The sequence below is a fragment of the Schistocerca nitens genome, chromosome 9 (assembly GCF_023898315.1).
Source record: "Schistocerca nitens isolate TAMUIC-IGC-003100 chromosome 9, iqSchNite1.1, whole genome shotgun sequence".
Taxonomy (NCBI): Eukaryota; Metazoa; Arthropoda; class Insecta; order Orthoptera; family Acrididae; genus Schistocerca; species Schistocerca nitens.
This window is the reverse complement of record NC_064622.1, coordinates 396688991-397265706: the sequence shown is the minus strand read 5'-3', so window position 1 is coordinate 397265706 and position 576716 is coordinate 396688991. Positions and strand designations below refer to the sequence as shown.

The 576716-nt window shown below is 43.5% G+C and overlaps 1 protein-coding gene and 1 pseudogene across 1 annotated transcript; both read right to left on the bottom strand.

The window, feature by feature from the left end:
• Positions 1 to 137849: 137849 nt before the first annotated feature.
• On the bottom strand, positions 137850 to 574901 carry LOC126203000 (mucin-5AC-like). The gene is made up of 11 exons (XM_049937198.1): positions 574617 to 574901; positions 215854 to 216032; positions 203582 to 204645; positions 189747 to 192339; positions 177714 to 177830; positions 176038 to 176133; positions 169842 to 170028; positions 154667 to 154851; positions 151169 to 151297; positions 143987 to 144098; positions 137850 to 138251 (listed from the first exon to the last, which is right to left on the bottom strand). Exons 1-11 carry the CDS (start codon positions 574753 to 574755, stop codon positions 137905 to 137907), a joined length of 5148 nt encoding a protein of 1715 aa, XP_049793155.1. The 5' UTR covers positions 574756 to 574901; the 3' UTR covers positions 137850 to 137904.
• On the bottom strand, positions 205489 to 205606 carry LOC126204560 (5S ribosomal RNA; annotated as a pseudogene).
• Positions 574902 to 576716: the final 1815 nt, after the last annotated feature.

Genomic DNA, 576716 nt, shown 5'->3' with positions numbered 1-576716 from the left:
CACATGTTACACAGACTAAATAACATACCTCTCAGCAAAGAAAACTATTAAAAAGAATTACAAACAGTACAACCCATAGCCACAAACAATGGTTACAGCAGCCATATAGGACAAAAACTCAACCAAAAAATTGAAACACACCTAAAGAAAAACCAAAACAAGCAGGGAACACAAACACCAAAGAACCCTACAGAAGACTACAGCACACACGGAAACACAAAACAATAACACTCATGACATGAATAACAGAGAAAAATGGTACACTCTTACATAAAAACACAATGCAACATAAAAGATAGCAAATATACTAAAGAAACAGGGACTACACATACCTTACAGAACAAGAAACACTCTCCAATCACATTTACAAACAAGAGACAAACCAGATAAATACCAAGGAGCAGGTATATACCAGCTAGAGTGCCAAGAATTTAAATCAGTATATCTGGCGCTGACAAGCATGAACATTATAACTAGATGTAGAGAACATATAAGAAGCTGGAAATATGAAAATTCCCATTCTACTTGATAAAACACGGACATGAACCATCCAACATGGAATGTGACATGACAGTTATCGGAGTAAATAATCACAACAAAAAGCGCCTGACATTGCAAGAAAACTTTCGCATACAAAGAGCCATTGCAATGGAAAAGAAGGTACTGAAAGACCAAATCCATATAAGCAATAACACTCTGATCGTGCTAGCCACCAAAACAATAACAAATCGAAATGTAACCAGGATAAATAATTAATGCATCTCCTTCCCCTCTCCACACACACACACACACACACACACACACACACACACGAAGTCATATTTATTATTAAGAAAACACATTTGCACACAGCAAAATACACACACACACACAACAAATGAAATATATCAAACCACAACACAACACAACAATAAGACAGACAAACACACAACACTACACATCGAAAACACACATACGTTGACCACCAAATGGAAAGTGCAAGTGATACATGTGACAAGCGTGGGTGAAAGAACGTCAGAAATCGACCAGCTGGAGTGTGGAAACTAACAATCTCCAGGACCACGCATGTGAGCTAACAGCGCTGGAAGTCGTTAAGTAACACCGAACGATAAGTTCACATTACGGAAATTGTGCTACAAAAGTTGACTCTAACCTAAGAGGCAAGAGAAACACACGACAAAATGTAATATAACAGCATATTATATGTACCACTTAATACGTTTAATATATGTATAAAATGAAACATGTATTTCAAGCCACTGATGATGCTTCCCAAATAAAAGAAGCGAAGCGCGTATGGCAATAAACAAACTGCCTTCATTTACTTGCATAGACGGCATCTGCCTCCACGAATTTTGAGCAACTGAGGGAAAGACGGAAAACAGAAAAAAATGACGATCCTTTGGTAAGTTTCACTATGTCCGTTTGTAGTAACATAAGAGGAGAAATTTCATGTTTCTCATACTAGAGAATTCCCTATTCGCTAGCTGTTGTAGACTCTTACTAAATTTGATTTGATTTGAAAAAAGTAAAATAAAAACTGTAGCCTCTCTTATACCGCCGTAGATAAAATTAATTTTATCGAAACTGTAGACAAATATTGATCATCTGCTAAGCTTAAAGAAAAATTCAAGATGTTAGCTACATTTCATACACAGCATATGTTCCATGCAATTGCGATGACCACTGAGTCCAGATGGCACATTGGTCAGCGCTTCTGCCTAGTAATCAGGAGACCTGGGTTCGAATCCCAGTCCGCCACAAATGTTCAAATTTCCCCATTGATTTAAGTCAATGCCCTCTGGTAGATAATGTCATTAATTCCTTTCTTTCTTGATTCATAGTAGCTGCAGGATCAAAATGTCTGACACGTCTGGAAGAACAGACACCACATATGTCGTTGAGGCATGGGCAGCCATTGATCACTTTAGTGTGGATACACACTTTACAGGAATCGGAGAATTGCCGCAAGTAATGAGAACAACGGGCTTCAGTAAAGCGTGAATTACTTGAAAATTTGAGGTTGGCTGGAGATGTGCTATGGTAATCCGTGCAGTTGCTATGATCACTGTGTCTGGGCGGCGTAGCGGTCAGCGCACCTGCCTAATAAACAGGATATCAGAGTTCGAATCCCTGTCTGGCACAAATTTTCAAATCACCCCATTTATTTAAATCAATGTCCACTGGCATATAATATCATTAATACCGTTGCGTCTTGACATATGGTCTAATATGCAGCAAATGCAATTTCTTAGAGACCCCTACTTTTCGTTGCAACGTTTTAGAATTTGTTATTTATAGGTGAAATTCCAATCCCAAAGAAAGCAGGTGTTGACAGATGTGAAAATTACCGAACTATCAGTTTAATAAGTCACAGCTGCAAAATACTAACGCGAATTCTTTACAGACGAATGGAAAAACTGGTAGAAGCCGACCTCGGGGAAGATCAGTTTGGATTCCGTAGAAATGTTGGAACACGTGAGGCAATACTAACCTTACGACTTATCTTAGAAGAAAGATTAAGAAAAGGCAAACCTACGTTTCTAGCATTTGTAGACTTAGAGAAAGCTTTTGACAATGTTAACTGGAATACTTTCTTTCAAATTCTGAAGGTGGCAGGAGTAAAATACAGGGAGCGAAAGGCTATTTACAATTTGTACGGAAACCAGATGGCAGTTGTAAGAGTCGAGGGGCATGAAAGGGAAGCAGTGGTTGGGAAAGGAGTGAGACAGGGTTGTAGCCTCTCCCCGATGTTATTCAATCTGTATATTGAGCAAGCAGTAAAGGAAACAAAAGAAAAATTCGGAGTAGGCATTAAAATTCATGGAGAAGAAGTAAAAACTTTTAGGTTCGCCGATGACATTGTAATTCTGTCAGAGACAGCAAAAGACTTGGAAGAGCAGTTGAACGGAATGGACAGTGTCTTGAAAGGAGGATATAAGATGAACATCAACAAAAGCAAAACGAGGATAATGGAATGTAGTCAAATTAAATCGGGTGATGCTGAGGGAATTAGATTAGGAAATGAGACACTCAAAATAGTAAAGGAGTTTTGCTATTTAGGGAGTAAAATAACTGATGATGGTCGAAGTAGAGAGGATATAAAATGTAGACTGGCAATGGCAAGGAAATCGTTTCTGAAGAAGAGAAATTTGTTAACATCGAGTATAGATTTAAGTGTCAGGAACTCGTTTCTGAAAGTATTTGTATGGAGTGTAGCAATGTATGGAAGTGAAACATGGACGATAACTAGTGTGGACAAGAAGAGAATAGAAGCTTTCGAAATGTCGTGCTACAGAAGAATGCTGAAGATAAGGTGGGTAGATCACGTAACTAATGAGGAGGTATTGAATAGGACTGGCGAGAAGAGAAGTTTGTGGCACAACTTGACTAGAAGAAGAGATCGGTTGGTAGGACATGTTTTGAGGCATCAAGGGATCACAAATTTAGCTTTGGAGGGCAGCGTGGAGGGTAAAAATCGTAGAGGCAGACCAAGAGATGAATACACTAAGCAGATTCAGAAGGATGTAGGTTGCAGTAGGTACTGGGAGATGAAGAAGCTTGCACAGGATAGAGTAGCATGGAGAGCTGCATCAAACCAGTCTCAGGACTAAAGACCACAACAAAAACAACAGGTGAAATTTTACAATATCAATCACCATTAATGAAACGATGCCACTTTACCACAAATCTGACACATAGAGGTACAAGTAACTTAGAAAAGAAATTGTATACCGAATAGATTCTGTAAAATAGCTTGAGAAAGATTGTAGGGCGTGCACCTCGATTTGTCAGTATAGTGTCTTGCCAAGCCGGACCACTCTGCGTGACGTCACACCGGGCGCGCTTCCGCCTTCTCTTTAGGTGATGGTGTGTACATGCCTGTATAGTTGATGGCGTATCTCAGTACTAGTGCTTCTTGTCACTGTATCTTTCGTTCCAAATTTCATGTTAACATCGTGAAACCTCTTCTGAATGTTGGTTACCTACACCTACATATGTATCTACGTCCATACTACGTAAAGCACCTTATGTTATGTGGCAGAAGGTATTCAATAGATCATCATCTCTTCGGATACTATACGCAGTTTTCGTGAGCCCTTTCCTAAGACGCGAGAGGATGTATTTGTCCTCATAAACAACTACGAAAAAATGCGCGTTTTGCATCTTGTACTCTAACAAAAGTATACAGGTAGCTTCCGAGAATGGTCAACATTGGCAGTATGTAGTAAGATATGCAGCTTTTGGTGGCTGTATGGATGTCATATATTGACGAAGGTACAAGCCCGGATTTTTTTTTTCATGAAAAAAAACTATCGACCCTCTGCTGAAGAAACGGTTCAAATGGTTCAAATGGCTCTGAGCACTATGGGACTTAACATCTATGGTCATCAGTCCCCTAGAACTTAGAACTACTTAAACCTAACGAACCTAAGGACGTCACACAACACCCAGTCATCACGAGGCAGAGAACATCCCTGACCCCGCCGGGAATCGAACCGAAGGAACGGTGCAAATGCTAGGCGTCACATTATAGCACAATTCGTACTAGAAACTGTTGTTGCTATTGACATTAAAGTCATTCTGATTATTTCGTAAAATAAGAAATTCCTGGAAAGATTTGGATGCAGTAAAGACACAAAATTATTTACACCAAAAACACATTTATTTGCGGAAGTACACCTAATGAACATAGCATAAATCCAGGTGGTGTAATACACCACGCCTGGGAAATCTAAATCCACAACATATGCTGCAGTGCTCCTTAAAGTGTTTGGCGGTAGATACTTTGCATATCTCTGTCATTTGTCCGTTTTCTCGTTCTATTCGCCAATGGTGTCTTGACTATCGGTAAGCCTGCGTTTGAGTCCTCATTTCTCAAATTTTCCCATTATGGCAAGTCGTATACTGGGAGTAAGCAATTTGTTACCAGGTTGTTATATGAAAATAAACTCTTATGATTTTAACAGCGTTCCATCCGGTGATGAAGAACGCCTGTCTCATAGCGTCTGTCCATTGAGATTGATGATTACCTTAGGTGTGCTGCTGCGCTTGGTAAAGTAACATGTGATGGAAAGCGCCCATCTCCTTTTCATTTTCACAGTCTCCTCAACCCTACCTGGTAACTGTCGCAGAGTGACGAGCAATATCGAAGAATTGGTCGAACGAATGTTTTGTAAGACACTTCTTCGAATATGAATTATCTCTGCTTGGGATTCAAGCAATGAATCTCTCAGACTTTCATATTATTTTCATATATCTATTATGTACACGTTATTAGATTACATGAACCATGAACCTTGCCGAAGTGGGATGGGGTGTGTGCCTTACTGATACATATGCCCATACAGCAGGTGAAACAACAACAGAGAGGTATGTGTGAAGAGGCCAAACTAATAAGTGGTTTCCAAAGAAGTGCTGCAAACGTGTCAGTAGTTGCAGGGGCTGTCCTTGTAACATCAGCTAACACAGACTTGCTATGTTGGTACTGCGAATGGCTGAAAGTGTCATTATATTTTCCCAGGACATGCAGCTCTACTATATGGCTTAATTATCATGGCAACCTCTATGATAAAACATTCTGGAGGATAAAACAGTGCCTCATTTTGATGTCTGGGCGGGGAATACTGAGGAGGGTAATGTGATCAGGAAAAACAAAGTTGGCATTCTACAGGTCGGAGGTATGTTAAAGGAGAGAAATAGATAGGTTGAAGTACAGGATTATCAACACAAAATCAGATATGGGTAATACAGGAGTAGGCCTAATAAAGAGTAAGAACTTAGCACTTACAATGACCTAGATGGACACTAAGCCAACAACTACAGAGCACTACAAGTTTATAAGCCAAATATCTCCACAGATGATGAACAGAGTGAAAGAATGTCTGACGAATAGTTTGAAATAATGTATAATGAGATAAAGGAAATTATTCCGATAGTTAAGGGAGACGAAAATTTAATTCTAATGGATGGTGGGATTCGCAAGCAGGAAAATAAAAAGAAGGAAGAACAACATGAGAACATGAACTATGAGGAGAAGTGAAAGTAGAACCCACACAAAATTTTGTACAGAACATAATTTAATCATTGCCAGCACTAGGTTTCCAAAATCATGAAATGTAAACGTGGAAGAGATTAGAGATCAGTGGAAGGTTTCATAGTGATTACATAATGATAAGCCAGAGACTTAGAACCCAGATTTTAAATTTTAAGAAGTTTCCAGGAGCAGAGGCAGACCTTGACCATAATTTATTGGTTATGACATTCAGATTAAGATTGAAGAAATAGCAGAAAGGAGGAAAATTAAGGAAATAGATTTTGGATAAACTGAAACAACCAGGTTGTCGAGAATTTCAGAGTGAACATTAGACCATGTTGGGCAGAAGCAGGCAGAAAGTAAGACGAGTGGGTAGTTTTGAGAGATGAACTGATGACGGCAGCAATGGATCATACACGTAAAAAGAAAAAGCTTACTATAAATCCTTGAATAACAATGGAGATATTGAACTTGACTTAAAGAAGAAAATATAAAAATGAAGCAAACGACAGAGAATACAGACGCCTAAAGAATGAGAATGACAGGAAACGCAACATGGTTATTCAGGAATGACTAGAGGACGAATGCAAGGCTGTAGATACACTGATGGCGCAATTGCGTCAGCACAACAATTTGATGAGGTGCACTGTGTAAGCCAAAGGCTCTGTCGCAGTGGTAACACCGGTTCACGTCGGATCACCGAAGCTGAGTGCTGTTGGGCTTGACTAGCATTTGGGTAGGTTACTGTTCAAGTCTGCCGAGTGCCGTTGGCAGGCGGAGTGCACCCAGCACTTGTGAGGCGAATTGAGGAACTACTTGTCTGAGAAGTAGCGGCACTAGTCACGAAAACTGACGACGGCCAGGACAGCGGCGTCTTGACCACATGCCCCTCTGTATCCGCATCTAGTGATGCCTAAGGGATGAGGATGACACGGAGGCTTTTTTTCGTTTCTTTTTACTTTGTACCACTGCGTTTCGGTAAAGGAAGCTAATTCTAACATGGCAACGAGAAAAATGTAGGTTTTGCTCAAATGTCTCCATTCATGACACTTCTCTGAAAATGAGAAATAAATTACGGCTTTTGTCTCGTAATCAGTGCATTTTTTTTTTCGATACTAACCAAAGCAGAGATAACAGTAGATCTTGTATGGTCATCATGCAGCTGTGGGGATGGAGTATCTCCACTTAGACTAATATTTACGAGGTGCATTCAAGTTCTAAGGCCTCCGATTTTTTTTCTAATTAACTACTCACCCGCAATCGATGAAACTGGCGTTACTTCTCGACGTAATCGCCCTGCAGACGTACACATTTTTCACAACGCTGACGCCATGATTCCATGGCAGCGGCGAAGGCTTCTTTAGGAGTCTGTTTTGACCACTGGAAAATCGCTGAGGCAATAGCAGCACGGCTGGTGAATGTGCGGCCACGGAGAGTGTCTTTCATTGTTGGAAAAATCCAAAAGTCACTAGGAGCCAGGTCAGGTGAGTAGGGAGCATGAGGAATCACTTCAAAGTTATCACGAAGAAACTGTTGCGTAATGTTAGCTCGATGTGCGGGTGCGTTGTCTTGGTGAAACAGCACACGCGCAGTCCTACCCGGACGTTTTTGTTGCAGTGCAGGAAGGAATTTGTTCTTCAAAACATTTTCGTAGGATGCACCTGTTACCGTAGTGCCCTTTGGAACGCAATGGGTAAGGATTACGCCCTCGCTGTCCCAGAACATGGACACCATCATTTTTTCAGCACTGGCGGTTACCCGAAATATTTTTGGTGGCGGTGAATCTGTGTGCTTCCATTGACCTGACTGGCGCTTTGTTTCTGGATTGAAAAATGGCATCCACGTCTCATCCATTGTCACAACCGACGGAAAGAAAGTCCCATTCATGCTGTCGTTCCGCGTCAACATTGCTCGGCAACATGCCACACGGGCAGCCATGTGGTCGTCCGTCAGCATTCGTGGCACCCACCTGGATGACACTTTTCGCATTTTCAGGTCGTCATGCAGGATTGTGTGCACAGAACCCACAGAAATGCCAACTCTGGAGGCGATCTGTTCAACAGTCATCCGGCGATCCCCCAAAACAATTCTCTCCACTTTCTCGATCATATCGTCAGACCAGCTTGTGCGAGCCCGAGGTTGTTTCGGTTTGTTGTCACACGATGTTCTGCCTTCATTAAACTGTCGCACCCACGAACGCACTTTCGACACATCCATAATTCCATCACCACATGTCTCCTTCATCTGTCGATGAATTTTAATTGGTTTCACACCACGCAAATTCAGAAAACGAATGATTGCACGCTGTTCAAGTAAGGAAAACGTCGCCATTTTAAGTATTTAAAGCAGTTCCCATTCTCGCCGCTGGCGGTAAAATTCCATCTGCCGTACGGTGCTGCCATCTCTGGGACGTATTGACAATGAACGCGGCCTCATTTTAAAACAATGCGCATGTTTGTATCTCTTTCCAGTCCGGAGAAAAAAAATCGGAGGCCTTAGAACTTGAATGCACCTCGTACAAACAAAATGAGCGCAGACTTCAGTTTGGTACAGTACTTGCCCTCCAGCGCTCGGAATTCCTCCTACAGCGCCTGCCTGCAACCCCCATCACGACCGCTCTATCCACGCATGCCCAGCCGATTGCGCATTTACTGGGCATGTTATTCTCAGCGTGCTATGAGGTCTGTCAGACTTAATTAATCCAGCTGCGAGTGAATGTAGACACTGATAGCCAAGGATGAGGTGTCGTTGTACAGCACTGGTGACACAAAGTTATATATATTTTTAAACATATTTGCAAGCACATGTGAGTAACTTTGGACTATACGACTTTTGATATTCAAATATGGAGATCACGTCGCACACATACTCTTATAAAGAAGTACAGCAGAGTAACATTAAGGTAACTAGACATAATGTAGGGCTATGCCCGAACTCGTAGTATTTATATTTAGTTGTAATTAGCATAAACAGTGTTGTCGTAATGAAATGAGTCCATAGTGTCAAAAAAGCAAGGTCAATTACAACCGATGGTCTCGCTGTGTAGAGTAAAATTAAAGATAATCCATTCATGTGTAGATACTAATCGCACAATAAATGTAACTATCTTAATTTTTATTTTAAGAGAATTAAGCAATGCTTATTCGAGTATACACGATCAGAGAGGGAACATTTCTAGAGCGACAGTTTTCCGCGGCATGGGCCGGCCGGTGTGGCCAAGCGGTTCTAGGCGCTTCAGTCTGGAACCGCATGACCGCTACGGTCGCAGGTTCGAATCCTGCCTCGGGCATGCATGTGTGTGATGTCCTTAGGATAGTTAGGTTTAAGTAGTTCTAAGTTCTAGGGGACTGATGACCTCAGATGTTACGAGCCATTTGAACCATCAGCGGCATGGCTTGGCAGGCGGAAGGGGGGGGGGGGGGGGGCATTTGGGAATACGTTTTCGCTTTTGAACGTGGTATGGCGGTCTCTCGTTGCTGGATAGTTAGAAAGTGCTGTTTGAGGGGGATGTACTTTGTTCAAGAGCTGTCGCACTTAGCACTTTACATAGGACAATGAAGTGCAGTTGGCAGTAATGAATTAGTATAGTGCCTGACATATATAACAGAAATGCACTTTATCACCCTAGAACAACATGATCATTCTGATACGTGGTTCTGATACGGTGGGTTGCTGACAGAGCTACATAGATCTGAAGGCTGTCAAGGGAGAGCGGAACTAGTCACATTGTTTAAAAAACTGAAACTAGGACTTAAATATAAACGATATATAAGAACTGTTTTAAATAATAATGGAATTTTACTTCACTGTTAGGTTAGCTTGTACATGTAGCTCACAGATTAGTGGGTTCGTCGGACACGCTTGGTTGTTGGTGAGATGTAATAGAGTAGATATTTGCGTACATTGGGTCCCAAATTGCTATCTCTCTATTTTAGCAACGGCAGTGGGTTAATCCATATGTGTAGAACACCTCCATTAGGACACTTAATGTAGTCTTACGTAAGACTCACGGTACCCACACGATGTGATCAAAAGCATCCAGACACCTGGCTGAAAATAACGTACAAGTTCGTGGCGCCCTCCGTTCGGTAATGCTGGAATTCAATATGGTGTTGGCCCACCATTAACCTTGATGACAGCTTCCACTCTCGCAGGCATACGTTCAATCAGGTGCTGGAAGGTTTGGGGAATGGCAGCCCATTCGTCACAGAGTACTGCACTGAGAAGGGGTATCGATGTCGGTCGTTGAGATCTGGCACGAAGGCGGCGTTCCATAACATCCCAAAGGTGTTCTATGGGATTCAGATTAGGACTCTGAGCAGGCCAGTCCATTAAAGAGATGTTATTGTCGTTTAACCACTCCGCCACAGGTCGTGTATTATGAACACGTGCTCGATCGTGTTGGAAGATTCAATCGCCATCCTCGAATTGCTCTTCAACAGTGGGAAGCAAAAAGGTGCTTAAAACATCAGTGTAAGCCTGTGCTGTGATAGCGCCACGCAAAACAAAAAGGGCTGCAACGCCCCCCCCCCCCTCCCCCCCCCCCCTTCCGTGAAAAACATGACCGCACCATTTCAGCACCGCCTCAGAATTTCACTGTTGGCACTACCCACGCTGGCAGATGGCGTTCACCGGGAATTCGCCATACCCATACCGTGCCATCGCATAGCCACATTGTGTACCTTGATTCGTCACTCTACACAAGATTTGCCACTGTTCAATCGTCCAATGTTTACGCTCCTTACACCAAGCGAGGCGTCGTTTGTCATTTACCGGCGTGATGTGTGGCTTATGAGCAGCCGCTCAACCATTAAATTCAAATTTTCTGGCCGCCCGCCTAACTGTCATAGTACTTGCAGTGGATCCTGATGCAGTTAGGAATTCCTGTGTGATGTTCTGGATAGATGTCTGCTAATTACACATTACGACCCTCTTCAACTGTCGACAGTCTGTCAGTCAACAGACGAGTTCGACCTGTGCGCTTTTGTGCAGTAAGTGTCCCTACACGTTTCCACTTCACTATCACATCGGGATGTTTAGGAGTGTGGAAATCTCGCGTACAGACATATGACACAAGTGACACTCAATCACCTCACCACATTCGAAGTCCGTGAGTTCCACGCACCATTCTGCTCTTTCATGATTTCTAATGACTACTGATGTCACTGATATGGAGTATCTGGCAGTAGGTGGCAGCACATTGCACCTAATATGAAAAATGTATGTTTTTGGGAGTGTCCGGATACTTTTTATCTCATAATGTAAGCGCAAAACAACCTACAACGGACTAGATTAAATACTTGGCAAAGTAAGACAATAATACCATGTATGAAACAGACTAGCTCCTGTTGACTCTAGTAACTGTTATTTTATCGAATTATGTTCTCAAAGCAGAACAGTTACTTAATTTTAGTCAAAGACTGTGTATGCCAGTGACACAGAATAATATTTTATTATGTGTGAGTTACTGTTTTATCATAGACATTTGTTCTTAACGCCATGAAGGGTTTATGTTTGTAGAGAGTAATGTACACTCTCGCACTGTTAGTGGTCCTTAATTCAAATGCAAATTGATTGCCAACATTATATGAAGAAGTTAAACACACATAAGGTGTCAAATATTATTTTATTAAGTTTTTAGCTGTGGCTATGAGTAATTGTACCTTGTATTAAACAAAATAATTCCTACTATTTCTAGGAAGTATTACTTTATTCTGTCACGGTCACACAAGTTAACAGTTACCTAATTTTAATCCATGAATATACATAGTGGTCAGAAATAGTCTGAAAAGCTTGTAAGGTTTTTCTGTGCGGAGGAATAATTTTTAAGAAAAAACCTCTATTTGTTGCGCCATTTGAGAGTTATTTAGCATTCACGTTAACCAATCACGTCGTTTCGCATGCAACTTCAATCGCTTTTACGCGCTAAAATGTAGTAATGCACAGACATTTGTGGGTCTCTAACTTACCACTTGTTGAAATGCTCATTACCAGTTTTCTCGGAAGTTATAAATTTAAACTAGCTGAGCAGAAGCTATGTTTGTGCGGTTTGAGGAAACCAAACGAAGCACACGTTTGGAGGCATCACCCCTGGCAGGCTGCTCGAATTTGCATCGGTGACTGCCTGATTGGCTAACTTCAATGCTAATTAACTCGGAAACAGAGCGACGTATCGATACTTTTTCTTAACAATTATTTCTCAGTACAACCTCCCCTGCAACACCCTTGCAAGCTTTTCAGACGGTTTTCCGACCATCCTTTATAACTGATGGAACATGGAATAGCATTTTATTATGTCTTGGTTTTATCGTAGGGGTTTTTTCTTGATGCCATAAATGTTTGATGCTAGTTGAGAGCAATATACGCACTCTCTCTCTAAGTGGTTCTAAATTCAAATGTAAATTGATTGCCATTTATAATAGTATTTGACACAGCGCAGAACATACTAATATTTTTTTCTATGATAATTAATAACTGTAATTGCGTGTAAAGTCTGGATTAAGCCTGAGAACTTAAGTCTGATCTTGTAAGGAAGTTTAATCTGATCTCATGACTAGTAGAGGCTTGACGACTCTTAACATACAGTAATGCCGTTATAACGCACATGTACTGGTGTAATGTAATTTTGGAATATTTTTCAGGAGGTTGTTAGTACCGAAATCGATTATATAATAAGTCATTAGTGGTTTCTCAAATAAACCTCCATAAATACAAATATGGCTCTGAGCACTATGGGACTTAACTTCTGAGGTCATCAGTCCCCTAGAACTTAGAACTACTTAAACCTAACTAACCTAAGGACATCACACACACCCATGCCCGAGGCAGGATTCGAACCTGCCATCGTAGCAGTCGCGCGGTTCCAGACTGTAGCGCCTAGAACCGCTCGGCTACCATGGCCGGCTCCATAAGTACACATTCGATCAAATGAAACTGTATGGTTCCAGAGACCTTTTGAAGTATCAAACATGTATGACGTACATATACAGACTGAAGTGACGAATGAAAATTTGTACCAAGGGTGGGATTCGAATCTATGTCTCCTACTTACTAGGCAGATGCGCTAACGACAGCGCCACTCTGCTTTGCACAACGGCACAAATTATCCTAGCACGCTTCGCTCCTCAATCCAAATCCTCATTCGTGAATCAAGTTTGAAGACACAGGCGTGTAGGGATAGTCCCTACAGTTGAAAATCACTGTGCCAAGTTGGTGTAATGGTTACTGCACAGAAGAACCGCGTTGAAATCCTGGTTTTGGTAAAAATTTTCGTTTGTCGCTTCAGTCTGAAGCCGAAGGCTCAAGTAGTACTGTACGTTTTAGGAATGTACCTGGGGTAAGCAACATATCAGGTGAAAGGGTACAGTACCACCCGACATTGAAAATAGGTACAACATACTTCATTATTTTTGTCAGAACAACACCTTTTTTTGTAAAATAACTCAATTTCAATTAACAGCGGATACCAGTGTGGGAAGGAATGACAATTTATTTATTTAATTGATCACATGTGCACTCCCACAAAGTAAATCCCTACATCCAGTTTGGTGAGATCTGTGAAATGAATGAATGTATGGTCGTCTGCTAACCGCAGATAGTGAATGTGGATATATGATCATCTTTGAGACGATCCTTTGGCCACCTTTGGTGGGACCAAAGAGATGAAATTTACCTGAGCTTTGAGCGCCTGAAATGTGGCTGGCCAATACGGTAGCAAGGTGCTCCCCCACTTCAGCAGAGGTGCGAGAGGACCTCGAGAACGGCCATGTTTCAGCACTCTGCCACTGGATCTTGTGTTGTTAAGACCTGTTTTAGTTGTGCTCCATGATGACAAAAGAGTGGAGACATGGTATGCATGTGGAATATTTAAGAGTAGTTTGAAATAATAATTTCTCTATTTCAGGAACTTTTGTGGGGAGAATTAAATGTCAGGCAGGTAATATTAATGGGATTGTAGTAATCTCGAAGTGACCAACGGTCACAATGAAACCACGTGTAGCAATAAGTTGAAGTACTTCCGTGTGCTTAAGTTAAGCTGAATTACTAGCGTGTGTACAATAAGTTGAAATATTTAAGAAATAGCGTGTGTACCATAAGTTGAAATATTTAAGAAATGGCGTGTGCAGGACTTGAAATTAGAGACGAGTACTTCCACGTGGTGAGTACTGTGTGAGTCTCAATCTGTGTATGAGACGAAGGATAAAGAGAAGTACTCGTCCATGGTATCAGTTGAGGACTCGCGTGTGTGATGAATATGTTCTTAATATTACTTTGCGTGATATGATTCCTTGTGACGCTAGATTCAAACTCTGAGAGAGAAGCACGGTGAGTCGGCCGTCTATCCAGCAACGCCACTTGGCTTGCATTGTACAGGAAGACGTGCAAATATCTCCAGAGTTCATAGTAGGAAAGTAGAATTACAAAGTGGGGCAGTGTCGTGTGAAACTGGGATAAATACTAATTGAAGTGGGAAAGCTGAAAGTGATAATGTTGTGACTATTTAGTGTTTTGTATTCCATGTCGTAGTGTGGTGTATGTCATGTAATTTGGGTATGTGTGGTTTGCATGGGAGAGTAGCAAGGTAGTTTCAAAAGATTAGTGGGTTATGCTTGTTCCTTCTGTACTGCTCGGTCTGGAGGATAGTTTCGTGATGATGATTGTGAGAGTCGAAGTGTGAGAAATAATAAAAGATCCACCATCCTATCCAGAAAGTGCACTGTAGCGTTAAATAATTACGAGACCATAATATAGAGATTCACCAATGTAAAGCCATGCGCACTGGGCGGAATTTCTCATGTGTTATTGTTGTAGGTTATAGAATTTGTGTCTTTAGGTTAGAGAATTTATCGGAATAAATAAGATAGTGAAAAGAAAAAGATTGGTGAACTTTTCCTTCGAATTGTATGTTGTCATAATGTCCCGAATTTATAATGTGTGCGCCATTCATATTCAGTGCGGTGGCCACGTGTTGACAAAAGCCGTTAAATAAAAGAAATAGAAAATGTGGTATTGCCAATGCGTAGTGAACAGTCAGAGTTCTGTAAATCACTGATAGTCAGATGTGCGTTTCCGTTGCGTATTATTCATACAGGAGGTTAAATTGTGACTTAATTGTGAGTACGAGAGTTCATGTTACTCGACAAATAAGAAAAAATCCACTCGCTTGGCAGACCACTCATCTTGCAGGCCTGACTGCTTGATGCCACAGTATGAGCAAGGCATGTGGGTGCCTCTCACAGGTTCGATACGTCTTTGGGGGATCTTCAGCAGTACTAGCAGCAAGAAAAACAGAACCGTCATAACGTTCCACTTTAGATCGTTTCGGACAGCTACTCCCAGATATTTAACGGCTGTGACTGTTTCCAGTTATTTATCGTAAATAAGCTTTTCCACCTATCTGTGAGCAGTGCATTACATTTAGTTACCTTTACTGAAAAGTGCCACCCAGAATGATGTATAGTAAACAGATTTAATTTCTCGGAGCTGATCTCATGGATTCAGCTTACCACATTGCGGTGTCAACACAGTATCAGCTACAGACCGAATCAGTATTAAATCATGGTTTCATAGTTTTCATTTGATACTATAATTTTAAAAGCTTACTTTTTCAAATTCCAAATGGCTCTGAGCACTATGGGACTCAACTGCTGTGGTCATAAGTCCCCTAGAACTTAGAACTACTTACACCTAACTAACCTAAGGACAGCACACAACACCCAGCCATCACGAGGCAGAGAAAATCCCTGACCCCGCCGGGAATCGAACCCGGGAACCCGGGCGTGGGAAGCGAGAACGCTACCGCACGACCACGAGATGCGGGCTTTCAAATTCCAGTTCGTAGACGAGCCACTGTCCTCTTCCCTATTGCAGATCCATTCGAAATTAACTACATTCCTCATAGATGACATGCTCTGGCCAGCATGGATGAGGTATTGATTGGCTGCTCATCCCAGGAGGTTTTCTCCTGCCTACAACTCCAGAATGGTCTTCCTCGACACGAGGTACCGCGGTGGCTTAACTGGGCTATAACGTAGGCGAACCAACTTTCTCATTAATTACCTTGCCTTCCAGTCCTCTGTTTTTCTCTCGACTGTTTACATCCACAGCGTATACGATCGTCGTCAAAGTTTCTTATCCCTTCGGGTGGCTATCCCAGATACCTGTCTTTATCCTGTTACGGCAGTTAATTAATCCATTGTGAGCATACTGTATCTTCAGGGCACTGTTCAATGAAACTTTCCTTACTTTTGCTTAAGACGTAAAACACTTCGAAAGATAAACTAAGCTGGTTAACATAAATAATATATAAGTTAGGCAGCTGTTGCAGAAACTTCCAGTTGATCAGGGCGTTCTGCGAAAATATCCCACCCACTCTCCAGAAGTTCTGCTCGTTAATTAGCGTTGTCTCTCGTTTCAAAAATCTTCCGTTTCCTCAATGGGAATAAAAGCATGTGCGTTTTGCAAACGCGAAAAAATATTGATGAAAACAGTCGTTGGACTAACAAGAAGATGGTGGTTTTACTTGGCAGAATGGTTCAACCATACGCCGTTATTGTGACCAGGATTCCCAAAGCATTAGCAATATATTGCCGTCTACTTTGCCATATCCAAGTCGTAATTTTCCTATACGCCATAAAAACAATAACTACTACAGGAAAAGCAAATATCTGTAATATTGTCTGTTTGTTAGTCAGTGAAGAGACTTGTGTTGAACAGCGGGGGATGGGAGAAATAACTGGCTAAATTTTTGTGTACTAAATTACTCGTGTCCGTATTTCAGATTCCTATCTCTAAAAATTGACAGTTTTTAGTACTATGATAGTAGAACAGTTCAAAATCACCGTTGATGATTACTAAATAAAAAGAAAATTATAGACATTGTGTACGTTGTTAAGAATAAGCCATTTTTTAAGTATTGCCAGCACGTCTAAAATCTTCGTCTGACACTTAAGTCAGTCACCGAAGAATGTAAGTGAATTTATATACAAGCACTATGAGTTAGTTTCTCATTCTGCGACTATGCATTGACTTCAGCTGTTTGCGAAACATGGGAACTTGTGGCGGACTGGCACTCGACCTCTGACTTCCCCACTTCTGGGGAGTGGTCACCTTAAGCGCTTCGGCTGCCCTAACGCGTCTCCGGTCTCAATCCGGCACAAATTTTAATATGCCGCAAACAACTGAAGTCAACGCATACTCGCAGAATCCGAAACTATTCCGAAATGTTTACCACAGCTGTAGCCGTAAGTGAGATTGACTATTCCTGCATGCGTGCCTGAAGGACATTGTACTGTGAAGATAAAGACACTGTGTAAACACATTGATTGTAATCATCAAGTCATACATCGAATCAGGCCGAGATGCTACGACCAAAAGGATAATTGGGCACAAACAACAAAACTACACTGCAAGGTATTTGGGTTGACTGCACTAAAAATATATTTCATCAAATGATGAGGCTCTAACTTCAAATCATGAACATTAACACAGTGAGCATATTTTTGCGTTCTTCTTATTTCACTCTAATCATCGGGTTTGGCACGTCTATATTTCTGATAGTAGCAAACATATAGGGGAAGGCGGGGCAAGATGGGGAAGCTAACTTTAAACCCTTACAAAAGGGTCAATGATAAACAAATTCAAGTAGGTTTGATTATAAGTTGTTTACTTAACCATTGAATTACAATAACATGCAAGGAAACCTGCAAACTTGTTACATTTAGTAAGAAATATCTCGATTTGAAACATAAACTACCAATTCCCCGACTTGCCCCATATGCAGGGTAAGATGGGGAACTACACTCCTGGAAATTGAAATAAGAACACCGTGAATTCATTGTCCCAGGAAGGGGAAACTTTATTGACACATTCCTGGGGTCAGATACATCACATGATCACACTGACAGAACCACAGGCACATAGACACAGGCAACAGAGCATGCACAATGTCGGCACTAGTACAGTGTATATCCACCTTTCGCAGCAATGCAGGCTGCTATTCTCCCATGGAGACGATCGTAGAGATGCTGGATGTAGTCCTGTGGAACGGCTTGCCATGCCATTTCCACCTGGCGCCTCAGTTGGATCAGCGTTCGTGCTGGACGTGCAGACCGCGTGAGACGACGCTTCATCCAGTCCCAAACATGCTCAATGGGGGACAGATCCGGAGATCTTGCTGGCCAGGGTAGTTGACTTACACCTTCTAGAGCACGTTGGGTGGCACGGGATACATGCGGACATGCATTGTCCTGTTGGAACAGCAAGTTCCCTTGCCGGTCTAGGAATGGTAGAACGATGGGCCAACACCGCGGTTCCTGGTGTGTCCGCTGTGCCGTGCGTGTGATCATTGTTTGTACAGCCCTCTCGCAGTGTCCGGAGCAAGTATGGTGGGTCTGACACACCGGTGTCAATGTGTTCTTTTATTTCCAGGAGTGTAGCATGAATTCATCTCTAAAGCTTAAATAAGGACTGGAATAATGAAATCATGTGACGATAAGGTTTCGAAGCATGGTTCTGCTAATTGTAGAATCAGGTATTACGTTTTATTTAGGCCTCTTACTCTCACATAGTACACAAGTGTGGACAGCCTCGTCATCATCACTTTCTATTCCTGCACAAGTGTCGTGCGCCCAGCGTCCGCAGCTAATACACCGTATCCAGCCTCCTTCAGAGAAGTCATAGCAGTATAAACATTCTTCACTCTCTTCCTCGTTCTCATTCGACCTCAGTTTATTATCCCTTGAGCATGAAGCGGTGGTTAAGACGTCAGTAACGTTCGTCACTTTTTCGTTGTCATTATGTCCTTTTAGTGACATCCCAGGTTTATTAAACGTCTTTGAGAAGAGTTTTCGCTTACATGCAGCATGTTTGGGGACTCCTTTTCGTTTAATTTCTTCAGATAGTTCACTCCTATAAGGAGATTCGGTTAAAACAACGGGTTTTCCACGCCTGTTAGATGGTTTCCTTTTGGTTTTTTTTAACCATCTTTGGAGTAGCTAACACCGTTTCAGGGCTGGTAACCTGAAAGTTAGACGAAACAGAGGCTTGATCGTCAGTTGTTTATTGTTTAGGTGTTTTACGTCTTGACATCATCTCTGGTATTTGGTCTTGCGTTTCTGTAACTTCAGATGTGTAAGCTTGATGAATGTCTGCAGTTGAACAGGGAAGGTAATCACTTTCTTGAAACACATTTCTGTTTACAGGCCAAATGCCTGTATTCCGAAACCCGTTCACTGCTGTGGACACTGTAACTGGATGAATGAAGGCTTTGCCGAATAAACTTGCGATCTGATGCAGCGTAACAACTTTTCCAGGTTGGGAGCGAAGCCACGATCTTACTTCATCTTCATAAAATTTACTGAGAGGTTTCATAAATGGCACGTCCAATGGTTGAAGACGGTGTGAGCGTTGTGGTGGCAAACACAGCAAGACAACCCCATTTTCGCGGGCCACATCTATCAGTTCCAAATTCTTGGTGTGCGTTTTGTGTCCGTCCAATATGAGAAGTATTGGTTTTTCCTTTGACGCTCCAGTAAATGCAATAAACTTCTTTAACCAAGTCAAAAATATTTCTTTCGTCATCCAACCAGTTTCTTGGACTTCTGCCCAGGCACCAGGGGGCAGGCCAGTCTCAAACGCTTGTTGCATTCGTTTTCGATGATAAATTAACATAGGTGGTACGTAGCACCCCGACGCTGAAACGCAGATTTTTTCAGTCACAGTCTGGCCTCTTTGGGCTGAAGCAATTGCTCCCACCTGTCTGCGCCCTTTCAAAGCAACCACCTTTGTGTGACCTTTTAGAATGACTGTTAAACCAGTCTCATTGCAATGGAAAATTCTGTCTCCCGTAAACTTCAATGTGTCTAATTGACTTTCTAACAGATCGAAAAACCGATCTACAACTCGATTGAACCCCATTGTTCGTGCGATTGATGTGGCCTCTGGTTTTCGTATTGTTAAGGTAGGATTTGGTGCAAGAAACCTATTTAACCAATCTCTTCCAGCAGATTAGCCTGCAATATTGAATTTATGTTTGATGTTGTTTCGTTCAGCTAGCTGAAAAGCAAGTTCACAAAGTTCTTTATGTGTTAGGTCAAAATACTGTCCTTCCATCTGTGTTAAGTAGTCTTTAAGTTCTACCTCTTCTTCTGGGGTAAACACACAAGTGATTGGTCCTAACCTTTTCACAACTGTATAGCCAGGATTAGCACGTTTCTTTGCCACATGTCGTTCAATCGTTGTCTGTGGCACGTTGAACTGTCGAGCAGCCCTGAAAGATCCCATATGACCTTCTATAACAGCATTTACAGCGCCTTCCATTGACTCCACTGACCAATCTTTCCTAGACGTTTGGTTCAAATGGCTCGGAGCACTATGGGACTTAACATCTATGGTCATCAGTCCCCTAGAACTTAGAACTACTTAAACCTAACTAACCTAAGGACATCACACAACACCCAGTCATCACGAGGCAGAGAAAATCCCTGACCCCGCCGGGAATCGAACCCGGGAACCCGGGCGTGGGAAGCGAAAACACTACCGCACGACCACGAGCTGCGGGCCCTAGACGTTTGTCCCCGATACTTGCGAACTATCTGAAATAAAACACGTGGAACGTACTATTGAGTCAGATCATTCCTGGTAATCTATATTACATAGCAAATACCATATTTTCAATAGTCAGTCGTTAAAGAATAGCAAGAATACTGACTTTGCACGTTTTGTGTATTTTTATTCAGCATATAGCCTAAGGCATACTTCGTAATTAATTAGGAAACGTTGGAATAACGAATACCATTCTATTTACAACTGTATTCAACTTATAATGTGCGTGTTGAAAACACGCAGCGAGGTAAACACATGAGACGATAAGAACGTAATGGTTGGACAAATAGTAGGGGCAAGACGGGGAAGCTCCCCATCTTGCCCCACCCCGTCTTGCCCCTTACCATGCTGTCAGGTTATGTTACGCCTACATGAACACTATGTAGTGAACATTGACTACTGACACAGCAGTTTACTGTTAATAAGACGTACTATTCAGTGCTATATATACAGTCTGGACAAATGTTCACGAAACACATGTTTTAGGACCTGGAAAGGTGTAAAACATTGCAAATCAGTATAACAATTGCACGTACCTTGCAAACTCACAGAAACCGCCGCGAAACTAAGGTTCAGCAATGTCAAAATACTGGGACCTGTGTATTGATGATGTTGACGTAGCTATCCACAGATGGCAGCACTCTGACTGTAGATTATAGCCCTTCCCCGTCTTACCCCACCTCCCCATCTTGCCCCCGCCTTCCACTACAATGATTTTTGCATTTTGATAAACGAGACACTCAAGAAGTTTTTTCCCTACCTTTTCATATTTGTTCAACATGCCCCTCTCGAGATGCACAGCATATGTCAATACGGCACTCAAATTGTTCCCACACTGCGGAGAGCATGTCTTGAATTACAGCTTCCACAGCTGCCGTTATTACGATCTCACAGTTCATTCATTGTTGTTGGTAACGGAAGCACATAAAGAGAATCTTTTATAAACCACTGCAAGAAATAATCACATACAGTCTGGCCAGTAATATAAGGGTGAATCATCCGGTTCAGTGCGACTGATCCATCGTTTAGTAACCCTTTGATTTAAAAATTCCCTCACTTCCAGATGCCAGTATGGCGGTGCCCCATCCTGTTGGTAAATGAAGTTGTTCGAATCAGTCTCTAGCTCTGGGAAAAGAAAGTTCTTAAGCATACCGAGATATGTGCTTCCTGTAACAATGTTTCGGCAAAGAAAAATGGACCATACACCTCTTCCCGTGGAACTGCACAAACCACATTAAATTTAGGAGAGTCCTCCTCATGTTGAACAACTTCATGTGGTTGTTCCGTACCCCATATTCTGACATTATGGCTCTTCACCTTTCCATTCAAAAGAAATGTTGCCTCGTTACTAAACACTAAAAGTGGAAGAAAACTGTCATTCTCCATCTTGCAAAGAACGAAATTACAGAACTCCACACATTGTTGATTGTCATCTTCACGAAGAGTTTACAGTAGCTGAATTTTGTATGGTTTCATGTGTAAACGTCGACGCAAGACACGCCAGAAGGACATCGGGGTCATGTTGAGCTGTCAAGCTGTGTAGCCAACGAATTTCTGCAGACTCCTTGTGAAACTACGGCAGATGCGTTCGAAGTGTGTGTCAGACACTCGGGGACGGCCCCACCGATTTGCCTTTAAACAAACAATCTGTTTCTCGAAATTGTTCATACCATTGTCTAATGCTATGTGCTGTAGGAGGATCCACACCATTCGTAGCGCGAAGGTCACGCTGAACGGTTATTACTCTGTCCCACATCATTTTTAGTAGAACTGAAGCGAGCGCACACTGCTACTACCTAGCGGGAACCATGTGAAACTCGAGAATTTGGTCTTTCCAACAATACGTTATGCACGTACATATCTCAAACAACATAACAGTTGTGATTTTTTAAATCGGATGATCCTTTTTGATACAACCTCTAGTAAATACTTTCGAATGTTACGATGGTATTGCTCCAGCCTCGATGCGTTCTGCAGTGTCCAGCACTCAGTAGGCTTCTTGCCATTTTCTTTTCCGGAAGTTTTCATACCTGAAGTCATCTTTTTAAACACATGCTGCACCCGTAAAATGACGTCATCAACAGTTGCTCGCAGCAGTTCCGGAGGAATCTGAGCTACTTGTTCCTGTATACTGTCCTCCAGATCAGGTGGAGAGCGCATGTGTCCTTGGTAAACGCGTTCTTTTAGATATCCCAGCAGCCAAAAGTCAGATGGATTCATGTCAGGACATCCTGCAGGCCATCCATCTGGAAAACTTCTGGAGACAATACGTTCGTGGGAGGTTGCATTAAGGGGGGGACGTTGATGAAATTGACCGAAAAATGTCAATTTTCGATTTATTTTTTATTTCTTAGTACAACTTATGGACAATAAGTTCCCAATGTTTCTGTGTTGAAATCGCATCCGAAATGCCTAAAAATTAATTAAAAGTGTGATGCGGCCTCCCTGTCACGTCAGCGTTTTGAAACAGCACTTCAATACCAGCTCAGTGAACAACGATTCTGTGTATTACTTTCAACCAAACGTACGCGGGATACATCTAGAAGGCTGTGATACATGCTCTTCGGTTTTATAGATCATCTTTGGCCGATCCTGCACTTCTCAAAAAGTGTGTTCATGTCAAAGCCCAAAATCCAAATGAGTCTCTAAATTCACTCATATGGAAACGATGCCCTAAAAACACATTTGCATCTGCTACAGTTGTCAGAATTGCAACTTATGATGCAGTTATTGTATTTAATTATGGGAACATCGGGAGGATGAAAGTATTAGAGAGAATGGGCTTCAAGTTAGCAAATTTTATTCAAGACATCCTGAGAAAAATAGATTTATAGCACGTCTCTGCAGCTGAAAAGTCAGTTGAAGATCTGGTAAAGGAAAGAAGACAGACAATATGAAACCAGGAGTGAAGCCTTGTAGGGAAAGACGATCCAGAGTACAAATGTGGTGCCTTCTGAAGAAGTAACATAAGAAAATAAAGTTAGGTTGAACTTTAAATTGCGTTTCCTGAAAAGTTTGTTTTTTAAAGTTTATGTACCTTTTCCTCAGATTCTATGAATTCCAGAATTATGAAATTTTGTACACATATTTCTGTAAAACTAATAAACTTTGTTTCAAGAGCAAATTTTGAAATTCTGATTTCAAGCTGAGATATGGGGCAAAGTTATTAGAATTTTGCATGAATTTAGAATTGTACTTGTGGAATTATAATTAAAATATTATGAAAATTCTCGTATTTGACTTATTCCAAAAACCTCATGAGAGAAGCTTACAACATATAAAGAGATGAAATTGAGAAACATTTGTAGAAATCTCTTGAATACTTTCTGAGAAAAAGGAACATACATTATTTTTTGAAAATAAAACTTCAAATTTCATTAAAAAAAGTTGAATATATATAATCAGAGGATTTTATATGTAAATGTGTTACTTTCATATAAAGCGTGGTACAAAATTTCATTGCCATATCTCCAAAACTGTGGATTTGGTGCATTTTTGAAATAGTGTGTGATTTTCATCAACGTCCCCCCTTAAGCACATTTTTCACTGGACAATCGACATGAAGTGTTGCTCCATCTTGCATGAAAGCAGTGGTTTCTACACAGTTGCACTCTTCCAAAGCAGGGATCACAAGCTACAGAACGACGTCTCCATAATGTACAGACATCACGGTACACCTTATAGGTCCTCTTGGCGAATTCTCTTCAGAGAAGATAGGACGGAGAATAAAGGTGTTTGTGAATCCACACCACACAGTCACATACGGGGCGAATGTAGTGGCTACTGTTGCACAACGAGCGGCTTAACAGTACTCCAAATGGGGCAGTTCAGTGTATTCACTGCATCCTGTAGTGTAAAATGAGCCTCGTCGCTCCCTAGAATATTGCCGGGCCACGTGTCATCAACTTCGATCCGTGCCAGAAACCGACGAGCAAATTCGGAACTTGGCTGCAGATCATGAGGTTTCAGTTGCTGCACCTTCTGGATCTTGTACGGATACCAGCGTAAAATAGACCGCAAAACTTTCCGCACTGTTGACCATGGGATGGACAATTCTCGTGATACCGCACGAGCAACAACACTACCCGCTGCACGTGAGGCGTGGTCTGTTGCGGCAACGGCACAGCCGTGAATATCTTCCACCGGGATAGGAGGCCTTCCTCTTCCAGGTGCCGCACCAAGCTCGCTCGTGTTTTCGAATATCATTATCATCTTCTTTAAACCATTTAATGACATCGGTACTCTCCTCAGAGCTTTCAGTCGACGATACTCTGTCAATGCAGCACTGTAACTGCTGCCGAACACAAGGAACAGTTTCACTAACATGCATAGTCTCTCTTTTCGATGTCCATACTGTTCACTCAGGTTATCGTTTGTGGAATGACAGCGTGAATGTCATACCGCCATACAGACAGTGATACAGCGCCATTTCGTCATCTGGTGACCAAAAGTAGAACTAATTTTTTCCAGCGTGAATCGCTTCCACGTTAATTCATTATCACACCTACAAACTTTCGCTGCTATATGATCATCACAGCCCACAATGGGCCTTCGTGAGTAGCACCGCTTTAATGAAAACCATATTTTGAGGCATGACAATATTAGTGGTATGAACAAAAACTTCTTATGAACATATGCCCCATTGCGAATGGTTTCCGAGGTAGAACACATGTAACGCAAATTGCTATTTATTTTCTGTATTATTCAAAAATTATAATTGTTTACAACATGCTACAATAGTATAGAGGAGGTTGAGACGAACAATTTGATACAGTAGACTGGTGATCTATAAAGTCGTGTAACAACCTGGAACTGACCTACAAAAACTGCCTATGGTACAGCGCATGGGCGTCGCGCGAAATCTTTATTATTGTCGCACTCTTTTCGCACAATCTATTAGTCCTAGAGAAAACAATGAATAGGAACTTTTTTGAGGAAAGTTAATGTAGCTTAATTTTGCAGTGCGGTACGTTTTCACTGGAGGGTACAGTTTTCGAGTTACTGAGGAGAAGCGTACAAAAATGTTACTAAATATGTTATCTCCCGGAAACCATTCGGAATAGGGCAGATATCCATATGAAATTCAGAATCACTATTACCCCTCCAACCATGTACTTTTTCTCTTTTCAGAAAGATGGCTCAGCTCATGTCCCACAACATTGCGCCAAAACTTGTCACTAAGTACAGCCGAACATTGTAGAGCCGGGAAGGTTACCAAATAACGAAATTTTACTCATTCTATGTGTAAAATATAGCAGTAACAGTAAACAATTAAATTTGTAGGTAATTGAGGAAAAAGACGGATACAAAATTCAATACACAAAGCTATAATTTCTCGATAAACAGTGGCTCCAATCTAGTCCAATTGAACATGGAGTGATTTCTTGATGTGTAAACTCCACGCTACAATTCATCAGTAGCAGTATCCGACAAGTGCTTGAGCGCCAGTATCGCAGCAGTCCATGACCGGATGATTTCAAGCCGTGAGGCGCTTGTGAAACGTGCTGCCAGGTGAGTAATCGGCCACTCTGCGCATAGATGTAGTGCCCGCTAGGTCAACAGTAAAAACACTCTCTGAACAGAGCTCTTTCAAGATAGCAACGCGAACGTACTGTCTTGAGTTATCTTGTTCAAAGTTAACGCCGCAGAGACGTCGAAGACAGGGCACAGCGACCGTCCCTAACATGTCACATTCGGCTCCGATTTGCTGGTCACTTGTGTACAACCTAAAACGAGCGACTCTAAGATATTTTGGCTCAACGTCCTCCTGTTTTTGAGACAATCACCCCTAGAGGTTATGACGAGCAATCGACCCAAAATTTGCGGGATCGATAGATAATTGTAAATAGAGCTCTTTTCATCAATAGGTATGGGGTCCACAAATGCACACTTTTCCAGAAATCGAGGAAAGAAACTTTTACCACTGCCATTTCTGTATCCACGTGGTAAACGCTTTTCGGGAAGACCGCCAATAGAGCAACGGCCGAGGTAAGTAGCTGGGAAGCGGAGAACCTGTGTTCGAATCTCCAGGAAACCTAGCGGACGTAATTTTTCTCGTTCGTATCTTCCTTTTCAGGGCTGTTGTTGCTCAATTCTTTTGCTGTGTTTGTAGATTGCAATTTGGATTACTCCTTGCTAGCGCTAACGCCTTTACTTTTACTTCAAGGGGTATAGCAGAGCAGTTTAATCGTTTAGTAGCCGGTTCGTAATGCTCATCGCGAGCAAATGAAGCACAGAATGCTTATGACGTTGACGTTTACAAAGTGTTATGACTATTTTGCGATTCACTAGTCGTGATATCCTCCACCGAATTACCTGCTGCTTCGCCTTCGTGGTATACGAGGGCAGTTCAATAAGTAATGCAACACATTTTTTTTCTCGGCCAATTTTGGTTGAAAAAACCGGAAATTTCTTGTGGAATATTTTTAAACATTCCCGCTTCGTCTCGTACAGTTTCATTGACTTCCGACAGGTGGCAGCGCTGTACGGAGCTGTTAAAATGGCGTCTGTAACGGATGTGCGTTGCAAACAACGGGCAGTTATCGAGTTTGTTTTGGCGGAAAACCAGGGCATCTCAGATATTCATAGGCGCTTGCAGAATGTCTACGGTGATCTGGCAGTGGACAAAAGCACGGTGAGTCGATGGGCAAAGCGTGTGTCATCATCGCCGCAAGGTCAAGCAAGACTGTCTGATCTCCCGCGTGCGGGCCGGCCGTGCACAGCTGTGACTCCTGCAATGCGGGAGCGTGCGAACACACTCGTTCGAGATGATCGACGGATCACCATCAAACAACTCAGTGCTCAACTTGACATCTCTGTTGGTAGTGCTGTCACAATTGTTCACCAGTTGGGATATTCAAAGGTTTGTTCCCGCTGGGTCCCTCGTTGTCTAACCGAACACCATAAAGAGCAAAGGAGAACCATCTGTGCGGAATTGCTTGCTCGTCATGTGGCTGAGGGTGACAATTTCTTGTCAAAGATTGTTACAGGCGATGAAACATGGGTTCATCACTTCGAACCTGAAACAAAACGGCAATCAATGGAGTGGCGCCACACCCACTCCCCTACCAAGAAAAAGTTTAAAGCCATACCCTCAGCCAGTAAAGTCATGGGACGCTGAAGGGGTTATTCTGTTCGATGTCCTTCCCCATGGTCAAACGATCAACTCTGAAGTGTATTGTGCTACTCTTCAGAAATTGAAGAAACGACTTCAGCGTGTTCGTAGGCACAAAAATCTGAACGAACTTCTCCTTCATGACAACGCAAGGCCTCACACAAGTCTTCGCACCCGAGAGGAGCTCACAAAACTTCAGTGGATTGTTCTTCCTCATGCACCCTACAGCCCCGATCTCGCACCGTCGGATTTCCATATGTTTGGCCCAATGAAGGACGCAATCCGTGGGAGGCACTACGCGGATGATGAAGAAGTTATTGATGCAGTACGACGTTGGCTCCGACATCGATCAGTGGAATGGTACCGTGTAGGCATACAGGCCCTCATTTCAAGGTGGCGTAAGGCCGTAGCATTGAATGGAGATTACGTTGAAAAATAGTGTTGTGTAGCTAAAAGATTGGGGAATAACCTGGTGTATTTCAATGCTGAATAAAACAACCCCTGTTTAAGAAAAAAAATGTGTTGCATTACTTATTGAACTGCCCTCGTAATTATTCAGTATCAACAAAAGTCATTTCGTTAGTTAGCTCCAAAAATCACTCTACGATAGCTGCTCTTATCAATCCGGAACGCCGAGAAACAGAAATGCCTGCTTCCGGTAGTGCACTGATAATACATCTGTCTTGCAACACTTTTACAAATCAAAACACAGCGTCGGTAACTTACCGCTTGCCTTCGTCTGTGACAGGCTCCGAACTACACTCATGCTCATAAATTAAGGATAATGATGATACATGGTGAAACAACGCTCTGGTGGGCGGTTTGCGGGTTTAAATCACCTCGGGGTATGACCATGCGGTGCATTTGACGTGCGGTCGTCGCACGGTGGCGCTGGCAGCGGCCCACATACGCAGGGGTGTGTTGATGCATGTCAGAGTACGGTGCAGCGAGTAAGTGTGCAGACGTGCTAATGGTCACTGTGTGTTGAAAATGGCTCAAAGAACACATATTGATGACGTTATGAGGGGTAGAATACTGGGGCGACTGGAGGCTGGTCAAACACAGCAGGTCGCAGCACGGGTCCTACGTGTGCCACAAAGTGTGATCTGAAGATTATGGCAACGATTGCAGCAGACAGGAAACGTGTCCAGGCGCTACAGTACGACACGTCCACAGTGTACAACATCATAAGAAGACCGATATCTCACCATCTGTGCCCGCAGACGGCCACGGAGTACTGCAGGTAGCCTTGCTCGGGACCTTACCGCAGCCACTGGAACAGTTGTCTCCAGACACATAGCCTACAGACGACTGAACAGACATGGTTTATTCGCCCGGAGACCTGCAAGGTGCATTCGACTGACCCCGGGTCACACGAGAGCCCGTAAAGCCTGGTGTTAAGACCACGGGCTTCGACAGTAATTTCAGGTGAGAGGTTCGACACAAACGGATTAGCCTCATCCATTTGCGTTGGTTCTTCTATTAGATGGATATTGTCCTACCACATTTACAAATTTCTTCTTTGTGCCTATTTGTGCATTGAAGTCGTCTAATATTAATAATATGGTGTTCATCTTTGGGGTTTTAGATATTTCAGTTTCTAAAAGATCCTAGAATTCATTTGTTTTTGTGGATTTTTCCTGTTGCCTTCATTTGCTGGTGCATGGCAATTAACAAGTGTGTGTATCTTGTTTTTGCATCTAACTAATAGGAAAGAGTTCTCTCTGAGGTGGATATAAATTCTGTCATATTTCCTATTACACTTTTATGAACATAGAAAGCTGTACCCAATAATGGCATCTCATTCATAATTTTGATTGTTGATTTGCTTTTTAATATTCTGTAGTTACAAGTACCTCCTAAGTTTTCATCTATAAACCAAGTTATTTGTCCTGCTAAAATTTAAATTTTGTTATTCTCTAAAATCATTTCTAGTTCTTTTTGTTTACCAGTCTTGGTTAGAATATTTACATTGAAAGTTCCTAAAAAAGAATTTCTTTTTGAATTATATTTTAGAAGAATTCCAAGGTTGCTCTGATTCAACCTTCTGATTGCAGTTCTTGGTACTCTCCAGAATCCATGGTCCCAATTCGCTACGAGACGCAGTGGTGGAGTTCTGTCTCCAGTTACCACCTGGGGTAGTGCATTCATTTTCTGGACTTTCCATTTTGCAAATGAAATTGTATTACATTTAAAGTAAGGAATTCCAAAATTAGGTCGGATTGTTAGTCCGAAATTTGACTTTTTGTTCGTGGTTCACTCCGCTAGGCTCTTCCGTTCTCTCCAGATCTCAGATTTCCTCTTCCGAGTTCGAGACCATTGGCTGGGTTTCGTCTGTAACATAGGCAGGGTCTTTCACAGAGTACTACCATCCGGAGCCAGACGGACCCAGGTTTTTTAACGAGGATGTTACTCCTCCCCCTCCTCCTTCCCTGTCACTCCCTAGTCAGGGCCCTGGGCTTGGGACCGGTAATAGAGGAGTTATCACTATTATTATTATTAATAGTGGTATTAGAAGCGGCTGTAACAGCAACAGTAGCACAAGTAGTAGTAGAAGTACTGCATTAAATTCATTAGTTCTTAGTCAGTACCGTTTATTCACTTTGTATGTACAAAAGGGATTGGACAAAACTGCGGAACCACATTACCACTCCTATTACGTTGTAGGAAAAGCGTTGACATTCAGAACAGATTCCATTCGTCTTGATATGGTTCTGTACGGTTTTTAAGGGAGTCTTTTACCATTCTTCCCACAAAATAGTTCATGTACAGGTCACGGAAGTGCATAGCGATCACGCACACTTCTCTAAAAAGTAGGCCACAAAGGCTAAATAATATTGAGATCTTGTGACTGTAGTGGCAGGAGAGATGCGACAATTCATCCTCGTGATAACAAAACACAGCCTGGACGATGCGCGCTGTGAGAAGGGGACACATCAGCAGCATTGAGAAACGGACTTTGAACCATGGGAGGGAACTGATCAAGCAAAATGGTCACACAATCCTTGGCAATAATGCGGCGTTACACAGTGGCCAAAGGGGCCCATGGGATACCACGTTATGGCTGTCCATGCCATCACCGAAACAGCACCGCGCTTCAATCTTGGGACGTAAGGTCGATCAGGAGTTGTAAACAGCCTGCAACAAAACTCATCCGTAGAAAAGACATTCTACTGTTGTTCCACAGTCCAGCATTTATGGCTACGGCAGCACGTTTTCCTGATAAGACCAATTGATGACTACAGTAATGCGTGGTTTTCGAATTCCAGGTCGCCCTGCTGTTGCCAGCTCATGTTTTTGTGTTGTCTTGGAGCTGAAAGGGTCCGCAAGTACGACATTCAATTCTGCAGCGACTACTGCAGGTGTTGCCCGCTTATTTTTCGTCACAATCCTCTTCAATGACCGTCCGTCACGATGACTTGACGCACACATTCGCGTGCGTTGTGACTTTTCGGATGTTTTTCCGCTTTCTCTGTGTCTCTTGAAACACCGAACACTTCGCCTCCTTTGGTTACGGAAGGACCCACCGTACGAACACCAATAATTTGTGGTCGAAGGCTTTTTCGGTGTATGTGTTGTTTGCAGGGCTCTCGGGTGTCCAGCCGGATGCGATCGTTGAAGTCCCATGATATTTCGGTGAATAACCTTTCCACCACCATCAGGTGGTCCTGATGGATTGGCGGAGGTCGCAATCGGACCCTCGGCGCAGGGAATCTGAGCCCGACTAACGGACATAAATAACACTGACAATGTGCAGACAGGGCTTACGCCAGGCGAAATCCTGGGAGAACCCATCCCATGGAATCGGACCCTCGGCGCAGGGAATCTGAGCCCGACTAACGGACATAAATAACACTGACAATGTGCAGACAGGGCTTACGCCAGGCGAAATCCTGGGAGAACCCATCCCATGGAGTGGGACGGCGAAATACCTAGGGGTCACCCTAGACCGCACGCTCACCTGGAAGCATCACATCCGTGATGTCGAAGGGATAGCAATAGGACGCCTTCGCGCCCTGTATCCGCCGCCAAGCCCGCAGTCGTCATTGCCACCGCAGCATGGCATCACGCTTTACCATACAGTCGTCGGCCAACTGTTAGAGCATGCGGCCGTGGTCTGGGGGAAAGCCGCAGGTGTTCACATTGTGACTCTGCAGCGGATACAGAACCGCGCTCTGAAGACCGCGATGCACCTTCCGAGGTGCTTCTCGAAGCGCCAACTCCACGAGGACACCGGGATCCTGCCTCTCCGAGACAGGTTTCGCGCCATCGCCAAGAAGTTCTATGAGAAAGCGGGCCACTCCGCAACCGGCTCATCCGTGGACTGGGCCAACAACCTCATCAGAGGCCAACCACGCGTTGGCCTGACCTGCCGAGGATTAAGTTTTACTAATCCCCCATCAGAGTGTGTCTTTCCCTTTTTCAGGCTCCACCAGCGAGGACAAATCAACAAGAATGGTAAGATATATTCTTTCCTCCTAGGAACCGCAGGAATGACATATTTTTGTCCAAACTGCACTATCTCGAGCCAAGGATAGGCTCGTTTTTTGAGCGTCAGCGTCAGACAGACTATTCTATCAGAACCACCTGATGATGGCGGAAAGGTTATTCGCCGAAATGTTGTGGGACTTCAACGATCGCATCCGGCTGGACACCCGAGAGCCCTGGAAACACCAATAATTTGTCCACGTTAGAAATCAGTCAGTTCCAAAATAATGTCGCACCCACACGGAACACTCTTCTACATCCACATCTACATCCATACTCCGCAAGCCACCCGACGGTGCGTGGCGGAGGGCACTTTGAGTACCTCTATCGGTTGTCCCTTCTATTCCAGTCTCGTATTGTCCGTGGAAAGAACGATTGTCGGTATGCTTCTGTGAGGGCTCTAATCTCTCTGGTTTTATCCTCATGGTCTCTTCGCGAGATATATGTAGGAGGGAGCAATATACTGCTTGACTCTTCGGTGAAGGTATGTTCTCGAAACTTCAACAAAAGCCCGTACCGAGCTACTGAGCGTCTCTCCTGCTGAGTCCCCCACTGGAGCCAATCCATCATATCCGCAACGCTTTCGCGATTACTAAATGATCCCGCAACGAAGCGCGCCGCTCCCCGCCGGATCCTCTCTATCTCTTCTATCAACCCTATCTGGTACGGGTCCCACACTGCTGAGCAGTATTCAAGCAGTGGGCGAACAAGCGTACTGTAACCTACTTCCTTTGTTTTCGGATTGCATTGCCTTAGGATTCTTCCAATGAATCTCAGTCTGGCATCTGCTTTACCGACGATCAACTTTATATAGTCATTCAATTTTAAATCACTCCTAATGCGTACTCCCAAATAATTTATGGAATTAACTGCATCCAGTTGCTGACCTGCTATTTTGTAGCTAAATGATAATATCTTTCTATGTATTCGCAGCACATTACAGTTGTCTACATTGAGATTCAATTGCCATTCCTTGCGTGCGTCAATTCGCTGCAGATACTCCTGCATTTCAATACAATTTTCCATTGTTACAACCTCTCGATATACCACAGCATCATCCGGAAAAAGCCTCAGTGAACTTCCGATGTCATCCATAAGGTCATTTATGTATATTGTGAATAGCAACGGTCCTACGACACTCCGCTGCGGCACACCTGAAATCACTCTTACTTCGGAGGACTTTTCTCCATTGAGAATGACATGCTGCATTCTGTTATCTAGGAACTCTTCTGACTACGACTGGCACTTCCAACGTATCGACTACACTGCACTGGTGCAGTTCATGGTAAAATACAACATCACAATCAGTAGACTTCACTAGCATCGCCCTGTTTCCATATTTTTGTCCAACCTTTGCAGAGTGCACAAGCGCCACGCAGTAAGCTCCCTCTGCCGCAGCCACTGACAACAGCAGGCGGCGACCCCCCATCAACCTGCCGCCCGGTGCTGTTGCCTGGCTGTGTCGGTACTGCCGGTGCTCCTTCTCCGTTAGCCAGATGGCTCAGAAAATTGGCGAGCCGTGGCAGCCGAGATTGCGGGAGAGGCGCCGGTCGGCTGTTGGGCTGCGCCTGCCGCGGGATGCCCCGGGCGTAATGGCGCGTGGCGCCGCCGCTGAAGCCGCCGCCTGCAGAGCTTCTAGTAACGGCGAGTGGTGGGCGCGCCGCGGGGCAACGGTCCCAGTTCTCCCTCCTCGGTCGCTTACACTCGCTGGTGTTAGCTGTACAGAGTTCCCGCAGACCTACCGTCGCGGACTGACTGCGACTCGATTAAAATTAGCTTTGCAGTAAAATGAATAGAGATTACGTTATTACGAGGGTCACTCCAAAATGCACATTATTTTTTTAAAATCCATCTCTTATTCTACATGTTCGAAAGCTTTACAGTGTGTAGATACAGGGTGTTTCAAAAATGACCGGTATATTTGAAACGGCAATAAAAACTAAACGAGCAGCGATAGAAATACACCGTTTGTTGCAATATGCTTGGGACAACAGTACATTTTCAGGCGGACAAATTTTCGAAATTACAGTAGTTACAATTTTCAACAACAGATGGCGCTGCAAGTGATGTGAAAGATATAGAAGACAACGCAGTCTGTGGGTGCGCCATTCTGTACGTCGTCTTTCTGCTGTAAGCGTGTGCAGTTCACAACGTGCAAGTGTGCTGTAGACAACATGGTTTATTCCTTAGGACAGAGGATTTTTCTGGTGTTGGAATTCCACCGCCTAGAACACAGTGTTGTTGCAACAAGACGAAGTTTTCAGCGGAGGTTTAATGTAACCAAAGGACCGAAAAGCGATACAATAAACGACGGCTTCGTCAATAAACAGAACTGGCGCATATGGGGAACCGAAAAGCCCCATGTTGCAGTCCCATCGTCCCTGCATCCTCAAAAAGTACTGGTCTGGGCCGCCATTTCTTCCAAAGGAATCATTGGCCCATTTTGCAGATCCGAAACGATTACTGCATCACGCTATCTGGACATTCTTCGTGAATTTGTGGCGGTACAAACTGCCTTAGACGACACTGCGAACACCTCGTGGTTTATGCAAGATGGTGCCCGGCCACATCGCACGGCCGACGTCTTTAATTTCCTGAATGAATATTTCGATGATCGTGTGATTGCTTTGGGCTATCCGAAACATACAGGAGGCGGCGTGGATTGGCCTCCCTATTCGCCAGACATGAACCCCTGTGACTTCTTTCTGTTGGGACACTTGAAAGAGCAGGTGTACCGCCAGAATCCAGAAACAATTGAACAGCTGAAGCAGTACATCTCATCTGCATGTGAAGCCATTCCGCCAGACACGTTGTCAAAGGTTTCGGGTAATTTCATTCAGAGACTACGCCATATTATTGCTACGCATGGTGGATATGTGGAAAATATCGTACTATAGAGTTTCCCAGTCCTCAGCGCCATCTGTCGTTGAAAATTGTAACTACTGTAATTTCGAAAGTTTGTCTGCCTGAAAATGTACTGTTGTCCCACGCATATTGCAACAAACGGTGTGTTTCTATCGCTGATCGTTTAGTTTTTATTGCCGTTTCAAATATACCGGTCATTTTTGAAACACCCTGTACATCCTTTAGGAACAATTACTATTATTTATTTTATGGCCTTCATTGGAACACTCTAGTCAAAAATACAAAGTTGTAAACAAGTTGTTACACAGGGATACAATTTGGTTCAACAATAACTTAATATGATATTTAGGTAATATAATTATTAGAGTCTATTCTTATATGAAAGGTGTTTTGCTCTTCTGTCTACCCAATATTTCTTCATTCTTTCAGATATTTTCTTTCTTTCTTCATCTGAGACCACTCTTCCTGTACTCCTTTTATTGATTTTCATTTGTAGTCTGGTATACGGGTCTTGCAGTATTCTGGTTTTCTCTGTCTTGTTTTTTAGGTCATCTACAGTAATTTGAAGTTCTTTTATATCTTCCTTAATTTCTGTGATCCATTTAATGTCGCTCTTGCTATTCCACAATTTTTGTATTATTTTTTTACTAATTCTGTTTTCCGGAGTTCTCATCAGATGTCCAAAGAATGAGATGCGTTTCTTCCTGATTGTGCTCATGACTGGTTCTATTTTCTTATATACTGTTTCATTTGATGCTATTCTCCATTGTCCATTTATTTTATACTGTTTATTTACACATGTCCTAATTATTCTTCTTTCTATTTTACTATTCTGTCAATTTCTGCTGTATTAGTTGTTTTGAAGATAGTTTCAGCTGCATAAGTTATTTCTGGTTGTGTAACTGTTTTATAGTGTTTTAATTTTGCATCTATAAATAGGCTTTTTTTGTTGTATGTAGTTTTGGTAATGTAATTTGCGTAGTTCAGTTTTTTTTATTCTATTCTGCCATGATGGCTGCTCATTTAGGTTGTATGTTATTATTTCGCCTAAATATTTAAATTTATCAACAATTTTGATTTCCTGTTCTCCTATTGTAATTTTGTTCGCAAGTGGTGGATCAGTTAGCACAATATCCGTTTTTTCAAATGATATCCTAAGGCCTACTTTCTCTGCTATTTCTTGTAGTGATTTCACTTGTTGCCTGGCTTCTTGAACGGTGTTGGCTAGGAGAGCAAGATCATCAGCGAATCCCAAGCAGTTTCAGCTAATATCATCTTTTGCACTTCCAAATCTTATCATCTTTGGATTGTCCTTGTACCATTCTCTCATTATGTATTCCAGTGCACAGTTGATCAGTAATGGTGATAGGCAGTCACCTTGTCTTAAGCCTGTTTTTATGAGGAATGGTTCCGAAATTTCTCCTTTAAACTTCACTTTTGATTTGGTGTTGGTAAAGTAAGTTGTATTATTTTAATTAATTAGGAACAATACCTGTATTTTCATTTCTCCACATAATTTCCATCCTCCTCAACTGCCTTACGCCATCTTGGAACCAGCGCCTGTATACCCGCACGGTAAAATTCTGGACCAACCTGTTGGAGCCATTTGTTCGGCAGCGTGCACAAGGGGGTCATCATCTTCAAACCTTGTTCCACGAAGAGAGTCTTTCATTTTCCCAAAGAGATGATAGTCACATGGAGCCAGGTCAGGACTGTAAGGCGGGTGTTTCAGTGTTGTTCATCCGAGTTTTGTGATCGCTTCCATAGTTTTTTGACTGACATGTGGCCGTGCATTGTCGTGCAACAGCAAAACATCCTGCTTTTGCCGATGTGATCGAACACGACTCAGTCGAGCTTGAAGTTTCTTCAGTGTCGTCACATATGCATCAGAATTTATGGTGGTTCCACTTGGCATGATATCCACGAGCAAGAGTCCTTCGGAATCGAAAAGCATCGTAGCCATAACTTTTCCAGCAGAACGTGTGGTTTTGAATTTTTTTTTTCTTGGGTGAATTTGCATTGATTGCCTCTTCGTCTCTGGTGAAAAATGATGAAGCCATTAAACCGTGATTTATATTCAAGGAATTTTCTTGAGAATTTATTCTACTTACTAGAGATTCATCAAGAACATTAACACATTTAATCACACTATGTGAGCGTGGAAGTAGTTGCCAGGGAGTAATTGATGAAATCATAAATAAATTCCTTTTTAACAAATGGTAATTTATTCACTTTAACGGCACCTAAAGCACTTTTTAATAGAAACAGATTTAAAATTATAATCAGAAAGCACCCTCTAAATATCAAGTTAATATTTATTCAGAGGCAGAAAGAAACAAATTTTTGACTGTATGAGCTTTCAGGCTGAGAACCTTGCCGCTCCCTTTTGACGCGGCTGTAGTTACGACCGCTCACAACAACCTCTGAAAGACTACACTGGTGCAAATCTGCAACACACCAGATTACTTTAAACCAAAAGTTTTAACAATTCACAAACTATGCACCTCATAGGAGGGATGTAAATAGTACAAAACACTAAAATTAAAATATTAACTTTGCCACCAAAGGTACAACTTGATTTTAACTTCTAAGAAAAGTCTTACGGTGGAAGGGTGGCAACTTAATATACTAAAATGACCATTTAAATAAAAGCCCATGAAATGCAATCTTATATAAAATTATACAACGTTGGTCAAACAAGTTAACATGCTCCACAGTACACAGATACCGCCTCTCAAGATGATAGGCAAGATCAAAACATATTTCAGGAATTAGGCCGTTAAACTCGAAGCAATAAATTCGTTAACACATCGAATACGACAAACATGACAGAGGCAGCTACTAACGTACGGCAGATTGATAGGGAGATTACCGAACAACCCAAACCGCAGGTTGCTCTAACCCGCCCCTACTCCACAAGGGAAAAACGGACCACCCAATTCATAAACAACCACCTCCCCGCAGGTGGGCAAACGGAGAAGAATGGTGGGACGACCCCAAAACAGAGCGGCTGGTGACCTCACCAAGAAAACAAATAGAAATTAACAAGTAAATGAAACAACATAACAGTATCACCAATCACTTAACTTCTAATAAACTGCGATTACTGGAGAGGACCTGGCGCAACACCCCTAAATCGCTCTCCCGAACCGTCCGCTGCCAGCCGCTTCAACGGACACAGGAAGGCGCGCCGATCTCGCGTCTCACGGCGTCGCAGCTCGCACCGGCCAGACCGATATCGTGGGTTGACTCCTGTTGCTCTCGTGCCGACCGCCAAGCCACTACCCCTCGCTATACGGCGCGGCCCACTGGACTCACGTGGGGACCTCACATGCGTCGACGCTCAAGGCGGACAAGTCATCTTGTGTCTCAGCGCGCGACCGACCAACCGATCGATCTAACCGCCGATGACCATTGCCTGAGCAACTCTAGCAGACTGACGGCGTAACGCGCAGACTCATATGCAGGAACTAAGCCCCGACCGGGCGACCACTCACTGAGTTCTCTTACTGGCGGAGTGGAAAGACTCTCAATCTGCCGGCTTTAAAGATTGATCCGAACGAAAGACATACTAGCACTGCCGACGACCGACAGACACTAACTGCCTCACAAATGCAGACGAGAGACTGAATGGTTCAAATGGCTCTGAGCACTATGGGACTCAACTGCTGAGGTCATTAGTCCCCTAGAACTTAGTAGTTAAACCTAACTAACCTAAGGACATCACAAACATCCATGCCCGAGGCAGGATTCGAACCTGCGACCGTAGCGAGACGAGAGACTGACCCAGACTGACTGACTGGCGAGCTCGTTGTGCCCCTTAAATGCGCGCGAACAGCAACCTTTCCCCTTTTCCCACCAGATACTGGCGAGCTCATAGTGCCCCTTAAATGCGCGTGTACAGCAACCTTTGCCCCTTTCCCACCAGAGGGAGACACCAAAGCTGCGATTGCCACAGAGGCTCCACCGCCAGAAACGGAGGGCGACTGCTTCACAATACGCGCTACGGCGTGCTCTTCAAAACAGCAGTTTTTACCACGGCTCAAGCATGTTTCATCACCTGTCACAATTCTTCCAAGAAATTCATCTCCACCATTCTCGTGCTGTTCCAAACGTTCGCTGCATACCGTTTTTCTTGTTTCTTTGTGAGCCACTGTCAACATCCTGGGAATCCACCTGACACAAACCTTTTTTAACGTCAACACTTTCAGTATTCTCCACACACTTCCTTCCTCTATCCGAGCGTAACTCGACAGTTCGTTCACTGTGATGCGTCTGTCAGCAGTGACCAATTCGTTAACTCTCTGCGCATTGACTCGAGTGTGTGCAGTACGAGGCCCGCCGCTGCGAGGACAATCCTCAATATTGCCATGCCCGCTTTCATCACGTAACCTGCCTGCGACTAACTGTACTGCGATCGACAGCAGCATCTGCATACACCTTTTTCAACCTCTTGTGGATGTTTCCCACTGTCTCGTTTTCACAGCACAGGAATTCTGTGACAGCATGTTGCTTCTGACGAACGTCGAGTGTAGCAGCCATCCTGACGACATACTGTGACGGCGTCACTCACGGGAACAGGTTGAATTAAGTTTGAAAACAAGCTGGAAGGATGCATCTACACACTGTAAAACTTTCACACATGTACCATGAAAACTGTATTTTTACAAAAATAATGTGCATTTCTTTTGGAGCGACCCTCGTACTAAGAATACATTTTTATTTTCTTGCGTCTGCAATCACAAAAGCATTTCATCATGCAGTAACCTGTATCGAACAACCACTGGCCGTCTCAACTCATTCATTCATTCGTAATGTCTCATACTCATACATCGCACAGAAAAGAAGAACCTTCAGAAATAAGTCAAGTTATGCATTAACAAAACACAAGAAAATGTTAGAAATTAAGTTTTAACCTTCAAGCAGTAACCACGTTTGTACAGAAAATTTGCTGGATTTCAGGGAAGTCAATTAAGCAAACAACTGTTCTTTACATGAGGGGCAATTAAAAAGTTTGCGTTACAAGGCCTTACAGTCCGAAGTCGGTATCTCAATCAGACTAAACTCCCGTCAGCACTGAGGTAACCATCGAGACCACACACCAGGCCGAAGATACCCATTTGGTAAAACGACGTGTCCCGCTTCGTGAAGAAGTCAGTAACTGCCCGCTGCACTTTCTCGTCAGATCCTAGGGAGCGAAGGATTGATAATCACATGAGGAGCGATCAGGGCCATAAAGTGGGTGCTCTTGTGTCTCCCACTTGTCCGTAATGTGCGATGCTGGTCTTCCAGATCGATGGGCGTCGTGTGTCGAACCGTGACCACCACGGAAATCGTCACACCAATCCACAACGGTGGTTTTGCACAGACATTGTAACGATCATTAAAAGTAATTCTTTGATTACTTTGAAGGAATGCCTGAACTTAGGACTGGGTAAAAAACTGTAGTTATCGTGTAGCGTGTTGTAACTGCAAGTGGTGTACTTACTCTGTGTGATTGTTAGGAAAACTTGATACGAACAGATTGGGCAATACAACTCCCACTATCAATAAAGAAATACAGTCACTGCAAAATACATTCAGCCCCTTAGGCACTGAATCCTCTGGCCCTGTTCAAAACTGATAACTTTGGTCCCTGTGCACATAACAAATAAATTAAATAGTCTTACCTCTAAAGCAGCAACTGTGGAACGCGATATATTCTGGTCTCTCATAATATACATATATACAGGGCGGTCCATTGATCGTGACCGGCCAAATATCTCACGAAATAAGCGGCAAACGAAAAAACTACAAAGAACGAAAGATGGCGCTGCCATAGGTCAAACAGATTTTTAAATAGGAACCCCTATTTTTATTACATATTCTTGTAGTACGTAAAGAAATGTGAATGTTCTAGTTGGACCACTTTTTTAGCTTTGTGATAGATGGCGCTGTAATAGTCACAAACATGTGGCCCACAAGATTAGACGAACAGTTGGTAACTGGTAGGTTTTTTAAATTAAAATACAGAACGTAGGTTCTTTTGAACATTTTATTTCGGTTGTTCCAATGTGATACATGTACCTTTGTGAACTTATCGCTTCTGAGAACGCATGCTGTTGCAGCGTGATTACCTGTAAATACCACATTAATGCAATAAATGTTCAAAATGATGTCCGTCAACCTCAATGCATTTGGCAATACGTGTAACAACATTCGTCTCAACAGCGAGTAGTTCGCCTTCCGTAATGTTCGCATATGCATTGACAATGCGCTGACGCACGTTGTCAGACGTTGTTGGTGGATCACGATGGCAAATATCCTTCAAATTTCCCCACAGAAAGAAATCCGGGGACGTCAGATCCGGTGAACATGCGGGCCCTGGTGTGGTGCTTCGACGACCAATCCACCTGTCATGAAATATGCTATTCATTACCGCACGCGAGCTAAGTGCCGGACATCCATCATGTTAGAAGTACATCGCCATTCTGTCATGCAGTGAAACATCTTGTAGTAACATCGGTAGAACATAACGAAGGAAATCAGCATACATTGCTTGCCATCGATAAAATGGGGGCCAATTATCCTTCTTCCCATAATACCGCACCATAAATTAAGCCGCCAATGTCGCTGATGTTCCACTTGTCGCAGCCATCGTGGATTTTCCGTTGCCCAATAGTGCATATTATGCCGGTTTACCGCTGTTGGTGGATGACGCTTCGTCGCTAAATAGAACGCGTGCAAAAAATCTCTGTCATCGTCCCGTAATTTCTCTTGTGCCCAGTGGCAGATGTGTACACGACGTTCAAAGTCATCGCCATGCAATTCCTGGTGCATAGAAATATGGTACTGGTGCAATCGATGTTGATGTAGCATTCTCAACACCGACGTTTTTGAGAGTCACGAATTTCGCGCAGTTTGTCTTCTACTGATGTGCGGATTAGCCGCGACAGCAGCTAAAACACTTACTTGGGCATCATCATTTGTTGCAGGTCGTGGCTGACGTTTCATATGTGGCTGAACACTTCCTGTTTCCATAAATAACGTAACTATCCGGCAAACGGTCCGGACACTTGGATGATGTCGTCCAGGATACCGAGCAGCATACATAGCACACGCCCGTTGGGCATTTTGATCACAATAGCCATACATCAACACGATATCGACCTTTTCCGCAATTGGTAAACGGTCCATTTTAACACGGGTAATGTATCACGAAGCAAATACCGTCCGCACTGGAGGAATGTTACGTGATACCACGTACTTATACATTTGTGACTATTACAACGCCATCTACCAGAAAGCGAAAAAAGTGGTCCACTAAAACATTCATATTTCTTTACGTACTACACGAATATGTAATAAAAAGTTATGTGTAGTTTTTTTTATGCTTATTTCGTGAGATATTTGGCCCGGTCACTATCAATGGACCACCCTGTATATATGGTAGCTACAGGCTCAGTGGTGTGCAATGCTGGGCGTAATACCTTGAAATCCATATGAAATTCTTTTCTAATAAATAATAACATTTAAGAAATATCCAACGTCTTTGAAAAGCTTATGACCTTGATAGGGAGGTGGTACTAATTGTGGTGAACGACTAACATTGACTTTTTTTCTGAAATTATATTCCAAGTTAAGTTTGGCTTTTCAAAACATCTGACAATTGAAATTACATTACTCAAAAAAATTACATCCTTTTTACTGATTGATAAACATTGAGATTTATACAGCAAGCATTCTCTAACCTCAATAAAAAATTACATGTACCTGTGTTAACAAATCTCAGAAACATTACTTTTACATCAAATCACTTTACCAACATTCTGGGGTTACTCAACAATTAAAAATTATGAGCTAACTCTTCTACACTAAAGCGCTGGCAAAGCGATGGTCATGAATATTTAACATCGTTACCTTGCATGCGAGAAGACTTCTGCTTACATATTCTCGTAGTTCCTACATTAATCTAACACTCGGTGGCTTCACAGAGCTCACCACAAAAACTGCCTACTCCATCCTCTTTCACTCACAGACAGCTCTGAGCCGTGGTAAAATTTGCTGTTTTGAAGAGCGCGCCGCAGCGCGTAGTGTGAAGCAGTCGCCCTCCGTTTCCGGCGGTGGCGCCGCTGTGGCAGTCATAGCTTTGGTGTCTCCCTCTGGTGGGAAGGGGGAAAGGTAGCCTGCTCACGTGCATTTAAGGGGCCCTATGAGCTCGCTCGGCGCTAGTCTGGTCAGTTGGTCAGCTTTGTCAGTGTGCGGCAGTCAGTGTTCGTCTGTCGTCCGGAGTGTTAGTATGTGTTAGGCCGCCAGTCTGCTCGAGTTTGCTCAGGCAATGGGCATTGACAGTTGGATCGATCGGTTGGTCGGTCGCGCACTGGGAGACAAGATGACTTGTCTGTCTTGAGCGTCGGCACATGTGAGGTCGCCACGTCAGTTCAGTGGGCCGCGCCGTAGAGCGAGGGGTAGTGGCTTCGCGGCCGACACGAGAGCAACAGGAGCCAACCTACGACATCGGTCTGGCCGGTGCGAGCTGCGACGCCGTGAGACGGGAGATCGGCGCGCCTTCCTGCGTCCGTTGAAGCGGCTGGCAGCGGACGGTTCGGGAGAGCGTTTTGGGTGTGCTGCGCCAGGTATTCGCCAGACATCGCAGTTTATTAGAAGTTAAGTGTTTTGTGATATGTTGTTTCATTTACTTGTTAAGTCCTACTTGTTATCTTGGTCAGTTTCTCGTCCCCCAGCTTGCTCGTCTGTCTCTCGTCCGCATTGGTTAGGCAGTTAGTGTCTGTCTGTCTGTCTGTCGGTCTGCCGTACGCTAATAGCCGCCTCTGTCATGTTTGTCGGATTCGGTGTTAACGAATTTATTGCTTAACGTGTAAAGGCCTAATTCCTTAAATATGTTATTATCTTGCCTATCATCTTGAGAGGCAGTATACGTGTAATGTAGAGCATGTTTGTACATTTTATGTAAGTTTGCATTTCATGGGTTTTTATTTAAATGGTCATTTTACTATCTAAAATTGCCACACTTCCACCGTAAGAGTATTCTTTTAAAAACAAGTTGCACTTTCGGCGGCAAGTAATAGATAAACAAGTATTGCATTAACAACAAACTACACTTCCTGCGAAAAGGTGGACCACCCGGAAGAGGGCGTGGCAACGAAATAAAACTTAAATTGCATATGCCTTTCTAAGGCGTGCTGTGAATTACTCTTTGTTCATACGTATATGCTCGACATTTTCAGTTTTCGGTACGCCTCCTCGGGTTATTCGATTTTTGTCGCACCTACTAAAGAGAAGTGTCTTCTACCTTAACATCCTATTGACACCCATAATCAGTATTTCTATAATTACCTTACGAAAATTAATGCTCTACCCAGAGTTAACTGAATCGAAAAGCTAGGATCTATTGGTACCAGATGTAAGATCCTCACAAATTTTATTTGATTTTTATTTACACGTCACGTTCCGAAGGACCAAATTGAGAAGCAAATCTCCAAAGTGTCAATACATGAAATTACAACATAACAGTAACAATAGATAAAAATAAAATGTCTGTCAACCCACAAAAAGCCAAGCCATAAGTTTAAGTAAACGCAATCAACCACACAACAAGAATTAGCATAATTTTTCAAGGAACTCCTCGACGGAACAGAAATTTCGATTTGAAAGCATGCGGATTACTGTTAAGATGTTTTAATTCTAGTGGTAGCTTATTGAAAATGGATCCAGCAGTGTACTGCACACCTTTCTGCACAAGAGTTAAGAAAGTCCGATTCAAATGCAGGGTTGATGTCTACAGAGTATTAACTGAGTGACAGATCCTTATTCTTGGGAGTAAGCTATTTTTGTTAGCAAGAAATGACAGTAAGGAATATACAGGCTGAGTCATAATTGAGGATAATGTGTCGAGGAACGCATGCTGCTATGCGTAACACGTGACACACCGTTGTTGATTTAGTTCTCCTCGGTGTACTGTGTACGTAAAACAAAAACACCTGTTAACTATTGAACGAGATACCGACGAGCCTCACGATCACAACATGTCATTCACCCATAGATACAACACATGACACACCAATGAGCTGAAGTGTATCTGCTAGCGTTTGAAAGATACGAGAAAGAACAAATCCCATCGTAATGTATGTGAAATTGTATCAGATCTTGTGAATCACATGTTGCCGGCGGTAACGGAGAGTACAGTCCCATGCTACGGAATGTGTGTCCTGTAACCGGAAAGAGTGGTTAACGGTGGAAGTAAAACCGCGGCGTGCATGACATGTTTACAACACCTCTGCGCTGCTCACTTTGCCCGATACTCGCCGTGTCGACAGCTGCTAAAGGCCTCGTCGCAGTGTTACTACAGTACCATGGCAAGTATTACAAACGAGGAATACGCCTACATCTATCTAACCTACGGGCTTGGAAGAGCTGACGTTGCAAGGCAACTGTATCACGAGAGGTTTCCTAGTCGGTACCTTCAATCAGCAAAAAACGTTTTCCTCTGTGGACAGGCGCTTGAGGGAGTATGGTGCAGGTGTAGCACCTCCAGGATTTAGTGGTCGGGGCCGACTGTCGTACAGTGCGGATGACGAAGAAAAAGTGTTACAAACTGTTGCGGAGGACCGAACAATAGGCACCAGGTCTCTCGCCACTGCGGTCGGAATGTCACAATCTACTGTTATGCGAGTACTCCGTAAAAACCATTACCATCCCTTTCGCATACAGAAGGTACACGCATTATTGCCGGAAGACTATCAGAGGAGGATCGACTTCTGCAACTCCTACGGCGTCAGACCCACGACCAGCATTTTTCACGAACAATACTGTTCACCGACGAAGCCTATTCCACGAAGAAGGGTGTAGTGAATTCGCATAATTGGCGCGGGCGGAATAAACCCCCACAGCACAGTGACACGAAAGTGCCAACAACGATGCGGTGTCAATATCTGGTGTGGTATTATTCATCATGATCTCATAGGGCCACATGTAATACCAAATGGTTCAAATGGCTCTGAGCACTATGGGGACTTAACATCTGAGGTCATCAGTCCCCTAGAACTTAGAACTACTTAAACCTAACTAACCTAAGGACATCACACACATCCATGGCCGAGGCAGGATTCGAACCTGCGACCGTAACGGTCGCGCGGGTCCAGGATGAAGCGCCTAGAACCGCTCGGCCACATCGGCCGGCCATGTGATACCACAAAGGCTTACAGGAGAGCGGTATCTGCGTTCCCTGGATGCTTTATTACCGGAATTGTTGGAAGACGTTAGTTTGGCCTCTCGTATGAACCTGTGGTACATGCATGATGGTACCCCCGCTCACTTCAGCGGCACAGTGCGACGCCACCTGGACAGTGCCTTCCTTTCGAAATGGATCGGTCGTGGAGGCCCTGTCGCATGACCAGCAAGATCGCAAGACCTGAATCCCCTGGATTTCTTTTTGTGGGGCCATCTGAAATCTGTGATTTTAGAAGGAGAGGTTGTTGATGTCAACACCCTTCAACGCAGAATACAACATGCCTGTGATATTACGCAAGGAGATACAGACATGTTGGATCGTGTTCAGCAATCAAATGTTTCAAATGGCTCTGAGCACTATGGGACTTAACATCTGAGGTCATCAGTCCCCTAGAACTTAGAACTACTTAAACCTAACTAACCTAAGGACATCACACACATCCATGCCTGAGGCAGGAGTCGAACCTGCGATGGTAGCGGTCACGCGGTTCCAGACTGAAGCGCCTACAACCTCTCGGTCACAACGACCGGCTCTGTTCAGCAATCCTTCCTGCGAAGAGTTCAACTTTGCCACACACATCGTGGCCGTCATTTCGAACAGTACTTATAAACCGCCACTGCACCTTCTGGTTATGTGTTTCTATGTTTGTTTCGATTTGTACAGCTGTATTGTGTTCGTTTGTATTAACTGCCGCATACCTGTGTAGTTGTATTTTGTATTCTGCATCTATGTACTCGCTTCTTAGAACTAAGTCTAGGACAGAAAAACCAAATTATAAAACATGTATGTACAGTAGTGCAGCCCCTCATCACGTTCCTTTCCCTATGCCAACTAGCCACGATACATAATACCGGGCAGCGTAACCGGTACGAGATAGATGTGGGCGCTGTCATTTCTCGCAGTGTCAACGCAGACCGTCGCTTGACGCCGCATGCCTCGCCTTCTCGCGAGCGGCTAGACTACGTGCAAAACTCGCATGTTGTGCGCTGTTGCCGACCCGTCCCCTTGTCCAATGTCGGCGCACAGTAACAATCAAACGTCCACTTCATTTCCAGATTTTTACCACTCAATTGCATTGTCATTTCTTGACATAGGGACATGCGGAAAACGAATTTATGTTTGTAGCTCAGTGTGTGACAGTTTGCACGACATATTTTTCCTCATTTATGACTCACCCTGTATATATAAGCTGTAAATTTTAAGTTGACAAGCCGGCCGCGGTGGTCTCGCGGTTCCAGGCGCGCAGTCCGGAACTGTGCGACTGCTACGGTCGCAGGTTCGAATCCTGCCTCGGGCATGGATGTGTGTGCTGTCCTTAGTTAGGTTTAAGTAGTTCTAAGCTCAAGGGGACTGATGACCACAGCAGTTGAGTCCCATAGTGCTCAGAGCCATACGAACCATTTTTTTAAGTTGACAAACCAGAATAACTCGAAAAATAAGCTTCACGCGAAAACGTATGTAGAATCCAGAGTTGATTGTTTTCGCGGGGGACATCTGCTGGTGCTAAAATTAGCCCGCCACTCCAGCCCTCTGGGGGGTGGGGTGGGAGGCAACTTTACAATTTCAAATGGGAACCCCCATTTTTTATTGCAGAATCAGATTCTACATAAAAATCTGCATACATTTTCTATTAAACATTTCTTTTGATTTTTTGTAGTTGGTGCTGTAATTCAAGAAAATCAACGTTCTCATTTTTGCGTGGAAAATAGTTATGGATAAGTAAAAAATACTTATCTACTTCGTAAATTTTCATTCGCTAAAGCTAAAACTCACCCTCTCTCCCCATAGGGTGAGGTTTGAGAAAGAGAGGAATTAGAGTTTTACAATTGTTGACCCATTAATATTTGGGTCAACATTTGTAAAACTCTGATTCCTCTCTTTCTCAAACCCCACCCTATGGGGAGAGAGGGAGAGTTTAGCTTTAGCGAATAAAAATTTAGAAGGTAAATAAGTATTTTTTATTTATCCGTAACCATTTTCCTCGCAAAAATGAGAACATGGATTTTCTTGAATTACAGCACCAACTACCAAGAATCAAATGTTTAAGACGAAATGTACGTAGTTTTTTTATGTAGAAACTGACTCTGCAATAAAAAATGGGGGTTCCCATTATTTTAAAGTTGCCTCCCACCCCACCACCAGGGGGCTAATTTTAGCACCAGCAGATGTCCCCCTCGAAAATAATCGACTTTGGATTCTACACATTTTTTCGTGTGAAGATTATTTTTCGAGCTATTCTGGTTTGTCAACTTAAAATTTGCACCCTTTATATTGAGAGACCAGTGTCAGAATACTGAGACTCGCGAACAGGAGTCGGCAAGAGGTTCGTGAACTTACACCACTTATTGATTGGCGACTCCATGTTGTCCTGTGCACCACGACCAGATAACAGGTTTACTTGAAAAAAAGAGACAGCATTGGTCGTATATTTTTTACTATTGCAAAATCGATTTTCTGTCACTGAGTGACCATCTTCAGTGCTATATTGTATAACTTAAATTGGGATGCACTGTTGTCACTAAGCTTACGGCGATCACAGTCTATGTGATCGCCGTAAGCTTAGTGACAACAGTGCATCCCAATTTAAGTTATACAATATAGCACTGAAGATGGTCACTCAGTGACAGAAAATCGATTTTGCAATAGTAAAAAATATACGACCAATGCTGTCTCTTTTTTTCAAGTAAACTTACACCACTTGTTGCCTGAACCACCCGTTTCTGAGCCAAAAATATTCTTTTAGGATGGGAAGAGTTACCCCAAAATATAATACCATATGACATAAGCGAATGAAAATAAACAAAGTAGACTAATTTTTCTTGTCGAACGATCACTTACTTCAAATACCGTTCAAGTAGTATAAATGTCAGCATTAAGTCTTTGAACAAGCCCGTGAACGTGGGCTTTCCACGGCAGTTTACTATCTGAACACCTAGTTATTTGAACTGTTCGGTTTCACTCATCATATGCCCATTCTGTGAAATTAAAACCTCAGGTTTTGATGAATTGTGTGTTAGAAATTGTAAACAGAGTCTCACTGTGATTTGGCGTTAGTTTATTTTCTACAAGCCATGAGCTTAGGTCATGAACAGCACTATTTGAAACCGAGCCAATGTTTTCACACAACGTCCTTTACTACCAAGCTAATGTCATCAGCAAACAGAAATATTTTAGAGTTACCCGTAATACTAGAGGGCCTATCATTTATATAAATAAGGAACAGGAGTGACTCCAGCACTGATCCATGGGGCACCCCCCCCCCCCCATTTGACCACACACACTCCGACCCCACATCACACCCGTTCTCAACACTGTGAATATGACCTTCTGCTGTCTGTTGCTAGAGTAAAAGATGAACCAATTGTGAGCTACTTCCCGTATTTCGTAATGGTCCAACTTCTGGAGCAATATTTTGTGATCAACACAATCAAACGCCCTAGTTAAATCAAAAAATATGCCTAGCGTTCGAAATCGTTTTTAACCCATCCAGTACCTCACAGAAAACCATTAACAAAATTTCTAAAATCATTGAGGGAAATGGAAACTAAACGATTGTTCACGTTGGTGTGTAGAATGTATGAGTCTGGCAACATACCTTCTTACTTCCGGAAAAATATCATCCATACAATTCCTAAGACTGCAAGAGCTGACAAGAGCGAGAATTATAGCACAATCAGCTTAACGGCTCATGCATACCAGTTGCTGACAAGAATAATATACAGAAGAATGGAAACAAAAACTGAGGATTTTCTAGATGACTAGCAGTTTGGCTTTAGAAGAGTTAAAGGCAGGAGAGAGGCAATTCTGACGTTGCGGCTGATAATGGAAGCAAGACTAAAGAAAAATCAAGACACATTCATAGCATTTATCGACCTGGAAAAAGCGCTTGGCAGTGTCAAAGTTGCAAGATGTTCGAAATTCTGAGAAAAATAGAAGTTATAGGGAAAGACGGTAATATAAAATACGTACAACAGCCAAGAGGAAATAATAATAAGAGTGGAAGACCAAGAACTAAGTGTAGTCTTTCGCCCCTACTGTTCAACATGTTAAGACGCAATGATCTATATAAAAGAAAGCTTCAGAAGTGAAATTAAAATTCAAGGTGGAAGAATATAAACAATACGATTCGCTGATGACATTGCTATTCCAAGTGAAAGTGAAGAAGAACTGCATGATCTGCTAAATGGAAAGAACATTCCGATGAGTACAGAATATGGACTGAGAGTAAATCGAAGAAAGAAGAAAGTAATGAAACGTAGCAGAAATGAGAACAGAGTGCAACTTAAAATCGGAATTGATGGTCACGAAGTAGATGACGTTAAGAAAATTAGCTACCTATGCAGTAAAATAAGCAATAACTGAAGGAGCAAGGAGGACATGAAAAGCAGACTAGCAATGGCAAAAAGGACATATCTGGGTAGGAGAAGTGTCAAATATAGGCCTTAATTTGAGGAATAAATTTCTAAGAATGTACGTTTGGAGTACAGCACTGAATGGTAGTGAAACATGGACTGTTGGAAAACCTGAACAGAAAAGAATCGAAGCATTTGAGGTGTGGTGCTACAGACGAATGTTGAAAATTAGATGGACTGATAAGGTAAGGAATGAGGAGGTTCTGCACATAAACGGAGAGGAAAGGAATATGAGGTTGGGTGTCGGGTTCTGCTGAATAGGTCAGGTGTCCACTATACACAGGAGGCGGCTACAACGGTAGCAGGGGCTGTGTGGCGTCGACTGGGTGGTTTTATAGGTTAGAGGGTCTCGGGAAAACACAAGAAGGGCTTCAGTCACATAGGGTGCAGGCTGAACACAGTAAAAACGTAGATACAGGATCAATTGGTATAACAGTTGTCATAGCAGTGTTGGGAAAGTACCAGAGCTCCAAGCGCTAACAGAAAGCACTGATGCTCAAATCTTTATAGGCACTGAAAGCTGGCTAAAGCCGGATATAAGCTCAACCGTAATTTTTGCGGAGAACCTAACGGTGTTCTGAAAAGATAGGCTAAACACGGTTGGCGGTGGCGTGTTTGTTGCTGTCAGAAGTAGTTTAACTTGTCGCGAAATTGAAGTAGATATTTCCTGTGAGTTAGTATGGGCAGAGGTCATTGTTGGCAACCGGAATAAAACAATAATTGGATTCTTTTACCGACCTCCCAGTTCAGATGATACAGATTCTGAAAGGTTCAAAGAAAACTTGAAGTTGATTTCAAACACGTACTCGACTCATACGATAATAGTTGGTGGTGACTTTAATTTACACTCGATATTTTGGCGAAATAATCCTGAGTTAATAACGAGCATCAAAATCGATATAGGTATTATTGAACACAGAGTTGTCGTAGCGAGATTAAATATTATAATCCCCAAATCCTCGAATAATAAGCGAAAAATATACCTATTCAAAAAAGCAGATAAAAATTCATTTGACGCCTTCCTGAGAGACAATCTCCACTCATTAATTAATAATATAGGTGTAGACCAGATGTGGCTTAAATTCAAAGAAATAGTATCGGCAGCAATTAAGAGATTTATGCCAAATAAACTAACAAACGACGGAGCTGATCCTCCTCGGTACACAAAACGGATTAGAACACTGTTGCAGAAACAACGAAACAAACATGCCAAATTTAAACAGACACAAAATCCCCAAGATTGGCGATCTTTTACAGAAGCTCGAAATTTAGCGCGGAGTTCAATGCGAGATGCCTATAAAAGTTTCCACAACGAAACTTTGTCTCGAAACATGGCAGAAAATCCAAAGAGATTCTGGTCGTAGGTGAAGTGTGTTAGCGGCAAGAAACAATCGATGCCTTCTCTGCACGATAGCAATGAAGATACTATCGAAGACAGTGCTGCCAAAGCAGAGTTACTAAACACAGCCTTCCGAAATGCCTCCACAAAAAAAGACGAATTAAACATTCCATAATTCAAATTGAGAACAGCTGCCGACATCAGTAACGTAGAAGTAAAGCAACTCAAATCACTTAACAAAACCAAGTCTTCTGGTCCAGACTGTATAACATCAAGTTCCTTTCCGAGTATGCTGATGCATTAGCTCCATACATAACAATCATATACAACCGTTCGCTCGACGAAATATCCGTAACCAAAGACTGGAAAGTTGCACAGGTCATACCAATATTCAAAAAAGGTAGTAGGAGTAATCCACTAAATTACAGGCCCATATCGTTAACGTCGATAGGCAGCAGGATTTTAGAACATATATTGTGTTCGAACATTATGAATTACCTCGAAGGAAAATGTCTAGTGACACACAGTCAACATGGGTCTAGAAAACATCGTTCCTGTGGAACACCACTAGCCCTTTATTCCCATGAAGTGCTGAGTGGTATTGACAAGGGATTTGAGATCGATTGCGTATTTCTGGATTTCCGGAAGGCTTTTGACACTGTACCACAAAAGCGGCTCTTGGTGAAATTGCGTCCTTATGGAATATCGTCTCAGTTATGTGACTGGATTTGCGATTCCCTGTCAGAGAGGTCACTGTTCGTAGTAATTAACGGAAAGTCATCGAGTAAAACAGAAGTGATTTCTGGCGTTCCCCAAGGTAGTGTTATAAGCCCTTTGCTGTTCCTTATCTATACTAACGATTTTGGAGACAATCTGAGCAGCCGTCTTCGGTTGTTTGGGTATGACGCTGTCGTTTATCGAGTAATAAAGTCGTCAGAAGACCAAAACAAACTGCAAAACGATTTATAAAAGATACGTGAATGGTGCGAAAATTGGTAGTTGACCCTAAATAAGGAAACGTGTGAGGTCATCCACATGAGTGCTAAAAGGAACCCGTTAAACTTGGGTTACACGATAAATCCGTCTACTCTAAAAGCCGTAAATTCAACTAAATACCTAGGTATTACAATTACGAACAACTTAAATTGGAAAGAACAGACAGAAAATGTTGTAGGGAATGCTAACCAAAGGCTGCGTTTTATTGGCAGGACACGTAGAAAATGTAACAGACCTACTAAGGAGACGGCCTACACTACGCTTGTCCGTCCTCGTTTAGAATACTGCTGCGCGGTATGGGATCCTTATCAGATAGGTCTGACGGAGTACATCGAAAAAGTTCAGAGAAAGGCAGCACGTTTTGTATTATCGCGAAATATGGGAGAGAGTGTGGTCACAGAAATGATACAGGATTTGGGCTGGAAATCATTAAAATACAGGCGTTTTTCGTTGCGACGGAATCTTGTCACGAAATTCCAATCACCAGCTTTCTCCTCCGAATGCGAAAATATTTTGTTGACACCGACCTATATAGGGAGGAACGATCACCACGATAAGATAAGGGAAATCAGAGCTCGTACGGAAAGATATAGGTGTTCATTCTTTCCGCGCGCTGTACGAGATTGGAATAATAGAGAATTGTGAAGGTGGTTCGATGAACCCTCTGCCAGGCACTTAAATGTGATTTGCAGCGTATCCATGTAGATGTAGATATAGACGAAAACACTGAGAAGGAGAAGAGCAGGATAATAGAACATCTGTTAAGACGTGTGGGAATGACCCCCATGGTACTAGAGGGAGTTTTAGAGGACAAAACCTGTAGAGGAAGACAGAGATTGGAATACGTCCAGCAAATAACTGAGGACGTAGGTTGCAAGTGCTACTCTGAGATGAAGAGATTGTCACAGGAGAGGAATTCGTGGCGGGCCGTATTAAACCAGTACTGGACCAAGAACGGCACTTTGCAATGTCATCAATACGTTGCAAGCATCAGTCGTGGTCGGGACAGCGTTCTATGCATTTTTGTGTGCGTTATGTCGAAGATAACTGAATTCCAACGTGGGTTAATCGCTGGTGCTCATGTAGTGGTTGCTATGTAACCTAGGTGGCAGGAAGTATTTCGTGCCTCAAGAGGCACCGTATCCAAGATGCATACCACATAGCGGAAAAGGAAAACTGAAAAACGTCATTCGCTAAATCAAAACGCGGACGAAATCGTGTGACGGGTGATGGTGACTGGCGGTCACTGAAGAGGAATGTAACGATAGATAAGAGGACGACAGCTGAAAAAGTCACTGCTCAAATGAATGTCGCTCTCGGGAACCTTGTCAGCACCAAAATAACACGAAGCGAGCTACGTAGATAGTGCACTGCTTGGCGAGCTGGAATACCAAAACCGGTCATCAGTGCTGCAAATGGGTCAAAATGGTTCAAATGGCTCTGAGCACTATGGGACTTGACATCTGAGGTCATCAGTCCCCTAGAACTTAGAACTACTTAAACCTAACTAACCTAAGAAAATCACACACATCCATGCCCGAGGTAGGATTCGAACCTGCGACCGTAGCAGTCGCCCCGTTCCGGACTGAAGCGCCTAGAACCGCTCGGCCACCGCGGCCAGCTGATGCAAATGCCCGCCACAATGAAACATAGTGCCGAAGCCATAAAACGTGGACCATTAAGCAATTGAAGAAAGTGATTTGGTCGGATGAGTCCTGCTCTACACTGTTTCAACTCCTGGCCCAGTTTACTTCCCAAGAATGAAACGATGTGATGATTCGGTGATGATTTGGACAGCCATATGGTGATATTCCATGGACCCCATGGTTACTCTGGAAGACCGCTTTATGTTGCAATTTTGGCTGATCAGCTTCATCCCCTGGTATAATGTTTCTTCCCCAGTGATGATGCTGTGTTCCAATACGATAGTGCCGCTGTTCAGAAAACTGGCGTCGACCACAACTGGTTTGCGTTCACGAAGATGAATTGCCACGTGTCCCCTAGGCACCACAGTCACCAGATCTCAGTGTTATTGAGCGTGTTTAGTATGCTTTGGAGAGAGAGGTGCGTAATCACTATCCGCGTTCTCCGCCGTTACCTGAATTTCCCACTCTTTTACACGAAGGATGATCCAGAATCCCGAAATCTTGAACAGTTTTGTGACTCACTCTGCATTTTACTGTCACCTGCATTTGTCAATGGATTTTTGGTATCTTACTGAGAAATAGTATACATGGAAATCTCATAATCTTGGTACTAAATTGTCCCGTAACACTACACGGGACATTCTCCAATGATATCTTTCCCAAAAAAAAGTGGGAGTTTTGCGACTCAGTTGTAGCTGGTTGCACAGTCTTCCGACAGTTCTGAACGATATACGTTGTGTGCTGTCTTGTTCGTTGTTTCGGAGTATAACAGCGTTTTCTACAGGAAATGTGCATTTCCGCATGTTCCACATTCCGAGCCGAAACAAAAGAGTTAAAGAGTAATGTCTCATTACGGTGAGCGCGGCGCGCTGTCCGTCGAGATGTCGCGCTGGTGCGTCCTTTGTCAAGTGTAGCGTAACTTAATAACGCGCGGTTATTTCCATAACGAAGTTGTCCGCCACCCACACAGACAACCTTATGTACGGGTGAGTGTAAGTGTGTAGGTGTTGTTTCTGCGAACCCCGCCCCCGCACCCCTGCCCCTTCTGCGCCGAAAGTGGTTTCTGCGGCCTTTCATCCCGTGATGGATAAACAGGAGAAAGAGATGGAAACGGAAATAGACGTTGCGTTCGCTGTGGCCGCCACATTCCCCGGACAAAAGGACGCTGGAAGGGAAGGCTACACGGGCGCATTGTAACTCGGAGATGTTTCTCATTAAATTTTATCTTTGATGCCGAATGTCGTTTAATCTTGCGGGGGTCCGCGACGGATGAGCACCGGGAGAGAGAGGGAGCCACCCTCCCCCCCCCCCCCCTGCACCTCCGTCCATCCCCAGGCCGATTGATGAGTTGGTTGGATGGCTAGGGAGAAGGGGCGGCAGCGAGGCTAGTTGGTCGGGGGATTCCCCGGCGAACCCCGCCCAGAGCATGCCCGCCTGATTGGCTGCCCCTGGGGCGGGCCGGCGGGCCGGTGTCGCGTCAGCGCCTCCTGCCACAGTCGGACGTCTCGGCCCGAGCGCAGTTATGCAGACAACGCGAGTCGTTACAGATACCAGTCTCTCTTAACAATGACTCCCGATTCTGTAAGTCTGCAGGCTTTCATGGCCGTGGTCACTATAGTTAAAATCTTCTGGGTTATTAGGCCCCGTCATATTTCTTCTAAAACGTTCGACGTTTCGACCCCTCTGCTGGGATCTTCTTCAGGATCTTTTGCTGTCCACTACTGTCTGTCGTACGGTTCTTAGTTGTGACATCGTCTGTCGAGTCTAAAATACACTGTTCAAAAGAATTAGGGGAAGACGTGTATCAATGTCTGCATCTTCAATCTATTTTTATACAGGCGGTACCTGAGGTCGTACGACATGGCTTGAGATCTTCGCGTTCAGTGTAGGCAACAACAAAAATCATTCGCCATATATTGCCTGTGTTATGAATTACTGTGTCAGATGACCTCTCAGAGCGAGTGTATTCAACCAAGCACATGCAATGCGACATCGTAATACAGTACAGGTTGCAAGAGCGGTCTTTTTTATCCATATAGGGTGGAAGTTCGGTCGTGTTGCTGCAGAATTCTCCACGTTTTACAACCCCACGTGGAAACCGGTATCTGGCCATAATTGCGTTGCGGCGTCGTACAGATACCGCCAGAGCACTGCAAGACGGTCTGAGAAGGGCCACTGGAGCCGCTGTGTCCGATCAGAGTGTAATGAATGGATTACGATAATCTTACGACCTAACGTCCTGTTCTAGTATCCCGCTTGACAGGACAACATCTTGCAGCTCGTCTCTGCCCTACCTTCCCCATGTCAACCGTCAAATACGTTCTTAATGGTTCAAATGGCTCTAAGTACTATGGGACTTAACATCTGAGGTCATCAGCCCCTAGACTTAGAACTACGTAAACCTAACTAACCTAAGGACTGAAGCGTCTACAACCGCTAGGCCACAGCGGCCGGCGCCAACTACGTCGCGAAACGTGTTATTCACAGAGAAGTCCAGGTATCCTCTCAGGCAGGATAAGGGCCGAGTTTATGTGCGAATACCCATGGTAAGCGGTACCAACCAAATGTTGACCAGGAAGTCGACAGATTTCCAAGGTTCTGTCATGATGTACGGAGGTTTTGGTGTTGACAGTAATCCTGATCTTGTCGTTGTCCATGATCGCCTTACCGCCAGGTAGTATTTCACCATATTCCGTTGTACTATGTGGTGGCTGCTGCATACGGTGGTGGCCCTGAATTGATTATGATGTTTGGTTTGTGGGGCGCTCAACTGCGCGGTCATCAGCGCCCGTACAAAGTCTAAAATTTTACACAATCCAGTCTAGCCGCTGTCACGAATGATGATGATGAAATGATGAGGACAACACAAACACCCAGTCTCCGGGCAGAGAGAATCCCCAAGCCGGCCGAGAGTCGAACCTGGGACCCCGTGATCCAGGGCAGCAAGGCTAACCAATAGACCACGAGGTGCGGACTGGCCCTGAATTCCTTCTAATATCATGGTCTTTGCGGCGGCCGTCAGCAGGAATGTCTTGTGAAACTTTCACATTGAAATAATGGATTGGCCGGCGGTGAGTCCCGACGTTAACATCATCGTACATATCTCGACACACGTGTTCGTGGTCGTCCTGTTGGCCACAGACTCTCCAAGAACTCTCATGGCCTTTCATTGAATAATGGGAAAGTGAACACACAGGGCGACCTCCGTAGACTTATACGAAGCATGCCACATGGGTGCTGAGAGGAATATGGTAGACGCCCAGATTCATATTCCCCTAATTCTTTTGGCCAATGTACATTAAGATCATGTTGTAGTGTTGTAAAGGAGTAGATGTCGATACTGCTACGATGTATCGAAACTTATCCTTACTCATCTTTGCTGGGCCCAAGCTCACAGGTGGCTCAGGATGCCCCCTCGGTTAGGGAGCGGGTGAGCTTTGGCACCTGCAGAAAGGTTCGTAGGTAGTTAGTCTGCGAGATCAGCTCATGAGGGAAGAAGTACAAAAGGGGGTGCAGCCCTCGGTGGTGCAAACAGGACTACGACGTACTTATCCAATGATTATTACTGTGCAATGTGGAACAGTAATTTTTTATGGCCACTGAACAGAATCAAAGAGGACAACAATTAATTCCAGTAAAAATTGAGAATAGTGTGCCTCTTCATGTACTCTGAGCAGACATTGAACTTGACAAGCTGTATGGCACTGTTAGACAAAACTCAATAGCGACTGGATAAATTAGCTTTCTGTGAGTAACGTACGACCTACTTTTTAGTGTGGCTCTCAAAATCAATAGGGACTGGTCAGGCAATGTTGTTTTTAAGCCCAAATCTAAGAATTCTTTAACCCTAAAGACCTTTTACAAGTATCAACAACAGTGATACAAAACAAACAAAAATAAATGAATAAATAAATTTCATTCGATATTTCTAAATTTTCAGAAGGCTATCGACGATGCTCTTCAAAAGCGACTTCTAAACAGATTGATTACCCATGGAGTATCGCCTCAGTTGCAAGACTGGGTTCGTGATTTTCTATCGGAAAGGTCACACAGTTCATAGGAGCTGTGCCGAGAAATAACTCCTAAAAAAAATTCAATACATTTCGCCGTTTTCGAGTTACTTATCATTGCACTTAGGCAATCAGGCCACTGAGCGTACAAATTCAAGCGGCTCACCAGAGACAGGGTTGTTAAATGTGTTGTCCATTTGGTTTCCTTTAACAAAACAAGAGAACAATACAAAAATTGGACATGGGACATGGGACACTGTAATGTCCACAGTGAGAACCACGGAAATTAACTGCATCTCTCACGTTGCTTCAATTTGCGACGGCAATTGTCCAATTGACTGATTCCAGTGCTTATTAACTCAGAAATGGCGCAATGTATGGAACTTTTTCTTAATTATTTCTCAGCAGGACCTATCCTTACAAGCTTTTGAGACTGTTTTGACCACTCTCACATTCAAATAGTGATGTTTCTTCCTGGTCATCAATTAATTTTTTTGATAGTGCTGTTGCAACGATTATAACGATTAAGGTCAAATGTTAAAATTTATTTGTAGCTCTTTTTATGAATTAGGATTAGGTACCCTATTATTTTAAATGGATCAATTTCAGCCCAATATGGCACAGATAGAACACGGTCAGCGAATATCACCATTGTAGAGTTTATAGCTTTCTAGCTCCAATAGGAATGGAGATACAGGCAAAAACATGTGTTTTTCCTGCACCAGGTGTGTAGGCTGCCTTGTGCAGCAGGAATATTGTATGGAAATAGTATTAGCGTACCCTGTCAAACTACTTTGCAGGGCAGCCCACATGTCAGCGGCATGAAACAGTTTTCAAGCCCTAAACATGCGTTTTGTGGGAGTAGTATCGGACTAATTCATTGACCTGTTGTGCAAGGGCTACACATGGAGATTAGCATGGATAAGGAAAGTTTGAGAACGGTAGAGAAGGTTGGTGGAGAAAGATAGTGGAACAAGACAGGATGAAAAGAGAGAGGGGGCAATAGGGGATGAACAGAGAGAGTTGTAAGAGGGCAACAAAGAGAGCAGCAGACAAGATGGATAGACAGAGGGGGAGGGAGAAGTAGGGAGGAACAGAGAGCTGGGGAGAAGGGCAGAGGAGGGGAGCAAAAGGTGGACCAAGTGACGTGTACAATACATGTGTTGACGTTGTGTGCAGGTGAAGTTGTGTGAAAAAGGCTAGCCACAAAAAAGAGTATATCACGATGCGTTTATCCATTATACACCCGCTGCATTAGCCAGTTGCAGTACCGACAGCGAGCAAAAGTACCTGAATTGGTTAGTCGAGAGACTAACCTTAACTTGTACAGCTCTGTAAGCAGATACTACTGACATACCTCACTGGAGTCATAAATAGTGGAGCAGTTTCACTAATTTCTTTCCAAATTGCTCCTAACAGAACTGTTAGACGTTATAAAGATTTTGTTGGGCATCTTTCTAATGTCATTCCTAAACCTGTCCTCAGACAGGATGTGTTTGCCATTGTTAAGCACAGCAGATGTAGCTTACATCATAGTTGGTGCATGCTTAGCAATAAGCTGGTACATCACAGTGAATATGTCCCTCATCATGATTTGCCAGCACAGCGCTCTCCAGCGGCAGTTATCGGCTGTAGCTGGATGTCACATCACACAGGTCGTTTACGAAAATTGATTGAAGCGAGCAAAGCAGAACCCATTTGGGATCGCTTTATTGTCCATCTGTCTGTCTGTCTGTCTGTTTGTCTGTGCAAATGCTAAGAACTTCACGGTTCATCGATTCCGGCAATCGAGAATTTCGATGATTTTTGCCTGTTAGCGGTACTGACACTGGCAAGATATCTTAAATCAGTGACATAAATTAGCGTAGCTTTTGATTGCATTGACTTGGAACCTTAATGTTTTTGCACCGCTAAAGGGCCATAGACCTTTGTGCGTTACACAAACTGCAGCTTGATACGTCCACCCTTTCCTAAGAAAGAGGGTTCTTAGCATTCGCACAGACAGACAGACAGACAGATGGACAATAAAGCGATCCCAAATGGGTTCTGCTTTTACCGATCGTGGTAAGGAACCATAAAAAAAAAGAAAAAGAACCATTGTTACTGTGTATAATCCTTGCCACTACGTCTTTCTTGCAGCTTCCTTCTTTGTGTAAGAGTTCTGGCATAGTCAAACCCGTCCATATTGAAATGAATCACTTCATGAATGTTATGAGCATTTCGCGCCCTAGCACAATAGCAATACCACCTCGCGTTTCAATCTGTGGTAGTCACAAATCGTCCCTGCAAGAGGGAGGGGCTGTTTTGTTTCTTTATTCACCTCTGCATAGCCTGTTTAATTTCTATTCTGCCTTACAAAGGGGTGTGAGTAGGTGAACGTGAGGGTGAGAGTATTTCAAAAATGCCTCCAGTATGTCGAGAGGGCGTACATGAGTGGGCTAGCATTACACACTTAACCTTTAAGATGAGAAGCGAAGGGAGCAGAGACTAGGTCAGTAACAGATGCGGCGGATAGACCTGTATGTCAAAGAACGCTGATGGAATTCTACCCCCCTCTAAGGAGACATCGCCCCCACCACTAAACAAAGTTGCGCTTGTTTAAACTTGAGCGTCTTCTGGCTCTCTTTCTCTGGGCTCTGAAAAGCGCTGAACGCTTATATACAAGAGATCCTCTGGTAGTGTAGTCAAAGGTGTCGGTTTTCTTTAGTCGAAATGGAGACAACGATTAATTGCATTTTCAGTAGAACAAAAAACCGTCCAAAGTTGTAAATTTTTTACTTTTTACTAACTCGATGACTAGTTTCGGGCCGAGACCTATTTTCAAATAATCGTAACGTAGTCGAAAGTGGCATTTTAGAATAATTCAAAAACGTGAAATGAACAGTTACAATGCATACAAATAATAGTAACGGACCCAAGCTACTTCAGCATGCTGGAAGTTCGTAATTGCACTTTTTTCCAGGTGCTATGGACAGGCAATAGGTTCGTGATCCCGTTTTCTTTGCATTATCACGTAATGTAGTGTACTTGTGTTTAACTTCGAACAGTATATTTTGTCCTGATGAGACAGCTATCGCATGTGTGCTCTTGCCCCTAAACGTTAAGTCGCATCAACAATCTTTTTTGCCGCTCTCGTTCTGCTCTTCGTAGTCTGGTTTCTGCGTTGTGAGTCGTGGTTTTGCCGATTTCACCTGAGTTATCTCTATGACTGTCTGATAACTTTTGTAGCCCCATATGAGTCCTATTGTTGGTTGCCACTGTTAATTGGTGCTATTATATCATAAAATAGCAACTCCATCGGGTACCTATATTTGTGTGGAATTTCTGTTTTCCCATTTTACAGTATGTTGAAGACAGGGGAGCTTTTCGCATCCCCCCTCCCCCCCCCCCCCCCCAGCTAAGGTTAAGTGGTGTTGCTTAAAATATAAATCTCAAAGTAACGAATCAAATGAATATCTGTATGTGTGCAAGATTTCTGAATATTTTCCAATTTTCCAATTTTTGCTGATAGTTAATTTTTGGCCTCCAGCCCGCCACACATGTTGAATCCGTTTACTGTGGTTACATGGTCAAATTCATATTATAGGGCACGTAATCATGAATGTAATAAATACTTACTTGTGTAGGAAATTTCTCTTGGTTTCTGATTTTTATATTTGTATTGCTTTTATTCAAGAGTCATTCACAGATCCCCCTGGCATTCAAAACTGCTCTCTGATCGCCTCAGTGATAGCGAGGTGTAAATTTTGTTCGGTTTTCTTTGCTCCACTTGTCACATTGCCTCTCACTTCCAGGAATTGGGTTGTGTTCGTTTGTGTTTCCTCATATGTTTACTGATTACCCTTCCCTTAGTACATTTAAGGGAGTGCTTATGGAATAACCTGTCATTGAATCCTTCGCTTGTTGAACAGTATATTCTCACTGATCTTGTAAGTGTGTGATGATGTGTAAAGAAGTCTCTTTTACATGGTATACCGACGTGAACCCTTATTCTTGGATTATAATTTCGTTTTGTGATTAATTAAACTTGTATCTACTCAGTTGTACTCCATACTCCATAATACCATCTCCTAATCAATACCCCAAAATACTGATTCATGACGCACACATGTGTATCTTGAATAAGAAGAGAGTTACGATTAGGAAACGATTTAATGAACTTAAATTCACGAAGCGTCCATGGCGTCACCTCCCTCCTCCCCCACATGCCAGATGAACAATAACTGAGATTCGTTCTGGCTACTCACGGTGCATAAAAATGATAATAATACTCACTTTAACTGATGGGCCATTTCAGCGGCTTGAACTTAATTAATGCTATAAGCACGCAGGATTATGATTGTGATGCAGACGAACGTAAATCCGATCTCAAAAAATCATAGAGGACCGATAAAAGGTACAATAACCCCAGTAAAATCCTAACACCCCGCTTTAAACCCCTTTATAGTCTCTTATCCAAGTTTACCGTTTCATCCTCCAGATTGTTTACCTGTCACGCATACAGCTACCTTAGTTTACCATTTGTTGATTAACATACAGCACCTGATAGCTGTTACTGTTCACTTTTGGCGAACGCTGCTATTCCTTAAAGCAACCGTATCAAGTTTATTTTCTGTTTATGACAAATTTTCTCGCATTGAAATAGACCGTTACTGCACCGTTGCTTCTTCTACATGCAAATTAATGATCACTGATGTCAATGAGAGACTTCGTCCTACACCTGTCCTGAACTGGGCCACCTGCACCATTTCGTCAGTGCTCGGGCTACCTCACACAAAGACAATGGATAACCCTTCCAACTCAGTTATTGATACCACGCTGTTTAACAACAGAAAACATATTATTCAATTCCAGTTATCACAATCTACATATGCAATATGTGCCTCCTTAGTTTTCCTAAATCCACCCTCTGTTATTAACCTCTACGGTAAATTTTTTTCTTGAGTGTCCCTGCTTCTGAAACCAAACCGGTCTTCTATCTGCTTTCAGTTATCATTTCCATTCTTCAGTATATTGCTCTTGGGTGTACTGTACTTTCCCTCGCGTGATACTACACCGGCTTTGCTGTGATTTTAATGTCCATCTGGTTGTTCTTTCTTAGGATGCGCAGTAATTACATACGGTTCAAAATCTAATAGACCCTTTCTAGTTCGACAAATATCACTCACGAGCGTGTGGAAATTTTGCTTTCCTGTTTGGCCTGATGCCATTAATAGTTCCTTTGGTTCTTCATCAGTTATGGTCTTTTAATTGATTCAACTGCGGGCTCTTGGCAGAATGTTGTATATTGCATTAACTAAATGAGGCACTATTTTGTCTTGTTTCACAAAAATTTATTTACGTACGATCTTAGTTTAGAGTTGTAAGCCCATTTTTAGGTACACAACTGGCTCAAAAGTAGTACCATGCCAAGATGAAAACATGTCTCGCCTTTAATCTCTCCTTCTAGTCTCATACTTTAAAAGTTATCTCTGTTGACTATTTTAGTCACGAAAAAGTTACACCTGCATTGTACAACCTCATGATATTCATTAAAATATTTTTACAGCTGTTATCAAACAAATGCTGGAATAGAGCTATTTGCCTAGGAATGGGTATTTGTGTAATTACCTGTTTATGAATAACTGTACCACGGTACAAAACTGTTATCAGTGCACTTCTTTGTTGAAGTTACAAAATTATCCAAAACGGATGAATAATTTAAGTGAGTTTGTTCGTTCTTAGATCTGTCTACTAATTTCTAATCTTCCTAATGGAGTCAAATTTGTACCCTTTGCCCTTACGTGTTGTGGGACTTTTGTTCATTCCGGAAGCGTGCAGAGCTTTTCAAAATTCAGTAATAGGGACTGAATCCCCTGTCACCATTCCCATCTTCGTTTGTTTTAATTTATTCCAGGAAAGTACAAAGCTTTTCCACATATGTGCTTCCATTTTTTTCGCATAATTTTCTACTTCCATTGCCCGTTTTTTATCTCTCATCACCGTTCTGCTTTTTGTATACTCTCTAACAGGCTCTTTTCTTCTACTATCAGATTATATCTATAAGTTTTATTTATTCTTAAAACAAAGGCTGAACAGTGGCTCCACTAAAACTAATAAATGTTTCACGTAAACATTAGCTTTGTGCACAACGTGAAACGCATTTCAATGGCCATCTTTTCATGTTCCTTGTAGTGTTAGCAGTTAGCCAACACTACGCACACTACTTGGTTGAGGAGGCCGAATGCACGCGTTAACTCACGCAGGCGGCGTGAGGTCTGAAACAGGATACGTAATGAATGCTATAAAGAAAAGTACGTAGCTGCTGGAATACTTAACTTTAATCCATCATTGTTGTACATCGCTCTTGACGATACAAGTGAGACTCTGTAGATTCATGCAATGTAATACTAATGGCGCCTTGCTAGGTCGTAGCCATTGACTTAGCTGAAGGCTATTCTAACTATCTGCTCTGCAAATGAGCGAGGCTTCGTCAGTGTGCATCGCTAGCTAAGTCGTCCGTACAACTGGGGCGAGTGCTAGTCCGTCTCTCGAGACCTGCCGTGTGGTGGCGCTCGGTCTGCGATCACTAACAGTGGCGACACGCGGGTCCGACATGTACTAATGGACCGCGGCCGATTTAAAGCTACCACCTAGCAAGTGTGGTGTCTGGCGGTGACACCACATTCCTCAAACTCATTCCTCAATATTGCTGTGTTCGATGGCTACTTACTGATAGTTTTGCATGTCAGCTGGTCATACTAGGAAGAACCTGTTGGAATTTTTCCCAACTCAAAATTTCGTTTTAAGTTCTCACGTACGAACTGACTACTGCTGCTTATGTGCCGAGTAGAATCGTCGCCTCAGCAGACATTGTCTCCTTTCGTGAAATACGCTGACGGGCACGTCTTCATATGCCAGCAGAAGAGACAATAAGGAGTGTGTGAGAGGAAGGACTTATTGGGGCTAGTCGCGATAAGGACTCCGGAGTTCGTTCTGATGCAGCACCTACATAAACGCCATAGTGTGGAGGATGAAAACCGAGACAGAAAGAAGACCGACAGAAATGCATTAGTCTAAACATAATGTACAGAAATCACAATAGATTACACATAACTAAAACTCACAACATGAATAGATGTAAACAGTGTCGTCGCACCATCGCAGTTGCCACCAGGAAAACACGGCACTTTAAACCTGTCAATAGCGCAATTATCTTAGTAACAGCTTTAGTAATTAGCATAGTAATTATAGATTAGCATAGATGTTCTTAGTTAAAAATAAGCAAAGGATTGGTGACTGAGGATCAATGGCTTGACGACTAATTGGAAGGCTTTCATCCTCATTTCCCCAGGATGGACGGACTATAAACTTCTTTCTTTCCTATCTTCTTTCCTCTTCTTCATTCTAAACTATATTTTTGTATTTCTTCTTCAGAATTTAAATTTCATGTAAATTTTTGCTAAACGGTTTGGGAAAGCTGTCATAAAGAAAAGAAACGAAAAGAAAGACAAATAGCAAACAAAGGTAACCAAGTAAAAGAAAACAAAATAAAAGAGACAAAAACAAAACACGATCAACTACGAGCCGCCTCCACGTGGCGGGACACGGGCAACGGTGATGTCGGATGCGGGAACTGGTGTGGAGACTCGGCCACATCAGCGCCCATATACCGATCTCAGCGGCCAAGTGGTCAATAAAGACCCACATTAAGCAGTTAGATGGTGGGTCGTAATATCAGGGTGGCAAGCGAAAAAGAAAAGTTCGTTCTGTCGCAAAACTACCTCTTTCCATGACAACCCTAATTGGCTTGTGGTCTGTTTTTCGTAAGCCAGGGCGTTTCCGATTGTATACTGTATCTTCATCTGTTACATCTACCTCTATGTGACTATTCTACAGTTCACACTTGTCTTGTAGGTTTATCGAACCATTTTCACACTCTTTCTGTACTGTTCCGCTGTCGAGCAGCACGCGGGGAAAACAAACAGTTAAATCTTTTCTCCTTATATAGGTGGGCATTGCTCGTTCGAAGAAGGAACTTGAGGACTGAAATTCTGTGGAAACCTCTTACCATAACGAAAAACACGTTAGTGTTAATGATTGCCATCCCAAATCGTACATCATATCTGTGACACTCTCTCCCCTACTTTGCATTCATACGAAATGTTTGAACTTTTCGCTGTATTTCGTCTGTCTGAGAAGGACCCCATACCGCGCAGAAATTCTCTAGCAGAGGACGGACAAGCCTAGTGTAGAGTCTGTTGACGGGGCTCGTGACTCCAGAGAGTACAGCACTACAATCGATAAGCCACGCTCGAAACACTCATAGCGCAATAGCTGTATGTGTTGGCAGTACGAACAATACCAGTGTCCGCCAGGGGCCACAGATGCCAAACCCATGGGCATCACGTGTAGGGATAGCGATAGGTGGATGTCTCTTTAAATACCACTGCACAGCTACGGCGACTGTTTTCTTGTGCGTCGAGTCGTATACAGTCTCGAGTTACCGTTGACTCTATAAGCTGCAGCGTTCGTCCGTCGTCTCCGAAACTTAGGCTCCGTAGGCATCGTAAGCCAGCTCTAGATTCTACGTCGGCATCGCTCAGTGGTAGGACTTCAGTATTTTAGAGGACTTATAATCATTTAAAACATTTAATTGTGCTGGACATGTCACAGGAAGAAGCATCATTTAAGTTGAGTATTTCTTCATATTCAATAAATATCATTTTATTACTAATTGTTGGCAATATTTCTGATTAAAGATAACATACGCCGTCCTCCTGCATTCGCAACATATAGACTTTTGACAATGTTTTTAAAACTTCATCTTTTATTTCCAATACTCCCTCTGGATGTCCACGCTCCTACTTCCCACACTCGGGTACAGAGAGCACACTTGTAACACAAAATTAACCAAGAGCGCCACGACCCATCCTAGCCCAATAACAGAGACTTCCACTGCAACAAACACGGATGAACTGCATTTTAGTCAAACGATGCTCTTCACGACTGTCGCATATTAATGTAACAATTTCACTTTTTAACATACAACACTTGTAACAACACAGAGATACTGAAGTTAATTGAAGAAACGAGAAAATACAAAACTGCAGCAAATGAAGCAGGTTAAAGCGAACACAGACATCTAAATGTTATTTTGATATAAAGTGCAAAATATCTAAGCGGGTATGACTAGAGTAAAATGAGAAACTATAGAATGATGTATGATTAATGGAAAGACAGTTGCTGTCCATAGGAAAAAGGAAAAATGCCTCTGTAGTAAAGATAAGCAGCTGTGTGACTATTGAGATCACATGGCAAGCCATTACTAAGCAAAAAAAGGGGAACATGGAAGCTAGAAGGACCAAAAAGGTCTATGCAACGCATTTGAACTCTAAATCAATATTGTAGAGAAATAATAAGATTTAGATGAACAAGAGATGGAAGTTTGAGAGAGCATTCAAAGAGCTGATTGGAAGGAACGCTCCAGCCATGATAAAACGGCTCCACCAGGTGGGCAAGCTGGATGAGATAGGTCAAACAGCCTCAGTCGTCAAAAATAATGTATTAATTCGTATTTCAAAGAATACTGACCGGTGTGAATATTAGCGGACAATCAGTTTAATAACTAGTAGTTACCAGATACTAGCACCAATTTTACGGAAGAACGGAAAAAACAGTGGACCCGTCCTCGGGGAAGATCACTCAGGAACGCGCCAGGCAGTGCTGACCCTACGACCTATCTTAGAAGCTAGATGGAAGGCAAACCTATGTTTGTGGAACTTACAGAATAAGATCAAGTTTTCGACCAAGTTGACTGGAGCACACACTTTGAGGTTTTGAAGATGTTATCGTTGTTGTCGTTGATGTTGTTGTTGTTGTGGTGGTCGTCAGGCGAAGACTGGTTTGATTGGTCTCTCCATGGTGGTCTACGTTGTTCAAGCCACTTTTTCTCTGCATAGATATCGCTGCATTTACAAGTTGCTTACTGTTTCTAGCCTTGATCTCCCTCTACAATTTTAACCCCACACACTTCCCTTAAGACTAAATTGAAAATTCCTTCACGCCTCAAAATGTGTCCTATCAACCGAATCCCTCTTTTAGTCGAATAGTGCCATAAATTTCTTTTCTCCGCAGCTCGATTCAATACCCGCTCTCTGCCTCTGTGACCTATCCATCTAATCTTCAACATTTTTCTATAGCACTATATTCAAAATCTTCTATTCTCTTCTTTTCCAGATGTCTTATCGTCCACGTTTCACTTCCGTACAAGGTTACAATCTAGACTGTATTTTATATCCTCTCGACTTCAGACGTCATCAGTTATTTTTATGCCCAAATCTCAGAACTCCTCTACTATTTTTAACTTCTTATTTTCTTATCTAATTCCCTCAGCATTGCCCGATTCATTCCGAACACACTCCATTACCCTAGTTTTTGTCTTGTTGATGTTCATCTTATATCTTCCTTTCAAGACACTGTTTACTCAGATTGACCGCTCTTCCAAGTGCTTTGCAGCCTCTGACAGGCTTACAATGTCATCGACAGACCGCAAAGCTTTTATTTCTTCTCCCTAATCTCTAACTCCCATATTTTTCCTTTGCTTTCTTCACTGCTTGTTCGATGTACACATTGCATAAGATCAAGGGTAGGCTACAGTCCTGCCTCTGTCCCTTCTCATTACGGCATTGTTTATCTGGAATTAGACACTTCCGACTTCCTTTTCCAGCTTTTCCCAATTCGAGTTTGTTCTCAGTCTCTAATGGTCTCGTTAGCGACTGGACGCAAAAATACTATCTTCCTCCCCTTTCCTTACTTCTACGAGTCTTTCCTGTTCCTTCCTTACTGTTCCCACGAGACTTGCACATCGGTGAGATTTTTGTGGTGGTCTTGCTGCTCTTTGCAAACTGAACAAGGTTAACACATTGCGAACGTTTTCGAAAGGAGAATACTTCATATCCTCCTTACAGTCATCAATAGTTAGATTTTCGTATTACCATGATGGACTCTACAAACAGGCCGTGTCTGACTTACCTCCTCGTTACTGTTCAACAGGACAAACGTACCGTCTCCAATGACCTCATCGGCGAAATAATGTTTAGCCCTAATCTTTGTTTCTTTCTTTCTGTTCCACTGTCACTGCGCCACCCACATCCTATCACTCCACATTTTTGCCAAGCAGTATAGAACACAATGGCTTTCTTTGCCTAATACCCTTGATTCACATATTTTCTAATTTTTATTTTTCATTTGTATAAATTACTTTGTGCGTCACCTGAAAGATAGATATTTTCTTCCAGACGTTGATTTACGTAATTCAAATATGTCAAAGCTCATTAAAGTCATTAAGATATACCTACAACTAAGTGTATATGATTGCAGTAGTCGAACATTGTGAAATGATTCATGTAAAAATTACAGTTCATTAAGATGGAAAAGCGTAAGGCTACTTGACTACTTGCTTAAGTTCGAAACTTTGATGTAGCGTAATTTGTAATTTATTACGCTTTTATATCTTGATGAATTGCAATCTTTAGACGAATGACTTCGTTATGCTCCACTTCTCCAGACATATACTCTTAGTTGTAGGTAGTGCTTAATGATTTTAACGGGCTTTTGCAAATACGACACGTTGTTGTTGTTGTGGTCTTCAGTCCAAAGACTGGCTTGATGCAGCTCTCCATGCTACTCTATCTTGTGCAAGGTCCTTCATCTCCGAGTACCTACTGCAACCTACATTCTTCTGAATCTGTTTAGTGTATTCATCTCTTGGTCTGCCTCTGCGATGTTTACCCTCCCCGCTGCCCTCCAATACTAAATTGGTTATCCCTTGATGCCTCAGAATATGCCCTACCAACCGATCCCTTCTTCTAGTCAAGTTGTGCCACATATTTCTCTTCTCTCCAGTTACATTCAATACCTCCTCATTAGTTATGTGATCTACCCATCTAATCTTCAGCATTATTCTGTAGCACCACATTTCGAAACCTTCTATTCTCTTCTTGTCTAAACTATTTATCGTCCATGTTTCACTTCCATACATGGCTACGCTCCATACAACTAATGTCTGGAAGAAAGTCAATTTTAATTTTTTCGTCTTAACATAAAGGTATTTATAGCCAGTTGTGAACCTCAGAAATATGTTCGTGCCCGTAAGAGCGACGACCCTTTAACAACTTCACGATATCAGCGGAGCCAACATGAACATTCTGCCTAATTGCCGCCTGGTTTAAATACGGAAGTTCCATGCATTTTCAAGAGTATACGCACGAGTACCAAATATTTTTAAAAATTATTTCATTCCATCTTGGCGTGGTGATGCAGCAACCTTCTATTGCTTCTACTTAAAAAAATAGTCGTAGGTAGCAGAATGTTCTTTATTAACTTAAGAACGACGCGTTTCGCCCGGATAGGGCATCATCATGTTATCTGCTAATATAAGGGGACGACGATATTAAAATAATCCGGCGTGATGCTATTCTGGACTACTATAAGCTTCAAAAACTGACCGAATAAAATTATACAGAGAAACGTAATGTAACTCAGGTTAAAAGAAAAGAAATTGTCTGCCAAAAAGCAACCGTCAAGAAGGCATGACGCCGTGTAAAATATCCTAAAAGAGAACCTACATGGAAATATATTAAAAATTAATGAAATAAAATCCCCGGGATCAGGCTTTAGTAGAGGGCGACGGAGGAACCGAAAAATTCGTATTACCTTATGCAGGCGACGACAGGCATAGCAGCGAAGAACTGGATCACGAGCCGAAAGTGTCAACAGCCGTACGCTGTGTAAGACGTGTATATTTCTATTGCCTATTAAAAACCACAATTGATGAAAGATGTTTATATTTTATTAATACGATTAAGTAGGAATAATTAATATTTGTCATGTTGGAAATAATTGTGGTAGCAGGGAATGTCTGCACCAAAGTATTGTTGGCAGGGGAGACTGCACATTGATATAATTTTAAAAAGAGCGGGAGGGACCGCGTATGGATACATTTTAAGAAAAGAGCGGGAAAGACCGCGGATTGATACATTTTGTAATGGTAGCAGGGATTTTCTGCACCAGAAAGCATTGTTGGCGGGAGAGACCGCACTTTAGCGTTCGTAGGAAGTCAGTAGTAAGCGAGATGTGAAGCGAGTCGGTAGTATGTCTGAAGCGAGAGGTTGAGAGGAGCGGTGTGCCTGCCAGCCACCAGCTATGATATACAAGAGATTATAAACGGATGTACAGAGACATCAGCTGACTATTATCATAAGAGGAACTAATATTATTGAATTATGTTTTTGAGAAACTCAAGACTACTGAAGGTATGTTTGCGCAATGCTAATTGTAAGATTATTGTAAAAATTAAGTCGCATTTGAACGTTTGTAAAATCATTTCATTCAGAATATAATTATTTTTTGCTAGCAATATTGCATTACTGATTATAACCCATCCTAAAAACTATTAACGTGAAACTTTGCAAAATTTTATTGTTGTCAAGAAAAAGTTTAACTATGAATTACGTAACTTCAGTCAAATTAATTAAAGAATAACGTCAGCTTTGCTATTAAAGAATAACGTCAACTTTGGTAATAAATACAGCCACTTATTATGACAGCCCACCAGCAGCTAATAGAGTATAGTAAAACTGAATAAGTATATTCTAGTCGCAGTTCGATGTAGCAGTCAGATGGCGATCCAGTAACAGTAAAAAAGGTAAGAAACAGTTTTGGGTTATTGCAGGTAACGACTGAGGGCCACGACGACGACACATTCTATGTTTCGTCGAAATAATCAGGAAAATCACTTTTAATAAGCAGCACTTAAATTTGTATGCGAAGATTGAGAAAGAGAATTCATTTAAAAGGGAAGATTTCATTTGTTATTATTAAGCAAGAGATAGAAATCCTAAGGGAAGGTTTCATAGGTTATTGTAGAAGAGAAGGTTGCGTAACAAAAGAGATATACAGGGTGAAAAGTATTTAAACCGACAAACTCTGGGAGGTTGTAGGGGACATCAAATCAAATATTTTTCGCTAATGTCATTTTTTCCTATGAAGAATATTTAAAAACCAACAAACACTTTTCCATTTTTTTATGACCAAGAGGCAACACATTAACACAACCCAATTTCAATTACAGCAGATTTTCAAAAATGCCTCCATTGACACGTAAACAAAGGTTAAACCGTCGGATCATGTTCTGTCTGACACGGGCAAAAACCCCAGGAGTATCCTGAATTGTTCCTGCTGCTGCTACTATCCAGGCAACCAGATCCTCTTCTGATGCAACAGGAGTTGCGTATACAAGGTTGTGCATCTCTCCCCACACAAAAAAGTCCAGAGGGGAAATATGTGGGGATCGAGCAGGCCATGGTATAGGACTACCTCTGCCAATCCACGTTTCTGGGAACCGTCGGTCCAGGAATCGACGCACACGACGACTGAAATGTGCCGGCGCCCCGTCATGTTGAAACCACATGCGTTGTCTTGTAGGAAGCGGGACGTCTTCCAGCAATTCTGGCAATGCTCTGGCGAGAAAATTGTAATAGTGCCTGCCATTTAATGGCCTAGGAAGCAGATACGGCCCAATTAAACAGTCCTTAACAACACCGACCCGCACTTTAACGAAGAACCGCACTTGATGAGCGCTAGTAACTGTGGCATGTGGGTTATCCTCACTCCAAATATGCGAATTGTTCTTGTTGAAGACTCCATCACGCCCGAACGTTGCTTCATCGGTAAATAACACAGAGGATGGAAATGTAGGATGCATTTCATACTGTTCCAGGTACAACGGCGAAAGCTGTGTTCTGGGTGGATAATCAGGTTGTGGACACGCTGTAAGTGAAATGGACGTAAAAATTGCTCTCGAAGGACTGTTCCTACATTCGTCTGATTCGTCCCCATGTTACGTGCAGTTGCACGAGTGCTGATTGAAGGATCCCGCACCATATGGCGCAAGACAGCTTCCTCAAATTGGAGCGTTCTTATCGTGCGACGGCGTCCCTGTCCAGGTAATCTGCTAAATGACCCGGTCTCACGCAGACGTTGGTACACAGCAGCAAAGGTCGTATGATGCGGGACACGGCGATTAGGATATTGTTGTTGATAAACCCGCTGTGCAGCTCGTCCGCTGTGGTGCGCTACGTAGTATGCACCAACCATATCAGTGTGCTCATTCCAGGTGTATCACTCCGTTAGTCAACACAGATAATGCACTACTACACTGGCGGACAGCAGTTGCCTACAACTGAAGGGCGTAATATGCCCTCTAACAACTGAAGATCGTAATACGGCGTCTAACAACTGAAGAGCGTAATATGGCCTCCACCGGTTTAAATAATTCTCATAGGAAAAAATGACATTAGGGAAAAATATTTGTTTTGATGTCACCTACTACCTCCCAGAGTTTGTCGGTTTAAATACTTTTCACCCTGTAGAGGAGACGGGAAGGTTTCAACTACAACGGCCCAGGGGCCCGTCCATATTCACCTAGAGTATACATACGGAAGACAGGAACAGTCCGCTTCGAACTGAACCCCGACGACCAGCGCAGCCGCGTGTGGAGACGCCCTGGACAGCAGTGGAATACTAACCTGATTGCCACCCGCCGTACGGCCCGAAGATGAGGAGGTATGGTCAAAAGTACCATGTGACTCTATAGCAGGACCCCTTTGGTCGTCACAGCCTTAAAGCACAGCGGTTCATCAGCGGTACTGTACACCCTGTTTTGTTGCCCTACATGGCAATCTTACATTTCAGCAAGATAATACCCGCCCTCACACGGCTAGAGTTTCTACTGCTTGTCTTTGTGCTTGCCAAAACGTACCTTGGCCTGCAAGGTCGCCTGATCTCTCCCCAATTGAGTTTGGAGCACTATGGCCAAGGCCCTCCAACCAGCTAGAAATTTTTATGATCGAACTGCGCCAGTTGGATAGAATTTTGTACGGTATCCCTCAGGAGAACATCCAACAACTTTATCAGTGAGCCGAACTTGTAGACTCAACGGTAACTGAAGAAAACTGTCGTCGTAACTAAGTGCACATATTTAACGAGACATCCACCTATCGCTATCCATACACGTGATGCCCATGGGTTTTCAGCTGTGGCCCCTGGCGGACACCGGTATAGTTCTTGCTGACAACCTATACAGCTGTTGCGCCACGTGTCTTTCGAGCGCGGCTTATCGATTGTAGAGCTGTACTCTCTGGAGTCCCGAGCACCGTTACCAGACTCTACACTACGCTTGTCCGCCCTCTGCTAGAGAATTTTTGTGCGGTATGGGTTCCTTCTCAGACAGGATTGACGAAGGACAGCGAAAAGTTCAAAGAAGGACAGCTCCTTTTGTATGAACGCAAAGTAGGGGCGAGAGTGTCACAGATATGATGAACGGTTTGGTATGGCAATCATCAACACTAACGTGTTTTTCGTTATAGTGAGAGGTTTTCACAGAATTTCAATCCTCAAGTTCCTCCTTCGAACGAGCAAATATTTTATTGATGCCCACCTATATAAGGAGAAAAGATTTAACTGTTTGTTTTCCCCGCGTGCTGCTCAACAGCGGAACAGTACAGAAAGAGTGTGAAAATGGTTCGATAAACCTCCGGGCGCTGATAACCTCGCTGTTGTGCGCCCTAAAACACTAATAATCATAATCATAATCATCGATAAACCTACAAGTGTGAACTGTAGAATAGTCACATAGAGGTAGATGTAACAGATGAAGATACAGTATACAATCGGAAACGCCCTGGCTTACGAAAAATAGACCACAAGCCAATTAGGGTTGTCATGGGAAGAGGTCGTTTTGCGGCAGAACGAACTCCGGAGCTTCCTCTCACACTCTCCTTATTGGCTCTTCTGCTGGCGTATGAAGACGTGCCCGTCAGCGTATTTCACGAAAGCAGACAATGTTTTCTGAGGTGACGATTCCACTCGGCAAATAAGCAACAATAGCCAGTACGTGAGAACTTAAAACGAAAAGTTGAGTTTTAAAAAAAATTCGACAGGTGCTTCCTAGACTGACCAGCTCACGTGCAAAATTCTATCAGTAAGTAGCCATCCAACACAGCAACATGGAGGAATAAGTTTCAGGATTGGGAACATGAAAAGTTGGCACTGAAATGCGTTTCACGATATTCACACTACTAATGCTTACCTGAAACATTTATTAGTTTTAGCATTCCCCATTCCGAGGGAATGGTGGAGCCACTCTTCAGCCTTTGTTTTAAGAACAATTAAAACTTACAGATATAATCTGATAGTAGAAGAAAAGATCCCGTTAGAAAGCATACACAAACCAGAACGGTGGTGAGAGATAAAAAACGGACAATAGAAGTAGAATATTAGGCGAGAAAACTGGAAGCACGTATGTGGAAGAGCTTTGTACTTTCCTGGAATAAATTAAAGCAAGCGAAGATGGGAAATGTGACAGAGGGGATTCAGTCCCTCTCACCGAATTTCGAAAAGCTTTGCACGCTACTGGAATGAACACCACAACACGTAAGGGGAAAAGGTGCAAATTTGACTCCATTAGAAAGATTAGAAATTGGTAAACAGATCTGAGAACGAACAAACTCAGTTAAGTTATTGATCCATTTTGTATAATGTTGTAAGTGCAACAAAAAAGTGCATTGATAACAGTTTTGTACCTTGGTACAGTTAGAGGTAAAGGTGGATAAATGGGCCCGCACTTTGTTTTTTTTTATATAACACCTTTTATTTTTAGTATAATCACCTGAAATTAACATAAAACATTTCTCTAGTATGTCCTGCAAATAGTTACATGTTTTGGTTCAACTTTTTAATATTTAAAACAAAATTTTATTTTACCTGATAGTCTGCATTTCGTTGCGTCAAGAATTTGCGCTGGTAATATGGGCCCCAAGGTAGTTTGAAATAAAAAGAAACAAAAATTTGAAAAAATAGTTTCATTTCATTTTTGTGTATAATGAAAGAAAGATTCACTCTGAACATTGTTAATTAGTCTACTGGTGGGATGATTTTCACAGCCTATGCCTAGTCTATTCACAATAGTCACACACGTAAGCATCTTTTTACACGTGACAAGTGATCCTCTTTCAGCTGCAGATAATGCACCAACTTGCCTTTTTCCCCTCAGGCCGATGACACGAGAAATTTTTCTTTGAACGACACTAAGACCTGAGTCGTCTGCCAGCCGGGGTGATCGAGCGGTTCTAGGCGATACAGTCTGGAACCGCGCGACCGCTACGGTCGCAGGTTCCAATCCTGTCTTGGGCGTGAATGTGTGTGATGTCCTTATGTTAGTTAGGTTTTATGTAGTTCTAGAGGACTGATGACCTCAGCAGTTAAGTCCCATAGTGCTCAGAGCCATTTTTTGACTCGTCTACATTAAAAACTCTGTCCGCAGGATATTTGTAGTTACTGAACGCAGCTTCAAGTAAAGTGAAGAAATTGTCGACAGCTTGTTTATTAAACACATTAGCACGTGAAATCGAAATTGCGGATGGCTTCAAAATAGAATATTTTTGTGCCGTGACATAAAATGGTCAAACCAAGTTCGACCAGAAACTTCGCCCTTTACAAATGGATGAGGGATTTTATTTCTTGTACAAAGCTGGTAGGCCAGGCGCCTGACGTCATTTCTGGTGAGGCCGTAGAATTTGGATTCCATAATGAGAAGATATTTAACCAGTTCGTCCTCAAGTCCCTGTGGTAAAACCGGTGGACGGCCCAGTTTAATATTAACTATTTCTTCGACCGGTTTATCGATTCGTGAAAGTCTTTGGAGTGTAGAACGAGGGACAGAGTACACTTTAACCGCTTTTTTCAACGCCATTTTTTTCTCTTTAATAGCTACAATAGCATTTTACATAATGATTTGTCCCACGATTGCCGTTTCGAATTTTTGGTGGTACAAGATGTCTTCGAGGCATCTGAAACATAAAGAGTAGCAATATTTGTAAATGGTCCCATAAAATCTGATTGATTTTACGGGGCCCATAATACCAGCAGCAACAGGGGCCCATATATCCACCCTCGACATCTTGGGAAAAACGATTTTGCCTACGGTTAGTTTGGTTCGCAACCGACGTTAATTAATGTAAAACGGCATCCCAACAACAAGCCAAATACGTACCTTACCTTAGTTTTAGTAATAACATGTTAGAAATTTGAGTTTTATTCAAATAAACACTAACCTTTCAAACTTTTGATGACAGCGAAAAAATTCACAGCACAACTACTCACAAACCATGACAGCTACTACGTCTGCACACTCTACAGTGAACTTTGGCAACTAGTTCTAGAAGTTCATGTGCTTTCTGCTATAATTCGTGGCCTGTACTTCCAAATATGTAGGGGGCCCATAATACCAGCAGGGGCCCATTTTTCCACCTTTGCCTCTATTAATAAACAGGTAATTACACAAATACTCATTCCTAGGCAAATATCTCTATTCCAGTATTTTTTTGATAATAGCTGCCGGCCGTTCTGGCCGAGAGGTTCTAGGCGCTTCAGTCCGGAACCGCACTGCTGCTACGGTCGCAGGTTCGAACCCTGCCTCGGGCGTGGATGTGTGTGATGTCGTTAGGCTACTTAGGTTTAAGTAGTTCTAAGTTCTAGGGGACTGATGACCTCAGATGTTAAGTCCCACAGTGCTCAGAGCCATTTTGCCATGCCGAGCTGAATAATTGCTTCCATAAGGACCAGAGGTGGACCAACGCGTTATTCGCTTGCTCAGTTTGTGAAGCTGTTTCTTTTGAACAATTCATCCAATTTTTCTGAAATTTCAATCATTTCTTTATCTGCACATGTCCGTCACATCTAGCGATTTCCGTCCGATTCGCATAATTCCTTCGTGGTGTGTCGCTTCTTTTTTGCCTTAAGTGTAAAATCTGCTAATATCTTATTTGTCAGCACTGCCATCGGAGCGCCACATCATCAGTCCCTCCGTCTCCACCCTGTTGTGCACAGAAGTGGACCTCGCACATAGAGCAGCAAGAACCTTTTTGATCGCTTGCGAGCCTCCGTTCATCGTGCATCGCACTGCAGTACACTAACTGCGCCGTGAGAGGACAGTAAATAGCGGCCACACACACGATGCAGGGGAGCGCCGTAAAACTGGGGTGACTGCAGCGGCCGGCTTTGGGGCTGTTGTCCCGCGGAGCGCGCCACGCCGTAACGGCGCCAACAGCTGCGCCGTATCTCGCGAATACGACGTAATTTGGCGGTCCCCGCGCGGCCATACGGCCGTAATCTGCTCTGGGCGAATGATGAGCTGCATTGTGAACGGGCTGAGCGCCGCTGGGGAGCCCGCGGCGCCGGTGCGTGCTACGCGCTCCCCCTGGGGGTCCAATGGCCCAGTTTTAAGTTGGTATCGCTGATAGACATCTCAGCGTGTCACGAAACACGGCTCATATCTGAATTCACTGAAATTTACGAGCCTTGTAGCACTGCAGCTGTTCAGTACCCGAGTTTCGTTTATTTGGAACAAAGCCTCGGACTAAGTTTCAACAAAATCTCTACTTAAATACTTCAGTATCATGAATCCTATATACCTTCATGAGTGTGGAGGTAAAGAAGCAGTGTATCCCACGACGCGTGACTACCCATACTTTGGCCATCCAGAATTTGATAATGAGAGTACTTACAGACTTGCAACGTATTTTACACTTCAAACCTTTATGAAACCTTTTCTCGCTGACAACATCCACAAAATGATGAAATGAAAAAAAAAATTTATCGCTTACTACATTTTCGCTGTTCATGCAGTAAAACTGTGACATCAGGCATGACGTTTTGATTTGTCATTTCTTTACTATTAACTGCCTTCGCAACAAATAGACCACTGAATGTACCAGCAAAAACATATCATTGTACGACACATGGTTCAGGAGATTCGACATCGCCGGCCAGTGTGACCGAGCGGTTCTAGGCACTACAGCCTGGAACAGCGCGACCGCTACGGTCGCAGGTTCGAATCCTGCCTCGGACATGGATGTGTGTGACGTCCTTAGGTTAGTTAGGTTTAAGTAGTTCTAAGTCTAGGGGACTGACGACCTCAGATGTTAAGTCCCATAGTGCTGAGAGACATTTTTTGAGATTCGGCATCATAAACACTGAGATGTGTGAAAAACTGCCGCATCGTACACGATGTTTAAATTTATAACTTCTTTGCTACTCTACTAACTCTACTCACAAGTATATCGTTGTACGGCACATAGTTCAGAAGTTGCGAGAATACTGCCATATCATGTATGAGGTTTTAATTTATAACTTCTTTACTACTATATTCGCTACACGTTTCGCAGGCAATATCCACATATGCCACAGAATATAGTTACAAAATATATCATCGTACGACACATAGTTCACAAGAAATAACGTCAAATAGTGAGATGCGTGGAAAACTGTGGCATCTTGTATGATGTTCTAATTCATTACTCTTTACAACTATCTACATTCACAAGACATTTCATAGACAGTAGCCATATACACCACGGGATGAATTTCAAAACTATATCATTACATTAAACATAGTTTAGGAGATAAGCCGTCATAAATATACGCTGCGTGAAAATGAAACTGCAGCGTGAAATTCACCAGAGATAGAAATATGTATACAAATGAAAGTGAAATATGTTAAAAGTATGTGAAATATATTTGATATGCGAACACGTGGGCAAACCCACAGACAAAAAGCTCTTTCTAAACTCCTCGATCGATTTCAACCAACTTTGGTACACATATTAGTTACGATCTGGAAACAAATACTGTTGGGGTAAGAACCACCAGCCTCCTGTTTGGAAGGGGGTTAAAACGTGGAAGGAGATGGAACAAGCAGAAGATGGGCACAGATGGGGGGAAGGACATGGACAGTGTGAGGGGATAGGAGGAGATGGAAAGGAAAGAGGAGATGGACAATGATGTGGCGATGAACAGAGAGGAAGAAAGAGGGGAGCACATGAGATGAATAGAGACAGGAAGAGGAGGAAATGGACAGAGAAACGAGGAGATGGAGACAGATGGAATAGCAGGAGATGGACACAGAAAGGAACGAGGCGGAGGCGGAGATGGACAGGGAGAGGGCAGTAGGAAATGGACAGTGAGAGGTTCAAGTGGTGGTTCAAGTGGCTCTGAGCACTATGGGACTCAACTTCTGAGGTCATTAGTCCCCTAGAACATAGAACTAGTTAAACCTAACTAACCTAAGGACATCACAAACATCCATGCCCGAGGCAGGATTCGAACCTGCGACCGTAGCGGTCTTGCGGTTCCAGACTGCAGCGCCTTTAACCGCACGGCCACTTCGGCCGGTCCGACAGTGAGAGGAAGAGGAAGAGATAGAAGGAGAGGAGGAGATGTATAGGGAGAGAGGCAGGAGCCGATGAACAGTCAACGGGGGGGCTGGGGTGGAGGATATGGACAAAGAGGGGCAGGATAATTAGATGGACTAATATAAGATCGGATCAAATACACACCCAACCAAATAGTGAACCAGAAATTCAACGACAAACTTTCACAGCTGGAAGTATGGACCAAATCAAGAAAAAAATGTCGACTAAAAATACTCTGAACTGTACACATTAACAGCTATAAACATTCGTTTGTCAGTGTGAAACACTACTCTATTGAGAAAAGTGCTCATAGCTCTTAAGGTATGGATTTTACAGTTCATGTTAACTGAGATTTTTTTTGTCCTTTCTACCACCTCTGGAAGTTTGTCTCTGGGGCTCTGATGAACCCTGGATGTGTGGTGTAAACCATAATTATTTATAACGTACTTCAGTGGTGTATTGGAAGCCGAGATGAACAATTTGATAGAGGACACTTGTGTTTTATCAAGTCGAGAAACTGCCACAGACTGGCAAAATGCCACAGACTGGCACACAAAAACCACCTAAGCTATAGCGCATGTGCATCGCGTGAGATTATTGTCTCGCTCTCTTCGTGCAAAGTATTAGTCCTGGAGAAAAAATGGATGGGCCGTTTTTGTAGGAAATTTAATGGGTTGAATTTTATACTGGGATATGTTTACGCCAGAGGCCGTAGTTCTCGAGCCATTCCGTCAAAAAGTACAAAAGTGGCCTTCAAACGCACCCTCTACCCGCAATCTCTCACTTATCCCCTCCCCCCCCCCCCCCAGTTCAGAACTTCTAGTATGTTATTCATGGCACCCTCTCCCGCTACTGCACAAAAATTAGCGATTACACAACTTATTTGCCATGTTAGATCGCTTTTGGTTTTCACTGACTTGGCTATTATTATGCTACCGTCTTAGTTGTGCAATTTACAAAATTGATGTTTGTGCACATTTTACCTCACAATTTTGTGAATGTTAATAGCACAAAATCATAGTTAAATCCTCTTGCTTGTTGTTCATCTTACTACGAAACTACTGTGTTTGTAACAGTTTAGCTTACATCGAATTTTAAACGTTACTCTTTTCTTTAATTATCTTCATGGGAAATTTTAAATTACTAATGTTGAATAAACATCCGAAGAAGCGAGAGACGCAACAGTTTAGTCAATAGAGACCAATAAAGGTCGAATATGGGAAATATGTAGTGGAAAATTTTTGTACAGCCTCGACTTGCTCTGCATCACGTTAGAGACTATTGCCAAATGGTTCAAATGGCTCTGAGCACTATGGGACTTAACATCTAAGGTCATCAGTCCCCTAGAACTTATAACTACTTAAACCTAACTAACCTAAGGACATCCTACACATCCATCCCCGAGGCAGGATTCGAACCTGCGACCTTAGCAGTCGCGCGGTTCCTGAACTGAAGCGCCTAGAACCCCTCGGCCACCGCGGAGAGTATTGTCGTTTACACATTGTATACATACTGACTAACGAAACAAGGGAAGCACCGTGAAGAGGAGCAGGAAACGAGACAGCATTTCACGGGATGAGAGGGGATGTGATGCTATTCCAGCAGGCGTAAATCCGAGTCGACTTGGCAGTATGAGCCACTTATCAGTATGACGTTGCACCCCTGCTGGCTCGGTTGCATGCACTGGTTCTGTTAGTAAGGATGTCATAAACTCCTTGTACCCACTCCTGAGGCAAGTTGGCCCATGTCTGTTGCAGCTGATCCTTGATGTCCTAGATACTGGCGTTGATTCGGGGTTGTTGTCTGAGCTGGCCCCACACATCTTCTTTCGGGCACAAATGTGCGCATCTTGCTCGCGACGGGAGTACCACTCCATGACGCAGGAAGTTCATAGAGACAGTGTCATGGGTGAACGAGCATTGTCCTGTTGAAAAGTGGCACCGCGATACCGACCCATCTACATATACGTGATTGCTATTCACAGTAAAGGGCCTGAACCAACTTCAAGCTATCTCTCTACCGTTACACTCTCGAACGACGCACGGGAAAAACGAGCACTTTAATTTTTCTGTGCGAGCCCTGATTTCTCTTATTTTATCGTGATGATCATTTCTCCCTATGGAGGTGCCTGCAATCGGAGTAGAAACTGATGATTGAAATTTCATGAGAAGATCCCGTCGGAACGGAAAACGCCTTTGTTTTAATGTTTGCCGCTTCAGTTCACGTAACATGTCTTTGGCATTATCTTCCCTATTTCGCGATAACACTAAACGACCCGCCCTTCTTGAACTTTTTCGATGTCATCTCTCAGTCCCACCTGATGCGGATCCCACACCGCACAGCAATACTCCAGAATTGCGTGGACAAGCGTGATGTAAGTAGTCTCTTTAGTAGACCTGTTGCACCTTCTAAGTGTCCTGCCAATGAATCGCATTCTTTGGTTTGCTCTACCCACAACATTATCTATGTGATCGTTCCAACGTAGGTTATTTGTAATGCCTAAGTAATTAGTTGAATTTACAGCCTACAGATTTGTGTGACTTAAAGTAATCGAAATTTAGCGGCTTTCTTTTAGAGCTCATGTGAACAACTTCGCACTTTTCTTTATTCTGGGTCAATTGCCACTATTCGCACCATACTGATAGCTTACCTAAATCATTTTGCAATTCGTTTTGGTCACCTGATGACCTTACAGGACGGAAAATGACAGCGTCATCTGCAAACAATCTAAGACGGCTACTCGGATTGGCTCCTATGTCGTTAATATAGATCAGGAACAATAGAGGGCCTATAACACTTCCTTGGGGAACGGGGGGTATTACTTCTGTTTTACTCGATGACTTTCCGTCAATTACTACAAACTGTCACCTTGCTGACAGGAAATCCGAATCCTATCGCACAACTGAGGCGATATTCCATAGGCATGCAGTTTGGTTAGAAGGAGCTTGTGAGGAACGGTGTCGAAAGCCTTCTGGAAATGTAAAAATGGAATTAATTTGATATCCCCTGTCGATAACACTCATTACCTCAGGAGCATAAAGAGCTAGTTGTGTTTCACAAGAACGACGTTTTCTGAATCCGAGTTACGTGTAAATGAATCGTTTTCTTCGAGGCTATTCATAATGTTCGAACACAGTATATGTTCTAAAACCCTACTGCAAATGGACGTTAGTGATATGGGCCTGTAATTCAGTGGATTACTCCTATCCCCCTTTTTAGCTATTGGAGTGAGTTGAGAGATTTTCCAGTCTTTAGGTACGGAACTCTCTGTGAGCCAGTGGTTGTATATAATTGCTAAATATGGAGCTACTGCATCATCATACTCTGAAAGGAACCTGACTGGTATACAATCTGGACCGGAGGCCTTGCCTTTATTAAGTGATTTAAGCTGCTTTGCTACACTGAGGATACCTACGTCTGTGTCTCTCATTTTGGCAGTTGTTCTTGATTTAGGAATATTTACTTCGACTGCCTTGGTGAAGGAGTTTCGGAAAACCGTGTTTAATAACTCTGCTTTAGTGGCACTGTCATCAGTGACTTCACCGTTGATATCGCGCAGTGAAGGTATTGATTGCGTCTTGCCACCGATGTGCTTTATGTATGACCAGAATTTCTTTGGGTTTTTAACAGAGGTAAAACAGGAGAATCAGAATACATGTGACCTACCACTGTGCCGTCAGAGTGCCAACAGTGACTACCAGCCGTGACCAGAGGTGACAATCGATCTCTCTCCAAGGTAACAGGAGTAACACCTTCTCCAAACCATTTCAAGAATGGGACCTACCCCCAAGTAGCAGACAAACTCGTCGACCTTGATCATACAGAGTAGGGCAGGAACGCGACTAATTGATGAACACAATGCGATGCCATCCTTCAATAGTTCACACTTCCCCGTCGCGGCACTACCGCAAACGCAGTCGTTTTGTGTTTGGGTATTGATAGCAGCCAACGTAACTGCCTCGTCTGACAGCTGTTAGTCTCCGACCAACGGTGCGGGATGACACAGATGTTGCAGGGATTCCATTATCTGTTCTCGGGTGGCGCAGATGTGAAGATATTACGTTGTACTTAGTGCATAATACGAAGACCCTCCCTTGTGCTGGCCATACGTGTCGACCAGGACCGACTTGTAAGCCTGCCCTCACGTTCCCATACAGTCCAACATTCGACCACTGTCACTTCACAATGCCACACAAATCTGAATATTGAACGATCCGACCAGGCGGCCAAATGGAGACCCTCAATGAGGACCCTTCGAAACTCTGTCAGTGCAGACAACGCAGCCTCCCACCAGTATGTGACACATCCATATCCTTCACAGTGTTCATTTAACATCTGAAGCTGTTCACGTCGCTTATATACCGTAACAGGCCTGGTAAAGACACTAAGCACGAACAGTACTAATGCATTTGGTGGTCGTTTTACCTGTCACAAATAATTGCAGCTCCAGTCGCTGACGGTGGTATGCGAACACATTTACATTGGCATCCGACCATGTATTCTCGTTGCTTCACTTCTTTTCTCAGGCGGTAAACAAGGTTTTTTTACAAATACAGAGTATAACTAAATTCCCTTTAAAGACTTTGAGGGCAAGTTCCTTACACGAAGACAACAACAAAAAAAACAGTAAACATGGGCTCTAAAATGCGTACCTAAAGACCTATGAGAGCTCCTCCAATGTAAGAGATGTCTCTCATCGTATCAAAATGTTCAGTAGAAGAGATATCTTTCAAAGTAGCGAAGATGAGCAAGTGCTCACAGCTCCTGAAGTAAGCATTTTGGAGCCAATGTTTACTGGACATTTTTGTCTTCTTTTGATCCATACTACTACCTCCCAAAGCATGGAAATCAAAGAGTTTGCATTAGAAGAAATAGTTGCACAGTGTCAAAGATGAACAGGTGCTCATATCTCTTGAAGTGTTCATTTTAGAGCCCATCTTTACTAGACATTTCTTCTTGTTTTGGTGTTGGAACCAGTCCTCAAAGTCTGCAAAGGAAATTTAGTTGCACCCTATATGTGTCAGTCAACACCAAATGCAGTCTACGGCCGGCCGCTGTGGCCGAGCGGTTCTAGGCGCTTCAGTCCGGAACCGTGCTGCTGCTACGGTCGCAAGTTCGAATCCTGCGTCGGGCATGGATGTCTGTGATGTACTTAGGTTAGTTAGGTTTAAGTAGTTCTAAGTCTAGGGGGTTGATGACCTCAGATGTTAAGTCCCATAGTGCTCTGAGCCATTTGAACCATTTTGCAGTCTACGGCTGCATCTCACGCGTTTTCTCGATAAGTGAAAACGAGCTTACAGTTGCAGCTTCTCTTTGTCTTAGTCGTAATTTTGCATTAGTTAAAAGTAGGTTAAAATCCCTTTTTATTTTTCGTTGCGCTACCAAAGTTTTATCTACTACCGAGTACAATGCTAATAACAGTCAGATGGTGTTGTTTTTCATTCATGGATAAAAATTATGTATAACAAGGGGATATTTTCAGGGCATTAATACTGAACTGAAACCAGTTTGGATTCAGTTTAATGTTAGACTGGTAGCAAGCGCTTTTCGTACTGCAGATGAGACCAGCATAATTTATGCTCTTCGGTTTCTCCGAAAATTATCAACGTAGTCGGCCTGTAATGTTCAAGTAGTAGCTGCTTTCAGTTTTTCATTCTAGATGTATTAAGTTGATGTTTGATTGTGATCCGTCGGTCATCTCGAATGAGAGTGTGCGCACGTTCCAGTAATGCAGGAATCACAGATGTGTGTAGCCAGCCGCCACGCGGGGGATTCTACAGGCAAGCTCGACTTTGTAGCGATGATGACAGACGCCTCGCACAACTACTCGCCGTGCTTTTGTTCACTGCCAGGTCTCCGCAGACATTCTGCAAGCGCCTATGAATATCTGTGAAGCTCTGGTTTTTCGCCAAAAGAAACTCGATGACAGCTCTCAGCTTGAAAGCACCTCCGGTACAGACGCCGTTTTGCCGGCTACGTACAGCGCCGCCACCTACCGAAACTTCGTGAAATTGTAGGGGCTGAAGCGGGAATATTCCACAATGTCCCGCAACAAATTCAGCATTTTTCAACCATAATTGGCCAAGACAAGAAGGTGTTGCATAACTTATTCAAAGCCCCTCGCAGTTGGCAGTTTGGCTAAGCTGAATCACATTCGATGTATCAGATTGCGAAACCTGTTTTGATTTTCTCGTTCCGGATCTGTGTCTGTATCACTTTACGCGAAGGATTCATCCAACTAAGAATGTTTGTCTTTCACAATATAATATGTAATGCTAGTTACGCCAAATTCATTTCGGTTAGCCGTCAGAATAACTGAGTAAGCCGGCCGGAATGACCGAGCGGTTCTAGGCGCTACAGTCTGGAACCGAGCGACCGCTACGGTCGCAGGTTCGAATCCTGCCTCGGGCATGGATGTGTGTGATGTCCTTAGGTTAGTTAGGTTTAAGTAGTTCTACGTTCTAGGGGACTGATGACCATTATCTGAGTAAATGAAAGAGTTTCATTATGTTAGTATTTTCGTTTTAAAATCCTGCAAACCCGAAAACATTGATAGGAATATGTTGTTGACTAATATCATTTCGAGGTAATTAAGGTTGCAGGGTTCATGTTGAGCGGTTCTTCTGAGTAAATGAAAGAGTTTCATTATGTTAGTATTTTCGTTTTAAAATCCTGCAAACCCGAAAACATTGATAGGAATATGTTGTTGACTAATATCATTTCGAGGTAATTAAGGTTGCAGGGTTCATGTTGAGCGGTTCTTCTGGTAAATATGATACGTTCAAATTAAATATTAATTAAATAAAAGAGGCGCTTGAGAGTGGCAGCTGAAATTAAATATATCTAAAAAGATGACGTTTGCAAACTGCAGAAATTGAATACAGACAGATAGGTTGTAATTACGTTTATTTCATGTGAATCACTGAGGCTATATTTTATCACACTGCGAGTCTAAAACTTTTTCATATTACATTAATACTTCACAAAATTGTTGCCGCCTCTATTTGTGATCTGAGGGCAGCCTTTCCTGTGTTTTCGATCTTATAACCCTTTGACCCAAAGACAGAACATTGGCAGGCGGGCTTCTATTCAGACAGTACGTAGGGTGATTCAAAAAGAAAGAACGGAATTCAGTTGCTTATTACAGACAAATTATGAAAGATAGAAACACCTTCCGCATGTGAGTATATAGAGGATGATTCGAAGTTTTATGTCCGCACGGACACTATACCATACAATCAACATGAGCACCATCCGTTGCACGAGAAACATCGAAATGGTATTCATTTCACTCGAATCATCAGGTCCTTGTTTATTAAATCGACAGATTCAATAATTCGATTTTCTAGCTCCTGATGAATAGCTGCCACAGGCGGGGCAAGGACTGTCTCTTATACACTGTCACAGAAAAAAACGCAGGGTGTAAGGTCTGTTATTGTCTCGTAACCACTCCGCCACAGGCCTCGCATTATGAACAGGTGCTCGATAGTGTTGAAAGATGCATTCGCCATGCCCGAATTGCTCTTCAACAGTGGGAAGCAACAAGGTGCTTAAAACATCAGTGTAGACCGGTGCTGTGATAGTGCCACGTAAAACAAACAGGGGTGCAAGTCCCCTCCATGAAAAACACGACCACAACATAACTTCATCGCCTCCGAATTTTACTGTTGGCACTACACATGCTGGCAGGTGACGTTCACCGGGCATTCGCCATACCCACACCCTGCCATCGGATGGCCACATTGTGTACCATGATTCGTCACTCCACACAACGTTTTTCCACTGTTCAATAGTCCAATGTTTACGCTCCTTACACCAAGCGAGGCGTCGTTTGGCATTTACCGGCGTGAGTGTGACTTATGAGCAACCACTCGACCATGAAATCCAAGTTTTCTCACCTCCCGCCTAACTGTCGTAGTACTTGCAATGGATCCTGATGCAGTTTGGAATTCCTGTGTGATGGTCTGCATAGATGTTTGCCTATTGCACATTACGACCCTCTTCAACTGTAGGCGGTCTCTATCAGTCAACAGACGAGGACGACCTGTACGCTATTGTGCTGTATGCACCCTTCATGTCTCCACTATCACATCGGAAACAGTGGACCTAGGAATGTTCAGCAGTGTGGAAATCTCGCGTACAGACGTGTGACACAAGTGACACCCAATCACCTGAGCACGTTCGAAGTCCGTGAGTTCTGCGGAGCGCCCCATTCTGCTCTCTCACGATGTCTAATGACTACTGAGGTCGCTGATATGGCGTACCTAGCAGTAGGTGGCAGCACAATGCATCTAATATGTGAAACGTATGTCTTTGGGGGTGTCCGGATACTATTGATCACATAGTGTATTAGACATTTTTGAGAAAATATTTGGCATCTTTCGATGAGTTAAGAGTTTCCCTCATTTCCTTTGCACTCGCCAGCGAGACAAACAATCCAGTGACCACTGACCCTGGTCGACTTTCCAAGTGCACAACATGCGTTGTTTGTCCAAAGTGAAATAAATCTCAAAACAATTAGGCAGAATCACAACGTATGGGGTACTAATGGCTATCCGTAGACAAACTGCAGTTCAGGGTATCATAGAATTCAATTTATATTTAATCCAATTAAGAGCCTCTCTACTTCCTACTTCACGTTACGCAGAGTATCTGTATGATGTTACCGATTCTAATAATAACTGATTAATGGTCTATTATATTTTTATGGCTTGTGACGAGCACAATTTTTTTTTTCAGATTTCTCAAAAACTAGCTGCCACTTACACAAACCATACTTGGTATTTTGTCAGTATCTGAGTGGATAATAAAATGTTTAGCTTGATGATCTAGTGAAGAATTTTGAACGTGAGTGCAATCTCTGAGTGATGGGCGGCGAAATAAAGTGAAAATGTGGGCAGTGGCCAAAGTTGTTAATGCAATGATTACTTTCTGTAACTCTATGAGGAAGCTCATTCAAGTTACATTGTGGCTTTGCTTTTCGGTAGGTAATGTTATTGTAGAGTTCATCTCATTCGTTTTTCTACATGTGGGAAATGTTTCAATCATTTCATTTGTCAAGTGCTGTATGAATATTGTGTTTATAATTGATTGTTCTTGGAAATGGAAGAGTGTGGCAAGTACTTTATTTCTGATCATAAATATTGGTTGTCTCCTTGGAGACTTACCAGACTGCACGGAGGACCGGAATGCATTTTCATGACTCTATGGTGTCCTTTGTAGTGTTCTGTCGAGTTGTTTAAATAGTTATACTGTTTCGTAGTGTTTTTTGCAGAATTGCTGAAAGTGTCTATTACACTCATAGGGTCCAGTGTACAGAACTGTGTTCAGTTTCTATCGCTATGCATTTTTATTTTGTAGCAACTTCTGTTTACGCTGTTGGCAGCTGTCACCAAGAGTTAAGATCCATTCTTAGTGCTGTCTCTGATGGTATTAATACATCAGTGTGCAGCGTGCTGCCATTTTTTACCGACATACCATCAACATCACTTCATGCGTTGTAGATATCAGCATTGATCAGTGGCATTTGTTAAATACCATGCACAGATTTACAGTTGTGCCCTGTGTGTCTTTTTGGGCACGATATTTATTTTTGAAACTGCTGCTGTCAACAGTTCGAAGAACAGTCATTAGACGTTACTCTGAGACAGACGTACACTACTGGCCATTACAATTGCTACACCAGGAAGATGACGTGCTACAGACGCGAAATTTAACCGACAGGAAGAAGATGCTGTGATATGAAAATGATTAGCTTTTCAGAGCATTCACACAAGGCTGGCGCCGGTGGCAACACCTACAACGTACTGACATGAGGAAAATTTCCAACCGATTTCTCATACACAAACAGCAGTTGACCGGCGTTGCCTGGTGAAACGTTTTTGTGATGCCTCGTTTAAGGAGGAGAAATGCGTACCATCACGTTTCCGACTTTGATAAAGGTCGGATTGTAGCCTATCGCGATTGCGGTTTATCGTATCGCGACATTGCTGCTCGCGTTGGTCCAGATCCAATGACTGTTAGCAGAATATGCAACCGGTGGGTTCAGGAGGGTAATGCTGAACGCCGTGCTGGACCCCAACGGCCTCGTATCACTAGCACTCGAGATGACAGGCATCTTATCCACATGGCTTTAACGGATCGTGCAGCCACGTCTCGATCCCTGAGTCAACAGATGGGGACGTTTGCAAGACAGCAACCGTCTGGACGAACAGTTCGACGACGTTTGCAGCAGCATGGACTATCAGCTCGGAGACCATGGCTGCGGATACTCTTGACGCTGCGTCACAGACAGGAGCGGCTGCGATGGTGTACTCAACGACGAACCTGGGTGCCCGAATGGCAAAACGTCATTTTTTCGGATGAATCCAGGTTCTGTTTACAGCATCATGATGGTCGCATCCGTGTTTGGCGACATCGCGGTGAACGCACATTGGAAGCGTGTATTTGTCATCGCCATACTGGCGTATCACCCGGCGTGATGGTATGGGGTGCCTTTGGTTACACGAGCGTCGAGGGTCGACGGAACTCGTCTGGCAGTGTCCATCTACCGCTCTGGAGTCTGAAGATAACTCTATGAAAGAGTCGAAACCGGTCACTCACTCCAATTAAAAATATATTTTAACAAGATTGTGATCAGGACTGTTTTAAATTTTAATGCCCTGTGGCAGAGTCGCCCCAAAATTTGCATGAAATACATTTCTCAGTTATTTGTTACAGAAGTTAAATTATCAGGATGCATTTCGAATGTACGCCACACGAATAATGGCAGTGAATGTTTTTTTTTTTGGAACTGTTGATACCGACTGATGTTTTCGAATAGATAGTAGCAAGTCTTCACGCGTGTCTTGAAATGCCTATTACCTCTACGTAGGCGTGGTTTAGGGGAGGGGCGGGGGGGGGGGGGGGAGGGGGCTCTACAGAATACATCTCTTATGGGCCTTACGAAGACTCGACTAGTAGAGCCAAGAATGTCCTACAAACTTGCACATCATTTCCATGTTCCGCTGCTGACATGAAAACGAAACGAACTTTGCTATAGAATCCCCGTCTCAGAACATGTCTATTATGCTTTTACGCATCATTAATCGACGTTTACTATTAACGTGTTTTTATCCGGTGTAGGGATAGCTTTGTAAATGCCTCGTCGGAGCGCACTAGAACAAGGTAACATAAGTTTCACCACCTAGCGAGAGATTCATGAATGAGTAGAGGAAATATTTGTGGGAAAATTGTTGCTTTAGTCTTGTTAACAAGTGTCTTTATGTGAGTATTTGTGCCTGAAGACTTTTTCTTTGAGTCATCTGACTGGTTTGATGTGGCCCGCCACGAATTCATCTCCTGTGCTAACCTCTTCATCTCAGAGTAGCACTTGCACCCTACGTCCTCAATTATTTGCTGTCTGTATTCCAATCTCTGTCTTCCTCTACAGTTTTTGCCCTCTAGTATGATGGCTCCCTCTAGTACCCTGATGTCTTAACACATGTCCTATCATTCTGTCCCTTGTTAGTGTTTTCCATATATTCCTTTCCTCTCCGAATCCCTCGCATAACCTCCTCATTCCTTACCTTATCAGTGCAGCGAATTTGCAACATTCGTCGGTACACCACTACTCCAAATGTTCGATTCTCTTCTCTTCCGGTTTCCCTACAGTCGATGTTTCACTGTCATACAATGCTGTTGTCCAAACGTACATTCTAAGAAATTTCTTCCCAAAATTAAGGTCTATATGTTGATACTAGTAGACATCTCTGGCCAGGAATGCCTTTTCCGCCAGTGTTAGTCTGCTTTTGATGTCCTCCTTGCTCCGTCCGTCATTGGTTACATTGCTACCTAGCTGGCAGAACTACATAGCTTCATCTACTTCATGACCATCAATCCTGAGGTTACGTTTCTCGCTGTTCTCATTTTTTCTACTTCTGATTACTTTCATTTTTCTTCAATTTACTCTCAGTCCGTATTCTGTCCTCATTAGATTGTTCATTCCATTCAGTATATAATGTAATTCTTCTTCCCCTTTTACTCGTGATGGCAAGGTCATTAGCGAATCGTATCATTGATATCTTTGCGCGTCAGTTTTAATTCCACTTATGAACCTTTCTTTTATTTCCATCATTGCTTCTTAATAGATTGGACAGTAGGGGCGAAACACTACATCCCTGTCTTACACTCTTTTTAATCCGAACACATCATTCTTGGCCATCTATTCTTATTCCATCTTGGGTCTTGTACATATTGTATATCATCCATCTCTCCCTATAGCTTAGTCTTATTTTCTCAGAACTTCGAACATCTTGCAACCTTTGACGTTTCCGAACGCTTTTCCCAGGTCGAGAAATCCTATGAACGTGTCTTCATTTTTCATTGGTCTTGCTTCCATAATCAGCCTCAAGATCAGAATTGCCTCTCTGGTACCTTTACCTTTCCTAAAGCCAAACTGACCGTCAATTAACATATTTTCAATTTTCTTTACCATTCTTCTGTATATTATTCTTGTCAGTAACTTGGATGCATGAACTGTTAACGTGATTGTGCGATAATTCTCGCACTTGTCAGCTCTTTCAGTCTTCGGACTTGTATGGATGATGTTTTTCCGAAAGTCATATGGTAAGTCGCTAGAGTCATACGTTCTACACGCCGATATAAATAACAGTTTTGATGCCACTTCCACCAATGATTTTACAAATTCTGATGGAATGTTATCTGTCCCTCCTGTGTTATTTGATATTAAGTCTTCCAAAGATCTCTTAAATTCTGCTTCTAATACTGGATCCCCTATCTCTTGTATATCGACTCCTGTTTCTCCTTCTAACACATCTAACAAATCTTCTCCCTCATAGAGGCCTTCAATGTACTCTTTCCACCTATCCGCTCTCTCCTCTTCATTTAACAGTGGAATTCATGTAGCATTGACTTTCCTATATGCTGAGTAATTCCTTCCGAGAGTCATTTCTTTTTCGATTTCTTCACTTTTTCATACAGCATTTCGTCTTAGCTTCTCTGCATCTGCTATTTATTCTATCCTTCAGAGACTTGTATTTCTGTATTCTTGAATTTCCCTGAACATTTTTGTACTTTCTTCTCTCGTTAGTTCCAAACGGTAAATGCCGCAGCCTTCTTCAGTGTGGAAGTCATGGGCCGCGCCAGCGCAGGATAGAACGCAAACGGAAATCCTTCCGCCAGTGACTGACATGCGAGGACACGTCGCCGACACTCATCCAGTTTCTCAGTGCAGTTCTGCAGTTGCGCAGTTACAGCCAGATCCCAACAGTTCCGCTGTTTATACAGTTCCGTGCGTTCTGCCAAAGTTCGTGCAGCCATCGCCTGCACCAGACACCGCCACTGACGGACAACAACAGTTAACCTCGTAATAGCCGCTATTTACGGAGTGATAACGGAAACAGTTAGACGTAGAGTGTCGAGTGCAGTTGCAAACAATTATCATGATTTAATTATAAATTGTGTGAGCGTGTGGGTTGCTATTCTGTTATTCTGCGCAACGGACTAATTTGAGATGTACCCTTTACCCTGTAGCTCCTGCAAGATGCAATTTCCACCCCCACACTACTACAGAAGTCAGACAGACGCTCCTAACGTTCTAAAGAGAAATGCCTGAAAAACTTTCAGCAATAAATATCTTCTGGAGTCGTCCATTGTGAGGAAATGACCCAAAAATTCACAAAATTTCTTACGTAACTAGTGGGATACTTGTGTACTGGAGTAGTGCTAGTTAGTGTAAGAAAAACATGAAACTGACGAAAATTATTATTTATTTTGCAAAAATTCTGAGAAATCACAATGGCGCTTTTAGTTATGAACTGAACACGTTATTTCCTGGTTCTTTTTGGAATGTGAAGTTACCTCTTAAGGATAGGATTCGCTAATGAAATTTCTATACCAAGTTTGTTTGTTATTGACTTGGCAGAATGGCTGAGAGCTGCGCCTACTCAACTTGAATAATTATCCGTTAGAATGATGCTAGGTACGGTCGAGGCTGTCGCATGTGAAATGCAGTGAAGTGTACTGTTGTGGAGGAAATATGGGGCTCGCAAGAGCTGTAGCGCACAATACCGTAAGCTGCGATTACTGCTGTCTGCGCCGCTCGCTGCTGACAAATAAGATAATTCTCGTTCTATCTGGATTGACCTTCGCCAATCAAACTCTCCCTACACCTTGATGAAGTCAAGGACTCCTATTCGCCCCTAGTCTAACTATTGGCGTGGTACACCGGTCAGATAACCAGTCCACCACGATGCCACTCAAAAATTCGCTCGCAGGCGTTTAACTATAACTCTGTCCGTTCACACTGCACAAAAACTGTGGCAGCCAACACAGTGAACCACACTTAATCGCAAGGACTCAATATAGAGTCGCACTTCGATTCGCTCTCGACACAGGTGCTCTCCCAGTGAAGTACTGAGGAGAGACTTGTTCCTCGCTCTTTGAGTACACATACGAGCGCGCACGCTCTCGTTACGTGGTCTCGCTGCAAGAGCGACAACGGAACGGCCCCTCTCCACGCCAGAGGTCTCTTCCATTACTCCTTCAGCTCAAGGCGTCATAAATATCGTCTGCCAATCATCATTGCTCTTCTAAAACGGGAGAATGACGTTTCGTTTAAGGCGACCAATCCGGAAATCTGTAGTATCGGCGTTTGGCGTTTGCTGTCTCCCTGTGAAAATTTCTGAAACTGCGTGCTATGAGTAAAGAATGCGTAGGATGGCCACTCCCACACAATGTAGCGGAATTTGCTTTTAAGCCGAACACGGCTTTTCCACAGCCTGGGGGATGTTTCCAAAATGAGATTTTCACTCTGCAGTGGAGTGTGTGCTGAAATGAAACTTCCTGGCAGAGCTTTTGTGAAGTTTGGGAGATAGGAGGCGAGGTACTGGCGGAAGTAAAGCTGTGAGGAAGGGTCGTGAATCGTGCTTGGGTAGCTGAGTAGGTAGCCAGCTCACTAGTTCAGCGTGTTCTGTCAGAGAGCTGGTTGGTCTCTGTAATAAAAGAACTGAGTCAAGGGATCAACAACGAACTTCAACGGATTTCATTTGCCATTCGCTACGACCAAATAGAACGAACAAAATAAAAAAAAGACAGGTGGAGCACTTTTCCTCGAAAGGCAGAGGTCCCGAGTTCGAGTCTCTGTCGGGCACATAATTTTAATCTGCCAGGAAGTTTCATATCAGCACACCACTGCAGAGTGAAAATTGCATTCTACCAACGCATATATTTTACATTGTGTTGCTACCTTCATGTCCTAGAGCTGACCTGAAAGAACGTGTATGTACAGATATTTGCATGTGTACATATACCACCGCCTTATCTTTCCTTTTCTATTTTTTTTTTCAAGGTCAGATCGGTCACGAAGTGGAAACCACAGTGAAAACCATAAGTTTTTTCCAGCTTTAGCTACACCTTCGAGCTATTTGTCTACATACTTGCCACTCCGAAGTAGCTATCTGTCGTAGCGTTGTACCGCTTTCAGGTGATTCTATGCGCCAGTCTGCAGCTCGTTATCTGTGCCAAAGTGCTGTCCTCTCAGCCAGCTGTTCATGTGGGTAAAGAGACGAAAATCGGAGGTAGCCAAGTCCGGGCTGTATGGTGGGTGATGAAACGCTGCAGTTGCAGTTGTAGTTCGCTGCTGAGCGGTGTTATGAAGACGGACAACGCCTGAAGACAACATTCTACTCGCTGAGCAGTGTCATCGGTTGACGTCTCACTTCTTTCCCTGACCACCTGCATCATTAACGTCTGAACGTCCTGCTTCAGAGTTCCTGCTCCATTGACACATTTTGTTGTCGCGCATGACTGTTACGGTACGTAGTCTGCATAAAATCGGGCGGAACCCCTCAGCATGAAAAAAATCTAATAACAGCACGTATTTCACACTTGGCGGGAGACACTATTATCTTAGGCATCACTACGTGCTCTCTGTCACTCACAACTGACAAGTGAGACGTGTCACAATCGATGGACGTACTATAGATACTGCGGAACACATTTCCGCAAAGCTTCATCAGATTTTGACTATGGTCTTCATTTTGCGACTTGGTTCCTGCTAATTTAACAGAACATTTAGTTGCAACATCCCTATGCGTATTCATATGCGAAAATTCTAACATAGCAATCAATTCTGGCATTAAGTTATTAACATTCTCTGGTAGAGCCAGTAATGAAGTAGGACTTACGATAGCAGGGTGCTCGACAAGCGTCTATACTGAGCACTCACGAAAGTACAGACAGGAATGGACTGCCGGCCTCAGCAGAGCGTGCTCCTATTCATACACACATAGACTGCTCTGGTAGATTACAATATTTTGGGACTGATGACCTAGTAGTTTGGCCTCTTTAATCATTCAACCACCCAGTTACAATATTTCATAAATAACTAGGCTATAGAACCTTCTAAAAATCATAAATGTCAAAGGATTAGTAACTGCAGGACATAAATGCCGAACAGGTAACCAGCATGTCGCCATATAGCGACTGTAACTGCTATACTATGACGAACGACGCACAGCATAAGACAGTGTACAGCGAGTTTCATTATTATATGTTAAACTGCTATAAGGCATTTCCTTGGAATAAATACACAAGAAGCATACGTTGTACGCGATATAGTGTTAACGGGACGTCCGTTAATTACATGAGTTCAACATGGGGTGCGGGGGGCGTGGGAGGTGGAGGAAGGGGAGTCTGGCAAAATCTCGCCAAATCTCATTTTAAGGTGGGGGAGGGGGGGGGGGCAATGAAGATCTCATACATTATTAAGGGGCTCCGGAACGCCCTATACTTGCAATGTTAAAATAACGCTTATAAATTACATCTTTCCTCACAAAGTATTTGAGGTAGGATGTTGAACTTTTTACAGATTATTTATTGGAATATGGGCTACAACTTAACACAGGGATTTTACAAAATTTTAGTTCAGTTATTAAAGATGATTTTTTTTCAATTGTAATGAAAATTCACAACACTTTTTTGCAATTTTTTATTTATATATTCAAAAATATACAGTTTTTTGAAAAAAGGCTGTGTTAAATTATGCAGAAGGTACTGTGTAACATTTACTGAAAGTTTGAAACAAATATGTTTGGAAGATCCTTAGAAAACATGTAATTAGTATGAGAAAATAAAAGTTTTGGGAATCGAGCGACAAAGATTGGATTAACTTTTTAGTGCATTCCAGGTCCATAGGATGGATTATCTTCATCCTCTGCAAACTCCTCCTCCAGCTTCCTCTTGTTCCTCCTCCTGTTTACTCTTGCCTGTATTTCTAGACTCTTTATAGCCCTGTCTGCAGCCCGAAGGCGTTCCTTGTCTAAAGCAAGCATCGCTCGTACCATGTTAGAACCTATCTTCAGTCCCATATTTCTAAATACCTTGGCTTTCCAACATTTCTCCTTTTCTTAAAAGCCTTCAGAGGATTTCTAATAACTTTACTTTTACTCATTATTATACTTCAACAAAACAGGGACTCAAGAAACAGAATTAATTACGAATATTTTCGAGATGACAGAGTAAATAAACATGAAACAATCGACAATCACACCAGCGATATATATTGAACCATCACAGGTTAGCCACAACACATACTTTATCTCACATCACTAAAATGTACCTGATGAACATGGACGTTAATAATAACACCATTTGACAGCAGTTTAACAGCGCCACAGTGGGTCACGCACATGTAGAACGCATTTCAAAAAAAATTTAAAAATAGTTGTAGTCTTCGGAATTGAATAAATTATATATCTATTAAAAGGTAATAGTCTGCAGATTCAGAAAACGCAAAAAAGTAAAAATTGAAGTTTTCATGATTTTGAGCCTTTCCGGAGCCCCTTAAACTGGATAACGTTCTGTTTCATAAAATTACGAGGGCTATTCCGAAAGTAAGGGACGATCGGTCGCAAAATGGAAACCACAGCGAAAATCCGATGAAGTTTTGCACAGGTGTGTTGGGCAGTGTCTCTAGTATGCCCGTCAATCGCGTTACGTCGTTCTTTTTAGTTCTGAGCCCACAGGGAGCACGTAAAGATGTCTCCCGCCAAGTACGAAGGCCTGGTGAGAAATTTCGCCTGAAGCTATGCAGCCAACATTACACAGCTGTCGTGCGTTTTCTTCTTCAACACAATTCTCAGCCGCATTCTGCAGGAGCTATGAAGATGCTCCTGCGTCGTTTTCTATTGGAAATGTTCGACTACCCACAATACAACCCGTAATTGTCTCCCTCTGAGTTTCATCTCTTCTCACATGAACCGCTGGCTATGAAGACAACATTTTGGCACAGACAACGAGCTGTAGGCCAGCGTAGAGATTTGGAGGAAAGCACTGGCGGGTGCCTTTTATAACGAGGGTATTGCAAAGTTGGTTCAACGCTACGACAAACGTCTAAGTCGGATCGGCGACTATGGAGATAAGTATCTGGAAGTTGCAGCTACCTGTTGCAAATAAAACAGATTTGATTTTCACTGTGGTTTCCATTTCGCGACCTATCGTTCCTTACTTTTCGAATAGCCCTCGTAATTCCGATCGTAGACAGTATTAAAGTGCCCGCAGTCTTTATGGCGTCTCTGGACTGTACTGAATGCTGTAGACCTGTGCATCCCTGGGATTCCCCAATTTGAAATAAGTGTCGCACAAGTGTAGGTTTCTTTCGGTGAGTTTCCTAAGAAGCCCATTAAAATCGATGTATGTCAGCCTGTGAGTCACATATCCTTCAAAGCGTATAAAGCCGGTGTTATTGTGTTCAACATGATTTTGTATCTAAAAATTTACAGATCACATGTTAATTGGCACGCTCACAAGTCGAAACAAGTGTCAACAAGAAAGTAATCGTTTGTGGAAGGAAGATAAGCTGAGTTTCACCGACAAGAATTCTCTTAGTGATCACATAAATCAAGAAATTGAAAAGATAGGTAGTCATACAGTTCAGAGGAATGAGTAAACAATGTTGTCTTTCATGAGCAAAGTAAGTAAATGTTCAATGATGTTTTTTGCATACAAAATGTCGATGAAAGGTCATTTTTTAAGGACCTGTCAAAATGGTTAATATTATTTTCGTGGAACCTTTTTGACCGCCCATCCGTCCAAATGCTACGTAGGGCTGCCGCATTTAAAATAAAGTGCATATAATCGTCCCTTAAAAACACCGATTAACACAATTTCCCAATAAAACGTATTTCTAGCAAAGTATTGTAGTGGGTGTTTAAAACTAATAAAAATCCTTTCATTTTTACCTATTTTTACCCAGTTGTGGCAACTCCCGGAGAAGGTTTATCATATTATTTTAGCAGTTTATGTATATATGTATGTGTGTGGCTACATTCATCTGTTCCCTGAGTAAAGTCCCTTTTTATCACTTTACCATCATATTTTGGAAAAGATGTTGTTCAATGAGCTACTCCGTGTGTCATGGAGTGTAGAATATCGTTGCACTACATTTAATATGGCGAATTTTATAAACTAACTTTCAAATCTCTAAAAGAACATTAGGTTGGTGCACAAGTTCGTAGCGATTTTGTTTTCCGTGTTCGTATCACGGTTGCTATGGGTTTATTTGTCGATTGTCACTTTTTATTTGGAGTTCACTGTTGCTGTTTGAGATTACAAAAAAATGGTTCAAATGGCTCTGAGCACTATGCGACTTATTTCTGAGGTCATCAGCCGCCTAGAACTTAGAACTACTTATACCTAACTAACCTAAGGACATCACACACATCCATGCCCGAAGCAGGATTCGAACCTGCGACCGTAGCGGTCGCTTGGCTCCAGACTGTAGCGCCTAGAACCGCTCGGCCACCGCGGCCGGCCGGTACTGATTTCTCAGGATCTAGGCACCCAAATTGCGTGAAAATGTAATCACATGTCAGTTCTAGTATAATATATCTGTCCAATGAATACCCGTTTACCATCTGCATTTCTTATTAGTGTAGCAATTTTAATGGCCAGTAGTGTAACTTAGTACGACTGCATTCTGGCCGGCCGCGGTGGTCTAGCGGTTCTGGCGCTGCAGTCCGGAACCGCGGGACTGCTACGGTCGCAGGTTCGAATCCTGCCTCGGGCATGGGTGTGTGTGATGTCCTTAGGTTAGTTAGGTTTAAGTAGTTCTAAGTTCTAGGGGACTTATGACCTAAGATGTTGAGTCCCATAGTGCTCAGAGCCATTTGAACCATTTTTTTTTTTTTTTACTGCATTCTGAATTGCTGGTGTATCCATGTACTACTACAATAAAATAAAAATAGTGAATGGTCGCAGGAGTATTAATGAGAAGAGTGGCCTATTTAAGTTTACAAAAATAATAAGTTTTTATTCGTCCTTTTATAACTACAATCGAGCTGATAAATCTTACAAAAAACGACAAACGTAAATCAGGAAACGGATGGTGCTTGATTGGCAAACTATTAATTGCAGTGAAAACTATACACGTTCTCCCCTGAAGTAATCCCTTTTACAAGGCAATCAGACTTTGTTTACATGAATGAACTGTGAGGTCCTCTACTATTCAAATGGAAGCAACTACGACCAGGTACACCACAAAATTTAGTTCACGGAGAGCAGAAACATGTTAATATCGTTTAAGAACCCGATGCTGGTGCAGCAGTACTTTACCCTTTCACCTTGATTCAGGCGGCAGCGGAAAACGCCACGCTGTGGGCGAAGAGCGAAGCGCAGTGACTGTTCAACCAGATTTGACTCACTGGCACGACGGGGCATGCTGGAATTGTCAAACGTCAGACGCCCGACTCACGACGAAGAAGCCCACCCTCATGACACATGATATGTCCGAGATGATATGCAGTTCCATTGTCAGTGCAGCTGGAAAATGCCACTTGCTCTTAGTCCATCCCAAGTAGCAAATCACATGTCTCACCCACAAGAGGAGGACCAGAAGACGAAGAAGGCAAATAATCATTATGACTTTCCACCAAGCCTCAGTACGGGACCTTAACTAGCAGAAAAAAACCGCCTCCGCGTTGTACAAACCAAACGAACTATTCTCTACTCATTGAATCTCCCCTTTTTACTATTCTGCTGGCATGGTAGCCAATCCAGCCACCGGGTTTCCCACGCTGGGGCAGGAAGCTTCTGCTTCAAATATATTGAGAGGAGCCAGTCAGCAACTCAGAATCTCCCTTGTCTGAAAAAAGAAGATTTTTAGGCTAGGGAGGCGTCGTTCTCGCAGTAAGTGTGGCCATGTTTCGGCAAAAAACGTCTACCTACACAGAGAGCTCTTATCTTCCCAGGCCGACCATTCCCAATTTCTGAAAGACGCCTGTTAAGCTTCCCAGACTGTTGTGGCCATGAAATATATGTTTTTGCCGCACGCTAAATCAACCTGGCGACTTCCTGGCATCAGGGCAGTAACAGTCTTGCGGCAACAGGTAGGAATCTGCACTATTGACAGACCAGAGATGGAGCAGCAGATGACAGACGGTTGCTCTTGTTGAAGACAGTCCTCCAACAGCAGTAGTCAGTGTCGTAGCAAACGCTCGGAGACGCCAATCGCTTGGTCCGCCACTCTCCGTTCCCTCCTTTCCGATCGGCACCGGTGTTACATTCAGGTCAGGTCCCTTGAGACTCCTTCATCAGACAACGGTGGTCCCCATGTGGTTGCTTTCACTCTCCATTGGCACAAGTGAAAGGGATGAACAGTACTGCATCCGTGCCTTTGTCGCCCTTGAGCTGCCCCAGTCACGTCCGCTGGCTGCCTGTGCTGTCGCCACAGGTTGGGGGGAGGGGGGGGGGATGAGTTATCTGTAGGCAAGAGGTCACATAACGCCAGGGGCTAGACTCCTTTACCTGCTAGCTGTAGAGGAGGCGCCCCTGTGGTTACGTCACATCGGCTGGGCTTTCGCCCGGGGGCGTCGGCCCTACTGTGACGTCACGCTGACATCCGTGCCCGCGGTCTCGCTACGACACCCGAGCCACATCAGCCGTGTTGCGATATGAGAGCACCTGTTCTGCGCTGAGCCACGTCCACCCAGTCTTCTGCTCGGTCGCCGTTTGGAACGCCGTAGTCCTCTGTACAATCCTTAGCACATGTTTTAGTGCTGTGTTTTTATAATAAATGTTTACAAAAACACATACACAGATAATCATAACAAATTTATGAACGGATTGTCATTAAACCTTACAATATCATTAACAGAGAAAATAGTGCCTTGCTGCTATCTTTCCGTTGAACAAAGAACGTGAAACACACCCTTTGAAAAATTTATGAATTACTGTGCTGATAAACCTCTTACGTTATTTGATTTTCAAACAGCTGAGCAGAACTGAACGTACTCAGACATTTCTCTCTTTACTTAACCTTATCAACACTAAACTGACACACAATATTTTTAGCGCAACGCGATCTGACTTTCAATAATCCCTACAAAAGAATGGCCCTGACCAACAATAACCTATACCTTTCATGAATCACTTACCTCACAAAAATCTTCGTTACACAAACTACTGCAATACAACGTGCGCAAATACTGCCAACTGAATAAAAGATTCTAACTACTGAACGCACTAACTACTGATAAGCATAGTTAGCAAATAAAAGATTTTGATAGAGAACAAACAATGTATTTACCTTAATAGTGTTCAAAAGTCATAATATATATATCAGTTCATGACATCCAGTCTTACAAATTTCCTTTTTCTGACTGACACGTGTCCAGATCGTCCGCTCTCGAAACTCTGCCATCTTTCTCCAGACATCCACCACTGCTGGCGGCTCACCTCCAACTGCGCAACGCAACGAGCTGTTCACATCCAACTGCCCACCACTACAATAGCAAATATTCCAACAATGCCAACCAGCCACAGACTGCACACAGCACAGTCAGTGATTTTCATATAGAGCGCTAACGTAGCATTACCAACTTAAAAACCTAAACAGCCTACTTACAAACGAAACTCCCATCGTTAATGTCTTACCCAAAAAACACCTAATGTAATCAGTTTCTAGTTGTGAAGCCATTGCTGTTGTGTATGTCACTGTCATTTTAGTTTCCCAACGCCCCTCATGCACCCCAATGGGCTACGCTAACACAGCCTAAACATTCATACATCAAGCAGTTTCACACCATGCAACACTTACTTCTAATTATTCTACAAAGTTTACTTACCTCTAGTCCTTCTACTTTACTCTACTCTGGACTTTGATACTACTCCTGATGCCAACTTATTGGAAGGTGACGCTGATGCAAATGTCTGGCGCAGAATCTGGATCTAATACTGATTACCACCATCTGTACACTCCTCTCTGCCGGCTTCTGAATGTTCTAACAACACTAATAACGGTAACGCAGCCCTACTAAGAAACGGTTACATGGCGGTCAAGTCTTTGATTTTCAACAATAGCCTACTTCTCCTTTCCTTGTGGTAAATGAAGTAAGTTGTCAGTTGCGTATCAGAATAATTTCCGTACACATTAAAATGGATAACTGGTTGAAAAGTGGAAGTTTGAAAGGGAAACAGCGTCTAACAAAATCGCAAGTTAATGTAGTTTCAACAGGTCATTCAGCTTCTAGCGATGGGTGTCAATCCGACAAAAGTGAACTGTGGTAAAAAAAAAAAAAAGAAGTACTATGATAATTACATTACGTTTAGGCTTTCAGATTTAGGTGACAAGGACTATCCAAGACGACAGTGTGTTGTTTGTGGCGATATTCTTGCTAACAGTATTCTGAAACCTTCTCTACTTCTCTTAGAAACTAAACACCCCACCCAAGTAAACAAATCTGCTGATTTATTTATATGAAAAGCCAATAAGTGGAAAACAATTTAACTACTTTTGCATCCGCTGCAAACAATGGCAATGAGAATCCTCTAAGAGTGTCTTATCGCGTTAGGTACAAAATTGCTAAAACTGCACAATCTCATTCAGTAGCTAAAGATTTGCATAAATGACATAGCACAGCGCATGCTTGGAAAATCTTTCGCGAGAAAAGTCGATATGGTGTCACTGTCCGAAAAAAAGATCAACCGCCGGATTAAAGGCATATCAAATTATGTTGAAAATGACATTTTGGAAAGAGTTCGTTCCAGTCCTTCTTTTGCGATTCAATTCGATGAATCGAGTGATGTTGCCAGTTTAACCATTTTGTTACTTTTCGCCTGTTATATTAATGAGGAGTCTGCAGAAGAGGAGCTCCCATTCTGTAGACCCCTAAAAGAAATATATTTAAGTTAACCAATGAATACTTCCGTGAATATTCAATAGACAGGATTCGCTGTATAGCCATTTGTTCTGACGGAGCGCAATCTATGACAGCGTGTTATGCTGGGTTTGTTGCCAAAGTGAAATCTCGATAGCGCCCAACGCTTCCTGGACACTTCGTTGCATTCATAGATAGGCTTTTTTTTCTAAACAAATGCCCGATGCAATGAAATCCGTGCTAGACGATGCAACGAAAGTAGTTAAATTTTATTAACGCTATCCCTACAAATTCCCGCACCTTTACAGTGCTTTGTTAGGAAATGGGAAGCATTTATGTTTATTGTCTCACACTGAAATTTGGTTGCTATCTCGAGATAGAACTATTTCCAGACTATATGAGTCTAAAGACGAAGTTTACGTTTTTCTCAGCAGCCATGCCTTTCACAAAGCCAAGCGCATGGAAGATGAAATCTGGTTTCAGGCTTTAGATCCTTTAACACAGATCTTCTAAAAAATAAACACTTTAAACTTATCTCTCCTGGGGTCAAAATGAACGTTTAAATTGTGCAAGATGGTATCGAATCATTAATTTAAAAAATTAGTTTTTGGGAAACGTGTTTCAATTGGAATCACACCGAGTGCTTTGTTACAGTTCACGACTTTCTGGTGGAAAATCATCTTTGTTTGGACGAAAATGTCAAGAACATTGTTAAAGATCATTTGAAGTGACTTGAAAAAAATCTTCAGACGGTATTTCCCTGCTGTGTCGAATAATAAGATCTGGATTCGCAGTCCCTTCGAAGGATCAAAAATTTCAGAATCCACATTAAGTCTGAACAAAAAACAGCAGCTTCTTGAAACATCCACTGATTTTCAGTTACTGAAAAATTATAAATCCTTGTAATTAACTGGTTTTTGGTTAAGTTTAAAGGAGTTCCCAGTCTTAGTGAATAAATCCGTAATGGCTTGATTACCCTGTTCATCCACGTGTTTGTGCGAAAAGTCGTTTTCTTCATATGTCTATTTAAAAAATAAATACAGACTTTGTGCTGAAAGTGATTGACAGTTTATTTAACTTCCGTGGTCCCTGACTTCAAACCTCTATGCCACGGAATGCAGGTGCAACCTTCTCAATGAATTCCAAGGAAGAGGTGAGTAACTACAATGAAAACTTGTATTTATTATTGCAACTATGCCTACACATCGTGTAACTTTTAAGCCATAACTAGAGCAACTTTAGGTTTCAACTACTCTACTGGCCATTAAAATTGCTACACCAAGAAGAAATGCAGATCATAAACGGGTATTCATTGGACAAATATATTATACCTAAACTGACATGTGATTACATTTTCACGCAATTTGGGTGCATAGATCCTGAGAAATCAGTACCCAGAACAACCACCTCTGGCCGTAATAACGGCCTTGATACGCCTGAGCATTGAGTCTAACAGAGCTTGCATGGTGTGCACAGGTACAGCTGCCTATGCACCTTCAACACGATACCAGATACCACAGTTCATCAAGAGTAGTGGCTGGCGTATTGTGACGAGCCAGTCGCTCGGCCACCATTGACCAGAGGTTTTCAATTGGTGAGAGATCTGGAGAATGTGCTGGCCAGGGCAACAGTCGAACATTTTTTGTATCCAGAAAGGTGCGTACAGGACCTGCAACATGCGGTCGTGCATTATCCTGCTAAAATGTAGGGTTTCGCAGGGATCGAATGAAGGGTAGAGCCACGGGTCGTAACACATCTGAAATGTAACGTCCACTGTTCAAAGTGCCGTCAATGCGAACAAGAGGTGACCGAGACGTGTAACCAATCGCACCGCATACCATCACGCCGGGTGATACGCCAGTATGGCGATGACGAATACACGCTTCCAATGTGCGTTCACCGCGATGTCGCCAAACACGGATGCGACCAACATGATGCTGTAAACAGAACCTAGATTCATCCGAAAAAATGACGTTTTGCCATTCGTGCACTCAGGTTCGTCGTTGAGTACACCATCGCAGGCGCTCCTGTCTGTGATGCAGTGTCAAGGGTAACCGCAGCCACGGTCTCCGAGCTGATAGTCCATACTGCTGCAAACGTCGTCGAACTGTTCGTCCAGACGGTTGCTGTCTTGCAAACGTCCCCATCTGTTGATTCAGGGATCGAGAAGTGGCTGCACGATCCGTTACAGACATGCGGATAAGATGCCTGTCAACTCGACTGCTAGTGATACGAGGCCGTTAGGATCCAGCACGGAGTTCCGTATTACCCTCCTGAACCCACCGATTCCATATTCTGCTGACAGTCATTGGATCTCGACCAACGCGAGCAGCAATGTCGCGATACGATAAACCGCAATCGCGATAGGCTACAATCCGACCTTTATCAAAGTCGGAAACGTGATGGTACGCATTTCTCCTCCTTACACGAGGCCTCACAACAATGTTTCACCAGGCAAAGCCGGTCAACTGCTGTTTGTGTATGAGATATCTATTGGAAACTTTCCTTATGTCAGTACGTTGTATGTGACGCGACCGGCGCCAACCTTGTGTGTATGCTCTGAAAAGCTAAACATTTTCATATCACAGCATCTTCTCCCTGTCGGTTAAATCTCACGTCTGTAGCACGTCATCTACGTGGTGTAGCAATTTTAATGGCCAGTAGTGTATTAAGGGTTAATTGAAGGTTATTAAATGTTTTGCTTAGAATTTTATGCATGTCTACTATATGGGAGTACGTGTAATTTGGACCAATGTGTAATTCTGACCATTCCTTAATTCCGTGCAAGCATGATAGATTGCGCTCGCTACCTCCCAGACACCTCTGTGAACGGCCGTGCAAAGCATGTGCCACCAACATCTGCCTTCGCTCGAGTACAAACTGCTGGGCTGAGAGGATGGTGTGTTCTCGTAGCACGTGTTACTTACAAATTGTGACCAGTAAAAGCGTAGTGTATTTTCCAGTTTATTAGCTCATACCACAAAACAACTGTAAAGTAAATGATTTCACTATTATATTTAAAATATGTTACGGTGGTGTAATGCTATTTCTACGTTTTTTGCGACGTTCTGTCTCGTGTAATTCCGACCGCATTGAAGTGTGTATTTTAGTCCACTGATTCAAATTACACATCAATCTATCAACTCGTATAGTTTTCCAGATGACTACCAGGGATGCCACAAAAGCGGAAGGAAAATATAATAAATGGAAACATGACTTGGCATTGGCTTAACAGCAGTGAACAACGGAGAAGGTCTTAACGAGTCGACAGTGAGGTACAATATTTCCAACACGACACTCAAGAGATACATTTCCCGCAAAAGGACCAAAGCATCTGAGATTCGCATTGGCCGTCCAATGGACTTGCCTTCTGCAGTCGAAAATCACCTCGTTCAGGATCTGCTACACCTGGAAAGCATGTTTAATGGGTGCGTAATTTCAACTATCTTACATTTACAAAAACGTACAACTAAAAGAATTAATTTAATGCAAAGCTTAATTAAACTTGCCACAATCAGTATTTGCCACAATCAGTATTCTTCATTGAAATTGCTGTCTTGTTTAGCTTTTAAAGTGTAGTTTTTCGTTCTCGTGTGATCAGGAGAGGTATGATGAGACTAGTTTTTGAAATAGCACAGGCAAATAAAATCAAAACACGCTTCAACAGGGAGCGAAGATCAGCCAGTAAGGAATGACATGACAGTTTTATGAGGCAGCACCCCGAACCGAGCTTATGACAACCGGAATTAACCCCAAGATAGGGCATCTGGCTTCAACAAGGTAGCCGCGCGGTCTGAGGCGTCTTGTCACGGCCCGCGCGGCTTCCCCGTCAGAGGTTCGAGTCCTCCCTCGGGCATAGCTGTGTGTTTCATCCTTAGCGTAAGTTAGTTTAAGTTAGTTTAAGTTATATTAAGTAGTGTGTGAGCTTAGGGACCAATGACCCCAGCAGTTTGGTCCCATAAGACCTTACCACAAATTTCCATTTTTTCAACAAGATAATAGTCCATACATTTTTTGATTTGTTGGGGAAGATTGTGGATGACATAAAATCACAACCACAAGAATATTCAAGATGGGTAAAACATCGCACATAGTTGTGCAACATCGTGAAATGTGCTTGCTAAGAAAAGAAAACATCAAGTAGGAGCTGTCACGGAGCTCTATGACGCAACAAAACTAAGGCTGAATCCTGGGAGACGACTGACAATAGAGCACATAGCGGCCTTAGTTGGAGTAGCGTTCCCTATGGTAGTGGCTATGGGAACAGTGATCAGTGGTTTCTGAGTAGGTGGGCTATGGCCAGTGGATAGACATGTTTTTATATAAGATGACTTTGTTCCCTCATCTGTCACCAACCAGGGTGAACCTCAAAGGGATGAGAATGCAGCGTTCAGACCTCATCATTTAACCACACACCCACTGCATACATCTTCAGACTCCCCAGACACATCGAATGAATTTCATGACTATATTCCAGCAAACAAAATTAGTCCTCTTTTATCAACCAGTTTACCTAGTTCGAGAAGGAAAGAAAGTGTGGTACAGCATCTGGAATAATTCTAACTGGAACTCCTCATAAGACAACGCCGATAATGATGAAATCGACAAAATGTAGCACCAATAAGTGGCTGTTTAAATAACCGAAAACAACGATTGTAGTTACAGGGTCATCAACTGGCAAATAGACTTTTTGTCTTGTATGTGGAGAATCATTTCAGGAGGACTGGATTCAGTGTTATAAATGTAGGATAGTTGCACAAAAACTGTGCTGAATTAACAATCAACATTTTCTATTTTTGTTATCAGTGTCCACAGTAAACATCTGATATTGGTTTATTATGTTTTCTAGTTTACTTCTCTGCATTTATTATGTGTGGACAAGGTAGTATCATGTAGTCCAATTTACACGACTATGTTGTCCAGATTACATGGATGAGGTCCAAATTACATGATACTGAATTGCAACTGTTTGTTATTTTCATTAGAATAGTTCCATAATTAATAAAATTTACATTCATCAGTTGATGTATCTTACTGAATATTACCCAAGAAAATATACACTCCTGGAAATTGAAATAAGAACACCGTGAATTCATTGTCCCAGGAAGGGGAAACTTTATTGACACATTCCTGGGGTCAGATACATCACATGATCACACTGACAGAACCACAGGCACATAGACACAGGCAACAGAGCATGCACAATGTCGGCACTAGTACAGTGTATATCCACCTTTTGCAGCAATGCAGGCTGCTATTCTCCCATGGAGACGATCGTAGAGATGCTGGATGTAGTCCTGTGGAACGGCTTGCCATGCCATTTCCACCTGGCGCCTCAGTTGGACCAGCGTTCGTGCTGGACGTGCAGACCGCGTGAGACGACGCTTCATCCAGTCCCAAACATGCTCAATGGGGGACAGATCCGGAGATCTTGCTGGCCAGGGTAGTTGACTTACACCTTCTAGAGCACGTTGGGTGGCACGGGATACATGCGGACGTGCATTGTCCTGTTGGAACAGCAAGTTCCCTTGCCGGTCTAGGAATGGTAGAACGATGGGTTCGATGACGGTTTGGATGTACCGTGCACTATTCAGTGTCCCCTCGACGATCACCAGTGGTGTACGGCCAGTGTAGGAGATCGCTCCCCACACCATGAGGCCGGGTGTTGGCCCTGTGTGCCTCGGTCGTATGCAGTCCTGATTGTGGTGCTCACCTGCACGGCGCCAAACACGCATACGACCATCATTGGCACCAAGGCAGAAGCGACTCTCATCGCTGAAGACGACACGTCTCCATTCGTCCCTCCATTCACGCCTGTCGCGACACCACTGGAGGCGGGCTGCACGATGTTGGGGCGTGAGCGGAAGACGGCCTAACGGTGTGCGGGACCGTAGCCCAGCTTCATGGAGACGGTTGCGAATGGTCCTCGCCGGTACCCCAGGAGCAACAGTGTCCCTAATTTGCTGGGAAGTGGCGGTGCGGTCCCCTACGGCACTGCGTAGGATCCTACGGTCTTGGCGTGCATCCGTGCGTCGCTGCGGTCCGGTCCCAGGTCGACGGGCACGTGCACCTTCCGCCGACCACTGGCGACAACATCGATGTACTGTGGAGACCTCACACCCCACGTGTTGAGCAATTCGGCGGTACGTCCACCCGGCCTCCCGCATGCCCACTATACGCCCTCGCTCAAAGTCCGTCAACTGCACATACGGTTCACGTCCACGCTGTCGCGGCATGCTACCAGTGTTAAAGACTGTGATGGAGCTCCGTATGCCACGGCAAACTGGCTGACACTGACGGCGGCGGTGCACAAATGCTGCGCAGCTAGCGCCATTCGACGGCCAACACCGCGGTTCCTGGTGTGTCTGCTGTGCCGTGCTTGTGATCATTGCTTGTACAGCCCTCTCGCAGTGTCCGGATCAAGTATGGTGGGTCTGACACACCGGTGTCAATGTGTTCTTTTTTCCATTTCCAGGAGTGTATTTCTAGGCTAGGGTTCACTCAGTCAGGATTTATCAATAACGAACTTTATGTGATACAAATTACACGGATTTCCCCTATGCATAGAAGTCAGATGAGTGTAGAAGGGATTTGCAAGTCAAAAAAGGTCAGAAACCACTAAAGTAAACAAAAAAAGAACAGATTGCAATTTTTTATTACAAACTACAAAAGACAGAAATGTACTGTGCATGTCACTGGATAGGGGACGGTGTGAAGTTTTATGTTCACACTGACACCATACCATAGGATACACTCAACATGAACACCATGCGTTACTCAAGAAACATCGAAAGGGTAGTCTATTTCATTCCACACACGAATCAACAGGTATCTGTTTATTGAACTGACGGCTTCAGCAATCCAATTTCTCAGACCTTAAACAGCAGCTGCCATAGGTCAGACAAAGACCCTGTCTTTTATGTACTGTCACAGAAGATAATCGCAAGTGTGAGGTCTGATGGCCTGGGAGGCCAAAAAGAATGAACAAGATCTTGTTGTCCAATTCTCTGCACAAATTCCAACACACAAAATGATTTCTCTTGTGGTGTAGTCACCATGTTGCTACAGACAGGCAACAGCACAGGTGTGTCAAAATTGAAACTTCCTCCACCTAATAATATGCACAGTGTGTTTCTATCTTTTATAGTTTGTCTGCAAAAAACAATCGAAATGTGTTCTTTCTTTTTTAATCACCCTGTATGTTTTTTTTCTTCTTATACATAGCTTCAACCAAAAATTGTACACACAACAATGTGTAGTTTTGTTTCTTTCCTCTCAATCAGTATAACACAAAGCATGGATGTTGTATTTATGGCTTATTACATTATGATTGGAATACTACTACAGAATCAAAATCTTCTGAAATTTTGTAATTATTCTTGTTTTCAGATTAAAATTATGCAACATACTATTGTTGGAGCTTCTACCCTCATAGATCCAGCATCTGGAGAGGCCCTCACATACACAGTATACCAATGATCCCATCTATTTACCCATTCATTCAAATGGTTCAAATGGCTCTGAGCACTATGGGACTTAACATCTGAGGTCATCAGTCCCCTAGAACATAGAATTACTTAAACCTAACTAAACCTAACTAACCTAATGACATCACACACATCCATGCCTGAGGCAGGATTCGATCCTGCGACCATAGCAGTCGCGCGGTTTCAGACTGAAGCACCTAGAACCACTCGGCCACACCGGCCGGCACCCATTCATTGTAAGTGACTTCTATTCCCAATCAATGTTACGTTTGCAGTGACAATAAATGAGGCTCAAGGTCAGAGAGAGGGGCTAGAGAGAGGGAGGGGGAAGTGGACATAAAGCCGGGGAAGAAGATGAACAAAGAGAGGGTGAGCAGGAGATAAGGATGTATATCTAATTCCCTTATATATTTAGCAGCTGCAAAACATTTCTGCATTCACTAACATCTGATAATTTGCCTGAGGCAAAAGATGCCTTGTTTTTATAGTTGTTGCATTAAAAAACAACTGCAATATTTTCTGACTTCTGGTCTGAGGGTTAGTTAAAGGGGAAATTTACTGCTACACAGATTAACATTAACATATTCTCTGTAACAGGTTATGAGGTAGCATATAATTTGACAATGGTTCATTATTTGAATGGGACAGCACCTAAATTGATGATGGCTCATTACTTGAACATAATGTTTGAAAGTGTCACGTTAAAAAAAACATCAGAAATTGTCTTGTGAAAAGGAAAAGGGGAGGTGTTTCTTCAATGAATAATTCCCCTTAAATGGCATAATTATCTTGTTGAGCTGAAAAAGTTAATGGCTTGCATAGGTTTACATTTGTTTACAAAGTTAACAAAAATTATATTAACTGACAGACAGAATCTTTTAAGGTTAAATTTGCTAGACAAACACAAACTGAAAGCATAGCCAGCACTTTTACTTCTGTGATAAAGATCTAGGACTGTCACCATTTCACGGCTGTGAAGAAACTGTAAAAAGTTTCATCTCACCAGTGGTACAACTATTAGTTTTTATTCATCTGCAGCTGCATATTACAAGATGATTTGTTACCATGCCACAAATGAGTTTCTTTACTCACATGTTAACATAATCAAGGCAGCCAGAATGTGCTGTGAACAGAGACGGAGGTCAGAAAAATGATTCAACAGCCTATCAGTTTGAAGCAGTTATCAAGTAGTACCTGACCTGGTTTAGTGCAACACATGAAGGTAAAAACAGTCACTGTTCAAGAAATTGAAAGAGTTATTAAATCCCTGAAAAGTAAAAACTCTGCTGGAATTGACAACATTTCTAACAAATTATTAAAATACTGCTCCAGCCATGTAAGTAAAGTCCTTTGCCACATTTTTGATGCATCACTTGAGCAAGGAATAGTTCCTGAGAGGCTTAAGTATGCAGTTGTAAAACTGCTGTATAAGAAGGGGGATAAGACGGATACTGCTAACTATAGGCCAATATCACTACTGACAAGCTTTTCAAAAGTTTTAGAGAAACTAATGCATGCCAGGATAGTTAAGCATATCAGTGAACGCAATAGCTTCAGCAAAAGTCAGTTTGGATTTCAGAAAGGTTTGTCAACAGAAGATGCAATATTTGCATTTACTGGCAAACTCTTGGAATCTATAAACACAAAACTGAAAGTGATTGGCATATTTTGTGACCTAACAAAAGAATTTGACTGTGTGAATCACCAAATTCTTTTACAAAAAGCTGCACATCTCGGTATAAGTGGTGCAGCAGGGAAATGGCTCGACTCATATCTGTCAAACAGAAAACAAAAAGTTGTAGTAGACAGTCAAGATGGTGTCCCAATATCTTCAGAATGGGGTACCATCACATGTGGAGTGCCGCAGGGCTCAGTTCTGGGCCCCCTACTTTTTATTATATTTATAAATGATCTTCCTCTCTCTACGGAATATTGTAGATTCACCATTTTCGCGGATGACACTACACTACTTATTGATAATTCGGAAGATGAGCTTGAGGTAACGGCAAATAAGGTTTTAAATGAAACGGTGAACTGGTTCAGCATTAATGGTCTTATTTTAAATTACTGTAAAACAAACTACATTCAGTTCCACAAAACATCCAAAGATGAGGAAATATTTGTAAAGGTAGATGAGCAGACAATAACCAGGGTAGATTCCTCAAAATACCTAGGCTTACATATTGATAGCAAACTGAATTGGTCCAACCACATCGTGGATCTGTGCAAAAGACTAAGTTCAGCAACATATGCATTGCGCATTGTTTCTTCTTATAGAAATATGGAAACCATGAAGTCAGCGTATTATGGTTAATTTCATGCAATTATAGCATTTGGAATTATATTTTGGGGAAATCAGCCACTGGCTAAAAAAGTACTGTGTGTACAAAAAAGAGCCATAAGGATCATGTGTGGAGTCCATCCTAGAGCCACATGTAGGAATCTTTTTAAGAAGCTTGAAATACTTACATCCACTGCGCAATATATATTCTCGTTGATGTGCTTCATAAGGAAAGAAAAATCCATCTTTAAGCTGAATAGTGCATATCACACTCACAATACTAGAAGGAAACATGATATCCACTATGAACAGCCAAATCTAAGTATGGTGCAGAAAGGAGTCCATTTCAGTGGCTGTAAGATTTTTAATGCCCTCCCTTCAAGAGTTAAGTGTTTGGTAGATGATGATTTCCTGTTTAAAAAAACCTTAAGGCATTTCCTATTGCAAGGATCATTTTATACATTAGAAGAGTTCCTGAACTCCAGTGTTTAACATGTCTTGTATTGTAAATTGCAAATGTATGCCCAAATTTGTATTTGTAATACCGAATATTTTTATTGTAAACATATATTTTGCAATATTTATTTCTCTGTAACACTTATTATTTTGTATTCTTTATCTCTCTCTAAAATGTATTTTTGTAGTGGGACCTAAGTTACTGTTCACTGTTTTTTGTTTTGTAATCTCTATCTATATCTAAAATGTATTTTTTTTTTTTTTTTTTTTTTTTTTTTTTTTTTTTTTTTTTTTTGTAGTGGGACCTAAGTTACTGTTTACTGTTTTTGTTTTGTTTTATGTATTACCATAAATTCTGGCCAAAAGCTTGTAAAATTGACACGTTCCATATCCTGTGATACTGTCACAACATGGATCACCGGAACAAAAGATAAATAAATAAATAAAATAAAATAAAGGTAAATTTGAAGCACATTCTGCTTACTATCATAACCAGTATTAATTTCTCTGATATTGATGACACTACAATCATTATCACAACATCAATGAATCAGTAAAATAAAGAGCAACTTTGATTCCACAATGTTGTGCACAGCAGCCATAATAAAAATTAAAGAATGATAGGATCATAGCCATCAGTCACAATTCCACTGGTTTTTATTAGTTTGCATATCAAGACTTCAGCTATAAATAGCCTTTTCAGTGCATTTCAGTGAGTTACCATCCAATGACCACATAAAGGTACATTCCAACACATGTCTTTACTGGTGTGTAGAGAGAGACGGAAACTCTTCTCTTTACACACCTATGAAGTCAAGTGGTGGCATGTACTGCTGTGAGTTTTTTGGAAGGTCACTCATTGAAACGCACTGAGATGGCTACTTATAGCTGATATGTAGATGACCTAGAATAATGAGAATCCAGTGGGATTGTGACTGACTGCTGTGCTCATATCACTCCCCAAAGAAAATGAAGATGTGTACAGTAGCTCATCCAGCTTCTCTTATTTGCATGCAAACAGTTTAGTGAAATTTATAGCTGGGTTTGTAACAAAGAATCTTTACAACAAAGCAAAGTGAAAGTTTTGTCACAAGACATTATGTTCTGCCGTTTCATTGTTCAGGTATCTTGAACAGAAAAAAAAGACAGATGTGGCTTGTGTTTCAGGTGCAAAGATGGAAATTGTCACGAATGTGAGACTGAATCCGGAATGAGGAGATTACTCTATCATAAACAAACAACAAACCTCAAGACATGACATGCCATGTACTGACTGGAATTTAAGTCTCAACAGGTGTCAGTCTTCTTGCTAAGTATGTGAAGACTTCTTATACACTATAGTAGTCACCTTAAAGTAATGCTGTCCTACTACAGTACCAAGATTCCATGTTTAAAGAAACAGTGAAAAAGATGAATAATTAAGAGGCACACTCTTTATCTGTATAAACCACAAATACTGCTACAGTTGTGCTACAAAAGTCATGTAACAATAATAAATGCAATCTAGTGTATTGGAAACTGTAATGATATTACAGAAGGTTAATAAGCAGGCTAAAGCTAAAAACCAGTGGAAGGCACATTGGAAGATAATCAAAGCATAATCTGGGACCTCTGCAAGAAAATTGCTTATCCCTCTTAGCCCAGATGATGTTCATCTTATCTTGGCCAGTTCAGGAAAATACACTAAGCCTGTGTGAATGTCAATCCACTAAAATCCAGAATAATATTAATGCCACAAATTTTAGTAAACACATGTGACACTACAAAGAACATACTTGCCCAACAAAAGATGCAACACACTGAGGAGAAATGAAACACATTGACATATCAAAGTTCTGGAAGCAAAGACACTCTACTCTTCACTTTGCAGTGATAGTCTTTGACTAACATAGCCCTCTCCTCCCTCATAGAGCAGAGCTCTTGGGATTAGATTAGATTAGATTAGATTAGTATTTGTTCCATAAATCATGAATATGACACTTTGTAATGATGTAGAACGTATCAGGGATGACAAATATTTGTACTTGCCCACCCTTGTGCAGAATGCATGCAATATAGGAAAAACTGGCTGAGTGCCCTGTGAAGATTGGTTCAGTGGTGACATAATCTCATCAGTAGGTGCAGAGACTGATCTGGTCATGGTGTATGCTCATCAACCACTGCACAATATGATGTAGATGTCGGGTGACAATAGAGGACCTGGTCTACAGCATCATCCATCTGGAGCAGATAGGCCAGCTTGACTTGTTCAAAAGAAATTTTGTGTCCTTGACATTAACCAATACCATAATTATGTGTTCACTCCAGTCTAGTACTGAATACGGACCTCTGTAAGGTGTTTGTAAAGGAGCTTTGATAGAATCCATGTGGCAGGATACAGTGGACAGGTGAAATCTGGAAATGCAGTTAGTTATAGATTTCTTTCAATAAGAATGGAGAATATCTAGCTGGGTGGTCATGTTGTTGGTTGAAGAACTCCAAAGGAAGTCTGATGGGTTTTCCATGCCCAAATTCTACTGCTCAAGCACAAATACTGGGTTTGAATGCAGAACATACATGCAGCAACACAAGAGACAAAGCTGACAACCAATAAGAACCATTGACAAATTAGGGAAGAGTTTAAAGTCTGGCACCATTTTTCCACCATCCTGTATTTTGCTTCTTGATAAGCTCTTGTAATTACATGACAGTGTCTTGCACCATCACCAACAAACTGAAGCTTACAGTAATGGAAACTGCATTAATTCTGGAAAAGTAGTTATCCATAATGTTAATTGCATCTCTAAAATGGTGGGTGTCAGTAGTAAAGTGATTGGTAAATTACAAGTGGCAGAATTGTCTTGGTGAGAATTAGTCCTCTGGGGTTTTGAAAACAAAGGACACAGATATGTGATCAGTAAAAACTGTGAAGTGGTGTGCCTCAACATTTGTCCTGAAATGCTCAAAGGCTCCATATAGCCCCCACAAATACTCCATTTACTTTTTTGACTCCAACAGTTTGTGGCAAAAGAACCAGAGTAGTTGTTATGTACCTCTTATTTGCTGTTGAGGGGCTGCCCCTGATGCTGTCTGGCTGGCTAGTGTCAATGAGAGTATTCAGGGTCACAGGAGGGACAGGATGTACTAAAAGCCTCGCATACCTTAAACTGGATCTGACCTGGTAGACTGCCTATAACATCTTTGGAGTCCAAGTGATGGATCATTGTCCTCTTGAAGTTCATCCCAAAAGCGCAACAGTAAGGTATGTAAAGCCATAGCATGGGGAAGATGGCAGCTGTAGAACTTCACCATAGCAAATCAGTACCATAACTGTTGAAAGGTGTTTGGAAGAGGAACAGACAATGATATCGAGTTTATTCTGTATGGTCTTAATGCCAAAAGGGTTAACCAAAGCCCAAAATTTATACTCATTTTAGGCTCAGAACATGTTTCTCTTCATTGATCTGTAAACCATACTTTGAAAGAATATCAAAAATAATTTGTAGACATTTATTTTGTTTTGATGGAGAGTTTGAGGAAACTAAAAATGTCCAAATACCCAAAACATTAGGGCAGATCATGAAGCACTTCATCAATGAAACACTGCCATGTTTGATATGTGTTTTAAAACCAAATGGCATTCTGACGGCTCAGAGGTACCAGATTGACTTTGGCCATTGACATCAGTGGAGGGTCATTTTCATTTAACCTCCACAGTTCACTCTGATGTTTTGATAGAGGATTTGCCAATTTGAGAACATAACAAAATGATTGTCTTCAACTGTATCTGCTTTTATTTCCTTCAAACCGCTAATTTTTCAAGCACCTCACTGGCAATGCTCACTATGGTAAGAAGTTACTCTTCCAATGAATCCATTGTGTTGACATACAAATCCACAAAATTCCACTCAGTCACTGCTGCACCTGAAACAGAAGTGTGATCCAGTTCTTGATGACTGCTTGAACAACCTGTATGTCATAAAAAGTCTCACTGTTTATGCGAAGTTAATCCTTCCATATGCAAACATCAATGGGACAATGGTGTAGGAAATCAGCCTCCAGATTATGTTCGGTGGCATCTGCAATCAGCAATGTCCACTGACTCAGAGGTAACAGAAGACTGCTATTCTAGCTTTGCTGGTAGATCACTGACATGACATTCCATCTAAGCTGAGATCACTGGTTGCCTTCAAAATTCACAGACTAACACCTGAAAAGTATGCCTCAGCAAAGAAATAATTCCAGTATTTATTAATTGCAGGGGGTTTTCCGCATTCCAACAACCTGTGGATGTTATCTTTCCATTTGGTAAAGAAGAAGGGTGGTTCCTGGCAGACTGGCAGGGACTATCACACTTTGATTGAGGAAACAACTCCAAACTGTTTTGTGCCTTAACAGGTGCTCAGTTATTCATCATCATCTATTTCCAGAAAGTTCATCACTAGAGACCATTGGCACCCAGAAGTGTACCAAAACTGGCAGTAGTCACGTTGGGTCACCACTTGTGGGAACATTCATCCACAAAAAGTCATGAATGATATTAAAGTCAAGCACTTTATTTAATTTTTGGTTTGATACTCTCTAAACATAACATGCAACACAGTAGAGGGAGAAATGGACACATAAATAAATCAGAGTTCAGAAAACAAAGATACTCTACACTCTATTTTTTTAGTGATAGGCTTTGACTAATTGTGTCGCACTGGACTATAGGTAGTGAAGCTGCCTTAGTTAGCTCATGGTGAACCAAAGATGAAGACAGCCAGCATATTTGTATGAAATAAAGTTCAATCTAAGAAATTTACATTACATCATAAAATAAGATAGGGATGTAAGTTTTGCACAATTGATTCACAAAGTGCGAATATGACTTGAGGTCAGCTGTACATTTTATTAGTGACATATGAAAATTTGTGCCAGACAAAGACTCAAACCCAGATTTCCCACTTATTGTGAGTGGTGCCTTAACTGTTTTAGCTATCTCAGCACACCTCCTGAACTGATCCAAACTTGCATATATCATATACTGTCCATATTGCCTGTGGCAGTAATCATGTTGGGTCACCACTTGTGGGAATGCTCATCCACAAAAAGTCACGAACATTATTAAAGTCAAGCACTTCATTTTAATATTCATATGCAACTCAAAACAGTCCTGTGCCAAGTTATCAAATCGTCTATAAATGTCACACATAGCAGGCACTGACTTAGTACATGGCAAGTCAAGTCCAGTGGCAACACAATTAGTCAAAGACCATCACTGAAAAACTGGAGGGTAAAGTATCTTTGTTTTCTGAACTCTGATTTATTTATACCACTTTTGTGATTCCTGTGCAGGGAGAGAGAAATTTTTTTATCACAAGTTTAGCCTGTTGAGGCATGTATATCAATGATTTACACAATGTCTGTGTTTATACAGTGTCTGTATATTACATTATAATGTCCTTTAGACATGCATGCACCAGATGAGAAACTCTTGCAATCACTTGAGCCAAATAACCTGCATGGTGCCGCTCATACTGGTTCAGCTTCTGTGACTTTACTGACGACCTCAAGAGACTACTGAGCTGGATATGTCAGCATGTTCCATCCTTGTGTGCGGCATCCACTATCCTCCTCACTGTTGCAGCAGAGAAGGTAGCTAAATTGTAAAAACCAAGCTAATTAATGTATAATTTGCTAATACTATCTCACTAGTATTCAGGGTACCTAGAGTCCCTCACCAATATGCCCTATGCTCCTTCATCCTGCATCCATAAGAATCACAGCCAATCAACATATGCATAGTGTACATAAAGTCCAGGAACACATCAATTATTTTTGCACAAGAGCCAAAAATTGTACAGGTATCATATATATGTCATTTTGAAGAGAAACCCTAAAAGCTTTTTTTTTTTTTGTTTTTTTTTTGTTTTTTTTTTTTTTTTTTTTCCATGTATACTGCCACAGTGTAGTCTGGTAATTTGCCGATAGTCAGCACTAGTTGCAAACATGGTGAGTTCAGGTGTGGAGTGAGCTGTTCCATGAAATGGCCTCTCCGATCACTAGATCTCATTGCATGTGACTTTTTTCTGTGGGGACACATTAAAGATCTGGTGTATGTACCACCTCTGCCACGTGATATTTGGGTTGTTTGGGGGAAAGAGACTGAACAGTGAGGTCATCGGTCTCATTGGATTATGGAAGGATGGGAAGGAAGTCAGCCGTACCTTTCAATGGAACTATCCCGGCATTTGCCTGGAGCAATTTAGGGAAGTCACAGAAAACCTAAATCAGGATGGCCGGACGTGGGATTGAACCGTTGTCCTCCTGAATGCCAGTCCAATGTGCTAACCATGGCGCCACCTTGCTCGGTCCATGTGATGTAGCAGAGCTCCGGGAGAGAATACAGGAAGTGACTGCCACAGTCGATGATGCCATGCTGGGGTGGGTATGGCAAGAATTGGTCTACCATATTGTTGTCTGTCAGGTCACTCATGGTCCGCATATCGAACGTTTGTAAAAAAAACTTTCCGAGTTTCTCTTCAAAACGCAATATGTATGGCATCTGAACAATGTTTAGTTCTTGTGCAACAAATAATTGAAAGTGTTCCTTGACTTTATGTACACCCTGTATTGGTGTCAGAACTGACTGTCACATCAGCACCATGGCGGCCGTGGAATCACACATGCAGCACCAACTGTTGTCACGTCCAGACGTCCAGCCCGACACAATGCAGTGCGGTATGTGAGTATTTTTCTGTTAGCCTTTCTGCTTGTATTTATTCTTGTGTGGCCATATCAGCTCATGGAGACACCAACATGACATGAGTTGCCGTGCACTAAGTCAGTGTGACATTTGTAGATGATTTGATCGCTTGGTGCAGGACTGTTTTGAGTTGCATTGGACCATGATCAAGCATAAAAACTAATTTCATTCGTTTTCTGTCTTATTATAACTGTAGCATTCCCATTGTTTTGTCATTGTAAAAGCAGTTGCAGAAGACACTAAATGTCAGATGCATATGGAGCTGCTGCAGGTAGGTCTGTTGCGTCTTTATCAGAACAAGTAACTAAGTAAATAAATGTAAATGTCATGTGACTAGGGGCTCCCATTGGGTAGACCGTTTTCTGTGTGCAAGTCTTTCGATTTGACGCCACTTTGGCGACTTGCGCATTGATGGGGATGAAATGATGATGATTAGGACAACACAACACCCAGTTCCTGAGCAGAGAAAATCCCCAACCCAGCCAGGAATCGAACCCGGGCCCTTAGGATTGACATTGTGTCACACTGATCACTCAGCTACCAGGGGCAGACAGTAACTAAGTTATTGGCATTAAATGCTCAGTAGAAATAATACACTGACGAATTTTGTAGGCAAGAAGTACTGCAAGCCTCACAGCAGTTGGGATCGGAGGAAGTAAAATGAGCACTGATTGTATCCCATTCTTCCGTGGCTCCATTACCAGCCAACTTGATAAAGCCTTTTACCTGAAAAGCAATGGAGCATGTTACTGGATCCATTAACAGTGTAATAGCTACCACCAAATTAATCAATTGGACTGATGAAACTTGTTTATGTATGGCTAACTTATGGTTAGCATGAGCAAGGCTTAAACATACCCTATGAAGCATTTATTGAGGAAGAAGAGTTCCAGGAGCTAGAAATAGAAAAGAACAGCATTTCTCAGGGTAAAACTAAGTGTTTGGTATAGAAGGACAATCAATTGATGTAATCCTTCTAGGATACAATCTGGAAAATCAATACGCAAAACTGAGCGAGGTGGCGCAGAGGTTAGCACACTGGACTTGAATTCAGGAGGATGATGGTTCAATCTCATGTCTGACCATCCTGATTTAGGTTTTCCATATTTCCCTAAATAACTTCAGGCAGTCCACCCCTGGTAGCTGAGCGGTGAGCGCAACGGAATGTCATACCTAACGGCCCAGGTTCAATTCGCAGCTCGCTCCGAGATTTTCTCCACTCAGGGACTGGGTGTTGTGTTCTCCTTATCATCATCATTTCATCCCCATCAGCACACAAGTAGCTGAAGTGGCGTCAACTCAAAAGACTTGCACCAGGCAAATGGTCTACCCGAAGGCAAGCCCTAGCCACACGGCATTTCCACAGCCGACTTCCTTCCCCATCATTCCCTAATCTGATGAGACCAATGACCCCGCTCTTTGGTCTGTTCCTGTCAAATCAACCAAACCCCAATATGCAAATGTATCAGCTGTTGCAGAATACAGATGCTGATGCAGCCACCATATGTGAAGCTGGAATTGGGCTCTCAGTGTCTTCTTACAGGGTATCCTTCTGACATGTCATGCAGGGTCATGATGGAGAATTCATCTGAACTGGCTGCAGCTATTGGAAACACCACACGGTTGGAAGAAATCATTATTGTTATGAAATGAAGTAATGACCATCAAGTCTATGCTTCTGAAATAAAGTGTAACAGATGTGGATGTAGGGGCCATCTTCAAAGGCATTGTCATCAGCCAGAGTGTGATGAGTGTGGTTGAGCCACTCATGATGCATGAGAGTGCAGCAGTAATTAGCAATAGAAACAGCAACTGAAAAAAGTGTCCATTACATGCAAATGGGATTGCATCACCCATCTGAAAGCACTCACAAAGGACTTAATATTACACAGACATCTGCAGAGATGGAATGTTGCCTATTAGGATTAGTACAGTGCAAGAACCATTAGTTTTTAGTAGTCAGAGGTGCATATGTCATTAGTCTAGGCCTCTTAGACAGGAAGAGACACAGGTCTGCAAGTTATAGCGTACATGACATATGTGACAATGACATATGTGACAATGACATAAAGTCATTAGGGACAACACTGCCAACTTAAGCATTGGAGATAAGAGTACATGGATGTGTTGTCACATGCTGGTGAAAGTTATTCTGCAATTTTAGGACTGGATTTCGTTGGTCAACATCACGCTAAAATCGGTCTTTTGTGGAACACAATTGAATTTGGTGGAACTTTCTTTCTGCTGGGAACAACAACTGCAGTTGAGGCAATGTTGCAATGTGCTGCCAACTGAATTGCAAACACATATGCTAAAGATTAGTTCCCAAGATAATGGAGTGTCAGGTACAGAGAAGTTAATTTGGATTGCTGTAGGTACTGATTTGCCAGAAGAGGTACTGGGTGCAGTGGAAGCCCTAAAGAGTAATGAAAAATTGGATAAAATCCACTGTTTTGTATGCAGAAGCATGTATTAGTAATATAAATGGTGCATTTATGGTGCCTGTTAGCCTAGATAATTATGGCATTGCTACTTTAGATGTTCTCATAGATCATGTGATGGCCAGAATGACAAGCAAACCATTAGTGCATATGCATTATGCAAAAAACTGAGTAACTTATAAGGGAGTTATCAATTTAGGTTGGAAGCTTTACCAATATAATTCACTGATTTGTTTGATACAGATGGTCAGTTATCAATGGTGCCTGTTACACAATATCATACAGAGTATACCCACAGGTAACTATACTCCAGTCCACTGGAAGCCACACCAGGTACTATTCATCGATCAGCAACTGGCAGAAGGAATAATAGAACATAGTGATAGTCCATGGATTGCAAGTCTCATCACTATTCTGGAAAAATCATCATGTGAAACTAAGAAATACCGATTACGTTGTAATTACAGATAGGTGAACACAAACACTATCGCTGGCACACATCATATCCCATACCCCAGTATTATTTAGACATTGGACAAATTCGGCCAATGTAGGCTATTTTTTGAGTACAGACCTAAGAAGTGGACACTATGAACTACAATTAGTTTCAGGAGATCAGCCAAAAACTGTCTTTACAACACCAAGGGGTCAATATTAGTATCATACAATGCCGTTTGGACCTAGGAACTCACCAGTTACGTTTTAGAGATTTTTAGATCACAGCCTAAGAAATGCAGGGTATACTTAAACAACGTCAAAGATATGGAAGGATATGTAAGATGTTCAGAGAAAATGCCACTTTGCACAGGCAGAAATTAAACATCTCAGACATGTAATTAGTGGAGAAGGTGTGAAAACTGATTGCTAATTGATCTGAGCCGCCATGACTTCTCAACACCATGAACAACAAAGCAATTACAATTATTCTTAGGCTTCTGTAAATATTATAACAAATTCATAAAGAACTTTGCTGAAATCACAGAATCACTAAATCACTTGTTAAGAAAGATATAAAATTCGAGTATTTGATGGAGTCTCAAACAATATTTGAAGCACTGAAACAAATTGTGATATGAAACCCAGTACTGGTATTTTCTGATTTTGAAAATGAGTTAGTCCTTACATGTGATGCTAGCAATAGTATGGTCGCTTGTATTTTGAGTCAGAATGTAGATGGTAAGGCACACCCAATGGCTTTTGCATCTAGACAACTAAACAAACTGGAATGGAACTACCCCACTACTGAAAAGGAGATGTTAGCAGTTATTTACACAATCACCTATCTTTGTTGCTATTTATTTGGTCAGAAATTTCCTTCTAGTAGACTGACAAGATGAATACTCAAACTGAGGGAGTTTGACTATGGAGCTGTTTAAAAATTGGGTAAGAAGCATACAAATGCAGATATTTTAACTAGAAAAATTATAGTGGACACTAGGCAAAAGCATGACCAAATGGCAGAAGGCACAAACATCTGATGTACACAGTCAGGCATTCAGGTCACCGCCATAGTTCATGACACATGATGGCTTAGTCTGTAAATCGACAAATTGCAGATCATGTGTGGTAGTTCTGCCAGTGTTTAGGGACAAGCTTTTGCAACACACACTTGACCACTTATTAGAAGGTCACGGTAGTCACAGAATGATGTATACACGAGTCACAGTGAAATTCTGATGGAGAATTAGAAGATGTGATGTGAAATAATATGTGAAAGACTGCATAATATGCAGAGGGCTGGCCTGAGTCATCATAAAATTCTGTTACAAAGATTACCAGTGAGATCAACACCTTTTTAAATTGTTTGGTCAGATACATTAGGAAACTTTAACAGAGCACTGGCTGTAAAAAAGTAAACACTGACAGTCAACTGTTTTTTGTCATACATAGCAATGATAGAAATTCCACATCAACAAGCTAACACCATAGCACAAGCAATGATAAATTATCTGGATCCTTAAATGTGGTGTACTGGATACCATAACTACAGATCAGGGTACAAACTTCATGTCAGGCTTAACGAAACAACTGTGTTGTTTGTTCGACATTCATCACTTTGAATAAATCCTTCATCTGCAATCAAGTGGTCAAACAGAAAGGGTACACAAAACCATTTCTAGAATATTAAGCCACCACATTAATAGGCAACGCTATGACTGGGAGTCGTACCTTGAATTCTTAGTCTCAGCGTACAACTCCAAAGTCCATACAAGTCTTTTGGCATATGAGATGGCTTACACCAGAAAGATGTAATTTCCTTTGGACATGACATAGCCTAAAGTTGAAACTAATAGTCAGCCAGTATAGGAATTTGCAAAACAGTTACGTGAAGTTTGGCAAAGAGTGAAGCAAGGCAACTCAATAGTCTCAAAATGTCAGGAATAAATGGGGCAACATGTGGACAAACTGCCACAATATAGAACAGGTCATTGGGTACTGCTAACAAATCCATATACTGCTAAAGGTAAAAATGAGAAGTTTTAACCATGTACCATGGTCCATACAAAGTCACTGAAACAACTTTGCCAATAAATGTTAAGTTACAACTGCTGACGAAAAGCTCTATTGTTCATGTGAGTAGGGTCAAACCATTCAAAGGAGCTGTGGACACATTACCATACGTCCTGCCAGCTGCACCAGCAACAAATAATGTGTCTAAGAAAATTTGGAAACAGTTACCTAATGATGATCAGGTTGTACACAGTGTACCTTACACACTCAGATCACAGGGTAAGTAGTTAATGATCAGATTTTTATGCTGTTTCTAGACTTTTTTATGTACACTTGATGCCTTTATCTTGTTGATTCTAAGTATGAATTTATTGATGCATTATGCAAAATTGGGGCTGGAAGTTCATTCGGTGCATTGCTTTTCAGTAAGTGTGGTAAAAGCTATTTTTTTCCTATGTGTACACATTTTTGGCAGAGGAAGAGAACTGGTGTACATTCCTTTCTCTTAGGTTGTGTGCCAACTTGGATATTTGGAAGCATTATCATAGTCCCAATATTACTACACTCTGTCAGTGGAGAAGTACTGAATAAGTTGAGAATCAGCCTCTAAATACTGGAATATTGTTCTCCACACAGTTGGATGTGCCACTAACTAAACTGGTAGACAATAAGAGTAACTTTCATAAGAAATGTGCTTTGTGGATTACAGGATGTATTCTTGAATTACATAAGGAAGGGCATAGAGAGAAAGTTTTAGAATTGGGACAAGTATCAAAAAGGAAGGGGAGGCACACAGCAGTCTGTGGCATTCCCCATTAGTTTTTATTACTCTTGCATATCTAGATTTCTACTATAAATAGCCATCTTCAGAGCTCAAATACAAGGAAATTACAGAATCAGAAATGATTTATTTTACACAGAACAATAAATAAAACACCATGTTATCCAATAGCAACTATCCATTCTGGTCAACATACCATTTGCATTACAATCCAACTATCTCACAGCAATGCATGTCACCATATAATCTTACTGGTCTATAGGCAGAAGGAAGCTGAGGTTGTTGTTTACAGCAACTATGGCAGCCTTAGTTTATCCCGTGTAGTGCAAGTAACGCCCTCTATGTCTCAAATTAATTAACAGAGTTTCATTTCAATACAGTAGCTTAAAACCCTTTTTTAATATCTAAAATCAACAAGTATACTTGCATATCACTTTGAAATATTTAAGAAATACCATCTTACAACGTGCTTGCTCATATCTTAATGGTGAACTGATCCACCAATACCTATGCAAAGAATCATTATGTCTGTACAACTGTCTTATACAAAACTGTTATGTCACTTCAAAAAATAAATGTTTTTATTGTAGATTGTCTTGATAAAATACAGTGACATACCAATTTTAAATTCATCAAAAGCTGAAACCTAGCATTGTCACTCGTTTCATAGTGGTTAAGTGGTCCACTAAATAAAGAAACATGAAAGTCCTTGCAAACAGTTTTTAAGAAGATCTATCAACAACATAGTCAAATACTGAAGATCAACAACACAAGGCTGATCTAACCAGGTACATTTAATAATACATACAAACTCGCCGATGACATTGTAATTCTGTCAGAGACAGCAAAGGACTTGGAAGAGCAGTTGAACGGAATGGACAGTGTCTTGAAAGGAGGGTATAAGATGAACATCAACAAAAGCAAAACGAGGATAATGGAATGTAGTCGAATTAAGTCAGGCGATGCTGAGGGAATTAGATTAGGAAATGAGACACTTAAAGTAGTAAAGGAGTTTTGCTATTTGGGGAGCAAAATAACTGATGATGGTCGAAGTAGAGAGGATATAAAATGTAGACTGGCAATGGCAAGGAAAGCGTTTCTGAAGAAGAGAAATTTGTTAACATCGAGTATAGATTTAAGTGTCAGGAAGTCTTTTCTGAAAGTATTTGTATGGAGTGTAGCCATGTATGGAAGTGAAACATGGACGATAAATAGTTTGGACAAGAAGAGAATAGAAGCTTTCGAAATGTGGTGCTACAGAAGAATGCTGAAGATTAGATGGGTAGATCACATAACTAATGAGGAGGTACTGAATAGGATTGGGGAGAAGAGGAGTTTGTGGCACAACTTGACCAGAAGAAGGGATCGGTTGGTAGGACATGTTCTGAGGCATCAAGGGATCACCAATTTAGTATTGGAGGGCAGCGTGGAGGGTAAAAATCGTAGGGGGAGACCAAGAGATGCATACACTAAGCAGATTCAGAAGGATGTAGGTTGCAGTAGGTACTGGGAGATGAAGAAGCTTGCACAGGATAGAGTAGCATGGAGAGCTGCATCAAACCAGTCTCAGGACTGAAGACCACAACAACAACAACAAACTCCCCCTATTGTTGTAAAACTTTGTGCATAAATGTATGATGTAGCTCCAACTGTGTTCCTTTGTTTGCAGAAATATGATAAAACAAACCGCCACTATACTTCGCATTTAAGGATAAAAGTTGAATAGTGATTTACTTGTTTGATGGTAAAATAAATGTAGCATTAGATACTACCAACAAAATGGAAGACAGTATGATCCATTAAAAATAATAAGTATGTTCTCACACACTACAAAGCCAAGTGTTGCCTTTCTAAAGGCAAGGTGAAATTCCCTTATTAATCAACCTGACAAACATGCAGACTGCACCTTTCCACGATTCTATACACCTATGAAGCCCCAATCTGACCCATCCTCTGCTATGTCAATGTGGTATGGACTTACTCTTCCCTCCTTTTACCACACCCTACAGGTCCTCGAACACTATGCACTCCACTCCACTTTTAGATCCCCACCCACATCCTTTACCAACTTATTAAATTCCCAGCCTACTCTTCCAACCTGAACACCTCCAAATATCCTATGTTACCCAAAAATATGATACTGCCCATCCCCTAGTTTCACCACTGCTCACTGCTTCTGGTACTGTGACATGCCTCTACCACCACATTACTCCAACACTACATCTCCATACCCTCCACATACTCTCCCAAAGAAACTTTGAATCATGTCCCCTTACCCTACCAGATGTAGGAGATCCCTACCACCCACCCCTCATCAGGGCTCCCTTCATCTCCAATCCTGTCCTCTCACTTCCTAAGGCTTGGTACCAAAGTGCACCCCTCTCCAATCTTCCCCCATTCCTTCTCCAAACACCCACCTTCAATGCCCCTCCTATGCACTACCTTTAACTGCTCCATTCCTCTGATACCTATCTCTCATGAAGTGTATTTGCACTCTTCTCATCCAGTCTCTCTTTTAATAACTCACACATTGGCCTTTCTGCTTTAGTGTGTGCAACTTCCTGTCTGTTATTATATCTTCTTGTGTGACATTCATTTTCCATTCATATGCATCTATATTTTAGTTAATCACCAAATCAATCTTTTGTATTTTAACTTATGGGACTGACCATCTCTCTATCTCTCTTTTTATTGTAGAAAACATTTATTTTTGTGAAATGCTATTTCCAGTTTTTATAAATATTTCTTTATGTTCTTCTCATGTGGCTGAGGAGCAGTCCCTGTCCCTGTGTGTGGGAGGTATGAGCTGCTGTGTGCCATCACCAGACAAGCAACACCTACTGCCAATTGGGCTAGCTGCTCCACTCCTGCTGCATTTGCTGCCATGACTTTGCCAACAGCCTCAAGAGACTCTTGAGCTGGACATGTCAGGGTGTACCACGGCTGTTGGGTGCATCCACTAGCCTCCACACTACTACTGTACAGAATGTTTCAGTTGTATAATCAAAGCTCATAAATGTGTAATTTGCTAATGTTGTCTCATCAGCACCCAGGGCACATGACAGGCCCTCACCACCATGTTCCATGATTCATCATCCTGCATCCATACAGGTCACAGCCCACTGACCCTTGTACAACCTATTTAAATATGGATGTCAAATAGAATTTATATTTCCGACTTCAAATATTCTCATAAATTACCAAAAGATTGATCACTAATATACTCATTTACTTTGCAGTTGAATATTTGTGGATTTCCACAGTCTGTTAAAGACTTTTCTACAAAATTATAAAGCTCCTTTCTGAACCCTAGGGATGATCACAGTCTATAAGGAAAGAATTTTTACATCTACTAATGTGGTTGCAAATTTCACAGTTCGTCCTAAACTCACTCTTCCTTTGAAGCATAAACACCTTCAAGGAGCAAATGTATTTGTATGTGACTGTAAGAATCCCAAGTTCCCTGAAGAGGCTGCTGCAAGATGTACCATTACCGACTTTATACAATATTCTTACTATCTATTTCTGCAGAATAAACTTTACTTCAGCTAAATTTTCTCAGAAGGTTAGATCACAGAACAGAAACTGATTAACCCACTAATATATTGATTTTTTTTCCTCAAATTGTTTCAAAAAATATTTTTTTAATTAATGAAAAATATAATGAATGGCATTACATATAGACAAATAAAGATAACTTTTAAAGCTCAAAACAATGAGTTACCAAATTTTGAAGCTCACCAATAAAAAAATTCAGAGTATACTCCTATAGTGGACTTCGACTAAAACATCCTGAAACTTAATGAACTTTTAGTTTCCATGCAACTATGAAGTCTAACCATGTATTTCACAATGGTTTCTTGTGAACATAAATCTTGGAGAAGCTGGTTGGAAAACAGTGCGTGTATTTATCTAATACCATTAATGAGCACCTGTCACTCAACCGATGAACTGTCATCACATTCAGTCTCTGATGAAGGAACATCATTGCTAAATTCAATGTCAAACTCTGAATCATTACAGTCATCATTTTTGAAATCAACACCTAAACAATAATACAGGAAAGAGGATGAAAGGGCATGTTCTGTTGCCAAGTATCCAAAGCTGCACACAGTAAAGTTGATACCATCCAAACATGACAGCCAGGATATAAATGTAGAGTCAGATATTCTCTAGTGGCTGAGTACTTAATTATCAGTGCTCAAACGGATGTACGTGCGGTTTTATTTTTTCTAATGTCTGTTTTTAAGTTGCTTAAGTACACACTGCATTTTAAAAAATGAGATTGACAGAAAGTGCAAAATGGCTAAGCTGGGATGGCTAGAGGACAAATGTAAGGATGTAGAGGCTTATCTCACTAGGGGTAAGATAGATACTGCCTACAGGAAAATTAAAAAGACCTTTGGAGAAAAGAGAATCACTTGTATGAACATCAAGAGCTCAGATGGAAATCCAGTTCTAAGCAAAGAAGGGAAAGCAGAATGGTGGAAGGAGTATATAGAGGGTCTATGCAATGGCAATGCACTTGAGGACAATATTATGGAAATGGAAGAGGATGTAGATGAAGATGAAATGGGAGATACGATACTGCGTGAAGAGTTTGACAGAGCACTGAAAGACCTGAGTCGAAACAAGGCCTCGGGAGTAGACAAAATTCCATTACAACTACTGACGGCCTTGGGAGAGCCAGTCCTGACAAAACTCTACCATCTGGTGAGCAAGATGTATGAGACAGGCAAAATACCCTCAAACTTCAAGAAGAATATAATAATTCCAATCCCAAAAAAAGCAGGCATTGACAGATGTGAAAATTACTGAACTATCAGATTAATAAGTCACAGCTGCAAAATACTAACACGAATTCTTTAGAGATGAATGGAAAAACTGATAGAAGCTGACCTCAGGGAAGATCAGTTTGGATTTCGTAGAAATACTGGAACACTTGAGGCTATACTGACCTAATGACTTATCTTAGAAGATAGATTAAGGAAAGGCAAACCTACATTTCTAGCATTTGTAGACTTAAAGCTTTTGACAATGTTGACTGGAATACTCTCTTTCAAATTCTAAAGGTGGCAGGGATAAAATACAGGGAGCGAAAGGCTATTTACAATTTGTACAGAAACCAGATGGCAGTTATAAAGAGTCGACGGGCATGAAAGGGAAGCAGTGGTTGGAAAGGGAGTGAGACAGGGTTGTAGCCTCTCCCCAATGTTATTCAGTCTGTATATTGAGCAAGCAGTAAAGGAAACAAAAGAAAAATTTGGAGTAGGTATTAAAATCCATGGAGAAGAAATAAAAACTTTGAGGTTCGCCAATGACATTGTAATTCTGTCAGAGACAGCAAAGGACTTGGAAGAGTTGTTGAACGGAATGGACAGTGTCTTGTAAGGAGGATATAAGATGAACATCAACAAAAGCAAAACAAGGATAATGGAATGCAGTCGAATTAGGGTGATGCTGAGGGAATTAGATTAGGAAATGAGACACTTAAAGTAGTAAAGGAGTTTTGCTATTTGGGGAGCAAAATAACTGATGATGGTTGAAGTAGAGACGATATAAAATGGAGACTGGCAATGGCAAGGAAAGTGTTTCTGAAGAAGAGAAATTAGTTAACATCGAGTATAGATTTAAGTGTCAGGAAGTCGTTTCTGAAAGTATTTGTATGGAGTGTAGCCATGTATGAAAGTGAAATGCGGACGATAAAATGTTTAGACAAGAAGAGAATAGAAGCTTTTGAAACGTGGTGCTACAGAAGAATGCTGAAGATTAGATGGGTAGATCACATAACTAATGAGGAGTTATTGAATAGAATTGGGGAGAAGAGGAGTTTGTGGCACAACTTGACAAGAAGAAGGGACCGGTTGGTAGGACATGTTCTGAGGCATCAAGGGATCACAAATTTAGCATTGGAGGATAGTGTGGAGGGTAGAAATCTTAGAGGGAGACCAAGAGATGAATACACTAAGCAGATTCAGAAGTATGCAGGTTGCAGTAAGTACTGGGAGATGAAGAAGCTTGCACAGGATAGGGTAGCATGGAGAGCTGCATCAAACCAGTCTCAGGACTGAAGACGACAACGACAACGACAACAACAACAACAACAACAACAACAACAACAACATGTTTATTCTGCATTTTAAGTTTCTGTCAAAATAATAAAAAAATAAGATAGTTCAGGGTTTTATTTTAATGGGATAAAAGCATGCAAAACACATTAGCAATCTTGTTGGCAGGTAAGCAGTAAGAGAGACTTCAAAGTGCAGAGCAGGCAGTGTTGACATTCCTGGTTAACTTACCTACACTCTGGTTCCATGTCAAGTCTGTCAACCATCTGGATACCCAAGAATTGCACACACAGAATTTAATAAAATATTCCCCACTGATCCCTAATTCTAGTACACATAAGTATCATTTCATCTGGGCTTGCATAATATCAGTTTTTGTGAGATTAAGAATTATGCTGTATTTTTTGAGCCAGATGTCACCCTAATGCACAATTTTCTTTGTTTTTTCTGGTGGACATGCATTTGGATTCTTTATCAGTACAGATCTCTCTCTATGTATACATCATTAGCAAATACCCTTATTTTTTAAGAATTCTCCAGTGTCTTTGGTGAATCATTTATGTAACTTGAGAACAAGAGTGATTAAATTATCAAGCTTTGCTGTTGACAACATTCAATGTGTCCTACTTCCAATTAGTTGTATGCCTTTTTTATCATTTGTTAATGTGACCCTTGTTTTTTTATTGTAAACAATATAATAACATTTTCAAACACCCATCAAGATGATTCCTTTCTAAAGCTCTGCATTTGTGTGCAATAAATGTTTGAACATTAACAATCAAAAGACTGTAGAAGAACAAGTCACTGAATGCCATTCACATTGTTCATTTTGGAATGGGCTGTCCCTGCCAACATGCAGCAGTTTCTACCTCAGATAGAGATGAAGGGAAGATAATCATGGACACACTATGTGTGGTACATTACACCATGATTGCTTTCAGATACATTTCTGATGGAAATACCTTGTCAAGAACATCCATTCATATAACTGATTTGCCTCAATGGGCAATGAATCCACCACATTCAGTGTGGATGCTGCAGTAGCCACCAGAAAGATTGTTGCACGGCGCATCACAGACAGTAGTTGCCACAAGTAAAGGCCCATCCACCAGAGGGCACGTGAGAATTCGGCCGCACCCTCTGCCGGCGGAACAACAACAACTCAGGCAGCACGGGCCGTGCCCAGTCAGTTTTACATCGCGCATGCCTAGCGGACAGTTCCCGGTCTACACTATGTGAAGTGCGACAGACAACATGAATCGTGTTAATACAGATGCACGACTACATCTGACCTTCAGCATGAATCTCTATGTAGTGAGCATGGAATATATGGACAGGAACTGGGATAGGTGACACATGGGGGAAGTGTGGATCAGTTGAGAGGCATGCCGAAATAGTCCATGCAGTTGTGACAAACACTGTGCCTAGGTGTTGCAGTGGTTGACACAACAGTTTAGTAAGCAGGAGGTCATGGGTTTGGATCATGGTCTGACCACATTTTCAATCATCACCACCAATGCTGCATGCTTTCCTTTCCTTTCTCACTCCTCCTTCTTCAGTTAACATAATATGACTGTTTTGCTGATAAACCTCTACACAGTCAATTACGACAATCCTGTTAAGTTCACAGTTCAGTTCTTCCTTAAAATTATGATCTTCAGTACACCTGATGCAATCACACATTTAACCGCTCTGTCACATCCGTGCTTGTGCCCCAAGCTACAGCAAGCGAAGGAGTCGGACATTGAATTGAGCAACATCTGTGAATAAGCCAAACTAATCAGCACATCAAAGCACTTGATCCCTGCTCCACCCCCCCCCCCCCCCACACACACACAAAAATATCTGCAGGCACTTTTTCTTAATAGCTCTGACATTCCCGATGACTAATCATTTTGCTGATGAGATTACTTTCAGTACCTGTCCAAGATTTGGTAAGAAATCTTATAGTCTAACAATATAATCTATCAAAAGCTGTGAAGGGTGAATGATTCCAAACTGAGAATGTATACAAATAAAAAAAGTAACTTAATTACATGCTTTATCAGGTCCTGAATTTCTGAGAACTAGAACTAAAAGTCTCTCTTTGTAAGCTATAGTTATCTATGAGTCAGCTGTACTTACGTCCCACTTTATATATGATAAAAACAATGGAAGAAAACCATTAATGAGCAATCATCATTCACATAACTTCAATTCAGCTCAACAGAATGATGTTTTGGCTGACTGTGGTAGCTCCAAAACAGATTTGTTACACCACCATATTTATATTAGATTTGTTGTGAATACATGTGCATAAAATGTAATGCAGGTAATGAAAACTGTACCAATTTTTATTTAACAACATATTTACACATATATAAACATACATTTGAAGCAACAGTTTTCAGAATGTGGCAGTAAATGGTGTTGTAAAATAAAGAATGAAAAATACACATAAATATATAATATTAAAGTAACATGTCACTATTATGAAATGATTTGCCTAAATCTGTTAAGACTCCACATAATACACTCGGCTAAGATGGATCATTAAATTAAACAAAGTAAAATACAATGATTATGAAACTAATGCAGATGTTCAGTAGCATTGTAGGACACAGGCAAGCAATTTAAGACTGTATATGACTAGAACAAAATAACTGTTTCTGGCTCATTTAAAATAAACAATGAAGTCTCCCTAAAACTGATGAATGTGTTAATGAATAATATTATACATTTTAAAATGAAATGATATTGTATGGGCATTGTCATGTTGGAAAAACTTATCATAAGTCTTTTTGATCAAATTGATGATATTTATACAGTGATGATTGATGTTTCATGACAAATGTTAAAAGATGTATGCAAAATATTTGTTTCAAGCCAGATATGTTAACACAGTCTTTACTTATCCACAATCCTCACACAGAGAAGAACCAAATGTATGTAGCATCCAATAATATAGCTGTGCAAATTGTGGCAAAATCATTTACTGCCAAGTACATAAAAATAAGAATACTGTTAATTACAACAACTCATACTATTGTAACAGATATAAAATTACTCTTTGGATTAGAAGGCAACTGCATAGCTCTACTCTGTTCCAGCATCTAAATTCAGTGCCTTTGCACCATAAGATTACTTCACTCGATCATCATACACGATGAATTTTTGCTGTATCAAGAACTACTTTACTGTTGGTATTTTTAACTGGATTTCTCTAGATCCTTATACTGTTGAGGAAAACTCCTCATTGACTTTCTAGAATTTACAAACTTTATTCACTGATTCTTCCTTCTTAATTTAATTTTGAAAAATTATTTCTTTCTATGTTTGCTAGTTTCTGAGATACCATTCTTTCAGTTATCTTTAAACTGCTTCTACAAATCACAACAGAAATTCTACTGAATTTAAATAAAGTTATTTTGTGGTTACAGCTAATGCCTTGAAAAGTAATTTAAAAAATACACCAAAGTATGCCAAATCTTGGAAGACAAAATTTTAGTTGGACAGCAGTAAATGCACACTGAAGCTTTTCTGATTTCAGTGCTGCAGTCTTTAAGTTATTTAATATATGTAAAATATAACAGCCCCTTCTTCAGAAATGCGACATTTGTTGCTTCACACTGACTAACTACCCCCACTTTCCACCAGCAGTTACCTATGGCTGCTTGCATTCTGATGAAAATGATTATAAAATGTACAGAAGGGAATATAGTGTGACCTCTTCTCATAGCAACTAACAACATTCAAATGGACTGCACTTCTTGTTGCCTACAAGACATGTTTTCCCTAAGCAGCAGTGTTAGAGAAATATGTACCCATCACAAAAAATTTTTTGTGTCGTTTAAAGAGAGTAGGCAAATTTTATGTTCTTTCTTTGCCCACTGCAAACATTTATACAGCTGAATTCTCTTTGCTATGTAACAGCAACATTCTTTCTTTTTCCAGAAATCCCTATCAATATGCAGTGTATCACCATCATTGTCATCATCATCATCGTTACCAGCAGGAAAGTGACTGCTTCTGTGAACACCTTAAGTTACATACTTATAACTTCTGCATCACATTCCTCAGCAGTTGTTGTTGTGTCAGCAGTATTGTTAGCACTAGGTCGTACTGCAGTAGGTATTCTACCGTAACAATAGCCATGGTCTGCAAACGCATCCAGATCAACATAGCCTCCTCCAAAACGTACGTCCTCAACTAATGCTGCTAATTCTCGTTTGAGTTCCCCAAAGGATGGTCGGCGACTTGGATCATGGTGCCAGCACCGAGAAGCCAATCGGAAAAACTCAGGCCTGCAATGCGGTGGTCTCTCCAAACGCCCACCTTCTCGAACTGACCTGACTACTTCTCGAGCTGACTGGCCTGGATATGGTGTTGACCCTGGGGACACAAAGCAGAATGATTTACTTTAAGCAAGATAGATTTCCATTCAGTACCAGTAGCAAGTAACTATTAATAGGCTTTATGAAGAATTTCATACACTTCGCCCCTTTAATGAACAATATAGCTACATTCCAGTCAACAACTAGATACATACTCTGCAAACCACTGTGATCTGCATGGCAAAGGGTACTTAGCACGTTAGGGTCTCTTCCCATCCAAACTGCATGGAACACAGGAAGAATGATTGCTTAAATGTGTCTGTGCAGTTTATATAAGGGATATTGACTAGTAGCAGTTCCACCAAAAATCATGTGTAAAGAACTCCCAAAACTATTTCATAATTCACCAGGAAATTAATACCAGGTAAGGCAGGTGGTAGACTTCAGTTCATTGGCAGGATACTGGGAAAATTCTATACATCTCCAAAGGAGACTGAATTGGAACTTTCCACAGTTTTCCTCGAATCCCTTGATCACATGCATTATCTTATGAAAAATGCCGCTGCGCTGCAGTCATGGACTGTGCAGCTGGTCCCGGCTGAGGTTCAAGTCCTCCCTCGGGCATGGGTGTGTGTGTGTGTTTGTCCTTAGGATAATTTAGGTTAAGTAGTGTGTAAGCTTAGGGACTGATGGCCTTAGCAGTTAAGTCCCATAAGATTTCACACACCTTTGAACATTTTTGAATGCCACTGCTGTTGGGAAACATTATCATCATGAAAGGGTTTACGTGGTCTGCAGCCAGTGTCAATAATCCTTGGCCATCGTGGTGCCTTGCACAAGCCCACAGGACCCACAGACACCCCAGAGTATAATGGAACCACTGCCAGCTTGTCCCCACCGTGTACTACATGTGTCACGGAGCTGTTCCCTTGGAAGACAATGGGTTCACACACTTCCATCGGCATGATGTAGATGGCAGTGGGATTCATCAGACCAGGGAACATTCTGCCACTGTGCCATTGTTCGATGCTGAAGACTATGAGCCCATTTCAGTTGTTGATGCTGGTGTCAGCTGTGGAGGCCCATTGTTAGGAGTATTTGGTGCCCTGTGTTTTCAGACACATTTGTACTTGGCTCAGGATTAAAGTGTTATGTTTTTTCTGCCACAGTTTGCAGCCTGTCTTGTTTTACCATCTGCCCACCCTACTATACCCAATATCTGTACTGAGGGGCTGCCATCCAACCCCATAATGTCTGTACATGGTTTCACCTTGGTTTTGCTATGTGTTGAAAGTACTCTCCAAAGCACTCTTCAAACACCCGACAAGTTGTGTGGTTTTGTGAAATGCTCATGCTAAGCCTCTGGGCAATCATAATTTGTCCTCAGTCAAACTCAGATAAGTAGCACATCTTCCCCATTATAGACATGGACAGCACACTAACTGATACTAATGCACTGTGCGTGTGTCAGACTAACAGTCATTCCTTGCCAGGTGACACTGCTATTGCACGGACAGGTTTATATCAGTAGCAGGTCAGTGGTCATAACATTATGGCTGATCAGTGTACAAAGAAAGATCAAGATTTGTTTGACTCACAGCAGAGTATCATGAAAATGTAGAAAAACTTGAACTGACAGATGCCATTTATCTTGTGAAGGTCTACTTACAAAATTTCAAAAACTAGTACTAAATGAAAAACCTAGAGATATTCTTCAGCTCACTATGTATTGCTCCTGTAAGGATCATGAAGGCACAGTACACTCAGATAAACTTAAACAATCATTTTTTCCAGTGCACCATATGTGATTGGAATGGAAAGAAACCCTCACACGTGGTACCATGGTAAGTACTGTCTGCCATGCACTTCACAGTGCTTTAGGCATGCAGGTAGATGCAAATACCCTGGGTCATGAAGTGCTGCGACATACTACAGATGGTCACTAGGCACACTCTTGCACATCTTTCATTTAGTTTGTAGACCTGTACTTACACTACGAATCATCAAAGAAAAAACTGCTTACTTTGATGTTGCAGCATCCATAATTTATGTCCTGCTGGGAATCACTTTCATGACAGCTGTATACACAATTTGAGATCTATCACTAGATTGCAATAGTGGAATGTGAGAAAGATTTAAAGTTGGGAAAATGAAATTTATTGTGAGTAATTGTCTGACTGACAACTGGCAGAAGAAAAAGTGTAGTTAAATCTTAATATTTAGCACTGATGGAAATGCATTTAAAACCTATTTACAAATCACTACCTACAAAACACTTCCTAGAAAACACCAAGTTATGTGGTAAGAGGTTTCCAGGACATCAAAAGGACTATGATTGTCACTGGAGCACAACTTCCGTGAGTTAATACAAACACAGTGAAATATTCAAAATAGCAACAAGGAGGCTGCATAAATATTGTTGTGATTATATGAGTCAACACGCACATATTCATGCTGCTTCCACTAATATGGAGTATAGATTAACAGTATTCATGATGACACAAATATTTTCACCTGTTTAAAGTTTAAGAAATTTGGCCACCTTCAGCTTTTTAAATAATATTAACCTTCAAAACAGTTATTGCAGCTGCGGATCCTAGTATAAGGAAATTAATGGACTAAAACAATGAAAAATCCAGGATGGAATGTAACAATATTATAAAAAGGGAAAGTTGGTACTTACCATATATTGCAGATGCTGAGTCGCAGGTAGGCACAGCAAAGAGACTGTCACAAATAAAGCTTTCAGCCATTAAGGCCTTCATCAACAACAGATCTCACACACACACACACACACACACACACACACACACACACACACACAAAACTCAAACGAGTGCGAGCAACAGCACCAGTGCATGATGGGAGTGGCAACTGGTTAGGGGTAAGAAGGAGGCTCTGTGTGTGTGTGTGTGTGTGTGTGTGTGTGTGTGTGTGTGTGTGTCGTCTATTGTTGACAAAGGCCTTAATGGCCGAAAGCTTTATTTGTGACAGTCTTTTCATTGTGCCTATCAGTGACTCAGAATCTCTGCTATATGGTGAGTAGCAACTTTCCTTTTCATAATATTGTGAAATTAATGGGCACATGTTTATAATTTGCTTTCAAATAAATCGCTAGACGAATATAGAAAAGTATCACAAAAGAAGTCTCAATAGACAACAGAAATCTTCAGAGCTGATTTTATGAAGCTAATTAATCCATTACTACAAGTCTGCCAAGGTGAAGTCGCTTGCATGGCAGTATCATAGGTGCAACCACAATGGAAGGGTATTTGTGGAGACACATGACTAATTCTGGTAATTCTTGAAGAGGGGTAGCAGCCTTTCAGTAGCTACAGTGGCAACAGTTAGAATGGCTGACTGATCTGGCCTTGTTATTTTATCCATCATGGTCCTGTTGTGCTTGTACTGCAAACCGAAAGAGAGGGGAAACTACAACTGTGGTTTTTCCCCTCAAAATCATGCAGCTCTACTGTATGACTTAATCATGAAATGGCATCCTCTTGGGTAAAATATTCTGGAGTATCCTATTTGAATGATTTGGATGTCCAGTAGGATATCATCATCAAGAAAAACATGGGTTAATGTGTGGCATGTTGGATGGGCAGGTTACAGACGGTAAAAATGAAACTCGATAGTTTGAAGTTAGATATATTGGGAATTAGTGAAGTGTAGCAGCAGGAAGAACAAAACTTTTGTTCAGGTAACTACAAGGGTATAAAAATAAGACAGACGGGAATAATGAAGGAGTAGTCCTATAATGAATAAGAAAATATGAATGTTGGCAAGGTGCCATGAACAGCATAGTGAATGCATTACTGTAGTCAACATACACAAAAGATAACACACACAAGTATAAAGCTTATATGTCACAGGAAATTAAGGAGATGCGATGTGGAAAAACTGAATGAACCAGAGATTGGTCAGAGTACCAAGACAGCAGTACGCAATGCTGTACTGAAACGGGAGAAAGCAATAAAATAGGGTAGCTTTGAGAGGTAAAATAAGGAAGGTGGCAGAGGATCACATAGGTAAAAAATAAAAAGAGATTGTCATAAAGTGCAAAATGGCTAAGCAGTAATGGCTAGAGGACAAATCCAATACTCTAGAAGCATTCATAATGAAGGGAATGATGGTTGTCAAGAGAATAATGATAATGAATAAATGATAATTTGCATACTCGTGCTGGCACAGTTCTTGCTCATGCTGCTACAACTGAGCTTGAGCTCCATCTTTTATGACCTTATTGTTGAAGAAGATGCAAATGCTAACCTTCTTATTTATCTTTATACAGCTACTCTTCTTGAATATTTGTGGCCGGCCACAATAAACACCTTTGTAACTTCTTTTTCTTTTTTTCTTTCAAGGGCATGATGTTGACACCAAAGGCATACAGTATATGGGAAACTGTTGTGAACTGTGATGCTTAACAATGAACTTCCATAGACAACCCCTCATCCATTTTCCCATTACAATTCGCAAAGGCATGAGTTACATAGAAGAAAGCATTGCCTTCTTCCATCAGAGTCATGCGGCTACACAAGAAAGAGCCAACTTTTTATTTCCCTTGATTTATTATTTCTTAAGATATATAAAAAAAGGCACAGCCATATTTACAAGGAATATAACCTTGAAAGAATGTTAGGTAGCAATTGTATGGAATGTTTTCATTGCTTTTCCACACAATAACAAGAGAAGAAGAAATTTTGTTCTATCATTAGTATGTTAAATTACAGGAGGTACTCAGTAACTAATATAATACACTTCTTTTTCCTTGGCCATTTTCAGTTGGAAAAATGTGGAATTTGTTGTGGGACATCATGGAATATTCCTGCTTCATCCCCTATAGTTTCACGAGTTTCGATAGGTAGCAGCATTACACACAGCCCTCAAAATAACAGTCTGTAACAAAAGTGCATTTCAAGCAGAGAGCTGTCATCAAGTTTCTTTTGATCAAAAACCAGAGCATCACAGATATTCATAGACCCTTGCAGAATGTCTATGGAAGCATGGCTGTAAAGAAAAGCATGATGAGTCACAGGTGAGGTGTCTATCATTACAATAAAGTCGCACATATCTAGCTGATGTGAATTCCCTGAGATTTTATAAAATTCCCTCAGAATTACACACTTTCCAGAAGAACTGCCACTCTTTGTTTCGACTACACATGTTTGCCAGTCACAGCTTGTGTCTGTGTGCAGGCACCACCTCACTTGCTACTAGTATCATCTCATCACGAACTGGCTTGAGGCACATCAAGGTTGAATAGCTCCACTTGCTACATCTTAAATACATAAATTTGTTTTCCATCACACAAATAAGACATGTACCATGTATAAACTGTATTTCATGAAGTACAGTTTACCTTAATATCATCCTCTAGACCACATGAAAGCTATGTTTAAGCCACAATTATAGTGTCGGCACAAGATGAGTAAATTTTTCTACTTACTACAACAACCATTTGAGAACTGTTTTTCTACACTGCATAACATACAATTATAAATTTAAATAGCTATTTTAACTAGCTGAAGAAATGTAATTTAATTATATGAATGCATGGTGTCTGTCCTTTTGGACATGTCAAAAAGAACAGACACCATGCAGAATCCGCAGCTGTTATACATTGTGTGAATGTAATTTATGCTAATCAAGTTATGCAGTAATGAATTTTGAATGAGACATAGGAAATGGTAGTGTTAAATGATTCAGGTTGTGATAATGTTTGCTTGCCCTAAGACTATTAAAATACAATTAAAAAATTTATTTAAAGTATTATCAGCAGTTACTTACCCAGTGTAACAATTTCCCATATAAGAATTCCAAAACTCCAGACATCGGATTTATGCGTGAAGATACGGTACAAGAGGGACTCTGGTGCCATCCATCGAATTGGAAGAGCCCCCTGCAAATATAAGTTTTCCATGATTTTGGGTCAAATCACAAATCTTTGCCTGCAGTAATTACCTTGTCAAGTTATTGAATAAATATAGAATTTACCATATTGCTATAACCTGAATTGTATAATAACCAGTTTTCCTGGCATCTGTGGTCTACAGTCCAATTCTTGGCTTGATGCAGCTCCCTACACTAGACCTACTCTATCACGTGAAATTGTCTTCAACTCCAAATAACTACTGAAGTCTCCAAATAACTACCACTACCTACAACCATTTGAACCTGCTTATTGTCTCCCTCTGCAATTTTTAGCCTTCACACTTCCCTCCATTACCAACTGGTTATTCCTTTATGCCTCAGGATGTGTCCTATCAACTGATCCCTTCTTTTAGTCAAGATGCGCCATATTTCTTCTCCGATTGTATTCAGTACCTCACCATTAGTTACTTGTTCAACCAACCCAATCTTCAATGAGACTCCTTAGCACCACATTTCAAAAGCTGCTATTCTCTTCATGTCTGAATTGCTGACTGACTATGTTAATGACGGTACATTGAGAATAATCTCATGATATTTATAATACTTTCTATTTTATTTATTTATATGTCAAGTTCTGTAGGACCAAATTCAGAAGCAAATCTCCAAGGTCATGTAAGTGTCGGTACATAAAATTCAACATAAAAGTAATAAAAGATAAAAATAAAATGTTTATGAACCCAAAAAAAGTCAATCCATAAGTTTAAGTAAACACAATCAACAATAAAACAAGAAACAGCTTAATTTTTCATGGAACTCCTCAACAGAATAGAATGAGTGACCCATGAGGAAACTCTTCAGTTTCGATTTGAAAGTGTGTGGATTACTGCTGAGATTTTTGAATTTGAGTGGTAGCTTATTGAAAATGGAGGCACAAGAGTTAAGGAAGTCCGATCCAAATGCAGGTTTGATATCTGCCAAGTATTAACTGAGTGAAAGCTGCTTACTCTTGGGAATAAGCTAATATTGTTAACAAGAAATGACAGTAAGGAGTATATACATTGAGAGGCCAGTGTCAAAATACCCAGACTCATGAACGGGGGTTGACAAGAGGTTTATGAACTTACATCACTTATTGCTCGAACAGCCCATTCTTAAGCCAAAAATATCCTTTTAGAATCGGAAGAGTTACCCCAAAATATAATACCATACAATATAAGTGAATGAAAATAATCAAAGTAGACTAATTTTCGTGTCGAATGATCACTCACTTCAGATACCATTCGAACAGTAAAAATGGCAGCATTAAGTCTTTGAACAAGATCCTGAATGTGGGCTTTCCATGACAGCTTACTATCTATCTGAACACCTAGAAATTTGAACTGTTTAGTTTCACTAATCATATGCCCATCCTGTGAAATTAAAACGTCAGGTTCTGTTGAATTGTCTGACAGAAACTGTAAAAACTGGGTCTTACTGTGATTTAGCATTACCGTATTTACTCGAATGTAAAGTGCACTCGAATCTAAGCCACACCTGAAAAATGAGACTCGAAATCAAGGAAAAAAAAATTTCCCGAATCTAAGCCGCACCTGAAATTTGAGACTCGAAATTCAAGGGCAGAAATAAAGTTGGTCCATTGTAATATGAGACACAATTTAGGTCAAATGAATGACGATACAGCTACAATAGTGTGGTTCGAGTCATAAGTTTAGCAGTTACGCTTTACCAGGTAGCCATTGCTATGCCTCAGGCGCTCCGTCCATATTTATACGGGTACCGGTACCCTTCCTTTTTCACGTGCTTCATCTGGATTGAATTGATTGCTTATTTTTCTTTGATCTGTTAACTGTCGTTCTCTTTGTTATAGGTGTTTACGTCACTCTAAGCTGAAAACGCATTGTACTGTGTCATGCATTGTTTGCCGCATTCTGATAATGAGTGTTTACGGCCTGTCGCCGCTCTAGAGTCATCTTAGATTTAATAATCTAGTCAATTGCCGTGCTTTATTTCTGACTGTATCACTATTAGGCATAAGAGTAATACGAATATGAACATGACATGATATGTACGTTCTTCCGCGTTTGCTGTTGTCTCATCTAGTGTCGTAGTTTATTAGGCAGACAGGATTTAAATGAGATAGGAGCAAACACGAAACAATACATGGCAAAATGTTTATATTCATATTATTCTTATGATGAAGAGAATACTGCATGTGATTCACAATTCGTAAAAGTTACTATTAGCAACCATATCTTCTCAAAGGTAGGAAAGAATTCAGAACGTAGAGTTGGCCATATTGACAAACATCCCGAACAGTCTTGCCAGTCGGATTTTCGTAGTACATTGAAAGACTGCTACATTTGAAGATGAACAATACGGAATTTGTATTTACTTCGTTGGATAATGTATGAAAATGCAGTGGCCGAAACTCGGGGCGGAGAAAAAAGCTCGTTTTCCACCTTTTTTAAAAAAAATTTATTTACTGGCGCAGAGGTTTGGCGCCAGTATTTATCTTTGTGACTGCAAAGCATGCCTGTGTAGTGCTACATATATTCGACGGCTGAAGTTAGTTGTGGCGGCACCTACTAACATTTTTCAGAACTTCCTCTTACGTTGCACTCGATTCTAAGCCGCAGGCGGTTTTTTGGATTTCAAAAATCGGAAAAAAGTGCGGCTTGGATTCGAGTAAATACGGTAGTTTAATTTCTAGAAGCCATGAACTTAGGTCATGAACTACACTATTTGAAACTGAGCCAATGTTGCACACAACATCCCTTACTACCAAGCTAGTGTCATCAGCAAACAGAAACATTTTAGAGTTACCCTTAATACTAGAGGTCATATCATTTACATAAATAAGGAACAGGTATGGCCCCAACACTGATCCCTGGAGCACCCCTCACTTAACTGTACCCCACTCAGACCCCCACTCTTCTTTTTCTTCCTTCAGGGACCAAATTAATACAGAACTGAATATTCATTGCTGAGTATTATATCTGCCAAGATTTTCTGTTTTCAAAACAGTTGAAAAATTGGCACATGGATATTAAAAGTTAATTACTGCATTAGCATTACTTGAAACATCTTACACAAATGCAGACTTTTCACAAGCAATGAGCTGGCCACTTCATTCTTACAGTATATAACCAGCTCAACAACACAAGTGAAAGCCAAACTGAAACAAAAATGTTTACTATATCCTTGTTTCTATTCTGTTAAAGAATTTCTAAAAATTAAGTTCTAACATTTTAAACTTGTATGTTTTGTTTTCCAGTATGTAACTTACTCATGGCTGTTAAGGGTATGAGTGCTACAATCCACACTAAATTGTATGTTTTCTGTCATGACAAGTTGTAACATTTGTTATGTTTCTTCTATCTGTAAATAGTCAGCATATCACTGTTGTTAGTCTAGTGTTGTAATATAACTGACCTATCCCCTTTCACCCATATCTAGAATGCGCTGACTTTCGTCTACAAGACAAATGAAATGATCAGCATTAACTGTGAGAAAACATCACTCCAGTAAACATCCCACTGTAAATATATTTCATAAAATTATCAATAGAACCTACTTCAATTATTTATAAACAAAAAATTAATCTAAGAGTCATAATGAGTTCCAGTTTGCAAAAAGTGTGGACTATAGATACTACTGGAGAGACGTTTTGTCACTGCACATTGATCTGACAATAAATTCAGAAATAAGCAGTAGTGATGAATATCATATTCTTACTGTGTAAGAATAATTACCATAGTGATGAGTGTATCCAGCTGCATGGAACACAAAGCAAAATTAATACATACAAAATGAAAAATAATACTACTTTTATTTACAAGCTTCCTATGGTAAGAAAATTGTGTAAGATTAACCACTGCATACAAGAGAATTGCTATTTCTTGCAATCAGTCAGAGTGTAGCAATATTATGACCACAACAATACACAGGATTGTACTGCAACTTCATCCCATTCCATAACTATCAATTTCACTGAAATACCAATTAAGGCAGCATTTTAATTATCTATACTCTGCACACCGTTGGAAGATAGTGGAAGATGTTAGTTACATGACAGTTTTCTATACATCAAATTATGTACTACTTACTGCTTGTTAGTATGCTGAGTGACTTACTGCTATCTGCATATGTATGCAAAGCAAATTTATTCCCCTCATTCAAAGTGTGAGACTGGTAATACATTTCCCATGGGAAAATGAAAATTTAGATTAGGTATAATGTTAACTTTTTAGGCAGATATTTTATGTCAGCAAAGTAGTTGGTAATTTTGATTACTCAGAGTATGTTAAAAATAAATTTTTCTCAAGAATCCTCTTCAAAAAGCAGGGGTCATCTTATAATCATGATTGTCTTGTACTTGGGTAAATACAGTAATTCAAAGAAAGTCTGTTTCCCATAGGCAAGGAAGGTACCATACTTCAGTGAGGGTTTTTAAGTCCTTCAGACTATCCCCTGCTGCTCAGATCATAGGACATGTCTTTCAAAATCAAAAATATAAGAAAAAGTATTGAATATATCTAAAAACAAAGATGATGTGACTTACCGAACGAGAGCGCTGGCAGGTCGATAGACACACAAACAAACACAAACACACACAAAATTCAAGCTTTGGCAACAAACTGTTGCCTCATCAGGAAAGAGGGAAGGAGAGGGAAAGACGAAAGGATGTGGGTTTTAAGGGAGAGTGTAAGGAGTCATTCCAATCCTGGGTAATCCTAAGGTAAGTCTTTCCGCTCCCAGGATTGGAATGACTCCTTACACTCTCCCTTAAAACCCACATCCTTTCATCTTTCCCTCTCCTTCCCTCTTTCCTGATGAGGCAACAGTTTGTTGCGAAAGCTTGAATTTTGTGTGTGTTTGTGTTTGTTTGTGTGTCTATCGACCTGCCAGCGCTCTCGTTCGGTAAGTCACATCATCTTTGTTTTTAGATATATTTTTCCCACGTGGAATGTTTCCCTCTATTATATTGATATCAGAAAAAGTATTGATTACTACTTGCCATAAAGATGACATGAGGTTGCAGACAGGCACATAAAAAGACTGTTACACAGTTAAGTTTTGGCCAAAGCCTTCTTCAAAAAAGAAAACACACATACACTCACTCACACAGGCAAGACCTCACCTCATGACTGCCATCTCTGGCAGCTCAGACCAAAATATTTCAAGTCAGTATTTTTATGACTTCTTAACATTGTTTTGTCCCTCTTTTTCTCTCTCCAACAATAACTTCCATAACAATTCTTTTCTGTAATATCACTTGAAAGTTTCAATACCACCTCTATCTGCATGCTGTAATAAAAAGGATGTGTTAGGTGAAAGAAACATCCCTTTTATGATGTGTGGGTTGATGCATTGTCAAGGAGCAATAATCTTTCCTCTCTTTAGCCATTCTTTAACTGGTAAGCCTTTACATGTGGTACAAAAACTTCCATAAATGATTCACATTATCCATTCATGTGCTTCTTCATGAGGTGCAAACAATAGGCATTGCAGACATATTAACATGTTTGAAACCATGCAGTTTCTTGCTTGTACCAACGACGAGCATAGGCAGTTGTGGCTATCTGTAGCATTAACACAAGCTAAAGCAGTGATACTCTCCTTGATTATTTTAGGACCAGATCTTCCTCATTTATTATGTGATGCAACAGCTTTCCAACTGAGCCCATATCATCAACACTGTAAACTTTTTTGAGAACATGATTTTCTTCCCTCAATTCGTCCATCAGTTCCACTTTGATAGAATCAGCTGCTGAAATTGAGCTGTTTTTCTCCCTGTATTTGAAGCTCACAAATGCCATGTCTTGACTTAAAGCCTTTTAACCAGCCCATACTTGCTTCAAAATTTGATGCCCCTGAAAGATTTTCATTATAATTAATTGCATTTTCAATAGAATGGGACCAACGATAGCCTCTCCTTGTGATCTTCATTGTGCAAATCACCTGTAAACAGCATCATCTGGGTCCACATTCATGGCGAGTTTCATAGTTTTCTGACTTGCCAATCCATCAGTACAATCAAGCTTAGATACAAACTTTCTCTCCATAACTGTTGACTCACCAACCTTGTACCCATTAGATAACTTGTTTGCAGATTAATCTTTCTCTAAACTGTAAGTTTAAGCATTCTGTATCACAAGATAACACAATGCGTCAAAGTTCACAGGTGTGGGGAGGGCTCAAGACCTCAGTGGGAAGAGGATGGCACGCATGATCAAGTAAGAACTCAGTTAAGCAATCATTTGGTCGACCGCCATTTGAATAATCAACACGCTACTCTACTGACAGTAAACACACATAAGAACTGTTAAGTGACATACTACTTAGTTTCTGGAGCTACTACAGGAAGCATAAAAGGGAGGGCAGATCACTCAGACTCCAGAATGAGCGGCACACACTTGTTGAGAAGACAAGAGCAGACTTTTGCAGAACCCATGTTTTTTATTAATGTGTTGTATGCCTCATGAACCACACACATATCTTAAGTTATACTGATTTTCCATCTGATGAGACTGATTAAGTTAATAATTTGCTATCAATAACAAAAATACATTTAAGAAACTGAAGTAAAAATTTAGATACACTAAATTCTTACATGAGAAGACACTGTAAAAAATAGCTGAAAGGACTATATATTTTTACAGTTAACTAAATTTGAGAGAAATGGCAGAGGTGTATAATTAGTCAGAATTATCCATTACTGTTGGCTGACAATTTGTTGTAAATAGTAAAGCAACACGACAAGCAAACTGTAATACTTTGCCATATTATATAATTCAATTTAAGATTTCATGGGCCTGTCATATATTTCTAAATTGTTTACTATTTCTGGGACATAAACATTATCAATAAATTCCCTACAAATACAATGCATGAATTATCAATACGGGTAATACACTCGTTACTACAGTAAAAGAATAGATTTGTTTAAATAAAAGTAATCTGAGGAACAAAAGTGTAGCTAATATTAAAATGAAGCCAAGCCTAATACATTGTTGTTCTCATGCTTCCTCCCCATGTCATATAACTCAAAATGGCAACGAGTATATATACTATAATGTACACAACTGCTTTCCTCACCTTCGTGTGTCTCTGCTCATATACATCACCGAGATCCTGGACACTTCGAGACATGCCAAAATCTGCAACTTTGCACATTTTATTGTGATCCACAAGCACATTCCTAGCTGCTAAGTCACGGTGGATTATCTGTGAAATAAACAGAAAAAAAAATGTTAGCCTGAGATGATTAGACCATGTAGCACACTGCAATGCAGCACTCATATACACTTGAAAATGAAACATAAGACTCTCAATAAAGTTTTTATTAATAATAATCCTATCCATAGTTAATTGATGGTTATGACAAGTGATTTATATGCCTGCAGATAATTTTATATCCTGATTAATGTGCTGCTTCCTTCTCAGAAAATATGCAGAGCGATTAGAAATTATACTGCTTACTTATAAACACAATGAATATTACTGTGGTACAAATCCCTCTTTCATAATCAGAAAACAATAACCTGATTATTTTGTAACCTTAGGGTATCAGTTTGCTTATTTTGGCAAGAAAATGTCCCGAGTCAATGTTCCACTCTGCAGCAGAGTACATGCAATGGCCTGGACTCAGACCCAGAAAGGTTAGAGCCCCAAATTAGTATATATTTTTCATCCATCAGGAAGTTTAAAATAGTGTCATACAGTGTCTTAGAGTGTTGCGTTACAAAGCATGTAAGTTGCAAAGTTTATTGCAAAAATGTTATATGTTTAGCACATGGTCATTTCTTTAAGTCTTATTCATAAAACAGTAAGCTCTAGTATCACTGGACAACAAAGACATGGTTCTGAAACATCCCTCAAGCTGTCAAAAACTTTTAGTATTATATATAACAGCACCCAGTTAAGTAAACTGAATTAGATGTTAAGCAACAATCTTTATGTGTTAGGGGCTGCTCACACAAGTGACTGATCACAGCAATCTGTCACATGGGCAATTAATTACTTTGTACATCGTGCATGTGGAGACAAATCAGTGATCAACCTCTGGTAGCTGATTGCATGGAAATCCTAGGCAATCTAATGGGTTGCACATGCAATTCATACAAGCAATATGGCTGCTTGGCTGGTTAGCAGCTATATGTGGCAATATGGCTGTCTGACAGCAACTCATTTGTCTAGATATCATGTGTTGGTGTGTAGTTTTACTTCATTTCACTTCATCCATGTAGAATAAGAATTTTGCTTCAGAATTCATAGTTATTCAGGGACCATGAACCGCTTTGACAAGCAAGTTGAGGATGAAGTTGCCATTTATATTAAGAAGTAATAAAATACACATACTCCAGTTTGGCCGTCATTAGCATTTTGAGGCTTGTGCTGTAGAAGAACTGATGGGAAGTCCATAGTTATAGTCATGATATATTGGACTCCAGTTGATTAAAAAGTTATTTATGGAACAATAACACACATTATTGAAGTTTTTAACTTCTAAACAGTATGACATACCACAATATCTAGTGGACATTTTAATATACATGTTCAGGGCAAATCCATTACACACTTATCCTCAGAACCCCTGTCACTGCACGTGCTGTAACTCTCACCTGTACAATTTATAACAGAACTTATGGTAAAGAGCAGTACTTCTACTGATAACATTACTGCAGATACATCAAGATTGTAAAGCAAACTGTGTAAATACTTGCAGTTGAACTATAAGACTAATGAATGAAAAGGGAACTAAGGGCTAATAACTGAACTGTATTAGCACACTGAAAAGACTAACACAACCTGCTTGGCATCACTGAAATTTGTAATATATTATATTCCAAAAAAAGCATTTCAAGACAAGTTTAATAAATTACAATACTCTTTTTATAAATTTATTTTTTGCAAGTATTTGTGGGGACATGGAAATCAACTGCAACTGCTGCTAAACACAACACACCATCTTCCATAGGAGAACTTTTTGATACAGCGATATTCGTAATATTGGTTGAAATTACTTGGAAAACCATTCGTGTGTCTGGGTTCAGGCTAGTGACCACTTGCAGCAATATCACATGTGACGGATTGTTGTAATCCATTGATCATAAATACCAGAAGGACATTAGTATAATCTCTTTCTGATGATGAGCAGTCTGAATTCTAAAGTTCTCCTGTATGTCATTATCTTTTGGGGTAAATCATATGCCAGAAAAAATTGTTCTTTTTCCCAAAAGAGATTCAGAAGAATCACATAAACTGCAATCTTATAAACCTTATGATAACCCTTGTTCTGAAAACTGAATGAACATATATTAATCCTCTTTGTGTGTTCTTATAGTGAGCTTACTCATTAAGAAAACTTATACTAATCCTCTTTGTATGTTCTTATAGTCAGCTTAATCATTAAGAAAATATTGGTAGAAAGTAGCTGTTAAAAGCTACATTAATAATTAACTTTCAATAAATAGCTATAAACTAACTGTGTTCATTCCATTAAAATTTATAGAAACACCATTAGCTTGGTGTGTGTGTATCCACATTGATAGTATCCCACAATGGCAGTTATCTGTGAGCCTAAGAAGAAAGGAATATTACAATAGGCATTTCTGCTGGCTGTCCAGTTGAAAGAAGTCTTCAGTCTTTGAATCTAGATAGTGAGATAATTTGTAGGAGGGTTAATAATGTATATCTTCAATTTAGGGAGCAGTCCTTATCTTGCTTTAAATCATGTGGGAGCTTGTTGAAGACCTTTCTACCATAACATAAAATCCCATAGACAAGGAGGCCACATTCATGTAAATGTTAAATACATGTTTTTGATTTTTTTTATTATTAGCACAACAAACAACTTAGGAATAAATGTACTGGGAGGTGTATACGAGAATTTCAAGATTATTGAAAAGGGATCATCAATACTTTATCTACTTTCTGCAGTATTCTTACCACTTAATTTTGCTAAAGGAATATTTTGTTTACTTTAGATGCATTGTGTCAGATGATAGTTGTGCACTTCCAAGACAGAGTGAAAGTATGCAAAATAATCTGGAAGCTTGGTCTTCTGAGAGTAAAGTATGCTGAAATAACCTTTAATATTGAGAGAAAATGAATCACTAGAGAAAAGGAAAGAACTTTTTAGTAAATTGCCACAGATTATTAAGTTAAAATGTAAAACACTCTAAAAGTTACGTGATTCAAAAATGTTTCTAAAATATTAAGTGAATATCTTGCAACTAAAACATAAAAATTTAATCTGTAATATATTGTTCTTAAACATAAACAGAATGTTGTAAAGCAGAATGAAATTAGAACATCATCAGATTTGTGAGAAGGTATTAGGTAAAAGTCCATTGAGTGTGTAATGATTATGTATAAAAATGAATGAATATTATTATTAAATGGATAGCATATTTTAAAACATACTGCTTATAAACATAGTGGATTCCTTCACCTTGAAAATCAATAATATTGCTACGATGATTTGATGTATACAGTAGTGTACTTGTTTCACCCTAAATGGTATATGAGCAAACGAAGTGTAACGCATTGCAGGCCAATATACACTATATAATAAAAGAGTTAAATACTCACTCCTCTTGAAGAAAGGTATTCCATTCCACGTGCAACACAGTAGGCAAAAATAGTGAGATCACGAGATGTAAGAGCATCTGAATCATCTTCACAGAAGTTGAAATACTTTCGTCTAGTTCGGTGGTCACGAAGGTAAGCCAAAAGTTTCCCATACATCACATATTCCATTATCAGCAGATGTGGTTCTGTAAACATTAATGTTTTGTTACATTTGAGTCCAGATTATTTAGAAGAAAGTTCATGTGCTCCCCCCCCCCCTCTCTCTCTCAACCTCAACAAAATTTTATTGATGTCTCCCAAAATGTAATTATTTCTAAGTCATTGTTACTATCGTAATGTCTAGAAGATAATTTTCATGAAGGTCATGTTCAGCCAACAAACCTACTCCAAAATGTAACTAATTTACTGTATTATGTGTTGACGAATGATGTCGATACTCATTAACTGAGTGCAGAAGAACATGCAAGTGAATAAAAGTCTGAATCGTCTCTTTAATTTCACTTGACGAACATTATTATCACAAATTATTGATTACCATTACAAACAAAATTATGAAAAGTATCTATAAATATGAAAGAAAAACTTCACTTATATCATTCAAAAGAGTATCTGTGCACTAATTCTGCAGATGGCACTTAAAATTCTTTAATATAAAAATCTGATAGCTGGATCAACAGATACTGTAAATAGAATTGATGCATTAATAAGTAATAAACATCACATCATTTGAGATGAAGACAAGCAGCAGCAGCATAAGCAGTTTGAGTTAGAACACAGCATTTAGTTTAGTTCAGTGTCTACTTTCCACTAGTTTATGCCGAGAAGTGTGTTATTATCTGATTGTTTAAATTTTTCTTACATTTAGAGCTTTCATATTCACATATTTCCTGCAGTAGGTTTCTTATGATCTTAGTAATGTATCATCAGACTGCCATTAATGCCACCATTTTCCAACACATTTTGAACTACTAGTTTATTAGTCAATGTAGGGTCAGCTACCCAAATGGAAAAAGTGTCCAGCAGTAGCAGGCAGCAGTTTGAATTATGTAACAACATTTCGCTTCATTTAGTGTTTATTTTTCATGTACTTCCATCAAGAAGACATTCCTATCTGTGGTTTTATCTGTGGTTTTATCTGATTGTCTAGTGTTTGTTAACATTTAGAGCTTGCATATCCATTATGTACAGTAGTTTTTGTGAGAGTTGAGTTAGTTGTGAAAAGTCACTGTTGATACATTTGTATTCAGTAATATTTTTGGTGCCACTGGAATCCCCCAGTAACGCTGTTGTCGCTGTGTCTTCTGATACACAGCATCTGACCAGTCTGTCTCCAATCAGGCACGAGTGGTGGCTAGTGGTGGATTCATGTCTCTCTGGGTGGAAGGAGAATGTGGAAACATGCAGCATGGATGACTCATTACATCTTAGCAATAGCTACATGATACTGCGCAGTGTTGAAAACAGTTCTGAGCCAGTGATCAAATCTCCAGCCCAGTCTGGACAAGAGCAGAGGGTGGGCTATGGAGCCCTTCAGGAAAATAGCGAGTGGGAGAAGGGGCAGGGGAGCTCATATGTAATGTGGAGGAGGCTCTGCTAGCAACTATTGAGTGCACTGGGTGGAATTGGCTGCATATGGTTCTGAGGTAAGCTTTGGTCCCTTTTAGTGGATGACTGACTTGATGTAAGCTAACATCAAACTTGAGGTACAGGCTAAGCTCACTCTTTGTAACAGTGTACCCAGGGTCAGTTGCTTGTGGCAGAGTGGAAGGTCTAAAGCAGAGGCTCAGACGATTCCGCAATGGTACCGAATGCCAATTTTTTGACGTCCATTCAGCCGTAGGTGCTGTGTAAGAGCACAATAGCATATGACCACCCAACCTTTTGACACGTAGCAGATTTATTGGTTATTTTTCTGTGAATGCTGCTAGACATAACACAGATACTGCAATCTGAAAGATACGGCACTTAAATCTACCGGGCTACTGCTTCTTTATACCCTGTGAAACTTGGCAACAGGGCCGTGAGCACACCTTACGTTGTGCATGTCTTAAGGAGGTTTTGTGCACGACCAAATCACATGACATAATTGCCTTATGGGCGTAATACATAGAAGATTTGATAAACAATGTGCATGGTTGATGATATGCAGACCTAGCCCTTGCCTCCTAGAAGTTTATGTCAATGCCACCAGGTGGTACCATACTGCGACAGTCTTTTACCCCCATTTGCTCGGCATAAATCTTGCTACATGATAGCACATGGCTCAAATATGCTGGTTCACTCACTATATACTGCAGTGAAATTAGATTGGACATCAGTATATGTTAAAGTTGTACTGACAGTAAACCTATTTTGTGGATTTCTGAATAAGTTATGGTATATTAAGTAATGAATTTTATCATATAGTAATCCATTCAAGGCACTTTTAAAGGGAAATTCCCCACTGCATCCCCCTCAAATTTAGTGGTAAGATGGGCCAGTGGATAGACCATCAAAAACTGTACACACATCAAGCATGAAGGAAGAAGGTGTACTTAACTGTAAAAAAAGCAAAATAGAAACAACAAATGGTCCAATCTTAAGAAGTACAACATCAAGAGTACTGGAACAGCCATGGCGACTTGGTTAACAGGTCCGGTGTTGAACTGCAAAATGGATGAGCAGTGTCCAAAACTCCCTCATGCCAATTAATTTTATTTACTTTTTACACAACATAAGATGCATTTGTATCCAAAAAAGTGTACTTGAAGAATTGGGAAAGGGAGTAATAATCCCAGTTTTCAAGAAGAGTGACAGGAAAGTATGTGACAACTATCAAGGGATCACACTCATATCCCAAGTAGCAAAAATGATGGAGAGGATACTGGAAAGAAGAGAGAGAGAGAAAAAGTGGAAGGGCAGTTAGAAGAGGAGCAGTATGGCTTTCGTCATGGTAGATCAACAGTGGACCCAATCTTTAGTATGAGACAGTTGATGGAAAGACATTGGGAGTACAGGAAAGATCTGGTGATGACATTTCTCAACCTAGTGAAATCATATGACAGTGTTCCCAGGGAAAAGGTACTGGCAACCTTGAATAGGAAGGGAGTTGGAAAGAAAACATTTGAAGTCATCCAGGCAACGTACAAAAAAGTTCTAGTTATGTGCAGACACCACTTGGAAGAACTGAATGGTTTAAGAATGTTACGGGACTAAGATAAGGAAGTGTGATATCTCCACTACTATTTATAATGGTGATAGATGAAACAGTCAAAGAGACAAACAATTCCCATACAGGAAGGGAGATGATGCTGTTACTATTTGCTGGTGATATTGTGGTGTGGGCAACAAGTAGTACGGAGGTACGAAAACTAATAGACAACCTAAATAACAAGGTTGAGAAATTTGGAATGATATTTAGTGTGTAGAAAAGCAAGACCATAGTGGTAACCAGAGAGGATAGAGAGGGCAAGGGACAAATTCATATTAAGGGACAGGATATTGAAACAGTTGTTGATGTTGTGGTCTTCAGTCCTGAGACTGGTTTGATGCAGCTCTCCATGCTACTCTATCCTGTGCAAGCTTCTTCATCTCCCAGTACCTACTACAGCCTACATCCTTCTGAATCTGCTTAGTGTATTCATCTCTTGGTCTCCCTCTACGATTTTTACCCTCCACGCTGCCCTCCAGTACCAAATTGGTGATCCCTTGATGCCTCAGAACATGTCCTACCAACCGATCCCTTCTTCTAGTCAAGTTGTGCCATAAACTCTGCTTCTCCCCAATTCTATTCAATACCTCCTCATTAGTTATGTGATCTACCCATCTAATCATTAGCATTCTTCTGTAGCACCACATTTCGAAAGCTTCTATTCTCTTCTTGTCTAAACTATTTATCATCCATGTTTCACTTCCATATATGGCTACACTCCATACAAATACTATCACCAACAACTTCCTGACACTTAAATCTATATTCGATGTTAACAAATTTCTCTTCTTCAGAAACGCTTTCCTTGCCATTGCCAGTCTACATTTTATATCGTCTCTACTTCGACCATCATCAGTTATTTTGCTCCCCAAATAGCGAAACTCGTTTACTACTTTAAGTGTCTCATTTCCTAATCTAATTCCCTCAGCATCACCCGATTTAATTCGACTACGTTCCATTATCTTCGTTTTGCTTTTGTTGATGTTCATCTTATACCCTCCTTTCAAGACACTGTCCATTCTGTTCAACTACTCTTCCAAGTCCTTTGCTGTCTCTGACAGAGTTACAATGTCATTGGCAAACCTCAAAGTTTCTATTTCTTCTCCAGGATTTTAATACCTACTCCGAACTTTTCTTTTGTTTCCTTTACTGCTTGCTCAATATACAGATTGAATAGCATCGGGGAGAGGCTACTACCCTGTCTCACTCCCTTCCCAACCACTGCTTCCCTTTCATGTCCCTCGACTCATAACCGCCATCTGGTTTCTGTACAAATTGTAAATATCCTTTCACTCCCTGTATTTTACCCCTGCCACCTTCAGAATTTGAAAGAGAGTATTCCAATCAACATTGTCAAAAGCTTTCTCTAAGTCTACAAATGTTAGAAACGTAGGTTTGCCTTTCCTTAATCTTTCTTCTAAGATAAGTCGTAGGGTCAGTATTGCCTCACGTGTTCCAACATTTCTACGGAATACAAACTGATCTTCCCTGAGGTCAGCTTCTACCAGTTTTTCTATTCGTCTGTAAAGAATTCGCATTAGTATTTTGCAGCTGTGGCTTAATAAACTGATAGTTCGGTAATTTTCACATCTGTCAACACTTGCTTTCTTTGGGATTGGAATTACTATATTCTTCTTGAAGTCTGAGGCTATTTCACCTGTCTGATACATCTTGCTCAGCAGATGGTAGAGTTTTGTTAGGCCTGGCTCTCCGAAGGCTGTCAGTAGTTCTAATAGAATGTTGTCTACTCCCAGGGCCTTGTTTTGACTTAAGTCTTCCAGTGCTCTGTCAAACTCTTCATGCAGTATCATATCTCCCATTTCATTTTCATGTACCTCCTCTTCCATTTCTGTCATATTGTCCTCAAGAACATCGCCCCTGTACTGACGCTCTATATAGACTGCTTTCCCTTCTTTGCTTAGAACTGGGTTTCGATCTGAGATCTTGATATTCATGCAAGTGGTTCTCTTTTCTCCAAAGGTCTCTTTACATCTACATCTACATGACTACTCTGCAATTCACATTTAAGTGTATGGCAGAGGGTTCATCGAACCACAATCATACTATCTCTCTACCATTCCACTCCCAAACACCGCGAGGGAAAAACGAACACTTAAACCTTTCTGTTCGAGCTCTGATTTCTCTTATTTTATTTTGATGATCATTCCTACCTATGTAGGTTGGGCTCAACAAAATATTTTCGCATTCGGAAGAGAAAGTTGGTGACTGAAATTTCGTAAATAGATCTCGCCGCGACGAAAAGCGTCTCTGCTTTAATGTCTTCCATCCCAATTCGCATATCATATTGCCACACTCTCTCCCCTATTACGTGATAATACAAAACGAGCTGCCCTTTTTTGCACCCTTTCGATGTCCTCCATCAATCCCACCTGGTAAGGATCCCACACCGCGCAGCAATATTCTAACAGAGGACGAACGAGTGTAGTGTAAGCTGTCTCTTTAGTGGACTTGTTGCATCTTTTAAGTGTCCTGCCAATGAAACGCAACCTTTGACCCACCTTCCCCACAATATTATCTATGTGGTCTTTCTAACTGAAGTTGTTCGTAATCTTAACACCCAGGTACTTAGTTGAATTGACAGCCTTGAGAATTGTACTATTTATCGAGTAATCGAATTCCAACGGATTTCTTTTGGAACTCATGTGGATCATTTAACTTTCCTGTAGGCAGTATCTCTTACCCCTCATGAGATAGGCCGCTACATCCTTACATCTGTCCTCTAGCCATCCCTGCTTAGCCATTTTGCACTTCCTGTCGATCTCATTTTTGAGACGTTTGTATTCCTTTTTGCCTACTTCACTTAATTGCATTTTTGTATTTTCTCCTTTCATCAATTAAATTCAGTATCTTGTCTGTTACCCAAGGATTTCTACTAGCCCTCGTCTTTTTACCTACTTGATCCTCTGCTGCCTTCACTATTTCATTCCTCAAATCTACCCATTCTTCTTCTACTGTATTTCTTTCCCCCATTCCTGTCAATTGTTCCCTTATGCTCTTCCTGAAACTCTGTACAACCTCTGGTTCTTTCAGTTTATCCAGGTCCCATCTCCTTAAATTCCCACCTTTTTGCATCTCCTTAAATTCCCACCTTTTTGCAGTTTCTTCAGTTTTAATCTACAGTTCATAACCAATAGATTGTGGTCAGAGTCCACATCTGCCCCTAGAAATGTCTTACAATTTAAAATCTGGTTCCCAAATCTCTGTCTTACCATTTTATAATCTATCTGAAATAGTGAACAACTTTAAATATTTGGGAAGTGTATTAATGGGGAATGTTCGTTTGGAGATGGAAATTAGCAAAACCATACAACAGAGTAGTACATTTTACCAGTGTGTGAAGGGCTTGGTGTGGGGATGGGAAGTGCCAATGAGGTGCTAGCTGGTGCTATACAAGACTTACTTCACACTCCTACTAATTTATAGCTCAGAGACTTGACGATGACTGGAAGAGAGGAGAGTAGGATACAATCTAGTGAAATGAAGTTTCCAAGAAGTATGCTAGAGAAGACGAGGAGAGAGAGAGAGTGAAAAATGAAGATGAAGGAAATTGGAGAGGAGAAGTTGACTAAGAAAATTGAAAAGAATACATTAAACTGGTTTGGGCATGTGAAGAGGATGGGAGAAGGAAGAATACCAAGAAGAATGACAGAGTTCAAGATTGAGGGCAAGAGGCAAGAGGAAGAAAGATAACAAGATGGACTGATACAAGAGAGATGAGTTTAAGGAGGAGAAACCTGCTATGGAACCAAATTGTGGAAGAAGATTGATAGAAAGACCAAATAAAATGGTGAAGTACCATTGATACCCCAACCCAACCAAATGTTGGATAGAGGGGAAATGAAGAAGAAGAAGAAGAAGAAGAAGAAGATGATGATGATGATGATGATGATGATGACAACACTACCAACTGTCTGTCTTGTCATTGAATTGTTTGTTATCTTTCTGTAGTCCAGGTAATTGTCATACTATACACTGATTATAGAATATGAGTCACATGGTAAGAAGTAAATGGGATGAATAGTGCAAGCAGCAACATAAAACATAGACATCTCACTGAAACGAAAACAACAAATAAATCATTGTGAGCAATGTTACAACAAAGGAATTCCAGAATCAAAACTTCCAAAATGGAATGCAACTTCAAAAATGTTAAAAACGTATGTTTTGATAGAGCACATGGAAAACTGTGTGATTATGAAACTGCTGCATTCATTTGTTGCAGCTTATGTAACAAACTATTAGGTTTTCATCATTTCTTTGGGCGTGATCACATTCACATTCATACAAACACCAAAATTGGGAAAGGATGCATATCTCACTCACTCATCTGGCATACAAGTTAGGTGTGTTGGTAACAGATTCCTGTCATATGACACATATACTGTCACTAATGCTGTATATGACACACCAGACGTGTTTTCTAGTGGAGGAGTCAATGGACTTGTTGCGTTTTCATCAAACATTTCTGGTTGCCAATTGAATGCCACTTCCTTTCGGCAGCTAATAGAGTAGTTGTGCAGAATCCCACTTTCATTATGGGCCTCTTCTTTACACCTCGCTGTTGCAAATGGACATTACACCATGACATGGACATAAATTTGAATATAAGAACAGACATGTCAATGACTGGACAGATGGTTCATAATCTTGTGGGAAAAAAAGAAAGAAAGAAAGGGGAAAAAAAGGATTGGCATGATGGAGTTTTGAAGATGGGCTCATCTGCTTTGGCTTTGCAGTCCAACACTGTCACTGTTGATCGCAATGCCCAATGCCATGACCCTGCATCTGTGCTCAATGTTGTACTTCCTGAGCCTGGACTGTTCATTGTTTCTAGTTTGCATTTTTTGTTGTTGTTGTTGTTGTGTTTTTTTCACCTTCTTCCTGTTTTCGTGCTTGATGTATATTTAGTTTTTGATGGGCTATCCACTGGGCCCGCTTGCCACTAGTTATTAGGGTGGTGCAATGGAGAATTTCCCTTGCAAGAATCAGAAGAGCCTAAAGCACATCACCAATGATTGTGAGATTGTGGCATGTATTCATACTTCTGATATCTGTTGATCTTACGGTGAGTCAGGTTTATCTGTGCTGTAGGCCCACATTGTATATATGAAAATTCATGGAAAGCTGTATTACTCATTTAAATGTGGGGTCGAGGGCATTGTGCTTTAGGCCCTTCTGGATCTCAGTGCCTCATTTGTATTCTAGTCAAGTGACCATGTTGGTAGACGTTACTAGTTGAGTTTAATCATTTCCACAGATGGCACTTTGTGTTTGGAGTTGATTGTTTACCATGCAGGAATTGGCTATCATGTGAAGTGTAAACATGTACTATGTTGAATGTATTTTAAATGCTAACAGTAAAGCAGAGCCTTGAGGAGGGGTTGTGAGTGATGCTGGGTAGCTCTGTCAGTAGAGCACTTGCCTGCAAAAGGCAAAGGCCCCGAGTTCGAGTCTCAGTTTGACGCAAAGTTTTAATCTGCCAGGAAGTTTCATATCAGTGCACACTCCACTGCAGAGTGAAATTCTCCCTCTGGGAACACAAAATTAAATTAACCATCAAAAGTTAGCTGCAAAGGAGCTAGAGCCTCTGAGAACAGATCCTTTGATTGAGAGAGTAATGAAATCAAATAAGCATCACTACAAGCAAACATTTAACAAGAAAGTGTACAGTTAGCACAAATTGTTACATGGGAGTAGTGTAAGAAAATTTGATTAACATAATTCATGTTACATAAAAGGAAATTTACTTTGAGCCTAACACTTCTCAAACCCCCATTCATAATATTTTCCCATGATCTGTTAAAAATGTAAACAGCTGTGAGATCATGCTCATCAAAAGCCTTTAACATATTCTGCTGTCTACAGAATGTTGTGTGTGCATGTGTGTTGTTGTTGTAAGTGGCATATTTTCTTTGCAGCTAAGGTTTTATTTTTGATGCTGTTCTCTAGTTTAAGTTTTATTGCTAAAATACTGTTCTGCAGTAGCAGGATAAAGTAAAATTCTTTGTTAGAGTATGAGTTCTTCCCACTCAAAATTATAAAAATTTAACGTAAAACTAAAATAGTGGATAATTCCCATGTTTTATCTGGATTTTTCCCAAATGAAAAAATTTCCACTTTTTCCCAGATTTCCTGATTGTCTCAGGTGTACACACCCTGTTTGTTAAAAATATCATTGCAATCAACTAAATGTTAAGCTATCGATAGCAGATTAGAGTTACTTAGGAGACAACAGCTTTTTGCCAAATAGTAGCCTTCTTTCAATTGTCATAAGTATGAATACTATTATGCACTATAGTGATTGTTCATTATCAGTACAGTATAGAGTTTATATGTCTATGATTTCCTTGTCTTTTGTTAATTTATACCTTGGCTCATCCTATCTCTTTGATGAGATCTATGGAAAATGATGATGAGTGAATTTACACTGGTTATGCTTTATACTGTTTGCACATTTATTTTTATCTATCTACTTCAATAAAGGATTGCCACACACCTCACATTAAATATAAAAACCAAGGGGCATTATTGACTGGTACATTTCTTAGGAATTAGCTGCCTAGATCTATGAAAGGCTTTCCTCATACATCCTTTCAGAACCATTCCTTTACCAAATTTGAGATTTAAGTGTGACTGTTTAGTGAAAATGATCATGTAAACTGCATATTGAGTGTAGTTTTATGTTCATGTTGTTTCTGATGAAAGACTTGAGAAGGAGCGATCCTAAGGCTGGACACCATATACTCCTCTCAAACTGTGTGAAGGGACCCAATGAGCGTAACATCTTCAATTGACAAAGGAATCACAATGATTCAGAGGGGTTCAGAGTCTAAATCAGGACAGCTGAACACATTCTGGTGATCAGGAACTTCACTCCACACTTGTCCAAACAATAGCAAGCTTTGGCCAACTTCTCTCAAGCAGAGCTCCACCACACAAGTTTGCAATAGTGATGACAGCCTGGAGAAACTTACAACTAATTACATCAGCAAATTTAAGTAAGCACAAAACCAAAATAAAGATTCTGGACACAAACTGTTTTTGCAGAAGGAAGCCAAACTAAAGAAGCACACTTAGAAACAAGAGGAGACAGGTTAAGGCCCAAGCAGCACAATCTGCTACTTCGGGCACCAATCTCAGAGGGGTGTCAGAGGTGTCCAAGTATACGATTCATATATAGTGCATATCACAACTAGTAATGACAAAGGTGAAAGTATACAAAGAAAAAGGGGGAGGGGGAAGGTGCAAAATGAAATACACTTTTCCTGAAAAATGTTATTTAACTGACTCTTACTTAGGAAAAAAATCAAAGACAGAAACAAACTTTAGATGGTAATGAGACAAAATTTTTGATAAAAGAACTTGTGTAAAGTTCCAGAACTATTTCACAAGCTCATGGGAACTAACTAGGTTTCTGTGACACATGAGCAGAGGTCCACTACGAAGGCTGAACTTACTGGAAACAAAGGAGACCATATCTGCTAATAAGAGCAGATACACTGTGTGGCCCAGTATTGCCTAAATAGACATGACCTTGCAGCACTAAATTCATGATGACAGTTGATTTTAGTAACTTATTTAGGAAGATAAGTGACAGACTCATGCTGCATTTTTCATCATTTGCTTCTTGCAAATGGAGAAATAGCTTGTTGTGCCGACCAGCATTGTAGAAAAATCTTTAATAAATTTCAGTTCTTGAGTGCGTTGCAATGTGGTTGCAATCAAAGTTCATTACTCTAGGTTACATATATTGTGAAAGAATACCATTTTTAAAAGATCTCACACTTTTCTTAGCCATCACTGATGCAATTTTGACTGGATCTGATTGGCCATATATCTGACATTGATCTCAGACTGTTAATCTTATGAAAATTTAGTATCTCTCTCTCTCTCTCTTTCTCTCTGAACTGTCACATTTCACCAAATACTGAAATGTGCAGTACTGTGGATTATGAATAGTGCAGAAATATGGATTAAACAAAATGCATATCTAGATTGCTTATCATCCAATTAATTAATATGTGTTGAACAATTATACTATTTAACATGTTACTAAATTAATGTGTGCACAACAATTAAGCTACTTAACATGTTACAAACTCTAACTAAATATAGCATATATTATGCAACATTAGTCACCTTCATGGGATTGTCAACATTCAGACTATCTGACATTACTTCATAGGGCAATTAAGTATTAAAAATTGTGAAGAAATTAATATTACTAACTCATATTATTACTAAACTAGAAAATATAGATATTACATCTTGCAGATACAACTGCAAAAAAAGTGATAGTGCTGAATTCTGAAGCACAGGAACTTTACAATGATGGGTGTGATAGTGATGTCAATTTATAATTTAAAGACACACGTTTATGACATTTTAGAATATTGCTATTATTGATACTGTAAGTGCCTATGGTATCAAGTGAACAACAGTATCATCAGGAAATTATTTTACATGTTCATTTCATCTTTGTTCATTGTCAAACATAGCAAATGTTACAGTCTACCCAATGAATTCTAAACTGATAAAATCTGCTCTGACTGTTGTTTGAATATCATTCATTTTAGCAATAATGAATGCATTAGTACAGTATTCACAGAAACTAACAGTGCAGATCTCTGTTGCGACTCAAGAGATGTATGAGTCACATAAAAATAATTGATGTGTAAACATAATTATCATGAGGTTTCACATTTCAATAAGATGTTGAATGAATTTTATTCAGTTGTTTTAATGCAGTTACTTTATAACACCATGCGCTAAAACAATAAGTGACTGACTCACATCTGTGCCGCATTAGCTAAGTTAGTAACAGCCAAGTACAGCTCAACGCTTCAGGTCTGGAGGGGATGTTACAGTCTTAACCCACCGCACCTCCTTCCCCCTCAAACTCCGAAATTTTACCTGCCATATGCCTCACTTTCAATGAGCATAAAATGTTTATGATGATAATAACAACAATAATAACAAAATATATATATTTTTTACTATGCTAACTATAATAATCGTAACAATTTGTTTGCATCCCTGCTTAGTACATCACTTTAGCATAACTTCCAAGAAATTCCAATTCAGAAGAATAAAGCTTTTGAAAACCATTTCCCAAACATTGTAGGAGCACAAGTTCCATGTAATTCTTTCAAGAACTACAACTGCAACAAACTCTCATAACTCTGACATCATCAAAATTTGCATGATAGAAAATCAAAGTTGTATTCATCATTATCAGAAGCACTATGTTTGTTAACACAGGTCTACAAACTATGGTTATATGAACCTTTAATGAGGGGACTGCTGTTTCACTTCAGTCATTTCCACTTAAGTTTGACAAAGTCAGTGTTCCTGTTGTCTTTTTCCTTGTGTTTATGTGAAAGTGGCACCGGGGAGGGGGAATTCTTTCCTGTAATGTCTTGGCTTATTCAGCTTCCAGTTAATTCTCAGTTATGGTCAGCCACTGAGTCAGCAGCTTCACCTGGCTAGAATGTTCACAGCAGGTTGTCAGGAAGCAAGCCAATACACATGGGGGAAAGGAACTAAAAATATGAGGGACATTTCATAAATAATGCACATTAATCTTTTTGCTATAACTCCCCCTCCAATATCTCTTTACTCCTTCAATATAGACTTCCTGCTTCTCTATGACTGAATACCATTGTGTTGGAAGCTCTATTATTCCATCCAGGACACCACTTCTGTTCATCTGTTGAATAGCTCAGGTGACGGTGGTAGAAAGCTCTTCCAGAGAAAGATAATGGTGTCCACTCATAAGTTTTGTGAACTTTGGCAACAAGTCAAAGTCTGATGGACTCATGTCCAAGCTGAAGATAGGATGTGGCAATACTTCCCATTCGTATTTGCAGCACAGTTTTTGGGCTAAAACTTCACCAATATGCAGGTGAGCACTGTCGTGGAGAATGAGTGGCTCAGCCTTGAGCAACTAAGGTTTGGTTTTGTGCATGTTTCTGCACAGATTTTGGGTGAAGTTATGATAATACACTGCTGTGACACTTGTTCCACATGGGACTCTATCTGTCATAATGATCCCTTAGTGATCATAAGCAAAAATCATCATTTTCTCAAGGTTTGATTAAGTGCACTGAAATCTTTTTGGATGTGGAGAATATGAAGCTCTGCACTCATTGGACTGAGATTTCAACTCTGGTCCAAAGTCTGTTATCCACATTTCATCAATAGCAACAATTTAACACAAGAGTCCTTGATCTATATTGTCGAACCATTGTTCGAGCAAGGTTTCAATGTCCAGGCAGTTCTGCTTCTCTTCAGGAGTCTAATAGTGGGAGACTTTCTTGCAGAAATTTTTCTCTTCCTCAAATCATTTGTCAGAAAACAAAATGATGATGTTGGGGGAATTCTCATGGGTTCAGAGAGTTCCTCACAAGTCGTTCTGCAATTTTCTTCAAGAGCATCTGCCACAAGTTTCGCACTTAATTCATCTGATGACATGTTTAGCCTTCTGGGTCTTAGGTTATCGTCAGTGCTCAAACAACCACCACAAAGACTATTAACCCAACTTGAAATTACACTACAGTCCACTGTAAACTCAATATAAACTTCACTTAATGCACTGTGGATTTCTGTCAGGTTTTTGCCACATAAAGTATCGATCTTGATGTACAACCTCTGGTCTTCAACCACTGCAGGGTCCATTTCTACCCCTTGCCAGTCTAATGTTAGAGTACACAGCCAAAAACCAAAACATGTGCTTCTTCCTAGGGCTCCTAACTACAGCTGACATAACTTTTCTTGCTGTTGTATTAAAGAATTCACAGTAATACCAACCTGTATATCACTTATAAAATATCTGTTGTAGCTTGTAATTTTCTAGAACTGCATGATCTGCGAACTATGGAAAATTATGTGTGTAAAAATTGTCATGACCATGCTCTCTCTTCCACAGCTGGCAGGAGCATTGCCCACATAAGGCAAAGTTGCAGGTTCAAGTTCTGGTCCAGCATACAGCTGTAATTTGCCAGGAAGCCTCACAACAGCACACATTACTGCAGAGTGAATGATTGCATTCACAATAACCCCAAACAGATATTTGTAGTAACTTTTGAATGGGGCATAATTTATGAGCATGTTTCTTCTGTTAATAGTTTCAAAATGTTCTTATTTTGGTATGTTAAGGCATAACTGTATAGGTTCTCTAATCAAGAGATACATTTTATTGGTCCTAAATTCACTAGTGAAACCTGAAATACTGGAAACAACTGAAGGAATTAATATCTTTGCAAATGTTAGAGGAATGCACACGCACTTCCAGATTTGAAGAAATTGTAACAGGGTCTCTCTCCCCAGAGTCATCAGGCACTTTTCCAGTTTTTCTCTAGTGTTTTGGCAGATATTTACAACATCATTTATTCTATGTGTAGCTGGTGTCATCCCAAACAAATACTGCTCACCATCATGTGACTCTCATTGCTGACAGAAATCAATGGTTTGTTCCTCATTCCAAATAAAATTGTTTTTAAAGCAAAGCTTTACATGTGCACTTGATAGAGTGGTTTCGAATTATTGTGGTGTAATATTTGTGTTATTGACATACGTTAACAGGGACAATAAAACACAAAGAATAACCAGTACTCTAGCAGCAACAACACCACAGCGGCTCGTCCTGACTGATACCACCATGCAGTAGCAGCATAGCTCAATTGCTGCTGGAGTACAGTTTACTCTTCATGTTTTATTGTCCCTGTTAATATATGTCAATAACACAATTATCACACCAGACTAGTCTGGAACCACTCTATCAAGCGCGCATGTAAAATTTTGCTTTAAAAATCATGTTGTTTGTAATGGAAAACAAACTGACACTGGATGTCATATGAAAAATGTAATGAGAATTATGTGCTTGACTACTGTTAGGAATCACACCCTGTGTGTGTGTGTGTGTGTGTGTGTGTGTGTGTGTGTGTGTGTTTTAAGTTATCTTACCTTGTTCAGTACAACATCCCAATAGTGTGACTACATTTGGATGGGCTCCAAGTGTTTTCATGATCTCCATCTCACGCAGGAGATCATCTTTATCTCTCTGACTTGCATCCTCCTTCACAGTCTTCACAGCTACAAGTCTAGTGGAGCCAATGCCACCACATATATCATCTATTTCTGCTTTCAGCACCTGTTAAAGTGATCAGCATTACTACACAGTGTATAAATAACAGGAAATACAAAAATATTTTACCAACTCTGCTCCACATAATAAAACATTTTATAAGTAAATGGAGTATTTCATTGAGGGAAGTTATTGTTAAAAATAAGGATAATGTGGGGCATCAGCCAACTATAGCATTCATTCACCTACTGGTTAAGATACTGATCATGCACACTTAGTGGAAAAAAAAAAAAAAAAAAAGAACTGGAAAACACTCCAAACATCCATGACAAGAAGTCATCTTCAGCCAAAGAAAATTTTTTATGATCTAAACATATTTATGTATAGCAGCTGAGCAAAGAAGGTTAAGCAGTGGACTTCTTTCTTTCTGACATATATCTCTAAAGACATACATGCAATTTTGTTGATTTCAACATCTACATATGTACACCACAAACCACTATAATTTCATGAGATTAATGGTAGAAATATGGTTTTAGCCCCTATTGTACCATTTTCAAATGCATACAGTGAAATTTTACCAACATGATGAAGTAAATGGATGTAAGAGAATATAAAGCAGTGATTCATACTGAAACTTTTGCTGCCAGAATTTTAAGAGTAAGCCTTGTCATGCATAGGAATTCACTGAACGATTTCCATCAACTTTTCTGCTGCAAAACAAACCTATAATGAACCATAGGAATCTCAACATTCAGTTACTGTAAACTGGAAAGGAGTCTACACATCAGGTGGATAATAATTTTGTAAGCAACTTTCTTCACAGCTGAATTACATTTCTTAGCATTCTTTTAACAAGTCTCCAATTATCTACCCAGAAATTTGGTTTATATCAACAAAAAAATCTGTTTTTGATAAAATAAATAATTGGATAGATAAAAAATGTACTCATCACACGGTGGCAGGAGAACACACATACATAAAAAAAGGTATTACAATTTACTAGCTTTTGGTGCCAGTGGCTCTTTCTTCTGGCAGAAGAGTTGAAGGGGAATGAGGAGGGGGCGAAGGAAAAGGACTGGTGAGGTTTAAGAAAAGGGGTAGTGTTTGGAAAAGTTACCCAGAACCCAGGTTGAGGAGACTTACCAGTTGAGATGACAAGGAATGACTGATTGTTGGGAGACTGCACCAGATGAGATTTGAAAAACTGAGAGCTTAAAAGTGGAAGACAGGGTAAAAATTTGATCTGCATGATGATCCTAATGTAAGTTGCTCTGAACAAATATTCCTTTGTATTTGATAGTTATGAATTATTCCTGTGACATGTTGATAATGTGGCAAAATTAGGGACAGTTTATACACAGTCTGGCCATATTGTGTGGACTGTTGTGGTAGGAATAATTAGAAACTATTGTTTCTTTTACTATAAGGCTTGTGCTTTCCACACCACAGCAGCTCATAATTGTTAGCAAACCTTTTGGGAGTGTCATAAACTATTAGAACGAAAGTGAATAGCTAACTATAAACCAAATACTTACATTTCTGAGAAAGACCGTATGGTAAGTCTCCCCTGGCCCATGGTTCTGGACGACTTCCTTGAAATCTACGCCTTTTCCTACACCATTCCAGTTATTTTCCCTCACACCTATTTCTTCCCCTTTAAACCTTCTGCCTGAGGAAGGAGCCACTGGCTCAGCAAGCCTGCCTACTTATAACCTTCTTTTATGTAAGTGTTCTGCCCCCACTTGGAGAGTAGATTTTCTATCCATTATTTTGTTAAAATTCATTTTTTTAGATAGATATAACTCAACCAGCTGATGTACTCATTTTGCCCCAGTAACAATGCGTCATTATGCAGACTTACTTCCAGTTGTGTTCATTTGAGGTCACTCTGTCTACAGTGTCCAATGTCCAACCTGTTTTTATTCATGAAGAAAATTCTGCAGGCTTTGACATATCCAACAGTACTGCCTGGAGGGTACTTCATGGACAGTTCATGTACCCATAACATTGTCAATGCGTGCAACATCTTTTGCTTGCTGATAACCAACCATGTGAGAACTTTTGCCTACAGATTGTTACACAAACTGCCAACCCATTGTTTGTATCTTCAGTCTCATTTACATATGAGACAAATTTGAAAAATACAGAACAGTAAATATTGATAACCATCTTTTTGGGGCAGATAAAAACCTTTATGGTACAACCATAGCAGGTGGATAAAAACTAATGTGCGGGATAGAATTGTAGAAAGGTTCATATGTTCTTCCAGGATGTGTATGAGGAATTTACTCAGAACACTATTCCAGGTTTTGCTACAGGATGTGACTTCGCAAATGAGAGGGAGCATGTGATTTCACAATGGTGATGCAATGAAATTCAGACTCATTGTTTAAGTTGTGCAGAATATTATGTGACATGATTGCTTTGAATGTGATGGATTATTATTTAAAACACTTGGTTAATGCAGCAGGTATTCCTCGTTCAGAGGTGCTTTGTCAAAGCATCATGGACGCCATTCAGCACCATCTGGGACTGAGCCATGGCGGCTCATTTCACCTTCCCACTATCAATAGCTTCGGGCAAGCGTCTCATCAGCTGGTGCATATTACTCTTTTGTGCGAATATTGCTGGCATGACTAGGCTTCAAAAGCAGCCGCTAGGGCAGCATCGAGAGAGGCATTATAAGAGTGCAGCGCAGGTTGTTTACATGCAGTCTTCACAGAGTGTGGAACTGGGTCGAGCAACAGTGTTTGGGCACATGGTGTGGATTGGCATGATGTTGTCATTCACTGTTTTTCACCAGGACTGGGTAGAGGTTTGGTTTGGTTTTGCTGTACACACCTGGTCGTTCAGCTTCGCAGATGTTCATGTTTATATTTATTGAGTCATCATGCATGCCTTTGTTATTTGACTATATGTGATTCTATGACAAATTTATTGCTCTGTGTGTTTTTTGAAGTGACTTGTGTTAATCTTCTGGGCAGGGTTCTCTCTAAAAATCCGCCAGTTTTAAAGTTGTTGTGGTGATTTGCAATGTATCCAGCTTTCACATATAATTACATCATGGGCCTATGATTTACCTAGTTTTTTTTTTAATTTTGCATTTGTCTTTAAATTATTTTGTGAGAGAGAACAAACTGTTTCTGAATTTTAACACTTGTTTTCACTATGTTTTAGAAGCTAGTGTGCTCTTTGGTATTATTATTATCCAGCCTTCTATGTTTTATCTGCTATGACCTCCAGCTAATGGTAAGACCTTAGTGAGTTGTTATTTATATTCCTTCCTAGAAGAATTTACAACTCTCTTTGGGTAGTTCTATTTCGCACCTTACATTTTTAGTGAAGCTTATTTCCTAGGGTGTATGACCATATTGGGAAGGGTTCTATAAGTGCAATAGTGGTTAAACAATAACTTTCACTTGTAGTGTAATTCAGTGAGATATTTAGGTTCAGTTTTTGTTAACAGCACCTACTAAGTTGTTGGGGGAGTGTTCTGTGTTAGTAGCTTCTTTCCATGTGGGCCTGGCTTGCTTGTGGTCACGTGGATGGTTCTCAACCATTTCCTAGTGAGGCTTGTTATTTGTTTGCAGTCTCACATCCAGGCTGTCTGTGCCCAAGTTGAGTACCGTTACCTGACTTGCATGTAAATGGAATTTTGCTGTCAGCCAAGAGGTCTTTATCTTACTAACTGACTTCACACAGGGAATTTTCCATTTAATGTCATTGTTCTGTTTAATACATACTGCAACCTTGTTCTAAATTTTATTGTAAATTATTTGCTGTAAACCTTTCATGTAAGCTGTAAAGGTGAACTGTTATGTTTCGTTAACTAGTTAATATTTATCTTTTGATGGCCTGCCTAATCTCTTGGTTTTGAGCACGCTTGAAGAAATTAATCTAGAACTCAGTTTTAATTATTTTTATTTGCTGGTTTGTATAATGTTTTTAATGTACTTTTAAATCTTGTAAAGGCCAATATCGTTTAAAGTCTTATCTTCCTGCATCTTGTTTCAGGCCAATTCACAGTAACACAATGATGATCTTATTCACCATTTTGAACAGTTTTAAGTGTGTAAATTTAACATGGCAAATTATCTTGGAATTTTCCTTCCTGTTTTTCTTAAAGGACACCTGCTGTTACTTAAAAAAATAAATGTTTGTCGACAAAAGGACAAATGATGGTAGTTAAAGGGGTGTAGTCCTTCTATGTCAGTTCCTCGATCTTGGTAATTCCCAATTTCACAAGTGTTGGAAAGGTTGGGACAATCTGTTATTTGACAAGTGTACACACAAACTGAAATGAAATTCAGAGCATTGGTTAGGAATTTCACATCAGCGAATTTTGTACATCTTTTTCTCTACTAAACCAAAGATGAAAGACCTTCAGTCACTCTTTTTTTCCTGCCTTGGTGCAAGAAATCTGTTTCCAAGATTTGTAAAATTATTTCTAATATATTCCTTGCAACAAGAACATTTCATGACAAGAACTACTATTGTACAGCAGATGGTGGTATAATGGATCACCCTCCTCTAACATTAGCTTATTCTATGTATACAGGGTGTTACAAAAAGGTACAGCCAAACTTTCAGGAAACATTCTTCACACACTAAGAAAGAAAATATGTTATGTGGACATGTGTCCAGAAACGTTTACTTTCCATGTTAGAGCTCATTTTATTACTTCTCTTCAAATCACATTAATCATGGAATGGAAACACACAGCAACAGAACGTACCAGCGTGACTTCGAACACTTTGTTACAGGAAATGTTCAAAATGTCCTCCATTAGCGAGGATACATGCATCCACCCTCCGTCGCATGGAATCCCTGATGCACTGATGCAGCCCTGGAGAATGGCGTATTGTATCACAGCCATCCACAATACAAGCACGAAGAGTCTCTACATTTGGTACTGGGGTTGCATAGACAAGAGCTTTCAAATGCCTCCATTAATGAAAGTCAAGAGGGTTGAGGTCAGGAGAGCGTGGAGGCCATGGAATTGGTCCGCCTCTACCAATCCATCGGTCACCGAATCTGTTGTTGAGAAGCGTATGAACACTTCGACTGAAATGTGCAGGAGCTCCATCATGCATGAACCACATGTTTGTTGTACTTGTAAGGGCACATGTTCTAGCAGCACAGGTAGAGTATCCCGTATGAAATCATGATAATGTGCTCCACTGAGCATAGGTGGAAGAACTAAAATGAGCTCTAACATGGAAATTAAGCGTTTCCGGACACATGTCCAGATAACATCTTTTCTTTATTTGTGTGTGAGGAATGTTTCCTGAAAGTTTGGCAGTACCTTTTTGTAACACCCTGTATATAGAAATAACCGATACCATTTATACTATCAATTCTTGTAGAGGTGAACATTCTCAGCTGTCTTAACTGAATGAACTTCGTATGATTTTGTATACAATGTGTTATGTTTCTGGCTAAAATGTATAAAAAGAAATTAATTTTTTAGTACTCTGTATGTATGGTTCTTTTAAAAATAACTTAAATTATGAAATTTCTGGCATAGGCCTACTAACAATTCATATCATTAATTGCACAATCTAATACTAACTATTAAATTTATTTCTGGATTCATTTACAACATAATAACTTGAAGATTCTTCTTTTGGCGTGAAAGGATGTAAACTCTTTTGCTTTGTAAACTCTTTGGAGTATTGGTAGTACCGCAGAAAGCTAGTAATAGTAGTGGGCATGCCTCAGCTGGAGTCAGATGTGTTTTTGATTGTTACTCTAATAATGTAATTAGTGGTGTGGTAAAAATGGGGATTGTGAAGTCAGTGTGGTATAGAAGAATGGGATCAAATAAAAAGATATCCATAGGAACACGTGAATCTTCATCAGCTATTTCGTGTTAAGGAACCCGTTAAATCATAATTGCAGCCTCAAGAATGTACCCTAGACACAAGAAGACTTGGAGTCAACACCAATTAGATAACGAAGATGAGCAAAACGTTTCTTTTGTATGTGTTATGTCTCTTGAAGCTTTCAAAATTTGTACAAAGCCTAAGCTATGAAATAGATTTCTACCTAGTACAAAATGAGTAATCCAACCTGTCCAAAGTTCCCTTGGCCCAGCACCGTCTGCAGCCGCAGTTTGGAACGGGGCACTTCCCAGCAGGTTACAGGCAGGGTCTCCTGCTCCCAGCCCTGCAACAGACGTACACAAGATGTGACACACATATCAAGTAAGTAGATCACTCTCATGGCGAAGCACATAAAATAGATAATGATTATGGTTTCATGGCATTATTGTTAGGTTATCACATATTTGCTGAATAAGAAAGTACAAATTTGGAAAGCACACTCTCACATAATACTGAACTTTGTTGACAATGAATGGCTGTAAGACAAAAGTATCTCGTTTAACAATACAGGCATTGGTTGATTACATTCTCATGTGACGTTATGCCTGACAATAAAACAGGGTTTTCCATCTCACGTCCACAATCTATGATGCAAGGAATGGGTTAGTTAATAATGGAATATTAAATAAGAAATGAGCAGCTTTTGTCCATTTGCTTTGAAATGTTTTGAAGCAGTCAACATGAGCATACAAAAATTCTGGAAAGAGCCTGCCACAGCAATTGTGTTAATTGTAAGGACTTGGCAACAAGCAATAACAACTGGGTCAAAGCTATTCAGAACAAAATATGTCACTGCTTTGGCAGCGAAGATACTATTTTGTCTTAGCATTAGTATGTAGTCACTTCACTAAGTTTCGTGATGCAGGACTATAACTGAACGAGTAGTTATTAATTTTAATTATATTCGATTTGTCGTTGGGCACTACAGCTCGTAAGTCATGCTTCAAGTTCATCCATTTCCTCACGTTTGTTTTTTATTGTTAACACAGTAAAAAAATGCTTTCACACCGGAATGGTGTAGAAAACAGAAGTGGTACTTTTTAAAAAAAGTTTCGTTCTGTCAAGGGCGTACCCAGCGAGGGGTGGAGGGGGGCAGTGCTCATCCTCCCCACCACACCCGTGCCTGTAGATTTATTTCCTTTTTTTTCTGTAAACCGAAAGCGCATCCTGCCTCATCAAACTGACAGGTTAGGCCGAAGAAACACGTAGTGGGTTTTTGATTAGTATGTGGCCTATCCTGAACATTTATCGTGAAGTCTCTCAACTATATCGTGATTCACCACAGAATATGAGTTTGCTTACATCTTTCTTCTTAAAACATCTTTATCTTCCGCTTACATTGCACTTCCAGGCCTGTTTAAGGCACAAAAGACAGAAACCGCTGACTGGGGCGCCAAGCTAAAAGAACCGCCAGAGAAGATACAACCATTAAGATTTCTATATAGGACATTTCACAATTAGTAACGGCTGGGAGGATTTGCTAGTGATGGCACAATCGTTAAGATTTCTATGTAGGATATGTCACAATTAGTAACGGCCAAGCTGAGAGCAGCGACCAAGTGCTAGGTTTGTGTATAGTGTGTAGCACAATTAGTAGCGAAAACCGACACGGGTGAAATGAGGAAGGGTGGGGGGGGGGGGACACGTGGCGGTGGTGAGGGGACCGGGGTGGAGGTGGGAAAATGATAAGGTGCATGTGTGGAAGAAACTTTCTCGGACCAACACTGAGTATGTCCTATGGATTAACCTCGCGTTTAAGCATGTAAGGCTACTGGAATGGTAACGGCAGTAATTAAGCATAATTGATCCTCGTCTCTACACACACCGCGGTCACCGCAATGACAGTGATGCCGCAGTACTGACCAGGTGCGTCTGCAGTCTTGTTGCCTTGGAATCTGCGTCGATGTCAGTGTCTGCCCTGCTGATGAGTCCACGCGGCGGGCAGCTCACTTCGGAACACGTGTCGGATTCGTCCAGGAACTGTAACAGACACACAAACAGGAATATTTTCAACACAAACAGGAATATTTTCACATATAATATTACTCTCCCGTACACACTCTGCTTGTAGCTTTTTAATTATCTCTTTAATAATTAACTTTCCAATAATGTGTATATGCGGTTTGAAGCATAAATCAGCGACTCAAGTTCAGAGTAAATAGCACTTTTTATCAGTTTATGGTTTAACATATAACAAAGTTTACGAACAACTGCTTTCAATGAGTTTTCCTCCTCATCTTCGCCTAAATTTTACTTTGAATCTCCTTGCTTTGCCTCGCTGATATGACACTGACGTCACGTTTGGCAACTGTGTCGCATTCTATCGAAAAGCTAGCTAAACATAATAATCTACTTTCACCCTCACTCGAACTTAAGTGTTTTTTTAACGTTTTTAATTTGCTGAAACTGGTTCGCAAGATTCTGCAGTCACTGATATTTTCAAAACGTCTCTTAACCCATAACAGCATATTTGCTTCATCACTAGCTTGCTGTTCCTTCAGAGCCTACCATACCATTCCGTAGCAAAAAGAACTCCATTGTTGACGATGAGTGATCTGTATAGGCGGTAGTTGCGTGAAAACCGTTCAGAAGATGCTGCAGTAACTACCATTGTCATAGATATCCTGAAACCTGTTTAAATGTTTGTAGATTTACATATTCTGACCCATTAAAGAAAATTGATTTTACCGTATAGCCAGATCTAAGTGTTTCGTTACTTCGTACAACTGGACACACAAATATGGTGGTAGCAGTCTTCTTTAAATCGAAGACTTTGAACATAATTCTGATGATATAGCAGCTATCCAAATGACCAACAGAATTTCCAGCGGATACAACGAGATATCTTTAGAACACGTGAGGTACGTAGGTCTGTCTTCCAACAACCAGCAAACTGTCGAATGCAGGCTGTTATAGTTCGATGCGCGAACTAAGGCGGTTCGCTCACGTCGAGGCAAGGACGGGAACTACATTGTTGCGGTTGCAAGCGACAGATGCGGTAAGAGCGCTTGAAGAAAGCGTGTCTCCTGCAAATTACATCTCACTTGGTTCTACATCTACATGACTGATCTGCTATTCACAATAAAGTACCTGGCAGAGGGTTCAATGAACCACATCCACGCTGTCTCTCTACCGTTCCACTCTCGAACGGCGCAAGTGAAAAACGAGCTCTTAAATTTTTTTGTGCGAGCCCCGAATTCTCTTATTTTATCGCGATGATCATTTCTACCTATGTAGGTGGGTGCCAACACAATGTTTTCGCAATCGGAGAGGAAAACTGGTAATCGAAATTTCATGAGAAGATCCCGGAGCAACGCAAAACGCCTTTGTTTAAATGACTGCCACTCCAATTCACGTATCATGTCTGTTGCACTATCTCCCCTATTTCGCGATAATACAAAACGAGCCGCCCTTCTTTGTACTTTTTCGATGTCATCCGTCAGTCCAAACTGATGCGGATCCCACACCGCACAACAATACTCCAGAATAGGGCGGACAAGCATGCTGTAAGCAGTCTCTTTAGTAGACCTGTTGCACCTTCTAAGTGTTCGGCCAATGAATCGCAGTCTTTGGTTTGCTCTACCCACAACATTATCTGTGTGATCGTTACAATTTGGTTTATTTGTAATTGTAATCCCTAAGTATTTAGTAACACTTCGTTCAAGAATCATGAAAGAAGGTTGTATACATGGAAGAAGCCTGGAGATACTAGATCTGATATAATCAGATAGATTATATAATGGTGAGACAGAGATTTAGGAACAAGGTTTTAAATTGTAAGACATTTCCAGAGGCAGATGTGGACTCTGACCACAATCTATTGGTTATGAACTGTACATTAAAATTGAAGAAACTGAAAAAAAGGTGGGAATTTAAGGAGATGGGACCTGGATAAACTGAAAGAACCAGAGGTTGTACAGAGTTTCAGGAAGAGCATAAGGGAACTATTGACAGGAATGGGGAAAGAAATACAGTAGAAGAAGAATGGGTAGCTCTGAGGGATGAAGTAGTGAAGGCAGCAGAGGTTCAAGTAGGTAAAAAGACAAGGGCTAGTAGAAATCCTTGGGTAACAGAAGAAATATTGAATTTAATTGATGAAAGGAGAAAATATAAAAATGCAATAAATGATGCAGGCAAAAAAGGAATACAAACGTCTCAAAAATGAGATCGACACGAAGTGCAAAATGGGTAAGTAGGGGTGACTAGAGGACAAATGTAAGGCTGTAGAGGCTTATCTCACTAGGGGTAAGATAGATACTGCCTACAGGAAAATTAAAGAGACCTTTGGAGAAAAGAGAACCACTTGTAGGAATATCAAGAGCTCAGATGGAAACCCAGTTCTAAGCAAAAAAGGAACAGCAGAAAGGTGGAAGGAGTATGTAGAGGGTCTATACAAGGGCGATGTGCTTGAGGACAATATTATGGAAATGGACGAGGATGTAGATGAAGATGAAATAGGAAATACGATACTGCGTGAAGAGTTTGACAGAGCACTGAAAGACCTAAGTCGAAACAAGGCCCCGGGTGTAGACAACATTCCATTAGAACTACTGACAACCTTGGGAGAGCCAGTCCTGACAAAACTCTACCATCTGGTGAGCAAGATGTATGAGACAGGCGGAATACCCTCAGACGTCAAGAAGAATATAATAATTCCAATCCCAAAAAAGCAGGTGTTGACAGATGTGAAAATTACCGAACTTTCAGTTTAATAAGTCACAGCTGCAAAATACTAACGCGAATTCTTTATAGACGAATGGAAAAAGTGGTAGAAGCCGACCTCGGGGAAGATCAGTTTGGATTCCGTAGAAATATTGGAACACGTGAGGCAATACCGACTCTGCGACTTATCTTAGAAGAAAGATTAAGGAAAGGCAAACCTACGTTTCTAGCATTTGTAGACTTAGAGAAAGCTTTTGACAAAGTTGACTGGAATACCCTCTTTCAAATTCTAAAGGTGGCAGGGGTAAAATACAGGGAGCGAAAGGCCATTTACAATTTGTACGGAAAGCAGATGGCAGTTATAAGAGTCGAGGGACATGAAAGGGAAGCAGTGGTTGGGAAGGGAGTGAGACAGGGTTGTAGCCTCTCCCCGATGTTATTCAATCTGTATATTGAGCAAGCAGTAAAGGAAACAAAAGAAAAGTTTGGAGTAGGTATTGAAATCCATGGAGAAGAAATAAAAACTTTGAGGTTCGCCGATGTCAGAGACAGCAAAGGACTTGGAAGAGCAGTTGAACGGAATGGACAGTGTCTTGAAAGGAGGATATAAGATGAACATCAACAAAAGCAAAACAAGGATAATGGAATGTAGTCGAATTAAATTGGGTGATGCTGAGGGAATTAGATTAGGAAATGAGACACTTAAAGTAGTAAACGAGTTTCGCTATTTGGAGAGCAAAATAACTGATGATGGTCGAAGTAGAGAGGATATAAAATGTAAACTGGCAATGGCATGGAAAGCGTTTCTGAAGAAGAGAAATTTGTTAACATCGAGTATAGATTTAAGTGTCAGGTAGTCGTTTCTGAAAGTATTTGCATGGAGTGTAGCCATGTATGGAAGTGAAACATGGACGATAAACAGTTTGGACAAGAAGAGAATAGAAGCTTTCGAAATGTGGTGCTACAGAAGAATGCTGAAGATTAGATGGGTAGATTACATAACTAATGAGGGGGTATTGTATAGAATTGGGGAGGAGTTTGTGGCACAACTTGACAAGAAGAAAAGACCGGTTGGTAGGACACGTTGTGAGGCATCAAGGAATCACAAATTTAGCATTGGAGGGCAGCGTGGAGGGTAAAAATCGTAGAGGGAGACCAAGAGATGAATACACTAAGCAGATTCAGAAGGATGTAGGTTGCAGTAAGTACTGGGAGATGAAGAAGCTTGCACAGGATAGATTAGCATGGAGAGCTGCATCAAACCAGTCTCAGGACTGAAGACAACAACAAGTATTTAGTTGAATTTACAGCCTTCAGATTTGTGTGTCATGGAGTAATCGAAATTAAGCGGATTTGTTTTAGTACTCATGTGAATAACTTCACACTTTTCTTTATTCAGGGTCAACTGCCAGTTTTCGCACCATACAGATATCTAACTAAATCATTTTGCAATTCGTTTTGGTCATTTGATGACTTCACAAGACGGTAAATGACAGCATCATCTGTAAATAATCTAAGAGGGCTACTTATGTTTCCTCCTATGTCGTTAATATAGATCAGGAACAATAGAGGGCCTGTAACACTACCTTGGGGAACGCCGAATATTACTTCTGTTTTACTCGATGACTTTCCGTCTATTACTACGAACTGAGACCTTTCTGACAGAAAATCATGAATCTAATCGCACAACTGAGGCGATATTCCATAGGCACGCAGCCTAGTTAGAAGAAGCTTGTGAGGAACGTTGTCTAAAGCCTTCTGGAAATCTAAAAATTTGGAATCAATTTGACATCCCTGTAGATAGCACTCATTATTTCAGGAGTATAAAGAGCTAGTTGTGTTTCACAATAACCGTGTTTTCTGAAGCCGTGCTATGTGTGAATAAATCGTTTTTTTTTTCTCTCGAGGTAATTCATAATGTATATGTTTGAAAACCCTGCTGCAAATCTGCGTTAGTGATATGGGCCCGTAATTCAACGGATTACTCCTACTTCCCTTTTAGGGTATTGGTGTGACTGGAGCAGTTTTCCAGTCTTTAGGTACGGATCTTTCTGTGAGCGAGCGGTTGTGTATAATTGCTAAATATGGAGCTATTGTATCAGCTTACTCTGAGAGGAACCTGACTGGTATACAATCTGGACCAGAAGCCTTGCCTTTATTAAGTGATTAAAGCTGCTTTGCGACACCGAGGATATCTACCTCTATGTTTCTCATCTTGGCAACTGTTCTTGATTGGAATTCAGGAATATTTACTTCGTCTTCTTTGATGAAGGTTTCGGATAACCGTGTTTTAATAACTCTGCTTTAGTGGCTCTGTCAACGGCGACTTCACCGTTACTATCGCGCAGTGAAGGTATTGATTGCGTCTTGCCACTGATGTGCTTTATGTATGACCAGAATCTCTTCGGGTTTTCTGCCAGATTTCGACACAGAATTTCGTTGTGGAAATTATTAAACGCATCTCGCATTGAAGAACGCGCGATATTTATAACTTCTGTATAACTTTGCCAGTCTTGGGGATTTTGCGTTCTTTTAAATTTGGGATGCTATTTTCGTTGCTTCTGCAACAGCGATCTGAAGTATTTGTCGCTTAACAACGCCATCAGCGATTACTCGCAACAAATTTAATAAAAATTCGCTGAATATGTCGCTACGATCACGTTTAATGCCCGCAATGAACAACAACATTCACAGCAGCGTGCTCAGTAGTCAGAACACTACTGAACGCTGATTGGCTGTTGGAGAATGCGTGACGTTGGTGCGCAGAACAAGCCGAAGCTCTACTATCATTCTGACTCAAACTACAAGATTTACTTTTGCAGTTTATTCACCGTAGCCCTCGATATGTAACTTGACACAGAGAACAACTACTTGAGTCAGCACATTCAGTTGCCAGCACATTCAGTTGCAGCGATCTGCCATCTCCATGTCTTTTTCGCTGCGACACGTACACACTATCTAGTCTAGTGCCGTGCTTCGGATACATGTGAATACTTCCAAATGTTTGGCTGTAACAATCCGTAACCTAAGCACTGTACCGTCACTGGATTATTTGAATCAAGATCTACATACATACTCCGCAAACCACCGCAAGGTGCATGGCGGAGGTTACTACGTACCACTACCAGTCATTTCCTTTCCAGTCCATTCGAAAACAGAGCGAAGAAGAGAGGACTGTATATAAACCTCCATACGAGCCCTAATTTCTCGAAACTAACCTTCGTGGTCTTTACGCGAAGTGTGCGTTGGCGGCAGTAGAATCGATCTGCAGTCGGCCTCAAAAACCGGTTTTCTAAATTTCCACAGTAGTGCCTCTAGAAAATAGTGTCATTTTCCCTCTAGGGATTCCCGTTTGCGTTCACGAAGTATCTCCGTAATAATTGCGTTGTGATCGAACCTAGCGGTAACAAATCTAGCAGCACGCCTCTGAATTGCTTCAGTGTCTTCTTTTAGTCCCAAACACTCGAGTAGCACTCAAAAATGTGTCGCACTAGCTTTCTGTACGTCGTCTCGTTTATAGACTGGCTACACTCACCCAAAATTCTCCCGATAAAACGAAGCCGAGCATTCTTCTTCCCGACTACCAATCTGATGTGCTCGTTCCATTTCATATCGCACAGCAACGGTACGCCTCGTTATTTAATCGATGTGACCGTGCTGTGACAAACAGCACGCTACTAACGCTGTATTCGAACTTAACAGGATTAATTTCCTCCTCATCCACATGAACTTACTTTTTTTTATTTTTGACGTCGTGGTGACCTAATGACGACAAACACCGAAACTAGCCACGTATCAAGTATAAAAAAATACTTATGACTACCTAATTTACAATAGCGCCAAAAGGATTACTGCCGCTTGCATGGAAATTTGGTCTTGTTTTGACAAAATTATACAACTTCGAGGCGCTCAATAATAACTGAAAAATCTGCATTATTACTATGTAGGTCTACGTTTCAATCAATTCAGTCAAATGTATCTATGAATTTCTCACTGCACTGTAATAACATTTGAGACCGACCCCCTTCCCGTCAGGCAACTGTAGGATTGTCTAATAATTAACGCGCAGTACCCTTTTCCACAGAAGGATTACAGAAAATACACTACTCACCATTAAAATTGCTACACCACGAAGATGACGTGCTACAGACGCGAAATTTAACCGACAGGAATGAGATGCTGTGATATGCAAATTATTAGCTTTTCAGAGCATTCACACAAGGTTGGCGCCGGTGGCGACACCTACAACGTGCTGACATGAGGAAAGTTTACAATCGATTACTCATACACAAACAGCAGTTGACAGGCGTTACCTGGTGAAACGTTGTTGTGATGCCTCGTGTAAGGAGGAGAAATGCGTTCCATCACGTTTCCGACTTTGATAAAGATCGGATTGTAGCCCATCGCGGTACGGTTTATCGTATCCCGCCATTGCTGCTCGCGTTGGTCGAGATCCAATGACTGTTAGCAGAATATGGAATCGGTCGGTTCAGGAGGGTAATACGGAACACCGTGCTGGATCCCAACGGCCTCGTATCACTAGCAGTCGAGATGACAGGCATCTTATCCGCATGGCTGTAACGGATCGTGCAGCCACGTCTCGATCCCTGAGTCAACAGATGGGGACGTTTGCAAGACAACAACCATCAGCACGAACAGTTTGACGACGTTGGCAGCAGCATGGATTATCAGCTCGGAGACCATGGCTGCGGTTACACTTGACGCAGCATCACAAGACAGGAGCGCCTGTGATAGTGTACTCAACGACGAACCTGGGTGCATCAATGGCAAAACGTCATATTTCGGATGAATCCAGGTTCTGTTTAGAGCATCATGATGGTCGCATCCGTGTTTGGCGACATCGCGGTGAACGCACATTGGAAGCGTGTATTCGTCATCGCCATACTGACGTATCACCCGGCGTGATGGTATGGGGTGCCAGTGGTTACACGTCTCGGTCACCTCTTGTTCGCATTGACGGCACTTTGAACAGTGGACGTTACATTTCAGATGTGTTACGACCCGTGGCTCTACCCTTCATTCGATCCCTGCGAAACCCTACATTTCAGCAGGATAATGCACGACCGCATGTTGCAGGTCCTGTACGGTCCTTTCTGGAAACAGAAAATGTTCGACTGCTGCCCTGGCCAGCACATTCTCCAGATATCTCACCAACTGAAAACGTCTGGTCAATGGTGGCCGAGCAACTGGCTCGTCACAATAAGCCAGCCACTACTCGTGATGAACTGTGGTATCGTGTTGAAGCTGCATGGGCAGCTGTACCTGTACACGCCATCCAAGCTCTGTTTGACTCAATGCCCTGGAGTATCAAGGCCGTTATTACCGGCAGAGGTGGTTGTTCTGGGTACTGATTTCTCAGGACCTATGCACCCAAACTGCGTGAAAATGTAATCACATGTCAGTTCTAGTATAATATATTTGTCCAATGAATACCCGTTTATCATCTGCATTTCTTCTTGGTGTAGCAATTTTAATGGCCAGTAGTGTAATCTCGGCACATAGCTCTTCCCGAAACTAATTCCAGGACGATGCACTGCCCACATCTGTAGTCTCTGGCCACAACATGCCTGCCTGCCGGTTCAGCAGTTGAGTACTGCTCAATTTCCCGTCCCACTCTCACATTATTCGCGAGATAGTTGGTGCGGTCTGCTCGTATCTTTGCACTTCGCAGGGATTTCTTGGACACCGCCAATCGGCTGTCTGACACAGCTGCTAGTGCTGCTGATAAACCTGCACAAAGGCGGCGACTAGTTCTTCGTCGTTATGCATTCATAACACAGCAGTCTCGGCATGTTGTGCGGTTTGCCTACCAGTAGGTGCAGCCAAGGCCGCGCCCGCAACGTGATGCGCACAAGTTGGCTGTGGATGCAGCAGCGCTCTGAACGCGGAAGTAAACCCAGCGACTAAGGAGTGCATCAGTCACGTGCCGTGAGGCGCGGAAAATTTAGCTCTCTAATCCTGTCTCCCCGCAGACGCTCAACGAAGACACTGCGCTTCCGCTTTTCGAAACTGCTTTATTGCAAATAGAAAAAGTACTCAGGGATAAACAAGCAGCGTATGACACGTGCCTACAGTTAAAAACAGTGAAAGCTAGACAGCATAATATAGCCGCTAGAAATATTGCAAAATCTCTGACAAGAAGAGCACATACAGACAATTGAGAAAAGTTCCTTAGCGATGTGGAACACAATGTATACAGGGGACAAGAATTTGCCTGTAACTTATTAAAGTATTTAAATCAACCAGAAAGAGACAAGGCACGAAAGTCTTGACAGCACAGGAAACCTGGATGGAACATTGTAAAAGCATTTGGTTTACCCCCGAGATGGATATTCCAACACCATGTGTACACGGATCAAGAATTTGTCTACAAATTATCAAAGAATTTAAATAAAGCAGAAAGGGGCCACACACGAATAGGAAGCACAGAAAGAATGAATTGACCATTATAAAAGCATTTGATTTAATCCCGAGGCAGATGTTTCAGCTAATCCTGAATAAAGGAATGGAGACTTAGTAAAAAAGATTGACTAGCTCACTTTAGGGGCTTAGAGACAGTAATAAGAAACACAAATTTTAAAAAATCACCTAGGCCAGAGGGCGTAAATGCCGAACTCATTATGAATGGAGGACTTTTACTCAAAACTTCGCCTCCTGAATCTATTGAAGACATTTATTTCCAAATAAAAACAGTCTAGCTTTCAAAGTCAATAAGGCGCTTTGCTCTTTAGGGGCACATCAGATTCTCTATAATGGTTCAATGGCTCTGGGAACTATGGGACTTAACTTCTGAGGTCATCAGTCCCCTAGAACTTAGAACTACTTAAACCTAACTAACCTAAGGACATCACACACACCCATGCCCGAGGCAGGATTCGAACCTGCGACCGTAGTTATCGCGCGGTTCCAGACTGTAGCGTCTAGAACCGCTCGGCTACTCTGTCCGGCTGATTGTCTATAAAACAAGAAAACAATGTACAAGAAACTAATTGAGAAACGTACGTGAAAGTAGCTGGATACGTAACCCATCAGTCATAAAGCCATGCAAAATGAAAAATGGACGCAAAATTAGCTACTTTCATTATTTTATCTGCGTAGTCATACAAGATAGGGCCATGTCCCTTCCTCTATTTGTTTCTAATAGACTGTTTTCTTGTTTTATAGACATCTGAAGATGCTCCAAAAGAATGGCTCAAATGGCTCTGAGCACTATGGGACTCAACTGCTGAGGTCATTAGTCCCCTAGAACTTAGAACTAGTTAAACCTAAGTAACCTAAGGACATCACAAACATCCATGCCAGAGGCAGGATTCGAACCTGCGACCGTAGCGGTCTTGCGGTTCCAGACTGCAGCGCCTTTAACCGCACGGCCACTTCGGCCGGCCCCAAAAGAATGAAAAGTGTTATTGATATTAAATAACTCTGCAACTAAGACTGGTTTTATTCTGAAATAATTCAAAACCGGTTGTTGTACAACCCTATCACAATGGGATGGAACTGTTTTTATTGACCATATTGGCTTACAATGAGGATCCCTGAAACGTGGTTTGCGCCAACTGTTTCTTCTGTATTTAAGGAAGGAGAAAGAAATGAACCCACAGACTACAGAAATACACGTTACTTAAATTCAACCTGTAAACTACATCCTGGTATGTTAAGTAAGCGAATAACGTCAACAGCAGAGTCGCTCTTGGAAGAAGAACTGAATGGTCTTCTAAAAGGGTGAGCTTGTATTGAAAATGTATTTACTATGAAGCAGCTAACAAAGAAAAGAAAGGAACTGAATTTACCCATCCACATGGCGTGTATAGATTTAAAGAAGACTTTCGATAATGTAGGCGGACAGGATCCATAGAATATAATAACCAAGCGAGGCTAACTTCGGCACACAATAACGTGTATAAAAAGTTTATATAATGGCACCTGGTTAAGACTCAGTTTATCTAATTACAATGGGGAAAATATAGTTATTAGCCAGGGTGTAAGAAAAGTGTGGATATTATCATCCACGCTTATTAAAATATTTATATGGACGATATTTTGCACAGACAACCACCACCTGGAACTAAGTTACTAAGGATCATTTCGAATGTGCTACCACACACTAATGACATAGTGATCACGCAAAACACGGAAGATAATTTCAAAGAATTATTTACTTATTACATAAGACTTGCAAAGAATATAATTTTAGCCGGCCGCGGTGGCCGAGCGGTTCTAGGCGCTACAGTCCGGAATCGCGCGACTGCTACGGTCGCAGGTTCGAATCCTGCCTCGGGCATGGATGTGTGTGATGTCCTTAGGTTAGTTAGGTTTAAGTAGGTCTAAGTTCTAGGGGACTGATGACCTCCGACGTTAAGTCCCATAGTTGTCAGAGCCATTGGAATATAATTTTAAAGTTTCTACTTCAAAATTAGCAACGATGGCGTTCCAGAGGAAACACCCAATGCGAGCAAATATTGTTTTGAATTACAGAATTTTGAACAGTTTCAACAGCTTAACTACTTAGGTTGCAATATTTCTTATGACTATGATGGTGATATAAATACTGCATTAGGAAGATTCCAGGCTGATCGAAGAACATTGAAGAAAGCATGAAATGGAACACAGTCGAAGCTGTGTAAGATGATGGCAGCAACCGGGAACGTTGTCAAACATATCGATTTGATGGTCCAGACATTACAGTGTAATTATTGTCTTCCAATAAAAGTGTTATTTCTGTTCGTCTCACAGCGTACTGCTCTCAGTTACTTTTTGTACTAGGCTGCAACAGTTCTTTTTATATGTGGTCTATTCATCGAAATAGTTGCTTTCTTAAATCTCCCAAACTACTATATTTCAATTGGCGCAATTTGTTCACCACCGAGGAGTTCAATGATACATCTGTTTTACAAGCACCTCAGCGTCAAACGATATTCTGAAATGATACACTGCTGCTGCTACCTTTTGCGGGACAGTAAAACCCACAGTACATTAGCGGGAACATAAAAAAATCAATATTAATCTAAAATAATGTGGCCCCGATACTCAAAGTAAACACAAAAACATAGGATGCATTAGTTTCGATATGGACCTCGAAACTGTACTTTCTTTTACGTATTTTTAAACTGATTATCCGAAGAGCGTTACCTTTGTATCGCTAGAAGTCTAGTCCTTGCTCTTATGGGGCGAGGAGGATGAAACAACAAAACAGAAAATAAGTAGCGGACTAACCTTTCTCCGCTTCCGCGCCAAGAAGCGAACACCGAAGGCGGCAGCGATGGCCAACGGGACGGTGCAGAGCACTCCAAGTGCGTACATGCCAGCATGCATGCCCCAAGAGTCCTCAGGGTCTTCAGAACCAGGAGTGGGCGCCGCCGCCTCGTAGCAATGACTGGCGTTGCCGCACCCTGGCTGCACACCTGCTCCCCACTGAACGCCCGGCTGGTATGACGAGTTGGATGAGGTCGACTGACCGCCTCCAGTGGCGTTCGTCTTCGGCGTTGGGCTTCCAGTGTCTTCAGCAGTAGCAGTCTTTGGCGTTGGGCTGCTGATGCCTTCAGTGGTAGTTGTCTTCTGCGTCGTCTGCTCACCACCCCTCGCTGGTACCGCCGCTTCAGTCATCCAAACTGTCGAGCTGCCATTGTACAGGTGGACTATCGGTAGGTCGTACTCTTTATCAGGTCGCTCGAATATTGCCATCCCTGATGTGTGGCCTGCAGAGGTGGATTCTACACCTACTGTCGTTGTCAGTGCACTCTCTTCGGTTGGTTGCGTCGCCTTCTCCAATTCCTGCACTGAGGTACTGGGTGTAGTGAGCGCACCAACTTCCGAAGACTGTTTACTCGCTTCTGTTGTTGTGTCTGGAGTTTTCGAGGAGGGCGCAGCAGTGACATTTTTGAGATTTCGATCAGGTAATGTGACAGGTTCACTGGAGACTTCTGGTATCGTGGTTGGATCATCGGCAATTTTCAGTTTATATTCAGGACGCTGAGTGGTAGACTCGATCTGGGAAGAAATAGAGGAGGCCTCGCTCGTGACATTCTGTTTCTGCTGTTCGTGATTGGGAGTATCTTTAGACTCATCGAATCCAGACGTCGAGCTGGGTTGGAATGATGAAGTCGAAGAGACTTCCGAGCTCTGCGTACTTACAGTAGTTTGAGGGACGGGGGCAGCTGTTACAGGAGGCTCGTTCTTTACACTGACTACTGTATTGACGTCTGCGTTGCCTCGCGCAGTTGCATTAACCACACTAGACGAGTTCAATGTCGCTGCCTTGCTTGGAGCTGGAGCAGAGCTACTCCTGCTCTCTGAACTGGAGTCAGACTCCGCTGTCAGCTCTAGAGGCAGAGGCAACAAAGCTGGTGGAATTGTTGTCGTTACTGGCGACCTCCACTCACCCTGTACAGAAACAGAGGTCACCACGGCCGTGGACAGAATTTTAGTTGTGGGTGGCGGTGGTGACAGACCCAACATCATGCCCTCATCTGGAATATCTACAGGGCTTTCTTTGGCTGCAGAACCTAAGTTGGCTCCAAGACTAGACGATGCTGTCTCATTTCCACGTACCTTCGCCAGATCAGTTACTGGGGTGGTGTTCTCTAGCACAGATATATGTTCGTTATCCCGCAGAGTCGGTCTTCTCCGTAACGTAATATCTGGCCTAGGATACTTGTGTGCCGGCCTTTGTAGCGAAATTTTGGTGAAGTTCTTCACGGGAAGTTCCTGAGACACCGGGAGCCAAGAAATGTTGTTGGGCTTGGGCAGCAAAGAATGTCGAGCGTCCATGTACACGCTATTCGTGAACTGCGGCGGTTCGGTCAAGTTTCTTTGGTTTGGTGGTGAAGTTGCAGTCACCAGCTTCGCTGGCGGTTTCCGTAAGAACGGCCTGCGATTAATGGTGCTGTAGATGCTGGAATTCCTAGGTTTATGCGGTAGAGGATCTCTTGCGGGAGACACAGATGGAGGCGACGGAAAACGTACTCTGAATGAGGAAGCGCTAAATGGTAGGCTCGAGACGAGTGCTGATGGAATGTCAGATGACTCGGATGCAGGTGAGGATGAAGTTTGGAGAGAAAGTACCGGTGAAACGGAGCTGCTTTCGTAGACTGGTGTAGTGTTCAGTTCTGCAGTTGTGCCTTCCGTGGCATGTTTTGGAGAGTTGGCAGTGTAGCTCACGGCAGTTGGCTTTCTGGTAAATCTTGGTGGAGGAGGGAAGGTTTCCTGCGGAGCGGGCGGTGTGGTTACAATAATAGTCCACCGGCTGCTAGGACGCTCGTTGGAACGTGAGGGATTTGGAGTTGTGGTGATGGTGGAAGGAGTAGTCCTGGTAGAGGTGGTTGAAGACGTGGCTGTAGAAGTGGTGATAGTTGTGCTCGTAACTGTGGTGGTTGGGATAGTGGTAGCCATGTTGCCTGTCGTGGATCCAGTAGTACTGGAATTAGTGGCAATGAAGGAATTGGCAGTGTCGCTGGTTGTGCTGTTAGTGAAGGGTGAAGCAATGGTGGTGGCGGGAAATGATGTATTCGTGACACTGGAAGACGAATCACTGCTGGAGAGAGGCTTCACCGACGGCAGAACTGTAGTGGTGGTACTTCTGCGCCTGTACGTCACTACGGCGGGTGTCTGCGTCTTCAGAGACGACGTGGCTGGAGGAGGAACGTCTGTCTGTATCGAGGGAGACACCGGCGCCTCACTCGTTCTGTTGGCGTCGACAGAAGCGTCCACTGGCGACATGCTTGGGACTTCGACTGACCCATTCTGCGCTTGGGCAGGTCCAGAGCTGGTTGTCGTCGTCGATTCGTCCAAGCTGGGCCTGCGCTGGGCGCTGCAACAGGGAACAGAAAAGCTGCTTACCACCTATGTTTCACTTTATATTTGCCATTCTATTGGCAGGGTATTTCATTCAGTGCTCATCTAAAGTTTTTAATGGCTACACCAAAGCCGACAGACTAGCTATTGTCAGTATTGGGAAAACATTTTTTTACGGAAGATGTATATGTGTCTCCACTTCAAACAACTGTTGCGGACTCTAACGTCATACACCTAAAACTGTGAACTCGCTACACAAAGGGACGATCCTGGTTTGTCGTGCGTGCTTTCGAGGGCTCGGTGAGTATTTACGAAAGGTAAACGGAAAATTATATCTAAATTTAATTGTAAAAAGCGCATCACGATTCTATGTACATGCATCTGGGAAACATGCCCTAGTAAAATCGGATGGTTCTTTTGAAAATAAAAAGTTTATAATCCTATGCATAAGTTACACTACTGGCCATTAAAATTGCTACACCAAGAAGAAATACAGATGATAAACAGGTATTCATTGGACAAATATACTAGAACTGACATGTGATTACATTTTCAGGCAATTTGGGTGCATAGATCCCGAGAAATCAGTACCCACAACAACCACCTCCGGCCGTAATAAAGGCCTTGCTAGGCCTGGGTATCGAGTCAAACAGAGCTTGGATGGCGTGTAAAGATACAGCTGCCCATGCAGCCTCAACACGATACCACATCAAAAGTAGTGACTGGCATATTGTGACGAGCCAGTTGTTCAAAATGTTCAAATGTGTGTGAAATCTTATGGGACTTAACTGCTTAGGTCATCAGTCCCTAAGCTTACACACTACTTAACGTAAATTATCCTAAGGACAAACACACACTCCCATGCCCGAGGGAGGACTCGAACCTCCACCGGGATCAGCCGCACAGTCCATGACTGCAGCGCCACAGACCGCTCGGCTAATCCCGCGCGCGAGCCAGTTGCTCGACCACCATTGACCAGAGGTTTTCAATTGGTGAGAGATCTGGAGAATGTGCTGGCCAGGGCAGCAGTCGAACATTTTCTGTATCCAAAAAGGACCGTACAGGACTTGCTACATGCGGTCGTGCATTATCCTGCTGAAATGTAGGGTTTCGCAGGGAACGAATGAAGGGTAGAGCCACGGGTGGTAACACATCTGAAATGTAACGTCCACTGTTCAAAGTGCCGTCAATGCGAACAAGAGGTGACCGAGACGTGTAACCAATGGCACCCCATACCATCACGCCGGGTGATACGCCAGTATGGCGATGACGAATACACGCTTCCAATGTGCGTTCACCGCGATGTAGCCAAGCATGGATGCGACCATCATGATGCTGTAAACAGAACCTGGATTCATTCGAAAAAATGACGTTTTGCCATTGGTGCACCCAGGTTCGTCGTTGAGTACATCATCGCAGGCGCCCCTGTCTGTGATGCAGCGTCAAGGACAACCGCAGCCGTGGTCTCCGAGCTGACAGTCCGTGCTGCTGCAAACGTCGTCGAACTGTTCTTGCAAATGGTTGTTGTCTTGCAAACGTTCCCATCTGTTGACTCAGGGATCGAGACGTGGCTCCACGATCCGTTACAGCCATGCGGATAAGATGCCTGTCATCTCGACTGCTAGTGATGCGAGGCCGTTGGGATCCAGCACGGCGTTCCGTATTACCCTCCTGAACCCACCAATTCCATCTCGACCAACGCGAGCAGCAGTGTAGCGGTACGATAAACCGCAATCGCGATAGGTTACAATCCGACCTTTATCAAAGTCGGAAACGTGATGGTACGCATTTCTCCTCCTTACAAGAGGCATCACAACAACGTTACACCAGGCAACGCCGGCCAACTGCTGTTTGTGTATGTGAAATCGGTTGGAAACTTTCCTCGTGTCAGCACGTTGTAGGTGTAGCCACCGCCGCCAACCTTGTGTGAATGCTCTGAAAAGCTAATCATTTTCATACCACAGCATCTTCTTCTCGTCGGTTAAATTTCGCGTCTGTAGCACGTCATCTTCGTGGTGTAGCAATTTTAATGGACAGTAGTGTATATTCACCCCAAGTTTCTGTCTTGATTAATGTAGAAGATATGTGAAATCAGATGAATCTTTTAGAAAGAACCTACCTAAGTACTTCACTAAGGAACGACTTTCAGTTCCATTTTCCCCTGATAAACTAAAGTAACTAATGTATTTAAAAATTTGACAAGTACGCCGATTCCTAGAGTTTTCACACTGGATTTTTTCGGCGAGTTTGATTTGTAGGTGTAAATGTGCCACTAAGCGGAGAATGTAAATCGCAAACCGACGAGTTAGCAAAGCAGCAGCGTAGTAAGAGTCTGCAGGACTTGAAGGCGTTTGCTGTTTGTAGCACATCGGGAGGAAGTTCTGTCTCCGCTTTCGCAAACGCTCAGCGTTATTACGTGACTCTGCGCCTGAGAGAGTTTCACGGCACTTACCGTAAGTCACGAGAGCAGAGATGTAGCAGACGATGCGAGAAGGCAATCCAGCTACCTCCCAAAAGCTCCACTGGAGAGCAGTAGACGGATCTCAACAACCGCCTGTAGCGTGTTCCATTATCTGCCGAGGAAGTTGCAGAAACGGTAGGTCACACAGAATGTGCGGTGTGTTGTTAAGTAGCACGTCATTATTATCTCTTCGTGATGATGTGATGATGTTTGGTTTGTGGGGCGCTCAACTACGCGGTCGTCGGCGCCCTTATAAAAAAACCGGCCGCGAATCGAACCCGGGACTCCGTGATCCACAGGCAGAAACGCTAGCCACTAGACCAAGAGCTGCGGACATTTTTTCTTCGTGTAAGAGTTGTACACATGGGACGTCCGTAAGGATCTGATATCTCAGAAAGAATAAAAATAGTTGAAGTGGCTTTGAGCACTGGGACTTAACTGCTGAGGTCATCAGTCCCCTAGAACTTAGAACTACTAAAACATAACTAACCTAAGGACATCACACACATCCATGCCCGAGGCAGGATTCGAACCTGCGACCGTAACGGTCGTGCGGTTCCAGACAGTAGTACCGCTCGGCCACTCCGACCGGCTCAGAAAGAATAAGACAAACTGAGGGCGTTTTGGAATAAATTTACAACAGGTATTCGAAGGGTTAATCTCTTCTTTTTATACTTCACAGCAATAAGGATTCAGCTCTGTAGACCATGACAGAATTCTGTGGGGAAACTCTTCGTTAAATCGGGTAATCGACTCAGCTGTGCTATCAATCCGATTAATGCACACCGCACAATTCGCAAGTCCCCCCCCCCCCCAAAAAAAAAAAAGAAACCGATCATGTCATAATAATTAAACAAATAAAAGTCCATCATCACAGTCCATCTTGTGCATAAACACTTACATTTTCTGGAACCAGCACTTGTTGCGCTGCAAGGTGTATTTTGACCAGCTGTTTCACAAATGTAGAAACTGGTTGTCAACGGGACCATTCAAGTTTTCCGGCAGAATTAGCGGTGTTAAAAGCAACTGAGATCGCTGAGTCTAAACCAGGTTCCAGGTTCTGCAGTAATCCCTGTCAGATTCTATACAGAATTCGCAGCTGCGATTTAACCGCAATATTTCGTAGAATCCTCGAACAAAATACTGTGTCACAGTGTTCGGAAAAAAGCTCTAGTTACACCCGTCTACAAGAAAGATAGCGGAGGTGACCCACAAAATTACCGTCGAGTACCACTGAAGTCCATCTACTGTAGAACCCTAGAACATATTCTGACCTCAAACATTATGAGGTATCTCGAACAAAATGACCTACACCATGCCAATCAGCAGGGTCCGAAAACACAGGTCACACGAAACGCAGCTCGTGCTTTTCTTACATGACGCCGTGGAAGAAATGAATCAACGCAGTCAGGTGGATGCAATGTTTACATCCGAAAAGCATTTGACTGTGCCACTCCTACGCTTGCTATCGAAAGTAGAGTTATATGGTGGGTGAAATAAAATTTGTAACTGTATTGGCGGTTTCTATGTAGGTAGGAGAGTCATCGAGGGATGAAATCGTATTAGTGAGTTCAGGCGTACCCCAGGGAAGATTTCTGGAACCTTAGCTGTTCATGTTGTACATTAATGACTCGGCAGACAATATTAATAGTAAGCTAAGACTTTCTGGAAATGATGCTGTTACTATAATGAAGAGCTACCTGAAAAAAACTGCAAAATACTCTGTCAGATCTTGCTAAGATTTCGGTATGGTGCGATGATCGGAACTTGCTTTAAATTTGCAGAAATGTAAAACAATGCACTTGAAAAAACTAGAAAACTTAGTATTTATTGTACGACTACAATATCTATCATAAATAATATAGTCACTCACCTCTTACAAATACCTAAATGTCGCAAGTTTTAGGAATATGAACGAGAATGAGCACCGGCTGTCGCAGGTAAGGTTGGTGACAAGACATGAACACTCTGGCAGAATCTCGAAAAAATACAGTCGGCCTACAAAGGAAACCGGTTACAGAACGCTCGGGCGTGTGCTTGTAGAATATTGTTCAGTTGTGTGGAATCTATAACGAACAGAACTAACACACAATATGGAACGTATTCAAAGAAGGGCAACACGAGTATCATCGGTTTTTTTCACTCACAGGAGAGCGTCACTAAAATGCTGAGAAACCTGAGGAGGCGAAAACTATACCTAATAAGGGGCAGTCAAATGAAAACCAGAAAGATGGAAAAAGTAATTAGGCCATTATGAGACAAGACGGTCAATTCCTGCATCGAAAAATGTTTACCGTTGCCTATGGAACGATGACAACCTAAGGGTGCACATTTTCATCCCAAGCAAATAGACGGCTGCGAATGTCTTTCTTCAGGATTCCAAATTTATGGAAATCGCATGGGGAGAGACTGAGATAACAAGGAGGTTGTGTAAGGGCTTCCCAGCGAAACTTCTGCAGCGTGCTCGAACTTCCCAGCGAAACTCCTACTTCGTACTAGAAACAACCTTGGCAAAACGTGGGCCTGCGCACATGGAAGTTTAGAAAACTTTCAAGAAACGTCAAATTAATATTCAACACAATAGCATCTCTGGCAAAGATATATGCTGACTAGTGAATTTCTTCGTTATTTTGAACTAATACGAGAATGTGAAGTTACACAGTATTAAGTTACGAAAAATATTCCTGTTCTCTTCCTACTGTTATCAAACAAGTCGCTACAGGAGAACAAATGTTAATGAAAATATAAACTGTCAAGAGAAAATTAAGCGACATTTTCACATCGATTGTGATGTTGCTATTGGCGAAAGGGACTTCTATGTAAACGGAACCCATATAATAAGTCGATACCCATACAATGAGACATCCACTGAAATTTATTGAAAATTTACTGCAGAATTTAGTGGCAACATCGCAAGTACAATGCTGAATGAGGCAGCGATATAATGCTACACTGAGGCACTTTTAATTTTGCGTTAAATACTGTTGTAACAACAATAACATTATTTTATTAAATTAAATAGATGGCTGTATGAAGTGAAGCAACGTGTGGTATCTCACGCGGAAGCAACAAAAAATGTTTGTGTCATACGTGTAAGGCTGAGAAACAGTGCGTTATACTCAATCTGTAACGTTTACAGCACCTTCCAAAGTGTCGTTGATAATCTCATATAATCTCATATCTGTTCGGATGAAAGAAAACACTGAAATGAAGAACCATGACAGCCGCGATATTCTGCAGGCTCCATACAATTTCAGATTCTGATTCACGCTGCACCTCCATGATTCCAGGGAATGATGTCAGTCGTAACAGTCCGACGTCTGCAGTCAAGCAGTTGCGGGAGAGACACTCGAAGTATGCCGTAAATGCTAAGATCTGCACGAACTGTGCGTAAGAGTTCGAGAGACAATGGGCCCTATAGTGGCGCCGCCTCATCGCTTCCTGCACCGGTATAGCGATTACGCTGTGCACCTGGGAGCCGTACTATCGCATCGCTGAAGGCCGAGTCGGCACTCGTGCGTTATCGTTTTCTAGAAATCATCAGCAGGCGTGACGATCTACTTGTTCGACACTTGGCCGCAGAGAGGAGAGCCAATTCTAAATTCGCCATGTCCAATGCGTGTACTGTAATAAGCCCAATAATAAGCAACAGTTATATCGTCCTGACAAACAGGTATATTTCAATCTAAAGTTATACCACATCAGCCACCACCATCAAGATGTATGAGGGTCGGAATCTCACAGTTTTGCCTAGTCATTTTGGAACAAATCGTAAGCTTACTATAATATGGGATTTGTGATGGATTCAGGACGTCCTAGAACGGAGAACTCGACTCGTTCTTCCTGAAGCGATGAAACCGAAAGGCGTAAAGGTGTGGAGGGGAGTTAGCGGATAAAGTTTTGTTAATGAACCCGTGTTCGGAAGTCACATCACTTTCATATCTCCCGCTTCACGGTATGTACACAAACTCAGAAGACAGAGTCGCCGTCACGGTCCAGTCTGTGACTGCCCCCCCCCCCCCCCCTAAACACGCTTCATATGTCCTCCATTGCACTTGCAACCTACGTCCTCTATTATTTGCTGTATGTATTCCAAACCCTGTCTTCCTCTACAGTTTTTGCCCTCTACAGCTCCCTCTAGTACTATGGAAGTGATTCCCAGATGCCTTAACAGATGTCCTATCATCCTGCCCCATCTCCTTATCAGTGTTTTCCATATATTCCTTTCCTCTCCAATTCTGCGTAGAACCTCCGCATTCCTTACCTTATCAGTCCACCTAATTTTAAACATTCGTCCGTAGCCCACATCTCAAATGCTTCGATTCTCTTCTGTTTCGGTTTTCCCACAGTCCATGTCTCACTACCCTACAATGTACTCCAGACGTACATCCTGAGAAATTTATTTCTCAAATTGATATTAGTAGACTTCTTTTGGCCAGGAATGCCCTTTTTGCCATTGCTAGTCTGCTTTTGATGTCCTCCTTACTCCGTCCGTCACTCGTTATTTTACAGCCTAGGTAGCAGAATTCCTTAACTTCATCTACTTCGTGACCATCGATCCTGATATTAAGTTTATCGCTGTTCTCATTTCTACTACATCTCTTTCTTCGATTTACTCTCAATCCATTCTGTGCACTCATTAGAATGTTCATTCCGTTCAGGAAATCATGTAGTTCTTCTTCACTTTCACTCAGGATGGCAAAGTCATCAGCAAATCTTCTCACCTTGAATTTTAATTCCACTCTTGAACCTTTCTTTTATTTCCATCATTGCTTCCTCGATGTACAGATTGAACAGTAGGGGGCGAAAGGTTACATCCTTCCCTTACGCCCTTTATAATACGAGCACTTCGTTCTTGGTCGTCCACTCTTATTAATTCACGATATAATCATATAATGTCAACAGACGCCCGTACGATCGTCTCCTGCACGGAAGATGGCATTCTGGTCAACGAACAACCACGCCAATGACTACGTCAGGGCACCTGTCAAACGGGATATTGTTTGCCGGATAGTCCCACATCGACAATGGCTGTGTACACATTCACATACGGTGCAGTATGGCACAGAGAAGATGCTTACCAGGCTCTCTGCGGTGGAGGGCCATTGGAAACAGGACATTCACAAATTGATATGGACCGATGGCTTTAACATGAATTTTTCTGTTGTTTTTCGGATGTGGCGACAGTTTATAGAGAGCAAAACTGTATCCCGAAGACCAGAGCGTGGCCGACCCCGTGCAAAATTAGAAAGAGAGAATCGTTATTTGGTTGTACGGGCACGACGGTACCGTAACTAGCATCTGACCACGCAGCATCCACTGGACGTGTTGTAGCGAGGCAAACGGTATACAGAAAGCTTAGGGAGAGTGGCCTTCATTGTCGGAGGCCTTCTGTATGTGTACGTCTGACGTGTCTTCACAGAAAGGAATGTGTAGAGTGGAGACGTCAACATGCCACCTGGGCCGTCAAACAGTGGGCCAATGTTCTTTTCACAGTTGAGTCCCGATTTGGTCTGGACAGTGATTTTCGACGGATTCGCATCTGGAGGGGCCGTGGAACACGATTTCGAGATCCAACCATTGTGGAAAGAGACTGATATCGAGGATGATCCCTAATGGTGTGGGCAGCCATTATGTTGACCACTCGAAGACGTCTTCGTGAATCTGTACGACTAAATTTGCAAGGTTTAACTGCTGTCAGATATCATGACGAAATCTTGGAACCTCGTGAGCTGGAAGACAATGCTCGACCTCATAAACAACACGTGGTTGACGTTTTCTTTTAAACGTAACATTTCTCTCTGTATGTGTGTATGTATGTATAAACGTCTGAAGATGAACAGAATATGTTCGAAACGCGTTGTATTATTTTAGATTAAACATAAAATAAAAAAGCGACTGGTAGCAGAAATTAGAAATAAATAATTATTCCACACGCATGGTGTGACCCGCTCGCTCTCCCGATTTTAACTCCATAGTGCATGTCTGGAATGCACTAGCGATACAGGTAGCATCACGTCAGCACCCACCAACCACTCTCAAAGACTTGCGAGCAGCACTGCTGGAAGAATGGGCGTTATTGACTCTATATGAGATTGATGACATAATTCACAGCGTGCCCCATCGTTTGTCAAGGCCTGTATTGCTGCCAGAGGCGGTCAAGACACCATACTGAGCGCATTAACCTGTTATCGGCAAGTTTGTGTAAATCGGTTAAGTTGGAGAACACGAAGAACATCTTTATCTACCGTTATGCATGTTGCAATCGTTTACGTTCTGTATTCTCTATATTGTTTCTACTTTGCTATCACCTGATTATGGTGTTTTGTGGTAAAATAAACGCAACCTTGCAATATTTCAGTTTGTCGCTTCAATTTTGGACACCACGATAAATACAAATTCTTCAAAAAAATTCAAATTTCAAATGTGTGTGAAAACTTATGGGACTTAACTGCTAAGGTCAGCAGTCCCTAAGCTTACACACTACTTAACCTAAATTATCCTAGGGACAAACACACATACCCATGCCCGAGGGAGGACTCGAACCTCCGCCAGGACCAGCCGCACAGTCCATGACTGCAGCGCCTCAGACCGCTCGGCTAATCCCGCGCGGCAGAAATTCTTCCAATCCATATGTGGCATACGGCAAACATGCGCTTAACAGTATTGGTTAGAAACAGTCTTGGTTGCAATTTTAGTTCTTTATTTTTTAACTAAGCGTTTCGCCTTATTTAGGCATCTTCAGGTTACCTTAATTTGGTATTTCTTAGAGTGAGCCAAAGGGCATCGTCGAATATATCAGGCCAACATCGCATTCGTTAAACTCGGTAAAAACTTTTCTAGAATGAAATTTTCACTCTACAGCGGAGCGTGCGCTGATATGAAACTTCCTGGCAGATTGTATGCCGGACCGAGACTCGAACTCGGGACCTTTGCCTTTCGCGGGCAAGTGCTCTACCATCTGAGCTACCCAAGCACGACTCACGCCCCGTCCTCCCAACTTTACTTCTGCCAGTACCTCGTCTCCTACTTTCCAAACTTTACAGGAGCTCTCCTGCGAACCTTGCAGAACTAGCACTCCTGAAAGAAAGGATGACGCGGAGACATGGCTTAGCCACAGCCTGGGGGATGTTTCTAGAATGAAATTTTCACTCTACAGCGGAGTGTGCGCTGATATGAAACTTCCTGGCAGATGAAAACTGTGCCGGACCGAGGCTCGAAATCGGGACCTTTGCCTTTCGCGGGCAAGTGCTCTACCATCTGAGCTACCCAAGCACGACTCACGCCCCGTCCTCCCAACTTTACTTCTGCCAGTACCTCGTCTCCTACTTTCCAAACTTTACAGGAGCTCTCCTGCGAACCTTACAGAACTAGCACTCCTGAAAGAAAGGATGATGCAGAGACATGGCTTAGCCACAGCCTGGGGGATGTTTCTAGAATGAAATTTTCACTCTACAGCGGAGCGTGCGCTGATATGAAACTTCCTGGCAGATTAAAACTGTGTGCCGCACCGAGACTCGAACTCGGGACCTTTGCCTTTCGCGGGCAAGTGCTCTACCATCTGAGCTACCCAAGCACGACTCACGCCCCGTCCTCCCAACTTTACTTCTGCCAGTACCTCGTCTCCTACTTTCCAAACTTTACAGGAGCTCTCCTGCGAACCTTACAGAACTAGCACTCCTGAAAGGATGATGCGGAGACATGGCTTAGCCACAGCCTGGGGGATGTTTCTAGAATGAGATTTTCACTCTACAGCGGAGTGTGCGCTAATATGAAACTTCCTGGCAGATGAAAACTGTGTGCCGGACCGAGACTCGAACTCGGGACCTTTGCCTTTCGCGGGCAAGTGCTCTACCAACATTTTTTATTTATTTATTTATTTATTTTTTGGCCTCCCATCTCCCATCTGCATTAACGGAACGCAAAATATTCTTCCATTAGAATTTAAACGAAAGTGAGAGAGAAGCAAAAGTGAAAAGTAAGATAGGAAATTAAACTTCTTCAGTGATGCACGTCTATTGCATGAGAATAATTTTTCTCTACTATTCTTGTACTGTGGCATGACTCCTGTTACTTCTTGGGAAAACATGCTTTTTCGGGGTTCTGTTGAGGCCTTCACGGCTACCGTATCGGTCCCGGGGCACACGAAGTCCCCACCGTACTTCACCCTCAACAGCAATCGCCTACTTTGGCAATCTATCTTGTTCGGTCGATTTCATATTATTTAGGTATTAACCGATGCCTTGTTTCTGAAACAAAATTTGCATCATATTTCCGAACTTATTTTTATGGTCTTTGTTCCGGTATATTTTGAAGTATTCGTCTTTCATATATTCTCGATATTCTTGTAGACTGTCATACCAACTGAGCTACCCAAGCACGACTCACGCCCCGTCCTCAAAAGCTTTTCTAGATGGACAATAGTGAGCCCCCATCTTATTCTGTTACTCGCTCCTGTGAACGGGAACACGTTATGCAGATCTTGGTGTCACTCTCGTCCATCTAGATAAGTTTTTACTGAATTTAACAAATACGATGTTGGCCTGATATATTCGACGATGCCCTTTGGCTACACTGACTAAAGGATCCTTCTAAGAAATACCGAATTAAGATAACCTGAAGATACCTAAATAAGGCGAAACGCGTAGTTGAAAAATAAAAAACTAAAATTGCAACCAAGACTGTTTTTAACCAATACGAGGATAAATTACACTTTTGGAAAAGCGGTGCGTCACGATCTCCGTACTGATACAGTTCGGCAGTGTTGACGCGTGTGGTGCGAGCGGAGAGCGCGTACCTCGTGTAGAGTGTGCGGAGCGCGCTGGGGGCAGCAGCCCCGCGTGCCGCCTTGTTGCGCTCGACGGCGGTCCGCACGAGCGCCACGTCCATGTGCTCGTCCACCACGTCCTCCGGGGGCCGGCGCTGGCCGGAGCCCTGCTGCTCCGGGGGCGGCGCCGTCGTCAGCGCCCAGCCGCCCCCGCGGCCGTGGCCCGCGGAGGCCTCCGGCAGCAGCGAGTTGGTGCTGCCCGTGGCGGCCCGGTGCGCGACCGCCGCCGCCTTGGAGGGCAGCTTCTTGCCGAAGCTGAGGAAGGGCAGCAGGTGGTCCTCCGGGACGTCGCTCAGCGGCCGGAAGTGGTTGTACAGCGAGTCGGACATGGTGAGCGCCGACGCCGCGGGCAGCATCGGGTGGAAAGGCGGCGAAGACGCCGGCGACAGCGCCGTGTCCGAGGGCCGCCGCCTCTTGTGGGCCGCCTCCGCCGCCTTCGTCGTCTCTTCGCCGCTGTCGACAACCTTGGACGGACGTCTCTTTCTCGAGCCGGCCGCCCTCTGCTCGCCCTGCGCCGCTTCTACACTCGGCGCTGTAGACGAGACGGCTTCCGTCGACTTCTGCGGCTTCACTTCTGTCGTCGCCTCCTGCGTCGGTGTGGCAGTCGAGGAACGCACGCCTCTCACGGACTCCGTATCCTTACTTTCAACACCGGAAATAGCTTGTCCCGGCCTCCTCTTCCGCACGAGTTTCCGTTCGTCAGAAACCCTCCCGCCACCGGGTCCGTCCATCTTCGCACCTCTCCTCTCCTCCGAGGAGTCGTCGCCGTCACTGTCACTATCGTCGTCGTTATCGTCGTCGGAGTGTGACGCCTCCTTGGACGGTCGCCTCTTCCGCTGCTTCGTCGCCTCGTCCTCTTCGCTGCTGTCCCTGGAGCTGTTGGCCGACGACGCCCTGCGGTCCAGTACTGTGTAGGGCGGTCGTCGCCCGCGGAGGACGTACCGTGGTGACGTCGACACCACCTTATTCTCGCTGCCGCTGTCGTTTTCCTCCTTACCGGGCGGCTTCGTAGTATCCTCCTCCGGTGGTGGCAACTGTAACATTTAATAGTCAAATGCAATATTTCATGTTCAACGCAACGCTGTCCACTAATGCTGTGTCCGAGAGAAGACAGGAGACACAGTCATACACAGAGGCGAGGCCAAGCTCCAGAGAGGCGCAACATATTATCCTCAGACACCGCAAAGGACGCATACTACCCGATCTATGTTACAGTTCCGCCTTACGTCATCAAAACAGTTTCCACGTGGAAACGCGGATATTACCGCAGGTATGGATATGCCCAGCAGCGTGTATGAACGGTTTATTCGACAACATCGACATTGTGCCTCAAGACAGCCTCAAGATTTATCTAGTCTTCGCCCTGAAGACCCTAACGGGACAATGTACATGTTACACACTCAAGCGCCAAAAAACTGGTATAAGCACTCCGTGTTCAGGCCACGAGTGACCGAGCGAGGTGGCGCAGTGGTTAGACACTGGACTCGCATTCGGGAGGACGACGGTTCAATCCCGCGTCCGGCCATCCTGATTTAGGTTTTCCGTGATTTCCCTAAATCACTCCAGGCAAATGCCGGGATGGTTCCTCTGAAAGGGCACGGCCGACTTCCTTCCCCATCCTTCCCTAATCCGATGAGACCGATGACCACGCTGTCTGGTCTCCTTCCCCAAACCAACCAACCAACCAACCAGGCCACGAGTGTCCTACCGGCACCATCCGACCGCCGTGGTGTCCCCAGTGGAGGATGCGGACAGGATGGGCGTGTGGTCAGCACACCGCTCTCCGGTCGTTATGATGGTATTCTTGACCGAAGCCGCTACTATTCGGTCGAGTAGCTCCTCAATTGGCATCGCGAGGCTGAGTGAACCCCGAAAAATGGCAACAGCGCATGGCGGCCTGGATGGTCACCCATCCAAGTGCCGACCACGCCCGACAGCGCTTAACTTCGGTGATCTCACGGGAACCGGTGTATCCACTGCGGCAAGGCCGTTGTCCAAAGAAACTGATGTAGGCATGCGTATTCAAATACAGTTATGTAAACAGGTAAAATACGGCGCTGCAGACGGCAACGCCTATACATAGGACAATTGTCTGGTGCAGTTGTTAGATCAGTTACTGCTGCTACAATGCCACACACACACACACACACACACACACGCACGCACGCACGCAAGCACTGGTCATACTGGACTCGAGAGACTATTACCGCAGCAACGTATTTTCGCCATCTGTCCCTGTCTTGGGATATTTCCTTCCATTCGCCTTCAATACTTAGCCTCCTCAAATCAGCCTTCACATTGTCCTCCCATCTACGCCTCGGTCTCCCCACAGGACGTTTTGCCTCTAAGTTCCCTACCAGTACTCTGAGCGCTGCCCTGCCCTCATCCATTCGGGCTACGTGAGCCGCCCATCGCAGCCTACGTGATTTAACAATACTGATTATTACGGTATATTGATCATTTTTACTTGTGGACCGTCTGACAGCAACTGAATAAAACACAATTTTATTGCCATACGCGTTTCGCCTTTATTTTCTGCAAGGCATCATCAGTGGCAGGTTGCGTGGACAATTTCTTACATATTACGCTCCTGTTGCATTTTTGGTGTTGTTGTTCTTCTTATGAACGCCAATTTGCGGATTTTTTTTTCACATTCCACAGCACTAAGCACTGAACGCTTGTTTTAATGCAATGTTTTGGTTTCTGAAACGCAACCTGCCACTGATGATGCCTTGCAGAAAATAAAGGCGAAACGCGTATGGCACTAAAATTGTTTTTTATTCAGTTGCTGTCAGACGGTCCATAAGTAAAAATTATCAATATACCGTAATATTACACGCAACTGAGGAAGACAGGTCTATAAAAGTTGAAGGGCTTGAATAGAGTTCGTGAAACTCTTCGTTATGCAGTTTTCGCCACTCTCCGTTAATGTCATCCCTTTATTCTCCGAAAATTTACCTCAAAATTTTGTTTTCAAATACTCGAAACGGCTTTTCATTTTGCACACTGAGAGACCAAGTCTCACACCCATACAGCATAACTGGTAGAATAATAGTTTTGTATATTCTAATCTTTAAATTCCTAGACAATCTCCTTGATGAAAGTAATCTATTCAGTGAGAAGTAGCTCGCTACGATGACAGGTTATCAATATTTAAGTGAGTTTGAACGTGGTGTTATAGTCGGCGCAGGGGCGATGCGACACATCATCTCCGAGGTAGCGATGAAGTGGGAATTTTCCCTTACGATCATCTCACGAGTGCACCGTGAATATCAGGAATCCGGCAAAACATCAAATCTCCGACATCGCCGAGGCCTGAAAAATATCCTGCAAGAACGGGACCAACGACGACTGAAGAGAATCATTCAACGTGGCAGAAGTGCAACCCTTCTGCAAACTGCTGCAGATTTCAACGCTGGGCCAACAACAAGTGTAGCGTCCGAACCATTCAAAACGTCATCGATATGAGCTTGCGGAGCCGAAGACCCCACTCGTATACCTTTGATGACTGCACGACACAAAGCTTTACGCCTGGGCCCGTCAACACCGACATTGGACTGTTGATGACTAGAAACATGTTGCCTGGTCGGACAAGCCTCGTTTCAGGTTCTATCGGGCGGATGGACGTGTACAGGTATGGAGGCCACCTCATGAATCCATGAATCCTGCATGTCAGCAGGGGTCTGTTCAAGCTGATGGAGGCTCTGTAATGGTGTGGGGCATGTGCAGTTGGAGTGATATGGTACCACTGATACGTGTAGATACGACTGTGACAGGTGACACGTACGTAAGCATCCTGTCTGATCACCTGCATCCATTCTGTCCATTGTCAATTCCGACGGGCAATTTCAGCAGGACAATGCGACACCCCACACGTCCAGAATTGCTACAGAGTGGCTCCAGGAACACTCTGAGTTCACTTCCGCTGGCCACCATACTCCTCAGACATGAATATTATTGAGCATATCTGGGATACTTTGTAACGTGCTGCACCCCCCCCCCCCTCCGTACTCCTACGGATTTATGGACAGCTCTGCAGGATTAATGGTGTCATTTCCCTCAAGCACCACTTCACACATTAGTCGAGTCCACGTCACGTAGTGTTGCGGCACTTCTGCGTACTCGCGTGGGCCCTACACGATATTTGGCAGGTGTACCAGTTTCTTTGGCTCTTCAGTGTATAGATCGTCCGTTACTTGATTCATGACTAAGCCAGTGTTCAAAGACTGGTCAGTGCAAGTGAACACTGTACAAAATCTACATACATACTCCACAAGCGATAGAACTGTGCATGTCAGAGGGTACCTTGTACGACAACAAGTTATATCTATTCGTGTTATATTGCCATAACAGCGAGGCTAAAACGACTGTCTATATGCCTTCATACGACCCCTAATTTCTCTTATTTGACCTTCGTGGTCCATACGCCAAATGTACGTTGGTGGCAGTAGAATCGTTCTCCATTCGACTTAAAATGCTGGCTCTCTACGTTTTCTAAATACCGTTTCAGAGATATGACAGAAACGATCATTCGAAGCATATAGTAAACATCGTGTCTTTATCAATAGAAAAAAAGTGATTCGCAGTAGCGAAGATGAACAAGAGCGTATAGCTCTTAAGGTATGAATTTTATTAGATTAACATCCGAGGTATCACACACTGCAGTCATTCACGTAGCAGCGCCCTCATTCTCCTGTATTTGTTGAAAGAAAAAATCGGAATTTTGCGTGACACTCAACAGCGTTGAAAAAAAAAGTGCTATTACATACTCTGTCTGTGTTGTGTAATGGACAAAAAGTGAGTGAACGGATCAACGATGAACTTTAACAGGTCTCATGGGACGTCCACCAAGTTAATGCAACGAACAATAACTAACAAAATGCGATCAGCGAAAAAAAAATGGACAGGGGTAAAGGGTTGACATGTGGGAGATTGTAAGTTCGAATCTCGTTAGGTGCCTTAACTCTTTTTTATTTTTAAATGTCTATCGAAATGACTTTGACAATAATTATTATTCAATTAATCGATTTAAACATAAAATTTTAATTCCATTGCTTTGTCGCATCATTTTAATCATAATATCGACTTCTTCATTTGGTCTCACTTTTCTTACTATCATTATTTTTTTCATTTGAAATCTTTGTTCAAGATTTTTTAATTAATTTTATGTGTTGATTTATATTTATTTTCTTTTGTTTTATCGTCCTATTTTTTCGTACAGGTTATTGCATTCGTTTTTATCTATTTCTCATCTTGCTTGAATTTCGTTTAACTTGTACGTTATTTTGTACACAGGAATTTAGGTTACGTTTCTAACGTTTGTATGACGATTATCGTGCAAAAAAATTTGTAGTTCTTGTAATGAAAAATAATTTTTTCAGACCTTGCACAGTCAATATAAATAGTTTATTTCCTCTTTCGTTTTTTAACTGACTGATCGGAGTTTTCAAACAATTAAATCTTGTAATAGATAAATATAATTAAATTGACTTTCACAAAAATACGATGTGGAAAAAGAATGCTGTGAAGAAAAATGAAACAAATGTAAAAGTCCATTCGGTGATTAAAATTATGTGACAAAGGAATGTAAATAATAAATTACATCTAAATCAATCAACTGATTAAAAATATATATCACAGTCTTTTCAATAAAGGTCTAAAAATACAAAAATTTCACACACCTGGTAAGATTCAAACCCACAACCTCCCACATGTGAAGCACTGAAGCTATCCATACACCACGCATCCAGTTTATGGAAAAGTTCTTTTTGAACGCTGTTAAGGCTAACTAAAAATTTCAAAATTTTTTTCACCAGCTACTCGCAAACGATGGTTCAAAAGGGTGCATGGTAGTAGATGTGATACTTGGTATTTTTGTCTACATCAATGTATGTTTGGTTTCAAGTCGATTCCACTGCGTGTTGATACCCGCTGTCTCACAAGGGAACCTCCCCATCGCACCCCCCTCAGATTTAGTAATAAGTTGGCACAGTGGATAGGCCTTGAAAAACTGAACACAGATCAGTCGAGAAAACCGGAAGAAGTTGTGCGGAACTATGAAAAAAAAATAAGCAAAATATACAAACTGAATAGTCCATGCACAAGATAGGTAACATCAAGGATAATCTCAGGTCAGGAGCGCCGTGGTCCCGTGGATAGCGTGAGCAGCTGCGAAGCAAGAGTTCTTTGGTTCAAGTCTTCCCTCGAGTGAAAATTTTACTTTCTTTATTTTCGCAAAGTTATGATCTGTCCGTTCGTTCATTGACGTCTCTGTTCACTGTAATAAGTTTAGTGTCTGTGTTTTGCGACCGCACCACAAAACCGTGTGATTAGTAGACGAAAGGACGTGCCTCTCCAATGGGAACCGAAAACATATTGCCCACGAAATACATCTCACGTATTTAATGCACTCTCGCCCAAAGTAGCGAACAGTCAACTGCCAGCCAGGGAGCCTCGTTAGCAGGAATACTCTCTCTTCCGTGCGCTGTAGTCGACTGACGTCGAGTGTTTCGATGTTTGTTTAGGTGTAGCGTCCCCATACTACGGCGCAGTTATCTCGCATCGGACGGACGGACAGGTAACAATTGTCGGAAAATAAAAAATTAAATTTTTTCACTCAAGGGAAGACTTGAAACAAGGACCTCTCGTTTCGCAGCTGCCCACGCTATACACGGGACCACGGCGCTCCTGAGCTCACTTTGTCCTTGTAGTTGCTTATCTTGCACATAGACTACTGAATTTGTATATTTTGCTTATTTTTTTCATAGTTCCACACAACTTTTTCCTGTTTTCTCGATTGATCTGTGTTCAGTTTTTCAAGGCCTATCCACTGTGCCAACTTATAACTAAATCTGAGGGGGGTGCGATGGGGAGGTTCCCTTGTCAGTAAGCCGTGTGTCGACTCATATCCGCAACTGGGTGACGTAAGGCGGAAGCACAACATAGTCAGTGTTGTGTGCGCCCTCTATGGCGTATGACAATACCTATGTTGGGCCTCTCTGGAGACTGGCCTCGCTGTGTGGCGGTCATTCTGTGTATGGCGTTGTTCTGTATCTTCCGGTGGACACAGAAACAAACTAGAACACTGTTTGGATGAGCAGCGACAGATAGGATATACCACTACTTCTTTTGTCTACTACCCTATCACAAACAGAATTATAAAATTAATTTTCGTTATTATTTATTTTGTTGGAAAAAAATATTTCAAAACCGTCAGACAACGGCAACTGATAAAATAATTCTTTATTTACTACTTGTTTCGCCATCTGACCTTATTAGCGTATTACAATGTCTCGTTCTTCCGGCGAGCTACGATATAAACCGCTTCTAAGACATGAACATCTGTGTACAAACTCACAGGTATTTCATTCGGTCCAATTGCATATAATCCGTTGAGCTACTTCAGTCAACGTTGTATTCTGTGATAACTTCTCTCAATATCAGCCATTTCGGCGTTCTTGCGATAGGTGTAAATATACAAGAAGATCAGACATCATTTGACTAGACAATCATGGATCAGTGACTGGAATCGTTGGATATCTAGGAGTACCTGTCCAGAGCGATTTAACATAGAACGGCCACAAATCTTGCTGTGGAGCGGAATCGCCCGATGAGCTTTATCTGTTATCATACACGAAGAAGTTCGCTTAAAAACTCTTAATCGCTCGTTTCACCAGTATTGTTCGACGGTTAGTGAATCAATATGGATCAACTGGTGGAGAATATTAAATAAGAACTGCACGATTAATCAAGATATTTGCGTAGCGAGAGTGAGTTCAACACAGATGAAAGGGAGACGCTGCGAGAGAGAGTGTGTGCTTCGAGAAGCAACTGTAGTTGACGGCAGGTGCCTCTCAGCACGTAAACGACTCCGCGCACCAACTCCACGCGTCACCAGTGGAGTTACATGGTCGTCTGAAGACGATCTTCCTGCTGTATCGACACAGCCGAACAAGACACAGACAGGGTAAAAGCACTGAAGGCGCAAAGATGAGAGCTGGTGCCAGTGCCGTAGAAACTTGCCAGCAGCACCACGGGCGGCGCTGAGGATGAAGACATCGACTTCGCCTCGGCCAATTGCTGGCCGAGTACTCTGCACCAACGACCGGACGACAACGGACAGAAGCCTGAGCAGCTTTCGCCCGCTTGGTTATAGATCATCGTCCAGCGCTGACTTAGACAGGGAACGTGGTTAAGTGAACTCTTAGAAGTGAAAAGACTTGTTTAAATTGCACTTGCTATGTACCGTGAGGTTTAACTACGATTACTTACACTTAGCCACTGAGGGCCCTTTTTTGTATTATATTGCAAGCAGAATGAGATTTTCACTCTGCAGCGGAGTGTGCGCTGATATGAAACTTCCTGGCAGATTAAAACTGTGTGCCCGACCGAGACAAGTGAAAAGACTTGTTTAAATTGCACTTGCTATGTACCGTGAAGTTTAACTACGATTACTTACACTTAGCCATTGAGGGCCCTTTTTTGTATTATATTGCAAGCAGAATGAGATTTTCACTCTGCAGCGGAGTGTGCGCTGATATGAAACTTCCTGGCAGATTAAAACTGTGTGCCCGACCGAGACTCGAACTCGGGACCTTTGCCTTTCGCGGGCAAGTGCTCTACCAACTGAGCTACTGAAGCACGACTCACGCCCGGTACTCACAGCTGTACTTCTGCCAGTACCTCGTCTCCCACCTTCCGAACTTTACAGAAGCTCTCCTGAGAACCTGAAAGAAAGGATATTGCGGAGACATGGCTTAGCCACAGCCTGGGGGATGTTTCCAGAATGAGATTTTCACTCTGCAGCAGCAGAGCTTCTGTAAAGTTTGGAAGGTAGGAGACGAGGTACTGGCAGAAGTAAAGCTGTGAGTACCGCGCGTGAGTCGTGCTTCGGTAGCTCAGTTGGTAGAGCACTTGCCCGCGAAAGGCAAAGGTCTCGAGTTCGAGTCTCGGTCGGGCACACAGTTTTAATCTGCCAGGAAGTTTCATATCAGCGCACACTCCGCTGCAGAGTGAAAATCTCATTCTGGAAACATCCCCCAGGCTGTGGCAAAGCCATGTCTCCGCAATATCCTTTCTTTCAGGAGTGCTAGTTCTCCAAGGTTCGCAGGAGAGCTTCTGTAAAGCTTGGAAGGTAGGAGTCGAGGTACTGGCAGAAGTAAAGCTGTGACTACCGGGCGTGAGTCGTGCTTCGGTAGCTCGGTGGTAGAGCACTTGCCCGCGAAAGGCAAATGTCCTGAGTTCGAGTCTCGGTCGGGCACACAGTTTTAATCTGCCAGGAAGTTTCATATCAGCGCACACTCCGCTGCAGAGTGAAAATCTCATTCTGGAAGCATCCCCGAGGCTGTGGCTAAGCCATGCCTCCGCAATATCCTTTCTTTCAGGAGTGCTAGTTCTGCAAGGTTCGCAGGAGAGCTTCTGTAAAGTTTGGAAGGTAGGAGACGAGGTACTGGCAGAAGTAAAGCTGTGACTACCGGGCGTGAGTCGTGCTTCGGTAGCTCGGTGGTAGTGCACTTGCCCGCGAAAGGCAAAGGTCCCGAGTTCGAGTCTCGGTCCGGCACACAGTTTTAATCTTCGAGGAAGTTTTATATTGCAAGCAGTGTTGCACACTCATATTTCAAATAGTCGCAAAGATAAGAATCTTTTAACTCGTTTGTATGGTTTTGTTACTAATCTGGTGGGCCGTTGTAGAACCTTCGTTCTCCTATCCTGTTACCAGACCCTGGGGCATAGCTGTGTAATAGTGGCAGTGAGAAATTGTCTTAGCGGTGTACTGCACCAGAAGCCGTTTCACGAACTGCACAAACTCTGTCTACAGTAACAACAGTGGCAACTCGACCTCCACAGAAATAGCGGCGAGGCCTTTACAAAACTGGCGACGAGGATTTACAAAAGTCCATATGACTGAAACATGTTAGCAGAAAAATAAAACACCCTTTGCGGTGTAGACTGATTGTGTTTTGTTAAATTACGATAAAAGAATGCTGTTGTTCCAGCTATGACTTAGAAAATTATTAAATATCCTCTAGTACTCTTTAAGATTCTAGCTTAAACACTGAACTTTAAATTCTCAGTCGGCACCTCATTTGCTTTACACAATTCCGAGCATCATTCAGAGGCAAATCAAATTTTTCTGTAATCTATTCTATTGCTTATTTTCAGACAAATCACCATGAAACGTTCGACCAGACTTCTTACAATTTTTATTTTTATTTTCAAGTTCGTTCAGAAAGCGTGTTAACATAATGAAATGTCGATTCTTTTATTATTAAGAGAATCAACAACAAGAGAAAGTAGTTTCACTATACGCCGAGATTTGAAATATCATTTCTCATAATTAGCAACAGCTGTACGCGAAATATTTCTATTTTCCGTCAAATCAGTAATTAAGTTTTTCTTAACCAGCCGAATTACTTTCGAGTAATTTTGTTTCCAAAACTACACCTAACGCTGGTCAACCTGATACCCTATTTCTAGACTTCCCACTCTTCATTTGGATATGAAAATTCGGACATAAGTCCATTGTGCAATTTCTTAGGATGGGAGGGTGGGGGAGTTCCCTTCGCTCACAACATTTGACCAAAAAGAAAGAAAAATTGTTACCACCAATTCCTTTTCCCTCGTACCACCTCCGAATTTAGCGGGCAGGGTAGAAACTTGAAGGAATGCAGGCTTCGCGACGCGCAGTGCAGTGCAGTGCACTGTTTTTCAAAGAGTGGATGTAGACGCAAGATGTACAGACAGACAATAGTGAGAACGCCGCTGTAGGCCTGTACACCAGAGTGGTTCCCTTCCTCCAGCTTCGACGCCCCTCGCCTCCAGCTGACTATACTCATGCTCATAAATTAAGGATAAGGCTGATACATGGTGAAACAACGCTCTGGTGGGGGGTTTGCGGGTTTAAATCACCTCGGGGTATGACCATGCGGTGCATTTGACCTGCGGTCGTCGCATGGCGGCGCTGGCAGCAATCCACATACGCAGAGTTGTGTTGGTGTAAGTCAGAGTACGGTGCAGCGAGTAAGTGTACAGACGTTTTCAGACGTGTTAATGGTGACTGTGTATTGAAAATGGCTCAAAGAGCGCATATTGATGACCTATGAGGGGTAGAATACTAGGGCGACTGGAGGCAGGTCAAACACAGCAGGTCGTAGCACGGGCCCTCCGTGTGACACAAAGTGTGATCTCCAGAGTATGACAACCATTCCAGCAGACAGACCGGTATCTCACCACCAGTGCCCGCAGACGGCCACGTAATACTGCAGGTAGGCTTGCTCGGGACCTTACCGCAGCCACTGGAACAGTTGTCTCCTGACACACAGTCTACAGACGACTGAACAGACACGGTTTATTCGCCCGGAGACCGGCAAGGTGCATTCCACTGAGCCCTGGTCAAAGGAGAGCCCGTAAAGCCTGGTGTAAAGAACACAGTACATGGATATTGGAATAGTGGTCCCAGATTATGTTCATGGATGAGTCCAGGTATGGTCTGAACAGTGATTCTCGCCGGGTTTTCATCTGGCGTGAAACAGGAACCAGATACCAACCCCTTAATATTCTTGAAAGGGACCTGTATGGAGGTCGTGGTTTGATGGTGTGGGGTGGGATTATGATTGGTGCACGTACACCGCTGCATGTTTTTGACAGAGGGACTGAAACAGGTCATGGGTACCAGGACGTTATTTTGCAGCAGTATGTCCGCCTTTTCAGGGGTACAGTGGGTCCCACCTTCCTCCTGATGGATGACAACGCAAGGCGCCACCGAGCTGCCATCGTGGAGGAGTGCCTTGAAACAGAAGATATCAGGCGAATGGAATGGGCTGCCTGTTCGCCATACCTAAAACCCGTTGGGATGCTCTCGGTCGACGTATTGCTGCACGTCTTCAAACCCCTACGTCACTCCAGGAGCTCCGACAGGTGCCCAGCAGCTGCTCGCCCACCTGATCCAGAGTGTGCCAACCCGTTGTGCGGCCTGTTTATTTGTGCATGGTGATATCCCATATTGATGTCGGGGTACATGCGCGGGAAACACTGACTTTTTGTAGCGCATGTCTTTCGGGACAGTTTTCTCAACTTCTCACCAATACTGTGGACTTACCAATCTGTGTCGTGTGTGTTCCCTACGTACCTACGCTATTAGCCCCAGTTTTGTGTAGTGCCACGCTGTGTGGCACCACATTCTGCAATTTTCCTTAATTTATGAGCATGAGTGTAGTTGCACGCCGACAAACTGCAGAACCTACCCTGCCGGCGTGCGCGTTCCTCGTCTCGGACGTGAAGAGCATCTCGGCGTCGGCGCCGCCGGCGAGTCTGCGCCGGAGGGCCGCTCGCGCCTGTGCAGTCGCCCGGCGCCGCGACGCCAGCGACGAAGGCGCAGCCGTCGACCGCCTCTGCAGCCGCCGTGCCGCGTCGCTGTCCACTGCTGCGGGAACAGAACGCGCCGCAGTCAGAGAACAAGTCACAACATAGTAGTAACACAGACAAATATCAACAGGGAGTCAGCGACTGGGTGAGAAGGTAAGACTATCACTTGATCAGTCGCACACGCTGTTACGTCGTCCTTTCCTTATAAGAAGTAAAAGATTGTACATAAATAAGAAAGTTATCAGGATCAAGGCATGACGAGAGTTGTTGTTGTTGTTGTGGTCACTGCAGAGACTGGCCTGATGCAGCTCTCCATGCTACTCTATCCTGTGCAAGCTTCTTCATCTTCCCATACCTACTGCAACCTACATCCTTCTGAATCTGTTTAGTGTATTCATCTCTTGGTCTCCCTTTACGATTTTTACCCTCCGCGCTGCCCTCCAATACTAAATTAGTGAGCCCGCATCTCGTGGTCGTGCGGTAGCGTTCTCGCTTCCCACGCCCGGGTTCCCGGGTTCGATTCCCGGCGGGGTCAGGGATTTTCTCTGCCTCGTGATGGCTGGGTGTTGTGTGCTGTCCTTAGGTTAGTTAGATTTAAGTAGTTCTAAGTTCTAGGGGACTTATGACCACAGAAGTTGAGTCCCATAGTGCTCAGAGTCATTTGAACTAAATTAGTGATCCCTTGACGCCTCACAATATGTCCTACCAACTGATCCCTTCTTGTAGTCAAGTTGTGCCACAAATTCCTCTTCTCTCCAGTTCTATTCAATGCCTCCTCATTAGTTATGTGATCTACCCATCCTATCTTCAGCATTATTCTGTAGCACCACATTGCGAAATCTTCTATTCTCTTCTTGTCTGAACTATTTATCGTCCACGTTTCACTTCCATACATGGCTACACTCCATACAAATACTTTCAGAAAAGACTTCCTCACGCTTAAATCTATAATGTTAACAAATTTCTCTTCTTCAGAAACGCTTTCCTTGCCATTTCCAGTCTACATTTTATATCCTCTCTACTTCGACCATCAGCAGTTATTTTGCTCCCCAAATAGCAAAACTCCTTTACTACTTTAAGTGTCTCATTTCATAATCTAATACCTTCAACATCACGCGATTTAATTCGACTACATTCCATTATCCTCGTTTTACTTTTGTTGATGTTCATCTTACAGCCTCCTTTCAAGACAGTGTCCATTCCGTTCAGCTGCTCTTTCAGGTCCTTTGCTGTCTCTGACAGAATTACAATGTCATCGGCGAACCTCAAAGTTTTTATTTCTTCTCCACGGATTTTACTTCCTAGTCCGAATTTTTCTTTTGTTTCCTTTACTGCTTGCTCAACATACAGATTGAATAACATGGGGGATAGGCTACAACCCTGTCTCACTCCCTTCCCAACCACTGCTCCCCTTTCATGCTCCTCGACTCTTATAACTGCCATCTGGTTTCTGTACAAATTGTAAATTGCCTTTCGCTCCCTGTATTTTATCCATGCCACCTTAAGAATTTGAAAGAGAGTATCCCAGTCAACACTGTCAAAAGCTTTCTCTAAGTCTACAAATGCTAGAAACGTAGGTTTGCCTTTCCTTAATCTATTTTCTAAGGTAAGTCGTAGGATCAGTATTGCTTCACGTGTTCCAACATTTCTACGGAATCCAAACTGATCTTCCCCGAGGTCGGCTTCTACGAGTTTTTCCATTCGTCTGTAAAAAATTCGTGTTAGTATTTTACAGAATGTTTCCAAATACAATATTCAATTGTTTAAAAATTCCCGAGTGCGTGCTTAAACGTAGTGCCTCCGAATTTTTATCTGAAAACTCTGAAATCTTTCTAAATAAAACAAAGGTTATTAACGTTCTATACCTTCCTTTCTTATGTCTTCATATTTGCAGGCCTCTGCCGCTAAAGGGATCCGAATTGATAACTGTATTACTGGATGCCTTCAGTTCGGATGTTTCCACAGGTTACACACAGCAATTATCCAATATAATCTGGTTCTTCTTCTTCTTCTTTATTGCTCATTGTCTTTACGGGGTTCTAGCACTGTATGTGGTTGCTGGTGGCCGGATGTCCTTCCTGACACCACCACTTCCCGCGGTCCGGAATTCGTGTATCCCATTTGTCTGCGTCTAGAGTTAAAAAATATTACTTCGCAACTTTTTCGGTTTGTTTCAGTTTTTAACAGTCACCGTTTTATCGCCTGCTTTTATTGTTATATCTCCTAATTCTGTTTTTTAACTTTTCTGTAGGCTGCAGAGTGGCGTATTGTGCTGCTGCCAGCCCGCACCCTCTGGGGAGGGGAGGATCGAAATCCACTAAAGGAAAAAAAAAGTTTACAGTAAATCTCACGTTCAAGTGTGAGAACGTTTTCTAAATGTTAGCGTAGTGTCTACCAGAGGCGAAGCGTGGGTACCAGCTCGTATTCACCTAAGTCAGTGGTTCCCAACCTTTCTTAGACCATTACACCTGCCTGCAATGAGACAATAGCTCGTATCCCCCCGCCCCCCCCCCCCCGCCACAATCTCACCCACATTATCACCAACCTTAATACCAAAACAAACAGTAGAATGAAAGACTTTTCTTGGAAGTCTTTTATTTTTAAAATGATTAAGGATGAAAAATATTTTTTTGTGTTTGTGTGTGTGTTAGAATGAATGAAGAAGGAATTCGTGGTGCATCGCAAGTGCTCCCACAACTCCTTCTCTGATAAGAAAGCTAACTACGCACAGTGCGGGTAGACACTTGTTACAAAACATACTTCCCCTGCGTTACTACTCTCCTTTGCGGCACTTGCTTGACCCGCGTATTGCAACCCCTTTTAAAATCAACCAAGTTAAAATGTGTGGACTATACTTACTGTTCATAAATCACTTGAGTGCTTCACTCCTTACTTCTGAACTGGCAGAAATTGGAGGACTTCAGGCTGTTAATGCTTTGTGTCTGGCCACAGCCACTAATAGTAGTAGTAATGATGATGATGATAATAATAATAATAATAACATTGTGTGCAACAGTATCGTAACTCTTGTGTATTTACTGCTGTGTCATGCTGTCAATTAATTCATTTATATGTTTCCAAGCGAGTAATGAAGCAATTTCTGGACTACTTCACATACTATCTACAATTTGGAGAAGACATGTTCTTGAGATAGTATTTGTTACATATACGTCCCACTTTTATCATCAGCGATGTACGGAACAAAGCGCAATGCACGAGTGTAGTGGGTGGACTATGTGAGGAACTTGTAACCCCATCACATAATGCTACTCATTGAGAGAAAGTAATTATTGATAACTTATAAATCAATATTACAGTCTTACAAAATTGTCATAATAGTAATGATCTTTTGAAAATAATTTAGTTTCGCGACTGAAACAGAAAAGGGACTCGCCAGGTTAGCCGAGGGCGCTAATGCACTGCTTCCTGGACGCGGGTAGGAACGCCGGACCGGATCGAATGCACATGGCGGATTACCGACGAGGGCCGCTGTGCCAGCCAGCCTGGATGTGGTTTTTAGGCGGTTTTCCGCATCCCATTAGTTGAATACAGGGCTGGTTCCCGCGTCCCGCCTCAGTTACACGACTCGCAGAGATTTAAAACCGCTCGCACTATTTCATGGCTTACACTAGACGCAGACAGCTGGGGTACACTAATTCCATCCTGGGGGGTACAAGATGGCGACAGGAAGGGCATGCAGCCACACTCTGATACTGGCTGGCTGGCTGGCTGGCTGGTTTGGGGGAGGAGACCAGACAGCGAGGTCATCGGTCTCATCGGATTAGGGAAGGACGGGGAAGGAAGTCGGCCGTGCCCTTTGAAAGGAACCATCCCGGCATTTGCCTGGAGCTATTTAGGGAAATCACGGAAAACCTAAATCAGGATGGCCGGACGCGGGATTGAACCGTCGTCCTCCCGAATGCGAGTCCAGTGTCACTCTGATACTAACATTGCCAAATCCATAGCAACAAGGACGACGCCGCGTTGACGCGGGACAAAGGCTCCAAAAAACGATGATGATGACTGAAATAGAATTAAATCCTGTAGTTCTTACCCCCAGAAAATTTCATTTTACCCCAGCTTGGGAACCACCGGTGTAAGTGCATGTGGAAAAGGGTCGTCGATTCGCAAGGCGAATTTGATAGGGGGTTGCTTTACAATATCGCGCTGTGAAGTTTTGTTAAATTCCTCTCTTGCAGAAAAATGTGTTTAGTAATAACTAGTTTTCCACATTTTTTGATTTTTTTGCAGTTATATCCTAGCTAACTTATCAAATAACGCCGTGGGGCTCAAGCCTGCTGCCAGTCTTTCAAAAGGAGGGCACTTCTGCGACCTGCGTATGCCTACTTTACCTAGTGAAGAGAACCTACAGTTTAACGCGAAATTCGAACCACGTGTCGTTCTTGGCGAATCTTCGCATCATTGAGAGGTGAAGGTTACGTTCAAGGCATACTAAAATATTCCGTAATTCGATTGGGATTCGGCCACCCGACCTTTCCATTTCCACGCAAATATTTTTATTTTATTATTGTATATATTTATTTATTTTTACCACTACGCCACCAGGACCAAGAAGAAACGACCCTGCCTGGACGGAACTTTTAATGGGCGACGGGTAGCACACGGAACGACTGCGATGTTACGGGTGACCTATCTCTGCTGACAGGCTGCGAGACGTAACTCTGCGGCTGCCTATTACTGTGACAAGGCACAAACGGTTTCGTTTAGCTTGACATTACTAACATTTTAATAAAAATAATAGAAACTGACCAGCTGGATTGCTTACTAACCAAAATAAGGTGAATAGTGAAAAGTCGCTTTTATGTTGGAACATAACAGTGCCTAGTGTGAGACATCTTATGTGGTTAACAGTTACGACTCAGTAACAATGTTGTTTTAAAAGTTCACTTAAATATCGCTTATCCCTATCCGTAACCCAGAGGAATAGTCGATCACAGTTGCATTTCGCAGCGTTACCGTAACTGGTAGCGCCTGCCGCAGAGTATGCCGCCGAATGTACTCTCAAACGAGTTTATGGCCGTCACAAAGGCATAGTCGTAGTGCGCAACGAGGAATCTTTACGTTCACAGTAACTGTTGTAGCAGTCATATTCATAGTTTTTCGTTTCCTTTTCAGATACTTGGCTGATGCGGGTATTGAATGACAATGCCTTGCGCAAGTACGAAGGCGGGCTGAAAAATGTCTCCGAATTTTTCATGTGAAAACTCTTAAAACATTTTTTAAATAAAACAAATGCTATTAACACTTTACATCTTCATTCTTCATATCTACATATTTCCAAAACCTCTGCCGCTGGAGGGCTCCGAACTGTACAGTGGAACATGGCGGTATGGAACAAAATATGTCGGAGCCTGAGAAACAGCATGCTGTATTTGAGATTCGAATTCGAAGAGTTCGTCCACACATGGAGCACTTCGCCTTAAACGTGACAATGCCAGACTACACGCGAGCGCCATGACACCTGCCACAATCCGACGCGTCGGGTTCATTGTCATCGATCACATTCCGTACAGTCCCGACTAGATCCCATCCGGTTTTAACCTGGTTAGGAAACTTGAAGAACATTTCCGAGGACCACTTTCATAGTGATAAAACGGTCGAAGCAGAGGTGAGGTTGTAGCTTCGTCAACGACGTCGAAAATTCTAAAATGGCGATATGAAGAAAGGGTTCTCTAGTTGGGAGAAATGCGTTAGTCGCCATGTTGTCTGTGTTGGGAAATACGAGGCCTGTTTAGAAAGTAAGCTCCGATTGATTGCCAAATTGAAACCACAGTGAACATCAGAAATGTTTTACTTGTAACAATTAGCTACACCTTTCAGCTACTTCTCTACGTAGTCGCCGTTCTGACTTAGACTTTTGTCATAGCGTTGTACCAACTTTTCAATAGCCTCATCATAGAAGGCAGCCGCCAGTGCTTTCCGCCAATTCTCCACGCTGGCCTACACCTCGTTGTCTGTGTCAAAATGTTGTCTTCAAAGACAGCGGTTCATGTGACCAGAGATGAAACTCAGGGGGAGACAATTGCGGACTGTATTGTGGGTAATCTCACATTTCCATTTGAAAACGATGCAGGAGCATCTTCATTGCCCCTGCAGAATGCGGCTAAGAATTGTCTTGAAGAAGAAACAGCACGACAGTTATGTAATGTTAGCTGCATAGCTTCAGGCGAAATTTCTCACCAGGCCCTCGTACTTGGCGGCAGACACTATTTTCTAGACATCTTTACGCACTCACTGCGAGCTCAGAAATGAGAAGAGCGACGTGATGCTAACTGGGGTTATACTAGAGACACTACCCAACACATCTGTGCAAAGCTTTATCGGATTTTCATAGTCGTTTCCATTTCGCGACCGATCGGAGCTTACTTTCTGAACGCCCCTCGTAAATATGTAGAGATGACGAACAAGGACGTAGACTGTTAATAACGTCTGCATGATTTAAAAGTCTTCGAGAGTTTTCACACAAAAAATCTGATGCGTTACTTTTCAGCAGGCTCGTGTATATGCACACTTTAAGGTGCTGTGTGATTCGATCGTTGAGTTTCTTTCAAGCGTAAGGCTACTCTCTAAAACCTTGTACGTCGTGTTACTGGAGAGATTGTCCTCCGTACAGCGCACACCTGCGATTCGTAAAGCTTCATTGCATTTTCTATCCCCAGTCGCTCTTGAATACACTGACGCAGGGACTAACAGGTCATCAGCATACCGAACATATAACTATACATGTCTAGGCTTTCACGGGTAATATACACACATCAAAAAAAGTTTTGCATTACCCCGGTTCCCAGAACTCCTGAAGACAGATGTTGACTGTGGATATTGTATCACAGGCACAGTTCCTCTGACTGTTCAGAGATGTCACTGAACCCACCCAAAGATGTATACAACCATGCATGAGCAGCGCCTATTAGACGCAGGGGGTCCGACAGCCGATCAGTTCCAGTCATTCCATCAGGAAGGAGGTACACGGCTCGTGTTGTCTGTAGTTCAACCATGCCTAGACGGTCAACACCGCAGTCCGATCGCGTCCGCATTGTTGTCCAGGCGTCTCGGAGTGAACCACAGCGATACTGTTCAGACATGGAGGAGATACAGGGAGACAAGAACTGTCGATGACATGCCTCGCTCAGGCCGCCCAAGGACTACTACTGCAGTGGATGACCGCTGCCTACGGATTAGGGCTCGGAGTAACCCTGACGGCAACGCCACCATGTTGACTAACGCTTTTCGTGCAGCCACAGGACGTCGTGTTACGACTCAAACTGTGCGCAATAGGCGGCATGATGCGCAACTTCACTCCCGACGTCCATGGCGGGACCCATGTTTGCAACCACATCATGCAGCGCGGTACAGATGGGCCCAACAACATTCCGAATGGACCGCTCACGATTGGCATCACGTTCTCTTCAACAATGAGTGTCGGACAATCGTCGGAGACTTGTCTGGAGGCAACCCGGTCAGGCTGAACGCCTTAGACACACTGCCCAGTGAGTGTAGCAAAGGTGGAGGTTCCCTGCAGTTTTGGGCTGGCATTATGTGGGGCCGACGATCGCCGCTGGTGGTCATGGAAGGCGCCGTAACAGCTGTACGATACGTGAATGCCATCCTCCGACCGATAGTGCAGTCATACTGGCAGCATATTGGCGAGGCAATCGTTTTATGGACGACAATTCGCGCCCCCATCGTGCACATCTTCTGAATGACTTCCTTCAGGATAACGACATCGCTCAACTGGAGTGGCCAGCATGTTCTCGAGACATGAACCCCAACAAACATGCCTGGGATAGATTGAAAAGGGCTGTTCATGGATGACGTGACCCACCAACCATTCTGAGGGATCTACGCCGAATCGCCGTTGAGGAGTGGAACATCTGGACCAACCGTGCCTTGATGAACTTGTGGATAGTATGCCAAGACGAATAGAGGCATGCGTCAATGCAAGAGGATGTGCTACTGGGTATTAGAGCTACCGGTGTGTATAGCAATGTGGACCATCACCTCTGAAGGTCCCGCTGTATAGTGGTACAACATGCAATGGCGGAAATGATGTTCATGTTGTTCTCTATTCCAATTTTTTGTACAGGTTCCGGAACTCTCCGAAGCGAGCTGATGTTAAAACTTTTTTTTATGTACGTACAATATGTGCAAGAACCAAGAAGCGCCATTAATGAAGATCAAAATCGTAGTACTCCGATAAAAAAAGTGTGTAGAACATGACTCCAGTCTTTCACATCTTAATGCAGAATCTGTACATCGTAAGAGGAATGACGGAGGGTGTAAGACATGAATTCAGTCTTTCACATTGTAACACTGAATCTGTACATCGCTCAAGCAATGACGGAAATGGAAGTAAGCTTCAAGAGAGAGTTAAATTTGTGGGTGAAAAGATTTCAACGATAAGTTTCGCTGATGGTAATGCTACGCTCAGTGAAAGTCAAGAAGAATTACAGGACCTGTTGAATGGAATAAACGATCTAATGAGTGCGTAATATGGTTTGAGGATCGACGGACGAAGAACGAAAGTAATGTGGAAAAATGAGATTGGTGATGAACTTAACATTATAAGACTTGGACGACGAAGCACGGACATGAAAAGCAATTAGTGCCAGAGAAGAGAGCATTCCTAGCCAAAAGCAGTCAACCGGTATCAAAGATCGACCGTAATTAACGAAGAAATTCCTGAGAATGTACGTTTGGAGCACTGCATTGTGTGGAAGATGGATGATGAACTTGGAAAAAAACGGATAATATCCACTGCGATGGATAAAATTCTAAGCATTTGAGATTTAGTGCTACAGAAGGAGGTTCAAAGTCAAGTGGACTGATATAAGAAATGTGAAGTTTCTCGCAGAATCAGGGAGGAGCGAAATATGTGTAGAACCCTCGCCAGAAGAACAGACGGACTGACAAGACATGGCTACGACACAGGAGAACAACTTCCATGGAGCTGCAGAGGGTAAAAACTGCAACAAATAATAGAGGGCATCGAGTGCAAAAACAACTCTGAGATGAAAAGGCTGACGGACAGGAAGTCTTGGAGAGCCGAATAAAATCTGTCAGACGAAGCCCCCCCCCCTCCCACAAAAAAAAACATCACTGCCCAATACAATTCACATAAAATTGTTCTGGACATTCCACCGTGTCTCTAACATTAAAAAGAACTACACTCCTGGAAATGGAAAAAAGAACACATTGACACCGGTGTGTCAGACCCACCATACTTGCTCCGGACACTGCGAGAGGGCTGTACAAGCAATGATCACACGCACGGCACAGCGGACACACCAGGAACCGCGGTGTTGGCCGTCGAATGGCGCTAGCTGCGCAGCATTTGTGCACCGCCGCCGTCAGTGTCAGCCAGTTTTCCGTGGCATACGGAGTTCCATCGCAGTCTTTAACACTGGTAGCATGCCGCGACAGCGTGGACGTGAACCGTATGTGCAGTTGACGGACTTTGAGCGAGGGCGTATAGTGGGCATGCGGGAGGCCGGGTGGACGTACCGCCGAATTGCTCAACACGTGGGGCGTGAGGTCTCCACAGTACATCGATGTTGTCACCAGTGGTCGGCGGAAGGTGCACGTGCCCGTCGACCTGGGACCGGACCGCAGCGACGCACGGATGCACGCCAAGACCGTAGGATCCTACGCAGTGCCGTAGGGGACCGCACCGCCACTTCCCAGCAAATTAGGGACACTGTTGCTTCTGGGGTGTCGGCGAGGACCATTCGCAACCGTCTCCATGAAGCTGGGCTACGGTCCCGCACACCGTTAGGCCGTCTTCCGCTCACGCCCCAACATCGTGCAGCCCGCCTCCAGTGGTGTCGCGACAGGCGTGAATGGAGGGACGAATGGAGACGTCTTCAGCGATGAGAGTCGCTTCTGCCTTGGTGCCAATGATGGTCGTATGCGTGTTTGGCGCCGTGCAGGTGAGCGCCACAATCAGGACTGCATACGACCGAGGCACACAGGGCCAACACCCGGCATCATGGTGTGGGGAGCGATCTCCTACACTGGCCGTACACCACTGGTGATCGTCGAGGGGACACTGAATAGCGCACGGTACATCCAAACCGTCATCGAACCCATCGTTCTACCATTCCTAGACCGGCAAGGGAACTTGCTGTTCCAACAGGACAATGCACGTCCGCATGTATCCCGTACCACCAAACGTGCTCTAGAAGGTGTAAGTCAACTACCCTGGCCAGCAAGATCTCCGGATCTGTCCCCCATTGAGCATGTTTGGGACTGGATGAAGCGTCGTCTCACGCGGTCTGCACGTCCAGCACGAACGCTGGTCCAACTGAGGCGCCAGGTGGAAATGGCATGGCAAGCCGTTCCACAGGACTACATCCAGCATCTCTACGATCGTCTCCATGGGAGAATAGCAGCCTGCATTGCTGCGAAAGGTGGATATACACTGTACTAGTGCCGACATTGTGCATGCTCTGTTGCCTATGTGCCTGTGGTTCTGTCAGTGTGATCATGTGATGTATCTGACCCCAGGAATGTGTCAATAAAGTTTCCCCTTCCTGGGACAATGAATTCACGGTGTTCTTATTTCAATTTCCAGGAGTGTATAAATCAAAACGACATTTTCACAGTCTTTCCAACGGTCCTCTTCAGGGTCATCTTACTAAAATAGCATTATGTTACTTAGTTTGCTATTGCAGCACACTGGACGAAAATTACGGTCAACTGAGGGAATGAAGTGCTCTGTATTAGCCGCCGCAAATTACTGTCCTGCTATTTCTTCGTCTCTTTACAGGCCACTTACTTAAGCTCTTATCTTATAATAGCACACTTCTTACGGCCCCCGAGGGTCTTCCCCATTCTCTTAAGCGTGTTTAACGGGCCAATGGCCAACTCTGTTGTTCTGCGCTCCATTTTACAGCGACAAAGTACGGTGGCGACTGTGCCAGCGCCGAGAAAACGCAGTTGTGTTTTGCGCGCAGTCGCCCATTGTGGCTGCATTGTCCTCCGTGCAGTGAGAACGAGGCACCCGGGGGAGTCATTAGGCGTGTCTCGCTTACTTAGCCGCCTCGCGGGCCTAATTGTAGCTCGCAGGATCCCACGGTTGGCTAAGCGGTAACTCAGCTCGCTCCGCCTCGCCGCCGCTGGGCTGGATTCGCGACCGGCTTTCTCCCGCAGCGCCGCTCCGCTAAAGCACGAGGATGTGCACGCAATGCCGAAACGTGCGCTGCTAAATCCAGGGAGCTACGGATACAACTCCCAAATATCTTCATCACTATATCTTCGCAGTGTATTCAGTAATTCGTTACGGGCGTGCAGTCGCAAAAACTCCATTTCTTCAACTGATTTTTCGGCTTTATGGCTTTCGTCAGTCTACCTAATCAGCTGACGGATTGAAGCTACAGCACTCTCATCTGTTATTTTCAGGGGCGCATAATCCTGTCACCAAAATGTTTGATCGCTTACCCAGCGATATAAAATGATTGACAGACAGCAAAAGTAAACTTCAAACGAACAGCCAAAGCGTCTCTTACAGTATTAATTTATTTTGTGTACTATTTTTCCACCATCATTAGAGTTTAAGTAACTACTGCTGCCAAATGAGGTACAATATTCGTCAACAACTCTCAATATGATGTTACGCGCCGGCCGCTGGTGGCCGAGCGGTTCTGGCGCTACAGTCTGGAACCGCGCGACCGCTACGGTCGCAGGTTCGAATCGTGCCTCGGGAATGGATGTGTGTGTTGTCCTTAGGTTAGTTAGGTTTAAGTAGTTCTAAGTTCTAGGGGACTTATGACCTCAGCAGTTGAGTCCCATAGTGCTCAGAGCCATTTGAACCAATTTTGATATTACGCACTCTATACAGGGCGAGCCAAAAGTCCTTGGACACCTTCATAAGTTGGAAGATTAAAGGGAAAATTAAAATATGATGATGGGAACATAGGTTTGATGTGGGGCCGCAAGTTTTGGAGTGAATGTCATTCATGGCCGCCATCTTGAAATCCGCCATTTTGAATTCAAGTCTTTTTTTTTTTTTTTTTTTTTTTTATGGGAAGGGTGGTGTATGACACATCAAATGACACTCGCTTGAGCTATGGAATTTAGTGGTGTATTTTGTTTTTGTCTATCTTGTACAGTTTAGATGTTATTAATGTTCAAAGTTGGAAATTACCTTCATTCCGACTGCTACAACACATGTTCTACGTGTTGTCCATCCCGTGCAATGCACAACTGTAGTCACCGCAACCACTCTGACTTCTAAACTGTACAAGATAGACAAAAACAAATTACACCACTAAACACCAGAGCTCAAGCGAGTGTTAGTTGATGTGTCATACACCCCTTTCTCATTTAAAAAAAAGACTTGAATCCAAAATAGCGGGTTTCAAGATGGCGGCCATGAATGTCATTCACTCCAAAAGTTGCGGCCCCACGTCAAACATATGTTCCCATAATCACATTTCAATTTTCCCTTTAATCTTCCAACTTATGAAGGTATCCAATGACTTTTGACTCGCCCTGTATATTCCGTTACTACCGTAGCCAGTTCTACCTCATTCCTGACGTGTAACACGTTTTTCAACATCTTTCACCAATATTTTACCGTCTCTGATGACGGTAGTAACAAATTTTGATGACGTTCTTCTAAGCCAAAAACTGACTAACAAAAATAAATTAATACTGTGGAGGATACACAATATTCTGCTTTTCATTTACAATTATCAGACTGTTCTATCAAGAAGTGACAGAGGAAGTCAGTTAACATAAAATGTTACCCTTGGACAATTTCTTCTATGCCATAAAAGAATAACGGAATAGCATAAGTTGGTAGGATGGTATTATTAATTCAAAATGGCTCTGAGCTCTTTGGGACTTAACATTTGAGGTCATCAGTCCCCTAGAACTTAGAACTACTTAAACCGAACTAACCGAAGGACATCACACACATCCATGCCTGAGGCAGGATTCGAACCTGCGACCGTAGCGGTCGTGCGGTTCCAGGCTGAAGCGCCTAGAACCGCTCGGCCACACCGGCCGGCATTATTAATTCACATTATACACAAAAGGCCCTGCGCATCACTTCTTTCTTTCGCTTTACAAACAAAATTCGATAAAGCAGTCCAAAATTAATCTAATGCGATATTCCGTCTGGTGATATGTATTAATAGGCATTGTAAAACACGAAGAATATGCAATACTCCAGCAGTGATTGAGCTGCGCCGCCGCTTAGCGGTAGCAGGCAAAGCTAGCTAGCGCTATTCACTGGCGGAATACTGGTTATTCTTTCTGTTTTACTGTCCGCACTAAGGCGTATCAGTAAAACAAATATGCACTAGACTAATTTGCGACCGCCCTATCGAATGGGCACGAAAAATTCTGCTCTAAAAATAATTTAGTTTGTAACAGGAAACAAACCGAAGCGTTTCGTCCGTATGAAAGACGTGATGACCACGCTGGCTCCAGACACACATTGCAAAAACTAAATCGCTGATATTTGCCGAAATAACAAGAGAAAATGCACCTGAATAATTTTAGCAGAGTCACCTACACACACACACACACACACACACACACACACACACACACACATACACACACATGAATGCCTCATGCCACACCGTTATGATCAATCGTAAAAGTGATCCACGGGACAAAATACTATCGAACTGCCTAAAACAATGAATTCGAGTGTTGCTGTCAGTGCTCTCGTAAGATCGTCGAAACCCATACGGCCGAAACGCGTTAAGAAATACAGTTCCTGCGGCAGCTCGTAGAAAATATGTTGGAGCACATGAGGATCTTCTTTAATCCTTTCACTACTAGTTTTTCTCGAAAGAAATGAATTAATGTATGGTTATTTTAGTTAATGTTAAAGTCAGAAGTAACGGTATGGGAAAAAAAACTTTTTCTTTGTTTCGTTTCCAATGTGGGGAGTGGTGCGACATACAGCGTTGTAAGTACCTCCAGGACTTACAACTCACATTACAGGTGCTCAGATTGAGCATTGTATGTAGCGCGGCAAACGTCAGTACGTGCGTGGAGTTCATTGACACCGAATTTCCGGGAAGGCGCGACAGCAGCCCGCTTTGCAAATTACTTCACTTGGTTGTCTACCTTGCAGGGGCGAACTAATCCGGTGCAACAATACCGAGCGGACCAGAGAGTAACAATGAAATATTAAGACAGCATCGTCCCATGGTGTTCCACTTCGGAGGTGTTATTGCATATCGTTGATTAATAAAGAATGAATTCAGTAATAAAATATATGACACTATGTAGTGTAAGACGAACCATTTATTGCGTTTTTATTGTACAAAGTAGACAGCTAAAACGTATGTACAAAAGCGTTATAGACAAAAGCATTTTTGGAAGAAATTTTTGGCCTATTGTGTACCATTCACACACAAAGAAATACACGTTTTTGATACTTTCTCTTAAATAAACACTATCTTCGAAATATGAACTTTATTTAACCCCTTGCTCAAAAACTTTTTCGTTTAGTTGCAGGCTTGGTTTTTGACCTTACTCGATCTGTTTGATTTTTAACGAAACTGTTTAGTGCAATATTACTTGCAATTTGCACAATTCGTTCCTGGATCACATTTGCTGGACGGGAAGGGCTAGGATGCCCCGATAAAGCGTAAAGCAAATTCCTTCCAGCCAAAATTTTTGGGACACTTCGCTGATTCTCTCTTTGCAAAAACTGCACTCTGAAATGATTGAGTAACAGGTTCATCACAGCATATACACAAGATGCACAAAGCATCACGTCCTCTCTTGGATAATATAGACCAGCTCTACCTGCTGCCGCAGTTAAACTATAGCATTACATGTTTTCTCATGCATCACTCTATGCAGTTAGAAATTCTGTACAATAACTATACATTAATGATTTGATACATGCACAGGAGCAGCATCCCTCTATGTAACGAATGAGAGGCCACATTTCATTAGAAATTTCATTCACATCATTTCTATTTGCTACACAGGAATTAAATTCCGACACATCTGTCACAGTGTAATCTCCACTGGTAGAAAAAGATGCGAGGTCGGCCATGTCCGCCCAACCACGAATTCTAGTCTTCTTTTCCACCTCAAAAATCTGGCGAACTAAACTATGATAATGTGAACCAACCAGCTGTTGGTACTGCCCAAATCGAGCCTCCAAACTGTTTGTTTGGACCTTTCCCGGTATGGAGATCCAAATGGTTGAAATGGCTCTGAGCAGGATGGAACTTCAACTTCTGAGGTCATCAGTCCCCTAGTAATTACTCAATATTAACCCACCTCCTAAGATGATTGGTGGGTCATAATAATTATACATAGATAAGATTACAATGCAGCTTTGACAAATGTGTTAGTGAGCTACAGTTTAACTTCTACAATGTGTTAGTTACAGTTTACTACAACAATGAGCAGTTTGATCTAACTACTTATTACTTGACTTATCTACTATTTCTTATTACCTGCAGCGTCACAGGTACGCCAGTTGTATATAAACCTACTTGGGATAGCCAGGCTCAACGAGCTAAACGCGAAGAGCATGCCGCTGGCACTGGGCTGGCCAAGGTAAGTAATCGCTGCAGTTCCCTAAATTAGTGTCCTGATCTAACTCCTACAAAACTAACTTAACCTACGTCATATCCGGTGCTTGTCTTGATCGGTGGTGTTGACCCCACTCCCCCTAGCCCTGTACGTGGCGGTTTCCAACTATGATGGAAGTCGGCCAGCCCACGCACAGGCGGTATGGGAATGGGCTCTGGTCTCAATTGGTTTGGTCTACAAGTTGATACCTAATCAAGGTCCCTCAGGTATTCTACTAACCTAAGGACATCACACACATCCATGCCCGAGGCAGGATTCGAACCTGCGACCGTAGCGGTCGCGCGGTTGCAGACTGTAGCGCCTAGAACCGCTCGGCCACCACCGCCGGCTGGTAGGGAAAACCGAGTCCACAATCAACTGCATAATGGTTGCACAATTGTATGATAGTTTCTGTAGATTGGTACAAAGCAAAGCGCATCTCTTTCGTCAGTTTGTTGCCAGTATTTAGGTCCTTCCACTTGTTCAATCACTGGACAAGTTCTTGAAGGAGTGCTAAATGAGAAGAGATTTTTGTGATTGGCTCTTGTTACGTTTCTCGGTCTCTTTCCTTTCCATAATATTTTAATATTAACCACATCCCGCCAGCCTCTAGGAATGAAGCAGTGCTGTAACGGTTACTGAGGTTGTCTAAGGCGCCTAGTTTTCTTAATGCTATTGGAATAGTTTCATGAAAAATACTTGAAGCCAGAGAAATATTTTGTCTTTCTAAATGCGACGGATACAGTGCTTTTAGAGAAAGAAACCCCATATTGTACAAGTTGGTTTTTCTCAGTTGACTGCATGCATTTTAAGGCACCAAAGGAAGCTACTACTGTAGCAGTCCTTTGAATTCTGGGAATATTAGTTCCTGGTTAGAAACTTTCAGCCACGAATTTCGCACACATTTTAAAATATTAACAGGATCAATCACAAAAATAATTTCCTGCTTGGGTCTTTTGTGTGTGCATAATGGGTTTCCAGTTGTGGTTGATCACATAAATGGGAAATGGCCTTTCTACTTACAGCACTGTTGTCACCCACAATAGCAAAGACAGTGAACCATATGTCTCAGGTCCAATAACAATGCGTTTTACCATATACCACACCTGAGCACCATCAGCATTTGCAACTGGTAATATAAGGATTACATCTTTCAAAGAAGACAAGATGGTTGAAATAATGAATACACAAGCTATTCTATCAATCTCACTGCTGTGTGCAGCAGAACATACACATAGCCCTGCTTGTAACCCTTCTGTTAACAATATAAGTCTAGTTTGTCTTCCTGAGCCAAAAATGTAAATTTTATCTCTACATAATGTAGAAAATCTTCATTCTGCGGTCTTTGAGGATTTGTGTTTAATTTAGAGCGCAGGGGCCTATGTGACTGGTGGGAGAAAATGAGATTACCAGGGCTCTTGATAAATTTATACACATGTGGTGAAGTAGAATATAACAGGGAGGAAGAAATTATAGTTTGCCAATAATAACATGCCACATTCACCTTGCTAGCTAACTGAAACCATTTGTTCTTTAAGGAAAGCCAAAGCATTGCGTCTTTCAGGAACTCTTTATCCAAGACAATTAACTGTTTTTTCACTGCAGCTACACAGTAATCAATCGACTGCTTGCTAGAACACTACACGAACGTGCAGTGTATATTCTTCTGGCTGATTTTTTCCAACCTGTTAACACACTGCACAGCCATTGGAAATCTAGTTTCAGATGCACGTTTTAGTTCCACATCATCGAAAAGGCTGATAAAATTTAAATCCTCACTAACTTTGACACAGCACATGATGCTTGGTTGACGTTCGTCAATTATAATTATAATAGCATTTTTTTATTTCTGCATAATAAACGAAACAAGGTGCAATGTTTGAAAACTTAGTTTCGTTTTTAGTTCATCAATATCTGGAACGGTATCTTTCCTACGAGCTTCACACAAAGTTTCCTCATTTTCCTTAAGTGCAAAAGCTAGCTGCTCATTTTCTTCCTTCGTTCTTCTACTTTCTGGATCCTCGTTCCTTGCTGTAGTTTTTGACATCTATTATGAGCATTATGAAAACAGTGATGGCACAGGCCCCGTAACAACAAAAAACTTACAACTATTACTTCTGGACTATTTATAAACAGTTATCTCAGGCAAAACAGACCTAACCTAATAATCTCACTAGATTCTCTAGATTATTCAATTATATTCTATTGAATGTTTGCCTAATATCAAAGTGACTTGCCTTTAACCAACCTCGGCTTCGATAACAGTGTTATTAACAGCCAAGTCGTTTTACTATCATACATTATGGTTTCTCGTTCCACGTTCTGTTACTGAAAATGTACTGCATAGATGTAGAAGATAAGAATGGCATCACATTATTTCTCAGTCTGTTTTACAAATACAGACATTAAAATCGTGATAAAGAACTAAGTACACTCCTGGAAATGGAAAAAAGAACACATTGACACCGGTGTGTCAGACCCACCATACTTGCTCCGGACACTGCGAGAGGGCTGTACAAGCAATGATCACACGCACGGCACAGCGGACACACCAGGATCCGCGGTGTTGGCCGTCGAATGGCGATAGCTGCGCAGCATTTGTGCACCGCCGCCGTCAGTGTCAGCCAGTTTGCCGTGGCATACGGAGCTCCATCGCAGTCTTTAACACTGGTAGCATGCCGCGACAGCGTGGACGTGAACCGTATGTGCAGTTGACGGACTTTGAGCGAGGGCGTATAGTGGGCATGCGGGAGGCCGGGTGGACGTACCGCCGAATTGCTCAACACGTGGGGCGTGAGGTCTCCACAGTACATCGATGTTGTCGCCAGTGGTCGGCGGAAGGTGCACGTGCCCGTCGACCTGGGACCGGACCGCAGCGACGCACGGATGCACGCCAAGACCGTAGGATCCTACGCATTGCCGTAGGGGACCGCACCGCCACTTCCCAGCAAATTAGGGACACTGTTGCTCCTGGGGTATCGGCGAGGACCATTCGCAACCGTCTCCATGAAGCTGGGCTACGGTCCCGCACACCGTTAGGCCGTCTTCCGCTCACGCCCCAACATCGTGCAGCCCGCCTCCAGTGGTGTCGCGACAGGCGTGAATGGAGGGACCAATGGAGACGTGTCGTCTTCAGCGATGAGAGTCGCTTCTGCCTTGGTGCCAATGATGGTCGTATGCGTGTTTGGCGCCGTGCAGGTGAGCGCCACAATCAGGACTGCATACGACCGAGGCACACAGGGCCAACACCCGGCATCATGGTGTGGGGAGCGATCTCCTACACTGGCCGTACACCACTGGTGATCGTCGAGGGGACACTGAATAGTGCACGGTACATCCAAACCGTCATCGAACCCATCGTTCTACCATTCCTAGACCGGCAAGGGAACTTGCTGTTCCAACAGGACAATGCACGTCCGCATGTATCCCGTGCCACCCAACGTGCTCTAGAAGGTGTAAGTCAACTACCCTGGCCAGCAAGATCTCCGGATCTGTCCCCCATTGAGCATGTTTGGGACTGGATGAAGCGTCGTCTCACGCGGTCTGCACGTCCAGCACGAACGCTGGTCCAACTGAGGCGCCAGGTGGAAATGGCATGGCAAGCCGTTCCACAGGACTACATCCAGCATCTCTACGATCGTCTCCATGGGAGAATAGCAGCCTGCATTGCTGCGAAAGGTGGATATACACTGTACTAGTGCCGACATTGTGCATGCTCTGTTGCCTGTGTCTATGTGCCTGTGGTTCTGTCAGTGTGATCATGTGATGTATCTGACCCCAGGAATGTGTCAATAAAGTTTCCCCTTCCTGGGACAATGAATTCACGGTGTTCTTATTTCAATTTCCAGGAGTGTATATTGTAACGTATTTAAAGATAATCATATTACTTGCAGTGGAATTACTCGTTGGCTGAAAATCTTCTCTACAGACAGCTCGAATCGACTACTGCTTTTCTGTTTCGGGTTCTGGGAAGGAAAACACACTGACCTTTGGGCCATTTGTATAATTCCCTCTGCAGTTAGGCAATGAACATCTGTAAGGCATTGTGAACAATACGAAACGCTACAGACAGTGAAACCTTTCACATTTTGACGACAATCGCACAAACTAAAACAACAGCACGACGGCGGCAATTCGCAAATCAACGGACCAAACATGACGACACTGGCGCTTTTAATCAGCATTGACAGGGGTGTTCTGTAGGTAGCGTTGTTTGTAACACAGGAATTTTGCGAACCAGTAGTATGCTTCCCTTTACTAGTGGGACGCTGATACACAGCAAGAACATGCAGCGTATTTTTACTGTTTCTGTGGTAGCTTATCATTGGATACACAATCCCAAAGACAGTGAAAGAGTTAAAATTGTGCTCCACAGCAGCTTTTACTAAGGCGTGTTAATGTGTAACGTCCACAAAGCAGTGAAAGTCTTTATTTTTCTGTAACTAGAAGGAGCGATCAGAAAGTTTCCGTTTGAGGGCGTTACTGCAGCATATATGCAACGTAGGGCTGCTCCGATGCTTGTACACTACTGGCTATTAAAATTGCTACACCACGTAGATGACGTGCTGCAGACGCGAAATTTAACCGACAAGAAGAAGATGCTGTAATATGCAAATGACTAGCTTTTCAGAGCATTCACACAAGGTTGGCGCCGGTGGCGACACCTACAACGTGCTGACATAAGGAAAGTTACACCTACAACGTGCTGACATAAGGAAAGTTTCCAACAGATTTCTCGTAGACAAACAGCAGTTGACCGGCGTTGCCTGGTGAAACGTTGTTGTGATGCCTCGTGCAAGGAGGAGAAATGCGTACCATCACGTTTTCGACTTTAATAAAGGTCGGATTGTAGCCTATCGCGATTGCGGTTTATCGTATCGCGACATTGCTGCTCGCGTTGGTCGAGATCCAATGACTGTTAGCAGAATATGGAAGCGGTGGGTTCAGGAGGGTAATACGGAACGCCGTGCTGGATCCCAACGGCCTCGTATCACTAGCAGTCGAGATGACAGGCATCCGCATGGCTGTAACGGATCGTGCAGCCACGTCTCGATCCCCAGTCAACAGATGAGGACGTTTGCAAGACAACCACCATCTGCACGAACAGTTCGACGACGTTTGCAGCAGCATGGACTATCAGCTCGGAAACCATGGATGCGGTTATCCTTGACGCTGCATCACAGACAGGAGCGCCTGCGATGGTGTACTCAACGACGAACCTGGGTGCACCAATGGCAAAACGTCATTTTTTCGGATGAATCCAGGTTCTGTTTACAGCACCATAATGGTCGCATCCGTGTTTGGCGACATCGGGTGAACGCGCATTGGAAGCGTGTATTCTTCATCGCCATACTGGGGTATCACCCGGCGTGATGGTATGGGGTGCCATTTGTTACACGTCTCGGTCACCTCTTGGTCGCATTGACGGCACTTTTAACAGTGGGCGTTACATTTCAGATGTGTTACGACCCGTGGCTCTACCCTTCATTCGATCCCTGCGAAACCCTACAATTTCAGCAGGATAGTGGACGATCGCATGTTGCAGGTCCTGCACGGACCTTTCTGGATACAGAAAATGTTCCGACTGCTGCCCTGGCCAGTACATTCTCCAGATCTCTCATCAATTGAAAACGTCTGGTCAATGGTTGCCGAGTAACTGGCTCGTCACAATACGCCAGTCACTACTCTCGATGAACTGTGGTATCGTGCTGTACCTGTACACGCCGTGCAAGCTCTGTTTGACTAAATGCTCAGGCGTATCAAGGCCGTTATTACGGCCAGAGGTGGTTGTTCTGGGTACTGATTTCTCAGGATCTATGCACCCAAATTGCGTCAAAATGTAATCACATGTCAGTTCTAGTATAATATATTTGTCCAATGAATACCTGTTTATCATCTGCATTTCTTCTCGGTGTAGCAATTTTAATGGCCAGTAGTGTATATAAGCAGTACCATGTAGGCAAGGGATTAGCGTCGCATTCGTGTTTTTACGACTTGCGTGCAGTAAATGTGGACCCGTGAATTATGGTCACGTTATTGTCAAATGCGTCCAAACGCGACTAACGTGTTATTCTTTTCTTCGCTGCCGAAGGGCAAACACCGGTGACACCCATCGGAGAATAACGAATGTGTATGGGGCAATTAAGGCGAAACGTCTGGAAGAACTGCTACAAGGAGTGCGGCTGGTTCATGACAACGCACGTACGCACATCGCAAATGTCGTAACGCAGAAGTTACGTCAAATAAAGTGGGTGACACACCATCGCCTGCCGTAGTCCTGATTTCTCCCCAAGCGATTATCAAGCCTTCGGTCCCTTAGAAATGGCCTTGAAAAGTCGACGATTCCTGTCTGAGGAGGACGTGCACCACGCAATTACGGACATCTTCAGGCAGCAGGACACCGTGTTTTATCGAACGAGTATCTCCAACCTGCTGCGTCCCTGGGATGATCGCCACAATGCTCCTGGCAGTGTTGCCTGATTAACGTACTGATTCTCGACTGTATGACCTACGAACGGAAAGAGTATTATATGGTGCGTACCACATGTCCATATTTTAAAATTCGTTATATACCTGTTTAGTGCTGCAAAATGTTTCAAATCATATATCTCGAGCAGGAAAAAAGCGTGTTATTAGGGAAGCTATCAGGCATCATCCAGCTGGAAACTAATTACGTAGTGGGTCCCACAAGGTTACATCTTAGGGCCCTTTCTTTTTCTTGTGTATATCAATGACCTTTCATCAGTAACATTACCAGATGCCAAGTTTGTTTTGTTTGCCGATGATACAAACATTACAATAAATAGCAAATCAAGTGTAGTCTTAGAAAGATCGACTAATAAAATATTTGTGGCCATTAATCACTGGTTTCTAGCCAATTCTTTGTCACTAAACTTTGAAAAAACACTACATGCAGTTCAGAACTTGTAAGGGGTGTCCCTCGAGTATATGCCTAACATATGATGACAAGTAGATAGAAGAAGTGGACAGTGTTAAATTCTTGGGATTACAGCTTGATAAATTCAATCGGGAGGAGCACACTACATAACTGCTGAAGCGTCTAAACAAATCTCTATTTGAAATGCGAATTCTGTCAGACACAGGGGACATAAAAATGAAAAAGTTGGCATACTATGCTTGCTTTCACCCCATAATATCATATGGAATTTTTTTTTGGGTAATTCATCAAACCAAGCTAAAGTTTTCCGAGCACAAAAACGTGCAATAAGAGTTATATGTGGTGTGAACTCAAGAACATCCTGCAGAAGCCTGTTTAGGGAACTAGGGATACTAAATACTGCTTCCCAATATATTTATTCCTTAATGAAATTTTTCGTTAAAAATATATCACTTTTTCAAACCAACAGCTCTGTTTATGGAATCAATACTAGAAATAAAAATAATCTTCACAAGAATTTAAAGTCACTTACTCTTGTTCAAAAAGGTGTGCATTATTCAGGAACACACATTTTCAATAACTTGCCAGCAGCCATAAAAAGCTTAACAACCACTGAAATTCAGTTTAACAGAAGCCTAAAGGATTTACTGGTGGCCAACTCCTTATACTCCACTGATAACTTGCTCAGTAGAATCAAGTGATTTGTGTCTGTGTGTGTGTGTGTGTGTGTGTGTGTGTAAAGTACAAGCTAACTTCTGCTCTGCACCATTTCAGTGCAGTAATGCGTTTTCATTGTAACTAAGTATTGTAGTAATTCTATTATATGTTTATTACCTTATAAATAAATAAAAAAATTTTAAATTTTAAATTCATTGTATTAATGCGATCTTAGTAAATGAGTGATGTAAAATGATCCTTTCATATAGTGCTCATTTAATAAAAAATGAAAAATAAAAAAATGACGATCATTCTACTTGGGACCCTGGAAGGTACATTAGCTTATTTGTTTTAGTGGTAAATATTTGTCATGTGTTATTGTTTTTCTGACATGTTCTGCATCCTGGAGGGCCTCCTCACTATGGATCAATTGAAATGAAAGTAAATCTAATCGAAGCGGACCTGGAGTAAGTGACGACACAACACATGAGTTAATGACGGTGCGTCATACTTCACCCACTTACATTCGCATCAATATGTAGATACATACTTTAAAATTATGGACATGCAGTAAACACCATTCTAAATTCTACAGTCTACGAGATTATAACGTACTGTTAAGACTAGTTGCAGAACGACAAATATTTTAGCAGTTTTGCCGATGTTGTTTACACATGAAAATGATTGCAGAATCTGTCTTCTTTATATGGCCAAAGACAAAATTTCTAGCTGCGCAGCGACTTGAAAATACTGAAAAAGAAATGTAATTCATAAGATGAACACATAGCAAGCGAACTGGAGTGAATTAAACCAGCGATTAAATAGAAAAGATTTTGAAAGATTTTTATACTACGCAGACATCGGTGGATTCTGACCAACCTTTTATTCATTGCAACTTGTCTTGTGAAAGAAATAGTACACCGCTAACATCAAGAAACACTCCCTCCTCTCCCCCCCCCCCCCCAAAAAAAAAAAGCTAGGGACAAAGAGAGAGAACAGATTTTGATGCCAGACATAAATTTCAATGTAAGGGAGTCTTTCTTGATAGTATTTGTTTGGTGTGTACCCTTAATATCAAACTAAAAAGTGAACGAACAAGGAGAGAATAGGAGCTTCTGATAAGATCACAGGACAAAACATTTGTGACCTCTTGGAAGAGAGTACAGATCGGTTTCGAGCGCTTCAGATGGTGTAGAGCCGATACCAAGTAGTCATGTGACCTGAGTCATGTGACCCTCCAGCGTTGACGTAAGTAACTCATAGCAAGGATTTTGTTCCTGCATGTTACATGGAATCTGTGCAGTAAGACGGGTCAACGTGACGACGTGGCAGGGGCTTTCGTGTTTAGACGTGCCCATGGCCACACCATGAATGAAGTTGCTGATTTGTTGGTGTATCAGTGTGGCGTGTCCAATGTGTTTCCGAGGATTGGAGTAACACTCGCAGCCGGCTTCAGCAATGGTAAAAACACCATAACTGACAGGGACCGTATACGTCACCCCTTCTAGTGACAACTGACTTCAAGCCCGATAGGAATCGTTGCTGTTACTGGACGCCATTTCCGACAGAACATTACGATGTGAACGGCATGTAATGAACATTTTGAGTGAGCTGAAAATACAGCAGCCCGTTTCCCAGGCGCCAAACAACACAGAAAATCGACAGTAGCAGAGTGAAGGGGAGTAATGTGCCTATATGAGTCGCGAGTTTCTTCTTTTCAAATAACGCAGAGCGTCAACTGCTCCGTCAGCCCAATCATGCGAGTGAGGAGTGTGTATTTCAGGTCGGAGGTGACCTCTGATGTTTTGGTGATATTTTTGGTACCGTACCTTGTGCTGGCTGCTATAAGTTAACACGAACAGGAACCAATATGTTTATTTCAACCATCTCGGTGTCAAAGTGTTGCTGTTTCTTCTATACCTCCCTGATGAGTATCGCCATATTCATAGGGCTGCATGCATACGCCATCCGTCCAAAATGTTCTGAGTTTGAATTTATTCCCGGCGTGTAAGCGACGTCAGCGCAGTAACTGCGATGGCAGCTTGAACCAAGAATTGTAAACAACAGAGATGTGGAATGAGATTTTCACTCTGCAGCTGAGTGTGCGCTGATATGAAACTTCTTGGCAGATTAAAACTGTGTGCCCGACCGAGACTCGAACTCGGGACCTTTGCCTTTCGCGGGCAAGTGCTCTACCATCTGAGCTACCGAAGCACGACTCACGCCCGGTACTCACAGCTTTACTTCTGCCAGTACCTCGTATCAGCGCACACTCCGCTGCAGAGTGAAAATCTCATTCTGGAAACATCCCCCAGGCTGTGGCTAAGCCATGTCTCCGCAATATCCTTTCTTTCAGGAGTTCTAGTTCTGCAAGGTTCGCAGGAGAGCTTCTGTAAAGTTTGGGAGGTAGGAGACGAGGTACTGGCAGAAGTAAAGCTGTGAGTACCGGGCGTGAGTCGTGCTTCGGTAGCTCAGATGGTAGAGCACTTGCCCGCGAAAGGCAAAGGTCCCGAGTTCTAGTCTCGGTCGGGCACACAGTTTTAATCTGCCAGGAAGTTTCATATCAGCGCACACTCCGCTGCAGAGTGAAAATCTCATTCTGGAAACATCCCCCAGGCTGTGGCTAAGCCATGTCTCCGCAATATCCTTTCTTTCAGGAGTGCTAGTTCTGCAAGGTTCGCAGGAGAGCCTATGTAAAGTTTGGAAAGTAGGAGACGAGGTACTGGCAGAAGTAAAGCTGTGAGTACCGGGCGTGAGTCGTGCTTCGGTAGCTCAGAAGGTAGAGCACTTGCCCGCGAAAGGCAAAGGTCCCGAGTTCGAGTCTCGGTCGGGCACACAGTTTTAATCTGCCAGGAAGTTTCATATCAGCGCACACTCCGCTGCAGAGTGAAAATCTCATTCTGGAAACATCCCCCAGGCTGTGGCTAAGCCATGTCTCCGCAATATCCTTTCCTTCAGGAGTGCTAGTTCTGCAAGGTTCGCAGGAGAGCCTATGTAAAGTTTGGAAAGTAGGAGACGAGGTACTGGCAGAAGTAAAGCTGTGAGTACCGGGCGTGAGTCGTGCTTCGGTAGCTCAGAAGGTAGAGCACTTGCCCGCGAAAGGCAAAGGTCCCGAGTTCGAGTCTCGGTCGGGCACACAGTTTTAATTTGCCATGAAGTTTCAACAATGATGTGCATTCGACCAGTCAATTGTGACAAGGCAGTATTAAGTAGTGGAAGTGCGGCCGTGGTGTGGCAACACTGTCGCGTGACAAGCAGCAATAGAGCAACATCTCTAAATCAGGTGTTCAAGACGCTCTCCAGAATGTTTTGAAGACAAGAAAAGTCTTTCCAAATTCCGGCAGATACACCTTGACTCCCGATCAAAAACAATGACACGTGGACACCTGCCGCAACTTGACTGAAATGCAAAACGCGGACAATTCTTTTCTGGGAAAAGAAAGTGATGAGACAGTGTTATCAATACAAAGCTACCACAAAACGACAAAGTGCGTTTATACGATAAGACAGGTCTGGCAATGCCGTCAATTTTCCGTTTACTGCAGGTAGGGAACTAGTCCGGGACATGGTGGTAGGAAAAAAGATACTATGCAGTAGAGAACGTTCTTGAACTCATAAAATATTCCTCAAAAAACGAAAACAAGTTTTCCATTGTTCAAATGAAGGTGGGTTCAGTTACCGACTAAAGTTCCTGCCTAGGCGATGATTCTAATGGTAAAGCAGTCCCTAGGCACTTAAAAGGGGCTCTCACTATTTCAAAATACCACTGAATGACTTTCTCAGCTGAAAATACGCATTGTGTTACGTGCAAATTAATATTGCTGACTTGACTATGGACACTCTTAGATAGGGAAAATCTGTATAAACCTTTGGAAGTCTGTTCACAGAAGCGCTACATATCTGTACTGTGTACAAATAACAACAAAATGGATCATCAAGAAATATTTAATCTATATCCCTCAAAGCAAGATGCAGTTTTGGAATTCAGTCACATAATGGCCTACAACAACGGCATCTCGTGATGTAGATGGAGATAAAAACTAGTAATGCAACCACGCAAAACGTCAAATATTATTCGGAAATATGTAACAAACAATGGTTACAACAATAACGGAATACAAGTTTTTCTATGTCTGGATGATGCTGCTGATTCCGCAACCGACGAAATACCGCTCCAGTTGCTTTTTGTTTAAGAACTTTTTTAAGTTCACACGACCGGTTTCGGTCATTGTATTACGCCATTATCAAAAGCACATGAAACTGCCATATGTTAATACGTAATATGATGGACGTATACAAATTATATTTATATTCATGGAGGTAGTTTGTTTATTGCCATAAGCGCTTCGCTCCTTTTATTTTGGAAGCATCTTCAGTGGCATGTAATACATGTTTCTTTTTATACATATAGTAACCGTATTATGTGGTACATACAATGTGCTCCTATGTTACATTTTGTCGTCTTTTGCTCTTGTTTTTTAGTTTAGAATCAACTTTTGTGACGCAAATTTCGTAATGTGAACTCATCGATCGATGTTACTTACGATTTCCAACGCTATTACTCATGTGTGTGGTCCTGGAGATGTATTCGTTAGTTTTCATGCTACAGCTGGCCAATTTATGGCGTTCTTTCATCCACATTCGTCACATCGCATATATCTGGTACACTTTCCATTTTGGTGTCAACATATAGGTGTTTTCAGTGTGTAGTGTTGCCAGCTGTTGTTGTGTGTTTGTCTGTCGTCTTGTGTGTGTGTGTGTGTGTGTGTGTGTGTGTGTGTGTGTGTGTGTGTGTGTGCGAGAGAGAGAGAGAGAGAGAGAGAGAGAGTGTATTTTTCTGAGTGAGAATGTATTTTTTAATATATACGTGTGTGTGTGTGTGTGTGTGTGTGTGTGTGTGTGTTATGGTGCGTGTAAATGAGTGGTTATTTTTGTTCTATATATAGATACGGCCTACAGGAAAATTAAAGAGACCTTTGGAGATAAGAGAACCACTTGTATGAACATCAAGAGCTCAGATGGAAACCCAGTTCTAAGCAAAGAAGGGAAAGCAGAAAGGTGGAAGGAGTATATAGAGGGTCTATACAAGGGCGATGTACTTGAGGACAATATTATGGAAATGGAAGAGGATGTAGATGAAGATGAAATGGGAGATACGATACTGCGTGAAGAGTTTGACAGAGCACTGAAAGACCTGAGTCGAAACAAGGCCCCCGGAGTAGACAACATTCCATTGGAACTACTGACGGCCTTGGGAGAGCCAGTCCTGACAAAACTCTACCATCTGGTGAGCAAGATGTATGAAACAGGCGAAATACCCTCAGACTTCAAGAAGAATATAATAATTCCAATCCCAAAGAAAGCAGGTGTTGACAGATGTGAGAATTACCGAACAATCAGTTTAATAAGCCACAGCTGCAAAATACTAACACGAATTCTTTATAGACGAATGGAAAAACTAGTAGAAGTTGACCTCGGGGAAGATCAGTTTGGATTCCGTAGAAATACTGGAACACGGGAGGCAATACTGACCTTACGACTTATCTTAGAAGAAAGATTAAGGAAAGGCAAACCTACGTTTCTAGCGTTTGTAGACTTAGAGAAAGCTTTTGACAATGTTGACTGAAATACTCTCTTTCAAATTCTAAAGGTGGCAGGGGTAAAATACAGGGAGCGAAAGGCTATTTACAATTTGTACAGAAACCAGATGGCAGTTATAAGAGTCGAGGGGCATGAAAGGGAAGCAGTGGTTGGGAAGGGAGTAAGACAGGGTTGTAGCCTCTCCCCGATGTTATTCAATCTGTATATTGAGCAAGCAGTAAAGGAAACAAAAGAAAAGTTCGGAGTAGGTATTAAAATCCATGGATAAGAAATAAAAACTTCGAGGTTCGCCGATGACATTGTAATTCTGTCAGAGACAGCAAAGGACTTGGAAGAGCAGTTGAACGGAATGGATGGTGTCTTGAAGGGAGGATACAAGATGAACATCAACAAAAGCAAAACGAGGATAATGGAATGTAGTCGAATTAAGTCGGGTGATGTTGAGGGTATTAGGTATTAGATTAGGAAATGAGACACTTAAAGTAGTAAAGGAGTTTTGCTATTTGGGGAGCAAAATAACTGATGATGGTCGAAGTAGAGAGGATATAAAATGTAGACTGGCAATGGGAAGGAAAGCGTTTCTGAAGAAGAGAAATTTGTTAACATCGAGTATAGATTTAAGTGTCAGGAAGTCATTTCTGAAAGTATTTGTATGGAGTGTAGCCATGTATGGACGTGAAACATGGACGGTAAATAGTTTGGACAAGAAGAGAATAGAAGCTTTCGAAATGTTGTGCTACAGAAGAATGCTGAAGATTAGATGGGTAGATCACATAACTAATGAGGAGGTACTGAATAGGATTGGGGAGAAGAGGAGTTTGTGGCACAACTTGACCAGAAGAAGGGATCGGTTGGTAGGACATGTTCTGAGGCATCAAAGGATCACCAATTTAGTATTGGAGGGCAGCGAGGAGGGTAAAAATCGTAGGGGGAGACCAAGAGATGAATACACTAAGCAGATTCAGAAGGATGTAGGTTGCAGTAGGTACTGGGAGATGAAGAAGATTGCACAGGATAGAGTAGCATGGAGAGCTGCATCAAACCAGTCTCAGGACTGAAGACCACAACAACAACAACATATATGTAGGGGGGAGGAGAAGCCGGCCGCTGGTGGCCGAGCGGTTCTGGCGCTACAGTCTGGAACCGCGCGACCGCTACGGTCGCAGGTTCGAATCCTGCCTCGGGCATGGATGTGTGTGTTGTCCTTAGGTTAGTTAGGTTTAATTAGTTCTAAGTTCTAGGGGACTTATGACCTCAGCAGTTGAGTCCCATAGTGCTCAGAGCCATTTGAACCATTTTTGGGGAGGAGAGAGAGAGAGAGAGAGAGAGAAAGAAGGGGGGGGGGAGATTCTGTAATTATTTATCCTGGTTTCATTGCGGTTTGTTATTGTTTTGGTGGCTAGCATGATCAGAGAGTTATTGCTTATGTGAATTTGGTTGTTCAGTACTGATACCTTCTTCTCCATTGCAATGGCACTATGTACACTCCTGGAAATGGAAAAAAGAACACATTGACACCGGTGTGTCAGACCCACCATACTTGCTCCAGACACTGCGAGAGGGCTGTACAAGCAATGATCACACGCACGGCACAGCGGACACACCAGGAACCGCGGTGTTGGCCGTCGAATGGCGCTAGCTGCGCAGCATTTGTGCACCGCCGCCGTCAGTGTCAGCCAGTTTGCCGTGGCATACGGAGCTCCATCGCAGTCTTTAACACTGGTAGCATGCCGCGACAGCGTGGACGTGAACCGTATGTGCAGTTGACGGACTTTGAGCGAGGGCGTATAGTGGGCATGCGGGAGGCCGGGTGGACGTACCGCCGAATTGCTCAACACGTGGGGCGTGAGGTCTCCACAGTACATCGATGTTGTCGCCAGTGGTCGGCGGAAGGTGCACGTGCCCGTCGACCTGGGACCGGACCGCAGCGACGCACGGATTCACGCCAAGACCGTAGGATCCTACGCAGTGCCGTAGGGGACCGCACCGCCACTTCCCAGCAAATTAGGGACACTGATGCTCCTGGGGTATCGGCGAGGACCATTCGCAACCGTCTCCATGAAGCTGGGCTACGGTCCCGCACACCGTTAGGCCGTCTTCCGCTCACGCCCCAACATCGTGCAGCCCGCCTCCAGTGGTGTCGCGACAGGCGTGAATGGAGGGACGAATGGAGACGTGTCGTCTTCAGCGATGAGAGTCGCTTCTGCCTTGGTGCCAATGATGGTCGTATGCGTGTTTGGCGCCGTGCAGGTGAGCGCCACAATCAGGACTGCATACGACCGAGGCACATAGGGCCAACACCCGGCATCATGGTGTGGGGAGCGATCTCCTACACTGGCCGTACACCACTGGTGATCGTCGAGAGGACACTGCATAGTGCACGGTACATCCAAACCGTCATCGAACCCATCGTTCTACCATTCCTAGACCGGCAAGGGAACTTGCTGTTCCAACAGGACAATGCACGTCCGCATGTATCCCGTGCCACCCAACGTGCTCTAGAAGGTGTAAGTCAACTACCCTGGCCAGCAAGATCTCCGGATCTGTCCCCCATTGAGCATGTTTGGGACTGGATGAAGCGTCGTCTCACGCGGTCTGCACATCCAGCACGAACGCTGGTCCAACTGAGGCGCCAGGTGGAAATGGCATGGCAAGCCGTTCCACAGGACTACATCCAGCATCTCTACGATCGTCTCCATGGGAGAATAGCAGCCTGCATTGCTGCGAAAGGTGGATATACACTGTACTAGTGCCGACATTGTGCATGCTCTGTTGCCTGTGTCTATGTGCCTGTGGTTCTGTCAGTGTGATCATGTGATGTATCTGACCCCAGGAATGTGTCAATAAAGTTTCCCCTTCCTGGGACAATGAATTCACGGTGTTCTTATTTCAATTTCCAGGAGTGTATGTGAAAGTTTTCTTGCAATGACAGGAGCTTTTTGTTGTGATTTTTCTCCCTCATTTAAACGCGGCACAACACACACACACACACATATATATATATATATATATATATATATATATATATATATATATATATATATATATATATATCACACAAATATACATATCTATATTTTAACAATGGTACATTCACACACAGCGAAACACGGACAAAGAAAAACGCTTAAGAAAGAATGACACAAACAAAAGACGACAGACCAACACACAACAACAGTTGGCAACACTACACGCCGAAAACACACACATGTTATGATCTAATCTTGTCTTTATGGTTCCTACAAGAACGATATGTGGTTTAGTATACTCCTAGACTTCCTCCGTGCTGGTTCTTGAAAGAAGTACTGTTTCGAGGAATAGTGAGCGTCTATCTTCAATCGGCAGCCAATTCAGCTTTCCCAGCATCTCCGTGATGCTCTCTCAAGGACCAAATAATCTTGCAACCGTACATGCTGCCATTCTTTGTATACTTTTAGTATCTCCCTATCGTGGTATTTGGTATGGACCTCACAATTGAGCAATATTCTAAGATGCGTTGCAGCAGTTTTTTTTGTAAGCAATCCCCTTTATAGACTACCCACATTATCCTGTCACTGAATCGAAATCCGTCACCTGGCTTTTTTTAAGCGCACACAAACGACGTATTCCTGTGCATTAATTTCAGTTTTCCTGTTGTCTTACCTGTGTTTTAATTTACAGTTGTAGAACATAAGACCATTTTAATGCTATCTTACAAGATACACGCTGGAATTATTGTGCATGTGATCTCGGCTCACATTTATACGGTTTAACCACATTCGATTCTATTAATTTTAGAATGAGCGCTGATAATCTCGTCATAGAGCGCCCCTAAACTACAAACATGTGCGCACGCACGCGCGCCCACCCACACACACACACACACACACACACACACACACACACACACACACACAATACTTTCATGAGCAGCATAGATGCGTATCGCTGACCAGCGTAACACATTGAAACGTTTAGCGGTGGCCTTTTTGCAGAAATGAATGATACGTGTCGGTTTTTTCTTCTTCTATCGTTTCGGTCTGCTATGGACCACGAAGATTTTTATCTTTTCCCTAATTGTGTTTTCCTCTTTTGCCAGTAGATTTTCATTTCGGCTGATTGTGCGTCTTTTCTCTGTTTTGACCATTTGCAGCCAGGACGTGGAACTGGCGTAGTAACAGAAATTAAGTTTTTGGTAATTTTGACTTTTTTTCTGAAAACTTCTCGATCCTGAATGTCATAAAATGCAATTTCAGCTTCCTGTATATCCTTTTTAACTTGGCTTGCCCATATTGAATACGATTTTGGTTTTGAAATTGATGAATGTACGCGATGAGTAAGTCTTTGCGGGTTCATTCTTTCCAGATGACCAAAAAACATTCTCCGCTTCCTCGTCCTGGTAACAATGTCTTCTGTATGTTCGTATAATTCACAGTTGCGTCTTCGGCGGAAATCTCCGTTTTCTTTGAAAGGGGCCAAGGATTTTTCCCAAAATTTTCCGGTCTTTTATTTCAAGTTTTCGTAGTGATCCTTTCTTCGTCGTGTTCAAACATTCTGATGCATACAAAGCTGACGGTCTAATTACGGTGTTATAATGACAAAGTTTTAGGTTTAAAGACAGACTTTTGCTTTTGTACAATTCTTTGCACAGATGAAAAGCACCTTCTAGTTTAGAATACCGACTTTCTACAGCTGCATTTTCTGAACCGTCAGATGTAATTATTTCTCCAAGATATTTAAATTTCTTCGACTGCTTGATTTTCTCTTGTTGTATTTTAATATGAGGAGGAGCGTGTCTGATGCTAGTTTTTGGCCAGTCTTAGCAGCAATTGATTGTAGGCTGGGCACTTGAACCTTAGCTTCGACAATATTATTTGCAATGAGTGCCAGATCATCAGCAAAACCCAAACAGTTTCCATTGAGGCCATTTCTTTTGTGTCCAATTTGAATCCCATAACCTGGCGGTACGGTTGTTACCTAATAACGATGAAAGTGATGTTTATGACGAAGACTATTCTGGCGACGAGGACGACAATCTTAAGGAAGAGGATTAAAATTTTGTCAGGCTGATGATTCTAATGAAGATGGCGATCGTGATAATTTGGATAGTGATCCTGATGAGGTGGTGGTTTTGATGATTGTGATGGTTCTGATGGTCGTGATGAGGAACGGGACAACGAAGACGATGGCTTAAAACTTGTCTGACATAAAGTCTTTCAGTGATCTACCACTTTTATTAGTTTATATATGTAAACAGCTAGGAGCCCGAAATTCTACCGAATAGAGGCGCACATGCAACCAGGAAGTTACGGGCAATTATATGGTTTGACTGAACACGACGCGTGGGCGTAGTCGTAGCGTGTACCGAGAGACTGCGGCGGCCACATCGACAATCCGATCACGGAGCTGTGCCCACCAGAAAGCGCCGGACCACCCATGCATGCCGGCGTGCGTGGGCGGTGCGCGGTTTCACTTCCGCGATGCGCAGCACGCGCGAGCAATGCCAGCAGGCGGCTTGCGACACGCGGGGTCCGCGCCATTCTCACGGCGGGCTGGCAGCGCCCACCTGTCACAAGCGGAGCATCGGCCAGTGTCGCCCCCCTGTTGTGTAAGACGTGGGCGGCGGGCGTTTCAGGCGTTACGCAGGGGCCCCGAGTCGCTTCCCGAAGGAAACCGCAGCGCAGGAGCCGTGCGCCGCCTCCCCTGCCGTAACATCCGCCTAGTCCGCTGCTAGGAGCCGTCGTTCCATCATTACTCTCCCAGGCGGTTAGAGTGCCAGGTGAACGGAATGCTCTCCCTCATTAATTTAAATCTGACAGCAGTTCCCGACACTTCCGCAGTTGCTACTAATTTCATTTTCACGGGTAATTAGCTGGAAGTAAGAAGATCCGGTACATTCTACATTACGTGGTAGAACAGGGAAACGTGGACCGATTCGCTTTAAGTTTCATGCAGCAGATAATTTGCCCATGAAGGAGTATATTTGGATTTAAAGCGAATGCAATTATCACTCTACATCTAGATCATACTCCGCAAGCCAGCTGACTGCGTGTGGCCGAGGTATCTAATGGTGTGTGGCCGAGGGTACTTTTTGTACTACTAACTGAGTCCTCCAACCCTGTTCCACTCGCAACAGCGCACGGTAGAATGACTATCGGTAAGCCTCTGTATTGGCTCTAATTTCTCGAATTTTCTCCTCGTGGTCATTACGCAAGACGTATGTGGGGGAAGTAATATGTTGCCCGACTCTTCCCGGAAATTGTTCTCTCGAAATTTTGATAGTAAACCTCTCCGTGCGGCTGACGATGTCAGGAGCCTTACTGGTTACAATATTCGTAAATGCTCTACTGCAGATCGTCGGAAACCCCATGAGGCTGTTTGTGGATAATGGAGCTCTCTGTAAGAAGGTGGCAACGTCATAAAGTAGAGAACTGCAGGAAGACGAGCCCAGCCACAAGTACTAACGCCGTTGAGAATAGAACTGTAGACAAATGGTGTAGAAACGGTTAAAGATGAACCGTCAGCCATCCACCTAAATGTGAATTGCAAAGTAGTTATGGAGATGCAGATGTAGAATTCTACGATTAAACTATTGGTGGCAAACTGCTGGAACTAAAATGTAGACTTTCACGGCCGGAAATATCATGTCCATTATAATTATCCGGGCTGTTATTCTGTGGTCGGTTGATGAATTCTGTGTCGATTCCCAACGTTTCGTCTCCGACTGCGGGAGACATCTTCAAGAGGGTCCGTAGCTCGATGGATGCCGGTGCTAAAGAAGATGTGTACCACCCTTCCACTACTGGGTGATGGCAACGGCGATCGACGGCGACGGACAGCGGCCAATTGCATTGACGTTTTCAAAACACGTGACGTCACGCCGCGGCGTGGGAGCGGGCGGACACGGATTTTAGCGGCAGTCAGTAGCGAGCCAGTGAGTGTGTTGGACCTTCCATCGAGCTACGGACCCCCTTGAAGATGTCTCCCGCAGTCGGAGACGAAACGTTGGGAATCGACACAGAATTCATCAACCGACCACGGCATAACAGCCCGGATAATTATAATGGACATGACAAACTGCTGGAAACTACCGTAAGAAATGAGGGTTTTTCGGAAAGTGAGGAACGATCGGTCGCGAAATGGACATCACAGTGAAAATCCGACGAGGCTTTTCATAGAGGTTTTGGGCAGTTTCTCTAGTATGCCCGCCGATCACATCAAGATGCTCTTTTCAGTTGTGAGCGCACTATGTGCGAGTAAAGGTGCCTAGAACAATAATGTCTTCCGCCACGTAGGAGGGCACGCTGAGAGGCTTCGCCTTAATGAATGCAGCCCACATAACACAACTGCCACGCACCTCCTTCTTCATGGCAATGCTCAGCCGCACTCTGCAGGGGCAGTGAAGACGCTCCTGCAGCCTTTTCGATGGGAAGTGTTCGATCACCCACAACACAGCCTTAATTGGCTCGTCCTATCATCTCTGTTCACGTGAAACGCTGGATACGAAGACAACACTTGGGCGCAGGTTACTCGCTATAGGCCAGCGTAGAGAATTATCGGAAAGCACAGGCGGCTGCTTTCTATGACGATGGTGTTGGAAATTTGGTATAACGCTCCGACAAATATCGGAGCGGCGACTATGTAGAGAAGTACCTGGAAGGAGTAGCTAAATGTGCAAAGAAGACAGTTTTGATTTTCACTGTGGTTTCCATTTCGGGATCGATCTTTCCTTACTTCCCGAACAACCCTCGTATCTAGGAGTAACCATCCAGAGCGATCTACAGTGGAAAGAACACATAAAACAAATAGCAAGAAAGCCGGATGTCAGACTGTGAGTCACAGGAAGAATTTTATAGAAATGTGATTCAAACACAAAAGAAACAGTTTTCAAAACAACAGTTCAACCGATTCTTGAGCACTGCTCATCAAGCTGGGACCCTTACCATGCTGAATTGATAAAGGAGACACAGAAGAAACCAACGAACGGCAGCACGTTTCGTCAGGGAAACGTTCATCCGGCGTGAGAGCGTTGCAGAGGTGATCAACGAACCCCACTGGCAGACGCTACAAGGGAGGTGTTGTGCATCACAATGAGGTTTACTATTGAAATCCTGAGACAGTATGTTCCGAAAAGAGTCGGACAACATATCACTTCTTCCCACATACCACTAACGAAACGATCCCAACCAGGGAATTCGAGAAATTAGACCTAATATGGAGGTTTACCAGCAATCGTTCTCCCCACGTGCCATTCGTGAGTGGAACAGGGAAAGGGGAATATGATAGTGGCACCTTCCACAACACACTGTCAGGTGGGTTTCGGAACATAGATGTAGATCAATGGTATTTCCCTATTTTATAGCGACCTAGATGTAGATTATATTGTGTTAACAATCGATAGTGAAAAACATATGCAGAAATTACTTTTTCAACATTTATAGAAAAGATTTAACTTACAATTAATATAATCGTTCGAGTCACCGTCTCCTTGAATTTTTTGAACGAAAACAATTTCACCATCATCATACCGTACGGTGCAGGGCGGAGTATAACTTGAGCCAGTTCTCGTCATTCCCTTTCCAGTTCCACTCGCAAATGACTACATATATTTTTTGTAAATCCCACAGCTGCAAGTTCAGTTTTAAGTCATCATCAAGGGGTTTAGCTGCAATCAATAATAAATATTACAACTAGACATTACACAAAAGACCCTCCTGGAATTCGGGGAGCCGAGCCGGCCTCGCATCGAATTCTCCCTCCAGACGACGAAGGTGGGCGTGCCAGATGCTCTCGTTGAGACTTTTAGGCGGTTTCCCACATCCAACTAGGTGAATGGACGGCTGTTACCAACGATCCAACTCAGTTATACGCTTCGCTAACATTTCGAAAACGTTCACACACTCCCACATGGGATAGCCCTAGACGCAGTCGAATGCAGTACACAGATACTGCCCGGGAGTCATCATGGTTTGATACGCCCAACACGAATAGCTCTCCTGCGATAACCCCTTTATCTCAAAGTAGCACTTGTACCCAACGTCCTCAATTATTTGTTGGATGTATTCAAAATTTTCCGTACGGCTTTTACCCTCTACACCTCTCTCTAGCACCGTATGGGTTAGGCCGTAATGTCGTTTCACGTCCTATCATTCTGTTCCTCCTTATCGTCATTGGTTTCCATACGTTCCTATCATTGCCAATTCTGAGGAGAACCTCCCCACTCTTTATTTTACCAGCCCACTCAGTATTCAACTTTCTTCTGTAGCACTATATCTCACACGCCACACGCCTCGTTTCTCTTCTGTTCCTGTTTTCACACTGTCCGTTATTCGCTACCATGCAATTCTATGCTACAACAGTACATTCTCCTTCAAATTAATACTTGAGTTATCAGTAGACATCTTTTGGCCAGGAATGCCCTCATTGCCAAATCTAGATTAACATGCTGACAAGGAAAAGAAACGGCGTAAGGCAACGTATAAGAAGAAGAAAGGAGACAGTCCACAGGAAACAGATACGCTTATTATACAGTGTCCACGTGAAACCATCATAACTCTTAATTGGCTGAAAGCATTCTCACACTCTAACAGTAGAAAAATGGGCAAAAGAAATAGATCCTGTCAGCCTTCATTACACACGCCATCTTCATAATGGGTCAAAACACAATATGTCGTTACGAGAACATATCAAACATTTTATTCTAGTAACGAAGATACGACCATACGGATTAGGTTCTCTTATATGTAAGTGGATAGAAGACTTCTGAAGTAATAGAACCCAGTACGTCGTCCACGATATTCGTCAGAGATTAGGGTATACTCAGGAGTGCCCCAGGGAAATGTGACAGGCCCACTGTTATTTTCTGTATATATAAATGATCTGACGGACAGCTATCTGCAGCTGTTTACTGATGATGCTGTTATGTAGGAGACGGTGTCGTAGTTGAGTGACGGTAGGAGATTTCAAGAAAAATGTAAGTTAGTGCAGACGAGTAGGTAAAAGAATCCCGTAATGTTCGAATACAAAATTAATACGCTGCTTGACGCAGTCACGTAGATTAAATATATAGGCGTAATGTTGCAAAGAGATATGAAATGGAAGGAGCACCTGAGGACGGAAGTTGTTGTTGTTGTGGTCTTCAGTCCTGAGACTGGTTTGATGCAGCTCTCCATGCTACTCTATCCTGTGCAAGCTTCTTCACCTCCCAGTACCTACTGCAACCTACATCCTTCTGAATCTGCTTAGTGTATTCATCTTTTGGTCTCCCTCTACGATTTGTACCCCCACGCTGCCCTCTAATACTAAATTGGTGATCCCTTAATGCCTCAGAATATATCTGCCCATCTAATTATCAGCATTCTTCTGTAGCACCACATTTCGAAAGCTTCCATTCTCTTCTTGTCTAAACTATTTATCGTCCACGCTCCATACAAATACTTTCAGAAACGACTTCTTACTTCTTGACACTTAAATCTATACTCGATGTTAACAAATTTCTCTTCTTCAAAAACGCTGTCCTTGCCATTGCCAGTCTACTTTTTATATCCTCTCTACTTCGACCATCATCAGTTATTTTGCTCCCCAAATAGCAAAACTCATTTACTACTTTAAGCGTCTCATTTTCTAATCTAATTCCCTCAGCATCACCCGATTTAATTCGACTACAGTCCATTATCCTCGTTTTGCTTTTGTTGATCTTCATCTTATATCTTACTTTCAAGACACATTCCATTCCGTTCAGCTGCTCTTGCAGATCCTTTGCTGTCTCTGACAGAATTACAATGTCATCGGCAAACCTCAAACTTTTCATTTCTTCTCCGTGGATTTTAATTCGTACTCCGCATTTTTCTTTTATTTCCTTTACTGCTTGCTCAATATACAGATTGAACAACATCAGGGATAGGCTACAACACTGTCTCACGGTAGTAGAAACGTTGAATGATCGACTTGGGTTTACTGCGAGAAATTTTGGAAAGTGTGGCTCATGTGCAAAGGAATGCGATTCTGAGTGCTACTCGAGTGTTCGGGATCTCCAACAGGTCGGATTAAGGGAAGACATCGAAGCAATTGAAAGGCGGGCTGCTTGATTTGTTGGCTCTGAACACTATGGGACAACATCTGTGGTCATCAGTCCCCTAGAACTTAGAACTACTTAAACCTAACTAACCTAAGGACAGCACACACATCCATGTTCGAGGCAAGATTCGAACCTGCGACCGTAGCGGTCGTGCGGTTCCAGGCTGAAGCGTCTAAAACCGCTCGGCCACAGCGGCCGGCGCTTGTTTTGTTACCGGTAGGTTCGATCAACACGCAGATGGTACTGAAATGCTTCGTCAACTCAAATGGGAATCCCTGGATGGAAGATGACGCGGAAGGCTATTGAGAAAATTGCTTTTGAATACATTGTGGGAGTGAACAGTGATCAATGTGTTACAAATATTTACTATCAAAAACAGTCTTCATCACAATTTATTTATTACGGTGACGGTTTTGGCCACTACTGCAGTGATTTACCACCAGAAGGAGGTTCTTACCACAGATGACCACAGTAGTGGTCGAAACCGGTCACCGTAATAATTAAATTGTGATCAAGACTGATTTTGATAGTAAATACACTCCTGGAAATGGAAAAAAGAACACATTGACACCGGTGTGTCAGACCCACCATACTTGCTCCGGACACTGCGAGAGGGCTGTACAAGCAATGATCACACGCACGGCACAGCGGACACACCAGGAATCGCGGTGTTGGCCGTCGAATGGCGCTAGCTGCGCAGCATTTGTGCACCGCCGCCGTCAGTGTCAGCCAGTTTGCCGTGGCATACGGAGCTCCATCGCAGTCTTTAACACTGGTAGCATGCCGCGACAGCGTGGACGTGAACCGTATGTGCAGTTGACGGACTTTGAGCGAGGGCGTATAGTGGGCATGCGGGAGGCCGGGTGGACGTACCGCCGAATTGCTCAACACGTGGGGCGTGAGGTCTCCACAGTACATCGATGTTGTCGCCAGTGGTCGGCGGAAGGTGCACGTGCCCGTCGACCTGGGACCGGACCGCAGCGACGCACGGATGCACGCCAAGACCGTAGGATCCTACGCAGTGCCGTAGGGGACCGCACCGCCACTTCCCAGCAAATTAGGGACACTGTTGCTCCTGGGGTATCGACGAGGACCATTCGCAACCGTCTCCATGAAGCTGGGCTACGGTCCCGCACACCGTTAGGCCGTCTTCCGCTCACGCCCCAACATCGTGCAGCCCGCCTCCAGTGGTGTCGCGACAGGCGTGAATGGAGGGACGAATGGAGACGTGTCGTCTTCAGCGATGAGAGTCGCTTCTGCCTTGGTGCCAATGATGGTCGTATGCGTGTTTGGCGCCGTGCACGTGAGCGCCACAATCAGGACTGCATACGACCGAGGCACACAGGGCCAACACCCGGCATCATGGTGTGGGGAGCGATCTCCTACACTGGCCGTACACCACTGGTGATCGTCGAGGGGACACTGAATAGTGCACGGTACATCCAAACCGTCATCGAACCCATCGTTCTACCATTCCTAGACCGGCAAGGGAACTTGCTGTTCCAACAGGACAATGCACGTCCGCATGTATCCCGTGCCACCCAACGTGCTCTAGAAGGTGTAAGTCAACTACCCTGGCCAGCAAGATCTCCGGATCTGTCCCCCATTGAGCATGTTTGGGACTGGATGAAGCGTCGTCTCACGCGGTCTGCACGTCCAGCACGAACGCTGGTCCAACTGAGGCGCCAGGTGGAAATGGCATGGCAAGCCGTTCCACAGGACTACATCCAGCATCTCTACGATCGTCTCCATGGGAGAATAGCAGCCTGCATTGCTGCGAAAGGTGGATATACACTGTACTAGTGCCGACATTGTGCATGCTCTGTTGCCTGTGTCTATGTGCCTGTGGTTCTGTCAGTGTGATCATGTGATGTATCTGACCCCAGGAATGTGTCAATAAAGTTTCCCCTTCCTGGGACAATGAATTCACGGTGTTCTTATTTCAATTTCCAGGAGTGTATATTGAGAAAATTTAGAGGACCGGCATTTGAAGCCGACTGCAGAATGATTCTGCTGTCGCATAACAACCACGAAGACAATACAAGATAGATTTTGGTTCGCAAGGAGGCTATATAGACAGTTGAACAGGAAAGGAAATGATTAGTAGCAGTGCAGGACACCATCCGCCATCCACCATATAGTGATATGCGAAGTAAGAATGTAAGTGCAGGTGCAGATGCATATGACGTATTTTGCACGAAAGTGGTACACACTGTACCCTTCCCAACACACCGCACGGTGGCTTGCGAATTGCAGCTGCAGAGACGAAAACAGAAATGTTTTTTCCGGCTATCTTACAACGCAAACACCGGCATAAAACAGCGGACGTCACCGTTTCGCAGTCCGCGTGCCTGCGCTGTCCCAGCCACACGGTCGCACGCAGTGCCTGAGCGGCCAGCACCTGCTACAGGCACTGTGGCAGGGCACCTCGCAGCCCTTATCTGCCGGCGGGCCCCCCTCCAGATAAGCCGTTATGACCTCTCTGCGCTCGGGCTTCGCTTGCGCTGTTTTTCACCGATGCTGGTCGTCCAACGGAATCTGAAAGTCTGGCTAAAATTGGTCGCCCGAATACAATCGATCGGCATAGCTTATCCACAGGTACGGAGTAACACGAAAACTCATGGCCAGCCGCCAGGCGCAACCGTGGGCGGTGTGCTGGATTTACGGGAGTACCCATACCTACTGGCCCAATGAATCCAGGCAAAGGGAAGAAATAATGGGTCAGTATCATACTTGTCACGCGAACCAACTTAGGAGAATGTTACCACGTACGGCGTTAAGAAATATCGAAGACGAAAACGATGAAAAATAATGATGATGACGATGATGTTCCGCCCATCAGAAAGGTCCATTACCGCAAGTTCAGCATTGTCCACTCCTCCTGGTTTTCCTTCAACCTTTCCATACTTCTGTATACTGCATTTATCTTGATACTGTATGTTAACTGGTATCTTCTACTACACCGGGTCCTCTTTCTAGTCACCATTCCTTTTAGTGTATACTCTAACATACAGTCCCTTCTCATCCAGTTTCCTAATGAGTTCCTCTTCCTCCTGTTACCTGTTTCCAGTATTTTTCTTTTCTCGTTCACGCTTTGTGTCACAATCTCATTCCTCATTTTACCTGTTCAATTCACACCTTCCAGTTTTCTCCAGATCCACATCTGAAAAGTCTCTAAGGATTTGTCCTCTTTTCGGGGCTGTGTTCATGTTTAGACGTCATACAGAGCAATACTCCATAAAAAACATGTCACTAATCTTTTCTTTAACTGTTATTTGATAGGTTATAGAAAATATTTCTCTTTTTGAAAAATATTTCTTTTTGCAATACCTATCCTTGTTTTTAACTCTTGGTTACATGCATGTTATTGATAGTTGCTAGATAGCTTATAATATCAACTTGTTCCACTAATTCATCACGAATCTGCACTTTTGTCTTCCTTGATTGCCTTCTAATAACCACTGCTTTTATCTTCTTCACAGTACTTTTACTATATTTTTCAATTTCCTTCAGGAATACCATGTCTTACATATTTTATTACCTTTCATCCTATTGCCACACCATATCTTTATTGGTTGCTGTTTTTTAGTAAATAATGCAAATATATATTAAAATCCCGCCTGGACAGCCGAATGAGCAAACGCACCGCTTCCGGGATTCGGCGAGGCGAGCCGCTCTGGATTGAATCCAATTCGCAGCCTAATGACGTGGTTTGGTGAGCCAGCCAGCGTAAATGTGATTTTAGGCGGTTTTCCACATCCAACAAGGCAAATACCGGATTGGTATCGAAGTCCCACGTCGAGGAAAGCTACGCAAACATTCAGAAAACGTTCTCACACTTGAACATGACAGTAACTGTGGACAGATTCCCTCCCCGGGCAATGGTAGCAGTAGGAAGGGCACATGGCCACCAACATTACTTTTGTCAAAATCTGTATAACAATACCGGCCCTGTAGAAACGGGAACAGACAAAGAAGACGAAGGTTTAAACAGACATTAAAATTAATAGTAGAAAGAAGATTGGGATTTGCTGAACATAAAACTGCAAGCGACACAGCAGCAGTGGAAGAAATGAAAGAATCCTGCTATCGAGAGCAACATTACACACAATAGTCGAAGGAAGGAAGACACCAGAAGTAAACTGAAACATGCGGAAAAGCTTTATTCACCAAATGAGCTCTTCTATAGTATCAGATATTGATACTGAAATGAAGAATAAGATACTGAAAGTGTACCTCTGGAGTACAGCACAAGATTGAAACTTGGACAATCGGCAATCCAGAAAAGATGAAACTGGTATCATTTGCATTATGATGCTAGCGAAAATTTTAAAATCAAAACTATAAAAAGAATAGGTGAGAAATGAAGTTCATGGAAGACCCCTACCAGGCAAGAATCAGGTTAGCTGGACATAGTTCCTCAGTGCATTGATTGTTAACTTGATACGAGAAGGACCAGTACTTGAAAAAAATAGCAGCGGTAGACTAAGACCAGATTGTGCGAAACAGATTACTGAAGATGTAGAGACGATAAGTGTAATTCAGTAAACGAAATGATGGATGGTTGGATCAAATCATTTATAAGGCTGATAATTTAAAAATGCTGATCTGTGTAACATAAGCCTTAACTTGCCTGTTTAAACCGACTAAACAAAATGTTCCGTAGAATCTTTTACCGGAGATTTCCAACTGAGAAACTGATGACTTAAAGAAAAGGGAACAGTTAAAGGAGGATTGGCTGTGGACTCAAGATATTCAGCTTTAATTTACAAAACAAGTGCAGCTGTAGAGAAACGGTACTCCCTGAGGAATATCATGATCTAGCACTACACACTGCCAGCTACAAAATATTTATTAGATACATCTCAAACAAGCAATACAAATGGCAGTCTTAGAAACACCTCCAAAATGATAATTTGTGGCACACAGTACAGGTATCAGCAAAAAAGTGTACTTTGAACTGTTTGTACGATGAAAAGTTGATTCAAATAAACATCGTTTAAACTTCTGAACACACGATGGTAGACAGGTTTTCTTGTGTAGTTGACAAGTCTAATTAGCATCGCAGATATTCACTGCTCAAGATAAAGTAGTTGGTAATAATCAATCCTGATAAAAATGCATGCAAAACCAAAACTTGTGTTACACGGATTCGACTGCCAGTCTGGCACTACACTTCATCCCTCAGGAAGATAACTACAGATGGTATGCAGCCATGCAGTCAAATTAGCAGTAGATAATTCTCCGACGTTAGATATATTTATGTATATAGATGGAGTGTTTGCTTTCCAAGGCTGTCTCACATATAGCTTCAGGTTATCTTTGCTGGCTAATAAGAGTGCTTGAGATGGTTACTTTGCTTGACAGGAAAGAGAAAGTAGTGTATAACTGAGTAAGCCTTCAAGTGACACCAAAAATAAAGAAGTCTAGTTGGTTTTAGTCGAAACAACGTGAGGTCCAGGGAATTGGTCCTTCTCTTTCTATCCACCTGCCACACAATCTTATTCAGAAGACGATGGGCATCGATACTGAAATGAGGAGCTCTTTATGGCGTTAAGTACGTCCAGCTTCGCACTGATACGGGCTCATCTCCTAGCAGACAAGGTACAGTGTTCTCTAAGTGAGGGTTTTAAGTTCATTCGTTGACACAGGGTGGAAGAAAGTCAAACCCTAGTCACCAATAATGCCAGCCCAGATAATGGTACTAATTTTGAGTTGATTACGAGCTTCAACTGTTGAGTTAGAATTCACGCCAGCTCATACAGCCGAGTGTGAAAATTTACGATTTGATCACGTTCAAACGACGTCTGATCCGTGAACAGCACATTTGCGCTAAAACAACAGTTGACAGCTGCTGATCGCCTGTTTGAGTTTCAACATAAAAATAAAAAATAAAAAAATAAAAAATAAAAAAAAACTGCGAACAGCGTAATGGGCCCATCTTCACATAACGCATTGTTTTCTTCCTTAGGTGAGAAACGTTTCGTGAAACTGTGCCCGTGCCTTATGTTTACATCTTGTATACAAACAATTTAGTCCTCTCCCGTCAAAGAAACCATGGCCCGAGGACGTGAACAGATTCGCCGTACTGTGTAGTGAACACCCAAGGGGTCATTGACGCAGCAGGGGAAGCAATGCTTAGCCCGCATTCGTTGTCGAAAACTATACACAGGGGCAGACTGCCTGTGGCGAACAGTACAGCATGCGGGTACCGTACTGCTGTTTAGAAATACAGCGCACGCTATATCAAAGAGCCAACAGCAGCAAAGGCGACCTCTCAGGCTCGTGTATGTTAAACTTGTTGGCTTGTTGGAATAACATGTGTTATCCAAGGATATCGGTAGCGTCACGCATGTGGCTGTTATTGTGATGCTGCCAGTACCCATGGACAACATACGCCATACCATTTTAGACCAGCGTATCAGTTGACTGTGATGTCGATGCACATCTTAAGAAGATACAGATCCAACGGAAGCACCCATGTTACTTTTCTACATCTACATCCATACTCCGCAAGCCGCCGCCTGATGATGTGTGGCGGAGGGTACTTTGAGTACCTCTATCGGTTCTCCCTTCTATTCCAGTCTCGCATTGTTCGTGGAAAGAAAGATTGTCGGTTGTTCTCGAAACTTCAACAAAAGCCCGTACCTAGCTACTGAGCGTCTCTCTTGAAGAGTCTTCCGCTGATGTTTATCCATCATCTCCGTAACGCTTTCGCGATTACTAAATGATCCTGTAACGAAGCGCGCTGCTCTATGTTTGATCTTCTCTCTCTTCTATCAACCCTATCTGGTACAGATCCCACACCGGTGAGCAGTATTCAAGCAGTGGGCGAACAAGTGTACTGTAACCTACTTTCTTTGTTTTCGGACTGCATTTCCTTAGGATTCTTCCAATGAATCTCAGTCTGGCATCTGCTTTACCGACGATCAACTTCATATGGTCATTCCATTTTAAATCACTCCTAATGCCTACTCACAGATAATTTATGGAATTAACTGCTTCCAGTTGCTGACCTGCTATATTGTAGCTAAATGATAAAGGATCTTTCTTTCTATGTATTCGCAGCACATTACACTTTTCTACATTGAGATTCAATTGACATTCCCTGCACCATGCGTCAATTCGTTGCACATCCTCCTGCATTTCAGTACAATTTTCCATTGTTACAACCTCTCGATATACTATAGCATCATCTGCAAAAAGCCTCAGTGAACTTCCGATGTTATCCACAATGTCATTTATGTATATTGTGAATAGCAACGGTCCTACGACGTTCTCCTCTTACTTCGGAAGACTCCTCTCCATTGAGAATGACGTGCTGCGTTCTGTTATCTAGGAATTCTTCAATCCAGTCACACAATTGGTCTGATAGTCCATATGCTCTTACTTTGTTCATTAAACGACTGTGGGGAACTGTATCAAACGCCTTGCGGAAGTCAAGAAATACGGCATCTACCTGGGAACACGTGCGTATGGCCCTCTGAGTCTCGTGGATGAATAGCGCGATCTGGGTTTCACACGATCGTCTTTTTTCCGCATTTTATATTGCTCGCTTTTAGAGAAACCTGTACAGTGGTTCTGATGAAGGCTTGACTGTCAATACGTGGTTGACCTGATATTTGAACATCATCGGGAAGAGACGTACCAAACTGAGATTTGCTGATGAAAGTGTGCTATTGGCAAATGATTTTGTGGAACTACAGACTCTGGTACCGAATCTCGCCTCGAAATGTCACCCAGTGGAACTGAACGTAAACATTTCCAAGATAAATATATGTCTAATAAATGGAGCACGGTAGTAAATGTACAACTCAAAAATACATTCCCGGACACTGTCAGGGAATACATGACTTGGCCAGCTTGTAAATAAGACTGGATACATAAGATCTGAGATCTTTCGACGCATCATACTAGACTGGCAAGTATTTGGAAGACGTTTAACTACCTTCAGGTAAAAAATCTCTGTAAAACTGAAAAGAAAATTCTTTTTGATCATTCTCTCCTTCCCATGTTGACTTACAGCTGAAGACCTGGACACTTTAATAGTCGAAATGGCTAATGATGATGAGGAGGAGGAGGGTGATTAGGTGTCCTGATACTTTTGACGAGACGAGACACTTAAAACGGCACTGCAAGGTATGAAAAGGTCAACATTAGCATCTACAAGCAAACAGAAAAAATGGCAGAAGATATCAGATCAATTAACGACGTCGGAAATTCTGGAGAGAACAGCCACTATGAAATGGAAATGGGGCAGCCGTGTCGCCAGAAGAAATGGTGACCGACGGACAAAGGTGGTGCTGAAACGGAGTCCTATAGACAGGGACAGACATTCAGGAAGACGGCCAGACAGATGGGACAAAGACCTGCGAAAGATCGCTGGAGTTACCTCGCTGCATATCGCCCAATGCTATTGCTCATGGGAGAAGAAGCTGCAGACATATCTGAACTCAACCCTCGGAGACGCCACATCATTCAATGGTCGAAATGGTTGGTGATGATGCTTAGTGTCCTGATACTCTTGATCAGATAGTGTATGTACGATGCAAAAGGCTTCGTACAGGTACTTGTGAAGTACTACTGCGCCACAGAGAAGTTGTGCTGAGACAATACTTGTTTTTGTTTGTTCTTCTTTGGTGTCGGAACAAATGACTCTGTGAAGTAGAGAGGCATGTACACAAGTTTAACTAATCGCCACGCGTCGTGTTGTCTGTGAAGCACTTAACGATGCATTAAAATGTGATCTCGCCGCCGTCGCTGAATAAGCAATCGCCGGGAGCACTCCATAGCGCTTATCGGACGCGGCCTGATAACAGATGTTCGGAGATAAGCGAGACACTTTCACAGCCAACTACGAAGTATGCATATGTCGCTCTCCAAGGACCACGTTATCGGGGCGTTCTACCTGTCCGACACGCTCCGAATACTGTGTCATTGTAACTTACGAACAAACACCACATGTTATATTCAGCAAAGTTTGCAGGTGTGAGGGCAAGTTTTACATTGGGAAAAAAACATTGTAACTACAAAACAGAGGGTGGACAGAAACATGGGAACATGAAAAAACAGCATGTTACCAAGCCTAAAGCCGTCGGCACACGGACCGTGCATCCGAACGATGAGCGTTGAGCGTGCCGAGTTTCTGACGTCATAGCGTGGAATAGCACGCTCGGGAGTCTTTCCGAACGTGCAGAGCAATATGTGGCATGTCAGATATTCTGAGCGTGCGTCTGAGCGATGACCAAAGAGATGGCACAACGCCACCTACGTCACACGCACGCCGTCTCCATTCAGTACAGAGTTGTGAGGAGCCATATTGGCATTCATTTCAAGCCTATATGTATATATGCCGTTTCTGAGCACCAGGAAATTGAGAATCACTGGAAAACCCGTTGTTAACTTTGTGATTCGTTACAATAAAATAATGAGAAACATCATATTCTTGGAAAAGATTTATTGTAGCTTGCGTATTATGAGAGTAGGCTATTTGAAGGCAGCTACATAGTAAAGATCCACCCAAAACTCATTGTTCTTGGTACAATTTGTTATAATTAAATTTCAGTTCTAACATATCTACGATTAAGGTTTACAATATGCCGCAACATAGTATAATTTGCTTCATAGACTGCGTTGTTGGTTTAGCGTAATAAGTAGTTGCCGGTACGGTAACTCAGCGTGTTCGGTCAGAGGGTTAGCTGCCTTCGGTAATATAAAAACTGATTTAATGGATCAATGACGAACTGAAACGGGTGTCTTGCGACGTCCGCCCCGAGCAGGTACAAAGAACTAAGGTGAACAAAATGAGAAAAAAATGTAGCGTCACTGTCCGCAATAGAGTTGTTTGTTGGGGCGGTGGTTCGCGTCTTAACACCTCCAAATTTTTTTACTAACATTCACGTTATTATTAGGTTCTCATACTTTATTGTTAGTTTAATATAAGTATATACTATAATATTTGATGTTATGTAAATATAAGTTCACCTTTTTTGAGGGTTACTTTGTTCGATTGGCTTAATCTACAGGACAGCTTGCGCTACTTTTATAAAGATATTTTGCTCCTTTTCCTTTTACGCTTCGTAATTCACATGTTGCAAAGATTCTGTTACTGGGTAGCAACAGTGATCAAGTAAGACTGACCTGGGGGGTTTTACTAAAACATGGGAATGATGAAACAATGTTTATCTTATGCGGAGAAGTATTCCAAATGTGTTCCGCACTGTTTGTAATGGAACTTTTATAAGCTTGTGTCCTTATTGATTGGACATGGTACTTTCCATTTCGTGACGATGGAGGAAATGTGCGTTTTAATAGAGCTAACGTGGGAATTTTACGTTCGCCCGTTGAGTAAACAGTGTTATTTACGAACTATAAACATCCCTCAACTGCCGCTGGAGTGCGTTGCGATCGCGTATACCACGTTGGGGCCCACGTACCGTATGCACAAGTCGCATCGTTCCTGAGCGTTCAGCGGCACATTGAACTTGGCACGCTCAACGTTAACGTTCGACAGCACGGTCCGTGTGCCGACGGCTTAACACTGTGTAGGAAACCCGTCGGCATTCAAAACGGTCTTCCAGTCGGCTCGGAATGGATTGCGTCTGTTTGGTTTTCAAGCGAATCTTATATCATTCTTTCAGAAAAATAGTGGCAAGTTTAGGTAACGATAATGGAGGTGGGTAGCGATCAAACACCCTTCCGTCCAAATTAGACAACAAAGGCTCAGTAATATTGAGATCTGGCGACTGTGATGGGCAGGGGAGATGCAACAATTCATCCTCGTGCTCACAAAGCCAGTCCTGGAAGATGCAAACTGTGTGAACAGATGCCCTGTCGTCTTGAAACACATCATCACCATTGGGAAACAAACATTGTACCATGAGGTGGATCTGATAAACCAAGATGGTCACACAATCCTTGGACATGGTAAGCCGAGATGGTCACATAATCCTTGTAGACTAACAATGGCGTTCATTGAATACCACGGTATGGCTGGCGAAATCATCACCGAACCAAGGCGATATTACACTTGTGAGATGTAAACTCGGCCAGCAGTCGGAAACAGTGTGGTACAAGACGAGTCTGATCAAATGACTTTCTTCCATTGCTCCACAGTGTAAGTTTTAAGACTTTGGCGCCGTGTTACGAGCATTTGCATCACCGATGAGTGGTTTCGGAATTCCATTTCGTCTTGCAGTTCCCTCCTTATGGAGCTCCCTTTGTATTGTTTCGGTGCCGATACGGTTTCCGAGTATGACGTCCAGTTATTGCGGAGACTTTTGCAGTTGCCATCCCCTAACTTTTCGTCACAATACTTTTCTGTGATCGTCTCTGAGGATCACCCAAAACATACTTTCGTCGGCGTTGTGACCTAGCGAGATAACGTTCAACTCATGCATACTGTCATCACCGAAAATAATTTGCTCAGATGGCGCGATATTCCTGCCAGTTTTCGAAGCCAGTACCCGAAAGCACTTCGTCAGAGACTGATGTACGTCCACATCTAATGCGATCCATTCATTCGTAAAATTTTTGGTCCCTAAGACAGTTAACATTACATACTGTCATCAATTCTGGTACGACGATCACCGAAAATAATTTGCTCAGATGGCGCGAGATTCCTGCCAGTTTTCGAAGTGGAGAGCCTACCCGAAAACACTTCGTCAGAGACTGATGTACGTCCACATCTAATGGCGATCCATTCATTCGTAAAATTTTCGGTCCCTAAGGCAGTTAACATCACACTGCAGCTGCATTACCGCTTCCAGGTTGTCGCATTTCTTTAGGACATTCCGTCACTAGTAGATCCAGCATCCCACGTTATTACCGGACTCCATTACGTTCATTCTACTCCGCCGATGAATGTGGAAGAACTGATAGTGCGCTTCCATCCTGCTCTCGTCACTGAGGGTGTAGTAGCTATGCTGCAAAGAGCATAATTCAGTGAGTCGCAAAATGTTGGAAGGTACAGGGACGTTTGTTTGGACATCTCTGAAGATGCGACTGCCTGGTCTTAGGGAAAGTACTTCTGTACTGTGTATGTTCAGGATCTGCCTCATGACAGGTAATCTCTATATATAAAAATGGAAATGTCCTTAGTGACTCATCATCGCCCAGCCCAAACCGCTTAGGATAAAAACTTGAAATTTGGAAACGGTATTGATCTTACACTGTAGGTTCAAATGGTTCAAATGGCTCTGAGCACTATGGAACTTAACTTCTAAGGTCATCAGTCCCCTAGAACTTAGAACTACTTAAACCTAACTAACCTAAGGACATCACACACATCCATGCCCGAGGCAGGATTCGAACCTGCGACCGTAGCGGCCGCGCGGTTACAGACTGTAGCTTACACTGTAGGCATTTATCAAGAAGTGATTTCGCGAAATTCCATCCCCAAGGGGGTAGAATAGGGGATGCAATGTTTTATGAAAATATTTCACTATGATAACATTTTAAACATTGAATCTATGAAAATTTGATTTGGCTTCTGTTACAAATAAAAAATGACCTGTTTAAGTGTTTTTGAAAATTTAACTCCTACGGGAGCGAAATAGGGTCTGAGTGATTCGCTGACTCATCACTGTCCAGCCCAAACCGCTAAATATAAAAACTTGAAATATGGAACAGGTGTTGATCTCACTGTGTAGGCATAATTCAGTACGGGACTGTTCGAAATTCCACCCATAAGGCGGTTAAGTAGTGGATGAATTTTTTTTTAATATGTCACAATTAAGGCAATTTTGAAGCTAGAACTACGAAAACTGGTATTTATTTTCTCGTTCAATTAAAAAACGCTTCAACATTTTTGGAACTTCAACCACAAAAGGAGTAAAATAGTGGATGAGAGAGTTTTTAAATTAAATTATTAAACTACTAATAAAACATTTTAAAGCTATATCTATGAAAATTGGTGTTTGACATCTCGGTTAGAAATAAAAACATGTGTTTCAGTGTTCTGTTGAAATTAATTCCCAGAGGGGGTGAAATAGGGGATGAAGATGTCTATGAAAATATTTCGCTACATTAAAACATTTTTAAAGCTAAATGTATGAAAATTAGTATTTGACTCCTAAAGAAGCATATGTTAGGGGATGAAAGTTTCTATGGAAATACCACTACAAGAACTCAAAATGCAGGATTAACAAAGACACCTCCGACTTGACCAACCAGAACTGTCTTTTTCATCAGAAGTAAATTCTAGGCCTTATACAGCATGAAAAGCTTAGAACATGTTCCCTTTTCTGAACAACATACAAATTGCATAAAACTGTGCAGATCATACAGTCTACGCGAACGAAGCAGGGGGTGCTAAGCTAGTATATCATACACTGATTATTACTTTTCATTAATATTTCTGGCATTTCAAATCAATAATTGTTATGTTAAACGTTTCAAAAATGTATCTTTTAAGGAACAGTATAGGCTACAAATTACTGGGCACATCAACATTAGAAAGATAAAAAAAGAATAAAATAGTCCTAGACCCGGAATAGAAGTCTCCGAGTATTCTAACGAAAAATTCTAACCACAGCACTAAATGGACAGCACATTTATATACTGTTCAATCCATATTTTTTGTCGTAAATGTGATTACAGTGTTGCCGTACTGTCTTCCTTAGACGTCAGTTTTCTACCGAAAACATACACTTACCGAAATTTCGTTAAAAACATTTCCGTTCTGTTAGTAAATCGCACTGTGCTGTCCGAGAGCGTGAATTTTGGTTGACCATGGGTATTACGGCAACCATTTTCAGCTACACCTTCCCTTTCTAGCTATACTCTGCAGTTTCGGCAGCCACCAGAGTTTGAAACAGTGACGTCATTGAGGATTTTCGCAGAAGTGTTTATGAAGATAATGTGTATGCAAGGCGCCCAGCCAAGTGGGCGTTGCTTAGTTCTCGGAAGGAAGTGCTTGCTGTGGCTACGCAGACACAGGGTTGCAGATCAAAGGAATGTCATTCTGTTCGCGGATGGGTTTGATATAATCTGAAATGAGACAGTGTTCTTATTTGAGACGAAGCTAGAAGAATGTGAAACGTCTGTAAAACGGATAGTTTAGGGCTTCCCGCTATATATCGTTATTTATTTCTTTGTGCTATGACGAATCTCTCCTTTTCGTCACCTTTTCATCAGCAGGCTGTGAGTTGTGTTTGCATAGCTTCGTTCCGTGGCCAACAACCTTAACTTAAAAGCATCTGAGAAAAAAATTAAACCGAGTACGTGCCTTTCAAGGTAGTAACGATTTTGAGTAAGTAAACCGTAAAACAAAACACACACTGGTTGGAGTTTCCTAAGCCCGAAAGTAAAACTATATATAAAGTTACGAAGAGGACCCGCAATGAAGTCATCGTGTTCCTGTAATTAGCAACCCAGGAATGCAGAAAGCTAAACACTTCTCATTAACTGAACATAAATGTTTTGGAAGCAGCACAGAATAGGGAGAAACCAATAGTTCTCAGTTTCTGATATTACTGAAGGCCTAAAGATACTGGGATTCATCAAAAAGTAATATAAATACCTTACAGTTGACTATAACTGCCATATCCTCAAATATCTGATTGAAAGATATCAATCTTTGAATGGTCATATCATGCCTGCCCATAGTACAAATTTCAAAATATCTATCTGCTGATCGTTCCTATTGTTCTTCTCCTTCTATCCTCTCATAACCCATGCTCTATCCGTTATAGTGTGTCTGCCACCTTCGCCCTATCCTCCATTCTCTCTCTCTCTCTCTCTCTCTCTCTCTCTCTCTCACACACACACACACACACACACGCCAGTCTTTTGAATGGTTTGTTGCAGTACGCCATGATTTCCCCTCCTGCGTTACTCTCATCATCTCAGAATAGCAGCTGCGCTCAACGTCCTCAAATATTCGTTGGACATATTGGAGTTCTGATTCTAGAATTTTTGCCCTTTATTTCTCTGCCCATGCCACAGAAATAACTCCCTAATTTCTTAAGACATATACCACCATCCTATCCTTGAAGTTAACTTTTCCACAGACTACTTGATTTTCATCGTTCTTTTGGGAACACCACAACTCAGATGTTTGGTTCTCTTATTTTACCCCCTGAGCTTGCTGAGGGCGGTCAGATTCAAACTGCACATCTAGCCTATTATAAATGAAGATTGCCATTACCACACGCTACAATCAGTGCATATCTCAAAAGACCTACATACGGCAGAAGTTTACATAATGAAATCATTGCAAATGTAAGTTATTGTCTTTGTTGTCTCAATGAGTCACCAAATTACACTTTTAAATGTATCCAAAATTCTCTCACGTAAGAAGAACTGTAAGTAATTCAGCTGCCAGGCACCACATTGTACTCGTATTGTTAAACATTACGTTTATCTGGCTTTCCAGCTAGAAAAATTCCACATTTTGGATGTCGAACACACTTCCAAAAATGAAAAACCAAAAAGGCAAGCTGCAGTAGTGACGTCGAGTTTTACCATGTACCAAGGTAAGTAAGCACGTAACACTAATACAGAGAGATAAATAGGTTTGACACATTTGCTGTGATTTGAGGTATGCTGAATGTAAATAAAGGAAATTAAGTATTGTCAGTTCCATTACAAGCCCTATTTTGTGACTCGCATTCGGGAGGACGACGGTTCAATCCCGCGTCCGACCATCCTGATTTAGGTTTTCCGTGATTTCCCTAAATCGCTCCAGGCGAATGCCGGGATGGTTCCTTTCAAAGGGCACGGCCGACTTCCTTCCCCGTCTTTCCCTAATCCGATGAGACCGATGACCTCGCTGTCTGGTCTCCTTCCCCGAAACAACCAACCAACCAACCCTATTTTGTGATCCCCAATGCAGTATTTGGTATAACGAGTGGATCACTTCCATCACTCTCCTTTTAATTGAGAAAAAAAACATCACAAAACAGTAGATTTGTCAGTTACAGCCTGAATTGTCGGAGTGCAGATTCAGTGTACATAATCAAGGCGGTGCTAAGCGTTCGTTTTGGGTCTATATTGGCGTTTTTGTGGCTTTCCTTTGGAGTTCTGTGTCCTAGATATTTGTGGCTAATTTTTGTAATTCAGGTTGTAGGTTGTCCTTATACGTTGTGAAATTTTAAGAAAATTTGGAAACTTCTCCTATTACACAATTTCATGTATTTCTAGTTTCTGAGACACATGCTTGGAGCTCAGAATAGGTTTTAACACATACACTCCTTCTCACAGTAACACAAGGTGTACTCAGGTAATTAGCATCTGAGCTATGATCCTAGTTATGGAAATATATTGTTGCATGAGATCAGAAACCTTATATATCTATTCAGCATACATAGTTCATGACATCCAGTCACCACTAATACTGCAGCTGTACAGGCGCAAACATATATGCTCTGCCCTTAAATCTCGGCATTCTTGCACTTTTTAATCATTTAGTGCCGAACAACTACTGTGTCATAATTTGCCAGTAGTGTCATTTGGGTGCAGTGTGGAGCATGTGGGTTCATCACAAGTCTGTCACATTTTTGTCAGCTTCTGGCCTTCTTACACAAATTGCTTCTAGAGTGCACTTGCAACCTGTCACCACTACAAGGCTGATGTACCTCATTCTGGTCCTCCCAACAAGCATAATTTCACGGCAGCATTGGGACTTCAGCTCATGTCAGTTATGCCAACTACTCAGCTATGAAAGCAGACAAATCGAGAAGAATATGTCTATGTTTAGTCGAGTAAGTCTAATATTAGTTCACCAGAAACTAGTGCTCATTGGGTAGGGTAGCCTCACAATCACACCAAATAGTAACATTATCTCGATTGTACTGCTCCTGGCGACACTGGTCAGCTGTTGGTGGGCCGCCATCGCTGGCTGCAGCAAGCGCCGTTTCCGGTGACCCCACACGCCACCGGAAGTGACGCAGCCGCTGTCGCCGCCGCTAGCGCCGCTGCTGCTCTCTACCGACCGACTTTCCAGGCGGCTGGCCAAGAGGGTCAAGGAAGATGCAGTAGGAAGCTCCCACTAGCAACTAGCGATCCTCTTGGTGAGAAAAAATCTCCACTGAATCTTTTCGTGGTGTTGCACACACAAAAATAAATACTGCCGTATCTTCCCTCAGTAGTTACGCTACGGCTATTGTCATAACTAAACCTTTTTCTCCAAATTTGAAGTAACCAGTCACTTTGACAGATCAGGTGACAACACATGGGGTACAATACATGTATGTCAGCATACGAAATCTTGATGCATCTGAAGTTCCACAGTTACAAAGAAGCAGCAATAGTCTGGAACTACCACATTTTGACTAAATAGCAGGAAATATCGATTGTGAAACGGTACTTTATCCTCGCCTTGTAAAGAAAATCATGACATCGTTGAAAACTATGTAATTTGCTTCTTCAAGATCGTACATCTCTCTAGCCACACAAATACGAGAGCGGTTTGAAAAGTTCTCGGAACGAAATAGAAAAAAAAAAGTACTTACATCACTGAACCTCTTTTATTTTTCAATGTCTCCTTGTAGATTAATGCACTTGGTCCAAAGATGTTCCAGTGCCCTGATCCCACCTCGAAAATGAGTTTCCTCCAGCCCTGCAAAATATTTGTCAACTCAATCAATTTTTCGTTTGATGTGAATCTTCGTCCACCAAGAAAAATTTTCATTTTTGGAAAGAGATGTAAGTCTGACGGAGCCATATCAGGTGAATAAGGCGAGAGTGGCAGCAATTCATACCTTAGTTCGTGTCATTTTGCCATGGCGAAGGCACATGTTTCTGATCCAGCGTCAAGAGTCGTAGCACCCATCTTGCATTATTTTTTTCATTCCTAATTCTTCAGCTAAAATGTGATATACTCTTTCAGATGACATCTGGCAAGCGCTAGTAATTTCACTCACTTTCAATCGGCAATCCTCCATGACCATTTTGTGCACTTTTGGAATGATTTCTGGAGTTGTGACACATCTTGGCTGACCAATGCGCGGATCATCATCAAGCTCTCCCGACCAAATTTAAATTCATTTGTCCACTTGGCAACAGTTGAATACGAAGCAGCAGAGTCCCCCAGTGTATTCTCGAAATCGGCATGAATACCTTTCTTTACGAAGCACTTAATCACTGCTCGAATCTCCATTTTTCCCATCTTCGCAAATCACTACGCGGGAACAACAACAGAACCATGTCACTGCCACAGCTCTCTTCCAAGAGCACTGACGTGGCACGTGTTTACAGGCAACAATCCAATGAATATCACGTGAACAACTCTTTGCGCTAGCGCTGACCTCTCCTGGTGATTCCGAGAACTTTTCATTTCAAACCACCCTCGTACCTTGAGGTCTGTGTTATAGTAGCATTGGGGTCAACGCTCACCCTTTTTTAATCATATACATGTAACGTATTCGCAATTACGAATATGGACAACTTTCAGCTGTACAAGGGAATGACGATAATGAAAACTGATGCCGCACCAGGACTCGGACCCGGATTTTCCGCTTTACGCGAGCGGTAGCAGGCAGTGCAATAACATTTTTTTTTTATCTCTGAGTGATAATTCGGTCTGCCAATGTGCCCTTTCCTGTACCAATATTTTGACCTCTGAGCAGCACTTTCAACAAACATCCTGAATTATTTGTTGTATTTAATCTGATCTCTGTCTTCATACACAATTTTTGCTCTCTAGCATGTCTTATCACGTTATCCCTCTTTCTAGTAAGCGTGTTCGACATATTCATCTCCTCGCCGAATTAATGAGGGTCTCCTCGGATTTCCAGTCCATGATTCACTTCTATAGAACATACATTCTAAGAAATTTATATCCCATGCCAAGGCCTAGTGTTCATCCTAAGAGAATTTCTATGGTGAGGAAAGCTCTCTTTGTCTTAGTCTGCTTTTAAGGTCGTCCTTGTTTCATACGTTATGGATAATTTTGATGCCCTGGTAGCAGAATTATTTCACTTACTTTTGCGTTAACTTTATCGCTAATACCACCTCTGATAAACCTCCTTATTTAAGTCTTTCGCTGGCGTACTATAAATCCATTATCTGTACACATTAGAGTATTCTTTCCATTCAAATGGTGGTGTAATTATGAAAAGACACAAGGCTCTGGTGTAATATTCTACTGTATTTATTATTTTCCTACCCCCATGAACCATGGATCTTGCCGTTGGTGGGGAGGCTTGCGTGCCTCAGTGATACAGATAGCCGTACCGTAGGTGCAACCACAACGGAGGGGTATCAGTTGAGAGGTCAGACAAACGTGTGGTTCCTGAAGAGGGGCAGCAGCCTTTTTAGTAGTTGCACGGGCAACAGTCTGGATGATTGATTGATCTGCCCTTGCAACACTAACCAAAACGTCCTTGCTGTGCTGTGCTGGTACTGCGAACGGCTGGCTCAAATGGTTCAAATGGCTCTGAGCACTATGGGACTTAACATCTATAGTCATCAGTCCCCTAGAACTTAGAACTACTTAAACCTAATTAACCTAAGGACAGCACACAACACCCAGCCATCTGCGAACGGCTGAAATCAAGGGCAAACTACAGCCGTAATTTTTCCCGAGGGCATACAGCTTTACTGTACATCATGATGGCGTCTTCTTGGGTAAAATATTCCGGAGGTAAAATAGTCCCCCATTCGGGTCTCCGGGCAGGGACTACTCTGGGGGACGTCGTTATCAGGAGAAACAAAACTGGTGTTCTACGGATCGGAGCGTGGAATGTCAGATCACTTAATCGGACAGGTAGGTTAGAAAATTTAAAAAGGGAAATGGATAGGTTAAAGTTAGATACAGTGGGAATTAGCGAAGTTCGGTGGCAAGAGGAACAAAACTTCTGGTCAGGTGAATACAGAGTTATAAATAAAAAATGAAATAGGGGTAATGCGGTAATAGGTTTAATAAAGAATAAACCAACAGGAGCGCGTGTAAGCTACTACGGAGAGCACAGTAAACGCATTATCGTAGCCAAGATAGACACGAAGCCCACGCCCACCACAGCAGTACAAGTATATATGCGAACTAGCTCCGCAGGTGACGAAGAGACTGAAGAAACGTATAAGGAGACAAAACAAATTATTCAGATAGTGAAGGGAGACGAAAATTTAATGGCCATGGGGGACTGGAATTCTATTGTAGGAAAGGAAGAGATGGAAAAGTAGTAGATGAATATGGAACGAGGGTAAGGAAGCCGCCTGGTATAATTTTACACAGAGCTCAACTTAATCATCTTGGTTCAAGAATCATGAAAGAAGGTTGTATACATGTAAGAAGCCTGAAGACACTGGAAGGTTTCAGACAGATTATATAATGGTAAGACAGAGATTTAGGAACCCGGTTTTAAATTGTATGACACTTCCAGGGGCAGACGTGGTCTCTGACCACAATCTATTGATTATGAACTATAGATTAAAACTGAAGAAACTGCAAAAAGTTGGGAATTTAAGGAGATTGGACATGGATAAACTGAAAGAACCAGAGGCTGTATGTACAGAGAGAGCATTAGGGAACGATTGACAGGATTGGGGGAAAGAAATATAGTAGAAGAAGAATGGGTAGCTTTGAGAGATGAAATAGTAAAGGCAGCAGAAGATCAAGTAGGTAAAAAGTTGAGGGCTAGTAGAAATCCTTGGGTAACAGAAGAGATACTGAATTTAATTGATGAAAGGAGAAAATATAAAAATGCAGTAAATGAAACAGGCAAAAAGGAATACAAAGGTTTCAAAAATGAGATCGACAGGAAATGCAAACTGGCTAAGCAGTGTTGGCTAAAGGACAAATGTAAGGATGTAACACTAGGGGTAAGATAGATACTGCCTACAGGAAAATTAAAGAGACTTCTGGAGAAAAGAGAATCACTTGTATGAATATCAGGAGCTCAGATGGAGACCAGGTTCTAACCAAAGAAGGGAAAGCAGAAAGGTGGGAAGGAGTATGTAGAGGGTATATACAAGGGCGATGTACTTGAGGACAAATATGGAAATGGAAGAGCATGTAGATGAAGATGAAATGGGAGATATGATACTGCGTGAAGTGTTTGACAGAGCACTGTAAGATCTAAGTCGAAACAAGGCCCTTGGAGTAGACAACATTCCATTAGAACTACTGATAGCCTTGGGAGACCCAGCCACGACAAAAATCTACCATCTGGGAGTGAGAAGGGTTGTAGGCTATCCCCGATGTTATTAAATCTGTATATTGAGTAAGGAGTAAAGGAAACAAAAGAAAAATTCTTAGTAGTAATTAAAATCCATGGAGAAGAAAACTTTGAGGTTGCCGACGACATTGTAATTCTGTCAGAGACAGCACAGGACCTGGAATATCAGTTAAACGGAATAGATAGTGTCTTGAAAGGAGGATATAAGATGAACATCAACAAAAGCAAAACGAGGATAATGGAATGTAGTCGAATTAAATCAGTTGATGCTGAGGGAACTAGATTAGGAAATGAGACACGTAAAGTAGTAGATGAGTTTTTCTATTTGGGGAGCAAAATGACTGATGATGGTCGAAGTAGAGAGGATATAAAACGTAGAATGGCAATGGCTAGGAAAGCGTTTCTGAAGAAGAGAAATTTGTGAACATCGAGTATAGATTTAAGTATCAGTAAGTCTTTTCTGAAAGTACTTGTATGGGGTGTAGCCATGTATGGAAGTGAAACAGGGACGATAACTACTTTAGACAAGAAGAGAATAGAAGCTTTTGAAGTTTGGTGCTACAGGAGAATGTTGAAGATTAGATGGGTAGACCACGTAACTAACGAGGAGGTACTGAATAAAATTGGGGAGAATAGGGATTTGTGGCACAACTTGACTAGAAGAAGGGGTCGGTTGGTAGGTCACACGGAGAGCTGTATCAAACCAGTCTCTGGACTGAAGACTACAACAACAACATTTATCCAATCAATACACTTAAGAGGCTGCCTCACTACGTCTGCACTACACTACGCTTGTCCGTATTGCTGTGCGGTAAGGGAACTTTACTAGACAGGTTTGACGTAGGACATAGAAATAGTTCCAAGATGGGGATCACGTTCTGTACTGTCGTGAAATATGGGAGACTGTGTCACGGATATGATACAGGAATTGGGGTAGCAATCATTACAACGAAAAGTCGTTTTTCGTTGCGGCGAGACCTTTTCTTGAAATTTCAGTCACACACTTTCTCATCCGAATGCGACAATATTGTGGTGACACCCATCTACACGGGGACAAATGATCATTGTAATAAAGTAATAGAGAGAGCAAAGCTAGCAAGAAAACGTTTAAGTGTCCGTTTTTTCCACGCGTTGTAAGTGGTTCGATGAACCCTCTGCCACGCACATAAGTGAATTGCAGAGTAGTTGTGTAGATGCTGATGAACTTCAACTATCATTTCAAATATAAATCGATCCGTGGACCTGCACCCGTGGACAATCAACGACCAAAATATAAGCTTGCCCACACGAATTTTGGTTCAAATGGCTCTGAACACTATGGGACTTAACATCTGTGGTCATCAGTCCCCTAGCACTTAGAACTACTTAAACCTAACTAACCTAAGGACATCACACACATCCATGCCCGAGGCAGGATTCGAACCTGCGACCGTAGCGGTCGCGCGGTTCCAGACTGAAGCGCCTAGAACCGCTCGGCCATAGCGGCCGGCACGAATTTTGGATTTGTTATTCCATATTAATGTCACTCTCAGAAAGTAGGCGTAAAAAAAGGTCACTTAACCGAAACGAAGCTACAGCTGAGTCCGCGATAGTTAACCAAAACAGACGAAGTTATGAAACTCACCAAGAGGTGTTCCGTTTCACTAAATGCGCGTTGCGCGCATCCTCCGCCAGAGGTAATTGCTTTCGCTTCGTTCTTGCGCTGCGGCTTGCGGACTGCGGTGAGAAATTATCGTAGTAGAGGAAACCCGCAATTACTGTCAATGGTCAACAGAGGTTGCTTCCTCCGATGTAACTTTGTGGCGAATGGCACATTTTCGTAAGTGTATTCATTTACCGTCCCTCTTAACAAAAACAAGCACACGAAAAGCTCCAGACTGTCTTCAGAGCCAGGCTAAGCTTTCTCAAACATTAAAACTCAGAAAGCTCGCTAAACATCATTGCTGAGAAGTTACAGTATAAAATGTGACGATATGATTACAAAGACATAAATGAGTACTTCGTAAATGTAAATTTACCGACGATGCGCGTAGCTACATTGTCTGACAACTATCTCGAAGAGTGCATCCGTAGTTTTTGTTGCGATGACCTATGCACCCTGCGTGAATCCTAAATGTAAACGACAATTGTCCAAGTGATGATTTCATTATCGCAAAGCCCTGTCAAGAAGGATTGATGTGATGTTCTGAATGTTTCTTAATCACGTCAACGTCAATGAAAGTGGACGGTTGTAAACTTCACACTAGACAAAATTCAAAAGGGGAAGGCTATTTACAAAATTGGTGTGAGGGTTGGAGATTTGTGAAATTTGTAGTCTGCTTCGAAAATGCGACCCATAGTTAAATCTGCCAGGCAACGATTTAGCTATTCCAAGGGGCTAAGAATTTTAGTTCAGGAAATTGCTGCGTTTACGTAAGTGTAATACAAGACACAATCACAGCGTAGGTTTAATTTCTTTCCAAAGCTAGAAGGACCACGGTTCAAACCCGCGTACGGTCATCCAGCTTTAGGTTTTCCGTTATTTTCCTAAATCGCTCCAGGAAAATGCCAGGATATTCCTCTGGAAGGGCACGGTGCTTTTTTCCCATCCTTGAAACATTCAGTCTCTAACAACCTCGACGTCGACGGAACGTGGCTGATTTTGTTCGCCTACCATTGCGACCAAAATTTTGAACAGCTCAACGCCTTGGAATTAATGTTTGCCAATTATTACGTCCGACTGGTTGTCTTATTCATCTCTGCACCTCAGAATCTTTGGACTTATGATTTTTGTTTTCTGATCTTTAGCTTAAGTTTGGATGCTTTTTCTATGAGCTCCGCAATTAACTATTTAATATCTGTTTCACTTTTTCCAATGAGAACTATATCACTAGCATATGCTACAGCCTTAACTTCAATTCTCTTCACGGTTACATTAAAGAAACGAGCGGAGACAGCATCTTCCAGTCTTAGTCCAGCTTTATTTTTATAACGTAAGATTTTATTCCATTTAGCAAATTCCTGCTTACCTTATGACCCGTGTATATATTCTCAAAGACTTGTGAATTTAATTGGAAATCCTAAGTCTTCCATTATATTCCGTAGGAATGGAATGAAAAGCTTTCCTAAAATCGATGTACGAGTAATATATCTCTTGTTTACATTTCCATACTTTCTCATTTAATGTCCTGATTACAAACAATGTGTCAGTAGTGGATTTATTTTTGCTAAAGCTGTTTTTATAATCCCACAGTATATGTTCTGCGTATGGCTTCAAGCGGTTTAATAATAAGATACAATCTTATAGGCTGCCTTAACTTGTGATATAGTCTTTGAGAAGATCCCATCAAGGTATGACTACTTCTTTCGTTACTTCAATGCGACGAGCAAAAGATAGGGCTGATCTCAGAGCGCCTGTGATTGCAAAATACTCAGATAGTACGGACAGTCTTAAGTACGACGAACGTTGCGCATTCTAACAACGTACGGAGCATGAGTGGTGCTACAAGCTAAGCTACCGCGAAAAATCTTCTATAGCTAAGTGGAAAACAGCCACCGGTTCGTGTTCATACTAAAGGTTTTGGCATTCTATAGTCAAAAAAGCCACCGAAATAAAAATCACAATAACATCCATAGCAGAGACGGCGGCCTACAAACTAGTTGCTTGTGATCCAGTGATCTCGAGATAAAAGCGGGGGCAATAAACTTGGAAGCAACATAATATGAAGCAGAACTATTGGCACCGGTGATGTTACAGCCGACACCGATAGTATTTAGGAGGGTAGTTAAGCAGTACATCGGCAGTCATTGCAAATGGCAATTGCCGAGAAGTGTTCTGTCGAAAGTTCCAGGCATTTTTATCACGTGACGATGCTGGAACTCGATAACATTTGAATGGTTGTCAGTAGCGCAGGGATTGTGGGTAGTTAATGATGTCTCGTGTGTAAGAATAACATTAATGATTCTTACTAAAACTATTTCGTATGTATAGGAGTGTGGAAAGTGTATCAGAATCGAGAGATAAAATGAAATGATTGAAGACAATATGGATGTCACGCTTCACGGCACAATTGGTTGCGCTCCAAAGCACCTTCATCACGTGGACCACGACCACCCAGTCTTATGGCAGGAAGAGGGAACTCCAAAACTGGGACAGCCAGGCTGACTGACAGAGAGGCCCACAGATAATAGGGCACGAGAATGCTAGAAGAATGGAGCGTTAGAGTTCAACATATTGGCGACATCAAGGTCATTAGAAATGGAGCACGTTTCGAGGATGGGGAAGGAACCATACCAGTATTTACCTTGAGAGGTTTAGGAAAATCACGCAGACCTGAATGAACCGACATGGATCTGAGCTATCGTCCTCCCGAATGTGAGTCCAGTGTGCTAAACACTGCGCCGCCTCGCCAGGTTTAGAAGAAGTTGATGAGGTTCGCTTTCATATATACAGTGGGTGGACAAAAATTACACAAACACAACTAACGCACCACATTATCAAACCTAATACGGTGTAGGAAAACAGCTGGTATTCAAAACAGCTTCCACTAACCCCAGAATGGATAAATACAAGTCATTTAAGAAGTCAGAGGGAGTGTTATACCACCCTTCCTGCTGACCAGTGACAAGATCAGGTAACGTTAACAGAGGTAGATAGCGATCACGCATCCTTCTGTTCAAAGTAGACCACAAAGGCTCAATAATATTGTGGTGGCCAGAGGAGATACACTTCGTTCTCGTGCTCACAAAACGAATCCTGGACGATGCGAACTGTGTATACAGGGGCCATATCTTCTTGGAGAACAGCATCACCATGTACCATGGCATGGACCTGAGGGGGCAAAATGGCACATAAACCTTAGCAGTAATGCACCGTTGCAGAGTAGCCGTGGGGCCCATAGAATACAACAACAGGGCTGCCCAAAACCGTCATGAATCCACATTCTGTTTCACTTCTGGGGCGTAAACTCGGTGAGAAGTTGGAAAAGGTGCGTAACAAGACCACATGACTTCATTACTGTGTTCCATAGTCCAGGTTTTATGGGTTTGGCACCACGTTTTCTTGTTCCAGGCACGTGCTTCACTAATGATTGCTTTTGGACTAACAGACAGCCCTGCAATTGCCTACTTCTGGAGCTCCCTTACTGTTGTTGTGTTGCTGACAGGTTTCGCAGGTGCGGCGTTCAGTTCTGCAGTGACTTTTGCAGCTGCCGTCCCCTTATTTTTCGTCACAATCCTCTTCAGTAACAGTCTATAACGATCACTGAAACACACTTTCGTCCGCATCCTGGCATAACGGCCGATCTTCTTCCGCTTTCCCTGTACACGGTATAAATCTTCGATACGGTGCCTGAAACACCAACACTTCGGCTGCCTTGGTTACGGAAGCACCCACGACACGAACACTATTAATTTTCTCACGTCTGAATTCACTTAGCTCTGACATAATGTACTCACAACTACGCAGAATTGTCCTGACCAGGACTGACGCTTGCCCTTTGTGAGAATATTGGACAGGTGCTGTTCGTGGTCAAATACAACTGCGCAATCTGGAGACGTGGCCAGTGTCTGCATTTATTTAGAATGCATGCAATTATCGTGGTATTTCCACGTTGTTTTTTTTACAGTCTGTGTGTTCTACATGGTGCAATAGAATGAAAATTTGGAAGAGCGATATCTTATGAAACTCATTAAACGAATTCGCACTTGCAAATATGAGCAACCATCAGCTGTAGAATGGGATGACTACAATGAAAATTTGTGCCGGTCCGGGACTCGAACCCGGATTTCCTAATTATCGCGAGCCGTCGCCTTACCATTTTTAAAAATATCATTTTGATCGTTTTTGTTCGTTGCATCTGATTGGGGCTGATATCCCCTGAAACCCGCTGAATTTAATTGTTCATCCACACACTTAGTTGTTTTATTACAGAGGGCAGCTAATCCCTCTGACCGAACACGCTGAGCTACAGTACCGGCGTACCATTTGGCTATCCGTGCACGACTCACGGCCGGCCACAAACTTCCATACGTCGTCAGCCATGCGCCTACGACCCGTACTCGTACATCCACTGTGTATATTCCTGTGACTCACAAAGTGGGTCAGAGGAAAAAGAATTGAAAATCGCTAGGATATTTTCGAAAACACCCTCCCAAGGAGGGAAAATAACGGGGACGGCCTTCCATGAGCATGCGTCATCCCAGCTCGCCTAGTTCGGTACCACGTTTGGTTTAGGCAACGTGTGGTCTGCGATTGGCCGCTGCCCGCGTCCGTGGGTGGCCGCTGGGATGTGGATCCAGGCAAGTGGTCCACGGTCATTCAGATAGGCAGCGGCCTGTGTCAGAGCGAACGCGAGCTTTGCGGTGAGAACCAGGCCAGTGGTGACACGCTAGGGAACGTCGCGACGCGTCGGGGGCGGCTCGGATTTTGTGGTCAGCCAGCCAGAAAAGTCGGCCACTGGGACGCTCGGGTGGCCTTCAAGGTCCAGAATGTGTGGTACTACGCCTCTGGACGCCATACTTCACCACTCCTCTGCTGTCAAGTCCGCTGTCATTCCGTGCTGTTTCTCTATCATCTCGTATGTTTTTGCATATGTTGTTGTGGTCTTCAGTCCTGAGACTGGTTTGATGCAGCTCTCCATGCAACCCTATCCTGTGCAAGTTTCTTCATCTCCTAGTACCTACTGCAACCTACATCCTTCTGAATCTGCTTAGTGTATTCATCTCTTGGTCTCCCCCTACGATTTTTGCCCTCCACGCTGCCCTCCAATGCTAAATTTGTGATCCCTTGATGCCTCAGAACATGTCCTACCAACCGGTCCTTCTTCTCGTCAAGTTGTGCCACAAACTCCTCTTCTCCCCAATTCTATTCAATACCTCCTCATTAGTGATGTGATCTACCCATCTAATCTTCAGCATTCTTCTGTAGCACCACATTTCGAAAGCTTCCATTCTCCTCCTGTCCGAACTATTTATCGTCCTTGTTTCACTTCCATACATGGCTACACTCCATACAAATACTTTCAGAAACGACTTCCTGACACTTAAATCTATACTCGATGTTAACAAATTTCTTCAGAAACGCTTTCCTTGCCATTGCCAGTCTACATTTTATATCATCTCTACTTCGACCATCATCAGTTATTTTGCTCCCCAAATAGCAAAACTCCTTTACTACTTTAAGTGTCTCAATTCCTAATCTAATCCCCTCAGCATCACCCGACTTAATTCGACTACATTCCATTATCCTCGTTTTGCTTTTGTTGATGATCATCATATATCATCCTTTCAAGACACTGTCCATTCCGTTCAACTGCTCTTCCAAGTCCTTTGCTGTCTCTGACAGAATTACAATGTCATCGGCGAACCTCAAAGTTTTTATTTCTTTTCCATGCATTTTAATACCTACTCCGAATTTTTCTTTTGTTTCCTTTACTGCTTGCTCAATATACAGATTGAATAACATCGGGGAGAGGCTACAACCCTGTCTTACTCCCTTCCCAACCACTGCTTCCCTTTCATGTCCCTCGACTCTTGTAACTGCCATCTGGTTTCTGTACAAATTGTAAATAGCCTTTCGCTCCCTGTATTTCACCCCTGTCACCTTTAGAATTTGAAAGACAGTATTCCAGTCAACATTGTCAAAAGCTTTCTCTAAGTCTACAAATGCAAGAAACGTAGGTTTGCCATTCCTTAATCTTTCTTCTAAGATAAGTCGTAAGGTCAGTATTGCCTCACGTGTTCCAATATTTCTACCGAATCCAAACTGATCTTCCCCGATGTCGGCTTCTACCAGTTTTTCCATTTGTCTGTAAAGAATTCGTGTTACTATTTTGCAGCTGTGACTTGTTAAAGTGATTGTTCGGTAATTTTCACATCTGTCAACACCTGCTTTCTTTGGGATTGGAATTATTATATTCTTCTTGAAGTCTGTGGGTATTTCGCCTGTCTCATACATTTTGCTCACCAGATGGTAGAGTTTTGTCAGGACTGGATCTCCCAAGGCTGTCAGTAGTTCTAATGGAATGTTGTCTACTCCCGGGGCCTTGTTTCGACTCAGGTCTTTCAGTGCTCTGTCAAACTCTTCACGCAGTATCGTATCTCCCATTTCATCTTCATCTACATCCTCTTCCATTTCCATAATATTGTCCTCAAGTACATCGCCCTTGTATAGACCCTCTATATACTCCTTCCATCTTTCTGCTTTCCCTTCTTTGGTTAGAACTGGGTTTCCATCTGAGCTCTTGATATTAATACAAGTGGTTCTCTTTTCTCCAAAGGTCTCTTTAATTTTCCTGTAGGCAGTATCTATCTTTCCCCTAGTGAGATAAGCCTCTACATCCTTACATTTGTCCTCTAGCCATCCCTGCTTAGCCATTTTGCACTTCCTGTCGATCTCATTTTTGAGATGTTTGTATTCCTTTTTGCCTGCTTCATTTACTGCATTTTTATATTTTCACCTTTCATCAATTAAATTCAATATTTCTTCTGTTACCCAAGGTTAGCACACTGGACTCGCATTCGGGAGGACGACGGTTCAATCCCGTCTCCGGCCATCCTGATTTAGGTTTTCCGTGATTTCCCTAAATCGCTTCAGGCAAATGCCGGGATGGTTCCTGTGAAAGGGCACGGCCGATTTCCTTCCCCATCCTTCCCTCACCCCGAGCTTGCGCTCCGTCTCTAATGACCTCGTTGTCGACGGGACGTTAAACACTAATCTCCTCCTCCTCCTCCTCCTCCTCTGTTACCCAAGGATTTCTGCTAGCCCTCGTCTTTTTACCTACTTGATCCTCTGCTGTCTTTACTATTTCATTCCTCAAAGCTACCCATTCTTCTTCTACTGTATTTCTTTCCCCCATTACTGTCAATTGTTCCCTTATGCTCTCCCTGAAACTCTGCACAACCTCTGGTTCTTTCAGTTTATCCAGGTCCCATCTCCTTAAATTCCCACCTTTTTGCAGTTTCTTCAATTTTAATCTGCAGTTCATAACCAATAGATTGTGGTCAGAGTCCACATCTGCCCCTAGAAATGTCTTACAATTTAAAACCTGGTTCCTAAATCTCTGTCTTACCATTATATAATCTATCTGATACCTTTTAGTATCTTTAGTATTTTGCATATATTGCTATATAATCACTCATTGTGAGGGTGAGTACCTTAGCAGCAAGTCTCTCTGTAATGATCGCAGAGCTCCATATCTTTACTGTACGATAAAGACGAATAAAGTCTGGTAGACGGAGAGCCCAATCGACAATGAGAGAAGTGACCCTACAGCAAATTTAATTGAAGAGTTCAGATGCTTTGTAAGTGGGATACTTATAGTGAAATCGTTTCCGTTAAAAACAGTGATGACATAACTGATACAGGAGTGCAAAGTGGAAGACGCAAGGTTGGCTTCCTTTGACAGAATTATTTTACACAGGGTGTACCAGAAAATGGTCAATATTCAGGCATACGACGATAATTCGAAGGAAAAAAATCAAGTAAATATGGGCTCTAAAATCCGTACCTTAAGAGTTTCATCACTTCATCTTTGATGCTGTGTAACAAATGAGCACTTCATCAGTGTCGAAGATGGTCTTTTTCGTTTCTAATGATCGTTCCTCTCATATCGCTGAATATTGATCTTTTTTCCTGGGCCTCCCTGTATATATTTGTGCCAGTTGAGAAAACGGTAGACATTATAGAAAACAACTTACCGCAGCATGGAAAAATATGTAGGCTAGAAACAGACGTACACTTAGGACTATTAAGGTTTGTCTTATCGTTCAAAAATTTAAGTTTAATGGAAAGTTGTTCATAAAAGAAAAATGTTTAGGAATACGATGTGCATTAGCAGGACGGATGGCAGATACGTTTCTGAATACATATGAAACAGCTGTTTTACAGAATACTCTCAAGTACAGCGATAATCTACGCATGTACAGAGGATATGTCGACGACATAGTTGTCATGATTCAAGAATCAACGATGAAATTAATGAACTGGTGAGTGATCTCAACAAGATGAACAGGAATATCGCTTTTACGGTAGAGCATGAGTAAGAAGGAATTTTAAATTATTATGTTTTCTTGAAAATGAGAATACGAATACTAAATTAGAGGTAGGCATATATAGTTAGTTAGTTAGTTGGTTGCGTGTTCTATTGATCAATCGCACGGTACGGTAGCTGTTATGATTTGGTACGTGTCAAGTGCACAAGAAATGCACATATGAAACAAGAGTTTTTAATATATATATATATATACCCCATTCCCTTAAATGGCACAACATGCATATACTATATTTATAGATTTATTTATTCCTATTCAAGAATTCATCTATGGTATAGAAGGAGTTGTCAAGGAGATACGATTTCTATTTATTTTTAAAGCTTTTACTGCTGTCTGTCAGACATTTTATTTCATCTGATAATTTGTCAAAAAATTTTTACCCCTTTCTGTGCCAAAGATAGGTTGAGTAAAGGAGAGTGGAAGTCTTTCTTTTATTTGCTATTATAATCATGAATTTCACTGTTGTTTTTAAACTGGTCCATGTTTTGAGAACAAATTTCATTAGTGAGTAAATGCACTGTGAAGCAGTTGTAAGAATTCCTATCTTTTTAAAAAGGTGCCTACAAGATGTGCGACTATGAACCCCACACATTCATTATTCTAACCACTCTCTTTTGAGCAGTGAATATTTTTTGTCTAAGTGTCGAGTTACCCCAAAATATTATTCCGTATGACATCAGAGAATGAAAGTATGCAAAGTATGTTAGCTTACTGATTTCTATATCCTCAAAATTGGCAATTATTCTGATTGCAAGAGTTGCTGAACCTAGTCGCTTTAGAAGATCCAAAATATTTTCCAATTGAGATTCTCATTTATATGTACACGCAAAAACTTAAAATGCTCTACCCTGTCTATTGGATGTACTGGTTTTTTTTTCTGCTTCAAAGTTTAAAGAGAGCCCATTTGCAGAAAATCAATTAATGACTTTACCAAAGACCTTATTTGTATCATTTTCAACTAGATTTTCTTTTACTGGATTAATAATGAGGCTTGTTTGTATCATCAGCAAAGTGTCAGTTCAGCTTCAGCAGGAAACCAATGCTCACAGCACATAAAATCGTTATTTAAAAAAAATGCAATTCATTCTGTAAAGCCGTATGAACAAAGATGAAATAATGAAAACAGACAAACAATGGAAGAAAATGTTAATGACATGGGTTTAATAGATAGGATTAATGCAATGATATGACATGGAAACCAACAAAGCACGACAAATCAGCAGAAAGATAGTGTCATGCCACATAGCGGAATCATCTCAGAAACAGGCGACATCGTGCTACTATAACGAAATTAAAAGTGCATTTCGGACGGATAACAAACTGGAGCGACGGCTGAAACATTAGGTTAGCACTGGTGTAAACAGGATAGGGAAAGCGGAAGTATGAAATAAAATTCCAAGATTTTGAGATGAAGCATGTGACCTACACAGGCAAAAACTTTGAAATAAGGGTCAACGAACATGTCAAAGAGAATGTATCAACGGCTGTAGAAAATCGCCTTCAAAACGAGCAGCGCTCGTTGTGAAACATTGAACACAGCTTGAATATTCTGCATTTAGGAGAACAGGGTAGGCTGCCTCTTTTTTCCAGCTGTCTAGCAACAAAAATATTGTACTTTTACCGATAACACAGATCACTTTCAATTCTAATTCAGTGGCACCATAGACTGCAATGACGCATCGCAGGCTAGACAGTGTTCTTGGTTTGTGGCGGCAGGGCGAGAGGGAGACAGTGTTAGCAAGCTTGTGAATCGGTGCCACTCATGTTCTTCGCATCGGTGCAATGTTGTTGCCAGTTGAATCCAATGTTAGCAGACAGAGATAGGTTTCCCGCGGCATCGAACACATGGCCATTTTTAAAACTGACGAGAATTTTAAATAAAACGCTATACATTTTTATATTAATTTCGCGTTTTAGACGCCTCTGAACTTTTGGAGGCAATTTTTCGCGCCGGCGGGTAGGGACATACGTAGAAACGTCTCAGCTTCAGTAGGTTTTGCTCTTTCTGTGTAGTAGCATCTCCGCGACGCTTTCGCGCTTACTAAATGAACCTGTAACGAAACGCGCTTCTCTTCTTTGGGTCTTCTCCATTTCCTAACGAGGATTTCCCTAGGATTTTTTTCGATGAGCCTCAGAATGGCTTCTGCCTCACCCGCGATTAATTTTATGTGATCCTTCCTACTTCAAATCGCCCCGTACGCATATTGTAAGATATTTTATTTCAGTAACTACTTCCAGTGATTGTTCAGCAATCGTGTAATCATACAACAAAGGGTCTTTCTGTCCATGTATTCGCAACACGTGACATTCGTTTGCCAGTAAATTGGGCTGTCCACCAAGCGTAGATCCTCTACTCTGCAGTTTTCGAGTGTTGCGACTTCTCTATACAGAACAGCATCATCGGCGAAAAGCCTCATTCGAACTTCTGAAGTTGTAAAAGTAGTGGTCTTTCAACGATCCCTTGGGACACGTCCGAAATACTTCTCCTTTGAACTCTCTCTTCACAATGACTTGCTGTATTCTCTTTGCCAGAAACTCTGCAATCTAGTCTCACAGTTGGTCTGATATCTCGTAGACGGCGCTGCCATTATCACATAAAAACTTAGAACTCGTAAAACAATGTTCAGTGTCAGTTACACTTTATTGCGACTGAACTTTGTTTTTCGAGTTCTGCCTTTTGATCTGATGGTAGCAGTAGAGGAAACATCGTTAACAAATGAAAATATATTAAGAAAAATGGCTCTGAGCACTATGGGACTCAACATCTTAGGTCATAAGTCCCCTAGAACTTCGAACTACTTAAACCTAACTAACCTAAGGACATCACACACACCCATGCCCGAGGCAGGATTCGAACCTGCGACCGTAGCAGTCGCGCGGCTCCGGACTGCGCGCCTAGAACCGCGAAAAATATATTAAGAGATTTAAAAAAAATTACATCTAGCTGCAATAAGAGTGTGACACTATTCCTCTCAATGCGTAACAGACCTTGAAAAAAGGAAGATTGGGGTTTAAACGTTTCGTCGACATCGAGGTCATTAGAGACACACAAGCTCGAAATGTTTCAGGGATAGCGAAGGAAACCGGCAGCGCCCTTACAAAGAAACCATCTCAGCATTGGCGTCGAGCGATTTAGGGAAATCTACGGGAATGGCTGGATGGGGATTTGAACCGTCGTCCTCCCGAATGCAAAATCAGTGTGCCGACCACGCGCTATCTCGCTCGGTGACAGCCCTTGATACTGGTTGAAAGTATCCCCTGAGAGCCGCACTTATGGTTGGAAATTATTTTAAAATTTTTGGGGTGTTCGGATACTTTTGATCACATAGTGTATTTACTATTCCTCCTTAAACATCCTATATAGCATTTTTTCCTCTCGTGTTATATGTGACTCAAATATGACAGCCAGTTGCTAATAATTTACAAAATACTCTCCGCCATGCACCGTAAAATGATTTGTAGTGTCCAGAATAGAGATAGGTCTACAAACTACCAACAGTTAACGTGCATTTAATGCTACCTTGACACCATTCAGCTAAGTCATATATCTCAGTCTTGTTGTCTCACTCTGAACTGCTAGTACTACTCGGTCTCCAGAACCAGCCAAAGAAAATTTGCCCGAAAAAATATAAAACATGAATTGCAAATCAATGTAAATACAGAACAACTATTGCTTACTGAAGGTTTGTAAAAAATTCTCTTTCGTCAATTTTATTTATTTATTTTTGATTTTTAAACCAGTCTGTTATCACTTGGGGCTCGCACGGTAAGTAATTGATATCTACACTTACAAATAACTACCAATGCAGGTAGGTAGCACCTAACTGAACTCTCCTTAAATCTGAACCTTTGGACGAATGTGGGATTCACAAAAGAGTCTTAGAAGGAATTTAGCCTTAAGAATACTTCCACGTTCTTATTGCTATTTTTTGCACAGGAGTAAGCGAATTTTAGAATTTAGGAGCTTCTTTTCCGCAGAATTCGATGCTCTACAACTTCTGTGAATGACGTTTTTCTTTTGGAGCAGCTGTTTTTAAGTTACAAGCTTTGGAATATGTGCAAAACTCACTTTTTCGTCAAGCTGTTAATAATTACTGTGGCTAAACGGCTGAACCTATTTAAGCTTTTAAGTAAGTGATGCTACGCGAAATTTTATGCTCTTTCATTTTGATATTTAGGAAATTTTCTATAGCTGCATCGTTTTCAAGTTGTTAGCTAGAAACTGAAGAAGTAGAGTATTTTCGTGGTTTTTCGTCCCTAAAAAAGTTAGCACAAGCCAGAAACCGTTGCAAACTCATACAACTCTTACTTTGGATTCCTAACGTAGATCAAAATTGTTTACAGCTTGTGTATATTTACTGCGCAGCAAAATTCTTATTTGCCTACATTAAACGGTGTGTGCGCTGATTTGAAATTTCCAGACAGATTAAATCTGAGTGGCGAACCGTAACTCGAACCTGGGACCTTTGCCTTTCGCAGTATCCTTCCTTCCAGGAGTGCTAGCTCATCAAGGTATGCAGGAGAACTTCTGTGCACTTTGAAAGATAGGAGATGAGTTACTGATGGAAGAAAATCTGTGAGGGCGGTTTGTGAGTTGTGCTTGGACGGTCCTGTCAGCAGAGCACTTGCCTGCAAAAGGCAAAATCACAGGTTAGAGTCCAAATTGGGCACATAATTTTAATCTGCCAGGAAATTCCATTCTCTTGTCTGCTATGTGCACTTCATACAAGCAGACTGAGGTGTGGTACGTTTCCATGTTGTAAAATTGCGCCAGACTATTGTGGTAACATTAGCTGGAGTTCGTGGATAACATATCGGAATGATATGTCACGTTTATCGTCGTGACTGATTATTGGCGTGTTTCCGGGTGTTTAGTCGAGTTGCTGCTTCCGTTTTAAGCACAACATTTTGACGAAATATCCAGTAATCTTCTTCAGGGGCCGTATGAAACGCAAAAACGTGAAGAGCTCGTGGAAAATTTAAATTATATCCATCCTAATATCAAATACACGATTAAGCTTGAGAAAGAGGGGCACGTACCCTTTTTATGTGTGTTAATTGAGAGAAGAAGAGTTGAATATCTGGGTCACTATATACATGCAACTCAAGCAAACTGACTTCTGTATCCACGTCTGGAGCCATCACCAACGGTACCAGTTACTCTGAACCATAGAGATCGAAGACTTTGAGACGAAGAGAGCTTCGCCGAAGAACTACAGCGCCCACGAACTGGGTTCCAAAGGAGTGAGTACTGAGATCGTAAAATTGAATGGACTCGCAATCAAAATCCAGAACGACCGAGGAAAAGGTTGATATCGATACAGAAAGAAAGGGCTTGTCGGATATCCAGAAGGATCGGTGGATCCCTACGAAAACATTGCATTAAGTGTATTTCGCCCACGTCAACAAAGATAAAAATTCTTGTTTGTAATATTAAAGTCGAAGAGGATCTAGAACTCCGAAAGGCAGGTGTGCACCGCATTCCATGCGAATATGGCGTATCCTCGATGGACAGAATATCAAAATTGTCAAGGAGGGATGGAAGGACATCACGACACAGCCGACTGAGACAATCAAGAAAATCAGCTGTCGCCGTGCATTACCTCAATACAATCATTCAAACGAAGCACGATGGGACCAGTATTGTGTACAAACGCCTAGTTCCTGGAACAGCATAACTGAGATATGGATCTCAGAATGAGAAGACCGTTTCAATTTAAATAACGCTTGGAATCCGGCACAAAATTTATTAAAAATCTCACTGACCAACACATCCACGAGAGTTGGAGGACGCTGAGGAAATTTGTGTTTCAGGAAATGTGCGGGATATGAAAAACAAAAGAGCATGAAGGGTGTAGTGGGTGTCAGGAACTCGGCTATGAACAGCGGCGTGAGATCGACAACAGTTCACAGTCTGGTTGAAATCAGGCAGCGAGTAAACATAATAGGAAAACTTGCAGCAGCTGAAGACAACGGACTGGGTAGTTCGTCGAAATATTGTGCACAAAAACACGGAAACAACAATTCGGCTGAATACCCGCACGCAAACCATTAGAAAATTGCTGTTGGAGAAGAATGGAAATGTAGCGAGCACTTCAAGCAAGGGAAACGCAATAACATACAACCGCACTTACAAACACACTGGCAGCGAGAGATAAAGGTCGGTCACGACGCAGCGCAGCGTGGTACACAGTTCAAGAACAAGTCCTGCTCGTTCACCACAGCGAAGGGTCACGGGGGTCAGCCAATACTGCCCAGTAACTGTCATTAGCAGTCGGTATCCGCTTCTGATTCCTCGCCACCTCCTACACTTTCACATGCCCACCCGCTCACTCCTAAATGTGCGGGACAACCAAAATTCCTACGCCTCACGCACCTATTCAAACAATGGTCAGCCAATCTGCATCGAACAGTATGTCTTTTTTGCAGATCAGCATTAAAATTAATGCTGAAATAATGATTGAAAATGTTTGGAAACACCTCATCTCCCTTCTCACACTCATTAACTTACTGAAGCATTCGGGAATATTATGCCGTGGTCGATTAGAGAAATCTAACATTTCTTCCTTATTTGAGGAGGACATCTTCAGGAGGGGTAGGGGGGGGGGTTGATTTCCGTGAGGGTCAGATTCACACTCTGGCTCGCTACTGAGTGAACTAAATTTGCATTGTGCGGTCTCCTCGAAGATGATCGCAGACGAGAACGTAAACGTTGAGTTTCTTCAATTTATTCGACCAAGATACAATAAGTCGAAATTATGTGGTATGTGTGAAATCTCCGGCAGTGAAAGTACGTATACGTTTTACTTTGTCTATTACTGCGTGATAATCGCCTTCACTTATTTCTAAAAGAATGTGTGACGTAAATCAATGTTGCTGCCAACAACAAACGTTCTTGGTGTCTGTTTGACAATATGAAAAAACCGGCCCCAGTTAGAAAAAAAAATGTTATTGTCGTTGTGGTCTTCAATCCAGAGACTGGTTTGTTGCAGCTCTCCGTGCTACTGCTCTATCCTGTGCAAGCTTCTTCATATCCATGTACGTACTGCAAGCTACATCCTTCTGAATCTGCTTACTGTATCCATCTCTTGGTCTCCCTCTACTATTTTTACCCCCCCCCTTTCCCCCCACTTCACTTCAATACTAAATTGGTGATCTCTTGATGCCTCAGAACATGTCCTACTAACTGATCCCTTCTTCTAGTCAAGTTGTGACACAAGTCCCTCATCTCCCCAATTATATTCAGTAACTCCTCATTAGTCATGTGATCCACTCATCTAATCTTCAGCATTCACCACATTTCGAAAGTCACGTTCTCTTCTTGTGCCGGCCGGAGTAGCCGAGCGGTTTTAGGTGCTTCAGTCTGGAACCGCGCGACCGCTACGGTCGCAGGTTCGAATCCTGCCTCGGGCATGGATGTGTGTGATGTCCTTAGGTTAGTTAGGTTTAAGTAGTTCTAAGTTCTAGGGGACTGATGACCTCAGATGTTAAGTCCCATAGTGCTCAGAGCCATTTGAACCATTTTTCTCTTCTTGTCTAAACTAGTTATCGTCCATGTTTCAATTCCATACATGGCTATACTCCATACAAACACTTTCAGAAAGGAGTTACTGACATTTAAATCTATATTTGATGTTAACTAATTTCTCTTCTTCAGAAACGCTTTTCTTGCCATTGCCAGTCTACATTTCACAACCTCTCTACTTCGACCATCATCAAATTGCCCTACGAGAACTATTTAAGCTACAGCGTATGCGCGCCGCGTGAAATTTTCAATATTCTCCCGCTCTCTTTGCATTAACTATTAGACCCAGAAAAAAATGAATAGTACTTTTTTGTAGGAAATTTAATGTTGTTTAATTTTGTACTTTGAAACACGTTGGAGGGTGCGGTTTTCGAGTTATTCAAGTAAAGCTTGGAAAGGTGATATTAAATGTGTTGTGTCTTGGAAACCTTTCGGTATTTGAGCTTATGTCCATATGAAATTTTTGTTCAGAGTCATTATGACCCCCAAAAGCATATATCTTTCCTCTTGATTTTCCCCCTGAATCACCCTGTGTATACGACATTTGATAATGACAATGTTGTCGAAATGGGCTATAGAGACGATTAAAACATTGAACTCAAATAACAGACAGCCTCTGTGGAACTAAGGCGCCTTTTAATCGATGTTGATAGCTGCGGACTCTAATCACATCACCCACATCATCCTCACCAGCGTTCTCAATGGAATTCCATCAAGACTGCTCTTCTTTTCTTCTTCTTGTTCTTCCAACGTTTCGGTCAACTAGGGACTGCCTAAATTAAACTGCCTCTTGTTCCTGCATCCGTTTCCCGTGTTGTTCTTTCCTCCCTAGGGTCCACGTCATGCCTCTCTTCAGCTTCGGCTTTTCCTGGAAACCTCTGTGTGTTCGTTGTTATCACTCAAGATGATCACGTTCCTGAATATCTTGAGGAGAAATATCAAGTGCTGGCAGATCTTTTCACCTTCTGTGAACCATGCGTCTTTCGTTTCCTTATCTAGAAAGTAGGGTAATATTCTTTTAGGTATGCTTTCTGGGTTCATTCGTATCATGTGGTCCTAAAAGGCAATCCTTCTTTCCAAAATTGTGCCACTTATCTTCTCCACACAGTTATATAGTTCGTGGCAGTGGTGCTATCTGTATTCGTTTTCTTTGACAGAACCGAGATTTTTACCAAAATGTATCTCTTTTGTCTCAAGATTCTCAATTTTACCTTGCTTGCTCATTGTAGGAGATTCTGCTTAACATAGAGCCTCCGGTCGAATGGCATTGCAGTACTTGACGCGTTTAAGGGCATCGATCTCTCATTGTAGATGCCTTTGCACTTTGTTAATGCGTGACACGAAGACTTCTTTCTGTGATAGGTTAGGCTTTAAAAATTCACCTAGGTTTATAAGCTTTTTTGCCCGCTTAATTATTCCTAGTCCGACATCCAGTTCTCTTGGCGCTGATTTTATGTTTGCCAGAAAGCGAATCTTCTGAAAGCGGATACGAAACCTAGCCTTCACAGACAGTGGCCTCAGTTGGTTGTTTTCCTGCCGGAGCTGTGGAATCTGAAAAGAACACTAGATCATCTGCAAAGACAAGGCAGTCAATTGTAAGATTCATGTACTTGTAGCACAGCGTTATCTCAGTTTCTGTCTCTTCTTTTACCGCATCCTAATTTCATTATTTCAATCACCTTAATTCTAAATTTTTACATTCTTAGTTAAATAATGGATATGCGCAGTAAGGTGGCTGCCGTTAGGCTGTTCCCTCCAAGAGGAAACGAAAAATCAAACGGGGCAAAGGGAAAACGACAAGCAGTGAAAGTGCGGCACTGTGATTGCAGGTGTGCTTCCTTAATTACACAACAGCCCGTCACGGACAGAGAACGCATTACAAATGGACATTGGACGCGGTGTGAGAGTACAACACGAGTACCTGTTCTGTCCAGACCGCCTCGCATACGAGACGAGACGCCGGCTCAGGGATGCCGACACGGGACTCATCAATTACCTGACGGTTGCGCGCATTGACTAAGTTGCCACGGATAATGAGATCACTCTCTAAACTGCAGGATGGACAGCAGCGTCGCATGTTGATCACGGGACGCTCTTAGAAATTTACTATGTAAGGGGTGCAGCGAAGTACGGTTAGAGGACGTGGAATTTGTTCCAGAGCGTTCAGCGTCCTCCCCGCCATTAATATTCAACCAGTGACACTTCAGAATTGTGGATGCTTTTGCGGCCATTTACTGACTTTCGCCTCGGGACCTTCTGCCGACGTTTCTTTATGATTTTTCTGGCGTTTCGCCAACACGTAGGGACGTCATATGTATCGAAAACCCCCACAAGGAGCAATACCTCTACAAACACTCAAACAATCACTGGACCCAGAGAAGAGCTATGATTAATATGATCGTAACGCGCACAAGACGAATAAAAAGCCGCAACACCTCTGACGCGAGATGCAACACATGGAATGCATTCTGAAGAAAATTGGGTACGGTACTACACAGATTACACACTGTCGAGTCACCAACAGTCAAAATCATGAATAGCCACGTTTTGCAGCGCGTGACGTGCAGAAAGGGAGTCAATGAGGTTCTAGATTTAGAAGGTTCCATGCCGACTCCAGTGCCGTGTGCCAACTGCACAAATTGTTTGATCCGAAGCGTTGTGCCGAGCACAAGCTTGACAAATGGTCCGTAGCTGAGCATTGCCTGGGAAACGAACAAAAAATACATTTTGAAGAAACGAGAGTCTTGGCTGTTGCGTCAGCACATTGGGATTCCGTTATAAAGGAGGTGGCTAAGAATAAACAGCAACTATTTTAACGGAGGCCAGGTGTACAAACTTAGTAGGGCGTGCGACGGGCTTTGGATTTAGCATGCTTGACACTTGCAGGGAGGCAGGAGAGGAGTAGCAGTTACAAACGTGGCGTCGCCCCCCCCCCCCCCCGCGCCACTTGACGTCACGAAGTACCGAGGCGGGAAGTAGCTGCTATGAGGTGCCCAACTCACCTTCCAAGCGCGCCTCGTTTCAACCTTCTCTGATTAGTGCGAGATTTTGCAATCGTGCCTATATAAGCGAAAAACCGTGCCGGCCCCTGTTCCCCATGAGGATCCTTTACCGGCTCATTAAATTCCCAGCTCTCACATTAAACATCTCCACACAATCTACACCATCCGCAAAGGTGGCCCCAATAATCCTATAGAGCCACTTCTACCTTCCAATCCTCGTATGCCGCCGCGCCTTTACCAACACATCCCACCAACCCTGCACCTGCACACCCTCCAGATACTCTCCCAAAGAAACTTCAGTCAACCGCCCTCCAAGATCATGAACGAAGCCCCGATGATCACGCCTTCTACCAGCTGTAAGTTCACCCCACCCAGTCCGCCTCATCAGAGCTGCCTCTCTCTCCCCTTCTAACATTCCCTACCCCCCTTTTTCCCCATCCGCCTTTCTCTCCCTATCCCCCCCTTTCTCTATAAACTTTTAGCCTCACCAATAGCCCCCATCTACTACACCCTCTCTTCTGTCCAACAGCCACTCCTACCCCATAGATACTACGTACCGCCCTCCATGCTTATACCACCATATTCCTAACCTCCTCACTGGTCAACCTTTTCCCCTCTCAATAGCAAGCTCCCTATCCGAGGGGAGGTCCTTCCAGTTTTAGTGCCAGGAAACTGATTCTTTTAAATATTAGTATTTTGGCATCAGGTTTTAAATATTTTTAAATGTGCTCCTATTGTGGTTCGTTTTAATTTTTATTTTTACTTACTACAAGCGCAAGGAATCACATCTCTCGTACATCTAAAAACTTCCATCTTATTTTCATCTTTAAACATTGTTAATTCAAAGTAACTCACCTTTCTGTTTCTTGCTTTTCTTCTCACTCAGTTTTAGTTATAATTTGGGTGAGGCGCAGGTTCATTGTACCACTGACAGCCCATCCCACGCCCATATGGGGTGCGCGAGGGTGAAATAACAATAAAGAAAAAGAGGTTGGCTCCGGCAGTAAGTGATTTTCACTCCTGACGACGATGGTGGAGATAGCCATCGAAAGATCGAGAATTACTGTATATCTGAAATGACGCGGCTTGAAAACTGAGAATATTTTATTCTGACATGACGCCGTGAGATTCCGAGGACACATTAACAGTGGTTTGTCACTTGACGCTGTAAAGCGCCACTAATGGTACACTATGGCCGCCTACCGGTAGCACTTTCTTTTGTGGTGGATTTATCATTGTGCAACCGGTAGTTTGCCTCAAGACAGACATGTATCGATCCTGTAACTTCAGTTCACCTGTACAACTCTTTCTCCTTTACTTGTAACTTGTGGATATTTTTCTGATGCGCCATGACAGTACTGTTGCTTTTACATGACCTGTGTCCTCTGTTTCACAGATATCTGGTGTGCCGAGTTAGCCCTAAACGAGTTGTGTTAAAGTCATCCATTCACCAGCTAATGACGTGTAATTACGCGACCTGTTCAGTATTTGTGCAGTACTGTTCCAATTATATAATATGGTCGCATGCTTCCTGTACGACTTTTTGTCGCATCTCCAGTGGACCATGGTTTTCCGTGCTCCAATGAACGTCAGTTACAGATTACAAGAGGAGAACTATCTCTGGTAATGCCAGCCATTCACGCTGCCGAAACGTCACAGAATTCACCGATACAGTCCGCTGTGGGGACTCTAGTTCCAGACGACGGCGATTCACCGCCCTGTACCGTTACCAATATTTCGGTTTCCCGTAATTTTCTTAAACTGGTTTGAGAAAAGGACACGGGCCATTTCCTTACCTATTCTTCCCCGTCCGAACTCGAGCTTCAACTCTAGACCTCGCCGTCGACAGGACAATAAATCCCTAACTTCCTTTTGTCGTGAGATCGCGACAAAAACAATAGAGATGCATCGATTCGCAATCCACCTCGTCTAACCGTCATAGTTATGTCTGTGCTCCAATTATGCCTGACTATGATCCCTTCTATTTCTTTACACCGATGTCTGATAGCTTTAGTTCTAAGCAGACTGTAATGTTCAAATATATTATTCATATGTGATTCACGTAATATGTAAGGACTGTGCGTTAAATTACTATTGGGTGCAGTTCCCAGTGCAATGAGAGGGACCGGAAGACAGTTTCTGTGGGCGCGATCGGTGGTTGGGGACATCAATTTTGGGAGTGAGAGTCAGGATACAGCAATGCGCTAACATACCGTGTTAAACTGAACAAACCTATTGCGGAGAGGTCCGACAGGCAGTTATAAGGAGATCATTTCTTCATTACAACAGAAGCTGCCCACCCGATTTCTACAGGACGATGGTGAAAGAGAGTACTGATGCAGCAGATTTTAAAATAACTAATTCTGATTGCTTAATTATCATTTCCAGATCTGAAAAAAATTATTAACATATATTTAAGTAGTTAACACAGACTGAAAATATACTGCCTGATAAAAAGAAAGATTAACACGCGGAAGGAGAAGAGGAAACGAAATGAAATTTCACGGGTTTAGAGGGCATGTGACGTATGCCAGTGACTGCAGTATCGACACAAATTTACAAAGGATGTGGCAGTATGAGCCCGATTATCAGTGTGACGTCACACCTCTCTGACCTCGATGCGAGCATGTATTCCGCTGGGGAGGCTGTCATAAAGCCGTCGTATGCTCTCCTGAGGCAATCTGGTCCACAACTGTTGTAACCGTTCTTTAATATCCTGGATATGAAAGGAGTTGACATACGAGCTGGTCCCACACATGTTTTATCGCAGACAGTTCACAGAGACACGTGCCGTTTGTGGACGAACATTGTCTTGCTGAAAAAAGGCACACCGTACCGTCGAATGATGGCCGTCACGCACTGTTGTGTCGTCAGAGTGCGCTCAATCGCTACCAGACGTGGCCTGAAGTCGTAACTGACAGCTTCCCACACCATAATACCGAGAGTAGCACGGCTGTGCCTCTCAAAACACTGGAGGAAAGGGACCTCTCCCAATGTCGGCGCCATACTCGCCGACGCGGGTCATCTGGGGCAGTGCAGAATCGCGATTCTCGCTGAACACAATGCGACGCCATTTATCAGGAGTCCGTACATCAAGGTAGTGGAACCACTCCAAATGCAGCCGTTTTTGTTGTGGTATTAACGTCAGCCTAGCACTGAACGGTAATTCCGCAGTCTGACTGCTGCTTGTCTCCGATCAACAGCGGGGGACGACACAGTGTTTCAAGCAGTACATTACTTGTTCTCAGAAAGAGACGAGTATGCCTGCCCTCGTATTCCCACGCACTCCAACATCTGGCCACTGTTACATCAGAACGCCCCACAAATCAGGATACTGGACGATTCGACCACCCACATGCAGACGGCTATGAGGCCCGTTTTAAACTCCGTCACTTGCTGATAACGCTCCCTCATACAGTGTCCTTCACAGTGATCACTCAACATCTGTCGCTGCTCAGGCACCTTATATACCTCATGAGGCTCTGTAAAAATACAAACAACATTAATCTTTCTGTAGCACTGTCTCGCCCAGAAATCATACGAGGAGGTGATCTGCATCCCACTTTTAATAAGTGGTTATGGTGAGATAACACGTACTAACCGATGTTGAATAATATGGACTGATCCTGAAAGACAGAAATCTAGAAATTCACTACCAAATAGCTATAGGAAAATGTATAAATAAACACTTTATACACTGAAGAGCCAAAGAAACTGGTACACCTGCCTAATATCGTGTAGGGCCCCAGCGAAGACGCAGGAGTGCCACAACACGGCGTGGCATGGACACGACTAATGTCTGAAGTAGTTCAAGTGGTTCAAATGGCTCTGAGCACTATGGGACTTAACATCAACGGTCATCAGTCCCCTAGAACTTAGAACTACTTAAACCTAACTAACCTAAGGACATCACACAACACCCAGTCATCACGAGGCAGAGAAAATCCCTGACCCCGCCGGGAATCGAACCCGGGAACCCGGACGTGGGAAGCGAGAACGCTACCGCACGACCACGAGCTGCGGACGTTTGAAGTAATGCTGGAGGGAACTGACACCATGAATCCTGCAGGGCTGTCCATAAACCCGTAAGAGTACGAAGGGATGGAGATCTCTTCCGAACAGCACGTTGCAAGGCATCCCAGATATGTTTTTTCTCTGGAGAATTTGGTGGGCAGAGGAAATGTTTAAACTCAGAAGAGTGTTCCTGGAGCCACTTTGTAGCAGTTATGGACGTGTGGAGTGTCGCATTGTCCTGCTCGAATTGCCCAAGTCCGTCGGAATGCACAATGGACATGAATGGATGAAGGTGATCAGACACGTCACCTCTCAGAGAGGTATCTAGACGTATCAGGGGTCCCATATCACTCCAACTGCACACGCCCCACACCATTACAGACCCTCCAACAACTTGAACAGCCCTCTGCCGACATGCAGGGTCCGTGGATTCATGAGGTTGTCTCAATAACCGTACTCGTCCATCCGCTCGATGCAATTTGAAACGAGACTCGTCAGACCAGGCAACAAGTTTCCAGTCATCAACAGTCCAATGTCGGTATTGACGTAAAGCTTTGTGTCGTGCAGTCATCAAAGGTACCCGAGTGGGAGCCTTCGGCTCCGAAAACCCATATCCATGATGCTTCGTTGAATGGTTCGCACGCTGGCACTTGCTGATGGCCCAGTAATTTGCGGAAGGATTGCACTTCTGTCACGTTGAACGATTCTCTTCGGTCGTCGTTGGTCCCGTTCTTGCAGGACCCATTGCCGGTCGTATCGATGGAGATTTGGTGTTTTACCGTATTCCTGATATTCACGGCGCACTCGTGAAATGGTCCTAAGGGAAAATCCCCATTTCATCGCTACTTCGGAAATGCTGTGCCCCACCGCTCGTGCGCCGTTCGAACTCACTTAAATCTTGATAACCTGCCAGTATAGCAGCAATAACCGATCTAACAACTGCGCCCGATACTTGCTGTCGTGCACAGGCGTTGCCAACCGCAGCGCCGTATTCTGCCTGTTTACATACCTCTGTATTTGTATACGCATGCCTATAACAGTTTCTTTGGCGCTTCATTGTATAATTACTATGACTATTAAACTTTACAAAAAAGGCAATAATAAACAGTTATTGGTACTTTGTTTTTGTAATGTGTGTTACAAATATGGTTTTGCACGAATAGATAGATACACGATAGTTATAGGCAAATATCTGTTATTGTACAGTAAGAGTATGGAGTACGAGTTATGTACGTGTTAACATGGAGGTTTGAACTAAATTGTACTGTGAAGTGAAATAGCTAAAAATATATCTATTCCACAACGGAAACTCGACCAGTGTTGATAGCATTTAAGAAAATAACGTCCAACATCCCAAATACCAGTATATGAAGTTGCATTTCAGAATCTAGCATGGACATGAATTATGAGCCTACAACTTCCGACAAGGATGAAGAACTGTAACAGACGAGTATTATGAAAGCTGTTTATTTAAATTCTACTGTTGCTACCTCTCTCTGCATTATGTCATTACCTCAATGCGGGGAAATTGTGACCAGCCGCCCGAATTTTAAATTACCTCAAAATTAATGTATCGACTTTAGGTTATAAGAGGGTGGTGACGGTTAGACACTCATCTGACAAATAACCGTTTCAGTGGACCAAATACTTTTTAAAACATAGGAAAAGTTTAGTACTGTTAGGAGATGTGCTCAATGCATTTTCAAACCTTTGCGCATCAACGAGTATAATAAAGCAATACTCTTTTATTACAGTGTTTTCACGTAATCCATTGATAGTTCAGTGATGTGTGTTGTGATTATTATTCATAATTGTCAACGGAAACGTCCTGGAGGGATCTGTTGTTATTGTTTTCAAGCACCGTGCAACTGCAGCGCCGAGTAATAAAGAATAATATACGAGCCAGCGATGAAGGCCGCATCTAGCGGTTTCCTCTAGGGTCACACAAAGGCCACAGACAAAGCTCCAGCCTTTCGCAACGGTACGCTGAGGTGCTATGACTAGAAGACTCACGTTTGCAGACATCGTAACGGCATAGATAGTTGTCGAGGTGTACAAAGTGAATACCGTTCCTCCAAACACCCCAGTTTAATGATATTTTTGCGTTGGACGACTAGGCATCGTCGTGCGCTTTATTGAAGGAGTGGCAATTATGAAAAATAAGTAGGGTAGAGAGGGTACGATTGAAACAGTTTACGGTTGTGACAGAGCTCTTACTGGGGTAAGGAGGGCACAAGTGCAAATACGTGTGGCTCACAGTACTGAGCTGGCCGTCTCGCGTGATTACCGCTTACAAGAACCCATGTTGCATTTTGGGGATCATTAGTAAGTTTTTGTAATACAATTCTTGTATTAATTGCGTTTTTCTTTCAGATAAGAGAATGAGTGTTTTTTCCCTTTATGTACCAGTTCCCTTTATGTATCGGATGTGACGAAAGAATACTTTACCTGGACCTGCTCCTGTGAAATTGCTATTGTGTCTAGAAGTAAACTTTTTGTATTCATATGAGCATACTGAGCAGTTCAAATACAGTAGCAAAAAATGGTATTCTTTCCCTGTTCACAAAATATACTTTGTACACGTGGCTTCTGTTAAGGACTAAAATAACCAATTTTGAAATATTCACTGTTGTAATAAATAAACTGATCATTTAACAATAACGATGCAAAAACAACAATAATGATCTTCAGTTATACAGGGGAATGTAACTAACCAAATGCATGTGTGTGTTCTGGCAGTCGCAAGTTGCTGCGCACTGCTACACTGACTTGTTGATATTTTTATAGTGAAGTCCAACAGTTGCCAGCATTTGTACGTGATAAAATGGCTGAACATCCACGAATGTGGACATGAGGCTTCCACTTGGGAAAACTGTTTCCTTTGCAACTAAGAGACAGTAAAATTTAATGTACACAATTGTAGCCAATAGGTGCGAAACGGTTAAGTGAGCCGAGAAGATTCGAAGTGAAGAGGTAAAGGACAGATTTGGAGGGGGAAGAAGACGATGCAAAGTAACAGAAGAAACAATCGATTATCAAGTGATATACTAAAATATTCGTAAATAGCTGTCTGGGCACAGAAGGAGAAGCAAGGGAGAAAATCTACTGGGGTGCAAGAAGATTACAATACACGTACATAAAAGACTGTCACGGATGTGGGATTCAGTACTTCTGTCTACATGAAAGAAAGTGGTGCCACATAGAAGAGATGGACGATTGTGCTAGACGAGTCGAAAATATGCTAATATTAATGCGTCTTGAAGAACTTGACGAAGTACAGTCACAGAGCGCCGCACTACGTCCGTACGTAGATACTGTGGTCGCTGCACTAAGAATTATCTTCTAAATCGCGAGATTCTATGAATATTGATAAATATGCGCCGGATGGTTTGAATACAGATACTGTTGGCAAACGATAATTCTATGTGGCAATATGTCGCAAAACAATGTGATACCATATCCCTACATCTTCTGTAACAAATAAAGAGTGTAAACTGATACTGCGGCGAACCGCTGTAGGGTAGGTGAAATTGAAGCGTAAATATTGATATAGGACGCTTGTGGCCCATCAATCCTGGCATCACCCGGTTTGGTCATCAAGTCGAACTGAGCTTGGATGGTAAGTTATTCCATGCTGCTTCCATTTTATTCCATAGTTCACCAATCGTAGTGGCTGGCAAGAGATGACTGCCGGTCCCTAGGAAATACATGGCCAGATTTTTTTCAGCGAGTGTAATACCTGGAGAACGTGCTGAGCAGGTCAACAAACGAACACCCTCTGCACCGATGTAGATCAGGGCAGCACGGGCAACGTGCGGTCTTGCATTATTTTGTAGAAAGATAACATCACAGGGACCTCGAAGATGCGGCACTTCCACCTACCTTCATATGTCCGCAATGTTACCGCTGCTGTCAAAATTACTGGCTATGCGAATCAGAGCTGATCGTGTTCTGCACCCAAAAGCATCACATACTGTCACGCCACGTCTTGGGCACATATGAAGGTGACGAATACAAAGAGGCAACGTTCGTTCTCCCCGGAGCGTCAACAAATGGACACGTCCATCATGATCTTCAAACGGAACGCGGACTCCTCTAAAAAGACGACGTGGTACTACTTGTGTCTCCAGTGTTCTGTCGTTGGGTGATCCACTGATGATGTCCCTCTCTCCTGCCGCGTCAACGGCACTCAGTACTCAAGAGCCGTAAGCAGAAATGGTAGTTAGGTTGGCCGCTGGGGTCTGGAGGGAAGCTAACGTTCTAACTCATATCAAAGGTGTTCTGCTGGTTTCAGGTTGGGACTCTAGACAGGACGTACCAGAACAGTGCCTTGTCATGCCGATACAACCATCGTCTCCTAACTGTTCCTCTACTGTACAATACTGTAAATCGTATTCATATCCTCCAGCATTTAGTGTTTTCTTAAGCGCAATAAAGGGACCACATCCTAACCCCGAGAAACACCCTCACACCGTAACACTGATTCCTCCGTACTTCACTACTGGCACTACACATGACGGCTGGTAATGTTCTCCAGGCATTCGCCAAACCCAAACTTATCCACCGGCTTCAAAGGCTATAGCGTGATTAATCACTCCAAGTCCAATCACCCACTGCCCAATGATCTCGTTCTTTATACCAACTCCAGTTTCGCTACTCACTGACTATGGAAATCAGTGCCTTACGGGGATAACCCATTGTTTTAACTCCCTGCGCACATAAATGTGCCAGTTGCACTGCTTATAGTCATTTGGAATTTAGAATTCACGAGTGTTTTCTTCCGCTGTTTTTACAACAACCCTCCTCAATGCTCGACGCTCCCCGATCGTCAGCAATGTCAGGTGGTTGGTCTTAGTGTATCTGTGGTAGTTTCTTCGCGTTTCCACTTCACTATCACATCATCAACAGTCGACTTGGGCAGTTTCAGATAGGTTGAAATGCCCGTGATATACACACATCAAAAACAGTTTGGCATCACCCCAGTTCTCGGAATTTCTGAAGACAGACGTTGACTGTGGATATTGTATCACAGACACAGTCCCTCTGACTGATAACAGATGTCACTAAACCCGCCCAAAGATGTAAACAACCATGCATGAGCAGCGCCTATTGGAGAGGGTCCGACAGCCGATCAGTTCCAGTCATTCCATCAGAAAGGCTCGTGTTGTCTATAGTTCGACCATGCCTATACTGTCAATACCGCGGTTCGATCGCGTCCGCATTGTTACTTTGTGCCAGGAAGAGCTCTCACAAAGGAAGTGTCCAGGTGTCTCGCAGTGAACCGAAGCGATGTTGTTCGAACATGGAGGAGATATAGAGGGAAAGGAACTGTCGATGACATGCCTCGCTTAGGCCGCCCAAGGGCTACTACTGCAGTGGATGACAGCCACCTAAGGTTTATGGCTCGTAGGACCCGGACGCAATGCCACCACGTTGAATAATGCGTCGTGTTACGACTCAAACAGTGCGCAGTAGGCTGTATGATGCACAAATTCGCTCTCGACATCCAGGGCGAGGTCCGTCTTTCAACAACGACGCCTTGCAGCGCAGTAAAATGGGCCCAACAACATGGCGAATGGACCGCTCAGGATTGGCATCGCGTTCTCTTCACAGATGAGCGTCGCATACGCCTTCAACCAGACAATCGTCGGAGACCCGGTCAGGCTGAACGCCTTGGACACACCGTTCAGCGAGTGCACCAAGTGCAAACCATATCGCCAGCATATTGGCGAGGCATTCGTCTTCATGGACGACAATTCGCGCCCACATCGTGCACATCATGTGAATGAGTTCCTACAGGATAACGACATCGCTCGGCTAGAACCCTATCGAACATGCCTGGGATAGATTGAAAAGTGCTGTTTATGGACGACGTACCCACCAACCACTCTGAGGGATCTACGCCGAATTGCCCTTGAGTACTGGGACAATCTGGACCAACAGTGCCTTGATGACCTTGTGGATAGTATTCCACGACGAATACAGGTATGCATCAATGGAAGAGGACGTGCTACTGGGTATTAGAGGTAACGGTGTGTACAGCAATCTGGACCACCACCTCTGAATGTCTCGCTGTATGGTGGTACAACATGCAATGTGTATTTTTCATGAGCAATAAAAAGGTCGGAAATGATGTTTATGTTGATCTCTATTCTAGTTTCGTGTACAGGTTTCGGAACTCTCGGAACCGAGGTGATACAAAACTTTTTTTGATGTGTGTATATTTGTTACTCTTTTGACATCCAAGGAGCAGTCTCCTGACCAACTCATTGTGCTTCTCTACTGATAACAGAAGATTCCCTGCTGCCTTTTGTGCTGGCGGGTCATATCACATGTAGTGATGGATTTTGCACAGCATAGGATTACCCATATATCTTTGATGTTATTGTGTCCTGTAAAGAGCAAAGGACGTAGAGCAGTCACTTTGGAGTACTCCCGAAGCAAGTTTTACGTCGAAAGATCTCTCTCTGCTGAGGAGTACTTGCTAATTTCTATCTTCTAGGATCTCGTAGGTGTAACTGAAGACTGCGACCGCTGGTGCGACGACGTTAGGAGTGTGGTAGCGCACAGGTAGGCCGCAGGCGCCGAGCACTTGTCGAAGCGAAAGGCGGCGCCGCCCATGCAACGTGACTGCGCGCTGCGGCGCTGCCGTGACCCCTGACCCGCGCGTTGCCTGCCTGCCTGCACTGCGAACCCACGGACTGCGAGGTCGACCGCAGCTAGCCGCGGCTGGTTCTCCCTGTAGCGCTAGCGTCGCTAACTCTAGCGTTCCGCTCCAGAGACTGCGGGACTCTTTCATTTATTGCACTAGCGAGACCGTGTCGATACCTGTCTTCGTGTTTTCACGTAACCATCAAGTCTTCCGCGACGGATTATTTTGTATCGAATGTTCTCGATGCACTTGTCGCTTAATCTATTATACACATCTGACACCTAAACCCCAGACACTCAAATAGGTAACAAACGTTGTACGTCGATAGAGTATCAACCAAACCACCAATTCAGTTCGTGCTGTGTGCTGTCGTCCAGTAGAACATGTGTAAACTGTAAGTAAATGTAACACCAGAACGACGGAGGATAGGAAAAACGTATCTGTGAATCATTGCACTGCAACAGTCGCGTGGGTGAGTTGGTAGAGCCTGATATCGTGGTACCAAACGTCCTCCGTTCAAACCCCAGTGAAGACTTTTATTAACTATTAACGCGTGAAACTGTTGCATGGGAGAAAATTTTCTTGGCGTGTAAAAGGACTTTTCGGTGTTTGTAGCAATGTTCTTTTGGCAGTCTGCTTTCGCTTAGTCAGTTGAAAGTAGCAAACCTGTAGAGAACATTTGTATAGATAGGTGTGGTTTTCTGTTGGTTATGTGTGACAGAGCAGACACTATTCGTGATGAAGCAGCTAATGTATTTGTAGTTTCACAGAATAAACAGAAACACAGTAAATAAAGAAACAATTGCATCACATGTGCGGAAGCATTAATAAGCACTCCGTCTTCAGGCCACAAGTGGCCCATCGGGACCATCCGACCGCCGTGTCATCGAGGATGCGCATAGGAGGGGCGTTTGGTCAGCACACCGCTCTCCCGGTTGTTATGATGGTTTTCCTTCACCGGAGCCGCTACTATTAGGTCGAGTAGTTTCTCATTTGGTATCACAAGGCTGAGTGCACCCCAAAAAATGGCAACAGCGCATGGCGGCCCGGATGGTCCTGCATACAAGTGCCGACCAAGCCCGACAGCGCCTAACTTCGGTGATTAGTCTTATATAAGACTTTCACGCATAATAGAGCAAAATGAAGTCATCATTCGGGTTTGAACACAGGACCTCCAGTACGAGGATCTAACGCTGTACCAACTTCTCCATGTGCGCTATGTGGATAGTTAATCACAGTAACGGTTTTCCATGTTCCATAGTTCTGATGTCAGTTTTAATTAAAATGTACGTCCTTTCTGTTGGGCGAAAGCACATAGTCCGAACTAAATCGGAGTTTTGGTTGATACTTTATCGACACACAACGTTTCGTACCGATCTAAGAGTCTGGCACCTGTGAGCTTTCGGCAGTATCTACTGTCGTCGACAAAAAGGCAACGGACTCTCAAAGAAATAATGCAATCACACGGAGGTGAATGACGTAGTGCTGCCAGTGATCTGTATCTGAACTGCATGTCTAACTCCAGCTGGCTTGAGGGATCCCACACAAGAGCGATAAATTGCTCACGATATCGCCGGGAATCGGTCGCTCGTTTGGACACCGCCAAACGGCCAGTTACCAGCCAATTTCAACCACTACTTCGAAAGCCATTGTGCCGTGGAGTTCTGCTATTGATGTTTACCTGTAGTAGCAGGTGTTCTCCGCACGTCATCTAATACTTGCATGAAAAATATATACACTGATGTGCAAAACTTTAGGACGGAAGTAACTTTCGCGTGATGTGACACTGCAAAGTAGCTTACCTCGATGAAACATGGCTCACACACAGAGGCAACTGCTACAGTGTAGTATAGAACGTAACAGAAGTAAGTACGCATGAGAGGGACGGAAATGACGCTTTTATTCAAAGACAATAATTTACTCTGAAGGCATGGCTACTTTTTGATGGCCTCCTGGGCATTAAAAAAGCGGGGCATGCTTCTTAATAGGCTGTGTGCTCTGCAACGTGCCCAAATGCTGGCCGCAATGTTGGTAAGCTCATCTCGTGGTGGGGAGTTTCATTCATCCCCTAGCGCGGTTGATAACTGCTGAACAGTCGCTGGTGCGTGTCGACGTGCTGGGACAGGTCTGATAGTGATTCTGGACTTATACTCCCACGGCGACACGTAAGAACACGTAATGCACATGATTGTTTCGATGGTCCAAGTATGTTCCACAATCTTCATGGGTGCATTACGTGTTCTTTCCTGTAGCCGTGTGAGCATATGTCCAGGATCACTACTCAGACAGGAGCTGCTCTCATGATTAGCGCGCGACCCCAATCCTCGTTAGTCCGGTTTCCACATACTCGATCCGCAGAAAACGGTGCTGCCGATGTGTGGGTGTCAATGCAACACAACGTACTGGTTTTTGTCTGTCCATTCTTGTGACTGGAGGTCTGAGGGCTACAGCCGTTCACTATTGTAAGAAAATGAAACAGCTACAACCGTCCTTATAATGTAATATATTGTACGACGAAGTTCTATAGTCACTGAATAGTGAGTGTTCACATCCAAGTAGCAAAGATATCACTGAGCAGTGCCCACTGCGGACAGAGATTACGCGGGCGCCAAATATGAAAAGTCACCCGTAGCGTCTTTGTTTCCATGAAGACAGGACATACATCTATAGCGGTGGCTTTCGGGATCGGACTTTGGAACATTAACAAGCCCATAGACCAGGTTCTGGACGTTTGCGTTGTACAGACACCCGTTAACATCGACACACTTAGCGGGCAGCGGTCGCCGACCGAACAGAATCCAGGGTACATGTCGCACCTGCTGTGTAATTCAGGTCTATTGGGAACAGTCTGCTCGCAGCAGGACTGTGTCTTTGGCCAGACTACCACTGACACCACGATATCGCCAACCACGGCTACTCTGGGGTGAAAAAGGTGACAGTTGAATGGAGTGGCGCTAGCTAGGTTGTCTTTAGTGATGACAGCTGTTGTGGCGTAGTAAGACAGCCACGCCACTCTGAAGTAGCCGAAAGGCACGCGTTACTGACGCAGGCTAGAGATAGGTCTGAAACAGGATACGTAATGAATGCTATAAAGAAAAGTACGTAGCTTCTGGAATACTTAACTTTAATCCATCCTTGTGTACATCGCTCTTTACAATACAAGTGAGACTCTGTAGATACATGCTAATTGCGCCTTGCTAGGTCGTGGCCATGGACTTAGCTGAAGGCTATTCTAACTATCTGCTCTGCAAATGAGCGAGGCTTCGACAGTGTAGTCGCTAGCTACGTCGTCCGTACAACTGGGGCGACTGCTAGTCAGTCTCTGAGGACCTCCCGTGTGGTGGCGCTCGGTCTGCGATCACTGACAGTGGCGACACGCGGGTCCGACATGTACTAATGGACCGCGGCCGATTTAAAGCTACCACCGAGCAAGTGTGGTGTCTGGCGGTGACACCACAACAGCAGTTCCTGCACGTATGCGAGTGATGGACGTACACGCGTGCAGCGTAGACCTGGCGAGCGGCTTATCGCAAAGCGCATCCGCTGACGACACAGAGGTCGAGACCCAGGCTCCGCGGTGTGGGGAGCCATCTGTTACAACTCACGGTCACATTTTCTGTTTCTGCGGGATGGAGTAACCGTTGCCCGCTACACTGCACCGGCTGTTATCCCCGTGCTACTGCCATTTATTTGACAGGAAGGTGATATGCTTTTTCAGCAGGGCAATACACGTCTACATAAGGATGCTGCGACGGATCGTGCTCTTCGTTGCGTAAAACTGTCCCGCCAGGCAGGAGGAACACATTTCTCGCTAATTGAACACGTATGGGCCATGGTGAAGTGGGACCTTCAAGTAACAATACCGAACAGCATTAAAAGGCGGCAGATGCTTGGGAGAATCCACCTTAGGATGCTATTCGGCACCTTCATGATTGTTTGCATAAGAGAATACACGCTTGAGTTGCCGCCAGTTCTTCTGTTTTTTCTTTTTCCTTTTTTTCTTTTTCTTTTTTTTTGGGGGGGGGGTTGTGGGGCGGAGGTGGTTCGACTTTTTTGGACACTTTTTACTGTGACGTGTTGAAACACGTACGTATTCAGTAGCAGCGATGGCGAGGCATGACATAATCTCTGACCAGAGAGTTATTTATCGTTGCTAGTCTGCGCTTGACCGCGCGAGAGTTCAGTTGCATGTAGGGAGTCAGTAGTAGCAGTTGCTAGTTGCACTCGGTCAGTACTAGTAGCGCGCGAGAGACAGTCGGAGTTGTGTGAGGAGTCGGCGGGCGTCGACATGGCCCTCTGGTCAAGATTCAGGACGAGGTATATTTTTTAAATAAGGTAATGAAGCAGCATTGCCCTCATCTGATAATGTAATGCAACTTAAGTGTAATTAATTTGTTCAAGAATCGACCCAATAATAATTTTGTTTCTAAACCAACCTTTTTTAACAAAGAATCCTTTTTTTGAAAGAATATTTCCCATGCATTTCCTTAAAGAAAAGTTTCCCTTAAATTCAAAAAAAAATATTTGCGATGCATTTCCTCCAAGGTATGGCGAAAAATAAGAGCAGATGCAGTTTTACTGAGGTAAGAATTTGAGTTTAATCAGGGCATAAGATCGACATTTCGGTCTATTTGCGTTTTCATTATCACTGAGATTTCATTTTTATTTAATTGACTTTCATTTTTGTGGGGAGCTTACACATGGCTCAGATTGCTAGTTATCACATTTATTGTCATTGACTTACATTATTTGTTGGGAGGTTACACTTAGCACGACATTCATAGTCTTTCAAATTTCTCTGGGGAGGTTACAGTGTTTTTGATTTGGCCTGAATGTTTTACCATATTCTCCTACAATCATAAGCTGCCACTCATACCACTTGTCAACAAAATGTCCTTAATTGTACTGCACTTTTTCCGGCAGTGCATCCTCTCGACATCAACTGACCCCTTCGGCCCGTTACTGAGTACACAGCCCGTATCACTACAACGTTCACACAGCATCTTCTCTTACTTAGCCCTAGAAGTTTCAATAAATCTAGAAAAGGCTGCTGTTGCCAATTACAGCTACTCGAATAAACTCCAATATCTTGTTTGCACGGTCACGGATTCTAGCAGCCTCATAATTTCAGGTGAACGGATGCTCTATAAACGCCACGTACTGCTTCCTTGCGAATCAAATCCGTGCATTCGCTCCATTCCTAACGAGCTCAGTATGGAGGAGACACTAAACATTCTTCTTACCATCTGCGACTATTTAACTGGATTAATGTACTTGTTGACTCAACGACTAGACCTGAATAATTACTAACCTTTACATAAAAGCACTCCTACATTATGTGAGTAATTTTCTTTCTTTCCCACAAGTTTTGACCAAGTTTACGACAGCTAGATCAGGAGGCACTTCTGTTCGTGAGAAGTTCGAAGTAACGAAGTTATCAATCAAACCAATTATTGTCCAGGATAGAAGGAATGCCACCCTCCTATCAAAGGCGAATATCGAGGTCAGTAGCGCGGTCTTTGATCGGAACTTGCATTCACACCGCCATTGTATAGAAGGTATTGATCTGTTTCTCGGAAGAGCGCCATTTGAATAGCTCTCCTACTTACTGTCCTGGTAATTTGCGACGGTGGCTTAGCGGGTGGTATCTCCTGTATTCTGTGCCCTTTTTTCCGAATGGAATACACTCTGTCTGAATTTTCTCCATGTTAATCTAGTGTCTTTTCGGTAAATAAGAGTTACAAGTTGGCGAGCGGTGGACACACTTACGCAATCTGAGATATGTAGGTCACCAAAGGGAAGTAGCAAATCCATACATGTTATAAAAATTTATATATGTATGGTCTTCTCCTAAACCTCTGGATCTATTTCAGTCGAGAATGGTACACATATCCCCTACTGTCAGGTAACAATCGCTGTGGGGATAAGAACCACCTGCCTATCACAGTTCAGGATATATGACGTCACAAATATTGAGATGAGTGAAAAACAACTGCATTGCGTATGACGTTTAAAGTTATTACTTCTTTATTACTCACTCCATCCGCTACACATTTTGCAGATACAATGCACGTATGCCAGTGAATGTACCTACAAAATTATATTACTGTATGACATATAGATCATGAATATGCCACCAAATACGCATGAAAAACTGCCGTTTCATACTTGACGTTTATCACTTCTTTGCTACTAACACTATTCATCGTAACTGCTGGACATGTAACTAGAAATATTGTTTATAATCAAGGTCTGAGTCAAACAAACATTACAGACAATCTGTATCTGGCAGCCGTGACAATTTGTATTTTGCAGCCGCGCGGAGTGGCACGGCGGTTAGGGGTGCCATGTCTCGGATTGCGCGGCCCCAGCCGCCGGAGGTTCGAGTCCTCCCTCGGGCATGGGTGTGTGTGTTGTAGTTAGCTTAACTTAGCTTAAGTAGTGTGAAAGTCTAGGGAACGATGACCTCTTCAGTTTGGTCCCTTAGGAATTCACACACATTTGAACATTTCGTATTTTGTATATTATATTTCTTAAGTTTGGATACTATATTTATTCATATGAACGTTATGCATATTTCTTTCTTCCATTGTTATATAATGTTAAAGGTGTTTCCACGAACACATGGAAATGAAATTTTTCCTGTGTTACGGCTACAAATAGTTAGTTTTTTGTTTTCATTTTTTAAGAGAAAATTTGAAAAAATGAATGCTGTGGCAGTGCCGTGTTTATCAGCCAGTAAAGACATAAACCTGACGTGTTTTCTGCTATTCTCAAATAGTAGTTCTACTTGAAATGGACATATAAACTCTCCTTTAAAACAATAAATGACGAAATTTTATATCTGGTGGGGAAGTTATCTCGGAATTTTCCTTCGTGGTAGGAAACGAAACGTTTCCTCTCACATTTGCCGAACGAAGCAGAGCACTGACAAGACATCGGTTCAAATTCAGCTCTAGGTTTTCTACAATTTCCTTACCTCGCGTAAGGCCAATGGAGAGATGGTTTCTTCCGAGAGACACAGGCGATCCCCTTCAGCATCTGTCGTCATTCTACTACGTCTCTAATGACATTTACGATGGGACGTTAAAACATAATCTTTCTCTCCTCTTTCTTTCGCGTCAGGGGTTACAAATAATAAAATTATCTAATCTAGCATAATGTGGTAGTGTATACCTGACTATATTGAAACTAAACTCCGTCCGAACAGGAGTCGGAAGGCCCAACGCTATCGACCGACGGCCGGGTCTTCCTCAGCTGATACGCGTCAGTAGATATGAAGGGGCATGTGGTCAGCACTCTAAGCTCCTGCCGTTGTCAGTTTTCGTGAGCTACTTGTGAATCAAGTACCTCTTCAATTGGCTTCACAAGGGCTGAGTGCACTCCACTTGCCAACAGCGTTCGGCAGACTCGGACGATCAGCCATCCCAAGTGCTAACCAAGCCCGACAGCGCTAAACTTCGGAGGTGTGCCGTGAACCGGTGTTACCATCGCGGCAAGGCCGTCGGCATTCCTTACTACACTGCGTAATCAAAAACATTCTGAAAAGCTTGTAAGGGTCTTACAGGGTAGTTTGTGTTGAAGATTCGGAGTCAGTTAGCATTGAGAGACGGTGTCGCCAAACGTGTTCTTTCTCTCGTTTCCTAAAACCGAACAAGAGAGCGAACCCAATCCTAAGTCCCAGCAATCCCGTGAGCTACCATTTACGCTGTGGTAATAACAGACACTAATTCTATCTGGAGGGCCGCTTGAATCTGCGTGCGCAACTCCCTGATTGACTAACTTCAATGCCACATAACTCGAAAACGGGGCAACGAATCGAATTTTTCCTTAACAATTATTTCTCAGCACAACCCATTCTGCAACACCTTTAAAAACTTATCCGACTGTTTCTGACCACCCTGTATACGACACAATTCTGAAAACGTTTCGCTGCAAACTGAATACTTGTCGATAAAATATCTTACAGACATAATTCGATACTTACAGCTGACATTACTGTTCAGTAGTCTTGACGTCTTTCGCTTGTGTTAGTCATACACTCCTGGAAATGGAAAAAAGGACACATTGACACCGGTGTGTCAGACCCACCATACTTGCTCCGGACACTGCGAGAGGGCTGTACAAGCAATGATCACACGCACGGCACAGCGGACACACCAGGAACCGCGGTGTTGGCCGTCGAATGGCGCTAGCTGCGCAGCATTTGTGCACCGCCGCCGTCAGTGTCAGCCAGTTTGCCGTGGCATACGGAGCACCATCGCAGTCTTTAACACTGGTAGCATGCCGCGACAGCGTGGACGTGAACCGTATGTGCAGTTGACGGACTTTGAGCGAGGGCGTATAGTGGGCATGCGGGAGGCCGGGTGGACGTACCGCCGAATTGCTCAACACGTGGGGCGTGAGGTCTCCACAGTACATCGATGTTGTCGCCAGTGGTCGGCGGAAGGTGCACGTGCCCGTCGACCTGGGACCGGACCGCAGCGACGAACGGATGCACGCCAAGACCGTAGGATCCTACGCAGTGCCGTAGGGGACCGCACCGCCACTTCCCAGCAAATTAGGGACACTGTTGCTCCTGGGGTATCGGCGAGGACCATTCGCAACCGTCTCCATGAAGCTGGGCTACGGTCCCGCACACCGTTAGGCCGTCTTCCGCTCACGCCCCAACATCGTGCAGCCCGCCTCCAGTGGTGTCGCGACAGGCGTGAATGGAGGGACGAATGGAGACGTGTCGTCTTCAGCGATGAGAGTCGCTTCTGCTTTGGTGCCAATGATGGTCGTATGCGTGTTTGGCGCCGTGCAGGTGAGCGCCACAATCAGGACTGCATACGACCGAGGCACACAGGGCCAACACCCGGCATCATGGTGTGGGGAGCGATCTCCTACACTGGCCGTACACCACTGGTGATCGTCGAGGGGACACTGAATAGTGCACGGTACATCCAAACCGTCATCGAACCCATCGTTCTACCATTCCTAGACCGGCAAGGGAACTTGCTGTTCCAACAGGACAATGCACGTCCGCATGTATCCCGTGCCACCCAACGTGCTCTAGAAGGTGTAAGTCAACTACCCTGGCCAGCAAGATCTCCGGATCTGTCCCCCACTGAGCATGTTTGGGACTGGATGAAGCGTCGTCTCACGCGGTCTGCACGTCCAGCACGAACGCTGGTCCAACTGAGGCGCCAGGTGGAAATGGCATGGCAAGCCGTTCCACAGGACTACATCCAGCATCTCTACGATCGTCTCCATGGGAGAATAGCAGCCTGCATTGCTGCGAAAGGTGGATATACACTGTACTAGTGCCGACATTGTGCATGCTCTGTTGCCTGTGTCTATGTGCCTGTGGTTCTGTCAGTGTGATCATGTGATGTATCTGACCCCAGGAATGTGTCAATAAAGTTTCCCCTTCCTGGGACAATGAATTCACGGTGTTCTTATTTCAATTTCCAGGAGTGTATATAATCATGATCTCGAGTAGACTTTTATCTTAATAGTCTTATCATGGGATACACGTAGGAAGAATCAATACCCTGGTTGACCCTTCTACGAATGCACGCTCCCGGAATTTTAACCACACCGTGATGTCCTCCTGTCTTGTAGCATTTTCCACTCGACTTTCTTGCTCTCTGACTAAACGATCACTTGACGAAATGCGTTGCTCTTTTTTGTATCTTCTTCACTTTCTCTATGAATCCCATCTGGCAGTGGTTCCCTAATGAACAAAAATTCTCGAGTATCGGTCGAACAAAATTCTGTAAGCCACCTGCTTCATGTCTACACTGCACTGCCTGGGCCGGCCGGGGTGGCCGAGCGGTTCTAGGCACTACAGTCTGGAACCGCGCGACCGCTACGGTCGCAGGTTCGAATCCTGCCTCGGGCATGGGTGTGTGTGATGTCCTTAGGTTAGTTAGACTTAAGTAGTTCTAAGTTCTAGGGGACTGATGACCTCAGATGTTAAGTCCCATAGTGCTCAGAGCCATTTGAACCATTTTTTGCACTGCCTGGGGATTCTTCCAATGAATCTCAGTCCACCGTTACATTTACATCGTATAAAATAAAAGTCCCATAGTGCTCAGAGCCATTTCAACCATTTTTTGCACTGCCTGGGGATTCTTCCAATGAATCTCAGTCCACCGTTACATTTATATCTTATAACATAAAAGTGTGTGTTGCACCAATGGTATTGAAAATGTCCTGTTCAATTAGGTAAATATTGTGCTTGCCATTGAAACTGACACTCCATATTGAAACACCTTGCAAGGATTATTCATTGTTTAATTTCCTGAGCTCCCGAAACCAATATCAGTTTAAGACTAAGTCCATCGAGTGCATCACATCCTTACATCCACGTAAGCAAAATTATTTGAAACTAACTGGTCCACAATTTTCCTACATTAGATTCCAATGATAACATAATTACTAATTTTGTATTGTATAATACAAGGGGGAAATGTCTCACATATGCTTCCTGAATGACACGAAGCGGATAATTCCAGAATGCCATATTGTTCGTCGAAAATGTATTTCGCATCCCCAGTGTGATGTAGTGCGTGAACTTCCAAATGCTGACACACCTTCTGATGTGTAAAATATGTTGCTCGATGAAGAAAAACTGTCATCTGACGGCGAGCTTCGCCGTCTGACAGCTGTTGTGAAGTAAACAAATGCTGTTTGGAGTATTTTCTCTAGAACCGTTTCATATTCAGCATTGTTTGTGATAACATGCGTACCGGCCATACGCACAAGCACTGTGGGCGCTCAAACGACATTATACATCCACTATTAACCATGTTTGGATGTGAGACATACATATATACATTCTAGTCTCTAGATCACGTATCTGCTACACTACGCACCAGTAGACGCGTAACGTACAAAAACCATTCCATAACTATCAATATTGTTTCGTACTGAAGGTACTATAAAGAAATACTGCGCATTTTTGTACTGACGCCACCGAATACACTGCCGTTCGTGAAAAGTGCAACACCGAGAAGGAATTACCCGAATAGCGCTACACTTGGTGGAAGTGACGACGGGTGTGCAAACAATACGTGATACGTTTTGCAGCGAGATGGGCTACACGTAAGCCGAGCAGAGCCCTCTAGTGTCGGTCCGACAAGGTCGGTGTTGCGCCTAATGTAGTCGGTGCAGAGCTGCCACACAATGTGGAAACAATACAGAGAGTGCTAGTATACCTCGTCGACGTCAGAGGGAGCCATGTCGGCATGTCAGCGAGTTCGAACGGGGCAGAATGATCGGTCTCCTGGAAACGGGGTTATCATACCGTGACATTTTGGCTCGCACAGGGCATGCTGCTACGACAGTGGTGCGTGTGTGGAAGCAATGGATAGAGGAAGGTCGTACGCAGCGACGAGCCGGAAATGGACCACGGAACATGACCACAGCACGGGATGACCGTCATCTTGTCCGCACGGTCATTACGGACCGTACAGCGTCATCCACAGTGTTGGCTCGTCGCTGGAGCACTGCAACAGGTGTGAACTTGTCTGCATCGACGTCTGCTGCAGGTTGGACTGGTTGCACGCATGGAAGATTGTCCAGAAACCACAAGCTCCTCCGACTGTAATGGGCACGTGAACACCGTCACTGGGGTGTTAAGTGGCAAGATGTAATCTTTTCGGATGAGTGCCGCTTCAACGTGTCCTACAGTGATGGCCGCATACGTGTCCGGCGGTACCGTGGTGAGCGCAACCTGGAGGGCTGCATTGTGGAGCGGCATAAACACCAGGTGTCATGGTTTGGGGCGCCATTGGTTACAACAACCAATCTCGTCTCGTACGTATTGCGGGCACTTTGAACAGCAACCGGTACCTAACGGTGGAGCCTGAGGTACTCCCCCTGCTTTAGGCATCTCCACAGGCCACATTTCAACAGGATAATGCCCGGCCACATATTGCGAGCAATGTACAGGCCTTCTTCGAAGAGCGACGGGTACCAGTGCTTCCCTGGCCTGCACGTTTGCCAGACATGTCGCCCAACGAACATGTGTGGGATATGGTTGGTCGGCACCTGGTGCGTCACGGTCCTCCAGTAACTGGTGTCACGGATTTGTGGGCTCGGATACAAACTGCGTGGAGGGAAATCCCTCAGGAACGTATTCAGGCCCTTATTGATTCAATGCCGCGGCGTATAGCAGTCCTAATTGCAGCGCATGGTAGCCACACTATATACTGAATACTAGGGCTCAAAGGACATGTACAAATTTGAACAGGTAATCATTTGTTACTTGTCATGTACCTAACCTGTGGTATTAATTAAATTGAATTCATGCGTTTCCTTCTTGGTATTGCCATTTCCACAAACGGTAGTGTACAAATGCGAAGTCTTCACGAGCGTAAAACAATTCCAGAACTTACATAGTTACAAAACCGTGTTTGGAGAACGTTAGTTTGATGTTGTACAACTGGTACAGTTCGATACGCCATTAATAGTGTTTACTGGGATGGACTAGCTTTGTTCTACTCTACGAGATAAGACTAGTCTAGGACTTAGCTTTATCACCGCCAATCGCGTAGATAAACACTTCTTCAACCCACCTGTAACAAAAACAAATAAACAGTTTATAAAATGTTGAACCCTGCGATCTTTATGATAAGTTTATATGGTATGAATACTGCGATATTTATAACTATTATGTCAAGATTAAAATAAGTAGCAGTTTTGTTGCTGAATTTTAGATGTTCAACAGTTCTGATTGTTTTCTTTGTCTTCATGCTCTATTCTAGGTGAAGAGCTTCTTCATTCTACGTAAAGAGCTTCTTGATAAGTTACTTTATTACTCGGTAAGTCACGTCATCAGGTGAAACACATAAACAATGCACTGGTAAACACTAAAAATTATATACACTCCTGGAAACGGAAAAAAGAACACATTGACACCGGTGTGTCAGACCCACCATACTTGCTCCGGACACTGCGAGAGGGCTGTACAAGCAATGATCACACGCACGGCACAGCGGACACACCAGGAACCGCGGTGTTGGCCGTCGAATGGCGCTAGCTGCGCAGCATTTGTGCACCGCCGCCGTCAGTGTCAGCCAGTTTGCCGTGGCATACGGAGCTCCATCGCAGTCTTTAACACTGGTAGCATGCCGCGACAGCGTGGACGTGAACCATATGTGCAGTTGACGGACTTTGAGCGAGGGCGTATAGTGGGCATGCGGGAGGCCGGGTGGACGTACCGCCGAATTGCTCAACACGTGGGGCGTGAGGTCTCCACAGTACATCGATGTTGTCGCCAGTGGTCGGCGGAAGGTGCACGTGCCCGTCCACCTGGGACCGGACCGCAGCGACGCACGGATGCACGCCAAGACCGTAGGATCCTACGCAGTGCCGTAGGGGACCGCACCGCCACTTCCCAGCAAATTAGGGACACTGTTGCTCCTGGGGTATCGGCGAGGACCATTCGCAACCGTCTCCATGAAGCTGGGCTACGGTCCCGCACACCGTTAGGCCGTCTTCCGCTCACGCCCCAACATCGTGCAGCCCGCGTCCAGTGGTGTCGTGACAGGCGTGAATGGAGGGACGAATGGAGACGTGTCGTCTTCAGCGATGAGAGGCGCTTCTGCCTTGGTGCCAATGATGGTCGTATGCGTGTTTGGCGCCGTGCAGCTGAGCGCCACAATCAGGACTGCATACGACCGAGGCACACAGGGCCAACACCCGGCATCATGGTGTGGGGAGCGATCTCCTACACTGGCCGTACACCACTGGTGATCGTCGAGGGGACACTGAATAGTGCACGGTACATCCAAAGCGTCATCGAACCCATCATTCTACCATTCCTAGACCGGCAAGGGAACTTGCTGTTCCAACAGGACAATGCACGTCCGCATGTATCCCGTGCCACCCAACGTGCTCTAGAAGGTGTAAGTCAACTACCCTGGCCAGCAAGATCTCCGGATCTGTCCCCCATTGAGCATGTTTGGGACTGGATGAAGCGTCGTCTCACGCGGTCTGCACGTCCAGCACGAACGCTGGTCCAACTGAGGCGCCAGGTGGAAATGGCATGGCAAGCCGTTCCACAGGACTACATCCAGCATCTCTACGATCGTCTCCATGGGAGAATAGCAGCCTGCATTGCTGCGAAAGGTGGATATACACTGTACTAGTGCCGACATTGTGCATGCTCTGTTGCCTGTGTCTATGTGCCTGTGGTTCTGTCAGTGTGATCATGTGATGTATCTGACCCCAGGAATGTGTCAATAAAGTTTCCCCTTCCTGGGACAATGAATTCACGGTGTTCTTATTTCAATTTCCAGGAGTGTAGAAGACATGAGAAGCATAAATATATTATTAAAGTGACGAACACTAGTCATGCGCAATGCACACAGAGGTGTAGGACTTTCTTTTCTTTTCCCTGGTCTTTGTCTTCGCTCGGTCGGCATGTTAATCTGGATTTGACAATGATAGAGGTAAACGGTGTCTAGATGGCCTTCCAGTGACCATCCCTTCCCCTCTGTAACGGGATTTGTGCACCCCAACTGCCTGGTTGTAGTGTTACCCCACATGAAAGGTGTGAAAGTGAGAGAACATTTTTCGAAATGCTTGTGAATCGTGTGAGGCGGAACGCGGGTACCAACCCGATATTCACCTAGTCGCTGGCTGACACACCGAGCCTTGTCGTTCATTTGCCGGGAGGAAGCTAATTTACTACTGACCCGCTGTAAGAGAGGAGCCCTCAGGTCCAAATCTGGTCAGAATGAATAACCAATAAATAATAAATGTATATCATCTTAGTTAAAGCAAACAGTTCGTGGATGATGCGCATGTGTGCGAATTTCTGTCTAATGAAGGTGGTACAGCACTTCAGAATAACAAAAAGACGACTGCACGATAAGAGCAGCAGAACAACATAGACACAGACATCATACAGAATACTATCGTAAATTACAGCATTACTTGATAATGGAAATACAAATGCGACGTGGTATGTATGAAAGGCGCAACAGCTGCAGTATTCCACTGTTTGAGCCAAGCACAGAAGAGCGTAATGACTTCCGTCGTCTTCGTAACTAGTGGTGAGTACAAGGCTTTAAAGTTCATCGCCGGCCGTAGTGGTCGAGCGGTTCTAGGCGCTACGGTCTGGAACCGCGCGACCGCTACGACCGCAGGTTCGAATCCTGCTTCGGGCAAGGATGTGAGTGATGTCCTTAGGTTAGTTAGGTTTTAATAGTTCTAAGTTCTAGGGGACTGATGACCACAGCAGTTAAGTCCCATAGTGCTCAGAGCCATTTGAACCATTTTTTAAGTTCCTCTCGCCTCGTCGCCGGAGCTTGCGTGTCGCAGTGCGAGATCTCGCGGCCGTCTGGTTTGACGCGGCCCACTACGAATTCCTTTCTCGTGCCATCCTTTTCGTCGGGAGATAGCTCTTCCACCTACGTCCTCAGTTATTTGCTGGACGTATTTAAATCTCTTTCTTCCTCTGCTCTGCACTATTACACTCTTAAAACCGGTTTAAATAAGAACCTTCAGTCTAATTTTGACCCGTTGTACAGGGTCAAATGTGTCATTCAGCCTATATCGACAATAATAAGTCTCATGAAGCAGCATGTCGGAAGGATTCAGAGACCCGACCACTGAAATGGAATACGTTCATCGCTAACAGATCATCCAAAGTGTCCATATGGATCCTAGTTATTTTCGCCGATGATTTCCACAAAAACAAACAGACAATCAGTTCAAAGTAAAAAACGCCAAAAGTGACGCAGAAATGTCCAAGTTTCTAAGGAAACAGATTCGCTTCACCTAGACTTCACAAAGTCTGTCCCGTTGATTAAGTACTACCATCCAGCTAGCTAATGACTCTGCGGTCTGACATGAGGCCTCTTCCCACCGACGAATAAACCACAACACTCGTCGTGAATACCTGAAGATTAAGAAGAATTCTACGACTGCGCGCGGGAACGCACTTGCGAAATCTTTTCACACCATCTTCATTGATCACACTGGAAAAAATTCAAAAAAGAACAGCTCCTTTTGTATTACTGCGAAATAGGGGAAAGAGTGTCTCGTGTATAATACGCGAGTTAGGGTGGAAGTTGTTGTGACTTAGCAAGACAGCCAAGTCACAACGAGAGGAAGCCGAAAGGCACGCGCTTAAACTCACGCAGGCTGGCGTAAGGTCTGAAACAGGATACGTAATGAATGCCACAAAGAAAAGTACGTAGCTTCTGGAATACTTAACTTTAATGCACATTTGTACAACATCGCTCTTGATGATACATTAATAGAATCTCAATATCAATTGAATACGGCGCCTTGCTAGGTCGTAGCAAATGTAGCTGAAGGCTATGCTAACTATAGTCGCGGCAAATGAGAGCGTATTTGTCAGTAATCCATCTCAGGCACTCCCAACTGCACAGGGAGTAATGAATATCACAAGAAAACGAGAGAAATCAGACCTCGTGTAGAAAAATTTAGGTATTCATTTTTCTCGCGTTCTATTCGAGAATGGAACAGTCGAGAAATTGCCGGGAAGTGGATCTGTGAGCCCTACGCCAACCACTTTGCTTTGGTTTATAGAGTTGTGATGCACATGTAGAGGACCACTCTACGCATTCAGCACTCCTAAGACACTACCACCGCCCCCCAGGGTCCACCAGATATGAGGTGCAGTGGACGGAATAACTTTCTCGCCTCGTCTCTTCTTTTCTCGTCCCTGATTTCCTAAGTGACGTACTTACCATTCAACCAATGTGAAAATGGCTCTGAGCACTATGCGACTTAACTGCTGTGGTCATCAGTCCCCTGGAACTAAGAACTACTTAAACCTAACTAACCTAAGGACATCACACACATCCACGCCCGAGGCAGGATTCGAACCTGCAACCGTAGCGGTCGCGCGGTTCCAGACTGTAGCGCCTAGAATCGCTCGGTCACTCCGGCCGGCTCAACCAATGTACCCAGCAGCCAAAGTGATCCATAACATACAAGACACAGTTTCATACAACAACTTCAAGGGAAGGAAGTATCATTCTGCTTACAAGGGAACCTCCCCATCGCACCCCCCTCAGATTTAGTTATACGTTGGCACAGTGGATAGGCCTTGAAAAACTGAACACAGATCAATCGAGAAAACAGGAAGAAGTTGTGTGGAACCGTGAAAAAAAATTAGTAAAATATACAAACTGAGTAGTCCATGCGAAAGATAGGCAACATCAAGGACGATTTGAACTCGGGAGCGCCTTGGTCCCGTGGTTAGCGTGAGTAGATGCAGAACGAGAGGTCCTTAGTTCAATTCTTCCCTCAACTGAAAATTTTACTTTCTTTATTTTCGCAAAGTTATGATCTGTCCGTTCGTTCATTGACGTCTCTGTTCACTGCAATAAGTTTAGTGTCTGTGTTTTGCGACCGCACCGCAAAACCGTGCGATTAGTAGACGAAAGGACGTGCCTTTCCAATGGGAACCGAAAACATTTGATCGCAAGGTCATAGATCAACCGATTCCTCCACGGGAAAACACGTCTGATATTTTCTATACGACACTGGTGACGGCATGTGCGTCACATGACAGGAATATGTTGTCGACCCACCTAACTTGTACGCGTGGCGAATGGGTAAAAAGATTCTTCTACCTTGCTCGATTTAGGTTTTCTTGTGGATCTGATAATCACTCCCAAAAAAGTGATGAAAACGTAAGAGTTTTGTCACATAAACTGAAAATAAAAAATTAAAATTTTCACTTGAGGGAAGAATTGAACCAAGGACCTCTCGGTCTGTATCTACTCACGCTAACCACGGGACCACGGCGCTCCCGGATTCAAATCGTCCTTGATGTTGCCTATCTTGCGCATGGACTACTCAGTTTGTATATTTTACTAATTTTTTTCACGGTTCCACACAACTTCTTCCTATTTTCTCGATTGATCTGTGTTCAGTTTTTCAAGGCCTATCCACTGTGCCAACGTATAACTAAATCTGAGGGGGGTGCAATGGGGAGGTTCCCTTGTTAGTGCCAGGCCACGTGGGAATCCTGGAAAATGAGTCAGCTGAACTCAGCAACAAAGGACGCACGGAAACAAAGCAATGTTACTGCCCGTGCTTTCCCGTCGAGTGCTATAACGTTGTTGTTGAGGAGGCGCGTTTTGCGTCAATGGGAGAACGTGCTGGCGGACGCACAAAATAACAAATTTAAGCTGGTGAAGCCTACAGTTTTCCCACGGCTAATGTCGTTCCTGTCACACACACGGAGGAAGTGTGAATAGGATACTGTGCTCAGACACACGGGTATCTCCTACCACCAGTGAGAGCTGCTTCTGGTGTATCAAAAAAATATTTTTCTTGATAACGTCTTGTCATCAATTTCATATAAAAATGAAACGAATGTGAGAAAATATTTTAACATTTTGTGTATTGTAAGGACTCCTGTCAAAATTATTGGACAGATTGTTGTGATGTATGTCAGAGTGGTTGGGCCATCCTTTTTAATGGTTCAAATGGCTCTGAGCACTATGCGACTTAACTTCTGAGGTCATCAGTCGCCTAGAACTTAGAACTAATTAAACCTAACTAACCTAAGGACATCGCACACATCCATGCCCGAGGCAGGATTCGAACCTGCGACCGTAGCGCATCCTTTTTTAGTCAGTTATCAAGTCAACAACGATTATCGGAATCAATTTTACAATTCTGACTGCGTATTCAATTTTCTTTTAATACTGTATACAGCATGTCGTCAGAAATATCTTCTCTAGTCTTTCGGTGGATATTTCTTATTTCCTTTTTCAAATGCGTGTTTAGAGTCAGCCCAAACAAACGCTATTCATCAATTTTTTCGCACGACGCCCACGCCGGAAAGCCTGTGCTTGTTTCCCGTTAGAAACAAAATTATTTTTAAAACGGAATTTTACGTGTCCATTCCCAAATTAGTTTAGTGAGATATTCTTTTTATCGATGTGCATTACCAGGTACACATGCTGCAGGATCACGCTTTAGGCATTAGGCATCCCCATAGGAAATAATCATGGGTATTCATATCAGGTGACCTTGCAGGCCATGGAATAGCACCTAGCCTTCCTATCAAGCGGCCAGGAGATAACAGCAATGAGATGGTTGCGGTGCACCGTCATGTTGTATATCCTCTCTCAAACAGCCATGGGTACGTCCTCCAACAACTCAGGAAGATCTCTTTGCACGATCCTCAAGTACAAGTGGCCATTCAGATGGCCAGGTAGAAGATATGGAACAATGGATTGTCGCCTGCAGTTCCGGCCAGATATCCAAAGCAAGACATACTGGTTGGTGTGACTCTATTACAGCGTCAGGGTTTTCCTCATCCCACATGTGACTATTCCTGCTGTTTGAAATACCATCAAGATCAAATGAAGCCTCGTCAGTAAACAAAACGTAGCCGAGTGGTCGCCGGCACGGTAGCTCAGCGTGTTCGGTCAGAGGGTTAGCGGCCCTCTGTAATAAAAAAACTGAGATAATCGATCAACAACGAACTTAAACGGATGTCTTACGACGTCCGCCCCGAGCAGATGCAACGAACGAAAGCGAACAAAATGAGACTTTCTAAATAAAAAAAAAAAAAAAAGTTGTCAGCACGACAGAATGCCAATCCTAAGGGCCCGGGTTCGACTACTGGCTGGGCCGGAGATTTTCTTCGCTCAGGGACTGGGTGTTGTGTTGTCCTAATCATTATTTCATTCGCATCGACGCGTAGGTCGCCGAAGTGGCGTCAAATCGAAAGACTTGCACCCGGCGAACGGTCTACCCGACGGGAGGCCCTAGTCACACGACATTTATTTATAGTAAACAAAACGATTAGGAGCAAGTCTGGTCAATCAATCCATTGTTGGAGCAACCAGTGACATAATGCGACCCTTTGGGCAAAGTCAGTCACAAGCATTGCATGGACTCATTGTGCATGATATGGGTGTAATTGTCGTTCGTGGAGTACTCGCCACACGCTAGTATGTGCGGCACCCATTTCACGTGCAGTTCGACAAGTACTTGCAGTGGAGTTTGCTGTACATATTCCAGCAACTCCTCTTCAAAACCGGGTGTGCGAGTGGTCCCTACGCTGGCAGGTCACTCGTTTCTTCCTTCCTATGAACCAGTCTCCCCCATTCGCTGATCGAGAGAAATGAACACTCGTCGTCACGGATGATGCCTGTTAGGAAATCGTTCCCTGTACACCATTTCAGCAACGAGAGAATTCCAACGTACTCCTCCACACACAAGGTAGCATGTCACCGAGTTCTGCGAAACTGTGCCGTACTGCTCCATCGTATTGCACTGTACTCTACGTCTCTGAATAGCACTGAGTAATGAATGGGTTTGTCGCTGATTCATAGCAAGGTCTGTCATAAGACAATGTAAATACGATACAACACAGCCAACTTATGGACAAGTAAAGTAAACAAAACCTGTATCATGACTTCCTAGTAGTCAGGCTCGTCCTCCTTGATCCCTTACAGGAAATGAAGTACGTACATGTAAATAAACGGCGTAGTACACGTAAACTTATGCCCCTTGTTAGCTGTAAATAAGCTGGAAAGCAGTAATGCTGGAGAAAGCGGTAGACAAATTTACTTCCACATCTCCTTAAGCTGGCTTCCCCGACCCACGTTCCCTACCTCAAATTGTTCAGAGGACCATTCTCTCTGTCCTGTAGCACTGTTGAACGTTCTTATGGAAACACCCTGTACGTCAGATTGGTACTTCTGTCCGACTCGCAGGCAGTCACTGGTACGTATTGTCGTTCTAGAATACCGACGCTGTAGCCACGAAGTGAAATGCGAGGATGACACGGTGTCCACCCACACCGGAAGGGCCGCAGCACGTCGCAGCGCGTATCTGCGGACCTTCGCAGACACGGCGCGCCGGGCCGAATACGTGGGCGCGTCTGCTTGCCATGCCGGCTGCGACGCCGACGCCGGCTGCGGCAGGAAGGCGACGTTCGTGCGGCGACAGTCGATTGTTTGCAGCGTCGCGGCAGGTAGCGTGGGCTACGCCTGCGCTCCAGCACTGTACTAGGGATCGGAGAAACCGATGCGTTAAAACCGATACCGGTATTTTAGTTCTGAATATTTTTCAGTACTTTTTTGGTCTCGGTTATAGTAGGTTGTTGAAATGCTCACTATTTTTGTAAAAATGCAGTTTTCATTCTGCATGTGTGAAGGTTTCATTGTGTGCAGAGACATCCTTCCCGCTTGTTTTCAAACTTAGTTCAACCTGTTCCCGTGAGTGGCGCCGTAACAGCATGTCTTCAAGATGGCTGCTTCGTCAGCAAGCAACGTGCTGTCATAGAATTCCTGTGCTGTGAAAATGAGACAGTGGGAAACGTCCACAAGAGGTTGAAAAAGGTCTATGGAGATTCTGCTGTCGATGGGCAAGCAGGTTACCTGATTAAAGCGGGCACGGCAATATTGAGGATTGTCCTCACAGCGGCAGGCCTCGTACTGCACACACTCCAGACAATGTGCAGAGAGTTAACAAATTGGTGACTACTGACAGACGCATCTACATCTACATTTATACTCCGCAAGCCACCCAACGGTGTGTGGCGGAGGGCACTTAACGGGCCACTGTCATTACCTCCCTTTTCTGTTCCAGTCGCGTATGCTTCGCGGGATGAACGACTGCCGGAAAGACTCCGTGCGCGCTCGAATATCTCTAATTTTACATTCGTGATCTCCTCGGGAGGTATAAGTAGGGGGAAGCAATATATTCGATACCTCATCCAGAAAAGCACCCTCTCGAAACCTGGACAGCAAGCTACACCGCGATGCAGAGCGCCTCTCTTGCAGAGTCTGCCACTTGAGTTTGCTAAACATCTCCGTAACGCTATCACGCTTACCAAATAACCCTGTGACGAAACGAGCCGCTCTTCTTTGGATCTTCTCTATCTCCTCCGTCAACCCGACCTGGTACGGATCCCACACTGAAGAGCAATACTCAAGTATAGGTCGAACGAGTGTTTTGTAAGCCACCTCCTTTGTTGATGGACTACATTTTCTAAGGACTCTCCCAATGAATCTCAAACTGGTACCCGTCTTACCAACAATTAATTTTATATGATCATTCCACTTCAAATCATTCCACACGCATACTCCCAGATATTTTACAGAAGTAACTGCTACCAGTGTTTGTTCCGCTATCATATAATCATACAATAAAGGATCCTTCTTTCTATGTATTCGCAATACATTACATTTGTCTATGTTAAGGGCCAGTTGCCACTCCCTGCACCAAGTGCCTATCCACTGCAGATCTTCCTGCATTTCGCTACAATTTTCTAATGCTGCAACTTCTCTGTATACTACAGCATCATCCGCGAAAAGCCGCATGGAACTTCCGACACTATCTACTAGGTCATTTATATATATTGTGAAAAGCAATGGTCCCGTAACATTCCCCTGTGGCACGCCAGAGGTTACTTTAACGCCTGTAGACGTCTCTCCATTGAGAACAACATGCTGTGTTCTGTTTGCTAAAAACTCTTCAATCCAGCCACACAGCTGGTCTGATATTCCGTAGGCTCTTACTTTATCAGGCGACAGTGCGGAACTGTATCGAGCGCCTTCCGGAAGTTAAGGAAAATAGCATCTACCTGGGAGCCTGCATCTAATATTTTCTGGGTCTCATGAACACATAAAGCGAGTTGGGTCTCACACGATCGCTGTTTCCGGAATCCATGTTGATTCCTACAGAGTAGATTCTGGGTTTCCAGAAACGACATGATACGCGAGCAAAAAGCATGTTCTAAAATTCTACAACAGATCGACGTCCGAGATATAGGTCTATAGTTTTGCGCATCTGCTCGACGACCCTTCTTGAATACTGGGACTACCTGTGCTCTTTTCCAATCATTTGGAACCTTCCGTTCCTCTACAGACTTGCGGTACACGGCTGTTATAAGGGGGGCATCACAGTGAACGAATTGTCACGCTACGTTGGGACAGGGGAAGGAAGTGTTTGCAGAATACTGAAAGTGTTGGCGTTAAAAAAAGGTTTGTGCCAGATGGGTTCCCAGGATGTTGACAGTGGCTTACAAAGAAACAAGAAAAAAGGTATGCAGCGAACTTTTGGAACAGTACGAGAATGGTGGAGATGAATTTCTTGGAAGAATTGTGACAGGTGATGAAACATGGCTCTCTTCGTGGAACAAGGTTTGAAGATGATGACTCCCTTGTGCACACTGCCAAACAAAGGCTCCAACAGGTTGGTCCAGAATTGTACCGCGCGGGTGTACAGGCGTTGGTTCCAAGATGGCGTAAGGCAGTTGAGAGGGATAGAAATTTATTTATTTATTTATTTAATATGGCAAGATTAGGGCCATCAGGCCTTCTCTTACATCTAACCAGGCCTTCTACTTATTTTACCGAGCGAGGTGGCGCAGTGGTTAGACACTGGACTCGCATTCGGGAGGACGACGGTTCAATCCCGCGTCCGGCCATCCTGATTTAGGTTTTCCGTGATTTCCCTAAATCAGTCCAGGCAAATGCCGGGATGGTTCCTCTGAAAGGGCACGGCCGACTTCCTTCCCCATCCTTCCCTAATCCGATGAGACCGATGACCACGCAGTTTGGTCTCCTTCCCCAAACCAACCAACCAACCACCCAACTTATTTTACATTCATATGTTTTAGTAGGCATGTTGAACTACATCTAGTACAAAAAGTGAAATAAACAATTAGAAATGCACACCTGGGAAAATACATACATATAGAGTTTATATTCGTAGATCATAAGTACTGTTATAATTAGACATTACTGAAGAGACAGATTTTAGATAGGAGTGCTAGCAGCAGGGAGTATGAGGGAGACTCATGGTGAAGGGAGAAGAAGAATAGAGACACATGATGAAACATAATTAAGAAAATATAAAGGAAAAGAAGATTGCTTGGCTAATAGATGAAGAGGAAGGCATCTCAGGAGCAAGATAGGAGACGCTGGCTTTGCTATTTGACAGATGAGAGGATTGGCCTTGTACATTAATTTTGTGGAGAACTTTATGAGGATGATAGTAGGAAATGCTTCAACTTCTTCTTAAAAGCAGCAGGAGATTGAATTTTGCGCAAGGTAAGGGGCAGTTTGTTCCAGAGGCGGACAGCGGCAACTGAGAAGGAGTTTGCAGAAGTTTTTGTTTTGTGAGTGGGCACAGTTAGGATACCAAATAAGAGTGACCTCGTGTTTCGATTATGATGGCATGACAGGTTTTTAATCTCTGAAGCAAGGTACTGGGGTACTTGCCCGACAAGGAGTCGGTGAAGTAGCCAGAGTGTGTGGTAGTCACGCAATTTGTCCGGCCGCAGCCACCCTAGCTCAGAGTATGAATCACTAACATGATCATATCGGCGAATGTTGCAGGTGTAACGCACACAGGCATTCATGGTTAGTTCTAGCCGTCTTTTGTTTTCACTAATCATAATGTGGAGAAATGAAAATATTGTTCCTAAAGGATGTATCTACACGCTGTAAAACTTTCAAACATGTAGAATAAAAGATGGGTTTAAAAAAAATAGTGTGCATTTCTTTTGGAGTGACCCTCGTACTTTCTACTAACAACAGGCTAAAAAAAACGAAATATCAGCAGTGTTAAAATTTTTCCGTTTTTAAATAAACCTCTTTTTAGAAAGGTGTTATATTTATTCTTAAAATTTGCATTGATTTGAAATATTGTGTTATTTACAGAAAATGGCAAAAGTGATCAGTGCTATTTTAATAAGAATGCCGACAGAAACGAGCATATGGCGTAAGAATTGGTAAGGCATTGCTGAGACAATAATGTCCCTGTTGCCGTGCATCGTGGTTTAAGGTATGCGTTTACGGGCAGTGTGTAAGACTTGCCGCCACCTTGTCTATAAGTTAGTTTCTCGCTGAACTGGAAAGTGGCACCAACGCCAGTCTCGAAATATTTTTGCGAGGTGACACAGCAATGAAAAACAATGCCTTTTTTGCTTTAAAAGTGAAAGATTTATCTACCATTTCAACGAAACAATAAAAAAGAAGAAAATTATGGTAATGCAGTAAAAAATTAAAAACAACAGTTCATTTACATTCTACAATAAAAACAGAAAGCAGCTGCACGGCTGCCCGTGTCTACATAACATGCTTTTATCTGTTTGTGGCCCTTGAAAACGGACAAATTAACACGAGAAAGAAGTTCCTCAATCCCACATTTCACTCTTTGACACTGACTATTCCTAACTCCTAAGCAGTGGTATGATCCCCAATATTTTTGAGCAGAGTTTTGAGAAATAGAATCAGTGGGAAAAATAGGTTTTTTTTTTGTGGCATTCAACCACTTACCACTTTTCGAGAAAAGTAGCGAACGGTGGACGGACTAAATTTTGTTTTATTTGCCTACTTAATGTAATACCTTGATTTTGTATGTCTTGGAACTGAGGGAGTCAAAATTTTTCAATCCCTGTTTGATTTACCTATCACGAGAAATAATAGGAATAAAAAACCGAAAATCAATGATTTGAGAAACCGGTTATTTTGAGCGGTTCTAACAGCCAGGTTAAACAGGCTACGAAAAAAACGATATAACCGAAAACAGGTAGTTTTATCGATAAACGCCATCCCTACACTGACCCTTGTAGACGCTGTCGCAGAACGCGTTCCGAACAAAATGCCTAAACATTTTTTGCATAGACATTTAGAGCATCAGTGCATATCACTCAGTGACGCGGAAATTCGACAGTAAATGTCCGTGGGTGTTGTTGCAGCTGAATTTTTGTTACATTAGTTCAGTATATTCCTAGTCCCACAATGCTCTCAGCAGTGAGTGTCCTTCATCAGTGACTACCACGGAAATGTACACTTGGCGAAGCTGTCTGGTATGAAGATGGTTCAAATGGCTCTGAGCACTATGGGACTCAACTTCTAAGGTCATTAGTCGCCTAGAACTTAGAACTAGTTATACCTAACTAACCTAAGGACATCACACACATCCATGCACGAGGCAGGATTCGAACCTGAGACCGTAGCGGTCTCGCGGTTCCAGACTGCAGCGCCTAGAACCGCACGGCCACTTCGGCCGGCTGGTATGAAGAGTGTCAACTTGTTCTAAGGCAGCTTTCACACGAGAGCGACCTGTACGTGTGACTGGAAGGAGAAAAAACATACATTTAGTTATGTCAGATCCTAGACATGGCTATGTGGCAGTGACTCGTAGGTTTAGAATATAGGAGAGGATATGTGATATTTAGTTTTTAATAAAAGTTGGAAGGAAACAGAAGAACATAGCGGAACAAATGTAGAGAATGGATCCAGAAAGTCTACAATGTATTCCTAAGAGAGAAAGTTAACATGACGAAGATGATGGTGACGAAGAAGAAGAAGAAACGGCGATGAGGAAGAATACGATGATGAAGATGATAAAGAAAAGTTAATAATGAACATGAATAAGATGAAGAAGACGACTAGGACGACTCACTGCAGTTCTCCAGAGATCAGAGATTTTGTGCGGAGGGTATGTACCGTTCAAAACAGGTGTCATCGAACTTTCTTGCTCAACAGCCAACGCTGACATTTCGGGGCGGCAGTGTCGGCGGCATATGTACCGATCTTAATACTTCACACTTCGTCGACTATTCTGTGCTTCATTGTGTTGCCACTGTCAGCGAGTCAAAGGTTGTGCCACAGCAGTTGCCTGACGAAATGTTGATGTGACCCCTGTGTGAGGGGATGGTTAACTGATTAATAACTGTAAATGTTCTTGTATTTAAATGCATTAATCAATATGAGACACGAATATAATTGTTTAGTAATTGTTTTGAGTATCATTTGTGTCCGACTCTTTGCGTTTTGTTACAACAGCATTAATTGACTTCTGTACTTCTTGCTTCAAACATGTATCGCATTTGAAGACGACAGTTGCGTAATGTGCACTGAATCCATGATAGCATTGCATCTGATTGGTACAAGTCCTCAGATTCGAAGACGAACAATGACACATGGGCAAAGTCGGACATCGTCTAAACCTCCAATGGCCGTGTTACTTATCCCTCTAACCCTGAAGTAAGCGGACAATTTTACTTGATTCGCGGTCGAATTTAGCAACGTCACTCACAATTAGCTCTTAACATTAGCTGACGTTTCTGGATTCGAGAACCGCGAACCGAACAAATACTTGATTCGCGTCGCAAGCCACCCGCGGACCGCAGTTTGACGACCACTGGTCTCAGACTTCACAGTCTCACCCACGTCACTATGAAAAAAATTAGGTGTATGTAAAAGAAGAGGAGGAGACTTCAGGAGATATATATTTTGTGCAGATTATGAGAGCGTAAGAGACGAACTTCACAGCAATACTCGCGTGGTTCTGCAATTTTTGGATGATTCTTTGAACGCTGACAATTTTTAAAACATGCGAGAATTTTTTACTGGCCAGTACGGTGCGACTGGTGAACATATACGAAAGTGCTCCTCACCTGCAACTTCGGGTCGCTGCATCAATTATTTCCAGGACAAAGGTCACTACATCTGCCTCTCCGCGTAGACGAGGTATGTTGAGTGCAGCAACATCACGTGTCGCTGTTGGTTAGCTCTTACGTAAGCAGCGGGTTCCATCAACGTGATTCCTTGCTTACTCTTGCATTCCTAGTCTCTCGTGCCTGCGCGGCCGACGATGAATTGCAGTGTCTTTTACACAGATACTTCGCAATGCCGCTGTTATTTTCTCTTGTTACGGTGTCAGCGAGTTAACTACTTCTGGTCGAGAACGCCTCATAATACAGAAGAGGATTTCAAGGATAAGGAATCGCAAGAGGCACCATATTACACTTCCACTTCTATTTTCCCCGAGGAAACTACCAGAGAATTTCATTTCTGCGGGCTCACATTCACCTGAGCTGATGCTAGATTCAGTAGTTAGAAGACGAGAATACCGCTTCTTGTACGGCGGCGGCGGCATCAAAATGTAATATTTGTCAATAAATTTCCCCAAACAAATATTCTATTGCTAGGCTTTTCGTTATACTACGAATTGTTTAAATATATGTTAACCCATCCCACCACATTTTTTTAAAAATCTAACTGCCATTTATAACACAGCAGTAAAGTAATAATAAATTGAATCATCAAGTCTGATCCTGAAGTTTCATTGCATGAATAGCGAAAATGTAGTAAGCGGTATCCTTATTTTCTAAGTGCTGTACGTGAAAAAAAGTTTCTAAAAGTTTTGAGATTATGTGTAATGTTTGTTTCAAGTTTCTGAGTCTTTTCATTCACCAATACTGAATGAATATATCTTGGGTAACTTGCGCGTCATGAGTTATGCTACCATCCGTCCAAGAAGTTCCGAGATAATACCGGGTATACACTGAAGTAACAAAAGTCATGAGATGGCGCAATGCACAAAAACAGATGGCGCTAGTATCGCGTAAGCAAAATATAAAAGGGCAGTGACATTTGTGCTAAGGGGATTCCTGTGAAAAGGTTTCCGACGGGAAGTAACGCGCATTGAATGCGGAATGGTAGTTGGAGGTAGAAGCATGAGACATTCGATTTCGGAAATCGTTAGGGAATTCTATATTCCGAGAACGACAGTGTCAATTGTGGTGTCACCGCCAGACACCACACTTGCTAGGTGGTAGCCTTTAAATCGGCCGCGGTCCGTTAGTATACGTCGGACCCGCGTGTCGCCACTATCAGTGATTGCAGACCGAGCGCCGCCACACGGCAGGTCTAGAGAGACTTCCTAGCACTCGCCCCAGTTGTACAGCCGACTTTGCTAGCGATGGTTCCCTGACAAAATACGCTCTCATTTGCCGAGACGATAGTTAGCATAGCCTTCAGCTACGTCATTTGCTACGACTTAGCAAGGCGCCTTGTTCGGTTACTATTGATATTGTAAATAATGTACAGACAAGAGCTACGTTCAACATTAATGGATTAAAGTTTAGTATTGCACCAGCTACATCCTTTTTTTTTAAGTATAAATTCCTTGTCCTGTTCCAGACCTCACGCCAGCCTGCGTGAGCTAAAACGCGTGCCTATCGGCTTCCTCTAGAATTCCCGGGTTGGCTCTCCTGTCAATCCACAACATCAATAGTGTGCCGAGAGTATCAAATTTCAGGCGTTGCCTCTCACCTACGGACAACGCAGTGGCCGACGGCCTTCACTTAACGACAGAGAGCAGCGGCGTTTGCGTAGAGTTGTCAGTGCTAACAGACAAGCAAGATTGCGTGAAATAAACGCAGAAATCAGTGTGGGACGTATGACGAACGTATCCGTTACGAAAATGTGGCGAACTTTAAAGTTAATGGAGAATAGCAGCAGACGAACGACGCGAGTGCCATAATAACAGCACTACATCGCCTGCAGAGCTTCTCGTGGTCTCGTGACCATATCGGTTGGACCCTCGACGACTGGAAAACGTTGGCATGCTAAGATGAGTACCGATTTCAGATGGTAAAAGCTGATGGTAGGGTTCGAGTGCGGCACAGACGCCACGAAGCCATGAACCCAAGTTGTCAATAAGGCACTGTGCACGTTCGTGGTGGCTCCATGATCCATCTGGAATGGACTAGGTCATTTGGTCCAATTGAACTGATCTTTGACTGGAGGTGGTTATTTTCGGCTACACGCGAAACAATTTGCAGTCATTCATGGACTGCATGTTCCAAAACAACAATGAATCTGGAATGGGCTAGGTCATTTGGTCCAATTGAACTGATCTTTGAATGGAGGTGGTTATTTTCGGCTACACGCGAAACAATTTGCAGTCATTCATGGACTGCATGTTCCAAAACAACAATGAATCTGGAATGGATTAGGTCATTTGGTCCAATTGAACTGATCTTTGACTGGAGGTGGTTATTTTCGGCTACACGTGAAACAATTTGCAGTCATTCATGGACTGCATGTTCCAAAACAACAATGAATCTGGAATGGAGTAGGTCATTTGGTCCAATTGAACTGATCTTTGACTGGAGGTGGTTATTTTCGGCTACACGCGAAACAATTTGCAGTCATTCATGGACTGCATGTTCCAAAACAACAATGAATCTGGTATGGACTAGGTCATTTGGTCCAATTGAACTGATCTTTGACTGGAGGTGGTTATTTTCGGCTACACGCGAAACAATTTGCAGTCATTCATGGACTGCATGTTCCAAAACAACAATGAATCTGGAATGGACTAGGTCATTTGGTCCAATTGAACTGATCTTTGAATGGAGGTGGTTATTTTCGGCTACACGCGAAACAATTTGCAGTCATTCATGGACTGCATGTTCCAAAACAACAATGAATCTGGAATGGACTAGATCATTTGGTCCAATTGAACTGATCTTTGACTGGAGGTGGTTATTTTCAGCTACACGCGAAACAATTTGCAGTCATTCATGGACTGCATGTTCCAAAACAACAATGAATCTGGAATGGACTAGGTCATTTGGTCCAATTGAACTGATCTTTGACTGGAGGTGGTTATTTTCGGCTACACGCGAAACAATTTGCAGTCATTCATGGACTGCATGTTCCAAAACAACAATGAATTTTTTATGGATGTCAATAGGCCACGTCACCGGGCCACAACTGTTCGCGACTGGTTTGAAGATCATTCTGGACAATTCGAACGAATCATTTGGCCCCCCCAGATCGTCCGATACGAATCCTATCGCAACAAACTCGCATTTGTGGACGTCTATAAAGGCAGCGTGGCTAAGTATTTCTGCAGGGACTTCCAACGACTTACTGAATCCATCCCACGTCTGGTTGCTTCACCACGCGGGGCATAAGGAGGTCCATCACGAGATTAGGAGGTATCCAACGACTTTTGTCGCCTCGGTGTCTAAGCGTCGCCAGTGCAGTGACTACAGTGGCAGCTTCTACGAATGACTTTAAACGAGAGATGTGCATTCTACCGGTTAGTTGTGAGCAGGCAGTATTACGTAGTGGACGTGCGACCTCAATGGAGCGCGATAACTCTGAATGTCCGTCCCGCACACCGTAACTCCTGAACAAAACTAACGACCCGACTGAAATGTAAAACTCGAGCAACTACATTTTGGAAAACTCATGAGTTGGTTTTATTAATACACACAAAACTACAAAGTGCAGGGACTCACATGAAGGGTCAATGTTTCGACGACATAACCGACATTTAAGTGAATGTGACACGCGAGGTGAGTATCCCAAAGAAGGAGTTTCTAATAGTGTTGTATGAACATTCTGTGCGTTTTTATAAAGTCGGGAAAACGGTGTAATGTTTCTCATTTTTTATAAATCCATTTTTTTAATTTTTTTATTGGCAAGAGTGTATACACAGTTTCTAACTTTAATGGTTGACTTACTGTGTTCAATCTGTAGCGCAAGATTATACCTCTTCATGACTAGATTATGACATCATTTTAATCGTTTATTTGGCACACACAGGAATTATTTAACTTAGATGTATATGTCATGTGAACAATTTTATATACTTTCATTTCAAAATACAGCTAACAAAAGGCGCGTGAGTGCTATAACATATAAATACTACATTGCTGTTTCTGTGACGGAAAAAATGGTTGAATTTTTACAGTATTCTAAAACAATTTCCTTTTGCTACAAAGCACGGAACAGCCCCACAGTTTGCACATGTTATTGTCGTATACCTTGACGGCACTGTCTTTGGCCCATACTCTGCCTAGTGACCTGAACTGTCACATCGTACAATATTCACTGGCAGAAGAGCTGCTGTTTAATTCTTCTTCTGGAACTGTTGTCCACCCAGTAGTTTAAGTCAGTCTTCGTCTTCCCAAAAAAGATAATTCCATTTGCAACACGCCAGGTAAGACTTCACCAACACATTTTTATGATAACTTACCTTCAAGATTTCCTCTATAAGCAGTATTCCTTATACAAGGAAAAACAGCCCCACAAAATCGACAGAAATTGCTACTCCGGTAACTGACACTCACGTAGCCCTGCGTCATGACTGCTACTGATGCACGCTGTTCAGAAACTTTTCATCAGAGACAACAGAACATCGTTGTGTATAAGAGCTTAAATATCGAGTGTGTCTTCTCGAAGTCAATACCATCGCTCCTACAAGGGGGGAACAGGTCGCAATTTAAATGTTGCATGATAGCAACATTGCCAAATAAAGGGTTAAATATTTAAACTCGATCAATAATTACATGAAACTGAAAATCAGCATCTGGTTCCTCCTGGAGACCTTTAGGTAGCGAACCTGCAACAAGGAAAAGGATGACCGTGGCCATTTCGTAATATGCCGGTGCGAATCCCGAACATAAACTGATCTCGGGAGATGACCAATCACCACCACGTAGCCGCTGGAAAGCCGAAAGCTTTACAATTGTAATTGTTGGCTGCAAAGCCGAAAGCTTTACAATTGTAATTGTTGGCTTCTAGCGTCCTTTGGTCCAAGTTGACGGGTCCCCAAAATAGTATGACGTGGAACATTAGAAAATAAAGATATTAAATGCGTGTTAAATTATTTAATTTTCTGTTTCGGAAGTTGTCGTTTATTGCCTGAGTAACAAAACCTAAGCCACAAGACATTTGTTTTCAATGACAGTTTTCAGCCAACGAAGGCTGTCTTCAGGTCTAGTTACCTAAAAACTCGTCGCAACAACTGTTCCGTGTCGTCTCCTCGAGAACGTAAAGACGTCTTTGAGTTGTCATTTGCTCTCAAAGCAGGCTTAGTTGATTTAAACAGATCCAAAATTTTTGTTGATGATGGTATATTTTTGTGGTAGCCTCTTAAACTATCGAGTGTTTCTTTTCGAAGTATGTAAGGAACCAATTTGTGCGAAACACTATTAAATCCGCCGGCGCTTATTCTTCTTCTATTTTGACAACAAATCCTAGCGGGAAAGACGGAACTTTTTCTCGTCTGGCAAACAGTTGCCGTTGGTGTCAAGAGAACTATGTTCACTTGATCAGTTGCTCTGCAGGATAATTCCGTTAATACACCTCATTCAAAAACTCAGTGTTATGGTCCATTCACATGGGTCAATCTGAATACTGTTACGTTAGGCAATTATTTATTTCAGGAAGTTTATCGAAAAAAATGGTTCAAATGCCTCTGAGCACTATGGGACTTAACATCTGAGGTCATCAGTCCCCTAGAACTTAGAACTACTCAAAACCTAACGAGGCTAAGGACATCACACACATCCATGCCCGAGGCAGGATTCGAACCTGCGTCCGTAGCGGTCTCGCGCTTCCAAATCGAAGCGCATTGAACCGCCTGGTCACACCGGCCTGCTAAGTTTATTGCTAAATGGAAATTTATCGACAATTTGTGAGGGATTGTATGAAGTGTGCTCCTTCATTTTTACACAGTCAAGAAACGTGTAGTATACACCCAACTTTTGTTCACGGTGCATCTGAAGAACGTCCCAGAACTGCAGTACGAGGGGACCCCAAAATAATAGGATTTTTTAAAAAGCTATTTACTTTCAAATTGTATACAAAACAGCCTTATCCCCGTCAAAATACTCTCCTTTAAAACTAATACATTTGTCTCACCGGTGTTTCCACTTTTCGAAGCATTTTTTGTGGTCATCTTAAGAAATTACTGACAGCTCGTCCCTCTTTTTTTCATTGACTTCTTCATTGTTGTCAAATCGGTGTCCTTCCAAGCGCCTTTACATGTGTAGAAATAAGAAAAAGTCCCACGGAGCCAGGTCAGGCGAGTAAGGTGCGTGGGGCAGCAGAACCACGCCATTTTTTTTGCCAAAAACTGTCTAACAGAGATGGCTGTGTGTGCAGATGCGCTGTCGTGGTCGAAGAACCAGTCTCCTGTCTGCCACAAATCGTGTGTTTTTTGACGAACACTGTTGCGCAAGCTTCTTAAAACTTCCAAATACAATTTTTGATTGATGGTCTGACCTGGGGGAACAAATTCTGAATGATCATACAGTGTGTCCTCTCTCTGAATGAACTACACCCTTGGCATCAAAAAAGCAAATCAGCATTGTTTTGATGTTTGATTCGAATTGACGATATTTTCTTGGGTGGGGTGACGATGACGTCATCCTCTGGCTTGACTGTTGCTTTGTTTTTGGATCCTAACCATAGCACCATGACTCACCACCGGCAATGACCTTTGATAGAAAACGTGGATCAGTTTCAAGCTGTTGTTTCAAAGCCCGACCTTTCATCTCGACGTTCCTTTTGATTGCCAGTCAGAACCCGAGGAACAAACTTGGTAGCAACCCTTTTCATTCCCCAATCTTCCGTTTAAATTCGCTGAAACGAGTTCAAGATAACCCACTAATCTCTTGACAGTTGATCAATTGTCTTGGCCGAGCGATTCTAGGCGCTTCAGTCCGGAACCGCGCGGGTGCTACAGTCGCAGGTTCGAATCCTGCCTCGGGCATGGATGTGTGTGATGTCTTAGGTTAGTTAGGTTTATGTATTTCTAAGTCTAGGGAACTGATGACCTCAGATGTTAAGTCCCATAGTACTTAGAGACATCAATAGTCTGTCGACAGTCTGTGAGCACGAGCTCTGGAATTTTTTAATATTTTCGCCGATTCAGGCAGCTGTTGGACGTCCAGAACGAGGTTTGTCATCAGTCGACATGTCGCCATTTTTAAATCGAGCAAACCTCTCGTACACTTGAGGTTTTTCCACAGCGTCATCTTGGTGAGTTGGTTTCAACATTAAAACAGTTTCAGCAGCCTTTCAGCCTTTTTTTTTTTTTCTTCCAGAAGGAAACAAAATCTCACAGCTGCACGTAGTTCCCTAAAACTTGCCATCAGACAAAACGAAAAAAGAACAAAACAGCGCTAGCAGAAACAATAACTGCAGATGAACACAACAAGCCAGGTCAATAAAACAGGTTGCACTGAACTGGGAATGAGTTGCGTTATGTCGCGCGGGATTAGCCGAGCGGTGTTAGGCGCTGCGGTCATGCACTGTACGGCTGGTCCCGGCGGAGGTTCGAGTCCTCCCTCGAGCATGGGCGTATGTGTTTGTCCTTAGGATAATTTAGGTTAAGTAGTGTGTAAGCGTAGGGACTGATGACCTTAGCAGTTAAGTCCCATAAGATTTCACACACATTTTTTTAGTTGCGCTATACAGGCCTAGCTGCACAAATGCGTACTTCACAGGCTCCGTCCATGGCAATGTTATTCCGGTGTTTTTGGGTGGGCACTCCCTCGAACAAGATGGAAATGTCGAGAACGTGCACAAGAGGTGTGGTATCGATAGCTACGATGCCACAACGTAGATTCGCTCTGCTAGGTTGGCACTACGAGAGATACCGACGACAGCACCCTCTAGCCGGTGCTGTCGAGGTCTATGAGCTCCTCGACTGCTTCAGCCCATTTGATCAGGTGCAGCCAGCCAGGACAACTCGCTTCAACTTCACACCACCTTGAAAGTTGTGTAATATGTTTGCATATGTTTATCCACTAGTAAAGATGTTTTAACTGTAATTGCAGTACCGAGAGATTAGTACCTTTTCCTGCTCCTGTTCCTACCCACGCTCCGCCTCCCAGGCGGGATACAAAAAGAGGGTCGGTAGATGATTGATGATTAAAGATGCATGACGTAGATGACGACATGAACATATCGTACGAAGGAGCATGCATACGATGAATTAACTACCAGAAAGCGCTGTGCAGTATGAGTGCCACATCTATGACAGTTTGTTACTGTGGAAGTGGCGTGGCTCTATCTTGTCATGTCAGAAAAGAAATGCCAGTGAAAGAAGTGGATGGGAGCCTAAGCCGAACACGAGACCGGAGTTTTCTGAAGCCCTAAAGGAATTCTTCGTACTGTTTACCATGCAGGGAGTAAAACAATAACAAAGGAATATTCCACTAATCTTCAAAAGGGAAACGTAAGAGAACCTTTATCAGAGCAATACATTTACCCATAACAATCCTTGCAGGAACGTTCTGTTTATTCGCCACGCCTTGGAACTTAGTAACTAAAACAAACCGCTAGTGAAAGTACTCAAGACACAAATGGGAACTACATCGAAATCCGAGTACATTTTCTACTTAAAAAGAAACCGTGTGTCTCCACTGCCAGACGCAGAAATTTGCATCTTACCTCATTATATCTTAAGCAGAAATAACTAACTCTGTCCCATCCTTCAAACAAAATGTTATACAACTTACTTACAGCAGATGAATCTAAATCGAACCTTCAGGTGCAATCTTTTTGAAATCGGTGCTGTGCAGAATACGTTGTCTCACTCTAGAAATGATTTCAACTACACTCCTGGAAATGGAAAAAAGAACACATTGACACCGGTGTGTCAGACCCACCATACTTGCTCCGGACACTGCGAGAGGGCTGTACAAGCAATGATCACACGCACGGCACAGCGGACACACCAGGACCCGCGGTGTTGGCCGTCGAATGGCGCTAGCTGCGCAGCATCTGTGCACCGCCGCCGTCAGTGTCAGCCAGTTTGCCGTGGCATACGGAGCTCCATCGCAGTCTTTAACACTGGTAGCATGCCGCGACAGCGTGGACGTGAACCGTATGTGCAGTTGACGGACTTTGAGCGAGTGCGTATAGTGGGCAAGCGGGAGGCCGGGTGGACGTAACGCCGAATTGCTCAACACGTGGGGCGTGAGGTCTCCACAGTACATCGATGTTGTCGCCAGTGGTCGGCGGAAGGTGCACGTGCCCGTCGACCTGGGACCGGACCGCAGCGACGCACGGATGCACGCCAAGACCGTAGGATCCTACGCAGTGCCGTAGGGGACCGCACCGCCACTTCCCAGCAAATTAGGGACACTGTTGCTCCTGGGGTATCGGCGAGGACCATTCGCAACCGTCTCCATGAAGCTGAGCTACGGTCCCGCACACCGTTAGGCCGTCTTCCGCTCACGCCCCAACATCGTGCAGCCCGCCTCCAGTGGTGTCACGACAGGCGTAAATGGAGGGACGAATGGAGACGTGTCGTCTTCAGCGATGAGAGTCGCTTCTGCCTTGGTGCCAATGATGGTCGTATGCGTGTTTGGCGCCGTGCAGGTGAGCGCCACAATCAGGACTGCATAAGACCGAGGCACACAGGGCCAACACCCGGCATCATGGTGTGGGGAGCGATCTCCTACACTGGCCGTACACCACTGGTGATCGTCGAGGGGACACTGAATAGTGCACGGTACATCCAAACCGTCATCGAACCCATCGTTCTACCATTCCTAGACTGGCAAGGGAACTTGCTGTTCCAACAGGACAATGCACGTCCGCATGTATCCCGTGCCACCCAACGTGCTCTAGAAGGTGTAAGTCAACTACCCTGGCCAGCAAGATCTCCGGATCTGTCCCCCATTGAGCATGTTTGGGACTGGATGAAGCGTCGTCTCACGCGGTCTGCACGTCCAGCACGAACGCTGGTCCAACTGAGGCGCCAGGTGGAAATGGCATGGCAAGCCGTTCCACAGGACTACATCCAGCATCTCTACGATCGTCTCCATGGGAGAATAGCAGCCTGCATTTCTGCGAAAGGTGGATATACACTGTACTAGTGCCGACATTGTGCATGCTCTGTTGCCTGTGTCTATGTGCCTGTGGTTCTGTCAGTGTGATCATGTGATGTATCTGACCCCAGGAATGTGTCAATAAAGTTTCCCCTTCCTGGGACAATGAATTCACGGTGTTCTTATTTCAATTTCCAGGAGTGTACTTAGCTTTGTTTTCTGCGTCCGAGTAACCCATGCGCGTTAGTTTCACAAAACATAACTTACTTAAAAATTAAAATTTCATCATTTAAAAATGTTGCTTTCTTATCAGTAAATTTATAAATAGCTTTTAAAGTTAACAGCTCATTTCGTTAGGGTGTCGGGAGTGCTTCACAGTCATCCGCATTAGAGTCCTGGCGCGAATCACTGCTTTTAATGCGTAGTGCGTGTCCCAGTCTTCTCTGAAGAAACATTCTGCTCCGTTTGAAATGGTCCCCCAGGAGCGTTCGTCGTGAAAAATCGCGGGAGAGCATCGGTCTGCAACAGTAGTCGAGAAGTAGAGGCGTGTCCAAGCCTTGCTTTGATCCATTTGGCGTGCTCCGCTAGCATAGCGGCGAGGAGCGGTGTTCGGGCTAAAAACGAAGACACAGCGCTTTACTCTCGTCCCAAATTACCGTTGCAATCCGTCACAGTAACCCACATTAGAGAGCACCGCGATGGAGGTCGTAGATTTCTTACTGGAGTTAAAAAATGCACTGTTCGTCCATTGTATGAGCGAGCGAACGGGAGTGTAAGAAAATTCGTTTGTATCGGGATTCAATACTTCGACCGCCCATCCAGACCTAGGTTTTCTATTGGTTGGTTGAATTTCCATCTCCATCTTCGACCAAATAAACAGGTGTTCAGTCTTTAACGACATGTCTACTTCCACAACTCTAACTGTGGATGGACTATAACATATGAGGAAAAGAGCAGAAGAATGCATTCCTCCGTTCGTATAATGTATCTACACGCGTAGGCTAGGAACTCACATTGAATGTAATTCGTATGAATCCTCTAAACTTTCACGTATATGACGGAATGTATCATATATTTTCCATGTAATTTACTTGACAGAGCTTGGAAACTCGTGAATACTTCTTGAAATAGCTCTTTGAACATAAGAGTTTTAGAACTGGTCATCAGACTCTTGACTTTTAAAAAATATCGTGCCCAACTTATGGTACTCAGATCATTGTACGTACTCTGCGTTCGTTGTTCATCTCCTACTATCCTAACCGCTCCTAATCGCTTAACCAGTGTTTCGCTGTAAGAACGGCTTTTGGCGAACCTTCGCAAGACATAAATCGAGGAAAATCTTGTGTTGCTCTATAGTTTTTGGATCACGTGCACGCGGGATATTAACAGTAAGCTTCTCCATAGTGCAATACACCTCTCTCGTTGCATTTGCCACTGGGTTTCTTACCTTCTCGTCCTCTCGCACTGACTGAAAGAAAATGTGATAAAGCGCCCCGCTCTTCTTTGGTTCTGTTTCCTCACTGTAACACGACGTCAGACTGTCCGATTCATGCTGATTATTTTCCTCAGATTTCATCCTAAATTCTACAATGTGCTTAACACATGGGACAAGTCGATTCATATAGGGGAAGCACGTATTTCAATTAGCCGTTTTGTATGAGGGCGTGCTAAAAACTACTGCCCCCGAATTTTTTGTGTGAAAACCGTAAAAGCTTTTTAATTAAAACAACAATTATTAATATTTTATATCTTTATTCTACATGTTCTACATATTTATTTCTCAAAGCAAGCACCCTGGTGACGAACACGCTTCTCCCAACGGGAAACCAGTTTGTTTATACCTTCAGTGTAGAATGGAAAGAGATGAAGATCGCATGAGGGAAGTTCGCGCCTCTACGGAGAGTGGTCGATGACAGTGAAACAAAGGTGTAGTAGGTTGCTGCAGATGTCGCAATGCTCGTGTGAGGCTTAGCACTGTCACGTCGAAGTAGAGGATGCTCCGTGTGAGGACGAACTCTCCTGCGGTTACAAATTCGACTACAGCATTTTGTTTCTCCCACAAGGATATAATTACGTTAGACATTGTCATGTTACGCGCTACAATTCGGGGCTCACTAGCGGTAGACGGATGCAACTTGCGGGAAATTCGACCGAGTAAATATGCGTGACATGTAATACCTGAACCGTTATTGAGAACAGAATAAAAAATTCGGAGGCATTACCCTTCAGCATGCCCTAGTACGACTGTTGGTATCTACAGCAACGTAACGATAGAAAAAATACTACAAATCGATGTGGTGTACAACACTAATGAAAAAAAAAAAAAAAAAAAAAAAGAAAGCAGATCGTGAGTGTGGAAGAGGAAAGTATAGGGCCCACTCCACGATACAGATTAGCTATACTCCAACGATAAACAGAGCAGTTGATTACTGTTAAATTTCCGAGGGCGTACGCGTCTGAAAGAGTGAACTAATACACTGCCTAACAAAAAGACAAGTGACGCTCCCAGAAGACGTGAGTGGATGTCAATGTAACTTCGTAAATGTAACCACTATGAGCAGGCATTTAAATGAACAAATCTGCGGTTCCGAGTGACACCAGAACGGCCACCAGAATGCACCGGTGTTGTTGATGTATAGTCGTCCGGGGTGGCCGAGCGCTTCTAGGCGCTACAGTCTGGAACTGCGCGACCGCTACGGTCGCAGGTTCGAATCCTGCCTCGGGCATGGATGTGTGTGAGGTTAGGTTTAAGTAGTTCTAAGTTCTAGGAGACTGATGACCTCAGAAGTTCAGTCCCATAGTGCTCAGAGCCATTTTTTTGTTGATGTATAGTGTTGGTATCAGGCCTGGCAGGGTAAGTAAGGGACGTTAACAAAGTCAGGTTTTCGGTTATCACTGTGACAGACATGGAGATGCTACATACTCGTATGAGACAGCGTTATCAGCACCTGACAGAGTTTGATAGGGGCCGCATGATGGGTCTCCATTTGGTCGGCCGGTAGAATCCTGCGATACCTAGATTTGTGGGGCATTCTGATGTGACAATGGCTCAATGCTGGATTGCACGGGAACGTGAGGGTAGCCGTACTAGTTGGTTCAAATGGCTCTGAGCACTATGGGACTTAACAGCTATGGTCATCAGTCCCCTAGAACTTAGAACTACTTAAACCTAACTAACCTAAGGACAGCACACAACACCCAGCCATCACGAGGCAGAGAAAATCCCTGACCTCGCCGGGAATCGAACCCGGGAACCCGGGCGTGGGAAGCGAGAACGCTACCGCACGACCACGAGATGCGGGCGCCGTACTAGTCATTAAGCTTCCAGGCGACCACATTTGAGCACCGGAAGGGAGGATCGCCATATTGCGCCATATTGTTCAGGCTCTTCGAAATCCCTTTTTGAGATCTGGGCGTACCATCCAAGAACAACCAATGTACGCTCTGCAAAACTGTGTGTCAACCTGCATCACTGGTCGGAGACTAGCACGAGCCAGACTAGGGAATCATCGTCCTGTGATTAGGATAGGGTTAACACCACATACAAACGGCTGCGTTAGGTGAAGTGACCGGGAAGCATGGGCTGCTGATGAAAGGCGCCACGTTTTGCTCACCATATTCTGCACTACCCCGGACGACAGTCGCTTACGTGTATGGTGACCACTCAATTCTTGCAATGCAATACTGCAGCGCCTGTCTCGTGCAAAACTACGACGCACTGTTCCTTCGAACATGCATGCTGCCACTGTGGCGACTACTTGCATCTCCGAAGGAACATTGCGTCGTACTCCTGCACTAGACAGGCGCTGCAGTATCTTATTTATCCGCCAATACCGGGCAACCGACTGTCAATTAAAACGTCTCTTCTGTATGGGAATTACCGTAATGAGTGTACGAGTGCAGGTTGTAAACACATGGTTGACGACGTATGGAGGCCGTGAGACGTGCTAGTATAACCAATGGTAAGTTTACCGCTCCCGATAAGCGGGAATTCCAGGTTTGAGTCCCGTTCCGGCACGAATTTTCGTTGTCATCGATCGGTTATACAGGGTGTTTCTACATCTACATCTACATATGTTGTTGTTGTTATTGTGGTCTTCAGTCCTGAGACTGGTTTGGTGCAGCTCTCCATCCTACTCTATCCTGTGCAAGCTTCTTCATCTCCCAGTACCTACTGCACCTACAGCCTTCTGTATCTGCTTAGTGTATTCATCTCTTGGTCTCCCTCTACTATTTTTACCCGCCATGCTGCCCTCCAGTACCAAACTGGTGATCCCTTGATGCCTCAGAACATGTCCTACCAACCGATCCCTTCTTCTAGTCAAGTTGTGCAACAAACTCCTCCCCAATTCTATTCAATACCTCCTCATTAGTTATGTGATCTACCCATCTAATTTTCAGCATTCTTCTGTAGCACCACATTTCGAAAGCTTCTATTCTCTTCTTGTCTAAACTATTTATCGTCCATGTTTCACTTCCATACATGGCTACACTCCATACAAATACTTTCAGAAACGACTTCCTGACACTTAAATCAAGACTCGATGTTAACAAATTTCTCTTCTTCAGAAACGCTTTCCTTGCCATTGCCAGTCTACATTTTATATGCTCCCCAAATAGCAAAACTCCTTTACTACTTTAAGTGTCTCATTTAATAATCTAATTCCCTTAGCATCACCCGATATAATCGACTACATTACATTATCCTCGTTTTGATTTTGTTGATGTTCATCTTATACCCTCCTTTCAAGACATTGTCCATTCCGTTCAACTGCTCTTCCAAGTCCTTTGCTGTCTCTGATAGACTTAAAATGTCATCGGCAAACCTCAAAGTTTTTATTTCTTCTCCATGGATTTTAATACCTACTCCGAACTTTTCTTTTGTTTCCTTTACTGCTTGCTCAATATACAGTTTGAATAGCATCGGGGAGAGGCTACAACCCTGTCTCACTCCCTTCCCAACCACTGCTTCCCTTTCATGTCCCTCGACTCTTACAATTGCCATCTGCTTTCTGCACAAATTGTAAATAGCCTTTCGCTCCCTGTATTTTACCCCTGCCACCTTCAGAATTTGAAAGACAGTATTCCAGTCAACATTGTCAAAATCTTTCTCTAAGTGTACAAATGCTAGAAACGTAGGTTTGCCTTTCCTTAATCTTTCTTCTAAGTTAAGTCGTAGGGTCAGTATTGCCTCACGTGTTCCAACATTTCCACGGAATTCAAACTGATCTTCCCCGAGGTCAGCTTCTACCAGTTTTTCCATTCGTCTGTAAAGAATTCGCGTTAGTATTTTGCAGCTGTGACTTATTAAACTGATAGTTCGGTAATTTTCACATCTGTCAACGCCTGCTTTCTTTGGGATTGGCATTATCATATTCTTCTTGAAGTCTGAGGCTATTTCACCTGTCTTATATATCTTGCTCACCAGATGGTAGAGTTTTGTCAGGACTGGCTCTCCCAAGGCTGTCAGTAGTTCTGATGAAATGTTGTCTACTCCCGGGGCCTTGTTTCGACTTAGGTCTTTCAGTACTCTGTCAAACTCTTCACGCAGTTATCATATCTCCCATTTCATCTTCATCTACCTCCTCTTCCATTTCCATAATATTGTACTCAAGAACATCGCCCCTGTATAGACCCTCTATATACTCCTTCCACCTTTCTGCTTTCCCTTCTTTGTTTAGAACGGTTTCCATCTGAGCTCTTGATATTCATGCAAGTGGTTCTCTTTTCTCCAAAGATCTCTTTAATTTTCCTGTAGGCAGTATCTATCCTACCCCTCGTGAGATAAGCCTCTACATCATTACATTTGTCCTCTAGCGATCCCTGCTTAGCCATTTTGCACTTCCTGTCGATCTCATTTTTGAGACTTTTCCTTCCTTCCTTCCTTTTTGCCTGCTTCACTTACTGCATTTTAGTATTTTCTCCTATCATCAATTAAATTCAGTATCTCTTCTGTTACCCAAGGATTTCTACTAGCCCTCGTCTTTTTACCTACTTGATCCTCTGCTGCCTTCACTATTTCATTGCTCAAAGCTACCCATTCTTCTTCTACTGTATTTCTTTCCCCCATTCCTGTCAATTGTTCCCTTATGCTCTCCCTAAAACTCTGTAAACCTCTGCTTCTTTCTCCTTAAATTCCCACCTTTTTGCAGTTTCTTCAGTTTTAATCTACAGTTCATAACCAATAGATTGTGGTCAGAGTCCACATCTGCCCCCGGAAATGTCTTACAATTTAAAACCTGGTTCCTAAATCTCTGTCTTACCATTATATAATCTATGTGAAATCTTTTAGTATCTCTAGGGTTCTTCCATGTATACAACCTTCTTTCATGATTCTTGAACCAAGTGGTAGCTATGATTAAGTTATGATCTGTGCAAAATTCTATCAGGTGGCTTCCTCTTTCATTTCTTAGCCCCAATCCATATTCAGCTACTGCGTTTCCTTCTCTTCCTTTTCCTATTGTCGAATTCCAGTCACCCATCACTATTAAATTTTCGTCTCCGTTCACTACCTGAATAATTTCTTTTATCTCATCATACATTTCATCAATTTTTTCATCATCTGCAGAGCTAGTTGGCATATAAACTTGTACTACTCTAGTAGGCGTGGGCTTCGTGTCTATCTTGGCCACAATAATGCGTTCACTATGCTGTTTGTAGTATCTTACCGTCATTTCTATTTTTTTATTCATTATTAAACCTACTCCTGCATTACCCCTATTTGATTTTGTATTTATAACCCTGTATTCACCTGACCAAAAGTCTTGTTCCTCCTGCCACCGAACTTCACTAATTCCCACTATATCTAACTTTAACCTATCCATTTCCCTTTTTAAATTTTCTAACCTACCTGCCCGATTAAGGGGTCTGACATTCCACGCTCCTCTTGAGTAGTCCCCGCCCGGAGATCCAAATGGGGGACTATTTTACCTCCGGAATATTTTCCCCAAGAGGACGCCATCATCATTTAATCATACAGTAAAGCTGCATGCCCTCGGGAAAAATTACGGCTGTAGTTTCCCCTTGCTTTCAGCAGTTCGCAGCACCACAACAGCAAGGCCGTTTTCGTTAGTGTTACAGGGCCAGATCGGTCAATCATCCAGACTGTTGCCACTGCAACTACTGAAAAGGCTGCTGCCGCTCTTCAGGAACCACACGTTTGTCTGGCCTCTCAACAGATACCCCTCCGTTGTGGTTGCACCTACAGTACGGCTATCCTTATCTTTGAATCGTGATCAGTGCGCGATTCGAAAGCTGATGGTAATAATATATGCTCTACATCCTCGGTGAAGATCGGATTTCGGAATTTAGTGAGCAGCCCCTTCCGTTTAGCGCACCGTCTATCTGAAAGTGTGTTCCATTTCAAACTTTCTGTGAGATTTGTAACGCTCTCGCGATGGCTAAATGTACCAGTCACATATCTTGCCGCTCTTCTTTGGACCTTCTCAGTCACTTGATTCAGACCCAACTGGTAAGGGTCCCATACAGACAAACAATACTCGAAGACTGGACGAACTAACGTATTGTAAGCAATTTCCTTTGTTGAAGGACTGCATCGCTTCAGGAGTCTACCAATAAACCGCAATATAGAGTTTGCCTTGCCCGTTGCCCGCATCTCGTGGTCGTGCGGTAGCGTTCTCGCTTCCCACGCCCGGGTTCCCGGGTTCGATTCCCGGCGGGGTCAGGGATTTTCTCTGCCTCGTGATGGCTGGGTGTTGTGTGGTGTCCTTAGGTTAGTTAGGTTTAATTAGTTCTAAGTTCTATGGGACTGATGACCATAGCTGTTAAGTCCCATAGTGCTCAGAGCCATTTGAACCATTTGAACCTTGCCCGTTACTTGTGTAATCAAATCGTTCCATTTGAGATCATTTCGAATAGTCGCACCCAGATGCTTTACGGATGTTACAGCTTCCAAAGACTGGGCATTTATATTGTACTCGTAAATTAATGGGGATTTTCGCCTTGTTATATGCAGTAGGTTGCACTTACTAACATGGAGAGGTAACTGCCAGTCATTACACCACGCATTTATTTTCTGCAAATCCTCATTGAGTCGTTCACAACTTTCGTGTGATACTACTTTCCTGTAGACTACAGCTTCATCGGCAAACAGTCTAATGCCGTTGTCAATACCATTAACCAGTTCGTTTATGTCAAAAGGCAGCGGACCTATTACGCTGCCCTGGGGCACACCTGAAGTTACGCTTGTTTCTGTTGAAGTCACCCCGTTGAGGACGACATACTGCTCCCTGTCTGTTTGAAAACTATCCAACCGCATATGCCATCGGATAGACCGTAAGCGCGCACTTTTTGGAGCAAGCGACAGTGCGGAACTGAGTCAAACGCCTTTAGAAAGTCGAGAAATATGGCATCAACCTGGGAGCCGGTATCTAGAGCCTGTTGTATATCATGCACAAAGAGGGCCAGCTGTGTCTCGCATGACCGCTGTTTCCTAAAACCTTGCTGGTTTCTGTAGATGAGCTACTCAGAGCCTAGAAACGTCATTATGTCTGAACACAAAATATGTTCCATGACTCTACAACAAATCGATGTCAGTCAAATTGGCCGATAATTTTGTGCATCCGATTTTCTACCCTTTTTATAGATTGCCTGAGCCTTCTTCTAGTCCCGTGGACCTTCCCGCTGTAAGAATGGATAAGAATAGTGCTATGTTTGTAGCATAGTCAACATATAATCTTACGGGGATACCGTCTGGGCCAGATGCCTTCCTGGCATCTAAGGATCTTAACTGTTTTACAATCCCAGATACAATAAACACTATGTCAGCCATCCTTGGGTTTTCATAATGAACATAACGGTTTAAGGCGTTGTAGCATTTATTACGTTCAATTTACAATTGTAAATAATACACCAAATGAAAGAGCAACTCAGACAGTTTTATTTGTATGCCTGTGCACAATGGGAAGAGAATGGCATGGCAAAGAGTGACTGACAAACGTGTTGAACGAGTGCGAGTGTTTAACGCTTAGCCCAAAGAAATATCCCCGAGGGAAGTTTATGCGGCTTTCTTCTTCGGTGAATCAACTGTAACTGATGTTTCTTATCTTGACGAGCTACAGCTATGGCCCATGCCTCAATGGGAAGAAGCTGAACAACACATCTTCATTTGGGAGCAAGATGGTGCGCCGCCTCACTGACATAATTCAGTATGCAACTGCTTAAACGACGTCGTATTCGATCGGTGGATTGGGCGCAAGGGGCCGGTTGACACAGCATTTTATTAATGACCTCCACGTTCACACACGATCTGACCCGATCATGTGTATGTGTCACCGATTCCGCAACAGTTACTCCTGACACACTGATCAAGGTTTCGGAACAACTCGCCTATCAACTCGATGTGTGATCGGCGTTCACACTGAATAATTGTAAGAAAAACTGTTTGTGTTTCTCTTTCATTTTGTGTATTATTTATAATTGTAAGGTGAATGTAATATGTGCTACAAAGCCTTAAAACCCGTGTATTCATTTTGAAACACCCTACATTGCTGATGGTTGTGTATATGCGAATACATTGTACACATTCTTCCAAAGTTTAGAGGGGCACTGTGCCACTGTGCCACTGAGGGGTGGCTCAGATGGATAGAGCGTCTGCCATTTTTGGAGGGGCACAGCGCTATTACTATTGGCGTCATAGTACGCAGAGTCATCGGCTATGGCTTCAGGTCACCGCTGTTAGTGGCTGAGGCAACTCTGGCGGCATAACAATTACGTCACCGACATCCTTATGTGTTACCTCTCATGCGACAGTACCGCGGTGTCATTTTCCAGAAGGGCAGTGCTTGTTCACACACCGTCTATCTAATGTTGAGGTACTTCCATGGCCTAAAGATCTCCAGATCCGTCTCCGATAAGAATATGTGTGAGAACAGCTCGGACATGAACTCCGCGTCAGTGCCGGAACGCAAGATGCCTAGGGTCAGTTACAACAGTTGTGGGCCAGCGTTTCTCAGGACAGGATACAGTGGCTATACGACGCCCTTCCCAACCAGATCAAGTGCTTACGTCCAGGCCAGAGAGGGTGAGGGGAGGGGATCAAAGTCATAATGATAAGTGGGCTCATACTGACACGTTCTTCGTAAATTTGACTCCGTGTTGTAATCAATGAAATACGCTGACGGGCCAATGAAACTGGTATAGGCATACGTTTTCATATACAGATATGTTAACAAAACAGAATACGACACTGCGGTCGTTCTAGGCGCTCAGTCCGGAGCCGCGCGACTGCTACGGTCGCAGGTTCGTATCCTGCCTCGGGCATGGATGTGTGTGATGTCATTAGGTTAGTTAGGTTTCAGTAGTTCTAAGTTCTAGGGGACTTATGACCTCAGCAGTTGCGTCCCATAGTGCTCAGAGCCATTTGAACCATTTGACACCACGGTCGGCAAGGGAACAAAAATTGTCAGGCGCAATTGTTAGACCGGTTACTGCTGCTACAATGACACCTTATCAAGATTTAAGCGAGTCTGAACATGGTGTTATAGTTGGCGCACGAGATATGGGTCACAGCGACTCAGAGGTGATAGGGAGAGATAGTGAAACTGGTACACAAGGTGCCCTCCGCGACTCGCTACGAGGAGGCTTTTGGAGTACCGGTGTAGGTGTAATGGTCGCCTGAAGAATCTCGTACTGGAGAGACGCTGCTAAATCGGCAGACTGCGCCCGCGCCAAGTGCATTCTTGATCGCAGCCCGGCAAGCGCGTACCGCTAGCGCTGGCCGCTCGAGCCAGCACATCCCTGCGCCGCGGCGCATGTCGACTGCGGCCGCAGCGTCCCTGGGAGACTGGGCAGCGCGCGTGCTGGAATGCGTGCTGGAAGCCGCCCCACGCACTCGTCACGACGCTTCACCTGGCCTGCGCCCTATCACGTGCCCGCCTAGACCACCGCCCGTCCCGCGCACCTGGCCTGCGCCGCAGCCACGACGCCTTTTACAGAGACCAACTAGGCTACCACTACTTCTTTAGTTAGTCCTCTGTAGCGCCACGAATAGCCCCTACATAGAAGGCTGACATCACTTTCATTCCTTCTATTATTATCGCTCGTACATTCTGTTACTTATAGTCCCAGGTATTTAAATCTGTCCAAGTTTTGCACGACGCCTTCGGCTGTTTTCCGATCCCCTACGGTATTCAGTACCTTTTTCTCCTCCTCTCGGGCTCTTCTTCCAAATTCTTCAGTATCCTCTTATCTTACGTTATGTATCAGTGAAAGTATTTTTCTTTCCCCCTGCATCCTTTTATTCGTTGATCTCTGGGATATTGGTCGGTGTGTACTTGCTTCTACAGCATCTTCTACCTTCCATCTTGATCCCCAATTCCGCCATCCACTTGGTTCCTGTCTTTCCTCTAATCCTGCCCGTTCTTTCCCACGCTGTTTTAGTCGTTCTATCCGTATTCATCCCGACCAGATGTTCCGCAAATCTTTTCAGTCTGATTTCTTCTGATATTGTCTTCATGCACCTACCCGAATAACTGCGCTCGTTAGCATGCTTCTTCCGCGACTTGAGGAGACAGGCCGGATCGAATCCGCCAAGTGAATTAATGACGAGTACTTGGCAAGCCTCGATGTGGCTTTTAGGTGGTTACCCATATCGGGATGGTTCAAATGGCTCTGAGCACTTGGGACTTAACTTCTGAGGTCATCAGTCACATAGAACTTAGAACTACTTAAACCTAACTAACCTAAGGGCATCACACACATCCATGCCCGAGGCAGGATTCGAACCGTAGCGATCGCGCGGTTCCGGACTGAGCGCCTAGAACCGCTCGGCCACCCTGGCCGGCTATCGGGATGGTACCCGAGTTTTATCTCAGTTACGCGATTCGCAAACAATTAGCAAAACAAGTTTGTTTGTGCGGCAAGCATATAAATACTTGTTTTGTAAATAAAGCTGCCTTTTCCTGCTGCTAGTTACTTTATTTTTCCCATACGTCTGTCGCCTTCTCCTGTTCTAGGGCATCGTCAGTGGGATCTATAACGATACAGTTTTGTTAGTTATAGATTATTAAACAGTTCACTTCGCGTTTTTTTTTAACATCGTAATTAGTTATGATTTTTGTGATCTGCGTTTCCTTACATCTGGTCTGGAGGTCACACTACCACTTTTATCTCTGTCATACAATCACATCTTTGTGTTCTCGCCTTCCACACACTGTTCACTATGTGTCTCACTCTTTTTTGTGGTGGACTATTGTTCTTTCGTCACTCGATACAACTATCTCGTCGTACTCTGCTTCTCACATCGTAAATATTGCGACTCCATTACGTGTTTCATCTTCTTTGGTATGTTGCCTATTTGTTGCCAACCTAACGAAGTATATGTTCGAGACTAACTTCTATTTATGATGTTTATACCGTGTGTGTGTGTGTGTGTGTGTATGAGAGAGAGAGAGAGGGGGGGGGGGGGGGGGGAATAGAGCCAAGAAAATTAACACATACAGAAAACGAAAGCAGAGGGGAAAATCCTGTTGAACGACCAAGTACACACGCCAAGCAATTCATTATTTACAGTAACAGATAAAATAATAGAATAACGTTCGCAAAAGGTATTAATATAATAATAATACTGTCCTCTATAATAATAACTATATAATAATAATAGAACCCAACATCCTTACACTCACTCATCCATGAACCCTTCCACAGAATAGTGAAACGAAAAGTCAAGTCAGTCGTCACCCAAGTTTTCAACTATGCGCTAACGGCGAACATATACTTTGTTAGTTTGGTAACAAATATGTAACATGCCAAAGAAGATGAAACACGTAATGGAGTCGCTATATTTACGTTGTGAGAAGCAGTGTACGACGAGATAGTTGTATCGAGTGACAAAAGAACAATAGCCCACCACAAAAAAGAGTGAGAAACATAGTGAACAGTGTGTGGAAGGCGAGAACACAAAGAAGTGATTGTATGACAGAGATAAAAGTGGTAGTGCGACCTCCAGACCATATGTGAGGAAACGCAGATCAGCAAATTGTAAGTAATTACTTTTTTTTCCAAAAAAATCGCTAAGTCAACTGTTCAATATTCTAAAACTAACAAAACTGTATCGTTATAGATCCCACTGATGATGGCTTAGAACAGGAGAAGGCGAAACGCGTACGGGATAAATAAAGTAACTAGCAGCAGGAAAAGGCAGTTTTATTTACAAAACAAGTAGTTAGCAAAACGTTGTCACGCTTTTACATGGAAAACACTGGGCGCAGAACGACGGGCGGTGAGGGAGAGGTGACAACGGGGAGCCGACAGGCAGGGCACCGTCTCACACACACTCTACCATTAACACTGACAAGTTCATATTAACATGGCGACACTGTCATTGTCAGATACATGGTAAGGCCAGAAAAGAAGGTAGTATTCATTCTTCGTTACAAACTTCCTTACGTCGTCGCATGCCTCACGAACACGTTTTCCTCAGTATTATTTCTGAAGTTGCTCTGTGCTATGTCTTTCTCGTGTTATCATCTTAAGCCGCATGTACTACCACAATTCTTACCGTTGCTTCCTAGTGTTTGATCTAAGCGCCTGCAAATATGTTCTTTTCATTGTATATACAGTATTCCAGATCACATAGAAGGCTGACACCACCTTCATTCCTTCTATTATTATCGCTCGTAGATTCTGTTATTTATTGTCCCAGGTATTGGTTCTTATGGCTCTGAGCACTATGGGACTTAACATCTGAGGTCATCAGTCCCCTAGAACTTAGAACTACTTAAACCTAACTAACCTAAGGACATCACACACATCCATACGAGGCAGGATTCGAACCTGCGACCGTAGCAGTCGTGCGCTTACGGACTGAAGAGCATAGAGCCGCTCGACCACCGCGGCCGGCTGTCCCAGGTATTTAAATCTGTCCAAGTTTTGCACGGTGCCTTCGGCTGTTTTCCGATCCCCTACGATATTCAGCAACTTTTTTTGCTGTAGCCAGTTTGCTGTACCAGCCTTCATGCTGTCTAGCTTAGTTTATCGACTTGTTCATTTGCCCCTTCATCCGTTTCACTTACTATCGCTATGGCGTTCGCCAAGGCTAGGTGGTCGCTTTTTATCCCCCACACACATCTTTCATAAACGTTATTATTTTACAATTTCTCACTCAGAACATCAAATAATCACCGTACTGCGCCAAAATAGTGACAGCACGCAGATGGACACGTGACGTCATGTGATGCCCATACTAAAGCAAATTGCTGGCCAATTCTTTTTCCAGCTGAGACAAGCGTCTATTCAAATAAGCAAAGCAAAAAAAAAGGGCGTCGTGAAAAAGTTAATGCAAACTCCATCTTGTTTCAATAAAACAGACAGTGCTGTACGTTGTTTATAATCTTCGTTAAAACTTGTCAACCATCTAGCAAAAGCATGGCGGAGAGACTCTTCCACTGTCTATTGCGCCGCCGTATTCAGTGGAACAGAGCCTTTACCGTCAGGGCCCTAAGATGACTAAGTACCTTCATTAACGAGTTTTGAAAACAGTATTCTCGATAATATTGTTGACTTCGACTGCTTCTATCCACGCCGTGTACTTTTCCGTACCTGCAAGTGAAAAACGCTAATTTGCCACGCAGGTTTCAATCTGACAAATTTCCAGTTTTACGCGTGGTAAACGGTGACTTGTCTCATCGCATCGTTAACGATCTTGTGACAATATTGTTGAGAATAAGTTGTGACTAGCTAAAATTGGTTCCTTACGGCCACTGGAAAACTAGTATCCTGTTTTTCGTGAGCAGTCGCTTTAAAAATGGCTTTGAGCACTCTGGGACTTAACATCTGAGGTCATCAGTCCCCTAGACTTAGAACTTCTTAAACCTAACTAACCCAAAGACATAACACACATCCATGCCCGAGGCAGGATTCGAACCTGCGACCGTAGTAGCAGCGCGGTTCCGGATGGAAGCGCCTAGAACCGCTCGGTCACAGCGGCCGGCGCAGTCGCTTTAAATTCTTGTCTTTTTGAACACGCCCCCAGGCCAGTATCAGATTTTCATAGTCGTTGCCCTATTACCCTGGAGGGATACTTACAAAGAGTATCATCGTTTGTCGATAATAAACGGAACAGCAGACAACGCAGTTAACACAAATCACGTTCTTCAACCAGGCTGGACACTTTTCCAAATCCAAAAATAATAACTACACTCCTGGAAATTGAAATAAGAACACCGTGAATTCATTGTCCCAGGAAGGGGAAACTTTATTGACACATTCCTGGGGTCAGATACATCACATGATCACACTGACAGAACCACAGGCACATAGACACAGGCAACAGAGCATGCACAATGTCGGCACTAGTACAGTGTATATCCACCTTTCGCGGCAATGCAGGCTGCTATTCTCCCATGGAGACGATCGTAGAGATGCTGGATGTAGTCCTGTGGAACGGCTTGCCATGCCATTTCCACCTGGCGCCTCAGTTGGACCAGCGTTCGTGCTGGATGTGCAGACCGCGTGAGACGACGCTTCATCCAGTCCCAAACATGCTCAATGGGGGACAGATCCGGAGATATTGCTGGCCAGGGTAGTTGACTTACACCTTCTAGAGCACGTTGGGTGGCACGGGATACATGCGGACGTGCATTGTCCTGTTGGAACAGCAAGTTCCCTTGCCGGTCTAGGAATGGTAGAACGATGGGTTCGATGACGGTTTGGATGTACCGTGCACTATTCAGTGTCCCCTCGACGATCACCAGTGGTGTACGGCCAGTGTAGGAGATCGCTCCCCACACCATGATGCCGGGTGTTGGCCCTGTGTGCCTCGGTCGTATGCAGTCCTGATTGTGGCGCTCACCTGCACGGCGCCAAACACGCATACGACCATCATTGGCACCAAGGCAGAAGCGACTCTCATCGCTGAAGACGACACATCTCCATTCGTCCCTCCATTCACGCCTGTCGCGACACCACTGGAGGCGGGCTGCACGATGTTGGGGCGTGAGCGGAAGACGGCCTAACGGTGTGCGGGACCATAGCCCAGCTTCATGGAGACGGTTGCGAATGGTCCTCGCCGATACCCCAGGAGCAACAGTGTCCCTAATTTGCTGGGAAGTGGCGGTGCGGTCCCCTACGGCACTGCGTAGGATCCTACGGTCTTGGCGTGCATCCGTGCGTCGCTGCGGTCCGGTCCCAGGTCGACGGGCACGTGCACCTTCCGCCGACCACTGGCGACAACATCGATGTACTGTGGAGACCTCACGCCCCACGTGTTGAGCAATTCGGCGGTACGTCCACCCGGCCTCCCGCATGCCCACTATACGCCCTCGCTCAACGTCCGTCAACTGCACATACGGTTCACGTCCACGCTGTCGCGGCATGCTACCAGTGTTAAAGACTGCGATGGAGCTCCGTATGCCACGGCAAACTGGCTGACACTGACGGCGGCGGTGCACAAATGCTGCGCAGCTAGCGCCATTCGACGGCCAACACCGCGGTTCCTGGTGTGTCCGCTGTGCCGTGCGTGTGATCATTGCTTGTACAGCCCTCTCGCAGTGTCCGGAGCAAGTATGGTGGGTCTGACACACAGGTGTCAATGTGTTCTTTTTTCCATTTCCAGGAGTGTATACCTGGCTAATGGAGCAACGCGTTTACTGCTTTACATATATCCTATGGCCAAGGAGAAATACATGTTGTGTATTACAGTATGACATCAAAGATTACTGCACAACAAGTTAAAGAAAATTGTGTCAAAACTTAATGACAATCATGCTTGCTTACCGCTATGTATCAGTTCGGGAAATATATGGTACACGAGAATTGTGTGCTTGAACACAAATGCAGATATTAGCCAAAGCTGCAGGTTGTGCTGCTGTATTTAACCACGAACGCCATCTGCGCAATGTCCTCAGTCGTGATCAGAACCGTGTTGTGTGTAATTGATGATGATGATGAAGATGAAGTCCCATACTCCGTAACAGAGCGTAGGGGAACGATGCGGGACACCCGCACCGCCGTACTAGGCAAGGTCGTAGTGCCATTGCCTTCCTCCGACCGTAATGGGGATAAACGATGATGATGAAGACGAGACAACAACATCCAGTCACCTCGATGTAGGGAAAATCCCTGACCCCGCCGGGAATGAATCCGGAACCCAGTGCTCGGAAAGCGAGAACGCTACCGCGAGACCACGAATAGCGGACTCTGTGTAGTTGTGAGGGCATTATGTCGGAAGTAAGTGAATTCGTAAGAGGCCACATTGTTGGTTTTCTTATGGTGGGTGTTTATGTAACCAAGGTAGCCGAAGTGTTCCAAGAAGCATCGTATCGAACATTTATGAAGCATACGGGAAACACAGAGAAACGTCATCGTTAAGTCACACAATGGATGAAAAGTGTGTGTTCTGTGATCGTGACAGGAGGTCACTGAAGACGACTGCGACGAATAATAAAAGATGTCACTGCAGAACGGGATGTCCAACTCTGGAGCCCATTCAGCACCAACAGAACGCAAAGGCAGCTCCACAACTTGGGGATGGGAGGGAGAGCAGAAATTGCAGTGATGCAAATTCAAGTAACAGGAAAATGTGACGCCGAAGCCATAAAACCTAGACTACGGAGCAATGGAAGAAAGTCATGTATTCGGATGAGTCTTGTTTCACAATGTTTCCAACTTTCACAATGTTTCCAACTTCTGGTCGAGTTTACGAGTGAAACATGGCAGGTGTTCTGTGGTAGTGTGTGCAGCCATATCGCGGTATTCTATGGGCCTCATGCTTACTTTGCAAGGTCGCATTACTAGCTAGGAGTATGAGATTATTTTCGCTGATCAGGTCCATCCCATGGCACCATGTTTGTTCCCCAGTAGCAACGCTAGGTTCGAAGAAAGCAGGTCACCTAACCACACAGCTCGTATCGTCTGGTACTGCTTTTGTCAGCACGACGAAGAGTTGTCGCACGTCCCCTGGCCACCAGTCATCGGATCTCAACGAGTGTCTGTGGTTTTCTTTGGAGAGAATGTTGCGTGATCGCTACTCACATCGTTATCGTTATCTAGACTCTGCACAGTTTTGTAGGTAGAATGGTACAAGATTCCCCTGAGAAACGTATAGCACATATACGAGGCGCTACACAAAAGTTGCCTGAATGTGTGTGTAGCTAGTACGACGAAACGCCGCTAAGTGTTACTTCATACATCCTTTGTCACTTAGTGCCTGAAGCGGCTTTATTCTAGGGGGTCGCCTTTGGTTTTTAGAGCGCAGTTCCCGGCGGTCGTCTGTCGTGTCTCTTGCGAAACTGGCGATGGCGGACATCTGGGAGTAACATATGTGCATGAACTTTTGTTTAGGGCTCGGAAAAACCACTACAGAAACACATGACGTGTTTAAGAAATCATCTGGGGAAGACGCCCTAGTTCAAAGTCATATTTACGACTGTTTTAAGCGCTTTCAAGATGTCAGAACATCGTTTGGCGATGATCACCGTTCACAATGTCATTACTCTTGAAAATGTCGCTGCTGTTGGGAATACGGCGCAGGAAGTTCGTAGGTAGCCCATCCAAGAAATATGCAATATCATGGGACCGACGTATGGGACGTGTCGGAGGGTTTGATCGACGAAAGTGGCTAACGGGTGACTGGGTCCTCCATCACGACAATGCTAGGTCAGACACTGCAGTAAACACACAGGAGTTCCTGGCGAAAAAGAAAATGGCAGACGTTCCTCATCCGCGATGTTCACGCGACCTGAGACTGAATGACTTTGTACTCCGGGAACTTTTGGATAGCACCTCGTATTTATACATTCCGAGGCGACTAGAAGCTGTTTTGAATGACAGCGGTCTTCCTAAACCGTATGAGGCATGTTAATGTGTTGTACTGTTTTCTGGTGTTGTCATATGTTTGTCCTCCCCCTGTATAGTATCCAATCCATGAATCGGGTCGTTGCATTTGCTTTACACACAGCTAACTCCGGCCCTCGTAACAGAAGTAAAGGAGCTTCCGCTAATGAACCCTCCTGGAGGAGTAATGCCAGACGGAAGCAGAGAAACTGTGCCAGGCGCGGCTCGGCGCTGCCTTCTCCGGCGAGGTGCGACTAACTACCATCTGCACGCCAGAGAGCCAGCGAGCGCTGGAAAGCGTGCACAACGCGTCGTGTCCGATGAGCGCGGGCTTTCGCGCCTGCACAGGCTGGTGGAGACTCGGGAGGACGCAGACTGCTAACTTGAAAAGATACTTGGCCACTAGACGGGCCGCTATATGCACAGAAGTTAGAGGTGCGAGGGCACACATGAGTTATTAAGAAGACTCTCGTTCACGGCTTCTACATAACATTAGAAAAAAAAAAAGCTAGAAGTTGTATTAATTTTTTCTCCTTTACTTGTCTTACAGCTCCTCTGGAAGCGAGAAAATCTTTGATACCTTCTGTGTTGTGATAATCTACCGTCACGTCGGCTCATACTAGATTGACTGTCGGAAGGAGTTCGTCGGTCTAATAAATAACAACTAACGTAGGATCAAGCGGATCTTCTTATCCACATCTACACTCAGGAATCCGCCGTACGATGAATGGCGGAGGTTACTTCGTACACCACCGTCATTTCCCCTTATTCCTGCGCCATTAACGAATGACGTGCCGGAAGAGAGACTGCTGGTATAACTGCATTTGACCTGGAATTTCTCTAATTTTAACTTTATGCTCTTTTTGCGAGACATATGTAGGAAAAATCACCAGATTTCGATGAGCATCTCCGCTACGCTTGCGCGCTTACCAAACGCAATCGTGAAGAAAGGCGCTCCTCTTCTTTGGATCTTCTTTATTTTCTCTTTCAGTCCTACCTGGTAACGGTCCCAGACTATAGAGCAATACTCAGGTCTCCCCCAAAGGTGTTTCCTTCGTGAGTGGACTACACTTTCTGATGCCTTCTTGAGTGGACTACAATTCCTGACGTTGTCTCCAGTGAACCTCTGTCTCACATCAGGCTTCCCTACGATTTCCTTTGTGTTACCATTCCACTGTGGACCGTTTCGCAGGAAACATTCAGATATGTAATGATTGTGACTGTTCCCAGTGATTGATCGGTAATCGTATATGAGCAAGTAATACGTCTATCCACCCATTTATGTCACTGACCTTTTTTTACTGATGGAACCCAGCGTGCTATGTTTAACAGGAAGAGGAAAGACATGATGATTGGAGCCTCAACCTCTTGTCTGTGACGAGAACGTTAGGGATGGAGGATGATGAAAATACGAATGAAACAATGCACAACCAACATTTCGAAAATAATATAAAACAGATTGACAACGAGGTCATAAACCAGTTGATGAGTACATGTAGTATTCAAGTACATATAAATCGCGTGCACGAGGAAAATAAAGGCCGATCGCTATCCGGGGACTCATAACAACGAACGTGAGATGAACGAGGATCTACTGAAGGCGTGCAGACGAGAAAATATTGTGTATCATCGCAGTGTGCTGGAAATGTAACACCTGTGTGCAGAAGAACGATGGGGAATAATCTAGGAGCCAAAAATCGTGAGTAATTAAAACAATTTCAAACTATTGTTACTCATTATACCAATTTACAGCGCCAACTGAAATACATTCAAAAATAATTTCTGGTCCAGACAATAATATGTCGCGAAAGATGGAATAACTCCCACATTACTTGCAGTTACGTTTTTGAATCCAGGGCAATTGAAGGCGACGATGGTTTGGATATCAAAGTCAATAAACAGAAGAGGAAACGCGACTTAGAGTGCCTTTGGAAAAGTAAACGGAGTTTTCCAAACCAATCTCAGCTGTGTTTTAAACGGAAAGTGTGCATTTTTTTTTAAATTCGTGATTGCATCTCTAAGTTGGTCAGACGATAAATCTTCACAACATTGGCTTATTTTTCTGTCTGAGGTCGCTGTTTTTTATTTCAAAGTTACCGATTCGGGCAACATTGCTTATCTCCAGATCACTGGATCTTACGCTGGGCACACTGCCCGAAACCAATAACTTTGAAATAAAGTATAGCGATCTATAGACAAAAAAATAAGGATCGCGAATAGTTTTTGTCCGAATATATCCAGCTTTGATGAAATAATCTTTATTACACACTGGTATCAGTCTTGAAATGGACCATCATCAGGTTTCGGGAGATTCGACGTATAGAGTGAATCCGTAAGAGCGTGCAAATGTGTAACAGGACATAGAGAATGCTCCACTGAACAACTTGAGGTAGGAAGCTTGGGGTCGGAGATCCCAGCTGAAGGAGATATGGGAGTAAACTTGTCTACCGCTTTGTCTAGCATTACTATTTACCAGCTTATTTCCAGCTAACATGCGTACAAATGTACAAGTACTGTGCTGTTTATTTCCATGTACGAGGGTAAGTCAATTGTTATCAGCAAAGTAGTTATAAAATTTTATTGTAATCAAATAGGAAACTTACAAGAACATCATTTTTCGACATAGTCTCCTTGCGTTTCAACGCACTTGGTCCATCGTTGTACAAGCTTCCTGATGCCCTCATACAAGAAGGTTCTCGGTTGAGCTGCGAGGCAAGAATGCACCGTTTCTTCCGAGGCAAATCGACGGCCCCTTAATGCCTGTTTGAGTCGAACAAACAAGTGATAGTCAGATGGCGCAAGATCGGGACTATGTGGAGGATGATCCAGTACTTCAAATTTGAGTTTCTGGAGCGTTTCGGCAGTGTGGGCAGCAGTATGAGGACGGGCATTGTCGTGCAACAGCACACCACTTTTTGACAGCAATCCTCGGCGGTTGCTTTGAATTGCAGGCTTTAGCCTGGCAGCGAGTATAACCCTGTAACGTACACTGTTTATTGTTGTGCCCCTTTCCCATAATGTTCCAGTACTGGACCTTGTGCGTCCAAAAAACCATAAGCATCAGTTTTCGTGCAGAAGGTTGGGTCTTGAACGTTTTTCTTGCACGGCGAATTTGGATGTTTCCATTCCACACTCTGCCGTTTCCTCTCCGGCTCGTAATGATGGATCCATGTTTCCTCACCAGTAATGATCCTGTCTAAGAAGTTGTCCCCTTCGTTATCATAGCGATCCAAATGTTTTTTGCACATGTCCAAGCGCGGTTGTTTATGAAACTGTTTGAGTTGTTTTGGGACCCATCTGGCACAAACTTTATGAAACCCAAGTCTGTTGTGGATGATTTCGTAGGCATAGTCGTGACTAATTTGCAGACAATGTGCCACTTCGTCAATAGTTAATCGTCAGTCTAAGAGAATTATTTCAAGTGAACGCTCAATGGTTTCTTCATTTGTGGCAGTCAACGGTCGTCCGGCTCCTTCATCGTGCGTAACACTTGTGCGACCATTTCGGAGTTTTTCAATCCATTCGAAGACACTCCGTTGTGGAAAAACACTGTTCCCCTACTGAACAAGGTCTTCGATGAATTTCGGCTCCAGATACAGCTTCCGACCACAAATCACTGAACGTTGCTCTTCTTTGGTGCAGACAGCGGAGCAGCCATAATTAACAGCATAGCAGCGATAACGAAACCAAACCAGCAGCTTGAAAATTGCATAGATATAACAACAAATAAACAAAGCATGCGTCGTCAACGTAAAATGACAGTACTACCAAAATAAACAAAAATGTAACTAAATTGCGGATAATAATTGACTTACTCTCGTAGATTCCTTATTTCCTGCAAGGAAACAAGGAGGACGAGCCTGTTTACTAGGAGGTCATGATGCAGGTTTTGTTTACTTTACTTGTCCATAAGGTGGCTCTGTTGTATCGCTTTTACATTGTCTCATGACAGAACGTGCTATAAATCAACGATAGACCCATTCGCTACAGTCTGGAACCGCGCGACCGCTACGGTCGCAGGTTCGAATCCTGCCTCGGGCATGGATGTGTGTGATGTCCTTAGGTTTAATTAGTTTTAAGTTCTAGGGGACTCATGACTAAAGAAATAAAGTCCAATAGTGCTCAGAGCCATTTGATAGACCCATTCATTACTCAGTGCTATTCAGAGGCATACAATTTCGCAGAACTCACTGACATGCACCTTGTGTATTGGGAAGTGCATTGCAATGCTCCCGCTGCTGAAAGGCTTCTCTGGCATCCGTCACGACGAGTGTTTATTTCTCTTATCGACAAACGCGGGAGACTGGTTCATTGGAAAGAAGAAACGAGGGACCTGGCAGTATGAGGACTGCTCGCACGGGGTGGTCCTACTCGATGGACTGCGATGTCACCTGACCTGAATCCCCCTGATTATTTCCTATGGGGATAACTAGTCACTTGTGTGAGACCCCAGTGGCTACGGAGAGAGAATTAGTTGGAATTGTAGCTGTTTGTGATGTGATTCGAAACACACCGGGGATCAGTGTGTGTCAGAATCATGTCCGCCGATGTCATGGTTGTATTGAGGTTCATGGCCGTCAGTTTCACTACATTTTTAAGATACCAGCGATGGTATTTGCAATTAACTGCAACTAATGTAAATAAAATAGTGCACAGTAATGTGATTTTCTTGGCTACGAGCACTATGGGACATAACTTCTCAGGTCATCAGTCCCATAGAACTTAGAACTACTTAAAACTAACTGATCGAAGGACATCACACACATCCATGCCCGAGGCAGGATTCGAACCTGCGACCGTAGTGGTCACGCGGTTCCAGATTGTAGCGCCTAGAACCGATCGGCCACCCCGGCCGGCGTGATTTTATTCCTGTTATCTTCTTAAGCTGGGTTCTCCGACCCGAGATTCCCTACCTCAAATTGTTCAGTGGTGCATCCATTTAAATTTTTGCTCGCTCTTACATAAACACCCTGTGTAACTGTGCTCTGCCTGAAGGTCCACGATGAGCTCTTTAGGGTACAATCTCGGACTGGAAAGGATGGATATGCAAGTTGGCCGTGCATTTTAAATGCAACCGTCCCCCCACTGTCCTTTAAACGACTGGGGGAAATCAGGGAAACCACAGATGGCCGAATACAAGTCCGCCGTTTTAACCACCTTGTTCAGTTCTTCTTGAGGGTGCCCAAAGCTCGGCCTCCAGGGTATAACGTAATTTTCACCTTACTCTCGCAGTAAATCCCGCACTGGCAGGTATCTTAAATCGCAGGGCTCCGAGAACTGGTCCCCCAGATATTTCCGATTGGGTCAGTCTTAATAATAAGCAGGCGGCTGCGTGCCTTATCGCATCTATAGCTTCCCCGTATGGCTGGCTGATGGCATGCTTGCGTCACGCGCTGACGTCACAGGCGACCGGCCTCGAGCGGCCACAGGTTGGAGCGTCGGCGAGGCTCACGACGCTGGCGCCACAGCCCATGCAGGCTGTACACAGTGCAAAGGTCACGCCCGTACCGAGACAGCGTCCGGCGTATTCTGCGGGAAAAACTGCCAGCAGGTAAGCGAAAAACATATGGCGTCTCCAAAAGTAAGGAACAACGACAGTTTATGAGCCACAGGAGCTCATCTATCCGGTTGATTGAGGGAAATGACGTTAATGTGTTGCAGAATAATGCGACACGTTTTACGGTCGTGAGGGGCTAGTATGGAAATCGTATCATTGATTTGTAAGCATCAACCCAATTCTAGAAGCACCACGCACTGACTTCCATAGTAAATTTTGTGGTTGCGCTTGGAGCAGAGATAGTGGGTTGGAATCCTGGATTTTGAAAGAGATTTTAACATCCACTATTTGGTTGGCGAGGGGAGAAGCGACAGTGAAGCACAATTTCAGAGCACCTCTCCACAGTGTCCCAAGGAGCGAAGGCTTTGATCCGTCCGTCTCATGGGGACGCTACGCTTGGTAAGTAGCCATCATGGTGCTATTCGAGTAGAGCAGGCAGTATACCGGCACCAAGTTTTCAACATTTTCCTTCTCGATCGTCGTCAACAACATAAACAGGATACTAAAACTCAACGCCCACTCATCAGTCACCTACAACAGATAGATACACTCAAAAATGGCTCTGAGCACTATGGGACTTAACATCTTAGGTCATCAGTCCCCTAGAACTTAGAACTAGTTAAACCTAACTAACCTAAGGACATCACACACATCCATGGCCGAGGCAGGATTCGAACCTGCGACCGTAGCAGTCGCGCGGTTCCGGACTGCGCGCCTAGAACCGCGAGACCACCGCGGCCGGCGATAGATATACTCACCGAGGCGTTTATGCGGTGTTGCGGTCTAAAAATCCAACTTCACTCTTTTACATTTTTGACAAGCAAATGGACACAGTTGTCAAGAAAAGTTGCCTTAAGCAAAAACTTTTATAGTTTTTAAGTTATGATGTATAGACTTTTGTTGTACGGTTAGGCAGGTTTCGTACAATTCAGTTTCGAGATGGAATTCTACATTTCTGATTCTCAACATATTTCTCGGGATTGTCAGTGTGAATTTCAGAACTCAAATCACTTAATGCAATTGTGGCAGAAAGCGCCCACAATACACACAATGTGATCACAACTATCCGGACACCTGGCTGAAAATGACTAAAAAGTTCGTGACCCCTTCCACCGCTAATGATGACAGCTCCCACTCTCGCAGTTGTACGTTCAATCAGGTGCTGGAAAGTTTCTTGCGAAATGGCAGCCCATTCCTCACGGAGTGCTGCACGGGGAAGAGGTATCGATGTCACTCGGTGAGGCCTGGCACGAAGTCGACGTTCCAAAACATCCCAAAGATGTTCTATAGGATGCAGGTCAGGACTCAGTGCAGACCAGTCCATTGCAGGGATGTTATTGGCGTGCAACCACTCCGCCACAGGTCGTGCATTATGAACAGGTGTTCGATCTTGTTAAAAGATGCAATCGCCATCCCCGAATTGCTCCTCAACAGTGGGAAGCAAGAAGGTGCTTAAAACATCAATGTAGGCCTGTGCTGTGATAGTGCCACGAAAAACAAGGGTGCAAGCAAATGTTCAAATGTGTGTGAAAGCCTATGGGACTTAATTGCTAAGGTCATCAGTCCCTAAGCTTACACACTACTTAACCTAAATTATCCTAAGGACAAACACACACACCCATGCCCGAGGGAGGACTCGAACCTCCGCCGGGACAGTCCACGACTGCAGCGCCCTAGACCGCGCGGCTAATCCCGCGCGCAGGGTGCAAGCCCCTCCATGAAAAACACGACCACATCATAAAACCCCGCCTCCGAATTTTACTGTTGGCACTACTCACGCTGGCAAATGACGTTCACTGCGCATTCGCCATACCCACACCCTGCCATCGGATCACCACATTGTGTACGGTGATTCGTCACTCCACACAACGTTTTCCCACTGTTCAGTCGCACAATGTTTACACTCCTTATACCAAGCGGGGCGTCGTTTGGCATTTACTGGCGTGATGTGTGGCTCATGAGCAGCCGCTCGACCATGATATCCAAGTTTTCTCACCTCCTGCGTAACTGCCATAATACTTGCAGTGGATTCTGATGCAGTTTGGAATTCCTGTGCGATGATCTGGAAATATGTCTGCCTATTACACATTACGACACTCTTCAACTGTCGGGGGGTCTCCGTCAGTCAACAGACGAGGTCGGCCTGTACGCTTTTGTGCTGTACGTGTCCCTTCACGTTTCCGCTTCACTATGACATCGGAAACAGTGGACCTAGGGATGTTTAGGCGTGTGGAAATCTCGTGTAAAGATGTATGAGACAAATTACACCCAATCACCTGACCACGTTCGAAGTCCGTGAGTTCCGCGGAGCGCCCCATTCTGCTCTCTCACGATGTCTAATGACTACTGAGGTCGCTGATATGGAGTACTTGGCAGTAGGTGGCAGCACAACGCACTTAATATGAAAAACGTATGTTCTGGGGGGTGTCCAGCTACATTTGATCACATAGCCTATTTTTCCGAAGCTTCTGTTAATATTGGCGTGTAAGGTACAATTTCTGATTTCGATGGTTACACAAGATGATCCAGAACGCCTTCGGAAAACTTTCAGAGATGTTAGTATGGACCAAAACAATAAAAAAATGTCGAGTAAACATGGGCTCTATACGGCACGAGCTATGAGTATTTGTTCACCCTAACTGTTGTGAAACATCTTCTGAACAAGTGGACGAAGTTTTTGAGGTATGCATTTTAGAGCAAAATTTCACTGGACTTTTTTTCTTTGTTGTGTTCATTCTATCTCCTATCGAAATATGGAAAGGAAAGAGCTTGCAGTAGATGAAATGTGTTTGCGGTATGGAATGAGAACAAGTGTTCGCAGTTCTTAAAGAATGCATTTTAGAATCCATATTTACTAGACTTAATGTCCATACTACCTCTGATCTCGAGTTATGGCTTCCCCTTCACATTTTCCAAATTAAAGCTAGATAGAACGGGTGTAGAAAGCAAGAGGTACATTATAACGATAGTATGGGAATAAAATTTTGAATAAACGTGCATGGAGGCCCTCGAAATGAAAAGGTGGAGTGGTAAGGAAAAAAAAGGAGGGACAAAAAATGTGCAACAAATAACTATGACTATGACATCGTTCAGAGTGTACATTTAAACATAATGGTAAAAAATATAATAAATTCATATGCTACGATTGGCTCGTGGTTCCTCATCTTCCTTCTTTCAAATTCTTTCAATTGGATGCCACTTCGGGGCTTGTGCGTCATTGACCTATCCCAATAATTCTACCACGGAAAGAAATCCTACATGTTAACGTGGAATCCGAACCATATGTCGTTCCTGTCATGTCTTCAGGTAATTCAGAGGTGAAGTCTAGCATAAAGGAAGAAGAAAAATTCCGATGTCGGTCCGAAATATAATCCCACGACCTTATACTCTCCGGGATCTCAGTTTACAACTACACTACCAAGTCCGAAAATACAGTCGAACCTTGTTTACTTTCCTTTATATGCTTTTTTCCGCGACTTTCAATTTTATTTATGCGAGGTACCATTCCTCGAAGTCATCAAATCAGAGCTGTAAAGGACATAACAATTTATTTCCACTTCTGTCGCACAATATCTATTACGAAAAAAATACACCGGAACCCAGTAACCGATTGCAGCATGCCTATACAACGAGTTGCAGGGGCAACAAAAATTTGCTTTTCATTATTTCGCGTAATTATTGACCGAATTTCAAATTTCAAATGGCTCAAATCGTTCAAATGGCTCTGAGCACTATGGGACTCAACTGCTGTGGTCATCAGTCCCCTAGAACTTAGAACTACTTAAACCTAACTAACCTAAGGACATCACACACAGCCATGCCCGAGACAGGATTCGAACCTGCGACCGTAGCAGTCGCACGGTTCCGGACTGCGCGCCTAGAACCGCGAGACCACCGCGGCCGGCCTCAAATTTCAAATGCTGACATACTCCACTTATTCTCTACTCTACTTATTAAGAGATATAATCGTATGCTAGAAGTTTAACATAATAAGGTAAATAATAAAAGTTAGAAACGACACTGAAGAGCCAAAGAAACAGGTATACTTGCCTAACATGGTGTAGGGCATTAACGAGCACGCAGACGTGTCGCAACACGGCGTGGCATGGACTCGGCTAATGTCTGAAGTAATTCTGGAGGGAAATGACACCATGTATCCTGCAGCACTGTCCACAAATCCGTAAGAATACGAGAAGGTGTTGATGTCTGGGGAGTTTGGTTGGCAGTGGAAGTGTTTAAACTCAAAAGAGTGTCCCTGGAGCCACTCTGTAGTCGAGTCCGTCGGAATGCATAATCGACATGAATGGATGCAGGTGATCAGACAGAATTCCTACGTATCCGTCACCTGTCAGAGTCGTATCTAGACGTATCAGGGGTTCCATTTCACTCCAACTGCACACTCTCCTCACCATTACAGAGCCTCCACCAGCTTGAACAGCACGCTGCTTGCTGACCTGCAGGGTCCACAGATTCATGAGGTTGCCTCCATGACTGTACTCGATACAGTTTGAAAAGAGACTCGTTCGACCAGGCAATGTCGGAGTTGACGGGCCCAGGCGAGTGTCGTGCAGTTATCAAGGGTATACGAATGGGCCTTCGGCTCCGAAAGCCCATATCGATGATGTTTCGTTGAATGGTTCGCAAGCTGACACTTGTTGATGGCCCAGCACTGAAATCTGCAGCAGATTGCGTAAGGGTTGCACTTCTGTCACGTTGAAGGAGTCTCTTCAGCCGTCGATGTTTTACCGGATTTCTGATATTTAGAATACACTCGCGAAATGGTCGTACGGGAAAATCGTCACTTCATCGTTACCTCGGAGATGCTGTGCCCCATCGCGCGTGCGCCAACAATAACACCACGTTGAAACTTACTTACATCTTGCTAATCTGCCATTGTAACAGCAGCAACCGATCTAACAACTGCGCCAGACACTTCTTGTCTGATACAGGCGTTGCCGACCGCAGCGCCGTATTCTGCCTGTTTACATGTCTCTGTATTTGAATACGTATGCCTATACCAGTTTCTTTGGCGCTTCAGTGTATGTGTTTGTATTGAGTCGGCGTAACTGACGTTACTCGTCCAGTATTTGAGAATGAGAGCACTTGGCGTCTTTCCAACGAGCTTTACACACAATTTCAAACCTTTACGAAACTGTTTTGTCGCTCCACCTCCATTAAATAACGAAAGCAAATGAGATTATCGCTTACTACATTTCCCTATACATACAGTAAAACTTCAACATCAGGCATAACGTTTTAATTCAGTACTTTTTTCCTACCAACTCGATTCACAACACAGTTTACAGACAGTATTCACATATACCACTGAATGTACCTGCAAAATTATACTATTGCACGACGCACAGGTCAGGTGACATGACGTCATAAACACTGAGATTGGCGAAAAACTGTCTTTTTTTAACTGAGTTCAAATTACCCAGACTACATTCATCCATTGCTTCGTAATGAGAGCACTAACCGAGCTCCAACAAACTTTACACAAATGCGATAAGAGGCTTTGCCGGCGTCTATGCTGCGACCATGGTCCACCTGTGTCCTGCCGGATCCGGTCGTCGAAAGTCCATGATGTTTCAGCTGTTTCGCCGTCATCAGGTGGTTCTCATCCCAGCACCAACTGATGACTGCGGAACAGTTGTCCGCGGAAATATCGTGGACTTCGACGATTGGAGCCGGCAGGACACCCGAGAACCATGGGAGTAACTTTCCGCATAACTTCAAACTTTGACGAACTTTTTCTCGCTAACATGCTTAAAGTCAAATAGTTAACACATTGATTCATTTGCAAGTTAATCGGGTGTTGTATTGCTGTTCTATACATGGTAATCGATTCTTTAAATAATCTGTGTTTACTCGTTTTTATTAACATGTAGCCTGTTACGCACCGCCATCAGATAAAAATGCTTGGGTACGAATGCCACGGCCATGTGAACTGCAGTAACATAAGCAGTAGACTCGGAAGTGTACAAGCCAGAAATGGTATGCGATTTTACCATTTATTGCCACCGCTTGCGTGAAAACAGCCTAAGACGCTGTAGAGTACAGTGGATCCCGACTTACTTCAGTGCTTTCGGTTCCTCTCCGCTGCCCAGGAAACAAAATATTACGGGGCATCAAACCAACAGAATTCCGCGGTCTTCTAAAACAGAGGTAGCCTGAACTATTTCTGTTGATGCTTTGAACATGCCAACGTTCTTTGTGTCCGCTGCCTGCATTAGTACGTTATCCAGAGAAAACATTGGATACGAAACTCAAACCATTAAACGTTTAGCTGTAGGATTCACCGGACAGTCGTCTGGTAATTGGTGCAAAACTAGTCGCGAACTTTACTCAGATTCCAGAATGAAATTTTCACTCTGCAGCGGAGTGGGCGGTGATATGAAACTTCCTGGAAGATTAAAACTGTTCGTCGTTGATCCATTAACTCAGTTTTTTTTTTTTTTTTTTTTTGTTACAGAGGGCAGCTAAACCTCTGACCAAACACGCTGTGCTACCGTGTCGGTTATCCGTCTGAGCTACCCAAGCATGACTTAGGCGCCGTCCTCACAGCTTTACTTCTGCCAGTATCTCGTCTCCTACCTTTCAAACTTTACAGAAGCTCTCCTGCGAACCTTGCAAAACTAGCACTCCTGAAAGATAGTGCAGGAAGTTTCATATCAGCGCACACTCCGCTTCAGAGTGAAAATCACATTCTGGAAACATCCCCCAGGCTGTGGCTAAGCCATGTCTCCGCAATATCCTTTCTTCCAGGAGTGCTAGTTCTGAAAGGTTCGCAGGAGAGCTGTGAAGTTTGGAAACGTAGGAGACGAGGTACTGGCAGAAGTAAAGCTGTGAGGACGGGGCGTGAGTCGTGCTTGGGTAGCTCAGACGGTAGAGCACTTGCACGCGAAAAGGCCAAGGTCCCGATTTCGAGTCTCGATCGGGTACACAGTTTTAATCTGCCAGGAAGTTTTGTTTTACTCAGATTCACGGAATATGATTTACTGGCCACAGCAAATATATAAGACAAAATTTTCTTGTTACGTACCAGATGTGCTGTTTCGGATCTACGCTGCCACCGCAAAGCCGCGTTGGCTTCATGACTCGAAGTATCCCTGTGACCGCTGTTCTCTACCGGCGGATGACGTGTTCCGCGTTACTTCACCGTCCTGTAAACCTGCCAAGCCAGGACGCAAACACGTATCCGCACCAATATACGAGCAACTGCTATAATTCGTCGCAGGTTATCACGCTACACCACGTCATGGCGAGTAATATCATAAACTACTCGAAATGCCACAGCGCCTCCTAGTGGGAGTTGTGGACATACTCCCTGTCATTATTCGAGCAGTTAAAGCAACAGATACCTCTCACCTGCGTGTAACGTCGCCAGTCAATCCGCAATAGTATTTAATGCAGTACGGGCTCTTAGCTCTGGAGGCGGTGGCAGCCGCTTATATCTCTCACTCGCACCTGTCGCTAGCACGGCCGTGGGAAGTGCTACTTGGGTCAGTTCCAGCGACAGAATATTCAAGCCCTAAGAATCTAAATAAACGATACTAAATATTATTCAATTTTGATAAAACTTAATATGTAGCCTTTTGTTGTTAAAAATAAGCTGGTTGAAAAATCTCAGCTTTCTGGGTGGGGTATATTACCTAAAATACGAAATACCGACACTTAAGGAATTAAATTCAGTTAGGAAATATAATATTTTATCTTTTGGTATTATCTGAAAACATAAACAGAACTCTCAGTGTACAAAATTAATTAACTGAGATTTTCATATTAAAACTTTAATTTTCATTTTCGTAATATAAAATTCAGACAAAATTATGATTTGTGTCTTATGTCATTGTGGGAGTTAATTAGAGTGAGTGAGAGTGTGTATGTGGGACATACGTCAAATTTCAAGGTTAATTTTATGTAATGCATTACGCAATCACAGCGTGGGAAAGATGTTTGTACCCACATTGCTGATGACGTATGTCCAAGCGTACCCGTTTTTTTGTAACAAGGCACCCAGAATATTTATTTGTAGAGTAATGTTTTCCTAAAGTTATCTCAAGATTAATTTTCGTCTAGTTTCAATTAATAAACATTATAGGAATAATCTGCTTGTTGAAGTGACGCCAATGACTCTGGTGTAGTGATTGGCTCAAAACAATTTAGGTGCGAATATGATCTTGAAAAATTGATCTGATTGGCTGTTCATTTGATCAACCAATCAGATTGAAGACTTTGCTGCGCTCTATCAAGCAGTATATGCGGTGTGAACGACGGCAATGAGAGAGTCGTGATCTAGCCTTTGAAACGCAAAGTTCATGTTAAATGTGTCCGTCCGTATAATGTGTAAGATGAAGAAATGTTCGGTCCTTCGCGTTCAGATGGATTTTTAATGGTAGCTTTTGTTGCTACGAACGTTTTGTAAAAGTTTGAGAGTCGTGGGACATTTTGTTCGGGAGATATATTACGCGTGTGACTTGCTGGACTTTGAAAATTCAGCGTGGCGATGTTTTGTGTTCTGCTACAGAATATATTTGGCAAGCAATCTTTGTGAAAGAAATCCACTGAATGACTTACGTAAGAAATCAACGGTATGTGTAGAAAGTGACTGTATATTCGCGTGATTATTCTCGGAAAGGAGAATTCAGGCTGCTTTATGTGTGACATAAACTGGGAACTTATAATAGCAGTTTTGCATACTAAATGTGGGCTGATGACACATGTTTAAGCAAAGAAAATAAAACACTACATTATAATTCTGCGTACTTCAAAACATATCCAAAATTTCGGTGAAGCAAACAGAAAACAGATAAGATATCTTGATTCGGTTCGATAGTTATCAGTACCTTTGGGCAAGGTTTTAAGGTGGCTTGACTGGAAACTGGAAGTGAAGGCTAATTTTGGGCTCACTGGAAAGCGTTGAATACTCGCGCCGTGACCTTGAACGTTGTCTACTCTGTTCCACATTGCTAGAAGCAGGTCACATTCATTGAGATAAAGGCTCACGGGAAAGATACATCTCGGTCACAGGTATCAGCGATATATGAAAAACATCCTCTCCTCCTAGCAAACAGAACACGAACGTGGCATGTGGCGTACCTTAAAATAGTGTGACAGGGCCACTGTTATTTCGTATATAAATTAACTGGCATGTCACGTCTGGACCATAAGAAGCTGTTCTGCACAGGGACGTGACTTGACTAGTCGTGTGTAACGAAGCGTAGTTTGTGGCGCAGAGCGGGCGAGTCATGAGTTACTTGTGTTAGCGTTGTTTCCAGGTAACGGTTGGCGCAACGGAAAGAGCAGAGAATGGTAATCTGAGAGTCGTGAAGTCTAGTTCTTTTATTTTCAATTTTAACGTTACTTACATTGCAAATAAACCGAAATAATCTCTACACATAAAAAAGCAACTTTATGAGTTACTCGCTGACTGACTAATCATCACTCAGCCCAAACCGCTGACAGAAACTTGAAATCTGGAGACGGTATGGTTCTTATACTGTAAGCGCCGTTTAGAAGGGATTTTTCGAAGTTACAATCCTAACTGGGTGAAATCGCGGATGAAGTCTTTTTTTTTTAATATTGCTATTAAGGCAATTTTTGAAGCTAAATTTACGAAAATTGGTATTTAATTTCCCGGTCGGAAATAAAGAAATATTTGTTTCAGCATTTCTGGAAATTTAACCCTGTACGGGTGAAATAATGGGTGAAAGCTTTTTTTTTTTTGTTTTGAAAATACATTATTAAAGAACTACCGAAGTATTTTTAAAGCTACATCTATGAACATTGGTGTTTGACTTCTCGGTTAAGCACAAAAAAAAAATGTTTCGGAAATTCCACCTCTACGGGGTTGAAACGTGAGATGAACGTTTTTATGGAAACACTTCATTGTGCAAGCACTTTTAATGTTAAATCTATGAAAATTTGTATTTTGCTTTTCTGGAAAAAAAATACGCATGTCACTGTTTTTGGAAATTCAATCCCTACGAGGGTGAAATAAGGGACGAAGCGTTTTATGAAAATGTTCATTGCGAAAATATTTTTAAAATCAAATCGAAAATTGGCGTTTGCCTTCTCGGTTAGAAATGAAAAAATACGTGTTTCACTGTTTTTTGTAAATTCAATCCATAAGGGGGTGAAACAGCGTCAGACTGATTCACTGATTCATCTTTGCCCTGCCCAAAGTTTGAAGAGGTTGTAGATCTTACACTGTAATCATCGTTGAAGAAGGCATTGACGAAATTGGACTCCTAAAGCAGTGAAATGTGGAATGAAAGGCTTTTTGAAAGTATGTGGCTACTGAGGAAATTTTACAGCTAGAACTTCGTTTTCTCAATCAGAAAATAAAGGAAGTACGTGTTTCTGTATTTTTGGAATTTCAACCACTAAGGGGGTAACACAGTGCGTGAAAGTTTTTTTTAAAATAAATAATTATTAAAGAACTACCAAAGGATTTTTAAGGTCATGTCTATCACAGCTGGTATTTGACATCTGTTAGTGGTGCCACTCTGTAGCAATTCTGAGCATGTGGGGAGTCGCATTGTCCTGTTGGTTGCCGCAGCCCGTCGGAATGCACAATGGACATGAATGGATGCACGTGATCAGACAGGACGCTTACGTACGTGTCACCTGTCAGACTCGTGTCTAGACGTATCAGGGGTCCCACATCAGTCCAACTGCACGGCGGACAACACAGTGGCCGTCGGCCTTCACTTAACGACCGAGAGCAGCGACGTCTGCGTAGAGCTGCTAGTGGTAACAGACAACCACAATGCGTTAACTAGCGCAGAAATCAACGTTGCGCGTAAGAGGGACGTATCCGTTAGCACAGTGCGACGTAATTTGGTGTTAACGGACTATGACGGCAGACGACGGACGCGAGTAACTTTGCTAACAGCACGACATCGGCTCTTCTGAGCTCGTGACTATTACCGCCGGATTCTAGACAGTTGGAAAACCGTGGCCTGGCCAGAAAAGTACCGATTTCAATTGGTATGAGCTGATAGTAGGTTTCGAGTATGGCGCAGACCCCACGAAGCCACGGATCCAAGATGTGTGCAAAAGAAAGTTTCTTGGACATGAATGGATGCACGTGATCAGACAGGACGCTTACGTACGTGTCACCTGTCAGACTCGTGTCTAGACGTATCAGGGGTCCCACATCAGTCCAACTGCACGGCGGACAACACAGTGGCCGTCGGCCTTCACTTAACGACCGAGAGCAGCGACGTCTGCGTAGAGCTGCTAGTGGTAACAGACAACCACAATGCGTTAACTAGCGCAGAAATCAACGTTGCGCGTAAGAGGGACGTATCCGTTAGCACAGTGCGACGTAATTTGGTGTTAACGGACTATGACGGCAGACGACGGACGCGAGTAACTTTGCTAACAGCACGACATCGGCTCTTCTGAGCTCGTGACTATTACCGCCGGATTCTAGACAGTTGGAAAACCGTGGCCTGGCCAGAAAAGTACCGATTTCAATTGGTATGAGCTGATAGTAGGTTTCGAGTATGGCGCAGACCCCACGAAGCCACGGATCCAAGATGTGTGCAAAAGAAAGTTTCTTGGACATGAATGGATGCACGTGATCAGACAGGACGCTTACGTACGTGTCACCTGTCAGACTCGTGTCTAGACGTATCAGGGGTCCCACATCAGTCCAATTGCACGGCGGACAACACAGTGGCCGTCGGCCTTCACTTAACGACCGAGAGCAGCGACGTCTGCGTAGAGCTGCTAGTGGTAACAGACAAGCACAATGCTGTGCAAAATGGTGGTGGCTCCATAGTGGTGTCGGCGTGTTTACATGGAATGGGCAATTTATTTCAATCTAGTTTCGTCCAGCTGTCAATCATCAGTGTCGATAAAAATATTTCAGGAAAGGTGAGAAGCCCACTCTCCTGGAACACCGGTGTGCCACCTCGCCCGTTTGACTTTCGACACCAGGAAACTGGCCTACTCCTACAGCAGTATACAAGACTGAAACATGTAGTTCCGGCCGCTTTCCAAAACACCGCCTCTTCCTAGCGTATGCACGGGAACCGGAAAAAGTAGAGTAATTCTGCCCGCGAAGCTTCCGCACAAGGAGTCCATAGCGCGCTGCTGCCGCTTGCACGGCGAGAGCTGCGTGATGGGCGAAAGCGGCTGTATAACTGTCGTGCTCGCCACATCCGCACCGGCCGGAAATAGTTTCTCCATCCCTCCCACCTGGTTGCTTCAAGTCGCTTCAAAGATAGTCGCCACGACTCTACACACAGAATTTTTCCACACTCATGCTCATAAATTAAGGATAATGCTGATACATGGTGAAATAACGCTCTGGTGCGCGGTTTGCGGGTTTAAATCACCTCGGGGTATGACCATGCGGTGCATTTGACCTGCGGTCGTCGCACGGTGGTGCTGGCAGCAGTGCACATACGTAGAGGTGTGTTGGTGTATGTCGGAGTACGGTGCAGCGAGTAAGTGTGCAGACGGTTTCAGACGTGCTAATGGTGACTGTGTGTTGAAAATGGCTCAAAGAACACATATTGGTGACGTTATGAGGGGTAGAATACTGGGGCGACTGGAGGCTGCTCGAACACAGCAGGTCGTAGCACGGGTCCTCCGTGTGCTACAAAGTGTGATCTCAAGATTCCTGCAGACAGGAAATGTGACCAGGCGCTACAGTACAGGACGTCCACAATGTACAACACCACAAGGAGACCGATACCCCACCATCAGTGCCCGCAGACGGCCACGGAGTACTGCAGGTAGCCTTGCTCGGGACCTTGACACAGCCACTGGAACAGTTGTCTCCAGATACACAGTCTACAGACGACTGAACAGGCATGGTTTATTCACCCGGAGACCTGCAAGGTGCATTCCATTGACCCCTGGTCACAGGTCACAGGAGAGCCCGTAAATCCTGGTGTCAAGAACACAGTACATGATCATTGGAACAGTGGTCTCAGGTTATGTTCACGGACGAGTCCAGATATAGTCTGAACAGTATTCTCGCCGGGTTTTCATCTGGCGTGAACCAGGAACCAGATACCTACCCCTTAATGTCCTTGAAAGAGGCCTGTATGGAGGTCGTGGTTTGATGGTGTGGGGTGGGATTATGATTGGTGCATGTACAACCCTGTATGTCTCTGACCAAGGAACTGCAACAGGTCAGGTGTACAGGGACGTCATTTTGCACCAGTATGTCCGCCTTTTCAGGGGTGCAGTGGGTCCCATCTTCCTCCTGATGGATGATAACGCAAGGCCCCATCGAGCTACCATCGTGGAGGAGTACTTTGAAACAGAAGATATCACCCCGTCGAGCACCTCTGGAATGCTCTCGTTCGACGTATCGCTGGACATCTTCAAACCTCTACGACACTTCAGGAGCTCTGACAGGCACTGGTGCAAGAATGTTAGGCTGTACCCCAGCAACTGCTCGACCACCTGACCCATAGTATCCCAACCCGTTGTGCGGCCTGTGTACGTGTGCATGGTGATCATATCCCATATTGATGCCCGGGTACATGCGCAGGAAACAGTGGCGTTTTGTAGCACATGTGCTTTGGGACGGTTTCCTCAACTATCACCAATGCCGTGGACTTACAGATCTGTGTCGTGTGTGTTCCCTATGTGCCTATGCTATTAGCGCCAGTTTTGTGGAGTGCCAGGTTGTGTGGCACCAAATTCTGCAATTATCCTTAATTTATAAGCATGAGTGTACTTGCAGTAGGTGGTTGTGAAACGCACTACCTGATCAAGAGCATCCGGACATCCATACGTATTTCGGCAATGGTGACTAGATGTCACGAGAGGTCGACATGGAAGTTATGAGAGAAGGCAGTGAGTGCTGCGTTGTCAGTATAGAAATAGCAACATCTGAATGTGTCGTCCAGAAGAGCTCAGTGACTTCGAACTTGGACTAGTCACTGGATGTAACCTTCGTAACAAACCGACAAGAGACATAATCCTTTCTAAAGCTGCCCACGTTGACGGTTGGTGACAGGGATGTTAAGTGGAAACGCGAAGAACAAACACAGCTAAACCAAGACAAGACAGAGCTCGTGTACTGGCGAACAACGCCGTCGAGCACTGCGGAGTGTGGCTGTAAAAATTCGCATGAAATCAGCGGAAGGATTACTAGTGGGTTCCGAAGTCCAACCAGCAGTCCATCTATCGAAGTCCAACCAGCAGTCCATCTATCGAAGTCCAACCAGCAGTCCATCTATCGAAGTCCAACCAGCAGTCCATCTATCGAAGTCCAACCAGCAGTCCATCTATCGAAGTCCAACCAGCAGTCCATCTATCGAAGTCCAACCAGCAGTCCATCTATCGAAGTCCAACCAGCAGTCCATCTATCGAAGTCCAACCAGCAGTCCATCTATCGAAGCCCTACCAGCAGTCCATCTAACGAAGCCCTACCAGCAGTCCATCTAGCAAAATGACTGTGCGTAGGGAGTTAAAAAGAATAGAGTATAATGGTCTATCTCTCCGTAAACTACATATTTCTGCAGTCGCTGGACAGTGGATGACTGGAAACGGAGTGATTTGGAATGATAGATCATGTTAAACCGTATGACAATCGGATGGAACGATTTGGATTTGTCGAATGCCTGGATAGCGTTACCTGCACTATGTGATCAAAAGTATTCCACTACGTGATCAAAAGTATCAGGACACCTGGCTGAAAATGATTTACAAGGTCGTGGCGCCCTCCATCGGTAACTCTGGAACTCAATAAGGTGTTGGCCCACCTTCAGCCTTGATGACAGCTTCCACTCTCGCAGGCAAATGTTCAATAAGGTGCTGGAAGGTTTCTTGGGGAATGGTAGCCCATTCTTCACGAAGTGCTGCACTGAGGAGAGGTATCGATGTCTCTCGGTGAGGTCTGGCACGAAGTCGGCGTTCCAAAACATCGCAAAGGAGTTCTGTAGGAATCAGGTCAGGACTCTGTGCAGGCCAGTCCATTACAGGGATGTTATTGTCGTGTAGCCTCAGGCCGCGGGCCGTGCATTGTGAACATGTGCACGATCGTATTGAAAGACCCAGTTGCCATCTCCGTATTGCTGTTCAATAGTGGGAAACAAGTAGGTGCTTAAAACGTCAATGTAGACCTGTGCGGTTCTAGGCGCTTCAGTCTGGAACCGCGCGACTGCTACGAGCACAGGTTCGAATCCTGTCTTGGGCATGGATGTGTGTTGTGTCCTTTGGTTCGTTGGGTTTAAGTAGTTCGACGTTCTAGGGGACTGATGACCTTATATGTTAAGTCCCATAGTGCTCAGAGCCATTTTCGAATTAAGACCTGTGCCACGCAAAAAAAAAGAGGTGCAAGCTCTCTCCCTTTTTTCTCTTTAATGACCTAATGCTTTATATATGTTCCTGAATATTAATATTTTATTAATTCATGAAATGTACTACACCATATGTTACATAAATAAATATGTGGTTTGACAACAGTAAGTAGGTTCAAATGGATATTGGTGGTGGTGGTGGTGGTGGTGGGGTTAGGCAGAGATTAAGATACTTGCATAAGACAGGCTAGCGTGGACAAATGCTGATGATAAGTAAAATGTTTTGACGAGTAAACTGGAGGCTTTAGCTTGCTACGTTATCGCTGCAGTCTCATGTCACTTAATATTTCTCACTCACGGAAGTAAACATTTCGCGGATAGGAGTTACATAAACGGCAGCGGCGGTTCCATGTCGTGAGAGCCGCTGCTGCGCTGTAAGGCGCTGGATTCAGCGCACGCAGGTGAGTGGTGGGGGAGGAGTCGTCGCACTTTCACCGCTGCGGCGCCCTCGGCATGCGTGCGGTGAGGGCTCCGCTCTTCCGCGCCACTGCCGGTACGGCTGGAGCCTCCAGCGGCTGTCTGGGGCGCCTCTCACTTCCCTGGACAAGCCGACGTCAGTAGCAAAAAATGGTTCAAATGGCTCTGAGCACTATGGGGCTTAACCTCTGAGGTCATCAGTCCCCTAGAACTTACTACTTAAACCTAACTGACCTAAAGACATTACACACATCCATGCCCGAGGCAGGATTCGAACCTGCGACGATACTGGTCGCGCGGTGCCAGACTGAAGCGCCTAGAACCGCTCGGCCACTACGACCCGCCGTCAATAGCACATCTTACAAACTATAGATGCTGGTAAAAAGGTAGATTGCGATATACTACAGGGTGATTCAAAAAGAATACCACAACTTTAGGAATTTAAAACTCTGCAACGACAAAAGGCAGAGCTAAGCACTATCTGTCGGCGAATTAAGGGAGCTATAAAGTTTCATTTAATTGTACATTTGTTCGCTTAATGCGCTGTTGACTAGGCGTCAGCGTCAGTTGATGGTAAGATGGCGACCGCTCAACAGAAAGCTTTTTGTGTTATTGAGTACGGCAGAAGTGAATCGACGACAGTTGTTCAGCGTGCATTTCGAACGAAGTATGGTGTTAAACCTCCTGATATGTGGTGTATTAAACGTTGGTATAAACAGTTTACAGACAATGGGTGTTTGTGCAAAGGAAAAAGTTCTGGACGGCCGAGAACGAGTGATGAAAATGTAGCACGCATCCAGCAAGCATTTGTTCGCAGCCCAGGAAAATCGATTCGCAGAGCTAGCAGAGAGCTGCAAATTCCACAATCAACTGTATGGAGAGTCCTACGAAAAGGTTAGTTATGAAACCTTAGCGTCTGAAACCTGAACGTCAACTACCCGAGGCGATGGGTCGGCCGCCAGGCAGCCCGTGACAGAGCACTTCATTACTGGCCTCCAAGAAGCCCTGATCTTACCCCCTGCGATTTTTTCTTATGGGGGTATGTTAAGGATATGGTGTTTCGGCCACCTCTCCCAGCCACCATTGATGATTTGAAACGAGAAATAACAGCAGCTATCCAAACTGTTACGCCTGATATGCTACAGAGAGTGTGGAACGAGTTGGAGTATCGGGTTGATATTGCTCGTGTGTCTGGAGGGGGCTATATTGAACATCTCTGTTGTTTTTGAGTGAAAAAAACCTTTTTAAATACTCTTTGTAATGATGTATAACAGAAGGTTATATTATGTTTCTTTCATTAAATAAACATTTTTAAAGTTGTGGTATTCTTTTTGAATCACCCTGTAGATTTCCGTAAAAGCACGTATATATCCAGCGACAAAGTCGAGCGACATTATATACGGACAGTGGCGATACGTTGTCCACACCTTCGTAGTCGGTTGTACTAAAGAATTCAGAACGCAATGTCCCAAGAAACTGCTATCTATGCGTTTAATTTGTGCCTAACTAATTTAATATTATCAAAAAAAGGTAAATGCCAACCTTACTGGAGGAGAACTCTATTTTCGAGAGGAATTACTGTTGCTATGAAAAGTAGATGATGGTATGGGTTTCAGATATCTTGTGATAATCTGGCTTGCCGATTTAGAAACCTCTCTGAAGAAGTTTTGATAAAAGGTTTCGAAAGATTCCACTGTGTTTCAGGGAAATATGACGAGCTTGGCCAGGCTTGCTGTCACTCTCCGGTTACTTGCCAGCTTGATGCATACATTTAGAATTTCAAAACGTGTGATCTCAAGTTTGTCTCAGAAATCTACGAAAACACAATTATTTCGTTAAATGGTTCTGTATAGGTAACAAATAATGCTATTTTTATTGACAGTATATTTTACTTTAATAGTGAGTTTTAGAGAATAAACATTTATCAATTATCTTTATGTTTAGTAATTAAATTTGGCTTAGTAATACTTTACATATTTGTTATGGACGGTCTCTGAATTTTGGACGTAAGTTTCACAACATTACGATGTATAAAGGAAGAACAAAAGAGAATGACTGACTGGAGGTATTACCATATCAGGCTGAGTGGTTCAAATGGCTCTGAGCACTATGGGACTTAACTTCTGAGGTCATAAGTCCCCTAGAACTTAGAACTACTTAAACCTAACTAAGGACGTCACACACATTCATGCCCGAGGCAGGATTCGAACCTGCGACAGTAGCGGTCGCGCGGTTCCAGACTGTAGCGCCTAGAACCGCTCGGCCACCCCGGCCGACCCTGAGTGGTACGCTGCACATTTGAATTCGCCATCTTTCCATAAATATCCCATTTCTAATTTTACAACATCATCAGTTTTTCGCTGGGCTAATGAAATTTCGATGCGGATTCTTCGCTGTTAACTGCTTCATTTTTTTTTTTCCCCCTCGCACAGCTGCTGATGTTCGCTCCTTAAGTGTGATTTTAAAATATGTATTTTTCCATGTCGTGTTGTGACATTCCGTATAGCCAAACGATCCAGAGCATCCAGCTGCTTACTTCTGCTTTTAGTCTTGGCTTTTCATATTCCAAACACATCCAAATGTCTGAAAAATCTTCAATTATTTCCAATTTTGTCTCCATGGCAGGAAAAGAAGAAATGACTCTTGAAACGTACTGACTACAATAAGTCGCGAAATATTGTTATATGTTCCGCTTTTAGATTGAGAACCCTAGGGTTACGTCTTTGTTATAGCAACATACGCGGGACTTGAGGACAATGTCACACTACAGCCCGAAAACGTGTCCCGTAACACGGGTTCTGTGACTGTCGCTACGAGTGTACTCGGTTGAACACTAGACTCGCAGATAGGGCATTTTTGTTGTTCTCTCCTTGTTTTAGGTGGTGTATACGTGTTTTATGACTTTTCTTAGCTATGTTCATCTGGAAATAAAAATCAGCTGCTTAGTTTTTGAGAAAAAATAATAAATACTTAAATTCGTCTATGTGACATTTTTGTCCCATTCAGCAAACAAAGCTTTGTCGATGGCTATAAATTGTTGGTAGCCTTTATTGTCTCTGCTACTGCAATGCAGTTATGAGACTGCAAGTCTGGCATCTTTGACAGAATAAAAATTTATATTAGTATCGTGGTCTCACGGATGAGTAAATGTTAGCTTTCATAAATGAAACAGAAGGAACTGAATCTGGAGGAAAATACGTAGAAGTATTTCAACTGATTCTCATTATGGTGCAAATTAAAGACTAGCAGCGAGCTCGAGTGAATCAGAGGGAAGCGATGAAGATTATGCTGAATCTCTACGTGTACACAGCAGTGGAAAAGGAAATAAAACAAAACGTTTCTGAGCTCGTGTTTTTTGTTTTCCCATTCATCACTGCAACTCTTATTTCACGTGTCTCCAGGTGTCGCGTCAACCAAAGGGCAAGTGCGCCATCGCGGTATTAGAAACGCTAGTAGAGGTGGTTCTGCCGAATAGTTCGTGGTAATGCTGCCACCAGAGCTGTTCAGTTGTTATCTTGCAAGGCAGCACTGATGAAAAGAGTATAGTCAGGGGCGATGGCGATTCTCGTCTAAATGAGAACATAAGTAAGCCATGCACATGATACAAGTCGGCGTAATTTAGGTAAAAGATGCCTTCTTAATAATGTTGATACGGAGGTTGAAGCTCCTGATGGAACAAGATGAGAAGTAGCTCCCTCTAATATCGGAATTACTGAATGGCGTGGGCAACAAAATGTTCTTCGGGGGAATTCTGGTCGTTATCCATATGCGAAGAAGTGTCTCATCAGTGATTTTAACTGAAGTGCTTCGCATTTATTTACTGACGGAAGTATTCTCAAACATATTCAGAAATGCACTGAAACAGATGCACGCAGAGTGTTGAGAGGTGAAGAATGGTCATTACCGCTAGAGGACCTCCATGCGTTTCTTGCTATTCTGAGCGTTAAGGTTGTCACTTAATCCAAAAGAATAAAGTGGATCTTTGGTCAGAAAAGTGGTGAACACAATCTTACAAATCTGTGGTGTCACGCAATTACTTCACAGGGAAATCGTCAGGTTCCCCCGGTTTGAAATGGTGTCGGCACGGTCGGAGCGACTAAAAAATGACTAGTTTGCACTCTTGTCAGGTGTATGGAAGAGATTCACTGCAAACTGTCAAACATGTGCATTTCTGTTTCATATACACTCCTGGAAATGGAAAAAAGAACACATTGACACCGGTGTGTCAGACCCACCATACTTGCTCCGGACACTGCGAGAGGGCTGTACAAGCAATGATCACACGCACGGCACAGCGGACACACCAGGAACCGCGGTGTTGGCCGTCGAATGGCGCTAGCTGCGCAGCATTTGTGCACCGCCGCCGTCAGTGTCAGCCAGTTTGCCGTGGCATACGGAGCTCCATCGCAGTCTTTAACACTGGTAGCATGCCGCGACAGCGCGGACGTGAACCGTATGTGCAGTTGACGGACTTTGAGCGAGGGCGTATAGTGGGCATGCGGGAGGCCGGGTGAGTGGGCATGCGGGAGGCCGGGTGGACGTACCGCCGAATTGCTCAACACGTGGGGCGTGAGGTCTCCACAGTACATCGATGTTGTCGCCAGTGGTCGGCGGAAGGTGCACGTGCCCGTCGACCTGGGACCGGACCGCAGCAACGCACGGATGCACGCCAAGACCGTAGGATCCTACGCAGTGCCGTAGGGGACCGCACCGCCACTTCCCAGCAAATTAGGGACACTGTTGCTCCTGGGGTATCGGCGAGGACCATTCGCAACCGTCTCCATGAAGCTGGGCTTCGGTCCCGCACACCGTTAGGCCGTCTTCCGCTCACGCCCCAACATCGTGCAGCCCGCCTCCAGTGGTGTCGCGACAGGCGTGAATGGAGGGACGAATGGAGACGTGTCGTCTTCAGCGATGAGAGTCGCTTCTGCCTTGGTGCCAATCATGGTCGTATGCGTGTTTGGCGCCGTGCAGGTGAGCGCCACAATCAGGACTGCATACGACCGAGGCACACAGGGCCAACACCCGGCATCATGGTGTGGGGAGCGATCTCCTACACTGGCCGTACACCACTGGTGATCGTCGAGGGGACACTGAATAGTGCACGGTACATCCAAACCGTCATCGAACCCATCGTTCTACCATTCCTAGACCGGCAAAGGAACTTGCTGTTCCAACAGGACAATGCACGTCCGCATGTATCCAGTGCCACCCAACGTGCTCTAGAAGGTGTAAGTCAACTACCCTGGCCAGCAAGATCTCCGGATCTGTCCCCCATTGAGCATGTTTGGGACTGGATGAAGCGTCGTCTCACGCGGTCTGCACGTCCAGCACGAACGCTGGTCCAACTGAGGCGCCAGGTGGAAATGGCATGGCAAGCCGTTCCACAGGACTACATCCAGCATCTCTACGATCGTCTCCACGGGAGAATAGCAGCCTGCATTGCTGCGAAAGGTGGATATACACTGTACTAGTGCCGACATTGTGCATGCTCTGTTGCCTGTGTCTATGTGCCTGTGGTTCTGTCAGTGCGATCATGTGATGTATCTGACCCCAGGAATGTGTCAATAAAGTTTCCCCTTCCTTGAACAATGAATTCACGGTGTTCTTATTTCAATTTCCAGGAGTGTATTTCTGCTGATGAGCAGTTATTCCCGTCCGAGTTTAGGTGCCGGTTCACGCAGTACGTGGGTTCAAAACCTCACAATTACGGGCATAAATACTGGATGGCTGTCGATAATGAATCCAAATAAGTGCTTAATTCTTTACCCTAACTTGCTATCTTGATGCAGATGAAACTAGTCATGGTGGTGATCGTCTTATTGGCTCTGTAGTGAAGAAACTTGTAGATCCATACCTAAATAAAGGAACGAATGTTACATCTGATAATTTTTTCATCTCACGTCTGAAAACAAAACGGAACAAGCTTCCCTGGTACAGTAAAATTAGAAAATAAGTGACGGACTGCATAGAAAAGCTCGCGAGAACGTATACAAGACTTCCGTTTTAGAAAACGACGACATGATCCTGACAGTGTATCGAAGAAAGCCAGTAAAGAATGTAATAATTCTCAGTTTCTTGCATCTATACGTACGTATTGGAACCGGCACGAAGTCAAAAAGTCAATTTTTATTGTGTAACAAAAAAAAATTACAATAAATTAAATCTTATCAGGACTGTACTTGATGTTCAGCATTAAAAATAAAAAAACTGACCACATTAGATTGATTATTTGTTAAAGAAAAACTCATCCCCTAAAATAAAAAGACTAAGAACAAACTGTAAATACATCGACTACAGATGGGTCATTTTTGACCCAACTGCTGTTTTAGGGGGCTACAAATATCCATCAGTCCTACTGCGAAGGAATTCTCTGTAACACACTGTTCAACAATACTAAACAAGACACCATCATATGGTGAGTCTCCTCAAATACATGACTGGCGCAAGGATAATAAATCGCGGTACGTTACACTGGACGGCAAATGTTCCACAGAACCCAAAGTAACATCGGGTGTGCCCCAAGGAAGAGTTATAGAAACTCTTAATATTTTCATCCTACATCAAATACTGTTCGCTGATGAAGCAGTTATGTGTAGGAATGTTGGACGAACGGCCGGAACTTCAGAAAGACTTGGACAAAATTCTCATTTGGAGTAATGAGTGGCTACTTCATTTATGTGTTAGTAATTGTAAGAACCCGATCATATCTGACTGCAAGGTTAATGGTGGACATCTTGATCCCGTCACATCGTGTAAGTAGGTAGGGACAATACTAAGAAGCGATACGAAATGGGACCATCTCTTGAAACTGGTGTTAGGAAAGGCGAAAGGAAGACTTAGATTTGCTGGAATGGTTCTGGCAGAAGCTCAGTATAACTGTATAGGAAATTGCAAACAAGACGGCAGCGAGGCCATTTCTAGAATATTATTCCAGTGTTTGGACATTCAGACATGCCCAACCAGGACTGTAATAGGTCGATGTAGCCCGTACGAAGCGCACCAGAAATGCTCTGGAACTTAAAATGGGATCACCGGAAGAAAGGCGACGTATTTTCGCGAATTCCTTTTGGGCGAGAGAATGTCTAACCGAAGATGACTTTGCGACCACTACGCCACCACCAACGTTTATCCCGCATATGTAAAATTAGGAAAACATAAGAGATTAGGGCACGTAGAGGCATGTAGACATTTTTCATAAATGTTCAAATGTGGCCGGCCGTTGTGGCCGAGCGCTTCTAAGTGCTTCAGTCTGGAACGGCGCGACCGTTACGATCGCAGGTTCGAATCCTGCCTCGGGCATGGATGTGTGTGATGTCCTTAGATTAGTTAGGTTTGACTAGTTCTAAGTTCTAGGGGACTGAGGACCTCAGATGTTAAGTCCCATAGTGCTCAGAGCCATTTGAACCATTTTTTTGTTCAAATATGCGTGGATTCCAAAGGGACCAAACTGCTGAGGTCATCGGTCATTAGACTTACACACTACTTTAACTAACTTATGCTAAGAACAACACATACACCCATTCCCGAGGGAGGACTCGAACCTCCGGCGGAAGGGGCTGTGCAATCCGTGACATGGCGCCTCTAACGGAGCGGCTACTCCGCGCGGCGTAGACTTCTTTCTCTCACTCAGTACGTACATAGAATAGGACAGAAAGTTGATAATATTGGTACGATGTACCTTTGACTAAGCACAGTACAGTAGCTTGGGGGCACTTATGTAGGTGTAGACATCAAATCAAACATGTACATCATAACTAGACTACTTGCTTTCATGCCATAGGCGTTTCACTTCCTTTTATTTACGAGTACAAAAAACCGAAGATGACTTAGCGACCACTACCGCATATGTAAAATTAGAAAAACATAAGAGATTAGGGCACGCAGAGGCATGTAGACATTTTTCAAAAATGTTTAAATATGTGTGGATTCCTAAGGGACCAAACTGCTGAGGTCATCGGTCCCTAGACTTACACACTACTTAAATGCTTGCAATAGCTCCCTGGCTGTATACATGGTGTAGATTATAAGCATTTGCCTGTTCTCATTCCATCTGTCAATCATTCTACCTCCCAAACCCTTCTCGTAAGAAGCTTCCTCATGATCCGACAGTCTTATAGTCTACAGCCTTTTTCCTGTTGTTTAGAAGCAAAATTTAGCGGCTGAGGCGTGTGCAGCACCAGAAGATAAATGACGTGAGCTGATTGGGTGGGCCGACTGTTTGTCCTCGTGGCTATATGTAGTTGTGGCTCAATCTGACCAAAAGGAGTACTTGCAAACCGCACTGACGGGCCATAGCCTGCAGCATAGAAAACGACTGCAAAGATCCAATGAGAGCAAAGGTAAGTTCCTGTGACTAGGGATGTACCCGGTCTCTAGGATGTGCATGTAATCGGATTCAGGATCTGCAGCGTCTTTGCAGTGTTGCGCAAGTCAGGCAGAAATAATTAATGTCACATCTGTGTGGTGATGACAGCCTAGCTTGCGGGAAAAACGAATATGTAGTAGCTGAATAAGCAGCATAGTCTGAGGACTAGAGATTCCCCTAAATCGCTTCAAGCAAACCCCGGGAAGGTTCCTTCTAAAAGGCACGGCCGATTTCCTTTCCCGTCCTTTCCTAATCCGAGCTTGTGTTCCATTTCTAACGACCGCATTGTTGACAGCGCGTTAAACAATAATCTCCTCCTCGTCCTAAGGACTTTAACAATTTCTGGGAAAGCAATGTCTCACTGAGAACCAAATGCTAATATTTCAGCAGAAGGCCAATTCACTATTTTATTCATTTACATCTATAGGAGTATCTTGCAATTCACACTTACGTGCTTGGCGCAGGGTTAATAGGAAAACCTTCAGACTATGTTCAACTCTCGAAAAGTATTTGGAACAAATGAACACCTAAATCTCTCCGTCCGAGCTCTGATTTTATTTTCTGTTACGATAGCTATTTCTTACTACGTAGAAGGGTGTCAACAAAATATTTTCGCATTCGGAAGAGAAAGCTGGTGATAGAAATTTCGTGAAAACATCTCGCCGCGATGAAAAAAGCATTCGTTTTAAATATTGCCATCCAAACTCGCCTATCATATCCGTAACACTCTCTCCTCAACTTTGCTACTTCTTTTACGTCCTTAGTCGACCTTGTAAGGACCACAAACCGCACAGCAGTACTCCAGAAGCATATTGTAGGCATTCTCTTTACTAGATTTGATACATCTTCTAAGTATTCTGGCAACAAAATACAATTTTTAGTTCGTCATCCCCACATTACTACCTAAGTAATGATTCAAATTTAAGTCATCCTAATTATAATCCCTAGGTATTTAGCTAAACCGACGACCTTTCAATTTGTGTGATTTAATTTGTAACCGTAATTTAACGGAATTTTTTCAGTCTTATGTGGAGGGTCACACAAATTTCATTGTTTAGGGTCAGTTGCCACTTTTTACACCACGCGGATATCTTGTCTAAATTAATTTACAATTCTTACTGAGTTTCTGATGACTATGTTGGACGGTAAACGATAGCATCATCTGCAAACAGTCTAATACGGCTGCTCAAATTGTCTCGTAATTTATTGATATAGATTAAGAACGGCAGCGGGCCTGTGACACTTCCTTGGGGATCCCCATATACCACTTCTGTTTCACTAGATAACTTCCCGTCAATTGCTATAAACTGTGACCTTTGTTAGGAAATAACGTACCTTGTCGCACAATTGAAGCAATTCTCCATATGCACGAACTTTGATTAGAATGCTCTTTTAAGTAATGGTGTCAAAAGCCTTCTGGAAATCCGAAAATATGGAATCAACTTGAGATCCCATACCGATAGCACTCATTACTTCGTGCGAGTAAAGAGCCCGTTGTGTTTCTGAGCCCGTGCTGGTTATGTTTTAATAGACGGTTTCCTTCGAGACATTACATAACTCTGGAACACAGTACTTGCTCCAGAACTGAAGCAGATGACAATTCGTAATAGTTCATCGCTAGCTCTAGGGCAATGTGGAATGATAATCTTAAGATGCCTTAGTCGAAGAAATCCGTGAGACAGGGAGACATGTTTACGCAGTTCTACCTCAGAGCACTCGTGACACGTGACCACCTACACACGTGTCGATGGAACATGTTCGCAGTGACTTATCGTTTCACATTCCATTTCCATCACCGAAGCAACTTGTGGGAAGACGCTGATTTCCTTGTTTCGCAACTAGCCGTTTTCCTTCTGCATGTGAGCTGCATCACTGATGAAAGATTTCTGTACAGGCTGTCGACGGATGGCCAGAGCCTCCACGTGACTGGTAAAGCACACAGGCCGTTCCGACGTATCAGAAGGGTTTCAAGACCGACGCACAGGACGGGCGCTTTCCGAACTCTGCGTCGTGACTCACTATGGCGTCGTTGGCTTATAGAAGAGGGTAGAGGTCGCCTCATAATGATAATAGTGATTTTAATATTCAGATGGATAAAGCTATAGACAACCAAAACGATCTGCATCTAATTTCTTACCTGCTGTTAGTCCACGACACCAAATTTCATGAAGATCTTCTTTTCTGCAGAAAAACAACTCTTGGAATAATTGCAATAGACAATACTACACTCTTTTAAGGAAGGAAACAACATCAATTTGGAGGGCTGGCTATTACGCCAGACTACAAGCTCTGATTCGTTCAGACGCTCATCGTGCCATTTGGATTGACTGTTTTATTTAGAGAATAGTGCTGGTATCAAAAAGTATGAACTCTGACCTTCGTGATGTTCTTCAATCAGTGATAGAAATGGTACACTACATTAAAAGTCGACGACTTAAATCGAGATGCTTTGAACAAATGTGCGTTGACATCGCTCATACAGAGACTGATGATAACGATGATGATTAGTGGTTTAGGGCGCAAAACGGCAAAGTCATCAGCACCCTACAGAGGCTAGGACATTTCCCCAGCGTATTTCTGTAACTTTCGCTGTCTTTCACGTGAGAGTATCTTGAAAAGAGTGTATGAACTTTATTTTTACATTTGTTCAGGAGAAAGGTCGTGGGCAGTGACTTTATTTTGAATATGGTGTATTTTTCTGCCGTCTTTGAAAAACATGGTTCATTGAATGTATCCCTTCGACGTAATGAGATCAACATTCTGCAACTGTCGGGCAGAATTTCAGCTGTGGAAGAAAAAGTTTGATGATAAAGACGCAAATTAAATTTCCACTGCTCTTCACACGGTTTTAGAAGGAAATGGCTTCAGCTGAGTGAAAATCTGATATCTGGTTTTGTGGATCATTTAAATGAACTCACTGATTACTTTCTGAATTAATTCGCTGAATCAGTTGATCAACACAACTACATCGAATAACTTTTCAGTAGATAACTTCCAAAACGACTTACCACTGTAGAAAACGGGCAATTTATTGATATTTCTTCAGACTCCACATTGAAATCGACGGTCGTTTTCTCATCACTGCTGGAATTTGGGAGCTTGGTGAATCAAGAGTTTCCACATCTATATAACGAGGCCCAATGACTTTTGTTATCTTCTGGAAGATCCTACTTGTGTGAGGTAGATATTTCAGCATTGGCAGTCAAAATGTTGAAATGTGTGTGAAATCCTATGGGACTTAACTGCTAACGTCATCAGTCCCTAAGCTTACACACTACTTAACCTAAATTATCCTAAGGACAAACACACACACACCCATGCCCGAGGGAGGACTCGAACCTCCGCCGGGACCAGCCGCACAGTCCATGATTATTGCCAGTCAACAAGAAATGCAAATCACGAATTAATTTGGACAAAGTCATGGACATGAACCATCTAACAAAGAACAGGATATGTGAATTGTTAAGATGAACGATCATAACAGAAAATGCCCAACATTACAGGAAAATGTCCACACATAAAGAGCCCTTGCACTAAACAGGAAAGTATTTTACCAAATCAATTTAAGTTACCAAGGTATCGAAGAAGCTAACCAATAAAACAAACATATTAAATTACATACAGACACCACAACGACAGCAAAGGCGAACGAAACCACAAAGGGGCAGTTCGCAACACTACATACAGTAATCAAATCAACTGAAAACTATGTGATAACTGAAAGTGTGGTGTTACGGCAAAATGTACTCGTACAACGCCGAAAATGTGACATCGTGGGTACGCAAGCCTTCTAAGAACAAACGCAGGACAGCACAGATTACTAATACCATCACAAATCGTAATCAAAAACAAATAGTAATTTGATATTACGACACTCGTGTTGCAAAAGGTTCTTCCCGCCTAACAACAAAAGGGTAACAAAAAACTTTGATATAGTAACAAGTATGTAATTATCAGGGAGAACAGTTATTATGATTAATGGAAAATCTCATATAAAGATGTGATCGGCTGTACTGAGCTGAGGTAAGTACTGGCCAGCCCCTCTAGCTCTTTGTTAGAACAGTTATTATATACGACAGCCAACATATGTTACAGGACAATGAAGATGTTTCAGAATGAAAAGAAGCGAAACGCCCCGAAGCACATCCCAAGAAAAAAGAAGTAACTCATTGTAAGGAACAACGGATAGTATAAAAAAAATGACGATATTTGATAATTTCTGGCCGCTCAATGGGTCATTTGTCGTAGGATGCAGTCACAATCTTCTGGTATCCAGGAGTTTTTGTCTATAGGGATCTAAAGTGAAACGGTTACATTAACCTAGCCGAGGAGTTGGTAGATTCCAGCCTGACATTTATTGGAGCAATTCCAAGAATGTGTAACCCACGATAGAAAGACGTCACATACAAAATCCTATTTCGACCATTTGTTGATTAATGTCTGCCGGTCTGGGACCGTTACCAAGTTGGACTGATAGACGAAAAGGTGTAAAGAAGATATGTGTGATTTCTCAGATGTTTGTTTAGCCAGCATATGAGTGCCATACCTTCCCAAAATATTAACTTAACGTTCCTGGCGATTTTTGCAAAATATCTGACGCAGAAACTGTCGACTGTCATAGTTCTTAACGATCAAGGCACTCGCCGGCCTGGTTTCTGATCTCAAAACTTGCGAGTAACATAAAAATTACTGCAAAACAAAGTTTCCCCACTTTACAGACAGCAAGCGCATGCTCCTTCCCTTGGGGTACATGGTTAGAGTGTTGATACGCATAAAATCTGTGCAAAGAGTTTAAAATACAAACCAAATTAATTGTATTTATCCTGGGTTTGCATTCTCGTTGAGTTTTTGAAATGACAACATATCTGCTATGAACTTCACTGTTTATTATAATTTCCACAATTGCAGTTTAGACTTTCAAGTCATTTTCCAGTGATAACGTGTTGAAAACACAGCAGCTGTACCGTTAGTAAAACGAGTAGAAAGAACGTGATCTTATGTGGCTCATGTCAGCATTCGTCACATACACCATGCGCTGAATCCACAGTAGTTTTCAACATTAGTAAAATAAGTGCATCATAGATCCAAATTGTACTTACCATACAGGGCCAACTGGATTAAATATCCCCAGCTAATGTCTCAAGAGGCGGCATTCACTTACCTGAAACGGACCAACAAAAGTTACTAAAAATCTTCCACTATGTTTATAGTAGTATTATGTTTTAAAACCCATCGGCTTTTACATAATAAATGGGAACGATCACCTACATCAGCGATTATCAAATATAAGATTTCGTCTCTCTGATATTAATACTGCTACTTGCACAATTAATGTTAATTCTGAAATATTATACGTAATAAAAGATGTAAAGGGTCATTAAAATATTTACGTGGTCATCAAAAGACGTAAGGGGCAAACGCGTACACTAACAATTATTTCAACGCGATTAATGTTATTACTCGAAGACAAATCTTTCCTGAAACTACAGATAAAAATCGTTCAAATGGCTCTAAGCACTATGGGACAACATCTGAGGTCATCAGACCCCTAGAACATAGAACTACTTAAACCTAACTAACCTAAGGACATCACACTCATTCATGTCCGAGGCAGGATTCGAACCTGCGACCGTAGCAGTCGCACGGTTCCAGACTGTAGCGCCTAGAACCTCTCGGCCACTACGGCCGGCCAGAATTTCATGAACGGGTTTTAAATTACCACTCTAGGAAAATACAACCCCTACGTATCGCTCATATAGGGATCGTGAGGGCACTATCAGACTAATACAGCAACCAGAGAGAGAGAGAGAGATTCAAACAATTATTCTTCCCGCCCTCCACACGTGAATGGGACGGGAAGGAACACTAATAACTGGTAGAATGGGACTTATCCTCCGCTATGCACTTCGCATTCGTTTGCAGAGTATAGAAGTAGATGTCTTCTGAAAAGGAATACAAAACTATAACGAACATTAGAATCTTACCAATACTGCACCAAAACGTACTCTGATTCTCTCAGATATGCCCTCACTTTCTCGGGTTGAATACCACTAACGTGTAAGATGTTTACAGCTGATACGTTATGTCATTGCTAAAACATAACAATTATCTACGAAGAAACATAACAGAAAGAGAATGACTATATCATAAAAAGCCCCAGTTTTCTGCCCACAGCTTGTGTAACTCAAAATAAAGCTTTTAATAAGACACCTCTCACTGCGATTGGCTTTAGTTCTCAGTAGATATTTCTTTTTATGAGAAACTTCCCCGTTCCTATGCTATTCTGAAATAGTTTACGACAAACAGTTAGAAAGGGTCAGTCGCATAAGATGTAAACCCCCTCTTCATCTTGTGAGTGGTTCGAGAAGTCTAAACGGCGTTCACGACAAATGATAGTACCCTGTTTCTCGGTGGAAAGGGCACTTCTTTCTGAAGGTGGTCTGTTTCAGCAGTGAGAAAAATGCACCTGAAAGATGCGGCACAGGTTTAAACGTAAAAATTCATGACCAGCAGGTAATTGCTTCAGGAAATAATTTTCTTAGACACGACGACGTGCACATATTTCACGCAGTTTTCCCAAGTCCCTTCCGATACGCTGAAAGCATCCAGTTTCTCTTCTAGCCCTCCACCGGTCGCGACGTTGTATTGTCTACAACGCCAGGCTTATTTTAGCTGTCCATCGTTTCCGGTCACTTTTTCAGATTATTGGCGCCAGCTATTCGTTGCGACCACACTCTTGCCGCTTGCCCCGCCCCCGCTCCTTTTTGTGAGTAGTTAAACTATTTAGACGTGCCTAGCTGTACCGAATGCGTCGCGCGACTTGTGGAGGGTTAATTCGTAACTGAACCTGTATCTCTATCGTGCAAAGTAGGACCAAGAGGCGATAGCTTTTATGCTAATATCCCCGGTTTGTTTTCTTGCTGCGTTTAATAACGGAGCCTAGCACGAGATCATCGCAACACCGTATTCCGATCTCCTTGCGCCGCGCGGGGTAGCCGCGCGGTCTCAGGCGTCTTGCCACGGTTCGGACGGCTGCCCCCGTCGGAGGTTCGAGTCCTCCCTCGGGCATGGGTGTGTGTCTTGTCCTTAGAGCAAGCTAGTTAGGTTAGGTAAAGTTAGGTTAGGTAGTGTGTAGGTTTAGGGACCGATGACCTCAGCTGTTCAAAAAATGGTTCAAATGGCTCTGAGCACTATGGGACTCAACATCTGTGGTCATAAGTCCCCTAGAACTTAGAACTACTTAAACCTAACTAACCTAAGGACATCACACACATCCATGCCCGAGGCAGGATTCGAACCTGCGACCGTAGCAGTCGCGCGGTTCCTGACTGAGCGCCTAGAACCGCTAGACCACCGCGGCCGGCGACCTCAGCTGTTTGGTCCCCTAAAAATTTATACACATTTGAATTTTGATCTCCTTTCATCTGTAGTCCCGGATTCGTGACAACTGGCATTTCACGAAACGTCCCCGAATCCTTTAAGAAGAACTTTTCTTAGAAATCTAAAAGATGTTTCAAATGGCTCTGAGCACTATGGGACTTAACATCTGAGGTCATCAGTCCCCTAGAACTTAGAACTACTTAAACCTAACTAACCTAAGGACCTCACACACATCCATGCCCGAGGCAGGATTTGAACCTGCGACCGTAGCGGTCGCGCGGTTCCAGACTGAAGCGCCTAGAACCGCTTGGCCACACCGGCCGGCTCTTAGAAATATGTGCTAAACGTGTTAACGCCAATATTAACACGCGTTATTATCTCCGTTGATACAAAGTGCTCAAGGATATGGGCCATATAACAAAATTACGTCCCCTCTGCGAGCTACAATCTGTAGAAAACTTTATATCGATATATTGAACTCTTCACTAAATTTAAAAGATGATATGCTTTATGTCACCTATTAATAAAATCTAGTCAGACGTTCACTTTATGCTTCCCTAGTGAATTCGTTCCAACTGCAAAGCAAAGAAAACTACCTGGTGCCGTAGGGCTCCTTAAATTCTGACGGAACAACAAAGTATTTGTCGCGGTTGCACATTAGTCAAACATTGTAACGAAACTCTAACACGACAATGTTATCTTTCCGCGCGACGCAGAAAGAGCGGCCGGAGAGCACGTATGGTGTGCGTGTGCTTCATGGAACAGAGGGCCACTCGTTAGCTGAGGTTCCACTTTCGCGAGTTTCGCCTCAAACACGGCGTTTCCTTCATAAGACGCGGCTCGGGTTTCACTTCTCCAGCACTTTGTGTGGTCTCGGTGTGTGTACCCTGCAATTTCACATAGCTAGCGCAAAAACTGAATGTAGCAAGGAGGTTTCCATGTGAGGAATGCCAACGTCGTTGTGTGGAGAAGGTTCGTTACCGATGTTACAGTAACATTCTGTTTCAGTCCCAGTAACTTTTAACTATTCCTTCATATTTTACTGCGGTCTAGCTGTGTTTATTGGCGCAAGCAATGTAAGCGTCAAACAGTCTGCATCTGAATACTTTGCGGCTAAGCTGATGGGTACAAAAATAATATAAAGGAATGTCTTGCGCTGTACAGTTTTAATCTATGTTGTTGTTGTTGTAGTTACGATTAACTAAGGCGTTTCCGACTGCTGATACCACGACGACCGGTGGTCCTACACACTGCGCTGGGATTTATTTTTTCAGTTCTTCCAGGGACACTCTGGTGCTGTCTCTATCGTCATCTACACATTTTCTCTTCTCTTCTTCCGAGCATTGTTGCTTCATCTTGTGAGTCACCTCTCTGGTGACATGCTCAATCTGATAGGCGTTCATTTATCAAAAGCTACGTATTGTTTTATTTCCTCTGCTTCACGCTGCACTTTTTAATCGCATGAAATCCGTAAGATACTTCTTTAAGCAATAGATTATCTTACATCCACACCAAGACTCGTCGTTCTGAGATTAAGTTTTTTTAGTAGTTAAAGTTACCTGTCCTTCAAAAATTTTCTTATTTTAGCTGCATCTGAGGGAAAGCAGACGCCGATTCGCCAAGATCCTTTGCTTACATACTGTTATTGTCGCTGTTGCGTATAATTTACCAGAGGAGTTCGCGTAGTACGCATTTCTGCCGCTAGGCGTATATGGCGCAACTCTCTGCCAGCGAAGTGCCGCCTGTGTTGACCTGGCTTGCTCTGTTCGTTTGCTGTGATAGTTTTCGCCTGCGCTGTTTTTTTCTTGTTTCGTTTTTTATGCTGGCAAGTTCACGCGAACGATGTGCGGCTTTGAAATTTTGTTTTCTACTCGGTAAAAATGCTGCTGAAACTGTTTTATTGTTGAAACTAGCTTACCAAGATGACGCTACGGGGAAAAAAGTGTACGAGTGGTTTTTCGATTTAAAAATGGCGACATATCGATTGATGACAAACCTCGTTCTGGACGTACATCAGCTGCTCGAATCGGCGAAAATATTGAAAAAAATTCGAGAGCTTGTGTTCACGGACCGTCGACAGACAATTGATCAAGTGTCAGCGAATAAGTAGGTTACCTTGGAGCTCGATTCAGCGAATGTTTGGCAGAGAGGAGGCTGGCTTGTCCGCCACGACAACTCACCTGCACAGACAGCGATCTCTGTTGGACAGTTTTTGGCTAAAAATGGCACAGTCCTGCTTCCCCACGCAACTTACTCGTCTAACCTGGCTGCGTGCGACTTTTTCTTATTTCCAAGTAAGAAAAGGGACATGAAAGGACACCGATTTGACAACAGTGAAGAAATCGAGACAAAAACGAGGGACGAGCTGTCAGCCACGACTACAAAAAATGTTTCGAATAGTGGAAGCACCGGTGGGACAAATGTATTAGTTGCAGTGGGGAGTTCCTTGAAGGGAATAAAGTTTTTTTGTAAGCAATTTGAAAATACATAGTTTTTAAAAAATAATTCCGTTTTTTTGGGTGCCCTCTCGTATGGTATGTCTATGTATTTATACCCCTCCCCAATGGTGTCTCCACCTATCACTATATTAGCCTTAATTCATGTTATCAGACTTTATTTCTTTCTTTCTTTCAAATTATTACTAAACAAATCTTTTTATTTTCTTTCCGTATTTTTACGAACCTGTTCTAAATATCGTCTTCATTTCCCACTCTAAGTATTGCGTCATCAGCATATTTTAAGCTGTTTTTGGACCGACTCCCCAGTTTCTAATTTCAGCTTCCTTAGCTGGTAGGCGGACAGTTAGTATTATTTATTCTCCATATTTAGCACATAGGGCAAAAGATCTTATCATCGCCAGGGGACATAACGCTAATAGTGTGTAATGTTGCTGATAATGGCATCATATAGACAAAGAAGAGAATCCGCAAGTTTTTTACAGGTACGCCACATCAGGCTGACACAACAAGTTGATGATTAGATCCTGCAGAGCTACGAAAATTAAAGGGATGTTGATTCCTACGTCTAAAGCTCTGTTTCAAATAGATCCAGACCTCTTATGAGATTAAGACCGTATGATTTAGTGGACCAAGGGAGGTACCAAAGAGTGCTTGGGTTTCTTCAAACAAGGAACGTAAGCGCCCAGTCTCTGAACATGGCTGCTATCATGTCGGCAGATGAGTGTGTCCACAGTATATGTTGAAGACGGAGAAGAAACGGCGACGCTTGGTTACCGAGTATGTTGAAATAACCATCCTGCCTGATGTTCAGAGTAGCCTTAACGGATGGACCCACGTTATGATAAGAAAATACCCCCAAAACTTCATATAAACACCTTCTGTCCTAATTACACCGTCCGCAGCTCGTGGTCGTGCGGTAGCGTTCTCGCTTCCCGCGCTCGGGTTCCCGGGTTCGATTCCCGGCGGGGTCAGGGATTTTCTCTGCCTCGTGATGACTGGGTGTTGTGTGATGTTCTTAGGTTAGTTAGGTTTAAGTAGTTCTAAGTTCTAGGGGACTGATGACCATTGATGTTAAGTCCCATAGTGCTCAGAGCCATTTGAACCATTTGAAACTAATTACACCCTCCACACAAATGGTTCAAATGGCTCTGAGCACTATGGGACTTAACATCTTAGGTCATCAGTCCCCTAGAACTTAGAACTACTTAAACCTAACTAACCTAAGGACATCACACACATCCATGCCCTTGGCAGGATTCGAACCTGCTACCGTAACAGCCCCGCGGTTCCGGACTGCAGCGCTAGAACCGCACGGCCACCGCCCTCCGCACACACTGCGCGTTAAACGATTTACTAGATCGTAGGTCCTCTGGATGCCTCGTATCACTGGAAAAGAGGCAAAACTGCAATTCTTAGGACCACACTACACACTTCTAGTTTCTCTGTTTTTGGATCACTGAGCTGAGCAGCTTTATAGCCGCTGTGACCAATGGCTTTTTTAGAGGTCGGGCCGATCCAAAATTACCGTTGTATGCAGTTCTCTTTTCCATGTTCGCTCTGGTACACTAGTTGAGACACATCGGCGTTCGTTGACAGCAGCAATTCCTGTCGGCTTTGATGGTGGTGGTGGTTAGCGTTTAACGTCCCGTCGACAACGAGGTCATTAGAGACGGAGCGCAAGTTCGGGTTAGGGAAGGAGTGGGAAGGAAATCGGCCGTGCCCTTTCAAAGGAGCCATCCCGGCATTTGCCTGAAACGATTTAGGGAAATCACGGAAAACCTAAATCAGGATGGCTGGAGACGGGATTGAACCGTCGTCCTCCCGAATGCGAGTCCAGTGTGCTAACCACTTGCCGGCTTTGAAATCAACTATTATTCACCAGGTGTTACACCCGTAACCCTTACCTATTAAAAAGGATCTTTCGAAGAACACTGCTCTTAGACAATGTTGCACGACTGCGGGGGGTACAGCAGTCCCTGGAGTAAAGTCTGACAGTCCGCGTCGATATCGACATCTAAATCTACAGCCATACTTTATGATCCTCTGCAAAGTCCACACCAGCAAATGGCGTCAACGTCATTAACGGTCTGCTCATGGGCACGTCCAACCACGAGAGCTCCTTTCTGCCATCCTATCACGTGTGCACGCTGGCCAGTCTGTCCGCAGCTCGTTGTCTAGTAGCGACTTTTTCTGCCTCTGGATCACGGGTTCCCGGGTATTTTTTGTTGCCCCATCATTTCATCATCATCATTCGTGACAGTGCGTAGATTGGATTGGGTAAAAAAAATTGGACTGCGTCAAAATTGGGATATTGCACAGAGGCTGATGACCGGGCAGTTGAGCGCCCCACAAACCAAACACCAGCACGTCGATTAATCTTATTGCGCTGATTCCGTAAACAGTTTGCTGATACACAAATTCTGCAATGCTTGCGTAAGTTTCTAACTTAGTACATATGTGCACGTTGTCTTCTTTGTGTTTGGCCTCTTTTTTTCCGCAGGTATGTTGTATAGGTTAACTGCCGCCTTTAGCAACTGTAATAAAAATCTTACAAAGACCAGGCGCGTTTAGCTTTATTTTAAAGCGTCTTCAGCGGTCACTGCAAGAATATTGCTTTTTTCTCTTAAATTTTTTGTTTTGATCATTAACAGTTCGCATGCCTTACTTATTACTATAAACAATTTTTATTCTTTTCCTTACTCACGGTTTTTATGTAGCTTATTCCATCCTTCGTCGTCTTCCACGTGTATGTGCTGAGTGTTTGCATTTGCGCACAGCAGTTTCACTGCACTAACACATTTACACTTCTGTGCTATTGAATCCCGCAATAACAAAACACGAGAGGACAGTGCACAGAAGTATAAATGTACTTACTGAATGTAGTGAAAGCGCTGTGCATGAATGCAAATATACATCACATACAGGTGGAAAAGGACGAAGAACGGAATAAACAACAAAACCGTTAGTAAAAACGAATAAGAACTGTTTACAGTAATAAGTAAAGCAAGCACACTGTTAATGACCAAAACAAAAAAAAAATATTGTAAGAAAAAACCATATTGTCGCCGTGACCACTGAAGATGCTTTAAAATAAAGCGAAACGCGTCTGGTCTGAATAAGGCGGCAATTAACCTATACAACTAGTACGTATGTCACTTACTCTTTTTGAAAAAAAATCGTGAAAGTGAGGCAACTACAGCCAGGTAGAAGGGGAGGGACTGTCATAATAACGTAAGTATAGCTCAGGAACAGTTAGAGCAACTTAACCAAACCTTTGTGGACACGCAACACTATATAGTACAAAATTAGTCGAGTTGTAAAGACTATTATATCCCTCCTGAGTGTGTGGGTGACCGTCGAAAGGGAATAACATATGGAATTGTAAAGGTAAATGTGTTTGGGCGACCGTCGAAAGGGAATGACATGGGAAATTGAAAAGGTAAATGTCGTATGGCACTATATGTGATATCTCACGGACAGGTTCAGCAGCCCGGCGGAAAAGGTGTTCATCCGCCGCGTACAATCGCTCCCTTTCCTTGTGGATATGTGAGAGATCTGCCATAAATGTAGTTGCACGGTGCAGGTGAGTGTAATGGATGAGTGGATAGTGCAGTGTTGTGTTTGTGTTGCATGATGATGGGAGAAGGGATGGTGAAACCAGTGCCGGCACAAACTATGTCCTCCCGTATAGCGCCAAGAGGACCGCCGAACTTAACGACCCAATCCGAGGGACGCATCACCGTCGCCTGTCTCATATGCTCTCACTTCTTGAAACATTGCGAAAGTTTTGGAATTTAACCCAGGACTGGAATTTAACCCAGGACATTGGCGCAAAGACTGGTGATCAAGAAGTATACGCACCATCCGTCCTCTCCTTGCCGGCCAAATTCTGGATCTGAAAATTTCATTCATCAGCACGACTCGACCCAGCTTACACGCGAGTTGCTACCGCATAAGTGTGCACTAGCGAACGCGGTTTCGGAGACGGGTACCAGTGAAGCTAACCCAAAACAACAGATATCAGCATCGCATCATTGTTGGCATCGTCGCTAGACTGATTGAAGAGAAGTCCGACGAAATTTACGTTCGAATTTAGTCCAGTATAAATTCCAATAACTTCTAAAATACACGCACCTATGTTCTGAGAAGTTGGGATAAAAATGTGTACAGGTGATACCGGTTGGACAGCTTTGAGACCACAGTAATTCAAATGGTTCAAATGGCTCTGAGCACTATGGGACTTAACATCTATGGTCATCAGTCCCCTAGAACTTAGAACTACTTAAACCTAACTAACCTAAGGACAGCACACAACACCCAGCCATCACGAGGCAGAGAAAATCCCTGACCCCGCCGGGAATCGAACCCGGGAACCCGGGCGTGGGAAGCGAGAACGCTACAGCAGGACCACGAGATGCGGGCACCACAGTAATTTACTTGACATTCTACTATTGGAGGTGTCACGACATAGCATTATGTGACCTACGCATTTCACTGAACAACTGCGGGAGATTTACAGTCCAACGTAGTATGAGAGCCATGGCGCAATTGGGACTGCTTACGCACGCGGATCACAGACAGAAGTTAAAATGACAAGCACTGTGTTGTAATAAATGCGCTTGACATGCCTCTTTAATGTTGTAATTACATGATGTACTAGTTAGTGGCAAAGAACAGGCGACAGGCAAAATTTTTTTCTCTAGTGGGAGTCTAGAAACTGAGCACTAAACAGCGCATCCTAGAAGAAGTGGCAGGTGAAAGAGATAATGGCGAGCGGAGACACAAAAAATGAAAGGTTTGTTAAACAGAAATCGACTGAAGCTTAGTTCTGTGGGGCTGTGAAAGCATTAGCTGTAGAAAGTGACAGAGCGGAATCCTTTGTGCCGCAACAGCAGAGCTGAAAGCGTGCCAGCCATTGAATAGCTGGAAAGGGGTTCGCAGCTTAAGGCTGACGCCCCAGATTAAGCTGAGAGACGTGCCGATGTACTGTCGATGTGTACCACCACTGAATAAGGACGCGGAAGTGCAGGGAGGCACGCGGCTTCGGAAATGAACGTCTGTTCCACACATAGTCTAACATACACAGTCGCGACATCCACTGCGGTGAAAATTGTTCTCTCGTAAGTTGGTGCGACACTAGCGCTCCAAGCGGCGAGAAAGCAACCGTAAATTTAAAATTTGTTTTTTTTTGTTATTTTACCAGTTAATTAGCGAAATAATTATTACATTTTTGTGCTCGAAGCATTAGTAAATTATCAAGAGACATGGATGGTCATGAAATACACTCCTGGAAATGGAAAAAAGAACACATTGACACCGGTGTGTCAGACCCACCATATTTGCTCCGGACACTGCGAGAGGGCTGTACAAGCAATGATCACACGCACGGCACAGCGGACACACCAGGAACCGCGGTGTTGGCCGTCGAATGGCGCTAGCTGCGCAGCATTTGTGCACCGCCGCCGTCAGTGTCAGCCAGTTTGCCGTGGCATACGGAGCTCCATCGCAGTCTTTAACACTGGTAGCATGCCGCGACAGCGTGGACGTGAACCGTATGTGCAGTTGACGGACTTTGAGCGAGAGCTTATAGTGGGCATGCGGGAGGCCGGGTGGACGTACCGCCGAATTGCTCAACACGTGGGGCGTGAGGTCTCCACAGTACATCGATGTTGTCGCCAGTGGTCGGCGGAAGGTGCACGTGCCCGTCGACCTGGGACCGGACCGCAGCGATGCACGGATGCACGCCAAGACCATAGGATCCTACGCAGTGCCGTAGGGGACCGCACCGCCACTTCCCAGCAAATTAGGGACACTGTTGCTCCTGGGGTATCGGCGAGGACCATTCGCAACCGTCTCCATGAAGCTGGGCTACGGTCCCGCACACCGTTAGGCCGTCTTCCGCTCACGCCCCAACATCGTGCAGCCCGCCTCCAGTGGTGTCGCGACAGGCGTGAATGGAGGGACGAATGGAGACGTGTCGTCTTCAGCGATGAGAGTCGCTTCTGCCTTGGTGCCAATGATGGTCGTATGCGTGTTTGGCGCCGTGCAGGTGAGCGCCACAATCAGGACTCCATACGACCGAGGCACACAGGGCCAACACCCGGCATCATGGTGTGGGGAGCTATCTCCTACACTGGCCGTACACCACTGGTGATCGTCGAGGGGACACTGAATAGTGCACGGTACATCCAAACCGTCATCGAACTCATCGTTCTACCATTCCTAGACCGGCAAGGGAACTTGCTGTTCCAACAGGACAATGCACGTCCGCATGTATCCCGTGCCACCCAACGTGCTCTAGAAGGTGTAAGTCAACTACCCTGGCCAGCAAGATCTCCGGATCTGTCCCCCATTGAGCATGTTTGGGACTGGATGAAGCGTCGTCTCACGCGGTCTGCACGTCCAGCACGAACGCTGGTCCAACTGAGGCGCCAGGTGGAAATGGGATGGCAAGCCGTTCCACAGGACTACATCCAGCATCTCTACGATCGTCTCCATGGGAGAATAGCAGCCTGCATTGCTGCGAAAGGTAGATATACACTGTACTAGTGCTGACATTGTGCATGCTCTGTTGCCTGTGTCTATGTGCCTGTGGTTCTGTCAGTGTGATCATGTGATGTATCTGACCCCAGGAATGTGTCAATAAAGTTTCCCCTTCCTGGGACAATGAATTCACGGTGTTCTTATTTCAATTTCCAGGAGTGTACATGTACAAGGGTAAGTCAATTCTTATCCGCAAAGTAGTTATAAAATTTTATTGTAATCAAATAGGAAACTTACAAGAACATAATTTTTCGATATAGTATCCTTGCGTTTCAACGCACTTGGTCCATAGTTGTACAAGCTACCTGACGCCCTCATAAAAGAAGGTTCTCGGTTGAGTTGCGAGCCAGGAATGCATCTCTTCTTTCACTGCTTCGCCCGGGGCAAATCGACGGCCCCTTAATGCCTGTTTGAGTGGAACAAACAAGTGACAGTCAGAAGGCGCAAGATCGGGACTATGTGGAGGATGATCCAGTACTTCAAATTTGAGTTTCTGGAGCGTTTCAGCAGTGTGGGCAGCAGTATGAGGACGGGCATTGTCGTGCAACAGCACACCAATTTTTAACAGCAATCCTCGGCGTTTGCTTCGAATTGCACGCTTTAGCCTGGCAGCGAGTATATCACTGTAACGTACACTGTTTATTGTTGTGCCCCTTGTGCGGCAGCGTTCTCGCTTCCCACGCCCGGGTTCCCGGGTCCGATTCCCGGCGGGGTCAGGGATTTTCTCTGCCTCGTGATGGCTGGGTGTTGTGTGCTGTCCTTAGGTTAGTTAGGTTTAAGTAGTTCTAAGTTCTAGGGGACTGATGACCATAGATGTTAAGTCCCATAGTGCTCAGAGCCATTTGAACCATTTTTGTTGTGCCCCTTTCCCAAAATGTTCCAGTACTGGACCTTGTGTGTCCCAAAAACCGTAAGCATCAGTTTTCGTGCGGAAGGTTGGGTCTTGAACGTTTTTCTTGCACGGCGAATTTGGATGTGTCCATTCCACACTCTGCCGTTTTCTCTCCGGCTCGTAATGATGGATCCATGTTTCGTCACCGGTAATGATCCTGTCTAAGAAGTTGTCCCCTTCGTTATCATAGCGATCCAAATGTTTTTTGCAGATGTCCAAGCGCGTCTGTTTATGCAACTGTGTGAGTTGTTTTCCAACGCATCTGGCACAAACTTTATGAAACCCAGGTCTGCTGTGGATGATTTCGTAGGCAGAACCGTGACTAATTTGCAGACGATGTGCCACTTCGTCAATAGTTAATCGTATGTCTAAGAGAATCATTTGTGGCGGTAAACGGTCTTCCGGCTCCTTCATCGTGTGTAACACTTGTGCGACCATTTCGGAATTTCTCAATCCATTCATAGACACTCCGTTGTGGAAACACACTGTTCCCGTACTGTACCGAAAGTCTTCGATGAATTTCGGCCCCTGATACGCCTTCCGACCACAAATCACTGAACGTTGCTCTCCTTTGGTGTATATAGACAGTGGAGCAGACATGATTAACAGCACGGCAGCGATAACGAAACTAACCCAGCAGCTTGAAAATTGCAAAGATATAACAACTAATAAATAAAGCATGCGTCATCAACGTAAAACGACAGTAGTACCAAAATAAACCGAGTCTCCCTGATTCAGTGACATAAGCTGCAACTTAATGACGAAGAAATACTTTGGAAAATGTGTGTAACTGCAGCGTAATACGCTGAAAACAAGACAATATAAACGCATGTTTCAAGCATGAGAAGAATATATTTCTTTTGTTGCGTGTTCTTATTACGATAGGCACTTTCCTTAATATATAAAAACTTTGTAGGAAGCCTAGTGTTATACAGAGTCCTCCACTCGAATCGACTTTCTAATACATAAATTTTTTTGTAAACATAATTACTTTTGATTCAAAAACGAATGTGTAGAAGGTTCTTGCGGTTTGTGGTTCAGATACAGTAACAATAATTGTGGAACTAGTTTCTTCTGTGTTGGGAACCAGTTTTATCGCTTTTGTTCATTTATTACCACGTCTGTGTGTTTTTTTGCTTCAAACGCAGCTATGGCAGTTCACCTGTTTCGTTGCGTCCATACACGTTTCTTATGTTCCACATTTACTGATCTCACTGGGGGTGTAGTGAAGCAAACTTCATGTTTTTGCGTACATAAAAGACGCTTTTCTGCAAAAGACCAGGTCTTCAGCTGTTTACTACCAATTTTTTGTTCTTAAAGAACACGGTAAATATTTGTAGCTTACAAAAGTTACAAGTAAGCTGTTCTGTAATGTAGCGGTTTACGTCTCCTAGGGACGTAAAGAAACCTAAAAAAAAGACAAATGTGGTGTCTTCTTATAGTTGCTGCTGCAATTGATTGCGTTACAGACGCTCCCGTATGTAAAAAGCATTCTACAGGTCAATATAGACAATTATGATTCACTTTGGCTTTCACAAGATCTCTCCGAACTCAACAGCATTAACTTCCCGGCCGCTTGGCGCGCTGCAATCACGGTGGGTAACAAATAAGAGACAGTGGTTCAAATGGCTCTGAGCACTATGGGACTCAACTGCTGAGGTCATTAGTCCCCTAGAACTTAGAACTAGTTAAACCTAACCTAAGGACATCACACACATCCATGCCCGAGGCAGGATTCGAACCTGCGACCGTAGCGGTCTCGCGGTTCCAGACTGCAGCGCCAGAACCTCGCGGCCACACAGGCCGGCAAGAGACAGTGTCCCGATTATTAAGTTAGACTTTGGTTTCACCTTTGTGCCCACGTACTGCCGGCGAGCGGACGCTTGTTCCTCCCATTATATACCCCATAAATCTGCCAGGCGTCACTGTCTACCCAACTGATTAAATAACCGAGGTCTAACGCCTCTGTACCCGAGGTCGCTGGCGCAAGTTTGTGCAGTGGCGTCCGACTCTGAGGTACGAATCCTGGTAGAGCAGGAAATAGTCACTGCCAGTATTCGATCGGCAAGGGGAGAAGAGGCTGTGGCGTAAAGTCCCAGATCACCAATCATTGCGTCAATGTCCTGGATTTAAATTCCAAATCTCTCCGCAGTGTCTTATGATTTAAGAGCATGTGGCACTGTTGATTGTTACCCGTCCGTCGCATGTGAATGTTAACGCTCTGTGGCATCCTTGGTGTTATTCAAGGTGAGAACGCTATGTATTTCACCCTCGTCCTTCTATGATGGTCATAAAATACAAAGACACCACTGCACTGTGCATGCATCCACAATAATCATCTATATTCCACAAATGCGCGTGTGACCTTAATCTCATACACCGATTAGCGAGAACATTAAGACCACTTATCTAACGGCTGATATGTCCAACTTAGGCACGGATAGCAGCGGCGACGAGCCGTAGCATTGAAGCTATGAGGCCTTGGTAGGTCGCTGGAGAGAGTTGGCACCACATCTGCTCACACAAGTCATCTAATTCCCGTAAATTCCGCGGAGGGGGCGATGAGCTCTGATGCCACGTTCAATCACATCCCAGATGTGTTCGACAGCGTTCAGATCTGGAGAGTTGGGGTGCCAGCATATCAATTGGGACTCGCCACTGTGCTCCCCGAACCACTACATCACATTCCTGGCCTTGTGACACGCCGCATTATCTTGGTGAAGAACGCCACTGCCGTCGGGAAAAATGAACGTCTCGAATGGGGTGTACGTGGCTTGCAACCAGTGTACGATACCCCTTGGCCGTTATGGTGCCACGTACGAGCTCCACTGGACGCACGGGTGGCCGTGTGAATGTTCCCCAGATCACAACGGAGCCACCACCAGCTTGTGTCTGTCCGGCAGTACAGGTGTCAAGGAGCTGTTCCTGTTCCCCTCGACGGATTCGTGCTCTTACATCGTCAGACCATGCATTGCTCTCCCACCGCACCAACGTCCAGTGTCAAATGTTTTTTATTCTAGTCTTTGATCACAATATCAATTCTTTAGACGATGACCGTAATGACCATCGTCAGATCTTTTTTACACCATGTCCTGAAGTGATAAGGCCATAATGGCATCGTCAAAACATGTCAAAACAGTGTCGATGGTCACGTGCTCATTTCATTGGGTAACTGCCGATGTTGTGGTGTTAACACTGGCACATGCGTGGGTCGCTGGTTGTGGAGGCCCACTATTAGGAGTGTTCGGTGAACTGTGTGTTCAGACACACTTGGACTCTGCCCACCATTAAAGTCTCATGTTAGTTCCACCAAAGATCGCCGCCTGTCGTGTTTGACCAGTCAGCCCAGCCTACGACGTCCGATATCTGTAATGACGGGTGGCCGCCCATCCCCTGTCGTCTGGACATTGTTTCATCTCGGGTTCGCCACGTGTTGAAGACACTCTTCGAACACCCAAGAAGTCGTGTAGTTTCCAAAATACCTCCGCCGAGCCTCCGAGCCATCACAATCTGCCCTCGGTCAAACTCAGATAGCTCGCACACCTTTCTCATTTTAAACAAGGAAAGCACGCTCACTGATATTAGATGCACCGTGCCTGAGTCTGACTAGCAGTTATTCTTCGTCAGGTGACGCTGCTATCGACTGGACAGGTTATAATGTTTTAGCTGATCAGTGTATATCTGCACCATCAGGTGGCTTGCGGGGTATGTAAAAAAAAAAAAAAAAAAAATCCTTATACGCCCTTCTCCATGATTGCGACATTCATGTAAGCTTCATTGAAGATCTTAGCAGTATCATAAACTGATATCTTCTCGAAGCGATTAGCCCTTAAGAACCTGTCACACTGAATGTTGAATGCCTTCTTGAGCGGACCGTAAAAAGCCAAATCTAAAGGCTGCAATTTGTGTGACGTATGTGGTGGTATAGAAAGGGGTAATTTCACGCAGGAAGAATTACTTTTCTTTACTTCAAAAAACTGTGTGTGAAATCTTATGGGACAACTGCTAAGGTCATCAGTCCCTAAGCTTACACACTGCTTAACCTAAATTATCCAAACACACACACCCATGCCCGAGGGAGAACTGGAACCTCCGCCGGGACCAGCCGCACTAGTCCATGACTGCAGCGCCTTACACCGCTCGGCTAATCCCGCGCGCCTTTCTTTACCTCTGAGTGATGCGCGCAGACTGCCTTATCCGGCGTTGTGGGGAAGTTACATTCTGGATAACCCTAGAATTTTCTTCCAATCCGTGTACGGATGGTAGGTGCAGAGGGGCAATTACTGTCCTAGCAGAAGCAATTTCCCATTAATTTGCGTAACAGAGGGACGGAGGCGATGGCCGGTCGCGGAGGTCGGCCCGGCGTGCGATTGCGAAGCAGGCGGCACGGGCGTGACACAGTTCCGCGCTGTGGGAGACGCGGCCATCTGGAAAGCGGGCTGGAGGCCGCCGCTACAATGAGTGCCTGGCACTCACACACTCTGGGGACAGCCCACCCCCCCACTTACCTCCGGCACATTGATCGTGTTTCAGCACAACTATAATACGGGGCGGGCAGCATCGACTGCTGCCCGACGAAGATGTATTACTCCTACTACATGTCAAGGAACTCCGTGCGGTTTCGATTAACTTCACTCCTCGCGAATAAGGCATTACTGGCGAAACGACATCGGCCTTGTCGTCGGCATCATCCATTTCAATCACAAACTGACGTGACCTCGTTAACTCACATGCTGAGGTGGGATTTGGCAATTCCTATTGGGCCATTCATTTCCAAACAACTCCCACGAATTTTCGAATGTCCACTCTCGACCAGTGTAATAAACAGAGAATCTGATCAAAATATCCGGACACCTACTGTTGCTGTTGTTGTTGTTGTTGTTTTGGTCTTCAGTCCTGAGACTGGTTTGATGCAGCTCTCCATGCTACTCTATCCTGTGCAAGCTTCTTCATCTCCCAGTACCTACTGCAGCCTACATACTACTGAATCTGCTGTGTGTATTCATCTCTTGGTCTCCCTCTACGATTTTTACCCTCCACGCTGCCCTCCAGTACTAAATTTGTGATCCCTTGATGCCTCAGAACATGTCCTACCAACTGATCCCTTCTTCTTGTCAAGTTGTGCCACAAACTCCTCTTACCCCCAGTTGTGTTCAATACCTACTCATTAGTTATGTGATCTACCCATCTAATCTTCACCATTCTGTAGCACCACATTTCCAAAGCTTCTATTCTCTTCTTGTCTAAACTATTTATCATCCATGTTTCACTTCAAAATGGTTCAAATGGCTCTGAGCACTATGGGACTTAACATCTGTGGTCATCAGTCCCATAGAACTTAGAACTACTTAAACCTAACTAACCTAAGGACATCGCACACATCCATGCCCGAGGCAGGATTCGAACCTGCGACCGTAGTGGTCACGCGGTTCCAGACTGAAGCGCCTAGAACCGCACGGCCACACCGGCCGGCTCATGTTTCACTTCCATACAAATACTTTCAGAAACGACTTCCTGACACTTAAATCTATACTCGATGTTAACAAATTTCTCTTCTTCAGAAACGCTTTCCTTGCCCTTGCCAGTCTGCATTTTATATCCTCTCTACTTCAACCATCATCAGTTATTTTGCTCCCCAAATAGCAAAACTCCTTTACTACTTTAAGTGTATCATTTCCTAATCTAATTCCCTCAGCATCTCCAGAATTAATTCGACTACATTCCATTATCCTTGTTTTGATTTTGTTGATATTCATCTTATATCCTCCTTTCAAGACACTGTCCATTCCGTTCAACTGCTCTTCCAGGTCCTTCGCTGTCTGACAGAATTACAATGTCATCGGCGAACCTCAAAGTTTTTATTTCTTGTCCATGGATTTTAATACCTACTCCGAATTTTTCTTTTGTTTCCTTTACTGCTTGCTCAATATACAGATTGAATAACATCGGGGAGAGGCTACAACCCCTCCCTCCCTTCCCAACCACTGCTTTCTTTCATGCCCCTCGACTCTTATAACTGCCATCTGGTTTCTGTACAAATTGTAAATAGCCTTTCGCTCCCTGTATTTTACCCCTGCCACCTCCAAAATTTGGAAGAGCGTATTCCAGTCAACATTGTCAAAAGCTTTCTCTAAATATACAAATGCTACAAACGTAGGTTTACCTTTCCTTAATCTTTCTTCTAAGATAAGTCGTAGGGTCAGTATTGCCTCACGTGTTCCAACATTTCTACGGAATCCAAACTGCTCTTCCCCGAGGTCGGCTTCTATCAGTTTTTCCATTCGTCTGTAAAGAATTCACGTTAGTATTTTGCAGCTGTGATAGTTCGGTATTTTCACATCTGTCAACACCTGCTTTCTTTGGGATTGGAATTAGAATTTAATATGGTGTGAGTCTAACCTTCGCCTTTCTGACGGCTTCGTCTCCGTTGGGGACACGTAAGGCGCGTAAATATCTGTGGGGTAATGGCAGCGCATTCATCCGGAAGAGCCGTAACCATAGGAGGTAGTGATATTGAGCACAGCACTGGTATCTGGAGTAAAGTCGATGTCCTAGTTCATCCGACAGCTGCACCATGCAGTTCAGGTTATGACTATTGACAGGCCAGTCCATTTGAGGAATGTTATTCTCCACAAACCATTGCTCAATGAAGTTGTTTAGTGACAGGGTATGTTCTTCTGCTGGTACAAAGAGCCACTGTCTCCGGACTGTTCCTTTACTGTCGAAGTATATTAATGGCTCTGAGCACGATGCGACTTAACTTCTGAGGTCATCAGTCGCCTAGAACTTAGAACTAATTAAACCTAGCTAATCTTAGGACGTCACACACATCCATGCCCGAGGCAGGATTCGAACATGCGACCGTAGCGGTCGCTCGGCTCCAGCCCGTAGCGCCTAGAGCCGCACGGCCACTCCGGCCGGCGAAGTATATAACGCTATAAAATGTGTTCATACCGTTCGGCACTTAGCGTTTTCTTGAGGGGGTAGGACGTTAAACGGGCCGTCTTGGAGCAGGAGAGACACCACAGGACTTTTTAATTCCCACTGTCTATAGATTTACTAATAAATTCATAAAACTTTCTCAGCATGACCAGGAAGGATTCAGGATTCACACTCATAGCAGTGGAAGTTCAAAAAGATAACAAAATTAATTTTGTTTTACATGTCAGAGTTCATCATTTTTTCACTTACTATTGGCTGCGTTTGTTGCTGTAGGTACACGTTTCTTCATAAGTAAGAGAGATTCGTCGATGAATTTTGCACAGCAAACAAACCATACAGGTGTATGAAACTCTACAAATTATTTAATTTATGAAAAAATGAAGGTGCTGTTACATTTTAAACTTCATGTTTAGAAAAAACTCAAATTTTATAGTTAATTATCTCGATTCTTACCACAGTTTTCAACAGATTTGGAAAATTCTAGAGTTTTATACACCTGTAAGTATGGTTTGTATGATGTGCAAAATTGATCGAATAATCTCCCTTACTTATGAAGAAAAGTGTACCTATAGCAACAAATGCAGCCAATGGTAAGTGAAAAAAATGTCAAATTTCAAATGTAAAAAAAAAATATTTTCTCATATTTTTGAACTTCCACTGCTATGAGTGTAAATCCTGAATCCTTTCTGGTCATTCTGACAGTTTTATGAATTTATTCGTAAAAGTATAGACAGTGGGAATTAAAATGTCCTCTGGTGCCTCTCCTGCTCCAAATCGTCCTGTTTGACGTCCTACCCTCCTTAAGCGCAATAACGAGCCCACATCCTAACAAACCCCTACCGTAAAGACAACCTTCTCCGTACTTCACTGTTGGCGTTACACACGATGGCGGGTAACGTTCTTCAGGTATTATCCAAACCCAAAACTCCCCACCCACAGTCATTGCGCTTGCTGGACTGCTGGGCAACACTTCGGAACTCACAAGTGATTTCTTCCACTGATTTCAAAAATAATTCAAATGGCTCTGAGCACTATGGGACTTAACATTTGTGGTCATCAGTCCCCTAGAACTTAGAACTACTTAAACCTAGCTAACCTAAGGACATCACACACACCCATGCCCGAGGCAGGATTCGAACCTGCGACCGTAGCGGTCACGCGGTTCCAGACTGAAGCGCCTAGAACCGCACGGCCACACCGGCCGGCTCCACTGATTTCATGCGACTTTTTAGAACCACTCCCCGCAATGCTCGACGCCCCTGTCCGTCAGTATATCAGGTCTGTCTCGTTTTGTTTCAACTGTGGTTCTTCCTTCTCGTTTCCGCTTTACCTTCATCTTGTTTTAGCTGTGGTTATTGTTTCGCGTTTCCACTTTGTAATCAAATCACCAACAGTAGACTTGAGCGGCTTTACAAACGTTGAAACGTCCGTGATGAACTTGCTACTCAACTGACAACCAATGAGTAGTTCGCCGAGCGGCGTAGCCGCGCGGTCTCGGGCGTCTTGCCACGGTTCGCGCGGATTCCCAAGTCGGACTTTCGAGTCCTCCCGCGGGCATGGGTGTGCGTAAGTTAATTTAGATTAAGTAGTGTGTAAGCCTAGGGACCGATGACCTCAGCAATTTGGTCCCACAGGAACTTACCACAAATCAAAGAAATGACTAGTTCACGTTCGAAGTCACTGAGCTCTCCTCATAGACATATTTTGCTCTTACTGCTTCTCTGCTGACAACACAATACTCCCCACCTTCTTCTGTGGTGGTAGGACCTCCTCTTGGGGGATGGTCAACTCCGCATTATATAGTGGTGTACCGATAGTTTAACTTCCAAGCGTACGACGTACGCTCATACTTATTGTTAGCTGAGGCGGTTAACCATTTCTCTTCCCACCAGTATCCTTGTTTGGTCTCCCGCAGGACTAGTACGCGCCCGACTGGTGGAGAGGGGGGGGGGGGGGGCGTTGCCGTTGCTCGGAACGACAATGCGGGCTTTGAAAGTTAGGTGCGTGGTGGACTGAGTCAGCGATTTGTTTTCATATTGTACGGTCGGCATGAATACACTAAGCCGATTCAGAAGGATGTAGGTTGCAGTAGGTACTGGGAGATGAAGAAGCTTGCACAGGATAGAGTAGCATGGAGAGCTGCATCAAACCAGTCTCAGGACTGAAGACCACAACAACAACAACACGGTCGGCATACGTGACACGCGCGAAATGACGAAGGCATGTATTATGTCGATGTGTGCATTTGGTAAGGTGCACATTTCCGCTAATGCCCGTACTTTATGACAAGGGCGACATATTTGTGATATTACATCTACGTTGTGCTTTCCCTGAGATTACTTCCCCATGTGTCACTGACAACATCGACAGACTATGCAGGCTAAAATAAATGAATAAACTGCGATCACTCAGAGATCTATCAAGAGTGACCGCCCACATTAACCCAAACAGAAAAGCTCTGGTTAAAAGGCATTGCTTTCATCACATTTACAGGGCTGGGCAGGAATACTGTGATCATGTATCGATTTCAGGGCTGCAAGTAGGTCGACGACATAGCAAGATACAAATTATCAGATAATTTGTAAACAAAGGGGTCTTGGTAATAACAGCAATATGCTCTTAATGACTTCCAACTATGATGAGAAGACCGTATAGAAATTATTTGAGTGTAGGAGAGAACGAGAGGAACGATAACTCGAAGTTATGCTAGGCACGGAGAGTTTACCTGTATAATGCGACGTGGTACGCTGCAGCTAGCTGACCTCTCAGTGGCTCCCGCAACCCGGCGACTAAAGCAGAGGCTCATTCTTGATGGAGACATGAGCACGACGCGTCTCCTCCCTAACAAAATGGTTCAAAAGGCTCTGAGCATTATGGGACTTAACATCTGAGGTCATCAGTACCCTAGATCTTAGAACTACTTAAACCTAACTAACATAAGGACATCAAATACATCCGTGCGCGACCGTCGTGGTCGCGCGGTTCCAGACTGAAGCGCCTAGAACCGTTCGGCCACACCGGCCGGCGTCTCCTCCCTAACACTGTAGCCTCTTGCTACACCTCACTCAACTCTTGTTGGTCTTTTTTAGGCTCCAGAGCACCTCCTGCACTGGCTGCTCCCGTAGTGACATACCGTCTGCTAGGCACGCTCCTCCCGCAGGAAGTGTAGTTTAATTTGTCTCCCTGGTTTTCTGATAAGGTGGATTTTGCACGAGGCCTGAGACTGGTATTACGTTTGACTCCTCCGGGTTTGAACTTAATGGCTTTGCTCACTCTTCCTACGCCAAGAAACTGCCATTGCCCAAAATCTGACCCCCCTTCCCCTTCGCCGGTATCTGTACCCAAATGTTGTGCGTCATGCTGTCTCTCCCACTAGCGTCCCTGACTGTTTTAAAAGAATAAATCTGAAAATACCTGCCATTATCTGACTAGCTGCGTAATACCAAGTTGATCCACCTCCAGAACCCAATATACCTGTAGAGTGGTTCATCGTGGCATGGATTCGACAAGGCCTTTGTAGATTTCCCCCAGGTACTTGACACCACATGTATTCTTAGTCATTACGCAATTATGGATACGAGTGTAATCCCAAAAGTAAGGTCTCCTATTTTTTTTATAAGTACATAGACCTGTTTATTTCTACAATGGTTTACATCAGTTTACAGCTTAAACATTTAGCTATTTTTCGACATGATCATCATTTCTGTCGATGCATTTTTGTAGTCGCTTTGGCAGTTTTTGTATGCCTATGTCATACCAGCTCGCCGCCATGCTGTTCCGAAAGTTATGAACATCTTCTTTCACCTCCACGTCGGAGCTGAATCGCTGGGACCACAATTAACGATGATAGATACTGTGAGACTCTGAAAAAACTCAAACGAGCAATTCAGAACCGGAGAAGAGGAATGGTGAGCAAGGGCGTTGACAACGCTCGCCCACACATCGCTCGGCAAATCGTTGCTCTCCTGCAACAGTTTCAGTGGAACATAATCATCCACCCTCACTTGGCGCCCAGTGACTATCACCTGTTCCCTAGGTTGAAAGAACATTTGGCGGAAATACAAATAGGAGACCTTACTTTTGGGATTACCCTTGTATTACGAGCTGGTGGGTTGTGCGCACGGAGGGAAAGCGTCCGATAGCTTCCCATACGTGTCACATCGGAGACCAAGACGTCAACGTGAGCTCACAATAATACTCCTCACATCACCGCAGCACAATTCTGGCCTTGCGAGACCGACATTCATCGTGCTGGGAGATGCAATCGTCACTGGTGAAGACATCAAGCATGAAGCGATGAAGGTGGTACGCAATGCTCAACAGCTGTGAAAATGTCTTCGGTGTCTGCCGCCGGATCTACGGACGCCCAGGTGAATGCCCCCACCGGCCTTCCTCCGTGATGCGGTGTTAAGTTTCGAGCAGCCTTTCGCCTTGGAGACGGCGTATCCGGACGCGACCGTCGACCTGGTGTAACAAGAAACGTGATTCATCCGTTCAAGCGACACCTTTCCGTTGATTCACGGTCCAGTCTCGATAGCCACTGCAGTCGTAAATTACGATACGGTTGGGTCAACATGGGAACGCTTTGGAATCGCCTGCTGCACAGTCCTGTATTCAACAACCTACACTGAACGGTGTGCTCCGAAACGTGCTTCCACCAGCATTTTACTATGTCCCCAAAACTGTCACTGGAAGTGAGCGTTTGGCGTCATTGGCCGGGAGGCCCCTGACGGGGCAGGTCCGGCCGCCTTGGTGCAGCTCTTATTACATTAGACGCCACATTGGGCGACCTGCTCGCCGGATGGGGATCAATGATGATGAAGACAACACAACACTCTGTCCCCGAGCGGAGAAACTCCACAACCCAGCCGGGAATCGAAATCGAAACCCTTAGGACGGGAAGATGAAATGGGAGATAAGATACTGCGTGAAGAGTTTGACAGAGCACTGAAAGACCTGATTCGAAACAAGGCCCCGGGAGTAGACAACATTCCATTAGAACTACTGATGGCCTTGGGAGAGCCAGTCATGACAAAACTCTACCATCTGGTGAGCAAGATGTATGAGACAGGCGAAATACCCACAGACTTCAAGAAGAATATAATAATTCCAATCCCAAAGAAAGCAGGTGTTGACAGATGTGAAAATTACCGAACTATCAGTTTAATAAGTCACAGCTGCAAAATACTAACGCGAATTCTTTACAGACGAATGGAAAAACTGGTAGAAGCGGACCTCGGGGAAGATCAGTTTGGATTCCGTAGAAATATTGGAACACGTGAGGCAATACTAACCTTACGACTTATCTTAGAAGAAAGATTAAGAAAAGGCAAACCTACGTCTCTAGCATTTGTAGACTTAGAGAAAGCTTTTGACAACGTTAACTGGAATACTCTCTTTCAAATTCTGAAGGTGGCAGGGGTAAAAGAGAAGGAGCGAAAGGGCAATTTACAATTTGTACAGAAACCAGATGGCAGTTATAAGAGTCGAGGGGCATGAAAGAGAAGCAGTGGTTGGGAAAGGAGTGAGACAGGGTTGTAGCCTCTCCCCGATGTTATTCAATCTGTATATTGAGCAAGCAGTGAAGGAAACAAAACAAAAATTCGGAGTAGGTATTAAAATTCATGGAGAAGAAATAAAAACTTTGAGGTTCGCCGATGACATTGTAATTCTGTCAGAGACAGCAAAGAACTTGGAAGAGCAGTTGAACGGAATGGACAGTGTCTTGAAAGGAGGATATAAGATGAACATCAACAAAAGCAAAACGAGGATCATGGAATGTAGTTAAATTAAATCGGGTGATGCTGAGGGGATTAGATTAGGAAATGAGACACTTAAAGTAGTAAAGGAGTTTTGCTATTTGGGGAGCAAAATAACTGATGATGCTTGAAGTAGAGAGGATATAAAATGTAGACTGGCAATGGCAAGGAAATCGTTTCTGAAGAAGAGAAATTTGTTAACATCGAGTATAGATTAAAGTGTCAGGAAGTCGCTTCTGAAAGTATTTGTATGGAGTGTAGCCATGTATGGAAGTGAAACATGGACGATAACCAGTTTGGACAAGAAGAGAATAGAAGCTTTCGAAATGTGGTGCTACAGAAGAATGCTGAAGATAAGGTGGGTAGATCACGTAACTAATGAGGAGGTATTGAATAGGATTGGGGAGAAGTTTGTGGCACAACTTGACTAGAAGAAGGGATCGGTTGGTAGGACATGTTTTGAGGCATCAAGGGATCACAAATTTAGCATTGGAGGGCAGCGTGGAGGGTAAAAATCGTAGAGGGAGACTAAGAGATCAATACACTAAACAGATTCAGAAGGATGTAGGTTGCAGTAGGTACTGGGTGATGAAGAAGCTTGCACAGGATAGAGTAGCATGGAGAGCTGCATCGAACCGGTCTCAGGACTGAGGACCACAACAAAAACAACAACAACAGGACGGGCCGGCCGCGGTGGCCGTGCAGTTCTAGGCGCTTCAGTCCGGAAACGCGAGACTGCTACGGTCGCAAGTTCGAATCCTGCCTCGGGCATGGATGTGTGTGATGTCCTTAGGTTGGTTAGGTTTAAGTAGTTCTAAGTTATAGGGGACTGATGACCTCAGATGTTAAGTCCCATAGTGCTCAGAGCCATTTGAACCTGCCTTAGGACGGCAGTCCGTCACGCTGACCATTCAGCTATCGGGGCGGACACAGCTGTCACTGGTCGCTGTCTAACCTGGTTTACAGAGCGGGCAAGTCCCCCGATCTCCACGCTGTGTGATGAGGCGTGGACGCCCAACACCCCGCCGCCGTCTTGCTACCACTTTCCGTAGACGCTCACGACAGTAGCACGCGAGCAGACGACCAGCTTCGCCGTTTCTGAGATGATCGTTCCAGGGCGCCGGCCCATAACAACCTGCCCTTCGGCAAAGCCGCTTATGTCAGTAGTTTCCCCAGTCCCGGCCCGTATCCTCGCCAGAATGGTTCCTTTTCTCCCCCTGCCTACTTCACTTAGCGCGCCACGAGTCCACAATACTGCCAACTGGCATTCAATCTTGCGGTAGGCAGCGGTCATAAGATTTTGCTCATCAGTGAAGTTATTGCGAAGATACAAATTTATTGAAATTACCGAAGTGTTTGCTGAAATACGCGACTTAACAACAGTACCATTCAATTTTGAGCTTACAAGGGGATCCTACGAACTGCCTCTCACAGATTTCATTAATACTGGAATGGTGTGTTGAACACAGCCTGTGCCTGAGCATACGTAAAAAGGAAGACGCAACTCTCAACATTTTTCGAGAAAATCGAATTTGAAAATTAGTGTCATGATTATATACTTTGTGTGGTCGGGAGTATTCAAAGATTCCGCAGACTCGCGAGTAAGCGCTTAGTTTCGTGCGTGCGAGGTCTCTAAAAATCTCGCAGCTAGTACTTTTTTTTAAATCAGTGTTTAATGAGTCATTAATTATTTTCACAATCTGCATCTTGAGAAACTGAAAAAAAAATTTTCATAGGGAGATGGGAAATAAAAGAATACACGAGAACTTCCAGTCAAATCAGTGTAGTTATTTTATTTATACAGGGTGTTCGGAAACCCCCTTTACAAATATCTATGACTTGTAGAAACGGAGTGAGTACATAGTATTTTGAATAGCAACCCATGTTCGGAAACGAACCGTTTCCGTGTTACAGCCATTTAGAAGCATGTTTGCCAGGTAGGTATGCAACAGGGCACTCACGGTACGGTGGGGGGGGGGGGGGGTTTGGAGCAGTTACGTCGAATCGGCCTATGTCGTTTGACGTCTATCGTATTTCTCTGACCTGGTTCGAGCCTCACTAACCTGACTGTGAATGTTAGAGCAACATGGCTGAGTACAAGTTTACAGAAAAAATGGTTCAAATGGCTCTGAGCACTATGGGACTTAACATCTATGGTCATCAGTCCCCCAGAACTTAGAACTACTTAAACCTAACGAACCTAAGGACAGCACACAACACCCAGTCATCACGAGGCAGAGAAAATCCCCCTGACCCCGCCGGGAATCGAACCCGGGAACCCGGGCGTGGGAAGCGAGAACGCTACCGCACGACCACGAGCTGCGGACGAAGTTTACAGAATACACCGGCATGATCCCTCTGAACGACGACGCTCGTCACGGTTATGCTAGAGCTGCTTATCGCCTTTATCAAGATCGTTCTCCACAACGTCCAACTCCATCGCATACCCTTTCCGCCGGAATTACGCAACGGCTTCGAGAAAGCATACCTTCACCGCAAGCAGGCGTGACCGCGATGCTCCAAGGAGACGACGCACACCCGAGGCCGTGCTGCATCACTTTGAAGAGAACCCGTCAACGATAACACAATCAATTACGCGTGCAATGGATGTTGGCCTCAGCACCATTTGGTATGTTGCGGATGACCAATAACTACACCTATACAACCTCCAGCATACCACCTCTGAAATGTCGTGTGGCTGGTGCAAGTCTTTCGATATGACGCCACTTCGGCGACTTGCGCGTCGATGGGGATGAAATAATGATGATTAGGACAACACAACACCCAGTCCCTGAGCGGAGAAAATCTCCGACCCACCCGGGAATCGAACCCGGGCCCTTAGGATTGACATTCTGTCGCGCTGACACTCAGTTACCGGGGGCGGACATACCACCTCTAACACTCACAGACCCGCGAATGTGGCCCGAACCAGATAAGAGAGGTAGGATAAACGTCAAATGGCGTAAGCTAATTCAACGTGTGCACCCTCTACCCATGACTGCCCCGCAGCAAACCTACCTAGCAAAGGTGTTTTCAAACGGCTGCACCACGTAAACGGAACGTTTCCGAATACGGTTTCCTACTTAAAATACTCGTATTATGCACTCACTACCCTTTTCAAGTCCTAGAAGTTTGTAACGGGAATTTCTAAACACCCTGTATTACAGTATCTACATTTGTGGCAAGTATAATATGAACACAGAACGATTATATTGATCGTAAAAGTTGAAAACAGATAATTATCGCGACATACAGCACATATTATAAACGCTGAAATTTTGCATGTGCTCGGTTTTTTCCCCCAAGGAGTCTGTTGTAAAACATAATTGGTTTACATCCATAAAAGGTTCTCGGATATCACAAAATGTAGTGGCGTGCCACGTATATCGAAACATATCACCGAGTATTGGTACAGGCAGCTGATGTTTAACGATTGACCGAACTTTTCTGTAGTCTTCTTTAGAAGCTGTCTCTCTACTCTGTTCGATGATGTACACGCAAATTGTAGTCGGTTTGTGTGGTTCTGAACTTTCCTGTGGAAATAAAAGTCACAATACTGCGCCAGCGGAGTACATTTTGGAGGAATTACTTAAATGCCGCACGTTGGCAGAATTACGTGGGGGTGAAGAAAAAGCACTGGCAACCGCAACGAGATAGTATCCGGACATCACGCGCTTATGAAACCAATCGTTTGCCCTCTCGGCAGCGGGCTCCTTGTATGGTAAGCGAACATCCAAGTAAACAAGCGTGTCTAGAATTTTCAAACTCGATTTTCCGGAAAACAGTGGCGGGTTGAGCGTTCCTGTTTACATATGCTGAAGTCTTATTCGTCCCCATACACAGTGTTAACATGAATCAAATCGGCGAGGGAAGCTCTACGGACACCTTGCTAGTTTTAATATTTTCAACCTGAAATTGGCAGACGCGATCGAATAATTTCATAACAGTCTGAATTTTACATCAATTAACCTGAAGAAGAGCCGAATTTTTATACCTTCTTCTTTCTTAATTTGGGTCATCTAGGGACCACGCACCAATTTCGATGCTTCCTTCTTTGTTGTTCTTTCCTTTTCCTCCAGTACTCTTTCATCTTTTCATCCTTTTTCTCTCCTCCAACCATTCTGACCCTGTCGTCTTCTCCCTCTTGCCTTGAAATAATTGCATTTTTAACACTTTCCTCTTGAAGCTCTCTCTTTCTGTTGCATCTTTTTCACTTATGTTTTTCTTTCCGAATCTTCCCTAACTTCTTGTATCCAGGCTATTGTTGACTTCTTGTCCCAAAGATATTTAAAAATCTGTTTGGTTAACCTGTTCTGTTCATTCTGAATAAGTGTACAAAAAATAGCAGTCGCCTCTTTCGTAGTGTTTCATTTATGTTTTCTATGTTGCGACACTTCTTCATTGCTTCTTAATTTCTATACCTCTGTATTTTTTGGTGGTCCAAGTATTTTTCCAATGATTTTTCTTTCTATGACTTCAAGTTTGTGTAATCTGTAGTTCACTACTGAACATACACTTGCACAGAAACATTCTGGTTTTACTACTGTGTTGTTGTGCTATATCTTCAAATTTTTAGACAGACACCTTTTGTTCTAGACTTTCTTAGTTATTCCATAAGCTCTCTCCATATTATGTACTCTTTCTTCCATAGAGAATTTTTCTAAGCCATTTTCTTGAATAATTTCTCCCAAATATTTAAATTTATTTACCCTCTTTATCTAGCCAATATCTGTTGCTAGGGATTCCGGTGCATTTTTTTTATATTTGTCATAAATTTTGTTTCTTCTACAGATATTCTTAAACCTGCTTTGTTGGCTATTTCTTCTAAAAGACTGATATGTATTCTAGCATTTGTTAGGTTTTCAAAAAGAATGGCAAAATCATCCGCAAATGATAAACAGCGAATTACAATACCTTTGTTTTTAGTTCCCAGTCTGGTGATAACTTCTCTTCTTTTAGTTTTTGTTTCCATTCTCTTACTATTTTCTCCATTACGCTGTTAAAGAGGAATGGAGACAAGCCATAACCTTGCCGTACACCTGTTTTTATGTTGAATGCCTTCCTTATTTTACCCTGAAACTTTACTTTTGATTTGGTGTCTGTGTGCGTTTCACGAATAAGATTTGCTACTTTAGATTTTCTGCTAGATTCTCTGATCTCTTTATCTATTGTTTCCCTAACAACTGAGTCAAATGCCTTTTTAAAATCTATTGATGTTGCAACTATATATTTGGAATTTGTAAGTCCGTGACGAATTATGGACTTTAGCTTGAAAAGCTGTTCTGAGCAATATCTGCCCTTTCTAAATCCACTCTGATACTCTCCCAATTGGCTATCAAGTACTGCTTCTACCTTGTTTAGTAGTATTTGTATATCTAAAAATGGACTAATTTTTAAATTTCTAATTCGAATATCTGTGTTTAGCTTCAGCCTGTTGGAAATACTGAGCTGTGATTCGAGAAATAAGCATAAAATACATTTAAGTTACAAATGTTTCTCGTCTCCCGAATTTTCAGTAGTTTATCTATAACTGTTGGCGTGTTTATTGAGGGCGCGCTGCTGGACCCAAAGTTCATTCGTAGATTTGATTTGAATTTCTCCACCAATCGATCATCAGATGCCTAAATTTTGTAAATATAGTAGCTTACAGACGTTGAAGGTTCAAACGGCTCTGAGCACTATAGGACTTAACATCTGAGGTAATCAGTCCCCTAAAACTTACAAGGGAACCTCCCCATCGCACCCCCCTCAGATTTAGTTATAAATTGACACAGTGGATGGGCCTTGAAAAACTGAACACAGATCAATCGAGAAAACAGGAAGAAGTTGTGTGGAACTATGAAAAAATAAGCAAAATATACAAATCAAGTAGTAAAAGTGTAAGATATGCAACATCAAGGGGTATTTTAGCTGAAGAGCGCCGTGGTCCCGTGGTTAGAGTGATAAACTGCGGAACGAGAGGTCCTTGGTTCGAGTCGTCCTTCGAATAAAAATTTTACTTACTTTATTTTCGCAAAGTTACGATCTGACCATTCATTCATTGACGTCTTTGTTCACTGTAATAAGTTTAGTGTCTGTGTTTTGCGACCGCACCGCAAAACCGTGCGATTAGTAGACGAAAGGACGTGCCTCTCCAATAGGAACCGAAAACATTTGATCGCAAATTCAGAGGTCAACCGATTCCTCCAAAGGAAAACACGTCTGAAATATTCTATACGACACTGGTGACGGCATGTGCGTCACATTACAGGAATATGTTGTCGACCCACCTAACTTGCACACTTGGCGAATGGGTAAAAAGATTCTTCTACCTTGCCCGATTTAGGTTTTCTTGTGGATGTGATAATCACTCCCAAAAAAGTGATGAAAACATAAGATTTTGTCACATAAACGGCAACAAATGAATGCAACAGTTTCACAGTCGCACAGTTACCCCTGTGCTCTGTCAAAACATACGTTTTTAACGTTTTCAAGTTTTTCCATGTGTAGACCGTCAAATCCTGCATGTGTCCAAGCAAATCTGAACATGTCCTGGAATTTTGGAGAGCGAAGTTGATCATGTCTGAGTGCATGAACTTTGATAATTGTCTGAAAATAAAAAATTAAAACTTTTCACTCGAGGGAGGATTGAACCAGGGACCTTCCGCTCAAGTAGTTGCTCACGGTAACCACGGGACCACGGTGCTCCGCAGTATATACGTACCTTGATGTGGCTTATCTTGGACACGGACTACTCAGTTTGTATATTTTGCTTATTTTTTTCATAGTTCCATACAACTTCTTCCTGTTTTCTCGATTGATCTGTGTTCAGTTGTTCATGGCCTATCCCTGTGCCAACTTATAACTGAATCTGAGGGGGGTGCGATGGGGAGGTTCCCTTGTTAGAACTACTTAAACCTAACTTCCAGACTGAAGCGCCTAGAACCGCTCGGCCACAACGACCGGCACGGTTGAAGGAAATTGGCATGAAGGACCTAGGGAGAGCAGCCAGTGTTATAACGCATTGCCACAAAATTAATAGTATACTCTACTGCAGAGTAAACTGTGCATCAATAGGGCGCAGGAGACGGATCAACCAAACAGATGCTCACCTAAAAAGTTCAATTCACGTCGTAACTAAAACAATGAAACACAAACACCTCGACTCTGTACTCTCGCAGATATCACTCGACCAGACATAAGACGATAGTAGGTCATCATTTTCAGAGTGCTCCAATACTGCCTAGAGCACTTCCTGTCCACGGCTTAAGGAAGACGCTCCACGCTCCTTGCTGAAGAGCTGTGAGGGGGAGGTGATATCCTGTTGCAGCATCAATCTTTTTCCTGGCGGAAACATGAAAACAGAGAAGAACTTTCCAGCGTGATGCCAGATCCAGTACTGAACTAAGTAGGAAGATGTGGTGCCATTTAAGCAGCATACGAACAGAGCAAGCCACAGGACTACTCTGCACAAATGAGGTGTCGGCGATATGTGGCTGCAATGCAATAAAACACAACACCCGAAAGTGCTCCAAAGAAACATATTGTGGAAAATGGAGAAATGTGCTTTTTACCATAGCCGAAGCTGTTAATAGATTATCTGACACAAATAGATTTGTTGTTAATGTGGGATTCTGCATAAAAGTGGTATTTTTTGTCGAATTTGTGATTTGCAATTTTTTTGTGGAATTTATAATTTGGAACTTACAACTATTAGTGCTACCAATATGGTAGGTCTATAAAGCACCTTCGTCTGTTCCTTGGACACCATTGCATTATCGATATCGTTCATCCGTTATCTTTCCTTCTGTGTCCAGCCTACTGCTATTTCTCAGCACTGTTTGGAAATATATAAAAAGAATCGAAACGATTCAATTCTGCTCACCGATTTGATATTTCGTGGGTCGCCCACTTCATGCCAGTAACGAAGCACCAATCGAGGGCGTAAGTCAATGACGGTGCTCCAGTTACGAAGTGCATTCACCAGCCAGAAGGTTATGACTAGTGTTCGCTGAGTTTCAAAAAGGTTCTCTGTATTAAAGACTTTCAAAAGGGTAAAAAATGAAAGGAACAGAACAACCAATGTATTCACCGGATTTGACACCCTCTGACTTACACCTATGCTGCCCGCAAATACAGGGTGTTTCAAAAATGACCGGTATATTTGAAACGGCAATACAATCTAAACGAGCAGCGATAGATACACCGTTTGTTGCAATAAGCTTGGGACAACAGTACATTTTCAGGCGGACAAACTTTCGAAATTACAGTAGTTACAATTTTCAACAACAGATGGCGCTGCAAGTGATGTGAAAGGTTTAGAAGACAACGCAGTCTGTGGGTGCGCCATTCTGTACGTCGTCTTTCTGCTGTAAGCGTGTGCTGTTCACAACGTGCAAGTGTGCTGTAGACAACATGGTTTATTCCTTAGAACAGAGGATTTTTCTGGTGTTGGAATTCCACCGCCTAGAACACAGTGTTGTTGCAACAAGACGAAGTTTTCAACGGAGGTTTAATGTAACCAAAGGACCGAAAAGCGATACAATAAAGGATCTGTTTGAAAAATTTCAACGGACTGGGAACGTGACGGATGAACGTGCTGGAAAGGTACGGCGACCGCGTACGGCAACCACAGAGGGCAACGCGCAGCTAGTGCAGCAGGTGATCCAACAGCGGCCTCGGGTTTCCGTTCGCCGTGTTGCAGCTGCGGTCCAAATGACGCCAACGTCCACGTATCGTCTCATGCGCCAGAGTTTACACCTCCATCCATACAAAATTCAAACGCGGCAACCCCTCAGCGCCGCTACCATTGCTGCACGAGAGACATTCGCTAACGATATAGTGCACAGGATTGATGACGGCGATATGCATGTGGGCAGCATTTGGTTTACTGACGAAGCTTATTTTTACCTGGACGGCTTCGTCAATAAACAGAACTGGCGCATATGGGGAACCGAAAAGCCCCATGTTGCAGTCCCATCGTCCCTGCATCCTCAAAAAGTACTGGTCTGGGCCGCCATTTCTTCCACAGGAATCATTGGCCCATTTTTCAGATCCGAAACGATTACTGCATCACGCTATCTGGACATTCTTCGTGAATTTGTGGCGGTACAAACTGCCTTAGACGACACTGCGAACACCTCGTGGTTTATGCAAGATGGTGCCCGGCCACATCGCACGGCCGACGTCTTTAATTTCCTGAATGAATATTTCGATGATCGTGTGATTGCTTTGGGCTATCCGAAACATACAGGAGGCGGCGTGGATTGGCCTCCCTATTCGCCAGACATGAACCCCTGTGACTTCTTTGTGTGGGGACACTTGAAAGACCAGGTGTACCGCCAGAATCCAGAAACAATTGAACAGCTGAAGCAGTACATCTCATCTGCATGTGAAGCCATTCCGCCAGACACGTTGTCAAGGGTTTCGGGTAATTTCATTCAGAGACTACGCCATATTATTGCTACGCATGGTGGATATGTGGAAAATATCGTACTATAGAGTTTCCCAGACCGCAGCGCCATCTGTTGTTGAAAATTGTAACTACTGTAATTTCGAAAGTTTGTCTGCCTGAAAATGTACTGTTGTCCCAAGCATATTGCAACAAACGGTGTATTTCTATCGCTGCTCGTTTAGTTTTTATTGCCGTTTCAAATATACCGGTCATTTTTGAAACACCCTGTAAGAACACTTGTACCTGGAAGAGGTTAGGACAGTCGAAGATGGTTATTTTGTAGAGCTTTCCGGAACATAATGCAATGTCACGGATGTACTCGATGGATAAATGGTAGCCAGAGAGTAATACAAGTGTTTGTTATTTTACTCTACAAAAATATTTACAATGACAAACTGCGAACTTTTCACTTTGTTCTCGTCTGCCCTGAAACGTGCACTTTGTACCCAATACCTCGTATGCCGGTACAGTAATGATTCTGGGAAATGTGTGCCCAGGCAAATCACTGTCCAAGGGAGGAAGGAGGCGTTTAACGTCTCTTTGAAGGCAAGGTGATTAGAAAGTCGTCCGTTTCGGAGTTTGAATTTTCGTGGTTCATTGTACTCGGACTTCAGTTTCACGGACGAGAACGCTCACGGTCGTGCAAGCGGCCGCGGTGCTGGGACACTGGGCAATGAGGACATGGCGAATGGAACAGTCCGCATATTCACTGAACCTGATGGAACATGCGTGAAACGCTCTCGCGATATACTTGAACATTTCGACGATACAGATCGAAAATAAGGAGAAATGGGCTAGAATAGTTAATAACATCTCTACAACACGGTCACACTACTTCCCTGTTGATATTCATGTGTTAATGATAATTTTGAAGAAACCGCCAGGCGGTACTTCAGGTTACCTTATTCCGCATACTAGTTTCGGGCATGGTCCATTCGCTTCTATAGCAATAAATGTCGCCCTCGTCTCGTTAAATAAAAAAGCCATGTGCTCTTTTTTTTATTTTTAAGATGAAAAGAGACACATAGAGGACGATTGGGGGGGGGGGGGGGAGTCAATGATGTGTCCGCATCTGTTGCCTTAGATGGCAATGGCTCTGAGCACTATGGGACTTAACATCTATGGTCATCAGTCCCCCTAGAACTTAGAACTACTTAAACCTAACTAACCTAAGGACAGCACACAACACCCAGCCATCACGAGGCAGAGAAAATCCCTGACCCCGCCGGGAATCGAACCCGGGCACCCGGGCGTGGGAAGCGAGAACGCTACCGCACGACCACGAGATGCGGGCCCATAGATGCACCTGAGAATGGGCCGTGACCGAAAAGAGTAGTGCGGAATAAAGCAATTGAAATACAGCCTGGTGGAATAACGTTCTGCTTGAAATTTATCGAAGCTGTGTGCCCACACAGAAGATAATGGTAATGGTGAACTACTCTGAATTCATCTTTCATATTTTTGTTGTCTTTCACAAGTGCGATATTTTGTGCTCAAAGTGAACATCTGAGAAATAATGAAATAATTCAAATTGGCACTATTAACAGAATGCTTACTTAGTATGCTTACTTAGCTTGCTTGTAAATAGAATGCTTGCTTAAGGACTGGCCCTGTTATTGCACCGAAGAAAACGCTAAGTGCGGCCACAGTACGGACCTGAACCGACTCGAATATCTTTGGGATGAGTTACAACTTCGCTCCACACCCCAGCTTGCCACATCACATCACCTTCTACGGTTTCGGTTCGTGAGGAAGAATGTGCTGCTATTCCTCCGAAGATAATCAGACACGTCATTCAATGTGTCCCAGCAGAGTCGACGTTATCATAAAGGCGAAGGGTAGGCAAACCCCGTATTAATGTCCACGAGTCCGTGTCCAGATAGTTTTGATCAGACAGTGTATTTTGAACAACGGGGAATCTTAGCAGTCGACATTCCCGCAATTTGTTCCCTGTACCGGATGTAATCGTCAATGACTCGCCTTAGATGTGGCATACTTGCAAAAATTTCCTCACCGCATGTAGGTCGTTATCAAGGCAAAAGGCGCTGTTTCGTGTCATGTCTCCTACGACTGATTAATTTTTTGTCCAGTGTGCTTATCAACAGGGCCACGAAATGTGTATGGATAGAGCGTGGCAAAGTAAATGCAAGGGCTCGGATTCTAGCATCGGTCAGGCACACCGTTTTAAGCTGTATGGAAGTTTCATATTCTCTAGGCGGTCGTCTGATTTCCCAGTACTCTTGTGAAAAACTACTACGCAATATATGACTGTTCCGTCGCAATTAACAAGTAGAATTTTGACGTAGTGGCTTTACGTCTGTATATACTGTTTTTAGATACGCCGTGCGCTAATAAGAGCTGAGAGCTGGCATTCCCGCAACACGGAAAGGAACTCCAGCTCAGGAGGCACACTTCTCCAAGGACGAAGCAGAACATTATGCGTCGCTCCTCCGCGGCAACGCGCCCACACCGACCTCAACAGGTCTCTCTGCCAGCTGCGAGGTAGCTCTATAAATTCCGACACCTGCTACATGACGAGTATCCCAGATATAAACGAATAGCCACTTTTCATTTGTTAAAATTTATATTTAGGTCCGGAACTGAATCTAGACCCTGGAAATGTGTTACAGGGTGATGCAGATGTTTTCTTCCTTTTTGAGATGTCATCGTTGTTCTGCCTAGTTTGATGCGGCCCGCTTCGTATACTCTTAATCGGAGAGTAGTAGTTCCAACGAAAAAATTATTTATTGGATAAACACAGCTTAACCAAAAATGTGAAGCACCCAGAAGACGTGTTAATGTAATTGCAATAAGCCGAAAATCGATCGTCACAGTATGGAAAGACTGAGGTTTTATACATTGCCTACGGACTTATACTTTAATGGATTCTCTGCCTGCAATATTTGTAATACGCCTAATCCCGCCATTTTTCCCACCACCACTGTTTACGGTGACATTCGGGTCTTTTGTTTAATGGTTGAGAAGACAGAGTATTGTTGTACGACGTTCAACTACCAAGCCACGGATATCGCCGTAATTGTTCTCTAGTGTATAGCATCCGACTTAAGTACCATAGGCGCTCTCTCGTCACCCTTTCCCGTTGTTCTTGTATCAACATGTCGGAAGGGAGTGTAGTGCCAAGACAGGAATCACGCCATGCTAACGTGCAACGAAGGTTCTGCGCTGAATTATCCCCAGTAAGAGCCAATTGTGCTAAAAACTGTGTTTTTCTAACCGAAACTAGTTATCAAAAATTAGTAACGGGATGAAAAAGGCTAAGAGGAGCATGAAGAAGGAAGCACGGGACTATTGGCTGCTGAAACGCTATGACGTAATGATGGTCGAGAATAAGACTAAGTTGACCTGAAAGGTACGAGTGTTATTCAGTTTTACGTGGCGGACTCCGAGTTATATGACACACTCCATAAGGTCTATTTGGCTATTGGTCATGGAGGACGGGACAGGGTGTTGAAAGAACTTTCACCCTAGTATAAGAACATTACCCTTCATTACAACGAGCTCTACATTCACCTTTTTGAGCTTTGCCAGAAGAAGCAAAAAGATGTTAAAAAAGATGTTGTGGTCAAGCCAGTGGTTGTTCCTGAATTCAGTTCCCGTTGTCAGGTGGATCTCATCGATTCTCAGTCCCGTAGTTTATAATGGTCTACCAAGCTTATCTTACTAAGTCTGAAGTTCTCAGGGCTCTTAAATCAAAGAGAGCGGAAGGAGGAGCCTACAACGTCATCGATATACACTCCTGGAAATGGAAAAAAGAACACATTGACACCGGTGTGTCAGACCCACCATACTTGCTCCGGACACTGCGAGAGGGCTGTACAAGCAATGATCACACGAACGGCACAGCGGACACACCAGGAACCGCGGTGTTGGCCGTCGAATGGCGCTAGCTGCGCAGCATTTGTGCACCGCCGCCGTCAGTGTCAGCCAGTTTGCCGTGGCATACGGAGCTCCATCGCAGTCTTTAACACTGGTAGCATGCCGCGACAGCGTGGACGTGAACCGTATGTGCAGTTAGCGGACTTTGAGCGAGGGCGTATAGTGGGCATGCGGGAGGCCGGGTGGACGTACCGCCGAATTGCTCAACACGTGGGGCGTGAGGTCTCCACAGTACATCGATGTTGTCGCCAGTGGTCGGCGGAAGGTGCACGTGCCCGTCGACCTGGGACCGGACCGCAGCGACGCACGGATGCACGCCAAGACCGTAGGATCCTACGCAGTGCCGTAGGGGACCGCACCGCCACTTCCCAGCAAATTAGGGACACTGTTGCTCCTGGGGTATCGGCGAGGACCATTCGCAACCGTCTCCATGAAGCTGGGCTACGGTCCCGCACACCGTTAGGCCGTCTTCCGCTCACGCCCCAACATCGTGCAGCCCGCCTCCAGTGGTGTCGCGACAGGCGTGAATGGAGGGACGAATGGAGACGTGTCGTCTTCAGCGATGAGAGTCGCTTCTGCCTTGGTGCCAATGATGGTCGTATGCGTGTTTGGCGCCGTGCAGGTGAGCGCCACAATCAGGACTGCATACGACCGAGGCACACAGGGCCAACACCCGGCATCATGGTGTGGGGAGCGATCTCCTACACTGGCCGTACACCACTGGTGATCGTCGAGGGGACACTGAATAGTGCACGGTACATCCAAACCGTCATCGAACCCATCGTTCTACCATTCCTAGACCGGCAAGGGAACTTGCTGTTCCAACAGGACAATGCACGTCCGCATGTATCCCGTGCCACCCAACGTGCTCTAGAAGGTGTAAGTCAACTACCCTGGCCAGCAAGATCTCCGGATCTGTCCCCCATTGAGCATGTTTGGGACTGGATGAAGCGTCGTCTCACGCGGTCTGCACGTCCAGCACGAACGCTGGTCCAACTGAGGCGCCAGGTGGAAATGGCATGGCAAGCCGTTCCACAGGACTACATCCAGCATCTCTACGATCGTCTCCATGGGAGAATAGCAGCCTGCATTGCTGCGAAAGGTGGATATACGCTGTACTAGTGCCGACATTGTGCATGCTCTGTTGCCTGTGTCTATGTGCCTGTGGGTCTGTCAGTGTGATCATGTGATGTATCTGACCCCAGGAATGTGTCAATAAAGTTTCCCCTTCCTGGGACAATGAATTCACGGTGTTCTTATTTCAATTTCCGGGAGTGTATTTACGTTGTTTGGTGCTCCAATTATTCTACAGTGGGATAAAGGCAGGGAATTTGCAAATAGTGTATTAAGCAGCTTAAAGAAGTACTGGCCCACCTTAAAGATTGTCCTTGGTAAGCTACGCCATTCTTAAAGTCAGTGGAGCGTCGAAAGAGCAAATCAGGACACGGAAATTATGCTGCGTGCTTGGATGCAAGATGAAAAATACTGGCTGCTGGAGTGACCGATTGCGGTTCGCCCAACTTCCGAAAAAAATAGTTCTTCATTCTGGGATTAAGAGGTCACCATACGGAGTTCTGTTCGGCTGTAAAGCTAGAGTAGGTTTGTCGATTTCGTCCCTGCCTGGGGACGTTTTACACGACGTAGAGACTGAGGAAGAGCTGGAAGAAATAATAGAGAGCGTACAAATAAGATAACAGTAGAAGAAAAGACGAGATGACTCAATGGAAGACGCACAGCTACCTCCAGAAGACATAGACGAGAATGCAATCCATAATAAATGAAACCAAAACAGAAGAGCCTTCCTTTTCTGTGGTTACCGAAAATCCTTCTTTTTCTGATGTGTGTTGCATCTGCTTAAAAGAAACCAGCGGTGCTCATACACGTCAAAAGTGTGGCCGAAACGTTCGTACAATTTGCGGACATTCTCCGAAAGACGATGAGGCGACGAAGTATAATTTTCATGGGGTAGCATTTTGTGCAGTGTTTACTTCAGTATTGAGTAAGCTATCCCAAGTAAAACGGAATCGAAACTGAGCCTTGAGTCGAAAAAATGAAAAGGTATTCTGACAAAAAAAAAATCCTCCTGTGACTCTGGGTGCGACTGTGCGAGTTCAGATTCCCGACGTCGACAAAAGGTGGAATGACACACTCTGTTGGTAGTTGTTATAAACGTGACGTTGATGGCTTTTACCGACTTTTAACTACAGACATAATCTTGAAGCAGCTCTACGCAAGATCAGAAATCACTGTATGTCCAAAGAATTTAATGAGAACTGAAGACGTCCCTGACCACGAAATACCTCTGCAATCCACAGCTACCTCGCAGTCCACAAAAAGCGGCCTAGGACCGTCAGGTGGATGTGCAATACGAAATGCCAAAATATGAGATGTCTTTGTGCAAAAAGAAAATAAAGTGCAATTAAAAACGGCACTCTAGCCTTCCCTGCAGTAACAACTAGGTCATGCCACTTCTGCTTTGTGTTTGACCGGTAACAATATTCTGTTCGCATCCTTCTTTAAGTCGTGCAACGTATGTACGAACACAAAATCAAATTTCCAAAATAAAGGCTTCTCATCTCACGCCCTTTTAATACTTTGCGTAAATGGTAATGGTCATTCTGTATAATACCTACGAAAAGTATGCAACATTTTCACAAAAGACTTATATCCCATAGTTTGCCCAAATGATTGCCCATTACAGTAGCCTTAAATGAATATCGCATTAATTCCAAATCACAAGAAGTCTGATGTTTTACAAAGAATCATTGCATTACAAAGCCCACACAGGCACTGAAATACCGATTCACGGTCACGTATCACTCTCTTAGCAGCGAATCAGCATCCACTGATTACACAATTTTTTTCCCTAGCTCACGTCGTTAGGATAATTCCGCTTTCTCTTCTTGCCAGTACTAAAATGATTAACCATTAACATTTTATTTGAAGGAAAGAGGAATTAGTGCTGCGTAAAGATATACATAATCGGCGGCTATCTATTAGAGTTGCGATTCACTGTAACAGTGTTGTGATTAAAAAAAATAGTGGTGGTGCTCCACAGGTCCGTCAAGAAAAGGAATGTGTGGAACATTCTGACTAGGAGGAGAAATGGGATCATAGGATACGTGATTAAGACATGGGGAAGAGGAGGTGGAGGGATGGTTGAAAACGATGGTGGAGGGATGGTTGAAAACGACTAACGTCAGAACAATCGAGAAGGTGTAATAGTGAAAAGACTAGTCGCTTTCTGTAGAGGAGCAACATTCAGAGTCAAGGTAACATCTTTTAGGTTATCAGAACGTGTCATGTTCCTCTTCAGTTTCTTCTTACACCGTCGAAGTTTCGAAGAGGACGTGGATGCAAAAATACATCAGCAGGGAACTAAAATTGTGGAAGTATATTACCATGGTTCACGTATGGACTGCTTTGATTTACGAATTTGGACATTAAGGTCACAGGAAATGAGTTGAGGCTTTGGCATGAAATTCAGAAAGGAAGTTTATGGTACACATGTGAAATACTGAAATACACAAACTTCTACCCTCAGTTCTAAATAGTACAACTCAAGATCGACGGTCAACAAGACAGAAGAAGAACCTCACATCCTAACGACATGTCAGCTGCGTAGACTGACATCAAAAACATCGAACAAATCTATTGCAATTCTGCAGGAAGAATACGAAACTGGAATGTAATTTCCCCTTGGAAGAGCGGGAAATCACTCGGGTGATTTTTCGAAAGAAACACCGCGCCATTCGCCTTAATAGATTGCGAGAATGCAAGGAATGTCTTGGTTTGGATGGCCGGATTGGAATTTGAACCCTAAATACGAATCCTATGTCTCAAAAATGCATCACTTTGCTCAGCTGCGTTGCAAATTGATTGATCACAAAAATCGTTCACTGTTCTCTAAACCGTATGCCTATCTTAAAGCACAGACTGGAAACCTTAAGAGATATTTTTTCCATAAAATAATTCAAGTCCGGAAAAAAGGGAAGGAACGTGCCACATTTTTGACTTATCACGCTTTTATTCGGGCCTTTGGAAACATATCTCTTTTGCTTCTAGACATTTGGTCACAAAGCGAGGATTTTAAATCCTTATCAGTCACACTACCCTGGCAAGCAACTTACATCGACGACGGAAGACTTATACTTCAGATTTTACCTGTTATGACGAATGTACTTCACCGTTAGGCCGAGAAATTAATCATCAATGGTAAACAGCCATTTCTTCGAATATTAACAGAAAGAAATTTGTTCCAAATGAATATTCTTAATTGAAAACCACAACTGCTCGTAAATTTTCATCTTGTCGATTTAAATACACGGTAAAAAATGCTTGGTAGTCTCCAAGCATATAGACATCAGACGGTAGCCATTACCAACAGCAGCCGAGTTTCTGTGGAAACGAGGAAGCCTGTCTGCAATTCACGTAGTTGTCAAATGTTTTCCTTAGTTGTATGACCATGGTTCATAAGAAATTTACGTCTGGAACGTTTTGTCGCAGTTTGACATTTTTTCCCAATTGTTTACAGAGAATCGATGTTGATTTATTGGAAAACTGGAATTTATTACGTGTACTCTTTACCAGCTTCGAAAGGAAATTTCAGATAAATTGCAAGTTGGAGTTCTCCCAATAAATTTAGTTAACTTTTCTTAGTTTTGAATCGGTACATTCATCCCTTCGCTTTGCAATTCAGTGGAAGAGAGCGCGTGAGCTCTGAGCTGCACGTTGTAGACTCCTTCACGGACAGAAACCTTCCCAAGAGCCACGGAGTTTATTATTACTTTTAGCAAGTACAAGTTCTTACAGGCAGCCAAGACAGTGCTTGTGGAAATTCTTGCGAAGATGCTACCTAGAGAGAAAAAATGAAATTAGGTTTCGACATGACGGATTGGGATGCTCAGTGACAGAAAAAGACGAGGTCAGTTAGTACTCGGCTTATGATACTCCTGAGTAAAAACTTAACTAAGATTCTCTGCTAAGGAGTCGCCGTACTTTTTGTGAACGCGCGCCATCAGGTTTGTTGTACGTGCAAGTGCGCAGCTATATCCTTTCTCTAGCATGTAGTATCCGATGATCCACTGTACTCAGTAGAGCGGAAACTGGTACAGAGAGAGAGAGAGAGAGGCGAGAGGACTAGCGGGATCCGGCACGGCCGTTCACTTAGGAAGAGTTATTTCCCTTCTCTCGGTCGCCTCACGGCTCCTACACCCAACACTCCTTTCCCCAAGCCACAGCTCACGTTTCCAGCTACTCTGACCGTAGAACGGCGCCCTTTAGACCTAATACCGCAATCACCGTATCTCTAGGAACGCGAACTGTCGAGTCATAATTCACATACACCTTACTGAGCGAGGTACCTTCACGAATTTGATGACCGAGAAAAAGCGTTGGACAACGTAAAACGGTACAACAAGATCTTTGAAATTCACAGAATAATGATAGATAAAGACTGGCCAAAATAAAATTGGCCTATGTCGTCAACTCCCCCCCCCCCCCCCCCCCCAATGGAAGGTGATGTAAGATGGGATGTCTAAGGTGCGAGAAATATTTTCCAGGCCAATTTTACTTTGGCCACTCTGTATCAATTATATGTGTGTAACAACCAAAAGTATCCGAAGGAAGAAAGGTTGTAAAGACTGATACAGCTTTCTCCCCTACTGGTACATAAAGAAGCGATGGCGGAAATAATATATAGGTTCAGGAGTGGGATTAAAATTAAGGGTGAAAGAATGTCAACGACAAGGCTCACTGACGACGTCGCTATCGTAAGAGAAAGCGAGGAAGAACTGCAACATAAACTGAATGAAATGAATAATCTACTGAACACAGAATATGGATCAGGAGCTATTAATTTTAAATTGCGTGCTTTTCCAATGAAAAGCTAAAGATAAATGTTTTTTATTCCAGTCTCTGATCACAATATCAATTCTTTAGACGATGACCGGTTTCAGTCCGTAATGACCATCTTTTTTACACCATGTCCTAAAGTGATAAGGCCATAATGGCATCGTCAAAACATATAAATATAATCTGCACAACATTGATATTGTGATCAGAGACTGGAATAAAAAACATTTGACAGTATTGGATCACTGTTTGTGTACGCGATTATGTCGCAGTTGGTGAAGCTAAAGATAGTTGTTTATCGTTAGGGAACAGAACTTTACGTTTGACCTGGACGCACTACAGTCATTGTAGAATTTCAGTAAATCTACACTACTACTTGGTTTTCAGTGGTAAAGGTTGCTATTAAAATTTCTAAAGTATGAAAAAATATAATTCCTTTTAATGCTAAAAGATACGATTACTTTTAACTGATCAAAATATACAGTTTTACAATCATGGCACGTCCATTTTCTGCGATATTATTGGGCATATCATTTTAAATCTACACGACTTTTATTTTCGTAATCGTTTGACTTTTCTTCACCACAGCACAATGGAAGCTACATTTTTGTATATTTTATGTGATTATAGTATATATACGTAATCTCAGTTTTCCTCGTGTCGAAACTCCTACCTCTTTGTTCTGTAAAATATTTAGGTATTTATACATTTATATTGACTGTTAGGTTTCATTTACATTACTAGTTTGAGATTCCACTAGAAAATGGTTGTAAATACAAACACAGAAACCGGTCATGGAGTAAAATTAAGAACTTTCTAGCTGCTGGATCTATTATTCATCAACTGCTTAAATCGCTTTTGTGAAATCATGAATGGCCTCTCTTTAAACTACGCGGTCGATTCACCCTCCTACTTTGTCCAATCCGAGCTTAACGACCTCGTTATTGACGGGACGTTAAATTCGAAAATCCCTTTCAATTACGGCTTTGGATGCCTAAGATATGCAGAGATGACGAGATTGGCAAAGAAAAGAAGAAGTCAGAAACGAAGGACAATGTCTCAGCAATCGGACGATTGATCACTACCTATGATAAACGTACGCATACTGCAAGAGCCGAAAGGCGCACCTGACCCCCTTGGAAAGGTCGCATAAAAATACTGCAGGCGAAGAGAAAGCAGAGGATCACATCTGGCGCGTTTAGACAAAGGAGGCGGTGATCAGGCAGTGACCTATTGACAGCCTCCTCTTTAATCTTGTGGCCGTATTCTTCTCAACGTCTCTACACAGCCTAACCACATGCTAACATAGCCTAACCACACGGTAAAAAAGTGATAGTACGTATTTAGCTGCTTCCCACCATCAGTCCTGAATCTTTGTAATTTGTTCCTCAAATCACTGTAGGCGAATAATGAAACAGTTTGTGAGTGAGCACTGCGGCAGATGCTTCTGTTCCAGACGTATGAATTTGTCTCTGTGGTTAAGTAAGACATAGATTTCAAGAATTTTGTGGTTTCCTAAGATCACTTAAGGTGAATGGCAGGGTGATACGTTTAATGATGGCAGAGGCGATGTTCTGACCCGCTTCGTTGCCCAAGTAATGTACTATTCTGTCTGTAATGACCTCAACGTGGCCGGCATGTTTTAAGAATTACACAACATTTTTTCATTGTTCAGTTTTTATCCACATCCAAACTTCAAGCTTTCTACTACGTTGCTTTTTATTCGATGACACATTTCGCAGAACATAACAGAACGATGTGTGCTTTTCCAAATTTATGGCTAGTTGTTTTTGTACGTTTTTCACAGGGAAACATTATCCACTGCTGACGCATATTTTGCACGGTATAACTACATAACTTGAGTCGACCACAAAATTTCCTTATGTTTCACCCTAAATGGAATACACAGGTAGAATTTTGACACCTCTAGAAAAGACCAAGCTGTGGAAGTATTAGACACATATTTGGAAGAAACGGGTTTCCATCTCTCCTCCGGTCATACTAATAATGATTCGCCATGATTTCCTTAAATAACTTCAGGAAACGTCTGAGACTTACGAGGTAACTATCCAATTCGACATATCGAAGCCTACCCTGAATTTTTTTATACAGGAGGCATACACTAAAATATTTTTTTTTTTTACGTTAAAAATTTGCTGAATTCCTGGCTCGGCACGGGGTTGAAGAAATGTATACCCCTGCCGTAGCTGTAGCAGACAGCACATGATAACACGGCGAGGACGTATCCTTGATTGACGGCATATCGGTAAACAGATATCTCGGCACAACATGCTCGTAATTTGCAAAGAGAATTTCAGTTTGCGTTGGTGGTTTCTCTGACACACTTATTTACAGTTACTATACGCTCGAATTTGCGACTCATTTACTATCCATAATAGTTAGCAGTTGCCATTACGGTATCGTGGAGTGTTAAGAATGGAGATAAAACTTAATTTTTTTCGTGCTTTCGTAGCATATGCTTGCTACTGGCGTTATCCTTGTGCAGGTTCCAGCGATTCACAGTAATGTGGAATACAATTAATGTTTCCAACCTTGCGAAGAAAATATGCAGTCGAAATCACCAACTTCTCCATAAGACCTACATGTGTGTTATTTCCTCAACAATCATTCCAGTGATGTCAACATTTCGTTACAAACTGTGGTAATACCAGAAGAAACAGGAAATAACACTGACTATTCTTTGACTTGCGGATCGAACGGATGATTGTTGTGCTAATCAAGTACAGAACAAAAATAGAGTACATTCCAAATCAAAAGTAAACATGTACAGTAATAGCTTTCAATGATAAAAAGTGATGCAAATAGTTTGGTTAAACGGAGGAAGGAGACAAAGCTTGAACTTAAGTAGAGTGCATAACTGGTTTCGCTTCGTAAAATCTGAACATGAATTGCATAAACTGAAAAAAAAACTAACGTAAAATATGAAATATGCGCCAAAATGAAACGCGCAAAAGTTGGATTTAGAACTGCATACGAGTATGACAGTCAGTACACTGTTATTGAGTGAGTTCTACGACAGTGGGTGTTCGGAATTGCAAATGAAATGAACATTACTGATTTCCGGCCTTCTTCGACCTGGTTAAACAGATTCAGGAAATTATACGAAAAATGTACTCGTAAAATTACGAAGTTAACCTCAAATAAACGTGTACAAAAGAGGTCATTAATAATGCTACAGAGGAATTCGCAGCTAACGTGGAGACGAAGCTTCTTGTTATCCTCTAAAAGCTGCGTATAGAACCAATCGGTCAGGTTTCGTGCAAACCGCAGTTAATCATTTCGACGGAAAACCTGGTAGTCGCTTGTGCAGTCGATGACTGCTATGACACATTCGAATACAACGATGCCAGAGATAAGTATCAGTGGATGTTTATTTCCGTAACTTTCTCTCTGTTTTCAAGAACATCAACGCAAATTAGGGTGAAAAATTAAAACAGAAGACTGCTTACTTGCAAAAAACTTTTAATCAACGCAGCAAAATATGGAAATATGGGAGAGAATAATTTTCGATGCTACATCCGAAATGTCTTCTTACCATTTGCAGACAACAATTCTCCTGTTTGACTCTTGGCCTGAAAATAACGACATGATTTAATATAATTCGAAATCCACCCGGGGCTAATAGTCTGATTCAGCCTACGGACAAAAAAAAAAAAAAAAAAAAATTTCGACGGTGTAAATCCTTTTTCGTGTTACTTTCGGACGATGTGATTTCCGTAGCTCTTTTTAATTCCAGGTTTATCGGCGGAACAGTATTGATAAGACTTCAGCCACTCCTGCGCTCTCAGCTTGCATCACCACATTTTACGAATTTCTTCAACTATGCCTGATACACAGAACACTCGTATGCAGAACAACAGCCATTACTTCTTACTCCATTCTGATTATGCCTATATAAAAATAGTAAACACTGTGAAGTGGATCAATAAATAAATTTTTCTTTTTTCAGGTATGTTTAGCGTAATGAAAACGTTTGTTTTCGTCATCCAGGAGACATCTCGAATTTTTGTGGCGACTACGGGCAATAAACGAGGAACTGTTTCATTGTTAGTAAAACGTACATTATTCAATGACTGTAATAAGAACAGGAATTGTTAAAATATTTCATTTCAACAAATTTAAGTCTTAAAATATTTCATATCAACAAATTTTAGTCCAGACTGATGGAAGTCGTCTGTAACATCACACATTGCCTTGACTTTCTTTCGTCTGCTAGTCACTTGTGTAACAATTGCATCTACAACAGTTTAACTGTCGATATGAAGTGCAATTAATTGAAAAAATAATGATCAGAGACATTTTTAGTATGGTTTACGTGCTAAAAATTCACGTGTGTGAACTTCGGACTTCGCGTTATGCGGCGATACGTCCTCTTGTCACAGCTTATTCGCCGAGTTGGACAAACCGTTGTGCGGCAAAAATGAGTATTGTGCGGCAAAAATGAGTAAGTTTAACATTTTTTTCAAAAATAGTTGCAGTGCGCATAAGCAGCTATTATTTTGACATATGCTACTTTCGTAAAAAATTTGAGGGTATATTTCTACATTTTGGACTGTTGTTAATCAATAACGTCAGGCGATTCACTGTCAAATTCTTCTACAGCTGAGCTAGTACTCCATCAGTAAGGACCTTAACATCGACGATAGATTTATTTACTCAAAATTGGACACTTCAGTATTCAAATCTGATCTCACGATATAGTATAAGTGCATAGGATGTCAGGATACCACCTTTCACAAACAAGGAATGTCGCTTAATAATGGAAGTAAGACTCCCGAAAAATTATCACACTTTCATACGATTTATCGACTCAAAAAAAAAAAAAATAAATAAATAAAAAAAAAAAAGGTTCGACAATGCCAAGTGGTGCAGAATATTTGAAATATTTAGGAATTGAAAGATACGGCACAGGAAAACATGGTCAATACATGTTTACTATGTAGTTAAATCAAGAGGGAACAATGAAAATGGAAGGAAGGCCAAGAATAGTCCTCGCAACATAGGAATGCTGCATTTTTCCTGTACTATTCATCCTGTTAGACCGAAGATGCAATGAAGAAAATAAAAGTAAATGTCAGGAGTGGGCTTAAAATTCATGGTGAAAGTGAATCCATCTTAAGATTCACTGATGACGTTGCTATCCACTTTGATAAAGAAGAAGAATTACATGACATGTTCAGTAGAATGAACAATTTAATGTGTTAAGAACATAGAGTGAACAAGGCAGAAACTAGGAGGACTAGTGGAAATCTGGACTATGAACTTATAAAAATTGGGGACCACGTAGTGGATGAAAAGGAATATGCTACTTTGGAAGGAAAATAATGCATGATGGACGAATGGACGAAGCAAGATGGATATAAGAAGCAGAACAGCACTGGCAAAGCTATCTATCCTCACTGAAATAAGTCTATTAATCTCAAACACAGGAGCTAATTAGGGGACGAAATTTCTGAGGATAAACGTCTGAAAAACAGCACTGTATGAAAGGGAATCATGAACTATGGGAAAAAGGGTATTACAGAAGAGTGTTGGAAATTAACTGCCAACGAAAGAAATGAGGACATAAAGTCTCAGAATCGGTGAAGAAATAAATATAAAAGATGTTACAAAACGATGCTGACAAGCCACGAGTGGTTGAAGAGGGCGTCGTGATGAACAAATTGAGGACAGAAACCCGTCTCTGGAAGCGTCATTCAACAGCACTATAAAGCATCGAAGATACAGGCGCCGGCCGCTAGGCCGTCCGTTCACCAGCGAACGTGACTTCGTAAGCTGACGGACCATAGGCGGAACGTCTCGCAATGGTGTTTGTTTTTCAGGATAACGACTGATTGCCACGGACGCCAGTGAAGAAGGTGGAGCTAGACGCTGCGTAAAATACCTTGTCTCCTATGAATGCGATGCTGTTTCCTCGGTGGATGACAGTTTTGGACGCGCGTTAATTTTTCTACTGGAATCCTCTAGAAACTGCAGTTTTTTTCGGTAAACTGGGAGAAAAATAAACTTATGATGAAACCGTATCCGAAACCATCATCCACTGAGGCAACAGGGCATCACATTCACAGGAGACAAGGCCTGTCTTCACAGCAGGTCTCCTCCACTGGCGACCGTGGTAATCGGACGCGATCATTGATTAACAAAGAACATCGCGAGACATTCCACCTACGGTGGAAAGCGACGAATGATGCCGAAGGGGTGGCGTAGAACCAGGCACTGGCGCCTATAATTTCGACGTTCTGCAGCGTCGTTGGATGACGTTTCCAGAGACGGGTTCCCATCCTCAATTTGTTGCACAGTTCCTCGACGTTTGTCTGTATACTTTTGTAACGCCTTGTACGTGAAAACACTAACCAGAAGGAGGGACAGAATAAGACGACTTGTGTTTGATCATCGGGGAGTAATTTCCAGGTTTCTGGAGGGATCCGTAGAGGCCAAAAACTATATGGAAGATATAGAATTAATTACATTTGTGGTACCGATAGCTACGACGCCACGACGTAGGTAAACGTTCTTAGGTTGGCACTACGACACCGACCCTGACGAAAGCCTCCTCTAGCCGACGCTGTGCAGCTCTACGAGCGCAGCTCCGGATTCTGCCCATTTGATCCCGAGCAGAAGACCAAGCAACATTGTTTCTATTTCATAGTGGGCGAGCCACTACAGATTTTGCCTTCGTAACTTCTACCCGATGTTTGATTGATGTACAGCTTCACACCTACGTTCCCATCTCAGCCAAAGTTAAGTATTAACAGTTGTTCATACACCAGTGAAAGAGTTATAAGAGATATGCAGTACCGAAGCATTTCGCCTTTTCCTGCTCCTACTCACTTCCTACATTCGGCCTACCCTTCAGTTTACAGGAGCAGACCCACGCGCCGCCTTCCATGCAGGATACAAAAACATCCAACAAATACCTAATGGTTTCGCTGTAAGATCTACTCAGAGATAAAGAGATTGGCACAGGGGCGGCCGGAGTGGCCGTGCGGTTCTAGGCGCTACAGTCTGTAGCCGAGCGATCGCTACGTCGCAGGTTCGAATCCTGCCTCGGACATGGATGTGTGTGAGGTCCTTAGGTTAGTTAGCTTTAATTAGTTCTATGTTCTAGGCGACTAATGACCTCAGAAGTTAAGTCGCATAGTGCTCAGAGCCATTTGAACCATTTGAGCCATTGGCACAGGACAGAATGTCGTGATGGGCCAAGTCAAGCCAATCAGAAGGCTAAAGACGGCTGTCCCCCATCCTACCCCAAGACGCTTACTGTACGGTAATGACACAATCAGCTTTAAACGGTGTAGATTAATTATGTTTAGGTCGGGTCGAATGAATAGGTCTTAGATGTCAGGATTCGAGCAAAATCATGAATAGGTAAATGGCACCCAACTATCAAAAAAAAAAAAAAAAATGGTTCAAATGGCTCTGAGCACTATGGGACTTAACGTCTGTGGTCATCAGTCCCCTAGAACTTAGAACTACTTAAACCTAACTAACCTAAGGACATCACACACATCCATGCCCGAGGCAGGATTCGAACCTGCGACCGTAGCAGTCGCGCGGTTCCGGACTGCGCGCCTAGAACCGCTAGACCGAGGACTATCACATCTGCCCCATGAGAAGCTGACAGCCTAGTGTCTTAGGGATACGAGGACAAGATTTTTAAACTGGCCACACAGTCTGACGTAATTGTTGGCAACTTGTCACTATAAAGTTCAACGCAGTCGTTGACAAGATACATTGTACCTATGCCTGTTTTGTTTTCTTGATTTGTTCATGGATGTGGCTGAAAAGCGCCGTAAGGAGCAATTTAGACGACTCTTGTGTGTAAGTGCTAAGAATGATCGCCGGCCTGTATAAGGATTTTCAATTCCATGTTCTAGGATAGTCATACTCAAAGGGTCGTGCGTTTGGCAAAAGCCAAACATGTTGGGACCACCAAAGCAAAAAGGAGGAGAAAAGTAGCGGCCATCTGCGCATTTTTGAGGCAAAATACGGAAGCAGAGACGCCGGTCTAAGTTACTCACTGAGTGACAGCTCTGGAGAAGGAGAAAGCGGCACTTCGCACAACTGTTCTCTCATACGGTAGCCACATGACCAATTGGCCACAGTAATTCGCTGGGACGAAGTCTGAGCTTTACTTTTCTGAAGGGATATAAAAATCTTGTACTTCTGCCGCGCCTGGAATTCCTGTCTGCAACAGATCCTGCACAATTATGAACAACGAAGTGCAATGCACTTGTCATTTTCACATCATTCAATCCGATGCAATGTCGTTACAGCAGGCGTTGTTGCCATGAGATTTTGTAATGCCCCCTTAAGCCGGAACGTGCAACATAATGCTCTTATCGTCATCATCCTCTTCATACCAACATCATCCCCACATCATTTTCGACGTACCTTCTTCTGCCAGTGCCAGTCGGTTACCAAATGTAAGCTGCCCACTGGCCATCGTCGTTCGAATAAACGTCACTGATTGACACCTGAAACTGATATATAACATTTATGAGCCTCGACACTGTTCTTCAACCGGTCGCTGTGGCCGAGCGGTGCTAGGCGCTTCAGTCTGGAACCGCGCTGCTGCTACGGCTGCAGGTTCGAATCCTGCCTCGAGCATGGATGTGTGTGATGTCCTTAGGCTTAAGTAGATGTAAGTCTAGGGGACTCATGACCTCAGATGTTAAGTCCCATAGTGCTTACAGCCAGTTGAACCATTTGAACTGTTCTTCACTTTCACGCATGTAAACTGTTTTACCGTTGTGTGTTCTTTATTCAGAACGTCCAAAAGGGAGTGCATCATACAGTTTTTGCTGCTGCTTGAACATAAGCAGTCAGCACTGGAACTTAATGGCGCAGTTGTTTCAAAGACACCACCACCCGAAGGCAATTTCATCACTTGGGAAAACAAAAAGTGAAAGCTAATGTAAAATGTATCTTAACGTGAACTAGCTATCTGAAGATTAACCTTTCGGTTCGAAATCGGCAACGGCGCTATTGAAATAAATAAATAGTATTGTAAAAGGTAGCTGATTGCTGTTGTCTTCTCTGTAAGGAACAACCTATATTTTGTACACAACCACGGGCTCAGAATATCAGTTTTCGACAAAATAGCGTGAAAATAAGTATCGAAATAATTTTACACAGTGGCATCTAGCTAACCCACTTTCGTGCCGAGTTTTGGAAACTGTAGGGCTACAAAACTATGGTGTTTAATTTGACGAACATGTTGTAACTATCATAAAGGAAACAATATTTGCAAATATTAATATGGTTTATTTAAATTACGAGGTGTTGCGGCGACTCGAGGCTTGCCAGCTGCCGTGGCCGAGCGGTTCTAGGCGCTTCAGTCTGGAACCGTGCGACCGCTACGACCGCAGGTTCGAATCCTGCCTCGGGCATGGATTTGTGTGATGTCCTTAGGTTAGTTTGGTTTAAGTAGTTCTAAGTTCTAGGGGACTGATGGCCTCTGATGTTAAGTCCCATAGCGCTCAGAGCCATTTGAACCATTTTGAACTCGAGGCTTAAAACTAGTGCTGCGTCTCAGCTGGACGCGCCTCATAGTTCTGAACTTTGTTAAAGTCATTATCGTTCGACTGAGGTTCTTCAGACTGTTTGCAGTTGCCGAGTCACGCCCTTCTCTTTCTCAGAGGCCGGAATGTTCGTCCCACCTGCCTGGAGCTTCCTCGCTGGCAAAAAAGAGCCGCCAACAGTCGGGTGGGCACCGGCCCACTCATTCTGCTGATTTTTGCACCTGCTGCTGCCGCGGCATCCCCGGCCCAGACCTTGAACTCGCCGCTCTGGGTGACGTTGGCACCTCGAAGCAAGAAACCAACAAACCGTAGCAACTGCTATCACAATCACCGCTGGTTTTACATGTACTGAGCCTAGGAAATCGTTCTCACTGGAACTGCGCATTTAAGCTTGCTCTTGCGTGTTACAAATGAGTGACTTGATATTTCAAGGTCTCCCATGAAGTATATCAATCACGTCTCCCGCGTATATAATTCTCTTGTGTTCAATTTACTTGTCGCCATTCATCGAAAACAGACTTATCAAAAATGGTTCAAATGGTTCTAAGCACTATGGGACTTAACATCTGAGGTCATCAGTCCCCGAAGGACATCACACACATCCATGCCCGATGCAGGATTCGAACCTGCAGCGCGGTTCCGGACTGAAGCGCCTAGAGCCACTCGGCCACAGATTTATCAAGCAGTTGTGAAACCCCTCTATACCCCATCATTTGGTTTATCAAGTTCGTGAGGAAGTGTGACCCAAAATACATGTCACCTACAACTGTGGTATTGTTTTCCGGTTGCTTTGTAGAATTAACCACTCTAGAATTAAATGCTAGATGAACTACCACATAAAAATTTCTTGAACTGCAGTATAATTTCCTTTGTACGAGGGCTGTTCGGAAAGTACGGAACGGTCGGTCACGAAATGGAAATCACAGTGAAAATCAAAGCTGCATTTCTCGAAGCGTTGTAACAACTTCCCAATATCCTCGTCATAGAAGGTAGCCTCCTGTGCTCTTTGACTATTATCTACGCTGGACTTCAGCTCATTGTCTACGCGAAATGTTGTCTTCACAACCAGCGGTTCATTTGAGCAGAGATTAAAATCAGACGCAGCTAAGTTTGGGCTACACGTGGATGATGAAACACTCCCCATAAAAAAACGCTGCAGTGTACGGCCGAGAACTGTCACGAAGGAAATGCATGACGGATAAATTATGTGGGGTTGCATGAAATCAGGCGAAATCTTAAGGCAGGTAGCCATACTTGGCGGGAGACGCTATTTTCTAGGCATCTTTACGTGTTCAATGTTTGCTCAGAACTGAGAAGAAGAAGTGACGCTATCTATGGGCATACTAGAGACAGACCAACACATCTGTGCAAAGCTTCATCCGATTTTGACAGTGATTTCCATTTCGCGACAACGTTCCTTACTTTCAGAATAAAGAGCTCTTCGCCCGGGCATAAGGCCCGAGGGATGTCTACCGGTCGCCGTGTCATCCTCCGCCTTGAGTCGCCGTGCGGATGCGGTGTGGTGGTGGTCAGCACACCCCTCTCCTGGTCGTTTTGCAGACTTTCCAGACCGTTGAGCCGCAACTTGCCTGTCAAGCACCTACTCAAATGGCATCACCAGTCCATCAACTAACGAAATATCCATGGCAGTGCCGGAAGTCGAAAACGTGCTTCACATGGCAGCTGCCTACGCTAACTACTCACATACGGGGCAAACATCCTCTGTATTATACCGCAACCAGTACTCGATACGAAACTATGTGGAAGCTCATAATATGGCCCAATTCCACTCTGTCTACCATTCCTCGTAATATTCTTTGTTCCCATACAACACACATATATACAAAATGTGTAATACAAAAGATACATAACCGGCTGGTGTGGCCGAGCGGTTCTACGCATTTCAGTCTGGAACCGCGCGACCGCTCCGGTCGCAGTTTCGAATCCTGCCTCGGGCATGGATGTGTGTGATGTCGTTAGGTTAGTCAGGTTTAGGTAGCTCTAAGTTGTAGGGGACTGATGACCTCAGATGTTAAGTCCCATAATGCTCAGAGCCATTTGAACCAAAAGATACATTCATAAATGAACAGAAAAAAAATCGTAATTTGAAAAGATAGAGAGAGAGAGAGATCTTTGGCAGGCATTTGAGTCCTGAAGCATTTATGGAAATGTTAATTTTCTGAATGGGTCAAACCAAATACGAAGCTTCATCATCGATAAAAGCAACATATGTTGATGGCTGTGCCTTGAGTGCGTCATATGAAGTAATTTTGACAAATTGTGTGAGTAAGGGCCAAGAACGTTTATTGTGAATCTCGTGTTAAGACGTGCTGCACTGTTGTTATTAATGCAACGCCAACACTAAACACTTGTTCACAATACCTGACGACTGCAGAACACTTCAACCTAATAATATACCACTTTACAACGAGGGCTGACGAATGTTGATGCATCTAATGCGCCACACCACGTCTTACTACGATTTAACCACGGAGTGGCAACCGGAGCGCTTTACCAACTGCTGGAAGCGTGTTAAAGAAAAGCCGACTCGCCATTAGTGTTACCTGGACAACGGCGTCACATCCCCTCCAGTAAGCGAAAGGTAAAAAGTAGCAAATAATTTTAAATGCCCTACAGCTACTTGTACGTGTAGACTAATAAAATTAGCGGACTTAGTGAGGTCTAATTGATGCCAACGAAATACATTTCCGAGCAACTGTGTGAACCATACTGTTACAGTAGATAGTACGTCTGCCTAGTAAGTAGGAGATGTGGGTTCAAGTCTCAGCTTTTGCACAAATTATAATTCATTACTTCAGCATACATTCTTAGCGAAGGTAAAAGCTGAGACTCAGCATGTCCCCAAGGAAATGTAATTCCATCAGGGCATTCATCATTGGCGCTGGGACAGTGAAAAGCTTAACTCTGTCTCACAGGATCTAAGAAAGGCTGGCGAACCTATTTTTAAGACAGTACTGAGAAATTAGATGGGTTCGATGTGATGGGTTCCCAGTTAACCTTCACAGCAGTACGTCGACCATTTCTTCTCGCTAAGGCTGGGTGGATTCTGGCAGCAACTGCAAGTAAGACTATGTGCGGCGACAAATGTCAAGAGGACAAAATGCGGGAAACATCTCTGAACGAGTGCGATTAAGACAAATGACTGAAATATCGAAGAGAGATATGAGTGATGCAAGGGGCAGAAATATGTTACCTGAACAAAAGTATCCAGACAGCTATTAGTGGACATTAATGTGGAGTGTGTCCACCCTACGCTTTTAAGATGAACTGAACTGTGCTGGGGACACTTTCGATGAAGTGTCTGAATGCCTGTGGAGGAATGGCAAACCATTATTCCTCAGAAGTCGATATCACCAGAGATAGTAATGTTGGGCGCTTGGGCCTGGAACGAATTGGACGTTCTACATCACCTCAAAGGTATTCCTTTGGGCTCATTCCGGACTCTCCTCGGCCATTTCAGGAATGTTACTGTCCACAAACGATTGCTTCACAAATTCTGTTCATGACAGGGTGGTTCGTCATGCTGATATAGTCGTCGTCTACTATGCGCTGCCCATAATGTTGTTAAATGTGTTCACATCCTTCCAAATTTATCGTTCTCCTAAGAGCAACAAGTGGACCACATCCTATCCACGAGAAAGATCCCCATATCGTTAACACCCTCTGTGTTTGTTGGCATTACACATGATGGAAGGTGTCGTTCTCTAGGCATTCAGCAAACCGAACCCTTACATCTGATTGCCGCAAGGTACAGCATGATTCATCACACGAAATCACTAGTTTGCAGTCATCCACTGTCTTGTATCGTCCCTCAAGGGTACTTTAGCATTGGCTACTCGCAAGTGCTCCTTATAAGGCACACGCGACCACTGTACACTAATCTTTTTAAGTCTCTACCGGCAGCCATTGTGCTACCTGGACTGTTGGCAGCACTTCTGAACTCACGAGTGATTCCTTCCGCCGATTACACGCGATTTTGTACACCACCCTGCGCAATTCTCGACGATCCCTGTTGTTCAGAACGTGAGGTCCTTCGCGTCTCCACTTTCACAGGGGCACCGCCAACAGTCTACTTGGGCAGCTTTAGAAGGGTTGAAGCATGGACTCGTTACTCGGGAGACATCCGGTAACTACTCCGCGTTCGAAGTCACTGAGCACTCATGTCCGTCACATTGAGCTCTTACTGCTTCTCTGCTGACCCCACAATACTCCCCGCCTTCTTGTATACTGGCGGGCCCACCTTCCGTGACGTACATCTGTCAGTTCCGCGTTGCATGACAGTATCGGGATATTTTTTGATCAGCTAGTGTACAAGTGGCTGAGCATTCCTAACGGATAATCCTGTCTTCACTGACACGGAGTTCTTTTTGTTTCACACACTGCGCTTCCGCGTGGCAGCAGAGGCTGCGTCGACGCCAGGCGTCGGGCGCTGCGGTAGGAGAATCAGCTGCCCGCGCCACTCGCTGAAGGCCGCCCACGTCCGCAGCATCAGCAGGTGGTTGCGACACCGCTCTTCCGGCCACCCAGCCGCCACAGCCCAAACAAACACGGGGCGAACGCCGCGTTGAGTCGCAGCTTTGTGGAGAAGGGCCGATTCGTAGTGCATGTCAACGGAACGGAAGGCGTCAGTATGCTCACACTACAAGGAACCTCAAACACAGCGTCACTTCGGTTACGAGGGAACCGTACAAACTTCTCACCACCGATATAATTCATATTGACAGGGTGTACAGTGCACAACTAGGACTTGCACATGTGTAAACAGGTACACGCAACTCTCAAAAGTTTCCGAGAAAATCGTGTTTGAAAATTTTAGTAGTGCTATATATTTCTTATGGTCGCTAGCATTCAAGGAGTGCACAGCCGAACGAGTACTTTCGTGTTTTTATGAGCGTGCGGTTTCTGGTTCGAAACTCGCTGTCGGTAAATCCCTTTGTTCATTCCCACATAATTCCAAAAACAGATTTATTATTTTTGTAATTCTTATCCTCAAAAAACGATAAACAATTTTTGTATGGGTTTGGAAATAAAAAGACGATATACAGAAACTTTCAATCAAATCAGTACAGTCATCTTGTTTATAATACTGAATTAAGGATGAGTCCGCCTTTTTGCAAGTACACAAATTATTGTTTCGTTTTATCGGCCAAATATGTTTCACTACAGTTATGCCATCCTCAGTGGGTTTCTATTATTTCTTTCACATAGGGATGGAAGAATAACTAACGAAATTAATAGGAGGTTACAAAAGGGAGGCAATTTCTACCAAACAATAAAACACCTGAGTTGGAATAATGAAGTTTCAGAAAAAGCAAAACTCCTTATGTATAAGAATTATTACTTCCCTATTGTCTCCTATGGTGCAGTAACATGGACATTGACAAAAAGAGACTGAAGCAGACTGCAAGCAGGGGAAATGAAATTTCTCAGAGCAGTTAAGGGAAAAACAAGAATGGACATAGTAAAGAATGTCGAGATTAGAAAGGACCTTAAACAAGAAAGTATGAGAGAAGAAATTGAAAAAAAAAAAGAGATTAAGATGATATGGGCATGTTAAGAGGATGCATGGGCAGAGACTGTACAAAACTATGGAAGAACTAAAGATGGATAGGAAAAGACCTCGAGGGCGTCCAAGAACACGGTGGAAAATGGGAGTGAGAATATCTGTGGAAAGGAGAGGTGTGAGCTGGCAGCAAATGGAGGAAGAAAAGTGGTGGGAGGACCGAGCCAAATGGAGAGGACTCGTCAGCACCCAGACCCGGCAGTAGCTGGAGCGGGATCCAGATACAGATAGAAACTGTGTCTGTCCTACGGCTGCCAACCAAAATCAGCCACATTTTATTTTCATTACTGAAACTACATTTGCGACGAGTACAATGTGTAACTTACGGAGCACTACACGAATCAGGTTGCTATTCATCGTAGAAATATGGAAAACAATAATTACTGCGACATATAGCGAATACAGTGAACTTCAAACTTATGCATGCGCATTGTGTCTATTGCAAATCACACTTGATCTACATTCATAAACGATTCTTGGTCATCACAAAATTTCGTGGTGTACCACACATATCTGTAATTAGAATTACGTGGGAATGTGGAAAAGGAAGTACCGGCAGCGAAATTCGATCCTTAGACCTCGCGCTTCTGTGATTAAGTGCTTACTCGCTTGGTTGTGGAATCCTTGAATACCAGGACCATACAAAGCTTACAAGCACGCCTAAAACTTTTAAGCTCGATTTTCTCGAAAACGTTTCGGAGCTGTTGTGTTCCTGTTGATGTATGTTCAGATCCTAATAGTGCCCTGCACACTCCGTCAATATGAATCAAATCGGTGAAAAGTTCGTACGGTACCTATGTTAGCCCTGCATCAAATGGTGAATGAAAGTGAGATTATGAGACAATGTATGTATAAAAAAATATACACTGCTGCCTACTAAATTTGCAATATCATGAAAATGGCATACGACAAACATAAAAATTGCCATGAAGTGTATAAACTCTTAGATATGTAAATGGTGAGTTCACAAGGAGGCCGCGAGCCAATCGAACTTTTGTAATTATTTATACATACGGTACGTGAAGTTCATAACTCAAGTATCAATTTTCTTCAATGTTACACATCAACTTTGAAGATTTTCGAGGAACTTTAATTCACTGAAGGTGACGGACTGCTTGGTTTATTTCGCAGCGTCGGAGAATCGGAACTGCATGATCAATAGGTTGCTGGTTCGAGCCTTAGTATCGCCCATTTTTTGTTTTATGTTTTCGGTTTTTTCGTTGAGCTCGAATATGTACGCCATTTTAAACATGAAATTCAACAACTGTATGCTTACTAAAATATATTTAATCAACATTTTCATGAAAAATGCACATATGCTTGTCTCTAATTACATATTGCAAATACAAATTCTTATTTATCCAAATCTTATAGGGAACTGTTAGTAAAAATTGCTTACTTTTTAAAAAATGTGACAAATTTATTAACTGTCTTTTCTAATATATAGAATCATCAATTTTTGTAAGGGATTGTTGATAAAGATTGTTCAAATTAAAAAAAAAAGTGACTCATTTACTATCGTTTCTAATACATCGATAATTAAGACTTTATATTTCCAACGAAAAATGGAATTTTACATGCAATATGTAATTCGAAATAACAAGAGGTTTTTCATAAAAATTATGATTACGTGTGTTAATTAGAATGTATCCGGGGAATTACATATTTAAACGATGTAGGCATTCGAAATGAACGAAAATAATTAAATCTAAAGAAGAAGACCATAGCAGGATTCAAATCAGTGGTCCATGGATTACCTGATTACCATTCTCCGACGTTACCGTTCAAGCCACAAGGCCGGTCGATGACAATCGGCTTAATTCTAGTGAGTTACAGGTCCATGGAAAACATCAAATTCGATTTTCTCGAGAATTTTAGACAGTTGCACCGAAACGATCTGGCGAATTGATACCTCAGTTCTGAACTTCATGTACTACAAAAATAAAAAATTACAAAAATCCGATTGCTGGGCGATCTCTCTGTCAGTGCGACCCTGCATTCCGTACACATGAAAATACACTCCTGGAAATGGAAAAAAAGAACACATTGACACCGGTGTGTCAGACCCACCATACTTGCCCGGACACTGCGAGAGGGCTGTACAAGCAATGATCACACGCACGGCACAGCGGACACACCAGGAACCGCGGTGTTGGCCGTCGAATGGCGCTAGCTGCGCAGCATTTGTGCACCGCCGCCGTCAGTGTCAGCCAGTTTGCCGTGGCATACGGAGCTCCATCGCAGTCTTTAACACTGGTAGCATGCCGCGACAGCGTGGACGTGAACCGTATGTGCAGTTGACGGACTTTGAGCGAGGGCGTATAGTGGGCATGCGGGAGGCCGGGTGGACGTACCGCCGAATTGCTCAACACGTGGGGCGTGAGGTCTCCACAGTACATCGATGTTGTCGCCAGTGGTCGGCGGAAGGTGCACGTGCCCGTCGACCTGGGACCGGACCGCAGCGACGCACGGATGCACGCCAAGACCGTAGGATCCTACGCAGTGCCGTAGGGGACCGCACCGCCACTTCCCAGCAAATTAGGGACACTGTTGCTCCTGGGGTATCGGCGAGGACCATTCGCAACCGTCTCCATGAAGCTGGGCTACGGTCCCGCACACCGTTAGGCCGTCTTCCGCTCACGCCCCAACATCGTGCAGCCCGTCTCCAGTGGTGTCGCGACAGGCGTGAATGGAGGGACGAATGGAGACGTGTCGTCTTCAGCGATGAGAGTCGCTTCTGCCTTGGTGCCAATGATGGTCGTATGCGTGTTTGGCGCCGTGCAGGTGAGCGCCACAACCAGGACTGCATACGACCGAGGCACACAGGGCCAACACCCGGCATCATGGTGTGGGGAGCGATCTCCTACACTGGCCGTACACCACTGGTGATCGTCGAGGGGACACTGAATAGTGCACGGTACATCCAAACCGTCATCGAACCCATCGTTCTACCATTCCTAGACCGGCAAGGGAACTTGCTGTTCCAACAGGACAATGCACGTCCGCATGTATCCCGTGCCACCCAACGTGCTCTAGAAGGTGTAAGTCAACTACCCTGGCCAGAAAGATCTCCGGATCTGTCCCCCATTGAGCATGTTTGGGACTGGATGAAGCGTCGTCTCACGCGGTCTGCACGTCCAGCACGAACGCTGGTCCAACTTAGGCGCCAGGTGGAAATGGCATGGCAAGCCGTTCCACAGGACTACATCCAGCATCTCTACGATCGTCTCCATGGGAGAATAGCAGCCTGCATTGCTGCGAAAGGTGGATGTACACTGTACTAGTGCCGACATTGTGCATGCTCTGTTGCCTGTGTCTATGTGCCTGTGGTTCTGTCAGTGTGATCATGTGATGTATCTGACCCCAGGAATGTGTCAATAAAGTTTCCCCTTCCTGGGACAATGAATTCACGGTGTTCTTATTTCAATTTCCAGGAGTGTATTACCCAGTAGGTTTATCGTAGAGAAATCGCATCTGAGTGCTGGTTGGTTGAGACAAGATCATGTTATGCCTGGTGTGAGAAGCAGAAACATCTACCACCTCATGCCTGTTCGCTACAGCGGTAGCATTGTTGCTTTTCGAGTATGCGGTTTATCGTTGGGCGCCATCCGAGGACTGTTGCGGAAATTTGGAATCTTTTCGTTCAGGAATGTCGTACTACAGGCCACTGAGGATCGCAATGCCGCCTGTGACTAGTGTTGGGCAAGATTCCACGACTCTCATACGAATATGGATTCTGTAGGATCAGGAAGGCCATCCTCAAAGCCGTGCAGGGCCGTACGACTGTGACTAGCGCCCGAGAGAACAGATGCATTGGTCGCTTAGCTGTGCAGGTTCACACAGTTGTTTAAAACATGATGAGACAGAGTGCGTTGACGGTGAAACGTCAGCACGGCGGTGACTGGCGCCACTTCCTGTGTCGCGGCGGAAGAAATAGGTGTGGCGATAGTCGAGCGGACAACGACAACCCTTTTCAGACGAGCCCCGATTTTGCGTACAGAATAACGACGAAAGTATACGTGCATGGCGGCACAGAGGAGCACGAACGCTGCCACAATGCTTTCGTCTTCGTCATACCGGTACAGCATCTATTGTGATGGTACGAGGTATCATTCAATACACAAGTCGATCATCTCCTTTTGGAACAGCCGGTAATTTGGACTGCAAATTTTCTGACGTATTAAGACAGCTGTTTGCGCCAGAGCATCTAGGTTTTCGTAATGTATCATCGCACATTGCCTATGATCTCAGGACCTAGTTCGTATTAACAACTGAGTAACATATGCTTCCGACGTGCCGCTTCCTGAATAATTGCAGAGGAATGTAAGGTCACGAAGTTTGCAGCACCTTCTTTTCTACTCATCGCCTAACTTTCTGTAAGCCAATGTAAGGATAGGGGTCAGCGGGGGTGCGAATGTCAGAGTTTATATCTGAAGATATCCGTTGTAACAATTACTCTGTGGTTAAAAGCTAAAGGACCGTATCAGTATTACGATTTTCGACTATTTGCCTTGTATGCGTATTATTATCTTACATGCAAGTCACTGTTATTACCCATTTGGGACGGATTGTCGTTATAGAGATTCAGTGCGCAGTGTCGTCGAAAGGGTAGACGCTTTGTTGACATTTTCAAAGGCTAAAGATGTCGAAATGCCCCTCTTCCTAGTACGGCACGCAATTACGCGAGCATCCTGTTTCCGTCGTATCAGCAGCTAGCTTACGTCTGAGTCATCCCTGGTTCCTTTACATTACTACGGATCACTTATGCAATTGCTGAAATCTACCTGAAGACTCTTCCATTGAAATTTTCCCTTCATGGACTGACTCCTGTTTCTGTATCACGTACGACCCAAATAATGTTCGCCATAAAATCAGTGAAATTATCAACATACTTCTTAAATATATGTACTCAATGCAACGATTAGCACGTTAACATCATGCAACACTATGATGAATTAACGTAAAAGTGATAAATGAACTACGGTATATTACTAACATTAAACAGTATGCAATATGTGGCGCAAACTTGTAATACGAATTCATTTGGATTCTTAATGTTGCGGGAATATTTGTTAGAAAGTTACAATTTTCGGAACGTAAGCCGGCTGTCCCAGAGAACACACAAAAATTTTGAGAAAAAAGTTCTTTATTTCTCTAAATAGTCTCCTTTCAGCTCAACAGACTCTTCCCAGCAATGTTAAAGAACTTTGATACCCCTCTTATAGTGATAGCCGTCGAGTTTCGCAAAACTACCATCAACTGCAAACTCCACCTCTTCATTTTTTCCAAATTTTTTGACATCAAGCCGTTTGTTCTAGATGGAAACAGAAAATAATCAAGGGAGACTAGATCTGGTGAATATGGTGTATGAGGAAGCAATTCGATCATTACTCATTGATTCTGTCCAGGGCTATAATGAATGCATCAACTGGTGCACTGTCGTGATGAAACAAAGCTGTCTCCTTTTCGAAACATCGTCAAACATTCGCCTGAAACATTCCCAAAACGCCGCTTTTGCTCCATTGTGTGTAAACATGGCCCCATCTGGAACACAGCTTTCTAATTTCCAAATTTCTTTCAATATGTAATGTACAAAATGTTTTTGAAGTGTCTACGATACTTGATAGCCCGTGCACTTTCATTCGACGGTTATCCAACACCATTTTGTAGATTTCTTTCACAATTCCTGACGTGGTCAAGTCATTGTGACGTTCGTCTTTGAAGTTCGTACGGCCATGCTGAAACTCATCAACAATTATAAACTGTTGTAAACGAAGGAGCAGGCTCCCTCAGATTAGAAATTAGCCCAGTTTTAACATTAGTTAGAGTAACACCCTTCAAATGTAAGCATTGTATCACCAAACGATGACCATATTTATCCATGTTTACAAATTCTCTGACAGCGTTCAGTACTGATGACTCCGAAACAAATACTGAACAACGTAGCAACATCAGGCTTCAGACGTAAGCTTTAGAAGGTTGGTACTTTCTGTCAAAGGTATTCGTTCGAAACAACAACCGCTATCTAAATGTAATATCGGGGAGTTCGGGGACAACCCGCGTAGCAGTAAAATCAGCTACGATGCACGAAAATTTGTGCTTCATAGGCCTCTTACGCTATTAGTCCACTGAATGTAAATTACGAGGTCTGACTTCAGCAGACGGAAACTCACACCAAGTGTATCGAACAGGTTAATATGGTTTACAAATTTGGAACCATTTATTTGCCTGACACAGAAATATGTGAGTAAAGAAAATATTGTTACTTAAACTAGATATTCGTGATCACGTGAACAATTTTACATGCTTTTTTTTTAATTCAGTATGTAACCAATAAGTGTGTTGTGCACAAAAGACGGATGGCTGCTACATAAATACTTCAGTGTGGTTCCTGTGGCTAAGAATGATGAATTTTTCACTTTTTTCGTCTGAAATGTCATCAAACAATAGCTCTTTGCCAGAAAACACGGAACAATTCCACATGTTACAGTCGAATATCCGTGGGAGCCAAGCCTACATATTCCCTTTCGGCCTATGGGTAGAGAAGAAACCTATCACACCATGTATCATTCACTGCCACAGACGCTGCTGTTTACTTCTGCCCTTGTTGTCCTCCCAAGGCAGACTTCCTCTTCTCGGAAAATATCAGCTCATTGGAAATCTGTAACTCACCCTCAAGACTTCCTCTTTCCGTTTATAAGTAGTTTTCGTTGCAAAATGGAGAAACCAGCGCTGCAAAAGCGGAAGAAAGTTCCACACCCGTAACTGATGCTCACGTAATCTTGCGCAGTAACTGCTAAAGATGGACACTGTTCAGAAACTTTTCAGCAGAGGCAATATCTCTGTATATTGCAATATCTCTGAATACTGCAGACTGTTAACGAAGGTAGGAGCGTACGGAACAGGTTCATAGATATGTGAGTATGGTTCAAATGGCTCTGAGGACTATGGGACTCAACTGCTGTGGTTATCAGTCCCCTAGAACTTAGAACTACTTAAACCTAACTAACCTAAGGACATCACACACATCCATGCCCGAGGCAGGATTCGAACCTGCGACCGTAGCGGTCTTGCGGTTCCGGACTGCAGCACCTTTAACCGCACGGCCACTTCGGCCAGCGATATGTGAGTAGCTCGAAGACTTCTTAAGGAATAAAACCCGTTACAAACTTCTAGGAATTAACTTTTTGTACCAGGGATTCACAGCCATGTAGAACGTTATAAAAGACATCATATTTACGCCAGTGACTGTACCACTTTCTGTATTTCACAATTGCAATTTCGGCCTTAGGCCATTATCAAGTGAAGATGTTATGGCTATTAGGCCATGTCTACCTAAAATGAGCTGACACATTTATATGTCGTTGTCATTACTAGTAAATACATTGGTGACGCTGTTACATAGTAACATAGTAATGACAAGGATATATAAATGGGTCAGCTCATTTTAGGTTGACATGTCTTAATAGCCATACCATCTTCACTTGATAATGGTCTAAGGCCGAAATTGCAATGGTGAAATAAAGTGTTACAGTCACTGGCGCAAATATGATGTCTTTTATAAACTTCTAGGACTTGTAGAGAAACAGACCTGCAACGCGTCCGCGTCTGCTGAGGAAAAGAGAAAAGTCTCAGAGCTGTTTGTCCTGGCATACAGTATCGTAGACAGGACGACGTGTACTCCAATGGACTACTTCTCGTATGCAAAGTTTTATTTACGAGGCTCCTGTTGAGACAAAGGGGCATCCGCTGCACGAGCTGTGGCTGCTGCAGTAGAAACTGAAGAGACAACAGGTGGGATGGAGAGAGTGTACCAAAACATGCTTCGTAGGTACAACGTCTGTAACAGCGTTAGTGGTCGCCACATTGAGCCGCTGTTGTAATGCACCAGTACTGTCGTTTACATTCAGAATGCTGAGTTCTTTTTTGTTTTGGAATAATGTAAACACGTAATGTTGAAATGTTAATACGAACAAATGTTCTTAAGTTATAAATGGATGTTTCTTATGTTTTCTTTCGAATTGTTACCTTTAAGTGTGCTGTGTCACGCCTAACTTATTTTCATAAGCGGAGTGGATGAACTGAAACCGTCGTAGAACGAAAACTGTACGCTATGTACTCACTACCTTCTACAAGTCCTAGAAGTCTGTAACGGAAATTTTCTAACACCCTGGGAGCTTAAACGCCGTTTGCAATCACCATTGCCCATCCAAGGGCGCAACTTAAAACATACTGCAGAAAACAGCCAGCAATTTTGATCGTGCTCGTGAGCAACTTTGCGAAATAAAGGATTAACAGCCGCCGGTCTCGCTTCTGTTCTCCGCTACGCAGCCTAACACGTGTGCCGGAGTAGTATGGTTCGGCGGACGCGGCCCACGCCACGCCGGGTAGGCCAGTGACTCCTGCGGACGAGGTAGCAGTGGGTGGGCGTTCCCTTGCGGGGACCAGAGGTCGCCGCTGCAGCGACGGGCCGTACTTTCTCTGGGGAAAGCGGGTCTCCACCAGCGGCAGGCAGCAGCTCAGCGCGGGCGACTTTCTCCGGCGCACTGCGCATGCGCCGGGCTCAGCCTCGGATGCTACTAATGACCCGGCCTGGCCGCCTTTCCCTCTTATCTCTCCCGTGCCCCAAGGGCTATACGGCCTGCCACAGTCAATTACCTTACCGCTGCAGGGTTACAGGCGCTCGCACAGGGCCGGCCGCGGTGGTCTAGCGGTTCTAGGCGCGCAGTCCGGAACCGCGCGGCTGCTACGGTCGCAGGTTCGAATCCTGCCTCGGGCATGGATGTGTGTGATGTCCTTAGGTTAGTTAGGTTTAAATAGTTCTAAGTTCTAGGGGACTGATGACCACAGATGTTAAGTTCCATAGTGCTCAGAGCCATTTGAACCATTTTTTTGAAGCTCGCACAGGAAATGAACCAGCTGACCACTGCAAGTGTTCACTCACTCACTCACTATATTTACGGGCCTGCCTTGGCCCGAGGTGTAGGAGTTTAAGCTGCTGTTCCTCCTCAAATCCTCTCTGTTGGAAATGTTTTTCTTCGCGTTTTGGATTGGCCTCTGGTTTCTGTGGATGAAGGAATTTATCTGCCGGGTGATTCCGGCGGCTTCTTGTTCTTCTTTTTCTTCCTGGCTGCCCGAATTCTATCTTCTTAAGGCGGGAGAAGTCCACTGGCGGCGTCTGTTGCTGGATGTACATGACTGCTTGGTCAGTCATGTACCGCCAGTCCTCGTCGGTGAAGATCGGATGTTTGTTAATCAGCTCCAGATCTGCACGCCTGACGAGTTCCCTCCCGTGAAGTTTCTGGTTCAAGGGTTCGCACCCACAGTGGAATGGGTAAGGTTTATGAGGTAGGGGAGGGATGTTGTCTACTGTGAAAGGGTAAGGATGGCCATGATGGTAGTAGCTACCGTCGCGCAGGGAATCTGCGATCTTGGTGAGCACCTCCTTCACACAGTTCTTGTTGGGGAGGGGGAGGCACTCGAACGGCTCCTCTTCTTCTTCTCCCTCGGTTTCCATCGGCATTTCCTGCGTCGTCTGCGTTTCCGCAGAGACAGGAGTGACAACTAGAGATGGGCAAACTCGTTCACCCTTGGGAACTAGTTCACTGCTGGTCGTTCTTTTTTGGGAACCGTTCATTTTTTCCTCGTTCACCGTTCATTTGTGCTTGGTATATGGTTCTTATGAAAAGCTGAAAACTAGTAGTATAGGTGACTAAAGGACGGAGGGCACCAAGAGGGGGCACTTGCCTCCCCCTTGGAGTATAGAGTTTTTATATATTACAGAATTCTTACACACTTTTAGAAGTAATTTCTGTGATTCTGCAGAACCTCTCGTTTAGCCAACCGTAACCTTGTGTGGCTGATCGCAGGGAAATAATATAGGGTGGCGCACGGAAAACTGGCCCCGAATACAGACTGCTCGCCAATTACGGACGATGTGTTGCCCTTTACGAGCAGATACAACAAAGAGACAAACATGTAATAATTAGGCAGTGAAGAAATAACAATCTAATGCAAGCGAGAATTGCGAAACAATCGACACTGAGCTGGAGAAGAGAACATGAAAATTTCACGCGACGCGCATGGACTATAGCTCATGTAGTCTTGTAAACCTGTTGGTGGCTGTTTTCCAATTTAATCGACCACAAGTGTCTTGTATAAAATTCTTCGTTTCGACTTACACTACATAGCTATGCTACGTTGTAAACAATAATCGTTTACACCCTATATATACTTCACGTTGTCTCTGAGTCCGTAGGCAAAGTAGAGACTTGACGGAAGCATAAAATAAAATGTGGTTTTCTCATACTTGCGTCACAAGCTTAGTAAAAATTAAGTTTTTATGTTTCATTATTAAAGTTAATGCAGCAATAATAATAATAATTAAGTTCGCAGTAATAAAGTTTTTGGTTTGAAAGCTCCTTCTGAACAAATGTTTTTGAGATAATAAGTAAATACGACTTTTGGCAATCTATGTCTTTTAAAATGGAGAGGCACCGCTTTTCCTACCGAGCAAAAATGACCCACAACCCACTTTTCTTTTTCAAAGAAACCAAACTAGCACGTAATGCAAACTGGAAAGAACCAAATTTAAAAATAATTAGAGCCTTCCTAAATGTAATGTTTTATATATGAAAGATACGCGAAAATCGTTTTATACGAATTATCTTACACTAAAAATTAAGCAAATTATTGAAAGTTAGTTGCTAAATCAAGTCGATGAAACCAAAAAATGTATGAATAACAAAAACAACTTGCCTTGTTAAAAGTATGTCTTCTGCTATTTATCGATATAATGAACTGAGCTGATATACCCCTTTGTTACCTGAAAAAACGTACCTATTACATACGACGCAATTTTTATGTTATTCACGTTAACTATGAAATACTTTTTGATTACCGGTCGTGGACGCTGAATAGCCAGAACAAAGTGCAAGAACAGTTTGGAACACATGTAAAATAGGCGAGTGCAGTGAACGAAACGAACAACTGGATACTGAACTAACTAGGAGCAGTCGGCAGTGGAACTGGGTCAGGTGGTCATGCGAAAAACGACGAGTGAGGCCGAGGGAGACCGAGACTGAGACGAGCACGCGACCGAGATTGGAACGAGAACTGCCGAAGTGGTCGCCGCGACCGAAGTGAGCTAGTGAACTATGAACCGATCGTTCCTCGTTCCCGGGAACTATAAGTAGACCGCCGCGACCGAACTATGAACCGATCGTTCCTTGGAATTCGTTCCTCGGTCCTTTCGTTCATCTTGGTGAATCGTTCCTTTGCACCCGTTCGTTCGCGAACTACCCACCTCTAGTGACGACTGCTTCCGAGGGGGCCGACTCGTTGTCGGCGGTTTTCCCCGACTGCATGACCACCTCCCTAGCAACCTGCGTCGCCGCGTCGGCCAGGGAGGCGGTCGTTTGTGTTGCCGCGTCTACCCCCGTACTGGTGGGGGTCGGTGCCATGTCCGGCGTCATGCGGGACGCGAGGTACAAGGCGACCCTTAGTTGAGTCACCTCCTGACGCGTCTCTTCTAGTTCCGCTCTCAGGACCGCCTCTCCTCCACCGTGGCGAATTTGATCGCGCTGATTACGTCCTCGTTGGCTTCCCGCAGTGCTTGGCGCAAGGCGTCCACGTCGTCTCTGTGGCGCAGCCCGCTTCCCCTACTAAGATAGGAGGGCGGGGTGTCCATCTTTTCTTCTTGTTGAGCCACCTCTTCGTGTGTGGTGGCCAACTTCCGCTGCTTCTACGTCTTCAGATAGCTGCAGCTGCGCGCGTTTGCGGCATGCGAGCCACCGCAATTTACGCACACTGCTGCAGTACCCCTTGGTTTGGAGCAGTTCCGTGTGTCGTGCGGTTTCCCGCACTTAACACACGCAACCACGCCGTCGCATTCCCTGGCTATGTGTCCCAGCTTTGGGCACTTATAGCCCTGTAATTGTGCCACAGGCTTCCGCTTCTTCTTCTTGTTGCCGCAACCGTTGCTCCCGACTGCGTTTAGCAGGAGCTCAACAGGAGCAGCAATCTTGCCTCTTCCTCCATTCCTGCGTCTCGACATGGCGTTGGGCTGGTGGCGTTGGCGTGCGCGAGTGACGGTAAGGCCGTCGGCACGCGGACCGTGCTGTCTAACGTTAACGTTGAGCGTGCCAAGTTCAACGTGCTGCTGAACGCTCAGGAATGATGCGACTTGTGCATACGGTACGTGGGCCCCAACGTGGCATACGCGATCGCAACGCGCCCCAGCGGCAGTTGAGGGATGTTTCTAGTTCCTAAATCACATTGTTTACTCAACGGACGCGCGTAAAATTCCCACGTTAGCCCTATTAAAACGCACATTTCCTCCATCGTCCACGAAAAGGAAAGTACCATGTCCAATCAATAAGAACACAGGCTTATAAAAGTTCCATTACAAACAGTGCGGTACAAATTTGAATTACTTCTCCGCATAAGATAAACATTATTTCATCATTCCCGCATTTTAGTAAAACCCCAAGGTCAGTCTCACTTGATCACTGTTCCTACCCAGTAGCAGAATCTTTGCAACATGTGAATTACGAAGCGTAAAAAAAAAGGAGCAAAATATCCTTATACAAGTAGCTGTCCTGTAGATTAAACCAATCGAAGTCACCTCTCAAAAAAAGGTGAACTTATATTTACAAAACATCAAATATTACACTTATATTAAACTAATAATAAAGTACCAGAACCCAATAAAAACGCGAATGTTAGGAAAAAAATTTGGTAGTGGCAAGACGCGAACCACCGCCCCAACAAACATCTCAATAGCACAGATTGACGCTTTTCATTACGCTACACGAACAACTTCCAAAGTACGTCTAACAATAGTATGTTGGCGCTTGCTGAAAACCTTAATCGTAGATATGTTGCTAATTGAAGTTTAATTATAACAAATTGTACCATGAACACTGCGTTTTGGGTAGATCTTCATTGTGTCGCTGCCTTCAAATAGCCTGCTCTCATAATACGAAAGTTACAATAATTCTTTTGCCACGAAAATATTTCTCATTATTTTATTGGAACGAATCACACAGTTAACAACGGGTTTTCCAGTGATTCTCAGTTTGCTGGTGCTCAGAGACGGCATATATACATATCGGCTTGAAATGAATGCCAATATGGCGCCTTACAACTCTGTACTGAAGGGAGACGGCGTGCGTGTGACGTAGGTGGCGTTGTGCCATCTCATTGGTCAATGCTCAGAGGCACGCACATTATGCCAGATATTGCTCTGCACGTTCGGAAGGAGTCCCGAACGTGCTATTCCACGCAATGTTGTCAGAAACTCGGCACGCCCAACGCTCAACGTTCGGATGCATGGTCCGTGTGCCGACGGCTTAACGAAGTGAACCGCACCGAGTCGAGCAGCGGGGTGCGTGCGTGCATCGCGTGAAACCAAACAGTTTTGAGTGCCCAAGCGAGAGGAAATGGGAACTGGGCGGCGAAGGTAGCGGTACGCTGTTGAGTTTCGAAGGCAAACAGATGTTCACTTTCAGCGTGAGTATCTGTTGTTCTCCATTACAAATAGCCGGCCGGTTAGGCCGAGCGGTTCTGGGCGCTACAGTCTGGAACCGCGCTACCGCAACGGTCGCAGGTTAGAATCCTGCCTCGGTCATGGATGTGTGTGATGTCCTTAGGTTAGTTAGGTTTAAGTAGTTCTAAGGAAGAATCAGTACGCAAAGAAGTCGGATACGGAAGTACTAAGGAATGACGAGATACGTTTGAAGTTCTCTAACGCCATAGATACAGCAATAAGGAATAGCGCAGTAGGCAGTACAGTTGAAGAGGAATGGACATCTCTAAAAAGGGCCAACACAGAAGTTGGGAAGGAAAACATAGGTACAAAGATGGTAGCTGCGAAGAAACCATGGGTAGCAGAAGAAATACTTCAGTTGATTGATGAAAGGAGTAAGTACAAGCATGTTCCGGGAAAATCAGGAATACAGAAATACAAGTCGCTGTGGAATGAAATAAATAGGAAGTGCATGGAAGCTAAGACGAAATGGCTGCAGGAAAAATGTGAAGACATCGAAAAAGATATGATTGTCGGAAGGACAGACTCAGCATACAGGAAAGTCAAAACAACCTTTGGTGTGACATTAAAAGCAACGGTGGTAACATTAAGAGTGCAACGGGAATTCCACTGTTAAATGCAGAGGAGAGAGCAGATAGGTGGAAAGAATACATTGAAAGCCTCTATGAGGGCCAAGATTTGTCTGATGTTATAGAAGAAGAAACAGGAGTCGATTTAGAAGAGATAGGGGATCCAGTATTAGAATCGGAATTTAAAAGAGCTTTGGAGGACTTACGGTCAAATAAGGCAGAAGGGATAGATAACATTCCATCAGAATTTCTAAAATCATTGGGGGAAGTGGCAACAAAACGACTATTCACGTTGGTGTGTAGAATATATGAGTCTGGCGATATACCATCTGACTTTGGGAAAAGCATCATCCACACAATTCCGAAGACGGCAAAGGCTGACAAGTGCGAGAATTATCGCACAATCAGCTTAACAGCTCATGCATCGAAGCTGCTTACAAGAATAATATACAGAAGAACGGAAAAGAAAATTAAGAATGCGCTAGGTGACGATCAGTTTGGCTTTAGGAAAAGTAAAGGGACGAGAGAGGCAATTCTGACGTTACGGCTAATAATGGAAGCAATGATAAAGAAAAATCAAGACACTTTCATAGGATTTGTCGAACTGGAAAAAGCGTTCGACAATATAAAATGGTGCAAGCTGTTCGAGATTCTGAAAAAAGTAGGGGTAAGCTATAGGGAGAGACGGGTCATATACAATATGTACAACAACCAAGAGGGAATAATAAGAGTGGACGATCAAGAACGAAGTGCTCGTATTAAGAAGGGTGTAAGACAAGGCTGTAGCCTTTCGCCCCTACTCTTCAATCTGTACATCGAGGAAGCAATGATGGAAATAAAAGAAAGGTTCAGGAGTGGAATTAAAATACAAGGTGAAAGGATATCAATGATACGATTCGCCGATGACATTGCTATCCTGAGTGAAAGTGAAGAAGAATTAAATGATCTGCTGAACGGAATGAACAGTCTAATGAGTACACAGTATGGTTTGAAAGTAAATCGGAGAAAGACGAAGGTAATGAGAAGTAGTAGAAACGAGAACAGCGAGAAACTTAACATCAGGATTGATGGTCACGAAGTCAATGAAGTTAAGGAATTCTGCTACCTAGGCAGTAAAATAACCAATGACGGACGGAGCAAGGAGGACATCAAAAGCAGACTCGCTATGGCAAAAAAGGCATTTCTGGCCAAGAGAAGTCTACTAATATCAAATACCGGCCTTAATGTGAGGAAGAAATTCCTGAGGATGTACGTCTGGAGTACAGCATCGTATGGTAGTGAAACATGGACTGTGGGAAAACCGGAACAGAAGAGAATCGAAGCATTTGAGATGTGGTGCTATAGACGAATGTTGAAAATTAGGTGGACTGATAAGGTAAGGAATGAGGAGGTTCTACGCAGAATCGGAGAGGGAAGGAATATGTGGAAAACACTGATAAGGAGAAGGGACAGGATGATAGGACATCTGCTAAGACATGAGGGAATGACTTCCATGGTACTAGAAGGAGCTGTAGAGGGCAAAAACTGTAGAGGAAGACAGAGATTGGAATACGTCAAGCAAATAATTGAGGACATAGGTTGCAAGTGCTACTCTGAGATGAAGAGGTTAGCACAGGAAAGGAATTCGTGGCGGGCCTCATCAAACCAGTCAGTAGACTGATGACCAAAAAAAAAAAAAAAAGTTCTAGGGAACTGATGACCTCAGAAGTTAAGTCCCATAGTGCTCAGAGCCGTTTGAACCATCCATTACAAATCTACACAATACATGCAATAAATAAATACGAAGAACACTGTACAGACTGCCGCGTCTGCTCACGCAAGGTTGCCAAAATGTGGGACAACTTGGCTTTAAATAAAAATCTAAATTAATCACTAGAAAGAAAACTGTTAAAATTAAATGGAGCAGACGATCATTACTGATGGTGGACAGATATTTGCTAGTAGCCAACCTGACTTCTAGAAAAATGCTACGAATTTAGAAATACCGCCACGCGTGATTAGCCGAGCGGTCTAAGGCGCTGCAGTCATGGCCTGTGCGGCTGGTCCCGGTGAAGTTCGAGTCCTCTCTTGGGCATGGGTGTGTGTGTTTGTCCTTAAGATAATTAAGGTTAAGTAGTGTGTAAGCTTAGGGGCTGATGACCTTAGCAGTTAAGTTCCATAAGATTTCACACACATTTGAACACTTTTTTTAGAAATACCACGATCAGTTTTGAGGGGTTGATATACACCGTCGAGCCAAAGAAACTGCCTAATATCGTGTAGGACCACCGCGAGCGCGCAGAAGTGCCGCAAAACGACGGGACGTGGACTCTCCTAATGTCTGAAGTAGTGCTGGAGGGAACTGATATCATGGATACTGCAGGGCTGTCCATAAATCCGTAAGAGTACGACGGGCTGGAGATCTTTTCTGAAGAGTACGTTGCAAGCCGTCCCAAATATGCTCATTAATGTTCATGGCTATGGAGTTTGGTGGGCAGCGGAAGTGTTTAAATTCAGAAGAGTGTTCCTGGAGAACGACTTTAGCACTTCTGGACCTGTGGGGTGTCGCATTGTCCAGCTGGAACTGCCCAAGTCAGTCGGAATGCACTGTGGACATGAACGGATGCAGGTGATCAGACAAGATGCTTACGCAGGTGTCACCCGTCAAAGTCGTATCTAGACGTATCAGAGACCCCATATCACTCCAACAGCTCACGTCCTACACCATTACAGAACCTCTACCAGTTTGAGCAGTCCTCTGCTGACACGCAGGGTCCATGGATTCGCGAGGCTGACACGCAGGGTCCATGGATTCGCGAGATTGTCTCCAGACACGTATACGTCCATCCGCTCGATACAATTTGAAAGGAGACTTGTCCGAGCAGGCAACATGTTTCCAGTCGTCAACAGCCCAATATTGGTGCCGACGGGCCCAGGCAAGGCGTAAATGTTTTGTGTCGTGCAGTCATCAAGGGTGAACGCATATCGATTATGTTTCGTTGAATGGTTCAGCATTGAAATCTGCAGCAATTTGCGTCACGTTGAACGATTCTCTTCAGTCGTCGTTGGTCCCGTTCTTGCATGATCGTTTTCCGGCCGCAGCGATGTCGGAAATTTGATGATTTACCGGGTTCCTGGTATTCACGGTACGCTCGTGAAATTGTCGCACGGGAAAATCCTCACGTCATCGCTGCTGTGTCCCACCGCTCGTGCGCCGACTCTAACACCACGTCCAAACTCACTTAAATCTTGATAACCTGCCATTGCAGCAGCAGTAACCGTTCTAACAACTGCGTCAGACACTTGTTGTCTAGTATAGGCGTTGCCGTCCGCAGCGCCGTCTTCTGTTTACATATCTCTGTATTTGAATAAGCACGCCTATACCAGTTTCTTTGGCGCTTCAGTGTAAAATGTATGATGAAATTACAATGAAATGAATACCCCTAGCTGCATACAGGCGTTGATAGAAGTCAACGGCGACAGTTTAAAATGTGTGCCCCGACCGGGACTCGAATCCGGGATCTCCTGCTTGCATGGCAGGCACTCTATCCATCTTTTTTCGTTTTTTTTTATCTCGCTTTGTTCGTTTTCGTTCGTTGTATCTGTTCGGGGCGGACTTCGCAAGACACCCGTTTCAGGTCGTCACTGATCCATTAACTCGGTTTTTTTATTTATTTTTTTATTATTATTATTACAGAGGGCAGCTAACGCTCTAACCGAACACGCTGAGCCCCCAAGTACGCAGAGGATAGTGCGACTGCAGGGACTTATCTCTGGAACGCCTCCCGTGAGACCCACATTCCCAACTTACTGTCTCGCACTATATTCATAGTGTCCCTGGCCATTATACTCATTACTCGCGGCCTTGCTGCCGATTCCCGTAAGAGTTCGTGCACTGTTTGTTCATCCGCACAGAAGAAGATGGTCAAATGGCCGGTGAGCCTTAACTATATACACTCCTGGAAATTGAAATAAGAACACCGTGAATTCATTGTCCCAGGAAGGGGAAACTTTATTGACACATTCCTGGGGTCAGATACATCACATGATCACACTGACAGAACCACAGGCACATAGACACAGGCAACAGAGCATGCACAATGTCGGCACTAGTACAGTGTATATCCACCTTTCGCAGCAATGCAGGCTGCTGTTCTCCCATGGAGACGATCGTAGAGATGCTGGATGTAGTCCTGTGGAACGGCTTGCCATGCCATTTCCACCTGGCGCCTCAGTTGGACCAGCGTTCGTGCTGGACGTGCAGACCGCGTGAGACGACGCTTCATCCAGTCCCAAACATGCTCAATGGGGGACAGATCCGAAGATCTTGCTGGCCAGGGTAGTTGACTTACACCTTCTAGAGCACGTTGGGTGGCACGGGATACATGCGGACGTGCATTGTCCTGTTGGAACAGCAAGTTCCCTTGCCGGTCTAGGAATGGTAGAACGATGGGTTCGATGACGGTTTGGATGTACCGTGCACTATTCAGTGTCCCCTCGACGATCACCAGTGGTGTACGGCCAGTGTAGGAGATCGGTCCCCACACCATGATGCCGGGTGTTGGCCCTGTGTGCCTCGGTCGTATGCAGTCCTGATTGTGGCGCTCACCTGCACGGCGCCAAACACGCATACGACCATCATTGGCACCAAGGCAGAAGCGACTCTCATCGCTGAAGACGACACGTCTCCATTCGTCCCTCCATTCACGCCTGTCGCGACACCACTGGAGGCGGGCTGCACGATGTTGGGGCGTGAGCGGAAGACGGCCTAACGGTGTGCGGGACCGTAGCCCAGCTTCATGGAGACGGTTGCGAATGGTCCTCGCCGATACCCCAGGAGCAACAGTGTCCCTAATTTGCTGGGAAGTGGCGGTGCGGTCCCCTACGGCACTGCGTAGGATCCTACGGTCTTGGCGTGCATCCGTGCGTCGCTGCGGTCCGGTCCCAGGTCGACGGGCACGTGCACCTTCCGCCGACCACTGGCGACAACATCGATGTACTGTGGAGACCTCACGCCCCACGTGTTGAGCAATTCGGCGGTACGTCCACCCGGCCTCCCGCATGCCCACTATACGCCCTCGCTCAAAGTCCGTCAACTGCACATACGGTTCACGTCCACGCTGTCGCGGCATGCTACCAGTGTTAAAGACTGCGATGGAGCTCCGTATGCCACGGCAAACTGGCTGACACTGACGGCGGCGGTGCACAAATGCTGCGCAGCTAGCGCCATTCGACGGCCAACACCGCGGTTCCTGGTGTGTCCGCTGTGCCGTGCGTGTGATCATTGCTTGTACAGCCCTCTCGCAGTGTCCGGAGCAAGTATGGTGGGTCTGACACACCGGTGTCAATGTGTTCTTTTTTCCATTTCCAGGAGTGTATATATGATGACTTTAAATTGAAACAGAAATTAATCACTAGAAAGAAAACTGTCAAAGTTAACTGTAGCAGCCAGCCGGTTGATGGTGGATGTATCTTTGTTAGTGGCTAAATCGACTTCTAGAAGACTGCTATAAAATTTATAAATACCACAGTCAGTTTTGCTGGACCGGTATCTGTTATTTATGGGCGAAACGGAATGATAGCTTGGAGACTGTGGCCAGATAATTTAAGGTTCAAATCTGTAAAACGCTTCGTGATGGTCGGCTATTAATCTCAGGGAGGCTGTGGGAAGTTTCAAATGAATAAATAGGGCGTTGCGTCTCCAAGCCGCAATCCGTTACGCTCGTAATGGTCGTTGGCTGCAAGAATAAAGCATAAAAACATTTCATGTACGATAAATCTATTAGGAGACTATTGAAATGAGAACTCATGAAAGTAAGCAAATTTACATTAATTTAATCGCTAATGGTTCTAAAGCTAATACATGGCACATCACATTTGTCTACACGGAAGATGGAGTAATTAAAGATGTGGAAGGAACACAGCTACAGTGCGCCCTGTGAGTCTAAAGGTGAACAGACAAGAGAAAAAAAAAACATATTACGATCGATCCCACTCAGCCACAGGTTCACTGCCGCTATTATTTGTGAAATATTATTTATGAAACAGTAATTACATTTCACAAAATTAATTTACGTGAATTACTTAGATTTCAAGTTATTTACAGTAAATAAATAGATAAGTGCACATTTTTGTGCTTTCTGTAGTTTTTGCAACGTAAAGTGTACAAGGAATTTCGTAATGTAATGCGTCGAGTTATCAGAATAAATTGGGGGAAGAAAACAGCAGCTTCAGTCTGGTAAAAAAGAGAGAGGTGTGATACAAACGAAAAGAATACGGCTGCAAATTATTGAAAATAAAGATTAAAAAAAGTGGGATATATATATATATATATATATATATATATATATATATATATATATATATATATATATGTGTGTGTGTGTGTGTGTGTGTGTGTGTGTGTGTGTGTGGGTTACAAGGTGTCGTAAGAAGTATACATTAACATGAACAGGATAAAGAAAAGAAATGTTTATGAATGAAAGACAAATGTGTAGTTCAAACACTAGACGGTCTACTTTTGTAGTTTATCCCAAACTGAACTCATTCATGGCTCTCAAAAACTCTTCATGATAAACTTCAACTATTTGGCAATAAAAATTAAAAAAACTTACACCTAAAAAGGTTTAAACATGTACCACTTGGAAGCTAATACGCAATAATCGGGAAATGTGGAATAGGGCCGTAAACCTGCAGACAACTATGGAAATTTGCAAATAAACGTATTTTTCTTAATTTAAATTCTTAAAAGAATAGATTTTCGGCACGAGAAAAAAATAGAATCGATAGCAAATCTGTTAAGCTGATTAGCCTTAAAATAAAGTTTTGTAACAATTGTTAGTTTACGTAAGAGGTGATTCGTTTTACATATTTCTTCTCACCACCTGCACAGTACCAAGTACTTCGTATGACCAACTCGCCATCTTGGGATTCACAACATAACAACTACATTCATAGACATAAATCGGGAAACATATAACCATATACAGCCCTTTTACTTAATAAATTGCACAGTTGTAATCGTCAGTGTACATTTTCAATATTAATTGCATGATTTTCAAAAGTTATCCCAAAAGAATTTTGAGGAACTACGAGAACAATTCTTCCGCGCCGTAGCTCAGACGGTGTCTGTATACTAACTGAACACGCTAAAGATCATCCCGGGAACATTCTGAAGCATGTGCCCCCTGCTTGGGAGCCGGACTCGACGGATGAGAAATCACGATGTTCGATACTGCCCGACTATTTCATAATACCGGAAGTTCAACCTATGTCACTGGGGGAAAACTTGTTAAACACTCCAGTTGGACAACAGTGAAAACTGGATGATACGTAAAAACAAAACGAAAGTTTTTGTAGCAATTGACGTATGGTGTTTAATGGGCGGATAGAGCTACCGACCAGGACGTTAATCAGGGGAATGGTGAAGAAAGAACATTCCCCAAAACGAATGAAAAAAAATTAACTCTGCGTTAGTCACGAAGTTTTATTTTATCCACTGCACTTTTCGATGGTTAACCGTCATCAACTGATGGAATGCCTCTTCCATATGGTTGTTGTTAGAGGAAAAGATTAGTGATTTTGTGCAGCCGAATCTCACGCGGCCCAGTGTTATGTTGTTACTTCCAGCTGGAAGTGAAGCAATATTTGCGCTGCAATCAGCCGCTGGAAATCGCAGTTGCTTTCCACTGTACATCAGCCACATGACGTTGTCGTTATCTGGGATATATATTATGTGACTGCCGTAAAGCGTGATAAAACTGCGATTTCAGCGACTGCAAATGCGTTTTAACTTGTACTTCTAAATCATGAAGTAACGCCTTAATCGCTTCAAATGTCGCTGCACAATATCACTAAGGTTTACCACTAACATCGACTATGTCAACGACGCATTCTACATGATGGCGGTTAACCATGGAAACGCTTAGTGACTAAAATAAAACTTTGTGACCGACACATAATTAAATGTTTTTTCATCCTATTTTTCAGTCTCCACTACAAAACACTGGCTGCCAAATGAATTACGTCATATGATGAGCTACAGGGATGCTGCTCATACACGTTTCAAGGCAAACCCGAAACCCGAATGCTACGCAGTATACAGAAAGTTGTGACACTGACAAGGGAACCTCCCCATCGCACCCCCCTCAGATTTAGTTATAAGTTTGCACAGTGGATAGACCTTGAAAAACTGAACACAGATCAATCGAGAAAACAGGAAGAAGTTGCGTGGAACTATGAAAAAAATTAGTAAAATATACAAACTGAGTAGTCCATGCGAAGATAATCAAGGACACTCGGAGTCCAGGTACGCCGTGGTCCCGTGGTTAGCGAGAGCAGCTACGGAACGAGAAGTCATAGGTTCAAGTCTTCCTTCGAGTGAAAAGTTTAATTTTTTATTTTCAGTTTATTTGACAAACTCTTATGTTTTCATCACTATTTTGGGAGTGATTATCACATCCACAAGAAAACCTAAATCGCGCAAGGTAGAAGAATCTTTTTACCCATTCGCTAAGTGTACAAGTTAGGTGGGCCAACATATTCCTGTCATGTGAGCACATGCCGTCACCAGTGTCGTATAGAATATATCAGACGTGTTTTCCCGTGGAGGAATCGGTTGACGTATGACCTTGCGATCAAATGTTTTCGGTTCCCATTGGAGAGGCACGTCCTTTCGTCTACTAATCGCACGGTTTTGCGGTGCGGTCGCAAAACACACACACTATACTTACTGCAGTGAACAGAAACGTCAATGAACGAACGGACAGATCATAACTTTGCGAAAATAAAGAAAGTAAAATTTTCAGCCGAGGGAAGACTTGAACCAAGGACCGCTCGTTCCGCAGCTACTCACGCTAACCACGGGACCACGGCGCTGCTGAACGTGCACTCCCCTTGTTGCCTATCTTGCATATGGACTACTCAGTTTGTATATTTTACTAATTTTTTTCACGTTCCACACAACTTCTTCCTGTTTTCTCGATTGATCTGTGTTCAGTTTTTCAAGGCCTATCCACTGTGTCAACTTATAACTAAATCTGAGGGGGTTGCGATGGGGAGTTTCCCTTGTGAGTATATCAATGCGGTCGTAACAGCCGAAATTAGGCACAATTGTTACTTTTTCTACAGCAATACGACAGTTCTGTGGTAGAATATCCGCAGCTTGAGTGATTGATAGAGAAAATCAGAAACTGTGTTTCAGATCTTAGTTGACGAAGTGAATTAATTTTTCTCAGCACCTGTCACCACCCATGCTGCAAAGAACTATCACCTGCCGAGTCTCCCTTGACTACGTTACTAACCAGGACGCTTTCTACCTATAACACGTAACAGTAAATATAACAGTAAAAACAATAGTGAACACCATCTGAAGCGATAGGCAACGATAGTATCATAATACCAATGATCGAGGATTTAGTCGATAGCGTAGTGCCTGTCTTAATAGATGTAATTAATTTTTCTCTCGTGAATGGAAAACGTCCCACCCCAGTGAGAAGAAGAGTAATTCGCCTCTCCCTACGACCGAAAGCCTGTAATGGCCTTGCAGCCAGCATATTATCCGCCTTGTCCAAAGCCCTGGAATACATTTTTCACTACCAAACTACTGAACAGATACGCGAATTCAGCTAATATGATTAATATCCGTTCGGCTTTCGTAAACACTATAGCGCCAACATTGCATTAATTAACGTAAGGATTGCTAGCGGGAGCGGTGTAGGCCCACTTTTGTTTGCCTTGTGTGTCAATGACATCTCGTGCATTCTGTCCTGTAAGTATTATTCTATGCCGATGACATTCAGCGTTACCTAAGTGCCAGACTTGAAGATGTCAATAATGCGTGCGTCCAAATGAACGATGACCTATCTTCGGTGGTAACGTAGGTATAAAAACTGGTATTTAAACTAAATGGGAAGAAGTTACAAGTAATCTCATTGTTCCATCAGAAACAAACAAGTCAGAATTCCGAGAACAATTGCCTCTGATTTTTTTGTGGTATTCCAGTGCCTTATCAGAAATCGGAAAACAGTGAAAAACTTGAGAGTAACTTGCCGGACGACTTCAGCCGGCGTGTATACTCTCAGACAGTTGCTGAACGTATTTCCACAGGGAGCAAGCACTCGTTCTATTGCAATGTAATTCAGTATTACACCGGCAGTGAAAACACAAGGCGGCTAGAACTAACCACGGATGGTGTGCACATCTGCAACATCTGTCTTTATACCCATGTCAGCAGTCTCGGTCTAAGGCCCATTCGGCCTCGGTGCGCAAGCAGCCCAGCGCCTCGCACCAGAGATTGAATACCTGTCATCTTACCACAGTCGAAATACAAGATTCAGGTTACTAGTATCCTAGCAGTGTCCATTCATGGAACGAAATCATTCGCAAATCCCTTCGCTGTTGCTACTTACCGTCTCTGCAAAGAGCTATCCTGCCCTCTGCGCACAATTCAATGACCTCTTGCTTTTAAGAGAGAAGCCCTAACAATCCACTCCGTCACTCTCATAATGTTTTCCCAAAAAATTACCGTATTTGGCAAACGTTTCCCCTCTGTCAAATAGCAAAGCCAATGATACCGTCATCTCCGCGTTACGCATATTTTCCCGTTCATTTCTCTAGGAGTCACGCCGCTTTCTTGTCTCTTATATTCATTAACTATGTTGTTAGGGTCCTTCTACTGGCCGGCCGCTGTGGCCGAGCGGTACTAGGCGCTTCAGTCCGGAACCGAGCTGCTGCTACGGTCGCAGGTTCAAATTATGCCTCGGGCATGGATCTGTGTGATGTCCTTAGGTTAGTTAGGTTTAAGTAGTTCTAAGTCTAGGGGGCTGATGACCTCAGATGTCAAATCTCATACTGCTTAGTGCCATTTGAACCATCCCCCTACTGTTCTTCTACCAAACCTCCATCTTACGCTCATTGCTTCTAGTGCTCATCACTTAAAACCTACCTCTTCTCAATTTTTATTTATTGTTGCACTTATCACGAAAGAATACATCTATTCGTTTTTTATCTGTACGTTTCCGAAGTTTCAATTTCTGAATGTAAAATATGAAGAATTCCTGGTTAGATTTGAGAGAGAAGCCGATGGTTCTATTCGTAAACTAGCTAAATAGAACGTAATCCGTAATGGATGTAACTGGTTCAGGAAAACCATCTAACGAAGATGATAATTCAAATGCTACAGTTGAGTTCCTCATACATATTCTAGGAACATTTCAAGGAAACAAATCCCGAACTACAATTCGAGTCGCATTTTCAAAGCTGGTCTTCAATAGTGCAGGAGCGATTAATTATGCAGAAAACAAGAAGTCAGCTTGGCACAGATTCAAATGAAAATCTACCAACCAATCAAAAGACTGACGTGTCGAATCTAAAGTAATAATCCTTGACTCCAACAATCTTCTAATTACCATTTACATCTTGGACCAGTACCTGAAAACAGTAACCTAGTTTGTGCAATTCCAGTGCTGTAATGTTGTCACATGCCAGTTACGAGCATCTACGATTTGGTAATAGTTTGATTTAGCGACAGGATGGTAGCTCCTGCCTTGTTAAAGACATTATTAATTCACCATTACAATTTGCACTACTACAGATAATGATGTTTGTCGTGTTTGTATTTCACTTATAAACTGCGTGTGAAAAAGGCAATGAATTTATGCCACTGTACTGTTTACTAATCTGTAGTTGATTAGCTGCGGTCATTCACATAAAAACACATTTTATAAATTATCTATGGATGAATAAGGACCTAACAGATCATGTACGTATAAACTGTAAAATGATTCGTTCCATGTTATTCCCGATAGGAATCGTGCAAACGCTGTATGAAACATATGACCTACAAATTAACAAAGCTGCGGTACATGGATACGTCTAGCTACGAAAACCTGCTTTTTCTGGTAGTAACCGTCAGAGCAAATATGGACGGAACTCTCAATATGGCCACTTACGTATCATGAAAATAATGATTTGTCGCCAGTTTCCCAATGTTTGTGTCACTACCATTTCTTACTTATTCAATCAGCAACTGCTGAGTTTGGCTTCTCACGTCAAGTGACACTGTTTTAACACCGTTTAACTTCTGTAATATCCGATGCAGTCAGCGAAAGTCGAACTCAGCACCTCCGTACTGATAGCCTACAACACTAACCAGTAAGTATTCGTCTTCCTAACTTTAGAAGCCCCTTTTGTACTTTCTCCGTGTTTGTTAGCACATACTAACCTATGGTAACAAAACTATCCAAAGAATAGTGAACACACCGAAGAAATAAATAACATACCGCGCAAACAGCACAGTGCAGAAACATCTCAGGACATAAAACACTTCCACAGACAAAGTGATAAGAGGTAGTTAGTGCCGGTCTGTTTACATGGGCCAAAGATACATGATTTTTAAAACAAGGTATTCTGAGCAACTCAGAACTTTAAACAGCGATAGTACACATTCCACTTTTGCAGATAATCTCAGAGGAAAAACAGAGCCCAAATAATACTGCAACTGATCTCAAGCTCCTCTTAGAAAGCAACAGTTTCTACCAAAACCCTGGAATAGAACTTACACACACAAAAAGCTGTAATACAAGGAGAGGACGTATTGTAAGAACACACAGCACTATACAGCAAAACGCTATTGGTTACGTGAGCAGCGGCAATAACATAAAATCTACCCAAATTCTTTTCAAATTCGACTTGTTGATGAACATCTGTGATGTAGGTAACAGTGACATGATAAAAGGAATGAAGACCAGTCTGCACAGCTATATTCCACGGGACACAGCAAGTGTGCACAGTACGACAGTAACTTAAGTGGAGATCGTCCATGACTACTATTCCCAAAAATATATACTAAAACAATTACGTTATTGAGCAGGGAAATACACTTTATCCGACTTCTTTGCAGACGGCAATTGTAGACTCAGAATACATAAAATTAGACTATCGTGTGAAACCTATCCTTCAAGTTATCGCATTTTTAGATGAGCAGACATAACAAAATGGATACCCATGTTCGCGTGTTGTACTCGCAAGACTCAGTTGTAAACTAAAGACAGCCGCATTCATCTACCAAAGATAGTACTGTCCTGCAACGCCTCTCAGATCCCCCAAAGATGCTACTGTCTTTCACAAAATCTGTGAACATTACATGTCAAGTCCCTGTGAAAGCATCAGGAATTAGCAGCATTCGTTGGGATGTCACAGACAGCATGAGGTGTTGCACTTCGAGGATAAAGGGTGATTATTGTCAGATTTAGAGGAAGTGGAGAGTTTTTGCGCGTTAAGAAACAAATGTGTTAAATGAGAAGACAGAAGTGCCCAAAAGGCATTTCTGGGCTCGCTTGGGAAACAGATTCCAACTTATTCGATGATGCTGCGTTAGGATTCATGTTTTCTGTTGTTCATAGTTTATGGATGCACACGGAATAACATAGGTACAGCATAGCTTTTTAGAATTTACTACAATTTCATACAAAATACAGGTTGATTCTTGCAGCCATTTTTTATAATGCAGTTTATTTACCAGTACATAAAGAGCGCCGTTAATGCAGGTTTCGAACCGACAGATTCATTATCAGTCGGTCTGTTCGCCGTTGTTCGTGTTAAGATAAATTTTTGTTGTAGTGTACAATAGCTTTCACTTTTTCTTCCCCCATATGGTGAACAAAATTCCTTGGGTTGGTGATGCCCCAAAACCAGAACAAGCGAGGGACTGTCTATTCAAAAAATGGCTCTGAGCACTATGGAACTTAACATCCGAGGTTATCAGTCCCCTGGACTTAGAACTACTTAACTCTAACTAATCTAAGGACATCACACACATCCATGCCCGAGGCAGGATTCGAAACTGCGACCGCAGCAGCAGCGCTGTTCCGGACAGAAGCTCCTAGAACCGCTCGGCCACAGCGGCCGGCGACAGTCTATTTAACAGCAATTGTGCCTCATAACGTTTTCAAACGAAGTAAAAAAATTATTAAAGTAAAAAATTATTAAAGTAAAACCCAGCATGAAATAGTGCAGAAAACATGAAGCTTACTTGGTCATACAATAACCTCAACTAGCTTTGAAATTTTAATATAATGTCCATTGTTGTGACATTTATTTACGTACATCTGCTCCCTCATCATTTACTTGTTTAGAGTGTATACCATAATATTTACACAATAGCATTGCAGTAAAACTTTAAACCAACCGGCGTTTTTATTTGTTTAACATAACTGCATTCAATTCCTATTTAGTATATCAGTTGTAAGTAATGGAGCGTTAGTAATTTGCAAATTTCTATTCTCACATCAATGCATATAACCAAATATCTCTGAGAGGGAAATTCTTTCGCACTATTATGGTTGTGACATCGCCATCTTTGTACACATTCTTCCATGCGGCAAAACTTTTTGGTGTGTGTGAGTGGTGCTTTACATTATGTGTGAGCATATATGACAAGAAAGTGTTTCATATAGGTTTCACTACTGCGTGAACACAAGCTGTCAGCTTGGCACGGAATTTTCGACGTAAGTAACTAAAATATTTTCATTTTAATACATTGTTTACATAGTTTGAATTCGTTATGAGGCACAATTACAGTTAAATAAACAGTTTTACATATCATATTTTGTTTGTAGGGCACCACGACGCCAAGGAATTTCCACCATACATGGGAATAAAAAGTGAAAACTCATGCAAACTACAACAAAAATGTATTTTAACGTGAACAAGCTGTCTGATGATCCTGTCTCTTCGCAAACGGTAATGGCGGTATTTACGTAAATAAACAGCATTATAAAAAGTAGCTGGTTGCTGTTACCTTCTCTGCAAGAATCAAGCTGTATTTTGTACACAGCCACTGTCTCAAAACACCATTCGTCGACAAAATAGAACGTGACACATAATGTGGGGGCTGTGACATATGAATTGCAGGAAAATAGTATCTTTTGTTCATGATAGCGGCTGCACAGTTACAACTGTGTCTGGGGAGTATAAAACGCCAACTTTAGATGTTCTAAGAAGAATATTATATTTGACAATGTATATTAGAAGCTTGAAGGTACGTAATAATATCGTATGGCACCGCGGCATGGTTCAAGTCTTTCAATTTGACACCACTTCGGCGACTTGCATGTCTATCAGCCAAAGACATCCAGTTTCCATCAGACGGTCACACACATCCAAGTACTAATCAGGCCCTGCGTGACTGAGGTGATCGGCCGGGAACCATTGTTACCAACGTAGAAAGGCGATTGGCTTTTAAGTTATGTTATAGCATAGGACGACATAAATATTGCGACAGGGTTGTCAGAACTGGTACTATTTTGATTTATTGATCGGTTTCCTTGTTTTATAGCACTAGATAACGGGATAATGTTCTGAAACATGTTGTAAAAATATAAAACATCTGACTGGTGGCGTATACTTCTCAGGTCGAGAATACGGAAGAATAGAACTTGTATTTGCATGAAAAAGACGAGAGAGTACAGAGGAATAAGAACGTGACTTCACTGCAGTTAACTGCCGCTGCTTTCTGGAATTGCCACGGCTTGCTGTATAAGTGAAGGTCAAGGCTCAGTAGCGATCTCCCTTCACTGGCTTGGGCGTGACGTCTTCTCTAGCGCTGTCTTTAGAGCCGCTTATTACACGGGAAATGAACGAATGAGTGGTTGACTGGACCGGACTGTTAACTGCGAACTGTAACGGGAATATATACTGAGGTGACAGAAGTTACGAGATACCAACTAATAATGTGTCGGACCTCCTTTTGCCCGGCGGAATGCTGTAACTCCATGCGGCAAGGACTCAAGAAGTCTCTGGAAGACCTCCCCCCCCCCCCCTCCCCCTGCACAAATGTTGAGCCATCCTGCCTCTGTAGGCATCCATAACTGTGGAAGTGTTGCCGGTACAGGACTTTGTGACCTCTCGATTATGTTCGATGGGATTCATGTGGGGCGATCTCCATGGCCAAATCATGACTCGAATTGTCCAGAATGTTCTTCAAACCAACAGCGAACAGCTGTTCCCGCTGACATGGCGCATTGTCGTCCATAAATATAACATCGTTGTTGGGGAGCATGAAGTCCACGAATGGCTGCAAATGGTCTCCAAGTAGCTGAACCTAACCACTTCCAATCTAAGATCGGTTCAGTTGGACCAAACGACCGAGTCCATTCCAAGTAAACACAGCCCACACGATCATAGAGCCATCATCAGCTTGCACAGTGCCTTGTTGACAACTTAGGTCCATGACTTTGTGGGGTCTGCGCCACACTCAAACCTCATCATCAGTTCTTACCAACCGAAATCGGGACACATCTGACGAGGCCATGGTTTTACAGTCGCCTCAAGGGTCCAACAGATATGGTCACGAACTAATGAGAGATGCTGCAGGCGATGTCGTGCTGTTAGCATCGTCTGCTACCATAATCCATTAACGCCAAATTTCCCCTCACTGTCCGAACGGATACGTTCGTCGTGCCTACCACACTTTGATTTGTGCGGTTATTTCACGCAATGTGCTTGTCTGTTAGCACTGACAACTCTACACAAACGCCGCTGCTCTCGGTCGTTCACAGTGACGAGAAGTAATGTCCGAAATTGGGTATTCTCGACACGCTCTTGACACTGTGCATTTCGGAATATTGAATTCCCTACCGATTTCCGAAATTAAATGTCCCATGCGTCTAGCTCCAACTACGCTCATGCTCATAAATTAAAGATAATGCTGATGTTTGGTGAAACAACGCTCTGGTGGGCGGTTTGCGGGTTTAAATCACCTCGGGGTATGGCTTCAAATGGCTCTGAGCACTATGGGACTCAACTGCTGTGGTCATAAGTCCCCTAGAACTTAGAACTACTTAAACCTAACTAACCTAAGGACAGCACACAACACCCAGCCATCACGAGGCAGAGAAAATCCCTGACCCCGCCGGGAATCGAACCCGGGAACCCGGGCGTGGGAAGCGAGAACGCTACCGCACGACCACGAGACGCGGGCACCTCCGGGTATGACCAAGAGGTGCATCTGACCTGCGGTCGTCACACGGTGGCGCTGGCAGCAGTGCACATACGTAGAGGTGTGTTGGTGCATGTCGGAGTACGGTGTAGCGAGTATGCAGTCGTTTCCGGACGTGCTAATGGTCACTGTGTTGAAAATGGCTCAAAGAACACATATTGATGACGTTATGAGGGGTAGAATACTAGGGCGACTGGAGGCTGGGCAAACACAGAAGGTCGTAGCACAGGCCCTCCGTGGGCCACAAAGAGTGATCTCAAGATTACGGCAACGATTCCAGCAAACAGGCGCTGCAGTACGGGACGTCCAGAGTCTACAACACCACAAGAAGACCGATATCTCACTATCAACGCCCGCAGACGGCCACGGAGTACTGCAGGTAGCCTTGTTCGGGACCTTACTGCAGCCACTGGAACAGTTGTCTCCAGACACACAGTCTACAGGCGACTGAACAGACCTGGTTTATTCTCCCGGAGACCTGCAAGGTGCATTCCATTGGCTCCTGGTCGCAGGAGAGCCCGTAAAGCCTGGTGTCAAGAACACAGTACATGGTCATTGGAACAGTGGTCCCAGTTTATGTTTACGGACGAGTCCAGGTATAGTCTGAACAGTGATTCTCGCCGGGTTTTCATCTGGCGTGAATCAGGAACCAGATACCAACCCCTTACTGTCCTTGAGAGGGACCTACGGTTTGATGATGTAGGGTGGGATTATGATTGGTGCACGTACACCCCTGCATGTCTTTGTCCGAGGAACTGTAACAGGTCAGGTGTATCGGGACGTCATTTTGCACCAATATGTCGGTCTTTTCACGGGTGCAGTGGGTCCCACCTTCCTCCTAATGGATGATAACGCACGACCCCACCGAGCTGCCATCGTGGAGGTTCAAATGGTTCAAATGGCTCTGAGCACTATGGGACTCAACTGCTTTGGTCATCAGTCCCCTAGAACTTAGAACTACTTAAACCTAACTAACCTAAGGACATCACACACATCCATGCCCGAGGCAGGATTCGAACCTGCGACCGTAGCAGTCGCACGGTTCCGGACTGCGCGCCTAGAACCGCGAGACCACCGCGGCCGGCCATCGTGGAGGAGTACCTTGAAACACAAGAATGGAATGGCCTGCCTGTTCTCCAGACCAAAACCCCATCGAGCACGTCTGTGATTCTCTCGGTCGATGTATAGCTGCACGTCTTCAAACCCCTAGGACACTCCAGGGGCTCCGACAGGCACTGGTGCAGGAATGGGAGGCTCTACCCCAGCAGCTGCTCGACCACCTGATCCGGAGTATGTCACCCCGTTGTGCGGCCTGTGTACGTCATCATATTCCATATTGTTGTCGGGGTACATGCGCAGGTAACAGTGGCGTTTTAGAGCACATATGTTTCGGGACGGTTTTCTCAACCGTGGACTTAGAGATCTGTGTCATATGTATTCCCTATGTGCCTATGTTATTAGCGCCAGTTTTGTGTAGTGCCACGTTGTGTTGCGCCACATTCTGCAGTTATCCTTAATTTATGAGTGTGAGTGTAGTTCGAAGTGTATAAATTCCCGTTACGCGGCCATAATCACGTCGAAAACCTATTCATATAAACCACATGAGTTCAATCGACAGCTCCGCCAATACACTGCACTTTTATTCTCTGTGTACGCGATACTATCGCCATCTGTATACAAGCATATCGCCGTCCAATTACTTTTGTCCCCTCAGTGTAATTCGTCAGATTAATACCTGAAAATATTCTTAGACAGATGTTCAAATGGCTCTGAGCACTACGGGACTTAACTGCTGAGGTCATCAGTCCCCTAGAACTTAGAACTACTTAAACCTAACTAACCTAAGGACATCACACACATCCATGCCCGAGGCAGGATTCGAACCTGCGACCGTAGCAGTCGCGCGATTCCGGACTGAGCGCCTAGAACCGCTAGACCACCGCGGCCGGCGCACGCTGTGAAAAGACACCATTTCAAGGCACTGACACAGTAAAGGTGTGGCAAAAACTTTTCGTTATTTTTGTACGAAATGTTATACTAAAATACTGGTAAATGGTATGTAGTGGACTGTTAAGGCAGCCAGTCCACAGTGAAGTAGCCGAAAGGGCACGCGTCAACTCACGCCGTCTGGAACAGGATTCGTAATGAATGTGATAAAGAAAAGAACGTAGCTACTAGAACACTTAACTTTTATATTGTCCTTTGGTATACAGCATTCTGGATGATACAAGTGAGACTCTATCTTGAGGTACATGCAACGTTACAAATGGCGCCTTGCTAGGTCGTAGCCATGGACTTAGCTGAAGGCTATTCTGTCTCTCGGCAAATGAGAGAAAGGCTTCGTCAGTGTAGTCGCTAGCAACGTCGTCGTACAACTGGGACGAGTGCTAGTCCGTCTCTCGAGACCTGCCTTGTGGTGGCGCTCGGTCTGCGATCCTGACAGTGGCGACACGCGGGTCCGACATGTACTAATGGACCGCGGCCGATTTAAGCTACCACCTAGCAAGTGTGGTGTCTGGCGGTGACACCACATGGTACGTCGATGATTGAAACTGCTTTCACACCTCCAAGTGAAAATATATGGATGGGAATAAAAACGTCTGCAGTAGTTTTAGCCAACTTTAGTAAGTGTTACGTAAAATACTAATTTCAACATTTACGTCAGTCCTACGCACTACCATTTCTGATACTGCATGGAACAAGAATGTTAAAAGATTACGTGGATAGATAAATTACTAAGAGAAGAAGCACTAGATGGGGTAGGTGAGGATAGAACTCTAAAGAGGACCCTTGTCAGAAGAAAAGACAGGTTAGTGGGGTATCTGCTACGCCACCCAGGAAAAGTTAGTCTTGTACTGGAAGGAATAGCAGAAGGTCAAAATAGTAGGAGTGGACTGCTACTAGTATATATTAAACAAGTTACTGAAGATACATATAGAACAAGCTACTGGTGTAACACAGGGCGGGCACAGTTAAATGTGACCCGGAAAATATTTCGTGTATCTTACGATAGGCAACCCAACTTACATCATCAGCATCTGGAAAAGACCTGGGTTGCCTGTTTTAAGGCCACTTTCTTTTGCCCACCCTGTAGTTACGGAGCGATGAAAAGATAAGCAAAAGATAGGGAAAAATGGAAGACACTTGAAAACCTGTCTCAAGACTGGCAATTAACAAAAATAAACTGAGTGGAATGCCAGCTTTAATTTGCGTGTTTACCCCGATTAACAAAATCTTCCGTGTGTTATCTTACTGGAGATGTTTTATAGTGTCTTTAAATTTTATGACTACTCGTACATAGTCTAAAGAATGTGCTCCAGAAAACGGTTTATTTCAAATACCATCTGAAACTGAAGAAAAGCTGAATTCACAAAACGTATCTGCGGCGTCCACGTTGGCTTCCGCGTATGAAGTTTTAACGAGCGCCTAGTATAGATAAGTGATCTGAAGTGACCAAAAGATAGCGCCACTAAAAAAGCGAGGTCTCTTCCGGGAGGTGTCAGCATGGTTCGGTGAGAATCTGTTATGTAACGTCTTAAACAAGGGCGGCAGAGATTAATAAGGCAATATATTACAATGCTCCTGCATGTACTGCAACGTGTGGAAACAAGATAACAGAAAGAGGATCTCTTGAAAAAAAATGCGCGTCTCGTACTAACTAGCGTATGTAACTAAATCGAGCAGTTTCGGGAGAAAAGGAATGCATATACTTTCGTGAACTGTGCAACAGACATTTTAATGGGGTACATATATCATGAAACCCCATTATCATCGTAGAATACGATTATGTGTCACACACTTTGATTATCTAGGGACCGTTATTACTAGTTATAAAGACTACGAAAGGGAAAAACTAAGTAACAAAGGTTGTAAGGGTTACCGGATGGCTGAAAAATACTGTATGGAGAAACAAATTTATGGTAACTGAGGGGAAAATTAAATATGTAAAACAATGGTGCGTCCTGTTATGACATATACCACAGAAATTAGAGCGGAAACAAAACAAAAAATATAAAAGAGAAGTTAACGGCAGTAGAAATGAACACATCCAAGAAGAAACCACGTCGAAGTTAACGGCAGTAGAAATGAACACATCCAAGAAGAAACGACGTCGGACAAGAGAAATAATATATCCTAAAGGAAACAATGTGAAACACAAAGGTATAGTAGATAAGTGTATGAAGACAAGGAAAAGAAATTAGTAGGACCATTTGGAAAGGGGGGAACCCACAAACTCGTCAAAATTTGTAAACGTGGATGACCGCAAGGGAAACGACTGCCTGAATGAAAACCCAGGAGATGGGATGACAGCTGATCCATTACGTCCACGGAATGAGGCACAGAAACAGGGGAAACCGCAGTCAGCAGCAGAAGAAGACATGGAACAGTAGTTGTATAGACTCTCTGTGCCCAATACGATTATGTGTAATTCACGGTATGGTCTCTGCTATCTTTATTTGCTTATTTCATTTGAACTAAGAGAAAACGCAGTTTCTTGACTTAGCCATCCGAATCAGAAATCACGTTACAGGACTCTTTGAAAATACACAGAGGCAAAATGAGACAAATTTATCTTTAGCAACCGCGTGAAATACAAACTAGAAAAACGATCAATTAATGCTGTCGTGTATGAAATGTATTCCCAGGGGAAATTACGTCGCATATTCTGAAGTGTTTGTATATGGAAATGTGATGTGCATACTTCCCCGTATGTGAACCAATTTAAGGGTACCTCTACTTCATTCATTTACTTTCACGTGAGAGACAATTTCATTCAAACGTGATTGGCCACGGAGCGATTCAACGTATATAGTTCACGCAAAGCTAATAAATAACCTATACAATATGCAAAAGATGCATGAGTTGTTTGGCAACAATCTTTCTTAGCAAAACTACAATAAGCTGATTTGACCTTGTTTATAAACTGTCAACTACTTTCAGGCAAATTATCTGAACGTTAGTTACTTAGTGGTCAGTTTTCTTACATGTAAAAAAAAAGTGTGACTCATGTTTAACACGTCAACATAAAATTAAATGACTTTTTCATTCCTGTCCCATTCCTTCGGAGTGCAGCTAAAAGAATTTGTAAATTAAAGGACTAAAAAGTTCCATTATTAAACTAAAAACATAAAAAGTTTATATTTTCGTTCTTACGACTAAATTTAAAACAGATAGCACATTTTTATTGAAGGCTGAACAATACACTAGGTCTCAGAAATTGCCCTAAATGGAAATGAGTAGTTTCCTCTTTCAATTTTCGCACTGAAATAAGATTCCGGAATTTATTTCTATTACAATTGTACCGTTTAGTAGTTTTCTAAAAAAACAACCCGTTTTCACAACTCTAGATTAATTCTATTTTTAAAGGTTTTACCAAGAAACCAAGGGAAGGAAACATGTTCGCTACTAATCTTGTAGTCAGACACTATTGGGTACTTTCTCTCGCAGCGAAAAGCAAGCTTCCGTCTTCGAGTGTCGGTCTAGCACAAATTTTTAATCAGCCTAGAAGCTTAAAAATCGAGCATACCCGCTACAGAGTGAAACATTAATTCAAAGGCCGGCCGAAGTGGCCGTGCGGTTAAAGGCGCTGCAGTCTGGAACCGCAAGACCGCTACGGTCGCAGATTCGAATCCTGCCTCGGGCATGGATGTTTGTGATGTCCTTAGGTTAGTTAGGTTTAACTAGTTCTAAGTTCTAGGGGACTAATGACCTCAGCAGTTGAGTCCCATAGTGCTCAGAGCCATTTGAACCATTAATTCAAAAATCACGGCGACGCAGTCTTCAGTAAGTTCAGGCAGCACTGCGAACACCACCACGCAGAATGTTCCTGGAGCCTTACCAGCGACTGACTGAATCACATTGTTCTTGACTAGCTGCCGTGAGCACTGCAGACAGCAGTTACTACGGCCGGTGACCCTAATGACAATGTGACTAGCCTATGCGCCGAGCCATGGAGAAATTAGGTCCGCCAGTAACGAGGCTTATTACGCCGTGTGGGACTAGGAATCCCGTGCCGTGGCTGTGTGAGCGCAGGTGCACCTGTCTAGCTCTCGCCCGCTGTGTAGTGTGCTGGTTACGCTTTCTGCCCCGGGTTTCACCTCGCCCGCCGTTGCAGCGGTACCGCACTGCTCAACTCTCATGTCTCGCTCAAGATCTCAATACGTGTGCATATGTACAGTGTTATAGGAAAATACTGTAGCATAAATTTGGGCAGAGGTCAAGAGACTTCTAAACGATGATAATGATACCCATTAAGAAAAATAAAACCACCAAAAAAATGGGACGAATTTAGTGTCAACAACCTAATAACACATGCTCCGGAAGTACTCTGAGAGTCAAGGTGTTAAACATGGCTGCTTGGTTCACTGACCGTTTGTAAATTGAAAATGAAACAAATGAGCCCTCGGCCACACTTTTCAAAATCTTGGTCAGGTTGCCACCTGTGGCTGTACAGGTATGAGCAGCCCTTAGAGGCTCGCCTTCACGTATTCTTTTTGAATTTTTGTGACTAAAGCCTTTCTGGCTTGTTATTTATGTTATACTTGACATGTGAGTACTGTCTCTGTATAGTATTGTTAGTCAGTACTTACACTTTTTTTATATATAAAAATATTTTCTTCCATAAATTTGTAATTATGTTATAAACCACTTTGTATGTCTAAATTCTGATGAAAGCACTCTTAGAAGTGTTGAAACCTGGTGAACAAGACTTAAAAAAGTGTGATCGAGGGCCGGCCGGAGTGGCCGTGCGGTTCTGGGCGCTACAGTCTGGAACCGAGCGACCGCTATGGTCGCAGGTTCGAATCCTGCCTCGGGCATGGATGTGTGTGATGTCCTTAGTTTAGTTAGGTTTAATTAGTTCTATGTTCTAGGCGACTGATGACCTCAGAAGTTAAGTCGCATAGTGCTCAGAGCCAATTTTTTTTTTTGTAATCGAGGGCTCATTTGTTTACTTTTCTATTCTGAGGGTGTTGAACGGGAGAATCTACGCAAACATATATTTATACACGAAAAACAATGTGGTTTATAAGGATACGCAAGAGGATTATTAAGCAACAGGAAAGAGGTACATCGAGAACGGAAGTTTACTCTGTTTTTGTTGAGTTGGAAACAACATTTCATAGAGCATACAAGGGCAAGTTCTTCGAAATTTTAGCAGAAAAGGGAGTGACCTGAAAAGGAAGGAGGCTAATTAAGAATCCGGGGCAGGAAGTCAACATACAAAGTGGAGAAGCCACGCATTGTCCGATATATATTTGGAGGAAATCGGAAAATAATGTTTTGAAAGGAACAAGGGCACAGCTATCGGCGAGAAAGCGAGAGAATGTATCAAATCGGCTGGTGACATGATGATTTACACTAAGTACGAACTGACAATGAACAAAATGGTAGATGTTCTCAGTGCACCATGCCTAGAGTGCGGGACGAGAATTGATGCTAAGAACACTAAGACTGTGTCATTTTTGCAGAAGAAAATGAAGCAACCGTAAGATTAGCACAGGACCTAACTGCCATCTGAATAAAAGAGTATATGACATACTCCCAAGTTGGTTCAGTCTAGCCACACAACTGAGAAAAAGAGTGGAACTTAAAGAGCGAAGATGAAAAGGAACTCGAGCTCTTTGAGATATGGGTGTGGAGTAGAATGAAGAAGATAAGCTCCAAAGAAACAGTTAAGACTGAAATAGTGTTAGGAAGATTTGGTGAAAAAAATTTTGTATTGGATTTTGAAGAGAAATAAAGAACTAGTTAGAAAAGGTAGAAAAAGATACCAGTTGATGAATGAGGTAAAAGGGCAAAACAGTTACGCACTGACAAAAAGAATGGCAGAGGACAGAACGATGGAAAGTCTTATGCAAAGACCCACCTAATGGTCAGAGCACTAAGGTAAATTTTAAAAATGCTGCTTTATTGTACTTCAACTATGTTCACATACATTACACATTGTGTGAGCCGCTATGTGGTGGATGGCGGAAGGTACCTCGTGTCAATATTTACCACCTCCTACCTAATTCCAGTGGCGTATGAAGCGGCGCGAAGAAATGACTGTTCGCCTCCATTTCCACGCTTATCTCAAGAATCATTTTTATCGTCTATATGTGAGATATAGTGAGAAGATACAACAATTACTTCTCACCCTACGTCGAATGACAGTTCTCTGTATATACGTAATAGGGTTTGTGTAATGAAACTTCCTGGCAGATTAAAACTGTGCGCCGGACCGAAACTCGAACTCGGGACCTTTGCCTTTCGCGGGCAAGGTATGCAGGAGAGTTTCTGCGAAGTTTGGAAGGTAGGAATTAGAGCTGTGAGGACGGGGCGTGAGTCGTGCTTGGGTAGCTCAGTTGGTAGAGCACTTGCCCGCGAAAGGCAAAGGTCCCGAGTTCGAGTCTCGGTCTGACATACAGTTTTAATCTGCCAGGAAGTTTCATATCTACGCACACTCCGCTGCAGAGTGAAAATTTCATTCTGGGTTTGTGTAATGTTTGCTGCTGACAGCTAAACAGACCTACAGCTGGTTCACAGCTAACAGCTTAAGGCTTAATCTCACAAAGACTTATATGAAGAGATTTCGAACCAACAAAATTGTTCTGCTGGCACCAGACGTAGAGATTAATGGTCATACACCAAACAGTACGCCTGCTTAGTTGGGTGGTAAATTGCTTGCCTCCTATGCACTGGGCCCGGGTTCGATTTCCGGCGGGGTTGGAGATTTTCCGCCGCTCGTGTACTGGGTGTTGTGTTGTCATCATCATTTCATCCTCATCATCGGCCGCAAGTCGCCCAATGTGGCGACGAGTGAAATAAGACCCGAATAGGACCTCCCGGCCAACAATGCCATACGATCAATTCATTTCATACACTAAATGAACACCTAGTGCAAAATTATTTGAGGCCCAGCTAGATGGCATGCTAAAATTGAGTCAACACGTAAACTAATTACAGAGTTCAGTTTAGTACGATTTGCCCTTCGAAATATTTCTAATTTTATAGATCTAAAGAGTATTTTCACATTTGTCTTATCGAAATGTCTCCTGGGGCAGGGCACCTAAAACAAATACAGTATTTATTCGGCGGAAGTGTGCAGTAAGAATACTATACACAACAGATAATCAAACTTCTTCTACCTATTAACGGTTTTTCTTGCTTGTAATAAAAATCACTTTCAGCTGAACTGTGATCAACACAGTCACAGTAACAGATAGGAAAATAATTTTCATGCAGACTTTGTCTCCTTGTTCACTCCGGTCTGAAAAAAGTACGAAATTGGGAATCCCAACCAGTTCAAAATGAAACTGAAAAAAATCCTTATTAGCTACCATTTATACAAATTATCTGAATATCTAGGATTGAAAACTGAGTTACCAACATAGCAAGTAGCAGTGTTTCTTGTACAGCTGCATAACAAGATACCGCAGTAATGTACTGTAAACAGAACTCATTATCTGCAGATGTACGTAACTATTTTCTTTGAAAAGTACTTATTAGGTTAGTACGTAAGTTCGTTGCGCTTTTCCGAAAGTTTAATAAACACTACAGATATACATAACAGAGACTTTAGTCATCAACAACGTATTCTCCTTCACTACAACAGACTGCCAATGCTGGGGTAACTTTGCGATTCCGCCACTGTGGAAATCTGTGATTCTGAGGTGAAGAAATCGTCGAGTCGTTGAATAAGATGGGTAGGAAAGGATTGTCCATCTAAACTCTTGTATAGTGTTTTTTGTCATTCTAGCGGTCATTATCGCGGAGTTGCATTACTTACGCAGTCCTTCATGTCGTTGCTTTTGGATTGCGACTGCAAGATCTCACACGTTGATAAATGTCAGCAATGATGGTTGCCCCGTCGCTCTTTCACCAGATGCATAACATTATCTTCCGTGTCTTTGTACGAGGAGTTGTTGGTTTGTTTCGGCCCAGCCATTCATTTCTTTTTCCTTATTTTATCATAAAGACACCATTTCTCTTCATCATTTACGATAGGAATGAGCAGAGTTGTTCACCAGCCAATTGATGACGAGCAAACAGAGATGTACGTATGGCTACCCGCGATTTTTGTGATTTTGGCTTAGAGCATGCGCTACCCATACAAGGCCTTCACCATTGCATGCAAATGTCGCACGATGGTGGAATGATAAAAGTTCATCACATCTGCCAGTACATGACTGCACTGACGTACATCATTGTGGATTAAAGATATTCACCAAATCCAGAAGGTCCTCGTGGACGTCACTAATGTCAAAACGATCCTCCTTAAAACGAGAAAACCGTTTTCTTGCCGTACTCTGTCCAATATCATATCCCCATACACGGCGAAAATGTTTCTGGCTGCCTCTACTGAACTCAAAGAGAAGAATATGTCGGAATTGTTCCCATTTCTCCACTCAGCCCTCCATTTTTTAGTGTCCACAGCTCCACTCACTACCTCCAAGTGACAATATGTAAGCTCAAATAGCGACAGTGAACTATGAATAAAAAATGACAATCAATAAATAAACCCATAGCAGCCGGAATACCAACCTGCAAGACAAAAATGCTACCAACTTATGCAGCAACCTATTATGTAAACACACAGATCTATTTGTTTCCACAAAAATCACGATTTGCATAATAGCTGTATGTCACTTCACCACAACCAGCCGGTTCTGATAAGAAAGCACGCTATTCTCAGACACCTATGCACAATGAAAAAAATTACGGTGCGTTCTCTGACCGAAACTAGTTGTTAGCAATAATGTGCCATGCAATTATTGTGCAACTCAAGATTTATCAAAAATATTACACTACTGGCTATTAAAATTGCTACACCAAGAAGAAATGCATATGATAAACGGGTATTCATTGGACAAATATATTATACTAGAACTGACATGTGATTACGTTTTCACGCAATGTGGGTGCATAGGTCCTCAGAAATCAGTACCCAGAACAACCACCTGTGGCCGTAATAACGGCCTTGATACGCCTGGGCATTGAGTCAAACAGAGCTTGGATGGCGTTTACAGGTACAGCTGCCCATGCACCTTCAACACGATACCACACTTCATCAAGAGTAGTGACTGGCATATTGTGACGAGCCAGCTGCTCGGCCACCATTGACCAGACGTTTTCAATTGGTGAGAGATCTGGAGAATGTGCTGGCCAGGGCAGCAGTCGAACGTTTTCTGTATCCAGAAAGGCCCGTACAGGACGTGCAACATGACATCGTGCATTATCCTGCTGAAATGTAGGGTTTTGCAGGCATCGAATGAAGGGTAGAGCCACGGGTCGTAACACAGCTGAAATGTAACGTCCACTGTTCAAAGTGCCATCAATGCGAACAAGAGGTGACCGAGACGTGTAACCAAATGCGACCCATACCATCACGCCGGGTTATATGCCCGTATGGCGATGAATACACGCTTCCAATGGGCGTTCACCGCGATGTCCCCAAACACGGATGCGATCATCATGATGCTGTAAACAAAGCCTGGATTCATCCGAAAAAATGACGTTTTGCCACTCGTGCACACAGGTTGGTCGTTGAGTACACCAGCGGAGGAGCTCCTGTCTGTGATGCAGAATCAAGGGTAACCGCAGCCATGGTCTCCGAGCTGATAGTCCATGCTGCTGCAAACGTCGTCGAACTGTTCGTGCAGATGGTTGTTGTCTTGCAAACGTCCCCATCTGTTGACTCAGGGGTCGAGACGTGGCTGCACGATCCGTTACAGCCATGCGGATAAGATGGCTGTCATCTCGACTGCTAGTGATATGAGGCCGTTGGGATTCAGCACGGCGTTCCGTATTACCCTCCTGAACCCACCGATTCCATATTCTGCTAACAGTCATTCGATCTCGACCAACGCGAGCAGCGATGTCGTGATACGATAAACCGCAATCGCGATAGACTAAAATCCGACCTTCATCAAAGTCGGATACGTGATGGTACGCATTTCTCCTCCTTACACGAGGCATCACAACAACGTTTCACCACGCAACGCCGGTCAACTGCTCTTTGTGTACGAGAAATGGGATGGAAACTTTCCTCATGTCAGCACGTTGTAGGTGTCGCCACCGGTGCTAACCTTGTGTGAATGCCATGAAAAGATAATCATTTGCATATCACAGCATCTTCTTCCTGTCGGTTAAATTTCGCGTCTGTAGGACGTCATCTTCGTGGTGTAGCAATTTTAATGGCCAGTAGTGTAACAAATTGTAAACCACCGCCTCCTTAAAATAACCAAAAAGTGTTAAAGTACCAGTATGGGTTTAATTTAGCTCGCGTAAGCGTGACTAGCATCGCGCAGTATAGTAATAGTTTATTGTAAATACAGATTAAGTTTATGATTTCTGTTTCAACTTCCATTGTACGTCACTCGCCATTTTGTTATAGCGGTATTTACCCACACAATTACTTCTTTTCCCGCATTTTTGGGAATTCGTGACGTTTACGGTTGTTTGAGTCTTAAACGCAAGTATGTCGATCGACTGAAAGTTACTATTTATGATCAGAATACTCCTACTTTCGTGTAATATCTCACCTTGTGCTTCCATTCCGCAAGTGGGAATGGAGAGACAAGCCCAAGGAAGCAATGTGCACCGCCCGCGGCTGTTAAGCAACAGGTTTTTGAACCGCCGCAGCGTAGTTTCCTAGGCACCCGTATCTGAACTTGGGCCGCAGTCGCAGTATCAAATGTCGCAGCGTATCGAATGCCAATACCAGTTCCGTAACGTGGCCGCCATTCCTCCGCGCACTGGACAAAGCGCACTATCGCCCGCCTTTAACTTTGCAGTTGATCAAGGTCACTGACTTATTTTGTGTGGTAGTATCTGTCGCTGCACGGATTGCGGTAAGGATATGTGACAAACTCATTTCTTCCCGCGCAAGGTAAAAGGATTCTCTGCTATGCTATCGTCCCTATGGAAAAGCTAAAATCTGCACTAATTTTTCATAAGTATAAACATAAAGCAGTGAACTGAAGACGGATAGCGAGTAGCATGTGGCACTCCCTTTTGGCCAGATACTGCAGCGACGTGAGGTGGCATGGATTGCACGAGGCAATAGAAGGCGTTGGAGAGATTGTGACCCAAGCCAATAGCTCGCAGAGATTGGTCAAAACACTATAAGAACGACTAAAATAAATCTAAATATTTACTTGTTTCGTAAAACAGATAAAGAGCCTTATCTCAATATGAACGTGAAAATTTAGCTTTCATCAGGGGTATGTAGAAGAACTGCGGCCGAAGTTTAGAACAATAATTGACCAAACACTGGATATATATGTACAAGTGTAATTCTAAAACTTCACAACATTCTTTTCTCCAGACATTCTTATGCAAGATAACCAAAGACTTATTTTATGACATATTTTGATATCTGTGCTACAGTTATATGTAGTTAAATTCACCCACAGAAAGAAGCGATCATTTTTATTGAGCTTTGCTGATATAACTGGTAGAAAGTTATTGCATAGAATAACACCCTGAGCTGCAGTCTGGAACCGCAAGACCGCTACGGTCGCAGGTTCGAATCCTGCCTCGGGCATGGATGTTTGTGATGTCCTTAGGTTAGTTAGGTTTAACTAGTTCTAAGTTCTAGGGGACTAATGACCTCAGCAGTTGAGTCCCATAGTGCTCAGAGCCATTTGAACCATTTTTAACACCCTGAGGTGGCTTCTTAGCTTTGAACCGAAGAATACTGTCGTTAACAGATGTTTGACCATAAGCTGCTTCATTCTCTGCCCTGTAGCAGTTCGAAAAGTACCGAAATATTTGGTAGCTAATTGCAATAACACAGCATCAAATGGCCAAGGGACAAGCAGCGTTACTGCGGAAATGCCAACACGTGACGTATATTCCAGAAATAATAATAATAATAAAATGATTTAAATTCCAAGACGTTCCAGTTCTGCAAGCAAAACATCTACGTGGCAAACCGCCTTTAATCTTGGCATCGAGGCGTTGCTATCGGTAATCAGTCATAGGATTCAAGGCAGGGCGTTACCGAGTCAAATTAGTGCAGTGGCTAAGACGCGGGGTATTTGCACGATTTCCCTAAACCGCTAAAGCAAAAATTCCAGAATGATTCCTTTGATTTAAACACGGGAAATGTTTTTGGCAGTCGTTACCCAATCCGAACTCGGGCTGCTGTCGAAAGACCGTGTCCTCAACGGGCGTTGAATTCTGGTCTCCGTTCGTTTACAGCCGAGGTTCCCAGCCTCTGGGTAATTACCCCGAGAAGGGTAAAATGTAAAAACAAGAAGGTTCGATTGTGTTTCGCTCACGAAAATGAATTATTTTTTAAAAGATCGTAAGTATTACACCGTTTCGTAAGACTATAAAATTGGTTACACAAGTTACCAAAACAAGGATTTTTTTCAGATACTAGCAGTTACAACTAGTTAAATGAATGTATGAACATCCTGAACAGTCCTGAGGTCTTCATATTCTGCCAGTTCAGAAGTAAGCGATGGAGCAATTAACTGACTTAAGAAATGTAACTTATCTATAAAAGTAAGGTTAAAAATAGGCAATATCGATATTCTCATTAGTTTGTGGTGAAATGAAACACCTACATGTCATTTATTCTTCGTAATTTTAAAAATAAAAGCGGTCAAAGAATATTGCTTTTCATTCTAAATTTTAGTTGGGTGCTAATAATGATGATAAGGGGCCGAGTGAGACATCAAGGGTACGCGCTAATACATGATTACACTCACGAGTAACGCTCACAAAAAAGTTGGGAACCAGTGCTTTACAGGCTCTCATATAGACTCCGACGACCGGAAGGTAAAAAAAGGTAGCAGATAAAATTACTACTCACAGTACATGCAGTTTTCGATTAGTAGATAGATTAGTAACAGGATCGACCCGCCCAAATATGCGCGCTCTTTAGCACGGGGTTTCCAGTATTCGGGTTAGGCGCGCCGTCCTCGGATCGAACCGGCCCGGCGGACAGACGACAAGGACCGGTGTGCCGGCCAGCCGGTACGCGTTTTTAGGCAGTTTTACACGCCCGATTAGCTGAATACCGGGTTGGTACCCTCTCCCGCCTCAGTTACACGATTCACAACCACTTCGAAAACGTTCACATTCTGTCACACGCGACAGACGGAAGACGGAAAGGATACACAAATTCCGCCCCGGGGGTTGGGGAGAAGTGCCGACGCGAAAGGCATTCGCCCAGCTTTTGCCACTAACATTGCCAAATCCAGATTAACGTGCCTGTCCTGAGACGACACGGGAGAAGACCAGGAAAGAGAAGACGTGAAAAGGTGATTCATAATGCCGTCATAATAAAATGAAAGCGGTCAGCACAAGATATGAAAGATACTATGTAAGCACTAAAAACACACAGCTGGCTATTAAAACTGCATCAGATTACAGACTGTGTGCAACAAATGTTATATTGGCATGAGCTGTACTACATAATAAGTGAAAAGCATAATACGGTGTATGTTCTAAAACAGTGGTAGCAACCTGGTCCCTACCGCCCACTAGTGAGCATTCCAACTTTCATGTAGGCTGTTAAAGATATTTTCATTAAGTTTGTATAAAATTTTGACAAAAAGTACATTCATGTTCAGAAAAAACAAAATACCTTGAACGACTAGAGACAGGACCTCCATACTCACGGGGCGTTGCTGCAGAAATGATTGGCATGTCAGTCACCACGGTTCAGTATGTGTCCTGTTGCCTAATAGACACAGGGTCCTCCAGGGGCCCTGACAACTTGTTCCATGCGTGATGGCATCGATGCGTACAAGACGCGAATGCGTTCTTGTGGTATAGTCACCTATGCTATTCCAAAGTTCGTCTGTCGTGGTTAGCACTGGGTCACAGCGCTGCATCCTTCGTTTGACTCCTATCCCCACACATTTTCGACTGGCGACAAGTCTGCTGATCTGCCGGGCCAGGGCAAAAGGCTGCCACCCTGTGGCACCAAAAATACACGTGTTCACGCAGCAACATGTGGTCGTGCATTGTCTTGCTGAAAAATGGCGTTTGGGGTGTTGTGCAGAAAGAATATGGCTTTGGATGGCAAGATGTCATTCACGCAGTCACACTGGTCACAGTGTCCTGGATACGCACCAAATGTGATTTTCAGTTGGACCCAATAGCTCCCCACACCATAAGGTCTTGAACTGGCGCTGTATGTCTCGTGCGTATGCAGTCACTGTGATGTCACTCTCCATGTCTGTGGCGAACCAAAATGCGGCCATCATTTTCAAACAGAGCCTGGATTCGTCCAAAAACACTGTCTGACGCCATTCCTGTCCCCAATGACGTCGTTCCACACACCATTGCGGTCTAACATATTTCTGAATATTCGTCAAAGATAGGCGGAGAAGTGGAGACGCGCACGTAACCCACAGCGAAATAAATGGCGACGGACTGTCACCCCTGATAGTGTACGGAGTATTCCACTGTTCAACTGTTGCGCCAGAGCCGAGGAGGACGCAGATCTGTCCTGCAATCCCATTCGGATGAGGTGTCGATCTTCTCGGAGGGTGATCTGGGTGGTGCGACCTACCCCACTTCGTTGTGTTCTATGGCCTTTCGTGAACCATTCGGCATACACCCGTTGCACTACCGAAACGCTTCATCCCACGCGAGCAGCAGTTTCCCGGATAGATGCATCGCATTCTCTCATCCCAATAACGCGCCCTCTTTGAAGCTCACTGATTTGACGGTACGGTTCGTACATACGTCTGCGAAGCATTCTGCCCGTCTGCTCATGTCACAATGATCGATTACCTTCGGTTAACAGCGAGGAGAGCCGCAGGCACATTTTACCGGTAGGTGGTGTGCGCCCTGATATCGATGTCGACCTTGAACCCGCGTGTCGACATGGTTCAAATGTTAATTATTACAGCAGAATGTTCATGTCCTGTGAATATGAACGCACTATCTTCTAGTCGTTCAATATGTTCTGTTTTTTTTTTCTCTTTTTTGTGCATGATTGATTTCTTAAAGTAATATTTATGTACTCTAAGTATCTGCAACTCTGCTTTATAATTTTATAACGTAAACTTAGTTCCCTACAATACTGTAGAACTGGTGAGGCTACACCTAGCGCCCGAGAGAGCACTGTTCGCTCAGCTGTGAAGAATCGTACAGCCACGCCACTTTCATTAAGTAAGGAAACGCTTATTTTCAGCGAGACAAGTGTCCACACGAACAACCCGAAGACATCTGGAGCACCAAGGGCATTCGGCGAGGCAAACATTGTTGTATTAAAGACCAAAGGGCAACTTTGACGAGTAACAAAATCTTTGCTACAACGCGAAATCTTTGAACAAACACCCTGATTTCTTTATGTCTCGTGGGAGTGGGAGTTGTTGTCTTGGCTAAGATCAAAAGTTTATTGTGGCATAGTGTATGTCTCGTTGTTTCATTGACAGCGGTCATAAAAAATGTTTCCTAAAATGAGATCTACACACGTAATGCCATCAAGTCGACCTTACGATTTCATGATCTGAATAATGCGAGATGCATCGCCAGATTCAGCTACTTACTAGTTTCAATCTTTCGCGACGATCACCACAATGCTGTGATTTATTAATACGAATTGTGCTATCTGACGACGAGGCACTAGGTGGATTGAGACCCGTATTGGGAAAATAAAAATTCTAAATTTACGATCACAGAAGGCGACTGACTGCACCATTTCTAACACCAATTGACTACCTTACTGGACAACAAAACAGTTTAGGTGCCAGAAGAAAGCGTGTTAACATTTGCGATGTTTATTCGCATTTTCTTAAATTATTCCTGACCTTTGTTGTAACTACTACTTAATCCTCTTAATACCAAAGGGGAGGAGTACTTTGTACCCACATTCTCATAAATTGTAATTTAGTGAGGCACTTTGCGTTTTAGAATTTTGAAAAAAATATTTATTGTTTTTAATGAAGTTTTCTACCAAATTAATAAAAGTTTCTGAGTTAAACATAATGTATAAAAGTAAGTCTCATTAGTAGAATGTGACTTTTTACAATGAATGTCATTCAATGTTTTCAGGTTCAAGACCCTATTTATATAGATTAATATCTCTTTAAAAAGTATGTTGTGAAGAAAAGCCAACAACAATCAACAATTTTTTTTTAAATTTTTGTGGTGATCGTGTTCTTAAAAAATATTTCCAAATTTTCGACCATACCTACACATCAGCACCTCTTCAAAAACTCTGTTGTTAATACGTCGCCCGCATCTCGTGGTCGTGCGGTAGCGTTCTCGCTTCCCACGCCCGGGTTCCCGGGTTCGATTCCCGGCGGGGTCAGGGATTTTCTCTGCCTCGTGATGGCTGGGTGTTGTGTGCTGTCCTTAGGTTAGTTAGGTTTAAGTAGTTCTAAGTTCTAGGGGACTGATGACCATAGATGTTAAGTCCCATAGTGCTCAGAGCCATTTTTGTTAATACGTCAACAACAATTAACAAATGTTGTCTGGTTTTTTTTTCATTATTTACGGTGGGCGTAAAGTATCCCTGCTATCCTGGTAGTACTCGTTATTTAAAATGCGTTGGTATTACGAGGGTTAAGCAACTCACGGCCCGTCCCTTCCCCATCCTGCTCCTACATTACCAGCTTTTCGACTTCTGTGATCCCGATGTTGACGAGACGAACTTAAATCTCCCTTGCCCCATTTGTAAAGAGAGAACAGGCTTTACAATGCATTCCACACACATATTTAGTGACTTGGCCATTTACTGAATTTCAAAATGAAAAGGTATGACGGTTCTAGGCGCTTCAGTCCGGAACCGAGCGACTGCTACGGTCTCCGGTTCGAATCCTGCCTCGGGCATGGATGTGTGTGATGTCTTTAGGTTGGTTAGGTTTAAGTGGTTCTAAGTTCTAGGGGACTGATGAACTCCGATGTTAACTGCCATAGTGCTCACAGCCATTTGAATCATAAAAGGTATGACGCCTTGAAGGTAAAAAAAGACGACCGAAAGCAAAACACCGTTTCAGAATCTGTATCACGAAGCGCTCTACTAGAGAAGGATTTCTTCCTTAACTATTTCGCAACATTAATAATCTTCCGTGTACGGTGGGGCAGCTAGCTTCCCGAAAATGTTCAATAATTTTTTGTCAGTTTGATCGATTTACAATGAGGACGGCAGTGACACTGTATGTGAGCACGGCCTAACCGCAGGCTCGGTCAGCAGGCATGGAATGCCACCTGGGAAAAGAAAATAAAGAGGAAACGGTAACAGGAGAACACGTGTTGTCAGAAGAGATCTGTATGCACGCGCAGCAAGTGGAACAGGGAGAGTAGCTTACTGTGGGAGTGGAACGCGACGTCTTCGGAGAAGAGTCGGCTTTCCACTTCAACGGCAGTACATTCCAACAACTTTAGCCGGTGTCCCGCAAGGCTCCATTTATGCACTTGCTGATTCTCATGCGTACGAGCACAACACGCTCAGCCACTCGCGCGGAACTTACCTACCATTCGTTCAACGTAAGACCTAATGTTATATAAAGCTTGTAGTCGTATGTTTTGTTACCTTCATCCTGCAGTTGTATCATATCCAGTTAAAAACAGTAAATCTCTCAATTAGCCACGCAGTAACAGGCAAAGAACCAGAAATCTTGAACAATAATAGTATACTCTCATCTGAAGATGTGATGCAAAATACTAGAAATACAGGGTGATTCAAAAAGAATAACACAACTTTAAAAATGTGTATTTAATCAAAGAAACATAATATAACCTTCTGTTATACATCATTACAAAGAGTATTTAAAAAGTTTTTTTTCACTCAAAAACAAGTTCAGAGATGTTCAATATGGCCCCCTCCAGACACTCGAGCAATATCAGCCCGATACTCCAACTCGTTCCACACTCTCTGTAGCATATCAGGCGTAACAGTTTGGATAGCTGCTGTTATTTCTCGTTTCAAATCATCAATGGTGGCTGGGAGAGGTGGCCGAAACACCATATCCTTAACATACCCCCATAAGAAAAAATCGCAGGGGGTAAGATCAGGGCTTCTTGGAGGCCAGTGATGAAGTGCTCTGTCACGGGCTGCCTAGCGGCCGATCCATCGCCTCGGGTAGTTGACCAGGTTTATACCAACGTTTAATACACCACCTATCATACTTCGTTCGAAATGCACACTGAACAACTGTCGTCGATTCACTTCTGCCATACTCAATAACACAAAAAGCTTTCTGTTGAGCGGTCGCCATCTTAGCATCAACTGACGCTGACGCCTAGTCAACAGCGCCTCAAGCGAACAAATGTACAACTAAATGAAACTTTATAGCTCTCTTAATTCGCTGACAGATAGTGCTTAGCTCTGCCTTTTGTCGTTGCAGAGTTTTAAATTCCTAAAATTGTGGTATTCTTTTTGAATCACCCTGTATTACTCGACGGTACTATTTCCCAAATATCGGCACTGCCACGGCAATGGTGATGAGCTGAGTACTATGGCATAAGAAAAGATGTTCGCTTGTGTCGGAGTCTACTAAACACTGTTCAGTGAAGGACGTTTAATCAGCAGGATCCGGTTTGTAATTCAATCCGTAGCATTTAGGAGTGTACGAGTTTAGTGAATTCGCCGTCTTGGCGTAATTCAAATTTCGGATGCCCTGCCGCGCCACACTGCTCTCATTACTACTTTATTGCTAGTCGTGGCGTTTTAATGACACACAGTGTTTTACTATTAACTGTATCCTCACACAAGGTGAGAGTTCATTAAAATCTAGAACTTCAGTGGTAGTGGACGAGCAGTTTACAATAATATACAGGGCTATTACAAATGTTTGAAGCGATTTCATAAATTCACTGTAGCTCCATTCATTGACATATGGTTACGACACACTACAGATACGTAGAAAAACTCATAAAGTTTTGTTCGGCTGAAGACGCACTTCAGGTTTCTGCTGCCAGAGCGCTCGAGAGCGCAGTGAGACAAAATGGCGACAGGAGCCGAGAAAGCGTATGTCGTTCTTGAAATGCACTCACATCAGTCAGTCATAACAGTGCAACGACACTTCAGGACGAAGTTCAACAAAGATCCACCAACTGCTAACTCCATTCGGCGATGGTATGCGCAGTTTAAAGCTTCTGGATGCCTCTGTAAGGGGAAATCAACGGGTCGGCCTGCAGTGAGCGAAGAAACGGTTGAACGCGTGCGGGCAAGTTTCACGCGTAGCCCGCGGAAGTTGACGAATAAGGCAAGCAGGGAGCTAAACGTACCACAGCCGACAGTTTGGAAAATCTTACGGAAAAGGCTACAGCAGAAGCCTTACCGTTTACAATTGCTACAAGCCCTGACACCCGATGACAAAGTCAAACGCTTTGAATTTTCGGCGCAGTTGCAACAGCTCATGGAAGAGGATGTGTTCAGTGCGAAACTTGTTTTCAGTGATGAAGCAACATTTTTTCTTAATGGTGAAGTGAACAGACACAATGTGCGAATCTGGGCGGTAGAGAATCCTCACGCATTCGTGCAGCAAATTCGCAATTCACCAAAAGTTAACGTGTTTTGTGCAATCTCACGGTTTAAAGTTTACGGCCCCTTTTTCTTCTGCGAAAAAAACGTTACAGGACACGTGTATCTGGACATGCTGGAAAATTGGCTCATGCCACAACTGGAGACCGACAGCGCCGACTTCATCTTTCAACAGGATGGTGCTCCACCGCACTTCCATCATGATGTTCGGCATTTCTTAAACAGGAGAATGGAAAACCGATGCATCGGTCGTGGTGGAGATCATGATCAGAAATTCATGTCATGGCCTCCACGCTCTCCCGACTTAACCCCATGCGATTTCTTTCTGTGGGGTTACGTGAAAGATTCAGTGTTTAAACCTCTACCAAGAAACGTGCCAGAACTGCGAGCTTGCATCAACGATGCTTTCGAACTCATTGATGGGGACATGCTGCGCCGAGTGTGGGAGGAACTTGATTATCGGCTTGATGTCTGCCGAATCACTGAAGGGGCACATATCGAACATTTGTGAATGCCTAAGAAAACTTTTTGAGTTTTTGTATGTGTGTGCAAAGCATTGTGAAAATATCTCAAATAATAAAGTTATTGTAGAGCTGTGAAATCGCTTCAATCATTTGTAACAACCCTGTATTTTCCTTTTTGCGCTCCGCTGAAATCGTGGTGTACGAAATCCAACACCAAAGAAATAAAACCGATTTATAAATTTATGTACTCACCGAACACTAGTTATACGAAGGTCACTCCAAAAGAAATGCACAGTATTTTTGTAAAAATACAGTTTTCATTCTGCATGTGTGAAAGTTTTACAGTGTGTAGATACATCCTTCCCACTTGTTTTCAAACTTAGTTCAACCTGTTCCCGTGAGTGGCGCCGTCACAGCATGTCTTCAAGATGGGTGCTACACATGACGTTCGTCAGAAGCAACGTGCTGTCATAGAATTCCTGTGCTGTGAAAACGAGACAGTGAGAACATCCACAAGAGGTTGAAAAAGGTGTATGGAGATGTTGCTGTCGATCGCAGTACAGTTAATCTGTGGGTAAGCAGGTTACGTGATGAAAGCTGGCACGGCAATATTGAGGATTTTCCTCACAGCGGCAGGCCTCGTAGTGTACACACTCCAGACAATGTGCAGAGAGTTAACAAATTGGTGACTACTGACAGACGCATCACTGTAAACGAATTGTCACTCTACGTTGGGATAGGGGAAGGAAGTGTTTGCAGAATACTGCAAGTGTTGGCGTTAAAAAAGGTTTGTGCCAGGTGGGTTCCCAGAATGTTGACAGTGGCTCACAAAGTAACAAGAAAAACGGTATGCAGAGAACATTTAGGACAGTACGAGAATGGTGGAGATGAATTTCTTGGAAGAATTGTGACAGGTGATGAAACATGGCTCCACCATTTTTCACCAGAGACGAAGAGGCAATCAATGGAGTGGCATCATGCAAATTCACCCAAGAAAAAAAAATTCAAAACCACACCTTCTGCTGGAAAAGTTATGGCTACGGTGTTTTTCGATTCCGAAGGACTCTTGCTTGTGGACATCATGCTAAGTGGAACCACCATAAATTCTGATGCAAATGTGACGACACTGAAGAAACTTCAAGCTCGACTGTGTCGTGTTCGACCACATCGGCAAAAGCAGGATGTTTTGTTGTTGCACGACAATGCACGGCCACATGTCAGTCAAAAAACCATGGAAGCGATCACAAAACTCGGATGGACAACACTGAAACACCCGCCTTACAGTCCTGACCTGGCTCCATGTGACTATCATCTCTTTGGGAAACTGAAAGACTCTCTTCGTTTAACAAGGTTCAAATGGTTCAAATGGCTCTGAGCACTATGGGACTCAACTTCTGAGGTCATTAGTCCCCTAAAACTTAGAACTAGTTAAACCTAACCAGCCTAAGGACATCACACACATTCACGCCTGAGGCAGGATTCGAACCTGCGACCGTAGCGGTCACGCGGTTCCAGGCTGCAGCGCCTAGAACCGCACGGCCACTTCGGCCGGCCGTTTAACAAGTTTTGAAGATAATGACTTCCTTGTGCACGCTGCCAAACAGTGGCTCCAACAGGTTGGTCCAGAATTTTACCGTGTGGGTATACAGGCGCTGGCTCCAAGATGGCGTTGAGGCAGTTGAGAGGGATGGAAATTATGTGGAGAAATGAAAATATTGTTCCTAAAGGATGTATCTACACACTGTAAAACTTTCAAACATATAGAATAAAAGATGGATTTAAGAAAAAATAGTGTGCATTTCTTTTGGAGTGACTCTCGACCCTCATATTACTACTGCTGGTCGCTGTGCTCGCGATAATACATGCCGTGCTATCAGTCTCCAAATATACGATCACAGCGACATATGCACCAAACTAAGGAGACGATAAGTAAGATATGTATGTTGTTACATCGATACAGTAATACATAAATGGATAAAATCTTAACAAGCCAGATTAGAAACTTGCAATGTTAAGAGGCGACCATCTTTTAAGTTCACAATGATTCCGCCAGAGGCGCCTCCTACGTTTTGTTTGTTGCATCGTAAGTTACTGATTTCTCTACCAGACGCGCTTCGAATGCTTAATTACCACTTATCGGTTCTTCACAACGAATGGAGCAATCGTCATTTTGCATTACAAAGACACCCAGACAGGACGTCTACACTGAATGCGTACGCGAGACAAAATCATTGATAATTATGGCACGATTACAAGCAACTGGAAAACACATATAAGGTGATTCAAATAAAGGTTTACAAACTGACATGGCATATCGTGCACACAAGCACCAGGTCGCAAAAGCGACGAGGGGGGCGCTATGGTCACGAGACTGAAGCTTTGCTGATGACGCCGCGTTCTCACTCGAGGGTGTGATGAAGATTCACGACCTGCATACGTGGAGTCGTGCTTCGGTAGCTCAGATGGTAGAGCACTTGCCCGCGAAAGGCAAAGGTCCCGAGTTCGAGTCTCGGTCCGGCACACAGGTTTAATCTGCCAGGAAGTTTCATATCAGCGCACACTCCGCTGCAGAGTGAAAATCTCATTCTGGAAACATCCCCCAGGCTGTGGCTAAGCCATGTCTCCGCAGTATCCTTTCTCTCAGGTGTGCTAGTTCTGCAAGGTTCGCAGGAGAGCTTCTGTAAAGTTTGGAAGGTAGGAGACGAGATACTGGCAGAAGTAAAGCTGTGAGTACCGGACCTGAGTCGTGCTTCGGTAGCTCAGATGGTAGAGCACTTGCCCGCGAAAGGCAAAGGTGCCGAGTTCGAGTCTCGGTCGGGCACACAGTTTTAATCTGCCAGGAAGTTTCATCATAAAACCTATTTACAGAGACCTGGCAAATCCTGAATTACTGAAGAAGTGTCTGCATGGTCAAACTCAAAATCCGAATGAGTCGAACTATAATCTTATATAGACTTGCTTACCGAAAAATGTTTTTGTTGGAATTAAGACAATAAAGTGGAGGGGGGGGGGTCGGGTCAGTGATACTGTTATTGATTTTAATTATTGCAATATTGCTAGGGTGAAATGCTACAGCATATGGGAATTACTCCTGGAGCAAACTGCGGCAGAGAACTTGAATGGATGGACAAAGTTCGCATTGATAAAGCAGAGTATGCACCCCAGTTGGCCACTAAGGAGTCCAGAAATAAGAAAAGAAGAAAAAACTTGGAAAAAGTTAAGAGGATGATTAACAGTATGGTGCATGATGCTTCTGAGTGACTAAAAATAAAAAAAAATTAAGCATATGTTGAGTTACAGTCTTTTGAAACTTTAGAAGCCGTCCCTGAAAATTTACATTTTCTGTTGCATTTTCCCCTAAATCTCAGAAACCACTTTGAGTAGAGTATTCAAATTTTCAGGGAGTAATAACATAAATATCCTGAGTCTAATGAACTGAAAGAAGAACATAATGTTATGTGTAATTAAAATTACTTAGGATAATGTGCAAAAAAGTACACAAAAATTTAACCGTGTAATTAAAAATTGTATTTCCGAAGCAGTGGCTGAAATGCAATTATTATAGTTCAGTAGACTCGGAACATACAGTTTAATGTCCTGTAAAAATTTCATGTCAATGGCTACAGTGGTTCCTGAAATACAGGGAAGCCGAGTCACTAAATTTAACATTGTCGGGATAGGGCGTTCCAACTCCCCTAAAGTATTTCCTGCCTCTTTTTCGTCTAGGAGTTACACAGAAAATAGGGAGGCAAGATTTTTTATTTGAATTTATAGCTTAATACCACAACAAAATAAATGCAATATTGCAGTCTCTCGAACGAAGTTGACATCCTAGACACAGCCATGTCACAATTAATGACAAAAACTGTCGCCTTGCCAGAAAGGCTGAATACGACCAATCTAGACCAAAGAGTCGCGCCCGCTACCACCCGATTACACTCTGCTTGGGAGGTGGGCCAGTCAACTGGACATTAAGGTGCGATCGTATTTTACAGCGCCACTTGCTCCGCTCGTATTTCAGAGCGACGCGCCCGCTGTAAGCTGAGAGGCTATTTAACAGCGTCGTAACGGGCAGAGGGCGCCAGATCCGACGGCAGAGGACGGCTCAATGTCGCAACCCATCTCGCCATCAGAGCCTGCCTTCCGCCTCCAGCGCCATCCCGTCACGCTCCCTGCCCTAGTAAAGTACCTCCCCGTAATCATCTCGCCGCTAATTGTCCCACCACGGCCACGAGGAAACATCTCGCGAATTAACCACGCGCTCAGCCGCTTCTGTGGGGAAAAATGCTCGCAAAATAGGAGAAAAAAAAAGGCTTTCGTAGCAGCTGTGAGCAAAAGGAGAACCTTTTAGGTAGTTATGCCGCATCATTTTCGTGTTACCACTCTTCAACCCAACATTGTATCCTCCGTGCATCGTCACGTGGAGTTCACGTGTTCGAATCCGGCATCTGTAACGGTTCTGTCGATCTGAAGTTACAATGATGCGTACTCTCTAAATGGACGGAAACATTTGCCTGCTGATTCTAAATGAAATTGTCGTAAACTGCTCTTAAACCTACGATTCCATTTGTATTTGCTCAACGCATATTGAGGAAGGATAATTTATACAGTGAAGCGCCAAAGCAATTGGTATAGGTATGCGTATTCGAATACAGAGATATACGGGATGTTCAAAAAGTCTCTCCGCCGTGCCGTGTGATTGTTCGCCTGCCTGGATTACTTCTCTTCAAGTGGCCTCTCCCAACATTCCTCTGTTTCGTTTATCTCAGCCAGCGTCAGTAGTATCGTTGGTGCGTGTCGTTACGTGTTGTCGTGAACGTTTAAGTTTAGTTCCTTTGTTCGTTTGTTTCGTTTTTGTCACTGTTAAAGTGCTAACCATTGAAGAACGTGTGTTTTTAGCCGAACAAGTGTTCAAAGCTGGCGGTAAATACACGGCTTCAGTTCGTCAAACATTTAATTCAGTTTTCCCGGACACAACACTCCCACATCGCGATACTGTGCGACATCTGATTAACAAATTTCGAAGTACGGGTTCACTGACAGATGCACCGAGAAGTGGTCGTCCTAGCGTTTTGTCTGACGATAAACTACCCGATATTTCCGATAAAATGTCCACGAGTCCGAACAAGTCAGTAAGGAAACTCGCCCAGGAAATCAATGTTAGTGTCGGAACGGCCCACATAGCTGTAAGGAAAAAATTAGAACTTTTCCCATACAAAGTGACAGTCGTGCAAGAACTGAAAAATACTTCTAATGGCAAGAGACTGCATTATTGTCAATGCTTCAAAAATTTCGTGCTACAAAATGTCACGGATATTCTTAATGAAACGTTTCTCATTGATGACGCGTGGTTTCATTTATCCGGCTACATGAACTCGCAAAATTCTCGTATGTGGACTACTGCAAATCGATTGTGTATTCATGAGGAACCACTTCATTCTGTAAAAATAGGAGTTTGGATTGTAATTTCTAGACGTCGGATTGTGGGTCCCATATTTTTCAACGAAACAATAAACGCACGACGATACTGCAGTGATATTCTGTACCCATTCATTGGAGAACTTCTGTTAAGTGAAATACTGAACGGTTATTTTCAACAAGATGGTGCAACCGCGCATATGGCTCGCGTTTCAGTGCCACTGCTTGCTGATGTTTTTGGTGATCGCAAAATTTCACAGGGACTTTGGCCTCCACGATCGCCTAAACTAACAACACCTTACTTTTTCTTATGGGGTGCAGCGAAAGCAACTGTCTATAAAAAGCGTCCAAAATCCATCGAATTGAAAACTGCAATATCCACTTTCACTGCTTCTGTTACAGAGGAAATGTTACAGCTTGTGTTTGGAAACATGATTAGTTGAATTGAATCATGTATTCAACAACAGGACGGACACGTTCAACATTTATTGTGAAAATTTGTAAGTAAAAATGCATATTCAATAAATTAATAACTTGTATTTCACTGAGTTTCATTTCGGTATATTCGCTGCGGCATACGGCACGCGCGGCTGACAAGCATACGGCTCTATGGAGAGACTTTTTGAACACCCCGTATAAACAAGCAGTGCGGTGCGGTAGACAACGCCTATATAAGGCAAGTGTCTGACGTAGTTGTTAAGATCGGCCACCGCTGCTACAATGGCAGGTTATTAAGATTTAAGTGAATTTGAACGTGGTGTGGTAGTTGGCGCACGAGCTATGGAGCACACCATCTCCAAGGTAGCGCTGAAGTGGGGATTTTCCCGTACGAAAATTTCACGAGTGTACCGTGAATATCAGGAACCCGGTAAAACATCGCTGCGGCTGGAAAAAGATCCTGCAAGAACGGGACGAACGAGGACTCAAGAATATCATTCAAAGTGACAGAAGTGCAACCCTCCCGTAACTTGCTGCAGATTTCAGTGCTGGGCCATCAACAAGTGTCAGCGTACGAGCCATTCAACGAAACATCGTTGATATGGGCTTTCGTGGCTGAAGGCCCATTCGTGTAATCTTGATGACTGCAGGGCACAACGCCTCGCCTGGGCTCGTCAACACGGACATTGGATTGTTGATAAATAGAAACGACTCTGACAGGTGATGTGTACGTAAGCATCGTGTCTGAGCACCTGCATCCATTATGTCCATTGTGCATTCCGGCGGACTAGGGCAATTCCAGCAGGACAATGCGACACTCCATACGTCCAGAACTGCTACAGAGTGGCTCCAGTAACTCTCTTCTGAGTTTAAACAATTCTGCTGGCCACCCAACTCCACCGACGTGAACATCATTGAGCACATCTGAGATGCCTTGCAGCGTGCTGTTCAGAAGAGATCATTCCCTCGTACTATTACGGATTTATTGACAGCCCTACAGTATTCATGGTGCCAATTCCCTCCAGCACTACTTCAAGACATTAGTCTAGTCCATGCCACGTCGTGTTGCGGGGTTTCTGCGTGCTGGCGGGGACCCTACATGATATTAGGCAGGTGTACCAGTTTCTTTGGCTCTTCAGTGTGATGAGACACGTGCTCTGTGTGGGGAAAAGTATCCGAACACCCCTACGAAATGCGGAATTGACCACTAGATGTCATCAAAGGCGGACCCGCCAGCATAAAACGAGACGGTGAGTACAGTGTAGTCAGCGTAGAAGCAATTAAAAGCAGAACAGGTCGGTCAAGAGAGCTCAGTCACTTCGAATGTTGTCTACATCATTGAAAGTCAGGTAACAAATCCATCAGGGACATTTCAACCCTTCTGTAGCCACCCAAGTCGACTGTTGATGTGATAGGAAAGTGGAATCGCAAACACACAACCACAGCTGAAACGAGACCACGAAGATATGATGTACTGACGCAATATGCGGAGGGATAATGACACACCGCACAGCATTCTGCGGTGCAATGGTCGAGCAACTCCTCATAAAACATACATTTCTAATGAACACCTCTGTTACTCTCAAAGTTATATGGATCGCTGATATCAAATTTTACAAGTGAATAAATGTACTGGCTGTGGTTAATATTCCCAGCTGCTTAAAGAGAATCCTGCAAGTACGAATGTGAGTCCCGCATATAAAACGCGCAGAGGAAATGTGCATAACAGAAGTTCGCGCTCCTTATATCTGCAGGACTCTTAATTTTCCGTCCCTTAATTGCACCAATTTCTATTAACAAACATAGCTGACTAATTTATTTGTGCTTTATTGAGCAAAAAACCGTTTACTCCTAAAATTCGTCTGCGACAAAGGCATGCTATTGAAACGTGAGGAAACCCGTCAAGGAGGAGAGAATGTACAATGAGAATCAAATTTAGAAAGTACCAAACAAATTCTACGTCAACAGGAGCAATGGCGAAAGCTACCGCGCCACTGTTTTGACGCATTTGTCAGGCGGGTGGCATTTGTTTACAAACGGGATGGGAGCTTCAACAAACCGCGTGACCTTCCTGCGTTACACAACTCAAGCACAGACTAATCGCAGTGCATGAGCTGCCACCATTTTCCCCCCAGTGTGTTTCACGGAAGTATTTTTGCGACGAACGTTGTTTTCCTTGGAGTATTCGTATACTGGTCTCAGAATTTACATTATGCTTGGAAATAAATTACTAACTGCATAAGATTATATACATTTCATCATCATCATTACCATTATCAACTTCAGCAACTTGTGACAAACATGCAGTATGAAGGTCTTCTCCAGATATCTCCATGCATTACGGTCTGCAGCTATTCTCATCTACATCGTACTTGAATGTTTTGTAATATGGTCTCCACCTTCATTGGGTCCTTTTCACAGTCATTGGTCTGTTGCACTTCAGAGAAGAAATTTTTTGCTCTATCTACCATTTCTCTGCTAGGCTATGCGTGGTGCTCATCTCAAATTAATTTCCATCACAGTCATACTTAGGACCTCTACTTCAGGATGTTCATTTCGTCGTTTTCCTGTCTTCCTAGTAATTCCCATGGTCCACCTTTCACGCAATTTCTGGATGATTTTCGCATTTAAAGTACACCTATTACTCCCATCAGTAAAACTTGGAAATACATGCTGATTGTAAACTTCCCGTTCGAGACAAATCAGAAGTTTAATTTCGACAACAGTTTACTAAAATCACACCATTCCATCTTATACTCCTGCTTATCTCTTTTGTTCCCCATTTTTTCGTTCATTTCAAAACATCTAAAAACAAAAACTCATCAAATGTTTCTATAGTTTCTCGAGTAACTTGAACAATTTTCATTTCAATGAGCTGAGTATAAATTATATTACTTTTGTTAGGCTCTAAACTTCACACCTACTTTCAAACTTTCTGTATTTAGTTCTTCCATTCAGTGTTGAAGTTTTCCTACACTAGACGAAAGCCCTATATTGTAATCCGTAACCTAAGTGGCTGAGGTATGTTCGATTAAGACGAATCACTTCTTTTCCTCAGATTACGTATCTGAAAACGTCCTCTACAGATGCTAGGAGTAATTTTCTTAAACTTGGTTTTTAGTATACGCACTCTGCTTATTTAAGCAGGGGAGAGTGCTCTAACATTGGTAACTTTTCAGACGTTCGCCTCTAGCCAGTCATATAAGAGAGGTTTAATATATTTTCTTACTCCATTTCTAATGATAGCATTCACTTTTTATGTGCTACAATCTTTTTTTGAAATTACAAAAATTACTCTGAAAAATTAAGGTTCCTCCAAATGTGAAGACGTGTTCCAAGTTACAAAATGGCATTACACCTAGGAATCGATATTCGACTGAAATTTAAAAGCGTTCAAGCCGTGAAAATCTTGTCAGTACTGTGTTTAATAGTCTACGTGTTTCATTATCACACCAATAACCAGTAAGTGAAATGAAATTATCAGAAGTATGCTCGAAAACCAGTAGAAGCTAAATATATTTTGATATAGAACTACTGGAAACTAACACAAATTTCCATTTTCGAGACAGGTACGTTTTTTAAGACATTAAAAAACTGAGTTCATTTGTAAATGTCACATGCTCCATAGTAAAAAAAAAACATTTTTCTGTTTAAGGTACAAGACAGTGCACAACCGATGAAATGTGCCTGAAATATCTATTATTATATAAATGGTTCTCAAAATATACGGCTATTACTCACCCCAAAATTCTGTACCTGAAGAATAAACAATATGTTCCAAATAACTTTAATTAATTTGTTAGTTTAAAAAATTGTCGACATTGATAAGAGAAAGACGTAAACAAAAAAACGTAGTGTGAATCAATCGAGTTTCAAAAATTGCGGCATTAAAATGCTGTCTAAGGAGATACATCTCATCAATGCGGTATGTAATAAAAAGTTTGATTGGTCTGAAGAAAGTACATATATTAGTTTAGAAAAATGACGAGGCTGATAAAAATGTAGTTTGCGATAATCGAGTTTCAAAAATTACGCTGTTAAAAAGCTGTCCTGGGATACCTTAGCAATGCGACCTGAACAAAAAGTTTGATTAAATCTCTGTTGGTCCATCATGGACATTGGCTTTTTAAGTAACAGCCTCGTAACTGAAGATATTATTTTATTTTATTGTGAAGGCCAGCCGTCCGGTGTGGCCGTGCGGTTCTAGGCGCTTCAGTCTGGAACCGCGTGACCGGTACGGTCGCAGGTTCGAATCCTGATTCGGGCATCGATGTGTGTGATGTACTTAGGTTAGTTAGGTTCTAGGGGACTGATGGCCACAGATGTTAAGTCCCATAGTTCAAATGGTTCAAATGGCTCTGAGCACTATGGGACTTAACATCTATGGTCATCAGTCCCCTAGAACTTAGAACTACTTAAACCTAAATACAGTACACAACACCCAGCCATCACGAGGCAGAGAAAATCCCTGACCCCGCCGGGAATCGAACCCGGGAACCCGGGCGTGGGAAGCGAGAACGCTACCGCACGACCACGAGATGCGGGCTAAGTCCCATAGTGCTCAGAGCCATTTGAACCATATTTGTGAAGGTCATCAGTTTGGTATGGGGCCTGGAGATTGCATAATGAAATGCTGTAACTGGTAGCCCTTATAACAAAATAATATATCTTAAGTTACACGGCTGTTGGTGAATTTTACTGACATTGACGAAAGTTTGATTGGTCTGAAGACACTCATCTATAACTATCAACAGATCAGGTTATTGATGCTTTCTTTCGGTACTTTTATGAGTTCGAGTTTTTGCTTACAGTAGTACTCTTGAGTAAAGTATCGATATTTTTCCCTCGATACCGTGTCGCTACCCGTGAGAATTCATGTGCTGGTGTAGGAACCGGTATGTGGCAGCGTGCTGCGGCACGCCATGCCACGCTGCGAACGTAGCGAAAGCTGGTATAGGCGCGTCCCTCCCGCATCTGCTGGGAGCGGCTTATGCAAGCACCGGCTACTCACTCGCCGGCCATTATGTAAAGAAACAATGGGCGCTTAAAGCCTCCAGCAAGGAGTTCCCAGCCATAACACATTGTTCCCCGTTTGCAGCGGAAAACGGAGACAAGGCCCCTAGTGCCGTGGTCCAACACCGGCCAGGAGCCCTCTGCGAATTCGTTATGTCCCGACTGCTTTACTGCGGGCAGGCGTGCTCAGAGGGATAAATAGGTGAGCCGTAAGAATTTCAGTTCCGACATGAAGTCGCACAGGTGGCCTGTAACTATACAGGGTGCTACAAAAAGGTACGGCCAAACTTTCAGGAAACCTTCCTCACACACACAGAAAGAAAATGTTATGTGGACATGGGTCCGCAAACGCTTACTTTCCATGTTAGAGCTCATTTTATTACTTCTCTTCAAATCACATTAATCATGGAATGGAAACACACAGCAACAGAACGTACCAGCGTGACTTCAAACACTTTGTTACAGGAAATGTTCAAAATGTCCTCCGTTAGCGAGGATACATGCATCCACCCTCCGTCGCATGGAATCCCTGATGCGCTGATGCAGCCCTGGAGAATGGCGTATTGTATCACAGCCGTCCACAATACGAGCACGAAGGGTCTCTACATTTGGTACCGGGGTTGCGTAGACAAGAGCTTTCAAATGCCCCCATAAATCAAAGTCAAGAGGGTTGAGGTCAGGAGAGCGTGGAAGCCATGGAATTGGTCCGCCTCTACCAATCCATCGGTCACCGAATCTGTTGTTGAGAAGCGTACGAACACTTCGACTGAGATGTGCAGGAGCTCCATCGTGCATGAACCACATGTTGTGTCGTGCTTGTAAAGGCACATGTTCTAGCAGCACAGGTAGAGTATCCCGTGTGAAATCATGATAACGTGCTCCATTGAGCGTAGGTGGAAGAACATGGGACCCAATCAAGACATCACCAACAATGCCTGCCCAAACGTTCGCAGAAAATCTGTGTTGATGACGTGATTGCACAATTGCGTGCGGATTCTCGTCAGCCCACACAAGTTGATTGTGAAAATTTACAATTTGATCACGTTGGAATGAAGCCTCATCCGTAAAGAGAACATGTGCACTGAAATGAGGATTGACATTGTTGGATGAACCATTCGCAGAAGTGTACCCGTGGGGGCCAATTAGCTGCTGATAGTGCCTGCACACGCTGTACATGGTACGGAAACAACTGGTTCTCCCGTAGCACTCTCCATACAGTGACGTGGTCAACGTTACCTTGTACAGCAGCAACTTCTCTGACGCTGACATTAGGGTTATCGTCAACGCACGAAGAATTGCCTCGTCCGTTGCAGGTGTCCTCGTCGTTCTAGGTCTTCCCCAGTCGCGAGTCATAGGCTGGAATGTTCCGTGCTCCCTAAGACGCCGATCAATTGCTTCGAACGTCTTCCTGTCGGGACACCTTCGTTCTGGAAATCTGTCTCGATACAAACGTACCGCGCCACGGCTATTGCCCCGTGCTATCCATACATCAAATAGGCATTTGCCAACTCCGCATTTGTAAACATTGCACTGACTGCAAAACCACGTTCGTGATGAACACTAACCTGTTGATGCTACGTACTGATGTGCTTGATGCTAGTACTGTAGAGCAATGAGTCGCATTTCAACAAAAGCACCGAAGCCAACATTACCTTCCTCCAATTGGGCCAACTGACGGTGAATCGAGGAAGTACAGCACATACTGACGAAACTAAAGTGAGCTCTAACATGGAAATTAAACGTTTCCGGACACGTGTCAACATAACATCTTTTCTTTATTTGTGTGTGAGGAATGTTTCCTGAAAGTTTGGCCGTACCTTTTTGTAACACCCTGTATATGAATACCGAGCACGTCTTCTTGGCCACTAATAATAACTACGTTTGTTATAAAAACTTCCATTCACGCATTTCGAGCATAGTTCAGAACCATAATAACATATGAGTAACTTGATACGGAGTACCGTCTCAGATTTTACATTAGACTGTAGGTCCCTTTTCCCCGACTGGGTAATACGGGGGCACAGAGGTCGCCGAAGTGGCGTCCATTTTGACTTGCACCTGGCCGTTCACCGAAATTGATACTGTCGCGGGAGAGCGGTGTGCTGAACACATGACCCTCCGCATCCCGTAACGCCTCAAATTGAGGATGTCACGGCGGTCGGTTGGTACCGTTGGGCCTTCAAGGCCTCTTCGGACTGTGCTTTTTGTCATATGATTTCAGTCTAAACATTGATGTAAGCCGGGGCAGAGGGGGGGGGGGGGGAGGCGACAACTCATTTTAGTTTCGCGGTGACAACGAAATGGCCCTAGGTACACTAGCTACTCGTCAATATCTATTACATGTTCAGACACTCTTCAGAGTATAGTATTTTATCCACCCTCAGCATCTGTACCCGTATTTAACGAAATAATAAGCAACCAGTTGCATAAAAGAAATTTACTACCTTTACCGATTTCCGGCACTTAATGCCCATCTTCAGAAGGTTATACCTATCGCATTATTTTCGAGTGTCAACAATAAGATGCATACAGCAAAATGTCATGCTCATGTGGGACATAGCGCTTGTACAAGATTAGTACAAAGAAGCGAAACAACAACTTCTTGTCTGTACAAAATGCTGTTTCGCTTCTTTATATTAATTTTGTACAGACGCTATGAACCAAATGGCCGTGGCATTTTGTTGTATACATCTTATTGTTGACACTCGCAAATAATGCAATAGATATAACCTTCCCAAGAAGAGCACTAATTGCCTAAACTGGTAAAAGAATTCAATTCCGTTTGTGCCACTGGTTGATTATTATTTCGTTAAACTCTTCAGACTGATACTGGCTATATAGTGTCTGTACGGCGGCTCAGCCTGTGATATCTGTTGTAGGGGGAGGTATGGTTGCGCCTCGCTGGATAGGCTCATACATATGGCAGTACCAGCTCGCTCATTTGCATCAACGGTGAAGTTTACTTTCTTCGTTGGCACCTTTTGTTTCGGGAGTCTCAAGTGACGTATCATACATGTAAGTGCATTATTCCAGAATGAGATTTTCATTCTGCAGCGGAGTGTGCGCTGATATGAACCTTCCTGGCAGATTAAAACTGTGTGCTCGACCGAGACTCGAACTCGGGACCTTTGCCTTTCGTGGGCAAGTGCTCTACCAACTGAGCTACCGAAGCACGACTCACGGCTGGTACCCACAGCTTTACTTCTGCCAGTATCTCATCTCCTACCTTCCAAACTTGACAGAAGCTCTCCTGCGAACCTTGCAGAACTAGCACTAGCTGTGGCTAAGCCATGTCTCCGCTATATCCTTTCTTTCAGGAGTGCTAGTTCTGCAAGGTTCGCAGGAGAGCTTCTGTAAAGTTTGGAAGGTAGGAGACGAGATACTGGCAGAAGTAAAGCTGTGGGTACCGGCCGTGAGTCGTGCTTCCGTAGCTCAGTTGGCAGTCTGCCTTCGGCAGTGACACAGTGCGGACCGTGTTGCCAGCCGGCCGCGCTGTGGTGCGCGCGCCTGTTTGTTTACGCCGGAGCGGCTTCGCGTGTGCGGTGTTGTGAGTCTAGGACGAGATGGCACACTCGTACAGAAAAACGACTTTGAAGTTCAGTTTTGCGAACGACTATACACGACCAAAGGCACACGAGATTGAACGTTTCTTCAGAGAAGAGGTAAAAATCGATCCACAGGAAATCGTGGGAATCAATTTATCGCTCGTTTCAAGCGTCGTCTATGTCAAACTTGTTGACGAGGCTGCTTGCGACAGACTTCTACAACGATCACCGAACGGGTATCGTTTCTGTCATGCCGATGGGAATGTAGGTGCGGTTACAGTCGATCACGCGGGAATGGGGATCCGCACTATACGCGTCTTCGAACTTCCTTTTGAGGTCCCGTCTGAACTTGTTACCGACGCCTTTCGACCATACGGTACAGTTCTATCCCATGTGGCCGAAAAATGGACGAGTTTTACCACGTACCCCGTTTTAAATGGGGTGAGACAAATACGGATAGAACTGCGCAAGCACGTCCCCTCTTATTTGTACATAGGAGGTTGTCGAGCGATTATCATCTATGATGGGCAACCTCGCACTTGCTCGGGGTGCGGGAAAGAAGGTCACGTCCGCTCGGAATGTCTCCAGCGACGTTTAGTGCAAACTCCACGGGATGACGTTCAGGTGCCACAACAGACGACTGTCTTACCGTTGACCTTTGTGGAAGCCCTGAGAGGCGACGTGAGGGAGATTTCCGATAGGCACCAGCAGCTGCCCCCTATAGAGACCATGGACACCAACGGACTGGAACTCCGACCGTCGGTTCCTCCACAACAGACACAGGACACCACACAAGAGATGCAGCTGACGGCCGCTCCAGGCTCATCCGTGGTGGCTGCTAGTGCTTCCACCGAGAGCGTGATAGGCCAGGCCCAAGACGGAGGATACGCAACCCCAACAGCCGATGCGGAAGCAAGGCAACGGAAACAGCGTTCGCCGAAGAGAAGAAAGAAGCGTCGACTGACTTCTGCTGACGATAGCCATAGTCCCGAGGGAACAGTGGACGACAACGACAGTATCGATCTGAGACCAGTGGATTCCACAGATACCGAGATGACGATGCAGGAACTACACAGCGATGATAACTTGAACTCTCCTTCTGGTGACCGGAAGGCGGAAGTGGAGATGACAACTGTCCAACATCAGAGCGATGACAACGTTACCTCCCATCCTTCGACCTGTTCCGGAAATATGCTGGGGGACTGGGCGCAAGAAATGGACCAACAGGAACAGGATGAAAATCCGACCGCGACGATTGAGGATAGTCCTGGCCAGAGGCCGGGAGGGGTCGGGAAATGTTGACCAAACTTAGTGTGATGCGGAGCGCCGGGGGTGCAGATGGCCGCTTAATGACTCCGCCCTACAACTGATGAACACAAGCCAGGCGTACCGCATTGCCACGATAAACATTAATGGCATACGGACACCGCTTAAAATTCAGATGCTGCAAGATATGTTACGCGCTGCGGACGTGGACATTGTACTCCTACAAGAAGTGCGTTTCACATCGCCGCCAGAGTTCTACGGTTACGAGGCACATTATTCAGTGCACGATGAAAGTGGATGCGGTGTAGCGATTCTCACCAGGGAAGGAATAGGAGTGGAAGACGTCAGGTCTCTCCCTTCGGCACGTGGCATAGCGATCACTGTCGACGGCGTTCGTTTCATCAATTTATACGCACCATCTGGCTCCACAAAACGAAGAGAAAGGGCGACTTTTTACACCGAAGAGATAGCACCTTTGTTCGCTGGACGCTTTGCTAACTATATAGTGGGCGGCGACTTTAATTGTGTCGTCGACAAAAAGGACCAAGTACCTCATTATGTGCCATGCATGGAACTGCGTGCGTTGATTACCGAAATGGCGCTTCTGGATACCTGGGAACTGCAGCATGGTGACAGACCGGGTTATACGTTTGTCACGGGACACTCGGCGAGTAGACTTGATAGGGTGTATGTGACACGAGCACTACGGACGGCGATACTGGATGCCGAAATCTGGCCAGCGGCTTTTACGGATCATATGGCGTACGTCTGTACGGTTTCACTAACGCGTCAGAAGATATGGCGGAGTAAAGGTCACTGGAAAATGAATTGTGCACTTTTACGTGACACTGAATGTCACCGGTCGATAGAGGCGGCCTGGGAGACCTGCGTTCGCCGTCAACGAGCCTACTCCTCGGTTCTCCAGTGGTGGATAAAATGCGCAAAACCAACGTTACGGAGAACGTTGATACGATACGGGCAGGACAAAACGCAGTGGAACCGCACAACGGCTGATTTTTATTTTACGGCCCTGAGGGAGCTGATGATCCAACAACCATCGCCGGAAAGACACACGGCCATGCGCAGGATAAAAGCCAAGTTATTACAGCTGACGAGACTAAGAATGGAAGGTATAATGGTCCGGGCGAGATTGGCGGACACAGTTGCTGCCGAAACCCCCTCCATGCACCACGTGGTACGTGAACGCCAACGACGACGCAGGACATTGATCAGGGAACTAATCTCTGAAACTGGCCAGCAAGTTGTGCACCAGCGTGATATTGCGCTTGTGTTTACCGACTATTTCCGCCAGTTATATGGACCTGTACATGTGAACCACGAGACACTACATGATGTCATCTCGGAAATGCCAGACAGAGGACCACCACTGGATGCAGAGAGTTTCATCACACAGCGGTAACAGAGGACGAGCTGACAACCGCAATTGCCAGGGGGGCACCGAACAAGTCCCCAGGACAGGACGGCTTCCCAATTGAATTTTACCGCGCCTTTGCATACCTCATGGGACGGACCTGGATTCAGATGTACAACGAACTCCTGTTACCGCAGACTGAGATACCTGTCGAATTCACGGAGGGTATCATCATCCCAATACCCAAACCACGCGGTGGCAGAAATCCAGGAGATTATAGACCACTCACTCTCTTGAACTGCGACTATAAGATTTTCGCGCGCATCCTTGGGGCTCGCCTGCGGTCTTCACTTTCTGATAGACTCCTCATAGATCAAACTTGCCTCGGCGGTAAGAGCAACGTACATACGGCGCTCAGTGACTACCGAGATATCATAGCATTAGCAGCGGCATGCCGAGTGCGTGGGGCACTCGTCGCTATTGACTTCGACCATGCGTTCGACAGAGTGGATCATACCTTTTTGCATGCGGTGATGGGCAGATTGGGAATCCCACAGGCCTTCATCCTAGTGATCATGCGACTGTTACACGGCGTACGATCAAATGTCTCGGTGAATGGGCGGGGCACTGACTACATTGTTATTTCAAGGTCAGTTCGTCAAGGTTGCCCCCTTTCGATATTTTTGTATGCAATGGCTTTGGAACCCTGTCTATATGGTCTCCGAAGACGGTTGGAGGGACTGCCGTTGCCACAACTGACCTTTCATTGCCGCGCTTATGCTGACGATGTGATGCTGGTGGTACGGACAGGCGAAGAAGTACGTACGGCGTTGGCATGGATACAGCGATATGGGATGGCGGCAGGAAGCGTGCTTAATCTACAAAAATCACGCTGCATGAACGTCGGTCGAGGATTACAACCGGGTGAGGAAGGCCCGCTCATCTTAGTTAAGACCATAAAATGCCTAGGTATTACGTTCCACACGGATGTGCAGCGGACAGCAGCGGATAACTACCGACGCATATTGAAGCTGATGCGGACAATGGTGCTGTTACAGAAATTAAGAGCGTTGGATATGATTCAGAGGGTGACCTATGTTAACGTATACCTAGCACCGAGACTCACTCACGTAGCGCATGTCCTGCCTTTAACGCGCACAATGGCATCACGCATACAAGCAACTTTCGGAACCTACGTGAGTGTGGGACACCTGTTTAAGATCCGATACACAACGCTTACGCTACCACCTGGAGAGGGTGGACTTGGTCTAGTGAACGTGTATGAAAAGGCACGGGCGTTATTCGTAAGTACGATTTTCCGACAGTGGCGCGGTCAATTTCGCAATATCTCGGGTGCGTTAGCCGATGTACTAGCGCCCACTTCAATGCTGCCCCCAGTCAATGTGGGCCATATTTCACCGAAGCTGTCACATTTCAAGTCCTTTTTTTTGGAGCTTAGCTATGTCCGAGATTCCTTCCCAACAACACGACTACCGACGACGCGAGACGTATACCAACTCTTACTGCGCCGGTGCCCCAGGAATACCCTGGCAAAGAAGTACCCAGACAAGAACTGGCGACTGATATGGCGCGTTATACGGAACGTTTACCTTCCAACGTCGGTACGCTCAACATGGTATGTGGTGATAAATAGGAAGTACGCAACGAATCAACGGCGGCACGCGATTCATTTGGCGGACACTCCACTATGTTTAGGCTGCGCAACAGTGGACACTGATGAACATCGTTTAGTATGTAGTGGGACGGCTCCAGTGTGGCACTTGGCACAACAGATATTGGCGTTCCTGTTACGCTCCGCCCCTCACACAATTTCATCAGACACATTTTTTTTCCCCCAAGAATCTTATTTCCCGGTCCAAAAAACCAATGCGGTGACATGGGTGCGGGGAATGGTGGTGGGCTACGTATATAACGAATCGGAAAAGGACAAAATTGATTTTTGGCATTTTCTCCTGGATGGACACACGAAGCTGCAACAGCATAAGAAATATAGGCAAGACTTCGCTAATTACTTGCGACTTACATTTACCGACCCGCCGTCCAGATGGGGTGTGACGGGTGAGAGATGAGATAGACGAAGAAGCCGAGATAGACATCGATCACACTTACGGACCCTTAGTTAATTTCGAGAAGACGACCCAGTCTTACCCCAACATCTGGAGAACGAGTCGATAGATGGCTCTTTTGCTCTATCGAACGTCGGGTCGTGAGCAGGTGTCGCCCCCGACACGTATTTCATTTCATTGCTACAGGAGCATGTTTCTTTTGTATTTGTACTATCCGCAATGTCTTCATGTCTTTCTTTTGGGCATTTTCAGTTTTATTCATTTCCTTAATTAATTAATTTTCTCATTAGCCACTATTTGTCAACATAGGGACTTTGTAGACACTATTTATGCGATAGTACCACAAAATGTATGTCAGCAAAGGCGGTCAGCCTGACATTCGAAAAAAAAAAAAAAAAAAAAAAAAAAAAAAAAAAAAAAAAAAAAAGAGGTAGCGTCTTAAAAAAACAAAAAAAATTGGTAAAAAAAAAAAAAGATGGATAAAGCGTCTGCCATGTAAGCAGGAGATCCCGGGTTCGAGTCCCGGTCGGGGCACACATTTTCAACATGTCCCCAATGAAGTACATCTACGCCTGTTTGCAGCTAGGGTGTCCATTTAACTATCATTTCATTTCTAAAAAAAAAAAAAAAAAAAAAAAAAAGTTGGTAGAGCACTTGCCCGCGAAAGGCAAAGGTCCCGAGTTCGAGTCTCGGTCGGGCACACAGTTTTAATCTGCCAGGAAGTTTCAAGTGCATTATTTTCTCTACGCTGCCTAATGAAGTTTAAGGTTCGGCGGCCCGCCGATTATGCGGGCATTACAGATGGATATATCAACATAGAAACAGACGAGGCTGTGGAAGGGGATCGGGCATGTCTTTCCATCTGATGTGCGGAAGCCATGGTAAACCCTAAATCTGAATGGGCAAACAATGGTTTGAAACCTTTCTCTCGCATGAGATTTAAGTGCCTTAACCACTACAACACATCTTTCGATGATGGCTAGAGAACTCCGCGACTATACAGAAACATAGCTATGGTGTGGGCCCGCCCACATACTGCCAAGGCAGTTACGAGAACACTGCAGGATATTTGCTAGGAAGCCCTACACATCATTCAGTTCCGATATCTCCCCAATCAGTTTGGATATTTTTGGAACCCTGAAGACAGGCAATCGTGGTCGTCGATTTTCTTTGGTCAGACAGCCAATAATTGTTCCATAGGCAGCCGCAAATGTTTTCCCACGAAGTCACTGACGTCCTATCTCACGGTAGGATACATGTATTAACAGTTATGGCAATTACTTCTGATATAATAAACGCTTTATTTACTTTTTGTTCCATCTATCTCGTTTCTATTTGACTGTCCCTTACACCTTGAAACGCCGTGGTCTCACTCTCAATGATACCATACACTACATATTTTTAAAAAAATTAAACAATCCAATACTGAGTGCACAATCGTACAATTTTTTCTATCATAATGTGACTGATTCCATTCTTGGCAGCTGGTCATGTATGCAAAAATTGAAATAAATTTCTTGAAACAAATGGTCTATAAAGAATGTTCGAACACTCAGTCCAGACCGTATCACTGGTTTAGTTACAAATACATCGGGCTGCAAGTGTAAAAGAACGGAAAGATTTCTTAGTAACACCCGTCCGAACGATGTGGCGCGGTGGTGACACAGTGGGTGAACGGCGTTTCGAATCACGATTCTGGGACCCAGAAGTCTCCCAAGTCGGATAGGCAAATGCTGTGATAGTTCGTCTGAAAAGGACACGGCCGATTACCTTCCCAATCACTCTCTTGTGCTTCGTTTCTATTGATCTCGTCGTGGACTGAATTTTAAATCCCAGTTTCAGTCCTTTTCGTGCGGTAACACAACACAGACTTACCGAGACACGAAGTCTTTAAGAGTATTGTTACCGCTAATGGAAGTCACTGTTACTAAGCAGATTGTTCTGTGTTACATGCATCTTTAGAATACAGTATCAATGAAAATAGCGCAGCAAGAACTACACAAACAAAATATTCACTACGAAGACTGTAGCATGAACCTTTTCTTAGGCAAGAGGATGCAATGTAACGTCTCCAGTGGGGCAAGGAATATCAGATCTGGACTAGCAATCAATGGGAACATGCAATGCGTTCCGTGAGTCTACCTTTATGTTGCCATCTATTCCCTTTCTTTTCAATTACACCAGTGAAAGCAAGGATGTGTCGAATCCGATAACCTCGGCGATGCTTTGTGACGATAATTTGTGGATCTTATGTACGGAGACGTTTTCTCTCATTTGCACAAGAACTTGTGTGTTTCCCAAATTCTGCAGGAGTGCCGTAACAGTTTGACTGTAGTCCAGTAGCTTTCCCTCACCAGTAACCGCAGCCACGCCCAACCCTTGCAGCTGCCAGAGAATTAATGCAGCTCCGATTCCGTGGACTTCCCGTATTCCGTGGCGGCATTTCGATGTGGTCGAGCTCATGTACTCAGATGCGTGACAGCCTGACATAGTAATACTGTCGTTAGTGCACCCGTTCATTGAAATCAAAATTTTACAAGAATGTCTAGCGATCAGATAATGTAGAAATGAAAAACAGGAAATAAATACCGCGGAAATCCTCGCTCTATCCCATTATTGTACACTAACCTTTTCTTTTGAAATTAGTGATCTATAACCCTCAACCCTTCAATACTTTGAGGTAAGGACATCTTGAATCTCTATACAGTAGTTTCGATCACTGAGATGATTATCCAGGGGACAATTGATGATTTTAGTGACAGAAAGTAGTTATCATTAAAGAATATTTATCATATGGATGTTGAAGTTGGCTTTTTTAGCTAAAGGATTTGAAATTTTGAGCACCATGAAACAAACATGTTATAATTGTGTACTAATCTCAAGCAGGTGGTGATGACCTTCGTCGGTGGTTAGTGCTCATCTTCAGATTTTGATTGTTTGACAACATATTACACGTCACAGTCGTCGGCGTGAGTGTGTGTCAATAACAAAATACTATAATAAATAACTAGCTGTCTTACCTTTCTGACACACTATGTTTACCCTTATAAGGATTCATTAAACCGAAATGAACTTTATACCCCTTACATGAATATACACGACTGAGAGTCAGATTACTGAAATATTCACGATCTTAAAGTGGGCATTTCAGAGTGTTTGTAATTTGCTAAAACAGTTTTGATTACTTAACAAACACTTGTTACCGGTTTCGTCAATCCTAATATATATCTTCTTTGAATCTAAAAATAACAAGAACTTGTATACAAATACGCTCTGGGGACAAAATATTGGTTACTTCGTTAAAAGGGACACAGGTAGCTCAGGAGCGCTGTAGAAGGTGCCGAGGTGTAAAAAGATCCTCCAACTCTGACGTACGTCATGGCAGCGGAATGGTGAGTGTGTGCCAATCCGTTGTATAGAACCAGCGCAGTAAGAGGGATCGACGTGGAGACGTAACCTAAAGAATTTGAAATTTTGAGTACCATGAAACACAAATGTTATAATTGTGTCCATATCTCAAGCAAGTGATGATGACCACACCGTAAAACCGATTTGTTAAAGCAGTCAGCGCGGTCCACCCAAAATATTTACAACGAATAGTGTGCCATTCGCAGTTAAGCAGCACGACCGAAGAATAGTGGTCGCAAAAGGATCGTAACCGACGGGGCCTGGAGATGATGATCAAGCCATGGCAGTGGCAACCGCTTTCGTCTGTTTCCCCGCAAAAAGCCTTTCGCTCACAAAGTGAAAAAAAGCGGTACGTTTTCAATGGGTCAGACGACACAGTAAATTGACAGTAGATGACTGCAGCCATCTATTGCGGTTCGACTAGTCGCAGTTACGCCTCTTTTCCAAGTGTTACAAGTAGTGGGGTACCTTGACGGCCCAATGACACTTTTAAGCCGCAGTGTGTGGGTGGTTTAGTTTAGGCCGGAGGTGGACGTCTGACGTTTTGGGGGTTGTACTGCGCCACCCTTCAGACACGGACCACTCGTAGAAATATCAAATCATGTTCAGACGCTAGGTACACTGCGACATTTAGGAGACAAAGCAACATCGAACAGTAAAGGCTCTTTAGGAAGACTTAACTGTGCAGACAAGACAGTGCCTAAGATAAACGACGTAATGTGTGTATTCAGAAATTATCGTCTATTCGGGCAGAACGAAGCCACGTAAGCTTGGATGTTAATTTTCTCTCACTACAGATCACACTACGTATCATTACAACGACGCTATGTACTGAAGGATAGCCACAGTACTATTTTCGTCGAGTATTGGGGTTAGTGGTAGCTACTGGGATATTTTAATATTGATCTTAACAACGCATCTGACTCACAGAATATCACGAGGTTAACTACTACCTAAGCCATTCTCAATAACAATGACAAATGCTACGCGCAAGGGTATACGATGGATAGAAATCAGATACTCCACCTTAAGACTTGCAGCGACAAACTAAAATCCTTCAGTGTATGAACTGACAATACGAAGACGCCCTTTGCTGGGCAACGGCATAACCAAAATATGCCACCAACGTATAAAATTAATAAATACGGGCTGTCTGACCTGCCGATTCCACTGAAATGCTTTTCTACCAAAGTTTCAAGCACCATGTAAACACATCCAGTCAATGTGGACTTTTATGTACTATTAAGTCTACGTTCAGATCCAGTGACATAATTTTATCTTTGACTATCAGACCAGTCAACGATAACGTCTATATGAAACGTCTCGCTACAATAATATCATTGGTTAAATCGAACGCCGTAACTCTTTCTCAAATATTTCAGCCTATCTGAAATAAATGAAATTTCTTTCTTTTAAAATTGATTATCTTCCCTAAAGAGTAAACATTTTTTCCTTTTATTAAATTGTTAATGTCTTTTCTCTCATTGCAAATTAATAAATGTAAACTATTATTTCACTTTCTTGGAGGATTAATATTTCTGAACTTTACGTCTACACTATAACAACCTTTTTATGTATCTGTGGCTTCTCTTTGCTAAATAAGCGAATTAATCGTCTGCTGGAATACCGAACCTTGCTGATAAGTATCCTTCCACTAATCATTCTGGGATATATGACACTCGGAGACTCGTTTTTGTAGTTTAAAACAGAAATTCTCCGAATTTATTGCCTGTTCTTAATTCGTGTACAGGTACAAGTCGGCATATTTTGTTACGTGTGCTGGATAACTACACAAAACCTCATTAAGTGAAAACGTAATAATAAAAAAATCCAAACAAATAAACCTGAGTGTCACCGACACTTTTAAACTATATGAGCTTTAATTGGGACACAAATCTTAACCACCTCAAGCGTTGACTTTCCGTGAACCCTCAAATATTTAAATACTTAATCACATAGCACTCTTAGCACTCGTTATATATGTATTTAAGAGACAGTTAGCGTGTTCTCGATAAAATGGTTCTTGCTTTGTCATTTAGGGACCTTGGAAAAATTTATTAAATCGAGATCGCGTATCCGACAACTTCCGACTGGTTCTCAATATTACATGAACAACGTAGGACGTCCGTTCTTCTCACAGCACCCATGAAGAGTAGCTAGATGGAGAAGCCTCGTAGTTGTAGCTGTAAAATCGCCTGTGTCCCACGCATGACTAGACCCAATACTATGTACAGTGTTAAACTTCTCGCAGAAGCCGCAGTTCCATAAAAACTATGGATTTTGACAATTTTTAGTTTTCTCTTTCCTCCAGACGGTCCCACTACGAGTAGCCGGATTTCATAATCTTCAGGTGTCATTTACTTCAACGGTAAATATCTTGTTCGACCAGTCCCATCTGCATCACGCCCTTATGGAAGTTTGTTGGCTAGGTGACCAGAGGCCTGCCTCTCTTTCCATCAACTGGAAGACTGGTCTACGGTGGAGACCTTAGCTGTAAATAGAACTAAGAGAGGGAGTCGTAAAGCAAACATCGTTTGTTTCTCTAAACATTTCAATTCAATATAATGGAAAAAACGTACACGATAAACGAATGGATATCAATAAGCATTGCAACTATTTTTTCTGAAAGCGGGCTGGTTTTATTGGGGATTCCAAAATATCATACTATTCCCCAATCTTTTGGCTACAAAACCCTGCTTTTCAATATAATCTCTGTCCAGTGCGACGGCCTTGCGTCAGCTTATTGAGAGTGCCTGACCCTCAGGGTACCACCCTACTGGTCGAAGTCGGAGCCAACGCTTTGCTGCATCAATAACCTCCCTGCCATCTCGCACACATAGTCCTGAGTTGCTCTTTATGGTCTTGTGTTAGTTGACGTGGAACCCAGCGGATAGACAGTTTTGAGAATCCCAACTGGTGGACGAGTGTGTTGGGCAGCGAGATGATTAATTGTGATCCGTCGATCACCTCGAATGAAAGCGTCCGCACGTAGGAGTCATAGGTGTGTGCGGCCGCCGGTACGCGGGAGAAAGGACAAAGTCTGCGCGATCTTGTTGCGATAATGACAGACGTCTTGCCCAACGACTCACCGTGCTTTTTTACGGCCAGATCTCCGTAGACATTCTGCAAGCGCCTATGAATGTATGCGATGCTCTGGTTTTCCTCCAAAAGAAACGCAATGACAGCTCTCCCCTTGGAACTCACCTCCGTTCCAGACACCATTTTGAAGGCTAGGTATAGCGCTGCCAACTATCGGAACTTCATGAAACTACAGAGGCTAATGTAATGTCGTGTGACTAGGGCCTCCCGTCAGGCAGACCGTTCCCGGGTGCAAGTCTTTCGATTTGAGGCCACTTAGGAGACTTGCGCGTCGATGGGGATGAAATGATGACGATTAGGACAACACAACGTCCAGTCCCTGAGCGGAGAAAATCTCCGACCCACCAGGATTTCAACCCGGGCCCTTAGGATTGACATTCTGTCGCGCTGACCACTCAGCTATCGGGGCCAGACACGACAGAGACTGAAGGGGCAATATTCCACGACGTCCCATTACAAATTCCGCATTTTTTCAACCTAAATTGGCCGAGAAAAAATGTGTTGCTTTACTTATTAGACGCCCCTCGTAATTTCAGACATCAGGTATTTTTCCAAGTGGTCGCCGTTAAACTGAAACATTGGTTGCAGTACTCTACAAACATTTCTGTGTCCTCTACAAACTTCCCTGTGTCTTAGCTGCCGCCACGTTGTTTAATCAGTCACTAACGTCCTCTTTCATTTCGTTGTCAGTTATACAGGGTGGCCAGAAACAGTGTGAAAGGCTTGTAAGCGTGTTGCACAGTCTGTCGTGCTTAGAAACAAGTGTTAAGAAAAAAAATCGTTACGTTGCGCCGCGTCTGAGTTAATTAGCATTGAAGTTAGCCAATCAGGCCGTTGCGGGTACAAATTCAAGCAGCCCGCCAGAGACGTGTTTCTCGTTTGTTTTCCTAAAACCGAACAAGAAAAAAAATTGGAAAGTTAAGTCCCCCTGGGACAAAACTGCTAAGGTCATCGGTCCCTAGGTTTACACACCTAATCTAACTTAAACTAACTTACGCTAAGGGCAACACACACACACACACACACACACACACACACACACACACACACACACACATGCCCACGGGAGGACTCAAACCTCCGACGGGGGAGCCGGGGGAACCGTGGCAAGGCACCTGAGAACGTGCGGCCCCGAACAAGAGAGAGATACAAAAATTGGACATATGACGGTAGTAAGAATCGAATCCAAGCCACAGGCTGAGCAGTCTCTACGCTGTGAGAACAACCGACACTAATTGTACCTGACAAGCCGCTTGAAATTTCGCTTGTAATGGCCTGACTGGCTAATTTATACGGTAATGAACTCGGAAACGGCGCAACGTAACGAACCTACACTGCAACACCCTTATAAGCTTCTCAGGCTTTCTGACCACTCTGTATAGTGCTTTCCGCCCACTTCGATTTGGGGAAAAGGTGATTAGCACTCGGGGCCAAATCTAGGTTTAAGGTGGATGTTAAAAAATTTCTCGCTTAAGCTGTCGAAGCAAATACTTCGAGAGCGCAGCAGGATGCGGGCGAGTGGTACCGCGAAGAAGAACAATATCGTCGGGCACCATCCCCCGACGTCTGCTCCGAACGACACGGCGTATTTTGTACAGGGTCTGACAGTAGGCAGCTGCAATTATGGTCTCTCCTCCAGGCTTAAAGTCGGCGAGTAGGGCTGGTTTTTGATCCTAAGTCACCATGTTCATAAACTTTTTGGTGTTCAGATTTTTTTTTTTTTTTTTTTTTTTGGTCATGAAAGATACCATTACACGGACTGGTGCTCCATCTATGGACTTTTTAACGCACATCTCATCAACAGTAACAACATGGTTCATCCTTGTACGGAGTGAGAAAAGTCAGTTCCGCTCCCATTCGTTGTTTTGGTTTTCATCTGTCGAACCACGAGGAACTCATCTAGCTCACACTCTTCTGTAGTCTAAATCAGCACTACTAATTTGATAAAGAACTGTTCTTGAAATCTGAGGAAAACACAAGGTCAGATAGTCAACAATGAAACGTCTTTTAGATCGGTGGGTAACCGCCGGCCCGCATCCGACCCACGATTCGTTTCAATCCGGCCCGCGGAAGAAATTCGCCGGTGGGCGAACGGGAGGGGAGGGAGGGAGGAGGAAGAGAGAGAGAGAGAGAGAGAGAGAGAGAGAGAGAGAGATGTATTAGAGATCCGTAACTGTTACTAAATGTAACTTACAATGAATTATCTGCAACAAGTTGCTTTTATAGGCGTTTATTTTTCCATTATGACATTTCAAGATGCCTGGCATCCCACCTTCAGATGCTTAACAATTATTTACGACCCGTGAACATTGTGTCCTTACTAACGGCGTTGCAGAATCTTGCAACGGGAGTTTTTAAGATATTTGTTGTGAATCGCAGTCAGTATAGGAACACAGTTCACGACCCGTAAATAAATGTAATCACCTGAAGATGGGGGTGAACATAAGATGAATGTACCCTCAAACACCACAAGTTTGGAAGCATAATTTGTTGGCGTTGTTAACGCAATATAAGGAACATTATTTTCAGGCAACAGAAATGTTAATTCTCTGCTGACCCTTGTGAACATGGGACAACAATGAAATTCGCCAAACAGTCGTTTGAGAAATCATTTTGCCGTCTTCAGGCCCCAGTTGCAGTCAAGTCATCGAGGAAGCACTTGAGAATTCAAGACATCCAGAAAGGGATGACACCAGTATGCCAAAATCTATTAATTTTGAGTGGCACATATAGCGCCTGAAGAGGGTTTAACTTCTCAATTGCATGGCTGTTTGGCGAATTTCATTGCTAAAAAAATGAAATGTTAGTATGTGGGACTTCTATTAAGTAACACTGATTTTGTACCATCTTTCGATTAGAAATTTTGAAAGTGTTGCTATTTCCTCGAGTTGAGCGATAATTTAATTTACTAATTTAACAAATGTTTATATAAATCTGAGTGTCACCCAAAAAGTCCCGAATTCTCAAGGTCTGAAAATAGTGGCTAGTACGAGTAGCGTATGTCTGAGCCAAGTGGGGGACCTTATTTACAAACAGTAATGTTGATGGTTGTTACTGTCAAGTCACTTTTGCAAAAGACTTCACACTGGACAGTAACTGCAAGAGAGCTTGGTCTGTGAGTACGTCTGAGTTGGGTTAGGAGTTCCAAGACGCAGACGCGAAGTACCGTTCGTGTCTCTTGTGACCTTAGGCGCTATTCCAAGCGCGGCGTTGCCTCGTCTTTCAAACTGACTGCAAGCACCCGATCCGCATCTCGAGTTTCCCCCCCTAGGCGTTTCTGCGTAGGACAGGATAAAAACCACTCTCTACACAGGTTGTACGGAGTGGCAAAAACTTTCAAGCACCATAATCTCTATCACGTGTATCGCGCAAAGTACGAGGGTATCCCCAAAAGTAAGGTCTCATATTTTTTTATAAGTACATGTACCTGTTTATTTCTACAATGGTTCACATCAGTTTACAGCTTGAACATTTAGCTATTTTTCCACATCATCACCATTTCTGTCGATGCGTTTTTGTAGACGCTATGGCAGTTTTCGTATGCCCATGTCGTACGTACCAGCTCGCCGCCATGCTGTTCAGAAAGTTATGCACCTCTTCTTTCAGCTCGTCGTCGGAACTGAATCGCTTTCCGGCCAAATGTCCTTTTAATCTAGGGAACAGGTGATAGTCACTGGGCGCCAAGTCAGGCTTATTGGGTGGGTGGGTGATTATGTTCCACTGAAACTGTTGCAGGAGAGCAACGGTTTGCCAAGCGATGTGTGGACGAGCGTTGTCATGGAGAATGTGTACACCCTTGCTCAACATTCCTCTTCTCCGGTTCTGAATTGTCCGTTTGAGTTTTTTCAGAGTCCCACAGTACCTGTCAGCGTTGTGGTCCCAGTGGGCATAATGTGGATCAACAATGCCCCTTTCCGATCCCAGAAAACGGTTGTCATGACTTTACCAGCAGACTGCGTTTGTTTGAATATCCGCGGCTTTGGCGAAGAAGGATGCCGCCACTGGCGTGATTGTTGCTTGGTCTCAGGTGTAAAGTGGTATGCCCAGGTTTCGACACCCGTGACAACTGAATCCAGAAAGTTGTCCTGTTCGGCTGCAAGGCGGTGAACAAATGTGCGGGAAGCATCAACTCGTTGCGCATGTGGTCCTCAGTCAGCATGCGTGGCACCCATCTTGCGCACACCTTCCGGTAGTTCAATGTTTCCGTTAAATTCTGAGGCGTGCTTCGGGAAACCTCAGGAACCAACGTGCAGAGATCATCCATGGTGATCCGCCGATCTTCACGCATGCTTTGCTCAACGTTCAACACTGTCTCCTCAGAAATCGACTGTCTCCTCGACTGTCTCCCGCTCCTTTGTTCGTCGTGAATTTCGGTCCGACCAGCTGCAAACTCTCTACACCACTTACGATCATTTTTGACATCCATGCACGAATGCGCGCAATTCGGGCGGTAACATCCAACGGGAGCTCCATTCTCAACGGCTGCCAAGCCAAGACAGCGCCTCAGCACGGCGTGCGCATGTTTACACACAGCGCGTGAAGCACTCTTCATAACAGTGTGACCATCTGCCATGCAGAGTTCTATACTTATAAAAAAATAGGAGACCTTACTTTTGGGATTACCCTCGTGTTAATCACTTTTCACAAATACAGTGCGTCAGGGATTTTATATATGAAATACAGGAGTAGATTAACATCTGTTAAATTAATAAATTAACCTGAAGCATTTAGAAACACGAGGAAACCAAGGCAGTTTCACCACTATTATGGTACAAAACTAGTGTCATTTAATCAACCCGACGGCTGACCATTTTTCTTGCCTGAAAATTTTGTTTGATATGTTGCTCCTGATCGTTCCGAGTCCATAATGGCTACATAATGTTTGACACTAATGAGCTGAGCACATTCTGCTATGCAAAAGCTGAGGACCAGATAGATAAAGAAATAACGTATGAGCAACTCGGTGGAAATCGATGAAACTGCAATAGTATGTAGCCAGAGGTCTCCCAGTCGTGCAAAGAAGCTGGACCTCACAACGCCTGGCCGGCCACGGTGGCCGTGCGGTTCTAGGCGCTGCAGTCCGGAACCGCGGGACGGCTACGGTCGCAGGTTCGAATCCTGCCTCGGGCATGGATGTGTCTGATGTCCTTAGGTTAGTTAGGTTTAAGTAGTTCTACGTTCTAGGGGACTGATGACCTAAGATGTTAAGTCCCATAGTGCTCAGAGCCATTTGAACCATTCACAACGCCTGAGATCAGCGTGACTATAGCGCCAAATGGGGCTGGCCCTACAACACGATGCAGCCGAACGAGCGGGAAAAATACTGTGTCAATCAGCGAGTACTTGCGGTGCACTGCAGCGGTGTTCTTCATTAGTACATGGTCCGGAGACAACATTTGGATGACTCGCCATGAGGAAGAATCATCGGGAAACTGGAAAGAGGACTAAGTGTGACGAGTGTGGGCCAGGTGTCTGGTACTGCGCACCGCTTGCGATGATGCCAAGAACACAGGGAATGGATCTACGTGGAGTGGGCTCGCGCGCTCTACCCGGATGAGAGCAGATTCAGTCTAAGTGTGAGTAGTGATTCTGGACGTACCGTCATATGCCAAAAGGTAAGAACTAATACTGCGCACGGGAACACTGTCAAACATGTCGTTTCGGTAGGCCGAATGTTACAGTGTGGGGAGCCATAATGTTGCTTGGGCGTATTGATCAACCATCCAGAAGACCAAGATGGCCAATGACAAGTTAAGGAATGAGGAAAGAAGCCGGAATAAAGACACCCCTATTAGGTCGAATTGGTGCATCTAGACTTCGATGGTACGGGCATGTGATGAGAATGGAGCCAACTAGAACAGCCAAAATAAATTTGGAAAGACAGGTGGATGGAGAAATATCTCAAGGAAGACCTCGAACCCGATGGATGGACTTGATTAAAGCTGATCTAGTGGCCAGGTGATGAACAGTGGATGATGTTCTCCGTGAACAGGGGTATTTGGACAGGGCGAAGTGGAAGAGGCTCATTAGCAGTACCTGGGAAACTGGAACTGTTAATTGATGATGAATGTAGCGCTTTTATTTATCCTACGAGGCAGAGTCCCGAATAGGTGAACAAACGAATGGTTTGTAAACACTCTTTTTGTCGATGAATTGTGTTTTTTGCGTCTACCAATAAATCTAATTTTATGTGGTCGTTCCGCAATAGATCCCCCAGGCGATTAGTGCCAGCTATTATACAGCTGTTAACTGTTATCAGTGAGTAATGTAATCGAATCGTAAAAGTTTTTTCTGCGTGTTCGTGTGCAGTACGTTAGACTAACATAAGCTGAGGGTCACTTGCCAGTCCCTGCATCAGGTGTTCTTACACAGGGCTTTTTTGTATTTCGCTACAGTTCTATGACGTTCCTACATTCTTATTTACAACATCACCAATCACGTAAAGCCTCACGAAGCTTCTGACGCAGTCCAGCACATCATTTATATACACTCCTGGAAATTGAAATAAGAACACCGTGAATTCATTGTCCCAGGAAGGGGAAACTTTATTGACACATTCCTGGGGTCAGATACATCACATGATCACACTGACAGAACCACAGGCACATAGACACAGGCAACAGAGCATGCACAATGTCGGCACTAGTACAGTGTATATCCACCTTTCGCAGCAATGCAGGCTGCTATTCTCCCATGGAGACGATCGTAGAGATGCTGGATGTAGTCCTGTGGAACGGCTTGCCATGCCATTTCCACCTGGCGCCTCAGTTGGACCAGCGTTCGTGCTGGACGTGCAGACCGCGTGAGACGGCGCTTCATCCAGTCCCAAACATGCTCAATGGGGGACAGATCCGGAGATCTTGCTGGCCAGGGTAGTTGACTTACACCTTCTAGAGCACGTTGGGTGGCACGGGATACATGCGGACGTGCATTGTCCTGTTGGAACAGCAGGTGCCCTTGCCGGTCTAGGAATGGTAGAACGATGGGTTCGATGACGGTTTGGATGTACCGTGCACTATTCAGTGTCCCCTCGACGATCACCAGTGGTGTACGGCCAGTGTAGGAGATCGCTCCCCACACCATGATGCCGGGTGTTGGCCCTGTGTGCCTCGGTCGTATGCAGTCCTGATTGTGGCGCTCACCTGCACGGCGCCAAACACGCATACGACCATCATTGGCACCAAGGCAGAAGCGACTCTCATCGCTGAAGACGACACGTCTCCATTCGTCCCTCCATTCACGCCTGTCGCGACACCACTGGAGGCGGGCTGCACGATGTTGGGGCGTGAGCGGAAGACGGCCTAACGGTGTGCGGGACCGTAGCCCAGCTTCATGGAGACGGTTGCGAATGGTCCTCGCCGATACCCCAGGAGCAACAGTGTCCCTAATTTTCTGGGAAGTGGCGGTGCGGTCCCCTACGGCACTGCGTAGGATCCTACGGTCTTGGCGTGCATCCGTGCGTCGCTGCGGTCCGGTCCCAGGTCGACGGGCACGTGCACCTTCCGCCGACCACTGGCGACAACATCGATGTACTGTGGAGACCTCACGCCCCACGTGTTGAGCAATTCGGCGGTACGTCCACCCGGCCTCCCGCATGCCCACTATACGCCCTCGCTCAAAGTCCGTCAACTGCACATACGGTTCACGTCCACGCTGTCGCGGCATGCTACCAGTGTTAAAGACTGCGATGGAGCTCCGTATGCCACGGCAAACTGGCTGACACTGACGGCGGCGGTGCACAAATGCTGCGCAGCTAGCGCCATTCGACGGCCAACACCGCGGGTCCTAGTGTGTCCGCTGTGCCGTGCGTGTGATCATTGCTTGTACAGCCCTCTCGCAGTGTCCGGAGCAAGTATGGTGGGTCTGACACACCGGTGTCAATGTGTTCTTTTTTCCATTTCCAGGAGTGTACATAGGAAACAGTAACGGCCCTATAACACTTTAGAATCCGGAAGTTACTGCCTCGACTAACAACATTGCTCCGTTAAGATCGATGTATTGAGATGTAGTCGCAGCTGCTGGAACGTCGTGAATAGAGTCGCAGGTTGTCCGATATTCCGTTACCTTGCAGTTTGTTCACTAAGCGACCGTGCGGAACTGTAACCAATGCGTTCCTGAAGCCAAAGAACATGACTTCAACCTGGGCGCCGTTAGTCTACGGCGCTCTGAATATCATGGGCGAACAGAATGAGCTGATTTCTTAAACTTTTTGTTTGCCTGAATCCGCGTTAATTCCTGCACATGAGAATGACATTCTAGAACAGCATGTAATATACGAGCATACTACGCGAGTACGATTTCCAGCTGAGTGGTGGACCTGGAGTTCGTAGGCTCCTCCGGTATTATCCATTCCCTGGATATGATTCTGATCCTCCTCCAAACGTGCGGGCTTCATAGGGAGAGAACTTTAATTGATGTTAGGTTCCTGATACCTTCTGTTATTGGCCCCTGTTTGGATCAATAGTTACCACAAACATCTTGTTGACGTCTAACTCAATCAAGCAATGAGATTAGATACGGAAACAGTCAGGACAACCCCAACGGCTAACTGTTCTGAACAACGTAACACCGTCTCACACCAGGTGTCTCGCTGCTAAATTTCACGTCGATTTTATCCAACTTACTCATGAACATACGGAATCAAGAATGAGAATAACAACAATATTACAGAGGAGCACCGACTATCAAAATGGAACAAAAAGTTAGAAACTGTAATGTCATAAAACACCCGGTAATCAAAGTTGTTGGTTTCAACCAAAGTAAAATGATAAAGCTTTAACTAGCTTTGGAGGATCGCTGCAAGAAATCCACGACCTTACGCCAGCGGCATCGAATTGGCTGAAAAATTTTAAACTGTATTTGTGACGTATTTGTATTCCATTTAAATTAAAATTTCCCTTTTTATCCATATTTTATCATGTTTGTACAATCTCTTTTCGTTTATATGCTATGTATCTATTATTCATGGAGTAATGTGTAATACTCATACGAAAATATATATTAATACATTGAGAGTCCTACACATAAAACACATCATACTAGACAATAAATGCACCAGACCAGTGGGATCTGATATCAAGCGTGAAAAACCTCCCACACACGCGTCAGAACAGGAACCCACCCCCTCCCTCATTTGCCAACAGAACAATCATTGAAGCCATTATTGGGGCCAGAAACAAACCATTACATTGTTACACAAGATACAATTAAGAAAATTTATCTTAATACCACATATACTTGCTGTTTGATCATTACCGGTACAAACTAAAGAGGCGCATAGAGGACAATGAAACAAGCAAAAAATCCTAATAAACATAGGTCCGGAAATTAATGGATTCCCCGATACCACGCATGCACATGTGCAGTCATGCCAACGTAACAACAATTTAATGTAGGAGGCTACGGTTATTTCGAAACAACAGAAGCAATTAAACAGAGAACCGACTCGTGGTGATAACATCTTGGACCTACTGATAACAAACAGACCCGAACTTTTGGACTCTGTAAGTGCAGAACAGGGAATCAGTGATCATAAGGCCGTTGCAGCATCCCTGAATATGGAAGTTAATAGGAATATAAAAAAAGGGAAGAAGGTTTATCTGTTTAGCAAGAGTAATAGAAGGCAGATTTCAGACTACCTAACAGATCAAAACGAAAATTTCTTTTCCGACACTGACAATGTTGAGCGTTTATGGAAAAAGTTCAAGGCAATCGTAAAATGCGTTTTAGACAGGTACGTGCCGAGTAAAACAGTGAGTGACGGGAAAAACCCACCGTGGTTCAACAACAGTTAGGAAACTACTGCGAAACCAAAGAGAGCTTCACTCCAAGTTTAAACGCAGCCAAAACCTCTCAGGCAAACAGAAGCTAAACGATGTCAAAGTTAGCGTAAGGAGGGCTATGCGTGAAGCGTTCAGTGAATTCGAAGTAAAATTCTATGTACCGACTTGACAGAAAATCTTAGGAAGTTCTGGTCTTACGTTAAATCAGTAAGTGGCTCGAAACAGCATATCCAGACACTCCGCGATGATGATGGGATTGAAACAGAGGATGACACGCGTAAAGCTGAAATACTAAACACCTTTTTCAAAAGCTGTTTCACAGAGGAAGACCGCACTGCAGTTCCTTCTCTAAATCCTCGCACAAACGAAAAAATGGCTGACATTGAAATAAGTGTCCAAGGAATAGAAAAGCAACTGAAATCACTCAACAGAGGAATGTCCACTGGACCTGACGGGATACCAATTCGATTCTACACAGAGTACGCGAAAGAACATGCCCCCCTTTTAACAGCCGTGTACCGCAAGTCTCTAGAGGAACGGAAGGTTCCAAATGATTGGAAAAGAGCACAGGTAGTCCCAGTCTTCAAGAAGGGTCGTCGAGCAGATGCGCAAAACTATAGACCTATATCTCTGACGTCGATGTGTTGCAGAATTTTAGAACATGTTTTTTGCTCGAGTATCATATCGTTTTTGGAAACCCAGAATCTACTCTGTAGGAATCAACATGGATTCCGGAAACAGCGATCGTGTGAGACCCAACTCGCTTTATTTGTTCATGAGACCCAGAAAATATTAGATACAGGCTCCCAGGTAGATGATATTTTCCTTGACTTCCGGAAGGCTTTCGATACAGTTCCGCACTGTCGCCTGATAAACAAAGTAAGAACCTATGGAATATCAGACCAGCTATGTGGCTGGATTGAAGAGTTTTTAGCAAACAGAACACAGCATGTTGTTATCAATGGAGAGACGTCTGCAGACGTTGAGGTGACCTCTAGCGTGCAACAGGGACCATTGCTTTTCATGATATGTATAAATGACCTAGTAGATAGTGTCGGAAGTTCCATGCGGCTTTTCGCGGATGATGCTGTAGAATACAGAGAAGTTGCAGCATTAGAAATTTGTAGCGAAATGCAGGAAGATCTGCAGCGGATAGGCACTTGGTGCAGGGAGTGGCAACTGGCCCTTAACATAGACAAATGTAATGTATTCCGAATACATAGAAAGAAGGATCCTTTATTGTATGATTATATGATAGCGGAACAAACACTGGTAGCAGTTACTTCTGTAAAATATCTGGGAGTATGCGTGCGGAACGATTTGAAGTGGAATGATCATATAAAATTAATTGTTGGTAAGGCGGGTACCAGGTTGAGATTCATTGGGAGAGTCCTTACAAAACGCAGTCCATCAACAAAGGAGGTGGCTTACAAAACACTCGTTCGACCTATACTTGAGTATTGCTCATCAGTGTGGGATCCGTACCAGATCGGGTTGACGGAGGAGATAGAGAAGATCCAAAGAAGAGCGGCGCGTTTCGTCACAGGGTTATTTGGTAACCGTGATAGCGTTACGATGATGTTTAGCAAACTCTAGTGGCAGATTCTGCAAGAGAGGCGCTCTGCATCGCGGTATAGCTTGCTCGCCAGGTTTCGAGAGGGTGCGTTTCTGGATGAGGTATCGAATATATTGCTTCCCCCTACTTATACCTTCCGAGGAGATCACGAATGTAAAATTAGAGAGATTCGAGCGCGCACGGAGGCTTTCAGACAGTCGTTCTTCCCGCGAACCATACGCGACTGGAACAGGAAAGGGAGGTAATGACAGTGGCACGTAAAGTGCCCTCCGCCACACACCGTTGGGTGGCTTGCGGGGTATAAATGTAGTCGTAGATGTAGATGAGGTATAAATTACAAAATGACTGCTCACGTTCATATTTTATCATCTTTCGGATAGCTAAGTGCCAGTAAATAACGTTTCGACAACAAGTATATCAGCGTGGCTCCAATTTGCGCCCATTGGATTTTTTTGTATGCGGACTTTTAAAAGTATGGTGTAATCCAGCCCAGTCGATAGAGCTGACGACCTCGGGGAACGCGTTGTGTACGGTCGTCATTGCATTAGAAACATGCTGGGATTTCTGAACGTGTACAAGCTTAATTTAGAAGACGTACAACAGCCCGTCTTCATATGAACGGTTTCCTTGTGGAACAATTGTTTGTCCTAAAGTGAACACCCGCAGTTGGGATCCTCAGGGACTCTTATTACAAATATGTTCATGTACTCAGTCGTAGACCATTCTTTCCCAGACCTATGTTTATCAGAATTCTTTGCTTGTTTCATTGTCCTCTACTCGCCCCTTTCTTTGTACCTAAAATAGTCTAACACCCTTTAGAGCTGTATTACCGAATAAATTGACATATAGTTGGGACATGTGTTATGTTCCCAACAAGTTGAACCAAGAATCTTTCCTTTGATGAATCTTATCGGATAAGGATCACATCCACCTAACAAATTCTACAGGACAGTTCCTCTCACCTACTTTGCAGTCTCTCATCTAAGAAGTCTGGAAATGAAAAGGTCTGGTTTCAACACAGTTTAAATCCTTCAGGGACAGTTTCACTTAACGGTGTACTTCGAGGTGTTTTGTGAAATGTTATTTCCGTTTTCTGCACAGTATTTCCATGGGCGACCAGGCCGTCTTCTTCAGGTACTAGCTGCCTGGACTCCAAAGAGAGTGGGCTCTGTTTCAACATTCTCGGTTTCTATGTGATGCTCTTTCTTCTGCATCTTCATGCAGAGTATGCTGCCGACACACTTGTTTTCCAAGACGGCAACAGCCTTGTTCCCAGGGCAAACGCATACATTCTTGGATTGACGAACAGTCAGGCACCCTATTGCACCTCTACTGAGTCACTAAATCACCCGATCATCATCTCACAGAAAATGCATGGGACTGTATGCAACGCTAGATGAATCGTGCTCGAATTCTGGGGGTCTCAATCATTACCAACGAGTGGCTTCATCTGAATATGGCTGAGCCGTGTATCGACTGGTGCTACACCTTGTATTTAGATTGCATTGGTTTTCCTTTTCTTCCCCTGAGATGTTTGTTTGATAAGTTGTCTGTCATTAAGTGGCTGCTTGGTTGTCTTTTCCGCTATCGATATCCGCGTTTGCTTCCGGGAAACTGCTATGGAGGAAGTGAGGTCTTCGACCGGTTGTAACCTTGTGTGGTGGCGCGGAAGTAGGGGTTGGTGCGCTGAGAGAGTCTGGTAGACACGGGAGGGCAGTGTGGCTCTCCAGCGCGGACCAGGCGTGGTCGGTTGTACCGAGTCGCCACGTGATGTGTGTCGGTTGTGTGTAACGAGCGGGTGGAGTTGACGGAAGAGCTCCCCGCGGGTTTGTTGTATGCAGAATCGCCCCATGAGTAGTTGCTGTTCATTTCACCGTGGTGGGACGTTAACAAGCGTTTAAAAAGTAACGAGCCGGAGGCATAATTATAGAAACCAGTACCTATATGTTAGAGGTATTGACCCTGGCTGTTGAGACACTTATCCCACTGTGACACAAGGCGGTGAATGGCTGTCTCATAAAATTCCCGGGGCTGCGATGTTCCGCACGTACAGCTGGACGTCGTCGTCCGAGGTGAATCGTTTGCCCTTCAGGGACTTTTTAAGGGAACCATGGCGGAATCACAGGGAAAAAGGACCGGACTGTATGGAGGGTGGCCATTTGAATTTCTGCAGGAGTGCCGCGACTGTGTTGACAGTATGAGGCTTGGCATTGTCGTGGAGCAGAATGACCCCACGGGTGAGGCTGGTCAATTTGATTTGATCGCTTGGTGAAGGATGGTCAAGGTTCGCGAGTAACGCTGGGCATTCACTGTTGTCTCACGCTGCAAGAAATGAATCAGAAGGGAGCCATCTTAGTCAAATACGTGCGGAACTGGTCAACATCGCAGCCCAGGGAACGTTATGAGACAGCCATTCACCACCTTATGTCACAGTGGGACAAGTGTCTCAACAGTCAGGGTCACTACTTCTAACGTAAAGGTACTGGTTTGTGTAAAACCAGCTTGTTTCTTTTTGAACGCCCCTTATATTGTTGACGCGTTCTGCGCAGCATTAAGTTTCTGGGCGTTATGTAAGGAGCGGCGTGGGAGTGGTGTGGTGTGTGTCCATCCTATGGAACCAGGCAGCTGGTAATGACGGACGGGCGTGTTTCCGGCGGGGCCTTTGTGGGTGCGGGGGCGGACACGGAGACACGCAGTTTCCGCCGTCCTTGGCGCCAGCACCCGCACCAGCCTCCGGCATTCGCAAGCGCGGGGAACAAGTGTTCGCTGCCAGGCGCTGCCCAGCGCTGCCGAAGAAAGAGGGGGGGGGGGGGGGGGGAGGAGGAATGGCGCTCTCCATTATCTCGTTCCGGATGACGTGCTTTGCTCCATTATCCCTGGCCAACCACGGGTTGTAGGGTTTTTTCACGCCCAGCAGGTGACTGGTATCTATCTTCCATGACAAGTACGTCGGACATAAAAGCGCTCACCCGCAGGACACAACAGAGCACGCTAAAACAGTGTAACGAAGCCTCTGTCCTTGACAATGGCTTCAGTTCAGCGAGAAGGAGAGTCTACTAATTTTTCAAGGTATGCCATTCACACACCAGTGGTTACGGTTACTACAAGCCGCACCACAAGTTGGGAAACGGGGCCAAATTTCTAGTAGTTTACTGTCTAGTTGAGATTTTCACACACAAATGTTTTATTCATATCTTACAGAAACTAACAGTACGGCTATAAACAGCCTTTTAAACACGCCGCTAACGGCAATCAAGTAATTTATAGCAATACAACAGTTTAAAAAATTTAAAGAACATTAGTAAACGGGCTAGTAAAGTAGTAAATACAGAACTTTGTTAATAAAGTACGGTGAGGTAGTGAAGCTAGCAACACCGCCATTAAAAAAAGGTCTCAGCAAACACAACGATTAATGGCAATAAAGGAATGGAGGAATTTAAAAAAGTTTTTAAACAAAAGTGTCCTGGAATATCACTAGAACATAACAGATATGACGGACCCGTGTAAGGCGGCCACAAATCACCCCCTCAGGGATGCTCAGGCTAGGCAGAATACTGACCAATTTAAATACACCCGTAAACACAATTGTCACTCTCAGGCTGGTCACTGCTCCGACTTTTAGCCAGCGAAAACTTGTAATAAGATCACTTAACTTGCTGACAGAATTAGAGCTAACCTCGTGCAAGGAAACATTACACCACACAGTCCTGAATGACCGACCACATGATCAACCAACAAGAAGCATGAATTTATTCATAACACACGACAGAACAGCGAAACAATTAAACTGCCAAAACGAGAGGAGGAGGAAAGATCACTGTCGTCAATTACACCAGTGCCGGGGACAGGAAACCCGATCGCCGGAGGCCACAAGGCAGAAGAGACACTGGTTATACAAACTTATTACTTAATGATTAAACCTTCCACTAACTTAACCTGCAATCATGCTCGAACGGGCAGTACACGACCTCCGATGGCAAGGATCCACACATCCGACCGCTCACGCATCGCCAGTGTACCCAACACGCCGCGGTCACGCGACAACACGCTCTGTCACCGGAGTTCACGTCTTCTCTGCAACGTTGACGACTAGTGACCGCTCCTTCATTTTAGGTGTCACCTTTTTAAACTCCAGTGGTGAAGCGGAGGAACTGGTTAACATCGCAGCCCCGGGAATTTTATGAGGCAGCCATTCACCGCATCGTGTCACAGTGGGATAAGTGTCTCAACAGCCAGGGTCAATACCTCTAACATACAGGTACTGGTTTCTATAATTATGCCTCCAGTATTACTTTTTAAACGCCCCTTATAAATCACAGGAATGTTTGCTTGCCTGCCAGTTAAAAAAAAAAAAAAAAAAAAAAAAAAAAAAAAAAAAAAAAGGGGGAGACTCCACAATCCTAAACTGACGAAGTAATCTGAAGAGAATAACCTTGTCTTTGCCAACCAGCATGAATTCCAAAGAAAGCGATCATGTGAAATCCATCTCGCGCTTACAAATATGACATCCTGAAAGGCATGGATGGAGGCAGTTAGGTGGATGCAGTACTTCTCGACTTCTCAAAAGCATCTGATTCAAAATCACATCAACGTTTATTAGCAAAATTTCGATCATATGGGCAAAAACACAGAATTTGTGTGGGAATGTGGATATCTCGGTACGTAGGGCGCTGCGTGTTTACGTGGATGGATAGTAACTTCACGTATGCCTATGGTTGCCATTATCTAACTGGGCCTCGTCGGGACACTCTGAGATGGACGTGAAGAAGTACGTATAAAATTTATTTAATATAATTATTCTTTATTTAGAACACAATTACATATTACGTAATTCGGCAGAAGTAGTTAGTAAACAATATTTTTCGGAAGATTTCACCTTTTTCAGCAAGTCTGTTTTCCCTTTTACGTATTTATAAAACTCTACGCAAGTCAGTTTGTAGATCAACTGGCACTGTTAGATTGATTCCAGTCTCTGGTGGTGGTGGTTGTTAGTGTTTAACGTCCCGTCGACAACGAGGTCATTAGAGACGGAGCGCAAGCTCGGGTTAGGGAAGGATTGGGAAGGAAATCGGCCGTGCCCTTTCAAAGGAACCATCCCGGCATTTGCCTGAAACGATTTAGGGAAATCACGGAAAACCTAAATCAGGATGGCCGGAGACGGGATTGAACCGTCGTCCTCCCGAATGCGAGTCCAGTGTGCTAACCACTGCGCCACCTCGCTCGGTCCCAGTCTCTGGCAGCAGTCGATTTCTTTCATCAGTTCACTGGGCCGATATAGTGAAAATACTCTTTCCACAGTGGCGTTGTCTGCCGGAATAGGAAACTCCCATAATTTTAACAACCGGTATTTGCGTTCAGGAATTTCGGTTTCCTTAAGAAAGTAAATCTACCTTTCTACCACGGAGTGTTAAGACTTCCATTCTTCCGAGTCACGCTTTGTTTCTAGAAAGATCGTCAGATACGTATATTCCTGAAAACAAATCTCGCCTGAAATTTTCACATCATTTTTAGTTAAGTATATAATAATGTTTTCAATCCTCCCCAATCTGATATTTGTTAAAAGAAATAGCCCATTTCTCTAAGTCTGACGCTATGGTACGGTATAGAAAGCTATTGTCTCTTCCTCAAATTTCGAAATCAAATTGATTACTTCTTGCTTAGGGTTCTCATTCTTTAATTTATTCAGATTCATTTTGGTTTGCATGCCAATAAAATCAGCAGTCTTCATTTGACTCAAGACATTTCCGAGTGTGGATTAATGCAACGCCATCTGTGAGACGACCTTGTCAACATAAAGTTGTTGAAACAAATAAAACTAACTACGTTTGCACTTACATATTGCGCTAACACATGGCGTTACTTCAGTACTTGAGCCAAGCTCGAAAAATATTTTGCAAAATCAGAACAAAACCGGGTCCTGTCGGGATATCGAGGCAAGAAGGTCTAACCAGCCGCTGTGGCCTAGCGGTTCTATACGCTTCAGTCCGGAACCGCGCTGAAGCTACGGTCGCAGGTCCGAATCCTGCCTCGGGCACGGATGTGTGTGATGTTCTTAGGTTGGTTAGGTTTAAGTAGTTCTAAGTCTAGGGGACTGATCCTCAGATGTCAAGTCCCATAGTGCTTAGATCCATTTAGCCAAGAAGATCCATGGCGGCGACGGTCCCGATACATCGGGACGGATGGCAATCCTAGGTATGCCCCAAGGAACTCATCTGAGGCCCTCGTTGTCCATACTGTATGTTAATAACTTGGCAGACAGTATTAATAGTAGCCGCAGGCTTTTACAGATGGCGCAGTTCTTCGCTTCAGCCTGCTTAGGACCGCAGAGCTCATTCTGACTCTTTACACAGGTCTTCTGTTTCTTCTTAGCCCAGAAAGCTTTCATTTCTGGCTGTGAGTAAGCTTCCTTTCTTCTGTCCACTTCGGTCTAATACTTCCTGTTCTCTTGTAGGTGGTAAGAGACACAGGAAATGTCCCTTGAAGAATGATCTGGCGGAATTTGGGACCGATCCAGTACGGTTCAGAGTGGAATTTCAAGTTGCTCAGGGTCTGCTTTCACCGCTGTGATCCATTTGTTTTTGAACGCTTTCCCTCTACCTGTCGCGAAGATACCGGCCGTGGGTCTGCAGGAGTTCATGTGGATCAAATATCTATAGAAAGCTAGTCGCCTTTTACTGACAGATGTGATTATGTCTTCCTGGAGATGATACAACTCTCTGTTTTGTCTGATCCTGTAGGTGTCATCCGCTTCTCTTATTGGCCCTAGTGGTCTCCTTTGGATCATAAGCTGTCTGCACTGGAACATAATGTCGCGGATTTTTCATCGTAACGGAAACATTTTCCCTTTAATAATTTGTTTTCATCACTTAAAATCGTTGTGAGGCACAATTACAGTTAAAAAATTATCGCACAACTTTTTTTGGTCGTAGAGTACCACCAACCCAAGGAAATTTTATCAGTTGGGGAAACAAAAGCCGAAAGGTAATGTAAAACGTGAACTAGCCGTCTGAAGATGAACCCGTCGGTTCGAAACCGGTAATGGCGCTGTTTAAATAAATAAATAGCATTGTAAAAAGTTGCTGGTTGCTGTTATCTTCTACATAAGAGTCAACTTATATTTTGATGTCCTCCGATTCTTGCAAATACCTGATGTAACCTTCTGAAGTAATATGAAATAGAATGATCACACAGTCTCAATCGCACACAAGACTTGTAGCAGACTTGGGTTCATTGGCAGACTACTGGGAAAGGCTGTCAGTTTGCAAAGGAGACTGGTTGCAAATCACTTGTGCGTCCCATCTTCAAGTCTTACTCAAGTGTGTGCGCCATGGACCAACAGGGATAGCAGAAGTGTAGAGACAAAGGTGGCATGAATGGTCACAGGTCTGTTTGATCCGTGGGAGAGCGTCACGGAGATGCTGCGAAGTCTGAATTGACAGATGCTTGTAGACAGATTCAAATTATCCCGCAAAAGCCTACTTACAAAATTCCGAGAACCAGTATCAAGAATCTGCAGATATTGTTCCTCCGTCTTATGTATCGTTTCCCTGGAATCCGTTAAGACCAGACTGAAGTAATTGTAGTACGCACAGAGGAGTTTAAGAAGTCATTCTTCCTATAACGAATTCTTCCCTCTCGTTCCATATGCCATTGGAACAGGAACAGAACAGGAATAAATGCCGAATTGAAGGGATCGGCGGAAGAAAAGTGCTAACCATCAATTTAGCGAGAAGTGGTCTGATCACACTATCTGGCGTGGTTTCAGCTGCACTAAATGCTGGCAACAAGTAGTTCCATTTGAAATGCTAGAAAATATTTGCTGCCTTCGTACGTTGTTGGGTGGCTGTTAAATAACGGGACAGATGCTGTCGCTACGTACGCATTCACCAAAGATAAATGATCGTGAAACCTCAGTCAGATGCGTCATCTCTGGTGTCTGTAAACAGATCAGCGTGGCCATGGCCTTCGGTTGTGCCAGAGCTGTTACTTTTTGTACCGGAAAAATTATAGCAACAAGGCCACGAACTGTCGTATAGTTTCACGTGAAACTTGAAAGAACTGCTACTGAAATCTATCTTTTACTAAACGTAGTGTATGGCGAAGCCTGCGTATCAAGTATTTGTGTTTCTGAATCGTTCAAGCGTTTCCACGACGGCAGAGAAGACGTTAAAGATGACTCACGCCCTTCAACATCAAGAACGGGTGAAAATATCGAAAAAAGTAGGTAACCTGATTCGGTCTGACCGTAGATTGAGTAACTGATCGACTGCGGAAACTCTAGGAGTTGATAAAGAATGCCAAAGGCAAATTTTTGAAAACAATTTGACATAAAAAAAGTGTACGCGAAGCTGGAGCCGAATATTCCCATGTTCGAACAAAAAGAAGCACGTGAAAATGTTTGTACTGGCACTTTTAATACCGTAGAAAATTATCCAATTTTTTGAAAAGAGTGATAACGTGACGAATCTTGGTTTTTCAATCATAATCCAAAAGCTAAGCGCCAGTCCATGCATTGCAAGGGTCCAACTTCATCGAGAGCGAAAAAACGCTATGGGTTCTGCATCAAGACAACGCACTGGCTCATACCGCATCCCAGTGTTCTTTAGATCATCCACCTTATTCGCCTGACCTACACCGTGTGACATTAATCTAACCACCCACGTCAAATCTGCATTAAAAAGAACAAGATTTCAGTCCGCTGAAGCAGTGAAGGAAAACGCGGCACGCCTCACAAGGAGCTTACAGAGGAAGATTTCAGCAATGTTTCCATCAATGGAAAATTCGTACAGAGCGTTATCGCAATAGGGGAGACGAGTACACTGAGGATGGCAGTAACTAAATATCTATGTTTTTGAACTTAAATGTTTTACTGCACTAGTCCTGTTATTTTACAGCCACACCTCGTATTTAGTTTCTTGTCTTTCGACGAAAACAGTGCCACGACGTATCAACATGGCAGTGACGTCGAAATCTTGTAATCGAATTAAGAGTTAAATGTTTGGTTAGCAAGCAAATGAAAAAAAGTGATCCATTTACTTGATGACAGTGATGCAAATCATGATTACACACCAGGAAATTCAACAAATGTTGAAAAAACTGTATGTGAGGCATAGCATATTGTCAAGTCTAACCTCAAAAGGCATTGGTTAAAATTTAGGATAGTTCTTTAATAATGATGATGATAATGATGAGGTCCCATACTCCGAGGAGCGTAGGGAACGATGCGGGAAACCCGCACCGCCGACTAGGTCCTAGCGGAGGTAGTTTGCCATTGCCTTCCTCCGACCGCAATTGGGATGAACGATGATGATGAAGACGACACAACACCCAATCATTTCGAGGCAGGGAAAAATCCTTGACCCCGCCGGGAATCGAACCCGGGACCCCGTTCGCGGGAAGCAAATACGCTAACGCAGGACCACGAGCTGCGGACATTCTTTAATATTAGCATGTAATAAGTATCAATGAAGGCTTGCAAAGTTGTTGCAGTCACTAGTTGGTTTCACCTTGCAACAATAGAAAAACCTATAATAAACGTGTTTCAGTGTTAGGCGCTAACAAACAATGTGTGTTAGTGCTTATTTTATTATGTTTTGTTTCTCTACAAACGGTTGTGCGCATTGCTTTTTAGGAAGGAGAAGCAGAACTAGATGACTGACAACGGAAATCAAACATAAAGTGAATGTAATTTTTTTAAACGTTTCATTACGATGAAGAAGGAGAGAGAGGATTACTATCTCCTTCAGATTAGCAAGAAAATGCTAAGCCACATCCTATTAACAACAAAAAAGTTCCTTATTGCATTTCTTCTATAAATCGTAATTAATTGTAATATCTTCAAGAGAGTAATGAAGAACTTGAAAATCCAAAATTCCTTTATTAGTGCTATACCTCCCCTTGACAAACTCATACATTCTTCATCAGTGTTCTACACAAACTGCATCGTAGTTTATTTATGTGAGAAATTTGCATTCTCTAGTATTCTGTTTTCTAATAAAAAGGAAACGAACACGGAAGTTCCGGAAGACTTGTATTAATCCATCACTACAGAGAACCTGGCATAGTTACTTTTAAAATATTAGTGTAGTAGTTTTCTTTATTACGTTTAGCATCTCTAGTACACCTGTCTGTGCAATGAAAGATAGCGAAAGTTATACACTTCTCTCAAAACTTTTCCAGATAGTTGTTTTAAAGACAGTATTAAGCGACCTACCCAAAATAGTAGGGACAATGTTACAAGTAAAGAATTTGATGGATTGTTAACAATTTTTTACCCCTATGGTAGGTTATATAGCTAAAAATAGTGTAACAATTCGTAAAAAATACAAATAAGTTCACTGTTATTTACAATTTTCAGATTTAACCAAAATCTAACACGCAGTAACTTAAAACAGAGCTCTAGCGTGTTACCGCTTCCGTCCACCGGACCTTTCAATTGTTTCAATGCGGAAGTCAGTCACTGATCGAACTCGTGCTACATCTCATTACCATATCTCGGAGCGCGGTTAATGTAGCTGAAGGGTGGAGTATCACTAAAATTTTCTTCATATTCAACAAAGGCAACAGAAGCGACTCAAAGAATTAAAGAGGAATTATACTCTTTAAAAAGGCTATAAAATCTATAGCACTATCTCAAATAACAGACTGCTCCATATCTCTGATACTATTTTATTACAAGAACAAATAGGTTTTAGAAAAGGACGCTCTTGCAGCGATGGTTTTTCGGTATAAAACGAGTAATAGAGAAGTGGAAAGACTGTAACTCAGAGACCAACATGGCATTAGTAGGTTATGAAAAACTTTTCGGCGGAGTCAGCAGACGGCTACTGTGGCAGATTACAGAAAAATGAGACTTTCCAAAGCATCTAATTAACTCTGTTAAGAGTTCCTTACAAAATGACAAAAATTATAACCAAAGACGAAGATAACTTGCCTAAACAATTAACAACTACGCAAGGATGTTGCCTGTCGCCAACTCTTCAGTAGTAACGTCCTTAGGTTAGTTAGGTTTAAGTAGTTCTAAGTTCTAGGGGACTGATGACCTCAGACGTTAGGTCCCGTAGTGCTCAGACCCATTTGAACCTTTTTTTTTTTTTTTTTTTTTTTTTTTTTTTTTTTTTTTGGTAGTAAATAATGTAATACTGGTAGAGGTAATTCCCTTTCAGTATCTCGTCTGTGTCATAGGATGAAATTTTGACAATGACACTGAAGATCTTAAAATTTAGCGCAATGCATGGAACAATTAGAACCACACTACAAAGAAAAACGACGAAGATTTACAAAAGTCATAGTAGTAGGCCTACCTACTTCTACGGATCTGAAACCTGCGTACCCCCGCAAAAGAATATGAGTAGGATGCAGGCTATGGAAATAAGATTGTTCCGCAATGTACCAGAAAAGATCCAACACGAACACAAACTGATTCAGTGCTCAAGAAATTATATCCTATTAACAACTTATTATTATGGGAACGAAGAAAGCTAATTTAAGTACTTAATACAGGATAGCGCACGAAATCCCTCCCCGAGTACAGCCAGTACAGCCAGTTACGCACGAATTGTTGTCCACCACAAGCGGATATAAGAACAAATAGATAAACATGAATTAATTAGATAATAAAGAAATTCTGACAATACAAAACGTAGTCGCAACGGCTTCGAAACAACAGATGGCAACTGGCGGGCGACAATGAGCAGTCTACTACTCGAGGCGGGTTTCTCGTGTGCCATCTTGTGTATGGAAACCACTCTCCTGCTAGAGAGTTATTGTAATGTTTTACTTACCGATTCAAATGGCTCTGAGCACTATGGGACTTAACATCTGTGGTCATCAGTCCCCTAGAACTTAGAACTACTTAAACCTAACTAACCTAAGGACATCCCGCACGTCCATGCCCGAGGCAGGATTCGAACCTGCGACCGTAGCAGTCCCGCGGTTCCGGACTGAGCGCCTAGAACCGCTAGACCACCGCGGCCGGCTTTAGTTACCGAACGTTACACAATAAAACACAAACTCCATTCTATTGTCAGAACATCAGTAAAGGTGGATTTTAATTAGCTTATAAAAGGGCTACTAAACCAACGATGGAGATAACGGACGTACAACTAGAAGAAACGGAAAGTAGCATTCGATTTTAATAGCAGCTGCAGCGCATAAACTTCGCTTTAAGCATGGCTCTTTCAAGCCGGCGTGACATTTTTGAAATACAGCAACGGCTCTGGGCGTAATGGCAGCATCACGATTCAGCGCGCTCATGACGTTTCACCACGGCTGCTCGTCGTCACGAACTGTAGCAAATGCTGCAACGCGTGACTGCCTGTACCCCGGAACACGGCGTCTCAAATACCGTGGCCACCACTGCCGCCAATCTGACGCCGTGGTCCGTTTCCAGAAAGCTTGTAGTCCTCATACGGTACAACGTCCAAAGCACGGAAGATATTCATCCTCTTGCCTAGCGTTTATTCGGTCATAGCTGATCTGCACCTACATACAAATTCCGCAAGCCATCGAATGGTGCAAGTCAGAGAGTACATTTTCCTACTAGTCATTACCTTTCCTGTTTCACTCGCAAACAGAGCGAGGGAAAAACTAGTGTCTCCATGCCTCCATACAGGCCTTAATTTCTCTTATCTTCGCGGTCCTTACGCGAAATGTTCGTTGGCGGCAATAGAATCATTCAGCAGTGAACTTCAAATGCCGATTCTCTAAATTTTCTCAATAGCGTTTCGCTTAAAGAACGTCGGCTTCCCTCCAGGGAAGCATCACCGTAATACTCGCGTGGTGACTGAACCTACCGTAAGAAATCTATCAGCCCACCTCTGAACTGCTTCGCTTCCTTTAATCCGACCTGGTGGGGATCCAAAACACTCGAGGAATGCTGAAGAATGGAACGCACGAAGTTCTATACGCGGTCTCCTTTACAGATGAACCACACTTTTCTTACAGTTCTCCCAATAAACCGAAGTCGATCATTCGCTTACTACTGTCCTACGTACTCGTTCCATCTCATACAGTTTTGCAACATTACGCACAGATATTTATTACTAATGCTGTATCCTAACATTACGTATAGTTTTTCCTACTCATGCGCATTGCTTACATTTTCCTACATTTAGAGGAAGCTGCCATTCATCACACCAACTAGAAATTTTGTCTAAGCCATCTTGTATCCTACTACAGTCGCTCAATGACGACACGTTCCCGCACACTTCATAATATCTCCATCTTCAGAGGACCGTTAATGACATATCTACTGAAGCAAGAATGAGTGCCACTCTCCCTGTACAAGTTCGTTATCCCTTGAAATCCTCCTTTCTAACTAGCGCTTATGCGTTTGGTAGTATCCTTACTTGGTGCAGTCTCCATAAATTTCCTTTCCCCAGACTCACTATATCAGAAAACATCTATTTTGTACAACTATAGATTCTTTTTGTATGATTACTGTCATCATGGTCGTCATCATTATTAGTGGCAGCAGCAGTAGAAGTATCAACTTTGTTCAATCTGTATATTGAGCAAGCAGTAAAGGAAACAAAACAAAAATTCGGAGTAGGTATTAAAATCCATGGAGAAGAAATAAAAACTTTGAGGTTCGCCGATGACATTGTAATTCTGTCAGAGACAGCGAAGGACCTGGAAGAGCAGTTGAACGGAATGGACAGTGTCTTGAAAGGAGGATATAAGATGAATATCAACGAAATCAAAACAAGGATAATGGAATGTAGTCGAATTAATTCTGGTGATGCTGAGGGAATTAGATTAGGAAATGATACACTTAAAGTAGTAAAGGAGTTTTCCTATTTGGGGAGCAAAATAACTGATGATGGTTGAAGTAGAGAGGATATAAAATGTAGACTGGCAATGGCAAGGAAAGTGTTTCTGAACAAGAGAAATTTGTTAACATCGAGTATAGATTTAAGTGTCAGGAAGTCATTTCTGGAAGTATTTGTATGGAGTGTGGCCATGTATGGAAGTGAAACATGGACAATAAATAGTTTGGACAAGAAGAGAATAGCGCCGGCCGAAGTGGCCGTGCGGTTAAAGGCGCTGCAGTCTGGAACCGCAAGCAGGTTCGAATCCTGCCTCGGGCATGGATGTTTGTGATGTCCTTAGGTTAGTTAGGTTTAACTAGTTCTAAGTTCTAGGGGACTAATGACCTCAGAAGTTGAGTCCCATAGTGCTCAGAGCCATTTTTTTCTTAAGAAGAGAATAGAAGCTTTCGAAATGTGGTGCTACAGAAGAATGCTGAAGATTAGATGGGTAGATCACATAACTAATGAGGTGGTACTGAATAAGATTGGGGAGAAGAGGAGTTTGTGGTACAACTTGACTAGAAGCAGGGATTTGTTGGTAGGACATGTTCTGAGGCATCGTCCGCCCCCGGTAGCTGCGCGGTCAGCGCGACAGACTGTCAATCCAAAGGGCCCGGGTTCGATTCCCGGCTGGGTCGGACATTTTCTCCGCTCAGGGACTGGGTGTTGTGTTGTCCTTATCATCATCATTTCATCCCCATCGACGAGCAAGTCGCCCAAGTGGCGTCAAATCGAAAGACTTGCACCAGGCGAGCGGTCTACCCGACGGGAGGCCCTCGTCACACGCCATTTCCATTTCTGAGGCATCAAGGGATCACCAATTTAGTATTGGAGGGCAGCGTGGAGGGTAAAAATCGTAGAGGGAGACCAAGAGATGAATACACTAAGCAGATTCAGAAGGATGTAGGCTGCAGTACGTACTGGGAGATGAAGAAACTTGCACAGGACAGAGTAGCATGGAGAGCTGCATCAAACCACTCAGGACTGAAGACCACAACAACAACAGTATTATTTAATCACATTGTTTCTATAGCAATTCAAATCATTTTAATACTATTTATCATATTAAAATTATTATTTCTTACGTAACTAAGATGTACTACGATGCAGAAAAGCCGCAGATTTCAGCTCACCCTGTCCGTTTATACTGTTTGGTTTGTGGGGTGCTCAACTGCGCTGTCACCTTCGCCCGTACAAATTCCCAATCTGTAGACAGTCCAACCTAGCCAATTCCACGAATGACGATGGAATGTTGAGGACAAGACAAACACCCAGTCCCCGGGCAGAGAAAATCCCCAGGGTGGCCAGGAATCGAACCCGGGACCCCGTCATCCAGTAGTAGCAACGCTAGACGGTCACCCCTATCGTCAGATAATTTGTGTACACAGAGAATAAGAGGGGTTCTATCACACTCAATGATTTCAGAAATTTATTTTACTTTAACTTTCGGGTCGGATACCTTCGTAGGCTCACTGTCTTTAGTTAACCTGCGGGAGTGAAGTCTTGTGCGCTATATATCTGCGCTTCGTGAACGAAACGTAGTCATGGACATCGACAAATATTAAGCCATACGGTGTGGTCCTGTATGTGAGAGTTGCGTTTGCGTGTGTGTGTGTGTGTGTGTGTGTGTGTGTGTGTGTGTGTGTGAGTGTGTGTGTGTGTGTGTGTGTGGTGCCGGCCGCGGTGGTCTAGCGGTTCTAGGCGCTCAGTCCGGAACCGCGCGACTGCTACGGTCACAGGTTCGAATCCTGCCTCGGGCATGGATGTGTGTGATGTCCTTAGGTTAGTTAGGTTTAAGTAGTTCTAAGTTCTAGGGGACTGATGGCCACAGATGTTAAGTCCCATAGTCCTCAGAGCCATTTGTGTGTGGTTCTGATGAAAGCCTGTTTGGCCAAAAGCTTCGTTTGACTGTCTTTTTGTTGTGCCTACCTGCGACTCGACGTCTCCGCTATATGGTGAGTAAAAACTACCCTTTTCGTAATATTGTCATTAGCCCACTAACAAAACTGATATCGTGCGTTAATCCGTTTTCTGCACAAGACAACGCTTATAAGAGGGTTATTCGGAAAGTAAGGAACATCGGTCGCGAAATGGAAAGTACAGTAAAAATCTGATCAAGCTTTGTACAGACGCATTGGCCATTGTGACTAGTACACTCGTCGGTCGCACCATATCGCTCTTTTCAGTTCTGAGCTCACAGTGAGAATGTAAAGATGGCTAAAAATTAGCGTCTCCCGCCAAGTATGAGGTTCTGGCGAAAGATTTCGCCTGAAGCTATGCAATCCACATAACACAACTGTCATGCGGTACGTTCTACATGACAATTCTCGGCCGCACTCTCCAGGGGCAATGAAGATCCTCCTGCAGCGTTTTCGATTGGAAGTGTTTGATCACCCACAATAGAGCGCATAATTGGCTACTCCTGAGGTTCATCTCCGCTCAAATGAACTGCTGGCTATGAAAACAATATTTTGACACAGACAACTAGCTGCAGCCCAGAGTAGAAAATTGTCGAAAAGCAGTGGCGGCTGTCTTCTATAACGAGGGAACTGAGAAGTTGATACAACGCTACGACAAATGTCAAAGTCTGAGTGGCGACTGTGTAGAGAAACAGCTGGAAGGTGTAGCTAACTGTTGCAAATAAAACAGTTTTGATTTTCAATTCGCTTTCCATTATGCGACCTATCGTTCCTTACTTTCCGAATAGCCGTCATACAATCCATGCTACTATGTGACACTGTGGGTAGGTGGCGCATACGTTTGCATTGTGGTCAAACAAGTCTGAATGAAATAGCAGGTAATGGCACAGCATCTCTCTGTGGAGAACTGGGAATCTCAAGAGATGCCGAGGCCATGACGTGTCACCATCGAGGAGATAAATGGAAAAAGTGAAAACGTTATGGGTAAGTACTCAACATCTTGCATGTTTCGAACATGGTACATGTCGCCATCCGTTAGGTTCCGTGATTGGCCACACCCGCTCATAAAGTCCGCCAAACCGAGGCTGCAGAGGAAATGTAGCAGCTGCATCATGCCAGTCCAGACGCATTGTTTAGCTACCTAATCGCCCCGGATGAGAGCTGAGTGTATTATTATGATCCAGGGACAAAGGAGGAAAGCGAGCAGTGAGCGTATGTGGATTTACAGCCACCGAAAAAGGCTAAGATCCAATCATCGGAAATTGATGCTGAGTGTTTTTTCGATTGCCTTGGCGTTTTAGTAACAGATTATGTTCGTAAGGGGGAAAGGCCACATGAGTGCACAGCTGAAGTCTCCTGATAAGATTACGGGGCTGTCACGACGAACCGTCAGGATGCCGCCCAGTGAGGTGTTTCTGCTCTACGACAACGTCCTACATTATTCTGTACAAGACACTATCGAATAGGCTGCTTCTTTGGCGTATAAAATTTTGCCTAGTCCACGTATTTTCCTGATAAGGAACCCAGTGACTTCTTCCTCTAATCTATCATTAAGAAACCACTGCAGGCATTTGCAGAATGTTCACGAGGTGATTTTGCAGGTCTAACGTTTCCTGAATAACCAAAATGCAGATTTCTAACTTCATGGTCTCTACCAACACTTCCATCGTTGGGAACACGTGCCACAAAAGGACGGATGTGTGGAGAAGATCTAACACTCATCAAGTTGAGTGATTGCAACTTGAGCCGGCCGCTGTGGCTTCAGACCGGAACCGCTCTCCTGATACGGTCGCAGGTTCGAACTCTGCCTAGGGCATGGATGTGTGTGATGTCCTTAGATTAGTTAGGTTTAAGGGGGACTGATGACCTCAGATGTTAAGTCCCATAGTGCTTAGAGCCATTTGAACCATTTTTTTTGGTTACAACTTGAGATTTTCGAGGTGGTGATTACTTTATGATAACTACTTGTAAACTGTTGTTTGTGTGTTGTATTTACAACTGTCCGTGTATCTAATTTCCTGACGCGGGGATTTGGGCCGCAGCCTGACATTTCTCTGAACGAGCGTGGCAAAATGCCTAAAAACCACAGTCAGCAAGGCTGGTGCATCAGACCAAAAGTCGTTAATCCGCCGCGCAAGTTCGATCCAGGTCTGGCTAATCTCTGTGTCTCGGAAGACATATACCATCTTATAAGGACAAGTCACGAAAATAACCACAATCAAAAGTGTGTTTCTTATATAATTAGCTACAATCTCTGTGCTAATAAGGATAAAACAGTGAGTCCTCGGAACTCCAGACCGGTTTCCATACCGCCGTCTGTTTCAAGATCCTAGAGCCTTGAGAATATGCTAAGCTACAGCTTCATGAATCAAGTAAGAACTTTTGCTTTTCTTGATATATTAGGCCCACATGTTTCTTGTAACTTACTTTCAAACACACCAAGATACATTGTAGTCCATGGGGAATACGAGAAAGTGGTCAACATGCGAGTAACTCAGTGTGCAAAATATATTTTATTTTATGTACCATCTCAAATATTAGAGTTCTAAATATATCTGATACTCTTTCACGATTTCCAGATAATGACAACTCCAGACACACGCCCGTTACGTGCACTATACAAACGCACTTCGGACACAAATCTATTACACTGCGTAGAAATGGGTCATCTGGGCGGAGGGTGAAGGACCTTTCCGACTAGGCACTTGAACAATCACTCGGGCTTTTCCAGGTAACAACCAGTAACCGCCCCACGCCCTGTTCTTCAAACAATCGAGCTCCCGAGACATAAAACGTTTCACATTCTGGACAACACTGCTTTTCAAAAGTATTCCGCACATACTAGTGGACATTAAAATGGGGTGTTTCCACGCTTTGCTTTTATAAAGGCTTGAACTCTGCTGGAAAAACTTCCAACGGAGTGTTTAAATGTCTGTGGAGTAATGGCAGGCCACTCTTCCTCAAGGGTCGAAACCACAGATGATATGTTGGAAGCTGGAGTCTGGGCCGAAGTAGACGTTATGACTCATCCCAAAGATGTTCCATTGTGTTCAGGTCGTGACTATGCGAGGTCAGTCCATTTCAGAATCCTTAATGTCACAGACCCTTCGCCCCAGAAATGCTGCTTTATGAGAAGGTCTATTGTCATGTTAATACAATCATTGTCTTCGAACTGTTGTTCTGCTGTGCGTATTACACAATGCTGAAAAATGTGTACATCTCCTTCCTCATTTGGTGTTTCCCTACCCGCAATAAGTCCGCCCCGATAGCTGAGTAGGTCAGCGTGACGGATTGCCGTCCAACAGGCCCGGGTGTTTTCTGCGCGCAGGGACTGGGTGTTGTGTTGTCTTCATCATCATTTCATCCCCAACAGGCGCGCAGGTCGCCCAGTGTGGCGTCGAATGTAATAAGACCTGCACCAAGGCGGCCGGACCTGCCCCGTCAGGGACCTCCCGGCTAATGACGCCAAACGCTCATTTCCATTACCCGCAATAATGGGACCACACCGTAATCACCATACACTGTAACATCATCTCTTCTTCACTGTTGTCACTACACATGATGGCCGCTGGCGTTCTTCAGGCACACCTGTCCATCGGCTTGTCATAGGATATAGCGTGATCCCACTCCAAAACACTCTTTCCAATATTGTACTATCCAGTGGCTTCGCTCTTTACACCAGTTCAAAGCATTCATTAACGTTACAGAAATGCGTGGCTTATGAGGACCTGCTCGACCACTGTACGTCATCTGAATTACCTATGCACAGTCATTGTGCTAACTGGACTGCTGGTAGTACTGTTGATTCGCACTGCATCTACTAGCTGTTACTCAAAAATTCTACTTTCGTGCAGCAACAGAGTCCGTAAAGCCTTCTGGGATAGTTTTCCCAATTGGTCGGTCGTTTATCCAGGATTTGACCCTGTTCACAGACCAAGGCGATGTGATTGAGCGACGTCTGTTTACTAGCTAAAGAACGACAGATATCGTTAGTGATTTTGAAAGCAGAACGAACTAATAAAACTATGACAGATGTGAATAACGCATACATCACAGCAGATTGTGCACACAAACGATTAAGTAAAGGAACTGCCCGCAGGCAAGGAGACTTCCCTATAGATCATTTGACAGGGGTGACGTCAGAGGTTTGTACTGCACTGTGTTTGAGAGAAAGGAGGCTCCAGTCCCACGCAGGTATTGTCTTAGTCTTTCTTTCGCTAGCTGCCACCTTGGATGTGGAAGGTCTAACACTCATATGCAAAGACTGCTTTGTTTATCGGGCGCTGAAAAGCTGTGTTGCACTGAGTGGCAAAATGTTCACATTCTCTTCGCTAGAATACGGTGACGTGTGCAGTTCACGAAACTATGTGCAAGCTTGCAGTCTTATAGGCTCTAAGTTGGCATGCTTTACTGTTACAGTGAGATACAAACAAAATTAGGAACGGGTACGTCTCGGGACTCAGCTAGCCTATGAAGTTCCTGTCCACTCAGTGGTGTCTACGCTAGGCCTAATAGTAAGAAAAGCACCGCCTGTTAATACGTACGCCTCATTTCTTATTTGTCATCGCCCTGCCCGCTCATGTTGGCTCAACGTTCTTTTTGTTCCCCAACAAAGTGCCATAAGCCCTTTGCTATTTTTAATTTATATAAACTGTTTGGGAACCAAACTGCGCAGCTCTCTTGATCGTTTACAGCCTAATAAATTCCTTAATAGATCAAAACGAATTGCAAAATTTTAATAAAATTATCAGCCTTGATCGCTAAATATTTTATTCGTGGCGACCCGTTTCAATTTTTGAAAATCATCTTCAGATTATTAAGAGTCTCCTTTGGAGATCTGAGCAGACGCCGAGCGGAACCTAAATTCGTGGACTGTCTTTCGGCATATGTTCGGCTCCTGTCGCCGTTTCTACAGATCGCCACAGAAAACAATTATCTCAAGATGATCTTGACTGAAACCCGTTACCACGAACAATATATTTTTCGATCAAGAGTGATTACTTAATAAAAGTGAATTTAGATTGCTGACTTCCAATAATATCGTCAAAAACCATGAATTGCAAAAATATTTAGAAAGATGACTACTAGTGCGAAAGTGCATGAAATGAAATGATCGTACGGCATTGTTGGCCGGGAGACCCCCTGCGGGGTGTTCGGCCGCCGAAATTGCATTTCCTTAAAAGCTGACGCCACTTCGACGACTTGCGAGTCAATGATGATGAAAGACACACAACACCCAGTCATCACGAGGCAAAGAAAATCCCTGACCCGCCGGGAATCGAACCCGGGACCCCGTGCGCGGGACGCGAGAACGCTTCCGCAAGACCACGAGCTGCGGACTGCGAAAGTGCAATTGACCCTAAACAATAAAAAGTTTAAGGTCCCGCACATGTGTACTAAAAAATTTCCGGTTGCACGATAAATCACACAAAGATTATCGAGTCAGTTAAATATCTAGGGATTAAATCTATGAACAACTTGAATTGAAACAGTCACATAGAAAATATTGTTAGGATGGTTAACTGAAAAGTGCCTCTTATTCCGCAACTATTAGCAGATTTAACAAATCTACTAAAGAGACTGCGTACACTTCGTCCGTCCTCTTTTGGATCACTGCTGCGCAATAAAGGATCCTTACCAGATCCGAGTGGCGAAAGATATCGAAAAAGTTCAATGAACAACAGCTCGTTTGCCTTATTGCAAAATAGGTGAAAGAATGTGTCATACTGATAAGCTTGTTGAGATGGCAATCATTAAAAAACATTGTTTTCGTTGCGCCGATATCTTTTTACCTAATTTCAATCATTTATCCTCCTCCTCCGAATGCCAAAATATTTTGTGGACTCCCACTTACATAGGGAGAAACGGTAATTGTAATAAAATAAGAGAAATCAGAACTCATACGGAAAGATTTAATTATTCATTTTTCCCACGTGCTATTCGAGAGCGGAAGTCGTAAGCTGAAATCTTAAGCTGGTTCGATGAATCTACTGCCACGCTCTTAAGTTTGTATTGCAGAGTAACCATGAAGATAGAATTAAAGTCCAGGCAGTAACAATAAAAGTTAATAATTAGCTACGGCGAGGAAAACAGGACAAAGTATTGGAGAATCATTTTGACGGTATGAGGAATGTATCATCACACACGGATAAATGTCACGTAAAACATCGCCCCGAAAACTCTTCATCTTTTAGTTTCTAATTAGTGAATATTTTATGTGACGTTAGTGATGAACTTCAGTCTATAGATGAACACTTGTAGACCTACACTACATTCCCAAACCAAAGTTTATCGATGACTGGGCTGGAGTACGTCGCTGTCACACTATTCGGTATGCACGGGCGACGCCTCTCAAGACATGACCAATAGTTGACGAGAACCTGTTCCATACCTTGTTTGCTCGCCGTACCGCAGGCACATGAGCTTTTTATGTTTGTAGAAACATAAAATAATTACTGATGCAACGGACCATTCGTATTCAGAGGCGCTTTATCAACGTATAACGAAAGTGGGCGTTAGTTTCTTCATTTTTAAAAGCAAGAGAACAAATTGAACATTTTTCGTGAACAGTGAAGAATTCCTGTGAGCAGACAATTACCAATAAGGTTTGTGCCACTGCTCAATGTTTTTCTTTCCGCCTCCTATTTCGCAAAGCAATCATGATTATGCAATTACTGCGCCTACCGAGGAATGTAAACAGTGAATTTTTCCTTGATTTATGTATGAATGAAATAGAACAGAAACCCGCAACTTAGGTACGAGTTACTTCGACGTTCACGCCCGAGCGAGTTACGAATACGAAGCAGTTCTTGGTACAAGTTTACGTGACATGTTTGCTGGCAGTGGTGTGAGGGACACGCCCAAAAGATTAGCCAAATACCTTTCGGGTTCTCTGAGTGTAGCTGTGAATACACTGTGCGCAAAGGTCGTGGGAAGGCTGTCGGCTGCCGTAGCCCATGCATTCATTACTATCTGGCTAGAAATGGGTTCCTGCACGCAGCCCTTTATTCAACTCTGTGTCGATCAGACCCTCAATAGAACGTCTATCGTCGTACACAGCTCTGATGAGGGTAGTAAAACACTTTCGGTCCCCTTGAGCTACGATTTAAGCGCGTGGAAACATTGTTTCTGCCATACTGAAGCTCTGCCTCAGTCACTGTTGACATCGAAAATCCGAATTACTGTGTAATCTATGTTACGACTTGGGCCCGGATTCTTGGGGTTTTATGAAATGGAATTAGCCCTTTATGTTCTTAGAATAGACCCCTTTTTATGTTTCAACAGTTTCAGCATTTTTTGGGTATTTTTTATGAAAAATACAACGAACACTGATATTATCATGGATAATTTTATGATATAGGAGGCGATAAAAAAGTTTCCGTCAGAAGATCACACTAACCCCTTTCCTACATGTCGGTGTTCGTATACCCGCATCAGAGCCGCGCTGTGTTGCATATACGCTGCAGCAACGCTCTGAAAGGGAAAATTTTTGATCGCCACTTATAATGTTGACACGCTTATTCTAGGTCTTTGGGGGGAATGAACAACTAATCCTTGTATCGGCACTCGAAAAAATGAATGAACAATTAAGTTATTGTATCTGTTCTAGAAATATTTTTTTCTGTTTACAGTACCATGTACGTTAACAAGGAGTCTTATGAAAAATTCTTATCACATTTCACTCTCATAAAAACACACTCCTGAGATGTGTACCTATGTGTGACCCACAATCCATGGCCTAACGCTACAGCTAACAAGAAGTTTTATACTAGATTTTGGTCTTGTGGTACACAATTAACCGCATTTCTAAGTTTCGTAAAGTGAATTGTCTCTCGGTACATTTTTTGTAGGCCGACAAAAATCTCTCCACAGCTCAAGAGACCAGTGGTGCATATTTCATCGATGCTCGTGGCCCACAGGACAAACCCGCTCCGAACTTCTCGCCCTGAATAATGGCGGACGTTATCTCCACATCCAGTATTTCTTAATTTAGTTTGGCGTCATTGGCCGGGAGGCCCCTTACGAGGCAGGTCCGGCCGCCGTGGTGCAGGTCTTATTACATTCGACGCCACACTGGGCGACCTGCGCGCCGGATGGGGATGAAATGATGATGAAGATAACACAACACCCAGTCCCTGAGCGGAGAAAAATCCCGACGCCGCCGGGAATCGATCCCGGGCCCGTAGGACGGCAATCCGTCACGCTGATCACTCAGCTATCGCGGCGGACCCATTCTTTAGTGGGGCATGTTTTACACACTAAACCAGGTATTTCCTCCAGATATATCTGCACTGTGAACACGTCTACACCATCTTTCAGTGCCAGAGGTCAGGCTTATAATTTCGTCAGGTAGAAGATGGGAACATGTTGGAAATGAGCTCTTAAAAATGCCAAGTATGCAACATTCTTGTTATTCTTAAGTCCCGTCTTGGCGTTTTCGTTAAAAAGTAATTCACTAGTGTCGAATGTCTCTAGTGCCTCTTTGTCTTTTTAAATGCGTTCGGCATGACATAAAAATGTCAAAAGCCAGGTGCACCAAAGAGTAAGAATAAAAGTATGCGTTCTAGTGGGAGAGGAATGGTTGGTGCCATTTCCTCAAGGAACGAACGCGAGTGGGAGCTTAGAGAAATACTTTCTTAACAAAGGAAATGACACTGTTAAACTCAGGAAAACTGTTTCGTACTTTCTCTTCTGAACGGTGTAAGCCGTAGGCAAGGCAGGTGCAATGAAACGTACAGGGCACAATTCTTTTAGTGTCGCTCCCACTTTTAACAAACAGACAGCACATTCTGTCGCTAACAGCAAAAGGTTCTCATCCCTACGTTCTCTTGTCCGTAGGGTGCGCGCTACAGTACTTTGATTTGCCTTCTCCAGTTCGTTACCCATGAGTAGGGAATAAATTGTCCCACAACGATATTAGCAATAAATCTGCCACAACTGCTATTGTTATTGTGCACCGAAAGCCAAGTATAGTGGTCACCAATGTACGTTTCTGTATTGGCAATAGCCTTTTCGCGCACCTGTGTACAAGAATTTATGCGCAATGTCGGCTCGTCTGGTATACTGCGGCCGCAGATACTCTCCAGGGAGGTTTTTAGCACGGTACATAGCACATTAGCCGACACAAAGCCTCGAGCAAGTCTAGATTAAAAGTCCACTGCACTGTTTGTCACAGAGGAAATTAAGGACTGAATCTGTTGCTTATTCTTCTTAGTGATGCTCCTAATTTGACATGTGGTATCTGTGCGTCGAAAGTCCGCCTCCTTAGCTGAGTCGCCAGCTCGTCTGACTGCCATGCTGCGGGTCTGGCTTCGATTCCCGACCGGATCGGAGATTTTCTCTGCTGGGGGACTGGGTATTGTCCTCATTATCATTTCCTCATCATCGTCACGCAAGTCGCCCAATGTTGCTCTGAAATGACTTGCAACTCAGCGTCCGAACTTCCCCACGTGGGGACTCCCGACCGTCACAGCCATTCAATCATTTCATTTCATTTTTGTGTTGAACAGCATGTGAATTTTTTTCATGGCTTATCCAAAATTAAACCAAAGAACAATTCGAAGATGGCAGTAACTAAAAAATAATAACGTGATCATGAAAAATGTCGGTTTCAATTGAATCGTATATGCATGTCAGTAAGATAATCTTAAATTTCGATTTGAAAAACAGAGGGAAGAAGGCTAATTTTTTTTATAGCAAGAAGACTGGTAGATAAAATTGAGAGATAAAAATGACCAGTGTTTACTTGCTTGTTTTTGAAAAGCCTGACAACAAAAGAACCTGTTTGTCAGTTGTGAAAATTTTAGTCTTCCCCAATCCACTATCTAAAACATCCCAGTTTTTGACTTCTTCTGTTTAAGCATGACAAAATCATACTTACACTGTACTGCTCAGTGCGAATCAACACACCACGCAATTACTTCGTAACAACAAAAATAAATGGACTGAACTGTCACCGATTTGTTCCATTGTCGGACGGCATTTAAGTAAAGGCTGGCTGGGTTTGTCCCAACGTAGCGGCGTGTGGGCATAGTCTCAAAGCGACAATGAGGCGACAATGCGTCATATACAATCTCCAGGGTGGGCTACATTTCTTACAGCTTTCAAACTACGTACGTTGTCATAACGACAAACGACATTGTACCACACACGTTCTTGATTTCAGTGCAGTAGATAAATTTATTTGCTACGTACTTTCTTAAAATATAGAAAATCGTACTGGTGATTTTCCTTACTGATAATTCGGAAAATGTTTTTAAAAGCCGTGTTTTTCTGCATAAGTCCTCATTAGCCCCTACTTTTTCTGCGCACGTTCAAAGTTGGTTAACTCGCGACGTTCTGCAATGTTCAATACAGACACGTCAGTAACAGACTGCTCAGATGCCCGTTCTATATTCGCACGTACATTGCACCATTCGGGCGTCATACACAGCTCATCTTAAAATAGGACACATCTCCGTGACATCTGATCACTCAGTTCGAAACGCATGTTTCTTCAGTTCTGAGGCAATGCGCTGTCTCTTGCACGACAGAAGGAAATATATGTTAGATGGTCAGGGTACGAAGTCAACTAATATTGAGGAGCTGTTGGCACTATTATATGACGATGTTTTGCAGCTTACCGTGTTGGAAGACATCGGACGAATCCCGGTGCAGTTGCAGAGGAACGACGCCTCGGTAGCGCCTGCCGTCATCGCTGAGGACTCCGCCGGCAATCACGAGGAGCACCAGTTGGAACAGCACCATCACTCGCACCAGCATGGTGTAGCTGCTAGTTCGGGAACTACGGACGCTTCTCGACACTGCACTACCGCGACCGCCATAAGGCACCTGTCATCAGTGACCACATGCCACCACAAGCACTAGGTCCGTGAGTTGCCGCACTCCAGCACACGGCCCTCCGCGCGGCTGCTGAACCGCGACGCGTTGAAGTCTCCGCCCGCACCACGCCCACCTCACGACCGCGACGTCTCACCCGCGCACGCCATCGGTCGCGTGCAGATTGAGGTACCGGGAGGAGGCGCGCTCTCGCCGCGCCGCTCGCCGTGACGTAGGCGGCGACCGCAGCGCGACGCGGTCGCTGCCAGTACTACTCGTGGCTCTCCGGCAGGACGCGTCAGATCGGAGTTCATGGAGACGTAGAGCAGTATCTACTCCAGCTTGCCTGTACACATTTAACTCTATTGTTATTGTGGTCTTAAATCCGAAGAGTAGTTTTATGTATCTCTCTACGTGAAGTCTAACCGCTGCTGACTTTAGTCAAGCCTTGGTTACAATTTTCACCACGCCCACTCTGTCCTCGGTATGTTGTTGTTGTTGTGGTCTTCAGTCCTGAGACTGGTTTGATGCAGCTCTCCATGCTACCCTATCCTCTGCAAGCTTCTTCATCTCCCAGTACCTACTGCAACCTACATCCTTATGAATCTGCTTACTGTATTCATCTCTTGGTCTCCCCCTACGATTTTTACCCTCCACGATGCCCTCCAATACTAAATTGGTGATCCCTTGATGCCTCAGAACATGTCCTATCAACCGATCCCTTCTTCTGGTCAAGTTGTGCCACGAACTTCTCTTCTCCCCAATCCTATTCAATACTTCCTCATTAGTTATGTGATCTACCCATCTAATCTTCAGCATTCTTCTGTAGCACCACATTTCGAAAGCTTCTATTCTCTTCTTGTCTAAACTATTTACCGTCCATGTTTCACTTCCATACATGGCTACACTCCATACAAATACTTTCAGAAATGACTTCTTGACACTTAAATCTATACCCGATGTTAACAAATATCTCTTCTTCAGAAACGCTTTCCTTGCCATTGCCAGTCTACATTTTATATCCTCTCTACTTCGACCATCATCAGTTATTTTGCTCCCCAAGTAGCAAAACTCCTTTACTACTTTAAGTGTCTCATTTCCTAATCTAATACCCTCAACATCACCCGACTTAATTCGACTACATTCAATTATCCTCGTTTTGTTTTTGTTGATGTTCATCTTATATCCTCCCTTCAAGACACCATCCATTCCGTTCAACTGCTCTTCCAAGTCCTTTGCTGTCTCTGACAGAATTACAATGTCATCGGCGAACCTCAATGTTTTTATTTCTTCTCCATGGATCTTAATACCTACTCCGAATTTTTCTTTTGTTTCCTTTACTGCTTGCTCAATATACAGATTGAATAACATCGGGGAGAGGCTACAACCCTGTCTCACTCCCTTCCCAACCACTGCTTCCCTTTCATGTCCCTCGACTCTTATAACTGCCATCTGGTTTCTGTACAAATTGTAAATAGCCTTTCGCTCCCTGTATTTTACCCCAGCCACCTTTAGAATTTGAAAGAGAGTATTCCAGTCGACATTGTCAAAAGCTTTCTCTAAGTCTACAAATGCTAGAAACGTAGGTTTGCCTTTCCTTAATCTTTCTTCTAAGATAAGTCGTAAGGTCAGTATTGCCTCACGTGTTCCTCGGTATATAGCTGACGATTGTTTGATGCCTCAGGATGTGTCCTATCAGCCGACTCCATCTTTTGGTCAAGCTGGGTCACAAATTTCTTTTCTTCCCATTTAGATTTCAGTACCTCTTCATTAATGATCCGATCCACCCACCTAATATTCAGCTTCTTCTATAGCACCACATATTGGAAGCTTCTTATCTGAAATATTTTATAGTCCATATTTCACTTCCATACAAGGATACACTCTAAATATCTCCAGAAAAA

What these genes read in the sequence shown, in the direction of transcription:
- LOC126203000 (XM_049937198.1), bottom strand. Translation starts at nt 574,755, where the DNA reads ATGCTGGTGCGAGTGATGGTGCTGTTCCAACTGGTGCTCCTCGTGATT. An exon ending in GGGATGTTGTACTGAACAAG is followed by an intron (nt 154,852 to 169,841) that starts GTAAGATAACTT and finishes TAATGTTTACAG; the next exon opens with AACCACATCTGCTGATAATG. An exon ending in AATACCTTTCTTCAAGAGGA is followed by an intron (nt 151,298 to 154,666) that starts GTGAGTATTTAA and finishes TTTATTTCACAG; the next exon opens with ATAATCCACCGTGACTTAGC.